This window comes from Mobula hypostoma, chromosome 9 (genome assembly GCF_963921235.1).
Source record: "Mobula hypostoma chromosome 9, sMobHyp1.1, whole genome shotgun sequence".
Lineage (NCBI taxonomy): Eukaryota > Metazoa > Chordata > Chondrichthyes > Myliobatiformes > Myliobatidae > Mobula > Mobula hypostoma.
The window spans coordinates 7973187-8521150 of record NC_086105.1 but is presented as its reverse complement, the minus strand read 5'-3'; the positions used below and the strand labels follow the sequence as shown (position 1 = coordinate 8521150).

The following is a 547964-nucleotide window of genomic DNA, read 5'->3' as shown; positions in this document are numbered from 1 at the left end:
CATAGGGAAATAGGGTTCAGCAGGGAAACAGGCCCTTCAGCCCATCTAGTCCATGCTGAAACCATGTAAATTGCCTACTTCCATCGACCTGCACCATCCTCCCTATCCCTACTATCCATGTGCCTATCCAAACTTCCCCTAAACTTTGAAATTGAGCTCGCATGCAGCATTTGTGCTGGCAGCTCATTCCACTCTCTCATGACCCTCTGAGAGAAGACGTTTCTCCTCATGTTCCGCTTAAACATTTCACTTTTCACCCCTAACCCATGACCTCTGGTTGTAGCCCCACCTAACCTCGTGGGAAAAGTCCACTTGCATTTACCCTATCTATACCCCTCATAATTTTGAATACCTCCATCAAATCTCTCAGTCTTCTATATCCTAAGGAATACAGTCCCAACCTATTTAGTCTTTCCTTGTATCTCGGTTCTTCAGACCCAGCAACATCCTTATAAACTTGCTCTGTGTTCTTTCAACCTTGTTTACATCTTTCCTGTATGTAGGTGACCAAAACTGCACACGACTCTGAATTAGGCCTCACCAACGTCTTTTACAACTACATCATCACATTCCAACTCCTGTATTCAATATATTGATCTATGAATGCCAATATGCCAAAAGCTTTCTTTATGACCCTATCTATCTGTGACGCTACTTTCAACGTATTATGGACCTGTATTCCTAGATCTCTTTGTTCTACACACTTCTTAGTGCTCTACTGTTGACTCTGTAAGACCAACCCTGGTTGGTTACTACTGAAGTACAAAACCTTGCACTGTCTGCATTAAATTCCATCTGCCATTTTTCCGCCCATTTTTCCAGCTGATGCAGATCCTTCTGCAAGCCATGATAGCCTTCCTCACTGTCCACTACAACACCGATCTTGGTGCCATCTGTAAATTTGCTGATCTAGTTAACCATATCATCATCCACATCATTGATATAGATGACAAACAGCAAAGGACCCAGCACCGCCCTGCAGTACACCACTAGTCACAGGCTCCAGTCAAGGAGGCAACCATTTATTATTACTCTCCAACTCTCCCACAAAGCCAATGTCTAATCCAATTTACTGCCTCATCATGAATACCGAGTGACTGAACCTTCTTGATCCCATGCGGGACCTTGTCAAATGTCTTGCTAAAGTCCATATAGGCAACATCCACTTTCCTGGTAACTTCCTTGAAAAACTCTATAATGGTTAGACATGACCTATCATGCATGAAGCCATGCTAACTATCCTTAATCAGTTCATGTCTATCCAGATACTGTGTATCTGCTCCATTAGCTGTGTGGTTTTTACCTTAAAATCAATTTTTTTTCATCTGGTAAAGTGTTCCTGAGTCTTTCCTGTGTTTATTTCTACCTGATTAATTAAGTTGGGGTGTTTAGATAGATAGATAGATATACGTTATTGATCCCGAGGGAAATTGGGTTTCGTTACAGCCGCACCAACCAAGAATAGAGCATAAATATAGCAATACAAAAACCACAAACAATCAAACAACAATATGCAAACTATGCCAGATGGAAATAAATCCAGGACCAGCCTATTGACTCAGAGTGTCTGACCCTCCATGGGAGGAGCTGCAAAGTTCAATGGCCACAGGCAGGAACAACCTCCCATGACGCCCAGTGTTGTATCTCGGTGGAATATTGCCGGAGTCCAACAGCAAAAAGTTCAATATCCGGTCTACAACACATTCCTTGATTGTAATATGACCCGGATTGCACCATCCGTTGTTAACCAGAACAGTAAGCCCCCAACTCCTTTACGCTTACTGCTCTCAGTGCACTTCGGGTCAGCCCGAACGGTCTGGAAGCCATCCATGGAAAAGTTTTGATCAGGTATGTCGTCGTGCAGCCTCAGTAAAACACATAACACTGCACTCCCTAAATGTTCTCTGATGCCTGGCTAGCGCCGTCAACTCGTCCATTTTATTACCCACCGAACTCCTCTACTCGATAAGTCTCTGTTTTCTCGACCCAGTCCTCTTTCCTCGCCTTTGTGATCCCCCTCTGCATCCTCTTGTGTTTTCCTCCGGATTTCAGCAGGGGTGTCTGCCGCTTTGCTCACTAAACTGGCCGGCATAAGCACAATCAGCTGGTCCCTGGAATAGACAATGCGACCATACTGCTGCCCCGCTAATTTAAGAACCTGAATTCAGAAGCAATTCTGACAGAAGACAAAACTCTGTCCTCAGCTTCCCTTCTGTTAGGAATAGTGCCTTGGCACTTTGTCACAGGACTCCAGAGCCAGAATGTTTTTCCCTCCTGCTCGGGCCCAGGGAGGTGCTGCGGGGGTGGGGGGTGAAAGTGGTTGATCCTGGTCCAGCACGACATGGTGGAAGGCCAGTGCAGATGTGCTGGAGTGGTACCAGCTCAGGAGTGCTTGATCTGTGACACTTGTCACTTGCAGAAAGAGGCAGGTTTTACCATCTGGATGTCATTGTAACCAAACACAGTTACTTAATGCTTCCGGTGTTGTCTGAACAGAAGTGTGCATCATTCAGTGAACCTATTTTCGATATTAATAGGAATTTTTTTTATCTAAAAGCATCAAGTACCTAAACATCAGAAAGTCTGCTGATGCCAGAAATCCAGAGCAATGCATGCAAAATGCTCGAGGGACTCAAATAGCCAGGCAGCATCTATGGAAATGAATAAACAATTGAACTAAAAAGGGAGGGGGAAGATGCCAGAATAAAAAGGTGGGGGGATGGGAAGGAGACTAACTGGAAGGAGATAGGTGAAGGTGGGTGGGTCGGAAAGGTAAAGGCTGGAGAAGAAGGAATCTGATAAGAGAGGAGAGTGGACCGTAAAAGAAAAGGAAGGAGGAGGGGACCCAGGGCGAAGTGATGGGGAGGTGAGAAGAGGTAAAAGGCCAAAGTGGGGAACAGAAGGGGAGGGGAATGGAATTTTTGTTTTCTCTGGAAGGAGAAATTGACATTCATACCATCAGGTTGGAAAAGTTCCATTTTTGGCAGCTGGAACAGAGGTGCTTGATGAAACAGTCCTCCAATTTGTGACAGGTCTCACCACTGTAGAGGAGGCTGCATTGAGAGTACCAGATACAACAGATGACCCCAGTATCTGAACACTTCATGAATATTATTTACGCCAAAGTGTGCTGGGCCCCTCTTCATCTGCTTGCTTCATTGTTTTCTTATCCATTTTATTGTGAGGATCATAGGGAGAACTCTGAGTTTATCTTCATACCCATGGCTTTTGTCTTATTCAAAAGCATCTCTCTTGTCTTTCTGATGCATTTTTACATCAGAAGATTGTCAATTTTGCTAATGAGCCCACCTGAATTCGAAGCCACTTTCTTTTGTCTTTTACCTCATTCTAACAGCCAGGGTGGACCTGAATCTTCATACCTTTGATTTACACATTGGTAACTTGGAGTGAATTTTATTTTGGTATATTGTTGTCATTTTGTGTTGTGTCGTATGACGTGGGCGATCATGGTCTTTGACCATGATTGTTCTTGGCAATTTTTTCTGCAGAATTGGTTTGCTGTTGTCTTCCTCTGGGCAGTGTCTTTACAAGACAGGTGACCCCAGCCATTATCAATACTCTTCAGAGACTGTCTGCCTGGCACCAGGACTTGTGATATGCACCAGCTGCTCCCATGGCTTCATGTGAACCCGATCAGGGGGCTAAACAAGTCCCAAGGTTGAGCTGCAGGCTAGCGGAGGGAAGGAGTGACTTGCACCTCCTTTGGTAGAGATGTATCTCCACTCTGCCACCCTATATTGTGTCTCTTTTAAAGCAATGCATAATTCCTCCACTCCTATAAAAGTTATTCCCACTTACACATGGCTTGTGAGCTTCATGCTCTTGGTTTATTGTGAGCACAGTGGTGCAGCAGTTAGTGATGATGCTTCACAGCTGCATTGACTTGGGAGTGGACCTTGACCTTTGGGGCTATCTGAATGGGTGTTCTCTCTCGATTTGCTAAATGTGCTCCAGCATCCCTAAGATGTGCTGGTTGGTGGGTTCGCTAGTTATGATGTTGAGATGCACCCTAGGATGCGCTGGGACACATCATCAGTGATGTAACCCGGGGGTCATCGGATGTTTCAGGTCTTTCAACATCAGACACCGTTGCCCAGGCGACCCAGCCAGGGTTGATCAGGCCCCGGCTTGGGTCCCAGCAACGGTAGTCCACGGGTCACACCTTGCTCAGCAGCCTCTGTGGCGGTCCTGATGGCTCTTTTCTTTGCAGCCAATGAGAGAGTAGGTTCTACACAGCAAAAATTCTGCACCCCACCTCCTATAGTGTCACAAGAATCACTCCTTGTAATAATGATCAGGGAAGCACAGAGAGAATCTGTCATTTATTGTCTCCATGGAAGAACACATGAATTTATACAACCGAATACCTGTGCACACCTACCAAGTTTCCCTGACCTTACGTGAGCAGTCAAAGAATAGAAAAGACAATACCAGTTCAAAAGGAGTTTCTGCTGCTGGCCAGAAGTTCCTCGTAGTTTCATTTTGAATCTTTACGTGTCCATGGGGTCCTCCTCATCTGCAATGCTTATTCTCTGAAGAGCTAGCACACGCTTTTATGTTCAGTCCTTACCGATTGTAATGTTACATTCCAGTGCCATTGGCTATAGGTCATGTGCCTGACTTTTAACGCCTTTTTATTGGCTCTGCTCCAGGTCAGCATCCACTTATTGCCCTCTTCCCAGCAAGTGACAATAGGTAATTTATGGGTCTCAGCCCGAAACGTTGACTGTACCTCTTCCTAGAGATGCTGCCTGGCCTGCTGCGTTCCAGCAGCATTTTGTGTGTATTGCTTGAATTTCCAGCATCTGTAGATTTTCTCGTGTTTGCATAGGTAATTTAGGGCTCTTTTGTTGTCAATCAGCAAATAGCTTGAATCACGCAGAACAAGTACAGACCCCAAAAGTCAAAAGCCTGCAAGTTATATCCATTCAAAGAACACCTCACAAATAATTTCTTAGTTGGAAATGAACCCTTGTTCAGCAGGTTACCTGGAGTGTTGACTTTAAAACACTGATCATAGTCATAGTCATACTTTATTGATCCCGAGGGAAATTGGTTTTCGTTACAGTTGCACCATAAATAATTAAATAGTAATAAAACCATAAATAATTAAATAGTAATATGTAAATCATACCAGGAAATAAGTCCAGGACCAGCCTATTGGCTCAGGGTGTCTGACCCTCCAAGGGAGGAGTTGTAAAGTTTGATGGCCACAGGCAGGAATGACTTCCTATGACGCTCTGTGTTGCATCTCGGTGGAATAAGTCTCTGGCTGAATGTACTCCTGTGCCCAACCAGTCCATTATGTAGTGGATGGGAGACATTGTCCAAGATGGCATGCAACTTGGACAGCATCCTCTTTTCAGACACCACTGTCAGAGAGTCCAGTTCCATCCCCACAACATCACTGGCCTATATCAAACATCAAAGTTAGGCAACTTTAACTGACAAAATGGAGAACAGACAGACTCTGCATAAAATGGCAGCCTCCATCTCCTCCCTCAAGGCAAGAACAAAGATAATTGGTCTGTCTGCCTCCACTGTCCTTGATTCATTCGAATTCACTGATTTGTGGACTGTAGTTCTTTCTCGCAACAATAGGCTCACATCGTGCCCTCCACCTGCCCCTGGCACTGCTCGATTAGCTGTAGATCACCCCTTGTGTAGGATAGTGGTGGAAAACCTCTTTGTGGAATTGATGGGCACGTGGCAATGGGGCTCAGAGGAATATGCTTCAGAATGGGATAGCACTGAGGGGCCGAGTGCCCTCCTATGACAGAAGTTCTGACACTCTAAACGTTATTGACAATGTTTGTTGTTATAAAAATTAATGGTTGAAAGCCCATGCTATTAAAGTCAAGTAGCACCAGGCTATTCGAGAGAGATGAGCATCATTCAAGTTGCAAGATAGTGAGTAGAGTTGAGGAAGAGAGAGGAATTTACAAGTTTGATTTCAGCTGAGAGGAGAGGAAAATCTAATCCTCCCGTTGATAAATAAAGATAATTTATATGAATATTGGGGAATAAAGTTACACTATGTAGATTGAAGCTGATTTAATCCTGTTAGATAAAATTATTAAAATTTAGGGAAAGAAATTAGAGTAAAGATAATTGATTTAGAAGTAATTGATAAAATGGCCCTGTGATGTTGAATTTTCCCTAATTCATTGTCTGGAAACATTTTCACTGTAGAGTTGGTCCTGGGTTCATGGAAGATTTACATTGTAATCTACTCAGTGGCCACTTTATTAGGTAACTCTTGTACTTAATAAAGTGGCCACTGAGGGTATTTCTGCACATTTGTGATCTTCTGCTGCTGTGGCCCATCCACTGCAAGGCTCGACATGTTGTGCGTTCAGAGACGCTCTTCTGCACACCACCGTTGTAATGCGTGATTACTCCTGTTACCGTCACCTCACCTTCCTGTCAGCTTGAACTAGCCTGACCATTCTCTCCTGACCTCTCTCATTAGCAAGGCATTTTTATACCATGGAGCAATAACATTAAGCAAGAGGTCTGTGGCTCCAGGCTGGGAATCCCTGATCTGGAGACTTTGGTGCATGAAAATCCCAAGAGATCAACAGTTTCTGAGACACCCAAACCACCCAGTCTGGCACCAACAATCATTCCACGACCAGTCACTTAGATCACATTTCTTCAGCATTCTGATGTTTGATCTGAACAACAACTGAACCTCTTGACCTTGTCCACATGCTTTTGTGCATTGAGTTGCTGCCACATCAGAATCAGACTTAGGTTTCCCAAATAAGAGAAAATTTACAGATGCTGGAAATCCAAGGCAATGTACATAGATAGATAGATAGATGGATAGACATAGTTTATTGATCCCGAGGGAAAATGGGTTTCATTACAGTTGCACCAACCAAGAAGACATAAAACATAATAACAACACATAAAATGGTGGACAGACTCAGCAGGTCAGGCAGCATCTATGGAAAGGAATAACCAGGTTTAATATCACCAGTATGTCATGAAATTTATAAATTTTGTGGCAACAGTGCAATGCAATACACAGAAAACAATGAATTACAGTAAATATATATACTGTTAAATTAATAAATAGTGCAAAAATAGAAGTAAAAATGGTGAGATAGTTTTTATGGGTTCAATGTCCATTCAGGAATCAATTGATTAGCTGATTAGATACTTGCATTAACGAGCAGGTGTACAGATATACCAAATAAAGTGGCCACTAAGTGCATTTTTTACAATCTACTCCTTAGGTAATACTTCAGATTTGCCCAAGTTGAAAAAGATCAAATTTCAAACGGAAGTGTGATGCATTGCAGTCTTCAGCTCTTAAGTTTTGTGTACATTCGTTTGTTATTTGACTGCTGTTTGCTCAATCTCATCATTTCGAAACTTCTGGTACAATGCAATATTCTGCTCCTTCCCAGTTTGTACGTCCGTGCCTGGTACGATGAATTAGATCTATTATCAGATATAGTCAGTTCTGTACACTCAGTGGACGAATGATTTCCTTTGTTTGTCAGTCTTTTTACGTGTAGCCAGATTTCTGCCAAAGATTACAATGTGATTAGGTAAATAATACTATGACTTAACACACAAGTCAATAAACCCTTTATACTCTGAACTTCATAATTCCATTGAGTCGTCATTAGATTTTTTTAAAACAGGTGTATTTATTTTTGTTTCTCATGTGCAAGGTTCTGCTTGTGCATGAAACTTTGTCCCTGCTTGAAAAGGTTTTGCTCGATAAAGCCCAGTTGCGCTGGTGGATGGTGGATCTTTGGCCTTTACAGTCAGGTCACTGGATGCCCCCTGAGCAGTTAGGTAGTCAGCATGCAACTTGCAGGGAAACTTGCAAGAGTGTTCCTATGTCCTTGCTGCTCACTCCCCTTCCAGGTTGTACAACTTGCAGAGTGTGGTTGAGAACCTATTGCAACACTGATAACATGCTGGAGGAACTCAGCAGGTCAGGCAGTGTCGATGGCATTGAATAAACTTTCAATTGCTATGAAGTGCTCCGAGAGATTGGTTATGGCACACATCGACCACAGACTACCGATCAACCTCGACGCTTTGCAATTCGCCTACCGGAGCAACAGGTCAACGGCAGATGCCATCTCTCTGGCCCTACATTCATCCTTAGAACACCTGGAGAATAAAGATGCATACGTAAGGCTCCTTTTCATTGACTACAGCTCTGCCTTTAATACCATCATTCCAAATAAACTGATTCCTAAGCTCCGGAACCTGGGCCTTAGCACTCAGATCTGCAGCTGGATCTTCACTTCCTCACAGACAGGACCCAGGCTGTGAAAATAGGGGACAAGCTCTCCTCTACAATCACTCTGAGCACCGGTGCCCCACAAGGCTGTGTACTCAGCCCCCTGCTGTACTCACTGTACACCCATGATTGTGTAGCCAAGTTTCCATCAAACTCAATATATAAGTTTGCTGATGACACAACAATTGTAGGCCGTATCTCGGGTAATGATGAGTTTGAGTACAGAGAGGAAATTAAGAACCTGGTGGCATGGTGCGAAGACAATAACCTATCCCTCAACGTCAGCAAGACGAAGGAATTGGTTGTTGACTTCAGAAGAAGTAGCGGACCACATGACCCAATTTACATCGGTGGTGCGCAAGTGGAACAGGTCAAAAGCTTTAAGTTCCTCGGGGTCAATATCACAAATGACCTGACTTGGTCCAACCAAGCAGAGTTCACTGCCAAGAAGGCCCACCAGTGCCCTTACTTCCTGAGAAAACTAAAGAAATTTGGCCTATCCCCTAAAACCCTCACTAATTTTTATAGATGCACCATAGAAAGCATTCTTCTAGGGTGCGTCACAACCTGGTATGGAAGTTGTCCTGTCCAAGACCAAAAGAAGCTGCAGAAGATCGTGAACATGGCGCAGCACATCACACAAACCAATCTTCCATCCGTGGACTCATTTTACACCGCACATCGTCGGAGCAGTGCTGCCAGGATAATCAAGGACGCTACCCACTCAGCCAACACACTTTTTGTCCCTCTTCCCTCCGGGAGAAGTCTCAGGAGCTTGAAGACTCGTATGGCCAGATTTGGGAACAGTTTCTTTCCAACTGTGATAAGACTGCTGAACGGATCCTGACCCGGATCTGGGCCGTACCCTCCAAATATCCGGACCTGCCTCTCGTTTTTTTTGCACTACCTTACTTTCCATTTTTCTATTTTCTATTTATGATTTATAATTTAATTTTTTACTATTTACTAATTTTAACTATTTTTAGTATTTAATATTTGTAATGCAGGGAGTGTGAAGTGCAGATTCAAATATCGCTGTGATGATTGTACGTTCTAGTACCAATTGTTTGGCGACAATAAAGTATAAAGTATCGACGTTTTGGGCCAAGACCTTTTTTTCAGGACTGAAACGGAAGGTGGAAGATGACAGAATGAAAAGGTGGGGTGGGGAAGGAGGGTAGCTAGAAGGTGATAGGTGAAGAGAAGCGGGTTGGAGAGTTGCAGTATGGAGAGCCAATGCTACACTGACACCACATTCCCTCTGACAAGTGGACTCAGAAGATCTCATGGCACTACTTTTAAGGAATAGTAGGGAAAATATCTTGGGATCCTGACTAGCAATATTTCTTAGTCTCTATACTGCTTTGTTGTTGACATATTATTTGGTTGTCAATACATCCCATTTGTGTGTTATTGTGTTTCCTGCATTCTAACTAAGTACATGTCAAAAGAGCCAGATTTCTACATCTTATTAGTTTACAGCTATGGCAGGAAAAGGCTTTGCCTTATCTTTGTTTTATTGCAAGTATTATCAAGCCTGTTTTTCTCATAATTTTCTCATCTGTTTTTATAATTGACAGCTGCTAAAGGGTAAAGGCATAGACACTTAATCACTGTGCCTCAATGACAGTGACTTTTGCCAGAGTAAAATCTATTTAATTTTAATTTAAAGTATTAGCATTCAGAGCTTGTGTACACCCACATCAGCAGATTCCGGGAATAACTGAACTGAGTAGTTTCTGAGAAAGGTTACAGAAAAGAACTGGTGACATTTGTACACTATATGACCTTGTTAGTTATGTGTGACAACATACACAAGTGCTGGAGGAACGCAGCAAGCCAGGCGGCAACAATGAAGGGGCATAAACAGTTGGTGTTTCAGACCGAGATCCTCCATCAGGAACAGGTACCTGCCACTGTCAGGAGCAGTTATTTTCCTCCATCAATGCTGCCTGACTTGCTGAGCTTCCTCCAGCACTTTGTGTCTTTTCCTCAAGCTTTCCAGCATCTGCAAAATCTCTTGTGTTTATAATTATGTGCCAGTTTTGTCTTAAATCACCTGGCAATTAAATTTTGTATTACACGGATGGTACAAACATAATTATCATTGGCTATGCCAATCATTCTGCTGTCAGTAAACGACAGCCTAACATTGGTAAATTCAGTGCTAAATTTAATTATGTTTCATTAGAGTCCTGTTTTTTTAGATATGATTAGCGAATGACAGCGTGAGATTTTCAGTAATCACTCTTTTGTTCATATTCTTCTATTGAATTGCATCAACGCTACAAGAATTTGCAGAGTCCACTCAGCATAAAATATAGCAAATTAGGGGATAAATACCTTCTCAGATACCATATGTAATTTCTCTGGGTTTGAAGCATTTATGCCGGAGATAAACCATAGCTTTCTTCTTGGGAATGATCATATATGAGCAGACACTGAAGCCATCTGTTACTTACCACAAGGATCTGAAGGGCTAAACTGAAATAAAGTTCATCAATTAGTTTAGTATTTTCCACTGTGCTCTGTTGAAAGAGCCGAAGAATTGGTTATAATTCTCATCTCCTAAAGATTAGTCCACATGTCATATCGCAGAAGGATTATAGTAATAATTCAAAATCGCTTTACTTCTTCGTTGTACTGAGTATTTTTTACTGAAGGCATTTAACATAAAACTGGTGCAAAAGTTGCACTAATGTAGATTCAAGATTAACTTTATTCGCCACCTGTACATCGAAACGTACAGGGAAATCTATTGTTTTGCATCAGATCACAAGGATCGTGCTGGGCAGCCGACAAGTAGCACCATGTTTCTGGTGACAATGCAGCATGTCCTTTAACTCGCTGACCCTAATCCGTATGTCTTCGGAATGTGTGAGGAAACTGGAGGGCTCAGCCTGCTGCTCCGTGACATTTACTCTGCTCTGCACTGAACTGAGGCTGTGGTCTGCTCCGGCTGCAGTGATGCCTGGCTTCATGTCTTTTGTAAAACTTCAGTTCTGAATGCTATTCACTTACTTTCACTGATTGCACAATTTGTTTCTTTTCCTCTCTCTGAACATTAGGTGTTTAATGGTCTTTTTTAACAGGTTCTTTTGGGATTTCTTTGTTTTTTGGCTGCCTGTAAAGAGATGAACCTCAAGGTTGTATTACGTATACATATTTTGATAATAATGTACTTTAAACTTTGAACTTTGAAATCCACATGCTCATGGGAGAACTTATGAATGCCTTACAGATAATGGTGGGAATTGCACCATAACACCTTGAGACGTAAAAGCAGAGACAGACTATTCAGCCCATCAAGTCTGCTCTGCCATTGCATCATGCCTGATTTATTACAGTTACAGATTTTTCATGGCTGATTTATTAACCCTGATCTTACAGGTCCTGCGCTAAATACTATGTCATCGCACCACACACATAATGTATGTATCAATTCCAATCTTCAGGGAGATCAGTTTTATGAAAGTACCTTTAATTTAAACTCAAGAACATCTGGAGATGCTGGAAATCCAAAGCAACATACACAAAATGCAAAAGAACTCAGCAGGTCAGGCAGCCTCTAGGGAAATGAATAAACAGTCGACATTTCGGGCCGAGACCCTTCTTCAGGACTGGAAAGGAAGGAGGAAGGTGCAAGAATAAAAAGGTGGGGGGGGGGAGGGAAGGAGGATAGCTGGAAGGTGAAGGCAGTTGGGTGGGAAAGGTCAAGGGCTGAAGAAGAAGGAATGTGATAGGAGAGGAGAGTGGACCATAGGTGGAAGGAGTGGAGGAGGGGACCTGGGGGAAGTGATAGGTCGGTGAGAAGAGGTGAAAGTTTGGAATGGGGGGGGGGTGTTGTTTTTTTTTTACTAAAAGGAGAAGTCGTTATTCATGCCATCAGGTTGGAGGCTACCCATATGGAACATACGATGTTGCTCCTCCACCCTGAGGTTGGCCTCACCTTGGCACAAGAAGATGTCCATGGACCAATATGTCAGAACAGGAATTGGAATTAAAATGTTTGGCCACTGGGAAGTTCTGCTTTTGGAGTAGATGTGCTCACTGAAGCAGTCCCCCAATTTACAAGTCACACCAACGTAGAGGAGGCTGCATCGGGAGCACTGGACTGACTTTATCTAATAGTCGATGATGAAAAAAATTTCAATATTTTGCATTAATCATATGCAATGTTGATTCAAAGTTAAAAGGTTGAAATTGAAGCAGGGTGGTATTTATAGATGGACATATCAGTGCATAAATTGCGCCAGTGTACAATTTTACAGTCCAACCCTTATACCTCTGTCATAGGCCCTTTCACAAATATTCAGAAGGTGGATATACACCAGTGTTATCAAGTAATTCCCATTTAAAACTGATCAGAGTCAAGAGAGCCAATAAAACATCTTTTTGATAATGAGGATGAAATGGCAATGCTGCATGTTACTGAGAGGAGGGATCTGCGTTACAAAGTACTGTCCTGTCTACCGTATCAGATGGGAAACAGGCCAGCCATTACGTCAACATTAATGAAGTCGTCAAGATGACTAGAGATTCTAGAGAAATAGAAACTGACTCATATTGATAGTTTCAGTAGGCAGTGACTCGGAACAAATGTGCAAGATATTAAACGTCATGGAACAAGTAAACTGATACCCTTGAAGATATGAACTGCTCATTCCTATAAAGCATTCACCACTAGAGTAACACTTATATATTTAGTTAGTTCATGCAGGAAGGACATGATGTCACTAGAAAGTACTGCTACTTGTAAATTCACATTTATGCAGGCTGACAGTCTTTTACCCACTACAGCTGTCCCAAGATCAGTTTAGCAACTTTGTGTCTGGCTGCTGCAAGTTGGGCACAGATCATGGGTGTACACAGACTGAGAGGCACTGTGTGCTGAGATACTGCCTTTCTCTGGGGTTATGCAGGTCTGGTTCTGGTTATGTTTCATTAGATCAACTATTGCTAGACCAACTGTACCACGTAGAAATGTTTGTTCAGGATAAAAAACTTCTGGCGGCCTGGTAGCGTGGTGTTTAGATATTAGGAAAGCACGGTAGCATAGTTGTTAGCATAATGCTTTACAGTGCCGGCGAGCTGAGTTTGGGTTCAATACCCGCAACTGCCTGTAAGGCGTTTGCACATTCTCCCCATTACTATGTGGATTTCCTCCCGGTGCTCCAGTTTCCTCCCACAGTCCAAAGATGTACCAGTTAGTAGATTAATTGGTCATTGTAAATTAGAAACATAGAAATATAGAAAACCTACAGCACAATACAGGTCCTTCGGCCCACAATGCTGTGTTGAACATGTCCTTACCTTAGAAATTACCTGGGGTTACCCAGAGCCCTCTATTTTTCTAAGCTCTATATACCTATCTAGGAGTCTCTTATAAGACCTTATCATTTCTGCTTCTGCTACCATCGCTGGCAGCCCATTCCAAGCACTCACCACTTTCTGCGTAAAAAACATAACCCTGACATTCCCTCTGTACCTACTTCCAAGCACCTTAAAACTGTGCCCTCTCGTGCTAGCCATTTCAGCCCTGGGAAAAGGCCTCTGACTATTCACACGATCAATGTCTCTCATTATCTTGTACACCTCTATCAGGTCACCTCTCATCCTCTGTCGCTCCAAGGGGAAAAGGCCCAGTTCACTCAACCTATTCTCATAAGGCATGCTCCCCAATCCAGGCAACATCCTTGTAAATCTCCTCTGCGCCCTTTCTGTGGTTTGCACATCCTTCCTGTAGTGAGGTGACCAGAACTGAGCACAGTACTCTGTAAGTGGGGTCTGACTAGGGTCTGCAACATTACCTCTCAGCTCTTAAACTCAATCCCACAATTGAAGAAGGCCAATGCACTGTATGCCTTCTTAACCACAGAGTCAACCTACGCAGCAGCTTCGAATGTCCTATGGACTCAGACCCCAAGATCCCTCTGATCCTCCACACTGCCAAGACTCTAACCATTAAAACTATATTCTGCCATCATATTTGACTTACCAAAATGAACCACCTCATACTTATCTGGGTTGAACTCCATCTTCCACTTCTCAGCCCAGTTTTGCATCCTATCAATGTCCCATTGTAACCCCTGACAGCCCTCCACACTATCCACAACACCCCCAACCTTTGTGTCATCAGCAAATCCCTCCACTTCCTCATCCAGGTCATTTATATAAATCACGAAGAGTAGGGGTCCCAGAACAGATCCCTGAGGCACACCACTGGTGACCGACCTCCATGCAGAATATGTCCCATCTACAACCACTCTTTGCCTTCTGTGAGCAAGCCATTTCTGGATCCACAAAGCAATGTCCCCTTGGATCCCATGCCTGCTTACTTTCTCAATAAGCCTTCCATAGGGTACCTTATCAAATGCCCTTGCTGAAATCCATATACACTATATCTACTGCTCTACCTTCATCAAGGTGTTTAAGTCACATCCTCAAAAAATTCAATCAGGCTCATAAGGCATGACCCGTCCTTGACAAAGCCATGCTGACTATTCCTAATCATATTATACCTCTCCAAATGTTCAAAAATCCTGCCTCTCAGGATCTTCTCCATCAACTTACCAACCATTGAAGTAAGACTCACTGGTCTATAATTTCCTGGGCTATCTCTACGCTCTTTCTTGAATAAGGGAACAACATCCAGAACCCTCCAATCCTCTGGAACCTCTCCCGTCCCCATTGATGATGTAATGGGGATGGGAGAGGCTCAGCAATCTCCTTCCTTGCCTCCCACGGTAGCCTGGGGTACATCTCATCCGGTCCTGGTGACTTATCCAACTTGATGCTTTCCAAAAGCTCCAGCACATCCTCTATCTTAATATCTACATGCTCAAGCTTTTCAGTCTGCTGCAAGTCATCACTACAATCACCAAGATCCTTTTCCATAGTGAATACTGAAGTAAAGTATTCATTAAGTACCTCTGCTATTTCCTCTGGTTCCATACACACTTTCCTACTGTCACACTTGATAGGTCCTAATCTTTCACGTCTTATCCTCTTGCTCTTCACATACTTGTAGAATGCCTTGGGGTTTTCCTTAATCCTGTCCGCCAAGGCCTTCTCATGGCCCCTTCTGGCTCTCCTAATTTCATTCTTCTAGATATCTATCATTACCTAGTTTTTTGAGCCTTTTGTAAGTTCTTCTTTTCTTCTTGATTAGCTTTAAATTGACCCGTGATTAGGCTAGATTTAAATTGGGAAATTGCTGGCTCAATGTGGCTCAAAGGCTTGGAAAGGTGTACTGTACAATGTATCTCAAACATTGCTTGATTGATACAAGAAGGGACCTTAAATTTATCAGGCTATCTATCCTAGGCCCAACATATAGATGCAGTTACAAAGAAGGCACGACAGCGGCTGGATGTCATTAGGAATTTGAGGAGATTTGGTTTGTCACTAAAGATGCTCACAAATTTTTTACAGATGTACCATGGCGAGCAGTCTAACTGTGTGTATCACCGATTGATATGGGGCAGCCACTGCACAGAGATCGAAATAGGCTGCAGAGATTTGTAAACTCAGGCAGCTCCGTCATGGGCACTAGCCTCCGTAGCATCCAGGACATTGTCAAGGAGTGATGCCTCAAAAAGCTGTCATCCATCATTACGGTCCCTCATCACCCGTGGCATGCCCTCTTCTCATTGCTACCCTCAGGGAGGAGGTGCAGGAGCTGGAAGACACTCACTCAACAATTCATAAATAGCTCTTCCCCCTCTGCCATCCAGTTTCTAAATGAACATTGAACCCTTGAACATTAACTCCCTACTTTTTTGTTTCTATTTTTGCCCTTATTTAATTTAACTATTTAATATATAATATATACTTACTGTAATTAAGTTCTTTTTCTGAATTATATATTGCATTGACTTGCAATATTTAATAATAATTGAGAAAAACTAAATTACAAAGAAAACAATTTTCACAACGTATGCCGGTGATATTAAACCTGATTCTGTTCTCCGCGGATCGTCTGTAGAAATTCTTGAGTGTTTTTGGAGACATACCAAATCTTCTCAAACTGATAATGAAATATAGCCGCTGTTGTACCTTCTTTGTAGCTGCATCGATATGTTGGGGCCATGTTAGGTCCTCAGAGACATTGGTACCCAGCAACGGGAAATTGCCCACTCTTTCCGCTTCTGATCCCTAGTGACTTCCTTTCTGAAGCCCACAATCTTTGTTCTTACTGAAGTTGAGCGCAACATTGTTGTTACAACAACACTCAACTAGCTGATACATCTCATTCCTGTGCCATCTGAAACTCTGCCAACAATGGTTGTATCGTCAGCAAATTCATAGATGGCATTTGAGTCTGCTTAGCCACACGGTATTGGGTATGGCAGTGGGCTAAGCATACATCCCTGAGGTGCACCAGTGTTAATTATCAGTGAGGTGGAGCTGTTGTTTCTGACCACATAGACTATGGTCTTCCAGTTAGGAAGCCAATCAGTTGCTTTGATCCTGCGCAACAAAACTTGAGACTTTCAGTGATCTTCATAGTGGGACCAGTGCATAAAACAATTCAGCAAAGTTAAAGTAAACAGCTGTGGGAAAGTATGTTGGGATCACCAAATCACTAATGGCAGTGTTGAGATTCCTGTGTTAAAGTTTGCATTTTTGGAACTCCGGGAATTGCCATGAGTTTCTTGGAATAAAGATTGGAGACATCGAAAAGCTTGCCAGTCACTTCTACCACAAAATCTGGGCCAACTCATCTCAATGACAGAGAAGAATAAATTTAGTATTATCTGTCAGCCATTAAGTCTGCTGTTTAAAAGTAATGAGTTCTGAAGCATCTACATCTTGAAATAATTTCTAATAAGATAATTACTATTCTGAAAGCAAGTCAGTCTCTGTAGCCGTCACTTTTCCATGAAGTCCCGATGTGGAATTGGATCTCTTTGATAGAACTCCATTCCCATAAAATGCTTCCCTCCTACTGGATACACTTGTGTTCCATTTCACACATTGGTCCTTGTTTCTGGCACTGTTGGTGAAACATATCATTCCATATGGATACAACTTATCCTTAATCAATTAAAATAAACATACAATTCAGGAATTTTGTCCTTCAGATTTGTTAACTGATAGATAATTCTGTCAATGTATTATTGGTTTTGAGAACACAGGTTAAGGAATATCTCTGTCCATGCATATGAGGAAGACACACACAAACAACTGCTCCTATGTGGTGCTCTCCGGGTGACTGGCTGAATGCATGTCCATTGAAACAGATTTTATAGTCAACATTGACCTCTGGAAAAAGGTTATGTGCTTACATTTGAAAACACCTTTAGCAGGAACTTGCCAAAACTATAGAAGGTCTTCTCCATTCCAAAGCCCTGTGCTTAATAGCAAGGGCCTGTGTGTCCTAGGTAACATCAGTGGAAGTACACAGACTTTTTCCAGAAGGTAACCATCCATCCTATAAATAGACTTCTTTGGACTTGAGCACTGATGCTAGTTAAAACCAAGGCTGTGTCTTAGTACAAAGTAGCATTGGCTGCACTTTCACTACTTATGCCAAACACATTTTCTGAAACGATCGCAAAATGCTGGAGGAACTCAGCATGTCAGGCAACATCTATGAGCTCTAGTGCAGGATTCCCTAAAGGTTAACTTGCAGGTTGAGTCGGTAGTAAGGAAAGCAAATGCAAAGTTAGCATTTATTTCTGAGAGGACTAGAATATACAGTACTGTGCAACAGTCTTAGGCACATACTGTATACTGTATATAGCTTGGGTGCCTATGACTTTTGCGCAGTACTGTGTTTGTCAATGTGGAGCAGGGAGTGAGTTTGTAAATCTGGTGGGAGCAAAGGATGTTGGGAATGCGAGAGTGGAGTGTCGTGGGACAAGTGGCAGAGGAGGAGTGTTGGGGCGGGGATGTAGCGCAGGTGAGACGCACCCAGCCCTGAGATACCAGGCAAGGTAATTTAATTCCAAACAACTGGTTTATTGATCATTACAGAATGTCTCCCTAATGTCTTCTGTTCTCCCCTCTCCCTTCCCATTTTCCCAACCATGATTCCCCTCTCCCTGCCTCCTTCCCACTCTCAGTCCACAATAGAGACCCGAATCAGAATCTGGTTTATCATCACTCACATATGCATGCATTTCTTTTGTGGCAGCAGTACAGTGCAAAACGTAAAATTACTAACAGTATTATACAAAAGTTTTAGGCACCCTAACTATGTATATGTGTTGAGGACTTTTGCATAGTACTGTAAAAGCAAATATGTAATGCTGAGGCTTTATAAGGCATTGATCATACTGAATTTGAAGTATAGTGAGCAGTTTTGGGTCCTTTAACTATGAAAGGATGAGCTGGCATTGGAGAGGGCCTAGATGAGGTTTACAAGAATGATCCTGGGAATGAAAGGGTTAATGTATGAGGAGCATTTTAATGGCTCTGGGCCTGTACTTGTTGGATTTAGAAAAATTAAGGGGATCTCACTGAAACCTATTGAATATTGAAGGATTTAGGTAGGGTGGATGTGGAGAAGTTGTTTCCAATAGTGGGGGAGTCTAGGACTAGAAAGCCCAGCTTCGGAATAGAAGGGTGTCCCTTCAGAACAGAAATGAGAAAAAATTTCTGTAGCCAGGGAGGTGAAACTATGGAATTCATTGCCACAGACGGCTATGGAGGCCATTCACTGCTGTTACGTAAACAGCAACAATGAATATCAATCGAAACAGGTTGTATAAAAACAACCGAACATTTATTAAACATGGATAAACGATAAGGAAAAAACAAATGAAAACTTTAACCAGAAGTTAACCGACACGCAGCTGTTCAACGAATCGTCACTCGGCACTGGTTCTTAAAGCGTTAAATGGGAAAACAGTTCTTAAAGCGATAAAGTCAGATATAGTTCTTAAAAATGGTAAATTTGAAAGTCCAACAGATTTATACGTTCAATTGGGAGAGACTTCTCTGGAGAAGGATTTCTTCATAGACGCGACTTTCCTGCTGGTTCTGTCCACAGGATTCACGATGCAGTAAGTATACAGTTTAAAACAACTGACCCTAATGTCTTTTAGAGAGAGCAAACCTTTGCATGAACTCTTTTCTCTTTTGGAAAGAGTTATCTCAATGCAGGTTGCTACTCCTTCAACGAAGACTCAATAATTCGATCCTTTGTTAAACTGCCAAACGATGCCGACTCCTCTCAATCCTTCGGTCCTGTACTTCGATAGTCTTCACTCTTCTTCTACTGCGGGAATTGAGTAAATCAGCACATCTAGCCAAGAATTTCCAGTCCAATAATATTGTATCTTGCAACAGAATGCACAACCGTTTCAAAAATAAAACTGCGTCACAAAAACAAACACGCAACAGAAACGGAGACACAGCACGTTCTACCTGGAAATCTACAAACTAAAAACTAACTGTCATCTGGGTCTTCCCTTTATATAGCCATGGAGCACATGTCATCACATGACCTCACATCGGCAGAAAAATTACATCAGTTGACCGCCAAAAGATCATTACATCATTCTCACAAAAAAAACACAGATCTCCTTAAGGCATGTAGTACCTCCCTCCAAAAAAAATTTTGGTCTCTTAAAGAACAAAATTCTAACAATTTATACAAAAAAAATACAAAGGTATAAAATTTACAAAATACATAATATATACAGTCTTATCTTTCAGCCCTTTACAAACTAATGTACAGTAGGAGTGTTATAAATGTTAAAATATCACTCCATAAAAAAACAAATTGTCATTGTACATTTAACATCTAGACAAACAATCAGCGATCACATTATCTTTACCCTTAATATGAGTGATCAAAATATTGTACTCCTGTAACATTAGACTGTATTATTAAACTGGAGTCTAATTTCCTTAACCCTTTTCCTTAACGGTCACAGTGGCATGACCAAATTCACTGTTAGCTAAGTTGATAGTTAAGTTAGCTTTTGAAAGTTTCTCAAATAATTTCTCCACCGCAGTAATATGTGCTTTCCATGAATTATTTCCTGTAACTAAATAATCAATATAAGCATCTGTATCTTTTAATCCCTAAATCACACTATTAATCATCCTCTGAAAAGTACCTGGTGCATTCTTCATCCCAAATGGAAGGACATTATATTCATATAACCCAGATGGGGTTACAAATGCTGAAATCTCTCTACCTCTATCCGTCAATGGAACACACCAATAACCTTTTAACAAATCAATTTTTTGTAAGGAATTTGGCCTGTCCAACTTTATCCGCACAATCATCTACCCTAGGGATTGGATATGCATCAGTTTTGTCACAGCATTTACTTTCCTGTAATCCATACAAAACCTAATACTATTGTCTGGCTTAGGCACCATAACACACAGTGAACTCCAATTCAAATTAGAATGTCTAATAATATCCTTCTCTAACATATACTTAATTTCTTGTTCAGCAAGTTCACATTTTTCCCTGTTCATCTGATACGGATGTTGTTTCATGGGTTTTGCATCACCAACATCTACATCATGTGTAGCTACGGTGGTTCTTCTAGGGACATCTGGAAATAAATCTCTATATTTAAAAATTAACTGTTTCATCTGCTCTCTCTGCTCTGGCTGTAAATGAACTAATTTTTCATCAATATTTTCTAGAATTTTTGAATTTGGTAACCTGGCTGAAATAATGTTGGATTTAAAATGAGTTTCAGATGAATCCTCCATTAAGTTTTTATCAAGATCAGACTCATTATTGATCACAACAGTCATAGTAGCAGCTTCTCTCTCATAATATGTTTTATCATATTTATATGACACAGCTGTGTTGTCTTTCTCCGATCTAGGGTTTTTACCACATAATCTACATCATTTACCTTAGATTTAATCTCATAAGGACCACGAAATTTGCCTTGTAATGGGTTCGTTTGCACTGGGAAAAGAACCAACACCTTATCTCCAGGCTTAAATGACCTCATCCTAGCTTCCTTATCATACCAAGTCTTCATCTTCTCTTGAGCTAATTTTAAATTTTCCTTGGCCAAGCTACAAACTTTATACAATCTTTCTTTAAATTTCAAAACATAATCTAGCAAATTAATGTGTACTTCTTTATTAATCCACTGTTCCTTCAACAAGGCCAAAAGTCCTCGAACTCTATGTCCAAACACAAGTTCAAAAGGACTAAATCCTAATGATTCCTGTACTGCCTCCCTTACTGCAAAAAGTAGTAATTCTATACCTTCATCCCAATCCTTTTCATTTTCCACACAATATGTCCTAATCATAGTTTTTAGTGTAGAATGAAATCTCTCCAAGGCTCCTTGTGATTCTGGATGAGAGGCTGAGGAAATAATCTGTTTTGCTCCCAGTTTATAAACTATCTGCTGAAACAACCCCGACATAAAATTACTACCTTGATCTGATTGTATTTCTTCAGGCAGCTCAAAATAAGTGAAGAAATTTATAAGAGCCTTTGTCACAGTTTTGGCTGTTGTATTCCTAAGAGGTACTGCCTCTGGAAACCTAGATGCTGTGCACATAATAGTTAATAAATATTGCTGTTCAGTTTTAGTTTTTGGCAAAGGACCTACACAGTCTACATTGATTTTTGAGAACGGCTCACCGAATACTGGAATTGGTTGCAGTGGGGCCACTGGAGTAACCTGATTAGGTTTACCCACAATTTGACACGTATGACACATTCTACAAAATGTCCTACATCTTGTCTTAATCCAGGCCAATAAAAATGTTTAGAAACTTTGTTCATAGTTTTCTTTACACCTAAATGACCATGCAAAGGAATACTAGGAGCCATAGTCAAAATCTCATTTCGGTAAATTTTACGAACAACTACCTGATGATTAACTTTCCATTCCTCACTAGCAGGAATTGTAGGTGATCTCCACTTTTTCGTTAATACCCCCTTTTCAAAATAATATCCAACTGGTACTTTTTCAATTTCACTATCTGGAAGAGCTTGTTCTTTTAATTTAACTATCTTAGGATCTCTACCCTGCTCTGCTGTTATCTCCTTCTGAGATAAAGACAAATCTTCCTGATCAGACTTACCATCAAAATCCTAATCAAATAATGTAGGTAAGAAAGTTTCTGATACATCCTCAAAATTCAAATCTTGATTTGTACTGTCATGGGTAACAACCTCATCCTTTACATCAGTCTTCTTAGCCATAGCTCTTGTTACAACACAGGAAGAATCTATGTTAGTATCCCTCTGTGGTTCCTCAGAATTTGAATTTATTGTCAAATGCTCTTCAGGAAAAACTTGTCCACCTGCTAAATCATTTCCTGACAAAAGAGAAACATCATTCACAGGTAAACTGGATTGTAGTCCTACTTTAACAACCCCTGTAACTAATCCTGACCTTAAATTTACTCTATGTAAATGGCATAAGGGCACTCCCAACTCCTCATATAATTTACCTCAGCAATGTCAGACTCGTCACTAAACTTTAGCACACTGTCTAACATTAGTGATTGAGAAGCTCCAGTATCTCTAAGTATCCTTATTGGTACTGAATTGCATCCTTCTTTCAAGGATACAAATCCTTCTGTTATAAAAGTTTCATATCCGTTCTTAACTTGGTCAGTCTTCATCAATATTTTCTAAACCCTGTGGCTTTACAGGTTTTTCAATATGCTGCACACAAGCATCTGGGGCCACTTCTTACTCTTTCCTTTTCAATCAGAAGCAATTAGCTACTACATGTCCAGGTTTCTTACAATAATTACAAATAATACCAAAATGTCTTTCCTTCACGTGTCTCCCTTCATCCTTACTTTTCTCCCTAACTTCAGATTTAGTTTCTGGTTTACCTTTCAAACTTTAACTGTTCAAGATGTAACTGCATTTCCAGATTACTCATTGGAATCTTATCTAACACCTCTTCATCAAACAATTTCAAACTAATATAATGTTTGATGATTTTTCTTTGTATGAAAGCCTTGGTGGAATTTTTCGTAATTCCTTTAATATCCAACTTCCTAGCAATCTCCAATACCTCAGGTTTTCTCGCATTCTCCAAAGACCCCGAGTTAGGCGTATCCAAAAACCCGTCAATATCCATTGTTGCCAAATATTACTCACACCAATCAAACCAAAACAGTTCTCAAAGCGATAAAATCAGATATAGTTCTTAAAAATGGTAAATTCGAAAGTCCAACAGATTTACACGTTCAATTGGGAGAGACTTCTCTGGAGAAGGATTTCTTCATAGACGCGACTTCCCTGCTGGTTCTGTCCACAGGATTCACGATGCAGTAAATATACAGTTTAAAACAACTGACCTTAATTTCTTTCAGAGAGAGCAAACCTTTGCATGAACTCTTTTCTCTTTTGGCAAGAGTTATCCTCGATGCAGGTCGCTGCTCCTTCAACGAAGACTCAATAAGGTCGATCCTTTGTTAAACTGCCAAACGATGCCGACTCCTCTCAATCCTTTGGTCCTGTACTTCGATAAAGTCTTCACTCTTCTTCTACTGCTGGAATTGAGTAAATCAGCATATCTAGCCAAGAATTTCCAGTCCAATAATATTGTATCTTGCAACAGAACGCACAACCGTTTCAATAATAAAACTGCGTCACAAAAACAAACACACAACAGAAACAGAGACACAGCACGTTCTACCTGGAAATCTACAAACCAAAATCTAACTGCATCATCTGGGACTTCCCTTTATATAGCCATGGAGCACATGTCATCACGTGACCTCACATCGGCGGGAAAATTACATCAGGTGACCGCCAAAAGACCATTACATCATTCTCACAAAAAAACCCACAGATCTCCTTGAGGCATACTATTTAAAATTGCTTATATTTAAAATTGAGGTTAATAGGTTTTTGATTCGAAAGGGCCTCAAGGCTATGGGGAAGTGGCAGGAGAATGAGGTTGAGAGAGAAAATTAATGATTGGACTTTAAAGATTCAGGGGAGAAGATTTAGGATGGAGATGAGGAGAAACTGTTTTTCCCAGAGAGTGGTGAATCTCTGGAATTCTCTGCCCAGGGAAGCAGTTGAGGTTTCTTCACTAAATATATTTAAGATACAGATAGACAGATTTTTACATAGGAGGGGAATTAAGGGTTATGGGGAAAAGGCAGGTAGATGGAGCTGAGTTTACGGACGGATCAGCCATGATCTTATTGAATGGTGGGGCAGGCTCAATGGGCCGGATGGCCTACTCCTGCTGCTATTTCTTATGTTCTTATGCCAGAGCAGATGTGATGGGCTGAATGGCCTACTTCAGCTCCCATGTCTTATGGCCTTACGTCTTATGGTTATCTATTGAGAGCAATAAACAGTTGTTGTTTCAGGCCAACTTGCTGAGTTCTCCCAGCTTTTTATTTGGTTTGCTCAAGCATTTGAAGAATCTCTCGTGTTTCTGAAGTACTAATTGAACCCAGGATGGAAGCTGCTTGCTTGATAATGAAGGCTGTTTCTTAACCCTGTCTCATTACGCCGTTTCATAGTAAAGTTCACGATTCAGGATCCTATGCCGCACAGTTTGTCTCTATTATACTTGAACTGCAGATCACGATGAACAGCTCTTGGATGTATGAAATTTGACATGGCAATTACTATCAGTTAACTAAACTGTCTTCTCACAGGGTACCATTGTCCCATCAAAGTTCGATGCTGATCACCTCTGCTACCTTGTTTCAACCGCTACCTGCTCATTTCGTCTTTAAGGACAACTTAATGAAAAAATTGGCAAGGCCTCTTTTAAGATTGTTTAATGTGCCTCTTATGTCTGGGGCAACAATTACTGGTCTTGACTGATTAAACTTCAAGCACTCCTTCCCTAAATACAAAACTAAATGCCTTTACTTTGCCTGGTCTACTCCTGCAATATTTCCCAAGCCATTGTTGTCTACTGCTAAGCACCACGTCTGCAGCTGCACACAACCCTGCCTTGGAAATGTATCATCAGTCCTTCATTGTCTCTCCGTCTAAATCATGGAACGCTCTCCCTTACAATGTGGGATTTAGACCCACAGACAGTGGCAGCTCAGTCACATTTTACCAAAGGGCAAAATATGCTAATCTTTCCGGGGGCTCCCTCATTCCATAGAAATTAATTTCAAAAGGTGCCTGTGTGTAAGAGGAGGGAACACTCATCAGTCCCCATAGAGGGATCGGAAGTGGAAAGACTGAGCAATTTCAAGTTCCTGCGTGTTAATATCTCTGAAGACCTATCCTGGAGCCAACATATCAATGCAGTTACAAATAAGGCACAATAGAGGCTATATTTCATCAAGAAGTTGAGGAGATTTGGTATTTCAGCAAAGACACTCGCAAATTTCTCTCTTTGGAGAGCATTGTAACTGACTGCATCACCATCTGGTATGGAGGGGGTGGCGGGGTGGAGCACTGCACAGGATCAGAAAAAGCTGCAGAGAGTTGTAAACCAAAGGCTGATTTATACTTCTGCGTAGTAGCCTACGCAAGTGACCTGCGCCGTTGTAAGCATTTATACTTGTGCGTTGGTGTGTCTGCATCGCTCTACAATTCACTGCCAAAATGCTAGATGGCAGTAGGGCTTCTGTGAAACTCAAACTTCAAACAATGGCGACTGAAACTGAAGGAGGGTGAATTTTCTGTGCTTGTCCGGTCACTGAGAGACAGAGATGAGGAAATGCATTTCAAATATTTTTGGATGTCGGCAGGTAGACTTGACGATTTGGTTCATCGTCTCCAACCATCACATCAGTGTACGGACAGTATACTCTGAGACTGTCGATCTCCATTCGAGTTTTAGTTTCAGGTGGAAGTCAACAGGCGGTAGCAGCTAGCTACAAACTGGTGTCAAGCACAGGGTCCTCTATAATTTCAGAGGTCTGAAAAGCTTTATGGAAAGCATTGCAGCCAGAGTTCCTTCCCTGCCCTTCAGTCACCCAATGGGAAGCTATTGCAGCGTAGGAGGAAATGCAATGCTACCAAGTGGACCAATCACAGTTGCTGTGGTCTGCATCGCCGCAACGCACGTAGTTACATTTTTTGGGGAGGTGCGTGTCAGGCTACGGCGTAGGGTATGCGGCTATGCTGTGCCTACGGCGTAGATTTGACGCATTAGTACAAATTGGCCTTTAGTCAGCTCCATCATGAGCACTCGCCCCTGTAGTATCCAGGACATCATTAAGGCAGCTCCCCATCACCCAGGACATGCCTTGTTACCATCAGGAAGGAGGGACAAAAACCTAAAGACACACACTCAACGATTCAGGAACAGCTTCTTCCCCTCTGCCATCTGGTTTCTGAATGGACATTGAATCCATGAACACCACCTCATTACTTTTTAAAAAATTTCTATTTTGGCACTACTTATTTAACTGTTTAATATATATATGTTTACAGTAATTCACAGTTTTTTCTTTATTATTATGTATTGCATCATACTGCTGCTGCAAAGTCAGCAGATTTCATGATACACGCCGGTGATATTAAACCTGATTCTGATTCTGATCCTCGGTGGCCTTCATTACATTTGTTTGTGTTCTCCTGAGGTAGGACAGCATCCACCTTTGTAGCTTCAGAGAAACCCTTGTAGCCATTTGTGATCAACAGCTCACCAAGGACAAGATTCCCGGCAGAACTGACCTTCTGGTTAATGGGTTGTGATGAAGAAACAGCCATGACTCATGGGTTTCACTGGCTGGGATATGCACAGAATGTGCCCTGAAATTATCTACTAAAAGACACTCTGTATGACCTCGACGTTCCCTCCCTCCCCTATGACCAGAAGACCATGAAGTTCTTTAGTGCAGATTGGCCAAGCCAGGTCTACACAAATTCCTACTAATAGCTGGTGAGACCAGCCCACGATGTCCTTTCTGGAGAAGTAGAGTCGAAGCTGGTGTAGGTCCAGGAAAGTCAGTTCAGTGCCCAGACTGAGTCAGAACTCTACTGGGGCATGACATATGTCAACGACATTAAACTTGATTCAGAAGATTTAGTTTCCACCCCCCCCTCCAGTTTATTGTCTTGGAAATATATTATGAATGGCTCCCAATCAGCACACAACATTGTCACCATAGCAACCTTAAAATTTCCATTTTACCTAATGCTGTAATGGGCTAGTCTAGAGTAAGTGCTGATGCAAATTGAATCTTGGCTTCAGGAAATGGGTTTAAATTTAAATCGATAAAAATAGTTTGGTGTGACCATACTCCCTGTAGCTGTTAAGTCACTTGGCTGGTAACTTTATAGCTGAGGTCTACATTAACATTTAAGTGTTTAAGATGCTATTTTGAAACTTCTGGATAATATGCAACCTGGATTATTGCTTAATGAAACATAAGATGAAAAATTACTGGCTTAAAAGCAGCAAATAGCTTTAACTCTGTGAATCTCCCACTTAACACAGATAAAAACTCCCAAGCTATAGGATATATTTCCGATAATGCCACCTAGAGTTACCTCTTGCCACCAGAGTTCTGATGATCTGCTGTTGTGTCCTGTCTCAACAACTAGTTCGGTTAGTGGGCTGCCACTTACAATCAGGAGCTTTAACGAATCAGCCTTGCGCAATGGATTGAGAGTTGGGGTGATGATTGGCTAGCAATCATTAGCCCTATTGCCTTACATTTGGCTGATGCATAAGAGAATGTCTCATGATCACTTTGCAAACTTTAAAATCCTTGGCATTATCATATCAGAGCATCTGTCCTGGGCCCAATGTGCAAGTGCCATCACAACGCTCCTCTAATTTCTTAGAAGTTTGCATAAATATGTCACCTAAGACACTCATAAATTTCTACAGATGTACCATTGAGAGCATTCCAACTAGCTACATCACTGTCTGTTATGGGGGAGGCATGCTAGTGCACAGGATTGAAATAAGCTGCAAAAAGTTGTAAACTCAGTCAGCTCCATCATGGAGCCTCCCCAGCATTCAGGACATCTTCCAGGAGTGATACTTCAAAAGACAGCATCTATCATTAAGGACCCCCATCACCCGGGACATGCCCTCTTCTCACTGTTACCATCAGGAAGCAGGTACAGGAGCCTGAAGGCACACACTCAGTGATTCAGGAACAGCTTCTTCCCCTCTGCCATCTGATTTCCGAATGGAAATTGAATCCATGGGCACCAGCTCACTACTGTACTTTGTTTATCTCTTTTTACACTACATATTTATTTTAACTTTTTAATATACATGTTCTGAAATTTACAGTTTTTATTATTATATATAGCAATGTACTGCAGCCGCATAACAACAAATTTCACAGCATATGCCAGTGATGTCAAACGTGATTCTGATTCTGAAATCTGACATGTCAACTAAAACTTTGACAAATTTCTACCGATGCACAGTTGCACCATGGCCTGGTGTGGAAAGGCCAATGCCCAAGGACAGGGAAGTCGACAAGAAGTGGGGGATACAGCCGAGAGAGTCCATCTCAGGCATTGCCTGTGAGCACGTTTACAAAGAGCACTGCAACAAGCAAGCAGTGTTCATCACGAAGGACCTGCACCATCCAGGCACGAGGTACAGCAGCCTTAGGCCTCCTATCACCAGGTTCAGGAACATTACCATCCTACAACAGTCAGGCACCTGAACCGACTTGGATAACTTTACAACTCTGAACTGTTCCACAACTTATGCACTCACTCTCAAGGATTCTGGAACTCATGGTCTCAGAATTATTTATTTATTTTGTTGTTTTCTTATTTGCAGAATCTGTCTTCTTTTGCGCACTGTTTGTCAGTTTTTGTTTATGCGTGGTTTTCATCAGTTCTGTTGTAGGTCTTTAGTTATAGTACTGTGCAAAAGTCTTAGCCGCGTATTTCCAGCTAGGGCGCAGTACTGTACTTGTACTGGAACGGAGAGCGGGTTTGTAAATCTGGCAGCAGCAAAGGATGCTGGGAATGGCGAGGGTGGAGCACCGCGTGAGGGGTGTGGGACGGGTGGTAGAGAAGGAATGCCAGGGATGGGAGGCCAGTGGGATGGACGCAGGCACACCCAGCTCCGAGACACCAGGCAAGGCCATTTGATTCCAGTCAATACGTTTATTGATCATTACAGAATGTCTCAATGGTGCTTCTCACTCCCTCCCTTCCCCCTTCCCCTTTCCCCAACTATGATTCACCTCTTCTTGCCCCCTTCCAACTTTCAGACCAAAATAGAGACCCATTACAGAATCAGGTTTATCATCATTCAGAAATGTCATGAAATTTGCTTTTTTTTTGCAGCAGTACAGTGCATTGTGTAAAATTACTACTGTATTGTGCAAAAGTCTCAGGTACCCTAGCAATATACAGAAAATGTGCCCAAGACTTTTGCTCAGTACTGTACCTTTGAGTCCGTGCAAGAGAGTAAATTTCAAAATAGTATATGGTGCCATATATCTATTTGATAATAAGTTTACTTTGAACTTCGGACTTGAACCATAGTTCTTGTGCAGCCAGCCCCCTGTTGGTAGACAGAACTTTTTGCAAAGCTGTCCTTTCTAACTGATCACTGCTTGTAACTTACATTAAGAACTGAAGACTAGTTCTTGCTTGAATTAATGTCTGCTATCCTGCTGCTGTCTTTAAGGGGTTTGTGCATTCTCCCCATGACCGTGTGGGTTTCCTCCAGGTGCTCTGGTTTCCCCCCACAGTCCAAAGACGTACAGGTTGGTAGGTTAATTGGTCAGTGTAAGTTGTCCTGTTATTAGGCCGGGGTTGCTAGGCAGCACGGCTCGAAGGGCTGGAAGGGCCTATTCCATGCTGTGTCTCAATATATAAATAAATAAATATTTGGATAATTTCACAACTCCAGAATAATCTCTAACAAAAGTCAAGGTTTGTTCCTCCATAGTGCTTTAGCTTCTAAAACAGTCAAATCGCAAAGTTCCAGGCTAAATCTACATTCTGTGTTGAGTCACTGCATCCTCAGAGGTGAGAGGTTGTGGGACAGCTGCCTTCAGGAGCATGAGGTCTGGCTGCTGTCACACAGTGGTCTTTAAATGGTTGACTCTTGCATACAGCATCAAGTTCTAAATCACTAACTAAGTTAATCACACAAGGAAAGGAGCCAGATAATCTTGAACTCAGTTGTTAAAATTGATCTCCTTTCTCTTGTTGCAGAGCATTAATACATTACTGGCAGTCTGGTTAGATGCTTGTTTTATGGTCCTGTTTTTCCATTGAATATTGTAAATGTTTAACATGTTGCTTTGCATGAGTTTATCCTTTGTATGTTGGAGCATGAAGGATAGACGTAAAATAAATCTCAGGCTTTAACCTTGAGTGAGGACAAATGCTAACTCAATGACTTGAAAACTTTAAAACAAATGCAGTTTATCACTTCTGGAATGGGCCACCCCCCTCATTACAATCAGCAATCAATTTAGAGAATTAGATTAGATTAGATTATGAGAAAACTCAGTCCTCTTTTATTGTCATTTAGAAATGCATACATGCACTAAGAATTGATACAATGTTTCTCCGGCGTGATATCACAGAAAACAAGACAGACCAAAGACTAACACTGACAAAATCACATAATTATAACATATAGTTACAGCAGTGCAAGACAATACCATAATTTGATGAAGAACAGTCCATGGGCACAGTAAAAAAAAGTCTCCAATTCCTGAGTCGATCGACTCCCGAGTCCCTGATAGCGGCGGCAAAAGGGAGAAACTCCCTGCCGTAAAGCTCCAGGCACCGTCAACTTGCCGATGCCTTGGAAGCAGCCGACCCTGAGTCCATCCGTCTGAAAACTCCGAGCTTCCGGGCAGCCTCTCCGATACAGCCTCCCGAGCGCCATCCTCTGCCGAGCGCCTTCGACCTCTCCCCGGCCGCTGATACACGCAAAGCCGAGGATTTGCTAGAAGAGAGAACTCAACAATTTTGTTACAGTTTTCCAGGATAGTAGAAGGTGTTTCTCACCGTTAACCTTCGGGTTTCATGGTTCGAGGTACTTTTAATATCAAAGTATGTGTGCAGTATACAGCTCTGAGATTTGCATTTCTCCAGACAGCCACAAAACAAAGAAAACCCTGGAAGCTATTCAAAGGAAAACATCAACCCCTCTCACGCGTAGAAAAAAAGATCGTGCAAACAGCAATAAGAACATCAACCTCCCATGTGCAAAAAACATATCACACAAATGGCAACAAGAACATTAACCCCACCCACCCATGACAAAAAAAAAACAAATCCAAAAACTTCTAATGACTTCCAGGTTTTTTTAGAGACAAAAAAAGTTTCTGATAAAGAATCTTGCCCCGAAAAGTTAACTGTTTATTTCCCTGCATAGATGCTGCCTGATCTGCCAATTCCCTCCAGCACGTTGTGTGTTTTGTTCCAGGTCTTTTTCTTAGGTGGTCTAGCAGGATGGAGTATGTCAGCAGAGTACAGAGAGTGGTGATACAGTGCGGTCCAAGCGAAGGCCTCCCCTCCCCATCATTGTGTACACTTACATGGAGCAGTGCCAAAAGAAAGCAGCATCCATCATCAAAGACCCCCAAACCAACCGCGCTCTCTTCTCATTGCTACCATCAGGCAGATGGCAGGTCCCTCACCACCATGTTCAGGAACAGTTATTACCCTACAACACACACAAAATGCTGGAGGAACGCAGCAGGCCGGGCAGCATCTATAGGAAGAGGTACAGGCGACGTTTCGGGCCGAGACCCTAGACTTCTGAACTGATTCTACCAGCCACAGACTCACTTTCAAGGACACTTCACAAGTCATGTCCTCAGTATTATTTATACTTGTACAGTTTGTCTTTTGCCCATTGGTGTTTGTCAGCCTCTTTCTGTTTACATGTAGTTTTTCATAAAATTCTATTGTATTGCATTTTTCCTGTAAACGTTGGCAAGAAAGTGAATCTCAATGTAATACTTGGTAATATATATGTTTTTTAATAATAAACTTATTGTGAATTTTGAAATTAAGCTCTGTCTTTATGAACAAGCTACTTTGAATAACAACGTCAGAGAACATTTTAATGTCTTAAGACAAAATGGGATTAAAATTTGCAACCTACAGATGTCACTGTCCTAAGAAGGTGCATCCAGCCAGCCTGTTCTGGAGGGTCCTGGCCCAGCAGTGACTCAGTCTGCATATTCCACGTTGGCCTCATCAGCCATTTCAAACTAGAATCCTTGATCAGAATCCGGTTTAATATCACTGACCCGTCATGAGGTTTGTTGCTTTGTGGCAGCAGTACAGTCTAAACATAAAATTTACCATAAGTATACAGTATGGACAGTACTGTCCAGAAGCCTTAGGCACAAACAGCATATATAGCTTAGACCATAAGACCATAAGACAAAGGAGCAGAAGTCGGCCATTCGGCCCATCGAGTCTGCTCCGCCATTTTATCATGAGCTGATCCATTCTCCCATTTAGTCCCACTCCCCCACTATAACCTTTGATGCCCTGGCTACTCAGATACCTATCAATCTCTGCCTTAAATACACCCAATGACTTGGCCTCCACTGCCGCCCGTGGCAACAAATTCCATAGATTCACCACCCTCTGGCTAAAAAAATTTCTTCACATCTCTGTTCTGAATGGGCGCCCTTCAATCCTTAAGTCATGCCCTCTTGTACTAGACTCCCCCATCATGGGAAACAACTTTGCCACATCCACTCTGTCCATGCCTTTCAACATTCAAAATGTTTCTATAAGGTCTCTCCTCATTCTTCGAAACTCCAAGGCTTGGGTGCCTAAGACTTTTGCACAGTACAGTAGTTGTCAACGGGGAACAGAGAGCAAGCTTGCACATCTGGTGGGATGTTGGGAATGGTGAGGATGGAGCTCTGCAGGACCGATGTGGGACAGGTGGCAGAGAAAGAGTGCCATTGGCGGGGCAGGGGTGTGGGTAGGAATGGGGGCATAGACAAGTCAAGCTATCATCTAACCAAGTAACAAATTAAGTATTTAAATGAAATACAGAACAAGTTAGAACACTCGCAGAACTACTAGAATACTATAAAATTGTGTATTAGTTCCTAATAGTTCTCAAAAGAGGAGTTCATCCAGTGTATGCTAGCATATTCGTTTGATTGACTGTGAATGAACACAATTAATGGAGGCACCTACTGGAGTTAATGGACTGCTTTCATACAATGCTACCCACGAATGCACCCTTAAAATATTCATTTTCTTTGTAACATTCTAGATGATTGTCAATACCTTCAAATACTTCATAGTTCCCATCTTGTTGAAGTAGTGAAATTGTTTTATTTTCGCTCAGGCCATTTCTGGCATCTCCAAGCCTGAATGCTTGAAACTGCAGTGAGCAAAGCAGTTCTGAATTGTCATACTGCTTATTTCTTGCCAACTATCAGTGGCAACAATCACTGCTTCTGAACACAAGCACATACAACTGACGCCATTTTAAAACTGTTCACTCTCAGTGTATTGTAGTGTCTAATGGCCACACAAGCGCAGGCAACTGGCGCTAGTTAGACCCTGTTCGGCAACAGTCTCCTGTCCCAATTAAGTGGCAAAGTGTCTCAAACAAACAAAGAAATCCCATCTATTTTCTCGATTAGTTTTTGTTCTTTAAGACTTGTCCCAAATAAGCGTCTGCCCAATTAACTGATGGCCCAATTAACTGCGGGAATCCACTGTGTACATATGTATATATGTGCATACATACACACACACACACACACACACACACACACACACACATATATATATATATATATATATATATATATATACATACATACGCACACACATACACATATACATAAAGTAAAGTAAAGTAAAGGCATCCGTTAGTCTTGCGAGACCATGGATCTGCGCCTGGAAAGTCTTCACTCTCCAGAGCACAGGCCTGGGCAAGGTTGCATGGAAGACCAGCAGTTGCCCATGCTGCAAGTCTCCCCTCTCCACGACACTGATGTTGTCCAAGGGAAGGGCATTAGGACCCATACAGCTTGGCACCAGTCTCAGGTGGTGACGAGAGGGCATACAGGAGTGAGATATGCCAACTAGTGGAATGGTACCACAGCAGCAACCTGGCACTCAATATCAGTAAGACAAAAGAGCTGATTGTAGACTTTAAGAAAGGTAAGATGAAGGAGCACTTACCAATCCTCATAGAGGGATCAGAAGTGGAGAGAGTGAGCAGCTTCAAGTTCCTCGGTGTCAAGATCTCTGAGGATCTAACCTGGCCCCAACATATCGATGTAGTCATAAAGGAGGCAAGACAGCGGCTGTACTTTTTTTAGGAGTTTGAAAAGATTTGGCATGTCAACAGATACACTGAAAGCTTTTATAGTTGTACCGTGGAGAGCATTCTGACAGGCTGTATCACTGTCTGGTATGGAGGGGCTACTGCACAGGACCAAAAGAAGCTGCAGAAGGTTATAAATCTAGTCAGCTCCATCTTGGGCACTAGCCTACAAAGTACCCAGGACATCTTTAGGGAGGAGTGGTGTCTCAGAAAGGCAGAGTCCATTATTAAGGACCTCCAGTACCCAGGGCATGCCCTTTTCTCACTGTTACCATCAGGTAGGAGATACAGAAGCCTGAAGGCACACACTCAGCGATTCAGGAACAGCTTCTTCCCACCTGCCATCTGATTCCTAAATGGACATTGTCGTTGCAGAGCAATGTGTGATTAAGTGCCTTGCTCAAGGACACAACACGCTGCCTCGGCTTGGGCTCGAACTCACGACCTTCAGGTCGCTAGTCCAATGCCTTAACCATTTGGCCACATGCCCATACATACATATATATACATACTGTACATAAAATATATATTTTTAATTAAATTAAATAAGTAGCATAAAAAAAGAGCAAAAATCGTGTGCATGAGTTAGTTCATTGTCTGTTCAGAAACATGATGGTGGAGGGGAAGAAGCTGTTCCTAAAACAATCAGTGTGTATCTCCAGGCTGCTCTACCTCCTCTCTGATGGCAGTAATGAGAAGAGAGCACGTCCTGGGTGACAGGGGTCTTTAATGATGTGTGCCGCCTTTTTGAGCTATTGCCTGTTGAAGGTGACCTCGGTGATGTGAAGGGTAGTGCTCCTGATGGACCTGGCTGAGTTTGCAACAGTTTGCAGACTGTTTTCCATCCTATGCAGTGGCTCCTCTGTGTCAGGTGTTAAGGCAAGCAGTTAGAATGCTCTCCACATGCATCACTCAAAGTTCTCCTGTGCAGGCAAGCTGTTCAGAGTGGAAGAGAGCAAAAGGATGGTAGGTGGAGAGCGATAACAAAGCATGCTTGAGGCTTATGAAAACTGAGCTGTAGATCAAGGCAATTTTAATGTAATTGCAACTTATTACAATAAAACCTGGAAATAATTATTGGCAGAGAAAATTGGAAAAGGGCCTCAATTCTAGAGGACAAGGGAGAGAGAGAGAGATCAGCTAACTGAAAACCTGTCAGCTTAATGTCAGTTCTGATGAAGATAACTGCAATCTATCATGAGAGACAGAGTGACTAAACACTTCAACAAGTTGGAGCAAATCAAAGAAAGACAGCATTGATACTTGATGGGCAGTCTGTGTGTGATTAAGCCATCTGAATTCTTTGAGGGGGTTGTGACTATAAGTGATATAGGGGACACTTATGTTGTCTTTATGGACTTCCTGAAGGCATTTGATAAGGTTTTAAACTAGGGTTATTAGAAAATGTAAAATTGCCCAGAATTAAATTTAATCTTTTGTCATGGGTGGTTGAATAAAGATAAAAGCTTCTCTAACTCAAGGGAAGCGCTAAGTATTTAAACCCCCGGACCTAATTTTATCTCCATTTATATTAACGGCTTGAATGATTGAAAGGAGTGAATCATGTACAGATCTTCAGAAGATACCAAGTTAGAAAACAAAAAAAAATTCTGAAGAAAGAAATGGAAATTTGCAAAGGTTCCTTGAGAGTCAAAAATTGAAAACGGAACTTTGGAAGAGGGAATTCAATGTGGAGCTTTGTGAGCTAATCTTGTATGGATCTGAGAAAGTTGAATTTATAGGTGTTCCTTAAATAGTGATTAAAAGCAGTCGACAAACACAGGAGAGCTTACACAATAATCCAGATAAGTTGGCTCACAAGCACAAATCAAAAAGGTTTCCAGATATTACAAAAAAAAACCCCACAATCTGTTGGAGGAACTCAGCACGTCAGGCAACATTCATAGGAGTAAAGGAATTGCGAACATTTCTGGCTGGAACTCCGCATTAGACCCAAAATGTTGACCATTCTTTCCCCCCTCCCTGAGGTGGCTGAGTTACTTCAGATGATTGTTTGGTGCTCCCCCAGATTCCAGCACCAGCAGTCTCTGCTGGAGGAACTCAGCTTGTGAGGAAATCTATGGACAGTCGAGGTTTTTAAAAAATATTTATTTATTGAAATACAGCATGGAATAGACTCTTCTGGCCCTTCGAGCCATGCTGCCTAGCAACCCCCGATTCAACCTATCTTAATCATGGGACAATTTACAATGACCAATTAACCTACCAACTGGTCTTTCTTTGGACTGTGGGAGGAAACCAGAGCACCCAGAGGAATCCCATGCGGTCACAGGGAGAGTATACAAACTCCCCACAGGCAGTGGTGGGAATTGAACCCGGGTCTCCGGTACTGTAAAGCGCTGTGCTAACCACTACGCTACCGTGTCGCTCTTTTGACTGATCAGCCCACCGAGTTCCTCCGGCAGTTTGCTCGGTGCTCCGCTTCCAGCATCTGCCGTCTCGTATCTCCAAAATATTGCCTTTAGCTTAAAATATGGGGATGCAAAGTGAGATAGCAATGTTTTAGTGATACATACACTTGTTCAAATCTAACCCAGAGCTTGGCATTCATGTTGGAGCATCAAGCCTCAGGAACAAATTACATTGGTCTTGAAGTGGGCCCAGTACTTGCTTGCTAGAATTCAACCCAAACTTTAAGGACAAGTTCTAAAGCTAAATGATATGAATATGGCTTTCACAGGGGTAGTGTAGCGGTGCAGTGGTTAGCACACCGCTTTACAGTACCAGCGACCCAGGTTCGATTCCCACCGTTGTCTGTAAGGAGTTTGTACATTCTCCCCACGACCACATGGGTTTCTTCCCAGGGCTCTGGTTTCTCCCACAGTCCAAAGACGTACCAGTTGATAGGCTAATTGGTCATTGTAAATGTCCTGTGATTAGGCTTGGATTAAATTGGAGTTGCTGTACGGCAGGGCCTATTGTGCACTGTACCTCAGTAAATAAATAACCCCTGAATGAATGGCTGAATTGTTACCAGACTGAGGTGTGACAGGTTGCACACAAAGGCCTCCTTGTGACAGGCGTTCAGAAAACAAGGAAACACTGAGTATGAAAGTTCAGCATAAAATTTAGAAGTACAGTTAAGTCACTCAGGAAGTATTTTTCCACACAGGCAGTAAAAATTGAACAGACCCTTAAACAAATATCCAAGTATTATCAAGGTACAAGGTTTGAGTTCCTTCCTAAGGACTTGAGTGCACATTGCAGATTTATACGCTTGTATTGTATTAAGAACACCCTTGTCCCATCTATTGTATGAAACAATAATTCAGTACAACACTGTCAAGCTAGATTTGACGCTGAACTACATTGGGGACACTAACCAAAAGCTAAGTTAAGCAGTAGGGTTTAGAGAATACCCCAAAGGATCTTCTGGAAGAAGATTCTGAACAACGCGACCAATGGCACATCTTCCAAACGCTCCACAAAACGATTTCTTTCATTTCTTTTACATCTTCTTTTTCTCTCAAAAGGGGTTTCTGCTGCTGGAGCCTGTGATCTACAGTTTGATGGCGTGCTTTCTGGCTGATTAGTGATCCTGCACTTCGCTATCTCCAAGAGTGCTCGGTGATGTTTCGAGGGAAGTGTGTGGGCTCAAGGCCACAGAGCCTGGAGAAGAGGTGCGAGCCTGTGATCGACTCCATTTCTCATGGACTTCGCTGACTAAAGCATCAAAGGCCAAAATCATCGAGGTGAGAATGGAAGCCCAGCGAGTGTTCAGTGGCATGTATCACCCCTGTTGCTCACTCCTGCCAGAGAAAGTGGGCAGAAGTTCCCACTTGCTTCAAAAAGGCAACAATTATACCAGTGCCTAAGAAGAATAATGTGGGCTGCCTTAATGACTATCGCCCGGTAGCTCTCCCATCAACGGTGATGAAATGCTTTGAGAGGTTGGTTATGACTAGACTGAACTCCTGCCTCAGCAAGGACCTGGACCCATTGCAATTTGCCTATCGCCACAATAGGTCAATAGCAGACGCAATCTCAATGGCTCTCCACATGGCTTTAGACCACCTGGACAACACAAACACCTACGTCAGGATGCTGTTCATCGACCATAGCTCAGCATTTAATACCATCATTCCCACAATCCTGATTGAGAAGTTGCAGAACCTGGGCCTCTGTACCTCCCTCTGCAATTGGATCTTCGACTTCCTAACCAGAAGACCTCAGTCTGTGGGAATTGGTGATAACACATCCTCCTCGCTGACCATCAACACTGGCGCACCTCAAGGTGTATGCTTAGCCCACTGCTCTACTCTCTGTATACACATGACTGTGTGGCTAGGCATAGCTCAAATACCATCTATAAATTTGCTGATGATACAACCATTGTTGGTAGAATCTCAGGTGGTGATGAGAGGGCGTACAGGAGTGAGATATGCCAACTAGTGGAATGGTACCACAGCAGCAACCTGGCACTCAATATCAGTAAGACAAAAGAGCTGATTGTAGACTTTAAGAAAGGTAAGATGAAGGAGCACTTACCAATCCTCATAGAGGGATCAGAAGTGGAGAGAGTGAGCAGCTTCAAGTTCCTCGGTGTCAAGATCTCTGAGGATCTAACCAGGTCGCAACATATCGATGTAGAAACATAGAAACATAGAAACATAGAAAATAGGTGCAGGAGTAGGCCATTCGGCCCTTCGAGCCTGCACCGCCATTTATTATGATCATGGCTGATCATCCAACTCAGAACCCAGCCTTCCCTCCATACCCCCTGACCCCTGTAGCCACAAGGGCCATATCTAACTTCCTTTTAAACATAGCTAATGAACTGGCCTCAACAGTTTGCTGTGGCAGAGAATTCCACAGATTCACCACTCTCTGTGTGAAGAAGTTTTTCCTAACCTCGGTCCTAAAAGGCTTCCCCTCTATCCTCAAACTGTGACCCCTCGTTCTAGACCTCCCCAACATCGGGAACAATCTTCCCGCATCTAGCCTGTCCAATCCCTTTAGGATCTTATACGTTTCAATCAGATCCCCCCTCAATCTTCTAAATTCCAACGAGTACAAGCCCAGTTCATCCAGTCTTTCTTCATATGAAAGACCTGCCATCCCTGGAATCAATCTGGTGAACCTTCTTTGTACTCCCTCTATGGCAAAGATGTCTTTCCTCAGATTAGGGGACCAAAACTGCACACAATACTCCAGGTGTGGTCTCACCAAGGCCTTGTACAACTGCAGTAGTACCTCCCTGCTCCTGTACTCGAATCCTCTCGCTATAAATGCCAGCATACCGTTCGCCTTTTTCACCACCTGCTGTACCTGCATGCCCACTTTCAATGACTGGTGTATAATGACACCCAGGTCTCGTTGCACCTCCCCTTTTCCTAATCGGCCACCATTCAGATAATAATCTGTTTTCCTATTTTTGCCACCAAAGTGGATAACTTCACATTTATCCACATTAAATTGCATCTGCCATGAGTTTGCCCACTCACCCAACCTATCCAAGTCACCCTGCATCCTCTTAGCATCCTCCTCACTGCTAACACTGCCACCCAGCTTCGTGTCATCCGCAAACTTGGAGATGCTGCATTTAATTCCCTCATCCAAGTCATTAATATATATTGTAAACAACTGGGGTCCCAGCACTGAGCCTTGCGGTACCCCACTAGTCACCGCCTGCCATTCTGAAAAGGTCCCGTTTATTCCCACTCTTTGCTTCCTGTCTGCTAACCAATTCTCCACCCACACCAATACCTTACCCCCAATACCGTGTGCATTAAGTTTGCACACTAATCTCCTATGTGGGACCTTGTCAAAAGCCTTTTGAAAATCCAAATATACCACATCCACTGGTTCTCCCCTATCCACTCTACTAGTTACATCCTCAAAAAATTCTATGAGATTCGTCAGACATGATTTTCCTTTCACAAATCCATGCTGACTTTGTCCGATCATTTCACCGCTTTCCAAATGTGCTGTTATCACATCCTTGATAACTGACTCCAGCAGTTTCCCCACCACCGACGTTAGGCTAACCGGCCTATAATTCCCCGGTTTCTCTCTCCCTCCTTTTTTAAAAAGTGGGGTTACATTAGCCACCCTCCAATCCTCAGGAACTAGTCCAGAATCTAACGAGTTTTGAAAAATTATCACTAATGCATCCACATAAAGGAGGCAAGACAGCGGCTATACTTTTTTAGGAGTTTGAAAAGATTTGGCATGTCAACAGATACACTGAAAGCTTTTATAGTTGTACTGTGGAGAGCATTCTGACAGGCTGCATCACTGTCTGGTATGGAGGGGCTACTGCACGGGACCGAAAGAAGCTGCAGAAGGTTATAAATCTAGTCAGCTCCATCTTGGGCACTAGCCTACAAAGTACCCAGGACATCTTTAGGGAGGAGTGGTGTCTCAGAAAAGCAGAGTCCATTATTAAGGACCTCCAGCACCCAGGGCATGCCCTTTTCTCACTGTTACCATCAGGTAGGAGATACAGAAGCCTGAAGGCACACACTCAGCGATTCAGGAACAGCTCCTTCCCACCTGCCATCTGATTCCTAAATAGACATTGAAGCTTTGGACATTACCTCACTTTTTTTAATATACAGTATTTCTATTTTTGCACATTTTAAAAATCTATTCAATATATGTAATTGATTTACTTGTTTATTTATTATTATGTTTTGTTTTATTTATTGCTTTTTTTTCTCTCTAATCGTCACCATGAAGATTATCTAATCATAGACAGTCCCTTCTTTTGAATGTTTACTAAAAGAATGCTACGTCTCAACATTTCAAAAATATTTCATTGGTTGTTAAGCACCTTAAGAGGTCTTGCAAAGAAATATTTTTCTTTTATCTAATTGTTATAAGAATAATGACGTTTAATTGTAAGTTATCAAATATCAGTGCTATTTCATGTCACTGAATGTTGTGTTTTGCTTCGATGAGATTCCTTCCTGTAATAATTGATCACTGAGCCAGATTACGCTTAGCTTTTGTTAGCTGTTCTGAAGGGAATTGCCAGCTCTCTCCTGCTCACTCTGCTCATGCACAATACGAGAGGCCGAGGTCAGAGCTGATCAACAGATCAGACACCGGATCCTCTGACTTCCCGCTCTGCTGTCGGATCTGCCACTGAGTCCCGCGGTGGGGCAGAGCAGCACTGACGTTGCAGTTGTACATTGAGGCTGATTGTCCAAGAACCACCATCCCGCATAGTCACTGATTCTGTGAGGACATTTCTGCTGATATGACTTTACTAGAAAAGCAGATCTAAGGCTGTTGGGGTTTTGGGGGTGATAGTCCTTGGGGCCACATGACTGAGGCATGGTCTGCCCCATTGGGTTCGTGGAGTCATAAAAAAGTACAACACAGAAACAGGCCCTTCGGCCTATCTATTCCATGCTGAACCATTTAATCTGCCTGCTTCCATTGATCTGCACTGGGACCGTAGTCCTCCATAGCCCTACCATCCATGTACCTATCGAAATTTCTCTTAAGTGTTGAAATTTAATTCGCATGCACCACTTGTGCTAACAGCTCATTCCACACTCTCACGACCCTCTGAGTGAAGAAGTTTCCCCTCATGTCCCCCTTAAACTTTTCACCTTTCAGACGTAACCCATGACCTCTGGTTGTAGTCTCACCCAACTGCATCTCAATCTCTACATTCTAAGGAATAAAGTCCTAACATATGCAATCTTTCTTGATAACTCAGATCCTCCAGACCTGGCAACATCTTGTAAATTTTCTTTGTACTGTTTGGAACTTATTTACATTCTCCCTGTAGGTAGGTGACCAAAACTTCTTACAATGCTACAAGTTAGGCCTCACCAATGTCTTCTACAACTTTCATATAACAGCTCATCTCCTGTACTCAGTACTTGACTTGTGCCAATGTGCCAAAAGCTTTCTTTATAACCATTATTTCAGGAAGGACAGGGAGGGAGGTAAAAGAGGTGGAGGCGTGTCACTGCTGATCAGAGATAGTGTCACGGCTGCAGAAAAGGAGGAAGTCATGGAGGGGTTGTCTACAGAGTCTCTGTGGATGGAAGTTAGGAATAGGAAGGGGTCAATAACTCTACTGGGTGTTTTTTATAGACCACCCAATAGTAACAGGGACACCGAGGAGCAGATAGGGAGACAGATTCTGGAAAGGAGTTATAATAACAGGGTTGTTGTGGTGGGAGATTTTAATTTCCCAAATATGGATTGACATTTCCCTGGAGTGAGGGGTTTAGATAGGGTGGAGTTTGTTAGGTGTGTTCAGGAAGGTTTCTTGACACAATATGTAGATAAGTCTAGAAGAGGAGAGGCTGTACTTCATCTGGTATTGGGAAATGAATCTGGTCAGGTGTCAGGTCTCTCAGTGGAAGAGCATTTTGGAGATAGTGATCACAACTCTCTCCTTTACCATAGCATTGGAGAGGGATAGGAACAGACAAATTAGGGAAATGTTTAATTAGAGTAAGGGGAAATATGAAGCTATCAGGCAGGAACTTGGAAGCATAAATTGGAAACAGATGTTCTCAGGGAAACGTACGAAAGAAATGTGTCAAACGTTCAGGGGATATTTGCATGGGGTTCTGCGTAGGTACGTTCCAATGAGACAGGGAAATGATGGTAGGGTACAGGAAATGTGATGTACAAAGGCTGTTGTAAATCTAGTCAAGAAGAAAAGAAAAGCTTATGAAAGGTTCAAAAAACTAGGTAATGATAGTGATCTAGAAGATTATAAGGCTAGCAGGAAGGAGCTTAAGAATGAAATTAGGAGCCAGAAGGGGCCATGAGAAGGCCTTGGTGAGCAGGATTAAGGAAAACCCCAAGGCATTCTACAAGTATGTGAAGAGTTAGAGGATAAGATGTGAGAGAATAGGACCAATCAAGTGTGACAGTGGAAAAGTGTGTATAGAACCCGAGAAGGTAGCAGAGGTACTTAATAAGTACTTTGCTTCAGTATTCAGTACAGAAAAGGATCTTGATGATTGTAGGGATCACTCGCAGCAGACTGAAAAGCTTGAGCATGTAGATATTAAGAAAGAGGATGTGCTGGAGCTTTTGGAAAGCATCAAGTTGGATAGGGCACCGGGATTGAATGAGATGTACCCCAGGCTACTGTGGGAGGTGAGGGAGAAGATTGCTGAGCCTCTGGCAATGATCTTTGCATCAATGAGGACGGGAGAGGTTCTGGAGGATTGGAGGATTGCGGATGTTATTCCATTATTCAAAAAAGGGAGTAGAAATAGCCCCGTAAATTATAGGCCAGTGAGTCTTACTTCAGTGGTTGATAAATTAATGGAGAAGATCCTGAGAGGCAGGATTTATGCACATTAAGAGAGGCATAATATGATTAGGAATAGTCAGCATGGCTTTCTGAAAGGCAGGTCGTGCTTTATGAGCCTGATTGAATTTTTTTGAGGATGTGACTAAACACATTGATGAAAGTAGAGCTGTATATGTAGTGTATATGGATTTTAGCAAGGCATTTGATAAGGTGCCCCATTGAAGGCTTATTGAGAAAGCAAGGAGGCATGGGATCCAAGGGGACATTGCTTTGTGGATCCAGAACTGGCTTGCCCACAGAAAGCAAAGACTGCTTGTAGACGGGTCATATTCTGCATGGAGGTCGGTGACCAGCGGTGTGCCTCAGGGATCTGTTCTGGGACCCCTACTCTTTGTGATTTTTTTAAATGACATGGATGAGGAAGTGGAGGGATGGGTTAGTAAATTTGCTGATGACACAAAGGTTGGGGGTGTTGTGGATAGTGTGGAGGGCTGTCAGAGGTTACAGCGGGACATCGATAGGAAGCAAAACTGGGCTGAGAAGTGGCAGGTGGAGTTCAACCCAGATAAGTGTGAGGTGGTTCATTTTGGTAGGTCAAATATGATGGCAGAATATGGCATTAATGGCAAGACTCTTGGCAGTGTGGAGGATCAGAGGGATCTTGGGGTCCAAGTCCATAGGACACTCAAAGCTGCTACGCAGGTTGACTCTATGGTTAAGAAGGCATACAGTGCATTGGCCTTCATCAATCATGGGATTGAGTTTAGGAGCCGAGAGGTAATGTTACAGCTATATAGGACCCTGGTCAGACCCCACCTGGAGTACTGTGCTCAGTTCTGGTCGCCTCACTACAGGAAGGATGTGGAAACCATAGAAAGGGTGCAGAGGAGATTTACAAGGATGTTGCCTGGATTTGGGAGTATGCCTTATGAGAATAGGTTGAGTGAACTCGGCCTTTTCTCCTTGGAGCAACGGAGGATGAGAGGTGATCTGATAGAGGTGACAAGATAATGAGAGGCATTGATCGTGTGGATAGTCAGAGGTTTTTTCCCCAGGGCTGAAATGGCTAGCAAGAGATGGCACAGTTTTAAGGTGTTTGGAAGTAGGTACAGAGGAGATGTTAGGAGTAAGGTTTTTATGCAGAGAGTGGTGAGTGCGTGGAGTGGGCTGTTGGTGACTGTGGTGGAGGCGGAAACGATAGGGTCTTTTAAGAGACTCGTGGATGGATACATGGAGCTTAGAAAAATAGAGGGTTATGGGTAAGCCTCGGTAGTTCTAAGGTAAGGATATGTACAGCATAGCTTTGTGGGCCGAAGGGCCTGTGTTGTGCTATAGGATTTCTATGTTTCTATCTAACCGTGATGCCATTTTCAATGAAAACGTGGGAAGGCGTGATGTCAGTCCTCACCACATTGGATGCTCAGTGTGGTTGGCTCTGCATATCCAGTCAAGATGACTGTGGAAAGGTACCAGTCACAGATTCAGATTCAGATTTGTTTATTTATCACATGTAGAATGAAATACATAGTGAACTGGGATCTTTGCAGGTACAACCAACATAACCTAAAGCTGTGCTAGGGGGCAACACCCCCCTCCCCCCAGTGTTACCACATATTCCGGCACCAACAGAACATGTTCACAATGTTCAGCAGAACAGCAGTACCGGTATGGTGCTCCTGGTGTGGCCTTCTGTATATCGGTGTGACCCAATGTAGATTAGGGGACAGCTTCATCAAGCACCTTCACTCCATCTGCCACAAAAAGCAGGATCTCCCGGTGGCCACCCATTTCAATTCCAATTCTCATTCCCATTCCAATATGTCAGTCTACGGCCCCCTCCTCTGCTATCATGAGGCCACAGCCAGGTTGGAGGAGCAATACCTTATCTTCTGTCTGGGTAGCCTCCAACCTGATGGAATGAACATCGATTTCTTGAACTTTCAGTAATTAACCCCTCTTCTCTCTTTCACCATTCCTTTTCTTGTTTCCCTCTCACACTTTCCCTTCTTAACTGCCCATCACCTCCCTCTGGTGCTCGTCCTCCTTTCTTTTCTTCCATGGTTTTCTGCCCTCTCCTATCAGATTCCCCCTTCTCCAGCCCTTTATCTTTTCCACCAATCAATTTCCCAGCTCTTTACTTCACTCTCTCCCCCCCCCTCAGTTTCACCTATCACCTGCCTCCTTGTACTTCTTCCTTCCCTCCCCCCACCTTCTTATTTTGACTTCTCCTCCCTTCCTTGGCCCGAAACATCCATCGATGCTGCCTGACCTGCTGAGTTCCTTTCTGCTGGAAGGTGATTGGCGAAGCCAGGTGGGTGGGAAAGGTAGAGGGCTGGAGATGAAGGAATCTGATAGGAGAGTGGGCCGCGGGAGAAAGGGAAGGAGGAGGGGCACCAGGGGGAGGTGATAGGCATGTGAGGAGAAGAGGTTAAAGTCCAGAGTGGGGAATAGAAGAAGAGGGGAAGGGGAGGGAATGTTTCTTTACCGGAAGGAAAAATTGATGTCATGCCATCAGGTTGAAGGCTGCTTAGACAGAATATGAGGTGTTGCACTTTCACCATTTGAGTAGCCTCATCGTGGCAAAAGAGGAGGCCGTGTACCTATATGGGGATAGGAATCAAAGTGGTTGGCCGCTGGGAAATTCTGCTTTTGGTGGGTGGAACCCCAATTTACGCTGTGGTTCCCCAATGTAAAGGAGGCCCCTTTGGGTGTGTTAGATACCATAGACTGTCCCAGCAGATTTGCAGGTGAAATGTTGCCTCACCATTTGGGGCCCTGAATGATGGCAAGGGAGGAGGTGAACGGGCAGATGTAGCACTTAAGACACTTGTTGGGATTTGTGCCAGGAGAGAAAATAGTGGCCAACATTGCAGTTGCCTACTTTACCACAGAATCAATCTGTGAATTAACTTTCTGGGAGTCTTGTACGAGGACTCCTAAGTCTCTCTGCACCACTGACGTTTGAACATTCTCCCCATTTAGATAATAGTCCCCATTATTATTCCTTTTACCAAAATGCATTATACATTTCCAAACACTGCATTCCATCTGCCACTTTTTTGCCCATTCTTCCAATTTGTCTAAGTCCTGCTGCAATCGCATTGCTTCCTCAGCACTACCTACCCCTCCACCTATCTTTGTATCATCTGCAAACTTTGCCACAAAGCTAATAGTTCCATTATCCAAATCTTTGACAATGTGAAAAGTAATGATCTCAATACTGACCCCTGAGGAACCCCACTAGTCACCGGCAACCAACCAAAAAAAGCCCCTTTTATTCCCACTCGCTGCCTTCTGCCTGTCAGCCATTCCTCTATCCATGCCAGTATCTTTCCTGTAAAGCCATAGGATTTTATCTCATTAAGGAGCCTCATGTATGGCACCTTATCAAATACCTTCTGAAAATCCAAGTAAATGACATTCACTACCTCACCTTTGTCCACCCTGCTTGTTACTTCCTCGAAGAACTCTAATAGATTAGTCAGGCAAGATTTCTCTTTACAGAAACCATGTTGCCTTTGACTTATTTTATCATTAGTCCCCAAGTACCCCAAAACCTCATCCTTAATAATAGATTCCAACAGTTTCCCAACTACTGAGGTTAGGCTAACTGACCTATAATTTCCTTTTTTTTGCCTTCTTCCATTCTTAAAGAGTGCAGTGACATTTGCAATCTTCCAGTCCTCCGGAACCATGCCAGAATCAAGTGATTCTTGAAAGATCATGACCAATGCATCTGTGATCTCTTCGGCAACCTCTCTCAGGACTCTGGGATGTAGTCCACCCGGTCTAGGTGACCTATCACCTTAAGACCTTTGAATTTGCCTAGCACTTTTACCTGTTTTGGAAAAGGAATGGCAGTCACTCCTGCTCCCTGATACTCACAGACTGCTGGCACACTTCTAGTGTCTTCTACGGTGAAGACAGATGCAAAGTATTCTTTAAGCTCATCTGCCATTTCTTTATTCCCTATTACTACCTCATCAGCATCATTTTCCAGCGGTCCAATATCAACTCTCACCTTCCTTTTACTCTTTATCTAACTGAAACACTTTTAGTATCCTGCTTTATATTATTGGCTAGCTTGCCCTCATATTTAATCCTATCCCTTCTTACAGGTTTTTTAGTTGCCTTTTGTTAGATTTTAAAAGTTTCCTAATCATCCAACTTCCTCCTCACTTTTGCTACCTTATATGCTCTTTCATTGGCTTTTATGCAGTCCTTAACTTCCCTTGTCAGCCATTGTTGCCTGCCCCTACCATTTGAGAACTTCTTACTCTGTGGAACATATCTATCCTATGCCTTGTGAACTATCCCCCGCCAGTATCCTCCTGCAATCCACCTGGGCAAACTCCTCTCTCATGCCTCTGTAATTCCCTTTAATCGATTGCAATACTGATACATGTGATTTATGCTTCCCCCTCTCAAATTGAAGAATGAATTCAATCATAGTATGATAACTGCTTTCTAATGGTTTCCTTTAAATTAAGCTCCCAAATAAGATCCAGGTTATTACACAACACCCAATCTATGATAGCCTTTCCCGGAGTAGGCTCAAGCACAAGCTGCTCTAAAAAGCCATCTCGTAGGCTTTCAACAAATCCCCTCTCTTGCGATCTGACAACAACCTGATTTTCCCAATCCCCTTGCATATTGAAGTCCCTCATTACAATTGTGTCATTACCTTTATTACATGCCCTTTCCATCTCCCTTTGGAATCTCAACCCCACATCTTGGCTACTATTTGGAGGCCTATATATGATTCCCATAATGGTTTTTTTTAACCTTGCAGATTCTTAACTCCACCCACAAAGATTCAACATTCTCTGACCCTATGTCACCCCTTTCTAAAGACGTAATTCCATCTCTTACCAAAAGAGCCACAAGACCCCCTATGCTTTCCTGCCTGTCCTTTCGATACAAACATTGATGTCCTTTGATGTTAAGCTCCCTACGATGGCCTTCTGTCAGCCATGACTTAGTGATGCTCACAACAGCGTACTGACCACTCTCTAATTGTGCCATGAGTTCATCCACTTTATTCTGAATGCTATGTGCACTTAAATACAGCAGCTTCAGTCCTGCATTTTTTGCCCTTTTGAATTTTGCCTCTGTGGTACAATTTACTCTTTGCTCTGTCTGCATTTATACCCAGTTATTGGCTTGTCCTTCCTTACGTGCATGTTACACCCATCATCTACTTGTCAACCTGCTGGCTCATCCTCAGCTCTGTCATCCTGGTTCCCGTTCCCCTGGGGAGGCAAACTACCGTCTGTGTTTCCTTCTCGCGTCCACAGAATCGCCTATGGACACAAAAAGGAAACACAGATGGTAGTTTGCCTCTGAAGGGAATGGGAACCAGGATGACAGAGCTGAGGATGAGCCAGCAGGTTGACAAGTAGATGATGGATGTAACTTGAATTGCCTACCTGTCTCTCTGACTATAGAGTTCCCTATTACTGCTGCCATTCCCTTCAGTTCCCTACCCTTCTGAGCCACAGGGCCAGACTCAGTGCCAGAGTCACGGCCGCTGTTGCTTCCCCCAGATAGGTTCCCCCTCCCCAACAGTATTCAAAATGGAGTACTTTTTGTTGAGGGAGACGGCCACAGGGGTGCTCTCCACTATCTGACGTTCTCCCTTCCCTCTCCTGATAGTCACCCATTTAACTGTCTCCTGTAGCATTGGGGTAACTACCTCCTTGTAGCTCCTGTCTATCACCACTTCACTTTTCCTAAGAAGACGAAGGTCATCGAGCTGCTGTTCCAGTTCCCGAACACGGTCCCTGGGGAGCTGCATCTCGATGCACCTGGTGCAGATGTGGCCATCGGGGAGGCTGGAAGTCTCCTGGAAATCCCACATCTGGCACCCGGAACAGAACACTCGCCCCTCTACTCTCAAGAAAAAAAAATAAGGAATGAACTGCCACAGACTGCGGTGGAGGCCAAGTCCATGTGTATATTTAAGGTGGAAGTTGAATGTTTCCTGATCAGTCAGGGCATCAAAGCATTTGGCAGGAAGGCAGGTGTATGAGGTTGAGTGAACTCCAGGATCAACCTTGATGGGCTGGCAGAGCAGACTCAATGGGCTGAATGGCCTAACTCTGCTCCTATCTCTTATAGTTACTTACTTTGCCTCTGCTTTTCTCGCTGAAGCCCTGTTGGGCCAAAGCTTTACTACACCCATGATGACCGCTCTGCTAGGCTGTACCTCTCTTATAAAGACTGGGTTTCTAAAGCTCTTCGCTGGACCCGCACAGGGGAACGTTTCTGTTGCGTCTGCGCAGTACTCCAATCAACGAGATACTGTGAGCTAATCTTATGTGATTATTTAATGTGATTTTTATTGTTTTATTATGCCTATTGAGTTTTTTATTGGCATCTGATCTGGAGTTTGGAATTATTTCATCATCCTTTACACTCATATACTGAAGAATGACAGAAAAAAACAACCTTGAATCTAAATAGGGAACCTATTTATTACCCAGGGATATTAAGCATTTCAGTAATAAAGCCACTATGCTTCAGTACCCCTTAGAAAGGTGAAGTTCTTTTCCTACTCCAAGGTTGAGAGCATATTGGAAGCTCACTTTTTATTGTGGCCCTGTTGGGGTTGCTCTCTTTTAGGTGAGATATTCAAATAAGGTTCTTGAAAACATCTCTTGGTGTTAGGCTCATTTAACCATCAAGCAACCCTTGCAGAAAAATTAGGTGAACTGGTTACCGAAGTTATCTGCATTATACTGACTTTGCGTTAACTCTTGTCTTTCTGATTCAAATATAGGATGCAGAGCCAAGTCTTCAGAGCTCCCAGTCATTTGTGCTAAGTAACACACAGACACACACACACACACACACACACACACACCTGGAGGAACTCAGCAGGCCAGGCAGCATCTATGGAGAGGAATAAATAATCGCCACCTTTGGGCCGACATCCTTCATCAGGCTTTGTTCTGAAGACTTGGCAAAGCTGTGGACTGAGTAGTCCGGCCAAGGTACCTCCCATCACTTAAATGTTTAGTTTGGTCAGGATGAGGACTTGGCTGAGTTTTCTCAAATCACCTCAATAGCAGGTTCAGCTGAAGTGTGTGACAAAAGATTGTCATTTTCCAGTGCCTCACATGTTTAATGGAGTTACACAACTCCAAGCACTGAAAGAGGGCACTCAGCCACTCAATCCAGACCTCCATTGTAAGAGCTCTTTAATCCAGTCTGCATATATTTTTCAATGTAGTGAGGGATGGATTCAAGAGTGAACTTAATTTTTTCTAAGAATAATCCTTCACACTCGTAAACAACAAACAATCTTGAACCTTGAATTTCCGACCTAAAATACCTTACTTAAATTTACCTATTCCAACAACTCTGAAGGAGAAATATTTTAAATATATGCTTTCATGTTCTTGGGGGAAATTTCTATAAATCACAGCAAGGACACCAGAGAGCATGCATTTACGATCACAATCTTCCTGCATATTTGCTTTTTCTCCATTTTATGGTTTCAAAATATAATTTACCTATAATTTATGCTACACTTGGGCTTTCTATCATCATAGAAACATAGAAACATAGAAAATAGGTGCAGGAGTAGGCCATTTGGCCCTTCGAGCCTGCACCACCATTCAGTATGATCATGGCTGATCATCCAACTCAGAACCCTGTACCTGCCTTCTCTCCGTACCCCTGATCCCTTTAGCCACAAGGGCCGTATCTAACTCCCTCTTAAATATAGCCAATGAACTGGTCTCAACTGTTTCCTGTGGCAGAGAATTCCACAGATTCACCACTCTCTGTGTGAAGAAGTTTTTCCTCATCTCGGTCCTAAAAGGCTTCTCCTTTATCCTCAAACTGTGACCCCTTGTTCTGGACTTCCCCAACATCAGGAACAATCTTCTTGCCTCTAGCCTGTCCAATCCCCTTAGAATTTTATACGTTTCAATAAGATCCCCCCTCAATCTTCTAAATTCCAGAGAGTATAAGCCTAGTCGATCCAGTCTTTCATCATATGAAAGTCCTGCCATCCCAGGAATCAATCTGGTGAACATTCTTTGTACTCCCTCTATGGTAAGAGTCTTTCCTCAAGCCTCTGCAAACTCAGGAGAAAGGCATTGCAGTCAGCATGTGAAATCTATGATCCTTTCCCCTCTGGGAAATAGGAAGGGATTGGTTTGGATACTTGCCTGATTTTATATTGCTTTTACGTTACCTATTGTGTGCAATTCCAGTTGCCTGTGGGTGCAGAGGACACTTACCATGCAGCTGCCTGAATTAGAGAACAAGAAAGGTGGAAAAAAACTTGTGGTTGTTTTCACTGGCATGTTGGACATTGACAGAAGTTTATAAAATCATGAGTAACATGGATATACAGTCAGAATCTTTCTCCCCAGTGTGGAAATGTCAAGTTCGAGAGGGCATACATCTAAGACGAGAGGTGGAAAGTTTAAAGGAGATGTAGGGGACAAGTTTTTTTTAACCTAGAGAGTGGTGTAACAGGTTGCCAGGGTAACGTTGGAAGCAGATACAAGGGTGGCTGTTGGAGAGACATGTGAAGGTGCTGGGAATGGAGAAATACGGATTACGTACAGGCAGAAAAGATTTCGTTTAATTTGGTATCATGTTCAGCGCAGCAATTGTGGGCTGAAGGGGCTGTACCGTGATCTATGTAGTGGAAAATTCCTCCAAGGGGACCACAACCTTGTCATTGGGTTTGGAGGATTGTGTGCCTCAGACCCAGAGAGCTATGTTGGCTGGAGTCAGGGATTCAAGCTTCTGCTCTTGGCAGGGTCACCCATGCCAAACAGGTCAAAGGGTAGAGGCCAGACTAAGAGTGGTTCACCGGTCCTCCTGGTTCAGGGGTTCAGCTCAGGGCTAACACCCTGACTGGTCAAAAGAAATTGTTATGGAAGCAGCAATCTACACCCGAGGGTCAGGGGTCAGATAGATAGAGGTGGTGTAACAATATGGACAGACCTTCATTGCCACCCTGAATGCCAGTGTCATCATAGGCAGTAAAAATAAATGGAAAATTACCACATAGTTTCCTTAATTTTTTGAGTTGACAAGTTGCACCAAACTTGCAACACTTTCTGATGCCCAGTGGTTTTATCCTTCCACTAAATATGGCTGTGTCTGTTAGCACGCGGCTGAACATAAAGGCCGGTGTAAATAATCAGAAAGCAACATAAATCATCAGGCTACAAGGGAAGTGACGGATATAAGGTATTGTCTTTCTTTAAGACCTTTTTAATGCAGCAAAATTAAAGTCCGAAGCCATCAAACCATCACTGGCACACATTAGCCTGGTATATGCATGAAAATTCAGCTGTGAAAGCTTTAAAATTTTTAATGCAGCAGAAGCAGGAGTTGTAAAAATGCTCTTAAAGGCACTACAATGTGCATCTTAGAGCTGAAGTTTTCAAAATAATTACCCACAGAGAGCCAGAAGATGATTTCATGTTCTACAGGCCTTAACACTGACATAACTTAATAACCCATTCAGAACTGGCATAAGAAGATAAGAAATAGGAGCAGGAGGAGGCCATTTGGCCCGTTGAGCCTGCTCCACCACTCAATAGGATCATGGCTGATCTGGCCATGGACTCACCTCCACCTACCTGCCTTTTCCCCCATAACCTTTAATTCCCCTACCGTGCAAAAATCTATCAAACCTTGTCTTAAATATATTTACAGAGGTAGCCTCCACTGCTTCATTGAGCAGAGAATTCCACAGATTCACCACTCTCGGGGAACAGCAGTTCCTCTTCATCGCCGTTCTAAATCTACCCCCTCCCCCGAATCTTGAGGCAATGTCCCCTAGTTTAGTCTCACCTACCAGTGGAAACAACTTTCCTGCCTCTGTCTTATCTACCTCTTTCATAATTTTATATGTTTCTATAAGATCTCCTCTCATCCTTCTGAATTCCATCGAGTACAGTCCCAGGCGACTCAATCTCTCCTCATAGTCTAATCCCGTCTTCTCTGGAATCAACGTGGTGAACCTCCTCTGCACTTCCTCCAAAGCCAGTATATCCTTCCTCAAGTAAGGAGACCAGAACTGCATGCAGTACTCCAGATGTGGCCTCACCAGTACCCTGTACAGTTGCAGTGTATCCTCCCTGCTCTTAAATTCAATCCCTCTAGCAATGAAGGCCAACATTCCATTTGCCTTCTTGACAGCCTGCTGCACCTGCAAACCAGCCTTTTGTGATTCATGCACAAGCACTCCCTAGTCCTTCTGCACAGCAGCATGCTGCAATTTTTTCACCATTTAAATAATAATCTGTTCTTTCATTTTTCTTCTGAAGTGGATGACATCGCATTTACCAACATTGTATTCCATCTGCCAGACCCTTGCCCACTCACTTATCCTATCTATATCTCTCTGCAGACTCTCCATATCTTCTGCATATTTTGTTTTTCCACTCAATTTAATATCATCAGCAAATGTGGATATATTACACTCGGTCCCCTCTTCCAGATCATTAATGTATATTGTGAATAGTTGCGGGCCCAGTACTGACCCCTGTGGCACACCGCTCATCACTGATTGCCAACCAGAGTAACACCCATGTGTCCCAACTCTCTGCTTTCTATTAGTTCTCTATCCATGTGAATACATCACCCCCAACTCTATGCATCCTTATCTTATGGATAAATCTTTCATGTGGCACCTTATCGAATGCCTTCTGGAAATCCAACTAAATAACATCCAACTGTTCCCCTCTATCCACTACACTTGTTATATTTTCATGTTCAGGGTGCTTATACCCTCCTGCCTTTAACTAGGTGTCAGTGGAAAAGGGTAAGAGATGTGAAGAAACATTCATCAGCAACAAAGATTTTCAGCTGAGGCTTCACTGATTTGGTAGAAAAGTGGAGTAAATTTGGTAGTCACACACTTCAGATGCTGGAGGAACACAGCAAGGTGGGCAAAATCTATGGAGAGGAATAAAAAGGGGAAATTTGGGAGGAGTTAAAAAATTGTGCCAATGAAGTTTGGACGAATTTCTTGAAACATTTGCTATGGATCCTGCCCTGCCTATAAGGATTTTATACATTCTCCCATTGATCATGTGGGTTTCCTCTGAGTGCTCTGGTTTCCTCCCACAGCACAAAGATGTATGGACCAGTTGGTAGGTTAATTGGTTATTGTAAATTGTCCCACGATTAGGCTGGTGTTAAATCGGGGGATTGTTGGGCAGTGGGGTTCGAAGGGCCAGAAGAGCCTGTTCCGTACTGTATCGCAATGACATTTTTAAAAATTGCCATTACAATTTCTTAACATGACTGTTTGAGTGTAAAAATCCTGACTATTGTAATGATACAGTAGCAAAGTCTGAGGATGTTCTGACATTGGGCCTCACTCCTTACATTTTGTCGGTTATTGAGTTTATAACGTCATTCTGCACAGATTTCCCAGTGCTGCCATATGCCCAAGTTGGTGGCAGCCTGTTCTGCCCTGTCACCCTCGCCTTATGCTGCACCAGTAGACTCCTCCTGCAACCACCAGGCAGCATGAAGTTCCACAAGCTTCCTGGCTCCCGGACTGAGAAGATTGGGCTGTGTAGGTGAAAGCTGTGGGCCAGACCTCGGCAGGTGCAGCCAGGTGCCTGACTGAGCTGAGGCAGGTTGTTAAATTACTGACAGCCATGCAGAGGTGCTGGGAGTTCAGGTGCCAGCAGAAGACAACCTTGAGGAATTTTCTGGCACAAGCACACTGGCTAGGGGTAGGTAGTCATTCAGAGTTTCAGTAAGAAAAATCATCTTTAATAATCATTAATCCAAATCGTGATGGCTTTGGTTTCCTCTGGGTGCTCCAGTTTCCTCCCACAGTTCAAAGACGTACCAGTCGGTAGGTTAATTGGTCATTGTAAATTGTCCCATGATTAGGATGGGGTTAAATCAGGGATTGCAGGGCAGCATGGCTTGAAGTGCCAGAAGGGCCTATTCTGTGCTACATCTCAATCAATCAATTAATCAATAAATAAATAGATACATATTCAAGTTAAGCAAGGAGCAACTCTAGATCTGGGCTGCTCTTGCTCCCTGGGAAAATTTTCTTCTTCTTTGGTGGACCATAAGGCATTCAGGAGGAGAAGCAGGTCATTTGTCCCATCAAGTCTGCTCTGCCATTCAATGATGGCTGACTTACAATCCCTCTCAATCCCTATAACCTTTGACACTCTTACTAATCAAGAATCTATCAACTTCTGCTTTAAATACTTTATACTTTATTGTCGCCAAACAATTGGTACTAGAACGTACAATCATCAGAGTGATACTTGATTCTGCACTTTACACTCCCTGGATTACAAATGTTAAATATTAAAAACATTAAAAATAGTTAAAATTAGTAAATATTAAAAATTTAAATTATAAATCATAAATAGAAACTTCAAAAATGGGAAGTAAGGTAGTGCAAAAAAAACCGAGAAGCAGGTCCGGATATTTGGAGGGTACGGCCAGATCCAGGTCAGGATCCGTTCAGCAGTCTTATCACAGTTGGAAAGAAGCTGCTCCCAAATCTGGCCGTACGAGTCTTCAAGCTCCTGAGTCTTCTCCCGGAGGGAAGAGGGACAAAAAGTCTGTTGGCTGGGTGGGTCGTGTCCTTGATTATCCTGGCAGCACTGCTCCGACAGCGTGTGGTGTAAAGTGAGTCCACAGACGGAAGATTGGTTTGTGTGATGTGCTGCGCCGTGTTCACAATCTTCTGCAGCTTCTTCCGGTCTTGGACAGGACAACTTCCATACCAGGTTGTGATGCACCCTAGAAGAATGCTTTCTGTGGTGCATCAATAAAAATTAGTGAGGGTTTTAGGGGATAGGCCAAATTTCTTTAGTTTCCTCAGGAAGTAAAGGCGCTGGTGGGCCTTTTTGGCAGTGAACTCTGCTTGGTTGGACCAAGTCAGGTCATTTGTGATATTGACCCTGAGGAACTTAAAGCTTTTGACCTGTTCCACTCACGCACCAACGATGTTAATTGGGTCGTGCGGTCTGTGACAAGAATACACATAGATTAAGATGTAGCTGTCCTGTGCTGGCACCAGTGGGATCAGCAGTTGGTCTGCCACCTGTCTTCAGGAGAGAGAGAGATAAGGAAAACAATGGAGCAGCATTTGGAGATGTGTAATGAAGGGGAAGGAGAGCTGTCAAGATCGGCTCCCCCTTTGAACCCTGAACTGTTTGAAGTGATGGACAGGTGATACCCCAGCAGGGGGATAAAAAGGGACAGGTTCGCTAAGGCAGGACACACACGACACCCGAGGTAACGAGACCCTGGAAGCGGTGCGCCTCTCACAAGTCGGTTGGAAGCTTTTGGACGGCTGATCGCGGGATCAAGCCGTAGACGTTCAGGGTGGAAAGGCACGATCGGCGGGAACCTGGTGTGTGTCCACCCTTGCCTGGGTGCAGGTTCACCGCAGAGAAACGATCGTATTGGGAAATGGAGGGGGTCACGGTCGGTGACCTCAGATGACATCACAAAGGACTCGCCCGAAAGCTGACTGCGAAGGTCTGTGTGGAAGCTTTGAATATTCATCGTTTTGCTCTCTCTCTCCTTCCCCCCACTGTCCATCGCCACGGCAGCGATTACTGCGAACTGAACTGAACTAAATTGAACTGAACTGTGCGTCACTTTGAAACTGGTCATTTACCCTTAGACAACGATAGAGCTTGATTGATCCTGTTATCTTAATTCTGTGTACATGTGTGTTTATCATTGCTGAACTGTTGCATTCATTATCTTTTTGATTAGAGTACTGTGTTGCTTGTTTCTTTAATAAAACTTTCTTAGTTCTAGTAATCCAGACTCCAACTGAGTGATCCATTTCTGCTGGTTTGGCAACCCAGTTACGGGGTACGTAACAGGTCCACTACTCCTTCTGAAGTCAACAACCAATTCCTTCGTCTTGCTGACGTTGAGGGATAGGTTATTGTCTTCGCACCATGCACCAGGTGTACCCAATGACTCGGACTCCACAGCCATCCATGAAAATTAATTCCACATATTCATCACCGCTTAGCTAAAGAAATTCCTCCTCATCTCTGTTCTAAAGGGATATTCTTGTATTCTGTGGCTGTGCCCGCTTGTCTAGACTTCCCCAACTAGTGGAAACATCCTTTCAATGTCCACTCTATCTCGGCCTTTCAATACTTGATAGATTTCAATGAGATCCTCACTCATTCTTCTAAACTCCAGTGAGTACAGGCCCAGACCTACCAAGTGCTCTGAGTTCAATAGTGTCCCTGGAAGCTTTAGAGACGGCCTTGCATCTGTATTCAAGCGACATACTATATTAATGGCCACCGCGACTTGGTGCAGTTCACACTGTGCCTAGAAGTTTTACTTCACACTGGAGCTCTCTTAGAGTTTCAGTTCTTATTAGTTACATGCAAATGGATAAGAAACTTCCCAAAACTAGTAACACATGATTTGTACTGCAGTAGGTGTTAGGGCAAATACACAGGGCTGTGACTTCATAGGATTCATAATAAAATCACATAATTATACTGAAAGATGATATAGGAAAGCTAAAGGTGTTCTGTTTCTGCCATCAAAACAGGAAGAGGTAATTTTAAACTGGATGTAGAACACTTCACAGTATTTTAATATTCTTAATTTTCCCTGATATTTAAAGCTGCCGTGGTTATTTGTGACTCAGGTGACTCAGACCTTTCAAGGGTTAATTGTATCAGGCATGTCTAACAGTGATGATAATGGGCTGGCAGTTTCAAATCCACCATAACAATCAACTTTGGATTTCAATAACTTTTTTTTATCAGTCAACCGGCAGATTGCTGATTACAGCAATGAAACTTGCCAAACCTGTTACATTGAGACATTAAGTTACATGGTAACGTTCTTCTAAAGCAGGGGTTCGTAACCTGGCATTCACGGATCCCTTGGAGGTCCATGGATAGTTTCCAGATGGTCCGTGAACTTGGATGGGAAAAACTTACGTCTTCATTTTCACCAGCCTCTAACTGCAATTTAGCATTTCCTTCCATTATGAATGTAGGCAGCAAACTACAGAAGTATGACTGTTACTGATAGAAATAACATATACTTTCATATCACTTTACAGTTATTACAAATATCTCAAATGTGTTAATAAAGAAGCATATATATTTCTCTATCACAAATGTGATTTTTAAAAATATTTTGATAACTGTATTGCAATATAATTGGTTTCTTTTGTAATCCTATGTATTTTATTTTTATATATCTAAATATATTATTCTGAGAATGGTCCATAGGCTTCACCAGACTGACAAGGGGTCCGTGATGTAAAAAAGGTTAAGAGCCCCTGTTCTTCTTTTTGTAATTTATTTTTTATTGAAGTTCATCATCAAACATTTCCATAAGGTGTATTTCAGATATTGTACCTATATTGTCATATTTGTCACAAATTTCCACATAATATTTATCTGAGGTATACACTTATAGAAAGGACAGGAAAGAAAGAACAATCAAAAGAATAAAACTATATACAGATGAAGGGAGTGATTTTTTTTTACAACATATTCATTGACTGTGAGAATAAAATCAGGTCTATGAGGTGTTATGTAGTTAAACCATTTTCCCAGTATGAATCAAATTGTTCCAACTTATGATTAACAGATGCTGTTATCTTCTCTATTTTGTAAATGTCCATTGTAATTTCCATCCATACATTTAAAGTTAGGCTCTCCTGTGATAACCATTTCCTGGTAAGGGTCTTTTTATCAGCCATCATCAGCCATTCATTAAATAGTTATCTCTTTTCAACCATTCTTGAGGTATATACCCAAAATATATGGTCTTACTTGCTAAGGGGATTTCACATTCAAAGATGTTCTAAAGAAATCCAATTTTAATGTAGCTGTAATGTCACAGAAGGGCAGCAGAGGGAGCAAGAGGACATTGTAAAGAGGGGAAAATCAGGAATGTGAAATACAGTGTAAATTCCAGGATTCAAAGTACATTTATTATTCAAGTATAGATAAATTATACGAGCTTGAGATTTGTCTCCTTACAGGCAGCCACAAAACAAGAAACCCAAAAGAACCCACATAAAAAAAACAACACCCAATGCACTGTAAAAGAGGATAAGAAATATAAATCAATCAAACAATAAAAGCAAGCTACAGCATTCTGAACCAAATTGAGTCCAAAGATCTGATTCCTGGAGCAGCCAGAGCAGATCCATAGCCTCGGTCTCAGTTCATCATATAGCAGCCAAAAGAGTCTCACAGTCTCAGTTTGAAGACTGAGAACAGAGTGGACAACACGTACAAAATTCTGGAGGAATTCAGCAAGCAGGCAGCATCTATGGAAAGGAATAAAGAGTTGACGTTTCAGGTTCCATCCTTCCTCAGGACTTAAAAGGAAGGGGGAAGAAGCCAGAGGGGGTTGGAGAATTGAAGTGACAGTTGTGACGGGATCCTGAATTATGGACTATGCCTTTAAAAAGAGAGAGTGAGCGTGCAGCTGTACAGCACAAACAGCTTGTTACAGAGAGAGAGAGGGGCGAAGACTGCTCACAGTTTGTTTGGGATTTCTGCAAGGACACTGCCAGCTTTTGAGTTCCTACAGAGAGAGAGAGAGGAGGAGCTATGTGATGGACAGCTGGTGTTCAGCATGCTGAGATAAATACAAGGTCAGCTGGTTGTTAGACAGACACATGGTTTTGGACACTGGATGAGCTTTGTTGTGCCCACAGAAAGGTGGGTTTTTGGAGGATCGATCAGTGGCTCTCACAGTGTGGAAAAGGGGTGACAGGTGGGAAGTTATTGGTGTGTCCAATCCTCGCCTGGGTTGATAACTTCAGCATAGAAGACGGTCTCCTTTTTGTGGTCACATTCGGTGACTTCTAAAGGATTTCGGAGGACAACGGAGGATCGAAGGCATCAGCTTACCTGAAGAACTAAACACCTCTCTCTCTGTCCAACGCTACTCAACTCAATAATATGAACTGAATTCTACCTATCATCGTAAGACTGTATCCACTTACCTCCTAAGCTCGAAGAAGCTTGGCTTTATTATTTCCACACTTATATATCATTGCTAACCTGGTTGATAGATCTGAATTTATATTACTGTATTGCGTGGTACTAATAAACAAGCTTTAATGAATAGCAATTTCTTTAACCCGTTACGGGGAACGTAACACAGTGACCCTCAAAGCCAGAATGGAGATATTCCGCAAGTAGTCACCAATTCTGAAAATAGTTCTCCCAATGCCAAGAAAGTTCTGCTGTGAGTACTAAGTGGAGTGCATTAAATTAAAAGATGCACAAGGAAGCATCTGCTTCACCTGGAAGTAGTGTTGGGGCCCAGAATCATAGGAAGGGAGAAGGCAATAGGCTGGGAGCCACAAGTTCTGACATTAAACTGGAAAGTGCTGTGGTACAGGAGCAGGAATTGTTGGAGATGGAAGACTGGGCCAAAGTCATTTTGAGTGTTGAAGAAGGAGGGGAGGGCTGGGAGAGTATACACAGTCATGACATTACATTGGAGAGTTGGAAATGGTGATGAATTTTAAATGTTGAGGTTGGTGGGCTAGAAGATGGCACCACAGGGAATTGTACTGTGGCTCTTAAACTGTGGGAAAGGGTGCAAGGAGATTGGAAATGGAAATGGAACGGCCGATGGCTCTACCTGCAATGGTGGAGGAGCATCCTCACCTGAAGAAAAAAAGCATACTGGAAACACAGAATGGGTGCAACAGAGATAGAAAATGGAGAAAAAAATGTTTAAATAGAAAACTGAGGGCAGTGGGGTGTGCAATTATGGAGTCTGTAGGACTATTGGTGAATAGTGAATATTGGTCACTAGCCTACTGTGTGGAATTGCAAAAAAACAGAAGTGAAATGCTGGATAGGGGCCCGGTGAAAATGAGGAAACTAATAGCAAAATTGATGGCATTTCCAAGATGAGCGGCAGGAAGCAAACCAATGTAAACATCAGTTTACCAGAAAATAGATGAAACTGGGAGGATTGAGCACAGCCAAAAACCAACAATGATCCACATATTAAATATTCAAAAGTTCGAAGTTCACTTATTATCAAAGTATGTCTATGTTATACAACCTAAGATTCGTCTCCTTATAGGCAACTACAAACCAAGAAATCCAAATAATAAAAAAGACCAATAAGCACCCAATGTGTAGAGAGAGAGAAAAACAAACAAATTGCGCAAACAATAAAGGTAAAACAAATAGCTTTTCAAACAAAGTGCCACAAATAGCCACAAACACGGAGCCTGCAGCCTGGACCTCAGAGCAGGCCCGCAGCCTCAGCCAGAGTTCAGCACATGGCGGAGTAAATGTTACGGAACAGCGAGCGGAACGAGCCTGACCCTCACCTCTGGTCCTGACACCCTGCCTTTTATTTCCTTCTGGCCCAGTGTTTGAATCATCCAAACATCGACTCGTTCCTTGCTCTGATACCCTGGGCCTGCCACATTGATACACTCTGGGCCTAGGCCTCACCACCATGTTTCGGCCCGTAACCGACATTTCCAAATTGGCCCAGTGTGTAGATCGATCAACCCTCGCTCCATAAAGAGATAGGCACTGGATTGACTCAAATTATTTCCATAGTAATATACAAAACTGGAGGAAGTGAGTGGAGTGAAAGCGGCCTGCTGAAGTTGATTACCAATCCAGACAAGATGATGAGGCTGGTGTTGAAGGAAAACTGCTTGGTTCTACATGTAAGGAAGAAGCAAACAGCATCAGGTCATCCTGCTGGAGGTGGACGTGTAGAGGAAATAGATTTGACATCTAAGGTGAAAGAAACTTGGGACCAGGAAAGAGAACGCTGCTGAACAGAGTTTGGAAGTGACAGGGATACATGAGTGAAGAGATTGCTCAGGATAGGGAAATGAGGACAAGTGGGGTAGAAACAGGCTGAAATGATGGATGTACAATGTACAATGAAACAATGACTAAGAAACCTGGAACAATAGAATGTGAATTGGTTAGGACCATAAATTTAATGAGTCATATCACCAAGATACTTCTAAGAATTTTGATGACAAGAGCTAAAAGTAAGATACAAGCTGAAATAGGTAAAGAACAAAGTGGTTTTATGAAAGACAAAGGTAGAAGAAACATAATATTGATGTTAAGGATACTATCAGAATGAGCTATTCAAGTGCAAAAAGATTTGTTTGTTTGTTTTATCGACTACACAAAAGCATAAAGCGAAGCACAATAAGTTATCTGAAATATTACAGGAAACTCAAGGTCTAGATTTGAAAGACCTCCACCTAATCAGAAATCTGTATTGGGAACAAACTGCCACAGTAAGAATAGATGGAGAAGTGAGTCAGTTTACAAAAATCAAGAGAGGTGTTAGCCAAGGGTGTGTTTTCTCTCGTGATTTATTTAATGTGTACAGTGAAACAATATTACAAAAAATAAGAGACATCTTGGGAATCAAAGTTGGCGGTGAAAACATCAATAATTTCAGATATGCAGATAACACTGTGTTAATTGCAAGTACGGAGGAAGAACTACAAAACTTAATTGATATAATTGTTGAAGAAAGTGCAAAAATTGGTCTATCTATCAATTGCAAAAAGACAGAATGTATGGTGATATCCAAAAAGAAGGAGAATCCTATTTGCAGGATGAGAATAAACAGGGAAGACATAAAACAAGTACAGAATTTTTGCTACTTAGGAAGCTGGGTGACATCAGATGGCAGGTGCGACTTGGACATCAAAAGAAGAATAGGGATGGCAAAAGACACCTTTATGAGAATGAAGAGTATACTGCCCAATACTAAACTAGGCATGACAACCCACCTCAGAGTACTGAAATGTTACGTTTATCCAGTTATGTTATATGGCTCAGAATGTTGGACAATATCTAGTAACATGAGGAAACAAATTGTAGCAGCAGAGATGTGGTTTTTGAGGAGGATGCAAAGAATCTCATGGACGAAACAAATATCTAACGAGGATGTCATGAACAGAGCAAACACAAAAAGAGAAATAATGTATGAGATCATGAAAAGGCAACGTAATTTCATTGGACATGTGATTAGGAAAGAGGAGTTAGAATGCACGGTAATTATGGGAAAGACTGAAGGGAAGAAAGCAAGAGGAAGACAAAGACAAATGATGATGGAGACAGCAGCCAGAGAACTGGAAATGAATCCCAATGAATTGATCCACTTGACCCGAAACAGGAGTATGTGGGCCATGGCAGTCAAAGCCCAAACTGGGCATGGCATCTGATGATGATGGTGATGACAATGACTATGGTTGTTCAGGATGGGAGGGACCAGGTTCAAAGGCTCCATTTTCATGCAAATCAGGAAGTCTCCAGTAACATCTGAAATTTCATGACATCTGTTGTGCTATTTCCAAATGAACCTGTTTCTTCATCACGACCCTCCCATTTCACACCTGCTTTCTCCATTCTCACTGGGTTCCCTGATTACAGCAGTAGATCATAATCCTTGATTGTGGTAGTGACTGAGTGAACTCGCTCTCCACTATAGCTGACTTGTCATTGACAATAGACTCAAATATTTGGATTTATATTTATATTACAGTCACTGTTAATGTAGGTCAGAAATTGGTAACGAAACCCGTTGTTTAATATGGATTATGTAATTCTGATCAAGTTTATCATCATCTGAGTCACATCCGATCTGAGGTTGGTGATTCACTCGGATCCAAACCGCACTGCAGCTGACAAAATAATCTCTGGTATAGTGATAGAGAAAGTACGAGTAAAAACAGGCGAATTTCAGTGTTTAACTCTACTAAGCCAATCAACCTGACCACTACTGATCATCCAAATCAGGGCCTGGTCTTGCTTTCTCTCCACACCCCTTCATCTCTTTGGCATTAAGAAATCCGTACAAATCCTTCTTGAATATAGATGATTTTGTCACAAGGACATTCTGTGGTACACCACACCCTGGGACAAGTAATGTTCCTCATCTCTGTCTTAAGTGGTTATCCCTGTATCTATACCCCCTAGTTCTGGAATTCCCCATGTTGGAATCGGTTGTTCTTTTCTGCTTTTAATAAGGTTTTTAGCAAGACTAATATTGTAGTTTATGCCAACACACAATTTGTATTGTTAGCTTGTAGTTTTCACAATATATGTGTTTGTCTCCACCTACCGGTGGCAAATTGGTATCACACTTACATAACAGTTTATCACCTTTCAATTTTTCATTGGCTAATTGTTAACGCATGCTAAATGTGCTGTGACGGTGTATCTTTAAATTGGCCCTTTCTTTATCCCAGGAACGCGGCCTTATTTCAGTATAATGGTGTCAGTTTCTGCAAAAATCAGCATCTTGTCTTTGTCTTTGCCTAAAGGTTTCTTCTCTTTACTTCATATGTTCTGCATCTGTTCCTTTGTTCCCAAGTCGCTAATATATTTTGTAAATAGCCAAGGTCAAAGCACTGAATGATCCAGTACTTCACTCGTTATTTCTATTCCCTATTTCTGACCTGCTACATTGTTCCCAATTCCATATGCTTTAATTTAGCATACTAATCTATTTCGCCATAATTAAAATTGTTGGAAACTCCTAATCCATCATTTCCAATAGGTTATGTGCCTGATACACTCTACAGTTACATCCTCAAAAATCCAGTAAATTTCCCTTTCATAAATTCATGTTGACTAAATAATCTTCTCACTGTATGTTCTACTAGTGTCAAGGCCGCTGGAGCAGGGATCCAATTGCAGACCCGGTACTGTGCACAGAGTGATATTAATTGAGTAACCAATCCCAAGGTGCAAATAAATCAGTGTCAAAGTTCAGGCAGAAATCAAAACATCCAGAGAAATCCAAAAAACAGAATTGGGAAACAGGCAGAGTCGATATTCAGACAGACAGAGTACAGATACAAATGCTGGAAAGGCTCAGGAAAACTCACTGGAACAATCTGGCAACAAATGGGTGAAACCACAGGACTGAAATATACTGACAATAAACAGAGAGGCAGATGATAGGTGGAGCACACTGAGACATGGGTGGCAGCAATACAGGTAATGATGAGAAACAGGTAAGAGGCAGAGTACTCAGTAATACGGGGGCCAGAGTAGAGCAGGAGTGGGGACAGGAGCACATGGGGCACGAAAACAAACAAGAGCACATGGCAATACAAAACCAGAGACTGATGGTTAGGGGGAAACACACAAAAAGACAAAGTTCAATAGGAGGTACTGACAACTAGTAAATCTTTAGTATAGGTCTCTGGCATTGTCTCTCTCCTGAGGCTAAGTGGTCTAGAATTCTACATTGCCTCTCTATCATTTTTCAGACTGTGGATACATTTGCTATCCTCCAATCCATTTGGACAGATCCAGAGTACAAAGAAAGTTGCAAGATGACCAATGCATTCAGATTTTCTGGAGCCCATTTCCTTCAGAACTTTTGGAAAACGATTATCAGGTTGTTAAAAGGATTATCCTTTAGTCAAGTCAAGTCATTTAACTATGTATATGTATACCATCAAACAAAACAATGTTTCTCCAGACCAAGGTGTACAGAACAGTAGTACACAAAACACACAATAACTTAGGAAAGTAAGGATACAATCTACAGATGAGTTATGCATAAATAAACAAAGTAAAGTGCATAAATTAAATATTTTAAGGTATAGAACAGGTTAACCGGTGACACTTCTAATGAGATATGAATAATGATCAGTTAAACAGAGAGAGAATTTGTATTTGCTGACAAATACCTTCCTTTTCTTACCTGAAAAGCATGTGGGTTCACAAACTAACTGACTATATGCACACTCACTAGGATTCCCTGACCCTCCGCAAAGTCAATGAAGAGAAAAGCTATTACCCAGGAAAGGAGTCTACATTGGGCCGGTGTTCCTTGTGGTCCTGATCTAATATCCACGTGTATACTGTGGAGGTCCTCCACATCTGTGATGGTTGGTCTCTCGAGAATTGTCACTCCCTTGCATTCGAAATTGCTTATTTTTAAACAATTTTTATCTGTTGAAATGTTGCATCTTCCTCTTGTAGGCTCAAAGTCATCTGACCCACCTGGATTACCTTTTTATTGGCTCTGTTTCAGGGATACAACCAGCATTATTCTGTGGCCTTTGGCCTCACCCTCATGCCTTTTGTTCTTTTCAGCTCTGATTGGTTCAAACCAGTTTACCTAGCTACTGAGCCTCCTCCTGTTCCTCTGCAAGCTGTCCACTTTACATAATAAATAGCTACTTGTCTGAGAAAGGTTTAGCAGATCATTAGAAAACTCCTTGTGTCCACATTTCACTGATCTGAATAAATTATCTCAGAGCCAGAAATCAGTTCAAACAGTTCACAAAATGGGGGCTGTAAAGACAGTCTCACAAAATGGCCACCTCCACCCTTGTTCATTCAATGTCGTGCTTTCTGGCCAACAAGGTGCCAGGGATTTATTGGTCTTCAGTCCTGTCAGTTTCCCTACTAAATTGATTTCCATTGGTTCCTTCCTCTCACTGGATCCTGTGTTCCTCTAGGTTTGAGGAGGTTATATCTTATGGAGTCATAATGAATGGAAACAGGCTATTAGCCCATCAGGCTCCTGCTGACAAGTTGACACCCATATGTATTAATCCAATCTTCCAGCTCTTGGCCCATAGCCTTCAATGACTAGACAATTCTAATGTTTGTCTAGACACCTCTTAAATGGGATTAATGAGCCTGTTTCTACCACTCTCTCCCCAGAAATATCTTTACAGACACCCACCACTCTCTGCTTGAAAAAAAGTTCACACTGGATCCTTGTAAACCTTTTAATCCTTCTCTAAATCTATGCCCTTTAGTTTTAGTCATATTTGATAAAAGCAAAAGATTCCTGCAGTCTATATCTTCCGTAATTTTAATATATCTCAGCCAAGGCCCACTTAGCCATCGCCACTTGAGGGAAAACAGTTATAAGAGTTGCATTTCTGGTTAACATGGTGCTACCAAACACGTGCAACAGTTCACTGGTAGTTAAAAAGGCACGTAATTCATATAAAAACAGTTTTTCTGAGGTAAATTGTGTTAAATTATCGCTTTAAACAGTGAGGGTGACGGTGAGGCGAGTTTGGGGGATGAGCTGTGTGTTGCAGAATCGAGACAGATGGAATAAGCCATTCAGAGGAGTGGTGGAGTTCCGATGCCCATACAAATGGCCTGGGTGTATGGTTCGATCGCTCTGGGTACCAAGAGAAGAAGTTGGGGCAGAGAAGATTCAATACCCGTAAAGCTGGCCAGGGTGCGAGGTTGGATCACCCTGGGCACCGAGCTGACCTGAAGAGCTTGAGAGCGAGTCGCTGGGTGGCGTGGTCTAGGCTCTGAGCCTTTTGCGGCGGCTGGTTCCTCATGTGAGGCATGATCCGCTGTTTAGACAATTTAAACGCCGGCCCAGATCGGAGGTGAGAGCCCATTTCACTCACTGTTAGCGATGCTTTCTCCTCTCTCCAGGGCACCAGAGCCTTTTGCTGTTCCATTGTTTGGTCCATTTAAACCCAGGCCCAGGTGGACTGAGAATACCGGGTGGGAGGCTGCGAGGCGAGAGCCAATTTCGCTTGCCCTCTGCAATGGTCACTCCTCTGTTCTTGGTGCTGAGGCTATGAAGACTGCCCTGGCCACTGTGCTCTGTGCCCACTGATATGATGGACTGCTATGGGAGACTTTCAACCTACCCTGGGGTTTGGATCTGAGAACACAGTGTGGTTTGGAATGTTGTTGGTCCCTTCAGTAGTCTACATGACCTGTGTTTTTTGTTTCTCTTGCACATCATGTGTTGGCCTTTTATTTGTATTTATTTCTGTTTAATTGTTTTTTTTTCCAAGTTTCTTGCTTTGTGGCTACCAGTGGGAAAACAAATCTCATGTTTGTATAATTTATACATTCTTTGATAATAAATGTACTTTGAATCTTTGAATTATAAATGCTCCAGGTCAGGTGATATCCTGGAGAATTTCATAGAACATAGAACAGTACAACACAGGAACAGGCCCTTAGGCCTACCATGTTGTACTGAATCAGCTAAAAATTAAATTAAAAAAAACCCAAAAATGAATACCTCCTACTTACACATGTCCATATCCATCCATTTTCCTCACATCCATGTGCCTATCTGAAAGTCTCTTAAAAGTCTCTAATGTCTTTGCCTCTACCACCACCCCAGGTTGGCACATTCCAGACATCCACCACTCTGTGAGTAAAAACACTTACCTCTCAAATTCCCTTACAAACGACCCTCTCTCACCTTCAATGCACGCTCTCTGGTATTAGCCATTTCTATCCTGGGAAAAAGATACTCCCTGTCTACTCTCTCCTTGCCTCTCATAATCTTACAAGGCTCTATCAGATCTCTCCTCAGCTTCCGCCCCTCCAAAGAAAACAACCCAAGTTTAAGCAGCCTCTCGTGATAGCACATGATCTCTAAACCAGGCAGCATCCTGGTAAATTTCTTCTGCACCCTTGCCAAAGCCTCAACATCCTTCCTATAGTGGGTGATCAGAACTGTATGCAATACTCCAGATGTGGCCTCACCAGAGTCCTATAAAGTTCATAACCCCTTGCCTTTTGAACTCAATGTCTCTACTAATAAAAGCAAGCATTCCAAAAGCCTTCTCAACTAGTCTATCGACCTGTGCAGCCACTCTCAAGGAGCTATGACCTTGGACTTCAAGATCTCTTTGCTCAGCAAGACTGTTAAGGGTATTGCCTCTGCATCCTCTCCAGCAATGTTGCATGTTTCATATTATTTGCAACCAGAAATGCAATCTTGTGAAACCAGGAATGAAGTATTTGTACAGTTGGTCTGCTATTTCTCTGCTCCCTTTATAAACTCCCCTGTTTCTGATTATAAGGGACCTGTTTGTCCTCACTAATCTACTCTTCACATACTTTGTCAGCTTTTACGTTCACTGCAAGCTTACTCTAATCTCCACTTCCTGTTAATTCTTGGTCTTCCTTTGCTGAGTTGGAAACTATTCCCAGTCCTCACTTTTGCTGCCTTTTTGGGCCAATCTATCCACTTGTTCTGACCATGCAAAACTCGGGGATGAAACCGCTTACCTGTGGGATGGGGAAAGGTACCTGTTTAACTTGGATGAGGAGGAGGCCTTTGACAGACAATCACACACACAGGTGCACAATGCACTCTACAGAACAATGTTTGGGTGTAAATCTCCAATTGGCTGTGATTTTGCTACTCCAGGTGATCGGTAGTGTGGTCTTGGGTAGCATTTGGGAAAATGGAATGTTTTTTTTCAACCAGATCTAGAGCCAGGCAAGTGAAAAGAGATGTTCACAATTGACTGTCACACTTTCCAGGGTCAAGAGTATTTGAGGATCAAGGAGGCATGTCAGTTGGCATGCCTGGACTTTGAGCCTGGAGTCTGGGATATCATCATCGGCTAGTCCAGGGTTCAATCCCAAAGACTGAAGCCCTAAGTCAAACGGAAGTCTGGAAGTTGAAGCCCAATAGCTGGAGCCTGAAGACTCACTGGTGGCCCAAAAGCCTGGCTTTGTGTTAGAGGACAGTGCATGTGTGTGGGTGAGAGAGAGGAAATGGGCTTGTTTTGCCACTATTTTCTTGCTTGTTGCGTTCTCTATTGTTCTGCTGAGTACTGCGGGCCTGCTATCCTGGCACCTGAATGTGTGGCAACATTTGCGGGTTGCTCTCAGCACATCCCTAGGTGTGCTGGTTGTTAAAACAAAGGACACATTTCACTGGATGTCTGAACGTACCTGTGATAAACAGCTCTGAATCTGAATCAGAAGGTCACAGGGAAGGCTGGCAAAGGCTCTTGGGTAAAAGCCGTAGTTATAAGCCCTGCTGCCGATGGACACTGAGGACTGGGAACTGCATGGAAACCTCTCGGATGTCACTCATGGAATACAAGGATTTCACGTAATATAATCAAAATACTTCAGATAAACGATTATAGACTATAAAGTCAAATCAAATCTCAACTGAAATATGCATTTTGATTATGTTTTTTATATCCCACGTGACAGTGAGTATAGGAATAGAATGAGGTGGAGAATAAATGCGTGGCTGAGGGATTGGAGCAGGTGGCAGGGATTCAGATTTCTGGATCATTGGGACCTCTTCTGGGGCAGGTGTGACCTGTACAAAAAGGATGGGTTGCACTTGAATCCCGGGGGACCAATATCCTGGCAGGGAGGTTTGCAAAGGTTATTGGGGAGAGTTTAAACTAGAATTGCTGGGCGGTGGGAACTGAGCTGAAGTGATGGAGGAAAGGGAAGTTGGCTCACAAACAGAGAAAGCTTGGAGACAGTGCGAGAGGGAGGATAGAAGGGTGATAGAGAAGGGACACACTCAGACCGATGGTTTGAGCTGTGTCTATTTTAATGCAAGGAGTATTACGAATAAAGTGAGTGAGCTTAGAGCGTGGATCAGTACTTGGAGCTATGCTTTTGTCGCCATTACGGAGACTTGGGTGGTGCAGGGGCAGGAATGGCTACTTCAAGTGCCAGGCTTTAGATGTTTCAGAAAGGATAGGGAGGGAGGCAAAAGAGATGGGGACGTGGCGATGTTGATCACGGATAGAGTCACAGCTGCAGAAAAGGAGGAAGTCATGGAGGAGTTGTCTACGGAGTCTCTGTGGGTGGAAGTTGGGAATAGGAAGGGGACAATAACTTTACTGGGTATTTTTATAGACCACCCAATAGTAACAGGGACATCGACGAGCAAATAGGGAGAGAGATTCAGGAAAGGAATAATAATAACAGGGTTGTTGTGGTGGGAGATTTTAATTTCCCAAATATGGATTGACATTTCCCTAGAGTGAGGGGTTTAGATGGGGTGGAGTTTGTTAGGTGTGTTCAGGAAGGTTTCTTGACACAATATGTAGATAAGCCTAGAAGAGGAGAGGCTGTACTTCATCTGGTATTGGGAAATGAACCTGATCAGGTGTCAGATCTCTCAGTGGGAGAGCATTTTGGAGACAGTGATCACAATCCTAACTCCTTTACCATAGCATTGGAGAGGGATAAGAACAGACAAGTTAGGAAAACGTTTAATTGGAGTAAGGGGAAATATGAGGCTATCAGGCAGGTACTTGGAAGCATAAATTGGAAACAGATGTTCTCAGGAAAACGTGTGGAAGAAATGTAGCAAATGTTCAGGGGATATTTGTGTGGGGTTCTACATAGATACATTCCAATGAGACTGGGAAAGGATGGTAGGGTACAGGTACTGTGGTGTACAAAGGCCGATGTAAATCTAGCCAAGAAGAAAAGAAAAGCTTACGAAAGGTTCAAAAAACTAGGTGATGACAGAGATCTAGAAGATTATTAGACTTGCAGGAAGGAGCTTAAGAATGAAATTAGGAGAGCCAGAAAGGGCCATGAGAAGGCCTTGGCAGGCAGGATTAAGGAAAACCCCAAGGCATTCTACAAGTATGTGAAGAGCAAATGGATAAGACGTGAGCGAATAGGACCAGTCAAGTGCAACAGTGGAAAAGTGTATATGGAACCAGAGGAGATAGCTGAGGTACTAAATGAATACTTTGCTTCAGTATTCACTACGGAAAAGGATCTTGGTGATTGTACTGATGACTTGCAGTGGACTGAAAAGCTTGAGCATGTAGATATTAAGGAAGAGGATGTGCTGGAGCTTTTGAAAAGCATTGAGTTGGATAAGTTACTGGGAACCGGACGGGATGTACCCCAGGTTACTGTGGGAGGCGAGGGAGGATGATTGCTGAGCCTCTGGCAATGATCTTTGGATCGTCAATGAGGACAGGAGAGTTTCTGGAGGATTGGAGTGTTGTGAATGTTGTTCCCTCATTCAAGAAAGGGAGTAGGGATCGCCCAGGAAATTATAGACCAGCGAGTCTTACTTCAGTGGTTGGTAAGTTGATGGAGAAGATCCTGAGAGGCAGGATTTATGAACATTTGGAGAGGCATAATATGATTAGGAATAGTCAGCACGGCTTTGTCAAAGACAGGTCGTGCCTTACGAGCCTAATTGAATTTTTTGAGGATGTGACTAAACACATTGATGAAGGTAGAGCAGTAGACATAGTGTATATGGATTTCAGCAAGGCATTTGATAAGGTACCCCATACAAGGCATATTGAGAAAGTAAGGAGGCATGGGATCCAAGGGGACACTAATTTGTGGATCCAGAACTTGCTTGCCCACAGAAGGCAAAGAGTGCTTGTAGATGGGTCATATTCTGCATGGAGGTCAGTGACCAGTGGTCTGCCTCAGGGATCTGTTCTGGGACACCTACTCTTTCTGATTTTCATAAATGACCTGGATGAGGAAGTGAAGGGATGGGTTAGTAAATTTGCTGATGACACAAAGATTGAGGGTGTTGTGGATAGTGTGGAGGGTTGCCAGAGGTTACAGCAAAACATTGATAGGATGCAAAACTGGGCTGTGAAGTGGCAGATGGAGTTCAACCCAGACAAGTGTGAGGTGGTTCATTTTGGTAGGTCAAATATGATTGCAGAATATAGCATTAATGGCAAGACTCTTGGCGGTGTGGAGGATCAGAGGGATCTTGGGGTCCGAGTTCATAGGACACTCAAAGCTGCTATGCAGTTTGACTCTGTGGTTAAGAAGGCATACGGTGCATTGGCCTTCATCAATCATGGGATTGAGTTTAAGAGCCAAGAGGTAATGTTGCAGCTATATAGGACCCTGGTCATACCCCACTTGGGGAACTGTGCTCAATTCTGGTCACCTCACTACAGGAAGGACATAGAAAGCATAGAAAGGGTGCAGAGGCCAAAGATGTTGTCTAGGTTGGGGAGCATGCCTTATGAGAATAGGTTGAGTGAACTCGGCCTTTTCTCCTTGGAGTGATGGAGGATGAGAGGTGACCTGATAGAGGTGTATAAGATGATGAGAGGCATTGATCATGTGGATAGTCAGAGGCTTTTTCCCAGGGCTGAAATGGCTAGCACGAGAGGGCATAGTTTTAAGGTGCTTGGAGGTAGGTACAGAGGAGATGTCAGGGGTAAGTTTTTTACGCAGAGAGTGGTGAGTGCGTGGAATGGGCTGCCAGCGGTGGTGGTGGAGGCAGATACGATAGGGTCTTTTAAGAGACTCCTGCATGGCTACATGGAGCTTAGAAAAGTAGAGAGCTATGGGAAGCCTAGGTAGTTCTAAGGTAAGGACATGTTCGGCACAGCTTTGTGGGCCGGAGGGCCTGTACTGTGCTGTAGGTTTTCTATGTTTCTATGTTTTCGCTCAGTTTTTGTTGTTGCTTGCACTATTTGGGTCTCTGGGACTTCAGCTGTTGTCTACATGGTGGGGGGAGGGGGTCAGTGCTCCTGCTGGTCTGGGTGGAAGGGGGCCGATGCTTCTGCTGCTGCTTGTGTGAAGGGAAGGGGATGGGGCTTCAATGTTTCTGTCATTCTATGGGGTTTCTTGTTTTGTGGACATCTGTGAAGGGTAAGAATTTCAGGTTGTAGACTGTGTACATACTCCAATATTAAAATGAACCTTTGAACCTTTGATTTGTTTTTATGCATGGGGGGGTGGCATTGAGGGGGCTGATGTTTATTTTCTTTGAACGGGTTCCATGGTGTTTCTTTGTTTAGTTCCTGTCTGTGGGAAAGTCGAATCTCAGGGTTGTATAATGCATACAGACTTTGATAATAAATGTATTTTGAATCCTTTTCGTAACAAGCTGTCATGTGATATTCTTGAATAAGTTGTTCAGATTACTATTTACTTCATTGAAATATATTCTGTTCCTATTTTAATGGTGTGATTAAGGTTGGATATCTACAATAAATCTGTGGTATTTGGTACAGCATTAGGTAGAAATTTTAGTTTCTATATGTTGTTATTGAAGTGCTGCCATCTACTGGCAACATTCTATTCATGCTCTGCACATTGAAACCATACTGAACATTGAAGATCTATTTAGATCACTATAACTGAAAACATTGGAGTCTGCTAACAAATATTTAATAGCTGGGAGAAGATTGATAAAGATGTTGGGTGGTGGTGGTGGGCTTGGTAGTGATGGAAGTTAATTTAGTTTGGGCACACAGTGACACCCCATCTACATTGTCATGCCAGTGATTGGGGAAGATGGTGGGTTGATGCAGATTGTGCTCTGTCTCTCCACATCTCAGTCACAACACACTCATGCTAAAGCAAAGATGCATGAACAAGGGCAAGAGTGGACAATGTGTCTGAGTCCAGAAGATCTTCCATTCTCATTGGTATCCAAGGTAACTGTTCAGAGGCATAGAGTTTTACATTACAGAAACAGGTCCCTTGGCTAAACTCTATGTTCCTGCTATGATTCCTTAAGGTCATTATAGTCCGGAGAGGTAGCAGGGATAAGCTCTCACTACCTATTAACTGCTCCCAATGCAGTGCATCTCAAGTAGCCTCTGACAACCAAGTCCAGCTCCTGGCCTTCATGTGTGGTTTTGTTGCTAAGCCCAGCAGAATTGCTTCTACTGACAGGAGAAGAAGCAAGGGCAGGTTACTGGAGCCTTAAATCCAGTTGCTTTGTGTGGATGGGAATTGTCAGCCATGGTTGGCAGCTCATCTAGGAGAAGGAAAACTCTGATCTCAAACCTCCGCTGCCTTGCAGCTACACCCACTCATGGGGAAGGCTTTGGGAGTAGACCCCAAGGGAATATCTGAAGATGGTGTCCCTAAGGCAGTCAACACTGACTGGCAACTCATCTATATCGGTCTCTGCCATTCCTTTGGGTTCATCAGCTGCGTGGAGAGGGGGTGCCTGCTGCGTGGGCAACAGCTTGCTCTCCATACCGTACTGACCAGGCTTTCGTATCATCCATGGTCAACCATGACCAATGGAAGGCCTCATCATACTGACAAAGTTGCTTATCCTGAGCAAGTTCCATTGCCTTACATTTGGTCTAAGCAATTCCTAACCATGTATCTGTTTAACTGTCTTTTACAAAGTTATAATTCTACTCATCTCTACCACTTCCTGTGAAAGTTTGTTCCATATATCTGCCAGCCTCTGTGTGAAGAAAGTTGCCCCTCAGCTCTCCTTTAATTATTTCCCTTTTCATAAACCTATGCCCTCCAGTTTTAGACTCACCTACCCTGGGAAAAACACAGCAACCATCAACCCTTCTATGTCCCTCATGATTATATCTATTTCTGTAGGGTAACTACTCAACTTCCTATGCTCTAATGAAATAGTCCCAGCCTATCCAGTCTCTCTTCACAATTCAAGCCTTACAGAACTCGTTATACCCTTGTGAATCTTTTCTGAAGCCTTTCCATTTTATTGACATCCTTACTACAGCTAGGTGACCAGAAACCACTCAATACTCCAAGTACTTTCTCACCAACATCTGGCTGTTATACTCAGTGCTTTGACTGATGAAGGCAAATCTTTGCCAACTGCCTTCTTCACGACCCTGTCGACCTATATCACAACCTTCAGAGAACTATTCAGTTGTACTTATGTTTCAGGAGTTCCCAAACATGGGGTTCATGGACTCCTTGCTTAATAGTATTGGTCTATGGGCATTAAAAAGGTTGGGAACCCCTGTCCTAGGTCCTTCAGTTGTGCAGCAGTCTCCAGGGCACTATCATTTATTGTGTTTTTGCGCAGTTACTGTACACTTATTGTATAAGTCTTGCCCTGCTTTAACTTCCCAAAATGCAACACGTCGCACTTGTCTGCGCTAAATTCCATCTACCATTCCTTGGCCCACTTTCCCAGGTCCACTTTCCCATTATTAGATCAGGATCCTGTTATAATGTTAGACAACCTTCTTCACTGTCCACTGCAGCACAAATTTTGGTGTTATCTGCAAACTTACTAACCATGCGAACCACATACTCATCCAAATCATTAATATAGATGGAAAAAAACCCAACAGACCCAGCACAGATTCCTGCAGCACATCACTGGTCATACACCTCCAATCTGAAAAAAGAACACTGCCTAATAACCTTCTGATCCTTTTCAACCAGATTCTTTTTGTATAAAATTGGCTAGGTCACTCTGGGATTTAACTTTCCAGACCAGGTTACCAAGGTTGTGCTAGTGTCCATGTAGAGAACACTTACTGCCCTACCTTTGTCAATCCTCTCATCACCTCTTCAAAAAAACTTGCTTAAGTTCAAGAGACACATTTTTCTGTGCACAAAGCTGTGCTGACCCAGTCTAATCAGACTTTGCCTTCTAAATGCAGATGGATCCTGTGTCTCAGAATCCCCCACTGAAGTTAGGCTCACCAGCTTGTCTTTGTAACTTTTCTTAAATAAGACTCAATATTAGCCACTTCCAGTCCTCAGCCATAGCTAATAATAGAATAAATATCTTTGCCAAGACCCCAATGATTTTATCCTTGGCTTCCACCAATGTCCTAAAATACACTAGGTAAGGCCCTGGAGAATTATCCACGCATATTTCCTTTAAGGTTGCTAGCACCTCTTCTTGAAAAATTGATTCAAAAATGTTGTTTTTGAAAAAAATAGAATAATTGAGTGATTATGGTGCAGAAGGGGCCAATTATGGGCTACGAATTACAATGGGAGATAGAAAATGCATGTCAAAAGGGTAATGTCATGGTAGTCATGGGGGATGTCAAAATACTTTGGACAAATTAAATTTGCGCTGGATCCCAAGAGAGAAAATTTGTAGAATACTTATGGAGTGGCTTTTTAGACACCTTGTGGTTGAGTCCACTAGGAGAAAGATTATTCTGGATTGGGTGCTGTGTAATGAGCCAGATTTGATTAGGGAGCTTAAGGTAAAGGAACCATAAGGAGACACTAATATTATGCCAGAAGTTCGAGAGTGTCAGGGGGAAGAGCCGAGTGCAATTCCTATTACTAGGGAGAAGGTGCTTGGGAAGCTGAAAGGTCTGAAGGTAGATAAGTTATCTGGACCAGAGTGACTACACCCCAGGTTTCTAAAAGATATAGCTGTGGAGACTGTGAAGACATTGGTAACGATCTTTTAAGCATCACCAGATTCTGAAATGGTTCTTCAGGATTTGAAAATTGCAAATGTCACTCCACTCTTCAAGAGGGGAGGGAAGCAGAAGAAAGGAAATTATAGGCCAGGTAACCTGACCTCAGTGGTTGGGATGATATTGAAATTGGTTGCTAAGGGTGAGGTCTCAGGGTGCTTGGAGGCACATGGTAAACTAGGCCAAAGAAAGCATGGTTTCCTTAAGGGAAAGTCTTACCTGACAAATTTGTTGGAAATCTTTGAGGAAATAACAAAGCTGAATCAATGGATGTTCTTTACTTGGATTTTCAGAAGGCCTTTGACAAAATGCAGCTCATGAGGCTGCTTAACAAGGTAAGAGCTCATGGTATTACAAGAAGATACTAGCATGGATGGATGGTTGGCTGTTTGGCAGCAGGCAAAGACTGGGAATAAAGGGAAACTTCTTTGATTGGCTGCCTATGACTAGTGGTGTTAACCGGGAGTCAGTGTTAAGACTCTCCTTTTTATGATGTATGTCAATAATTGTCATGGTCTGGTCCGTGAAATCCACATTCCGGTTCACGGTCCGATCCATGTTCCTTATTCCAGGTTTTCCAGTTTTCCCCAGTTTCTGTTGAGGCAGCTGATTCTCATTTGGGCTGGCTTCATAAATAGCTTCAGGATTCTGCCTCTGGCTGCTGAATTGTTCCTGTCCATACCCTCTGGCTGAATCTCTTCTGTTCCCTTGCCTGCACTGCTGTCAATTTCAGTTGCTGGAGAAAGATAAGGAACTGTCTATTGTTGTTTTGAACTATCTCTGTATCCATTCCTTCACTAGGTAGGTCTGGCTGTTTACTGCTACCTAGTGTTGGGATCTGTCTTTGTGTCCTTGCCTTTGCTAGGTATGTCTGGCCATTTGCTGCTACCTAGTGTTGGGAACTGTCTCTGTCCATGTGTTTGCTAGGTAGGTCTGGCTGTCTGTGGCTGTCTGCTGCTGTCTTGTTGTATTCTGTGTTCTGTGTATGAGTCCTGACCCTATGTCCTGTTTCCAAGGAGAGGTCCTGGCTCTGTGTTCCATGTTCCTGTCTCTCCCTTGACCAAGGCCCTGTGTTCCTGTCTCTCCCTTGACCAAGGCTCTATGTTTCTGTCTCTCCCTTGACCAAGTCAAGACTTTGGGGTCTTGTTCAGTCCTAGCCACAATCCAAGAACCTTGTCCTGTCCAAGCCATGGCTTTGTATTCTCATCTTGTCCATGTGTCTTGCCCAGCCCAGGAGTACCTTGCCCAGCCTGGTATTGGGCTTCTCTTGTCCTGTGCTGGGTTTCCCTTGTCCTTTCCAGGAGTTTCATGTCAGTCCTGTTGCCTCTCCTTGTCCTGTAGCCATGACTTGTCCTTGCTTAGTTCTGGAGCCTGAGCCTGCGTCAAGTCCCAGGTTCTGGGTCCTTGCCCAGTCTCTGACTCGAAGTCCATACCCAAGCCTCGAAGAACCCAAGCCTGGTCATGTCTTTGCCTAGATCTGGGGTCCGAGCCTGAGTCAAGACCCAGGTTTTGGGGCCTTGTCCAGTCTCTAGCTTGGAGTCCAAGGCCAGGCTCCTAGTTCCAAGTTCCATGTCCTGGTTCTGCTATCCTAGTCACGTCCTACCCCAGGCCCTGCATCCTTGTCTCATCCAGGGCCTGTGTCATGTCCAGCATCCTTTCTTCCCCACTTCCCTTGCTTTCTTGACTAACCTAGTCCTGTTCGTTGTACTTCAGTGTCTGTGCCTTGCATTTGGGTCCGCTCCCAGCGCCCCCCACTATGACAATAATTTAGATGGAATTGTTGGCTTTGTGGACAAGCTTGTGGATGATACAAAGATAGGTGGGGATCATGTAGTGTTGTAGCAGAAGGACTTAGACAGATTAGGAGAATGGGCAAAAAAATATCAGATGGAATACAGTGTCAGGAAGTATATGGTCATGCACTTTGGTAGAAGAAATAAATGTACAGACTATTTCCTAAATGGAGCGAAAATTCAGTAATCTGAGGTGCAAAGGGACTTGGAAATCCTCATGCCGGACTCCCAAAAGGTTAACTTGTAGGTTGAGTCAATGGTGAGGAAGGCAACACAATGTTAGCGTACATTTCAAGAGGACTAGAATATAAAAGCAAGGATGTAATGATGATGCTTTGTAAGGAATTGTTCAGACCACACTTGGGAGTATTGTGAGCAGTTTTGGGCCCCTTGCCTAAGAATGTTAGACAAGGGGCTCAAAACTAACATTGGAGAGGGTTCAGAAGAAGTTCACATAGTGATTCCTGGAATGAAAGGGTTATGGTAGGAGGAGCATTTGAAGGCTCCGGATCTGTACTCAATAGAGTTCAGAAGAATGAGGAGAATCTAATTGAAACCTATTGAATATGAAAGGCCTAAATACAGTGTATGTGGAGAGGATGTTTTCTATAGTGGGGGAGTCTAGGACTAGAGAGACATCCATCTAGAATGGAGATGAGAAGGAATTTCTTTAGCCAGAGTGTGGTAAACCTGTGAAATTCATTGAAATGGGAGGCTATGGAGGCCAGGTATTTAAGGTGGAGATTGGTAGGTTATTGATTGGTCATTGGAAGAAGGCAGGAGAGTGGGGTTGAGACAGATAATGGATCAGCCATGATGGAATGGCAGAACAGACTGGATGATCTGAATGGCCCAATTCTACTCCTCTCTCTTATGATCTTATGGTCATTTGGCCCATTAGATCCAGGATGGCTGCCTGGAGAGCAGTCCAGTTAGCCCAATTCTGGTGCACGTTCCTCAGCTCTGCAATTTATTTTCCTGCAAGTGCCAATATCATTCATTTTGATAGCTCTGATCAGTTCTCTCCCTTATGGGCAACATGCTCCATATGAGGATTACACTCTGCCTTCTCAAATGCTTGACTTCACTATTGTGGATACACGAATGTCCTTGAATGCAAAAACCTACAGAAATGGTGGATACAGCACAATCCATCATACCTAAAGCCCTCCCATTATTGAGCACTGTTGCAGAAAAGCAACATCCATCAGATCATGTTCTCTTCTCACTGCTTCCATCAGGAAGGAGATGCAGGAGTATTAGGATCCACACCACCATGTTCAAGAACAGTTGTTACCCTTCAACCATCAAGGTTCTGAACCAGTGTGGATAACTTCACTCACCCCAACAATGAAATGATTCCACAACTTACTGACTCACTTTCAAGGACTCTACAACTCTCATTCTCAATATTTATTAGAATTATTACTATTATTAATTTCTTTTTCATTTTGTATTGTAGATTTTTTTGACTTTTGCACTTTTTTTGTCCATCTTTATGTGCAGATTTTCATTGATTCTATTGTTTCATTGTATTTACTATGATTAGCAACAAGAAAATGAATCTAAAGGTTGTATATGGTGGTGTATATATATTCTTTGGTAATAAATATATTTTGAAATTTAAGAAACCTTTTCCAATTGTATTGGCCATGAAACCAATTTTTGAGATCTGTAGCCAATACAAATCATCTTGAATTTCATACATTAATCACCAAATATTTCATCTCCTGACAAAATAATTGCCAGAAACACAAAGTATGTTTAAAAAAAATCAATAATAGTTGGCTCATTAATAGTATACCCTTTCCATAAATTACTTCCAGTGCAGTATAGTGCAAGTCCCAGGAGTGTTTCAAAGTGCTTACTGTGATCATAGGGTGACAACATAGACAACTTTGGCACCTGCTTCATTAAAGAGAAAAAAACAACTCTTACATCTAGTTATGAGCTGAATACAAATCACCAGTCATCTTTGATTTAAAAAATATCCTGTACAGTGTTTGCTTAAATACCAAGTGCTTAAATATCTTTAATCAACTACAGTAGCTGGGAAAATCTCACATAATTAATGTGTACCAAAGAGCTATGCATTTATTTCATTATCATTAATCAAACACAGCAGCTTAAATTGTTAATAATTAAAGAATTTCTAGTCAGTTATTTAAAAGTATAAAAATGTAAACTAAATATTGTAAGCAATTGCTTTCACACTTTAAAGACTTCAGTTTGGATGATAAAGATCACATTTTTGGTATTGCTTTTGCCATTCCCAATTATCTTGATTATTCATAACCTTTTCCAGTTTTTGAATACGTTGCAACACCTAACTTTCCAATTGATAATCCAATTTAGATACTTTTCAGGCGAAGAATATCTTTGGGTTTTGACTTACCATTGTTTAGTCAGTCAGTTGAAAACATAGTACTGAAATCATTGGATTTTGTCAGATAAAATTTCTTGGTATTCAGCTGTTGTGTTCATCATTCATTCGTAATTAATCCTCATCAATAATCCTACAGTTCGGAATATGATGCATCCTGGCAACCACACTGGCAGTCACAGTTAGCAAGAAAATAAATTAAATAAAACAAATTCACTTGAAAACCTCAACACTTGATATAATAGCTTCTGGTTACTTGGTTTCAGGTCAGTAATCTCACCTCAGGATTTAGATCAGGGATTCCCAACCCGGGGTTCACGGACCCCTCGATTAATGGTAGGGGTCCATGGCACAAAAAAGGTTGGGAACTCCTGATCTACAGGTAGATGGTACCTATTAAATATTTTAAGTAACTTCTAATAAGTTCTTGTAAAAGCCCTCAACCGCTAACAAACGAGGATTCGTCAAAAGAATAAATAACTATAAAGACTAATGTGTCATTTCCTCCTTGCTAGGGAAAATATGTGTTAGGATTTCCTCTATCACGTTGAAGTACCCAATTCTTTAATTTTCTTTTGATTATAAATGAATAAATTCCACGAATCTTGGGAAGGCAACACTAAAGAATTTCATCAAAGAATTAAGAAAGAAAACAGTTTGCATGCATATTGATTTTAAAACACCCATTTCTCGGGATGAAACTTAATCTAGCTCAGCCCCCGCCCGTAATCACCCCCACTCCCCAACTACTTAATGAGAAAATGAACCGCACTCTACAATCATTTGTAATGAAGCAGAGAAGATGGATTTAGTTTTCTGTTGAATCCATTGTGGTCCGCGTTATCTCCCGTTACACTTTGATGCGGACATTCGGGAAGACCGACATAATTAAGACAGGGTATGGCCCTTGTGGGACTACTCCCGTTTAGTATTACAAGGGAACGTAGGGGAGTTCTGCGATCAATTCTCACAGTAAACCCCGGTTAATGCTTTTGCAGAGAATAGCTCCATCAATTATGCAAGTAAAACGATCTCGATATTGACATTGCAGAGGTGAAATGGAACAAGAAACTCCGAGTTGTGCTGAGAAACGAAAGCTAAAGAATTTTCTCGCTTCTTTTTTTAAAGCAACAATCAGCTGAATTTTGCAAGTATTATAATTATTGGTCCAGTGTGGGTTATACAAATTAGTGATGCCACTGCTTTTGACTTCAAATGATGAACAGTTAACATTTTGTAGAGAAATATCACAACAAATCATTGGCATAGTATTGAAATCGAGTAAATGCTGCTTTCGGACTAAAACGCTTCCATTCCCACTATCGCTCAACGCATTTACTGTCCTCAGCTAAACTACTACCCTGAACCGGTGGGGATTAAGCATCTCCGCGAATGAGACCAGTAATCCTTCAGTTGTTCTTTTTCTAATGTTGAGACAAGAGATTCCGCAGATGCGGGAAAACCAGAGCAATACATACAACATTCTGCAGGAACTCAGCAGGTCAGGTAGTATCTATGGAAGGGAATAAACAGTCGGCTGTCTATTCATTTCCATACATGCGACCGGACCTGATAAATTCCTGCAGCATTTTACATATGTTGCTCTGATTGGTACCATGAACTATATTCCCTATTTTAGACCGCAAGGCCATAGGAGTTAGGTCATTTAGCCCATCGAGTCTGCCCCGCCATTTCTCTGTGGCTGATCCATTTCTCAGCCCCAATCTCCCGCCTTTTAGGCTAAGTTTTTCCTCATTTCCTGAATCCCCTAGATACTTCAGCCTCCGTGAACCACCAACGGGACAGTATACCTTCAATTGAAGATCATATCTCCAATAAAGACATTTAACAGCAAGTTTGTTAAATATCTTCAAATCCGGTCCCTGCGCGGAACCGTCATATTGCAACAACGTGCATCAAACCTAAGTGTTTTAGAACCGTTTGCGGCCATTACACCTCCGCACCCCCACTGCACATCAGCCAGACCCTGCACTCCGTCTGACGGGCGATGCCAGTCGCTCAGAGCCCCTGACCGCTTTGGCGTCATAAATGAAACTGCCAAGACCTTTGCTTACTATCACAGGCGGCCTTACGCTGTTAATATTCGTCGGCTGACCTGCTGAGAAACAAATGCCCCTTAATCGCATTTGCAACATGTATTTGCCAGATCCAAAGTTCAATTTGGTGAGCACGTGACGTTTCGTTGCTAGGTGGTGCTTTGCAGCTGCCGGCATCTCCCCAGAAAGCCACTACCGTTCGGCAACAGCCGATTGCTCCCTCCTCCCTCGCACTCTCGTTGTCCGTCGCATGCCGGACCTGCCTGCTACAGCGGATCAATAACACATTAGCTCCTGACTGTCTATACCTCAGGAGAAGCTGCGCCACAAGCGCTGGTAGAAGGACGGTTTGCTGAGCCAGGACCGGGCTGACCGATTGGGGCTGAGACCTTGTTAGTGTCGGGGAAGGGGTTGGGGTTCCGCTTCGATGGTACCGGCCGTTCGATGGTAAGAGTATGCAGGGCAAGCAACGTATCCTGGTGGTGTGCTTGCTGCTCGGGTTCCACACTGCAGGTAGGTCCCGTCACACCTGACTATTGAATTACGCTGTGGTTATGTCCTCCTTTGAAACAGGTATTATTAATCTTTGAAAACTAACCCCGAGCAGTCTAATTGTTGTCATAAAGGAGGGTATTGATTCGGAAAGAATTAATGTATGGAGGTAATATTTGGGTATGTTAAAATGTGCGTGTGTTTTTTTTTCTGGGTAAGATTGCGAAGTGCAGGATTGGAAAGCTTCAGTTGTGTTTTTCTGTCATCAGATCTGTCATGTTAGTTCTCCGACCTGATATGACAGCTAGAATCTATCGTTTACGGTGGGTTAGCGCCGTGCATCTTCCTGACAGGCATCAGGACTCGGCGGAGGTGCTGGGCTTCAGGGGGAGAGTGGGGTGGTGTAAGCGTCACTGCGGGTGGTAGGCAGGCCTGTTTCAGCACCAGGGTCAGCGCAGTGGACGGAGTGGGCAGCGGAAAGTCAGTGGAAATGAAGTCACGGTGCTGCGTTCAGCTCGTCTCTCAGGCCCGGGGATATCAGTACTGTCAGCGGCATCAAGATCATCTGGCGCTGATTTCCGCAGCTGGGGCTCCGACAGAGTCGGAGCTGACCGCGGAACGGGTTTAGGAAGCATTCTAATTCACTGCGCGTAGACACCAATGGAAATGAGAAATATTTGCTTGCAATAACAATTTCCTATTTTTAATACTAAAGTAAAGCTTTCTATTTAGTTTTGAATGATAGATACAAACCACATTTAACTAAACAGCGTCTTGCCGGTATTGCATCAGCTTGGAATAACGTCTGACCTTCCTGCTGCAAGCCGTTGCCTGGATCCCCTCTCTGCCCCGCCTGTGTCACCGACGGCCGGCTCTCCCTTCACCGACTGCTTCGTCATCAACTTTCGTGACTTCCATCCGTACGCCTCCGCCACACTTCTCCTTTTCTCTCATTTCGCCAGGGCAGACTCCCTCTGAGGTGTCACCCTGCGGGAAAGGGCGGTGTAGCGGGGTCAAACCTTGCCTCCGGTGTGGAGTCCGCACTCTCCCTGTGACTGCATGCGTTTTCTCCGCGGGCTCCGGTTTCTTCCCAGACTGATACAACAGAGAAGCCAGCCCTTCGGCCGAAATTCGTCCATTTCGACCCCAGCAGGTCCCGTTTAGCAGCCGAAGCTGTCCAATCCGTGCATCTGTCCAAGAGTATTTTAAATGTTGTTATTGTACCTGCCCCAACTGCGGTTATGGTTTTGGTAATTTAATTGCCCACTGTAAGTTATTCCCCTCTGTGGTTACCTATACTGTGTAGACGTAACAGGATCTGGGGCCAATTGATCGGGTTGTGGGGAAATAGATAGGGTTAGTCCAAATGCATAACTAAGGGTGAGCAGCAACTCAGAAAGTAGAAGATGGTGTTTCAGTGCTGAATGATTCTACCACTGCCCTACTCTTTTGATCTAATTTCTCCCCATATCGCTCTTCAAACATATCTTGTGCCCCAGGTACACCTCCTGGGCCCTCATCTGCTCCCAGAAAACCATTGACTCCCACCCCACCCTCCTGCCTGGCACCCTGAGCTCATACTGTTAATGGTTGTTATACACTGAGTCTCTCTCCTTCAAATCTCCCCCTAAAATATCTCAACCACCCCAGTCCCTTCTCCATGTAAGCAAGCACCCACATTCATTTTACAAAGTAGCTGAAGTCCTTGAATATGTACTTATCCTACATATCCATATCCCACCATCTTTCCCAAACATCATTTTGTAAACCCTGCCTCAATACTGAAAGAGGTAACATCATAGCAATATCCCAGGTGTACGACAAATAAATGCAGTGATCTGGATACGAAGTATTGTGGTGTGTTATCATTCTGGTGTAGCTCCTAGGGAGGATTGCTCTGGGATTCTAACTCTTCAATCAGGTAGAGTACAGCATTGGGGCTGTATCAGCTCAGTCCACTACATCCACAGGATGACTTTGACAGCCAGAGAAGGCATGTACCCAATCCTTGATCTCACTTGATTCAGCAGATGTCAAGATTGCCACTCTTACCTTCATCACCATATAAAGGGAAGACTCACTGACTACATATATTGTCAGAACAGTCCCATCCATCACATTCCTCCATTTAGTTTCCTGGAATCAACTCTCTCTCTCTTTTTCACTTGCTCATCACTTTGCTCAGAATCTATGACCACTCAGCTAAACTGTGGATAATTTAATTTAAATAACCAGCGACACATCTTTGGGGTGCGGAGGGAACCAGAACAGCTGGGAGAAACAGTGACTACAGGGAGTACACATAAACAACACTGAAGGTCAGCATCCAACGAAGCTGTGGGACGTCAGCTCCACCTGTTATCAGGGCCACTTAATGAATCCCTTTTGGAACAAAAATGTTTTGAATTAAAAATAGTGCATTTTATTTGAGCAAATACCGCATTTATAACATACTCATTAAAAGACAATAACATGCATCATTACCAATGTTAAATGGTCTTTCTTCCAGCAGCCAATATTTCCCATTCATTTTAAAACTTTGCTCTGGATTTATATGGTTCAGTTTGAGCAGGCACCCTTCCCAGTGGATAGGTTATATGTGGACGATCATGCTCTGCTATAATCCTCCAGGGAAGGAAATCTGACAACTTGCCCTATATATCTGGCTCTTGACTTTGACCAAGTTGTTGACTTTGACCATCTTCTGAAATGGCCCAGCAAGCCACCCTTCCAGGAGCAATTCACAATGACAATATCAGTCCTCCCAATGCCTTTCTCATCCCGCAATGATTTTTAAGAAACTCATTTCACCAAACTGCATTGTATAGCTTCTAATTTACCATCAACAATATTTGGAAGGATCCACTCATATCAAAGTAAAACAATAGAATTTTTATAATTTTTAAAATCTGCACATTTTGACTTAAAACCATGGTCATTAGAACTTGGCTTGACATTATTTTTGCAGATATTTGGATCTCATGAGCAGCGTTCCAGAGGAATAAGGCAAGACAGGAGTGCTGTAATTTAATTTAAGAATATTGTCTACAGTAAAATAGTTTATAAAATATGAATTCCCTTCAGTCAAATTTGCAAGTAGTTGTTCATTTTCTGTATGAATTTTTAACATATGTATGTTTATTTAATATAATTTGCATAAACTTTAAATCTTGCAGCTTATTCACAATTAGCATTATAAAAATTATATCAGAAACCAATATAAAAATGAAGAAACAAAGACTAAAAAGCAATGCACTGCACTGAAACCCTCACACCCCCACACCTCACCAGCAATCAAATCAAAATGCTTGATGGATTATGGAGCTTACCTGGAAGGAATGTGAGAGTCAAGTATTTTCGAACTGTGCATTAAAGTATTTTATTTTTGTCAATGAATGTTCAAGGCTGAGTAATGAATTTAAAGTTTACTTTTCAAAGAAAATTTGTTATCGAAGTATATATATGTCACCATCTAGAACCTTGAGATTCATGTTCCTGTGGTCATACTCAATAAATCCGTAGAATAATAACCATAACAGAATCAGTGAAATTCTGCACCGACTTGGGCATTCAACAAGTGTGCAAAAGACAACAAACTGTGCAACTAAAGAGGGAAGAAATAATAATCATAATAAATAAGCAATAAATATCAAGAACATGAGATGAAGGGTCCCTGAAAGTGAGTTGATAGGTTGCGGGAACATTTCAGTGATGGGGCAAATGAAGTTGAGTGAAGTTATCCCCTTTGATTCAAGAGCCTGATGGCTGAAGGGTAATAACTCTTCCTGAACCTGGCGGTGTGAGTCCCAAGGTTCCTGTACCTTCTTCCTTTTGGCAAAAGTGAGAAGAGAGCATGTTCTAAGTGGTGGGGTTTCCTGATGATAGATGATGCTCTCCTATGATATCTATGTTTTTGTGTATATATGCTCAGTGGTGGCACATTCACCATGAGATGTCGGATCAGCAATGAATGTATTTCAAAGAGGAAAGTGGTTAGTAGTACTGAATGATTCAGCCCTGTTCCATTTCTTCTCAGTTATGCTTCAATTGCTTTAGTTATCAACAAAGGCTACTGGTAAAATGCCAGAGAATGTGGAAGAGAACTTGCCCTGTTGTTGCTTGATCCTGGGCAAACAAAAAAAAAGCTGCAGTGGAGCCTGGCACCATTTCTGCTGCAAACGTACAACCCAACTTCTGCTCGTTGACATCCTAAAGGCCAACTTCCTGGCCTTCTGAACATAAGAATGAGAGCACCAGTGCCAGAGACAAGATTAGAAAGAGATGAGATTAGCATTTCCCTCAATGGACCTTTTAACAGGTGCACAGAGAGAATTGCAATGTGGGAGTGTGGCATAACTCCAGCTGGTGCATATTTATATATGATATTCCGGTGAGTACAATGCTCTTGCAGTCTCTGCCAGTGAGACATGGGATTGCACCTGCCAACTAATTATTTTTTGTGTGAAGTTGTGCCATGTGAAACCAACGCCAACTTTAAGCATATTGACTCTACGTTTTAATCCTAGAAATGTTGAAAATAAGAGCAAGGTAGAGTATTAGACATTTTGACCCCAAGGGATAAAAATTCCAGCTGTCTACTCTTATAAACTTCTACTCGTTTAAACTGTCTACTCTTATATTCTTATAAACTTTTATCAGGTCTCTCCCAACCTCCACTGCTCCAGAGAAAACAGGACCCTCTAGCATCCACAAGATCATAGCTGATCAATCACTTCAGGGCCTTTTCTTGCCTTCTCTCAAATCCCTTGAGCATTAACAAACATATTTACTACCTTCTTGAATGTATGTAATGACCTTCCCACATTGTTTTCAGGGTGAGGAATTCCACTGGCTCACCAACCTTTGGCTGAAGAAATTTCTCCTGATCTTAATCCTAAATGGCATTCCCCATGTCCTGAGGCTTTGATCCTCACATCTGGACGTTAGTTATTTGATTTCTAATTATTTTATACCCCTCTATGAGATCACCCCTCATTCTCCTCCACTCCAATGAAAAAGTCCCAGCCTTGTCTACCTTTCTCCATAACTCAGTCCCTCTTGTCCCAGAAGCATCTGCATACATCTTTCCAGCATTCTGTCCAGCTTAATAGCAATTTTCCTGTAGCAGGGTGGCTAAGCAGGAACACAATTTTCTCAATGCAGACTATGAATGTCTTGTATAATTGCACGACATTGTGAAGTTGCTAGCACAGTACTTTACAGTACCAGCGGCCCAGTTTCAATTCCCACCTCTGTCCATAAGGACTTTGTACACTCTTCCCGTGACCACTTGGGTTTCCTCTGGGAGCTGTGGTTTCCTCCCACAATCCACCGATGTACTAGCTGTAGGTTAGTCGGTCATTGTAAATTGTTCTGTGATTAGGCTAGGATTAAATCGAGGATTAGTGGGTGGTGTGGCTCAAGGGCTGGAAGGGCCTATTCCACACTGTATCTCAATAAACAAATAAATAAACAAACAAACAGCCATACTTCTATACTCAGTGCCCTGATTGATGAAGGCCAGCTCGTCCACATGCAGCACCACTTTCAAGATACCAGTCTGGCTATAGCTGCAGTTTTGGCTACCAGATTTTGGACAGACAGAAGAGATTAACTAAGATGATTCTAGAAATGACGGACATTAATTGGGTGGATAGGTTGTAGAAACGGGGGTTGTCATACTTGGAACAGAGGAGATTTGACAGAAAGAAGTCATTACCCTGCGCAGAGGAGCAAAGAACTAAAAGGTGATTAACCAAAAAGGAACAGCTGTGATATTTATCTAGCTATTTATTTATTTATTTATTTATTTATTTATTTTGGAATCATAGAAAAATATAGCTCAGAAAGAGGCCCTCTAGCCCATCTAGTCCATGCCAAACCATTTAAACTTCCTACTCCTGTCAATTTTACTTAGAGATACAGTAAGGAACAGGCCCCCCTGCCCCTTGCCTCCCTCCCCCAGCATCCTACTGATTTAACCAGAGCCTGATGATGGACGGTGGAATGTGCACTACGGGTCAGTCCATTGTAGGGCTGTAATGCCTGCTCTGGCTGTTCTGTCACTGCGGATGTGGCACTGGAGTGACCTCTCCAGGGAACGGGCCTGGGCAGAAGGAAGAGAGATCCTGGGATGCCCGGTCATCAAGATCTCCATCTCAGATTCACCGGTGTAGTTCAAAGGAAAGCGAGGCAATACGTTTGGCACCAGCTTGGCTGCAGGCGCTGCTGGAAAGATGTTCAATGATGTCCAGCTGCTTTAGAGGCTCAACTCTGGATTTCCTGTCTGGGTTTACTCCCGTAGCCTTCGTCTCTTGCGAAGCTGCCCACAGGGCAATGGGGCTACTTTCCTATGTAGCCTAATCACAGCACAATTTATAATGACCAATTACTCTACTAACCAGTAAGCTTTTGGAGTACAGGAGGAAAACGGAACACCCGGATGAAACCCATGCGTACACGGGAAAAACATGCAAACTTTCTTACAGAGGATGCTGGAATTGAATTCCAAAGTCCGATGCCTCCAGACGTAATAGCATCATACTGACCACATGCTACTGTGATGCTCCATTTTATTGTTACACAGTCACTGCTTAGAGCCCGGAATACACAGCTGGGGGCAATAATAGACATTCCTAGCCAACGTAAGGGAGCTAAGCTAGTACCTTAACGGAAAGATCAGAACTATAAGGAGAGTGGGTCTCAAACAAGAGAAAATCTGCAGATCCTGGAAATCCGAGCAACACACACAAAATGCTGGAGGAACTCAGCAGGCCAGGCAGCATCTATGGAAAAAAGTACAGTCGACGTTTCGGGCCGAAACCCTTCAGCAGGAGAGTGGGTCTAAATGTATTGCTATTGAATGTTTATATGATGTCAGTGGAACAAATAAATTTCTTCTCCACTGTAACTGTTCTACTTGGGAACTGAATAATTAGCATATTTTGAACTTGTGCTATCATTCTTTCACATAATGGAGCCTCATTTGACTATTGGGTCAAGCCCTTTGTTATAAATAGTGAGTAATAGTGAGTTTATGGTTAAATTCACTAGTTAAGAGTGTGTTTGTCTGTTTATTGGCCAAAGTTATTGAGTTAATAGAGAATCAAGTATGCAAAAATATTAAATTATCTTCCTGAAATGATTCTTTTTTTCAGGATGCTTTTCAGGAGATCATGAAAACCTTGAGACAAGAGGTCAGAAAACGCAATCTAGCAATGGAAAATCAACACTTATCTACCACCGTCTGCAACGTATTGATAGAGCTGCAGACTTAAGCAACAAGGAAATGCGAAGAAGCAGAACCAGTGAACCGCTGTTCCACAAATACGTAGAGCGAAGCAGACCTCCTCCTGCTATGATTGTCAAGTCGACTTACCCAAGAGTATCGAATGATCGAAGCTCTCACTTCGTCACGAATGATGATCAGTGGTCAGGAATTGAAAACCTCCCTATTCCAGAAGATGACTTGATCTCAGTGGTGAGTAGCCATCTAAGATTAGAGAGCAACTCCCTTTGATGGGTGTTGGTAAACAGGATTTTTAAAAATACATCCATGTATCGTTTTAAAACGCTGTGAAGTATTCACAGCAGAGACTGACAACTCAGCATATTATGTGTACATCTGTGTCAATACTCTGCCTAAGCCTCCTGTGTTCAGAATCAGAATCAGATGTAATATCACCGACATTTGTTAACTTAGTGGCAGCAGTACAATGCATTACATGATAAATATAGAAAATTTAATTACAGTGAGTGCAATTAAATTAAGATAGTGCAAAAACAGAAATAATAATAAAGTGAGGTAAATTTCTTGGGTTCAATGTACATTTAGAAATCGATGGCAGAGGGGAAGAAGCTGTTCCTGAATCGTTGAGTGTGCGCCTACAGGCTTCTGTATCTCCTTCCTGACAGTAACAATGAGAAGAGGACATGTCCTGGGTGATGGGGCTACTTAATAATGGATGCCACCTTTTTGAGGCACTGCTCTTTGAATATGTCTTGGATACCTCGGATGCTAGTACCCAAGATGGAGCTGACTGATTTTATAACTTTTCTGTAGTTTCTTTCACTCCCTTGCAGTACCCCCCGGATGATGCAGCCTATCAAAATTACATTAAATTAAATATGTTTACTATAACCTATACCTCCTCCCTGATGGTAGCAATGAGAAGAGGGCATGTCCTAGGTGATGGACATCCTTAATAATGGATGTTGCTTTTATCCACTGATTGCCAGTTTTCTCAGTACAAGGATGAAAAGTGTTCAAGGATAATTGAGACCGATGATCATATTGAATAAATTATTAATCTTGAAGTACCTATAATCTACCTAATTATGAAGTTAGCTGGTTTAAACTGAATTCCTTTCCACTTTCTACCATTGATGCCGATGGATCTCGTTATAATCTGCAGGGAGATGCTGAATGAAAATCAATTTTTTCCAGTCCATCATCTTGAATTTTTTATGGAAACCAAGGGAATGATCCATGGATTATCAAGTAAATTGTCATATCACATCATGGAGTCAGAGCACCATGATACAGAAGCAAGCCCTTTGGTAGTTTATTAACGATCAAAACTGATTTACAGGAGCTGAACATTTCAAGAACAGAAACATACCCCTCCGCCATCAGATTTCTGAATGGATATTGAACCCATGAATACTACCTGACTATTCTTTTCTCTCTTTTCATATATATATAAATACAGAAACACACATTTATACTTCGTATCGTAAATAATAGTTGTTTTATTATTATGTATTGCATTGTACTGTTACTGGAAAGCAACAAATTTCACACCAAATTGGATTAGTCATTGGCTTTTTGGGAGAAGCCAGGGAGTGGTCATAGAGGGTTGCTTCTCTGACTGGAGGCCTGTGACTAGTGATGTGCTGCAGGGATTGGTGCTGGTCCTTTGTCTGTCATCTATATCAATAATCTGGATGATTATGTAGTTAACTGGATGAGCAAATTTGCAGATGACATCAAAATCATGGCTTGCAGAGGGATCTGCTTCAGCTGGAAAAATGGGATGAAAATTGGCAGATGGAATTTAATGCAGATAAGTGTGAGGTTTTGCACTTCGGTAGGACCAAACAGGTGTCAAAATGGTTGATGTGATGTGCTTAATGTGGTAGTGCTTGTCACTCTCATTTTCAGCTTTCACCTCTGGCTGGCAGTCTTGCAGAAAGGAGAGCTGAATGTGTAAGTGTCTCCTTGCCAGTACATAGCTTCTCCAACAGCAAGCCCCATGTAGAGCCTCCTCACTGGCAACACACTGACTCAGCTGAACTACAGAGGACGGGGAAGGGGTGGGGTGGTCTCAGCCCTGCACACATAGTATACAGGCCCACTGTTGTGTAGACAACTCCTGGTGCACGTGAACCAGATCCCCAACTATGGGTGTAACTAGCCCCACTGCCTTGTGGGCAGCCTCGGGAGAGACAAAGGCTATGGGAATAAACCCAGACAGCAAATCCGGAGTAGAGCCCCGAAGGCATCTGGACATCACTGAACGTCCTTCTGGCAGCTCCTGCAGCCAATCTTCATAGCTTTCTTTTGGACTGTACTGGTGAGGCTGAGAGGGGGATTTTGACGACTGGGCATCTCAGGATCTCCATACCTTCCGTCCAGGCTTGTGATGATGATGATCATCAACCATTGTCCTTCGAGATAGATGGATGCCAACCAAGACCAACCAGGGTAGATCTTACACTGTGAGTGGTAAGGCACTGAGGAGTGTGGTAGAACAGAGGAATCTGGGAATACAGGTACATAATTTGTAGAAAGTGGCGTCACATGCATATAGGGTCATAAAGAATGGCCTTCATAAATCAATGTATTGAGTACAGAAGATGGGATGTTTTGTTGAAGTTATATATTATTGGTGAAGCCTAATTTGGAGTATTGTGTGCAGTTCCGGGTACCTGCCTACAGAAAAGATGTAAGCAAGGTTGAAAGAGTACAGAGAAAATTTACAAGGATGTTGCCAGGTCTGTCTGGAGGACCTGAGTTATAAAGAGGGGTTGAATAGGTTAGGACTTTATTCCTTAGAATGTGGAAGACTGAGAAGAGATTTGATAGAGGTATACAAAATTATGAGTGGTATAGATAGGGTAAATGTGAGCAAGCTTTTTCCACTGAAGTTGGGTGGGACTACAAACAGAGGTCATGGGTTAAGGGTGAAAGGTGAAAAGTTTCAGGGGAACATGAGGGGAAACTTCTCCACTCAGAGAGTAGTGAGAGCGTAGAATGAGCTGCTAGCACAAGTGGTCCATATGACCTTGATTTCAACCTTTAAGAGAAGTTTGGATAGTAGGGATATGGAGCGCTCTGGTCCTGGTGCAGGTTGTTGGGAGCAGGCAGTTTAAGTGGTTTTTTGGCATGGACTAGATAGGCCAAAGGGCCTGTTTCTGTTCTGTACTTCTCTATGAGTCTATGACCCTGTGATATAGGCCGGGGGCATTAAATCTGATTCTGATATCAAAAGAGGTAACTAACATAACAGAAGATGTTTAGATCAAACAACTTTAGTGATAATTTCTTTTGCATTGGATTATTTCAAGATATAGCATGGTATCCCAATGTGCCCTTTATACCAATGTGACCAATTAATGGACTAACCTGGATGACTTTGGAATATGGGAGGAATCTGGAACACCCAGAAGAAATCCATGTGGTCATGGGGAGAACAGATAGAGACAGAATTGAACCCTGTAATAGCATTACATGGTGCCTAATAAATGATCTTAAGTTGTTTGAAAACTTGGCTTCACTTTCCATACAGCTCCCCCTGAGTTTGTCCCTGCCCTGGAAATTTTTTTTTTACCTATTTTATGTAATATAGATGGTGTTATTGTTTATTGAATTGTAAGCAATCTATTGAATTACAAACTACTATAGATGTGTAATAGAGAGTATATTGATTGGTTGCATCACAGCCTAGTATGGGAATGCCTTTGAATGGAAAATTCTACAAAAGGTTGTGAAATGGAGACATCTCTTTCTCCCTTATTAGGGAGAGAGACAGAGCCTGTGGTATGTTGAATACCGGGTGAATGAGTAGTCTTTGGGGTACTGCTAGTCTCTGTCTTTGCTGTTGCTTTGCTGCACGCTTGTGTGCTCAGCGGTGGGTGCCGACGCTTTTTTTTGCCGTTGAGGAGAGAGGGGATCGTTGCTTGCTGCAGCTTATGTGTGGGGTGGGGGGAAGAGGTACTTTGGGGTTCTAACATTTAACTGTCATTCATTCTTTAGGGCACTCCTCTGTTTTTTGTAGATGGTTGCAAAGAAAAAGCATTTCAGAATGTATGTTGTATACATTTCTCTGACAGCAACTGTACTATTCTATAGAATTGCTGAGTATTCCCACAAGAAAATTAATCTCAAGGTTGTATATGGTGACATATATGTATTTGATAATAAAATTCTCTCAGAACTTTTAACCTTAACATTGAATTCTTGCAGAAAATGGTGAAATATGACTTGGTTTTATTTTGAAGTAAATTTTTAGTTTTCCATTTCTCCCCCCAAGTAGCATGTAATTTTATTTTTATACAGTTTACTGCCATTGATGAGCCGACTGCTGACCTCAGTGGTTTGCATGGAGATACTCTTTTTTTGTCATCATTGTCAGATTTTTCTCCGAATCTATCTTGGTTGAAAATGTTAAGGCCCCATGTGAAGACTGTGCACCTTGAGCTGAGTAAGGAGAGCAGAACAATCCCTACTCAAACAAAAAACCCCAAATACCTTTGACATCTAGGCAGTGGGCTATGGTTAAATGCAAAAGGAAGATCACAGAATCATGTGTGCGATATTCACACATATGCCTGATTAGATTTAAATAACACTGTACAATTCACTTATCTACAACCCTACAACAATCAGTGATTTAGAGAGACTCAGCATAATGTAATGCTAACAATTCATTGAACAATAAATCTAATTCTGAAAACAGTTTATAAAAGAAATGAGGGAATAGAAACAGCAACAATTTCTAGTGTTAAAAACAATGTAATTTCCATCACATCCCTGCCTCCAAAAACACAGTAAGTGGAGGGTGGCTACAAAAACTCATGCATTCGGTTAGTCTGGGTTTTTTTTAACAACAGGGTGGTCATCAAACCGTACTGACAGGAGAACTAACTAATCATGCCAGCTGGTGCTGGTTGCAGGGAATTTGCCATTTACAGCTGTTTAGAAAGTGTGCATCATTATGAACAAAACACCAACCTTGCTTCTCTGAGCAAGGGATTATTAGTGTAGCTGAAATAAATCTTCTGCACAATGAATGGATATACAATGGTTGCAGGAGAACCAACCAGAGAATTTAATTAAATTGATACTAATTCCATCAACTGATGTAGACCTAAATATGGAAATTTTATGCTTACATCTAATATTGTTCCAAGACAAATTTAAAAAATTCATATGCAAAATGGATTTTTAAAAAGTTGTTTTAATTAATTAATGCACTATCCTCTTTGTTACCAATTGTAAGTAGCAGCTACTTGTCAGGACACTGGACCAGGGATCCAATCGCAGACCCAGTACTGTGCACAGTGATATTAATTGAGTAACAAATCCCAAGCTGCAAACAAAGTCAGCATCAAAGTTCAGGCAGAGATCAAAACATCCAGAGAAATCCAAAAACCAGAATCGGGAAACAGGCAGAGTCAATATTCAGACAGACAGAGTACGGGCACAAATGCTGGAAAGGCTCAGGAAAATTCACTGACACAATCTGGCAACAAGCAGGTGAGAACACAGGACTGAAATACACTGAGCAATTAACAGAGAGGCAGACGATAGGTGGAGCACAATGAGACACAGGTCTCAGTAAGACAGGTAATAATGAGAAATAGATGAGAGATGTAGTACTCAATAGTACAGGGGCCGGAGTAGAGCAAGAGTGGGGCCAGGAGCACATGGCAATACAAAACCACAAACTGACACCTAGGGGGAAACACACACAAAGACAGTTCAACTGAAGGTACTGACACTACTTTAGTATGTAAGGTCCTTTTGGAGATAACATAACAGAATATTATCTATTGGCAACTGGTAAATTACAAGAAAGATCTTTGAGTGGTTTGCTGTTATGTTTACTAAGTTAAGCTGACTTCATATATTTTGAGTGATAATTTGAAAGCTGAAAGAAGCATGGGGAAAATAATCTGGTTGTTATTGGTCTTTGTTTGAGACAGTGTTGAATAAGGACGCCATGTCCTTTGTGACAGCAAGTGTTGTATGGTTTTAGTTATCTATTATTGATGAAATTATCTTTAAATTTATCTACCATGTGTAACTTCTTATTTAGCATCCAAAAATGAAGAATTAATATATCCTTCCTTGCTGTTAATTATCATTAAAGAGAACAATCTGACTGTGTGTAATTATAATAACTGGAACTGTGAGATAATAACTAGGCAACTCTGTGTTTCACTTTATAAGGATAATTTCTGCCAGTTATCTGAATAAGACGGTGGTATATTTCATTGTGGGGGGGTGATGGTAGACAGAACCCTTTGTAGACACAACAAAGTTTTAATTAGTGACCTTGAGATAGTCTTTGTTGTCATCAATTTGCTAATTACATCAGCAATTCATGGTATTTCTTATCAGTTAGTAAGTTATAGTGTCTTGATTTGGTTGTTCGTTGAAAATAATGGACAGTATATTAATCTTTTTCTGCAATAAAGTGCAGTGCTTTATTCATTGCTAAGACTATGACCCAGATTAGCTTTACATTCCTGAGAAATACAAACAATATTTTACATGTTTTTTTTAAAATGTCTATTTTGACATTTTCTTGCCTATTTCTAGAACCAAACATTTTTTTTTTGATTCAAAGCAACACACACAAAATGCTGAAGGAACTGAGCAGGTCAGGCAGCATCTGTGGAAATGAATGCACAATTAACTTTTCGGGCCAAGACCCTTCTTCAGGACTGGAAAGGAGGGGCAGATGTCAGAATAAAGAGGTGGGGGGAGGGGAAAGAGGATTGCTAGAAGGTAATGGAGGGTACTTAATGAATACTTTGCTTCAGTATTCACCAGGGAAAAAGACCTTGACAATTGTGGGGATGACTTACAGCAGACTGAAATGCTTGAGCATTAAGTTAGATAAGTCACCGGGACCGGATGAGATGTACCCCAGGTTACTGTGGGAAGCGAGGGAGGAGATTGCTGAGCCTCTGGTGATGATCTTTGCATCATCAATAGGGACAGGAGAAGTACCGGAGGATTGGAGGGTTGAAAATGTTGTTCCATTGTTCAAGAAGGGAGTAGAGGTAATCCAGGAAATTATAGACCAGTGAGTCTTGCTTCAGTGGTGGGCAAGTTGTTAGAGAAGATTCTGAGATGCAGGATTCATGAGCATTTGGAGAGACATAATCTGTTAGGGATAGTCAGCATGGCTTTGTCAAGGGCAGGTTGTGCCTTATGAGCCTGATTGAATTCTTTGAGGATGTAACAAAACACATTGATGAAGGTAGAGCAGTGGATGTAGTGTATATAGATTTCAGTAAGGCACTCGATGAGGTTCCCCATGCAAGTCTCCTTCAGAAAGTAAGGAGGCATAGGATCCAAGGAGGCCTTGCTTTGCGGATCCAGAATTGGCTTGCCCACAGAAGGCAAAGGATGGTTGTAGATATTGCATATTCTGCATGGAGGTCGGTGATCTGTGGTGTTCCACAGGGATCTGTTCTGGGAACCCTCCTCTTTGTGATTTTTATAAGTGACCTGGGTGAAGAAGTAGAAGGGTGGGTTAGTAAGTTTGCTGATGACACAAAGGTTGGGGGTGTTGTGGATAGTCTTGAGGGTTGTCGGAGGTTACAGTGGGACATCGATAGGTTGCAGAACAAGGCTGAGAAGTGGCAGATGGATTTCAACCCAGATAACTGTGAAGTGGTTCATTTTGGTAGGTCCAGTTTGAAGACAGAATATAACATAAGTGGTAAGACTCTTGGCAGTGTGGAAGATCTGAGAGATCTTGGAGTCCATGTTGATAGGACACGCTAAGCTGCTGTGCAGATTGGAAGTGTTTGTTAGAAGGTGTATGGTGTGTTGGCATTCATCAACCATGGAATTGAGTTCAAGAGCCATGAGGTAATGTTACAGCTATAGAAGACCTTGGTGCGAACCCACCTGGAGTACTGTGTTCAGTTTTGGTCAGCTCACTACAGGAAGGATGTGGATAATATAGAGAGAGTTCAGAGGAGATTTACAAGGATCTTGCCTGGATTGGAAGGCGTACCTTATGAGAATAGGTTGAGTGAACTTGGCCTTTTCTCCTTGGAGAGACGAAGGATGAGAGCTGATCTGATAGAGGTGTATAAGATGATGAGGGACATTGACTGTGTGGATAGCCAGAGGCCTTTTCCTAGGGCTGAAATGGCTAACACGAGGGGGCATAGTTTTAAGGTGCTTGGAAATAAGTACCGAGGGGATGTCAGGAGTATGTTTTCACACAGAGAGTGGTGGCTGTGTGGAATGCAGTGGTGGAAGCAGATAAAATAGGGTCTTTTAAGGGCCTCTTAGATAGGATACATGTAGCTTAGGGAAATTCTAGGCAGTCTCTTGAGTAGGTTACTTGATCGGCAGAACATTGTGAGCCGAAGGGCCTGTAATGGGCTGCAGATTTCTATGTTCTATGTTCTAAGGTGATAGGTGAAGCCAGGTGGGTGGGCAGGATCAAGAGCTGAAGAAGGAGGAATCTGATAGGAGGAGAGAGTGGACCATAAGGAAAAGGGAAGGAGGAGGGGACGGGGGGGGGGGGGGGAGTGATAGGCAGGTGAGAAGAGGTAAAATGCCAGAGTGGAGAATAGAGGAAGGGGGGAATTTATATTTTAAAAATACTTAAATATTACAAAATATAGTAGAGAAATATAAATTTAGTATTTGTTTCTGAATAGGGTGAAAGATAATTACTTTGGTTTTATGCATTTATATGATGTACCTTGTTTCTTATTGATTTTCCTGAATCGATAATCGACCTTCAGGGTGGGGGCTTTTGCTGCATAAGTGTAGGTCTCAGGCATAGTTGAATTAATGGGCTCTGTCAATTGTAACTACAACCTTTTAAAAATCCCATTATACAACACAGAGGTTGGCCATTTGACCACTTAGTCAATTCTGTCTCCACTCAAGCCTCCCCAGATAACCCGATCAGTACCACCTTCTGTTCTCTCTTACTTGCTTCCTCTTTAATGCGGCTATAACATTTGTCTCAACTGATGCCCGTTGTAATTTGAGTTACACTTTCTGGATTTCTGCATGTCCTGTTTGATTCCCTGGTAAGTGCGATTAACTCGTGGGTTCTCTTCCTGGGAAATGTTCCTAATCTATGAAGAGAAAGAGGGTTGTTCATTCTTCCCTGTGAATAAATTCTCACACTTCAAGTGTTATCCAATTTAATCTTGTTTGCCCATTCTTCTCCATCTTCAAATCTTTGTATTATAATGAGGGATCCAGACTCTCTGCTGTACAGCAAATATCGCCTGCTCAACAATTAATATAAATTTCTGCATTTTCAATACAATTCCATTAACTTATCATTGTTGATAGTTTTCATTCACTTTCCATGAATAACCACGACCACAGACATAGGAGCCGATGAGGTCATTCAGCCCATCGAGTCTGCTACACCATTCCATCATGGCTGATTTATTTTCCCTCTCAACCCCATTCTCCCGCCTTCTCCCCATAACCTTTGACACCCTTACTAATCAAGAACCTACCAACCTCTAACTTTAAATATACCAAATGTCTTGGCCTCTACAGCCCTCTGTGGCAATGAATTCCACAGACTCACCATCCTCTGGCCTATGTTCTCTCTTTTTTTTACAGTTGCAGAGACCAACCATTGCCCTGAGCAGGAATTTTTTACATGGCCATAAAATTGTGTCGCACTTCATATTAAGAGTATGCAAAAGAAACTTAAAGCTGCATGGCAACCAAGACCATGTGTGCAGGAGCATTTCAGACACCGTGCGGATTAGTAGGAACAGTGCTTCTGGCTAAAGAAATTTCTCTTCATCTCTGTAGTAAAGGGACATTCTCGTATTCTAAGGCTGCACCCACTGATACTAGACTCCCACCATTATCCACTCTATCTAGTCCTTTCAATATTCAATAGGTTTCAATGAGGTTTTGAAACTCCATTGAGTACAGGCCCAGAGCCATCAAATACTCTCATACATGGAGTCATAGAGAAGTACAGACAGAAGCAGGATGTTTGGCCCATCCAGTCCATTCTGAAAACCACTTAACCTGCCTACTCTCAATGACCTGCACCAGGACCATAACGCTCCATACCCCTGCTATTCATGTAAGACCATAAGACATAGGAGCAGAATTAGGCCATTCAGCCCATCGAGTCTGCTTTGCCATTCCATCATGGCTGATCCCAGATCTTACTCAACCATGAATCTGCCTTCTCGCCATATCCTTTGATGCCCTGACCGATCAGGAAACCATCAACTTCTGCATTAAATATACCCATGAACTTGGCCTCCACGGCAGTCTGTGGCAAAGCATTCCACGGATAAAACCTATCCAAACTTCTCTTAAACATTGAAATCAAGCCCGCATGGACCACTTGTGCTGGCAGTTTATTCCACACTCTCATGACCCTCTGAGAGAAGAAGTCTCCCCTCATGTGTCCCTTAAACTTTTCACCTTTCAGCCTTAACTCATGATCTCTGGTTGTAGTCCCACCTAACCTCATCTGGAAAAAGCCTGCTTGCATTTGCTTTATCTTTACTCCTCATAATTTTGTATACCTCTATCAAATCTCCTCTCAATCTTCTCATTCTAAAGAATACAGTCCTAACCTATTTGATCTTTCCTAATAACTCAGGTCCTCCGGACCTGGCAACTTACTTGTAAATTTTCTCTGTACTCTTTCAAACTTGTTTACATCTTTCTTGTAGGTAGGTGCATAAAACTGCACACAATACTCCAAATTAGGCCTCACCAACATCTTATACAACTTCAGCATAACACCTCATCTTCTGTACTCAATACATTGATTTATGAAGGCATTAGACCATCAGACCACTAGTCAAGGCCTCCAGTCAGAGAGGCAACCATCTGCTACAACTTTCTGGCTCCTCCCACAAAGCCAATGTCTAATCTAATTGACTACCTCATCTTGAATGCCGAGTGTCTGAACCTTCTTGACCAACCTGCCATGTGGGATCTTGTCAAATGCCTTACTGAAGTCCATGTAGACAACATCCACTGTATTGGCTTCATCCAATTCCCTGGCAACTTCCTCAAAAAACTACATGATTGGTTAGATATGACCTGCCACGTACAAAGCCATGCTGACTACCTTTAACTATCCTTAATCAGTCCATGTTTATCCAAATATTTATATATCCAGTCCCTTAGAATACCTTCCAATAATGTTCCCACAACCTATGTCAGACTCATCAGCCTATAATTTCTTGGTTTCTGTGTAGAGCCTTTTTTAAACAGCGGAACAACATTGCCTATCCTCCAATCCTCTGGTATCTCTTCTGTCGCTAAGGATGTTTTAAATATCTCTGCTAGGGTCCTGGCAATTTCTTCACTTGCCTCCTGTAGTATCTGAGGGAACACCTTGTCAGGCCCTAGGAACTTATCCACCCTGATTTTCCACAGGGTAGCAAACACCTCTTCCTCTGTAATCTGTACAGGGTTTATGAAGTTGATGCCACATTTATAGATTCTGTATCCATCTCTTGAGTAAATACAGATGTGAAGATCATATTTAAGATCACACCCATCTGTTTTGGCCCCACCCATGGATGACCATTCTGGTCTTCCTAAGGACCAGTTTTGTCCCTAGCAATCCTTTTGCTCTTAACATACCTGTAGAATTGCCGAGGATTCTCCTTCCCCTTGTCTCCTAGAGCAACTACATGCTTTCTTTTAGCCTTTCTGTGTTCTCTTGCATTTCTTGGACTCCATAAGCACCTGATTTGTTCCTACTTGCCCATGCCTGTCATGCACCTTTTTTCTCTTAATCAGGGGCTGCATTATCTCTTGTAAACCAAGGTTCCTGACACTTGTTATCTTTGCCTTTTATGATTACCTGTACGTTAATGATTTGTATTTATATATGTTGTCTTTGGCCCCCTTTCTCTTTATCCCATTTGTACTATTTTCTGAGCAACAGTGGATTCTGGTTAATTGGGATATTTGGGATCATTTTGGCCTAATTGGCCGAAGCTTCATGGAAATAGTTCCAAAAGGTATAAAAAGTCTTTAGTTGAGTTTAACTGAGTAACAAATTATGTATTTATATATAATACAAATTACAACACTACCAATACTACTACAGAACTATAAAACTGTGTATTAGTTCCAAATAGTTAGCAATGGAGGAATTTGGCTGCTGTTTTCTTTTGATTGACTGTAAATGAACAAAAATCAGAGCAGATAATGGATTGCCATCATACGATGCTTTTGATAACTATATCCTCCAAATCTTTTCATTTTATTGTAATATTAAAGATGATTGTCGATACCTTCAAATTCTTTGCATTCCTAACTTGATGTAGTAGTGAAACAGTTTTGTTTTCACACCTGACCGTTTCTGGCATCTTCAAGCCTGAATGCTTGAAACCACAGTGAGCAAAACAGTTCTGTATAGTCTTACTGCTTATTTCTCACCAACTAACAGTGACAAAAATCACTGCTTTTGAACACAAATACATGCAACTGATGCTATTTAAAAATTGTTCGCTCTAAACACTGTGTAGCACCGAACAACCTCACAAGTGGATGCAACTGACACTAATTAGAAACTAGTTGACAAGTCTCCTGTCCCATTGAAGCAACACAGTTTCCCAAGTAAGTGAAGGGAATCCTGGCTATTTTCTCAATTGGTTTTTGTTCTTTGAAAGTTGAGACAAATAAGTGGCTGCCTTGATTAACTGATGGCCCAGCTAACAGGAATCCACTGTATTTGAATATGACATAATCTAAATACGCTTGTCTATGTTACTTCCCTCTGAGCTGATCATATGGAACATTTCTCATTCCAAATGGGCTTTTCTGAGTAAAAGAGCAATTAGATTGAAAACATGGATAATGTTATTCCTGGCTCTGCAGTTGGGCAATGAACTGCTCTTTCTGCAGATACAGCCGTTCAACCAAAGTTAATTCCTTTAAAATCGTCTTTGTCTGGACATGTTGATAATGCTGTGCCAGTTCCATTTGATATCTTTTTAACCTGGCATTCAAAGAGATCTTGCAATGGAAATGTTTAATGAAAGCAATTAGGCAATCTCAGAATTAGGTTTAACTTGCATCATACACCGGGGTGTTCTCTTCACTTACCTGATGAGGTAACCGTAGCCTTTGGCCAGAGTCAGATGTCATCAAGTGGTGCCCAACCTTCATAGAGTGTTTCAACCCTTAACCACTGCACTCCCCATTTGGCGGGTCAGCAGTGGTGGCTGTGTCACTGCCCATCTGCTCCTGACTTCCAGCTCAGCTCTCCTCACCTGCTCCATATCCAGAAAGAGGCTCTTTCTGCTTCCTCCCCCATCCTGCGAGCTGCTTGGTTCTTGCCCTTTTCATCAAGGCCCAGCGCAGACAGCAACCTCTATGCCAGCCTGCAGCTCATCTCCACCGGGAATAGACATGCCAGCCATCCTTTGTCCCTGCATTCCTGGACTAAAGACTGGTACTTCAGGGCCTTCTTCTCGTGAGCCTCCTCACATCCTTCCTCCCATGGTACTGTGAGCTCCACCAGGATGACTTTCTTGTCTTCAGTGGACCACAGTATGATGAATGGTCAAAGTGTGGTTCGAACCACCTCCGGGAACTGCAGCTTCCTCCCCGCATTGACCCTCATCTCCCATAATTTGGCAGTTTGCAGCAGATTGGATTTAGGCCTCTTTGATATGACTGGCGTGGTCCTCTCCTTGATGAAAGTGACTGGCCTGTTTGCGTCTCTGCCAGCCGGTCTCTTTCTACACTCTCCTGCTCCAGTTCGGCAGGGCCTTGTCGTGGTGCCACCTATACCGTCCTTGTGTTAAAGCTGTTCTGTATCCTGACAGTACGTGTGCCAGTGAACCTGCTGACCACAAGGCTTGCAGCTGGGGCCCTCTCTCAGACACCGTGTACGCAGCTGTGATGGTGCAGGGACAGACTGCAGGATGAAGGAAATGCGGAAGGGCTCCAGTCTCCAAAGCTCTGCCCAAGTGATCTTGCGCTTGGGAAGATCCTATTTTGTCCAGGTGCCCTGTGACCCCATCACCCCCCCAAACTCCACTGCCCTTGATAACCATCTTTCACCCTGTGATTCCGTACGGCTGTCTGGACCATGTCACTCACTCCTATCCCTTGCACTTGAACTCCCCCATCGTTGGGAGTGTGCAGAGTTGAGGCCTTGATGCCCCAGGCATGGGTTGCTGATGCTGTCTCTCAATTGCAGGGAGCTCACTGCCTGGTCTATGGCCAAGTCGGCAACCCATTTTCCCTCTGAGTTTTTCATATGGAACATTTCTCATTCCAAATGGGCTTTTCTGACTAAAAGAGCAATTAGATTGAGAACAGAGGTAATGTTATTCCTGCCTCTGAATTTGACCACAAAATGCTCTTCCCACAGATATATCTGTTCCGGCAAAGTTGATTTCTTTAAAATTGTGTTTGTCTGGACATGTTGATAATGCTGTGGCAGTTCCATTTGATATTTTTTGACCTGGTATCCAAAGAGATCTTGCACTGGAAATGTTTAATGAAAACAATTTGACAATCTTGGAATCAGGTTTAATATCACTGATATCTGTCATGAAATTTGTTGATTTGTGGCCGCAGTACAATGCAATACATAGTTACAGTATACATATATAAGATTAAGTTAAATAAATAATGCAAAAAAATAGTGAGATAGAGTTCATGGGTTCAATGTCCATTCAGAAATCGGATAGCAGAGGGGAAGAAACTGTTCTTAAATCATTGAGTGTGTGCCTTCAGGCTCCTGTATCTCCTCCCTGATGGTAACAATGAGAAGAGGGCGTGTCCTGGGTGATGGGGGTCCTTAATGATGGACGTTGCCTTTTTGAGGAATTGCTCCTTGAAGATGTCCTGGATACTGGGTAGGCTGGTGCTCATGTTGGAGCTGACTGAACTCACAACCCTCTGCAGCTTATTTTGAACCTGTGCAGTCACCCCCCACCCACCCCCACCCCCATACCAGATGGTGATGCAGCCAGTTAGAATGCTGTTCACGGAACATCTGTAGAAATTTGTGAGCTTTTTTAGTGACAAACCTGCTTAAAGCAGCATTTAGTGACTAAATATCGATTCAAGTAATGCAGATAGTTGGAGACCTCAGTGAAAAGTGAGCAAGAATACAATACAGGATTAATATATTTGATCACCATAGAGAAATGCGTAATGTGGAATTAATATTTGGGACAAAATTAATAGATTGATATTAATCAGATTTCCGGGCATGGAGAAGCAACGTGGGTGGACACCATTTTTTATTTATAGTTTAAATTACTCACTAACTGATTGATATTTTAATCTTACTTGAAGTGAGGATTGTTTTTTATTCCAGCATAAAAAAATAGTAACTAATGTGCATATGGCTAGTAAGGCCAAAGCTTGCAGCCCATTTCTGTTTTCCCATGAGAAGGTGGGAGTGTGTGTCCACTCTTTACTGTGGCAATCTTCTTGGACTTGGGTCACACAGTCATGATGGAGCTCATGATGAGTTTTGAGATAAACTTGCCAATGATGGTGTTGGCTTTGTTCTTCTTAGTGATGGAACTTTATAGGCCTGGGAGATGCTGTTGCAGTAGGTTTCATGTAGATAACACAGAAGGTACACGTGGTAGTGTTTGGATGGACAGAGCACTTGTCAAGTGGGTTGCTTTGTTTCGGGCTGCATTGAATTTTTCTTGGGTATTGTTGGCAATTATCTAGGCAAGTTGCCAATATTCTGTCACGCACCTGACTGGTACTGTACAGATGGTGGAAGAGCTTTGCAGATTATAGAAACAAAAGATTAGAGGCTTAAATCAGATCAGGAAAACCATTATCTGAAATTGTTGCTCATGATGTTGACCCTGAAAATCTATAACGGGCTGAGACACTGTTATTCCTTGAGCTTAAATCGAGTTTCATTGGAACAGTGTAGAAAGCTAAGGATGGATAGATCAGAGTGGAAGAGAGACAGGGAATTAAAGTGACAAATCAATCATATTTGAGTATTGAACACTATGTAAAGCCATCGCCCACGTTGTGTTCCACCTGCACTGCACTGTGAGGAGCAGAAAATACTTAACACCTGCTGAAGGTGTCTCGGCCCGAAACATCGACTGTACTCTTTTCCATAGATGCTGTCTTGCCTGTGGAGTTCCTCCAGTATTTTGTGCATGTTGCTTAGAAAACGCTTAATCCGTCCACTAGATGTCCCTCTTTGATAATGGGTAATTATTGTCACCCACTAGTCCTTGAGCCAAAAATTACAACATGGCTCACATGAGTCCCTTCATAAGACCTCACTATATTAATTGCCTCCTCACAGTTGTTATATTGTCTATCCTGCATTCCTATTGAGTGGCTTTGAGTCCTGAGGCAAATTATAGATGCAAAGTTGAGAGACATTTGAGGATGTGCTGGGACACACCATCAGTGATGTAATCTGAGGTCATCGGTTGTTTCGGGTCTTTCAACATCAGACAGCCTCGCCAGGGTTGACCAGGCCCTGGGTTGTGTCCCAGCAGCATTGGTTTGTGGGTCACACTTCTTGATCCATAGCCATCTAGAGGCTCAGTGAGCACCCTCAGTGTTGGTCCTGATGGCTCTTTTCTTTGCAGCCCACATAATGCCAAGAAGAGAGTTGGTCCTACACAACGAAACCGCTACACCTCATTTCTACAGGCTCGTATCGTGCCCTCTACCCCTGACTCTGGCACTTGCTCTGCCAGCTTCTGCTATTTGGTTTTCTTATGCTCAAACTCTTCCTCAGTCCAGTTTTTCCGAGGAACTGTCAGTTCTACCATGACCACCTACTTCGAGGTTTCTGACCGAATGACCACATCAGACACAAATAGATACAGATTCTTTTGTTTGAGGTTATCACATATCAATTGAACTTGGCACATGTGCAGCAATGTAACCAGCCTTGTTTGAAATACATAGAGGCTATTTGCAACTTAGTCATAGTCATACTTTATTGATCCTGGGGGAAATTGGTTTTCGTTACAGTTGCACCATAAATAATTAAATAGTAACAAAACCATAAATAATTAAATAGTAATATGTAAATTATGCCAGGAAATAAGTCCAGGACCAGCCTATTGGCTCAGGGTGTCTGACCCTCCAAGGGAGGAGTTGTAAAGTTTGATGGCCACAGGCAGGAATGACTTCCTATGACGCTCTGTGCTGCATCTCGGTGGAATAAGTCTCTGGCTGAATGTACTCCTGTGCCCACCCAGTACATTATGTAGTGGATGGGAGACATTGTCCAAGATGGCATGCAACTTGGACAGCATCCTCTTTTCAGACACCACCGTGAGAGAGTCCAGTTCCATCCCCACAATATCACTGGCCTTACGAATGAGTTTGTTGATTCTGTTGGTGTCTGCTGCCCCAGCACACAACCGCAAACATGATCGCACTGGCCACCACAGACTCGTAGAACATCCTCAGCATCGTCTGGCAGATGTTAAAGGACCTCAGTCTCCTCAGGAAATAGAGATGGCTCTGACCCTTCTTGTAGACAGCCTCAGTGTTCTTTTAATAATAAACTTCAGTTTATCATGCAAGCCCCACAACCTTGGACCACTTTTCCAGAGATGGTGGTATGGTGACCTCATGGTGATGCTGACCCCCTCAGATCCCTTCTAAACTTCTTACCCCTTACCCTCAATCTATGTCCTCCAATTTTATCTTTTTCTGATAAAGGGGAAACTCTTCCTGCAGTCTACTCTATCAATATCCTTATCCCTCCATCATGTCCCCTCTTAGCCTCTGGAAAATCAGACCCAACTTCCCCAGTCACTGCTCATTACAGAAACATTTCATTGCAGGCAATGTCCTGGGGTATCTTCCCTGCACCCCCTCAAGCACTATCACCTCCTTTCTATAGTGTGGGGACCAGAACTGCACAATGTACATAAGACCAAAAGACACAGGAGCAGAATTAGGCCATTTGGCCCATCGCATCTGCTCCAGCATTCTGACATGGCTGATTTATTATCCCTCTCAACCCCATTCTCCTGCCTTCTCTCCGTAACCTTTGACGCCCTGACTGATCAAGAGCCTATCAACCTCTGCATTAAATAGACCCAATGATTTGGCCTGCACAAGCATCCCTGGCAATAAATTGCATGGATTCACAATCTTCTGGCTAAAGAAATTGGGGCTTGCAGTTGGAAGAGGAATGACAAATCTTTTGAAGAGCTTTATGCAGTTTTTGTAATTTTTGAAAGGTGCAATGCGAAACATCAGTTCGAATTTCCTGGAATGGGTAATCTCCCCGGGAGAATTACTCCTGTATCCTTCATATCAGATCCATTTTTTTCTGCAAAGCTTGTGGACTTGTAAACTAACAACAGTGAGAGGAACATGAATGTGGGAATTAATCAACGGTCTACATATCTTGGTAAAGTAGGCTAGCCAATAATATTAAACAGGATTACTAAAAGTTTCTTCAGATACATAAAGTATAAAAGAGAGGCAAGAGTGGATATTTATGGTGCTGGAGAGGTAGTAATGGGGTCAACGAAATGAAGGACGAACTGAATAAGTATTTTGCATCAGTATTCACTGTGGAAGACACAAACAGTATCCTGGAAGTTCAAGAGTGTCGGGTCAGAAGTGTGCCTGTAGTTAGCATAACCGGGTTGAGGGTTCTTAGGAAACTGACAGGTCTGAAGTCAGAAAAGTCACCTGGACCAGATGGTGTACACCCAGGGTTCTGAAAGAGGTGGCTGAAACGATTGTGGAGGCATTAATAATGATCTTTCAAGAAGCACTAGATTCTGGAATGGTTCTGGAAGACTGGAAAATTGCAAATGTCATTCCACTCTTCAAGAAGGGAAAGAGGCAGAAGAAGGGAAACTATAGGCCAGTTAGTTTGATCTTACTGGTTGGGAAGATGTTGTAGTCAATTGTTAAGGATGAGGTCTAAGGTACTTGAAGGCACATGATAAAATAGGCCATAGTCAGCATGGTTTCCTCAAGGGAAAATCTTGCCTGAGAAACATGTTGGAATTTTTTGAAGAAATAACAAGCAGGATAGACAAAGGAGAATTGGTGAATGTTGTGTACTTGGATTTTCAAAAGGCTTTTGACAAAGTACCACACATGAGGCTGCTTAACAAGTTAAGAGCCCCTGGTATTACAGGAAAGATACTAGCCTAGATAAAGCAGTGACTGATTGGCAGGAGGCAAAGAGTGGGAATGAAGGGAGCCTTTTCTGATTGGCTGCTGGTGACTAGTGGTGTTCCACAGGGGTCTGTTTTGGGATTGATTCTTTTTACGTTATATGTCAATGATTTGGGTGATAGATTTGATCGCTTTCCTGCAAATTTTGCGGATGATACAAAGATAAGTGGAGGGGCAGGTAGTTTTGAGGAAGTAGAGAGGTTACAATATAACATGCAGATTAGGAGAATGGGCAAAGAAATGGCGGATGGAATACAGAGCAGGGAAGTTTATGGCCATGCACTTTGGTAGAAGACATAAAAGGGTTGACTATTTTCTATATGGAGAGAAAATTTAAAAATCTGAGATGCAAAGGGCCTTGGGAGTCCTTGTGCAGGATTCCCTAAAGGTTAATTTGCAGGTTCAGTCTGTGGTAAGGAAGGCAAATGTGATGTTAGCATTCATTTCAAGAAGTCTAGAATATAAAAGCAAAGAAGTAATGTTGAGGCTTTATGAAGTACTGGTGAGGCCTTACTTGGACTGTTGTGAGCAGTTGTGGAGCCCTTAAAATGGAAGAATGTGCTGGCATGGAGAGGGTTCAAAGGAAGTTCACAAAAATGATCCAGGATTGAATGGATTCTGTATGAAGAAATTTGTCATGTATCTAGGCCTTAATTCACTGGAATTTAGAAGAATGAAGGGTGTCCTGATTGAAACCTATCAACCTCGATAGAGTTGATGTGGAGAAGATATTTTCTATAGTGGGAGAGTCTAGGACCAGAGGACACAGCTTCAAAATAGAGGGTAGTCCTTTTACGATGGAGATGAGGAGGAATTTCTTTGGCCAGACTGTGGAGAATCTGTGGAATTCGTTGCCACAGGCAGCTTTGGAAGACATGTCATTGGGTATACTTAAGGCAGAGGTTGATAGATTTGTGATTGGTCAGAGCATGAAGGAGTGCGAGGAGAAAGAAGGAGATTGTGGCTAAGAAGGAAATGGATCAGCCATGATGAAATGGTGAAACCTAATTCTGCTCCTATAGCTTATGGTCTTAAGTTTTGGAAAAGTTTTCTCAGATATGAAAAGAAAAATCAAATCATAAAAATACCATATTAAATATTAAATACTAAATCATATACAAGTATTTGGAAACCATTAATGCTTTAAGACCACAACACCATAAGATATAGGAGCAGAATTAGGCCATTTGGCCCATCGAGTCTGCTCCACCATTTCATCATGGCTGATCTAATCTCCCTCTTGGTCTGAATCTCCCGCCTTCTCCCCATATCCCTTCATGCCCTGACTAATCAAGAATCTATCAACCTCTGCCTTAAATATACATACAGACCAGGCCTCCACAGCAGCCTGTGGCAATGAATTCCACAGATTCACCACTCTTCCATTCCAAAAAAAACAACTCCAGTCTGTTTAATCCTTCCTCATAGTTACAGTTTACAGTTTCAATAGCATTTTGTAAATATCCTGTATAATCCTGCCACATTAAAGGAAAAATTCAACCGACTGCTTTGCCTCCTTAATCTGTCAGGAGGTGGAATTCTGAAAACAGCATTACTGTGAATTAAACGTCTATTGTATTGGATAAATTCAATTCAAATCGGGGACAGAAGGAGAAATATTGGAAAACAAAGACCGATTTGATTCAGGGAAGTGAAATATAAAAGGGTAAAAATATTAAAAGTTACCCCCTTAAAAATCTCCAAAAAACTACTAAAGCAGAAAAAAACGTTTTCCCATGATGGTTAAAGTATGTTTAGTGTCAGGAAGAGTGATTGGTAGTAATTGAAATATCAAGTTGTATTTCAAAGATGAGTCAGTCAATGAGATATTGCTATTGTTAGGGGGTGTTTTAAAAAGATGAGTCAGACATTTTTATCATTAGGAGGGGTTTGATGGCTAATGAGTCAAGGATATTAGAAGGTGATTTCCTTGTTTAATGCTGTTATTATTGAGTTATTAATAAAGTTACAAAGCTGCACTTTAGCATTTCTTGCATCTGCTTCAATAATTAAATAATTAAAAAGACTGTATCCGACAAATCCATGTGCAATGCAAAATGTTTCTGAATTCTCCCTTCTGAAAAATAGTGGATTTGGGAGACTGCAGATCTGTGCGGATAATCCAGATCAGGAAAATGGCATTTATTTAGTAAGAAAGCAGGAATATCTCAAAGATTATCACATGGGGGTGATGGTCACATAAGAAGCATATTGTTTGGACAACTTTCAGTGTTCCCTGATGTATTTGCTGTTTCATGAGTATGTTTATCTGGTTTAAAATCAGCTCAGCTTGCAAAAATGCTTGGCTAAGCCTTAGCAGAGTCGAGCACTGCCATTTTGAAGGAAGGCACTCTTTATGGATTATTGCTGTTTATCAGTTTGTATGGTATTTTTAAACTATAAAAGATGAGATGAAGAGAGGGGGAAGTAAATTGACTTGATGTCAGCAAAAGAATGGGATGAAGATTAATTAACAGAACCTCTCTCACTGTTGGATTTACAAAGTGTGGTCAATGCAATGTGATGTGCTAATTGTTGCATTTTTCTGCATGGACACCAGGAATGGCAAAACCTTGCAAAATATGGTACTGGTGACTGGCTGCAAAAGAAACTTCCATATTCCTGTGAACAGAACTGAGTATATTTAGAATTTGAAATGAGCAAATATTTACTTACAAATGGTAATATCCCGTTAATCAAGTTTCAAGATTCAGGTTTATTTGTTACATGTGTGTTGGAACATATAGTGAAAGATACCATTTGCGTTAACAACCAACACACCCAAGGGTATGCTGGGGGCAGCCTGCAAGTGTTGCCACACGTTCCGGTGTCAACATTGCATGCCCATGATGCTTGGTAGAACAACACATAGCACAAGAAAGAGCAAAACAACAACAGCAAAACAAGCCCCAATCCTCCCTCCTTGCCACCCAGCCAGCCACACACAAACACAGTCCGCTAACCCCGGAACAGGCCATCTTTTATGGCTTCCAGCTTTGCCTGCTGGAAACACACAGAAGCAGAACAGCACAGTCATTTTGGTAATTGGCTAACCCTGTAAGGTATCAGTTGCTCCTGATGAACAGATAACTGTCTTCTGCAATTATCCATAGACACCATGTGCCTCCCAATCCTCTAGAGCATGGGTTCCCAACTCTTTTCTTATTCCATGGACCAATACAATTAAGTGTAGCCCTCCAGCAACCCTCAGGGTTACTCAGCTCGCTGTCGTCTAGGGAAACAGCCCTCGGCCCCACCAAACTGGGTAATTAGTTTGTGTAGATGCTGTGTGATGTACCCGACCCTGCCCAAATAACAGACAATACACCAGATATGATTAAATGATTTACAGTTTATAGATATTACTGGAACTATATAATTAATAGAGAATAAAATATAAAAGGAAAATAAAAGGCGCCACACTTATCAAAGTTCAATCTCTTTGTGCACAAACAGTTGGAGCTCAGGACCCTTCTTCTTCACCCTGCGACCCCTCGGACCACCTCGACCGGCCGCCTGGGACCAACAATGGTGGTCGGCCAGACGCTCCACACGAGTTCGTCTCCGTCTCCTCTCCTAGCTGAACGCCCTGCTCGGAGTCCGACCCCGTTAGCGGACATCACAGCACCTGGTCCATCCTCTGTCTCTCTCTCCCGCCTTCTCTCCCAAAACCCCGCGCATACAGTATCTTCAAATACACCAAAAACATAACAACTATCCCAATTGGTTTGTAACATATTCTTATCACACTCTAACTCAAAACAAGCTGCTAACGCCAAGAATTTTCTCAGCGTTTAACATAACAAAGAAGCATTCCAAAGTATAACATAGCAAAGAAGCCATTTTAATTAGCCTACATAGTAACATAAAAGACGAAACCCCCTTACATAAGCAAGGAGTCTGTGAACCCCAGGTTTGGGAACCCCTGCTCGCATGTGTCTGTGAACCAGTCAAGGGAAAGTGAAGACATCAGCAGAGCCTCTGTAAGAGTCCACTGGCAATGTGTTACAGGTTTAGAATTGGGATTGGCAGACCTGCACTTATTGCTAGGTTGTAGCTTCAATGTGGCAGAGTGTTGGCGGTTTAAGGAAAGTGGGTTGCAGCAAATGGCAGGGAGGTAGGGTGAGAAAGATTCATGGGGTTGGGGTAAGCTGTGAATCAAGGGATCACGAGTGGGCTGCTATTAGAAGTTTATTTCTAGGTGATAAAATTGGGGGAAATTTGCTGAGCACTTCATAGGTGGCCTCCATGTTTAGCATTGTCGTGGTGAAGAACATATTTCCCTGAAGGTACTCAATGAGAGCTTGGCCCAAATTCCCCTCCAGTGCTCTATGGCAAATGGCATTGTCCTGGGCATGCCTGGCATGAAATGATTCACAACAAATGCACCCAGTTTGAAATAGTGTGGGATCATTGTCTTTGCTGGTCCAAAATAACATAGATTTTCAATTGTAAAATGCTGGAGTTAAAAACAAGGTTATGCAGTTGAATTCCAAGCAATTAAAACCAAGGTAATATTTTGACATGGGGAATGTTAGAAAGGGATCCATTGGGTGTCTATAAAGCTTGTTGTTGCTGTGATTTGGTCAGAAGGTGAAGTGACAGTAACCCAAAATTGACAAACTAAGGAATTGATGAAGATAAATCTGCTCTCAGTCTTAAGAGAGACCAGAAAGAGTGCCCTGGGGATCATTCTTGGCCATTCTCATCATATACAACGTGCAGGTTGCTTTCTCATGCCAAGGCCCATAGATACCCAATGAATGATTTCCAGTGACGTCTTTGCCCCATCTGCATTTTAAACATGATAGCTCTTTCTCTAACTGATCTATTTTAAAATGAAGCAAAAGGTAAGTCCACTGTGCAGGCTTGGTGAAAATTGAAGTAGTTGAAGCTATGACTTAGTGCAAGCATGCCAGCATATGAGTCCCAGTGCTCTGGATTTAAGTTCCACTGTAGAGACTTGAGAACAAAGTTTGTGTAATACTGAGGCGTATTATTGAGACACTATAATGAAGGATTTCATGATTCAATTTCAGAATCAGAAGCAGGTTTAATATGACCGGCATTTGTCATGAAATTTGTTCACTGTGGCAGCAGTACAATGCAATACATGATAAATATAGAAAAAAAACTATGAATTACAGTAAATATGTGTGTATATACATAAAATAGATAAATAAGTAGCGAAAAAATAGAAATGAAAAAAGTAGGTGGGTAGTATACATGGGTTCAATGTTCATTCAGAAGTTGGATAGCAGAGGGGAAGAAGCTGTTCCTGAATCGCTGAGCATGTGCGTCAGGTTTTTGTACCTCCTTCCTGACCTTCCTGATGGTAACAATGAGAAGAAGGCATGTCCTGGGTGGCGGGCATCGCCCTTCTGAGGCACTGCTCCTTGAAGCTGTCTTGGATTCTGCAGAGGCTAGTACCCATGATAGAGCTGACTAATTTTACAACTCTCTGCAGCTAACTTCAAACATGTGCAGTAGGCCCCCCCCACCCCATACCAGACAGTGATGCAGTCAATTGGAATGTTCTCCATGGTACATCCGTAGAAATTTTTGAGTGTTTTTGGAGAGATCTCGTCCAACTCCTAGTGCAATATAGCCACTGTCTTGCTTTCTCTGCAACTGCATTGAAATGTTGGTTCCAGGTTAGATCCTCAGAGATTTGAAATAATTCACTCTTTCCACTTCTGATCAGGTGAAGAGGACTGGCATGTGTTCCCTTGTCTTACCCTGTCTGAAGTCCACAATCAGTTCTTTGGTCTTACTGATGTTGAGTGCAAGGTTGTTACTATTTACAGAAACCTGGCGTAATATCACATGATTATGCTCCAAAAAGGAGATTCTCTTGTCATTGATCTACTTTCCTTACTTAGTCTCTCTTTGGGATCAGGGTGTTGAATGCAAGGCCGCTGTTTACTGCGCATCTTTAACAGCCCTTGAGAAGATGGTGGTAGTGCCCACAGTGAATCACTGCAACCCTTCTGATTAAGGCACTCCCTCAATGTTTCTGGTCAGTGAATTCTAGGAATTAATTCAATGACAATGAAAGATGAACCAAAGCAGTATCGCGGTCCAGGGCCAGAGCATACCGAAGCGACAGGGCCCAGGTCCCAGAGCGAAGAATGACCCGATGTTTGGGCAACTTAAACACCGGACCAGACGGATTGAAAAGACGTAGTGCCAGGACGAGAGGCGGGGGCACTACACGTGGCTCTGTGATGTTTGCTGTGCTCTTTGCTGCACTGAGGCTGAGGATGTGGCCTGTTCCAGGCTTCGTGTCTGAGGCCTCACTTTCATTCTGAATGCAATTTGCATCCTTTAATTGTTTGCACAATTTGTTTTTTTTTCCTCTCTCTGCACATTAGGTGTTTGTTGGGTTTTTTTACGGGTTCTTTTGGGTTTCTTTGTTTTGTGGCTTCCTGTAAGAAAACGAATCCCAAGGTTGTATAATGTATACATACTTTGAAAATAAATGTACTTTGAACTTTGAATACTACTTTTTTTTAGATTATGAGAACACTCAGTCCTCTTTTATTGTCATTTAGAAATGCATACATGCATTAAGAAATGATACAATGTTTCTCCAGCGTGATATCACAGAAAACAAGACAGACCAAAGACTAACACTGACAAAACCACATAATTATACCATATAGTTACAGCAGTGCAAAGCAATACCATAATTTGATGAAGAACAGTCCATAGGCACAGTAAAAAAAAGTCTCAAAGTCCCAAGTCGATCGACTCCCGAGTCCCCGATAGCAGGCGGCAAAAGGGAGAAACTCCCTGCCATAAACCTCCAGGCACCGTCAACTTGCCGATACCTTGGAAGCAGCTGACCACAGCCGACCCTGAGTCCATCCGTCCGAAAACTCCGAGCTTCCGAGCAGCCTCTCCGATACAGCCTCCCGAGCGCCATCCTCTGCCGAGCGCCTTCAACTTCCCCCCGGCCGCTGAAACACACAAAGCCGAGGATCTTGGGGCCTCCAGCTCCAGAGATTCTGGTTACCACACAGTAGCAGCGGCAGCGTAGCAGGCATTTCAGAAGTTTTCCAGATGTTCCACTACGCACTCATATCTGTCTCCATCAAATCAGGATTGTGCACGGTCCCCTACTTGACAGATGACAGATATTCATCACCGGAGAGGCCGCGCACGCTGTCGTCACACCGCCATCTTCTCCCATCTTCTTACAGAGGAACCAGCAGGTACTGGTGTTTCTCCGTAGCTGCTCCTTTATTCTTCTCTGTGGTGGAGGTCATGGGTCTGGGAGGCACTGTCAAAGGATACTGTGGGCAGTTGCAGAGGTGCACAGTGCAGCCTTTGCATTGGTACTAAGGGAAATGACCATTTAGGTTTATTGACGGAGTGCTAATTGAATGGGTTACTTTCTCCTTGAGCTGCTCAAGAGCTATTAGATTAGAGCTCATTCAAGCAACTAGAGAATAATCCATGATGCTCATGGTTTGTGCCTTGCCAGTGGTGGAAAGGCTTTGGGCTGTCAGGAGATAAGTAACCCACCATAAGATGCCCAGTTGTAACTGTGATATTTATTTGACTTGTCCATTTAATGTTCCAGTGATCTTTTTAATGGGAGGGAACTGTTGATGGTTGGGGACTCAGTGATGGTAATGCCGTTAAGTGTTAAGGGGAGGTGGTTAGATGCTCTGTTTTTGTACATACGTGGTCGGAGACTGCCACTTTTACGGTGCAAATGTTACTTGTCACTTATCCACCCATGTTTGAGTATGGTCTATGCTTAGAGTCATACAGTCACAGAGAATTACAGCACAGAAACAGGCCCTTCAGCCCATCTAGTCTGCGCTGAACCATTTAAACTCCCTATGACCTACACCGGGACCATTGTTCCTCATACCCCTACCATCCATGTACCCATCCAAACCTCTCTTAAACCTCAAAATCGAGCTCACATGCACCACTTGTGCTGGCAGCTCATTCCACACTGTCAAGACCCCTTGAGTAAAGAAGTTTCCCCTCATGTTCCCCTTAAACTTTTCACCTTTCACCCTTAAGCCATGACCTCTGGTTATGGTTCCACCCAAACTTAGTGGAAAAAGCCTGTTTGCATTTACCCTATCTATACCCCTCATAATTTTGCATACCTCTATCAAATCTGTTACTCTTCTACACTCCAAAAAATAAAGTCCTAACCTATTCAACCTTTCCATAGAACTCAGGTCCTCCAGCTCCAGCAACATCCTTGCAAATTTTCTCTGCACTCTTTCAACCTTATTTTCCTCTTTCCTGTAGGTACATGATGAAAACTGCACACAATACTCCAAATTAGGCCTCACCAACATCTTATACATAACATCCCATCTCCTGTACTCAATACTTTGACTCATGAAGGCCAATGTGCCAAAACCACCTTTATGACCCTATCTATCTGTGACACTACCTTCAATGAATCATGGACCTATATTCCCAGATCTTTTTGTTCTCCCACACTCCTCAGTGTCCTACTGTTCACTACGTAAGACCTATCCTGGTTGACCCTACTGAGGTGCACAACCTCACACTTGCCTGAGCATACATTTATTACCATGTTTCCTTACAAGGTAGTGGATCACTTGAATGCCCTAATGCTGAAAAAGGTGCTATGTAAATGCAAAACATCAACATTTTTTAATCTCTCATAGTTGACGACATTAGATGTTTTAACCATAAGATACTGCAGATTATACAGTATAAGACCATAAGACAGAGAAGCAAATTATGCCATTCGGCCCATCAGGTCTGCTCTACCGTTCCATCATGACTGATTTATTATCCCTCTCAACCCCATTCTTCTGCCTTCTCCAAGTAATCTTTGTCAGCCCTACTAATCAGGAACCTATCAAACACTGCTTGAAACATACTCAATGACTTGGTCTCCACAGCTTTAATTCATCACGGAAATTCGCACCCCTTCAGCAACCAAAGCCCTAAGCAATGGAATTCCGTATTTGATCCTCTTGATCTCCACCTTTCTTTCTTTCCTGACATTCCTTTGCCTTTGACCAAGCTTTTTCCATTTCAGCCTTCACTGCTTGGCTTTGTTTCTTGTTTATAATGAGAATTTTCAGATACAGATGGGCAGGATGTAGCAAAGTAAATTTTTACTTGTTATCTATATCGCTCCAGGCGGAGCAGAGGTGCCTGATGAAAACAATCTTTCCCTGTCACTACTCCCCACACACGCAAGTTGAGAAGGAATTCTTCAGTCTGGCTTCCCAGATGCACTGTGCTTTTTCTCAGTCAAGCTAATTTCTAAATTAGAGATTTCATAAGATGGAATTGCTGCATGTGTGTTTTGCAGGCATTTGTATCTCTAATGTATGGAACAGATCTAATGATGTTGCAGCAAGATGAATTAGAATTAATGATGTCCCCAAGGAAGGACAACCTCCTGCCCGTCACAATGTAAGAAGATGAAATATCGAGCTTAAGGAGTACCAGGGCAGAATTAGCAAGGCTCAAAGTGCAGGTTTACAGTTTACCAAAATGTTGCGGAACCTGAGTGTTGTTTCTCTCAATTTCTCTAGAAATCTCTTTTTCGCCTCAGTGGACTGTCTTGCTTCCTGTTTGTTGCTTGGTGCTTGTTCAGATTAAGGGAAAACGGGCGACGGAACGAAACAATAACAAATCCATCAAAATACCAGACGTGCCTTCATATTTCCAGAGGGACCAGTTATTTTTTTTTTAACTTGCTGTTTCTCTATTACTACTTTCAGAGAAAATATTGTTGCTACATTACAGCCGCACCTTAGAGTGTGCTTTAATAAACTGTGTACCTGGGGCACAAGTATAGCACTGCAGTGACGAACACAGTACCCCATGAGGTGTACTGTGTAAGGGGATACATATGTTTTGAATCCTTTACTGCCTTTGACGTGTTCTATCAGAATCAGAATCAGATCGAATATCACCGGCATATGTCGTGAAATTTGTTAACTTTGTGGCAGCAGTTGGATGCAATACATAAGTGCAGAAAAAAGCTGAATTATGGCAAGTATATATATGTATATTAAATAGTTGCATTATATAAGTAGTGCAAAAACAGAAAATTAAAAAACAGTAGTGAGGTAGTGTTCATGGGTTTTCTTGAACAGAACTGGGTCGCCAGGTTCATATGCCACAGATCTAGCCCCCAGCAGATTACGAGCCTTCTGGTTCATCCATGGCTTTTGGTTTGGGTGTGTTCAGTAAGTTTTCTTAGGCACACACTCATCCACACAGGTTTTAATGAAGTCCTCCAGGCTCGAAGCTGAATCCCTGAATACAGTCCAGTCCACCAATTCAAAGCAGTTGTGCAAGCACTCCTTACAGATATTCCTGTACTGCAGGGGTTCGAAACCTTTTTTATGCCATGGACCAATACCATTCAGCAAGGGGTCTGTGGGCCACAGGTGGGAACCCTGCTGTATGCTGTCCTTTTCCTTGCTTTTGATTCTGAGGGAATCAACTTCAAGCAGTAGTTTCTGCTGTTCAATGGCAAAAGAAAATTACAGGTATAGTCTGCACAGCAAGATCCCTTATAGATCAACAACTAGGAAAATGACCAGAAGGTAGGTTTTCAACGCGACACTTAAACAATTGGTATTGGACAGAATTATGAAAGACCGCCCATAGGATCAGGCTCTCAGTTTAATTATCTACTCTGGAACATTCGTTTGATCATTATGATCATCATGATCATATTGACATGTCGTTTCACGTGGGTGATCCTGGTCGGAGTGGTGACTTGGATCCGCTCCCCTTCGCGTACCGAAGCAACAGATGTACAGCGTATACAATCTCTTTGGCTCTTCACACAATCCTGGAACATCTGGACAGCAAAGTCACATACAACAGGATGGTCTTTATCAAATACAGTTCAGCATTTAGCACCATCATCCCCTCAAAACTCCAAGACCTGGGCCTCAATAGCCCCTTGTGCAATTAGATCCTGGATTTCCTCACTTGTAGACCTCAGTCATTCTGGATTGGCAAAAACATCTCCACAATCTCCACCAGCACAGGAGCACAGCAGGGCTGTGTACCTCGCCCCCTGCTCTACTCACTTTACAGCTAGGACTGTGTGGCTAAGTACAGCTCCAACACCACATACAAGTTTGCTGATGACACCATTGTTGTGGACTGTATGAAAGCTGGTGATGAATCAGCATACAGGAGGGAGAGTGAAAACTTGGCTGAGTGGTGCACAACAACAAACTCTCACTCAATGTCAATAAGACCAAGGAACTGATTGTAGACTTCAGGAGAGGGAAACCAGAGGTCCATGAGCTAGTCCATTGGAGGTGGAGAGGATCAGTAACTTTAAATTCCAGAAGACGAGTGCTGGATCCATCATATAAATATAATTGCAAAGAAAGCACGACAGCGCCTGTACTTCCTCAGAGTCAGCTAAGATTTGGCATGTCATCAAAAAGGTTGGCAGATTTCTATAGCTGTGTGGTGGAAAGTGTGCTGACTGGCTGCATTACAGCCTGGGATGGGAACACCAGTGCCTTTGAGTGGAACATCCTGCAAAAGGTAGTTGATTGGGCCTAGTACATCAAGGGTAAAATCTTCCCATTCTTTGAGCACGTCTACATGAAACGTCGTAGGAAAGCAGCATCCATTATCAAAGATCCTCACCGCCCTGGCCATGCTCTCTTCTCATTACTGGAATCAGGTAGAAGGTATAACAGCCCCAGGACTCACACCACCAGGTTCAAGAACAGTGACCACCTCCCTTGAACAAAAGAGCCATTCATTTAAGGACAGTTTCTTGTATCTGCAGAGTAACTGTGACTGGTGAATGCATATGCGATGATTCACAATTTGTAGCGCAATGCATCTCCGATACATAGAATCATAGAAAAGTACAGTACACAAACAGGCCCTTTGGCCCATCTAGTCCATGCCGACCCTTTTAAACTGCCTACTCCCATCAATCTGCACTGGGACCATAGCCCTCCATATCCCTACTGTCCATGTACCTATCCAAACTTCTCTCAAACGTTGAAATTGAGCTCGCATACACCACTTCTGCTGGCAGCTCAATCCACACTTTCACCACCGTCTGAGCGAAGAAGTTCTCCCTCATGTTCCCCTGAAACATTTCACATTTCACCTTTCACCCTTAACCCATGACCTCTAGTTGAATATGGGCCAAATGTGAACAAGTGGGGCTAACTTAAATATGAATCTTGGCTGAATCTCGTACATGCAAAATCATGAATTCTTGGTCTTCCAGTCTACCTCCAGAATCGGAATACAGAATCAAGTTTAATATCACCTGCACATGCTGTGATATTTGCCGTTTTGCGGCAGCAGGACAGCGCAATACATAAAACTAAGAATTTTTACAAGAAATATATATGAAATAAAATAAAATTTGTGCAGAATGAGAGAAAAGAAAATACTGTAGTGAGGCAGATTTCATGGGCTCATTGTCTGTTCAGAAATCTGATGGTGGAGGGGAAGAAGCTGTTTCTGAAATCACACGGTGGCTCTTGCACTTTATTTGTCCAGCCGTAGTGCATTTTCTTTGTAACTCTATATTCTGTATCAACAGACTCAAAATGCTGGAGGGGATCAGCAGGTCAGGCAGATTTTAAGGAAATGGATAAACAGTCGACGTTTCAAGCTGATACCCTTCACCCAGTCCTGACCTGTTGATTTCTCAAGCAGTTCATGTGTGTTGCTGAGGATTGCCAGCATCTGCAGAATCTCCTGTGTTTACTGTATGCTGCATTCTGGTTTTCCTTTCACTAATTTGATGTACTTGTGTTTGGAATGATCTATCAGGACTGCCTGCAGACTAAAGCTTTTCACTGTATCTCAGTACATGTGAGAAAAATCTCTCTCTCTGAGGGCTCCATTGGTCAGAACCGATCCTGGATATTGCATCCTAGCTGTCTAGATATGCGAGCCAGGGCAGTACAATATGGAAAGCAAGCTTTTGCCCATGTAGCAGACTCGCCTCTATCCACGTAGCTGATTAATACAAAGGAACAGAAGAGACTGATACAGTTTGGCACCGGCAGCATTGCAGGAGTTGCCAGTCAACGTTGAACTCAACTTAGAATTGCCTTCGGTTTGCTTATGAAGCCTTCCCCATGGGTGGGTATAGCCACAAGGCACCAAGCTTTCCTTCTCCTAGATGAGCTGGCAGCCATGGCTGATGAGCACCATTTGCCTGAAGTGACTGGTTTAAGGCACCAGTAACCCACCTTTACCCCTAGAAACGGTTCCACTGGGCTTAGTAGCTAAGCCACATGTGAAGGCCAGGAGCTGGGCCTGGTTGTTAGAGCCACATGTCATTGGGAGCATTTAATAGGTAGTGGGACTTTGCCCCCACTACCTACTCCAGCTATGACAACCTTAAGGAGCCAATAAACCAATACCCTATCATTTCCTAATTCCCTGTTTTTTGTTTCTTTTCCAAACTCAACTGCTGCATCTTGAGGCCCATTACCACCCTCCACAGGTCTAACCAACTGCTCCACTTTTCTTAAACCAGCTGGTTTCAAAGGAGGAGAAGATTACCAATGCTGCCTTCTTCTTCTGACTTTTTATGGCAGTTGGCTTAAAGGTGCTTTACCACTACCAACTGGATTGGAGCGTGGTGTAGAAAGTTAGGAAACCCTTGCTACTTTTCTTCCAAATGAAAGCTACATTACCCCAAAAAGCCCTATAGGTTGTAGGTAATGAAAGTCAATACTGTGAATTAAATTGAAATTGCTCCCATAACTTAACAAAGCTTTTGTATGAAAACTATTGACCCCAAAGATTGTAATGAAGTCTGCATTGGATTTCTTTCAACCTTATATGCTTCACACTGTAATAGTTTACGATTAATTGTTTCATAATAATGACAAAACCTACACAAACCAGAATGATACACACAAAATGCTGGAGGAATTCAACAGGCCAGGCAGCATCTATGGAAGAAATACAGTCAACGTTTCGGGCCGAAACCCTTCAGCAGAGCCCAGAATGATGTATTCCAACAAGACTTAAGGAATAAGTAAGGCCAATTCTAAGTCATGTCAAAATAACTCCTTCCCTTCTTCTTTTACCCCCTTCTCCCATAAACCCAACAGTTTTATGATAGTCAATAGCTAGGGCACTCCATTCAGTATATCTCAATACACATTTGCTATGAACTGTGCTTCCTCCTTACTCAGGCAGTTTCACCAATTGCTTTCAGTTTGTGAATATGATGCATTTTGCAATAATAAACTGAGGTCGGTCATCAGATCTGCATCTTCATTACATTGTGGACAATATTGTAGTAATTACCAGTTCAATTGTAAACTGCTTCGCTCTATCTCAAGAGTGTTAATTGCTGTTGATTGAACTCATCTCATTAAAATGCATCGGTCCGTGTTTACTCTCGTAGCAGTTGTCTTGATGAATTTCTTGGTTCCTAAGTGCACAATGTAGGCCTGTTTACAACTGCTGTATACTTTGCCCACTGTTGTGCTCATTCATAGCAATTAAGTTTCACATATGCTCTTCTGTTGCTACTGGTAACAGAGGGATGAGGTACAGCTCTTCAAAGGTTTATGCCCAATTAAAAGTGGGATGATTTGAGAGAAGTATGGCTTTACAGAATAGTATTTTTTTAATTCAGTTTCTAAATTGCAAACTTCTGTTAAGGTTAAAAAATCAATCATGTCAAAATTTGGTGCATGTGTAGTTCAGCCCTGGAAGTTGCAGGTACATAACCTCTCTGAGGAATATGCCCTCACAGATCTGAGACCTCTCCACAAATAAGAAAAATCCCTTTGCTGTTTGACAGCAGTGTATGCTGTGCTGTCATATTAGTGAAAGACACGTACAGTGTATGGGATGACGATGGATTTACAACAGTTGGAACTTGAGAAGAGGGATTCAACGAGGGTAAACTGCCTCCGATTAAACGTCGGTGCTGTGAGGGAAAACAAGACCTTCTACTGGGTTATGCAGACTATGCTGTACCTCGGCGTTGTCTGGCAGATTATAAAGGTGAGTTATGGAATGAGTCAGAGCAAAACTGCTGTCAACATACTTATTCCACAATTCTGTATAGACTATGTCAGGAGAAAGAATAATGAGTGGATTTTATGAGATTAAGCTTGCCTTGCCAATAAAGGTGCAAATCATGAATATTACAGTTAGTAAAAGAAGTCTCTACTGTATTTTTACTTTGCTATGTTAACGTTTATATATCAGAATCAGGTTTACTATCTCTGGCATATGTCATGAGGTTTGTCAATTTTGTGGCAGCAGTACAATGCAATACATAATCATGGAAAAGGAAAAAAAACTTAATTATACCAAGTATAGATATATTAAATAGTTAAATTAAATAAGTGGTGCAAAAATAAAAATAAAAAGGTAGTGAGGTAGTGTTCATGGGTTCAATATCCATTCAGAAATTGGATGGCAGAGGGGCAGAAGCTGTTCTTGAATCATTGCATTTAAGGTTTTCCTCAGTGAATAAAAAATCATGATTCATTTGGTATTTTACAGTGTTACAAATACAGTGCAAAGTAAATGTTGCAGGAGATAAACATTCTGTTTGGGACATCTTGGTGCCAAAAATGAAATGGTTTATTACTTTAAAGTTTCATTCATTATGATGGATGGAATGAGAAGGATAATTTCATTTTATTCATGATGACGAGATTTCACCAGTTTTTGAATTCCGTCTTTCTGCTTTATGAAAGAAAGCACAGTTTTGAGTTTCAGATGTGTAATTGGCTAGATCTGTTGAAAGTTCTTCGTAAAAAAAAATAATAATTGCTTGGCTTTAAGGCTCAAGCTAGAGCTAATTCAGAGATTGCTCACAGAGAAGCAGTATGTTATCTTGTCTCTTGTGCATCTGTATTTATATGTGTGCTGTCAGACACTAATTAGCACAGGCATAAAGGATCAAGGTCATATCCATGAGAGATGGGAGATCTTGCAATCATACAGAATCAGGAACCATAATATCAGCAGCAGATGTCATCAAATTTGTATATAATATAATAATAAATTTGTATATAATATAAATAAAATAGATGAATTAATTAAGTAGTGCAAAAATAGAAATAAAAGGTAGTGAGTTTAATGTCTATACAGAAATCAGATGACAGAGGTGAAGAAGCTGTTCCTGAATCACATGGGAGGCAGGGTTTGAGGGTTGGCACAACATTGTGGGCCGAAGGGCCTGTAATGTGCTGTACTATTCTATGTTCTATGTATGTTCCTGAATCGTTGAATGTGTGCTGTCTTTCTCCTTGTTCCTGATGTCAGCAATGAGAAGAAGGCATGACCTGGGTGATGAGGGTCCTTAATGCTGGATGCCTCCTTTTTTTTTTGGGGCATTGCTCTTTGAAGATGTCCTAGATACTATGGAGGCTAGTGCCCATGATGGAGCTGGCTGAGTTTACAGCTCTGCAGCTTATTTCGATCCTGCGCAGTAACCGCGACACCCCACCCCCACCCCACATACCAGACGGTGATGCAGCCAGTAATTGTTTGTGTGTGAGCGTGTGTGTGTGTGTGTGCGCACGCATGTCTATGTATTTATGTGTGTGTCTTTGTGTGTGAGAGAGAGGATGGGGCAGTGCTGAAAAGCCACAAGTCAAAAGATAATACTTACAAGTAATGAAGCTTCAATTTAGCTACTAGCTTTCTTGGACAACAATATTGTGTTCACCTTGAGCATCTCTAGAGAACACCCACACAGAAAGGTTTCCATAATTTCCTGGATGTTTGTGTCAACATGGAAGACCTGGTGGTGATCTAAATGGCCTGGGACTATGCAGATTAAAACAGGAAGACTCTGTGCCATCACAGCCTCAAAATGGAAAGTCTCAGAGCCCAGTGGGCTGCTTTGTTTGTGAGAAGTCTGCAAGGATATTTTTCTTAATAGTTAGCAGTTGTGTGCAAGGGATTGTAAATAATCAAATTCAATAGACACAAATGAGGACAGAAGAAAAACTAATTAAATTTAGTCGGTAAATTAGAGTTTTCCAGCACAAAACTGTACAACTTTCCTCACAAAACGGAAGCTCTCCTTGTGATCAACATTTTCTTTCCTCCTGTTTTGGCCTCTAAGTGAATAGATAATCTGTTATGCACATTTTAATTTAATGTATCTGTTTCACATTTCTTTTCCATTTCCTCACTCAAACTCTACTTCTAACGCACGAAAGAAATTCAGGAGGTTGCGAGGGTGCATTAATATGTTGTTGTTCCTCTCCGCGCCTTGTGACTCATGCATCAGGAGGCAATCTTGCCGGTTTTTTTTAGCATTTTTGTCTGTTTTTCATGAGACCGAGTTGATAGCTCGACGCTCAGTCCAGCACGGGTGGAATGCGTGCTGGGAGCCGGCCGGATTTGAACCCAGGACCACTCATCACAAAGTCTGGTGCGGATGCCACCACACCAGCAGCCGGCTGCAGATACTTAATAATTTGAGAGAAAATCCAGCAGCGTTTTGAGAGACACTTGAGCACAGCCAAAAAGCTTTTCATCTTTCAGATTACATTTGTGGAAGGAGTACTTCAGATAATCGCTGCTCGCCAATCTATCAGTTACTAACAGATGCTCTATGTACAGTATGAAAAATGTGTTTTCACCAGGTGCTAAATTATGTCAGAGCATGATTGCATTTAATGTGCTGGATAATGCATTTTAAAATCAGATCAATTTATCTTTTAGTGTATCATGTGATTTATATATAAGATCAGTGTAATAAAGAAAAATACCTTTTATTAACAGCATGAGAATGATATTATAACTCTGGTGATAATCTGGGCATTTCCACACACTAACAAAGATTAATGGGCATGGAAGTGATAATTCAAGTCAATTAGCTTAAGTTGAGTATATTTTAATAAAATTCTCCTGATAAATTTTACGTTCCAATTTTTTTGCGGTTGGATTTCCGAAACACTTCAGTATTGGAGAACAATTAGTTTCATCACCCTTGTTCCTCTAATTTATACATTTTGTGATTAACCTAACAGGGTCTTTCTGTTTTCTTCAACAAGGAAAGAAATACCAGCATTTATATTGTGCCTTTCATAAATTTGCATTGGAATCGAAACAGAAGTTCTTGAAATATGGCTTCAGTGGTATTACAATGGAATAATTTGTGCAAAGGAAGCACCCAGAAAAAGCAATATCTTAATTTAAATTTAATTTAATTTAAAAGCCCCCCCACTTTTAAATCTCTTACTAGCTCTTTCTTCAGTTAGTCCTGACGAAGGATCTCGGCCTGAAACGTCGACCGTACCTCTTCCTAGAGATGCTGCCTGGCCTACTGCGTTCACCAGCAACTTTGATGTGTGTGCTTGAATTTCCAGCATCTGCAGAATTCCTCGTGTTTGCGATCTTAGTGACTGCATGACTCCATTCTTTTTGAATATCACCGATATTTATTTATTTATTTATTTATTGAGATACAGCACGGAATAGGCCTTCTGGCCCTTTGAGTTGCGTCGCCCTGATTTAATCCTAGCCTAATCACGGGCCAATTTACAATGACCAATTAACCGACCAACTGGTCGGTCTTTGGACTGTGAGAGGAAACCGGAGCAGCCAGCGAAATCTCACACAGTCACGGGGAGAACACATAAACTCCTTACAGGCAGCGTTGGGAGTTAAACCCAGTTGCTGGTACCACAGAGCATTATGCTAGGCGCTGCACTTTGGGATTAGATACTGGATGTCCACCAGGATATCACCGCTCTTCTATAAAACAGTTCCATCATATTCTTAAGAAAGTAGATGGGACTTCAGTTGAAGGTCTATTCTGAAAAATAGCTTTGCTGATCTCTCTGCTGCCATTGTCAGTCTGGATTTTTATGTTCAAGTCTCTGGAATGGGAGTTCACATAAAACTTTGCAGTGATTTTAAATTTACTTTCTAAATGCATATTTCAAGTTCTAAGAAGTAACTGTTTAGTAATCTTTTAAAATGACTAATTAGTGTAAATAACAAAAAAAAAACAACTGTGGTGATGAGAGAAATGCAATTTGTGCACAGGAAGCTCCTAGAATAGGCAATGTGATAACAATTAACCTAAAACCACAAAATATAGTCATTACGATAGAAAATAAATGTTGCGATTTGTTCACATATAGCTGCTACAAATTGGAGGCTAAATAATCTGTCAAGCCTGCCTGCCATACTCCAGGATCATGGATCATTGTGTCATGGAGTTCAAAGTTCAAAGTAAATTTTATTATCAAAGTACACCATATGCAACCCTGAGATTCATTTTGTCATGCGCATACTCAACAAATCAATAGAATAATTATTATATCGGAATCAGCCCAAGACCACCCAACTAGGGCATTCAGCCAAAGTACAGAAGACACTGTGAAAAAGCAAAAAGAAGAAACAATCATATAAATAAATAAGCAATAAATATTGAGAAAGTGAGATGAAGAGTCCTTGGAAGTGATCCATTGATTGTGGGAATGTTTCAATGATGGGGCAAGTGAAGTTATTCCATCTAATTCAAGAGCCTGATTTGAGGGGTAATAACTATTCCTGATCCTGGTGGCACAAGTCCTGAGGGTCCTGTACCACCTTCCTGATGGCAGCAGTGAGAAGAGAGCATGGCCTGGGTGGTGTGTGTCCCTGACGATGGATGCTGCTTTCCTGTGACAGTCTTTCATATGGATGTGCTCAGTTTTTGGGGGGGGGGTAGCTTTACCCATGATGGACTGGGTCATATAGCATGGAAAGAGACCCTTCAACTCATCTACCTCTTGACAACCAAGATATCCTGTCCAACCTAGTCCATTTGACAAAATCTGAGGTGTAGAGGTTTCATTGTGCAGGACCAACTCTCTACTTGGCATTATGGGGACTGCAAAGAAAGGAGCCATCAGGACTGTCACAGAGGCTGCTGAGGGAGCCTCCAGATGGCGATGGATCAAGAGGTGTGACCTGTGGACCAATGCTGCTGGGACACGAGCCAGGGCCTGATCAACCCGGGCTGGGTCGCCTGGGGTAGAGTATCTGATGGTCAATGACCCGAAACACCTAATGACCCCAGGTTATATCGCTGATTAGGAGTCCCAGCACACCCTAGGAAGTATCTCAGCATCAAACCTCTAACAGTTCTTAAAGCTTTCATTATTTAGGTGTTAGAAGCATGTAATGCTGTTGTTGTTGATAAAACTTCTATCCTGCTGAGGGTATTGGCTGGATTTGTGTTACACAGTAAAACTTAAGTAATTAGTTGATTGAATGTTTTTTGAAATATTAAAATTATAATATCCTCCCAACACAATACCAGCAAGGATTTTAATTTCTTAGAGCATTAAGTTGAAATTATTTGACATTTAAATTCTGTTGCTAAATTAAATTAGAAGTTTAAATCTTAAGAACAAAACATTCTCAGTGTTGACATGCACTGCTCCCATCTGATAGGCAATATCGATATTATTTCCACTTCATTTTGCAGAGAAAATTGTCGGTAATTTTTCTACAATCCACCAAGATAATAATTTCCTCCTGAGGAACAGTGTATAATCAAATTGGAGCTCAGGAGACGTTTCTAAGTGCTGAAGAACCAGCCGCAGCTAATTAGCATGGCAGGCTTAGCTATAACATCAGGAAACACGTTTTATGTTCTGTTCGGTACAGGAAGAAGTTTGATAATCATCCACACCTAGAGGTATGCAGATGCTTTTTAATTGCAATTCAACATTTAACTTTTCCTTCCAAGAAAAGACATTAGCCATTTCCTGTTTAGTTATAGTAACCAAGGCAACCGTTTATAATTTACAATAGTTATGTCCGGCTTTGTCTTTGAATTTAGGTATGTGGATTGAGGTCGTTCCAAAAGACACGAAAGCCCTATGAAATATTTAACCTTCTTCTTTTATTTTTGCCTTGTTTTTCACTCAGTGATTGAATTTCAACATCTGCAAATATTGTAGGTAGAACAATACTGTTGTGCAACATTAAGATTGTTTTTAGTAGAATGAATTAATATAGTTTGTTTAAAAGTCAAAACTACAGTTTGGACATTAAAAAAGATTTTCTATTTATCAATCAGCAAACCAAATTAGAAGATAGATGTGCATTCTTTTAATAATGAAAGTATATGTTAAAATTACGTTCATCATGAAGTAATACACACAAATGCTAGGCTGGAGGTACTCAGCAGGCCAAGAATAAACAGTCAACGTTTTGGGGTGAAACTCTTCATCAGAACATGACGGGTTTTTTTTTCTTTCTGAGTCAAAATTAATTGGCAAATGGCAATTGCATTATATCCTTCAGATTTAGTTTGCCTATATTTGTTGCTAAATCTCCTTTCAAGAATTACCTCTCCTTTGTCCTCCCAAATGCTACACAATAACTTAATTATTCCCAACATATTTCAAGTTCTAAACTTAGATCATTGTATCATGTGCCGTAAATCAGGCACGTAATGACTAGTTCCTGCATTAGTGGAGATGCAGAGGATTAAGGTAACTTGTCTGTAAAAACTGTCAATCCAATACATTGACATTGACTCGAGTTTTTTTTATTGAATATTGAATAGTATTGATAACCAGCCAATGTGTGGGTTAGCTCTTTGCGGATTTCAGTGCTTATCGATTGCAACACAGAAGTTAGATTTGCGTGAGGGATCAGATGACAACGTGTTCAACTCTCTGGCCTGCTGCTGGACTCTTATTGGCTCGAGGCAGGGACCGAATACTGAAGGGCTGAATGGCCAGATGCTCCGTATTTGGGCTCTTAGGGAAAAGGTTGCTGATCATTTATAGAATGGTAATTGCTTGTATAACTTTATGTAATTTTAATTGATTTCTTAGCCTTAAATTTATTACTTTAAAATAGATTTTTTATTATTTCTTACTTTACCAAATCCATTTAACAGTTCTTAAGTGAGTTCTTCTCCTTCATAAGGCCAGCATTGCTATTGGGGAATAGGCTGCCAACAGATCACCAGATTCCTCTCTCCTGGGCCATTTTCAAACTGTCCGCAGGTGTAGCCCCACCCTTGATGGTCCCTCCTCTCCTGGAGATGAGGTTTCTGGTGCTTCCGTTGGCATTTTTGTAGCACTGGGGTCGCTGGCCCCATGCTCAACCCTCCTCCCTTCACAGCCAGGCTTGGGACCATCCATGGCGGTGTTGCTACTTGACTGGTGAGAGATGTTTATGGTGATACTCATTGAGTGATGTATCCATGATGCATCAAGAAACTGCAGAGAAACATCAAGAAAAACAGCCTCCCCTCCATAGACTCTGTCTACATTTCTTAGTGCCTTTGTAAAGTAACCAGTATAATCAAAGATGCTGCCCACCCCAGACGTTCTTTCTTCTCCCCCCTCCCATTGGGTAGAAGATACAAAAGCCTAAAAGCACGTACCACCAGGCTTAAGGACAGTTTCTATCTTAGATAGGTGTGTTGCTTTGTCTCATCAGACAACACAGTTTGAGTATGAGCTGCTGGCAGCCTGCTAGTGTCACCATGCTTCCAGTGTCAACACACAGTGTCCACAACTTACGATCCCGTATTTTCCCAGAACGTGGGAGGAAACCCACACAGCCACAGGGAGATTGTACAATCTCCCCACAGACAGCGGGGAGAACCGGACACTGATCGGGTCGCTGGAGCTCTAAAGCACTGCACCAACCACTATGCCACTCTGTTAATGGGCATAACAGTTCTGAAACGGAGAGGGAGAAACAATGTTAAAATGTAGTTCTGTACAGCTTTCAAATACACCAAAACTCTGCTGAAGTGACCAATGCTTGGATGTGGAGCAAGATTTAACAAGACATTGATAATGCAATTATAAAAATATCATGGTTCCTTAAGGTTATTATAGCCGGGTGGCGATAAGCTCCCAGTACCTATTAAATGTTCCCAATGGCGTCTGTCTCAAATCGTCTCTGACAGCCAAGTCCAGCTCCTGGCCTTCATGAGTGGCTTAGCTACTAAGCCCAGTGGAACTGATTCTACTGACAGGAGAAGGAGAAAAGGTGGATTACTGGTGCCTTAAGCTAGTCGCTTTGGGCAGATGGGATCATCAGTCATGGTTGGCAGCTCATCTAGGAGAAGAAAAACTCTGAGCTCAAACCTCTGCTGCCTTGCCGCTATACCCACTCACAGGGAAGGCTTCCTGTGTAAGTCCTGAGGGGAAAAATCGTAGCTGGAGTCCCTAAAGCAGTCATACGTTGAGTTCAATACTGACTGTCTGCTCCGGCCAAACTGTATTGGCCTCTGCCGTTTCGTTAGATTCATCAGCTGCATGGAGAGGGGTGCCTACTGCACGGGCACCGGCTTGCTGTCCGTATCACACCACCCTGGCTTGCGTATCATGTAGACAACTAGGATCAACATCTATGGGCGACCTTGGGCAAGGGATGACTTCAAAAACACCATGAGGTGTTTCAAAGTTTCTACATCAACCCAAGTCGCTGCTGCTTCCTGGAAGCGAATCCATTTCGTCCGTGAAATTTCCAGCCTTGATATTACAGTGGCAAACTTGACACAGATCACTGCAGGATGAAGTTTGAGTGGTTTGATTATAGAGAGGCATTGCTGGGATTTTAGTATCTGGTCTGCTTGCAGTCCATTGCAAAACTGTTAAGATGGACTCGTGACCTCAGAATGTACCTCATTGTGACCCTGTGCCCTGTTGTCTGCCTACACTTTGCTTTCTCTGCAACAGTGTGACATTTTATTCTGCACTTCCTTATTGCTTAGCATGTACTGCCGTTGTAATGATTTGATCTGTGTGAACACGTCAAGCAGCATTCATGGAGACAGGAACAGAATGAACAAGCTGGGCTGCAAAAGGGAATAACGTTTCTCTTGCCTGGTTCTTGCTAAAGGTCATTGATCTGAAGCAATAACTGTTTTTCCTTCCACAAACACTGCCTGACCTGCTGAGTGTTACGGCCAAATTCTGTTCTTTCAGATTTTCGGTATCTGCAGTTGTTTTTTTTTTGGCTTTCAACTTTCACTCACCCTGTTTACTTTGAAGCTGTACATACTAAAGAGTGTATATTTGTGTTTCTTTCCGTGACTTCTAAGATCTCCGCTCTCCCATCCCTGTCCTTTGATTGCTTTCTCTGTGAGAGTCAGTTTCCTTGCCTTGGGAACACGCAAAGTGCAAAGATCAAAGTTCAAAGTAAATTTATTATCAAAGTACACATATGTCACCATATACAACCCTGACATTCATTTTCTTGCGGGCATACTCAGTAAATCTAAAACCATAGAATCAATGAAAGAGCGCACCCAACAAGTTGGACAAGCAACCAATGCGCAAAAGACACCAAACTTTCAAATACAAAAGAGAAAGTAAATAAATAAGTGATAAGTATCGAGAACGTAAGATGAAGAGTCCTTGAAAGTGAGTCTCTAGGTTGTGGGAACAGTTCATTGATGGGGAATGAAGATATCCCGTTTGGTTGAAGGGTCTTATGGTTGAGGGATAATAACTAATCCTGAACCTGGTGGTGTGAGTCCAAACCTTTGGTATTGTAGGTACAAGATTTTTATTTTATTAATAACCCTTGTTGCCCTCAGTGGGACAATTAAACATTTTAGAATATTTATGTTCTCTCCACATCTCTTTTGCTGCATGGATTATTGGGAGGTAGGGGTGGGAAACTGATATGATGATGTCGTTTAGAGATCACTTGTGCTCCATACTCAAGCAATGAAGACTGTGTTTGGAGACACAAGGCACTTGAAATCTGGAGCAAATAAACTATCAGCTGGAGGTACTCAACAGGGAGATGGACAGTTGATATTTCTTGTTTCCCTTCAGCCTGTAAAAGCCACCAGAACAGGCGGAAGGATTTGCTGGTATGTAGGCTTTCCATGGTATGTTCTCACATAATCTGAGGATCATGGAGCAAGCTCTCTGGCAATGTCCTGTCAGGAATGCACACTGTAGACCTTACTCCTCTCTATGGATTCCTGCTCAAAGAACATCTCTTCTGAATGCATTGTTCTTGTTCACAAAGAAAAGTATTTGGAATAGAACTTGTTTGCCGATCTATCCAACTATCTCAGTAAAATTTTCTCTGTAAAAGTTTTCTATGGATTCCTGCTCAAAGAATATGCCTTTTGAGTGTGTTGTTCTTGCTTGGAATGAAAAAGATTTGGAATAGAAATTGTTCGCCAATCCATCCAACACTCTCTGCTAAATTTCTCCATCCCTTCCCATTACAGTATCTTTAAGCAGGGTACCCTCCAGTGGATGGAAAACTGCTGATTGTAATATGACTCAGTGCCTTTAAGGTTTGGAAGACATTATCGCTGCTCATCGAGTCCTTGCCAAGGGGTCATCAGAGGAAAGGGTGAGAAGTTTCAAGTTCCCGGGTGTCAACATCTCTGAAGATCTATCTTGGGCCCAACATATCGATTCAATGACAAAGAAAGCACACTGGTGGCTGTATATATTTCAGTAAGAGTTTGAAGAGATTTGGTATGTCTCCAAAGACTCAAACAAATTTCTACAAATGTACCCTGGACAGCATTCTAACTGATTGCATCATCACGCGGTATGGAGGGGCCACAGAACTGGATTGGAAAAACCTGCAGAGTGTTGCAAACTCAGCCAGCGCCATCGCAGCCACTACCCTCCCCGGCATCAAAGACATCTTCAAAAGGCAATGCCTCAAAAAAGGGGGTATCCATCATTAAGGACCCACATTTCCCAGCACATGCTCTCCTCTCATTGCTACCATCAGGGAGGAGATAGAAGAGTCTGAAGACACACACTCAGTGTTTGAGGAACAACTTCTTCCCCTCTGCCATCAGATTTCTGAATGGGTGATGAACCTCTCTAATTTTGCTCTTTTTGCACTACTTGTTCAATGTATACAGTGGATTCTGGTTAACTAGGGCACGTCGGCAACCAGTGTATTCTGGCCCAGATATGCAGCTGCACCAATTAGCCGAAGTCTTGTGAAAATAGTTAAAATAGTATACTAAGGACAAACTAATTTTAACTGTGTAACAAATTATGTATTTAAATGAAATACAGAACAAATTAGAACAATATTAATATTACTACAGTACCATAAAACAGTATTAGCTTCTATTAGTTATCGATGGAGGAATTCATCCAGTATCTGCTGCCGTTTTCCTTTGATTAACTATAAATGAACAAAATCAGTGCAGACGGCTAGGCTTTCATACAATGCCTTTGACGAATGCATCTTCCAAATCTGCAATTTCAAAGTAACATTCAAGATGATTATTGATATTGTACCTTCAAATTCATTATATAGCTCCTAACCTGCTGAAGTAGTGAAATTGTTTCCTTTTCACTCCCGGCTGTTTCTCACCTCTACAAATCCTGAATGCTTGAAACAGCAGTGAGCGAAACAAGTAATTCAGAATTGTCTTAATGTTTATTTCTCACCAATTACCAGTGACAAATAGCACTGCTTTTTGAACACAAACACACACGATTGATGCTATTTAAAAACTGTTCATTCTAAGCAAGCTGTAGTATCTAACGGCCAGACAAGTGCATGTGACTGACGCTAGTTAGAAACTGTTTGTCAACAGTCTTCTGTCCCAATTAAGTGGCATCATTCATTGTTCATTCTGTGCCATATTGTATGATGTGGGCGATCATGAACTTTCCATGACCGTGTTTGTTCTACAGAAGTGGTTTGCCATTGCCTTCTTCTGGTCAGTGTCTTTACCAGATGGGTGACCCCAGCCATTATCAATACTCTTCAGAGTTTGTCTGCCTGGCGTCAGTGGTCACATATCCAGGCCTTGTGATATGTACCAGCTGCTCATACGACCATCCACCACCTGCTCCCATGGCCTCATGTGACTCTGATCAGGGGGATAAGCCGGTGCTACACCTTGCCCAAGGGTGACCTGCAAGCTAGCGGAGGGAAGGAACGCCTTACACCTCCTTTGGTGCTCATATATCTCCACACCGCTACCCTAAGCGGCATGATGTCCCAAATAAACGAAGGGAATCCTAACTATTTTCTGGATTTTCCACTGAGGCAAGGGGAGAAAAAAAACCAGAGGACATGGGTTAAGGGTGAGGGGGGAAAAGTTTAAAGGGAACATTGGGGGGGGGCTTCTTCACACAGAGAGTGGTGGGAGTATGGAATGAGCTGCCAGACGAGGTGGTAAATGCGGGTTCTTTTTTAACATTTAAGAATAAATTGGACAGATACATGGATGGGAGGTGTATGGAGGGATATGGTCCGTGTGCAGGTCAGTGGGACTAGGCAGAAAATGGTTCGGCACAGCCAAGAAGGGCCAAAAGGCCTGTTTCTGTGCTGTGGTTTCTATGGTTCTATGGATTAGTATTTTTACGACAGATATGAAACCTGATTCTGAATCTGATTCTTCTGTGAGCCAGTAAGACTTAACATAAATAGGGTGGTGCATTCTGGGTACTGCATTACACTGGGAAATCCAACAATGACATTCTGGGACCTTTGTAACACAATACTCCCAGGACTTTTAATAGTGACATTTATGTTACATACAACATTGCTTTAATGATACTAAACTTTTGGCAGATACTCTTTGAGTTATCTATGGATCCAAAAATATTGTGTGGGACATTTTGCGATGTATTTTGCCTTTGAAGAAATCTTCAAAGAAATGTTCACAGTTCAATTTTACCTTTTGTTTCAGGCAATGGAAATGGATGTGAAAAAAATGAACGTCACTTTACTTCGGATATTCCGTGAAGGAATAGCTGCTGCCTTGGGACTTTTTCCACAGCAAGTTCATATTAATCACCTTAACGTAAGTCACCTTTACAAACATTCTAATTTACAGATAGTGGCACTACGCCAAGTTGTATTCTAGAAGTGGTTCAGACATAAATGATGCAGGGTGCTTGTAATCTGCATTTGAAGGTAGGAAAAAAAACCTAATATTTTAACAAAGCAAGTAAAGCTAACTGCTCTTTCACTCAGCAGCTGCAAGATCAAGGTCATGTACCAACTTATCCCTGCTGTATTCCACTGCCATTTGACATTAAAAATTCAGTATGAGACCATGGAAAATAAGGACCACTTCCCATATTTCAGGAGCCTCTTCCTCGGAGAAGGCAGACATTGGTGATGAAATTCATCACTGTCTTTGATGAGCCAGATTGGCTTTTCATTGACTGAGGGAAATAGTATTTGAAGTTGAAGACCTTAAGCCTAGCACAAAAGGCATCATCTGCCTGGCAGGACTGATCCCTCCATCGTCACATTGAAACCTACTGAATATTGAAGGTGAGGACATAGAGAGGATGGCTCCTATAGTGGACGAGTGTAGGACCAGAGAGCACAGCCTCAGAATAGAAGGACGTCCCTTTATAACAGAGATGAGGTGGAATTTCTTTAGCCAGAGGGTGTTGAATCTGTGGAATTCATTTCCACAGATGGCCGTGGAGGTCAAGTCATTGGGTATATTTAAAGAGGAAGCTGACGGGTTCTTGATCATTATGGTTGTCAAAAGTTATGGGGAGCAGACGGGAGAATAGAGTTGATAGGGAAAATAAATCATTCTTGATCTACGGTGGAGCAGACTGAATTGTCTAATTCTGCTCCTATGTCTTATGGTCTTATACGCTTCTGAAAAGGTATCTCAAAGCACTGGGAAAAATGCATTCAGTGTTTTCGTCTGCAAAACCCTCCAAATTCATTGGATGGCAAGCAAATCCATATTAGTGCCCTTTCTCAGGCTAATATCTCCAACACCTAGACTTTGTATATACTCAGGAACTAAGCTGGGCGGCCCGTGTTGTTTGAATGCCTAACATCTGACTCCAAAACACACAACTTATTCTGAGCACTGGCACAGGAGGTTACCAGTACTCTCCTACGAGAGTGAGCTCAAAGCTTTCTCAAAGAAGTGGAACTTCCCTACTGACTCCTTGGAACCTCTGGCCCATGATCACTCAAAGAGGAGAGGGAGCGTTCAGGATGGTGAGGAGGAACATTGATTTAAAGTCAAAGTCGAGTCATCTTCGCAAGTATGCGTATGGAAATATGGCAGCAGTAACCTCAGGCACACGGCATCATAGTCATTGGCCACTTTATTAGGTACCTCTTGTTGGGCACGTGTCCAAGTGGGTAAGGCGTTCGTCTAGTTACCTCAGGGTCGCTAGTTCGAGCCTCAGCTGTGGCAGCGTGTTTGTGCCCTTGAGCAAGGCACTTAACCACACATTGCTCTAGTCTGTGCAAGGAGTGGCGCCCCACACAGATTTCCAATCTGCGCCTTGTAAGGCATGAAAATGCCCGATGCAGGCCTCTCATGGTCTGAGTCGACGTTCCTATCCTGTACTTAATAACGTGGCCACTATAAGTTCGTGGTTATCGTATCAGCTACTGTAGCCCAACCACTTTAAGGTTTGATATGTTGTGCATTCAGAGATGCTCTTCTGCTACCACTGTTGTAACATGTGGTTATTTGAGTTACTTTTGCCGTCCTGTCAGCTTGAACCAGTGTGGCTATTTTCCTCTGACATTTCTCATTAACAAGGTATTTTTGCCCAAGAACTGGATGTTTTTGGTTTCGCACAAGATTCTCATTTTCTGAGATAGTCAAGTCACCCTACCTGACATCAACACTCATTCCTTGGTCAGTCAGTTAATCACATTTCTTCCCCATTCTGAACAAAAACTGAACCTCTTGACCATGTCTGCATGCTTTTATGCATTGAGCTGCTGCCACATGATTGGCTGATTAGATACTTGCATTAACAAACAGGTGTGCATGTGTATCTAATACAGTGGCCACTGGGTGTATATCACGAGCATGGGGAAGCCTTGTGTAGGCAATGGAAGGGGCAAAATCATCTCTCAGAAAACCTTTCAGTCACCTCCTGCTCCAGCTCCGGTAGAGTTTCCACTTCCCACTTCAGCCTCATCAGTCACGTCAGAATCCACAATACTCGCTGCTGCCTGTAAGAGGTTTGTACGTTCTCCCTGACCTTCCTTTCACAGTCCAACGATGTTCTGGTTGGTAGGTTAATCAGTCATTCTAAATTGTCCTGAGATTAGGTGAGGGTTAAATCGGGGGTTGCTAGGCGACACAGCCTCAAGGGCTGGAAGGGCCTGTTTTGTACTGTATCTCAATAAATAAATCGATAGAGTGGAGTAAGTCATCCTCACACCTGAGGGACTGCCTGAGAAGAAGATATTGAAAATAAGTCAAGTATAACATTGCCTTTGATGCATGTAACACTGCCACTGTTAAGATGATCTAACCAACTTGGCAAAATTATTCACATGATCAAATATCGCCGATCAGGAACGGAAATCAATCCTTAGTGAGCAAATTCTACTTTCCTGCCAAAAGGCAAATTAGTAGAGCATATCAGTTTTATACCAAATCACTGGCAGCTACTTGAAACCCAGAGAATAGCTAATGTAGACTCGATGTAAAAAAAATTATATGTAGATATACTGCTGCTGCATAACAACAAATTTCATGACATATGGGTACTAGCCTCCGCAATATACAAGTTATCTTCAAGGAACGGTGCCTCGAGAGGACTGAATCCATCATTAAGGACCCCCTCCACCCAGGACGTGCCCTCTTTGCACTGTTACCAACAGGAAGGAGGGACAGAGGCCTGAAGGCACTCACTCAGTGATTCAGGAACAGGCTCTTCCCCTCTGCCATTCGAGTTCTGAAAGGACATTGAACCCATGAACACTACCTCACCACTTCTTATTTCTGCTTTTGCACTCCTTGTTTAATTTAGCTATTAAATATACACATATATACTTACTGTTTTTTCTATATTTATCATGTATTACATTGTACTGCTGTTACAAAGTTAATAAATTTCACGGCATGTGCTGGTAAACGTGATTCTGATTCTGATAAGGATTAATCAAAGCCTCTATGTGCAGAGCCTTATGAAAAATACTCAGTACAAAAGTTCAAAGTAAATTTATTATCCAAGTACATGTTTATCACCATATACAACCCTGAGATTCACTTTCTTGCAACCATCTTCAAAAACCATTAATAGAATCAATGAAAGGCCGCACCCAACAGGATAAACAAGCAACCAATGTGCAAAAGACAACAAACTTTGCAAATATGAAGGAAAACAAAGGAATAATAAAGTGAATAAATAAGCAATAAACAGTTCCATTCTCCCTACAGTCTGCTTGTATTTTTTTTACAATCTAACAGTTTTATTATTCACTTTTGGCATGGATGTGACATCTAAGTGAGTCCTATCAGATTTTTGTTTGCAAGTACCTTTGGAAATTTGACCCTGCACTCCCAATGAAATTATTTATTTCTGTTAATATGCAGAAAACTAAGATTTAGATTGTGGGAATTGTTTATGCAGTTATATTATTGTCATTGACTTCAGATGCTGGAATGTGGAGTGAAAATCGAACAGCTGGAGGAATTCAGCAGGTCAAGTCTCTGTGCAGGCAAAGCGATAGACAATGTTTCTGGTCAAGACCTTGCATCAGGTCTGAGAGTATAGAGGGGAGATAGCCAATAGGAAGAGGTGAGAGTGAGGGGTGAGGCGGGAGCTGGCAGGAGATTGGTGGAAACGGGTGAGGAGGGAGATGATGGACAGTTGGAACTGGGTGGGAGAGGAGAAAGGGCGTAGAGACAGTGGCTGTTGGGTGGAGACAGCTAAGGTGAGAGAGGAAAAGGGGGGAAGATCAATACAGGTGGGGGGTGGTCTGGTAAAGACAGAGGCTGGAAGATAACATTTGGGAACAAAAGAGCCTGCAAATGTTGGAATTTGATAAGTAAGGAAGATGATGAGTGGAAACAGATAGGGGAAGGATGTGGGACAGATGGAACAAGTTGGGGTGTGGTGTGGGGATTGAGGAGATATGAGAACCAGTATGTGTGTGATAGGCAGGTGGGGGAAGGCCATGAACCGGGTTATGGTGGTGGTGGTTGGTGGGGAGAGGGAAAACCAGATGGAGAGGGAGAGGATCAGAGCGTGAGCCATCTGAAATTGGAAAATGCACAATTAAAATCAGAACCAGAAACAGGTTCCTTATCACTGATAAGTGTTATGAAATGTGTTGTTTTGAGGCAGCAGCACAGTGCACTATATAAAAGTTAAGATGTTACAGCAAGAAATGTGTTTTAAAGATAAATAAGTAGCGATAAACAAGAGGAAATTAGAGAGTTCGTGGACCATTCAGAAATCCAATGGTGGAGGGAAGAAACTGTTCCTGAAACACTGATTATGTGGCTTCAGGCTCCTGTTCCTTCTCCCTGATGATAGCAATGAGAAGAGGTGCTAGGGGTCCTTAATGATGGATGTTGCCTTTTTAAGGCATTATCTTTTGAAGATTTCCTCGATGGTGTTCAGTCTCCATACTACTGGATCATAGACTACCGAGGCAGAATATGATGTGCTACTCTTACAGCTTGTGTTTGCCCTGTTAAATTATTATCATATTTTTATTTTTGGAAAAATACGCAGGTAAAGAAAAACTGCATTGAATTTTATATATCGCCAATGAATCGTAGAAGTGGAACATTAGATCCAATACCTTCTGAAGAAGTGATACAATTGCTCAATGTGAATATGATGCATCAGAGTCTCTCAAAATTTGGCATCACACAAGTTACCCCCGAGGTAAGAGTGATTTACCTTTGATCTTTTGACTGGGGAATCTCAGCAGCTCTGTAAGTACTTTGGAAAACTGGAAGACTGAGCCGCATGGTTGAAAGCTAAGCTGCTTGATAAGATGATGTATTTTCCCTTGTTCATTACTTATTTAATGCTCAAGAAAAATTAACTTGCTGACCATTATATCTCTGGCGTTTAGGGCAGCAATGTAGGTCCTCCATCTCTGGTAGTGTTCAGAGCTTCCTTCATCATGTCAGTAGCCTCCTCTCAGTTTTCACTGCTGTCAGTCATGCAAGTCCTAGGTGGAGACTCAGGAATACCGTCACACTCATATCTAAAAGGATTCTTCATTGTTGTTTCTGTAACAATTTTGTTTAACCAGTCAGGGTTGTTAGTCATAAGCTGAAGTTCTGAACCAGGAGGACTGGTAGACCACTCTTAGTCTGGCTTCTACCCTTGACCTGTTTGGCATGAGTGATACTATCAAGAGTCAAAGCATAAAGCCCAGACTCCAGCCAACATAGCTCTGCAGGTCATTGAGGCACACAAGTCTCTAAACCACAACTAGGTTCAAAGTTCAAAGTAAATTTTATTATCAAAGTACATGTGTGTCATCATATAAAACCCGATTCATTTTTTTTTCTGTCAGCATACTCAACAACTCTATAGATCAGTAACTATAACAGGACCAATGGAAGATCAACCAGAAGGCAACAAACTGTGCAAATGCAAATATAAATTAACAGCAATAATTAACGAGAACATGAGATAAAGAGTTCTTGAAGTGAAATCACTGGTTGTGGGAACATCTCAATAAGTGAGTGTAATTATTCCCTTTTGTTCAAGAGCCTGATGGTTGTGGGGTAGCAACTGTTCTTGAACCTGGCCGTGTAAGTTCTGAGGCTCATATACCTTCTACCTAATGGCAGCAGTGAGAAAAGAGCATGGCCTGGGTGGTGGGGATCTCTGATGATGGATGCTGCTTTCCTATGACAGCGTTTCATGTAGATGTGCTCAATGGTTGAAGGAGCTTTACCTGAGATGTACTGGCAGAATCCAATACCTTTTGGAGGATTTTCTGTTTCCATACCAGGCTGTGATACAACCAGTCAATACACTCTCCACTGCACATCTATAGAAGTTTATCACCAAGGTTTAGATGTCATGTCGAATTTCCACAGACCCCCTAAGGAAATAAAGGCACTGCTGTGCTTCTTCACAATTGCAAGTATGTGCTGGGCCCAGGTCAGATCCTCTGGCATAGTAACACCCAGGAATTTAAAGTTGTTAACCCTCTCCTCCTCTGATCCTCTGATGGGGACTGGCTCATGAACATCTGGTTTCCCTTTCCTGAAGTCTACAATCAGTTCTTTGGTCTTGCTGACATTGACTTAGAATTGTTATGACACCACTCAGACAAATTTTCAGTCTCCTTCCTGTATGCTGATTCATCACCGCCTTTGATTTGGGCAACAACAGTGGTGTCATCAGCAAACCTGGAGGAATAAAGGTCAAGGCAATGAAGAATTGGACAGTAGACAGCAAAACATATTGTACAACAAATTATTCTCTGATTTAGCAAATCAAGTAATCAGCTGGTTTTGGGGTACTCCAAGCGGCAACTCAGTATATCGTTAAGGGTTTGATGGATGTCTAAACCTGTGTTTGTTTCGTCTCTTATGTAGAGATCAAATTGTTTCAGGATAGCTTAATAAATATACCTCCGAAAAAAAAGATTCAAAGTGCATTTATTATCAAAGTTGTATGTAGTTTATAACTCTGAGATTCGTCTTCTCCAGAAAGTCACGAAGCGAAGAAAACCATGGAAGTTGTTCAAACAAAAACATCAACCCGACCCCACACAGAAAAACCCAAATCTCTCAAACAGCAACATGATCACCCTCCCTCTCCCATGTAAAAATTAACATCAAAGATTTCAAAGGTGCACTTAATGTCAGAGGAAATATTTACAATATACATCCTGAGATGCTTTTTCTTCACAACCGTCCACGAAAACAGAGCAGTGCCCCAAAGAATGAACTACAGTTAAATGTTAGAACCCCAAAGCCCCCCTAGGTACCCCTCCCACACATAAGGAGCAGCAAGCAACAATCCCCCCTCCCAAACCAGTACAAGAGCATTGGTGGCCCCCACCAAGCACTCAAGCATACAGTAAAGCATCAATAAAGACACAGACTTGCAGTGTCCCAAAGACTGTTCGTTCACCTGGTAATTTGACATACCACAGGCTCTCTCTCTCCCTAATAAGGGAGAAAGAAATGTCTCCATTTCACAGGGAGAGGGGAGACATAACAAACAACTCATTGATTTATGATGTTAAAAGACCGTTGCGTCACTTTTTCCGAGCTCAGTGCCCAAAGAACACAGGTCTCTGGGCACACAGCCAGCAGCCAACTTGCCACTTTTGATCTTCCATCTCCCATGACACACCGATTCCCTACGGAGGCACCAACCACAAGTCTGCCCGCCTCCAGAGCCATGAAATCCCAGAACTCCAAAGGCGAGCTAATCTTCTAGGCCACATCCTTGGTATCTCGAATAATGGCTGTTTGTGAGACCCTGAGAGTGGGTCCCATTCCCGCAACGAACTGAAGTCGGTGTGTAACTCTGGGTCAGGGTCTTCAAAAGAACCTTGAAAGGGAAAAATAGAGATATTAAAGAGAGAAGTAGAACTGTTTCCGAAGATGGAAGCAAAGGAGTCGCCGTTAGGCACCCTTGGTTCCATTATGTTTAGAAAACTAACATATTTCAAATGGAACTAAAAATATTTGGAAAATAATGACTCAATATCAAATGTAGGACAGCTTACTCCTAATGTTCATCATGCTCCTTATTGTATATCTGAAGACAAAAGGCGGAGGATGGCAGAAGGCGAACTGTATGGTCCTGGTCTTGTCCTGTGCCATACGGGCCATTGGTAAACCTCTACCAGCTGCTAGCCACGGGTAAGGTAGATAGAGCTACGTAGATGCAGAGTGAAGCCCTGTAACAGCACAATTAGTAAACTTGCTTCCCATTTATTGATACTCTCCTTGTGAAATTGGGCTTTGCTAGGCTAACTGCATCCAGGATATCAAGTTTAGATAATAAACGAGTGAACTGGTGCGGGCAGTCGACTGGCGTGGGCAGCTGGTTTGGTCAGGGTTTTCAGCACAGCTTGGAGTCCAAATGTGTGCAGCCAAATGCACAGCTCCATGATAACCTCGGGATCGGTTACAAATGCACATGATATCTAATGTTCTAAAATAGTTTAACATACTGCTGAAAGCAGTTTTTGATGGTAAAAAGCAACTTTTCTTCTTGCAGCTGCACAATTTTCAGTGAGATGAATGGATTTGCAGATTCCGTGCCAGCTGTACACTGGAGCAGATTCCCCAGAGTAAATGCGGGGAATTCCAGTAAGATCCTGCCCTGCCTTTGAACTCCAGGTCAGGGTGCAGCCAGGAAATCAGCAACAAAACTCAATTAGTCAATCAAGGACTCTTGTGTTTGCGTGGGAATCCTGAACAAGCCAGCATACAAGTGCCGCCACTTATAATGCCAGATCATAACAAAATCCAAGCCCTTTTTTTAAACAATGCTCTTGTAAGGTGAAAGGTGACCATACAGAAACCTACAGTTTCTGTAAAAAGAGGATCAGTGATGGGTGCATGGAATTCACTGCCAGCAAAGATGGTAGAGCTGGATTCAGTAGGGTCTTTTAAGAGACCCTTGGATAGGTACGTGGGGCTTAGAAAGATAGAGAACTATGCGATAGGGAAATTCCAGGCAGTTTCTAGGGTAGGTTATATGGTCAGCATAACATTGTCAGCCGAAGGACCTGTAATGTGCTGTAGATTTCTATGTTCCAGTTTCAAAGTAAGTTTATTATCGCAGTGTGTCTACCTACATTATACTCATGACTGTGAGGCTAAGTACAGCTCCAAAACCATTTACGTTTGCAGGTGACACCACTGTTGTTGGCCAAGTCGTAGGAGGTGACGAATCAGCAAACAGGAGTGAAATGGAAAATTTGACTGAGTGATGCCACAACAACCACCCATCACTCAATGTCAGCAAAGCCAAAGAGCTGATTAATGACTCCTGGAGGAGGAAACCAGAAAGTTCATGAGCCAGGCCTTATTAGGGAATCATCTTCATCATCATGTGCCACGTCGTATGACGTGGGCGATCATGGTCCCATGACCATGAGTGTTCTTGGCAAATTTTTCTACAGAAGTGGTTTGCCATTGTCTTCTTCAGGGCAGTGTCTTTACAAGGCAGGTGACCCCAGCCATGAGCAATTCTCTTCAGAGATTGTCCGCCTGGTTTCAGTTGTCACTTAACCAGGACTTGAGGTGATATGTGCTAACTGCTCATATGACTACCAGCACCGGCTCTACGTGACCCTGATTGTGGGGGGGGGGGGCACTAAGCAGGTGCTACACCTTGCCCAAGGGTGACTGCAGGCTAACAGAGGAAAGGAGTGCCTTTGGCAGAGACGCATCGACACCCTGCCACCCACCACCTCTGATAGGGATGGGAGAAAGGATAGCGGAGTAGAGAGAATAAGAAGTTTTGGGGTAAATGGAAATGGAAACAGGAATGGAGCAACAACAAGAACCACAAATTTGCTAAGTGAACACATTTCGAGGACACAGATCAATTAAGATTAATACAGTAACAGATTAGATTTGTATGTGCTAATGAACCTGCAAATTCATGCGACAACAGTTCACCGTGGCTAATGAATAATTAACGTGGCAGCAGGGATCAGAAGGACAGGAAACTCTACGGCAGAGGCCTACTGAGAAATTAATCAATAGAGCCACGGGTGCAACCTCGAAAGAATGAATTAATTGGCTTAGGTACGGTAGAAATTTTTAAAAAATTAATGGCACAGCTGGCAAGTGTTCAAAGAATAGAAAGCTTAGTGGTGCACTGAGTAAGCAGGTGCAATGGCCGTTAAATATTCCCTATACATCAGTGAGTCCCCCACTGTCAAAATCCTGGGCCACGGAACTTAAACTCTGTTGGACCAACTTCAGAATCAGGATCCGGATCAGCTTTAATATCACCGGCATATGTCATGAAATTTATTAACCTTATGGCATCAGTGCAGTGCAATACGCAATAATATAGAAACAAAAAATAAATGAACTACAGTAAGGATATATGTATATGAAATGGTTAAATTAATAATAGTAGTGCAAAACGGAAATAATAAAAAAGTGAGGTGGAGTTCATGGGTTTAACGTCCACTTAGAAATCAGATGGCAAAGCAGAAGGAGCTGTTCCTGAATCACTGAGTGTGTGCCTTCAGGCTTCTGTACCTCCTTCCTGATGGTAACAATGAGAAGAGGGCATGTCCTGGGTGGTGGAGGTCCTTAGTAATGGATGTCGCCTTTCTGAGGCACCGCTCCTTGAAGATGTCTTGGATACTACGGAGGCTAGCACCCAAGATGGAGCTGACTAATTTTACAACTTTCTGTAGCTTCTTTCGATCCTGTGCCGTCACATTCCCCCCACCCCCATACCAGATAGTGATGCAGCCTGCCGAAATGACATCCTCATCTCCTCTCTAACCCTGCCACCAAATACAACCACCATCCAGTAACTGGGACGCCTGCATCGTCCGAGCCTCATATTCTTCTTCCCCAGCGGGTGGGGGCTTGACTCCAGAGAGCATTTCAGCCTGCAATAACTTTGGCTCTCCGCCAGTACACTTTGCCAAACTCAGCTGGTGAGCTAACTCTGCTAACAGCCATGTGAGTCAGTGGTGAGAGGGCCACCTCTCGTAAGCAACATACGTCTAGTGTCGGAATGATTTGGTGTTCAAACAAACGGAACATTGGAAATTCCAATCAAAGGATCCTCGATTTGAGCAAATAATGTGTAAATACTGCCCATGTACAATTACCAATTGGCAAAAAATAATAGATCATACACCATATAAAATTAGAAAGTAAGTATATTTACCAATTTCAGTTTTATCAAACAGTTAATAGGGGGGAAAAGGAAAGAAGAAAGTAAACGGGCCTACTACAATTATACCAGTCTAAGTGTGCATACTATGTTGAAGCTCAGGTTGTGTGTGTAATGGTCGTGTGTGTTGCTTTACTCATGGCGCTGAATTCTCATCACCAATCACAGGTAGAATGTCCCTTTGTCTCGTGAAGCATTCCTTGCATCAGGGTCTCCCATTCGGATTGGATCCTTCAGGCATCTTCCCAGATCCTCTCTGCTCCGCATCTCCTGCCAAAAGGCCACAAACCCTCCCCACTCTCTGTCACAAATCTCTCCCTGCCCAGCTCTCTCTAGAACCTTCTCCCAATTCCACCATCCTGATTGGCTGACACATTCCTAACTTGAACAACACAGTTCCTTATCTTTAGCCGAAAGCAAAACATTCTACCAGCAGGGCAACACACATCAAAGTTGCTGGTGAACGCAGCAGGCCAGGCAGCATCTCTAGGAAGAGGTACAGTCGACGTTTCGGGCCCAGACCCTTTGTCAGGACCGAGCTGCCTGGCCTGCTGCGTTCACCAGCAACTTTGATGTGTGTTGCTTGAATTTCCAACATCTGCAGAATTCCTCGTGTTTACCAGCAGGACGCACTGCTTTTACAGAAAATGATGCTAAAATGAAATAGCTTCAGCATAGCGTAGACATCTTAACCAGGGCATTGTAGATGTATACACTACACAACAAAAATCACAATATAATATATAAAGAATTTTGTATTTTTGGTACACTAAAAGAATTGGTTTTCTTGTACACAACTTCATCCTACTTCTCAAAGGTTCAGAGTAAATTTAGTATCAAAGTAAGTATATGTCACCATGTACTACCTTGAGTTTCATTTGCTTGCAGCCATCACAGCGAAACTGATAAATACAATAGAATCAATGAAAAACTACACACAAAGATTAACAACCAAAGTGCAAAATCTCCAGCTCATTTAGATCTGGTTCAAAAGTCTGTTTCTTAAAAGGAAATTATAGGCTACAGATTGCAGCAAAAGCAGTTCAGAGATGCATTTCTAGAAGTTATGTGAGCTGCCGCAAAGGTTTGCCATGTGTCACCAGCGCCGATGGATGAGAGGAATTTTTTGTCTGAGTGCTGTGAATCTTTGGATTGCTCTACTACAGAGAGTGTTAAAGGCTGGGTCATTGAATAAATTCAGGGCTTGGAGAGACAGAATTTTGGATCACGGGAGTGATCAGAATTATTGGGAGCAGGAAAGAGGGTGGAGCTGAGGCCAAGATGAAAGCAGCCGTGATCTTATTGCATAGTGGAGCAGCCTTAAGGTATGTGAAGGAAATAATTCTGGTGTGCACTTCGGAGTGTCGTATGCTTAGTAGATAGTTGGTTCTGGGTAAGAATAAGGAATTCTGCATGACTGAGTTGATGCATGTTGATTTGCTGTGGCTGTGTGTACCGGGTTTGCTTGTATCTCCATGGGCTGGAATCCTTTCAGAGTGGAAGACTGCGGACAGCTCAGCATTCTAACAGCTGTTTACCAAAGCTGGCCAGAGGATCAGCTGAGCGGGTGCTAACTTGACACCTTCTGAACCTTGGCTGAGTGACAGAATTCATCTTGGTTGTTGTACTGTTCAGGACGGTGAATATCCCTAGCTCAGGTTGAAGCATTTGATATTGCAGTGTTTGCCAAGCTTGGCAATTAGCTTGCCGAGCTTTCATCACCAGCTGAGCTGAGATCCTCAGTTTTTATAACCCCACGTCGCTTGCCTCGGTCCTGACTGGTTACCCCTTCAGTTGACCTTTCAATTCTGTTGGCTCCAGTTTCTTTGGATCTCTGTTAGTGAAGAGCAAAAATGACACCACTTTAACTGGGACACCATGCTGGTTCTGGCACAGGCAAACACGAGGCAGGCACGAGAATTTTTAGAAGTGTGGTTCTCTTCCGATCACTCTGTAAGCAAACACTTTGAAATCAATGCCATCTAGGAACCCTGAAGAGCTAAAGAAACGTGAGCCAATCGAGATCAAAGGCTGACTGAAGGGATAGCCAAGTAGGGTGAATGGAGGGGCTATATAAATGTGAACACTCCAAGGGAAAATCACTAACAACTGCATACTGAGGTTGTCACCTCAACATGATGAAATGTCTGCAAGCTAATTGCCAAGCTTGCTGTATTGTACTGCTGCACCGTGCCCATCTTTAAGTGTGCAGGCTGATGGAGGGCTTATGTAATTTAAAACCCAGAGGTCTTCCTTAAACATGGGATGAGTGCAGTTTCCCCATTACTATAGAGAATAAAACACTAAAAAAATGCAATGTTGAAAAGAGTAACATTAATCGTCTGGAGGGTTGTCAGAGGTAACAGCGGGACATCGATAGGATGCAGAACTGGGCTGAAAAGTGGCAGATGGAGTTCAACCCAGATAACTGTGAAGTGGTTTTTATTGGTAGGTCCAATCTGAAGACAGAATATAACATAAATGGTAAGACTTTTGACAGTGTGGAGGATCTGGTGTTGATAGGACACTCAAAGCTGCTGTGCGGGTTGACAGTGTTGTTATGAAGGCATATGGTGTGTTGGCATTCATCAACCATGGGATTGAGTTCAAGAGCCATGAGGTAATGTTACAGCTGTATAGGACCTTGGTCAGACACCACTTGGAGTATTGTGTTCAGTTCTGGTCACCTCACTACAGGAAAGATGTGGATACTATAGAGAGAGTGCAGAGCAGATTTACAAGGATATTGCCTGGATTGAAGGGCATTCCTTATGAGAATAGGTTGAGTGAACTTGGCCTTTTCTCCTTGGAGTGACAGACGATGAAAGGTGACATGATAGAGATGTATACGATGGTGAGAGGCATTGATCATGTGGATAGCCAGAGGCTTTTTCCCAGAGCTGAAATGACTAAAACAAGGGGGCATAGTTTTAAGGTGCTTGGAAATAGGTACCAAAGGGGTAAGTTTTTCACAGAGAGAGTGGTGGGTGTGTGGAATGCACTGCCGATGGCAGTGGTGGAAGCGGATATAATAGGGTATTTTAAGAGACTCTTAGATAGGTATGTGGAGCTTAGAAAAATAGAGGGCTATACAGTAGGGAAACTCTAGGCAGTCTCTAGAGTAGGTTACATGGTTGGCACAACATTTTGGGCAAAGGGGCCTGTAATGTGCTGTAAGTTTCCATGTTCTATGTTTTATGTTCTAAAAACATGAAATAGAAAATAAAAATACAGTTTATCAAAAGAAGCATGGCAGAGTCTCTACTTCCTTGCAGAGATTTGATAAGACTTCGGAAACTTTGACAAGGAGGAGGAAACCAGAGGTCCATGAGCCAGTCCTCATCGGAGGATGAGATGTGGACACTGTCAGTAACTTTAAATTCCTCAGTGTTATCATTTCAGTGTCCCTGTCCTGGGCCCTGCACGTAAGTGCAATTATGAGGAAAGCACGGCAGTGCCTCTACTTCCTTAGGAGTTTGTGAAGATTTGGTATGACAGCTAAACTTTGACAATAGTCATAGTCATACTTTATTAATCCCGGGGGAAATTTGGTTTTCGTTACAGTTGGTCCATAAATAATAAATAGTAATAGAACCATAAATAGTTAAATAGTAATATGTAAATTATACCAGTAAATTATGAAATAAGTCCAGGACCAGCCTATAGGCTCAGGGTGTCTGACCCTCCAAGGGAGGAGTTGTAAAGTTTGATGGCCACAGGCAGGAATGACTTCCTATGACGCTCTGTGTTGCATCTCGGTGGAATGAGCCTCTGGCTGAATGTACTCCTGTGCCCACCCAGTACATTATGTAGTGGACGGGAGACATTGACCAAGATGGCATGCAACTTAGACAGCATCCTCTTTTCAGACACCACCGTGAGAGAGTCCAGTTCCATCTCCACAACATCACTGACCTTACGAATGAGTTTGTTGATTCTGTTGGTGTCTGCCACCGTCGCTTCTATAGGTGTACAGTGGAGAGTATATTGACTGGACTCAGGACCCACACAACCAGGTTCAGGAATAGTTACTACACCTCAACCATCAGGCTCTTGAACCAAAGGGGATAACTTCATTCAACTTCACTTTCCCATCATTGAAGTGTTCCCACAACCAATAGACTCACTTTCAACGACTCTTCATCTCATATTCTTGATATTTATTGCTTATTTATTTATTATTTCTTTTTGTATTTTCACAGTTTGCCAGCTTCTGCACTTTGGTTGCAGGTGTTGTCATTCCCAAGTTGGGTGGCCTTTCATTGATTCTGTTATGGCTATTATTCTACAGATTCAATGAGTATACCCACAAGAAAATGAATCTCATAGTTGTATATGTGTTTTGATAGTAATTTACTTTGAACTTTGAACTTTCTAGAGTGGCAAATTTATGTGCATGAACTTTATCTGAAATAATACATAACTTAAAATACATGCAATGTGATATTTTTCCACCTGCATACAGATACAGTCATATTTTATAATGTAAATTCTTGGATTAATCTTGGTGGCCCATGATTGAGAAAGCAAAGGTGTCAATTGTACTTTCTTATTCTAAAATCATACTTTTGAGCAACTATTGAAAAAGACTTTTACCCAAATTGTAATGCAGATCTATTCAAGAATATTAATCCATTTAATCATAAAGTCAACTTCTTTTTCTCTCTGACAAAGTGGATTTTCAGATTACATTCTTTCAAGAGTCAGTAATGATGAATGTACTGTATAAATTGTAAAGCGTCATTTGTAATCAAAATGCATTAATCATTTGTTCCTTTTGGGGTTGCTTATTCAGCATCATTCATTTGTAAGCTTTACCTGTCTCAAGTTTTATTTGGAACCCAATGAACACCTTGTTATTGAATTCTGAGGAATAATGTGTATGTCATAGCCTACCAGTATTTTACAAAAAGAACACAAATCCATTATCTGGGTGCCGCAGGATTAGATTTTGTTTCACTATCAAAGTCAATGTTGAGTTTATTGTCATCTACACAAGAACAGGTATTCACAGGTGCAATGAGAAACTTGCAACATCTCAGGCACAAAGCATCATATAAGCAGGAGAAAAACACACATAAATTAGATACCATTTTTTTTACAAGAAATCATCAATTGGAAAAAAAAACAAAATTCATTTGAATCAAGAAGGCAAAGTATTCATAGTATTGGTAGACTGAAGTGATTAGGGTTTTGCCAGTTCATTCAATAACCAAATGGTTGAAGGGAAATTGCTGTTCTTGAAATTGGTTGTGTGGGACATGAGGCTTCTTGTGTGGCAACTTGCAGTCTCTAAGTATTGGTGAAGACAGACAAAAGAGACTGCAAAAGCTGAAATTTGGAGCAAAAACATAAACTGCTGGAGGAACTCAACAAGTCAGGCAGCACCTTTGAAGGGGACTAGGCAAATGACATTTTGAGTTGAGCAGAATGCTTGAGGTAAGATGTTGGCTCTGCTCAGTGCCTACCAGCTCTGCCAATGCCAGGTCTGGACCACAGAACCAGGTCAATATTAGGCTTGGGATCTACCAATGCTGAGCTTGGCACTGGGGTTGCTATGTTGGTGGGCACAGGTCTGGCACCACAACAGGTATGGTTGAAAGGCATGGACAGAGTGGATGTGGCAAAGTTGTTTCCCATGATGGGGGAGTCTAGTATGAGAGGGCATGACTTAAGGATTGAAGGGCGCCCATTCAGAACAGAAATGTGAAGAAATTTTTTTAGCCAGGGTGGTGAATCTATGGAATTTGTTGCCACGGGCAGCAGTGGAGGCCAAGTTATTGGGTGTATTTAAGGCAGAGATTGATAGGTATCCAAGTAGCCAGGGCATCAAAGGTTATGGTGAGAAGGCAGGGGAGTGGGACTAAATGGGAGAATGGATCAGTTCATGATAAAATGGCGGAGCAGACTCGATGGGCTGAATGGCCGACTTCTGCTCCTTTGTCTTATGGTCTTATGGTATAGCTGAATACAGGTCTGTTATTGCATACAATATAGGCAGTGAAGATGGGTATAGGTCTCTCACTAGCACCATCTGCAATTTTAAAGTGCCTGCTTTAAGAGGTGAAACAGATGTGGACTGTAAAAATCTGTTCTTCCTCTCAGATTTTACTGCTGCTAGACACTAGCCCATGCTTGTAAACTTAAGGAACCAAATGCTGTGAAGGACAATGATGCTTGGGAGAGAATGTATTCAGGTCTCTGATTTAGATAATGAAGAATTTGACTATAAGACCATGCAACCATAAGACACAGAAGCAGAATTAGGCCACTCAGCCGATTGAATCTACTCTGCCATTCTATCGTGGCTGATTCATTATCCCCTTTAATCCCATTCTGCTGCGTTCTTCTTGTAACCTTTGATGACCTGACCACCTCTGCTTTAAATATACCTGGTGACTTGGCTTCCACAGCCACCCTTGGCAATGAATTCCAAAGATTCACCACCCTCTGGCTGAGGAAATTCTGCCTCATCTCTGTTCTAAATGGATGTCCCTCTATTCTGAGATGTGCCCTTTCGTCCTAGGTTCACCCACCAAAGAAACATCTTCTTCACATCCACTCTGTCTAGGCCTTTCAATATTCGATCGGGTACATTGAGATCCCCCTTCTTTCTTCTCAATTCCAGCAAGTACAGGCCCAGAGCCATCAATTGCTCCTCATATATTAACCCTTTCATTCCTGGAATCATTCCCATGAGCAGCCACTGGACCCTCTCCAATGCCAGCACATCTTTTCTTAGAGGAGGGGCCCAAAACAAAAAAAAATACTGTCAGTCATAAAGCTGGACATTATGGGCATGCTGTAAAATTTGGAATGGCTAAGAAGATACCAGATCTTGAGTCAGTGAGAGAACAAACCAACTTCAGTGTCTTCAGCAAGGAGTTGGTTTTAATAGAAACCTTTCCTCAATCAAACCTCAGCTCTTTGGGTGAGCTTTGGCAAGGAAAGTTTCTGCAGAGTACACTCTGCCCAGATTGGGTGAAATGATATGCTTCTCCTGCGCTACCTTGGTGTGCATTGGTAACTTGTCTGTCCTAAACACACATTATTGGTTAAAAAATTGGGAGCCTAAAGTACAGACCCCAACGTTCACCCTGCTCTCAAATTTACTTGCTCCATCTTTGATATCCGTCTCCCTTTCTTGATATCTCCTGAGACAGACTAACTGACTCTAACAGTTATATTGACTCTGTCTTTTCCCACCCTGTCACTTGTAAAAATGTTATTCCCTTCTCCCAGTTCCTCTGTCTCTGTCGCATCTGTACTCAGGATGAGGCTCTCCATTCTAGAACATCTGAGATGTCCTCTTTTTAAAATCAGAGTTTCCTTCCAACACCATCGATGCTGCCCTCACCCATATCTCCTCCATTTCCCATACATCTGCCCTCTCCCCATCCTCCCATCATTATAGCAGGAATAGAGTTTTTCTTGTCCTTACCTACCATCCCACGAGCCTCTATGTCCAGCACATCATTCTCTGTAAAGTCCACCATCTTCAACAGGATTCTACCATTAAGCACATCTTTCCTTAAGCTCATCACATCCTTCTTGTTCCCCCCATCCACCTTCTCCCTCAGATAGTGCCAACTATCACCTGCCAGCTTCCTCACGCCCCTCTCTCTTATCCTGGCTATTGCCCCTTTCCTTTCCAGTCTTGATGAAGGGTCTCAGCCAAAAGGTCACCTTTATGTTCCCTCCATAGATGCTATCTGACCTGCTGAGTGTGTGTTGCTCAAGATTTCCAGCATCTGCAGAACGATCGGCATTTTGTGATGAAAATGCTGTGATTGTCGCGGCTCATTTCAGTGCTGTAACGTGTCCTCGAGCACGTTCAATGCCTGGTTTCAATTAGTCCATTCATCTTGCTTGCTGTAAAATTCTGTATAAATATTGCAAAGGAGACAAATTGATTCAAATATAAGTATACATTTTGAGCTGGTATAGCTAAGAAATCTCTACATGATGCTAATTGCTGCGCAAACGTCTGAAATCCTTAGGCAGCCCTTGGTGTTGAAGGCAAGTTGCTTCTACTTCATTTCTGTTTCTTCTGAGCTGTGGGTAGAGTACCATACTGGGTCCGCACGTTCTTCCACGGGGGGAGGGGAGGGGGTCACGGTATCGCGGCAGTTAGCGTAACACGATTAGGCCGCCAGCAACCCAGGATCAATTCCTGCCACTGTCTGTAAGGAGTTTTATACATTCTCCCTGTGATCATGTGGGTTTTCTTCCGATGCTTCAGTTTCCTCCCACGTTTGAAAGAGGTGATGGTTCAAAGGTTAATTAGTAACATGGGTATAATTGGACAGCACAGGCTCAAAGGCCCAGAAGAGCCCTTTCCTGTGTCATATCTTTAACGAAAAATGATGGGACAGGCGGCGCCTAATGGGTAGGTGGCTAGTTGCCGGTGCTCTAGGCTCTTTGCTGTCTTTACAAATGCCTTGCAGGATTGGAGGCTCGGGATACTCAATGCCCTCGCGGATGCCCACTCCACTCTGATTGATCATGGGAGTATGGGACTTCCCGTGGGTTAGTGACAAAGCCATGTTCTTTCAAGGAGGTGTTGAAGATGATTGTGATTTTTTTTTGTCCAATGCACTAACACAAAAGTACGCATATTGGGGGACGGGCGCGCGCGCACGCACACACACACACACACACACACACAATCTGTGTGTCTTCTTCCCATTTTCAGTGAAGTTGCCTGACTCGCTGACTGAATCTGTTTTTATTTGAGATTTCTACCATTTGTTGTTTCATTTTAAATTTTCAGAAACTATTTCTTGGATAATATAGAAGCAATGAAGCTGTCAGAAGGCACAATCTAGTGCCTTACACTTAATAAACAGTAAAATAATACTTTTTTTCTGAATTATATCGGCATTTTGTTTTCTCTTCTGTAGCTAGTTTTGAGGCTGATGAAAGAAGCAGGAAAAATCACAAAGGAATTAAAGGTCACGTGGAAGGAGAATGAACTCTTTCACAGAAAACAAGTTTATGTTGGGTTGTCTGCAGCCACACAGCAGTGATTATGAAAGCAGTTTTGCAAAACTGCTGTTAATTGGTTTAAGCTTCAGCAGATGAGAAGATCATTAAGAAACATCTTTGTTATGGTTGATTTCAGCAGTTTAGCACAGTGATTGCTATCAAAATATCGTCATCTCACCAGTGAGGGAAATGATTGAAAATAGATTTGCTTCTGATGTGCCCTTATCACTGGTCAACAACGGAGGAATTATTTTCATTGGTTGTTTGTAAACGTGAGAAGCATAGTAACTTCACTACTGACATGGTGCCATCAACAGATCAGTCACATCTGCATTCTGTAATAAGCTTTCCCTTGCTATCACAGATGATTAATAAAGTGAATGGGAAAGGTTGGTTAGAATTTGGCTGGGTTGTGTAATAACAACAACCTCTCACTCAACGGCAACAAGACCAAAAACAGATTTTAGACTTCAGGAGAGGGAAACCAGAGGTCCATGAGTCAGTCCTCATCAGAAGATCAAAGGTGAAGAGGGTCAGTAACTTTGAATTCCTGGGTGTCACTATCTCAGTGGACCAGTCCTGGACCCATCACATAAATATAATTGCAAAGAAAGCACAACAGTGTCTCTGCTTCCTCAGGAGTCTGCGGAGATTTTGCATGTCATCAAAAACCTTGGCAAACTTCTATAGGCATTACAGCCTGGTATGGGAACACCAAAGCCTTTGCGTGTAAAATCCTACAAAAGGTAGTGGATTTGGCCCAGTACATCATGGGTTAACCCCCCTCCTCCCCCCCCAAGACATTGAGCACATCTACATGAAACATTGGTGTAGAAAAACAGCATCCATTACCAAAGATCCTCACCACCCAGGCCATGCTGTTTTCTCATTGATGCCATCAGGTGGAAGGTAGGACAGCCTCAAGACTCACAACACCAGTTTCAAGAAGAGTTACAGCCCCTCAACCACCAGGCTGTTGAACAAAAGGGGATAACTGCACTCATTCTAATTCTGGTGCTCCCACAACCAATGATCTCACTTCAAGGACTCTTTATTCTGTTATTTCATGCTCTCTTTTCTCTACTGTATTGCTCTTCATTTAGTTTGCATTTGCGCAGTTTGTTGTTCATTGATCCTGTTTGCAGTTTCTGTTCTATAGATTTGTTGAGTATGCCCGCAGGAAAAAGAATCTCAGGGTTGTATGTGATGACATGTACGTACTCTAACAATAAATTTTACTTTGAACTTTGGATTTATATCCAGGAACATAGGAGAATGAGGGGAGATTTGATAGAGAATCAGAACCAAGTTTAGTATCACTGGTACTTGTCATGAAATTTGTGGACTTTGCAGCAGCAGTTCAATGTAATACATAATAATAGAAAAAATGTGAATTACCGTCAATATATATATTACAGTTAAAAAAAGGCTCTGCAAAAAATAGAAATAAAAAATAGTGAGTTAGTGCCACCTAGGCACTAAGGGTTCAGAGGATGACAACGAGTGTTCATAGTTTCAATGTCTATTCAGAAATTGGATGGCAGAGGGGAAAGAGCTGTTCCTGAATCACTCAGTGTGTGTCTTTAGGCTCCTGTACCTCCTTCCTGGTGGTAGCAATGAGAAGAGGGCATGGCTTGGATGATGGGGATCCTTAGTGATGGACGCCATCTTTTTGGGGCATTGCTCCTTGAAGATGTTCTGGATACTATGGAAGCTTGTGCTATGGAAGCTGACTAGGTTTACAACTCTCAGCAGCTTATTTTGATCTTTTGTACTAGCCCCTTCTCCCCCAAATTAGATGGTGATGGTAAGTATATATACTGTGAGTCAGTTTTTATTATTATGTGTTACGTTTTACCGCAAACCAACAAACTTCACAACATATGCCAGCGACTCTGATTCTGACTTCTGTGTTTTGTGGCTGAGCAAAGCCTGCCAAAGGACCTTGGAGGTACTTTAAGCAAATTCTGTCCGATATAATTCAAAGTGTTTCTGTAAGCTACTCTCTGCCCTACGTGGAATGGAAGTTGACATTATTCAAAATTATTTTAGCAGTTCAATAGAATCACATTTCAAAGCCCAATCAGTAAAGTATTTTTGACAAGTGTATCAGCTTGAATTGTTTTTCTGCCTGGTTCATAACTGTGACAAGTGTGTGTGTGTGTCCCATATTCACTGTTAGGAAAGAAAGTACTAATATATGATTGAACAGCTAACATACAGTAAGATGTAGCCCAGCAGTCATGTACTCACCCCTGATGTCAATCAATTGTTTGATTTCAGAAAAATGCCTTGCATGGAGACCATGGCAGGGATGGACTGTGGAATAAAGAAGGGATCTACACGGTTGTGATATTTCTCACTGCCTTTGTTATTATCATCACATGTCTAATGGTAAGAGTCCTTTCTTCCAGTGTGCTCCTACAGTTCACTATGTCATGGCATTCCAATCTTAAAAGAAAAGCCTGCCAATGGTTGTGGTTGTTATTCATTTTGAGAACGAGCATCATCCTTCCTTGCAAGAGTATTGTCAGTTTGGGAAGGAATTCAAAACCACTTTTGCCATCTGTTTAATGATGCTCAGAACAATTTTTAATGCAAGTCACGTGTAATCGAGACTTGCCCCAATGAAGGGTCTTGGCCCAAAACTTCAACTATTTGTTCCCCTTCCTAGATGCTGCCTGACCTGTTGAGTTCCTTCAGCAGTTGGTATGTATGATCAATACTTCCAAAGTGAGTTTAAAGACTCAAGCAGCTAAATTTGATAATCTTAGTAAATGTGCAAAGGTTGTGATGTGTCACTGACGTGTCCATTGATTACCAAGGCAACACACACAAAATACTGGAGGAACTCAGCAGGGCTGGCAACATCTATGGAAAAGAATAAACAGTCGATGTTTCAGGCTGAGACTCTTCATTAGGACTGGGGGGGGTGGGGGGTGAGTGAGAGTAAGAAGGTGGTGGGAGGTGAGGAGGAAATACAAGGTGGCAGGAGATAGGTGAGCTATTGCTACTGCAAAGTCTCCTTGAGGGATGCAACCCTGAAGAAGTTTAAATCTTCCCTTCATGGGAGTTCAGTCAGACCTCCTCTCTCGCTGCTCCCCCTCTGTGATCTCTGACTCTTTGACCATGTGCTCACCCAGATCCACTCCCCTATCACCTGTCACCTTGTACTACTTTCTCCACTCCCCCATCTTTTCACCCTGACTTCTTCCCGTCCTTTCCAGTCCTGATGAAGAGTCTCGGCCCAAAACGTCGACTGTTTATTCATTTGCATGGATGCTGCCTGGCCTGCTGAGTTCCTCCAGCATTTTGTGTGTGCTGCTTTGGATTTCCAGCATCTGCAAATTTTTTCGTGTTTGTGATACCATCATTTACAATGCAGGTTTATACTGCCCAATGGGTTCAGTAATTTCAGCATTTGGCAGTTGCAAATTGGCAGCTGTTTTGAAGGAAAAGCAAGGCAAAATCATTATCCTCCAAAGCCTAAGTACAAGGTTCAGTACATGCTGGACGTCTTGAACAGCACACAGAGAATTCCTCCAGAATTCAGACAGCTTCTACGGAAAGAATAAACAGTGTGCACTTCAGGCCAAGACCCTCCATCAGGATTGGAAAGGAAGAGGGCAGAAGGCAGAGTGGGAGGGGGTGGGGAAGGAGTACAAGCTGGCAGGTGATGGGTGAGACCGGCTGAGGAGGGAGGTGGGCAGGGTGGGTGGGAATGAAGTAAGAAGCTGAAATGTAATAGGCAGAAGAGGGAAAGGGCTGAAGAAGGAGTCTGACACAAGAGGACGGTGGACCTTGGAAGAAAGGGAAGGACAGAAAAAGGGAAGGAAGTGATGGGCAGGTGAGGAAAAGAGAAGGACTGAGAAGGTAACCAGAATGGGAGATAGAAAAAGAGAGAATGTGGGAGGGGCAGTAAGAGAAGTTAATATTTATGCCATCATGTTGAGGCACCCAGACAGAATATGAGGTGTTGCTTCCCATCCTGAATGTAGCTTCATCACAGCAGTAATGGAGGGCATGAATAAGCATGTCAGTCTGGGAACGGGAAGTTGAATTGAAATGAGCGGCCACTGGGAGATCCTGCCTTTTGTGGTGGAAAGAACTCGACAAAGCAGTCCCTGTCCTGAATCAATGTAGAGGAGGCTCCACCAGGAGCGCTGGTTACAAATCTGATGGCATGAGCATTGAATTTTTCTGTTTATCTTCTCCACGATACTACCTGACCTGCTGAGTTCCTCCTGCATTTTGTGTGTGATCCTCTCCAAGACCAACATCTCCAGCACCGAGGCCCTAGCTGTTCTGTGTCTATGTCGTTTATGTGCCCAGTGCCATTCTCCCAAAGCAGACATTCTGCTTTGTGTTCTGTTTCGGGAAGAGATTACTGTGCAGAGAAAGGAAAGGTTTGAAGTGTGTGCTCAAAGTCTTTTCTGAAAAATTTCAACACCTATACTGCCTCTTGGAACCTCTGGCCCATGATCACTCACAGTGGAGAAGATGCACTCAGGATGGTATCAATTACATCAAGACCATGTGTGGGAGAAAGTGGATTTGCTACAAAAGTGGCAGAGGGGAGTACAGCACCTCACAAACCTCAAATATCTGCTCTGACAGCCACCTTGTGTCCCTTCTGTGGAAGAGTCTGCAGTCACTGGTGACCTTCGAACCCATGGGGTGGAAACAAGTCTTGGGGGGAGTGGCTAAGAAGAAGAAGAAGAAAGTAGAATGAATGAATTTGCAGAAGGGTGTTGTGTGCAGTTCTCCCCGGTCAAAATAAGCCTGTTACAAACAAGAGTAAACCTGCAGATGCTGGCAATCCAAGCAACACACACAAAATGCTGGAGGAACTCAGCAGGCCAGGTAGCATCTATGGAAAAGAGTCCAGTCGACGTTTCAGGCCAAGACCCTTCAGTAGGACTCTGTTCACTGTTAACAAACCTGTTTGCTATTTACATCCAGTCAGCACCATCTAAAGGGAGGGAGTGATGTGTTTGGTTCAGATGCTTTCCATTATTCTTTCAGATTTGATCCTGGGAAAGAGCAATGGGCAATATAGAAGAAAGGGCTCCAAACATTTCTAGTTCATGGTTAAAGACCGTGGTGACATATCTGACATTCAGGGGTTCCCAAACATTTTTTCACCATAGACCAATACCATTAAGCAAGGGGTCTGTGAACGCCAGGTTGGGAGTCCCTGGATGTGTTGGATGTTGATGGTTTTGCAATCCAAAGGTTCTTCAGAGGTCAAGAATGAGGAATGAAACTAAATCTTCCAATCATTTTATTAAGCGTTACAAGAGTGGACAATGAAAAAGAAAGAAGAGCCAAAAGAGCAAAGAAAATAAAAACAAAGGAGAAAACTGTCATCATTGTTTCATACTTAGAGTTCAGTTCTATTCAAGTGATAACAATTAACCAGTACACAACACCTTATTTTCCTATATTTTATCTGGGTAGCTTTAAACCTAATGGCTAAAATATTGATTTCACCCCCCCACCCCCCAATTCCCCTCTCTGACCTTTTACCTCTTCTCAGCTGTCTATCACTTCCCGCTGCCTCCCGCTCCTTCCCTTTTTCCTATTGTCCACTGTCCTCTATTATACAAACTGTGTTGTATGATAGGATTTTAAAAAGGTTGTGGTTACATTAATCCTACTTCACCTGAAACCTATTCTCATGCAGCACCCCCGAAGGAGGATGAAGGGGGAGAATCAATAAGAAACAAGATATATCATATAAATACATAAAACTAAATTAATTATCTTTCACCACATTCACAAACAAATATGAAACAATTTACCTTTCTCTTCCATGTTCCATAATTTTGAAATATTTAAGTATTTAAAAATCCCTCCCTCCCCTCTTCCTCTATTCTCCACTCTGAGATTTTAGCTCTCCTCACCTGCCTACTACTTCCCCCGGGTCACCTCCTCCTACCCTTTCTACTATGGTCTTCTCTCCTCTCCTATCAGATTACTTCTTCTCCAGCCCTTGACCTTTCCCATCCACCTGGCTTCACCTATCACCTTTCAGTTATCCTCCTTCCCCTCCCCCATCTCTTTATTTTGGCATCTTTCCCCTTCCCTCTCAGTCCTGAAGAAAGGTTTTGGCCCGAAACATTGGCTATATAAAGATACGAGAAAGCTTAGGAAAGTTAAACTACAAGAAAATGACAGTTCTACACCCCAATCCAACAGATGGGAGATGCCCTCAGTGTGAAGGTTGACCATGTCCACAAGGACTTGGTTGCTATAGTGATTGGAGATTCCTACAGAGCAATATATGTATTGTTACTGTCACCCTACTAAGCAAAGATGCTCACAATTATTTCTCCATCTGCTGTCCTCAGAAGATCAAATATTGCGAGTTCTCACAGAGATCTTATTTATATTTAAAAAAAAAATAAGAAACACGCAACATGTTGCAAATATTTCCAGCTCCAGCTTGGAAGATGTAAAAGCTGATTGTCCTGGTCACCTTGATAGTCCCAAGCAATGAAGTCCCGTCCTACCCTGAGGACATCCTTACTCAAGTAGATTAAGATGGGACAAGGAGGATGAAAATAATCTGCTGAGAGTTCTTCTGCCACCGACCCCATTTCCACTTGCTGCTTGTTGTAATCTAACATGGCTTCTCCCAGTCATGCTTCTTTCTGAGTGGAATGCCTACTGATGCTCCCATGATCGAGTGCAAAGGGTTCATGCCTTGAAATCAGCAGAAAGTTCTCCAGCACCTGCCGCCCCAATCCCTATAGAGTTTTCCAACTTGAAAGCATCAAGCAGTTGCTAAGATTTTCCCAACAGCCATGAGCAACAATTTGCAGACTAGTTGTTAATTGGTTTATGCTCCTTTTGAGTAGTCACCAGGGGAGCCTTTCAGCCATTTGACATTAGCTAATGGTATCAACTGGAGTATTGAGCTCTGGTTAGGCAGCAGTACTTTTTCATGCTGTTTGATTACTTAATCCGCCTTAAATAAAGGCAGAAAATGCTGAGAATACTCAGCAGGTCAGGCTGCACCTGTGGGGAGAGAAACAGAGTCAATGTTTCAGGTTCAAACTGAAAAGGAGATGAAAGAAATTTGCTAAGTTTCTTCAGAGCTGATGAAGATTCAAAACAGTGACTCTGTTTTCCTTCCCACAAAGCAGCCTGACCTGTTAAGAATTTCTAGCATTTCCTGCTTTTGTTTTACATTTCCAGAATTGGCAGGTTTTTTTTGTGGGTTTTTACTTAACCTGCTTGCTGTGCAAAGTTGGAAAGAAGCAAAACTCATCAAGGAGGTGGTGATGCCTTCACCAATGTGGTGCCCTTTACAGCTTGCCCTACAAATTGTGCACTCACCTGCAATTGTAGCATCTAAAAAAAGTTTTAATTATCTTTTGAGGCCTCCATTGATCAGGGTCAACCATGGGTGTTGTGTCCTAGCTGTCTAGATATGCAAGCCTGGGTATTATGATATTGAGAGCAAGCTGTTGCTCATGTAGCAAGCTCCCCCTCTCCACGTATCTGATGAACCCAAAGGAACGGCAGAGTCCGATACGATTTGGCACCAGCAGCACTGCAGGAGTTGCCAGGCAGCTTTGAACTCAAAGTAGGACCTCCTCACAGACTCCAAATCCAGATTTTCCCTCTGGGTTTATACCTGAAACCTTCCCCATGAGTGGGTATATCTGCAGAGCAGTAGAGGTTTGATATCAGAGTTTTCCTCCTCCTAGATGAGCTGCCAACCATGGCTGCTGAGCCAATTTGCATGAAGCAACTGGTTTTAAGGCACCAGTAACCCATCTTTGCCCCTTCTCCTGTCAGTTGAAGTGGTTTCGCCGTGCTTAGTAGCTAAGATACCCGTGAATGCCAGGGGCTGGACTTGGTTGTCAGAAGCTATTTGAGGCGCACGCCCCCATTGTCCCTATTACCACCCCCAGCTACAACAACCTTAAGGAATCTTTTATGAGTAAGAAATTAGGAAAAAGAGGTAGAAATTTTGACACCTGGAACTTGTTTATTTCTGTAGGTTGATGAGATGTTCCAAACTGATAGCAAAATGAGATCAGCACTTCTACGTGAAATTATATTGTATATGAATATGTGTATTTGCAGAGTAGGCTGGATATGCAGCATTGTGATCGATACCATGATGCACTCTCTTGCTCATGTTGTTCTTACTCAATCCTGTTCATCCTGTAATCTTACCATATAGAAATTACAATGTAAGAAACCTAACCTGAGTGTATTTTTGGTGTGTAGTGTTAATGTGTAATATTATAATAATATTGTGTAAAGGCAATCAAAATGAAAGGAACAGAAGAAATAGATGAGGTACATTAACCATTGTAAAAGACACCTGGACAGGTACATGGAAAAAGTACGTGCTATACATAACACTAAACACCACAAATTACATTCTGCTAAGTTTCTTCCATTGTAATTCCTATATTGGCCAAGTGGTTAAGGCATTGGACTAGCGATCTGAAGGTCGTGAGTTCGAGCCCCAGCCGAGGCAACGTGTTGTGTCCCTGAGCAAGGCACTTAATCACACATTGCTCTACGACGACACTGGTGCCAAGCTGTATGGGTCCTAATGCCCTTCCCTTGGACAACATCGGTGTCGTGGAGAGGGGAGACTTGCAGCATGGGCAACTGCTGGTCTTCCATGCAACCTTGCCCAAGCCTGCGCCCTGGAGAGTGAAGACTTTCCAGGCGCAGATCCATGGTCTCGCAAGACTAACGGATGCCTTTAATTCCTATAGGACAAAGCTATGGGTGGACAGGATTGTGGAGTTTAGAGGGATATGGGCCAAACTTTGGTGAAAGGGACTGGAGATGGTTCAAATTGGGCAAAAGGGTCTGTTTCTGTGACTTATGACTCTATGACTGTGACAGACATATAGATTTGTTATTGATAATTGCATTGCAGCCAATTGTAAAATCCTGATATTACAGCTTCGCTAGTGATATCTCCACCCCATGATGAATTTAATTAGCTATATCAGCCCTAATTTATGTTACCTTTAACAATTAACGTTGATCACTACACCACCTCTAGAACATAGAACATGCAACAGTTCAGCACCTTTTTTCTTAACTACATAATATATTTGGATTTCTTTTCTTTCAGTTTCTGTACAGGTTGAAGGAGAAACTTCAATTTCAAATCAACCAGGATAAACAACAACACCAACATATCAATCTTGCTTCCCTCCCTGTGCAGCAGCCACAACCAGAGGTTAAGGTTGCAAACAGTATGGTACAGCCTGGTCCCATTTCCGGCACTGTGAGCATTGACATCGATCCACAGGGTCAGTCCACACCAGAGGTCAAGCCCTGTGTGGCATCGGGACCCTCTCCATTCAAAATGAAGCCCGCTTGTCTCCAGGAAAGGTAAAGTAAAATAAAATCTGTTAAAATGAGAAGAGAGTGTGTTCTTTGCTTTATGACCCACTCAGAGAAGAGGTTTTATCCATTTACATGATTTCAATGTCACTGGCAAGTCTAACAAGAGGGATGGATGTTTTGTGACAATCCAGCGACTACCATCACAGAAGCTGGCATTTTAATTCCAGATTGATTTAAGTACTTCAGTTTAAATTTCTCAGCTGTTATGGTAGGACTCAGAATCAATAATCCAAATGTTAGACATCAGTTCAGTAACAGCCACAGTGTTACTGGACCTCAGTACAAATTAGTTTGTACTCTGTGGACGTTAACATCAGTTACAACTGATTATTGAACATCTTTTAGAGTAGGTATTCCCAACCTTTTTATGCCATTAACCAATGGATCCCAGGTTGAGAACCCCTGATTTAGAGGTTTCTTTCAGAAAAGTTTGATAGATTTGATTTCAATTAGGAACTGAAATTGAGTATTGTAGATTGGGTGTCTTAGAAGATGATGCCTTTCATCCAGTCTATTGTTCTTCTTAAAATGCAAATAGAGGTTGGATGGCCTTTCAGTAAATTCACTTATGGGATACCGATAATTGCTGGCAAGAACACTACTTACTGAAGACCCTATTTTCTTTTGAGAAGGTAATAGTAACTATTGAATGGTTTCTAGACCATCTCAAAGTAGCTCAGGGTCAAAGAGATGGTAGTGAATGTGAATTCATAGTGAGGCTAGACCAAAGTTCAAATTAAATTCATTATCAAAGTACATATATGCCATCATCTGCAGCCTTGAGATTCATTTTCTTGTGGGCATACTCAATAAATCCAGTAACCATAATAGAATCAATGAAAGACTGCATCCACCAGTGTGGACAACCAGTGTACAAATGACAATGCTCTGAGCAAATACTAAAGAAAGCAAACTAAGAAGTAATAATAAAATAAGCAATAAACATTGAGAAGATGAGATGAAAAGTCCTTGAAACTGAGTCCACAGCTTATGGGAACTGTTCAGTGTTGGGGGAAGTGAAGTTGAGTGAAGTTATCACCTGAGCCTGATAGTTGAGGGGTAATAACTGTTTCTAAACCTGGTGGTGTGAGTCTTGAGGCTTCTGTACCTCCTTCCTGATGACAGCAGTGAGAAGAGAGCATGTCCTGGGTGATGGAGGTCCCTGATGATGGATGCTGCCTTCCTGCAACAACACAGGTAAGAAATGCAGAGTAATTTCCTTGAGGAACATCATTGTGCCAAATGGGCTTTCAACCATCTGGTATTTTCAGCCATTGTTACTGATGGTGAGTTGCAACTTCTCCATTGGTTTGATGAGATATTTCAATATTGTTTCTTTAGACTTTTGGGCATATCAACCAGTAACATGATCACCATAACACTGTGACAGAATCCAAGACAGTGAGTTCATCAGCTGCAAGTAATTGTGAACAGTTTATTACCTTGTGGGAAGTGAACTAACAACAAATTGTCTGGAAAGAAATGAAATACCCAAACACTGGAGTGTAGGGTCCATCTGTAAAGGGCAGTAAAGGACACTTGGTGTAGCTGTAGGGTACGTGCCACATCCAAAGAGAACATCCAGATCCATTTTAATTAATTTGCCGTCTCCTCTGGTGTAAACCATATTGCTTGTCTCATGCTAATCTTCATGTTGTAAATCTAAGGCTACACAATCCTGTGTCACTCTCATCACTATCGGATTTTTTGTCAACAGCATGCAGATTAGTGCTCTTTTTTTATTTGAAACTATAACTTGAACTTTAAAAAAAATCTTTTTTCTCTTTCCTGTACAATCCAGTTATTTTTGTCTGTCCAACATACTGTTTGTATACGCCCTACCTGGTTGCATTAATGCAGGTTTCGCCTTTAAATCTGCATTGTTCTGGTGTATGTAAGCCCCTGCTCCAATGGTAACACAATTTGTTCAGTCAGGCAGGCCTCTGCAGAATAAGCTGCCAGCACAAGTGGTTCATGCGAGCCAATTTGGATAGGAGTATGGATGCTAGGGGTACCGAGGGCTATGGTCCTGGAGCAGGCTGATGGGAGTAGGCAGTTTAAATGATCCAGTACGAACAAGATGGCTGAATGACCTGTTTCTCTGCTGCACTTTTGTATGACACCGTGACTCTCACTGATAAAGAGAACTATTCTTCAATACATAATCAAGTGTCCTGCAGTTTGGATGACATATTTGTATAGCAATATCTCAAAAACATGGAGAGGAAGTGAAATATAATGTGAATAAAGCTAAGCAAATGCAAACTGCTTTGAACTATGATACTAAACAATTTTGTAATGTAGAAATGTATATCAGTGCTTTGTTCTTATTCACACCATAACCGGAGTGGAGGTAATGGAAATTGCACTGTAAATATTTCAGTGGAAGCACTAATGAAAGGAAGACCACTTTTACACTGTTTAGGATTTTTAAAGAACTTTGCAGTCAGCATTTCCGATACAGTTCTTCATGGTGATGCTAAAATCATTTCCTGCACTCTTTCATGCTTTCCTTCTAATTTGTTTTATTTAAGGTTCCTGCTGTCATCAATTTAAAATACTGTCAGATCTTCCAGCTGCTTAAGTTTTTGTGAAAGGAAATTAGTAGCAAAAATAGGAAGAGAAAATATGTAAAAAATTTGCAATACTAATTTGCAGCGACAATGGCTGGAGCGAACAGTTGCTTTGAAAGGGTGTCTTGCAAAATCCAGATTTCACTTTGATATTGCAAGCATCCGGTCATGATTTTTTTTTTTGCATTACTCTGAAAGATAACTTAAATGTTAGGGAAAGTGTAGAACATTGTAAGAATTGCTCTTCATTGTGTTTTAATGTCTTTCCGTCACTCAGCCTCGTAAAGCCTGCTTCTCCTTTTAATAACGGCTGCATCACAGCCTGGTATCCAAGCACCAATGCCTTTGAACAGAAAATCCTACAAAAGGTAGTGATTTGGCCCAGTATGTCACGGGTAAACACTCCCAACCATTGAGTGCGTCTATATGAAACGCTGTTGTAGGAAAGCAGTATCCATCATCAGAGATCCTCACCACCCAGGCCATGCTCTTTTCTCAATGCTGCCATATGGTAGAAGGTACAAGAGCCTCAGGACTTGCACCACCAGTTCAGGAACAGTTTCTACCCCACAACCATCTTGCTCTTGAACTAAGGGGATAACTACACTCACTTGCCCATCCATTGAGATGTTCCCGCAACCAATGATCTCGCTTTAAGGACTTTTTATCTTGTTATTTCATGTTCTTGTTATTTATTACTATTTATTTATGTTTTCATTTGCACAGTTCGTTGCCTTCTGAACTCTGGTTGATCTTTCATTAATTCTCTCATAGTTTCAATTTTATAGATTTGCTGAGTATGCCCATAGGAAAATGAATCTCGGGTTGTATATGGTGACGTATATGTACCTCAATAATAAAAAAAATATGTTGAACTTTGAACTTCCCTTTATTCCCAGGTAACCTTTCACCCGCTTGCTTTTCAAGGGCCTTTCTGCCTTGGAAATATTCAAAGGTTCAACTTTGAGTTAAACCTTATAATTCTCTAAGAGATTTTTTTGCCTTATTTCTATATTAATTGGGCAAAACTTAATGTAAACAGTGATGCATGTTATAGATGGGTGGCGGGGTGGAGATACATCTCTACCAACTGAGGTGGAAGGCACTCCTTCCCTCCGCTAGCCTGCAGGTCACCCTCGGGCAAGGTGTAGCACCTGCTTAGCCCCCCCCCCCACCCCCGATCAGGGTCACTTGAAGCCATGGAGCAGGTGGTGGATGACCGTACGAGCAGCTGGTGCATATCACAAGTCCTGGTTATGCAACCACTGACACCAAGCAGACAATCTCTGAAGAGTACTGATAATGGCTGGGATCACCCGTCTTGTAAAGTCACTGCCCAGAAAAAGGCAATGGCAAATCACTTCTGTAGAAAAATTTGCCAAGGACAATCACAGTCATGAAAAGACCATGATTGCACATGTCAATATGACAAGGCATATATTGATAATGATGATGTTATAGAGCCTTTCCAACTGGAAACATGCACTTCCCATCCAAAATGACAAGAACATTCAGGATCTTGTATGCTCCAATTAAGTCAGCTCCTCCTCTTCAAATCGCCAGTGGATATAAGCCTAGTGTGTACAATCTTCCTTCATAGACAACCCACACTTTTCAGATATTATGTAGTAAACCTCCTCTGAACTGCTTCTAAAGCATTAACCAACAAAACAATATTGTGCATTGTATTTCAGATGTGGCTTCTCCAATAGCTTATATAACTGAAGCAAAACCTCCTGATTTACATAGTTAATTTCTATAGAAATAATTGAAAATGTATAAAAACATATTAAAATAGATTTTTAAAAAAATCAAAATAATTAGCTTTCTTAATTAATTACTCCACCTGCATTTCTGCCTTTTGCAAATCGTGCATTGGAATACCTGATCTCTGCTTTTCAGAGCTCTGCAATGCCTCACCATGTTGATCATATACTGCCTTTAATTTTTCTTGCCAAAGTGGACATTGTACTCTCTTTTATATCTTGTATTAGCCTCTGACAACCAAGTCCAGCTCCTGACCTTCACGTGTGGCTTAACTAGTGAGTATTGCAGAGCCATTTCTACTGACAGGAGAAGGGGCCAAGGCAGATTAAAACTGCCTTAAAACTGGTCGCTTCAGGCAGATGGGGCTCATCAGCTGTGGCTGGCAGCTCATCTAGGAAAAGGAAAACTCTGATCTCGAACCTCCACTGTGTTGCGACTATACCGACTCATGGGGAAGGCTTCAGGAGTAAACCCCGAGGGGAAAAATTGGAGCTCATGTCCCTAAGGTAGTCCTACATGAGTTCAATGCTGATTGTCAACTCCTGTAATGCCGCGAGTGCCAGACTGTATCAGCCTCTGCCGTTCCTTTGGGTTCATCAGGTGCGTGAAGAGGAGGAGCTTGCTACACGGACTAACGTTTGCTCTCCATATTGTACTGCCCAGGTTATCTAGACAGCTAACACACAACATCCATGGTTGACTCTGACCAATGGAAGCCTCCTATCTTATATGGTATTCGGAAGTTCTGACTGCAATTGCTACAGCGATTCACAAACGGTAGTTGTTTAGAGAAACCGTGCGGTAAAAGGCCCTTCCAGCCCAGCGAGCCCACGCTGCCCAATGACACACATTTGACTAATAAACCGAACTAACCTGTACGGCCTTGGGATGTGGGAGGAAACCGGTGCACCCCGGAGGAAACCCACATCGTCATGGAAAGAACAGACAAACAGCCTCCTTACAGATAGCGGAGGAACTGAACCCAGGCTGCTAGCACTGTAATACAGTAACACTAAACACTATGCCACCGTGTTGTCCCAATCTATAGTTCTGTGTATCTAAAATCTCCTCTATCTCCAATTAAACGTAGACCACGAAGTCCCAGCATTGCCTCTACCAGTTCCAGTTTCTTCAGTGACGGTTCTGCGAGGCCATTGATATGACATTTCTGACAGCGTCTCCTGCAGTGTTTTGGATAAGCTATTTAGCTTGCCAATAATTGTAAAATATGCATCAAGAGCTTTGCAGTCATTTTGTAATTTGCATTGTCTTAGCACATCCTCTACTTATGTTTAATTAGCAACTCACACTGTGAACATTTAGCAGTGTAATGAAATAGTGCTTCAATACAACGTCCAATTCACTGCACAAAAGCAAACTCCGTAGATGTTGAAATGAACCATCTGGATTATTGGTTTCTGACAGATAATGAATCAACAGCTATATATATAATTTACAAATTAAAGATACTGTAAAGATCAGGAGGCATCTTTAAAGAGATATTTCAATTCAGCAGTCTTCTATCAGAATGTATACGGGTTGTTGAAATAGTTCGTTTTTCAGATCTGCAGCCTTCTATCATATGGTTTGTTTTCTTGGAAACCCTAGGAGTTTTAGTGCATTCACTATATGGAGCTGCTTTGAGAAGGATTGGAGTGATGGTAAATTCTCATAGTTGAGAATGTGGGGCAGATTCTGCCACTCTTGCCCCACTTGCTTGCCAGAATCCCAGCAGACTGAGAGGGACACCTTGGAAAAGCAAGTGGTGGGAGAAGCCTGGCTGGAAAATGGCAAGTGAGTTGGTCATTTCATCACAGCGAGTCAGATGACAGGGCAAGGTTTCGAGCACTGCTTTTACAGGAAAGGCTAATTTGTTAACCCCCGTAAACAGAAATGCTTCTTGATTTCAGAAAGGGTAAGACGAGGGAACACACACCAGTCCTCACAGAGGGATCAGAAGTGGAGGGATGAGCAATTTGAAGTTCCTGGGTGTCAATATCTCTGATGATCTATCCTGGGCCCAACATACCGATGCAGCTATATAGAAGGCATGGCATCCGTTAGTCTTGCGAGACCATGGATCTGCACCTGGAAAATCTTCACTCTCCAGGACGCAGGCCTGGGCAAGGTTGTATGGAAGACCAGCAGTTGTCCATGCTGCAAGTCTCCCCTCTCCACGACATCAATGTTGTCCAAGGGAAGGGCATTAGGACCCATGCAGCTTGGCACCAGTGTCGTCGCAGAGCAACGTGTGATTAAGTGCCTTGCTCAAGGACACAACACGTTCCCTCGGCTGGGGCTCGAACTCACGACCTTCAGGTCGCTAGTCCAATGCCTTAACCACTTGGCCACATGCCCACACTAGAAGGCATGACAGCAGTTATATTTCATTAGGAGTTTGTGGAGGATTGGTATGTCACCAAAGGCACTCACAAATGTACTGTGGAGAGCATTCTAGATGGCTGCTTCACTGTCTGGAATGGGGGTGGGGGGAGGCTACTACACAGGATCGAGAGAAGCTGCAGAAAGTTGCTCCGTGCAGAATTGTGACACGTTATGCTTCAGTCCCTCCTTCTGTTTGGCAATACTGCAATATCACATGAGGCTGTTGTTGACACTCACACACAGCATGATAACAACAATGGCAATTAATAGCAGAAACTAACAGACTGCTTCCAATGTAAACAACTGCACGTCCCAATTGTTCTTGGTCAGAAATCCTTTATTTATTTACAAGAAGCGGGCATCACTGGCAAGTCAGTATCTATTACTGACCCCTAATTACCCTTGGGGAGGTGGCAGTGAACTATCTTCTTAATCCCAGTGGTTGACTTGGCACTGCTATTCCCACAGTGCTGGGCCTTCCAGGACACAAGCAGCTAATGAACGGCATTGTGTTTCCACGTCAGATTGATGTGTGACTGGGAAGAGTTCCCATGTCTTTGTCTTTCTAGGTGGTGAGGTGGCAATCAAGCAAGTTGCTTTGCCCAGGATGGTGTTGGACCTTTTGGAATTGACGGAGCTGGACTCCTCAGAGAAGTAGAGCAGATTCCATGCTTCTGATGAGTGGGTGGCATGGCAGTGTAACGGATTGTTGTTCCTCTCAGCACCTGTGGCACATCAGACAGCAATCTTACTGTTTCTTTAGCATTTTTGTCTGTCCTTTTTTTAACGAGTCCGAGTTGCTAGCTTGACGCTCAACCCAGCATGGGTGGAAAGCGTACAAGGAGCCGGCTGGATTCGAACTCAGGACCACTTGCCTGGAGTTCTGGTGTGGATGGCACTACACCACCGCCCTCCTGCGTAACAGTTAACATTAACATTTCACAGCGCTAAGGTCAGGATTCAATTCCTGCCACTGTCTGTAAGGAGTCTGTATGTTCTCCCCGTGACCGCGTGGGCTTCCTTGTGGTGCTCTAGTTTCCTCCCATATCCCAAAAGTCATGCTAGTTACGTTGGTAAGTTACGGGTATGCTAAGTTGGCACCGGACGCTTGGTGACACTTGTGGGCTGTGGTGCTTGTTAGCACAAACGACACAATTTACTGTCTGTTTCAATGTTTTGATGTACACGTGACGAATAAAGCTAATCTCTCTTTAGATTTGGGTGGAAATGTGGTCAAGCGTAGAGATGGCTCACTTGCGATAGGATATTCACCTGTTCCTGTAGTCACAGCAATTGAGTGGGTGGTCCCTTTAAATTTCTGGGCTCTGGTTATTCTCAGGATGATGATGTTGATGATAGGAGACACGGCAATGATATCACCATTGAATGTCAAAGATAGATTGCAAGACTTTTTTTTTGACATAATGAATGCCTGGCAGGGACATGTTCTGAATGTTACTTGCCGTTTACCAGTCTATGCCTGATGTTGTCTAAGCAAAATTGCATAATGAAGGCAACTTGTTTAAAAGTAATGGCCTTTATATTTCATGATGAATACCAATTAAGGAATGATGGAGCCTTCTTTATCTGTTTCTCTATCGTGAGATACATTTTAATTATCACCTCCAATTGGAATTACTGTAATTTCTAGGCAAGTTGCCAAGGCAACTGTATAAAATGTATGATATCAAAGTATAATTGTAATGCAGTAATTAAGTTATTAGACTGATAACCCTGAGGGCTAGATTAATTAGATTAACTAGACCCAAGCTCAGATGCCTTCATAGCCACAAGGAAAGACTCTTGGCCTCACAATCTACCTCTTTATAACCCTGCACTTTATCCTTTACCTGCACTGCACATTTTCGGTAGGCTTTTACACTTTATTCTGCATTGTGATTGTTTACCTTGTTCTAGCTCAGCGGTTCCCAACCGTTTTTATGCCATGGACCAATACCATTAAGCAAGGGGTCCATGGACCCCAGTTTGGGAACCCCTGTGAATAGCTCAATGCACTGTGTAATGATTTGATCTGTATGAGCAGCATGTAAGACGTGGTTTTCACTGCATCTCAGTACATGTGACAATACCAAACCAATACCAACACCAACGGAATTTAAAATCTGTTAACAATCTCAAATTTAAGAAAGAACAGTTTGATGATTTCAAAGGGGTCATAAAATGAATCTGGTTCATTATTACCCTTTAAGAGTGGATATCTGTAACCCTTGCCCTATCTGACCAATACGCGATTTCAAACTCATAGCAATGTCACTGACAGTTTCTTTTTTAAAGTGTTAAATCATCCTGACAATCCATTCTGTTCAGGGCAATATATGTTGGTTCTGCCCCTGTCCCAAATTAAAAAGGAAATATAAATACAAATAAATTAATCAGGATATTGATTAAATGATTGAAAATGTGTTTTCTTATAATATAAGACCATAACTTATAAGAGCAGAATTAGGCCATTTGGCCTGTCAAGTCTGCCCCACGATTTCATCACTACTAATCCATTTTCCCTCTCAGCCTCAATCTCCTGCCTTCTCCCTGTGTTCCTTCATGCCTTGACCAATCAAGAATTTATCACCCTCTGCCTTAACTATACCCAATTACTTGGCTCCACAGCCGTCTGTAGCAATGAATTCCACAGATTTGCCACTCCATGGCTAAAGAAATTCCTCATTTCTGTTCTCAATGGAAGCTCCTCTATGCTGAGACTGTGCCCTCTGGTCTTAGACTCCCCTACACAGGAAAGATCCTCTCCATCGAGACCTTGCCCTATTCAGTAGGTTTCATTGTGGTCACCCCTCATTCTTCTGAATTCCAGTGAGTACAGGCCGAGAGCCATCAAATGCTCCTCAGCTAGCAAGCCGTTCTATTCTGGGAATCACTTTCACGAACATCTCTTGAACTCTGTCCAATGTCAGCAAATCCTTTCTTAGATAAGGGACCCAAAACTGCATACAATACTCCAAGTGAGGCCTTAAGGAGACACAATAAATATATGCTAATCTCTATTGAATACTGTGGAATAGAGCTTGGTGCGTGAGCAAACACTTCATGTAACATATAGAATAAATATAACGGATGTTTTTATAAGGGAACTTAAAGAAACAGATTACCAGAGCTTGTAATTAATAGAGGGACATTTTCCAAGCTGCTTACAAAGCAAGGGGAGTTTCTGAACCATGAGTGCAGTGTATTGGTTGTTGGATGAATTGATAGGTTTTAAGATGGAAGGAAATACATGTGACTGGATGGTGTGAGAGAGAAAGTTCCAGATATCTGAAGAAGGCTGGATTCAGGAAACTGAGGAACGTTGGTGCAGTCATTCAAGCAGTTATTGAAGGTTGGGTAGCCCAAAGCCATGGCATGATTTCAATATGGATCTTTGAGGTTTTGGGGAACAAGGTGCAAACTTTGTTTGGTGAGAATGGAATGAACCAGATTAACTGTAGCACAAGCTACAAATTTTCAAATTTGCCACCAATTGGAATTTACAGAAGGTGGAGAATGGAAGCGTAGAAGTGTGAAACCCCATCCCAAAGGAGCATTGATAATTCAATTCAACCATACCCATGAGTACAGCCAAATGAGACGGTATTACTCTGGTGTCGTACAAAACACTACCAACAATCACACACAGTACAAAGCACTCATAGATAGGAAGCACATAAAAATATCTGTAAGATAAAACAATGCAAAAAAAATCCAGACCTGAGCCATGAATGCTGCAGAAGTCTGTAGTTGACCACAATACAGCTTGCCTTCTGCTGAGCAAACACTGGGGGACAGCACTGACTCCAGCCTGGATGCCACGCCACACTGCCCCCAGTGGAGCGCACCAGCTCTGATACCTCTCCTGGTGGCTGTAAACAGGCAACACCGTGGCTTGAGGCCTAGTCCTTGCACACACAAGATAGCAAGCACATATAGGCAGACATCCCACGTATCCCAGAAGTTCCGGGAATCTCCCGCATATTAATAGTGGCTCCCTGATGCCCGCAAATTGTATACAATATCCCGGAAATCAATTTTTTTGCGAGCGAGAGAGAGAGAGCGTGAGAGAGCGAGAGAGAGAGCACGCACACCATAGCAGAGGGTTCCAAAGAAAGAAAATATAAAACGTACGTCACCCCAGGCTACCCTAAAGTGCCTAATAGGGGTAAAAAAATAATGACAGTGTTGCTCGCTGCGCTGTTTGCAACAGTGACTTTTCTATTGCCCATGGTGGGTTAAGACTGTAAAAGACGTGTTGAGGTGAGTTTAACAGGTGTCATTCGTTCATTAGCATAGCTAACATTATTTAAACTAGCTGGCCAGTTGCTAAGGAGCTACTCTATTGCAGACATCCCACCTCTCCTGGAAGTTCCAGGAGTCTCCCGCAAATTGATGGTGCTACCTCCCTGAAATGAGTTTTTGCAGGGTGGGATGCCTGTATAGGATATCAGTAAGATACAACCATGCAAAAAATATAATTGTTTCAGAATTAGTACAGTGATGAGTACATCTATTTTTGCCTGAAATCTAACAATTACGTGAATACCATGACAGCCATTGGCCTCACTGTTACTTTAGACTTGGCTCGTTGTATTTTATATCTTCAGACCCCCAATATTGTGCGTATTTGAAGGTGAATTTTCTCTAATGTGAGCTTTAGACACCAGATGCTCCCTGCCGAAGAATATTCCTTTCCTGTCTGTAATTATTAAAATTTTATGGCACATTGCTGTGAAACTTGGCTCAAGTTAAAACATTCTATATCATGCTTTCTGTGGGCAGCAGAGAAGTCAAGTTCTTTGCTTTAGTCAGAACTTATAATTTAGGAGATTTTTGATCGGGGCAGAATGGCTCTACAGCCTGCGGATAATAAAATGACACAGTAATTGAACTGAGCTGAACTGAACATGTCTAGACTCTTTTCAATGACTTTCTGGTTTGATATTTTATATTGTGTTTTTCACTTTTTTTTGCCATTTTTGTGATTTGATCCTTTTTTGTGCATTGGGGGTTTGATGTTTTTCTTTGAACAGGTTCCATGGTTTTTTTTCTCTGTTTCATGACTGTCCGTGGGGAAGACAAATCTCAGGGTTGTATACTGCAAATGTACTTTGATAATAAACGTACCTTTGAAATCTTTTGAAATTTGAGATTGATTACCTTTTGTCATCAATTTGCACAGGAAATATTTGCTGTTATATTTCCTATATCAACAATGATGGCTGTATTTAAAAAGAAACCTCACTGGGTAAAAGCAATTTGGGATATTGTGATGCTGTGAGGGGCACTATATCAAAGTAAGTCCATTCTTTTATTAGGTTTTGTATTCAACCAGTGAATATAGTTTTCATATGCAAGATGACAATGACATGAATAAAGGCATCCGTTAGTCTTGCGAGACCGTGGATCTATACCTGGAAAGTCTTCACTCTCCAGGGCGCAGGCCTGGGCAAAGTTGTATGGAAGACCAGCAGTTGCCCATGCTGCAAGTCTCTCCTCTCCACGACACCAATGTTGTCCAAGGGAAGGGCATTAGGACCCATACAGCTTGGCACCAGTGTCGTCGCAGAGCAATGTGTGATTAAGTGCCTTGCTCAAGGACACAACACGTTCCCTCGGCTGGGGCTCGAACTCACGACCTTCAGGTCGCTAGTCCGCTGCCTTAACCGCTTGGCCACATGCCCACCGATGACATAGCAATAAGATACTATCTGTAAGAAATCAGTAGTCTGAGGCATATTGTGTATCCCATGGACTTTTTGTTAGAAAAGGGTATAATGAAATTGTTGGTTCTGTTTGAGATGGAAAGTCCAAAAATTCATAAACTGTATAGTGAATTGAAAGCATGTAAATTAGATGGAGCAGTCCCCAGCCCTGGCATCTCGAGCCTAGTTTGATAAGGTCCTGTCTGTAACTTAAGCTCTGCATTCCCATAATTTAAAGTATGCAAATTAAATAAGTAGTGAGGTAGTGTTCAATGGGTCCAATGTCCATTCAGAAATCTGACGGCTGAGGGGAAGAAACTGTTCCTGAATCATTGAGTGTGTGTCTTCAGGCTCCTGTACCACCTCCCTGATGGCAGCAATGAGAAGAGGGCGTGTCCTGGGTGATGGAGTCCTAAATGACGGATGTCACCCTTTTGAGGAATGGCTCCTTGAAGATGTCCCAGATACTGGGGAGGCTGGTGCCCATGATGGAGATGACTTAGTTTACAACTTTCTGCACCCTATTTCATTTGATCCTGTGCAGTGGCCCTGTATACCAGACGGTGATGCAACCAGTTACAATGCTATCCATGGTACATCTGCAGAAATTTTCGAGTGTCTTTGCTGACATCCCCAATCTCCTCAAACCCTGAATGAAATATAGCTGCTGTCGTGCCTTCTTTGTAGCTGCATCGACACGTAGGGCCCAGACCCAGGAATTTCAAATTGCTCGCTCTTTCCACTTCTGATCCCTGTATGAGGACTGGTATGTGTTCCCTCATCTCATCCTTTCTGAAGTCCGTAATGAGTTCTTTGGTGTTACTGATGTTGAGTGCCAGACTGTTGCTGCAACACCCACACAAGCAGCTAATCTATCTTAACTCTTGTACACCCAATGTAACCTTTCAGCTCCTTGCTCTATCATGTTACGGCTGGGTTGGTTCTGTAATAATAGGACCCGTAAGCAGTTTATGGCTCTTGAGAAGATAAATTGAATGGCAAATATTGAGATAACAATCTACAGTAGAGAATGTTAATAGGGAAGTGTCACTATAAATCATGAAATGGGAAGTAATGTTTGTGAACAGGGAATACCTGTCCTCTGTTTTTAATAGTTAATTAGCTACTCACCACTTCTCCAGAAAGTTCTCGTCTTTTTATCAAGTCTTGCATTACTTCTGAAGATTATAATATCAATTGGGATCCAAGAACTTTGTTAATAAATCTGAAAATGATCTACACTGGTTTGTGGTGACATTGAGAAATTCTTTACTGTTTTCAATAAAAGCATATTAGTGGCAACAAACATAGCTTTCAAAAGTAGCCATGTTTATTAGAACTCTGAAAAGGTTGACCTTAGTGTATTTTGTGCTTATCCGGCTATGTACTTTCGTTGCTGGATTACCAGTGAGCAGTTCCTATTCTCCTCTGCCGTGTTTTACTGGAGTTCTGTGGAAGTTGCACTCACTCACAGAACGTCATCATTATGTACCATGTCATACAGTACATGACGTGCGCAATCACAGTGTCTTGCCCATCATTGTTCTTGGCAAATTTTTCTGAGGAAGTGGTTTGCCATTGCCTTCTTCTAGGCAGTGACTTTACAAGATGGGCGACCCCATTCATTACCAATACTCTTCAGAGATTGTCTGCTTGGCGTCAGTGGTCACGTAACCAGGACTTGTGACATGCACCAGCTGCTCATACGACCATCCACCACCTGCGCCCATGGCTTCACATGACCCTGGTTGCGGGGTGGGGCGTGATGGTTGGTAAGTAGGTGCTACATCTTGCCCAAGGGTGACCTGCAGGCTAGCAGAGGGAAGGAGCACCTTACACCTCCTTTGGTAGAGATGTATCTCCACCTCATCATCCTACTTACAGAACAGTTGTGCATGAACAGCATACAAAATAGAAGCAGATTTAGGACAGTCAGCCCCACAAGCCTGCTCAACAGGATGACTTGCATTGGTAATATTTTCTTGCCTTTTTCAGGTATCCCTTCCTTCTTTTAAAATCCAGAAATATCTTAATCTCCTATGAATGCAATCAATAACCAAGTCCCCACAGCCCCTTAAATTCTTCTTATTTCTCTCCTAAATAACTTGCAGTTTATTTTGAGATGGTGACCCTCAAGAGATAAGATCCTCCCTGTCAAACCTCGAAAATTTTTTTACATCTTGATAAGGTCACATTTCTTTCTTCTAAACTCCAGAGAATTAAGGTTTAGCCCACTCAATATAACAGACCAATCCTCCCAGGAAATAGTGACACACACAAAATGCCGGAGGAGCTCAGCAGCATCTTTAGAAATGAATAAACAGTTGACGTTTCAGGCCGAGACCTTTCTTCAGGACTCAGATGGAAGGGGCAATGGGGGATGGGGGAATAGTCTAGTGAATCTTTGCTGCGCATTAAGAATCTTTCTTTAAAAAATATCCTGTTCCTTAAGAAAGGAATACACTAATTTCAAATGAAATCTCATTAAGGCCATTTGCTGATGCAAACAAAAGCCCTCCACCAACTGTTCCCTATCTGCTGCCCTCTGACTATAAAGATCCATAGTGAGAGCTTGTATAATGTGGACTACTAATATAAGAAAATAAGACGTATTTTATGAACAGAATTAGGCCACTTAGCCCTTCGAGTCTGCTCCACCACTTGATCATGTCTGATTTTGATTTTTCCTCTCAGCCCCATTTCCATTCCTTCTCCTCATAACCTTATTAATCAAGAAGCTATCAACCTCCGCTTTAACTGTACCCAATGACTTGGCTTCCACAGCAGTCTATGGCAATGATTACCACAGATTTGCTAATTTCTGGCTGAAGAAATTCCTCCTCATTTCTATTCTAAAGGAATGTCCTTCTATTCTGAGGCTGTGCCCTCTAGTCTTAGAATCTAATATTATTGGAAATGTCCCCTGCACGTGCATTCTATCTAGGCCTTTCAATAAGTTTCAATAATATTTCCCCTTATTCTTCTAAACTCCAGTGAACATAGGCCCACTATCTCAGCAGCCACCTTTCATTCCAAGTAATTACTGATGATTAAATTCACCCCCACCTTCAGTGGCCTAGCCCGGCCTTTGGAAAGGTATTCGAAAATCAAAGCCTGAGATCTGGCCCCAGAGTCATAGTCTACCTGGCAGCAGAGATCCCTGCCATTCTATATGCTTTTGAGACTGGAACCGCCCATGCACTAAAGAACAAGGGAAGTTTCCATAAATGCTATCTCTGCAAAACCCTCCAAATTCTCCGGAAGGATAAGCACAATAACAATAGCAACCTCTCCTGGGACAGCATCCCCAGCATTCACTTTCTAGTTACAGTGAACAATCGCCTGCGGACCTCTATCTCACTATTCCCCCTCTCCATGCTTAGAACTAATGTAGTGTTTTGACCTGGAAAATCATCAAATCCTTCACCCCTCCCTCCCGCCCCCCCCACCCCCCCATAGATGCTACTTGACTCACTGAGTGACTCCAGCATCACATAGCTTGTTGCTGCTGGTTAGGGTCAGCGAAGTACATAGGCCAGGCCACTCAGTTTGGATACCCAAAACCAGGATCCTGAAAGAGGGAAGAGATTATGGAATTATGGTCAGAGAAAGAGATTTCAAAGTTCAAAGTACAAAGTAAGTTTTATTATCAAAGTACATACATGTCATCGGGTAGATTGAGCTCGTCTGCCTGGGAAGGCAGTCCATCTAAGAGAGGGAAAACTCTGATTTCAAACCTCTGCTGCCTTGTGGCCATACCCACTCATGGGAAAGGCTTCGGGAGTAAACCCTGAGGACAAATCCGGAGCTGGAGTCCCTAAGGCAGTCCGACGTTGCCTTCAACCTCGTTCTGGCAACTCCTGCGACGACACCGCTGCCAAGCTGTATCGGCCCTTGCCCTCCCCTTGGACAACATCGGTGTCGTGGAGAGGGGAGACTTGCAGCGTGGGCAACTGCCGGTCTTCCATACAACCTTGCCCAGGCCTGCGCCCTGGAGACCCTTTCCAGGCGCAGATCCATGGTCTCGCGAGACTAACGGATACCACCACCACATTGTGTCACCATACACAACCCTGAGACTCACTTTCTTCTGGGCATACTCAGCAGACTTCTAGAGTTCAACCAGAGTGCGAAATACAACAAGCTATTCAAATACAAAGAGAAGAAACAATAATAATGAATAAATAGCAATAAATATTGAGTACATGATTTGAGGATGCACCCAAAGCTTCCTTGAAGCATTGCAACATCGATCCTTGAAAGCTCTAGGCTGTGACTCTCCAAATGGAGCACTTTGGATGGCATGAGGTTGACGTACTGGGAGCAGGCAGAAGCTCAGTGTTACTGTTGAAGGAATGCCCCAACACACAGACTAACCTGCCAGCCACTCTAGCAGGCAGCTTCTTCCCCGTTTGTGGAAGAGACCGTGGGTTTCTTTCACCTTAGAGCCCACTGAAATGGGACAAAATCAACTCATCCTCACTGTTGAAGGGCTGTCTAATGAAAAGAAGATGAGCGGTGGTGAAATGGTACATCTTAAATCAAACTCATGAACCCAAAGGAGTCAATGGCATTATAGCAAATATTCCTAAATTGAATATTGGCAAAATCAAAGAATTATATGCACAGATACAAGTGACTTTATAATCATTCTCAGTCCTCCTCACACATCCGAAACAAAACACAACAGAGAGAGGCGAGACCCAAATCTCCATATAGGTTTCTTCAAGAAAATGCTACTTCAGTAGGGATAGACAAGCACAAATAACAAAATCAAAGACATCTCCTGCCCTTTAGATTTTCTCTTCTTGCACCTTCCATCAGGAATTTGAAAGCATGTACCGCCGGGCTAAAGGCCAGCTTCAATCCTGCTGTTGTAAGACTCTTGTATGATAAGTATGAACTGTGGATCTGCCAGTCTACCTTATCTTGGGCCTTGCACCTTCTTTGCCTGCCTGCACTACACCTTCTGTGCAACAGTAACACTGCATTCTGCGTTCTGATACTGCTTTTCCCTGTGTACTACTGCAACATTTGGAATGATCTGTCTGGTTGGCATGTGAATCAATGTCTTTCACTGAATCTCGGTATGCATGACAAGAATAATCCAATTGCCAAGTGCCAATTAAATACAAACATGAAGTGTGGAATTTGTCAGAGTAGGTAGCAGCTGTGAAGAGAGAAACCGAGCCAAACAATTGTTGATCCAGAGATAGAGATGAACTTGACACCAAGTATTTCCAGTGCCAAAAACTGTACAGCAGCGGTTCCCAACCAGGGTCCACATACTCCTCAGTTAATGGTAGGGGGTCTGTGGCATAAGAAAAGATTAGGAACCCCTGCTGTAAAGGATTGTACCTCTTCAAATGGTTATTTTAACATCAATCCAGGAGGTTCTGCTGCCAAGGAATATAAAGGACAGGATTGCCATCTAGTGGAGAGAGCTGGGAGCTAAAAGTTATCGTCGTGAGGTTACACACATCAAAGTTGCTGGTGAACGCAGCAGGCCAGGCAGCATCTCTAGGAAGAGGTACAGTTGACGTTTCAGGCCAAGACCCTTCGTCAGGACTAACTTCGTCGTGAGGTTTATTGATTATACTCATTAATTTTATTGCATTTCACAGTATTTCAATATTGGTATTTTGAGAGTCCTTTTAATGATTCTGAGTATTATTATTGAGGACTGTGAATGACAGCTCAGTTAATCTATAATGCCAATATGTTATGAAGAGAAATGTACTTAGAATTAGATTAGCTTTCTTTATATACATCAAAACATACAGTGAAATGTGTCCCTTGCATCAGAGCAGAAAATCAATAAGCATTGTGTTGGGCAGTCCGCAAGAGTCAAAGTAATGTGCTCACAACTCACTAGCCCTAACCGTACGTCTTTTAAATGTGGGAAGAAACCAGATCACCCAGCAGAAACCCATGCAATCACAGGGAAAATGTTCAAACTCCTTGTAGGCCGTGATGGGAATTGAACTCTGAAATTTCAACTTGTGCTATAATAGCATTACACTGACTGCTCAGCTACCGTTATTAATCAGACTCATTTATCTTGTTGCATTGCATAATACTTTAATATTGGTACTTTGAGAATTAGTTTAACCATCCTATGAATGACATCTCCATTAATCCATAATGCCAATATATTAAAATGAGGGATGTGCTTGAATTGGGAATTTGAACAAGGTAACATTAAGAATAAGCTATCACCGTATTTTTATGCCACGGTCCCTAAGCAATGTCTAATCAGCCATCAAAGTTGGATTCAAAAAATTAGAAGATACTTAACAAACAAAAAGAAAATTGATGGCATAAAGTTAATCTTTTAAATCTTTGTTTTAATTGAAATACTGTTGCTTATTTATGTTTTGTGTAATTAAGCAGTGGTAAGCTGTAACGATTTGATTATTGCAGTTTTTCAATGATGCATTTTGAATCTAATTTTACTGATTCAATCTAGTGGTTGTTTTAGCGGAGTGGAGATACATCTCTACCAAAGGAGGTGTAAGGCGCTCCTTCCCTCAGTTAGCGCTCCCCCGGTCACGTGAAGCCACGGGATCTGGTGGTGGATGGTCGTACAATCAGCTGGTGCATATCACAAGTCCTGGTTCTGCAACGACTGACACCAGGCAGACAATCTCTGAAGAGTATTGATAATGGCTGGGGTCACCAGTCCTGTAAAGACACTGCCCAGAAGAAGGCAATGGCAAACCACTTCTGTAGAAAAACTTGCCAAGAACAGTCATAGTCCTGGAAAGACCCTGATAGCCCATGTCCTACAATGATGATGTTTTGTTTTGCACAGAGAGGAAGAGAAAGTGGTTCTGCCTCTGAATTAAATATCTGTTTGCGATCAATTCTGAGTGGAGAATGAGACCGGCTGATTTTAACTTCCAATTAGCATTAGCATTAATGCTTGAGTAGAAAAAAAAGTAAAAAAGATATACACTTGCACAAGAAGGTACATCACCCAAAAAATAAAAACTCAGGAGATTCAAACTGCTTCAGAAACGAATTCACCAAAGTGCAAATGGTTTCCAGGATTTGAAAAGGAAATGTGACTGTGAAAAACACAAAAATATTGCTGGAGGAACTCAGCAGGTCAAGCAGCATCTATGGAAATGAATAAACAGTCAATGTTTCGGGCTATGACCTTTCCTCAAGACTGGAAAGGAAAGGCGAAGACAGTAGAATGAAGAGATGGGCAAGAGGAAGGAGGATAATTAGAAGGTGATAGGTGAAGCCAGGTGGTGGAAAAGGTCAAGGGCTGGAGAAGAAGGAATTTGACAGGAGAGGAGAGTGGACTATGGGAGAAAGGGAAGAAGGAGTGGACCCAGAGGGAGGTGATGGGCAGGTAAGAAGAAGAGATAAGAAGCCAGAGTGGTGATTAGAGAAGAGGGGAGGGGAAGGGGAAAAATTACTGGAAAGAGAAATTGATATTCATGCCATCAGGTTGGAGGTTACCTAGATGAGGTGTTGCTCCTTCACCCTGAGAATGGCCTCATCAAGGCAACCAAGGGGGTCATGGAGCGACATGTCAGAATGGGAAGGGTGATAGGAATTAAAATGTTTGGCCATCGGGAAATTCCACTTTTGGTGATGGAATGGAGGTGCTTGACAAAGCGATCTCCCAATTCTCCTTGTGTCTCACCAATGAGGAGGAGGCCGCATCGGGAGTACCAGACACAATAGGCGACCTCAACAGGTTCACAAGTGAAGTGTTACCTCACCTGGAAGGACTGTTTTGAGCCCTGAATGGAGCTGAGTAGGTAGCTGTAGCCCTCTAGCTGCTTGCTGGAATATATGGCAGCAGGGAAATTAATGGAGAGGTACAAACGGACAAGGGGATCATTGAGGGAGCGATCACTATGGAAGGCAGAGACTGGGGAGAAGGTAAAGATGTGTTTGGTGGTAGGATTCTGTTGAAGATGGCAGAGGTTGTGGAGGACCATGTGAGGACAAGAGGAGCTCTATCCCCATTAAGGCGGTAAGAAGATGGGGACAGCTCTGACTACTAGACAGGTATATGGAGGAATTTAAGGTGGGGGCTTATATGGGAGGCAGGGTTTGAGGGTCGGCACAACATTGTGGGCTGAAGGGCCTGTACTGTGCTGTACTATTCTATGTTCTATGTTCTATGTCCTAGAAAGGAAAGTCTCATCTCAGGAACGGATGTGGCAAAGATGAAGGAACTGAGAAAAGAGTTTAAATTTTTAGCACTTTAAAGATATGCATATTTTTATGATCTGGATTTGTGAGATTTCTTCTTTACCACAAGAACAAATCTTACAAGGAGCTACTAACCTGTACGTCTTTGGACTGTGGGAGGAAACCAAAGCACCCGGAGGAAACCCACGTGCTTGTGAGGAGGACGTACAAGCTCCTTACAGAGGATGCCAGAATTGAATTCTAAACTCCAATGTCCAGAGCCGTAATAGCTTCATGGTAACTGCTATGCCCCCAATTTTGTCTTTGAAGATATTAAAATTATTTGCATTATTAAAACATTTAACAAACATTAATACAGGAAAAACCACAAAAAAAAATGAAATAGATCTAAGTAAATTCAATAATTTAAGAGGGAAGGTTACCTGTTAGTTTCCCTTCTCCCTTGACGCCATTCTTCCCCATTGAAGTGCAACGAGGAGCAAGTTCAGTGGCAGAAATCCCTGCGTGAAGTTGGCACACTGCCTCTACAATCCGAGCAGTGTTGGGAAATCAAAAGCATGGACCTCCAGGGAAGTTTGGGAATACCAAACTTCTGACAGTGATAGAGGGAGATGCCAGCAATTCTGGGCAGAATTGCTTGCATTTTTCAATAAGTCATCTGTTGTCTTCTTCTTTGCTGTTCCTTATTGGCAACCAAAGGCAATATTGACTAGTTCGTCATTCCTTTCCCAGTAACTAGAATGAGGCTTCTGTTCATTTCCAAGCTGCTGTGTTCAGTATTGCCCCCATTCCTGATACATCTGAACTCCATGATGTTGCATGCCTGCATTATTAATCAGTCTTTGGCTTGTTCATGTTTTTACCCAATATAGTGTTGTAGAGAATAAGAGTTTGAATGCTGAACGTAACGTTACCAGGGGATTTCTCTCTGGATTCCTGCCAATATTTCTTACTCATCCAACATAATTGTAAGAGGCAATCTGGTCATTTTCCCTTTGCAGTTTTGGGGAATTTGCCACATACTTTGACATGTGAATGCAAATCTTTCTGTTAAAGACTCGGGACGTTCAGTATAAAAAATCTGATGAGTAGATTTTGGACACATGTTTGTATTGAACTTGCTGAACAGAAAGGTTTAGGAGAATGGTGGTGAATATTAGTAGCTCAGGTTGAGGCATTTGATGTTGTGATGTTTGCCGAGCTTGGCAATGAGCTTGCAGATGTTTTATTATCAGCCGAGGTGACATCCTCAGTGCGTGGTCGTTGGTGTTTCTCTCTGGGAGTGCTCACGCTTATATAGGCCCCTGCTTGCTTGCGTTGGTCCTGATCGGCTACCCCTTCAGTTGAATGGGGGAACATACTGGTGATGAGATTTCTGCAGCCTAATTACCAAGTTCTGTGAACACAGCAAACATCAGAAAAATTTAGCCCCTTTGCGTTATGATGCATCTCCCTGTAGGTAAGTGCGGTGCAATTTAAAATTGAACATCTGTGGGCTGGCCTTCACAGTCTTCATTTAGACTAGCCGTGCTTTCAATATTTCCCTCTTATGTGTGAGACTTGAAGATCTGAGTTAGAGGGAAAGATTGATTGGGTTAGGACGTGGAACGTAGAACCTTGAGAGGAGATTTGTTAGGAATATACAAAATTATGAGGGGTATAGATAGGGGAAATGTAAGCAGGCTTTTTCCACTAAGGTTGGGTGAGACTAGAACTACAGGTCATAGGTTAAGGGTGAAAGGTGCAATGTTTAAGGGGAAGATGTAGGGGAAACTTCTTCACTCTGAGGATGGTGACAGTGTGGAATGAGCTGCCAGCAGAAGTGACGGATGCCAGGTTGATTTGAACATTTAAGTGCAACATGTATAGGTAAATGGATGGGAGGGTTATGGAAGGCTGTGGTCCGGGTGCAGGTCTTTGAGACTAGGCAGCATAGTAGTACGACACTGATCAGCTGGGCCAAAGGGCTTGTTTCTGAGCGATGACTAGGGCTCTGTGACTTTGTATTAAATGTCATTATTGAGCCCAAGTAAGTAGCTTCCTACTTGATACTGTTACATGAAATCTAACCACAGACCACTGAACAGAATTACATTCAGATGTGAGTTTTCTTTCCTCAAATGGGATAGTGTGCGTGTCTCCTAATATTAGATGGGCAATGAAGTATGGTGAGCTCTATAAATGGAAATAAAATTAATACCATATAGACCCCAGCAAGTATGGTTTTCATAACTGTTTGGACGATGTTCACAGAAAGCAAGTAACCGTTGAGCTTTCAATGTTGTCACTACTGGATTGCATCCTCCAGAATCTGACTACTTTGCTGTGATGTAATAAATTTATATTTTATTTTATTTTATTTCAGGATACAGCGTAGAGAAGGCCATTCCGGCCCTTCGAGCTCTGCTGCCCTATCAACCTCCAACAAACCTGATTAGAATCAGAATCCAATTTAATATCACTGGCATGTGTTGTGAAATGTGCTGTATGCCAGTTCATAATAATAACAAACTGTAAATTACAGTAAGCCTATATATTAAAAAAAAAACTAAATTAAATTAAATAAGGTGGTGTAGTGGTATCCACACCAGACTTCGAGATGAATAGTCCTGGGTTCAAATCCAGCTGGCTCCCTGCACGCTTTCCATCCGTGCTGGGTCGAGCGTCGAGCTAACAACTCGGCCTCGTAAAAAACAGCTGAAGAAACAGCAAGGTTACTGCCTGATGTGCCACAGGGCACAGAGAGGAACAGCAATTAAATAAGCAGTGCAAAAAGAGGATTAAAAAGTAGTGGGGTTGTGTCTTTGGGTTTAATGTCCATTCAGAAATCTGATGGCACCAAAACCTAATCATGGGATAGTTTATAATGACCAATTAACCTAACCGGTACATCTTCGGATCATGGCAGGAAACCAGAGGACCTGGAGAAAACCCATGCATTCCACAGGAAGGACGTGCAGGGACTCCTTACAGAATGGCACCAGAATTGAACTCCAAACTCCCCAACAGTCCTGAGAAGTAACAGTGTCATGCTCACCACTATGGCACAATGAAAATTATTTCCACAGCTTTGGAATCACAGCAGATTTCGATCACAACAGCCTAGAACTGGTGATTCTCTTGAAGATTAATCGCATAATCAACCCATTATATTCATTAAAAACTCTTAGAACTATCGTGAGTTCTATTTAATGGTTCAGTTGTAATCTGCCACTTCAAGGACGGGAGAAGATAGATCAGCTGGTTGAGTGGTGTCTGAGTAACAACCTCACACTCAACATCAGCAAGACCAAAGAATTGATTGTGGACTTCAGAAAGGGTAAGATGAGGGAACACACACCAGTCCTCATACAAGGATCAGAAGTGGACAGAGTGAGCAATTTCAAGTTCTTGCGTGTCAACATCTCCAAGGATCTGTTCTTGGCCCAACGTATCAATGCAGCTACGAAGGAGGCACGACAGCAGCTACATTTCATTAGGAGTTTGAGGAGATTTGGTCTGTCACCGAAGACACTCGCTAATTTCTGCAGATGTACCATGGAGAGCATTCTAACTGGCTGCATCACCATCTCGATTTGGGAAGGCGGGGTGGGACACGGCACAGGATCGAAATAAGCCACCCAGAGGTGTGAACGCAGTCAGCTCCATCATGGGCACTAACCTCCCCAACATCCCAAACATCTTCAAGGAGCGGTGCCTCAAAAAGGCAGCATCCATCATTAAGGACCCCCATCACCCAGGACATGCCCTCTTCTTATCAGGGAAGAGATACAGGAGCCCGGAGGCACACACTCAATGATTCAGGAACAGTTTCTGCCCCTCTGCCATAAGATTTCTGAATGGACGTTGAACCCATGAACAGTACTTCACTGTAATTCACAGTTTTACTATTATGTATTACAATATGCAAATTTCACAGCATATGGCTGTGGTATTAAACCTGATTCTGAACAATCATGAATATTCTTTTGTTGGCCAAAAGAGTAGACTCATCACATTTGTTTCATGATCATATTATGGTTCCAATTAACCAAAGGCTTGCTATGTATTTTTGTAATTGTTTCACAAATATTTCTTTCAAATAGATAAAAGTGAAATGTATATAGGATTCTGTAAAACAAATGACAATTTTATAATTAGCCATCAACAAAACAGTAGGGCTCAATTAGATTGGCACCATGCTACTCTGGTTATTTTTCTCAACATGTTGGATTTAAAATAATTTTAGGACCTAGAATTATCATCATCATCATCATGTGCCATGTCATATGATGTAGGTGATCATGGTCTTTCCATCACCGTGATTGTTCTTGGAAATTTTTTCTACAGAACTAGTTTGCCATTGCCTTCTTCTGGGCAGTGTCTTTACAAGACGGGTGACCGCAGCCATTATCAATACTCTTCAGAGGTTGTCTGCCTGGTGCCAGTGTTTGCATAACCAGGAACTGTGATACGCACCACCTGCTCCCATGGCTTCATGTGACCCTGACTGGGGGGAGCGGGCCAGGCGGGTGCTACACCTTGCCCAAGGGTGACCTACAGTCTATTGGAGGGAAGGAGTGCCGACGCCTCCTTTTGTAGAGACACATTACCACCTGGCCCAGAGTATACTGGAGTTATACCTGCATCTACCTGGAAATTCATCTCCACTTATTAATATTAAGTGTGCCATTTGTCACTTCAATGCATTGGCGTGAGCCTATACAATAAATTACCTTACGTTCCATCTGGGTAGTTTCAAACCTGAGGGCATGAAAGTGATTTCTCCTTCCAGTAAAAATATTTTTCCCTCTCCCTTCCCTCTTCTTCTATTGCCCACTCTGGCCTCTTAGCCTCTTCTCAGCTGCCTATCAGCTCCCTCTAGGTCCCCTCCTAATTCCCTTTCTCCTCTGATCCATGCTGCTCTCCGATCAGATTCCTTCCTTCCAGCCCTTTATCTTTCCCACCCAGCTGGCTTCACCTACCATCTTCCAGCTATCCCCCATCCCACCATCTTTTTTATTCTGGCATCTTTCCCCCTTCTTTCTTGGACCTGAAGAAGGGTCTTGGCCTGAAATGTTGGCTGTTTATTCATTTTCACAGATACCACCTGACACGCTGAGTTCCTCCAGCATTTTGTGTGTATTGCTTTGGATTTCCAGTATTTGCAGACTTTGAATTTGATTTTGAATAAGCGGAAGACAAGGTGCTATCGTGACTACATAATTCATCTGCTGCTGTCAGCCCAGCATGAATTTCAAGGCTTTCTATTTTTAGCTGAGTTTGACTGTTCCATATGGCATACCAGTCAGATGCTAAAGTTGCTCTTTTTCCCAGACAAAATTACCATTCACCACCACATTTCAATGAAATCTGCTCACAGTACTTTAATGGAGATGTTAGCTGAGAATAATATTTTGTTCAGTAACGGTAACGAATGACTACTATTGACATGCTCTCCTTGGGCTTGGATATGACATGGAGCCTTCTGCATGATATACGAACTGAATTGTGGATTTTGGTAGAAGGAATAAAGACCATAAAACCATAAGATATAGGAGCAGAATTAGGCCATTTGGCCCATTGAGTCTGCTCTGCCAGTTCATCATATATTTCCTATGCGAAGCAACTTGGGAGTCCTTGTGCAGAACACCCTAAAGGTTAACTTCCAGGTTGAGTTGGTGGTGAGGAAGGCAAATGCCATGTTTGCATTCATTTCAAGAGGTCTAGAATACAAGAGCAGGGATGTGATGCTGAGGCTTTATAAGGCACTGGTGAGGCCTCACCTTGAGTATTGTCTACAATTTTGGGCTCCTCATCTGAGGAGAGATGTGCTGGCATTGGAGAGGGTCCAGAGGAGGTTCACAAGGATAATTCCGGGAGTTAAAGGGTTATCATATGAGGAATGTTTGATGGCTCTGGGTCTGTACTCGCTGGAATTTAGAAGGATGAGAGGGGGGATCTCCTTGAAACCTTTCGAATGTTGAAAGGCCTAGACAGAGTAGATGTGGAAAAGATGTTTCTCATGGTGGGTGAGTCTAGGACAAAAGGGCACAGCCTCAGGATAAAGGGGTGTCCATTCAAAACAGAGATGCGGAAAAATTTCTTTAGCCAGAGGATGGTGAATTTGTAGAATTTGTTGCCACATGCAGCTGTGGAGGCCAGGTCATTGGGTGTGTTTAAGGCAGAGATTGATAGGTTTTTGAGTGGACATGGTATCAAAGGTTATGAGCAGAAGGCCGGGAAATGGGTTTGAGGAGGAGAAAAAAAGGATCAGCCATGATCGAATGGCGGAGCAGACTCGATGGGCCAAATGGCCTAATTCTGCTCCTATGTCTTATGGTCATATGGTGTCTCAGCCCCGATCTCCTGTCCTTTTCCCTGTATCCCTTCATGCCCTGAAGAATCTATCAACTTCTGCCTTAAATATACCCAATGACCTGGCCTCCACAGCCACCTGTGGCAATGAATTCTACAGATTCACCACTCTCTGGCTAAAGAAATTCCTCCTCATCTCCATTCTAAACAGATGTCTCTCTTTACTGTCTCCCCACCATAGGAAACATCCTCTCAAAATCTACTCTATCGCAGCCTTTCAACATTCAATATGTTTCAAAGATATCTCCCCTCATTCCTCTGAATTCCAGTGAGTAAAGGGCCAGAGCTATCAAACACTTCTTATATGATAAGTCGTTCAATCCCGGAATCATTTTTGAGAAACTCCTTTGAACCCTCTCCAATGTCAGCACATCCTTTCTAAGATAAGGGGCCCAGAACTAGCCACAATAATCCAAGTGAGGCCTCAACAGGGCCTCATAAATCCTTAACATTCCATTCTTGCTTTTACATTCTAGCCCTCTCAAAATGAATACTAGTATTGCATTTACCTTCTGCACCACTGACTCAACCTGCAAGTTAAGATTTAGGGACTCCTGCGCAAGGACTCCCAAGTCCCTTTGCACCTGGAATTTTTGGATTTTCTCTCCATTTAGAAAATAGTCTATGCTTTTACTTCTTCCATGACAGTGCATGACCAAACACTTCCTGACATTTTATTCCATTTGCCACTTCTTTACCCATTCTCCTGATCTGTTTAAGTCCTTCTATAGCCTCTCAGCTTCCTCAACGATACCTGCCCCTCCTCCTATCTTCGTATCAGCAGCAAACTCCACCACAAAGATGTAGACTATTTTATAGGCGGGGAACGAATTCGGAAATCGGAGGTGTAAAGGGACTTAAGAGTCCTGGTGTAGATTCCCTGAAGGGTAACATGCTGGTTGAGTCCATAGTAATGAAGGCAAATGCAATGTTAGTTCATTTCAAGAGGACTAGCATATAAAAGCAAGGATGTAATGCTGAGGCTTTATTAGATGTTGTTCAGACTGCACTTAAAGTATTGTGAGCATTTTTGGGCCACTTATCTAAGAGAGGATGTGCTGGTATTGGAAAGGATCCAGAGGATGTTTATAAGAACTATCCCAGTAATGAAAGGGTTGATGTATGAGGAATGCTCGATGGCTCAGGGCCTATACTCACTAGAGTTTAGCACAATGGGGAGGGGGGGAATCTTATTGAAGCCTACCGAAAACAAGAAGGCCTAGACAGTAGAGGTGGAGAGGATGTTTCCAATATCTTCTAGGACCAGAGGGCTCTGCGTCAGAATGAAAGGACATGCCTTTAGAACAGAGCTGAGAAGGAATTTCTTTAGCCAGCGGGTGTGAATCTGTGGAATTCATTGGCTCAGATGTCTGTGGAGACCAAGTCATTGGGTATTTTTAAAGCGGAGATTTACAGGCTCTTGATCAGAAAGGGCATCAAAGGTTACGGGGAAAAAGCAGGAGAATGGGGTTGACAGGAATGGTGGAATGGTGGACGAGACTTGATGGGCCAACACAAAATACTCTGCATATGCTGGGGTCAAAACAACACTCACAACACACTGGAGGAACTCAGCAGGTTGGGCAGCATCCGTGGAAATGATCAGTCAATGTTTCGGGCTGGAACCCTTTGTCAGGACTGAAGAGGGAAGGGGCAGAGGCCCTATAAAGAAAGGAAGGGGGAGGGTGGGAAGGAGAAGACTGGTAGGTGCACCCTCCTTCCCATCCTCTTCCCCACCTTCTTTATAGGGCCTCTGCCCCTTCCCTCTTCAGTCCTGACGAAGGGTTCCGGCCCAAAACGTTGACTGATCATTTCCACGGATGCTGCCCGACCTGCTGAGTTCCTCCAACTTGATTGGCCAAATAGCCTAACTCTGCTCCTGTGTCTTATGGACTTATATTCCTAAGGAAAGTGCTAGAAATGTTCAGCAGGCCAAGCAGGGTCTGTAGATGGGGAAAAGGAGTTAATGTGTCAACAATGTAGCACAGCCAGTAGAGCTGTTGCCTGACAGCCCCAGTTGCTGTTGGTGTGGTGTTTACACATTCTCTCTGTGAGCTCAAAGAGAGAGAGGCGGTTCATGTCCTGGATGGTATTGAGGGAGGAGATGTCCGGATCAGAATCTGATTCTGATTCTGGAGACACATGTTGCATTTCTGACCATTGCAGGCAAATGTTCAGGGGGACGGGGTGTGGTAGGAGGAGATTTCCAGAGAGAGTGATCCTTGCAGAAAGGGATGTGGAAAGGAAGATGTGACTGGGGGCAGGGTCTTATGGCAGAATAGAGGAAGGATGATGTCCTGGATATAGAAATGGCTAGGGTGAACGCAGAGGACCAAGTATATGCCTCATGGTCAGTCGGGTGTCAGGGGCTGAACATGCTTCATTCCTCTGTCAGAAATTCAAAGTAGATATTATTATCAAAGTATACATGTGCCGCCACGTACAACCCTGAGATTCATTTTCTTGAGGGCATACTCAACAAATGTATAGAATAGTAACTATAACAGTGTCAGTGAAAGACCACACACCTAGACCATTCAACCACAATGCAGAAGACAACAAACTGTGCAATTGCACATGTAAATAAATAGCAATATATAATGAGAACATGAGATGAAAAACCTTTGAAAGTGTGTCCATTGGTTGTGGGAACGTTTCAATGATGGGTCAAGTGAAGTTGAGTGAAGTTATCCCATTTTGTTCAAGAGCCTGATGATTGAAGGGCTGTAACTGTTCTTGAACTTGGTGGTGCAAGTCCTGAGGAACTTATAGCTTCTACCAGATGGCAGAAGTGAGAAAAGAGCATGGCTTGGGTGATGAGAAACCCTAATGGTGGATGCTGCTTTCCTGCGACAGCATTTCATGTAGATGTGCTCAATGGTTGGCAGGGCTTTACCTGTGATGTACTGGACCAAATCCACTACCTTTTGTAGGGTTTTCCATTCAAGGACATTGGTGTTTCCATACCAGGCTGTGATGCAACCAGTCAGCATATCCTCCACGGCACATCTATAGAAGTCTGTCAAAGTTTTAGCTATCGTGCCAAATTTCCGCAAGCTTCTCAGGAAGTCGAGGTGCTGCTGTGCTTTGCTCACAATTGCAGTGATGTGCTGGGTCCAGGGCAGGTCTTCTGAAGAAGCTAATCCTCTCCACCTCTGATCCTCTGATGAGGACTAGCTCATTGACCTCTGGTTTCCTCCTGAAGTCAACAATCAGCTCCTTGATCTTGCTGACAGTGAGAGAGAGATTTTTGTCATGACACCACTCAGCCAGATTTTCAATCTCCCTCCTATATGTTGATTCATCACCACCTTTGATTTGGCCTTTGGCAGTGGTGTCATCAGCAAACTTGAATATGGCATTGGAGCTGTGCTTAGCTACATAGGTGTAAAGCGAGCAGGCTAAGCACACAGCCTTGTGGTGCACCTGTGCTGATGGAGACCGTGGAGGAGATGTAGTTGCCAATCTGAGCTGTAAGTGAGGAAATCCAGGATCCAGTTGCACAAGGAGGTATTGAGGCCAATGTGCTGAAGCCTGTTGATTAGTTTTGAGGGGGTGATGGTATAGAATGCTGAGCTGTGGTCGATAAAGTGTATCCTGATGTATGCATCTTTAACCAGCACCCACAGAATTTAGTTACAAGCAGTCGGGCATCCAGCAGAGATTAACTTGTAATGAGTCAAAGGATTTGGTAACAAGTCCCCACTTTTTAAAAAAGAATATTACTATAATTACAGGACTATTGCCATAACTACATGCAGAAAAATAGACCCCATCGCTCTTCTGATTGCCTTAACTGCGGTGGTTTCTTCTTTCAGTTAGTCCTGACGAAGGATCTCGGCCCGAAACCTCGACTGTACCTCATCCTATAGATGCTGCCTGGCCTGCTGCGTTCACCAGCAACTTTTATGTGTGTTGGTTTAATTTAGGTGTCTCTCTTTTGTACTGGCGTTCCCCGAGCTAGAAGTAAGCAATACCTATTCAAACAGAGAAAAGATAAACATTAGCTTTATTTGTTACATGTACATCAAACATTGAAATGTGCCTGTTGTGTCAACACAGTCCGAGAATGGGCAGGTAGCAGCCTGCAAGTGTTGCTATGCAGTGCCAACATAGCAGTCTCTCAATGTACAAATCCTAACCCCTAACCCGTGCATCTTTCGAACGTGGGAGGCAACTGAAGCACTTGGAGGAAACCCACGTGGTCACAGGGAGAAAGTACAGACAGGGGCAGGATTTGAATTCCGATTGTAACTGCTTCACTACTCTGCTAATTTTGCTGACAAAGAGAGCTGATATTTTGAGGAGTTGCTGGTAATATCAAGGGACATGTCCCTTGTATCTGCAGGTGAGATTGTCCATATTTCTGGGCCAGGAGTTGTTGTAATCCCATGGTGGGTTCCTTGGTGCTTTCCTGCCGCCAAGAGAGGGCCACCTGCTGTCATGGCAGCACTAGGCCGCAGAAGGAGGTCTTTGAGCATGAAGCAGTCAAAATTAGTAGGGAAGCACTAAGTACCTCCAGGTAGTTTGTTTACTCCCAGAGCAGTCACAAAATGGTAATTTCCCTCTGATACAGAGGCCTAAAAAATCATCAGAATAGTGCACTGTTGAACACCCTATGTAATTCTCTATGAATTTAATGAAATATTTGAACCCAGTATGTCTACTGGTTATTTATTGCAAAGATGTCATACAGTCATAGAGCACAGATGTATCCCTTTGGCCCATCTAGTCCTTGCTGACCCAATCTGTCTAGTCCCATCCATCTGCACCTGGACCCATATGCTTCCAGAACCCCTCTTATCAAGGTACCTATCTAAACCTATCTTAAATGTTACAATTGAACCCGCATCTACCACTTCCACTGTCATCTCATTTCACGCTCATACCACCTGCTGAGTGAAGAATTTTCCCCTCAGACTGCCCTTAACTATTTCACCTCTCACCCTAAACCTATGACCTCTAGTTCTAGTCTCAACCCACCTAACTGGAAAAAGTGAACACGCTAGATACTAGAGATTATCCCAAGTGGCTGTCCCACTTAACAATAAGTATTCCTGTTTCAGTACTGTTGTGGGGGGATGGCCTACCTGGAGAAAGCAACAGTGGCCATGCCTCTGGCACAGAGTCTGGCCCTGTGGCTCAAAAGGGTAGGGAAAGGAAGAAGGCAGCAGTGATAGGAGACTCTATAGTTAGGGGTTCAGACAGGCGATTCTGTGAACGCAGGAAAGAAACACGGATGGCAGTTTGCTTCCCAGGTGCCAGGGTCCAGGATGTTTCTGATCGCGTCCACGATATCCTGAAGTGGAAAGGTGAACAGCCAGAGGGCGTGGTACAAATTGGTACCAATGACATAGGCAGGAAAAGGAAGGAGGCCCTGAAAACAGACTACAGGGAGTTAGGAAGGAAGTTGAGAAGTGGGACATCAAAGGTAGTTATCGCGGGATACTGCCTGTGCCACGTGACAGTGAGTATAGGAATAGAGTGAGGTGGAGGATAACTGGATGGCTGAGGTATTGGACCAGGCAGGGATTCAAATTTCTGGATCATTGGGACCTCTTTTGGGACAGGTGTGACCTATACAAAAAGGACAGGTTGCACTTGAATCGGAGGGGGACCAATATCCTGGCAGGAAGGTTTCCTAAGGCTATTGGGGAGAGTTGGCTAGAATTGCTAGGGAGTGGGATCTGAACTGAAGAGATGGAGGAAGGGGCGGTTGGCTCACAAATAAAGAAAGCTTGGAGACAGTGTGAGAGGGAGGATAGGCAGGTGACAGAGAAGGGATGCGCTCAGACCGATAGTTTGAGGTGCGTCTATTTTAATGCTAGAAGCATCATGAACATAATGATGAGCTTAGAGCGTGGATCAGTACTTGGAGCTATGAAGTTGTGGTCATTACAGAGAGTTAGATGGCTCAGGGTCAGGAATGGTTACTTCGAGTGCCAGGATTTAGGTGTTTCAGAAAGGACAAGGAGGGAGGCAAAAGAGGTGGGTGCTGATCAGAGATGTGTCATAGCTGCAGAAAAGGAGGAAGTTATGGAGGGATTGTCTTCTGAGTCTCTGTGGATGGAAGTTAGAAACAGGAAGGGCTCAATAACGCTAGACCACCCAATAGTAACAGGGACATCCAGGAGCAGCTAGGAAGACAGATTCTGGAAAGGTGTAATAATAAAAGGGTTGTCGTGGTGGGAGATTTTAATTTCCCAAATATCGATTGGCATCTCCCTAAAGCAAAGGGTTCAGATGGGGTGGAGTTTGTTAGGTGTGTTCAGGAAGGTTTCCTGACACAATATGTAGATAAGCCTACAAGAGGAGAGGCTGTACTTGATCTGGTATTGGGAAATGAACCTAGTCAGGTGTCAGGTCTCTGAGTGGGAGAGCATTTCGGAGATAGTGATCACAATTCTATCTCCTTTACCATAGCATTGGAGAAGGTTAGGAACAGACAAGTTCAGAAAGTGTTTAATTGGAGTAAGGGAAAATATGAAGCTATCAGGCAGGAACTTGGAAGCATAAATTGGGAACAGATGTTCCCAGGGAAATGTAGGGCAGAAATGTGGCAAATGTTCAGGGGATATTTGCGTGGCATTCTGCATAGGTACATTCCAGTGAGATAAGGAAAGGATGGAAGGGTACAGGAACCCTGGTGTACAAAGGCTGTTGAAAATCTAGTCAAAGCTAAAAAAGAATAGCTTACGAAAGGTTCAAAAAACTACGTAATGATGGAGATCTAGAAGATTATAAGGCAAACAGGGAGGAGCTTAAGGATGAAATTAGGAGAAACAGAAGAGGCCATGAGGAGGCCTTGGTGAGCAGGATTAAGGAAAACCCCAAGGCATTCTACAAGTATGTGAAGAGCAAGAGGATAAGACATGAGAGAATAGGACCAATCAAGTGTGACAGTGGAAAAGTGTGTATGGAATTGGAGGAGATAGCAGAGATACTTAATGAATACTTTGCTTCAGTATTCACTACGGAAAAGGATCTTGATGATTGTAGGGTTGACTTACAGCAGACTGAAAAGCTTGAGCACATAAACATTAAGACAGAGGATCTTCTGGAGCTTTTGGAAGGCATCAAGTTGCATGTCTCTGGGACCAGAAGAGATGTACCCCAGGCTACTGTGGGAGGTGAGGGAGGAGAATGCTGAGCCTCTGGTGATGATCTTTGCATCGTCAATGGGGATGGGACAGGTTCCAGAAGATTGGAGGGTTACGGATGTTGTTCCCTTATTCAAGAAAGGGAGTAGAGATAGCCCAGGAAATTATAGACCAGTGGCTGGTAAGCTGATGGAAAAGATCCTGAGGGACAGGATTTATGAACATTTCGAGAGGCATAATATGATTAGGAATAGTCAGCATAGCTTTGTCAAAGGCGAGCCTGATTGAATTTTTTGAGGATGTGACCAAACACATTGATGAAGGTAGAGTAGTAGATGTAGTGCATATGGATTTCAGCAAAGCATTCAGCCAGCTGGTGGCGCAATGGGATCAGCGCCGGACCCCGGAGTGAAGGCTTCCGAGTTCAAATCCAAGTCAGGCCACCCCCTGAGCACGCTTTCCATCCGTGCTGGGTTGAGCATCGAGCTAGCCTTGTAAAAAAAAAAGGGTCGAGTCAAGAATGTTCATATCGTGACCCAGTTAATCCGAAAAGAGACCAATCCTGACACCACGTGCCAGACAAGAATGGCTGACTGTCTGGTGCAACACGCTAAAAAAAGAAAAGCAAGGCATTTGATAAGGTTCCCCATGTGAGGCTTATGGAGAAAATAAGGAGGCATGGGATCCAAGGGGACTTTGTTTTGTGGATGCAGGAGTGGCTTTCTCACAAAAGGCAAAGAGTGGTTGTAGACGGGTCATGTTCTGCATGGAGGTCAGTGACCAGTGATGTGCCTCAGAGATCTGTTCTGTGACTCCTTCTCTTCGTGATTTTTATAAGTGACCTGGATGAGGAAGTGGAGGGATGGGTTACTAAATTTGCTGATGACACAAAGGTTGGGGGTGTTGTGGATAGTGTGAAGGGCTGACAGAGGTTACAGCGGGACATCGATAGGATGCAAAACTGAGCTGAGAAGTTGCAGATGGAGTTCAGTCCAGATAAGTGTGAGGTGGTTCATTTTGGTAGGTCAAATATGATGGTAGAATATACTATTAATGGTAAGACTCTTGGCAGTGTGGAGGATCAGAGGGATCTTGGGGTCTGAGACCATAGGACACTCAAAGTTGCTGCACAGGTTGACTCTGTGGTTAAGAAGGCATACAGTGCATTGGCCTTCATCAACCATGGGATTGAGTTTAAGAGCTGAGAGGTAATGTTACAGCTATATAGGATCCTGATCAGACCCCACTTGGAGTACTGTGCTCAGTTCTAGTCACTTCAGTACAGGAAGGATGTGGTAACTATAGAAAGGGTGCAGAAGAGATTTACAAGGGTGTTGCCTGGATTGGGGAGCATGCCTTATGAGAATAGGTTGAGTGAAATCAGCCTTTTCTCCTTGGAGCGACGGAGGTTGAGAGGTGACCTGATAGACGTGTATAAGATGATGAGAGGCATTGATCGTGTGGATAGTCAGAGGCCTTTTCCCAGGGCTGAAATGGCTAACATGAGAGGGCACAGTTTTAAGGTGCTTGAAGTAGGTAAAGAGGAGATGTCGGGGTAAGTTTTTTACACAGAGAGTGGTGAGTGCATGGAATGGGCTGCCGGTGGCGGCGGTGGAGGGGAATACGATGGGGTCTTTTAAGAGACTCCTGGATAGGTACATAGAGCTTAGAAAAATAGAGGACTTTGGGTAACCCGAGGTAATTTCTAAAGTAAGTGCATGTTCAGCACAGCATTGTGGGCCAAAGGGCCTGTATTGTGCTGCAGGTTTTCTATGTTTCAATGTATGTATATTTTATATAACCTTGAGATTCATCTCCTTACAGACAGCCACAAAGCAAACCCTATAGAGCCCATGAAAACAGAAGAAAACTGTCAAACACCCAATGCACAGAGAGAGGAAAAAAAAACACGTGCAAACAATAAATGTAAACAAACAGCATTCGGATTGAAATTGAGTCCACAGACACCAAACTGGAGCAGATGAAGCAGGCCTCAGCCTCAGTTCAGCACAGAGCCTAGCAAACCACTGGAGCTGGCCCATTCCTCATCCCGTTTCACGTCTTCTTAGGCTTCTGTGCCCTCATCGCATCCCTGGCCATTTGCTTTGGGTCTGTTTCACAGTTTGCCCACCTCATCACCTCTCATGATTACCCCCAGCCCTAACTCCACACCATTCCCACCCTCTCCCCTCTCCTGCCCCCCTCCATTCACACACACACACACACACACACACACACACACACACACACACACACAGTACCATCTCAAACCCTGATATCAAAAAAACAAGGCCTGTGCTGCACACCTCCGGGTTTTGAGAGCAGATGCTGCTCTGCAGCCTTCGAGCTACTGGCCGAGCTTCACTCACCTCAGCGCTGAACACGCTCCACGGCTGTGTGCTCACTGCAGTTCATGTTCTTTGTGTTTTTGTTTTACTTATTGTTCTGCTATTTGATCGAGGCGCTTCGGTGCTGAACAAACTGCGGCTCTGACGTGTAACCAACATTACAGCGCTGAGCTGGTTCCGTGGCTGTGGCCTACAGCCGGCCCCTGAACCGGCTTCACTTTCGCCGGCAGCTCCGCGGTGTGGACTCACTTTCGGGGACCCTGCGGATAATGTAATTTGTGTGCTTTTTATTGCTTTCACAATTTGTTCTTTTTTCACATTGGGTGTTTGATGGTCTTTTTGTATGGGTTTTTTATTTAAACGAGTTCTAATTGTGTTTCTTTGTTTTGTGGCTGCCTGCAAGAAGATGAATCTCAAGGTTGTATATTGTATAGTACTTCAATAATAAGTTCAAAGTGCAGTATATTAAGCTGATGTTTATAACATCCAGCCACCCTTCCCCCAACCCTGTATCAATTAATGATACAACCCTCACTTCTCCCCACAACTCCAAACACAAATAAACTCCAACCAAATAAACTTCAGAATTTCTGTGACTTTTGCAGACAGCCACTTGACCTGAGTTCCTTTACTGGCACAGCAACAGCGCAGTGAGCAGAGGAAAGGTCTTTGAGTGTGCTTTCAGTGACAGTGTGTCCTACTGCTCGTGGGACATGGAGATGTTTCTTTCCTCAAGGATTTTTGCTGTTTTGCTATATAACCAACAAGAAAAAGGAGAACAGAATTCACTTTGTTTTGGGATATATAGGTATCCATTAGTCTCGTGAGACCATGGATTTGCGCCTTGGAAGGTTTCCAGGGCGCAGGCCTGGGCAAGGTTGTATGGAAGACCGGCAGTTGCCCATGCTGCAAGTCTCCCCTCTCCACGACACTGATGTTGTCCAAGGGAAGGGCACTATGGCCGATACAGCTTGGCACTGGTGTCATCACAGAGCAATGTGTGGTTAAGTGCCTTGCTCAAGGACACAACACGTTGCCTCAGCTGAGGCCCGAACTAGCGACCTTCAGATCACTAAACCGACGCCTTAACCACTTGGCCACGTGCCAACACATTGTTTTGTGATAGGGTTGAGAATAAACTCAAGACAAGCAAATTTTTCGTAAATAATATTGTGCAAAGGGATTTTCTTTTTGGTCACTACTTGGAGAAGCTGAGGAAATTACTTATTGCACTTGTACATTTCTGGGTTTATATGGTTCAAAATTACGAGTTTACCAGGAAGTGAACATATTTTGCCATAAAGTAGTTTATTGTCCTCGCTCCAAAGTTACCCAACTTCTTCATGCAACCTCCAATTGATTCTACTAACCTATAAAGGAGCTTTCAAACTGCATTTGATCCATTGCCCGGAGTGTTTTATTAGCCCTTCCCACTTGTTATTGGCCCACATTGTATCTGGGGCAGACCATGACTCAACCACATCCTCGTCACCATTTCACTTGCCGCTGTTATCCTCTGCAGTGGTGTGCCCTGCACTTGAACTGTGCTAATAGCCTTTGGTCAGTTAAAAATGTCAACTTCCTAAATCTAAACGACTAACATTTAGAATGGAATAATTCAATCTCTGTCAATGAATTAAAGTTCAAAGTAATTTTATGTCACCATATACAACCCTGAGGTTAAATTTCTTGCAGGCATACTCAACAAATCCAAATGACCAGTGTGCAAAAGACAACAAACTGTGCAAATAAGAAAGAGAAAATAATAATAATAAATAAATAAGCAGTAAATATCAAGAACATGAGTTGAAGAGTCCTTGAAATTGAGTCTATAGATTGTGGGAACAGTTCAGTTAATTTAAAAATGTAAATTAAAATGAAGAATTATAATCCTAATAAAATGTAATCCTTACTCCGCTAAAACTGGAGGGCATACATTTCAGATGAGAGCGGAGAATCTCAAAGGAGATTTGAGGTTTTTTTTAAACAGAAGGAGGTGAGTATCTGGAATAAGTTGCCGAAGGAAGTGGTGAAGGGGGATAGAATTGTAGCATTTAAAGGGCATTTAAACAGGTGGTGGATAGGAAAGATATAGAGAGGAAACAGGCCTAAAGTGGGAAAACGGGATTAACATCAGTAGGTGTTATGGCTGGCATGGGTGAGTTGGCATGAAGGGCCCAATTCTGTGTGCACAACTAGAGTGAAAATCCACCAAGCCATAGAAGATTATGAACCTAGTGCTGATAAATAGGGTCAGTATTGATGAATAGAACAATGGACATGCTGGCCTGAAAAACCTGTTCCTGTGCCATAACGCTCTTTAACTCAATGGCTCTGTACTCTGTAGCCGATCAAGAGCTACCACAGAGCAGAAGTTTCCAACTTGGGGTCCACGGACCCTTTGCTTCATGATACTGGTCCATGCCATAAAGAAGGTTGGGAACCCCTGTGGTAATGAGTCTCTGATGGAATGAGAAGTCATATGTCTTGACATTATCTGACCATGTGAAGTGTATAATCATTGGTTTGCCTGTGAGGTAAGCACAATTGTCCCTTGGAGACGTTCTAAGGAATAGATTTTTTCTGTTCCCAGTTCTAGTGTAGAGTATTGCACATTTCTAGAGCACAACAGGAATTCAGCTGCAAAGATTAATATTAACGGATGGGAAATCATTGGCGCTTGCTGAACTCCACATCTGAACTCCCAATATAGCCTCCCAGCAACTAAAGCTTTGTTCTGGGAATGTACAATTATGAGATTGATCTTTATAAGTCGGCTAAGAGTTTAGATTTAATTAATCTCTCAAGGCATCCCAGAGCCATCATGTCAAATCAATTACATTCTGAGTCTGCTATAGATACACATAAAAACAACTTTGTGTATAGTATAACAAATTAAATCTGTAATCAGTCAATGCTTCAGTAATGTTAGTTGAAAACAGCATGTAAATTATGGAGACTGAGTGAATTTTCTATTACAACACACACAAAATGCTGGAGGAACTCAGCAGGTCACGCAGTTTCTATGGAAAAAAATAAACAGTCAATGTTTCAGGCCGAGACCCTTCTCTCAGTCCTAATGAAGGGTCTCAGACCAAATCGTTGACTGTTTACTCTTTTCCTTAGAAACTGTCTGACCTGCTGAGTTCCTCCAGCATTTTGAGTGTGTTGCTGTGGATTTCCAGCATTTGCAGACTTTTGCGTGTTTGTAATTTTCAATTATATCACCTGAAAGATTAAGACTGGGACTCAGTTTGACATCTCAACCAATAAATAAAGGCATCTACTAGTCTTGCAAGACCATGGATCTGCGCCTGGAAACTCTTTACTCTCCAGGGCACAGGCCTGGGCAAGGTTGTATGGAAGACCAGCAGTTGCCCATGCTGCAAGACTCCCCTCTCCACGACACCAGTGTTGTCCAAGGGAAGGGCATTAGGACCCATACAGCTTGGCACCAGTGTCATCGCAGAGCAATGTGTGATTAAGTGCCTTGCTCACACACACACGTTCCCTCGGCTGGGGCTCGAACTCACGACCTTCAGGTCGCTAGTCCAATGCCTTAAGCACTTGGCCACGTGCCCACACTCTCAACCAATAATGGCTGTCCTAACAAGGCAGAACTCCCTTAGTGCTCCCAGTGAGTCCTAATGCATGGCCCAAAGTGGAACTCAAGCCAGTTGTCTTCTAGCCCAGTTATTCATACCACATCCATTAGATTCTGTTTTCCGGATTCCAGAAGTGTTCATGAAGGTGATATCTCTCTTGTGAGCCATAACATACCTGCCTCTGAATTTGATCTTCTTTATGGTCTTATTTATTGCAATTTGCAGCTGTTCTTCACAGAGGTTCTCAGCCTGGGATTCTTGCTTCATAGTATTGGTCTATGGCACAAAAAAGGTCGGGAACCCCTGTACATCTCTCTATAAATATGGTTTCTTCCTCTTATTTCATCTATCTTAGAAGGAGGTGTTTTGGCCACTGAGTCATTCCAGATTTTCTTATAATTCCGTTGTGAGCTGTTTTGGGCCCTTTATCTAAGAAAGGATATGCTTCAAAGGAGATTCACAAAAATGATTCCAGGATTGAAAGGTTTGTCATCTGAGGAGCGTTCGATGGCTCTGGGTCTGTATTCACTAGAATTCAGAAGAATGAGGGATGACCTCATTGAGACTTGTCGAATGTTGGAAGTCCTCGATAGAGTGGAAGTGGAGAGGATGCTACCTATGGTGTGGGAGTCTAAGACCAGAGACACAGCCTCGGAATAGAATTGAGGAGGAATTTCTTTAGCCAGAGGGTTGTCAATCTGTGCAATTTGTTTCCACAGGCAGCTGTGGAGGCCAAGTCTTATTTAAGGCAGAGGTTGATAGATTCTTGATTAGTCAGGGCATGAAGGGTTACGGGGAGAAGGCAGGAGACTGGGGCTGAGAGGGAAAATGGATCAGCCATGATGAAATGACAGAGCAGACTCGAATGGGCAAATGGCCTAATTCTGCTCCTTTATTTCCTTGAATGTATCTGCTCATACCTTCCCTTTAACTCCTCTTATCATCCTCTCAACCCACCTACGCTGGGAATAATTCAGTGGAACCAGATAACCTTTTTGGGATGTGAGAGGAAACCTGATCATGAGGGGAAAACCACGCCTCTGTGCAAAGTCCACATAGACAGCACTGGAGATCAGGATCAAACCCTGGCCATTGGAGGTTTGAGGCAGCTAGTGTTCTATACTCTGAATTTAGTTCCTACTTCTGCTGTCTTTTAAATTCCTAAGGCCAAGACTCTATTCATCACCTCCATTCAGGGCCCCAGGCAGACCTTCCAGGCGAGGCAACACTGTACCTGCGAATCTGCTGGGGTCATCCATTGTGTCGGTGCTCCGGATGTGGCCTCCTCTACATTACTGAGACCAGTTGTAAATTGGGAGACTACTACCGAGCACCTCTGCTCCACCTGCCACAAGCGGAACTTACAATTCCCATTCCCATTCCAATGAACAAATTCCACCCCACCTCTATTCATTACTCTGACTTTTTACCTCTTCTCACCTGCTTATTACTTCCCCCCAGGTTCCCTCCTCCTCCTCTTTCTCCTATGGCACAATGTCCTCTCCTATCAGGTTCCTCCTTCTCCACCTTTCCCACCCACCTGGCTTCACCTATCATCTTCCCCTAGCCTCTTCCCCACCCCCACCCTTTTATTCTGGTGTCTTTCCTGTTCCTTATCTGTCCTGAAGAAGGGACTTGGCTTGAAACGTCGACTATCTATTCACTTCCACAGATGCTGCCTGACCTGCTGAGTTCCTCCACCACTTTGTGTGTGTGCTTCTATTGGTAGTTCCTGACATGCAAATTCCACAATGGTGATTTGAACATCAGACTCAGAGGATGCTTGCAACGGTGCAGTACTTCCATTGAAGCTGTGGCCTTACTAGGTAACATGCATGGATATATGAAAATATAGAGCAGTACAGCACAGGAACAGGGCCTTCGATCTACAATGTTATGCTGAAGTAATTGATGTTATATTGCCTAATTATGCTATCATTTCTGCCTACTCATGATCCATGTCTCTCCATAAACACATAAGCTTTTAGATTATGAGGACACTCAGTCCTTGTTTATTGTCATTTAAAAATGCATGCATTAAAAAATGATACAACGTTCCTCCAGAATGATATCACAAGAAAACACAGGACAAACCAAGACTAAAACTGACAAAAACCACATAATTATAATGTATAGTTACAACAGTGCAAAGCAATACTGTAATTTGATAAAGAGCAGATCATGGGCACGGTAAAAAAAAGTCTCAAAGTCCCGATAGACTCATCATCTCATGCAGGCGGCAGAAGGGAGAAACTCCCCCCGCTATGAACCTTCAAGCGCTGCAAACTTGCCGATGCAGCACCATTGGAAGCACCCGACCGCAGCGGACTCTGAGTCCGTCCGAAAACTTTGAGCCTCCGACTGACACCTCCAACACAGCCTCTCCGAGCACCATCCTCTGCCGAGCACTTCGATTCCACCCCGGCCGCCAAGCAACAAGCAAAGCCGAGGACTTGGGGCCTTCCCCTCCGGAGACTCTGGACCACACAGTAGCAGCAGCAGTGAAGCAATTTCAGAAGTTTCACCAGATGTTCCTCCGTGCTCTCACGTCCATTTCCATCAAATCAGGATTGTGAACAGCACCCTACTTGACAAATAACAGACATCCCCACCGGAGTGGCCGCTGCTAGCTGCGTCGCGCCACCATCTTCTCCTCCCGCCTTCTGCAGAATCTTGTGTGGGCAGCATGGTAGTCTAATGGTTAGCACGACACTTTACAGTACCAGAGACCCATGTTCAATTCCCACCACGGCCTGTAGTTTATACGTTCTCCTCGTGACCACGTGGGTTTCCTCCAGATGCTCTGGTTTCCTCCCACAGTCCAAAGAAGTACTGGTTGGTAGGTTAATAGGTCATTGTAAATTGCCCCGTGATTAGGCTCGGACTAAGTCAGGAGGTGCTGGACAGCACAGCTGGAAGAGCCGGAGGACCTATTCTGTGCAGTATCTCAATCAATCAATCAATTAATTAATTGATTGATTAATTAATTCTGGTAATCCAGAACAGCACATAAAATACTGAAGGAACTCATCAGATCAGGCAGCATCTATGGAGTTGACATTTTCGGCTGAGATCCGTCATCAGGACTGGAGAGGAACGGGGATGGCGCCAGAATAAGAAGATGGGGGAGGGGAGGGAGTGCAAACTGGTTGGTCATAGGTGAAGCCAAGTGCGGGTGAAGGTAGGTGGGTGGGGAAGGGAATGAAGTGAGAAGCTGGGAGGTGATAAATAGAGAGTGTAAAGGGCTGGCTTCTGCCCCCTTCTTTTCCAGTCCTGATGAAGAATTTTGGCCTGAAACGTCTACTGTCTGTTTCCCTCCACAGATGCTGCCTGACCTCCAGCATTTTGTGTGATGCTCCATGTCTCTCCATTCTCTGCAATACATCCTATATCACTATTTGAAAAAGTGTAGGGGTTCTTTCCAATGGTCCTATTCTTCAACAGTTGAAACAGATTATACTGTATTGCCGTTATCATATTATTGCTTATGGGATCTCTGTGTTTGGAGGCTGGTTGTCATAGTTCCTGTATTACATGTGGTCTGAAATGCACACTTCAAGTACACAGTACTGTGCAAAAGCCTTGGACACATATACATAGTGAGGGTACCTAAGACTTTTGCACAGTTCTGCAGTAATTTTATGTATTGCATGTACTGCTGCCAAAAGAAAAAAACTTGTGAGTGATGGCATACGTGAGTGATGATAAACCTGATGCTAACGTGGGTCTCTTTTGCGGACCGAGAGTGGGACGGGGGCAGGGAGAGGGGAATCGTGGTTGGAAGAAGAGGAAGGGAGAGGGGAGGTAGTGGGAAGCACCAGAGAGACATTCTGTAATGATCAATAAACCAATTGTTTGGAATCAAATGACCTTGTCTGGTGTCTCAGGGTTGGGTGTGTCTGCACCTATACCACCCCCTGCCCCTGGCACTCCTTCTGTGCCACCTATCTCACACCCCTCCCCATTTTCAACGTCCTTTTCTCCTGCTAGGTTTACAATCTTGCTCTCCACTCCACATTGGGCTTAAGTCCTCCCTTTCTCTCCTTGCGCACCATTTAACAGCTTCAGACAGCTTAGACACCTCACGTGATAATCACACAGTGATCTCCTGGCTTGCTGCGTTCACCGGCAACTTTGATGTGTGCTGCTTGAACTTCCAGCATCTGCAGAATTCCTGTTGTTTGTGATCTCCTACACCATCTCTCACTTAGCTACTTGAAGTCTCAGGCTAGCGGGAATTGTTACCCTGTGCCCTACACTGCTTTCCTCTTCCAGACAGCTACTGAGCGTTTGCACGTTGTGATGTGTGTTTTTCCTTAAATGTTTGTCATAGGCTTATGCTAGTTGCTAGAGTGACCAAATCCTAGGGTATGTAAGCAGGAAATCATGGTTCTAATCAGGCAGGTTCCCATGGTGACAGGAAGCACAGCTAGGTTGGGTATTGATTTGCGTTTCTCTGTTGTGCTCGATGTATCAGTAGCCTTTCCTTTTTGGCCCAACTTAAGAAAAGCTAATCAACACTTTGCATCTGAACATTAGATTTACGTGTAAGCCATACACCCTGACAGCTTTTTAATTGGATTTCTAGCACTGCCAAGAATCTCCGGCTTCTTTGTAAATCAAAAACAAATTAGGATGATGTGAAATATTATTGGGCTAGGACTGGCTGGGATATTACTGGACTAGGACTGGCTCGGCAGCCTACACTGAACAAATGATGCAGCGCTGTATTGAACTGAACTGAACTAAACTGAACATTGCTAAACTGTTACAATGACTTTGTGGTTTGATGTTTGATATTCTCTGTTTCTCACTTGTTTTTTTTTGCTGTTGGCTCCATTTGTTCTTCTTTTGCGCATTGGGTGTTGGAGGTTTTCTTTAAACGGGTTCAGTCTCCCCATAATTCAAGCTCTCAGGTCTTGGCCTTGTGAATTTTCTCTGCACTCTTTCCAGCTTAATGATGCACTTCCTACACCAGGATAACCAAAACTGTACACAGTGTGGGGAGACTTGGAGAACTGTGTTTGTAAGGGTGTTTTGTTGTGGGGTAAGAGTGGAAGGACGAGTCAGGAAATCTCAAGCACCTACTGCTGGCATGTCATCCAATTAACAGTCAACCTGCCAGGGAAACATGAAGCATGATGCTTCAGACGGGCAGCCACTGGAAGTGTGCCCTAACAGTTCCTTAACAGAGGTTGGTGTTATGTTGTGGTGATGCTGCAGGTGACATTCTTAAAGAGATTCAGGCCAGGAGAAAGTGCTGAGGCCCAAGGGCAGTGGGATTAACAAACAGGAGTGCAATTGCTGATGAGGAAATAGACTGATAATTAGGAAGAAATATGGGCAGTGCCTCAGTTGAGGGTCCATATGAAGGATGACCTCTTCCAGTTGCTGAGCTACTTCAGTTCTAGGGCTGGTATATCAGCTTAAGTATTACGCTCAAATCTCTGGCATGGCATTAGAATTGTAAGCTTCCATGATGTCCAACAACGAGTCTATGGTTCCATTTAATATCAGAGAATGTATACAGTATACTAATGTAAATTCTTGCTCTTCACAGACATCCACAAAAACAGAAGAGAACTCCAAAGAATGAATGACAGAAAAAGAGTAAAACCCCAGAGCCCCCCTCTCCCACCTCCCATCCCACAAGCAGCAGCAAAGCATCAACTCCCCCCACTGTGAGGTAAAGATCTAACAGGTGGAGGTGAGGCCAGAAACTGAGAGAAAGGGTGAACTGAGAACCGGTGATGAGTTGGTCAAACAACTGAGGAGAGGATTAGGAGGCAGTTACAGGTCAGCGGCAAGAGAGCTGGAGGATCATGGAAGGAGCTGGGGGGGGGGTGTCATGCGCAGATCGACGGGGTGGTGTGTGGAAGTTTGAAATTGAGTTTGGGAGGGGGGCAGAAAAACTTGCATTAGCTGAAGAATAGCATGAAGGAAGTACACCTGGCCCACAATAGCATTGTGCAAAGTGACCGGAGATTAAACATTTAGCTTTATTTGTCAGCTGAGGTCCATTGAAACAGTGAAACATACAGTGAAATGCATCACTTGGATTGAATCAACGGGGAATGTGCTGGAGGGGTAGTCTGCAACTGGTGCCACTCTCTGGCATCAACACAGCATGCCCACAGTTTACTAACCCCAACCATTCGTAGTGTGGGAGAAAATCAGAGCACTCGGAGGATACCTACGTAGTGATGGGGAGAACGTATAAACTCCTTACCAACAGTGGTCAAATTAAAACCTCAATCGGTGATCACTGGCACTGTGTAGCAATTACACTAATTGCCACGCCATTGTACTGTCTATCACCTGCTTACTTCAACTGTTCCCATTTTCAGTATCCTGCCAAATTTCTCAGGCCCGAGGAAACATGGCCGACAAATGTTTTCACTTAAGTAGAGGCCTCAAAAGACTGCAGCAGTCAAAGTTCAAAGTAAATTTTATTATCAATGTGCATGTATGTCACCATATTCAACCCTGAGGTCAATTTTCCTGGGGGCATACCCAGCAAATCTATAGAATAGTAATATAACAGGATCAATGAAAGATCAATCAGAGTGCAGAAGACAACAAACTGCAAGTGCAATTATAAATAAATAGCAATAAATAATGAGAACATGAAATAACAAAACAAAGAGTCCTTAAATTGAGATCATTGATTTTGGGAACATCTCAATGGATGGGCAAGTGAGTGTAGTTAACTACTTTGTTCAAGAGCCTGATGGTTGAGGGGTAGTAACTGTTCTTGAACCTGTTGGTGCAAGTCCTGAAGCTCTTGTACCTTCTACATGATGGCAGCAGCAAGGAAAGAACATGGCCTGGGGTGATGAGGATCTCTGTTGATGAATATAGATTTCCTACTACAGCATTTCATGTAGATGTGCTCAATGGCTGGGAGGGCTTTACCCGTCCTGATGAAAGATCACAACCTGAAACGTCAACTGTTTACTCTTTTCCATAGAAGGTGCCTGGCCATAGATACATTGATGTTCTCGTGTTTACTGGGCTGAATCCACTACCTTTTGTAGGATTTTCCATTTAAAGGTATTGGTGTATCCATACCAAGCTGTGATGCAGCCAGTCAACATACTGTCCACTACACATCAAAAGAAGTTTGTCAGAGTTTTAGATGTCATGCCAAATCTCTGCAGACTTCTGAGGAAGTAGAGGTGCTGCCGTGCTCTCTTTGCAATTGTACTTATAGGTCCTCTGAAATAGTAACTTTAATTCCACGTCCCATTCCCATTCTGATATGTCTATCCACGGCCTCCTCTACTGTAAAGATGAAGCCACACTCAGGTTGGAGGAACAACACCTTATATCCCGTCTGGGTAGCCTCCAACCTGATGGCATGAACATTGACTTCTCTAACTTCCACTAATGCCCCACCTTCCCCTTGTACCCCATCTGTTATTTATTTTTATACACACATTCTTTTTCTCTCTCTCCTTTTCTCCCTCTGTCCCTCTGACTATACCCCTTGCCCATCCTCTCATTTTCCCCCCTCCTCCTTTTCTTTCTCCCTGGGCCTCCTGTCCCATGATCCTCTCATATCCCTTTTGCCAATCACCTGTCCAGCTCTTGGCTCCATCCCTCCCCCTCCTGTCTTCTCCTATCATTTTGGATCTCCCCCTCCCCCTCCCACTTTCAAATCTCTTACTAGCTCTTCCTTCAGTTAGTCCTGACGAAGGGTCTGGGCCTGAAACGTCGACTGTACCTCTTCCTAGAGATGCTGCCTGGCCTGCTGCATTCACCAGCAACTTTTATGTGTGTACCCTGAAATTTAAAGTTGTTCCCCTCCACCAATAAGCCAGAGTTACATATTATCACAGGACTTCTTGACAGTGAATTGCAGACATTGTATAGGCTTCACCACCAAAAATTGGCACCAGACGTAGGTTGGGATGCATGATAATTTTGTTTAACATTGGCTCTCACATTTCTGACCTGCCCGTTATGATGGAGGTGCCATGAAAATGCTCTCAGATGTTTTCTACCTATCAGTGCTCCTCGTCTCAACTGAATTCAGTTACAAAGTCAGAAATCCTTTCTGCTATTTCACTGTTCCATTTGGTGTAAAATTCATGATTTCTTTTTAAAATGTTCAATGCCGAGAAAATGTCAGGGAGCTGACTTGGGGAGAATGAGACAACTGAACAACAAAAGCAGGCATTGAGCTGACGTTTACAATGCGATATTTGTGCCCTTTCAAATGGCACAATATGAGCACAATTTATTTGATTAATTTAAGGAAAATCAGACGAGGAATATAATTTGTCAAACATTTAGAATCCTGATCTACTGTAATCAATTCAATTCAATTCAAGTTTAATTGTCAATTCAACCATACATGAATACTCATAAAAACAGCTAAACGAGACAGTTTTACTCCAGGGTCAAGGTGCAAAACACAGAAGCAACAGTCACATACAGCACGTACAAGTTAGCAAGCACATATTGGTGTCAGAGCCATGCAACAGAAGTGTCCAAACTCAAGCCATTGATCTACAGTCGACCACATTAGAGCTTGTCTTCTGCCGAGTGAACACTGGGGGGATCAGCACTGGCTCCAGTCTGGACACCGCACCACACTGCCCCTAGTGGATCGCACTGGCTCCAACACCTCCCTCTGGTGTAGGGTTGCCAACTTTCTCACTCCCAAATAAGGGACAAAAGTAGCAGTCAAATACGGGACACTTGTGTTTACCCCGAGAAAGACTACCATGACCATGAAGCCTTGTGTGGGCACCTGTGAGCGCATGCTTGACGTGCACATGCGTGTACGTGCTGATTTATTTTCTACAAATCAGTTTTGGCTTAACCTTCCCGAATCTGTTCAGTGGAACTACACTGCAGATACATTATTTCTACTTTATATAGGCTGTGTATTTATCATATCATTCCTGCTTTTACTATATGTTAGTGTTATTTTAGGTTCTATGTGTTAATGATATGATTTGGTAGGTTATTTTTTGGGTCTGGGAACGCTCAAAAATTTTTCCCATATAAATTAATGGTAATTGCTTCTTCGCTTTACGCCATTTCTGCACGAAAGGTTTCATAGGAACGCTCTACCTTAACGGGGGAAATACGGGACACGGGCGGTCCCATATGGGACAAACCAATTTAGCCCAAAATACGGGATGTCCCGGCTAATACAGGACAGTTGACAACACTACTCTGGCGACTGTCTACAGGCAACACTGCAGCTTGAGGCCTAGTTCTCACCTATACAAGATAACAAGCACATATAGAATATCAGTAAAATACAGCCAACTTATATATAAGTATATGAAAGTATACATATTATATATAAAAGTTTTCAGACTTTACTGTTTATTTAATTGCCTCACACAACCAAGATACTTTTCTACTGGCATCCAGATTTAAAGACTCTTGTCTGCAAGAACAGAGTAGGAAATTGTGAAGAGGAATCCTCCCCCCCTCCCTTCCTCTCTTTAAGAGGCACTCTCTCTTGCAGCAACTTTGAAAGTTTGTGAACTTGGTTTATGAGGTCAAGGGAATGGATTGGGAAGTTCTAATTGTCCTTTTCACAAGGGAAAATCTGTCAGGGTAATTTTCAATCCATCCTGCATGACCTTGGGTCAAAACAGCTCCAGTTTTAAATCAGACTGCCTCCTATCTTTTGAATATTATTTGACTCATGCACAAATACCACAGGCCACTTGCAGATTGAAACAACTGGAAGCTTTTAAAACTTTTAACCTTGCAAAGTATGTCGAATAGCAGTAAGTAACCTTTACTTCAAAAAAAAGGAATGTCTTTATTCCTGCTACATTTCCCTTCTAACACACTAAAAGGGATGTGGTGGAGTGATCCTTATCAGAACATTCTAATAAGGAAGACAAAGGCGAAAGTGATTTACAGATACTTTTAGATCTCCGGCACTGTTCAAGATAAATGGATCGGATCTTTCCCTTCCCGTTCATGTATTCTTCGCATTTTAAACTAGTTCTAAAAGGCGAATAAAGGTCACTTCTATAAAATGAGTCATTCGATGACTTTTAAGATGTGTAGTTCAATTGTTTATCAAAGGCCCAATTCAAAAGAAATTCCGCATATACCACTGAATCTATGATTCACTGATTCTGTGACCTTATGGGAGCACTTTAGACTCACTTTCAAGGACCCTACAACTCATTCTCTGTATTATTTTATTTATTATTTATTGGGTTTTTTTTGCATTTTCACAGTTTGTCCTCTTTTGCATATTGGTTGTCAGTTTTTGTGTAGAGTTTTTCATTGATTCTATTGTATTTCTATGTTCTACTATGGATGCCTGCAAGATAGCAAATCTCTGGGTGGTATATAGTGACGTATGAGTACTTCAATAATAAGTTTACTTGAACTTTGAACTTTGATTTCTTCTGACGTTAATACCACCTTTGAGTTGTGTGCACCAGATGTGCTAGGCCACACCGATGGGTGTATTATGCTGTCAGCTTGCAGACCATAGAACCATAGAACCATAGAAACTACAGCACAGAAACAGGCCCTTTGGCCCTTCTTGGCTGTGCCGAACCATTTTTTGCCTAGTCCCACTGACCTGCACATGGACCATATCCCTCCATACACCTGCCATCCATGTATCTGTCCAATTTATTCTTAAATGTTAAAAAAGAACCCGCATTTACCACCTTGTCTGGCAGTTCATTCTATACTCCCACCACTCTCTGCGTGAAGAAGCCCCCCCTAATGTTCCCTTTAAACTTTTCCCCCCTTACCCTTAACCCATGTCCTCTGGTTTTTTTCTCCCCTTGCCTCAGTGGAAAAAGCCTGCTTGCATTCACTCTATCTATACCCATCATAATTTTATATACCTCTATCAAATCTCCCTTCATTCTTCTACACTCCAGGGAATAAAGTCATAACCTATTCAACCTTTCTCTGTAACTGAGTTTCTCAAGTCCCGGCAACATCCTTGTAAACCTTCTCTGCACTCTTTCAACCCTATTTATATCCTTCCTGTAATTTGGTGACCAAAACTGAACACAATACTCCAGATTCGGCCTCACCAATGCCTTATACAACCTCATCATAACATTCCAGCTCTTATACTCAATACTTCAATTAATAAAGGCCAATGTACCAAAAGCTCTCTTTACGACCCTATCTACCTGTGACGCCACTTTTAGGGAATTTTGTATCTGTATTCCCAGATCCCTCTGTTCCACTGCACTCCTCAGTGCCTTACCATTAACCCTGTATGTTCTACCTTGGTTTGTCCTTCCAACGTGCAATACCTCACATTTGTCAGTATTAGACTCCATCTGCCATTTTTCAGCCCATTTTTCCAGCTTGTCCAAGTCCCTCTGCAGGCTCTGAAAACCCTCCTCACTATCTACTACACCTCCAATCTTTGTATTATCAGCAAACTTGCTGATCCAATTTACCACATTATCATCCAGATCATTGATATAGATGACAAATAACAATGGACCCAGCACTGATCCCTGTGGCATACCACTAGTCACAGGCCTCCACTCAGAGAAGCAATTCTCTACCACCACTCTCTGGCTTCTTCCATCGAGCCAATGTCTAATCCAATTTACCACCTCTCCATGTATACCAAGCAACTGAATTTTCCTAACTAACCTCCCATGCGGGACCTTGTCAAAGGCCTTACTGAAGTCCATGTAGACAATATCCACTGCCTTCCTTTCATCCACTTTCCTTGTAACCTCCTCGAAAAACTCCAACAGATTGGTCAAACATGACCTACCACGCACAAAGCCATGTTGACTCTCCCTAATAAGCCCCTGTCTATCCAAATGCTTGTAGATTCTGTCCCTTAGTACTCCCTTCAATAACTTACCTACTACTGACGTTAAACTCACCAGCCTATAATTTCCCAGATTGCTTTTCGATCCTTTTTTAAACAATGGAACAACATGAGCCACTCTCCAATCCTCCGGCACTTCACCCGTAGACAGCGACATTTTAAATATTTCTGCCAGGGCCCCCGCAATTTCAACACTAGTCTCCTTCAAGGTCCGAGGGAACACTCTGTCAGGTCCCGGGGATTTATCTACTTTAATTTTCCTCAAGACAGCAAGCACCTCCTCCTTTTCAATCTGTACAGTTTCCATGGTCTCACTACTTGATTCCCTCAATTCCATAGATTTCATGCCAGCTTCCTTAGTAAATACAGACGCAAAAAACCTCAAGATCTCCCCCATTTCCTTTGGTTCCGCACAAAGCCGACCACTCTGATCTTCAAGAGGACCAATTTTATCCCTTACAATCCTTTTGCTCTTAATATACTTGTAAAAGCTCTTTGGATTATCCTTCACTTTGACTGCCAAGGCAACCTCATGTCTTCTTTTAGCCCTCCTGATTTCTTTCTTAAGTATTTTCTTGCACTTCTTATACTCCTCAAGCACCTGATTTACCCCCTGTTTCCTATACATTTCATACAACTCCCTCTTCTTCTTTATCATAGTTGCAATATCCCTTGAGAACTAAACAAGTGAGTGTTGATTATATTTTAATTTTATTTATTGAGATACAATGTGGAATAAGTCCTTTCAGCCCTTTGAGAGGTGCTACCAGCAAGTCTGAATTTAACCCTAGCCTAATCGTGGGACAATTTACAACCTTCATGCTCTTGAATAAAAGGGGAAAACTACCTCAACTTCACTGCCCCATCATTGAAATGTTCCCATAACCAGTGATCTCACTCTGAAGACTCCTTATGTCATTATCTCATGTTCTTGTTATTTATTGCTATTTTTTCATATTTTATTTATGGTTTTCTACAAACTACAGTATAGAAGAAAACAATCAATAGTATAAATAGAAGGATCTTTGCGATACAGACAAAAATAGCAATAATACATATCTTAACAAATGAGCAAGTCACCCATATTAAAAAAGAAAAATTAGAAAGGAAAGCACCCAACCCACCCACTATCCAACTCCAAAACAACCATTATATTATAAGTATAAATATTTGAAAGGACATTTGAGAGAAACTTTTATCACCCCAGAACTATATATTGTAGTAAAAAGAGAAATGAATAATCATTTTAAAAAAGTAGCCTGCTACCCAATCAAAGGATCATAGAAAGCTAGAAATGCAGGATCTGAATATCAAGGGAAGAGAAAAAATACAACTGTCAATCTAAGTGAGAATTATGAAAATATTCAAGACAAGGTCCCCACACCTTATAGAACTTTATGTCCGAATTAAAAAGTGAATAGTAAATCTTTTCAAGATCTAAACAAGACATATCCCTAAGCCATTGAACATGGGTAGGGGGAACTACATCTCTCCACTTAAAGAGTACTGCACGTCTCGCTAAAAGAAAGGCAAAAGACAATGTTCATCGTTTTGCCAGGATCAAATGCTTGTCAGGGTCTCGAGAAATACCGAAAAGAGCGATCAAAGGATCAGGTTCCAAATGACAATTTAATATAGAAGATAAAGTTAAAAAAACATCTTTCCAATTTTTTTCCAAAGTAGGACAGGCCCAATACATATGAATAAGGGAAGCCTCACCTCCTTTGCATTTGTCAAACCAGGGACTAATATCAGAATAGAATTCGCCAATTTGGTTTTAGACATATGAGTCCTGTGGACAACTTTAAACTGCAAAAGATATTGCTATTTATTTATATTTGCATTTGCAGAGTCTGTTGCCTTCTGCACTCTGGTTGATCATTCATTGATCCTGTTGTTGTCACTATTCTATAGATTGCTGAGTATGCCCGCAGGAAAATGAACCTGGGTCACTGGTACTGTAGAGCATTGTCCTCTACTGTGCCTCCAATCAGTAAAAAGGCCATTCTCCTATTTTAATCATAAGTGAATTACCTTGTATCAATTATGTTTATTTGCTACCGACACAGTGGTGTAGCATTGGATACAAAGAGTCAAAGAGTTCTGAGGTGAGAACTAATAGTCTTATTCATCTAGCAAAACCCCTAAGGTTTCCCAGCCTCATACAACATCCAGAGATTTTTTTTTAAATTATTGCAAGATTCATGCCTCCACTGATCAACTGTGAAAACTTTTCCAAATGTTGCTCATCCTTGTGTGGGATTAAAAACGTGCTATCCGTTCTCCCACCCCATCTGTGGCATGCTCTGCCTCAGAAGGCAGTGGAGGCCAAATCTCTGGATGCTTTCAAGAAAGAGTTAGGTAGAGCTCTTAATGATAGCGGAGTCAAGGGATATGGGGAGAAGGCAGGAACGGGGTACTGATTGTGGATGATCAGCCATGATCACAGTGAATGGCGGTGCTGGCTCGAAGGGCTGAATGGCCTACTCCTGCACCTATTGTCTATTCGATTTTTCAGCAAATTGCTTTGCAACGTTTTGTTGACCAGAAATCTCAATAGCCATCTACTACTACTGCAGTGACAAATGTAGATCAGAGGAGAGTTAAGTATTTAAGGTGGGTGACTCACCATCTGACTCTCCAAACCCTTTGCATGGCGAAAGCTGCAGATAGCCTGAGGCAGTTGTAGTCAAGCAAGACCTTTGAAGTGAAACCGCTGGAGACACCTCTGCTTACTACATATAAGATATTGTTTACTCAAGACAAATGAGTGAAGCCTCTGTAGTGAGACTTTTCCAGAAAAGGTCTTCCTAAAATATGACACCCCTTTACACAACAGGGGGTGCCTGAGACAGACGAATAACAAAAGGATGTGAAACCTACCCAATAACTAAGGCCCTTTTGTCTTTGCTATCTTCAAAATATCATCGGCTATCTGCTTGAAGTTTCGATTGACTTTAACACCTCTTTTGTGAATGGTGTTTAATCTTGTGAGTAAGGCATTCAAACATATGCAAAATTCAATAATTAATAATATCTGTAACTGATGAGCAAATTTTACATAAAAATTGAAGTTTTCTGTTCAGGCTTCAGAAAACTGTGGGTGAGAGGGGTGATGCTGTTCTCCTAGTGCACAAGTAAATCAAAAGAATACCTGAGTCATGAGAGTGCATGTGTTCTAGAACATAGAACGTAGAAATCTACAGCACATTACAGGTTCTTTGGCCCATGGTGTTATGCCGACCATATAACCTACTCTAGAAACTGCCTAGAATTTCCCTAGCGCAAAGCCCTCTATTTTTCTAAGCTCCATGTACCTATCAGAGAGGCTCTTAAAAGACACTATATTATCCACCTCTACCACCGTCACTGGCAGTGCATTCCACGCACCCACCACTCTTTGTGTGAAAAACCAACCTCTGACATCCCCTTCCCCACCCCAACCCCCGGACCTACTTCCAAGCGCCTTAAAACTATGTTCCCTCTTGTTCACCATTTCAGCCCTGGGAAAAATCCTCTGGCTATCCACACGATCAATGCCTCTCATCATCTTGTACACCTCTATCAGGTCACCTCTCATCCTCCGTTACTCCAAGGAGAAAAAGCCAAGTTCACTCAACCTATTCAAATAAGGCATGTTCTCCAATCCAGGCAACATCCTTGTAAATCTTCTCTGCACTCTCTCTATAGTATCCACATCCTTGCTGTAGTGAGGTGACCAGAAATGAACACAATACTCTAAGTGGGGTCTAACAAAGGTCTTATATAACTGGAACATTACCTCCTGGCTCTTGAACTCAATCCAATGGTTGATGAAGGCCAACACACCAACACGCCTTCTTAACAACACTGTCAACCTGCACAGCTTTGAGTGTCCTATGGACACGGACCCCAAGATCTCTCAGATCCTTCACACTGCCAAGAGTCCCACCATTAATATTATATTCTGTCTTCAAATTTGACCGACTAAAATGAACCACTTCACACTTGTCTGGATTGAGCTGCATCTGCCACTTCTTGGCTCAGTTTTGCATCCTATCGATGTCCCACTGTAACCTCTGACAACCCTCCAGACTATCCACAACACCCCCAAGTTTTGTGTCATCAGCAAACTTACTAACCCACCATTCTACTTCCTCATCCAGGTCATTTATAAAAATCACAAAGAGGTGGGGTCCCAGAACAGATCCCTGCAGAATACCACTGGTCACCGACCTCCATGCAGAATACAAACCATCTACAACCACCCTTTCCCTTCTGTGGGCAAGCCAATTCTGGATCCAAAAAGCAACGTCTCCTTCCTATGCCTCCTTACTTTCTGAATGAGTCTTGCATGTGGAATCTTATTCAAGCGGCTTACTGAAATCCATATACACTATATCCACTGGTCTACCTTTATCAATGTGTTTTGTTACATCCTCAAAGTATTCAATCAGGCTCATAAGGCACAACCTGCCCTTGACAAAGCCATGCTGACTATCCCTAATCAGATTATGATTCTCCAAATGCTCATGAATCCTGCCTCTCAGGATCTTCTCCAACAATTGCTCACTACTGAAGTAAGACTCACTGGTCTATGATTTCCTGGGTAATCTCTACTCCCTTTCTTGAACAAGGGAACAACGTTTGCAAACCTCCAATCCTCTGGTACTTCTCCCGTCCCCATTGATGATGCAATAATCATCATCAGAGGCTCAGCAATCTCCTCCCTCGCTCCCCACAGTAATCTGGGGGCATATCTCATCCGGTTTGGGGTATATCTCATCCTGGGGTATATCTGGGCTTAATTATTTTATTATTGGTGATGACATTTACTTTGACAGCACAATCTGCAAGGTGGAAGTTAGAAGAGTCATGGAGTGCTTCCATTTGCCTGGACAAGACTCAACTAACGCAACACCATCTAGGACAGCAATAAACTTGACTGGTAAACTGATACTTTTGTTATGATATACAGTAAGTTCCGCTGCATTTTCCATCCAGTTTTTTCCCCTACATTTGCATGTAGTTCCATTTTTCCACATGTATATGTATCTGGACTATTCCTACACCACATGATAAGTAGTCCTTGGTTCTGAACTATTTCTGAGGAAATCTGCCGTCCTTGCACAGTCCAGCCTATATGTGACTCCAGGCCCTCTCCATGTGGTTGACACTTTAATGCCCTCCAACGAAGCCCCAAAAGCCTCTCAGTTGCACCGTTACCACTACAGTCGCACATAGAAGAATAGAACTGTATGGATCATCTGATCATCAACCAAAGCATTGACTTTGGCCAGTTGTCTATTTCTTCCTCTCCTGCTCTGTATTCACTCACTGGTGTCCCTCGCCTGTCAGGAAGAATCAGAATCATCTTTAATGTCACTGACAAATGTCGTGAAATTTGTTGCCTCGTGGCAGCAGTACAGTTAAGAAGATATAAATCACAATAAGAAATGTACTGTATATATATATATATATATATATATATATATGGCTAAGACCCAGTCCATGAAGCTAAAAGATCTACTATGCAATCGGAAGGTAGACATCCAAAGTAGAATTGGCTTCCTCGAGTGTTACGTGTGGTCAGTGCTGAGATATGGATCAGAAACGTGGACCCTGAAGAAGGATGACATGAAACAAATTAATGCTTTTGAAATGTGGTGCTATCGATGAATGTTGAAGATCAGCTAGGTAGAGAAAGTTTCATATGAGACGGTTTTGTCCGAAGTTGATAGACCACGGATATTGCTAGAGAAGATCATGAAGTTAACAGTTGCTTATTGTGGACACGTTACGCGGAGAGATAACATCTTGTCGGACTTGCTATATGGAAAGGTGGAGGGAAAGAAAGGAAGAGGAAGGCAAAGAACAACATGGCTGGATAACGTCAAGGATTGGACCAAGCTGGACAAGACTAGGGATGTTGTGGTCAAGGGTCGGGACAGAGCGGCGTGGAGGGAAATCGTCCGCCAACTGGAAATTCCAGATGCGACCTAATGACGACGACGACTGTATATATAGCAAAATTAAGTTAAGTAATGCAAAAAGAGTGCAAAATAGTGAGGTAATATTGATGGACTGGTTCATTGTCCAATCAGAAATCTGATGGAGGAAAGGAAAGAAACAACAGACAATGAACCAATCCATGAACACTATCACACTATTTTTGCTCACTTTTGATGGGAAAAAAAGGGAAAAACTGTTCCTAAAACATTAAGAGAATGTTTCACGCTCCCTGTACCTTCTCTCTGATGGTGGTAGTGAGAAGAGGGCATGTTCTAGGTGATGGGGTCCTTAGTGATGGACACTGGCTTTTTGAGGCATTGCCCTTTGAAGTTCTCCTGGATGCTGGGGGGTCTGGTGCTGCGCTGGAGCTGGCTAAGTCTCCAACCCCCCTGCAGCCTTTTCCAGCCCTGTAAAGTGGCCCCTCTATAGCCGGCAGTAATGCAACCAGATAGAATGTTTCCATGGTACATCTGTCGAAATTTGACATGCCAAATCTCCTCAAACTCTTGTCAAGAAAATTATATGCAAGAGGAATGATTGGAATGACACCTGCCAAGAAGTAGACAAGCTTCTTGCATATTTGCACTTCAGATATGTAGGCCTTGATGTTGTAGCCAGTGACAAGTCAATATGCCAGCCTTGAGGAAAGATGTGTAGAAAGACGCTTGCAAAGATCTGCCGGTCTCCGTGGAACGAACCTTGCCTTTTCTGATGATGGCTGCTGTCAGATATCCCTGGAAGCTGGGTGAGTAGCTAATCACTTTGAAGAATATAAAGATGCAGAGAGCACAATCTTCAGCTGTTTTAAACATTTACAGAGCGTGAAGTACAAATGAAAGCATAAATTTAATGGAAAAAGATGAAATGTCTAAACAATCTCTTAAAAAATGCAAAGCTGGCTTCCAACCAAACCACACAAGGATAATGGTCGTGCAGCAGTTCGTAATCCAGAGGAGTGGATCAACAACACAGAGACCCTGAGTTCAAATTGCACACGGCAGCTTTCATGATATACGTCAGTGATACTAAACCTGATTCCGAGGAGATCTGCCATCATTGCACAGACCAGCCTATATGTGACTCCATGCCCTCTCCATGTGGTTGACCCTTTAATGCCCTCCAACGTAGCCCAAAAAGCTACTCTGTTGCACCGTTACCACTGCAGCTGCACATAGAAGAATAGAACTGTATGGATCGTCTGATCAGCAACCAAAGCATTGACTTTGGGCAGAGCAAAGTCACACTCATAGACCATAGAACATAGAAATCTACAGCACATCACAGGCCTTTCAGCCTACAATGTTGTGCCAACCATGTAGCCCACTCTAGAAACTGCCTAGAATTACCCCACCACATAGCCCTCCACTCAGATCTGTCAGCCTTGCAACATCCTCCTGACAGGCATCTGAGGACATCCAACTAAACTGGGAGAGCTGTCCTATGCATTGGTCAACACGTTGTATTCACAAGATCTGTCTGTTTAACTCCTCAATTACAATTCCTGGGTAACAAAGGCAGGACATACCCACCAGAGTCATGGCACAGTGCTGTACAGGTAGGAGGAAATAGCCTTTGTGCTGCTCAGATTTGACTTCAGACTTCATGAAGTCTCACGGCATCAGCAAGAAAACCTCTCCCGAATTGCCTTATACCACCCTCCCTCAGCTGAAGAACCAGAGTCCCCCCATGTTCAAAGATCCAATGATTCGAAACACATTTATTTTCAAATTGTGTATGCAGAATACAGCTCTGAGCTCTCTGCTCCTGCAGGCAGCCACGGAAAAAAAGAAACACCATGGAACCCGTTCAAGAAAACATCAAACAGCTAACGTGCGAGAAAAGGAACAAGTTGCATAAATGACAAAAGGCTAGTGAACATCACACAGAATATTAAACATCAAAACACATGTCCAGTAGTATTCACACATAAAAGTTGCTGGTGAACGCAGCAGGCCAGGCAGCATCTCTAGGAAGAGGTGCAGTCGACGTTGAGTCCTGACGGAGGGTCTCGGCCTGAAACGTCGACTGTACCTCTTCCTAGAGATGCTGCCTGGCCTGCTGCGTTCACCAGCAACTTTTATGTGTGTTGCTTGAATTTCCAGCATCTGCAGAATTCCTGTTGTTTCCAGTAGTATTCAGTTTAGTTCAGTTCAGTGCCTCACTACTAGCCCACTGTATGCTGCAGGGTCATTCCTCGCCAAAGCACCGAGTCCGTATTGATCGCCCCAATCAAACTGTTCAAAAATAATGAAGAAAAAGAGTAACCGGAGTCCGGGAACACGTGCAACATGAACCGTAAAATCCCCCAAAACGGGTCCACAGCCTTGCCAATCAGTTCTGGCAACATGGATCCCAAGGCTCCTGCACTTTCCCCTGACAGCAGCTAATCAGAGGGAGTGGGAGATCAGTCAAACACAGGAAGACAGTGCCAAGCACCTGCCGGTCCTCCGCTCTCATCCTCGTCAACTTCAACCGTGCTTGAAGCCTCAGTTGGAGAGAAGCAATGGAATCAATCACGATCTCGTGCTCCATCTCCTGCCCTCCAGGCTGCACACTCCGCACCAAACCTCACCAAGCTCCCTGGGAGACAGCAAAGTACCACGTCACTCAGTCGACCCCAAAGCACACCATCAATATGTAAATCAGAAGTTCCAATCGCATGCAGCTTGGTAGTAGAATCATATTTGAAAGAGGAAGTAAAAGAAGTAGTTTGGTGAACTGTCAGCAGGACGTCGACGTTGAACAACACTTGGAAGGAACACTGAAAGTACCAAGGGTATAGAATGTACTGTGAGTGTGGGGGATTAAGTGTCCATCACTGAAAGTGACTTAGTCACATCGCCACTGACTACGGTGCCAGAATGGGTCTATGGCAGGTGATGATGGAACCAATGTGAGGGATAACATGATCTTGATCTCATCCTCACTGTGGTAGGTGCATCAGTCCATGAAAAGGTTTATAGATGTGACAACTAGAAGTTACTAGTGGAGGCCAAGTCCCGTCTTCACACCGAAGACATCTTTAGTTGTATTGTGTGGCACTACGGATATGCTAATCAGAATAGATTCAGAACGGGTCTAGCTGCTCAAAGCTGATTATGTCCTTGGCAGTACATACACAACAATCATGGGTTGGCATACACCCATTCTACCAAGTCATGCGATGAACCTTTTTTAAAAATGAGGAATGCGGAAGAACTTAGGAGCTCAGAGAAACAATAGACTGAAGATATTGGAAATTGGAGCAACAACCGAGCCCTGTTGCAAGGTTTTGACACAAAGCTTTGACAGTTCCTTTTGCAATATGCACACAAGTCAGGCAGCATCTCTGGAGAGGAGAAAACAGTCAACGTTTCAGGGGCAAGATCCTTCATCAGGAACTTTTCCTCCCACAGATACTGCTTGAACTGTTGAGTTCCTTCAGCAGATTGTTTTTTGCTGGAAGCATCATTGGGTGAACCAAAAGATGATGAGATATGAGGCAGCAAAACTGCAAGACCAGACTAATAACTTTGCTAAACACCAAAAGCAGGGTGCAAGAGACAGAGGTAAGTTATCTCATAACCAATGGATCAGATTGAAGCTCTGCCGTTCTGTTACATTTGGTAATGAATGGTGGTGGACAATTAAACAGTCAACAGGAGGAAGAGACTCCAACGTTACCCCCAACCTCATTAACAGTGTTTGAGTGTAAATACTGAAGCATTCATAAACACTTTCAGAAGTATCAAATTGATCATCCACCCACCTTGGCTTTCATCTGAGATTCCCATCCTTCTGACATGGGATTGCATCACCTGTCCTTCACCGTTGCTGGGTCTAGGTCACTGCCCAACAGCACTAAGGGAGTCGTTCACGTGAAGGACAACAGTTTGTTTATTTATTTATCTATACTGCATGTAGTATTGCGCATAGTAGGCCCTGCTGGCACTCAAGCCATGCTACCCCAGCAACCCTAACCTAATCATGGGACAATTTACAATGACCCGGCACGTCTTTGGACTGTGGGAGGAAACCAGAGCACCCGGGGGGAAACCCATGCATTCCACTGGGAGGACGTACAGAGACTTCTTTCAGAACAGCACCGGATTGAACTTCAAACTCCAGAACACCCCGAGCTGTGATAGCGTCGAGCTAACAGCTATGCCACCATGGGTTGTTCAAGAAGGGCAGTCTCCATTATCTTCCAAAGCTAAGTAAGGTTAAGTGATAAATGCTAAACATGCCCAGAACCTAAATATTACTTTTTAAAAATTGATAACTTTCAATAAAATACACTTGGTATTCTATTAATTATTTCATATTTTAAATATGTAGAAAATATTTATCTGTGAATTACAGTTCATGCACAAGATGAGGCCAGAAGGTTTGTTAAGCAGCAATTATGGCGTAGAAGGTTATTAAAAATTTACTTAAACCTCATAATAAGCAGAATATATTAAGTATAACTTGGACAAATGTATTTGTAAATAATTCTCTTTTAAATATTGGTTCATTGATTGCTGGAAATTGTGCTTGGAATTGATGGCATGGAGGGAGATATGATTGGTCGGGCCAAGAGGGACAGAGCAGATGACTAGTGCTGAATAAGTTACTCTGAAGGAAACATATTGAGCGAAATGGATTTCTTCTATTCTGCAACAGATAATGATTCTAAAACTGCAGAACAGCTCAGTTTTGAGGTGCACTGTATTGTTAAGTTACCCTTAGTGTTGGGAGGGGTCTGGATTCCCTTAATGGAGAACGCCTGTGCGTGAATTTGTTTAACGTGGGGAGGCTGGTGCATGGGCACCCACCGTGACAGACTGGGGTCAGAGTCCAGTGGCCTGGAATGCAAGATGACTGGAGACTCTCCACTGCTGTAGCCTTCCTCCACCTTCACTGCTGCTGTGATGTGGCATCCTACCTTGGTGCCTCACCGTGGCGTAGGGGTGACACTGGCCGAACATCAGCGAAGCGCAGCAGAGATGCGTTCTCTGGCAGGTCTAACCGAGCCGTGAAGGTGATGTTCCATCGGTATACTACTAGACTAGATCTAGCAGTAGGATCGTGGCTAGCTAATTCAAGGAGGTAAGCATGCCTTTGCTACTTTGTAGGTTATGCCTCTTCAGGCAAAGGCTGCACCCAACGAGGACGCCGGCAGCAGGGCATCTGATGGCGTCTGTGGCAGATGAGTCCAAAAGGGTCGATGGTACAGCCACCCTGGTGGCGTGCAGAGGAACCAGAGTGCTGGTCAATAGATGGCATCACAAGACTAGTTAGTTGTCACTGTGGGGCAGCTTCCTTATCCGCTAAGTCTGTTACACCCCTGTGTACCACTTAGCATCAAATCTGGAAGCCCAGAGAGACTCTACGGTGGGGGCACGACACCGTCTGTCTTATTACTGTGCAAGGCGTGCAGTCAACATCAAAATCGATGGACAGCTGAAGAAGAAAATGTGTCATCATCTTTTGCCTGCTCCATCACTGAGATCCTCGTTGGACTGCTCTTTGTCTGGAACCTCTCCCTCGACTTTACCGCCATTGATGGCCTTCTTAGGAGCAATGTGCCTAATGGTTAATGGCATCACTCTTGGGATCTCAGTAACTCACAGGCCTCTGCACCGTGACAAGGTGATGACCTTCAGAGCAGATTGTTAACAGTAATTTTTGGATATTTATTTGTTTATTTATTAAGATACAACGTGGATCAGGCCCTCCTGGCCCTTTGAGCCATGTCGCCCAGCAACCCCCGAATGAACCCTCGCCTAACCGCGGGACAATTTACAATCACCTATCAACCTACTAACCAGTACATATTTAGACTGTGGGAGGAAACCAGAGCACCCGGAGGAAACCCACACACTTGCATGCCATCCTTCTGCACATGTGCAGTCCTGAGGTGGTCCAGCGTTTCATGGTGTAATAGTGACAGTTTCACGGTCATCGTAACTGCAAACTCCAGGCCACTTTAACAACAGAACAATGCTAACTCAGTCCTGCAGGCTTAAAGAGAGCTCAGTATGGTTTAAATAAGCAAAGCGTAAATGAAAAGGAAATGCAGCAACACTGAACTGGATTTTGTACTGGATTTAATATTTCAATATTACTTTTTTTATTATTATTAATTTTTTTATTGCAACACCAACAAATTACATTCAATACAACCAGTTGCCAATTACATTTTGACTGTTAAACCCAGCCACCCCCCAACCTTCATCACCAATCCCCCTCCACCCCTCTCTCCCCCCATCCCTCTCCTCTCCACCAATCAACTGAATAGTAGTACATACACAGACAAAACATTCCTATTTTAACAAAAGATCTTTTAAGTTAGATATCAAATTTCTCCACATTATGATTGTGTTTGGTCGTGCATCATTTACTCTTGCTGATGAAAGTTCCGGGTGAGAAATGTCCAAAAACTCCGGAGCCAGTGAGTATTTGAAATATCATGGGGAGGTTTCCAACGCTAGACTACAATCTTCTTAGCTGCAGTCAGGCCTGCCAGCCAGATTTTGCGTGTTTTTTCTGTAAGGGAAAGGTGGGAGTCATCATTTAGAAGATGTACAGCGGGGTCCATTGGTAATTGTACCCCTGTTAATTCTGTAAGAGTACTGATAACCTTCCCCCACAAATCAAAAACCCCTGGACATTCCCATACAACATGTACAAATGAGCCAATGGCCCCATGGGGGCAAAATGAGCAATAAGGGTCAGGAACTTTTCAGTATTACTTGAGTAATATTATAAATATATTGTTTGATTAAGCATTCTTCATTTGAAAAATTCATTACAGATTAAATGTAAAAATATGTGAATTGCATAAGTTATGACACTACCACATGGTATGTACACACCTCACATAAAGTAAAAATGAAGTTAGACCTGCATTCTCCCTCCCTTTTTTTCCTTTTTAAAGTTCAAAAATTAAAGTAAATTTTATTATCAAAGTTCGTATACAGTATATCACCATATACAACCCTGAGATTCGTTTTCCTGTGGGCATACTCAGCAAATCGATAGAATAGTAACTATAACAGGATCAATGAAAGATCAACCAGAGTGCAGAAGTCAACAAACAGTGCAATTGCAAATATAAATAAATAGCAATAAATAGCGAGAACATGAGATAACAAGATAAAGAGCCCTTAAAGTGAGATCATTAGTTGAGGGAACATCTCAATGGATGGGCAAGTGTGTGTAGTTGTCCCCTTTTGTTCAAGAGCCTGATGGCTGTGGGGTAGTAACTGCTCTGGAACCTGGTGGTGTGAGTCCTGAGGCTCCTGTACCTTTTAGCTGATGGCAGCAGTGAGAAAAGCTCATGGCCTGGTGGGAATCTCTGATGATGGATGCTGCTTCTTGTGACAGTGTTTCATGTAGATGTGCTCAATGGTTGGGAGGCTACCCATGATGTACTGGCCAAATCCACTACATTCTGTAGGACTTTCTGTTCAAAGGCTTTGGTGTTTTCGTACCAGGCTGTGATATTTTGGAGTTACAAACCATAACAGGGTTAATTCTATTAAAGACTACTTAAATTAATTTATTTACTGCAGACCGTATTTCAGTTTAAGACTTGAAGAAAATAAACCATTATTGAACATCTTATTGTGCCATTGTGGACATCTGCTCAGAGATGTCAAATCATTAACTTTATCAACACCTGTTTCTCATTTTTCCAGTCATTGTCAGGCTATATTTCCCATTACCAGGCAATTCCTTCATCCTTTTACCAAATTTAGTCAATATTTCTCTTAATGTTTAAATTGCAGCAGCAAGGTACTTTATTACAATTAAAACGTCACGTTTACACATATGCAGCTGGCATCCACTAACGGCAAACATAATGTGTTACGATACACACCTAACCGTGCCACCTCCCGGGGTTCAGGCGCTCTAACTCTCTGGGATATGGATAGCTGTTGTGACCCCTTTAAAGATTCAGGCCTGCCCAGCTAATTGGTGGCTATGTTTTGGTACCAGAGTTTTAATATTTTAAGAGCACCTGAATTGAGGTTCAGTGCTCAATCACCAGCTATACTTTGGATTCTCATCTAATGTCTAGTTTAAAGCCCTGTTCTTGTCTTGGTCTCATATCGTGGCTTGATGCTAGTCTTGGGTACTCCAGCACTTGGGTCCTAACCATCCTCCCCTAGGTCTCTCATCATGTAATGTCTGTAGTACTAAGTGAATTTGATTTAGTTGAAAATCATTTTGCATAAAGTTATTTAAGTATGCATTGGTGTTTACTTTTTTGTGTTAAAACAAAAGGGCAGCACGGTGGCAGAGCGGTAAGCACAGTGCTTTACAGTCCCAGTGACCCAGGTTCAATAAATCAAAAAGTGTTCTCCCTCTATCTCTCTCTTGATAGTGAGTGAGAGTCTGTTGGTCCTCGAGTCCATAAGACCATAAGGCCATAAGACAAAGGAGCAGAAGTCGGCCATTCAGCGCATCGAGTCTGCTCTGCCATTTTATCATGAGCTGATCCATTCTCCCATTTAGTCCCACTCCCCTACCATAACCTTTGATGCCCCGGCTACTCAGATACCTATCAATCTCTGCCTTAAATACACCCAATGACTTGGCCTCCACTGCCGCCCGTGGCAACAAATTCCATAGATTCACCACCCTCTGGCTAAAAAAATTTCTTCACATCTCTGTTCTGAATGGGCGCCCTTCAATCCTTAAGTCATGCCCTCTCGTACTAGACGCCCCCATCATGGGAAACAACTTTGCCACATCCACTCTGTCCATGCCTTTCAACATTCGAAATGTTTCTATGAGTCGGGGAACTCGGACAAGCAACGCAACAGGTTGTAACACCGAACCAGCGAGCTGTTGATCTCCCCCCTCGTTGCTGCAGGAGCGATAACTCTCTCTCCCTCAGTAGTGAGACCAAGAGTCTGTCTGAGATGTTGAAGTGTTAGAATGGACAGCAGTTTTTGATGGACTCTGGATCATGGTCTCTTTGGGGGCTTTGCTATTGCTTACATGGTGGGTGGTGGGGGTGATGCTTTTTGCTGGAGCAAGTGGGAGGAGGGGAGAGGGGAGGGTTGATGCTTTTGCTGTTTAAGCGTGGGAGGGGGAAGGGGAGGCTTTGGGATTCTAACATTTCTGTCATTCATTCTTTGGGTTTTTTATTGTTACGTGGATGTCTGTGAAGAGTAAGAATTTCAGGTTACATTCTGTGTACATTCTCTGAAATTAAATTGAACCTTTTGAATCATTTGGTTGGCCATGTGTTCTTTGGGTGCATTTAGAACGGCCGTTGGTATAGATTACTGATTTCAAAAAACTTTTCCCTAGAATCTTAATCTATTTGTGCCAATTTTAAAGCACAAATCACACAAAACAATGATTTTTACTGATTTTTTTTAGAAATGCTTACATGTGGGAAGTTGAGGCAGGCAAGTCCTGTCATCATTTCCCCATTGTGGGTCTCATTTCCCTGTAATATCTTGTACACAGAATGATGTTGTAAGTGTGCTTGACATTCTTTAATCGCTTGCCAATGGAAATTGGTGCAACTTTAACTTATTATTTCTCAATAAAACGACAAATGCAACATATTGAATGCAGTGAATCACACATGATTAATGTGTTCTCCCTAGGAGCTCATTTTTATACTTCATGAATTGACCTGCCCTCCTCCCTCAAGTCATTTTATGGTGTTTAAAATCTCTTCACCAGCAGCCCTTTGAAGAGAAAGATGGGTAACCTCCCTTGTCCATTCTCTCTTTTTCCTTTTCCCACTCTGGTCCTCCTCTCATCCCTTCTCTCCTCACCTATCCATCACCTCCCCTCTGGGGCCCCTCCTCCTTCCCTTTCTCCCATGGTCCACTCTCCTCTCCTATCATTCCCTCTTCTTCAGCCCTTTACCCGTCCACCTATCACCTCTCAGCTCCTCACTTCAATCCTCCTCCCCCGCCCACCCACCTTCCTCCTCCCTCTGGTTGGGGATGCTCTTTTTGTGACCCAAACACTATCTAAGCCTGTGTGGCAAAGGGCAGGTGAATCACTTTGGTTTTTGTATTGGTAGGGATTTCAATCCAGGACTATTGCTGTTCCCTACTCCTTTTCTGCCCCCTCCCTCAAGTTTTCAGTTTTCTTTGGTTATTCCACACACCCCCTCCCCGTGTCTCTGTTTTCCCTCATCCCCGTGGAGAGATTTCTTTCACACTGTTGACTCACTTCCCATGAGTCAGTGTGCAAATAACCCGGCAGCTGCCTGCTTGGTCGCACAGGTCAGATTTTAGCATTTCCTAAAGGGAGGAAACCACAGGGATGATTTTGCTGAGGGTGAAAATGTCCCAGTTCTGTGCAAGACGTAGAAAATGCTGAAGGAACTCAGCAAGTCGGGCGACAGCTATGGAGGGGAATAAACAGTCGGTGTTTCAGGCTGAGACCCTCCATCAGAACTGGAAAGAAAATGGGTAGAGACCGGAATATAAAGCTGGGGGGTGTGTGGATGAGGAGTATAAGCTAGCAGGTGATAGGTGAAACCAGGTGAGAGAGAAGGTGGGTGGAGTTGGGAGAATGAAGTGAGGAGCTGGGAGGTGATAGGTGGAAGAGGTAAAGGGTTGAAGAAGAGGGAATTTGATAGGAGAGGGCCATGGACTATGAGAGAAATGGAAGGACTATGAGCACCAGAGGAAAGGTGATGGGTAGCTTAGATGAGAAGAAAGGAGGGAATGAAAGGGAACCAGAGAGGGAAAAGGAGAAAAAGAGTGGGGCGTGGCAATATTACTGGAAGTTAAAGACATTGATGTTAATGCGGTCATATTGGAATCAGAATACACAACCCGAATGTGAGGTGTTGCTCCTCCAACCTGATTATGGCACATCATTGCACTAGAGAAGGTCATGGACCAAGATGTTGGAATGGGAACAGAAAGTTGAATTTAAGTGGGTGGTCACCAGGAAATACCTCCTTTTGTTTTGTGTGGAATGAAGGTGCTCAGCGAAGCATTCTCCCAATTTATGTAGGGTCTCACCAATGTAGAGGAGGACACACCAGGAGCACTGGTACAGTAGATGACTCTGATGGACTCGCAGGTAGAAAGCTGTCTCTCCTGGAAGGACTATTTGGAACCTGGTGATGAGGGGGGAGGTATACAGGCAAATGTAGCACTTGTGCCAGGAAGGAGGTCAGAGCGGAGGGACGAGTGAACAAGGGAGTCACGTAGGAAGTGATCCCTATTGAAAATGAAGGGTAGAGTGAGGGAAAGGTGTCTAATGTGATTTAGATAGTTACAGAGAATGAATTGATGGATATAGGTGGTAGGTAAGGACACCATAGCCCTGTTATGGTGGCAGGAAGAGGGGTGACTGCAGGCGTGCAGGAAATAGAAGAGATGTGGGTGAAGGCAGCATTGATGATGGTGGAAGGGAAATCCCCTTCTTTGAAGAAAGAAGACATCTCAGGTGTTCACAACAGAAAGCCTCATCCTGAGATCAGACTCGGAGGAGACAAAGAAACTGAGAAAAGGAAATAGTATTTGTACAAGATACATGAGATAAAGGCAAGAGAGCTGTGAGGATCAGTAGGTTTATAAAGGACATCGGTAGATGGTCTTTCTCCAGAGATGGAAACTGAGGGATCGAGAAAGCGGAGAGAGGTGTCAGATATGGACCGAGTAAAATTGAGGGCAGCATGAAAATGAGAGGCGAATTTGATAAAAGCAGGAGAATATAGGGTTGAGAGGGAAATGTATCAGCCAAAAGGAAATGGCGGAGCAGACTCTGGCCGAACGGCCGTATTTTGTTCCTATGTCTTACAGCCTAAATTGATGAGTTCAGCATGGGTGCAGAAATCAGCATCAATACAGTCATCAATGTAGCAAAGAAAGACTAGGGGAGGGTTACCAGTGTAGGCTGGGAACTTGGACTGTTCCTTGTAGCTGTCAAAAAGACAGGCATAGCTGGGACCATACGGGTGCCCATGACTATACACCCAGTTCTGTGATTTTTTAATATATATATTTGGGTGATCCTTGGTTTTAGCATTAGATACAAACAAAGCACCCATTCTAAAAATCATAGACAAATAGCAACTATTTTTTTTCTGGATAATCACTGTAATAGTTTACTTACTGTCCCAGATGTATTTCCCAATATTTACCGACATTCTTAAAATGAGCTATAAAAGTTACAAAAAGCTTATGGCAGTCTCGGCTGAGAGATGGTGCTCCTGCTGCTAAGCTTTAAAGTGACTCGGTGTTTAACACACAGCTTAAGCCAGTACTTCAGTGCCCACAAAATGAGCGCAGACCTGTCTGACGTGCCACCTCTCGGGTGCGGTGTTAAAATGTTGCCCCAGCTGCCACCTCATTTGCATGATTGAGATTCGCGAGGTTCGACAGGGGAGTGGCATGCCTGCGTTTGTAGCAAAGGTTAGGTCTCGTGCTGTGGCCCTGTTGCGGCCGTCAGGAGGGGAGATGCCAGGGGCAGCGTGGCACGACATCCATGTTGGATTGGGAGCAGGCTCCTCCCATTGTTGCAACCCTCTATTGTTGGCTCAGTAGAAGACAAGCTGGATTGCAGGCATGAGTACTTGCATTTGTTTTTTTCCGACAACATTTATGCTCCGTCAATCTAAGGGGTAGACCTTTTAGCAAGTTGGACTATATTATATTTTTGTGTGACTGACACAATGGAATGAAGGGAATTACAGAGGTATGGGAGAGGAGCTTGCCCCGGTGGATTGGAGGGGAATACTGGCGGGGATGACGGCAGAGCAGAGACATCTGAAGTTTCTGAGAATGGTTCACAAAGCATAGGATAGCTATGTCCCACAGAAGAAGTTGTTCTCAAATAGCAGGGCTAGGCAACCGTGGCTGACAAGGGGTTAAGGACTGCATAAAAGCCAAGGAAAGGGCAATATAAGGTCACAAGAGTGAGTGGGAAGTTGAATGATTAGGAAGCTTTTAAAATCCAACAAAAGACATCCAAAAAAATCTGTAAGAAGGGAAAAGATGAAATATGAGGGCAAACGAGCTGATAATATAAAGCAGAACACAAGAAGTTTTTTCAGTTATATAGAGAATAAAATAAGTTATTTGAAATATTACAGAAAACTCTAGATCTAAATTTGAAAGACCTCCGCCTAATCAGAATTCTGTACTGGAAACAAACTGCCGTTGTAAGAATAGATGGAGAAGTGAGTCAGTTTATGAAAATCAAGAGAGGCATTAGACAAGGGTGTGTTTTCTCCCCTGATTTATCTAATTTGTAGAGTGAAACAATATTACAAAAACTAAGAGACATCTTGGGAATCAAAGTTGGCGGTGAAAACATCAATAATTTCAGATATGCAGATGACACTGTGTTAATTGCAAGTATGGAGGAAGAACTACAAAACTTAATTGATATAGTTACTGAAGAAAGTGCAAAAATGGGTCTATCTATCAATTGCAAAAAGACAGAATGTATGGTGATATCCAAAAAGAAGGAGAATCCTATCTGCAGGATGAGAATAATCAAGTACAGAACTTTTGCTCTTTAGGAAGCTGGGTGATATTAGATTATGAGGACACGCAGTCCTCTTTTATTGTCATTTAGTAATGCATGCATTAAGAAACGATACAATGTTTTTCCAGAATGATATCACAGAAACACATGACAAACCGACTTAAAAACTAACAAAAACCACATAACTATAACATATAGTTACAACAGTGCAAAGCAATACCGTAATTTGATAAGAACAGACCATGGCACGGTAAAGTCTCAAAGTCTCTCGAAAGTCCCATCATCTCACGCAGACGGTGAACCTCCAGCGCCGCAAACTTGCCGATGCAGCATCCTGGAAGCATCTGACCACAGTCCAACTCCGAGTCCGTCCAAAAACTCCGAGCCTCCGACCAGCTCTCCGACACCAAGCACCGAGCACCATCTCTGCTGAGCGCTTCGACCCCGGCCCCGGCAACAGGCGATAGAGAAAGCTGAGGATTTGGGGCCTTCCCCTCTGGAGATTCTCGATCGCACAGTAGCAGCGGCAGTGAAGCGGGCATTTCAGAAGTTTCTCCAGGTGTTCCTCCGTGCTTCTCACGGCTGTCTCCATCAAATCAGGATTGTGCACGGCCCCCTAGTTAACACATACGATATTCATTCGGAACAGCCGCGCCCACTGCGTCGCACCGCCATCTTCTCCTCCCTCCTTTGATCAGATGGCAGGTGCGACATGGACATCAAAAGAAGAATAGGGATGGCAAAAGACACCTTTATGAGAATGAAATGTATACTGACCAATACTAAACTAGGCATGACAACTCGCCTCAGAGTACTGAAATGTTACGTTTATCCAATCATGTTATAGACAATAGAGAATACGTGCAGGAGTAGGCTATTCGGCCCTTCGAGCCAGCACTGCCATTCACTGTGATCATGGCTGATCATCCACAGTCAGTATCCAGTTCCTGCCTTATCCCCATAACCTTTGATTCCGCTATCTTTAAGAGCTCTATCCATCTCTTTCTTGAAAGCATCCAGAGACTTGGCCTCCACAGCCTTCTGGGGCAGAGAACTCTCTGGGTGAAAAAGGTTTTCCTCAACTTATATGGCCCAGAATGTTGGACAATATCTAGTAACAAGAGGAAATGAATTGAAGCAACAGAGATGTGGTTTTTGAGGAGGATGCAAAGAATATCATGGACAAAACGAATATCTAATGAGGGCGTCATGAACAGAGCAAGCACAAAAAGAGAAATAATGTATGAGATCATGAAAAGGCAACGTAACCTCATTGGACATGTGATTAGGAAAGAGGAGCTAGAATGCAAGGTAATTATGGGAAAGATTGAAGGGAAGAAAGCAAGAGGAAGACAAAGACAAATGATGATGGAGACAGCAGCCAGAGAACTGGAAATGAATACCAATGAATTGATCCATTTGACCCGAAACAGGAGTGTGTGGGCCATGGCAGTCAAAGCTCAAACTGGGCACAGCACCTGACAATGATGAAAGAATAAAAGGGAGGTGAGAGTTGATATTGGACTACTGGAAAATGATGCTGATGAGGTAGTAATGGGGGACAAAGAAATGGCAGATGAACTTAATAAATACTTTGCTTCAGGCTTTCCTGTGGAAGACACCAGCTGTATGTCAGAGGTCCATGAGTGTCAGAGAACAGGAGTGAGATTCATTGTATTACAAAGGAAAAAGTGCAAGGCAAACTCAATAATCTTAAGGTGGATAAGTCACCTGGACCAGATGGACTACATCCCAGAGTCCTGAAAGAGGTTGCTGAAGAGATAATGAATGCATTGGTCATGATCTTTCAAGAATCACTTGATTTTGGCATGGTCCCAGAGAACTGGAAAGTTGCAAATATCACTCCACTCTTGAAGAGGGAGGAAGACAAAAGAGAGGACATTATCAGCAAGTTAGCCTAACCTCAGTGGTTGGGAAAGTGTTGGAGTCCATAATTAAGGGTAGGGTTTCAGGGTACTTGGAGATTAATGATAAAATAAGTCAAAGTCAGCATGGGTTCTGTCAAGGGAAATCTTGCCTGACAAATCTGTTAGAATTCTTCGAGGAAGTAACACACAGGGTGGACAAAGGAGAGGCAGTGGATGTCATTTACTTAGATTTTCAGAAGGCAATTGATAAAGTGCCTCACATGAGGCTGCTTAACAAAATAAAATTCTGTGGTGTTATAGGAAAGATTACTGGCATGGATAGAGGAATGACTGACAGGCAGGAGGCAGTGAGTGGGAATAAAAGGGGCCTTTTCTGGTTAGCTGCCAGTGACTAGTGGTGTTCCTCAGGGGTCAGTATTGTGACCGCTACTTTTCACATTGTTTGTCAGTAATTTGGATAATGGAATTGATGGCTTTGTGGCAAAGTTTGCAGATGATAGGTGGAGGGGTAGGTAGTGCTGAGGAAGCAATGCGATTGCAGCAGGATTAGACAAATTGGAAGAATGGGCAAAAAAGTGGCCAGATGGAATACAGTGTTGGGAAATGTATGATAATGTATTTTGAAAAGGAATAATAGTGTGGACTATTATCTAAATGAGGAGAAAACTCTAACATCAGAGGTGTGAAGGGACTTAGGAGGCCTCATGCAAGACTACCAGAAGGTTTATTCACAGGTTGAGTCTGTAGTAAAGAAGGTAAATGCAATGTTGGCATTTATTTCAAGGGGAATAGAATATGAAAGCAAAGAGATAATGCTGAAGCCTTATAAGACATTACTCAGGTCACACTTGGAGTAATGTCAACAGTTCTGGGCCCCATATCTCAGAAAGGATGTGTTGGCATTGGAGAGAGTCCCGAGGAGGTTCACGAGGATGATTCCAGGAATCAAGGGATTAACATACGAGGATCGTTTGGCAGCTTTCAGCCTGTATTTACTGGGATTTAGAAGAATGCGTGGGTATCTCATTGAAACTACAGAATGTTGAAAGGACTAGTTAAGGTGGATGTGGAGAAGATGCTTCCTGTGGTGGGGTATCCAGAAATGGGGTGCACAGCCTCAAAGTTGAGGGGTGACATTTTAGAACAGAATTAAGGAAGAATTTATTTAGCCAAATCGTGGTGAATCTGTGAAACCCTCTGCCACAGACTGCAGTGGAGGCAAAGTCCTTTGGTGTACTTACAGCAGAAGTTGATAGATTCCTGATTGGTTGGGGTATCAAGGGATATGGTGAGAGGGCAGGTTTATGGGACTGAATGTGATTTGGGATCAGCCATGATGAAACGCTGGAGCAGAGCTGATGGGCGGAATGGCCAAATTCCACTCCTATGTCTTATGGTCTTATGTCTGCTGCTATCTTTGTGCTGCGAATGACTGTTGGTTCCGTGTTTTGCACCTTGCCCTGGAGGAATACTTTTGTTTGGCTATATTCATGGGTATTCATTCATAATTGAATGATAATTAAACCTGAACTTGGACAGTGTAAATATCCTGGTGTATCTTCATCTAGCACTGCCAAACAAATAGTTGTTGCTCAATGGCACTTGACTGCATCACTGGCACATTATCAAGTGATCACATTTCCATAGCTAGACCAGAAGACACAGGAGGGGAAGTAGGCCATTCGACCCATCAATCTGTCCTGTCATTCCATCATGGCTGACTTATCGTCCCTCTCAACCCCATTTTCTTGCCTTCTTCCCGGAACCCTTCGTCAGGGTCTCGGCCTGAAATGTCGACTGCACCTCTTCCTAGAGATGCTGCCTGGCCTGCTGCGTTCACCAGCAACTTTAATGTGTGTTGCTTGAATTTCCAGCATCTGCAGAATTCCTGTTGTTTGCGTTTGTAAGAACCTATCAACCTCCATTTTAAACATACTGAATGACCTGACTTCCACAGCCACCCGTGGCAATGAATTCTGCATACTCACCACCCTCTGGCTGAAGAAATGACTCTTCATTTCTGTTCTAGAGGGCTACTCTTCTATTCTGAGGCTGTACCCTTTGGTGTTCTCACGTCTCAGAACAGAAGGAGAATGTTTAAATTGTCAGGTCCATGCTGGCTCTCTGACAGGCAATCCAATCAATTCAGTTTACTTGCTTTATTCCAGTGGCCATACAGATATCACTCGAGGATAGGATTGAACCCAGCTCACCGGTGCAGTGACTAGCTTCTTTCTTTCAAACTCCTTTGCTCCATTGAAAATGATTCCAGCTACACCAATGAACCCACTTGCTAAAATCCCTCATCCCTCAAGTCATTCTTGTAAATCTTCCTTGCACCATCTCAAGAACCTTTGTTTCTTTCCTGAAGTGTGGAGATCAGTCCTCCAAGAGGACCACAACCTTGTTGTTGGGTTTGGAGGCTTGTGTGCTTCAATGACCCGGAGAGCTGTGTTGGCTGGAATCAGGGCTTTATGCTTTGGCTCTTGGTAGGGTCACCCATGCCAAAGGTCAAAGGGTAGAGGACCGGTCCGCCGGTCCTCTAGGTTTGGGGGTTCAGCTCAGGCCTAACAAACCTGACTGGTAATACAAAATTGCTACAGAAACAGCAATGAAGAGCCCTTCTACATGTAAGTGCGACGGTATTCCTGAGTGTCCACCGGGACTTGCATGACTGACAGTGGTGAAAACTGAGAGGAAGCTAGAAACATAGGAAAACCTGCAGCACAGTACAGGTCCTTCGGCCCACAATTTTGTGCCGAACATGTGCTTACTTTAGAAATTACCTAGGGTTTCCCATAGCCCTCTATTTTTCTAAGCTATTCAGGAGTCTCTTAAAAGTCTCTTAAAGCTACTGACATGATGAAAAAAGCCTCACACACCATCAGAGATGGAGGACCTTCATTGCTGCCCTAAACACCAGTGGGCAATGGGCAGTAAGGAAGAGGAAATCATTAGGTACAATAATGTGATTGTGACCTTACTAGAGTGTTATAAGGCTTCAAAGTCTGCAACTTCTGTACTCAGTTCTTCTAGTTACAAGTAGATCAGGAAAGCTGTTGCAATATCTATAAAGTAAACATGTCATTATTGCTCAATGGTGAGAATATTTAGGCAGTCAGTTCTGGGCTAGAATCTAACCTGCATGAAGGTACAGCTCCCAACAGTGGGTATAATGTACTGGTGATAGAAGTATGTCAGTCATCGACCTGTACTCCAGCATGGATAAGGTTTTGAGCGGTATAAGATTTGACAACTCATAATTTCTCTCATGGTTTAAAAGATTACATTGGACAATGAAAATTTTTCTTCCTGAGTACTTTTGGGTGTATTTTATGGATTTTGGGCTGCTGTTCATGAAAATCACCATAAAATTTCACTTTCATGCACCATTTTTTCTTGATTCGCCTATATTTGTTATTTCAATTCATAATTCAAGTCAGAATAACTGATGCCAAAATTAATGAAGACATTTTTGTTGGCAACAAATCAAACAGGTCATAGTCATAGTCATACTTTATTGATCCCGGGGGAAATTGGTTTTCGTTACAGTTGCACCATAAGTAATTAAACAGTAATAAAACCATAAATAATTAAATAGTAATATGTAATTATGTAAATTATGCCAGGAAATAAGTCCAGGACCAGCCTATTGGCTCAGGGTGTCTGACCCTCCAAGGGAGGAGTTGTAAAGTTTGATGGCCACAGGCAGGAATGACTTCCTATGACGCTCAGTGCTGCATCTCGGTGGAATGAGTCTCTGGCTGAATGTACTCCTGTGCCCACCCAGTACATTATGTAGTGGATGGGAGACATTGTCCAAGATGGCATGCAACTTAGACAGCATCCTCTTTTCAGACACCACAGTCAGAGAGTCCAGTTCCATCCCCACAACATCACTGGTCATCAATGACAGACAATTTGAAGAACTTGAAGACATTCAAGCATGTTGTTGAATTTTTTCTTGGCAACAACAGAGCACCAAACTACATGCAGCTGGTTGACAACATGTTTCAAGCATACAAAACCATGAAGCACAACATGTCTCTTCTTCCCTGCAAATCTTGGTACTGTCAGTGACGAGCACGGTGAAAAGTTTCATCTCGACATTGCAGTCATGGAGAAACAGTATCAGGGCAACCGGAATCGATCAATGCCGGCAGATTATTGTTGAACATTTAAGCAGGAAGCTTCAGACACTGAGTACAAAAGAAAATCATCAACAAAATACTTTTAGCTTAGTTGAACTATTGCAAAGCATCAGCACTGTTATACAATTAAATGCATTATATTCAATTTCACATTAATGTCTTGTTTCTCCAAACTCCTACCATAGAACCATAGAACATTACAGCACAGAAACAGCCCTCTGGGCCCTGCTTGGCAGTGCCGAACCATTCTTGCCTAGTCCCACTGACCTGCACATGGACCATATCCCTCCATACACCTCCCATCCATGTACCTGTCCAATTTATTCTTAAATGTTAAAAAAAACCCGCATTTACCACCTCATCTGGCAGCTCATTCCATACTCCCACCACTCTCTGTGTGAAGATGCCCCCCCCCAGTGTTCCCTTTAAACATTTCCCCCTTCACCCTTAAAACCCATGTCCTCTGGTTTTTCTCTCCCCTTGCCTCAGTGGAAAAAAGCCTGCTTGCCTTCACTCTATCTATACCCATCATAATTTTATATACCTCTATCAAATCTCCCCTCGTTCTTCTACACTCCAGGGAATAAAGTCCTAACCTATTCAACCTTTCCCTGTAACTCAGTTTCTCAAGTCCCAGAAACATCCTTGTAAACCTTCTCTGCACTCTTTCAACCTTATTACTATCCTTCCTGTAACTTGGTGGCCAAAACTGCTCGCAATACTCCAGATTTGGCCTCACCAATGCCTTATACAACCTCAACATAACATTCCAACTCTCATATTCAATACTTTGATTAATAAAGGCCAATGTACCAAAAGCTCTCTTTACGACCCTATCTACCTGTGACGCCACTTTTAGGGAATTTTGTATCTGTATTCCCAGATTCCTCTGTTCTACTGCACTCCTCAGTGCCTTACCATTAATCCTGTATGTTCTACCTTGGTTTGTCCTTCCAATGTGCAATACCTCACACTTGTCAGTATTAAACTCCATCTGCCATTTTTCAGCCCATTTTTCCAGCTGGTCCAAATCCCTCTGCAGGCTCTGAAAACCTTCCTCACTGTCTACTACACCTCCAATCTTTGTATCATCAGCAAACTTGCTGATCCAATTTACCACATTATCATCCAGATCATTGATATAGATGACAAATAACAATGGACCCAAATTTTTTGGTATATTTTCTTTTCTTGCTGGCGGTTTGATGTTTATTTTTAGAAGCTTTTTGTATGACGCATGGCTCCGGGGTTGTACACCTAATGGGTTTTTTTTCTCACTTTTTCTGCTTAGTAGGTTTTTTTTGTTATCACAAATTTTTTTTTCAATCTTTAAGATAATGTCTTTTTTGAGACATTGTAAGTGTTGTTACTTCAATGTACTCATATTATTTCTTTTGTATAATATAACGATAAAAAGATTTGAAAAGAAAGAAAGAACAATGGACCCAGCACTGATCCCTGTGGCACACCACTAGTCATAGGCCTCCACTCAGAGAAGCAATCCTCCACTACCTACGTGATACAAGAAGTCTGAAATTACAGTCGTCCCTCGGTATCCATGAGGGATTCGTTACAGGACCCGACCGTGGATACCAAAATCTCAGGTCCCTTATAGAAAATGGCGTAGTATTGGCATATAACCTACGCACATCCTCCCGTATACTTTAAATCATCTCTAGATTACTTACAATACCTAATACAATGTAATTGCTATGTAAATAGTTGTTATACTGTATTGTTTAGGGAATAATGATGCTTTGAAGGAGGCTCAATAATACTAATGTCAGGCTCTGAGGAGGTTGAGGGCTGAGGGTCTTCAAGCGTTGAAGGTCGAGGCTTCACAATTGCAGATGCTTTAGTTAGAAACATTGTTATAGGAAGCGGTTTCATCTTTTTCTTTGCATCATCAAAAAATCTTGCAGTGGTTGTAGGCATGTTGTTATCCCTTGGGTGACATGGAGGCTTCACTCCATCGAAGGATTGTACTCGAGGATCATATCCTTTAACACTTGCGCCTGTTGAAAAACTGCTGCAAATTTTTCGAGTATCCAAATTGATGGCTCTGCCTCCTCTAAATCTTCTGCATCATCATCATCATCTTTATCACAATTGATGACTTGCTCTGGAAGGTAGCTTTTCTCTTCTATGAGTTTATTGAGCTCCTTTGGGAACGCTGATGCTGCCTCGGCATCAGCCGATGATGATTCTCCCGTGATCTTTAAGTTCTTGAGGCTGTAGCGCTTTACATAGCTAGCCAGCCATCCCTTACTAGCCTTAAACTCCTTCCTCTCGCTCTCCTCAACCCTCTCACAGTAGTGCTTATAGAGGCTAAGTGCTTTTTCACGCATAATTTTGCCATCAACAGGGATATGCTTCTGTGACATGTCCTCTAGCCACACACTTAATGCTTTCTCAGTCTTTGCAAGCACTTTATCATGAACCAGAGAGACTATTTTTGCCATTGTAGGGGTAGCAGTAACAGTTCCATAAATTTCAGCTTCTTTCTGCTTTATTGTGCGAATGCTCGACTCGATCTTACCGACCTTATGGCCCACTTCAGCAAGCGACATGCCACTTTTCAAAAGATCTAAGGTTTTTATTTTCTTGGTGAGAGATAGCACTTTACACTCCCTCTTAGCCTTTGAGGAATTGCTTTGACCACTTAATTGCTTTTTAGGTGCCATTTTTTCACAGAAACAAAAGGGTGCACACAACACAAGTAGCAACCGAACAAGACTCGAGGCGAACAATGCTCAAACAACGTATAGTTCACCTTCAAGCTGTCTATCATAAACAAAATAAATTTTTGAGGAAGAACAACATTTTTGAAAATATTTGTTGTCCAGTGTTATGAGAGTCACTGTGTTGACAACTGATATCATTTTCCCATTGTTCAAATGTGTAATACTTCGAGGATTTCACTTTGAATTATATTATATTAACTTATTTATGGTAATGTTTAGTTTTATGTACAGTCAAATGACAATAAACTGAAGGTGAGGAGAGTAAATTCAAAGGAGATGTGCAGGGCAGGTATTTTACATTGAGGGTGGCGGGTGCCTCGAATGTGCTAGGGGTGGTAGTGGAAGCAAATGCCATAGCGGCATTTCAGAGGCTCCTAGATAGGGACATGAATGCATAGAGAATGGAATGATATTGACAGAAAGCTTGAAACAGGTGGTGATGGTAGAACTGACAGCTCCTTGGGAAGACTGAATTGAGGAGGCATTTGAGCAGAAGAAATTCAAGTACCAGGAACTGGTAGAGCAATGCCAGAGCCGGGGGTGGAGACCACAATGTGAGCCCACAGAGGTGGGGTGTAGATGTGGCTGCCCGCTGTGCAGAATCTTCTCTCTGCTTGGCATTACGGGGGCTGCAAAGATAAGAGCCATCAGGACTGTCGCATCTGCTGCTGAGCAACCCTGGCTACGTCACCAACGATGTGTCCCAGCACATCCTAGGATGTATCTCATTATGTTCAACATTATGTAGGCAGCAGGAATTAGTTACTTTAGACATTCATTTACTAATTTGATCAGTACAGTACACCATTGTGAGCAGAAGAGCTTGTACTGTCCTAAGAGTTATATTCTCTGTTGAAGGAACCAATATCTTAGAAAGGAGAGGAAAAGAAACTTGTAAGAAAGGAAAACAAGAGAAAGAAGGTTTATAAGAACCAAGTGTACAATTGATGAATTTGTACAAGGCGCAATTGTGCTTTTTTGTTGTGACATGGGCAATCATGATCTTTCCATGACTATGATTGTTCTTGGCAAAGTTTTCTCAGAAGTGGTTAGCCATTGCCGTCTTCTGGACAGTGTTTTTCCAAGACATGCGACCCCAGCCATTAGCAATACTCTTCAGGGATTGTCTGCCTGGTGTCAGTGGTCGAGTAACCAGGACTTGAGATACACAAACACAAATAAAATCTGGAGGTGCTGGAAGTCCAAAGCCACACGTGCAAAATGCTGGAGAAACTCAATCGGTCAGGCAGCATTTATGGAAAAGAGTAAACAGTTGACATTTCGGGCTATTCATCAGCTTGTGATATGCACCAGCTGCTCATACAACCAATCCGCCACCGGCTCTCATGGCTTCATGTGTCTCATGGCTTCATGTGACCCTGATCAAGGGGGCTAACCAGGTGCTACACCTTGCCCAAGGGTGACCTGCAGGGTAGCGGAGGGAAGGAGCACCTTTCACCTCCTTTGATAGAGACGTATCTCCACCCTGCCATCCTACCAATTGTGCAAAATGCATAAAAATGACTGGCCTCAAAGTAGTTTCAAGTAATTCTGAACTACACTGCATATATAAGACATATTTTTAGATATAATTGCACCAGGCAATAAATTGACCGCATAACTGATGATTTGGTAATCCAATAATTAGATATATATTGTCCATTCAAACTGTAGCCTGAATACTCAGTTGACAAGAGAACGATAATGGAATTTTTTATGTCAACTGGAAATGGATAGATGTGAATGCAAATCCACAATCTGGCCACTTGCATGAAAGTTAGGAGATTTATTTTTTTTCCAAAGATTCAGGAACAGCTTCTTCCCCTCTGCCATCAGATTTCAGAATGGACATTGAACCCATGAACACGACCTCACTACTCTTCATTTTTTCTCTTTTTGGCCAGCTTACTTAATTTATTTTCTTACTATATAGATATATACTTAATATAATTTACAGCAACAAATTTCATGACATATGCTGTGATATTAAACCTGATTCTGATTCAGATTAAATATGTAAGATCTTCTGAGCAGCCTTACATGGGGTTTAATCACCATAAGAAGACAATTCTGTGAACACTTCTGCATCATCAAAGCTGAGAATAGCTATAAGTTTAGGCTAATCATTGTTTTGCGTGCTAAACAGTAATTTTGCAGTCAAATTAATTACAGGAACACAAGGAAGACGGTGTAACTAGTACAAGAGCTGTCGGTTCCCTTAGATTTGGTTTACTAATCTTATCGCGGGCAGGACAGAGGTGCATTGGCAGTACATTAGAAAGCGTGATTAAAAGGGGAAAGCAGAAATTGTTCTTGTGTCAGCTGTTTTCCTTCACAGGATACTGAGTGGTTCCTGTCAGCACTAGATACCGATTGCTTAAAATCTCAGCCCAGAAGAGCTTGTCAAAAATCATTTCCTCAACTAATTTGGACCTGCTGGGGTTGGGATGGCTTGGTCACATCCACTGTGCTCTTCATTGTTCAAAGAGCAGGGTTCAGTTGCTCTGATTATAGCAGATATCCGCACTAAAGACTTGTGCTGTTGCTTTACCTAGTCATTAAGAGGACAGCATCCTGAACAAACTACATTGGCATATGCAAAACATTCCAGCAGCTCAATTTACTGGCTCTCTGCAATGTTTGCACATCAAAATGTGTGATAAATAGTCTCAGTATATACTCGACGAAATATTCATTCTTTGTTCTTTCATTCTTATTGTGATGATTGCTTCACAAAACGTAGTTTAATTTTTCTATTGGTATAAGCTCCATTTTGTTTCTATACAATGCAGCAGTTTTTAAAATAGAATTTGCTTCTAATTCAAAACAGTGAGGTTAACTACACAATGAGATATGCAAATCAATTCCCCAAAATCAAATGTTCTATTTGCAGAAGAGAAAACAATAGTATTTCCTTTATTGGCCCACAATATTGAAGTGAACGTCAACTTATCTGTTGAGGTGTTCCCACAACCAATGATTTCACTTCAAGGACTCTTTATCTCGTTAGCTCATGTTCTCGTTATTTATTCCTATTGATTTATATTTGCATTTTGCACAGTTTGTTGCCTTCTGCACTCTGGTTGATCTTTCACTGATCCTGTTATAGTTACTATTCGATAGATTTGCTGAGTACGTCCACAGGCAAATGAATCCCAGGGTTGTATATAGTGATATATATACTTTGATAATAAAAGTTTCTTTGACCTTTTAATGCCACTTTGCCCCTTTTAAAAATATATAATGTGGAAACGTGCCAGTTTGCATTTAAACTAACCTTGTTCAGAGATGTGGGTTATTGATTCTACAAACTCTGAAGTCTCTCCTTTGCCCATTACGCCACTGGCATTTGGGGCAGCAATGAAGATCCTCCATCTCTGGAGGTGTTCACAGCTTCCTTCATCATGTCAGTAGTTTCCTCTCAATCTCCACTACTGTCAGTCATGCAAATCCCGGGTGGAGACTCAGGAATACCGTCTCACTCAGATGTAGAAGGACCCTTCATTGCTGTTTTCGTAACAATTTTGTTTGACCAGTCAGGGTTGTTAGCCCAGAGCTGAACCCCCAAACCTGGAGGACCGGTGAACCACTCTTAGTCTGGCCTCTACCTTTGACCCGTTGGAATAGGTGACCCTACCAAGAGCTAAAGCATAAAGTCCTGACTCCAGCCTACATAGCTCTCTGGATCATTGAGGCATGGAGGTCTTGAAATCACAAGACCCTCGTGGAGGAATGTCTTACATATTCACCTCTGAAGCCCAGCATTCAGATACTCCAGGTCACTTGCTAAGTTTTGAAAAGTCACTAATAATCCCCACAAAAAAATTGCAGTTTTAATGCTGACAGATTCCCCATTAAACCTGTGAAGGTTAACGATTTATTAATAGCGCATGCAACCTTCTCCCACGTGCTCTCTCATTGAGTCTCCCAACCCGCGATCTCTGCCTTCCACACTTTTGTGATATGTAAATGACCTGGATGAAAATGCGGAGAGGTGGGTTAGTAAATTTTCAGATGATACAAAGATTGGTGGTGGTGTGGGCAGAGTAGAAGCTTGCTACAGAATATAGATCAGTTGCAGATATGGGTGGAGAAATGACAGATGGAGTTTAATCTGGTCAAATATGATTGTTGCACTATTGGGAAGATGATGACGATGACGTTGACTCAGGCCGGAGAGGCCAGCGTCGGGCATTTTCATGCCTTACAACGCGTGAATCGGAAGGCTGTGTGGGACACCACTCCTCACACAGACTTTTCACAGTACTTTTCCTTTATTTTACGAGTTCAAGTTGCGAGCTCAACACTCAACCAGGCATGGATGGAAAGCATACTTGGGAGCGGCCCAACTGGATTCACACCCGGGAACCTCCGTTCCAGAGTCTGGCGCTGATGTCACTGCGCCACCAGCCGACCAAATTGTTATGGAACTTCTGGGAGATTAAATATAAAGAGACGGCACATTGATAATGACAGACCCTTGACAGTGCATGTACAGAGGGGTCTTAGGGTCAAAGGCCATAGCTCCCTGAAGGTGGCCCCACAGGTAGATAAGATGGGAAAGAAGGTTGGATTGATCACATCACCTGACAGAACGGGCTGGGCCTGGGACGGCATAGACAACAAAGGATTAGTGCAATACTCGGGTGACAGTGCCACACCTCGAATGAGCAGATATCCCTAACGTCATCAATTTTATTAAAGGTGCCACAGACAGAATGCTAGAGGAACTCAGCAGATTAGGCAGCATTTGTGAGAGGAATAAGGTCCTGAAGAAGGGTCTCGGCCTGAAACGTTGACTGTTATTCACATCCTTAGATGCTGCCTGACCTGTTGAGCTCCTCCAGCAAATTGTGTATATTACTCTGGATTTCCAGCAACTGCAATACCTCTTGTGTCTATTCCAATTTGCTTGAAATGGCCCCATCATTAGTCATTTAAACACTAATTTTAGAGTTTGGTAATTTAATGTCAAACCTTTATAACCCTAGAGAATGTAACAATGATCCAATATCCTGAACTATGGCAGTCCATATGGTGAGGATGCTTCCATATTGCTAATGAAACTCTATGATTTGACCTGGCAACCATGAAGGTACAGTGAATATATGTATAGAATTTATGTGTATTTTTAATCTTAAGTGATGCTATGGTGTGCCTCCACTCCGTCTGCCACAACAGACAGGATCTCCCAGTAGCCACCCACTTCAACTCTGCTTCCCATTCCCATTCAGATATGTCCATACATGGCCTCCTTTACTGCCATGATGAGGCTAAACTCAGGTTGGAGGAGCAACACCTCATATACCATCTAGGTAGTCTCCAGCCCCGGGTATGAACATAGAATTCTCCAACTTCCAGTAATTCCCTCCCCCTCCCTTCCTCTATCCCTATTTCACATCACCTCCCTCATAGTTCCGCCTCCTTCTACTACTGCGCATTGTTCTCCTGCCAATCACCTCCCTGCTTCCCCTCCCCCACCCCTTTGTCTTTCAAATTACTGTTTTTTTCCACTACCAGCATCCTTCAAACCCTCCCCGAAGTTCTTCCTTCAGTCCTGACGAAGGGTTTCGGCCCGAAACGTCGACTAATCTTTTCAACTGATGCTGACTGACCTGCTGAGTTCCTCCAGCGCATTGTGAGTGTTCCTTTGACAACAGCATCTGCAGATTATTTTGTGTTTACTATGGTGTGCCTAGTTGAGCTCTCATTGTAGAGAATCAAAGAGTTCAGTCTTGACCACTGTTGCATGCGTATTCATGTGTTCACTCAACGTACTCCTGCTTCCCTCCATGACCCAGAGACGTACAGGTTAGAAGAATAATTGGCTACAGTACATTATCCCAAATATGTGTGTCATGACAGTGTAGCAGTTATCACAGTCACTTTACAGACAACTCCTTACGCTGAAGCAGTTTAAACCTCCTCCTTCTCAGCCTTGAAGAAGGGTGTCAGCGTGAAGCATTGACTATCCGTTTACTTCCATAGATGCTGAGTGACCTGCGGAGTTCCTCCAGCATTTTGTGCGTGTAACTCCTTCCGCTGTCTGTAGTGAGTTTTTACGCTCTCCGGATTATCACATGAGTTTCCTCCAGGTGCTCCAATTCCAGACACGTTCAGTTAGGTTTTGGGACAGAAAGTTATGGGCATGGAGCTGGAAGCATGGTGAGACTGGTAGGCCGTCCCAGCGCTATCCTCACTGATTTGATCCAAATTACACATTTTCCTATACATTTTGATGTACATAGAGTCATAGAAAAGTGACAAATAAAGCCAATGTTTAATATTATGTGAACTATGGGATCTGACACGAGGATAGGCGATGGCCCAGGTGCAGAGGGAGAGACACAACAGCAGAATAAATAGTCCACTGAGTTTTAATAAGAACTGTATAGAACAAAATGGCTGACGGGGTCGAGATACCTCTCTGCCAAAGAACTTGTAAGGCGCTCCTTCCCTCTGCTAACCTGCAGGTCACCCTTGGCCAAGGTGTAGCACCTGCTTAGCCCCTCAATCAGGGTCACGTGAAGCCATGGGCGCAGGTGGTGGAAGGTCGTATGAGCAGCTGGTGCATATCACAAGTCCTGGTTATGTTACCACTGTCGCCAGGCAGACAATCTCTGAGGAGTATTGATAATGGCTGGGGTCACCCATCTGGTAAAGACACTGCCCAGGAGAAGGCAATGACAAACCTCTCCTGTAGAAAAATTTGTCAAGATCATTCACGGTCAAAGATCATGATTGCCCACATCATGTGACATGGCACAATAATGAACGACAGAACAAAAGGAAAATAATAAACACTAAGCCAACAGGACTGCTAACTAAAACTCTCAAACTAAAATCTAATGCTGTCGCTGCAGCTCAAGTTCAGTAACTTCATGCTAAATAAGTACCACTTCTTCACAGTGTCAATCTGAATTGTAATCTTCTTTCCCTGAATACGGACTAAGGTATGGAGGGAGTTTTGCTGGTGGCTGTGCTTCAGGCAAGACTCAACAAGACTGAAACAAAAGGAAGTAAGTTAAATACATCACAAATAAACCCTAATGGGCTGGAATGTGCATTCTCACATGCATAATTGCCAATCTCTTTCAGCTGCCAGTCTGCGATGGCTCCCAAACTCCATGGCAGTGTCCATGGTTGTGACAGGGCCCCCATCCCTAGGTGCAGTTTCCAAGATGTCAGAGACTTGAGGCCACTGGAAGTCCCGGATGAGTGACTTGTCTGGGATGTCACAAGCTGGAACCCAAATACGTCCTTCTGGGCCTTATCTTCCCAAACCCTGAGGTACAGGCTCCTGCTGTGCCCTGGTGAGATATCAGGAGGCGCCATACAGAACAGACCATATAGAACCACCAAGCAGGGAAGGAGTGTGTGACTGGAGCAAGGTGGGGAGGAAGTTGCCGAACTGAGCTGGGAAACATGGAGCACTGGGTGAATCTTCATAGGTGATGGTAGGCGCAGTCTATAGGAGGCTCTACTAATAGCTTTCTCCACTATGAGTGGTTCCATGTAGCATGGGGCCAACCTGCAGCTCTCTCCACTCAAAGGAGGCCAGCCAGATTTTTCCTCCTGGCTTGAGAGGCCTCACCTGTTGTCGGAGCTGACCCGCCTGCTAAGCTCGCACTGGGCTTGTCACTCTGTGAGTAGCTGTCTGATTCTGCCAACCCAGACTCCGCTGACTTTAACTTCTCTCCTACATGACCAACAAATTCAGGGGCAAGGTCAGCTGTTCCCTTTCCGCTGGGTCCATTTTGAGTGTTGAGTCTTTCTGACGTGATGTGTGGTCTTGGCCCAAGTGCAGAGGGAGAGAGACAACAGCAGAATGAACAGTTCACTGAGTTTCGATAAGAACTGTTCCAGACAAAAGGAAAATAATAAACATTAGGCTAAGAGGGCTGCTAACTAAATTACTCTAATCAAAATCTAACCCCAGCACTGCAGTTCAGAAGCAGTAACTTAATACTAAAGAAATACTGCTCCTTAACAGCATCTATCTCAATTGTAATCATCTTTCTCAGAATGTGAACCAAGGTATGTAGGAAGTGTTGCCATGGCTATGTTTCGGTCAAGACTCAACAAGACTAAAGCAAGAGGAAGCAAGTTAAATACAACTGCAAATAACCCCTAATTGGCTGGAATGTGCATTCTGACCCCTTTCAGCTGCCTGCCTGTCAGGGTGACCAGACTTGGTGGCAGGGTCCAAGGTTGTAACAGGACTCTGAGGGTAGAAAATGAAAATATTACAGTGAATAAACACAAACTCAATGTCCTTTATCCTTGTCAGAAGGAAATAGGACATGTGCTATAGTTGACAGGTGTTTTACTCTATACCAGTCAGGATCACCCGGTGACTTTGTGGTCTCATCGGGTGTTGCTGTTTTGATCTTTGGCAGATGCCCTTGGTTGTGCTCTGAAGGGCTGTGTTTGCAGACGTGTGTACTCTGCAAATCTGATGAAAATAAATAAGCTTCTCAAAGGACAAAATTTAACATCCACTTCTTTTTTTGAATGTGGAGATATGACAAATTGGTGATGAGAAAATTGTTCGTGAAATTAGATAGTGCTGAAGAGAAACTCTGTTCAAAAGGAAAATGGGAGAGAAGAATGAAATCTAACAGCTCACTGGAATCACGGAAGGATGCTCGACAGCCGTGGCCAAGACATAAATGCTATCACCTTCTACAAAGTGAAACCAAGCATCAAAAGTGACAACAGTGCTTCCTCCCAGACGAGCTCAATGCCTTCTATGCTCACTTTGACCTTTAAAAAATGGAGGAATCTTCATGAGCTCCCACAGCCCCAAGTGACCAAATGATTTCAGTCTCTGAAGCTGACGTAAGAGCATCCTTCAGGAGGGTAAACCCATGGGAAGCATCTGGCCCGGGTGGGGTACGTGGCTGAGTACTGAAGACCTGGACTGATCCACTCACTAGAGTGCTCACTGACATCTTTAACCTCTCACTTCGGTAGTCTCAGATACCCGACTGCTTCAAGCAGGTTTCAATTATACCAGAGCTTAAGAAGAACATGGTAACCTGCCTCTGTGACTATCATCCAGGAGCACTTACATCCACTGCGATGAAGTGCTTTGAGAGGCTGGTGATGAAACATATCAACTCCTGCTTGACAAGAGACTTGGATCTGTTCAAATTTGCCGAACATCACAGTAGGTCCACAGCAGATGCCATTTCATTGGCGCTTCAGTCAACCCTGGAACTTCTGGACAGTGATGATGCCTAGATCAGGATGCTCTTCATGAGAGCCATTCAATACCATCATCCCCTCAGAACTAATCAATAAGCCTTAAACCTGGGCCTCAATGGCTCCTTGTGCGACTGGATCCTCGATTTCCTCACCTGCAGACCCCAGTTAGTTTAGATTGGTAACGACATCTTCTCCACAATCTCCATCAGCACAGGTTCACCACAAGGCTGTGTGCTCAGCCCTCTTGCTCTACTCGCTTTACACTTATGACTGCGAGACTAAGCACAGCTCCAATGCCATATTGAAGTTTGCAGACAAGGTGGTGATAAATCGACGTATAGGAGGGAGAATGAAAATTTGGCTGAGCGATGCCACAATAACAACCTCTCATTCAATGTTGGCAAGACCAACACCTTATTATTGACTACAGGAGAGGAAACCAGGTCCGTGAGCCAGTTCTCACTGTGGGATCGGAGGTGTGGAGGAGGTCAGCAAATTTAAATTCCTCAGTGTTATTATTTAAGAGGATCTTTTCTGGGTCCAGCATGTAGGTGCCATTACAAAGAAAATGCAGTACTGCTTCTACATTCTTAGAAGTTTACCAAGATTTGGCATGCAATCTAAAACTTTGACAAACTTCTATAGATGTGCGGTGGAGGATATACTGACTGGTTGCATCACAGCCTGATATGGAAACACCAATGCCCTTGAATGGAAAATCCTACAAAAGTACTGGATACAGCTCAGTCTATCACAGGTAAAGCCCTCCCCACCTTTGAGCACACCTACATGGAACACCCACGGGAAAGCAGCATCCATTACCATGGACCCCCACCATCCAGGCCATGCTCTCTTCTCTTTCTTGCCATCAGGAAGAAGGTAGAGGCCTCAGGACCCATACCACCATGTTCAGGAACAGTTATTATCCCTCAACCATCAAGTTCTTGAACCAGAGATGGTAACATCACTCAACTTCACTCACCCCATCACTAAACAGTTCCCACATCCGATGGACTCACTTTCAAGGAATCTTCATCTCATGATCTTGATGTTTATTGTTTATTTATTTCTTCTTATTGCTTTGTGTTTTTTATGTTTGCAGAATTTATTGTCTTTTGAACACTGGTTGTTGTGTGTGGTCTTCCACGGATTCTATCATGCTTATTTGTATATACTGGGAATGCCCACAAGAAACTGAATCTCAGGGTTGTATATGGTGACATATCTCTACTTTCATAACAAATTTACTTTGATCTCTGAACTTTGAACTTTGTTACCATGTGACTATAATTATGACAACACACTTTCACATTTTCGCTGTGAAAGTTTTACATCACTTTCAAAGATGCAAAAGGACAGATTAATTTGTGTAATAATTGATAGCCAGATTTAGGTTATTATCAAAGGTTACACAGCAAAGATTGTTATCAAAGAACCTTTGAGAATTAACTGAATTTTCCTGAACAGTCCTCCAAGAGGACCACAACCTTGTCATAGGGTTTGGAGGATTGCGTGCCTCAATGACCTGGAGAGCTATGTTTGCTGGAGTCAGAACCTTGTGCTTTGGCTCTTGGTAGAGTCACCCAAGCCAAACAGGTCAAAGGGTAAAAACCAGACTAAGAGTGGTCCACCAGTTCTCCAGTTTTGGGGGTTCAGCTCAGAGCTGACAACCCCGACTGGTCAAAAAAACAGTTACAGAAACAGCAATGAGGAATCCTTCTATACAGACAGAGTGGAGGACATTCATCGCTACCCTAAACACCAGCGGCATAGCGGGCAGTAAGTAAATAAAAATTGTAGGCAGTGGAGTTGGCAAGTCAAAGCTGCAGGACTTGCAAAGGAGTCCGTCTTTTCTATGTAACAGTGTGAATGGGGGACAAGTGGATGACACACTCTTCCAAAGCAAGCTGAACACCATTTTGAAAATTAAGTACAGTATTGACCTTGGAGAAAGCCATAGGGCATCTGAATGCTAGATCAGGCATGAAATCTGTTACAGGTGTAGTTTAAAAGGCTAAATGGTCAGAGCTTGTAGGAATGAATAAACAGAAGGAAAAGGGTAAATGACTTCAGAAAGGGTAAGACAAGGAAACACAAAACAATCCTCGCAGAGAGATGGGAAGTGGAGAGAGTGAGCAGTTTCAAGTTCCTGGGTGTCAAAATCTCTGAGGATCTAACCTGGTCCCAACATATCGATGTAGTTATAAAGAAGGCAAGACAGAGGTTTTAGTTCATTAGGAGTTTGAGGAGATTTGTCTTGTCATCTAAAACACTCAAAAACTTCTACAGATGTACCATGGAGAGCATGCTAACTGTCTGCATCACTGTCTGGCATGGAGGGTTGGGGGGAGGGGGTTACTGCACAGGATCAAAGTAAGCTGCAGAGAGTTGTAAAATTAGTCATCTCCATCATGGGCATCAGCCTCAACTGTATCGAAGTCATCTTCAAGGAGGAGTAGCTCGGAAAGGCAACGCCCATCATTAAAGACCCCCATCATCCAATACATGCCCTCTTCTCATTGTCACCATCCAGGAAGGAGGTACAGGAAGCTGAAGGCACGTACTCAACAATTCTGGAACAGCTCCTTCCCTCTGCCATCCGATTCCTGAATGGATATTGAGCCCATGAACATTACCTTACTACTTTTTTTTAAATTTCTGATTTCGTACTACTTATCTTAATTTAACTATTTAACACACACATATATACACTTATTATAATTTAGCTTTTTCCTATACTTATCATGTATTGCATAGTACTGCTGTCACAAAGTTAACAAATTTCATAACATATGCTGGTGATATTAAACCTGATTCTGAAAAAGATGAATAGATGAAACTAATTAATCAGAATCAGGTTTAATATCACTGGCACATGGCTGTGAAATTTGTTATCTTTGCGCAGCAGTACAGTGCAATATATAATAATAAAAACTGTGAATTACAAAAGTGTGTGTGTGTGTATATATATATATATATATATATACACACACACACAGTGATTGATAAGTTCATGGCCTAAGGTAGAAGCAGTCAATTTTACAAAACCTAGCACATTTAGTTTTCAACGTTGTCCCCACCTACATGTACACACTTAGTCCAGTGGTCGTGGAGCATACGGATCCCTTCTTTGTAGAGGTGGTCCACAGCAGGGGTGATTGATAAGTGCATGGCCTAAGGTAGAAGGAGATGAGTTATACAGCTCTCGTTACGTGCATGTGCAGTTCAAATCTTTGAGTGAAACTGCAGAAAGTTTGAAGTTAATAACTCATCTCCTTCTACCTTAGGCCATGAACTTATCATGCCACATTTTTAAGGCATCGCTCCTTGAAGATGTCCTGGATACTGTAGAGACTAGTGCCCATGATGGAGCTGCCTGAATTTACAACACTTTGCAGCTTACTTCAAACCTGTACAGTAGCCTCAAGAAAATAACTCCTACAATCTGCTGATTTGCGAGTGCATGTCACAGCACATCAGGCTTCCGAATGTCCTGTCCAATGTGAGAAAATGGCGTGATTCGAATTTTGCGGATCTTTGATGATGCAGGTTGCATTCTTGATGTAGTGTTTCTTGTAAATGTTATTGATAGTAAAGAGCAGGGGTTTCCAAGCTGGGGTCCACGTCTCCTTGCTTAGTGGTATTAGTCCATGGCATAAAAAGGTTGGGAGCCCCTGGTATAAAGGAATCTGCCCATGGTGTATTGGACTGAGACAGTGACTCTGCAGCTTCTTGCTATAATGTTCAGATAGTCTTTTCCTCAAATGGTCAGTGGGTGCCCTGTGAAACGGAGACATGATTGAAGTCTATATTTGCCAAAAGATAGCTCTCAAGAAACGTGTATAAATGGACAATTTCCAGGATCTCATTGTAGACAGTTATTGTTGGGAAGTTGTATTGTAGAGTGAGAACAGTTTGGTGAAAAGTGTTTGTTTCACAACTATTAGGTGTGGGTTCCATTCTCTTGAATGCTTCCATGAATGGAGGCTGGAGTTAACCTGGTTCTGTAGGGAACAATTTCCTACTCCACTTGTAGATCAGAATGAGAATCAGGTTTAATATCACTGGCATATGTCATGAAATTGTTGTTGTGTGGCAGTAGTACAGTGCAATACATAATAAAAATTGTGAATCACAGGAAGAAGTATATACTGTATATTTAAAAAGTTTAATTAAAAAAGTAATAAGGTAGTGTTCTTGGGTTCAATGTCCATTCAGAAATTTGATGGCAGATGGGAAGAAGCTATTCCTGAATCATTGAGTGTGTGCCTTCAGGCTCCTGTACCTCCTTCCTGATGGTAGCAATGAGAAGAGGGCATGTCCTGGGTGATGAGGTCCTTAATCATGGATTCTGCCTTTTTGAGGTACCACTCCTTGAAGATGTCCTGTGTACTGGGGAGGCTAGTGCCTAAGATGGAGTGGCTTTTTGCAGCTTATTTCGATCCAGTGCAGTGGCACTCCCCTCCCATACCAGACAGTGATGAACCCAATTGGAATACACGATACATCTGTAGAAGTTTACGAATGTCAACTCCACTCCAATGAAATTTAATTGGAGGTGCAGTATTAAAGCACTGGAGGTTCTCTGGGATTAGACCAACTAGTTAGAATCACAGCTTGCATTCATCATACAGTGGACATTGCATGCTGTCAGATTCTGAGGAGAGCCAAAGTTGAGATGGATTCTCTAGGTTTTGCCAGAAACTAGCCCAATTTGTTTAATTTTTATGCATGTATGAATTTGGCAGGATAGAGGTTAATCTGGATTCAATTGCACCTTGGATCATTTCTGGGACAATGAGCTTCCATTGATAAATTGTCCCAACACTTGCATACAGGATTTACCTCAGTAAACTTGACAGTCACAATCCTAATGATATTGTCACATATGCAGTGGCTACCTTCAGCGATTATGAAAATAAATTGGAGTACAAGGGTATGACTTCTGTTTATCACTCAATGCTAAAGACTAATATGCACAGTAAATTAGCAGAGAGGCTTGAATTAAAGGTTCTCAGATTAACTCCAATGTCTAATTCAAAAAGTTCAAAGTCAATTTTATTATCAAGGTACATGTATGTCACCAGATACAGTCCTGGGACTCATTTTCCTGCAGGCATACTTAACAAATCTATAGAATAGTAATTATAACAGAACCCAACTAGGGTGTTCAACCGGTGTTCAGAAAACAACAAACTGAGTGAATAAAAAAGAAGAAACAAAAATAGTGAATAAATAAGCAATAAATTTCGAGAACATGAAATGAAGAGTCCTTGAAAGTAATTCCATTAGTTGTGGGAACATTTCAATGATGGGGTAAGAGAAGTTGACTCACGTTATCCCCTTTTGTTCAAGAGCCTGACTGTTGAGTAGTAACTGTTCCTGAACCTGGTGGTCTGAGTCCTGAGGCTCTTATACCGTTTTCCCAATGGCAGCAGTGAGACGAAAGCGTGATCTGGGTGGTGGGGGTCCCTGATGATGGATGCTACTTTTTCTTGTGACTGTGTTTCGTGCAGATGTGCTCAATGACTGGGAGGGCTTTAACTGTCTACTATAAGCCTACTGACTCTCACAGCTATCTGGACTATTCCTCTTCTCACCCTGTCTCTTGCAAAAACGCCATCCCCTTCTCGCAATTCCTCCGTCTCCGCCGCATCTGCTCTCAGGATGAGGCTTTTCATTCTAGGACGAGGGAGATGTCTTCCTTTTTTAAAGAAAGGGGCTTCCCTTCCTCCACTATCAACTCTGCTCTTAAACGCATCTCCCCCATTTCACGTACATCTGCTCTCACCCCATCCTCCCGCCACCCCACTAGGAATAGGGTTCCCCTGGTCCTCACCTACCACCCCACCAGCCTCCGGGTCCAACATATTATTCTCCGTAACTTCCGCCACCTCCAACGAGATCCCACCACTAAGCACATCTTTCCCTCCCCCCCTCTCTCTGCATGCCGCAGGGATCGCTCCCTACGCAACTCCCTTGTCCATTCGTACCCCCCATCCCTCCCCACTAATCTCCCTCCTGGCACTTATCCGTGTAAGCGGAACAAGTGCTACACATGCCCTTATACTTCCTCCCTTACCACCATTCAGGGCCCCAAACAGTCCTTCCAGGTGAGGCAACACTTCACCTGTGAGTTGACTGGGGTGATATACTGCGTCCGGTGCTCCCGATGTGGCCTTTTATATATTGGTGAGACCCGACGCAGACTGGGAGACCGCTTTGCTGAACATCTACGCTCTGTCCGCCAGAGAAAGCAGGATCTCCCAGTGGCCACACATTTTAATTCCACATCCCATTCCCATTCTGACATGTCTATCCATGGCCTCCTCTACTGTAAAGATGAAGCCACACTCAGGTTGGAGGAACAACACCTTATATTCCGTCTGGGTAGCCTCCAACCTGATGGCATGAACATTGACTTTTCTAACTTCCGCTAAGGCCCCACCTCCCCCTCGTACCCCATCTGTTACTCATTTTTATGCACACATTCTTTCTCTCACTCTCCTTTTTCTCCCTCTGTCCCTCTGAATATACCTCTTGCCCATCCTCTGGGTCACCCCCCCCCTTGTCTTTCTTCCCGGATCTTCTGTCCCATGATCCTCTCATATCCCTTTTGCCAATCACCTGTCCAGCTCTCGGCTCTATCCCTCCCCCTCCTGTCTTCTCCTATCATTTTGGATCTCCCCTTCCCCCTCCAACTTTCAAATCCCTTACTCACTCTTCCTTCAGTTAGTCCTGACGAAGGGTCTCGGCCTGAAACATCGACTGTACCTCTTCCTACAGATGCTGCCTGGCCTGCTGCGTTCACCAACAACTTTGATGTGTGTTGCTTGAATTTCCAGCATCTGCAGAATTCCTGTTGTTTGGGCTTTAACTGTGATGGATTAGGGTGTATCCACCACTTCTGACCTCTGCCAGGATGTTCATTGACCTCAGTGTGTGAGGAAATAGTCTGGTACACATCACAGCACTTCTCTGGGATGAACCCTGGGGTAAGGCGCTGTGATGCCTGCCAAACTGATCACCCTATGCCTTGCATAAGCTACATCAGGCCATTGGACTGTGTGCACTGGAGGCTGTTGTAACCCCTCTCTCTGTCTTTCCCCTTGCCTCCACAATAGTTTTGCCCGTGGGGCTTCTCTTTAAAAGCTGATCTGCAGTCAGTGTGGCAACTGTGACATCTTGCACTGGACAAGTGAGTTTGGGGAGAAAAGTAGGTGAAGGTTTGAAAATGTGAAGCTCTCAATTTCAAGTGTAGATGGGGTTAGACATTTCAGCTCTGCGCCCAGTGTAGTGTTAAAGGTGTCACACGTATTGGAAGTGTGGGACTACTACAGTATCTCCTGAAAATGAATTGCACTTGTTCCTAGATGTGACAGAAGTTTGAAGAATAAAACCCCACAGCATACACCTTCCCAGCATTCTCTGCCTAATTGGTATTCCACACATTTCTGGATATGTAATTGCAGGAAAGAAGCAAATTAGCCTCTCTTTTCCCATGGTTTACAAAATAGTATTGTGCTCATAATGGTTGGAAGAAATTCTTTTGTCAGAGATCTACTGGGAATGGTATGTTTGTTTATGCAGGAGTATGAATTCATTCTCTGAGGTAAAACCAAAGCCCTCACTCACTCACCAGCCAAAATGATCTTCCAGCTAATTAATGGCTTCCTTCCACCCACACACTTGCCACTTGATTTAACTCAGCAGGTCAAGCCAGACCACCAGACAAAGATGGTCGGAGAATGGGGATATGGTGCAGCCAGGAGGAAGCAACTCCCTAATCCGAGTGTGGAAGGTCAGAGTGCAACGTCTCTCGCCGGGCAGGAGGCCAGTTTGGTCGTATCCCAGCCCAATAAACTGCAACGAAGGCTGGGGAACCGAGCTGTGGGCGTTTCATCGTTGGAGCGCTCTGAACAAACATTACAGAAAGTATTTAAAGAAATGACCACACTTAGATAAACAGTTAGACCCCATCGGGTGAGTTTCTTTTACATCAGGATGAGCAATGGCATAATTTTAGCAGAATCCAAAAATGAGGATGCTACTTCCTCCATGATTAATGACCTCGGCTAGTCAGATGGTCAACAGGTGGGGTTTCCTGTTAAGTCCTTTTGAAATAAATATTCCATCAATCAAAGACATTTTTGGGAACCCCTCCTACTTGTACACCTCCTCACCCTCCTAATGTTTTGGTCTCAGTATCATGAATTTATAGCCATGTCTAATTTTCGATTCCCATCCCACTTTAAACTTTGAAAATCTATCTATCGACTTTCTTGCTTGCTTACTTTGTTATCTATTGATTTATTTATTGAGATACAGCACAGAACAGGCCCTTCTGGCCCTTCGAGCGGCACTGCCCAGCAATTCCCCGATTTAATCCTAGCCTAATCCCTGGATAATTTACAATGACCAATCAACCTACCAACCGGTCTGTCTTCAGACTGCGGTAGAAAACCCTCACAGTCATGGGGACAACGTACAAGCTCTTCACAGGCAGTGGTGGGAATTGAATCCGGGTCACCTGTACTGTAAAGCATTGTGCTAACCACTACGTTACTGTGCCACGCCTTAATCGGGTTCTAAGTCACTGAGTCACATGATGGGGAAGCAGGCACAATCAGATGATCTTCTTTGCAAACTCTACTGGCCATGTCCATTGCTTTAGCAAAGGCTTCGACATGACAACAGGATAGATAGGAATTGAGATGTTTTGGCTTAAAATTGCTCATAATTAGGTAATAGGTGAGGTGACTGCATCTGCGATCATGTTCTCTTAAACAGCATGGAGAGGGTCCACAGGAGGTTCTAAGGAATGACTCCTGGAAAGAAAGGGTTAACATATAAGGAGAATTTGATGGCTCTGGGCTGGTATTCACCAGGGTCTAAAAGGATGAGATGAGATCTCATTGAAAGCAATTGAATATTGGAAGGCCTGGATAGAGTGGACATGGAGAGAACGTTTCCTATTGTGGGTGAATCTAGGAGCAGAGGGCATAGCCTCAGAATAGAAGGACTTCCCTTTAGAACGGAGATGAGGAGGAATTTCTTTAGCTAGAGAGTGGTGAATCTGTTGAATTCATTGCCGCAGACGGTTGTGGAGACCAAGTCATATTTAAAGTGGAGGTTGATAGGTTCTTGATTAGTCAGGGCATCAGAGACGGCAGAATGGGGTTGAGAAGGATAATAATGATGGACGGTAGAGCAGACTCAAGAGGCTGAATGGCCTAATTCTGTATTATGGTCTTATTCACCACCCTTGCATAAATGGCATACTCCTTACAATGCTGTAAAACCGCCTTCTCGTTGGCTAATGAAATCAGTGACCTCAAGGCATTTTGAATGCTCATGGTATTTGCAATAAGTAGACGAGTTGCCAACACTGCGTGGGTTTCCTCTCACAGTCCAAAGAAGTACCATTTGGTAGGTTAATTGGTCATTGTAAATTGTCCTGTGAATAGGCTAGGATTAAATCAGGGAACTGTTGGGCAGCATGGGCCTATTCCATGCTGTATCTCAATTTTTTTTAAATGTAACCTTTCAATAGGACAGAGCATAAATGGGGAAAGATCTTGTAATGTGGAGGCAGATTCGAGGATCCAATGAGCGAAACAAAAGACACAGATTGTGAATGGGCACATTAACTATTTATTTAAAAATGAAGAGTGTGTCACGTGACCGGCAACAATGAATATAGAAATGAGTCAGATTTTATAAACAAATGAACATTTATTAAACTCTGCTCAAAATTAGTAAAAAGATAAACAAACGAAAACCTTAACTGGAAGTAAACTGCTATGCAGCCATTTAACAAATCACCATGCTCAGTACTAGTTCTTAAAGCGGTAAATGCGGACACAGTCTTAAAGTGGTAAATTAGAACACTGTTCTTAGAATGGTAAATTTGGAAGTCTAAGAGATTTATACAGTCAATTAGGAGAGACTTTCCTGAAGTAAAGAATTCCCTGACGACTCGACGTTACTGCTGATCCCAGCCGAAACCTGCCTTGTCCGCTGGACTCATGATGACGGAAATAAAACAGGTTAAAGGCATTGACCTTTTTCCTCCATAGACTAGATACTGCACAACCTTTTCTGCTGCTTTTAGCAGAGGTTATCTCATGCAGATCACTCTTACTTGTACAAATTCAGTAATGGCCGATATTCTCCAAAACCACCGAACGACTCCTTCAGGTTCCCGTCTTCACTCCCCAATACTACTGAAAAGATACATCAACAAATCTGGCAGCTATTGGTGAAACTACCAGCCCAACACTTCTGTACCTTACAATAGAAAGTAAAACTCTGTTTTAAAATGAAACAGCGTCATAAAAAAAATACGCAGCAATACGGAGTAACTGACGAACTAAACTTAAAACTCAACTGGAAAAACTAACTGCGTCACCAGGAGTCTACCCTTATATATACCTGTTGAGAACAGGTCATCACATGACCTCACATCGGCGGGAAAATCTACATGATGTGACCTCTGCAAGACCATTACATCATCCTCATAAGACAGTCACAAGATATCCATGAGGTATGTAACGAGTGAAACACTAAATCGGATGTCTAACTAAACGAGTGCTCATCTAAGCTGTCCTAAAGTACACAAAACTACAATAGTGAAGATTTGGTCAAGCTTTAACTTAATGGGTAATCTATTAAATTTCCCCAAATTATAAAACTGAAGAGCTAAGCCTGCTACAAATGAGTACTTAACTAAACAAATACATGGGGCCTGTCTACGTGTGCAATGCTCTTTCCCTATGGTCCCTCAGTGCTGGTCATACATCAGCCTGAAGCAGGCCCTGGAGACAATGGAAAAAGAGACCAAGCCTCTTGAATGTGCTATTCTTCTACGCTCCGAGGTGCGCGAAACCAGAAACCGGTGCTGTGACACACAAGCCAAGCAGAGGGAAAGAGCGGCCGCATCCTTCAAATGGCCCAATCAATGACAAACACAGCAGAAGTGGCTGTTGACCATCAAATAAGCCAATCTTGCCCACCACATGACATACCTAGGCCACATTTGCCCTGGGAAATTTTAATCCAGATATTGATTGGATGAACCCAACTGCCACTGATGATGTGGAAGAAGAATTTGTGGTTTAGGGATTGCTTCCTGGAACCTACCCAGGAACAGACTGTTCTAGATTTGTGAATGAGTGAAGAGGAGAGAACAATAAGAGATCTTGTGGTATCAAAGAGGAAGTGACTACAATGTGATAGAATTTCACATACAGCTTTAGGGTAAACACCAGAGCACAAAATTACTGTCTTCAGCTTCAGTAAGGATAATTATCATGGTGTGAAGGTGGAGTCATTTAAGTCCACTGGAAAATAAACTGAGATCAGTAGATGAACAGTGACATACTGTATATTCAAACAGTTGATCTTTAATAATCTGCAGTAATCTGCAGGAGGCACGACACAGTGCACACAGCTCTCCAGTGAAATGATATCGTATCTGTTACATAGGGGCCGTGGACAATTCTGATTTGATGGAGACAGACATGAGAAGCAGAGGAACATCTGGAGAAATTTCCGAAATGCTGGTTCGCTGCCGCTGTTACTGTGCGATCGAGAATCTCCGGAGGGAAGGCCCCAAAATCCCCGGCTTTGCCTGCTGCTGGCGACCGAGGTTGAGGTCGAAGCATTCGGATAGAGATGGTGCTCGGTACTCGGTGTCGGAAGGCTGATCGGAGGCTCGAAGTTTTTGGACAACTCAGATTTGGACTGTGGTCGGGGATGGCAGGGAGAGTTTTCTTCCTTCTCCCATCTGCGTGAGATGTGGGACTTTTGAGAGACTTTGAACTTTTTTACCGTGATCATGGCCTGTTCTTCATCAAGTCATGGTATTGTTGCACTGTAGTAACTATATGTTATAATTATGTGGTTTTTGTTAGTTTTTCAGTCTTGGTCTGCCCTGTGTTTCTGTGATATCACACCAGAGGAATATTGTATCATTTCTTAATGCACGCATTACTAAATGACAATAAAAGAGGACAGCGTGTCCTCATAATCTAATAATTTATCCCAATTAGAAAAAGCCTTAATCTGTGGTTAATAAAGAAGGTCAAGGATAATTTTAAATTGAAATGCAAGACAGGCAAAGTGGCAAAAGCAAGCGGTAAATTAGAGGACTCGAATGTTTTGGGGGTCAACAGTGAAGGACTATAATGCTCTAAGAAGGTGGAGAGATGTGATAAAAACATTGTGATTCTGCAGAAAAATGTAAAAGATACAGTATCCACCGAAGCACGGCAGGAGATCATCAGTCTGGCATGAACCATCACTGCACGGTCAAAGTCACTTAGGTCACATTTCTTCCTCGTTCTGATGTCTGGTCTGAACAATGCTCTGATTCTCCAGAGTAGGGAGAGCTAGCACAGTCTCTTTAAAGATTCTGACCTACTCTGCTAATTGGCAGCCATGTTTTGGCACTATGATTTGGATATTTAAAGAGCACCTGAACTCAGGTTTAGGGCTTAATTGTCAGGTCAACTTTCGTTCAGTCTGTGATTGCACTTAGGATTTCTCTCTTGTTTGGACTTCATCTAGTCTTGTCAGGTTCTTATCTAGCATCTAGTCAAGAACCCTGTTCTTGTCTCAGTCTCAAAATCCTGTCTCAATTCTAGTCGTGGATACTCCAGCACTTGGGTCCTCACCATGCTCACCTAGGCCTCTGTCACAGTAGATAGGCTGAATGACCGCAGAAGAACCTGACTGGAGTTTAATGTGGAGAAATATGAGCTCCTATGCTTCTGTAGGAGGAATCCAAAGGCACTCAGTAGATAGATCCAACAAAAAGGCAAATCAGAAATCAGGTATTAGAACAGTGTCCAACATGAAATTAGTTGTTTTGCAGCAGCAGTACAATGCAAAGACACACATTCAGTGTCCACTTCATTGGGTAAAATGGCCACCGAGTATACGTTTGTGGTCTTCTGCTGCTGTAGCCCATTCGATTCAATGTTCGACATGTTGTACATTCAGAGATTCTATTCTGCACACAACCGTTGTAATGTGTGGTTATTTGCGTTACTGTTGCATCCTTGTCAGCTTGAACCAGTCTGGCCATTCTCCTCTGTCCTCTCTCCTTAGCAAGGCATTTTTGACAACAGAACTGCCACTCAGTGGATTTTTTTTAGTTCCGTACCATTGTCTGTAAACTCGAGAGACTATTGTGCATGAAATCTCCAGGAGATCGTCAGTCTAGCACCAACAATCATTCCACGGTCAAAGTCACTTAGATTGCATTTCTTCCCCATTCTGAAGTTTGGTCTGAACAACAACCGGACATCTTGATCTTGTCTGTATGCTTTTATAAATTGAGCTGCTGCCACATGATTGGCTTATTAGATATTTGCATTAACGAGCCGGAGTACCTAAAAGAAGTGGCTATTGTATGTAAAGTTACTATAAATTACAAACTAAATAAATAGTGCAAAAATAAAAAGGCATAATTAGGTAATGTTCATGGACCCTTTGAAAATCTGATGATGGAGTGAAAGAAGCTGTCTCTGAATTGTTGAATGGAGGTCTTCAGGCTCCTTTACCCCTCCCTGATGGTGGCAATAAGAAGAGAGAATGGCCGGACAGTGAGGATCCTAACTGCCCTCGAGACGTCACCTCTTTAAGATGTCCTCGATGATGGGCAGGGTTTTGCCTGTGATAGAGCTGACTGAGTCTACAACCCTCTACAGTGTGTTGGCCTTCATTGTGAAGGGGTGGCAATTTAGGAAACAGGCGGTTTTGTTACAGTTCTACAGAGTGCCTGTGAAGCCATACCTGGAATACCGCATTCAGTTTCGCTCTAGCCTAAAAAAATCCAGTAACGTTGGACGAGATACAAAGAAAATTAATCCAGCTAATTACTAGGTTGAAAGTCTTGTCCGATGAGGAGAGACTAAATAGTTTAGGCCTGTATCCATGGATTTACAGGTGATTTTATTGAGACCTACGGTATCTGAAAGGGGCTTGACATGGCAGATGTCGAGATACTTTCATGCTAGGGGAACAAGCATAAAGTAACATGGTTACCTAATAAGAATAGAATATAACTTTATTGTCATTGTTCAAGACAACAAGATTACAGTGCCACTCCAGTCCATGTAAAAACAGATATTTACAATGCATGCAGTATGGCTTAATTAAAAAAAATTAGTAACACTCCATAACTCTCCATAACACTCCGTAACACTCCATAACACTCTGTAACACTCCATAACACTCTGTAACACTCAGTGGCCATTGGCAAGCCAGGGTGTAGCATGATTCAGCACAACAGCCCTTGGGAAGAAGCTGTTTTTCAGTCTTACAGTCTTGGCTAAGCTGTATCTGTATGTCCTACCAGGTGGCAGGATATTGAACAGCCAGTTAAAAAACCAGTTATTTAAAACTGAAGTGGGTAGAAATTCATTTTCTCAGAGAAAAGTGAATCTGTGGAGTTCCCTATGCACAAAAGAGGTAAAGGTCAGGTGCAAACAATGGGAATTCTGCAGATGCTGGAAATTCAAGCAACATACATCAAAGTTGCTGGTGAACGCAGCAGGCCAAGCAGCATCTATAGGAAGAGGCGCAGTCGACGTTTCAGGCCGAGACCCTTCGTCAGGTCAGGTGACTAGGTATGTTGAATGTGGAGATAAGTAAACATTTTAAAGATTGAGAAATTGTGGTTCTGGGGAACTGGAGCAGAACAGAGTTTAAATGACTACAGCTAACCCATTATCGTATTGAATAGCAGGGCAGGCTTGAGTGGTCTGATGGCTTATTCCTACTCCTGTTCCCTTGTGTTCCTGTAACTTGGGTGCAATATGGCATCAAGTATAATTTATCAACAACTGTTGCAAAGTATAAGAATGGTTTGCAGCTCTTTATGTTGGAAGACTTGCTAAACTATGAAGCCAAGGGTACCACCTTGTTAACTGTGATGTGCTGGAACCGTAGCTATTGCTGGAGTTTTGATGCCCAAGAATATATCAGAATCAGGCTTGGTACCATGGAAATATTCGTGTCATTTGTTTTCTTTGCAGCAGCAGATAATGCAATACATAATAATAGAAAAAACTGTGAATTTACAGTAAATATATATATATTAAATAGTTAAATTAGTGCAAAACTAAAAATTAAAGAAGTACTGAGGTAATGCTTATGGGTTCAATGTCCATTTAGAAACCTGATGACAGAGGGGAAGAAGCTGTTCCTGAAATGTTGAGTGTGTTCCTTCAGGCTCCTGTATCTCCTTCCTGATAATAGCAATGAAAACAGACGTGACCTCGGTGGTGGAAGTCCTTAATGCTGGACTCCACCCTTTTAGACCATAAGACCATAAAACACAGGAGCAAAGTTAGGCCATTTAGCCCACCGAGTCTGCCTGCCATTCAATCATGGCTGATCCTTTTTAACCTCTCCTCAGCCCATCCTCTGGCCTTCTCCCCTTAACCTTTGATGCCATGGCCAGTCAAGAACCTATCAATCTCCACCTTAAATACGTCCAACAACCTGGCCTCCACAGCTGCATGTGGCAACAAATTCCACAAATTCACCACCCTCAGGCTAAAGAAATTTCTCTGCATTTCTGTTTTAAATAGACACCCCTCTATCCTGAGGCTGTGCCCTTTAGTCCTGCACTCCCCCACCATGGGAAACATCCTTTCCACATCTACACTGACTAGGCCTTTCAACATCCGAAAGGTTTCAATGAGATCTCCCTCATCCTTCTAAACTCCAGCAAGTACAGACCCAGAGCCATCAAACCTTCCTCATGTGATAACCCTTTCATTCCCAGTATCATCCTTGTGAACCTCCTCTGAACTCTCTCCAATGCGAGCACATCTTTTCTTAGATAAGGACCCCAAAGCTGTTCACAATACTCAAAGTGAGGCCTTACAAGTGCTTATAAAGCCTCAACATCACATCCCTGCACTTTTATTCTAGACCTCTTGAAATGAATGCTAACATGGCATTTGCCTTCCTCACCACCAGTTCAACCTGCAATTTAATCTTTAGGGTGTTCTGCACAAGGACTCCCAAGTCCTTTTTCAACTCAGATTTTTTGGATTATCTCCGTTTAGAAAATAGCCTGCACATTTATTTCTTCTACCAAAGTACATGACCATACGTTTTTCAACATTGTTTTTCATTTGCCACTTTCTTACCCATCTTCTTAATCTGTCTATGTCCTTCTGCAGCCTACTTGTTTCCTCAACACTACCTGCTCTGCCACCAATCTTTGTATCATCAGCAAACTCGACAACAAAGCCATCTGTTCCATCATCTAAATCATTGACATACAGCATAAAAAGAAGTGGTCCCAACACTGACCCCTACAGAGCACTATTAGTCACTGGCAGTCAACTAGAAAAGAATCCTTTTATTCCTACTCACTGCCTCCTACCAATCAGCCAATGCTCTAACCATGCTAATAACTTTCCTGTTATACCACGGGCTCTTAACTTGGTAAGCAGCCTCGTGTGTGGCACCTTGTCAAAGGCCTTCTGAAAATCCAAATATACAACATCCACTGCATCCCCTTTATCTATCCTACTTGTAATCTCCTCAAAGAATTCCAAGAGGTTTGTCAGGCAAGATTTTCTCAAAAGGAAACCATGCTGACTTTGTCCTATCTTGCCATGTGTCACCAAGTACTCTACAAATTTATCCTTAACAATTGACTCCAACATCTTCCTAACCACTGAGGTCATGGTAACCGGTCTATAATTTCCTTTCGGCTGCCCCCCTCCTCTCTTAAAAAGTGAAGTGACATTTGCAATTTTCCAGTCCTCCAGAACTATGCCAGAGTCCAATGATTCTAGAAAGATCATGACTAATGCTTCCACAATCTCTACCGTTACCTCTTTCAGAACCCTCAGGTGTAGTTCATCTGGTCCAGGTTACTTATGTGCCTTTAGGTCTTTTAGATTTTTTAGTACCTTCTCCCTTGTAATAGTAACTGCACTCACTTCTCTTCCCTTACACCCTTCAATACTTGGCACAATGCTAGTGTCTTCCACAGTGAAGTCTGATGCAATATACTCATTTAGTTCATCTGCCAGTTCCTTGTCCCCCATTATTATTTCTCCTGCCTCATTTTCCAGCGGTCCTATATCCATTCTCATCTCTCTATTTTTAATATACTTGAAAAAGCTTTTACTATCCACCTTAATATGGTTCACTAGCTTGCTTTCATAATTTTTTTCCCCTCTTAATGACTCTTTTAGTTGCTTTCTGTAGGTTTTTAAAAGCTTCCCAATCCTTTATCTTCCTGCTAATTTTTGCTTTTGTTGTATGCTCTCTCGTTTGCTTTTACATTAGCTTTGGCTTCCCTTGTCAGCCAGAGTTGTGCTATTTTACCATTTCTGTATTTCTTTGTTTTTGGAATACATCTATCCTGAAGCTTCCTTGTTTTTCCAAGAACTCATGTCATTGCTGCTCTGCTGTCATTCCTGCCAGCAGCTCCTTCCAAATATTATTTTGACTAACTCCTCTCTCATACCACTGTAATTTGTTTTACTTCACTGAAATACTTTTACGTCAGACTTTATTTTCTCCCTATCAAATTTCAAGTTGAACTCAATCATACCATTATCAAGAGAAAATCTGCAGGTGCTGGAAGGACAAGCAACACACACACGATGCTGTAGGAACTCAGCAGGTCAGACAGCATCTATGGAAAAGAGTGCAGTCAACGTTTCAGGCTGAGACCCTTCATCAGATCCAGTCCTAATGAAGGGTCTTGGCCTGAAACGTCGAATGTGCTGTTTACCATAGCTGTTGCCTGACCTGCTAAGTTCCTCCAGCATTGTGTGTGCATTGCCTCATTCATATTGTGATCACTGACTCTTAAGGATTCGTTTACCTTAAGCTCCTCAATCGCCTTTGGTTCATTGCATAACATCCAATCCAGTATAGCTGATCCCTTAGTAGGCACAACGACAAACTGCTCTAAAAAGCCATCTCGCAGGCATTCAACAAGTTCATTCTCTTGAGATCCATTACCAACCTGATTTTTGCATTCTACCAGCATGTTAAAATTTCTCATGACTATCATAACATTGCCCCTTTAACAGGCATTTTCTATTGCCCGTTGTAATCTGTAGTGCACACCACAGCTGCTGTTTGGAGGCCTGTACATAACTGCCATCAGGGTCCTTTTACTCTTACAGTTTCTTAACCCAGCCCACAAAGATTCAACATCTTCCGATCCTATGTCACACCTTTCTAATGATTTGGTGCCATTTTTTTAATAGCAGCTCTCTGCCAATCTTTCTATCCCTCCGATACAATGTGTAACCTTGGATATTGAGCTCCCATCTACAACCATCCTTCAACCATCATTCAGTGATGGCCACAGCATCATACCTGACAATCTGTAAAGGTGCAACAAATCATCCACCTCATTTCTTATACTCTGTGCATTGAGATATAACACTTTGAGTACTGTATTTGCTACCCTTTTTGATTTTGCATCCAAATGCACTGACACTTCACCCTGCTGGCTGCAATTTTGTCCTATCATCTGCCTGCCCTTCATTACAGTCTGACTTACCCTGATACTCACCCTGCTCTTTCACCATCTCTCCTATCCCGAGTCCCTTCACTCTCGTTCCCATTCCCCTGCCAAATTAGTTTAAACCCTCCCCAACAGCTCCAACAAACCTGCCCACAAGAATATTGTTCCCCCTCAGGATCAGGTGCAACCCATTCCTTTTATATAGGTCATACCTCCCCCAGAAGAGATCCCAAAGATCCAAGAACCGGAAGCCCTTCTGTCTGCACCGGCCTCTCAGCCACACATTATCTGCCAAATCATCCTGTTTCTACCCTCGCTGGTGCATGGCACAGGTAGCAATCCAGAATTTGCTATCCTGGAGGTCCTGCTTCTCAGCTTTCTACCTAGCTCTGCAAATTCTCTCTTCAGGACCTCTTTGTTTTTCCTTCCTATGTCATTGGTACCAATATGTACCAAGACATCTGGCTGCTCTCTCTCTCCCTCCAAAATGTTGTAGATGTGATCTGAGACATCCCCGACCTTGGCACCTGGGGGGCATCACTCCTTGAAAAAGGTCAAAGGGTAACTAAATGAGGGTACTTCGTACTAAATACAAGAAGAGGCATTTGGAAGATGGAACAGTTAAGTCGATAGAACACCTAGAATTTGAAAAGATTGAGGAAAGTGCATGATGCCATTGTTTGGCTTTTAATGGGATGTAGGATGGTTTTGGTGTCGTAACAAGGTTCAAATTCAAATGAAGAAATTTATATAAAGAACTGTCACAAGAATTGGCATGGATTTAAAATTTTTCCACATTTAAAATATTTAGAGATTAAAAAGATGGGAGATAGACCAAATTATCTTCCGCTGTAAATGTCTAAATTTAATTTAATTCGATTCTTCTGGGATGTGGACAGATGTCTCACAGACGAATGTGGTTCAGGAGTGACTCATCAGTAATTAGCGTGTGTCTAGAAATGCTGGTCATCCAGAGCCTGAATTTTAAAAAGGTTTCAAAACCCCATGAATAATAATTTCAGCATATATGTTCAAGTTCGAAGTTCAAAGTACATTTATCCTCAAAGTATGTATAAATTATACAACCTTAAGATTCGTCTCCTTGCAGGTAGCCACCAAACAGAAAACCTGAAAGAACCCAATTTAAAAAAAGACCAAACCCAATGCACAGAGAGAGGGGGAAAAGCACGAACCGTGTAAATAGTAAAAACAAGCAGCAGTATTCAGAGCTAAAGTGAGTCCATAGACACGAAGCCTGGAGCAGCTGGAGTAGGCACACAGCCTCAGCCTTGGTTCATCACACAGCAGGGCAAAGCGTCGCAAAGCTCGCAGCCGCAAAGCCCAGAGCAGCCCAGAGCAGCCTCGGCCTCGGCCTAGATGCCGTGGAAGTGGAGTAAATGTCGTGGAGCAGCGAGCAGATGCGGCCTGACCCTCACCTCCAGTCCTGATACCCTGCCTTTTCAGTCCTTCTGACCCGTGGTTAAATTATTCAAACATCAGTTCATCCCCTGCACGAGGACCCAAAGTAATAGAAACACAGTTTATCTTGGACATGATAAACTAAAACCTTGATCACTATTTGGTACAAGGACCACCTTATTATGAATGAAGGTCTACCAGATCTTCCCATGTATCTTCAATGTATTTGTTCCATCATTCTATTAAATAGAATTGTATATCAATATTAACGCTTCAAATGTACTGAATTGGCCTTAAAACATTTTGGACAGCCTGAGGCTAGAATTCCCTTTTTTCATTCTCTCTCTCCAGGCTGTCGACCAACATCTAAGTTCACCTGCTAAGTATTTCCACTATTTTTTGTTTTGATTTCAGATTTGCAGCATCTGCTAAATTTTGCCTCTGTTTCACTCTCCATATGTTGATTAAATAATGCAATAGAGTTGATTTTCCTTAAGGCTGTCATAGCTGGGGGTAATAGTAGAGACAACCAAGTCCAGCTCGAGGTCTCCACATGTGGCTTAGCCACTAAGCCTGGGGGAACCACTTCTACTGACTGGAGAGGGGGGAAAAACCTTAAAACCAGTCACTTGGACAGATGGGACTCATCAGATGTGGCTGGCAGCCCAGCTAGGAGAAGGAATTGACGTGGTTTGTGGATTGGGCTCTGTAGTTCACATTATGATTTGTGTTTCTGGTTTCGTTTGCTCGTTTATTGCTATTTTGTGTAATTTTGTTTGGGGCACATTGGCTCTGCAGCCTGAAGATAATGTACAACACAGTGCTGGGTTGGGTTGAACAGAGCTGGACAAATAAGCCTGGACTCTTTCAATGACTTCGATGGCTTGGTGTTTTATATTCTGTTCTTTTCGCTTGTTTTTTTATGTTTGCACAGTTTGTTCTTTTTTTTTGGCATACTTTGGCTCTGATGCTTTTCTTTGAATAGGTTCCATGGCATTATAGACCAGTTAGCCTGACCTCAGTGACTGGGAAGATGTTGGAGTCAATTGTTAAGGATGAGGTGATGGAGTACTTGGTGACACAGGACAAGATAGTCCAAAGTCAGCATGGTTTCCTTCAGGGAAACTCCTGCCTGATGAACCTATTGGAATTCCCTGAGGAGATTACAAGTAGGATAGATAAAGGGGATGCAGTGGATGTTGTATACAGTATTTGGACTTTCAGAAGGCCTTTGACAAGGTGCCACACATGAGGCTGCTTACCAAGTTAAGAGCCCATGGTATTACAGGAAAGTTACTAACATGGTTAGAGCATTGGCTGATTGGAAGAAGGTAGTGAGTGGGAATAAAAGGATCCTTGTCTGGTTGGCTGCCAGTGACTAGTGGTGTTCCGCAAGGGTCTTTTTATGATGTATATAAATGATTTAGATGATGAAATAGATGGCTTTGTGCCAAGATTGCAGATGATACAATACTGGTGGAGCGGCAGGTAGTGTTGAGGAAACAGGTAGGATGCAGAAGGACTTAGTCATAGTCATAGTCATAGTCATACTTTATTGATCCCGGGGGAAATTGGTTTTTGTTACAGTTGCACTATGAATAATAAATAGTAATAAACCATAAATAGTTAAATAGTGAAAAGTAAATTATGCCAGGAAATAAGTCCAGGACCAGCCTATTGGCTCAGGGTGTCTGACCCTCCAAGGGAGGAGTGATAAAGTTTGATGGCCAAAGGCAGGAATGACTTCCTATGACACTCTGTGTTGCATCTCGGAGGAATGAGTCTCTGGCTGAATGTACTCCTGTGTCCACCCAGTACATTATGTAGTGGATGGCAGACATTGTCCAAGATGGCATGCAACTTGGACAGCATCCTCTTTTCAGACACCACCGTCAGAGAGTCCAGTTCCATCCCCACAACATCACTGGCCACTTAGGCATCACTTAGGCAGATTAGGAGAATGGGCAAGAAAGTGGCAAATGAAATACAATGTTGGAAAATGCATGGCCATGCACTTTGATAGAAGAAATAAATATGCAGACTATTTTCTAAATGGGTTAAAATCCAAAAAATCTGAGATGCAAAGGCTTGGGAGTCCTTGTGCAGAACATCCTAAAGGTTAACTTGCAGGTTGAGTCAGTGGTGGGGAAGGTAAATGCAATGTTTCCATTCATTTCAAGAGGTCTAGAATACAAGAGCAGGGAAATGATGTTGAGGCTTTATAAGGCACTGGTGAGGCCTCACATTGCGTATTGTGAACAGTTTTGGGCTCCTCATCTTAGAAGGGATGTGCAGGCATTGGAGAGGATCCAGAGGAGGTTCACAAGGGTGATTCCAGGAATGAAAGGGTTATCATACGAGGATGTTTGATGGCCCTGGGTCTGTATTCACTAGAATTTAGAAGGATGAGGGGGATCTCATTGAAACCTTTCAAATGTTGAAAAGCCTAGACAGAGTAGTTGTGGAAAGGATGTTTCCCATGGTGGGAGAGTCTAGGACAAGAGGGCACAGCCGCAGGATAGAGAAGCGTCCATTCGAAACAGATGCGGAGAAATTTCTTTAGCCAATGCGTGGTGAATTTGTGGACTTTGTTGTTATGTGCAGCTGTGGAGGCCAGGTCATTGGGTGTGCATAAGGCAGAGAGTGATAGGCTCTTCATTGGACACGGCATCAAAGATTATAGGGAGAAGGTCGGGAAATGGGGTTGAGCAGGTGAAAAAAAGGATCAGCCATGATTGAATGGCGGCGCAGACTCGATGGTCCAAATGGCCTAATTCTGTTCCTACCCATGATTGTGTAGCCAAGTTTCCATCAAACTCAGCATATAAGTTTGCTGATGACACAGCAATTGTAGGCCGTATCTCGGGTAATGATGAGTTTGAGTACAGACAGGAAATTAAGAACCTGGTGGCATGGTGCGAAGACAATAACCTATCCCTCAATGTCAGCAAGACGAAGGAATTGGTTGTTGACTTCAGAAGCAGTAGCGGACCGCACAACCCAATTTACATCGGTGGTGCGCAAGTGGAACAAGTCAAAAGCTTTAAGTTCCTCGGGGTCAATATCACAAATGATCTGACTTGGTCCAACCAAGCTGAGTTCACTGCCAAGGAGGCCCACCAGTGCCTTTACTTCCTGAGAAAACTAAAGAAATTTGGCCTGTCCCCTAAAACCCTCACTAATTTTTATAGACGTGCCATAGAAAGCATTCTTCTAGGGTGCATCACAACCTGGTATGGAAGTTGTCCTGTCCAAGACCGAAAGAAGCTGCAGAAGATCGTGAACATGGCGCAGCACATCACACAAACCAATCTTCCGTCCTTGGACTCACTTTACACCGCATGCTGTCGGAGCAGAGCTGCCAGGATAATCAAGGACACGACCCACCCAGCCAACACACTTTTCGTCCCTCTTCCCTCTGGGAGAAGGCTCAGGAGCTTGAAGACTCATACAGCCAGATTTGGGAACAGCTTCTTTCCAACTGTGATAAGACTGCTGAACGGATCCTGACCCGGATCTGGGCCGTACCCTCCAAATATCTGGACCTGCCTCTCGGTTTTTTTGCACTACCTTACTTTCCATTTTTCTATTTTCTATTTATGATTTATAATTTAAATTTTTATATTTACTAATTTTTACTATTTTTAATATTTTTAATATTTAATATTTGTAATCCAGGGAGCGTGAAGTGCAGAATCAAATATCGCTGTGATGATTGTACGTTCTAGTATCAATTGTTTGCGGACAATAAAGTATAAAGTATGTCTTAAGGTTTTATGGTCTTATTTCTTTGTTTCATGGCTGCCTGTGGGAAGACGAATCTTTGGGTTGTATACTGCATAAATACTTTGATAGTAAATGTACTTGAATCTTTGAATCTTTGAAACCGATCTCAAACCTTCACTGCCTTGTGGCTAAACCCACTCATGGGAAAGGCTTCAAGAGTAAACCCTGAGGGAAAAATCAAGAGCTGGAGTCCCTACGGCAGTCCTACATTGAGTTCAGCGCTGACTGGCAACTCCCGCGATGCTGCTGGTGTTGCAGTCTCGGCTGTTCCTTTGGGTTCATCAGCCACATGGGCAACAGCTTGCTCTCCATATCACACTACCCTGACCCGTGTACTGGCTTGTGTATCATATAGTCAGCTAAGACACAATATTCATGATCGACCCTGACCAGTGGAGGGCCTTATCAATGCAACTGAATGGCCAAGGGGCTTATTTCTGAAATGTTTCCTCAAGAATATCAGATTCCCAGAGTACTTCACTGGATAGTAATGATACCACATCCATGAAGAATGGCTACTATGAAGGCAATTTAAAGTTGTGCCTTCGTGGAAATTTTATGTAAGAAGAATTCAGAAAGAGGAAAATTATATTGGAATTTTGAAGTATTTATTTGAGGGAATATATATAAAATCAGATTTCAGAAATAGAGTAAACACAAGAGATTCTGCAGTTGCTGGAAATCCAGAGCAACACACAGAAAATGCCTTGGGAAGACTGGTTTGAGGTATTTGAGTGTGAGAATGCCAAATACCAGGAGCTAGTAGAGGTGGAGGGCACGATGTGAACCTACTGAGGTGGGGTGTAGAGGTTTTGTTGGCTGCTCACTGTACAGAACCTACTTTCTCCTTGGCATTATGGGGACTGCAAAGAAAAGAGACATCAGGACCATCAAAGAGACAGCCGACTGAGCCTCCAGATGGCGATGGATCAGAGGTGTGATCCATGGACCAGTGCTGGTGGGACACATGCCAGGGCCTGATCAACCCTGGCTGGGTCACCTCGGAGAGGGTGTCTGATGTTGAAAGACCTAAAACACCCGATGACCCCAGGTTACATCACTGATGGCGTGTCCCATCGCATCCTAGGATGTATCCCAGCATCTGCATTGGAGTAATTGTTAAGTAACAATTATGTTCTCTTCAAGATTTTTTAAATTGAAGGGTAGTTGGTAAATATCAGGCATTGTTTGATATTCTGAAGAAAACACTGAAAGAGGTTGCAAACCAGCTCTCCATGGGGAATCACTGATTGGTGATTTCAGCCATGCAGGTTCATATCCAGCTGGAGCTGTTAGGTTTTACTCCATCATAACAATGAAGACTGCCAACCTCAGTTCCTTTTTTGTTGCATGTTTCAGGTCTTAATGAATATATTCCTTAAAGTTGTGATGTATGTGTTTGCAGGCAGTAGCTGTGGGTAGTGCGTAACGGTTTAAGAAAGGAAAAGCATCTAATAGATATTTTCAATTACTTCTTTTTACAATTCACAGGCGAGGCTCAAACGTGTCACTTACGTTGGATATGAGTACTCTGGGAAATGTTGAATCATTCAGTAGTGCATCAACACCCCGTGAGAAAATATTTCTGGAATATCTACAGACTGCCAGCCGGGTGTTAACCAGATTGCAGCTTAAAGAAATTGTAGCAAGTGCCCAATCCTTTCAAGCTGAATTCATGGTATGAACTTCTATGCAGTAAGTTGTGGTTTCGTACCCCAGTCTGCACATAACATTTGTAACCAATGTAGATTTCACAAAATGCGACAAGAACCAATTTCAGTCAAAGATACAATTTGGAATAATCAACCAACAGATTGCAGGTTTATAGCAAACAACAGGAATTCTGCAGATGCTGGAAATTCAAGCAACTTTGATGTGTGTTGCACAGGTTTATAGCATGTTGTTCTGAAAGATAATTACTTCATTTGTTATATTTTTTCTCGTTATAAGTTCCTTGTGTTTAATTCCTATTATGCCTAAACCTTATATTTAATATCAATGTATTTGGAGATGGAATGTAGTTATATAACTCAAAACCCCAGGCAAAGTTAAAAGTCTTACTTGTTCATGAATTTTAATCTATAATATGTAGACAATTTTACATCGGACCTTCAAGTATCGGCAAACTTCCTTAGTTATGGAGCAGAAAAGTTGAATGAAGGATTGCCTGGCTTGTAAGCACACGTGTGCTACCACACATACAACGTGATGAAATGTCTGTGCTGTCGCTTAATAGTTACTGTGTTGCACATACCATGGAAGACTTGCTGCCTATCTTTCTATCATGTTTTTGCATAAATTCAATCAAACTCCTTGTGCGTAAGGGAAAATCTGCTCACAGGTTGACTTTTAATTCTATAATTAATTCCATGTTGCAGCTAGTGACAGAAACTGCACATAGTTGAATTCACAAGAGATATGTGTCCCAGTAGGTTAATGCTTCAACAAGTTCTGCAGGAAAGCTTCGCCTGTTTGTTCACCTCGGCACCTACCTGCACCGAGGAAGGCTGAAAAGGAGGAAAGCACTTAGGACGTGGATTCAGTATTTCACTGCAAATAACACACACAATCATTCAAAAATACAATGACTGAACTTTTTATTTAGAGTCATAGAAAAATACTGCACAGAAACAGGCCCTTCAGCCCATCTAGACTGTGCCAAACCATTTATATTTGGCTACTCCCATTGACCTGTGCCAGGGCCATAGCCTTCCATACCGCTATCATTCATGCACCTATCCAAACGTGGAAATCAATCTCGCACACACCACTTGTGCTGGCAGCTCATTCCACACTCACACAACTCTTGAGTGAAATTTCCCCTCATGTTCCCTTTAAACTTTTCTCCTTTCACCCTGAATCCATAATCTCTGCTTGTAGTCCCACCCAACCTCAGTGGAAAAAGCCTGCTTGCACTTACCCTATCTAAACCCCTCATAATTTTGTATACCTCTATCAAAATTCATCTCAATTTTCTACGTTCTAAAGAATACAGTCCAAATCTAGTCAATTTTTCTTTATAACTTATGTCATCCAGACCAGGCAACATCCTTGGAAATTTTCTCTATACTCTTTCAACCTTACCTACATCTTTCCTGTAGGTAGGTGACCAAAATTGCACACAATACTCAAAAACAACACACACAAACTGCTGGAGGAACTCAACAGAACAGCCATCATCTATGGAAAAGAGTACAGTTGACGTTTCGGGCTTTAGACCCTTCATCAGGATCTCAGCCCGAAACGTCGACTGTACATTTTTCCACAGATGCTGCCTGGCCTGCTGAGTTCCACCAACATTTTGTGTGTGTTGTTTGGATTTCTAACATCTGCAGATTTTATCTTATTTGTGATTGGACACAGTACTCCTAATTAGACCTCACCAATGTCTTACACAACTTCAGCATAACATCCTATCTCCTGACAACAACTGTGCTTTTCTTTGCTATGTGGTTTGTCGTATGCTAAGCATATTAAAATTTATGATGCTTTTGTCTTCTTTTAATTTCCTTCAAATAACAGGAAATACCCATGAATTTTGTGAATCCCAAAGAACTGAGTATCCCATATCATGGAACTAAGAATAGATATAAAACTATTTTGCCAAGTAAGTTCACCTCTTATACAGCTCTTTATTTGCCATTCTATAGCTTATTTATTGATTTTACTGATATTCAAGCCACATTAATCAGGCCTGGGTTGATTAGTAGAATGCATAATACTGATGTCTGCACTCCTAAATTATCTCTTGTTGTAAGTTAGAGACAGGAAAAAACTTCAAGGAGCATGGATATTGATTGCCACTTTCTATACTAACTCCCTTTACTCATTAGGTGAGAGAAGTAGGGCACTGTGATTTGAAGGAGCTTTAAATAGATAGTCAAGATTTATACAATCAGGACAAGAGAAATTCTTTGCACAAATATGCATGTAAAATTTCCATTTGCCATTATCCTTTGAGCTATTGGGATAGAGAGAACAATCATACAATTAATTCAGTTCTAAATGTCAGATAAATGTAATTTTAGATTCCATAAACTTGTATGGAGATAAAAATATGCAATGCGATGCAATGTGTTATTTACATATTTTTAACCATGTTCCATTACATTATTTTGCATGCTGAGATATAAGATGTATTGTTCAATTCTCAGTTATTAACTGTTGAAGACATCTGTAGTCTTTCTGTCCTGATATCATGCAGTTCAGCACATTCCACCTATTAAGATAAAAGATTAGTCCCAGATATTCTTTAGGTAAGCCTTTGGGGCATTGGGACCAAAGTGATATTATTGTCCTACTAAAGTCTGAGGATTGTTTTTGAACTAGATTTGTTAAACAGAGAAGCATTTGGATTACAAACTCCTTCATCAATCCTAATGAAGGGTCTCGGCCCAGAACATTGACGATACTCTTTTCCGTAGATGCTGCCTGGCCTGCTGAGTTCCTCCAGCATTTTGTGTGTTGCTTGGATTTCCAGAATCTGCAGACTTTCTCCTGTTTGCAGGTGGCTGGCCCCGATTTATTCATGTAGAGAAAGTTCAGATAGCTGTGGTGTGTTTTGAGCGTGTCAGCATCTTCCAGACTTCTGTACCTGAACATGACAGTATAGGACAGAGTAGGTGCAGGCCGATCTCACCTTTGGCTCCACTCTGGATTTGCTATTGGTTCCAGAAGGAAGGTACTGAACTGAGGGGCCAGATAATGGGTGCCACGGCAGTGTAGCAGTTCGCACGACACTATTACAGCTCGGGGTATTCTGGAGCTCAGAGTCCACTTCCGACACAGTTCTATGGGAAGTCTCTGTATGTCCACCCCGTGAAATGCTCAGGTTTCCCCTGGGCACTCGGGTTTCCTCCCACAATCCAAAGGCGTACCAGGCAGATTAATTGGTCATTGAAAATTGTTCCATGATTAGGTTAGGGTTAATCGGGGTTCTAGGGTAACTGGATATGGCTCAAAGAGCCAGGAGGGCCTGCTCCACGCAGTATCTCAATAATAAATAAAAAAACTTTGCACTTGGTTCCTCAGTCGTATGCCAGCTACAGTTGGTGCATTAAGTACAGACATATTCTTTTCAACGGGATCACATATACTAAAAAGGCAAGTGAATACATTTTTTAAGGTATTGGAACTAATTTACTTAAGGCATTTTAAGCTGATTTTTTTTTTAATATTTCACTAAAATTTAAAAATTATAATTATTTCAATGTTTGTCATCTGTTTCTACGTGTCAGAAGGTTACCTATTGGTGGTCCCTGGGAAACTCTTTAGTTTGTACTTTGTTGACAAGACGACGATGTGTAAATACCACCAGACTAGACCTGCCCAGGCATCATCCCTGATGAAGATGGTAGAGTTTGTCATCAAAACATCGGTTAAAATCAATACCTGTAGCTGGCTGGAAGCTTGAGAAGAGATTATTAGACAAGATGATATTCAGAAACTATTTCCCAAGTCATGTCTGACTACAAAACAGCCAGAGGAGGTGTATGCCACTCTTCATTACTTACAAGCAAATAAGTTGTTTTGTTTTTCAACTGAAAATTAAGTTGACTGAACCAACTGTTGCTAAGTTCAAAGTAAATGTATTATCAAAGTACACATAGACAACCCTGAGTATACTCAATAAATCCAATAGCTATTACTGAATCAATGAAAGACGTACCCAACGAGGCAGACAACCAGTGCGCAAAAGACAACAAATAATAATAATAATAAATAAATAAGCAATAAAAATAGAGAATATGAGATGAGGAGTCCTTAAAAGTGAATCCTTATGTTACTGGAACAGTTCCCAGCCCAGGAAATCAGATTTCCTGCTGTTAGTTCCTCTGAGAAAGCACCTTTTACTGTTTGTTCACTTTCGGTTGGACCTTCTGTCAAATGTACACCATTTACCTTCTGCTGATATTCACGTCAGCCATAATCACACTATCAATGTGCAGCAACCCCCACTGAACTGTTCTTATCTCTAACCCTGGCGTTATGCCAAAGCATAGAGAAAGATGTCAGGGTTTAATCTGTGTTCCCGCAACCAATTGACTCACTTTCAAGGACTCTTCATCTCATGTTCTCTTTATTTATTGCTATTTATTTATATTTGCAGTTGCACAGCTTGTATTCTTCTGCATTCTGGTTGAGCACCCTAGTTGGGCAGTCTTTCATCTGTTCTATTATAGTTATTATTCTAAATAGTTACTGAGTATGCCCACAAGAAAATGGATCTCAGGGTTGCATATGGTGACATTATATGTACTTTGATAATAAATTTACTTTGAACTTCTGTGTACACACTGAGAACTTAAGTGCAGATGTCAGAGGATTCCACAGCAGTCTTTCATGAAGCAAGTATAGGCTCACAACTTCCAAAGAGATGTACTGTATATCCATTTTGTTTCTGTTGTTTGATATCTTACAGCTTATAAAGTCTAATGTTATATTAAATGGAGTTGGTGCTTTTTAGCATGGAATACCATAATGCCAGGGTCTGGACAGTGGGCTAAGTGTGACAGCAGAAAGTGAAGAGGATGTGTGGAATAACGGATACATGGGCATCACAGCAGCATAGTGGTTAGCACAACGCTTTACAGTACAGGTGACACAGGTTCAAATCCCACCACTGCCTGTAAGGAGTTTGTACATTCTACCCCGTGACTGCATCGGTTTTCTCCGGGTGCTCCGGTTTCTTCCCACAATTCAAAGACCAGCCTGTAAAGCAGCCCAAACACTCTTCCAGACGGACAGGAAGCGACTGGCAAGACAGATCATGGGAGCACCAGGTCCTAGCCAGTGTGAGCTGAAGAAGGAAGAGGTGTATACTCGCTTCCAGGACAAACTGCGGGTTGCGGATAACAAGGTTGACCTTAGTAAGATGGCGGACCACTATGATCTATTTGACTCCGAGAAGTTGATGGAGAAAATTGAGAAGGACGAGGTCAAGGAGGCTTTAAGGGAGACAAGTGAAGATACGGCGGCAGGTCCAGATGGCATAAAGAAGGAGGACCCGAAGTGTATCGTGGCGGACATGAGCAACTCCAGCCACGGCTTTCTCTAGGTTAATTGGTCATTGTAAATTGTGCCATGGACCGGGTCAAAACAACAGAGACTTATGGAGAAGAGGAGTTCGGTGGGTAATAAAATGGATGAGTTCATGATGCTAGCCAGGCGTCAGAGAACATTTCGGGAGTGCAGTGTTATGTGTTTCACTGGAACGGGGCTGCATGAGGACATAACTGATCAAAACTTTTCCATGGACGGCTTCCAGACCATTCGGGCTGACCGGAAGTGCACTGAGAGCGGTAAGCGTAAAGGAGTTGGGTGCTTACTGTTCTGGCTAACAACGGATGGTGCATTCCGGGTCATATTACGGTCGAGGAACGTGTTTGTAGACTGGATATTGAACTTTTTACTGTTGGACTTCGGCCATATTCCACCGAGATACAGCACTGGGCGGCACGGGAGGTCGTTCCTGCCTGTGGCCATCGAACTTTGCAGCTTCTCCCGTGGAGGGTCAGACACCCTGAGCCAATAGGCTGGTCCTGGACTTATTTTCCATCTGGCATAGTTTGCATTTTGTTGTTTGATTGTTTGTGGTTTTTGTATTGCTATATTTATGCTCTATTCTTGGTTTGTGCGGCTGTAACGAAACCCAATTTCCCTCGGGATCAATAAAGTATATCTATCTATCTATCTATATATCTACCTATCTATGATTAGGCTAGGATTAAATCTGGGGATGGCTGGGTGGTGCAACTCAGAAGGCCGGAAGGGCCTTTTCCACGCTGTATCCTAATAAATAAGTAACCATGTATGGGTGTGCTTGGCAAACACGGAAAGGGAAAAGGATTTGGGTGTGATATTAGACCATTCACAAAGAGTACCCAGATGTTTAACAAGGGAATTGAAGCTTGCATCATTGCTTATATTTTAAAGAAAGGCAATTCTAAGACAATTTAGGCTTTTTTTGCACAGATAATTAGAAAAACAAAGACTTTGCATTAAAGATAGTACTAGCATATTTCATTTCTCATCTGCTCAATCTAACAGAAAGTCCACTATTAAGCTCAGTTTTCATGTATTTAAGTGGCCTGGATTTTGCATTTAGTGATTCTGGTCATTGGATTTTACTGTCATGTTTGAAAGAGCAACAGAATCACAACCACATACCCCGGTAGCTGTATAATTGATGTTATATTTAGTTGTGTCCAGCAGTATGTGGAATAGCAAATGATGCCACAGTAAATGTAAAGACTGGTGCTCTTTCAATAGGAGAAGGGTGTTGATATAACTGCTTCATCGAGCACCTCCACACCATCGGCCACAGACGGGACTTCCCAGTGGTCAAACATTTTAATTCCCATTCCCATTCCTGTTCCGACATGTTGATCCATGGCCTCCTCCTGTGCCAAGATGAGGCCACCCTCAGGGTGGAGGAGCAACACCTTATATCCCGTCTGGGTTTCCTCTGACCTGATGGCATGAATATCGATTTCTCCTTCTGGTGAACAAATTCACCCCCCCCCGGCCTCTTTTCCCACCCACCTGGTTTCACCTATCACCTTCCAGCTAGCCTCCTCCCCCCCCCCCATTTATTTTGGCATCTTCCCCCTTTCTTCTCATTCCTGAAGAAGGTCGGCCTGAAACATTGACTGTTTACATTTTTCCATAGATGCTGCCTGACCTGCTGAGTTCCTCCAGCGTTTTGTGTGTGTTGCTCCCCATGTATCTGCTGTCCTACCTAGTGGCGTGGAGCAGTTTTCACTCACAGGCAAGAAAAGAAGGGTTATTCCATGTGGAAGAAGAAAATAGTGAGTCAAACATTTCCCAGAACAGTGACTCCGGTGACTGTATCCCCTCATCTGTCTCCAACTAAGTCATACTACAGTTGTGGCACGGTGCCTAACGCTGATGTCATCATGAACAGATTAGCAGAATTCAGCACAAGCTCTTGAAGCAGGAAGCAACTATATCAGTGTAATTTTAGCAATAGTAACTTGGATTAGTTTAAGAGAAAGTGCATCTAAATTGGAGCTTTGCAAGGAGGCTTTGAGGGGGAGGAGGGGAGTGATGGGAAGATTAAGGGTAGGCGAGATGGGGAGGAGAAGGAGAGGCTGAAAGAAGGGAAATTGAGGGAGATGGAAGGGAGTGGGAAGATGAGGGAAGTGGGGTGTGGGTGAATGCTGAGGGAGCAGAACAGGTTGAGGACAGATGATAGAACAGAGGGGTAGGGAGGTGGAGGGGGTTAGGGTTAGGGATTTTGAGCACCGCAGCCAAAAACAGGCCACTTAGCCCATTTAGTCTGTGCCAAACTTACTCTGCCTAGTGCCATGGACCCACATCTAGACCATAACAATCCATGCCCTTTCCACCCATGTACCTATCCAATCTTCCCTTAAGTGTTGAAGTCAAACTTCCACTGGCAGCTCATTCTATACTTGCACCACCCTCTGAGAGAAGAAGCATCCCCTCAGGTTCCCCTTAAATATTTGGCCCTTCACCGAGAGTTCTTGTTCCACCCAACCTCAGTGGGAAACGGCTGCTTGCATTAACCTTCTCTGTACCCCTCACAATTTAGTATACCTCTTTCAAATCTCCCCTCATTCTTCTACACTACAGGGAATGAAGTCCGAAGCTATTCAATCATTCCCTATATCTCAGGTCCTCTAGTCTTGGCAACCTCGTCTTTCACTCATTGTTATTTTGAATCAGAAGGAAGAGGTATTTCATAGGGGATAGGGGAGGTGAAACAGGACTGGTAAGCAGAATAGGGAGATGTAGTGATTGAGGTGAAATATGGACTATATTTTGGGGATGGGGATCAAACAGGATTGGAAGGCAGAGTAAGAATACTGAAAGGTGAAGATGGATGTTGGGGATACAGATTGGAAGCAGTCTATTCAGCCCGTCTTGCCCACGCCAACCGGGACGCACCTTCAGTATTGATCCCATCTCCCAGTGCTATCGGAAACGAACACAATCTCATTGGTAAAACAGGATCTGCCTTTGACAAAGCCATGTTGGATGTCTCAGATTAGTTTTTACTGTATCAGGTAATCATTAATCCTCTCCCTCAGAATTTTTCCAGCATCTCCCCTGGTGTTAGGTCACTGAGAAGCAGGTGGAGATGAATGAGTAGTTGGGTTTGTTGAGAAGACAGTAGTGAGTGGCTGGGGAGCAGAAAGTACTGAGAGTGTGAGTAGGGGGCAAATGGAGAGAGTTTTGTGAGCAGTAGTCAGTGTGTGTCTGAGGGAAGGCGAACTGATGGGAGTTGGAGTTACCAAAAGTGAGGAATGATGAGGTGATGGTGCTAGGGGAAGCAATGAGAGACAGGGGAAAGGAGAAGGAGGGAGGGGGGATGTAGGAATGGTGAGATGTTAAGGGGAGCATTGTTTGTCTTCAACTTTGTGTTAATATTGTATCAGAGGCCTTGAATGCCGAAAACTCTGATGTTCACTTGTGACAAACAGGAGAAAATCTGCCGATGCTGGAAATCCAAGCAACACACACAAAATGCTGGAGGAACTCAGCAGGCCAGGCAGCATCTATGGAATAGAGTACAGTCAACATTTCAGGCCGAGACCCTTCAGCAGGACCCTTCGCTTGTGTGCATTTTACAATAGTCATTTTAATCTTTTCCCATTATTCAGGATCACTGGCTAGACCAATATTTGCTGCTCATCCCTAACTACCCTACTGATGCCAGAGGTGACCTCCATTCCTGAATGGCCATAAAACTGCCAGGGTTTAACCCCTGTGATTTGAAGGACTGGTGGTATCTATCATCAGAATGGTTTGTGATTTAGAGGGAAACATGGAGGTGATGTTGTTCCCAAGTGTTTGAGACCCTGTGAACCTTAGTGACAGACACTGCTGTTTTAGGAAATGTTGCTGGAATAGTCTAGGTGAGTAATTGTAAATGGTGCTTTCTGCTGCTACCGTGTACCGTGGAGGGAATGAACGGCTTCCATGGGTTTCTTTCTTTCGTGGCTGTCTGCGGGGAAAGATGAATTTCAGGGTTGTATACAGCATAACAACTTTGATAATAAATATACTTTGAACCTTTGAATGCTTGGGGTGGATAATGTAGTGCCTGCCAAGAAAGCTGTTTTTTATCCTCTATGGTATTCAGCTTGTGGAGAGTTGTTGGAGATGCATTCATCCAGATAAGTGGAGATAATTCCATTCTGCCTTGTGAATAGTGGAAAGACGATGAGGAGAGGTGGTGTGCGGAGGTGCCTCTACCCAGCCGCCAACTTTGTCCTTGTATTTATGTGGCTAGGTCTGTTGAATTTTTGCTCAATGATAAACCTAAGGCTAATATGGTTGGCAATTTGGCATTTGCATGTTAGGGGTGCATGTTTTAACTCAGTCTGGTTGGAAGTAGCCATTGCTTGGCCTTCGCAGTAAATGGCATGAATGTTATCGGTGAGTTATCAGCACAAGACTGTTTGCTGTGCAACAAGTAGCTGAAGACTGGCTTCTCGTATGATGAGGATCTTAGAAAAAAGCTTGACTGAAGCTTCAGCTTTGACTATAGTGCTCACACACTGCATCCCATCATTGTTGAAGATGGGGATATACTTAGAGCCGTCCACACCCATTCACTGTTTAATTATTGACCGTGTCGAAACAACTGAACCTGATACTTGGATGATGATTTAAGCGCTGTGCTGAATGGGAAAGGTCGGGTGCAGGACGAATTGAGGGGGCAGGGTCCCGGTCCCAGAACATTCGAAGCAGCTAACTTCAATATTTGGACATCGATTTAGGAGCGAGCCAGATTGAAAAGATCAGGGTGTTGGGACTGGAGGCAAGGGTCAGGCTAATTCAGCTCGTGGTTCTGCTCTGCACTGAACTAAGAGTCTGTGGGCAGACTGTCTTTGTGGACTTCAGTTCAGAATGCTATTTACTTGCGTTTATTGTTTGCATGCTTTGTTTTTTTTCCCTCTGTACATTTGATAGTCGTTTTTTATGGTTTTTCTGGGGTTTCTTTGTTTTGTGACTCTCAAGGCAGAATAATGTATACATACTTTGATCATAAATCTACTTTGAATTTTGAATGTTGTATTCACTGTTTCTAAGACTGCAGAGATTTGATTTGATCTGTTGATGGTAAAGTTATTTAATTTGCCTATTGCCAGCTGCTGTGCTGTTCGGCACATACATAGTCTTGTGTTGAACCTACACCATGCTGGTGTGTCACTTTTAAGTCTGACGACACTTCCAACAGGCCCTCTGTGCTGCTCGTGGTACAAGGTCATGATGGTAGAGTGAGGATTGCTTGAGGCCATGAGGTTACAGGCTGCAGAAAGGGATATCTTTTCTGCTGATGATGATGGTTCTTGGATGATCAGATTTGTTTGGAGTCTCTCTCATTGAGCACAATGATAGTACCACACAACACACACAATGGAGGGTCCCCTCAGAAGGACATCCACCCTACTATTACGGATGTCTGCAAACTTTACAAAACCCTTCAGCGAGATTTAGCTACAGCACTGTTATAGTTTATAAAGCATTTGGAACCCCTTTATTCCCTGAGTAGTGGGCTTGTTCAAAGTTCAAGGTAAATTTTATTATCAAAGTATAAATATGTCACCATATACAACCCTGAGGTTCATTTTCCTGTGGGCATAGTCAGCAAATCTATAGAATAGTAACTATAACGGGATCAATGAAAAATCAATCAGAAGACAACAAACTCTGCAAATGCAAATATAAACAAATAACAATAAATAACGAAAACTTGAGGTAACAAGATACAAAGTACCTAAAGTGAGATCATGGTTTGTGGGAACATCTCAATAAATGGACAAGTGAGTGTAGTTACCCCCTTTTGTTCACGAGCCTGATGGTTGTGAGGTTGTCCATGGTATTGTTTCAGAGCAGACACTAGAGAATTGAAGACCGGATAATTTCCCTAATGAATGAGCCATCTGCAATGCCAGTGCGTGCAGTCTGAGTTTTAAGTTTAACATTGCCTGACCACTGGTTGGTAAGGTTGAGCACCATTTTGATTCTGACACCACAGCAGTAATTAAAAGCAATGAAAACCTACATTTAGAAGTCAATTTCTCAGAGGCTTAGTTGGGCAGCAGTGACAGAGGTGAGAGAGGGATCATTGTCACTGGCCTCAGCCTTGCACTACCAATGAGGTAGAATAGAGCACTGCCCTTCCTGTCTGTGATGCACAGCAGTCCATAAGACCATAAGATATAGGAGCAGGATTAGGCCATTTGGCCTGTCGAGTCTGCTCTGCCATTTCATCGTGCCCGATCAATTCCCATCTCTGCCCCAGTCTCCTGCCTTCCCCCCATATCCATTCATGCCCTGACTAATCAAGAATCTATCAACCTCTGCCTTAATTATACCCATTGAATTAGCCTCCACAGTCACTAGTGGCAACGAATTCCACGGATTCACCACTCTCTGGCTAAAGAAATTGCTCCTCATTGCCATTGTAAAAGGACCCCCCTCTATTCTGAGACTGTGTCCTCTGATCCTAGACTCTTCCACCATAGGAAACACCCTCTCCACATCCAGTCTATCGAATATTTAATAGGTCTTTCAACATTCAATAGGTTTCAATGAGGTCACCCCTCATTCTTCTGAATTCCAGTGATTACAGGACCAGACCATCAAACGCTCCTCATAAGACAGGCCGTTCAATCCTGGAATTATTTTCATGAACCTCCTTTGAACCCTCTCCAGTGTCAGCACATCCCTTCTAAGATAAGGGGCCCAAAACTGCTCACAATACTCCAAGTGAGCCTCACCAATGCTTTAAAAAGCCTGGACATTACATCAACATTCCAGCAGAGGTGGTGCAATTTGGCGCACTTAGTGACAAAAAGGATAGAAAAAATGTTAACGCTTGCTACTTCAACCCTGCCTCAACAGCGTTGTTGCTTTGCTGTCATTAATTACACAGTAATAGAGACCAATGAGTTGCCAGCACACATGAAGATCTGTACCAGCTTGAGTTTGAAGAGGAAGGGGTTAACTGGGCTGTGGCAGTGGGGAATAACTAATTAAACCGTCAGCCCTCATCGGTTATTGATTCATGATGGCCTTTATGATCTGTCCTTCCTTTTCAAAAGGAAGTGTCCACAACATGAAATGAGGGGGTCAAGCAGACGTTAGAATTCTGGATAAATGTATTTAAGCAAAAATGACCTCAATCAATTTGAAAGTGCTCTTCGCCCACTCAAATTCAGCCTTGAAGTATCTCTTCCTGTCTGCCTTGTGGTTATCCTGCTGTTTTTTTATTGTTTAAACTATCCCGATAAAATTTCTGAGAATATTTTATGTTATGGAATCTGCTAACAAATCTCAAATCACTCAGTACCAATTATTGCCTTTCCATAATTCTGTTATTGTGTACAAAACAGAGCACTTGATCAAATTGGGGATTTTTAAAGTGTGCCGATATGTGGAGTGTTGCGATGTGATACACGATACACTCAGTTGCCACATTATTAGGTATATCTTTCAGCTTGGTGTGATCTTCTGCTGCTGTCGCCCATCCTCTTCAAGGTGTGACGTGTTGTGTGTTAAGAGATGCTCTTCTGTACACCACCATTGTAATGCATGATTAGTTGAGATATTTTTGCCTTCCTGTCAGCTTGAAATCTAACTTCCTTCATAAACAAGGCATTTTTGCCCAGAGCACTGCAATTCACTGGATAATTTCATTTGTTTTTTGCATCATTCTCTGTTAACTCTGGAGTATGTTATGCATGAAAATTCCAGGAGATCAGCAGTTTCTGAGATACTCAAACCACCCCATCTGGCACCAACAATCATCGTACGGTCAAAGGTATTTAGATCACGTTTCCTCCCCATTCTGATGTTTGGTCTGAACAACAACTGAACCTCTTGACCATGTCTGCATACATTTATGCATTGAGTTAATGCCACATGATTGGCTGATTAGATATTCGCATTAACAAGCAGGTGTAGAGGTGTACCTAACAAAGTGGCCACTGAGTGTAACCTAGAATGGCTGAATATGCATGGGGGGTGGAACTAGTGCCATGAATTTGGTGATAATAATCAGCATAGCTCTCCTAACTGGTCAGTTACGTAGGGCGTTGGCCTTCGGGAAAACTGATCTGGAAAAGCCTGCATTCAGTATCAGGTTGTGCTGAATTATTAAACCTCGAGCAATGGGACAACCAGTTTGGTATAATGACCTCATATATTTTTGGCCAAGGAGGAGACAAAATATTAGTCTTAGCTTTTATTGCCGGTACATCTTTGAGGATTGTGTAGACATTAGATAAATACGTTTCTTCTGAGTATCTTAAGATCCTAAGATATAGGAGCAGAATTAGGCTATTTGACCTATCCAGTTTGCTCCGGCATTTCATCACAGCTGATCCAGTTTTCCTCACAGCCCCAGTCTCCGGCCTTATTGTATGAGATAGAAATAAATTACACACCCGCTATTAATAAATTTATGATGATTAGATTCATGTAACTCCCAGAGAAAATTCACCTTCTCCTTTTTCCCAAACCTTGTACCAGAGCTTGGCATCAAACTGCACAGTCAAATAGCCATTGAAAGCATGTACATAGGTGAAAATGACACTTGGCCAACATGCTGTTCACCGCTTATTATCCTAACACAATTTTGTCAGCAGATGAAGGTTAGATGTGGGAATTCAAAAATAATCAAGGAGGGAAGATCTATTCACATTTGCTTGTTCCAAAGAGGTGCTGTGATGAACACAGAACTACTAGAAGAATAAACAGTTAGAAGACTGGAAGCTGGGAGAAGCACTAGTTCAGTTTGAATGCTGGGTTCCTTGATGGGTTACGTAAATCTGGTTTGCATTTCCTTGAACTTGGAAGACTGAGTGATCCACTCTTCAAAAAATAGGCTAGATACAGAGAATGTGAAACTTATTGAAGGGATTAGCGGGAGACAGAGTCGACCTGAATTTTGAAATGCAGTGCCTGCATGATTGAGTTCTTTGAAGAGGTGACCAAGAGCACTGATGAGGCAAGGCAATAGTCGTTGTCTATGTGAAGTTTAGCAAGGCCTTTGACAAGGTTCCCCGTGGTAGACTGGTCCAGAAGGTTAGATCACATGGGATCTAGCGTAAACATAAACATAGGAACAGAATTAGGCCCTTCAGCCAATTGAGCCTAATCCGCCATTCCATCGTGGCTGATTTATTATCCCTCTCAACCCCAAACTCGTGCCTTCTCACTGTAACCTTTGACAACAACTGCATACAAAATTAGCTTGGTTATAAGAGTCAGAGTGTGGTAATGGGAGGTTGTTCTTCAGATTGGAGGACAGTGAATGCTGGAGATTCCCAGTTGTTTGTCATCTATATTAACAATTTGAGTGGTTAGTAAATCTGCACATGACATTAAATTGGAAGGGTGACCTTACAAAGGTTTAAAAATGGAGAGCGAAGACATTTATAAGACACTAGTCAGGCCACACTTGGAATATTGTCAACAGTTTTGAGCCCCATATTTCAAAAGGGATGTGTTGTCATTGGAGAGAGTCCAGAGGAGATTTCATGAGGATATTTCTGGGAATGAAGGAATAATTCTGGGAAGTTAGGAGAATGTGTGGGGGGGATGGGTGGAAATCTCATTGAAACTTACTGAATGTTGAAAGGACCAGATAGGATGGATGTGGAGTGGATGTTTCTTATGGTGGGGGTATCCAGAACTAGAGGGGGCAGCCTCAGAATTGAGGGGCAACCTTTTAGAATAGAGGTAAGAAGGAACTTTTTCAGCCAGAGAGTGGTGAATCTGTGGAATGCTTTGCCACAGAATGCGGTGGAGGCCAAGTCCGTGGGTATATTTAAGATGGAAGTTGATAGTTTCCTGATTGGTCAGGGCATCAAAGGATATGGTGAGAAGGCAGGTGTATGGGGTTGAGTGGGATCTGTGATCAGACATGATAGAATGGTGGAGCAGACTTGATGGGCTGAATGGCCTGATTCTGCTCCTATGTCTTATGGTCTTACGGTCTTTATCTAAGATTAAAAGAGGATCTAGGAAACTGGAGAAGTGAGCCAAGGAAATTAACTCAGACAAGTGTGAACCATTACATTTTGGGAAGTTTTGGAGCAAAGGAGGATGAGGGTTGACTTGTGTATAAGATCATAAGAGGCGTAGACGGTGTTAACAGCCAGCGCCTTTTTCCTGGAGCAGCATTGGCTAATACCACAGCACACCCTTTTAAGGGGAGTGGAGGAAAGTTTAAGGAAGATGTCGGACATAGGGTTTTAACACAGAGAGTGGGAAGTGCCTAGAACGCATTGCCAGGGAGGGCGCTGGAGACTGATACATGAGAGACATTTAAGAGACTCTTATCTCTGCACATGGATAGAAGTAAAATGGAGACCTATGAGTTACGTAGGAGGGAGAGATTGTATTGATCATGGAGTAAGTTTATATAGGTCAGCATAACATTGTGGGCCGAAGTTCATAAAATAGGGCGGGGCCTGGAGAGTTTGTTGAATGGAAAGTCCTTTGGCTACAAGTACATTGTTCGTTGAATGCAGGTTGATAGACCATAAAACCATGAAATATAGAAGCAGAATCAGGCCATCAAATCTGCTCCACCATTTCATCATGGCTAATCCATTTCCCTCTCAACCCCAATTTCCTGCCTGCTCCCCATATCCCTTCATACCCTGACTAATCTATCAATGTCTGCCTTAAAGATACCCAGTGACTTCGCCTCCACAGCCTCCTGTGGCAACAAATTCCACACATTCACCACTCTCTGACTAAAGAAATTCCATCTCATCTCCATTCTAAATTGATGTCCCTCTATTCTGTGCCCTCTGGTCCTAGACACGCCCACCATCGGTTACATCCTCTTAACATCCACTCTTTTGAGACCTTTCAACTTTCAATAGATTTCAATGAGATTTCCCCTCATTCTTCTGAATTCCAGTGAGAACAGGCCCAGAACCATCAAACGCTCCTCATACAATACTAAGCCTTTCAATCCTGGAATCATTTTCGTGAACCTCCTTGGAAGCCTCTTCGATGTCAGCACATCCTTTCTTAGATAAGGGGCCCAAAACTGCTCACAATCTTCTAAGTGAGGCCTCACCAGTGCCTTCTAAAACATTACATTACATGCTTGCTTTTATATTCTGATCCTGTCAAAATGAATATGAATATTGCATTTGCCTTCCTCACCACTGACTCAAATTGCAAATTGATCTTCAGGGAATTCTGCAAGAGGACTCCCAAGTCTCTTTGCACCTCTGATTTGTTGAAATTTTCTCTCCATTTAGAAAATAGTCTATGCTTTTATTTCTTCTACCAAAGTGCATGACCATACACTTCATGGTGCTGAAGAAGGCTTTTGGTATATGCTTGCTTTCACTGGTCAGGGCATTGAGTACAAGAGTAGGGACATCACATTACAGCTGTACAAGATGTTGGTGTGGCCACACTTGTAGTATTGTGTGCAGTTCTGCTTCTCCATCCATAGGAAGAGTGCCATTAAACTGGATAGGATGCAGAAAAGATTCACAAGGATGTGACTGGGACTAAATGGTTGGAGTTATAAGGCGAGACTGGATAGGCTGGGGCTTTTCTCCAAGGAGTGCTGAAGGCTGAAGGTTGACCTTATAGAGCTTTATAAGATCATAAATGGTGGACAGTCACAGTCGTTTTCTCCACTAGGCGGATCTAAAACTGGAGGGCAGAGGCTTACAGTGAGAATGGGGGTATTTAAAGAGGACCTGAGGGTCAATATTTTCACAAATAGTGTGGTGGGTATCTAAAATCACATCAGGTACTATTATCACCATCATAATCTTCATCATTATGTACTGTGTTGTATGATAAGGCTAATCATGAGCTTTCCATGACCATGATTGTCTTGGCAAATTTTTTTACAGAAGTCGTTTGCCACTGCCGCCTTCTGGGCAATGTCTTTACAAGATGGGTGACCCCAGCCAGTATCAATACTCTTCAGAGATTGTCTGCCTGGTGTTAGTAGCTGCTCATACGACCATCCACCAGCTGCTCCCATGGCTTCACGTGATCCTGGTGGTGGGGGGGGGGGGCTAAGCAGTATAGCGTGCCCTCCTGCTTCAAATTATCCACCATTGTCCCTGTACCAAAAAAGACCAAGATAATATGTCTGAACGACTGGCGTCCTGTCACACTCACCTCAATAATAATCAAATGCTTTGAGAGGCTGGTCAAGGACTACATCTGCAGCTTGCTACCACCCACACCGGACCCCCTACAATTCACCTACCGACACAACCAATTGACAGATGACGCAATAGCCACTGCTCTACGTACCGTCTTCTTACACATCTGGAGAAGAGGGATGCTGAAGTGAGAATGCTGTTCTTGGACTACAGTTCAGCATTCAACACCATAGTTCCATCCAGGCTGGACAAGAGGCTCAGAGATCTCAGCCTTGACCCTGCCTTATGCAGCTGGGTCCTGGACTTCTTGTCAGATCGCCAGCAGGTGTAAGAGTGGGCTCCCTCACCTCCAACCCTCTGACTCTCAGTACAGGAGCCCCTCAGGGCTGCGTACTGAGTCCCCTTCTTTACTCCCTGGATACCCATGACTGTATCGCCATCCACAGCTCCAATTTGCTAATTAAATTTGCCGGCGACATTACATTGATTGTCCTTATCTCAAACAATAACGAGGTGGCCTGCAGGGAAGAAGTCATCTCTCTGACACAGTGGTGTCAAGCAAACAACCTCTCCCTCAATGTCACAAAAACAAAGGAGCTGGTTGTGGATGACAGGAGGAATAGAGACAGGCCAACCCCTATTGACCTGAATGGATCTGGGGTTGAGAGGGTAAACAGCTTCAAGTTCCTCGGCATCCACATCACCGAGGACCTCACGTGGTCTGTACACACTAGCTGTGTGGTGAAAAAGGCACAACAGCTCCTCTTTCACCTCAGACGGTTGAGGAAGATTGGTATGAGCCCCCAAATCCTGAGGACTTTCTACAGGGGCACAGGGACTTTCTACAGAGCATCCTGACTGCCTGCATCATTGCCTGCTATGGGAACTGTACCTCCCTTAATCGCAGGACTCTGCAGAGAGTGGTGCAGACAGCCCAGTGCATCTGTAGTTGTGAACTTCCCATGATTCAGGATGTTTGCAAGGACAGGTGTATAAAAAGGGCCTGTGGGATCACTGGGGACCCAAGCTATCCCAACCACAATCTGTTCCAGCTGCTACCATCCGGGTAGCGGTACTGCAACATAAAAGCCAGGACCAACAGGCTCTGGGACAGCTTCTTCTACCAGGCCATCAAACTGATGAACTCACGTTGAGAAAGTGTGGTCCCCTTGTAGAGAAAAATGGGAGGAGAGAGCAGGGTATGGTTTGCGATGGGTTCCTATCAGAACTGTTGGAAGTGGATGATGCTTCTATGGCAGAGGTAGTACCACATAGTATCAAAGGTACATAGTTGGGCTCAGCCTAGTTGAAAGTAGCCATATCCTGGCACTTTCCTGGCATCAGTGTATCTTGCCGCTCATCGACCCGTGCCTGAATGTTGCCTTGGTCTAATTGCACGCGGGCATGGCTGATTCATTGGCACATTGCAGTCATCAACAAACACCTTCTGTTCTGACATTATGATGGGAGGAAAGCCGTTGATGCAGTATCTGCTGATAATTGGACCAAGAACACTGCCAAGAGGGTTGTTCTGAGGATGTGAAGGTCAATAGTTAACCTTTGGCAAACACAACTGTTTGCCATGTTGATATGTCTTCACACTAAGCTGCTTCCTTTTGATGCCCAGAGATTGATAGAGTCAAGGCGTGAAGGGATAAGGGGAGAAGGCAAGAGATTGGGGCTAAGAAGAAAAAATGGATCAGCCATGATGAAAAAGTGGAGCAGACTTGATAGGCCAAGTGGCCAAATTATGTTCCTACACCTTATGGTCTTATGGACTTCAGTTTTACTGAAATCTCTTGATACCTTGACATCAATCTGGAACTGAGAAGAATCAACCTCTCCACAGCGTCAACCAGTGACCAATGTGTAGAACTTTGTCCCTGAAAGTACTGAAGCATTGTACTGTTTATCACGATGGGGATATCCAACAAAAAATACGACAGAGTGGTCTTTGCCATTCCCACTAGAGGAATGTGCAGTAGGCAGAAAATGGGTGATGGCAGATCCAATATCCTTCTCCACAGTTTTCACTGAGAGGGTATAATAGGCCGTTGATGCAATTCTGCAATGTAAGTGGATGTGATATTAATTTTGATAACATATAGCAGGGCTCCCCAACCTTCTTTGCACCGCAGACCGGTTTAATATTGACAATATTCTTGCGGACCGGCCGACCGGGGGTGGGGGGGGGGGGCGTTGTTCAAGTAGGGTTAAACTCACCTCAACATGTCTTTTACAGTTAGGGTTGCCAACTTTCTCACTCCCAAATAAGAGACACAAGTAGCAGTCAAATCCCGGGACACTTTACCCCAGGAAAGATGACCGTGACCGTGAAGCATTGCGCGGGCACCCGTGTGCGCATGCGTGACGTGCGCATGTGATGTACGCATGCGCGTATGTGCCGATTTTTTTCCCCCACAAATCGGTTTTGCCTTCATCTTCCCGACTATACTGTACATACATTATTTCTACTTTATATAGGCTGTGTATTTATCATATCATTCCTGCTTTTACTATACGTTAGTGTTATTTATTTTCAGTTTTATGTGTTATTTGGTATGATTTGTTAGGTTATGATCACAGTGAATGGCGGTGCTGGCTCGAAGGGCTGAATGGCCTACTCCTGCAGCTATTGTCTATTGTCTATTGTTATTTTTTTGGGTCTGGGAATGCTCAAAAATTTTTCCCACATAAATTAATGGTAATTGCTTCTTCGCTTCACGCCATTTCGGCACAAAAGGTTTCATAGGAACGCTCTACCTTAGCGGGGGAAATACAGGACAAACCAATTTAGCCCATTATATGGGATGTCCCAGCAAATTAGGGGCAGTGGGCAACCCTATGTTCAAGTTCAACAGTGCGCGACAGGGAATGAGGAAAGGTGCAGCTGACTCATATCGTTTCCTCACAGCCCGGTAACACATGCTTGGCGGCCCGGTGGTTGGGGACCACTGACATATAGGTTACTGATGAGTCTTCAGTGGATCCACCCATAAAATGCCAGGAAGGTGCACATTTCCCACAATAATGGAATTTCCCAATAATGGAAAAGTAAACTTTCATCTATTGAGACTCCACCTAATTTTAGACATATGCAGCTCTAAGAGTGAGTGAGATCTTAATGCCCAAACAGGGAACATCACAGTGGTGTAGTGGTCAACACAACGCTTTACAGTACTAGCAACACAGGTTCACTTCCCACTGCTATCAGTAAGGAGTTTGTACATTCTCCCCATGACTGCGTGAGTTTCCTCTGGGTGTTCTGGTTTCCTCACATGGTCCAAAGATATACTGATTAGTAGGTTACGCAAACACGAGGAATTCTGCAGATGCTGGAAATTCAAACAACACACATCAAAGTTGCTGGTGAACGCAGCAGGCCAGGCAGCATTTCTAGGAAGGGTCTCGGCCTGAAACGTCGACTGTACCTCTTCCTAGAGATGCTGCTTGGCCTGCTGCGTTCACCAGCAATTTTGATGTGTATTGCCTGATTAATAGGTTATTTGGTCATTGTAAATTGTCCCGTGATTAGGCTAGGATTTAATTGGGGGATTGTTGGGCAGCATGGTTCGAAGGGCAGGAATGGCCTATTCCCTCCTGTATCTCAATCACTCAATTGATCAGTCAATCAATAAATAAATACATCGATTTAATGTAAAATAGATAGGTCGATGGTGATTTGATTGCACAATTCACTGGGCTTGCTTATGTTATCCACAACAATTTAATTAAACATTGTCATATTGGCGCAAAATTCTGCTCAAGTGTGTCAGTATGTAATCCTTCTTGAGTTCTTCAAAATATTTCCACAGCAAAGGAATGCAACAACTATGGTGTATTTTTCTGTGTCACATAAATTACCTTTGAAAGTTTTTTTAAAAAATTGAAAACTACAATTAACAGTGTAAAACTTTTTTGTCCTCTTGAAATATTGCCCATTGTCTTTCAAAGGCATAAGCTGCCAAAATATTTATTGGACTTAGTTATACCATTGTGTGGATAAAGAGCACGTCCCACGTTGTTGAAAAGTTCATGCCATATAATAATTAATAGGTCAGAACCAATTTGGAAGTTACAATTACTTTAGAGTGTTGCCATTCATTTTTAGTTTTCAGAATAGTATTTTCAGAAAACAATATATTATTTATATATATGCTCCTTTTCATTGACTACAGCTCTGCCTTTAATACCATCATTCCAAATAAACTGATTCCTAAGTTCCGGAACCTGGGTCTTAGCACTCAGATCTGCAGCTGGATCTTCAACTTCCTCACAGACAGGACCCAGGCTGTAAAAATAGGGGACAAGCTCTCCTCTACAATCACTCTGAGCACCAGTGCCCCACAAGGCTGTGTACTTAGCCCCCTGCTGTACTCACTGTACACCCATGATTATGCAGCCAAGTTTCCATCAACCTCAATATATAAGTTTGCTGATGACACAACAATTGTAGGCCGTATCTCGGGTAATGATGAGTTTGAGTACAGAGAGGAAATTAAGAACCTGGTGGCATGGTGCGAAGACAATAACCTATCCTTCAATGTCAGCAAGACGAAGGAATTGGTTGTTGACTTCAGAAGGAGTAGCGGACCGCACGACCCCATTTACATCGTTGGTGCGCAAGTGGAACAGGTCAAAAGCTTTAAGTCCCTCGGGGTCAATATCACAAATGACCTGACTTGGTCCAAACAAGCAGAGTTCACTGCCAAGAAGGCCCACCAGCGCCTTTACTTCCTGAGAAAACTAAAGAAATTTGGCCTGTCCCCTAAAACCCTCACTAATTTTTATAGATGCATCGTAGAAAGCATTCTTCTAGAGTGCATCACAATTTGGTATGGGAGTTGTCCTGTCCAAGACCAAAAGAAGCTGCAGAAGATTGTGAACACGGCGCAGCACATCACACAAACCAATCTTCCGTCCTTGGACTCACTTTACACCGCACGCTGTCGGAGCAGTGCTGCCAGGATAATCAAGGACACGACCCACCCAGCCAACACACTTTTCGTCCCTCTTCCCTCCAGGAGAAGGCTCAGGAGCTTGAAGACTCGTACGGCCAGATTTGGGAACAGCTTCTTTCCAACTGTGATAAGACTGCTGAATGGATCCCGACCCGGATCTGGGCCGTACCATCCAAATATCTGGACCTGCCTCTTGGTTTTTTTCCACTACCTTACTTTCCATTTTTCTATTTTCTATTTATGATTTATAATTTAAATTTTTAATATTTACTAATTTTTACTATTTGTAATATTTTTAATATTTAATTTGTAATCCAGGAAGTGGGAAGCGCAGAATCAAATATTGCTGTGATAATTATACATTCTGGTATCAATTGTTTGGCGACAATAAAGTATAAGGTATAAAGTATTAACTTATGTTCATAATTGCTATTGCAAAATGATGCAGACATTGTGAATAATTTCTGTCTTCAAATGCATCAATCCTCATTGTGGCACTTGTTCTTCAGCTGCATTTCCTTACGATATGGTGGGAAACCAGTCAGCCCATCAAGTCTGTCCTTGCTGACAGATCAGTTCTGTCAGTCCTGTTCTCCTCCTTCAGTGGGTAGTTTCACACTTGCCTAGAAACACTCAAACAAATTACAAAAGTCAGCTGAACTTCTGCATGTCCATTTAGAACATTATTCAGTCGAGCAAAAGAACAGCCAGATTCAGCTTCATGCATGATTTTCATTCCAAGATGCAAAATATTCTCAGCAACAGACTCAAAATATTGGAGGAATGCAGCAGGTCATGCAGCATCAATGGAAATGAATAGAGAGTCGACATTTCAGGCCGAGACACTTCTTCGGGAAATATTCAAATAATCTGAGTGGTGCCCAAATGGAAAGGGAAATATAATAGAGTGTACTGTGTTAACTGGTGTCAGCAGAGGTCCCATTGATGTGACTGCTGTGGGAGAGGACTGTTTCCCCAACATTGATGGCATCTCGATCTATACAACTCTCTCACTGTACTGCTCTCTTCGCTGCATTTTGTCAACCCAAGCTTCTCACTTGAATGGGAATCTTTTGAAATATTCATTGCTTTTAATTTGCGCAGCCTACCATCCAGCCAAGAATTTCCTATTGTGTATGTGTGAATTGGCAGAGCAGACCTTGAGCAACATTCAGTGCAATCCTGTAATTGCGAGCCATTTAGCTGACAAAAAAATTGTGCTGCCCTTAAATGCACGTGAAAAGAGTGCATTCAACTTAGCAAGAAGCTGGTCCAATGTGTGATGGTCAGACCAGCAACATCACATCAGTTTGACAGCGGTGAATTGATTAAGCTCGGTCCGGCTGGAATTCTTGCAACTGAGAGTATACAATTCTTTCTTTCAGTTAATTTATTCCTAAGTGCAAGAAAGACAATAGTGGTAGGGACTATAAGAATCACCAATGTTTCAATATTATATAAATCATTTGGCATTATACAACCAAAAGACAAACCGAGGGTGGAGTGTGGTCAAAATCATGCATCAAAGGGGTGGATATGGAAACTGCAATCATTCCCATCATTTTAAAGGAATTGGGATGTTTCCTGTTCACTTGTTAGTAAGACACTAGCCACCAGAGATTAAAATGCAGGGTAGACATTGTAGCATGCTAATTAACTCTTTAGGGGCAAGGCAAATGTGTGCTAAATGAAGTGTTTTTTCTATATTCTTTGAAACATCAAGAGTCAAAGTGAAGATTAGATCTTACTTTAAACGGTGGTGTTATATATTCAGTTGTGTGGTGGTGTAGTGGTATCCGCACCTGGGCTTGGGAACGAGAGGTCCCAGGTTTGAATTCAGCCAGCTCCTTGCACGCTTTCTATCCATGCTGGGATGAACATCGAGCTAGCAACTCAGCCTTGTAAAACAGACACGTGCTATAGAAATGGCAAGGGTGCCCCTTGGTGCATCAAACAAGGCGCGGAGAGGAACTTTATTGCATATTCAAAGTGATGATATTTGGTGGCATTACATAGATGAACCTCCTCCTCAAGATTTTGACACAAAACGCGTTAACTGCACGTTATCCAGTTCCTTTTCACTGCTTCTCATGACAAGTGAGGGAGTCAAGTAAGTGATAATTGTGTACAGCAGGAGTTCCTCCAACATAAACCATGAAACTTACTTTTAGTTCTTTCACAAATGTGCTGGCTGGTGGCATAGTGGCATCAGCGCCGGACCTCGGAGTGAAGGCTCCCGGGTTTGGACCCAGGCGGCTCCCCTGGCACACTTTCCATCCGTCCTGGGTTGAGCGTCAAGCTAGCAACTCGACCTCGTAAAAAAGAAATTGCATGCTACAGAAGCATCAACAGCAAAAAGTTGATGGCCTGTGCTCGCCGTGAGTTTAAAAAGACAATTTCCTTCCTTCCTTCTTTCATCAATAGAATTTTCCAATGATGTTCTCCAAGTCCAGAGTAAATGTGAGTGATTGCTCTACTTCAAAGGCCCTTTGTTCTATGGAATTTAACCAAATAGTTCAAAGTAAATTTATTATTGAAGTACATCTACGTTACAATATGCAAACCTGAGATTCATTTTCTTGTGGGCATACTCAGTAAATCCAAGAAATAGAATAGAATCTATCAAAAACTATACCCAACAAGATGGACAAACAACCAATATACAAAAGACAGCAAACTGCAAGTTAAGATGATCATAATAATAATAATAAATAAGCAATAATTATGAACATGAGATAAAGAGTCCTTGAAAGTGAGTCCATAGCTTGTGAGAAAAGTTCAATGATGGGGCAAGTGAAGTTGAGTGAAGTTATCCCCTTTGGTTCAAGAGCCTGATGGTTGAGGGTAATAACAGTTCCTGAAAGAGATGGTCTGAGTCCTGAGCTCTCATACCTTCTTCCTAATAACAGCAGCAAGAAGAGAGCATGACCTTGGCAGTGGGGTTCTCTGATGATAGACGCTGTTCAATAGCGTTCTGTGAGGATGTGCTCAATGGTGTGGAGGGATTTCCATGATGGACTGGGCTGTATCCATTACTTTTTATAGAATTTTCCATTCCAGGTCTTTCATGTTTCCATACCCGGCTGTGATGCAGCCAGTCAATATACTCTCCACTACCCATCTATAGACATTGGTCAGAGTTTTAGATGTCACACTGAAACTTCACAAACCGCTAGAGACACTGCTGTCCTTTCTTGGTAATTGCATTTACGAGCTGTGACTAGGTCAAGTCCTCTGAAATGATAACAAAATGAATTGAAGGTTGCTGACCTGCTCCAGTTCTGATTCTCTGATGTGAACCGGCTCATGAACCTCTAGTTTCCTCCTCCTGGGGTCAATAATCAGCTCCTTGGTCCTGATGACAATGAGTAAGAAGTTGCTGTTATGACACCACTCAGCCAGGTTTTCAGTCTCCCTCCTGTATGCTGATTCACCTTTGATTTGGCCTCTGACAGTGGCGTCATCAGCAACTTGAATATGGCATTGGAGCTGTGCTTAGCCATACGGTCATTAGCGTAAAGTGAGTAGAGTAGGGGGCTAGGCACACAGCCTTGTAATGCACCAGTGCTGATGGAGACTGTAAAGAAAATATTGTTGCCAATTCCAACTGACTGGGATCTTCAAGTGAGAAAACCGAGGATCCAGTTGTACAAGGACGTATTCAGGTCTAGATCTTGAAGCCTATTGATTAGTTTTGAGGGGATGATGGTATTGAATGCCGAACTGTGGTCAATAAAGAGCACCATGATGTATGTATCTTTGCTATCCAGATGTTCCAAGGCTGAGTGAAGAGCCTATGCGATGACATCTGCTGATGACCTGTTGTAACCGTAGGCAAATTGGACTATATCCAAGTTACTTCTCAGCCAGGAGTTGATACGTTTCATTATCAACCTCTCAAAGCACTTCTTCACAATGGGTGTAAGTGAGGCAGGTTACCATGTTCTTCTTAGGCACCGGCATAACTGAAACCTGCTTGAAACAGGTGGGTAGCTCAGACTGCCAAAGCGAGAGTTTAAAGATATCAGTGAACACTCCAACCAGTAGACCAGCACAGGTCTTCAGTACCCGGCCAGGTACCTCAACTGCGCCAGGTGCTTTGTGTGTTCATTCTCCTGAAGAATGCTCTCATGTTGGCCTCAAAGACTGAAATCACAGGGTTGTTGGTGGCTGTGGGAGCTTGTCAATGTTCCTCCATGTTTTGTTGGTCAAGGTGAGCATAGAAGGCATTCCTAATCATAGTAGAGCCGTGGTTGGGTGTGTTGGGACCCCTGGTGCTGCAGGTGACACGCTGATGAATTAAGACATTGTCTAAAACAAAACTGAATTTGCAAACATGAGTGCTATGGTGCCTGCTACTCAGTTCAGAGGAAGGAATACAGAGGACAGAACTTTCTTCCAGTGATGAGATTTACACACTTCGTACTGCACAGGGCAGTACAGACTCCACATTTGTGTCAGTGGCTGTGAATTTGCTGCCCAGGTCCATAAGTTATCGGACAAGTACCACCCACAAATCAGCTGAGACCTGCCTGTGAACTTGTAAATTGTTAAAAACTTTAAATGTTCTGAATGACTTTAGAAACATTCAAAAAGATTAAGAAGCTATAAAATCAATGAAAAGTAATCTTTTACTCTTAAAATATAATTAAAATACTTTTAACTAACTTTCTTTTCATTCAAATAACCTAATTCGATATACCTGCATACCTTTCTCCCTCAAACCTGTTCTCCCCTGCCCCCAGTAAAATGTATTGACACTATTTCTGGCTTAGGTTTTTCCTGGTACTAGTTTGTAGTAGCGTAGCAGTTAATGTAATGCTTTACAACGCCAGCAATTGGGGTTCAATTCCTGCCAATGTCTGTAAGGAGTATGCACGTTTTCTCCGTGACCTCGTGGGGTTCCTCCCACAGTCCAAAAACATCTGGGTTAGTGAGGGTTAGTGAACTGTGGGGGTGCTATGTTGGTGTCTTTAGCATGTCAACACTTGTAGGCTGTAGCCACCACGTTCTTGGATTGTGTTTCTCATTGATGCAAACGATGCATTTCACTATATGTTTCAGTGTACATATATCAAATAAAGCTAATTTTTTTTAACCTTTAAACTGGTAGATTCCTCAATGTAAGTGATGGGGAGTAGCAGTCAATCACACTCCACCATTGGACTGCACAAGGAATTCACTCATGGAGCACAAACAGGGAAATAATAGAAAATTATCTTTAAAACTTTTATTTATTTATTTATTGAGATACAGCACAGAATAGTCCCTTCCAGCCCTTCAAACTAAGCTGCTCAGCAATCCCCCAATTTAACCCTAGCCTAATCATGGGACAATTTACAATGACCAATCAACCTATCACCTGGTACGCCTTTGGACTGTGGGAGGAAATCCATGAGGTCACAGGGAGAACGTACAAACTCCTTACATGCAGCGGGCAGGAATGAACCCAGGTCGCTGGTACTGTAAGGTGTTGTGCCAACCACTGCGCTGTTGTGCCACCTCACCAGTAGGTGTGGGGCTTCCATGTTGGAATATTACCGCTGTAATTGTTTGACTCAAGTGAACTTACTGATCTTTTTGAAATTGGCAAAGGATATTGCTAAAAGTTATGGACTGTTACACTATTGTTTTGTTTGACAATAACTTAGAATAGGCTTCCAGAGTTTTAAAATGAATAAAGTGTCTTGAAGCTTCAGTTTGTTTAGATTTTGAAGGTGAATTCATGCAAATGATAAAATGGCGGAGCAGACTCGATGGGCTGAATGGCCGACTTCTGTTCCTTTGTCTTATGGTCTTATGGTCTTAAAAGAGTTAAGTATGTTTCACGTGTGTAAAAGACAAAGATATGTTCTGTGACCAAACCACACTTGCTAACATTTGTGTGCTTGGTCTAGCAGCTATGGTTTTCTCAAAGATAAGGTTTATTCCAACAGACCATGTTAATTGCTAAATAAGGATTGGTAACAGTGATGAACAGTGGCTGTGTTAAGTATTCCTGGATCTATATTCCAGAGCTCAGTGTAATTATCCAGCTCCCCATTGATTACTATGTTTTCATTGGCAAAAGAAGGCATCAAATTTGTGATAACTTAATGATAAAAGACTACTATCATAACAACTTATGTTGTATGTGCTGTTTTATAGTTCAAGGTTAACAAAGCAACAGCACCATTCTTTCAAATGAAAGTTAAAGTGAGTGGGCATGCTTACTGTGGAGTGAATTATTGTATTTTCCAGTATAATCTCCTTGGAAAATAATTCCGATTAAAATGAATACTATTTTTTCTTGGCTACTGCAGAAGAATGCAATGGAGTAAGAAGATGAATTGGAGCAATTTGTTGATAATAACAAATAAACAAATAATATTGAATAGTTTGACAAAATAGAGTATCATTGCTTGCCCTGAGAACCTGGAGAGCAAGTGCTAGAGACTTTGCCTGCATTTCTCCAAAGATGTACAACTAATGGCAGAGCATGGGAAGGCTGTCCCTGTTAGTCCTTCTGCTGAAGAAAGGATATATAGCACATTTGTGAATGAGTCACACTAATAGCAAAATGTGACTCGTGTGCTTACCCATTACTGTTTACACTGCTAACACATGACTGTGCAGCCAGATTTAAGGAGAACCTGATCATTAAATTTGCAGATGATATCACAGTGGTGGGGCTCATCAGCAAAAATGATGAAACAATATAGAGGGAAGAGGTCAAACACCTAGAGAGCTGGTGCAGGGATAACAACTTGATGCTTAATGTCACCAAAACCAAGGAGATGATCGTCGATTTCAGATGGTCTCAGCCTGAGCACACACCCCTCAGCATCAGCGGCTCCACAGTGGAGAGAGTGGAAAACATCAAGTTCCTTGGGGTGCAGATCTCGGACAATCTCACCTGGTCCAGGAGCACCACTGGGATTGTGAAACGGGCCCAGCAGAGACTGCACTTTCTGAGGAAGCTTAAACAAGTATCACTCCCCACTAACATCTTAACTACATTCTACAGAGGCGTGGTTGAGAGTGTGCTGACCTTTTGCATCACAACCTGGTACTCCAGCTGCAGTGCTGTCGACAAAAAAGCCTTGCAGAGGGTGGTTAGGGGAGCAGAGAAGGTTATTGGGGTCTGCCTACCTTCTGTCCAAGACCTCTTTCAGAGTCGATGCCTCCAGAAGACATGGTACATCATTAAAGACCCCTCACACCCTCTCCATGAACTGTTTGTTCTCCTGCCATCAGGCAAACGTTACAGGAGCATCAAAACTAAAACCACAAGGCTACTAAACAGCTTCCTCCCACAGGCAGTCAGACTGCTAAATAGCTGCTCTACCTGACTCTGCTTTGGACACTTTTAACTTGCACTGGACACTTATAACTGATTTTAACTGACATGTGGCTGTTGCGTTTTACTATTTATTGTTATGTTTATTATTTAGTGTTGCGTTTGTTATGTTATGATTGCACTGCCCCTGAGAAACGCTGTCTCATTCTGCCCTGCAGAGCTGATGTATGGTTAGAATGACAATAAAGTTTTTTGAATCTTGAATCTTGAATCTTGAAATCCATGAGGTCACAGGGAGAACGTACAAACTCCTTACATGCAGCAGGCGGGAATTGAACCCAGGTCGCTGGTACTGTAAAGTGTTGTGCCAACCACTGCGCTGTTGTGCCACCTCACCAGTAGGTGTGGGGCTTCCATGTTGGAATATTACTGCCGTAATTGTTTGACTCAAGTGAACTTACTGATCTTTTTGAAATTGGCAAAGGATATTGCTAAAAGTTATGGACTGTTACATTATTGTTTTGTTTGACAAATAACTTAGAATAGGCTTCCAGAGTTTTAAAATGAATAAAAGCCAGAGCAGTGTCTTGAAGCTTCAATTTGTTTTGATTTTGAAGGTGAATTCATGCTAAAGAGTTAAGTATGTTTCACGTGTGTAAAAGACAAAGATATGTTCTGTGACCAAACCACACTTGCTAACATTTGTGTGCTTGGTCTAGCAGCTATGGTTTTCTCAAAGATAAGGTTTATTCCAACAGACCATGTTAATTGCTAAATAAGGATTGATAACAGTGATGAACAGTGGCTGCGTTAAGTATTCCTGGATCTATATTCCAGAGCTCAGTGTAATTATCCAGCTCCCCATTGATTACTATGTTTTCATTGGCAAAAGAAGGCATCAAATTTGTGATAACTTAATGATAAAAGACTACTATCATAACAACTTATGTTGTATGTGCTGTTTTATAGTTCAAGGTTAACAAAGCAACAGCACCATTCTTTCAAATGAAAGTTAAAGTGAGTGGGCATGCTTACTGTGGAGTGAATTATTGTATTTTCCAGTATAATCTCCTTGGTAAATATTCCGATTAAAATGAATACTATTTTTTCTTGGCTACTGCAGAAGAATGCAATGGAGTAAGAAGATGAATTGGAGCAATTTGTTGATAATAACAAATAAACAAGTAACATTGAATAGTTTGTCGTGATCATAGTCATACTTTATTAATCCCGGGGGAAATTGGTTTTCATTACCATTGCTCCATAAATAATAAATAGTAATAGAACGATAAATAGTTAAATAGTAATATGTAAATTATGAAGTAAGTCCAGGACCAGCCTATTGGCTCAGGGTGTCTGACCCTCCAAGGGAGCAGTTGTAAAGTTTGATGGCCACAGGCAGGAATGACTTCCTATGACGCTCTGTGTTGCATCTCGGTGGAATGAGTCTCTGGCTGAATGTACTCCTGTGCCCACCCAGCACATTATGTAGTGGATGGGAGACACTGTCCAAGATGGCATGCAACTTAGACAGCATCCTCTTTTCAGACACCACCGTCAGAGAGTCCAGTTCCATCCCCACAACATCACTGGCCTTACGAATGAGTTTGTTGATTCTGTTGTTGTCTGCTACCCTCAGCCTTCTGCCCCAGCACACAACAACAAACATGATAGCACTGGCCACCACAGACTCGTAGAACATCCTCAGCATCGTCCGGCAGATGTTAAAGGACATCAGTCTCCTCAGGAAATAGAGACGACTCTGACCCTTCTTGTAGACAGCCTCAGTGTTCTTAGACCAGTCCAGTTTATTGTCAATTCGTATCCCCAGGTATTTGTAATCCTCCACCATGTCCACACTGACCTCCTGGATGGAAATAGGGGTCTATTGACAAAATAGAGTATCATTGCTTGCCCTGAGAACCTGTAGAGCAAGTGCTAGAGATTTTGACTGCACATCTCCAAAGATGTGTAACCAATGGCAGAGCATGGGAAGGCTGTCCCTGTTAGTCCTTCTGCTGAAGAAAGGATATATAGCACATTTGTGAAAGAGTCACATGAATATCAAAACCCAAAATGATGAATATAATGAATGTTCTTTTAAACCAGGGGTTCCTAAACTTTTTTATGACATGGACCCCTACTATTAACCAAGGGGTCTGTGGAACCCAGGTTGGGAACCCTGGATTTAGACTATCTAAGGTTAATTATGGACAGCCTGGATTTTCAAAGGACAAGTGACGGAGTGTTTTAGAAATGGAATCCAATAGAAAGCTTGTGGATGAAAGGCAGAATCCAATAGGAAGCTTGTTGACAAAACAGAAATACAATAGGGAGCCTGTTGATAAAAGTGACTGCGGCAAGTTGTTTCCCACACAAGTTTCTATAAACTCTAGAGATTGTTGTGCATGAAAACCCCAGGAGCTCAGCAGTTTCTGAGGTACTCAAACCTCTCTGTTTGGCACCAACAATTATTTCATGGTCAAAGTCACTTAGATCACGCTTCTTTCCTCTTCTGATGTTTGGTCTAAACAACAACTGAACCTCTTGTCTAAATACCTTTACGTATTGAGTTGTTGCCACATAATTGGTTGATTAGATATTTGCATTAACAAACAGGTGTACCTAATAACGTGGCTACAGAATGGCCAAAATATCACAACCAACATGGTTTTCAGTACAGATCCCCCTGGAATTCCACCGGTGACAGATTTCTAATCAGAGCATCCTTCTACCACCACCTTCTGCATCCAATTACTAAGCCAGTTTTGGATCCCGTGAACAAGCCTACCATGCAGAAGCATGTCTCAAAACAGAACCAAGGTTTCTTTTGATTCACCTTAAACAACCGAGTCAGTAACGAAAGACACAACTTCATAAATAGCTTGATTAATTTACTTTATTTGACTCCTAACTGAAAGAACAAAGAAAGTAATAATTCAAATCATTTTGTTTAACTCTTAATTACAGCTCTAATTCAACTTCCAACTGCAGTTACAAATTTAGTCTAATTCATCTACAAGAACAGAACTCAGGTGTCTTTCTTTGACTCTCCACTAATAAATCAAGCTCAATATTGAATGCAATTCATAGTAATACTTTATCAGCAATTAACAATTAGCAGTGGTGCTTGTATGATTCTTAACCACTTGGTCTTTAGCCACCAGGGAGCCCCAGCACTTTGACGAGACATAAAAGGACATGAAGGTTGGCAGGCATTGGTCATGATCCAGTCTGTGGAGAAACTCCAAAAATCCCTCAAGGAAACCTTACTATTATACTGTTCAGGGTCTCCCTTATTTCCCCGACACATGAATGATAACTCCATATAAGGCAATGTTCAAAATTTAGATCGGAGGAGGTTTGAGTATCCATTAGAGATCAGAGTTTCAAAGATTCAAAGTACATTTATTATCAAAGTATGCATGCAGTATACAACCCTAAGATTTGTCTTCCCACAGACAGCTACACCATGGAACCCATTCAAAGAAAACATCAAACACCCAACACACAAAGTAAAGAGAACAAATTGCCCAAACAGTCAAAAACGAGTGAAAAACGGAGAATATAAAACTTCAAACCACAGAGTCATTGAAACAGTCCAGGAACGTTCAGGCAAGGCCCCTGATATGCAATTTACTGGAAACTGCCATATGATTTCCAGTAAATCACCTCAGGCAGGCCCACCTGCATAACCAAACACTAAAGCTAAACTTGAGTCAGCCATCTTGTCAACACATTCAGCCATTTTATAGCTGTTACAAAAGGGAGATCACTAATTCCATTTCACCTTACTATAAGAACCTTATCACATGCCTATCAAAATCCATATTGACAACTTCTACTGTCCTGCCTGAATCAGTATTCATTCCCTCCTCAAAATACTCAATCAGATTCGTGAGGCAGTATTTTACCCCACACAAAGCCATACGGAGTATCCCATATTCCATGGTGACCAGTGCTATCATGTTTGCTGTTGTGTGCTGGGGCAGCAGGCTGAGGGTAGCAGACAGCAACAGAATCAACAAACTCATTCGTAAGGCCAGTGATGTTGTGGGGATGGAACTGGACTCTCTCACTGTGGTGTCTGAAAAGAGGATGCTGTCTAAGTTGCATGCCATCTTGGTCAGTGTCTCCCATCCACTACATAATGTACTGGTTGGGCACAGGAGTACATTCAGCCAGAGACTCATTCCACCGAGATGCAACACAGAGCGTCATAGGAAGTCATTCCTGCCTGTGGCCATCAAACTTTACAACTCCTCCCTTGGAGGGTCAGACACCCTGAGCCGATAGGCTGGTCCTAGACTTATTTCATAATTTACTGGCATAATTTACATATTACTATTTAACTCTTTATGGTTCTATTACTATTTATTATTTATGGTGCAACTGTAACAAAAACCAATTTCCCCCGGGATCAATAAAGTATGACTATGACTATATTAGCCCCTGGATTTCAAATATACTTGGATCCAACAGAATTTTCTCCAATAATTTCTCTACCACTGACTTAAGACTCATCGGCCTGTAGTTACCTGGCTTATTTCTGCTGCCCTTTATAAATAAAAGAACAATATTGAAGATCGTCCATTATTCTGGCACCTCACCTGTGGTTAATGAAGATACAAAACTCCTCAGGGCCCCAGCTATCTCTTCCTTTGCTTCTCCTAGCAACCTGATCTCATCCCACCCTGAAGGTTTCATACCCTTTATGTGTCCCATCATATCTAACATTTCCTCATTCTACTGACCTTCTGCAAATGTGCAGTCGGAGAACATCCGAACATGCTGCTTAGTACGGAAGCTGCACAATGACAGACAGGAAGGCTCCAAAACGGGCAGTCAAAACTGCCAAACCATCGCCATCGCTAGCACCAGCCTACCTGCCATCAAGGACAGAGATACAGAGAAGTGCCAGAAAAAGGCTAGTGCTATTATGAAGGATCTGCCCTCCCTGCTCCCACTATCATCAGGGAGGAGGCTACATAGCATCCACGCCAGGGTGACCAGACTCGAAAACAGTTCCTTTCTCCAAGCAGTAAGGCTGACCAACACCTCCACCCACTAACCCACCCCTCCACACCCCACCCCCACAACCCCACCACTAACTTAACATTTCCTGTCCGTCACCTTATGTACAGACACTCCTGTACCTAGTGTCACTTTATGGACATACAATCAATCTATAAATAAACTTTCTTATTTATTTATTTATTGTTTTTTTAAATTATTGTGATCTTCATCTTATATTGTTTTTGTGTGTTCCATCAGATCCAGAGTAACAATTATTGTGTTACTTCGTGTACTGGAAATGACATTAAACAATCTTGAATTCTTAATGCCGACCTGCTCCTGGTCCCCTCTGTATCACTCCCTGAACTGACGACCTTCCATATTCTTTTCTTTGGTGAATTCACATGACAAGGGTCCATTACTGACCTTGCCACATCACCTGGCTCTATATGTAGATTAACCCTTTGGTCCCTAAGAGGATCCACTCTTTCCCTGGTTACTCATTTCCACTGATATACTTATATAAAATCTTGGGATTTTCTTTAATTTTACCCGTCAAGGATATTTCATGGTTTCTTTTACTCTCCCACTTTCCTTCCTAAGTGCTCTCCTATACACTCTCTGGGAACTGGGATTGAGGGAGTCTCTTGGGGTATCTATATTCGTCAAAAGGCTCCCTCAAACCCATTTCCCTTTACCTGCCATATGTTCCCTTCCTTGATCAAACTTTCAAAATCCTTAATCACCCAAGGTTTCCTACATTTCCCATGTTTTTTGTATATTACTTATTGAGATACAGTGCAGAATAGTCCTTCTGACCCTTTGAGACATTTGCCCGATTTAACCCTAGCCTAATCACAGGACAATTTACAATGATCAACTAACCTACCAAATGATACATCTTTGGACTGTGGGAGGAAACTGGAGCACCCGGAGCTTCCTCCCAAGAAGGGCCAGAGCCGTCTCTATTTCCTGAGGAGACTGAAGTCCTTTAACATCTGCCGGACGATGCTGAGGATGTTCTACGAGTCTGTGGTGGCCAGTGCGATCATGTTTGCTGTTGTGTGCTGGGGCAGCAGGCTGAGGGTAGCCGACACCAACAGAATCAACAAACTCATTCATAAGGCCAGTGATGTGGTGGAGATGGAACTGGACTCTCTGACCGTGGTATCTGAAAAGAGGATGCTGTCCAAGTTGCATGCCATCTTGGACAATGTCTCCCATCCACTACATAATGTACTGGTTGGGCACAGGAGTACATTCAGCCAGAGACTCATTCCACCGAGATGCAACACAGAGCATCATAGGAAGTCATTCCTGCCTGTGGCCATCAAACTTTACAACTCCTCCCTTGGAGGGTCAGACACACTGAGCCAATAGGTTGGTCCTGGACTTATTTCCTGGCATAATTTACATATTACTATTTAATTATTTATGGTTTTATTACTACTTAATTATTTATGGTGCAACTGTAACGAAAACCAATTTCCCCCGGGATCAATAAAGTATGACTATGACTATGACTATGACACCCGCAGGAAACCCATATGGTCACAGCGTGAACATCAAACTCCTCACAGGCAGTGGCGGGAATTGAACCTGGGTTGCCTGTACTATAAAGGATTGTGCTAACCACTATGCTATCGTGCCACCATTTTTGCTTTTCACCCTGACTGGAATCTGCTGGAAGGGGTGTAAATCAACATTGCAATGTTTCCAGGTCACTCTTGATGGTACGTCATGATTATCAGGGACAGACTGGGCTAAGGCCTGGTTCAGTGCTCCATGACTATAACTACCGATAGTAATTGGACCAGCTTTGCTGTTACCTGAGAACGAATGAAGTCACTGCTGGGTCTGTCTACCAACAATCCCTTGACTCAAAAACAGAGTTCTGACAATAGGGCCACAGCACTTATCCCAAAATCACACTGAAAAGATCGAACTGTTGTTGAAGGCTGCAACAGAGCTGTGAGATTTAAATGTACTCTTGGAAATGAAGTGGGAGGTGGGAGGCAGGTGGGTACAAGGAGGAGGTGAGGGGTACCACCTGGATTGAGTGAGAAACGTGAGAGAAAAGGTGAAAATGTGAGATGACAGGTATGATATCTGTAGTCAGTTTACAACTTAAGAGTGCAGCTGGGAGTTCTGCAGACTTTCCAAGGGTGTCCAACAACCTCCGTTGAGATTATTCCCATGTGTGATGGAGACATGAGGTAAAGTTGGATAAGTCACCAGGTCCAGACGAGATATACCCCAGGCTACTGTGGGAAGTGAGGGGGGAGATTGCTGAGCCTCTGCGATGATCTTTACATCATCAATAGGGACGGGAGAGGTATTGGAGGATTGGAGGCTTGCAAATGCTGTTCCCTTATTCAAGAAAGGGAGTATTAGGAAATTATGGACCAGTGAGCCTTACTTCAGTGATGGGAAATTGTTGGAGAAGATCCTGAGAGGCAGGATTCATGAGCATTTGGAGAGACATAATCTGATTAACGATAGTCAGCATAGCTTTGTCAAGGGCAGGTTGTGCCTTATTAGCCTGACTGAATTATTTGAGAATGTAACAAACACCCATTGATGAAGGTAGAGCAGTGGATGTAGTGCATATGGATTTAAGTAAGACACTTGAATAAGGTTCCCATGCGAGGCTCATTCAGAAAGTATGGATGCCTGGGATCCAAGGAGACCTTGCTTTGTGGATCCAGAATTGCCCGCAGATAACAAAGAGTGGTTGTAGGTGGTTCATGTTCTGCATGGAGGTCAGTGACCAGTGGTGTTCCGTAGGGATCTGTTTTGGGACCTCTCCTCTTTGTGATTTTTATAAATGTCCTGGATGAAGAAGTAAAAGGGTGGGTTAGTAAGTTTGCTGATGACACTAAAGTTGGGGGTGTTGTGGATAGTCTGGAGGGTTGTCAGAGGTTATGGCAGGACATCGATAGGATGCAGAACCGGGCTGAGAAGTGGCAGATGGAGTTCAACCCAGATAAGTGTGAAGTGGTTTATTTCAGTATGTCAAATTTGAAGACAGAATATAATATTAATGGTAAGACTCTTGGCAGTGTGGAGGATCAGTGAGATCCTGCACAGGTTGACAGTGTTGTGATGGCCTTCATCAACCATGGGACTGAGTTCAAGAGCTGTAAAGAAATGCTACAGCTATATAGAACCCTGATCAGACCCCACTTGGAGTACTGTGCTCAGTTCTGGCCACTTCACTACAGGAAGGATGTGGATACTATAGAAAGAATGCAGAGGAGATTTACAAGGACGTTGCCTGAATTAGAGAGCGTGCCTTATAGTCACAGTCATAGTCATACTTTATTGATCCCAGGGGGAAATTGATTTTCGTTACAGTTGCACCATAAATAATAAATAGTCATAGAACCATAAATAGTTAAATAGTAATATGTAAATTATTCCAGTAAATTATGAAATAAGTCCAGGACCAGCCTATTGGCTCAGGGTGTCTGATCCTCCAAGGGAGGAGTTGTAAAGTTTGATGGCCACAGGCAGGAATGACTTCCTATGACGCTCTGTGCTGCATCTCGGTGGAATGAGTCTCTGGCTGAATGTACTCCTGTGCCCACCCAGTACATTATGTAGTGGATGGGAGACATTGACCAAGATGGCATGCAACTTAGACAGCATCCTCTTTTCAGACACTACCGTGAGAGAGTTCAGTTCCATCCCCACAACATCACTGGCCTTACGAATAAGTTTGTTGATTCTGTTGGTGTCTGCCACCCTCAGCCTGCTGCCCCAGCACACAACAGCAAACATGATAGCACTGGCCACCACAGACTCGTAGAACATCCTCAGCATCGTCCGGCAGATGTTAAAGGACCTCAGTCTCCTCAGGAAATAGAGACGGCTCTGACCCTTCTTGTAGACAGCCTCAATGTCCTTTGATCAGTCCAGTTTATTGTCAATTCGTATCCCCAGGTATTTATAATCCTCCACCATGTCCACACTGACCACCTGGATGGAAATAGGAGTCACCGGTACCTTAGCTCTCCTCAGGTCTACCACCAGTCCATAGTCTTTTTCACATTAAGCTGCAGATAATTCTGCTCACACTATGTGACAAGGTTTCCTACAGTAGCCCTGTACTCAGCCTCATCTCCCTTGCTGATGCATCCAACTATGGCAGAGTCATCCGAAAACTTCTGAAGATGACAAGACTCTGTGCAGTAGTTGAAGTCCGAGGTGTAAATGGTGAAGAGAAAGGGAGACAAGACAGTCCCCTGTGGAGCCCCAGTGCTGCTGATCACTCTGTCGGACGCACAGTGTTGCAAGCACACGTACTGTCGTCTGCCAGTCAGGTAATCAAGAATCCATGACACCAGGAAAGCATCCACCTGCATCACTGTCAGCTTCTCCCCCAGCAGAGCCGGGCGGATGGTGTTGAACGCACTGGAGAAGTCAAAAAACATGACCCTCACAGTGCTGGCTGGCTTGTCCAGGTGGGCGTAGACACGGTTCAGCAGGTAGACGATGGCATCCTCAACTCCTAGTCGGGGCTGGTAGGCGAACTGGAGGGGATCTAAGTGTGGCCTGACCATAGGCTGGAGCAGCTCCAGAACTTGGTGAACTTGGCCTTTTCTCCTTGGAGTGATGGAGGATGAGAAGTGATCTGATAGAGGTGTATAAGATGATGAGGGGCATTGATCATGTGGATAGCCAGAGGCATTTTTCCAGGGCTGAAATGGCTAACATGAAGGGGCATAGATTTAAGGTGCTTGGAAGTAGATACAGAGAGTGGTGCGTACATGGAATGCACTGCCAGTGACGGTGGTAGAGGCAAATACAATAGGGTCTCTTAAGAGACTCTTAGATGAGTGCATGAAGCTTAGAAAAATAGAGGGCTATGCGGTAGGGTAATTCTAGACAGTTTCTAGAGCAGGTTACTTGGTTGGCACAACATTGTGGGCCGAAGGGCCTGTAATGTGCTGTAGATTTCTATGATTCTATAAAGTGTCATTGTTTCCACATATGGATTCATATGGCCCAACAAAGAGGAACAAGGTACTCTCAAGGGTGATGAAAACTTAATTGTTCATAGAGTTTACCTCCACAGAGAGTGTGCAATGCAGAAAAGCACAGTGAATGAGCGTGTCACTCTGGTAACTTCAACGACAGTAATGAAATGTCACACTCACTGCTTCTGCAGAATTACTTTCCTCAACTGACTAAACGTAACATTATAGCTGCAGTTTTACACATATATGTGAGAACACATATATCCTATATGTGAGAAAAATGAGTGGCAGGGTAGCATTGTGGTTACTTTACAATACAGGGAATCTGGATTCAATTCCTACCATTCCTGTAGGGAGTTTGTACGCTCTCCCCGTGACCACGTGGGTTTCCTCCCACAGTCTAAAGACGTACCGATTGGTAGGTTAATTGGTCATTGTAAATTGCCCCATGGTTAGGCTAGATTAAATTGGGGGATTGCTGGCAGTGTGTCTCCAAGGGCCGGAAGGGACTATTCCGTGTTGTATCTCAATAAAATTAAATTTTTTAAAATCCTTCTAGGATCCAATATGGATCAATATATTGCTTCAGACACACTTAATGTCTCTCTCAACTCCTGTATTAGTGAAAAACATACAAGCTAAAGTCCCCACAGAATGTTCAATTTAGTTTGAATTATTTTCCAAAATAACCTAAACTTGAAGGGTGGGGACCAGCTTCTATTTCCCTTTCATTACTGAGATACATTGATATGAATCTGTGGAGCTTACAGTCATCTGCATGGGTGTAACTAGATGATGTGCTGCTCCAGACAGGCGCCTACAGTTGGAGTCACTCCTACATGATGGATGGAAAATTTAAGATAAATTTCACATTGGTGTCATCACAGGAATTAATGAGGGTTTATAGAGGACCATTGCTGAAATATCCATTGGAATGCACTGAAACTATAGGAAAAGGAGCTCCTTAAATAAACCAGACATTGATCAATGATAGCAATACATCAAGTCATGTCAAATTTATTGTCATGTAACTATATACATGTACAGTATGCCAACAAATGAGACAACGTTTCTCTGAAACAGGGTGTAAAGCACAGTAGTACACTTAACACACAATATCTTATGAAAGAAAGGATAAAATCTACAGATGAATTGTGCGTAAACAAACAAAAATGCAATAATTAAATTTTGTCAGGTACAGAATAGATTAACCAGTGACACTTCGAATGCAATCCGGGAGGGAGTTCAGAAGCCTAATGACCTGAGGGAAGAAACGGTTTCCCATCCTCACCGTTCTTGTTTTCATGCATCAGAGTCTCCTGCCTGATGGTAGAAAGTCAAAGAGGATGCTGGATGGATGGGTGAGATCCTGAATAATAATAACGGCCTTACGTACGCAGTACAACTGATAAACGTCCTAAAATGGGTGCCCAACCTTTTTTATGCCATGGTCCCCCGCCATTAACCGAGGGTCTGTGGACCCCAGGCTGGGAACTCCTGGAACTGAATAGCAAGTAACAAAGTTTGCCATTTAAACAAATACCTATGATCAGAGAGTCTGATCACATTTTATTACGTTTGCAAAGCGGATGCATTTATGTAGTCCAAGTTCACAGGTTTCTTTATTACTCTGTTATGTTTTGCAAGTTCAAAAGATTAAATCAATTCAAAGGAAAACAGGGAGTCCGGTAATGTGGGTGTAACTTTAAGCACGATGATGTTTTCAATTAACATAACCCATAATTAATTATTTAAACAAACAAGAATGCTTAATCAAACAAACTAATGCAAGATTACTCAAATATTATGAAGTATTCAACACAGAACAGAGTCAATTTCATTTAAAATGCCTTTAGAATTATGGAATTTTATGCACAGCAGTAGGCTGTTCTGCTCATTGTAACCATGCCAACAAAAAAAGTTACACTTTTCTTCTATTCCGTGCAATGATTACATTAGTATGTGATATCTGCCTAATCTCACTTCCAGCTCCTGGGTTTCTAGGTATAACACGTCAGATACTCATCCCAGTAATTTATAAATATGACAGTTCCTGTTTCCATCAAGGGATCAGTACTGGAATCCAAACACCTTCTGCGGAAACGTCTCCACAACTGCCTCGCAATTACTTTAAATCGTTACCCAGAGGGAGGCGAATCTGTGCAAGTCATTGCCATAGATGGCTCTGAAGACCAAGTCATTGGGTATATTTAAAGCAGAGGTTGACAGGTTCTTGATTAGTAAGGGTGTTAAAGTTTATGGAGAGAAGACACGAGAATGGGGTTGAGAGGGCTGATAAATCAACCAGGATAGAATGGCGGAGTGGACTCGATGGGCCGAATGGCTTAATTCTGCTCCCATGTCTTATAGTCATATAATTATCACTTATTGATAAGAGTCCTCAATATCTGTTCTATCCAGGCAATTAAATTAACCCCAGAAATATAAATATTGCCCTGTGGAACAAGATCACACGAACCTTTTTTGGTTCACCTTTGAGCTCAACAAGTATCTTAATATTTTTCTATCAGAATCTTCGAAACACAGGTGGTTAGATTTACAAACAGACAAGATGGATTTTGGGAGGTTAATGAGTGATAGGTACAAAGGTTCAATGGTTCAAAGGTTAACTTAATATCAGAGAATGCATATAGTATATAGCCCGAAATTCTTACTCTTCACAAACATCCATGAAACAGAAAAGACCCCGAAGAATAAATGAGAGAAACGACAGAATCCCCAAGCTACCCTCCCCTTCCCATTCACAAATAGCAGCAAAAGCATCAACCCCACCTTCCTCTTCCCCGACTTGCTCCAGCAAAAGCATACACCCTTCCCCCAACCATGCAAGCAATAGCAAAGCCCCCAAAGAGACCATGATCCAGAGTCCTTCAAAAAAAAACTACTGTCCATCCCAACACTTCAACATCTCAGTCAGGCTCTCCCTCTCTCTCACTAGCAAGGGACAGAGAGATCACTCCTACAAAAAATGAGTGTGGGAGATCAGCAGCTCACTGTTTCGATGTTACAATCCGCCACGTTGATTCTCCGAATCCCCCGACTCTAGGACCGACAGGCTCACCGATGATGTCTCCTTGTGTGGATGCGAAATGTTTGCAAATGGATTGCCAGAATCAGAGAACAACTCAACTCATCCGAGCTACACATTTTTGTAAGATGCCAAGAGCCAACACAGACTCAATGGCCAGAATGGCCTACTTCTATGCCATGTGAAAAAAAAATGACCAATATGAAATATGAGGTTGGGCAACATCATAGAGATGGAGAAACAGAGCTATGGTTTCAGGTCAAAGGCCCCTCACTAAAGCAAAGATTCTTGATTTGATGATCGAGTCACTCGGGAATTTTGTTACATTTATTAATTTCATAACCCAACAGTTAAAGGTAATAAAAAGGCGGAGGTGATAGATTCTTGATTAGTCAGGACATGAAGGGATACGGGGAGAAGGGCAGGAAAATGGGACTGAGGGGGAATGATGGAATGTCGGAACAAACTCAATAGGCCAAATGGCCAAATTCAGCTCCTATATCTTCTGGTCTTCAAAAAAAATGTTTTCTTTTGTTTTGAACATTCTGTTTTAGATCCACATAGCAGAGTATGCCTGATACCAAAGAGTGAAGATGAGCCAGTTAGCAGTACCTACATTAATGCCAACTACATCAGGGTGAGTACGTGGCTAGCAATAGTAGCGTTACCTCAGTCATGTCAAACAGAAAGCAGATGTGAATGCAAGAAGCCTAACTTAGGTCCAAACATCAGTGAGGCCTAATTTGGAGTATTGTGTGCAGTCTTGGTCACCTACATGCAGGAAAGATGTAAATAAGGTTGAAAGAGTACAGAGAAAATTTACAAGGGTGATGCCAGGACTGGAGGACCTGAGTTATAAGGAAATATTAAATAGATTAGGACTTTATTCCTTGGAACGTAAAAGATTGAAAGGAGATTTGACAGAAGTGTACCAAATTATGAGGGGTATAGATAGGGTAAATGCAAGCAGGCTTTTCCACTGAGGTTGGGTGGGACGGCAACCAGAGGTCATGGGTTAAGGCTGAAAGGTGGAAAGATTAAGGGGAACATGAGGGGAAAATTCTTCACTCAGAGGATCGTGAGAGTGTGGAACGAGCCGTCAGCACAAGTGGTGCATGCGAGCTTGATTTCCACGTTTAAGGGAAGTTTGGATATGTACCTGGATTGTAGGGGTTGAAGGCTTATCGTCCTGGTGCAGGTCAGTGGGAGTAGGCAGTTTAAATAGTACAGCATGGTCTCGATGGGCCAAAGGGCCTGTTTCTGTGCTGTACTTTTCTATGACTCTATGAGTCTAATTTGCTCAGAGGTCATCTCCTGCACCACTAGGATACAGGGTGCAGTATACAAAATCCAAATGATGCACAGCTTGGAAGCATAATGAATTGTGAGGAGGTTTTCATACACTTCAAGACGACAGAGAGCAGGTTAGTGAAATAGGCAGGCAGGTGTCAGTTTAAATTTTATGTCAAAATAGGTAGAGCATTATATTTCACTTGGAAGGATGAGGAGAGATTATGTAAACCAAAGGACACAATTCTCACAAAAAATACAGAGAGGGATAGAGAAAGAGAGATCTTCTGGCACAGTATATACACATAGATTGTTGAAATGGCAAGGCAGTTTAAGAGAGTGTTTAAAATATCAGATTTTGGACCATAAATAGAGGCATAGAATAAAGATCAAAGAGATCAAGAAAGTGATGACGAGTCTTTATATGATGGTCCAGCCCATTAATACCCAGGACTGGATACAATGCTTTAGGGGAAAGGGTAATGATTCTTCCTTGTAAGCAGGTTGTTGACTGGGGATCAGACTGAGAGATTTATAATGATGAGTGGTAGTTAAAGAGGAACTGGTCCCATTGGTGAAAGATTAAAGAACCAGAGGACGTAGAATGAATGGTTTAGGCATAAGATGGAGTGGAATCTTTCTGTAATGTCACTCTGATGATAATTACCAACCTTTTGATTTTGACTTTGCCACAGTTTGAGTCTTATTAAACTGTAATATGTGGTTTAATTGTTGCATGTTTCTTCCATCAATAAAAACACTTCCTAACATCATTCTCACATCTAGTTTCATTAGGGTGATATTATGAGACAACATGAGTAAATTACTTGGCATTTAAGTGTTAATTACCTCTGCCATTGGACAGAAACGGCTCAGAGTCAGAACCAGAATCCGTCCTGATGAAGGATCTGGGCCCGAAATGTCGCCTGTTTACTCGGTTCTATAGATGCTGCCTGACCTGCTGAGCTCCTCCAGCACATTGTGTGCATTGCTGGAATCAGCTTTAATATCATCGGCATATGTCAAGAGATTTGTTGTCTTTACGGCAGTAGTACAATGCAGTACATAATAATGGAGAAAACATTGTCATTTACAGTAAACATATATATATATACTCACACAAATATAAAATTAAATTAAATAAGTTGTGCAAAAATAGAAAGAAAAAAGTAATGAGGTAGTGTTCATGAATTCAATGTCCATTCAGAAATCTAATGACAGAGGGGAAGAAGCTGTTCCTGAATCACCGAGTGTGTGCCTTCAGGCTCCTGTACCTCCTTCCCGATGGTAGCAATAAGAGGAGGGTTTGTCCTGGGTGATGGGGGTCCTTAATAATCGGTGAATAGCTACACATGCTGCTTTAATTTAGATGCCAAGTCATACACTTGCCTTTAAATCTTGGTATCTCCGTCCATTCTTCAGGGTTATGGTGGTCAGCAAAAGGCCTACGTTGCAACCCAGGGCCCTATGATTAATACAGTGAATGACTTCTGGAGGATGGTCTGGCAAGAGGATTGTCCTGTGATTGTTATGATAACCAAGCTGAAAGAAAAGAATGAGGTAAGATTCTAACAGGCTTGAATTATTTTGAAGAACGTAGTAAAATTTGTGACACAAGCAATGGATGCTGCAGCAACTAGTTGTAATGATGTTTAAAAGTTCTGGAGTTTTCCAACTGAGGAACCAGTAAAAGCTGAGAAGCATTGTGTTAACCACTACATTACCGTGGGGTGGCATAGTAGCATATTTGTTAGCACAACACAGTATCGGTGATCTGGGTTCAATTCCCACTGCTGTTCGTAAGGAGTTTGTATGTTCTCCCCGCGATCGCGAGGGATTCCTCCAGGTGCTCCGGTTTCCTCCCGTAGTCCAAATATGTACCATTTGGTAGGTTAATTGCTCATTGTAAATTGTTCCCTGATTAGGCTGGGATTAAATTGGGGTGTTACTGGGTGGTGTGGCTCAAAGGGCCAGAAGAGCCTACTCTACACTTTATCCCAATAAATAAAAAATAAATAACAACCCAGAATGCAACATAACAGAAGTGAAGCACATTATAAAGATCTTCCTCCAGGAATTTGCTTTCAGTGGTGGATTTGTGATTAATTTTATTAAAACCGTGTATAGACATATGATAAGACCTCGAACTCGGTATGACCTATATGGCAGGTTTCCAGGATCAATCGGATAACAGATATCATCTGAATAACAAGAATGGACGGTTAGCCTTCTTTGTGGAGCTCTTATGCTTTCCCAGTCCGATAAATATCGACCTTTGTTGGAAGTTCAAATATTTACAGGTCTCCATGGACCCAACTCTGTCTCGGCAGAAATGAATGGGCAGCCTACCATACACAGAGTCTCAACGGTGACACACATAAAAGTTGCTGGTGGAACACAGCAGGCCAGGCAGCATCTCTAGGAAGAGGTACAGTCGATGTTTCGGGCCGAGACCCTTTGTCCTGAAGGGTCTCGGCCCGAAACGTCGACTGTGCCTCTTCCTAGAGGTGCTGCCTGGCCTGCTGCGTTCACCAGCAATTTTTATGTGTGTTGCTTGAAGTTCCAGCATCTGCAGATTTCCTGGTGTTTGCGGTCTCAACAGTGAGGCTGTTTTCATCAAAATCATCTCAAATATCTGCTGGCCACAGTAATTATGTAGCATTAGTTTACAGTATTTTAGTTTTTTTTCTAAATTAAAGTCAAATCACTTAATCATGGAATTATAATAGCATAGAAGCAGGGTACTCACCCCATTTAGTCAGGGCATGAAGGGATACAGGGAGAAGGCAGGAGAGTGGGGCTGAGAGGGAAATAGATCAGCTAAATGGCCTAATTCTGCTCCTGTATTTATGGACACCAGTGGAGAGCAGACCTGGCCTACCAGTCTGAGAAGGTAAAGCTTAGAAAGAGGTTGGTATGGACAACCACGTCAAAAGCTTTTGCAGGGCAGAGATGGATGAGGATATTTAAAAGCTACAGTCCCTTAAGCTGTTGCTAGGCAGATCTCCTTTTGTTGCTTTCACAGTGGCTGGATCCTGACAAGAGATTTTAATATAAAGTACCAGACCAAAGTGAAGAGAATCAGTGGGGATGGCTTGAAGGAGCTTTACTTGGAGAAGTGTAATATAATGTGAATGTAGGAAGAAGGAATTTGCATTTGCCATTCCGCAGCACAGTACAGCTGATTAAATTGCTGTTTTTCAGCATTGCTATAATCACTCAGCCAAATTTCTGCTCAGAAAGGTCCCATGGACAACTTTGAGATAAAGCTTTAGTGATGCCATATTTTGGCTGGAAGAACTCTCTGCTCATGTTCAAATTGTTAGACTGGGCACTTGTACAGTACACTAGCAAAGCATACAGGTCTCCAAAAAATCTATGTATTTTCAAGGTTCAAGTAAATTTATTACCAAAGTACATATACCATGTACTGCATGTCACCATCTACAACACGGGAATTCATTTCCTTGTGGGCATACTCAGCAAATCTATAGAATAGTAACTATAACAGAATGAATGAAAGACTGCCCAACTAGGGCAATCAATCAGAGTGCACAAGACAACAAACTGCAAATACAAAATGAGTAAATAAACAATAATAATAAATAAATAAGCAATACATATCAAAAACATGAGATGAAGAAGACTTGAGAGTGAGTCCATAGGCTGTGGGAATATTTCAATGATGAGGCAGGTGAGGTTGCGTGAAGTTATCCCCACTGATTCAAGAGCCTCATGGTTGAGGGTTAATAATCTGTTCCTGAAACTGGTGGTTTGAGTCCTGAGGATCATGTACCTTCTTCCTGATGGCAGCAGCGAGAAGAGAGCTTATTCTGGGTGTGGGGAGCCCTTGACGATGACCACATATGAGACTATTTGAAGATATGCTGGGGCATAGTAGGATCAGCTGTTCCACTGGACCAGCAGCAGGAGGAATTTAATCCAGACAAATGTCATATAATGCACCTTGGGAAGTCAAACCTTGTTAGGGACTTTCAGAGCATTGATGTATAGAGAAACCTTGGGATGCATGTCCTAAGCTCCCTAAAGATGGCAACACAAGTGTAAAGGGTAGTGGAAAAGGCAGTTGGTATGCTTGCCTTCGTTGGCCAATGCACTGAGCACAGTGTTGGGATGTCATGTTGTAGTTGCGTGAGACTGCACCAACTGAGTACAGTTCTCGTTGCCAGACCACAGGACGGACGTGTAGCAGCAGAGAGAGTGCCGAACGGTTTCTTCATGATGCTTCCTGACACGGAGGATTGTAGTCATGAGGAGAGATTGGATAGCTGGGTGTCTTCTCATTGGAACATTGAGGGCTGAAATCTACCTAGCAACAGCTTAAGGGACTATAGCTTTTAAATATCCTCATCCATCTTATGATTTTATCTCGGATTTTACGTTATAGAGGTTGACACGCACAAAAGAATCTGAAGTCGCTGCAAAGCCAGAGCGACACACAAAATGCTGGAAGAACTCAGCAGGTCAAGCACGTTCTATGGAGGAGAATAAACAGGTGACATTTCAGGACTGGAGAGGAAGGGGGAAGAGGCCAGAATAAGAAGGTGGGGGAGAGGAGGGGAAGGAGTACAAGCTGACAGGTGATAGGTGAAGCCAGGTGAGGGGGAAGGCAGGTGGGTGGGGAAATGATGATGAATCGAGAAGCTGGGAGGGGATAGATGGAAAAGCTAAAGGACTGAAAAAGAAGGAATCTGATAGAAGAGGAGAGCAGAATATGGAAGAAAGGAAAGGAGAGGCACCACAGAGATATGATGGATTTGGTGAAAGAGGAGCCAGAATGGGGAATGGAAAAAAGATAGAAGGGGGAGGGAGAGAAATTACTGGAAGTTAAAGAAATCAATGTTCATGCCATTAGGTTGAAGGCTATCCAGATGGAATATGAGATGTTGCTGCTCCAACCAGAGAGTGGCCTCATCATGGCAGTAGAGGAGGCCATGAACTGACATGTCGGAATCAGAATGGGAAGTCTAGTAAAAAAGGGTGGCTGCCAGGAAATCTGGTGTGCTGTAATGGACAGTGCAAAGAGACTTGATGAAGTATCTTGTTTATTCTTCTCCATAGATACTGCTTGATCTGCTGAGTTCCGGCTGCACTTTATTGAAGTTTATAAAGTTATGAAGGACATAGGTGGAATAGATAAGTTTTTTTTTGGTAGGACAGGGAATTGGAACACACAGGTTTAAGGCACGAAGGAGGAAATTTAAAGGACATCTTGAAAGATTCACAAAGCCACAGCTATCTGACTACCAGCATTCTGAGTTTCAACATTAAGACGATAATAAAAAATTCAGCTTGGTTTTTGCAAGCAAAACAAAATAAAGAATACATTTGTCATACATTCGCTTACGCTCCAGGGAGGTAAAATCATGTGTATGTGGTCTCTTAGATCAGTCTGTGTGGTTTTGTCCAAAATAACATTGTGCTAACCTTGTACTCTGTAGGTTAACAGTCATGAAGTTTGCTTAGCCACAATATTCGGAGAGAAACCACACCCCAAAAAGAAATATGTTTAGATAAACAGATAATAAACTCAAAATGTTTGCACAAGTATAGGACAGAAAACTTAAAAAAAAACCTGAAGAGTGATGAACTCTAAGAGTTTTATTGGCTCTTGACCAAGATTACATAATAGTTTCCATGATGAAAAGTTGCTAATGAGCTAAAGGATGGGGCAGTCAAGTTGGATTTTGCTAAATTAGGAATGATTTGGTCATGACTAATAGATAACCAATGAGATACTGAAGCATTTGTATTGTGGGGGTACCCTTAGCAGAAAAGAACCAAAGCAATTCACAGAGACACAAGCAAGGACAAAAGCCAAGCTAAGGCTACAAACATGAACTTTAAAGAAGTTCTTGGAGGTGGAGAGGTTTGAGGGAAGAACTCCTAGCAGCTGCAGGATTTGAAGTGGCCGAGAGCACCAGCTCTTCCGGGCATCCCCTATCTTGTTCATTTCCTCACATCTGACTAGTTGAGATGTCGGAGTGGGAATGCAGCAACTGGCAAGAGAATCTTAGACTTAGAGTCAGAATCAGGATTAGTTTTAATATCACAGCATTTATCATGAAATTTGTTGTTTTTGTGGCAGCACTGCAATGCAATACATAATAGTAGGGGAAATATGAATTAGAATAAGTGCAAAAATAGGAATTAAAAAAATAATGAGGTAGTCGCTGGCAGGACTAACCCCAGGTGCGGTGGAACAGCAGACTCTGTCACGGTGAGCCCTGGCAATGACTCAACCCAGGTGTGCAGGGACAGTAGACTCCCATGTAGAGACGGAAACCAGAAGTTATACATAGGAATACCAACAGAGCATCGACAGTACGACCAAGTGAGACTGCGAGACAAATCATTCTCAAGATAAGAACTCTATGAAGAGTACTAACTGAGAGTCCACTTTAAATAATTATAGAATGTGGAGAACCTGTGCCAGTCACAATTACCTTGATAAGAGTAAACAGAAAGCACAAGGGCTTAACAACTCCGATCAAAACAATGATTAGTAAATACAGGTGCTCAAGAAACCTAGGTCTAATGTTTTATGGCAAGTCGCTGGGGCTCACAAGACTCACGATATAGAGAGCATTGTGGACTGGGATGGGATTGCAGTTGGAGTAAAGAAGCTGCTGTCTGCTGGAAGAAACCATGCACTGGAAGCAGCATCTGTGATACGACTCACAAAGAAATATTCTGCCAACACACCCTAGTGAAAGAAGGCCATTTAGAGGAGACGTGGGAGAAACCATCTGCCAGCAGGTGCTGCCACTTTCAGGAAAAGTAGGAAGCAAGCTGAAGAGAAAGTACGTCATGATATGCAATGGCAATATCAGAACCTAAATGCCAAAAAGACAGACTCCAATATAAAGACAGCGACGAGAGTTTATTCATTATAACTTCAAAAGAACATTGGCGACTTGGCTGAGTGACGCCGTGAGAAGTAACATTCTCAAAACTAGGACCCTGTGATTAGCATTCATCAGGCGTCCACTTAAATAATACAAGTAACACAGAATCCTTGAGCCTATCAAAATAAACTTAACAAGGCTTAAACAGAAGGCACAAGGAGGCCACATTACTAAGAGCGAGTTGCTTGCAAAACACAAGGAAATCTAAATGATTAATAACTCCTATTAAACAACAATTAACCAGTTCAGCTGCTCTAAAAACCTCAGAGCTCAATGCTCTCTGGCACCCCACACAGGCCCAAAGAGCTCATTACAAAGTAAGCAAGATGACAGAGCTGCAAGTTTGCCCTCATTCCCAAAGATGACAAGTTCCTTACTTGTTTTAAAACTCTCGTGTCCATTTATAATGCGTATTTAACTTCCACAGGGTTTTCGAAAGCTCTTCAAAGCAGATCAACTGTTTTTTATTTAACTTTGGTTACTATTCCTTTTGCAAGTAAAGTTCAAAGGACAATTAAGTCAAAATCAAAGAACATTCATTATCAAAGTATGTATGCAGTAAACAACCCTGAGATTCATCTTCCCACAGACAGCCACAAAACAAAGAAACACCGTTGAACCTGTTGTAAGAAAACATCAAACACCAATGCACAAAAAAAGAACAAATGGCACAAATAGTGAAAAATGAGCGAAAAACACAGAAAATAAAAAAAGATGATGGGTCATTCAGCCCATCTCATCTACATCCATTCCAGAGAGAGCTACACAAATATTTCTGCTCCTATCCCTTTCTTTTGGTTATTTGTTTTCAAAACTGGTAGAGTTCCACAAACTGTAAGAGACATGAATGCCCTGTGAACCTAGTGCCACTTACAAAATGAATATTGCCCAGGCACAGGATGAGTTCTTTCCCAATACTCTCAGAACCAGCAAAAAGATCCTTATACCCACTTGAACAGGTGCACAGATCCTCAGGCTAAGAGGCCAAAGTTAAGACAATATCTAAATCTATGCAACACTCCTTCAGATTTGCACAGAAAGATCAAGAACAGAAGCAAAAGCTGAATATAAAGATTCTGGTTCAATGTGGTCATTGAGCGGAGCTGATTTTAATGTAAGATATAGTCTTAAATAAACAAATTTAACAATGCCCTTTAGATTGGACAGATTCAAAGAAGTTATAAATAGCTTGGCTAACATTGTACAAGACAATAAGTAGGATATGCTTTCATGAATAAGTTCAGTACATTGTCCGCCCAGTTTTGAATGTTGATAACTTTAGTTAGTCAGGGATCAAAAGAAAACACCCTTGAGATAGCTAAGAGCTTTGGAGACCAACACAACCCCTTTATCTCTGAGCCTCAGAAGCAGTTGACTCGCCCAATGACGTACAGCTAACAATGATGGATTTGGTCCGTATTACTAACAATAAAATCACATTACAATCAGAGGGAGGAGTCTGAATCACTGACTGTGATTTCAAAGCTGATAAAGCAATTATACCGTACAATGAATATATACCCTCGTTGAATCAAATTTCGGAGATAGTCAACACCTCTCTACACTGGTAAGGTGAAAGCTAAAGAAACATAGGACTGACATAACAAGGGGAATCCAGTCATCAGTGGGTTTCTTTCCAGGACAGGTAGAATTGTCTTTTAAATGTGTGCTTTTCTATACTGCTTTAAGTTCATGCCTTTAAGTGTTCACATCCTTCAGGGCTGATTTTGCCTTGCATTCAGTAGATGAAGAAGGTGATGTTACTATCCTGTTCAACTGTCTTTTATTCTGTCTGTGATAAGGAAGGGCTGTGCTGCTTCAAGCGATCTGTTTTGATAATTGTCTGTTCTCCTGACCGAATGCTTCTCATTCAAAAGTATGTACGGAAGAAATAGTTCACTGATCTCACGCCCGTGGCAGAGCAATCTGTGTAGAAATTCATCTCAAACCTCGCTTCACAAGTTACTTAAATTTTGCTAAATGTTTACTTTTAATGTCAAAGGTTTTGCATCTTTTCCCCGACAGAAGGATTTGTGTATTATCTTAGTGCAGGGCAATACACTGCCTATTATGAAATCACACACAAAACGCTGGAGGAGCTCAGCAGACAAGGCAGCATCTATGGAAAAAAGTAAACGGTCGACGTTTTCGGGCCGAGACCCTTCAGCAGGACAGGGTCTCAGCCCAGAATGTTGACTGTTTCCTCTTTTCCATTGATGCTGCCTGATCTGCTGAGTTCCTCCAGCATTTTGTGTGTGTTGCTTGGATTTCCAGCATCTGCAGATTTACTCATATTATGAAATCACTTTGGTTTTTATAATGTTATTTTACCACTGATATTTGTACTTTTTCACTACGTTAATGTGAATTTTAAAGTTTACAAATACAATCAATTATGGATGTTTACTAGTGAAGGGAATAAGTGTGTTCTGCCAAGTAAAAGTGATGCTCATAAAAACAAAATTGCCATTATTTTGAGCATGTGCCTTTTTGAATATTTTATATAATACAATGAAATATCCGTCAAGAAAAAGTAAATACAAAAATGAATATACTGAATTGCATGATGGATTTGATCTGTTGCTCATTGCCAAGTAAATCATTAATTAAGCAGGCTTGTTTTATGACAAAGTAAGACAAATCTTGGTCTCTGTAAGTTTTTTAAACAGACTACTTGGTACTTATTTCAAAATGTGTGAAGTTTTCTCAGAGGCGTACCAAGCAGTGGTACCACCCACAGTACAGCCCTCCAAAACTCCACTTGGTCAGAGTTACTGTCAAAAAGTGGTGATCAAGAATCAGTTCCTCACACCTGTACTTTACCTATGCGCCAACTGCATAGAAGACTATATATGTATATTTACATAAAGGAGAGCTTTTTGCCCAAGCAGTAAAGGTCTACATGGAAAAATGACTGCAATTTTACACCAATGATTTTTGTCATGTGTGTTCAGTTTTCTTCTTATAGAGTCATAGAAAAGTATAGCACAGAAACAGGCCCTTTGGCCCATCTAGACTGTGTCAAACCATTTAAAACTAGCTACTTCCGTTGATGTGAACCTGGACCATAGCGCTTCATACCCCTACCATCCATGTACCTATCTAAACTTCTCTTCAATGTTGAAATCGAGCTCATGTGCATCACCTGAGCTGGAAGCTCATTCCACACTCTCACAACCCTTTGAATGAAAAAATTTCCCCTTAAACTTCTCACCTACCCAACCTCAGTGGAAAAAGTCTGTTTGCATTAACCCTATCTATACCCCTCACAATTTTGTATACCTCTAACAAATCTCCCCTTAATCTTCTATGTTGCAAGGAATAAAGTCCTAATCTATTCAATCTTTCCTCGTAACTCAGGTCCGCAGTACCGGCAAAGATCATGTCAGATCTTTACCCCAAGTACATTTTCTTGCCTTTCAGTTAAACCTGTAAATATTTTTACCTGAAAATCTATTGATTTACACACAACCCCTTATGTTCCTCTTAAACTTTTCACCTTTCACCCTTAACCCATGACCTCTAGTTGTAGTTTCACCCAACCTCAGTGGAACAAACCTGTTTGTGTTTACCCTATCTGTACCTCTCATAATTTTGTATACCTCTATCAAATCTCTTCTCAATCTTCTACATTCCAAGGAATAAAGTCCTAACCTATTCAATCTTTCCATATAACTCAGGTCCTCCAGTCCCAAGAACATCCTTGTAAACTTTCTCTGTACAATTTCAACCTTATTTGCATCTTATAACGTGGCTATTCAGTTGAACTATGAAAATGTCATAACTTAGCAGTTCAAATGGACATACTACTGAATGCAGAAAGAGATCTTTAAAAACCTCTGTAGAAGAGCCCAAGGTGATGATGCAAGTGGCTGAAATGCCGGTATTAGGGGTAACTAAGCTGACACATAACCATACTTTCAAGGATGTAGAGCAGAGAAGTAGGCCCACCCTAATGTTACAAACACTGATTTCAGAGAGAGGGCAATATTCAAGTTCTGACAGGTGCTATAAATTCACAGGTGGAAACACCAATGCCTTTGAAAAGAAAACATAGAAACATAGAAACATAGAAAATAGGTGCAGGAGTAGGCCATTCGGCCCTTCGAGCCTGCACCGCCATTTATTATGATCATGGCTGATCATCCAACTCAGAACCCCGCCCCAGCCTTCCCTCCATACCCCCTGACCCCTGTAGCCACAAGGGCCATATCTAACTCCCTCTTAAACATAGCCAATGAACTGGCCTCAACAGTTTCCTGTGGTAGAGAATTCCACAGATTCACCACTCTCTGTGTGAAGAAGTTTTTCCTAATCTCGGTCCTAAAAGGCTTCCCCTCTATCCTCAAACTGTGACCCCTCGTTCTGGACTTCCCCAACATCGGGAACAATCTTCCTGCATCCAGCCTGTCCAATCCCTTTAGGATCTTATACGTTTCAATCAGATCCCCCCTCAATCTTCTAAATTCCAACGAGTACAAGCCCAGTTCATCCAGTCTTTCTTCATATGAAAGTCCTGCCATCCCAGGAATCAATCTGGTGAACCTTCTTTGTACTCCCTCTATGGCAAAGATGTCTTTCCTCAGATTAGGGGACCAAAACTGCACACAATACTCCAGGTGTGGTCTCACTAAGGCCTTGTACAACTGCAGTAGTACCTCCCTGCTCCTGTACTCGAATCCTCTCGCTATAAATGCCAGCATACCATTCGCCTTTTTCACCGCTTGTTGTACCTGCATGCCCACTTTCAATGACTGGTGTATAATGACACCCAGGTCTCGTTGCACCTCCCCTTTTCCTAATCGGCCACCATTCAGATAATAATCTCTTTTCCTATTTTTGCCACCAAAGTGGATAACTTCACATTTATCCACATTAAATTGCATCTGCCATGAGTTTGCCCACTCACCCAACCTATCCAAGTCACCCTGCATCCTCTTAGCATCCTCCTCACTGCTAACACTGCCACCCAGCTTCGTGTCATCCGCAAACTTGGAGATGCTACATTTAATTCCCTCATCCAAGTCATTAGTATATATTGTAAACAACTGGGGTCCCAGCACTGAGCCTAATAAAGGCAGTAGATGTGGCGCAGTAAATCATGGGTAAAGCCCTCCTAACCATTGAGCACACCTACATGAAATGCTGTCATAAGAAAGGAGCATCTGTGGTATCATACTGGAGGAACATTGTATCATTTTTAATGCATGCATTTCTAAATGACAATAAACGAGGACTGAGTGTCCTCATAATCTAATCTGATCTAATCTATCATCAAAGATCCCCACTACCCAGGACATGCTCTTTCCTTGCTGCTGCCTTCAGTTAGAAAGGACAAGAGCCTCAGGACTTGCACCACCTGGTTCAAGAATAGTTACTATCCCTCAATCATCAGATTCTTGAACCAAAGTGGATAAAAGGATGCTCCCACAACCAGTGGTCTCACTTTAAGAACACTTTATCTTGTTACTTCATTTTCTCATTATTTAATGCTATTTATTTATATTTACATTTGCACAGTTTGATATCTTCTGCACTCTGGTTGATCTTTCATTGAGTAACACACACAAACTGCTGGAGGAACTCAGCAGACCAGGCTGCATCGATGGAAAAAAAGTACAGTCGTCGTTTCGGCCTTCTCTTGTTTGTGATCTTTCATCGATCCTGTTATAGTTACTATTCTATAGATTTGTTGAGTATGCCCACAGGAAAATAAATCTCAGGGTTGTATGGGGGTTACACATACTAGTTATACACACTATGTGGAACAGAGGGATCTGGGAATACAGATACAAAATTCCCTAAAAGTGTCGTCACAGGTAGATAGGGTCATAAAGAGAGCTTTTGGTACATTGGCCTTTATTAATCCAAGTATTGAGTATAAGAGCTGGAATGTTATGATGAGTTTGTATAAGGCATTGGTGAGGCCGAATCTGGAGTATTGTGTTCAATTTTGGTCACCAAATTACAGGAAGGATATAAATAAGGTTGAAAGAGTGCAGAGAAGGTTTAAAAGGAAGTTGCTGGGACTTGAGAAACTCAGTTACAGAGAAAGGTTGAAAAGGTTAGGACTTTATTCCCTGGAGCGTAGAAGAATGAGGGGAGATTTGATAGAGGTATATAAAATTATGATGAGTATAGATAGAGTGAATGCAAGCAGGCTTTTTCCACTGAGGCAAGGGGAGAAAAAAACCAGAGGACATGGGTTAAGGGTGAGGGGGGAAAAGTTTAAAGGGAACATTAGTGGGGGCTTCTTCACACAGAGAGTGGTGGGAGTATGGAATGAGCTGCCAGACGAGGTGGTAAATGCGGGTTCTTTTTTAACATTTAAGAATAAATTGGACAGATACATGGGTGGGAGGTGTATGGAGGGATATGGTCCGTGTGCAGGTCAGTGGGACTAGGCAGAAAATGGTTCGGCACAGCCAAGAAGGGCCAAAGGGCCTGTTTCTGTGCTGTAGTTTCTATGATTCTATGGTTCTATGGTTCTACATATATGTACTCTAATTATAAAATTTACTTTGAACTTTTGAACTTTGAACAGTTGGTGCTGCAGTAAAAATCCTCAGTCCTGCTGCATCCAGGCCAAGCAACCTAAGGCTTGTCCGTTGATACTTTGCCTGCCAGACTAGTGATTCAGGTGATTTTGGCTTTCAGTGAGTGTAATTTTACTTGGACCTGAAGAAGGGTCCATGATGTACCCGGCTGAACCCACTGCCTTTTGTGGTATTTTCTGTTCAAAGGCATTGGTGTTGCTATCTGTGAATCTACAGTCCTGATGAAGGGCCTCGGCTCAAAACCTTGACTATTTGTTCCTGTCAATAGATGCTGCCTGATCCACTCAGCTCCTCCGGCATTTTGTGTGTAGTTTTGGATTTCCAGCATCTGCAGATTTTCTTGTATCGGTAATATATTTGGTATTAAGGATTATAAATTGTTGTGGATGTGAAATTGACTCTGTTCAATAGAATGGAACATTGAAAAAGAATTATACAATAATTACAGATTTCAATATCAAAATACATGGGACACATATCATTTTATCCTCTTTTGCAAGTGTCTTTATCATGTTTAAATAACTGACATTTGGAAGACTTCAAGAACATTAAAAACATTCTACTTTTTTTAATCTCAGAAATGCGTTTTGTATTGGCCAGAGAAGCGGGGTATATACGGGAAAATCGAAGTCCTTGTGAACAGCATTACTGAATGTGAGCATTATGTCATCCGAGATCTTACGCTTAAGGTAAAAATGGCTAGAATCAGTTCTTAAGTAACAAGAGTAGAATGCTTGTGTCTTGAAAGTAGAATTGCTGTTGGTTTGAATTAATTGTTATTTTTTAATATAATTTGCTTCTGAGGAAAGAATTTATTTATGCATTAATGTGGTTGTACTGCCAGTATCACCCAGAATTATTTAAGTGGGGCTCTGTTTGTTTAAGAATTATATGTCCATGTCATGCATTTGGAAATAGAACAACTAGGAAAGGCCATGGAATTCATTAAGGCTTGTCCGTTGATACTTTGCCTGCCAGACTAGTGATTCAGGTGATTTTGGCTTTCAGTGAGTGTAATTTTCCCTATCAACTTGCTTGGCTGGTTGCCTTAAATAACTGCTTAAATGAAACAAAATGATTGTAATAAGTTCAGTTTACACTAATTTTATTTTTACCCCCGTCCGTGTAATTAATGCCATTTGATCAATGGCTTGTATTATATAATGTGTACAACTAAATTTCTAAGGTATTTTCATCCAAGTTCAACCGTTTAACTTGAGAACATAATTTCTTTCTTTCCTCTACACTGTCTTAGTTCTGATGACCAAAGCTGAGCAGAGTAATTTGTGTTAAATCAAATTGAATCTGACCATTATAATACAAATCAATAGTAAAAACTTTGCATTTGTTTGAAATCCCAAAATTTCAGTTTTTTTCTCCTAATTACTTCACAAAACAATTCGACTTCAAAAGAGTTTTAATACCTGAAACACAAAAATAGACTGCCGATGATGTAAATCTGAAGCAACGCATATAAAATGCTGGAGGAACTCGGCAGGTCAGGCAACATCTATGGAAATGAATAAACAGTTGACGTTTCAGAGTGGACCATAGGAGAAAGGGAAGGAAGAGGGGAACCAGGGGGAAGTAACAATAATAATAATAATAAGAAGAAGAAGTACTTTATTGATCCCAAGTAAGTCATTCTTTTGTTACACGGCAACATTTCAAAACACACTTAGCAGTGTGCAGACTTAATTAATAATGAAGTACAGAATAATAATATTCACAATAATAATTTACCAATCTGCAATACTGTGCAATAATAATATATGAAATAATGAAACAGAGACTTTTGAGTTCTGATGTGTGTTCTCCTGTTGCACAGAGATGAACTGTTGTATGTGCTTATTGCATTTGGTAGGAAAGATTTTCTGTAACAATCCTTGTGACAGTGGAGCTGAATGAGCCTGTTTGAAAGGGTGCTCCAATACTCATTCAGAAGGTCATGGAGAGGATGTGCCTGATTGTCCATAATGGATAACAGTTTGTTTAGTGATCACCTCTCCACCACTAACTCAAGTGTCCATGTTGTAGCTAAGGACGGATCCAGCCTTTTTGATGAGCTTATTTAGTCTTTTTGCATCACCAACACTGATGCTGCTCCCCCAACATAAATCCACAATGAAGACTGCACTCAGCACAACAGACTGGTAAAAGATCTTCAACAACCTGCTGCACACATTGAAGGATCTCAGCTTCCTTAGAAAATAGAGTCTGCTCGTCCCCTTCTTATAATCAGCCTTGGTATTGGTTTTCCAGTGGCTTGTTGTCAAGGTGAACACCCAAGTATTTGTACTCCTCCACCACCGTAACTTCTCCCAGAATGTATACAGGACTTGTCACAGTCCTCTTCATCCTAACAACAATCACTATCTCCATGGTTTTGGCCACATTCAGGAGCAGGTGATTCCTCCCACACACACTCCACAAACTTGTCCACCAGTCCTCTGTTCTCCGACTCCTGCCCATCCCTGATACACCCAACCACAGCAGAGTCATCAGAGAACTTCTGTAGGTGACAAGACTCAGATTTGTACTGACAGTCTGAGGTGCACAGTGTGATCAGAAACGGAGACAGGACAGTCCCACTCACCCACAGTACTGACAGAGAACTACCCAGCCATACAAACTGGGGTCCGTCAGTCAGGCAGCCAGTAAACCAGGATATAGTGGATTTGTCTATGCCCATCCTTTGCAGCTTCTCACTCAGAGAAGGTGGCTGGATTGTATTGAAGGCACTAGAGAAATCAAAAAGTGTGATTGTCATAATGCCACCAGCATCATGATAGGCAGGTGAGACAAGGTAAAAGGTCTAATACCTAAAACTCCCTTTCTAACACCCTCATATTAATTGACACTTTGTATTTATATATCTTGGAATAGAGTATTGATGGTTTTAAATTTCATTTGCTATTTAAGTAATGATTATTTTAAAAGTCAGCGTGTTCCTCGTCTCATTCTCCCACCCTACAGTGGACCTTCTTGTTTTTAAATTCCACTGAGGTTTACCCACCACACTTTATGCAAATAACAGGGAAAATCATCATTTCAGATCTTGAAATTATTTTAATTCCATTGTAATGTTTTACTATTTTATTTCATTTAGTAATATCTGGTAAAGTATGAACAAATATGAAAATACAGACACTAAAGAGCAGTGTTTTGAAAACTACATGTTGAATTCTCCTGAGCTACAGTATGACTTATCAGATTTCCACACCATTGTGTATGTCACATGTCCCACTTCCCCCTACTTACTAGCCCCTTTCAAAATAAACCATTTTTGAAATTCCAGAAGTCACAATTTTGTTGAAATACACCTTGCTGGATAGTGCTTGTACAATTAGGACACAGGGGTGAAGGACCTTGTTGGATTGTAATGCAAACCAGTATTGAATGAGCAGATGGCAAGATAGATAGTAGAATTTAAAATTTTGTCTGATCAATTTGATTAAATCCTTTGAAGAAATAACACGTTTTTTAATATATATACTGTAGGTGCAATTACATTCATTCATTCCTTATGTGCTATGTCATATGACATGGGCGATCATGGTCTTTCCAGGACCATGACGGTTCTTGGAAAATTTTTCCTCAGAAGTGGTTTGCCATTGCCTTCTTCTGGGCAGTGTCTTTACAAAATGGGTGACCCCAGCCATTATCAATACTCATCAGAGATCGTCTGCCTGGTGTCACTGGTTGCATAACCAGGACTTGTGTTATGCACCGGCTGCTCATATAACCATCCCTCACCTCCTCTCATAGCTTTATGTGACCCCTAATTGGAGGGGGGAGGTGTAGGAGGGGCTAAGCAGGTACCACACCTTGCTCAAGGGTGACCCGCAGGTTAGCAGAGGGAAGGAGGGCCTTACGCCTCCTTTGGCAGGGACATATCTCGACTCTGCCACCCCGCAGAAATTTTGAGGAGTACTGAGGAACCAAAGGGCCTTGAAATACCAGTCCATAGATCCTTGAAGGTGGTAACACAGGTCAACTACATGGTTAGAAAGGCTTATGGGATATTGACCATCGTCGATTGGAGCATTAAAAAGAAACAAATAGGGAAGTTAGGTTTGAACATTATAAACCCTTTGTCAGATCTCAGTTGGAGTACTGCATGCAGTTCTGGTCACCGTGCGATAGGTAAGGTGTGACAGAACTGGAGAGGGTTCAAAGGATCTTGCCTGGGATGCAGCAGTTCAATTATGAGGTAAGACTGCAGAAGTGAGGGCTGTTTTTTTATCCTGGAGTAGAGAGATTAAGATGGGACGTAATTGAGAAATGCAGTATAAAATTACGAAGGGTCTAGACACAGTAAACTGAGGAAACTTTTCTTCATAGCAGAGGTAGATGAAAGAAGGGGGCATAGATTTGGGGTGAAGAGTAAGAGATTTAAGGGAGATATGAGCAGGACCATCTTCACCCAGAAGGTAGTAAGCACCTGGAACGGATTGTTTTAGAGAGTGAAGCTGGGTCGCTGGCAGCATTTACAAAGTATTTAGATGAGCACTTGAGTCACAAAGACATACAAGGCTATGAACCAAGTGCATGGAGACAGGATCAATGTGGAAGTGTGCCTACTGGACTGCATGGACAAGTTGGACCAAGCAGCACGTTACCATGCTGTATAACTCCATGACTCTAAAATGTGGAAGTATCACATCAGGTAAGAAGGCCATTCAGCCCATTGACCCAATACTGTTTTCCCATGAAAGCAATCTGCTCAGTCCCAACCTCTGGCTCTTCTTCTGATATTGTTTTTAATTCTCAGTTATCTAACTGAGTTCCTTCTGAAAATAATGACTGGAACTGTTTCCACCCCCTTTAAGGTGACGAATTCTAGGTCACAGTTGATTGTTGTGAGGAAGAGTTTTCCCTCGCATCATCCTAGTTCTCTACTTTTGATTTTGTGTCTTACCCTTCCAGCAACATTAATCATTTCTCTTTATTCACTTTGTCTAGATTTCTGGTGACATCTTCACTTCCATCAAATCACCACCCAAATGCTTTTTGTGCACTGGTGAATAATCCAAATTTCTGCAAATGTTTCAAACCTAAAATATGCTTTATTCATAACATTTACACATACATGATGTAATACATTGATTGTTCCACTTGTAACAAGATTCACATTTTGTCTTTTCCATTATTTCCATGATTAAACCATCCAATGGGTTAGATGAAGGCCTTGATAAAGTCCTGAGGAAGGGTCTTGGCCCAAAATGTCAACTGTTTATTCCCCTCCTGAGATGCTGCCTGAACTGCAGAGTTCCTCCAGCATTTTGTGTGTGTTACTCTGCATTTCCAGCATCCTTAGTGTTTATGACGTACATGGGGTGGGGCCGGGGGGGTGGTGTCCTCATTGTGGAATGGTGGAAGACGTGGTCTTACCCCATGGACTCCATGTAGCCACTGTGTTATGCCTCAGAGCATTTCTCAGCTTGTAGTTCTGGACTTTGGGGTATGCCAGTTGGCAACACTTTGTCACAGACATATCCTTGCACAGGACAACCGACAAATTTTAGGAAGGTAGAATTCTGACCTTCAACAATTTGATAATGTTCTGACAGCCACAGGCATTTTAGTGCACGTCCCTGGGAACAGCCTGTAGAGCACAGTCTGTTAGAACTCAGCTTCTTCACTCCATAAGATGATAATGTCCCCCTTCTATGGATTGGAAAGGTTTAAAGCAAGGGTTCCTGACCCTGACGATTAACCGAGAGGTCCGTGGACTTCAGGTTGCAAACCCCTGGTTTAGAAGAATACAGGCCAAACACAGGCAAAAGGAACCAGCTTTGATTGGTGCTTGGTCTGCTTGAACCAGTCAGTCCGAAAGGCCAGTCTCCATGCTGTATGACTCTATGACATTATGAAGGCCTTCTTTTACTATTACCTCTTTTTCACCTTGGTTGAGGCCTTCACATCCTTTCCCTTGTGTGGTGGGCTTGATTAGACACAAATAGTCTCTCAGAATCAAAGCAGAGCTTTGTATAATTTCTTCATAACACCTTTGTCCTATTCTAAAGCTATAAATGAACTCCGGATACTTTTTTAATTGCTTTGTCAATCTATGCATCAAGAAAAATTGGTTAGGCCAATTTAAACATTTGTAGATAATACTGAGGAAGAACAAGGAAGGTGATGACTGTCATTGCTTTGAAATTTTGGGAAATGTTGAAGTTCAAAGTAAACTTATTATTAAAATACATATTTTTCACCATATACAACCTTGAGATTAATTTTCTTGCGAGCATTCACAGTAAATACAAGAACCACAACAGAATCAATGAAAGACCATACACACCAAAGACAGACTAACCACCAATGTGCAAAAGACAACAAACTGTGCAGGTGCAAAAAATATTGAAAATAATAATAATAATAAAAAATAAATCATTCATTCGTTATGTTCCATGTTGTATGATGAAGGCAACCATGGTCTATACAGGACCATGATTATTCCTGGCAATTTTTTCTACAGAAGTGGTTTGCCATTGCCGCCTTCTGGGCAGTGTCTTTACAAGACAGGTGACATCTTACACCTCCTTTGGTAGAGACATATCTTCACCCTGCCACACTAAATAAATAAATAAGCAATAAGTATCTAAAACATGAGATGAAGAGACCTTGAAAGTGAGCCCATAGGTTATGGGAACAGTTCAGTGATGGGGACAGTGATGTTGAGTGAAGTTATCCCCTCTGGTTCAAGAGAACTAATAACTTCATTGGAAATTAGTATCTCCAGGAATAGTAATAAAGATCTTCCTCTCTTGTCTGATCAGCACGAAGGCAAATCTCAAAACATAACACACTACTGGTACAAATCCTGGCCTGACCACAAGACTCCTGATAGTGCTCAGCCACTGCTGCAACTCATGCTGAAGGTGGAGGAGAGCAAACAGAAATCACGTGGCCAAGGACCTATTGTCGTACACTGCAGGTAATGTGCACTGTCATCACTCCCTCACTAACCCCGCGCGGAGCATCTCCTCGTTATTTCTAACAGAGTGTTAAACACGTTTGTTCAAATTGAAGGACAATAAGCTCAAATGTACCATAGTAATTTAAGCATAAATTATGTAAATAACTTAAAACATTACATGGTAACTATTAATCATGTACGTGTACTATCAAGTAATTGAATTCTTTTCGGGTTGATGGGGCTCATCAGCTGTTGTTGGCGGTTCATCTAGGGGAAGGAAAGTTCTGATCACGAACCTCCACTGCCTTGCGGCTACACCCACTCACGTGGATGGCTTCACAGGTAAACCCTGAGGGAAAAATTCAGAGATGGAATCCCTAAGGCAGTCCTACTTTGAGTTTAATGTTGACTGGCAACTCTTGCCATACTGCTGGTGCCAAATCGTATCGGGTTCAGCCGTTCCTTCAGGTTCATCAGACGTGTGGAGAGGGGGAGCTTGCTACATGTGCGGCAGCCTGCTCTCCATGTCCTGGCTTGCGTATCTAGACAGCTAGGATACAACTTCTATTGTCAACCCTGACCAACAGAGGCCTCGAAGTTGAATTCTTTGCCTGCCTTTCAGATGCGTCATGCTCAGTAACAGAGTCACTGTGATTTTGTGAATGAGGCATGAATCTGAAATGAAGTAATATTTTTAGAATTCCCCTTCCCCTGAGAGTCTAGTTCCTGCAGTCTTATTAATGAATCAGTGCTTGGTTTACAGTCTCATTCCCCCTAGAATCATTTACCTTGTGTTATTACATAACCGGCATTTTTCACAGACGGGCCTAGGAGGAGCTGGGCATTTACCCAGTGAATTAGACCAGCCCTCAAGTTCCTCTCAAATATCTAACCATCCCTGTTAAACTCAGCCCAATCTTCACTTGGGTACATTATCCAAATATCCATTGCCAACGTAATAATGTTTTCACTATTGCAACATCTGTCATAAGCCCTTCAGGCCTCTGCAGCTTGTTGTAGAGCATAGGGTTTCTCGGTTTCTCAAGCACCTGTATTTACTAATTGGTGTCTTAATGAGAGTCATTAAGCCCCTGTGCTTTCTGTTTATCCTGTCAAGTTTATTTTGACTGGCACGGGTTTTACGCGTTCTGTGGTTCTTTAAAGTGGAATCCCGATTAGCGCTTATTGCGGGGTCCTTGTGTTGAGAATGATTTGTCTTGCAGTGTCACTTGGCTGTGCCTCTGATGTTCTGTTGGAATTCCCATGTATAAACTCTTGTTTCTGACTCTACATGGGAGTCTGTCATTCCTCCACACCTGGGTTCAGTCATTGTCAAAATCATTGAGGATGTTATGCTAAGCAGTTGAAGTCTATGAAGTGGTGATTAATTGGACCTGCCCCATTTTGCCTTCCTTTCAGTGCCGGGATAGGGAGGACTGGCTGTTTTATTGCCATCACCATTGGATGCCATCAGCTCAGAAATGAAGGGGTGGTTGATATTCTGAGTATCGTTTGCCAGCTGCGGGTGGACAGGTAAGTCCTCATGTTTACTCAAATGTTTATAAAAAATTGATTGAGGTAAGGCTATGATGACAATATAGTAATCATTGAGAAACATTATTCATCTATCCATAATTGTTTATTGATTGGTGTGTTAATCTATTCATCATTCTATCCAGGGCTTCTTGTGTGCTGAATAATTTATTTCATTAATTTTCCTCTTCTGGTGGTTTCCAACCAGTGACGTTTTTGCTCTGTTGATTCAATATAAAGTAGATTTCTGCATGAACTTCTTTCTACCTTGGTAACTGTTTTCTACACACAAGCATAGGGAGGATCTGCATTAACTGAACAAAACAGAAACGAACAGCTGTATTAACTCGCCGATGAGACAACTGTTTTAGGTAGAATCTCAGATGGTGATGAGGAGGTGTACACAAGTGAGATAGATTAAGTCACCCAGGACATGCTGTCTTCTTATTACTACCATCAGGGAGAAGTCTGAAGGCACACTCAACATTTTAGGTGCTGCTTCTTCCCCTCTGCCATCAGATTTCTGAACAGTCCATGAACCCATGAAAACTACCTCACTATTTTGCCCTATTTTTGCACTAATTTATTTTTATATTTATCTCAAATTCAAAGATTCAAAGTACATTTATTATCAAAGTATGTATGTGGTATATAATATAAGGAAGGATGTCAATAAAATTGAGAGAGTACAGAGGAGGTTTACTAAAATGTTGCCTGGGTTTCATCTCCTAAGTTATAGAGAAAAGTTGAACAAATTAGGTCTTTATTCTTTGGAGCGTAGAAGGTTGAAGGGGGACTTGATAGAGGTGTTTAAAGTTATGAGGGGGCTAGATAGAGTTGACGCGGATAGACTTTTTCCATTGAGAGTGGGGGGGATTCAAACAAGAGGACATGAGTTGAGAGTTAAAGGGCAAAAGTTTAGGGGTAACATGAGGGGGAACTTCTTTACTCAGAGAGTGGTAGCTGTGTGGAACGAGCTTCCAGCGGAAGTGGTTGAGGCACGTTAGATGATGTCGTTTAAAGTTAAATTGGATAGATATATGGACAGGAAAGAATTGGAGGGTTATGGGCTGAGTGCAGGTCGGTGGGAATAGGATAGGGTAAGAGTTCGACACGGACTAGAAGGGCCAAGATGGCCTGTTTCCGTGCTGTAATTGTTATATGGTTATACAACCCTGAGATTTGTCTACCCCACAGACAGCAACAAAACAAAGAAACACCATGGAACCCGTTCAAAGACAACAGCAAAACCCCTCACCCTCCCCCCCCCATGCACAAGAAAACCGTGCCACCAGCAACAAAAAAAACAAGCAAAAAAGAACGCACTTTGGTTTTTTTTAGTGTATTCCTCTGCACTGTTGCTGCAAAACAACACATTTCATGACATACTGTACATCGGTGACAATAAAACTGATTCTGATTTGAATCTGAACAGAACAGGCAACACCTGTGTTCCATGTAAGCTCGTAATCAGTCTCTGCTTTTCCCTTTGGTTTCATTCTGTTCCTAACAGGGAGACGTAGAAGGTCCTTTTGCCCACCTCTGAGCCCAAGAATACTGAGCTATGTAGCCTGAAATCAGTAATGTGATGAAATAATTAATTCTGGCTCATATTAAATGAGAATCCAAAATTTCTGTCATCAGTGCTTTGTTTTATTACAGTAGATTTTCCTAGATATTTATTTTTGGGACATGTGTTACTCGGGGAATAAAGTATTAAAAGTCTAGAAAACTTATATAATCAAGTTCCTTCAATGAATTAGGCTCTTTTCTATTAAAACCAATACCCAAAATAGACATCAATATAATGGCTCTGATTCTGCCTCACACCAGCAAATATCCTGTGTTTACATTACTGTGTAATATATATATATATATATGTAGGGTGCCTATGACTTTTGCACAGTAATGTATTTGTCAACGTGGAGCTGAGAGCATGTTTGTAAATCTGGCGGGAGCAAAGGATGCTGGGAATGGTGAGGGTGGAGTGCTGTGGGAGAGGTGTGGGACAGGTGGCAGAGGAGTGCTGGGGTGGGGTGGGGCGTGGCGCAGGTGAGGAGTCATCCAGCCCTGAAACACCAGGCAAAGTCATTTGCTTCCAAACAATTGGTTATTGATCATTACAGAATGTCTCCCTGGTGCTTCCCACTCCCTCCCTTCTCCCTTCCCCTTCTCCCAACCATGATTCCCCTCTCCCTGCCTCCTTCCCACTCTCAGTCCACAATAGAGACCCATATCAGAGTCAGGTTTATCATCACTCACATATGTCATGAAATGTGTTTTTATTTTGTGGCAGCAGTACACTGAAATACATAAAATTACTACAATACAGTGTAAACATCTTGGGTTTTTGCAGAGTATTGGACGTTAGGTGAAAATAGGAGTCAAATTGCCAAGAAATGTACACGAACAGAAATAAAATTTTCTGCTGCTTTGAGTATTTTTATGCCATCATTATCACTCACATTAAAACCTGAACTGATGCAATACGCTGCTTGAAATTTTAATTTTCATACAAGAAGCGAATATCAATTCCCCTTGGCCTGTGCTGGGTTTTCCATCAGCTGTGAGGTTGGCAGGAAATGTGTAAACATTAGCAAAAGGAAAATTGGTATGGTTTGCGATATCGTGCTTATTAGAGCCTTCCAACATTCCAGATCACTTTAGAGGGAGAGAAATACTTTTAAAACCCGGACAGTGCAGAGTTGCAGGAAGCACAGCAGACAATCTGTGCATGACAAACTCACATAAATACCAAAGTGACAAGGACCAGCAAACTCATTTTTCCGATCGTGATTGAAAGATAAACAATGGTTAGCACACTGAGAACTGCCCAGTTCTTCATGATGTATTGCAGGGGACAGTTTCACCTGACAGAATAAAGAGGACACAGTTTAATATCTGAAATATGGCAGCACCAGCTATGCTTCACTCCTTCAGTACAGCACTGCTTACCGACCTTGGTTGTAAAGGTTTTGACTGGCACATGGACTTAAAACCTTCTGGTGAGAATGTTACCGACTAGGCTGCGTCTGACGGAGGTGAGCCTAAACAGGAGAAAGTTGGCATATGCTCGATGTCCACAGCAACACACACAAAATGCTGCAGGAACTCAGCAGGTCAGGCAGCATCTAAGGAAATGAATCAACAGTTGACGTTTCAGCCAAGAACCTTCATCAGGACTGAGAAGGAAGGGGGAAGATACCAGAAGACCCATTTGAGCTCAGACTTCCATGTGTGCACAGCCAATGGCAGAAGTCTCAGATACGTTGTACAGCCAATGGCAGAAGTCTCAGATAAGTTGTACAGCCAATGGCAGAAGTCTCAGATAAGTTGGACGTCAGATGCAGATCCACCTCACCTCCCTGCCCCAACTGAACTCAGTCATGAACCCATTGGAGTAAAACTGATGTGCTGAGGAGAAGTTCCCTTGAAGGACATTTCAAAGTTCAAGTTCAAATTTATTCTCATCAGACTGTACATATATACAACGAAACGAAACGATGTTTCTTTGGACCTCTGTGCACCCACAATACATATATCAAACACAGCACATAAAACACATGAGTTAATAAAATATAATTCAAAATGCATGTATGTGCAGCACAGGTAAACCGTAAACAGAAAACTGCCTGGGGTCCTAGTGGCGGTGGAGTATTCATTAGTCTCAGAGCCTGAGAGAAGAATCTCAACTGGCAGTCCTAGTCCTGACACTGCTGTACCTCCATCCTGGCAGGAGAGGGCCAAAGAGACTTCATGACCAACCCCTCAGCTTTATGGCATCATTGCACAATGTAAATAATGTTTCTTCATTCATTTTCCTGCCCACTGCCTGTAAGGAGTTTATACATTCTCCCTGTGACCACGTAGGTTTCCTCCAGGTGCTCCAGTTCTTTCCCACAGGTCTAAGACGTACCGGTCGGTAGGGTAATTGGTCATTGTAAATTGTTTTGTGATTAGTCTAAGGTTAAATTGGGAGATTACTGGGTAGTGTGGCTCGAAGGGCTGGGTGGCCCTATTCTGCACTGTATCTCAATGAATAAAAATGAAATATCACAAAACCTATACATGAAGGTCCATGCAGGTTAATAGTTCAGCCGTTTTAATCACATATTTGCCTTTATGTCCCTTAATATTTAATTTTTTCTTCTTTAATTTTTTAAGTCTTTTAAAATAATTTTTCGAATGTAGCTGACGTTTAGAATCTTTAACCATGCTGAGCTGTTGAAAGATATTGTGGAGGCAGGACTCCAGTACCTTTTCTGCTTGAAGTCCAGTCACCGAATTGGAGTCCCTCTGCCTGGTGATAACTAGTGCAGGTCAGCTTGCTCGGTCCTGCGTACGCAGAAGTGGCAGGTTGTGAATCCAGATACAAACCAGCCTATTATAAAAGCAAGAGAAAATCTGCGGGTGCAGGAAATCCAAGCCACCCACAAAAAATGCTGGAAGAACTCAGCAGGCCAGGCAGCATCTGTGGAAAAGAATAAACTGTCGATGTTTTGGGCTGAGACCCTTCATCCATCCTGATAAAGGGTCTCGGCCCAAAACATTGAATGTTTACTCTTTTCTATAGGTGCTGCCTAGCCTGCTGAGTTCCTCTATTATAATATAACTCTGACTTGATCACTTTGTGCATTTATCGCAAAGATGAATTTCTTACTTGTACAGAAAAATAATATTCTAAAATTGAAATAATTACCTCATGTTCAACTTCTTGCTAAACTACCAGACTAGTAATATAATCAGTGTTAGTTCCAGTACACATTTATTTTTTTCTAAAGATTTCTCATTATAGAAATTTATTTGGTGGACTTGCCCCTCTGAAATATTCTCTTCCTGCTCTTCATTAAAAGGCTAGCAATTTTGACACTCAGACCCTAAATTTAAAAAATACAGTGTAAAACAAATACAGCAATATACAGCACCTCTGATTGGAAATTTAAGGATTGCTGTATGCGTGACATGTTCAGTGTAAAGTTGGCAAAATATCTGAGAAGTGTTTGCTTTGTTATTGGGCAGCTGTGTCACCAGGATAAACGTTCTGCCAATCCACGTCAGCAGCATTGTTACATAGAATAATTAATCCCCTGAGAAGTGGATGTGTTTAAATCATGTTATTAGGAAGCTCGGTTATTTAGCCTCATAGAATAATAGGACTGGTGACTGGAAAGTGCACCGAGACGGTAGTTACATTTCACACGATGGTGAAAGGATCATTATAGTCAGACCAACCAGATATATTAGATCATGTAAATGATATTGCAGTCTTGGAATGCAAAAAGAACATGTGTTTCCAAGCAATATGCCAAAAGAACAGAAATCTGATATTTTTTCATAATGGGCGGCGGGGTGGAGATACGTCTCTACCAAGGGAGGTGTAAGGCACTTCTTCCCTCCACTAGCCTGTAGGTCACCCTTGGGCAAAGTGTAGCACCTACTTAGTCCCCCCACCCCCGATCAGGATCACGTGAAGCCATGGGAGCAGGTGGTGGATGATCGTATGAGCAGCTGGTGCGTATCACAAGTTCTGGTTATGTGACCACTGACACCAGGCAGACAATCCCTGAAATGTATTGATAATGGCTGGGCTCATCAGAAAAGGGCAATGGCAAACCACTTCTGTAGAAAAGTTTTACGTGGTCATGGAAAGACCACGATCGCCCATGGAATACGACACGGCACTTTGTGATGATGATCACAAAGATGAAGACCATTTAAACAGCTGGATTTGGATTCAGTGACATGTCACTCCACAAGATATCTTTGCTATCTGAACACAAGGGATTCTAGAGAAGCTGGAAATCCAGATAAACGCATGCAGGTACTCGACAGGTCAGGAAGCATCTGATAACAGCGACTCTTTATGTCTTTTCATAGCTACTGCCTGACTTGCTCAGTTTACCACCTGAAGTTGCATATTAACAACTTGGTTTGGATTTTAGTCTAGTCACTGAGAAAATTTCCGAAGTTGATGATTTCCTGCTGCAATCACTTTGCTTCCTCAGCACTACCTACCCCTCCACCTATCTTCATATCATCTGCAAATTTTGCCACAAAGCCATCAATTCCATTATCTAAACCATTGACAAACAATGTGAAAAGTAGTGGTCCCAATACCGACTGAGGAACACAATTTGTCATCTGCAGCCAATCAGAAAAGCCCCCCTTTATTCCCACTCGCTGCCTCCTGCCTGTCAGCCACTCTTCTATCCATGCCAGTATCTTTCCTGTAACACCATAGGATTTTATCTTGTTAAGCAGCCTCACGTGTGGCATCTTATCAAATGCCTTCTGAAAATCCAACTAAATGACATCCACTGCCTCTCCTTTGTCCACCCTGCCTGTTACTTCATCAAAGAGCTCTAGCAGATTTGTCAGGCAATATTCCCTTGACAGAAACCAGGCTGACTTTGACTTATTTTATCATTAGTCTCCAAGTACCCTGAAACCTCATCCTTAATAACAGACTGCAACAATTTCTGAACCACTGAGATTAGTCTTCGTCCAGAATGTTTTGGTAACAGGCATGTTTGCAGTCTACTCCGACCTACTCCCGACCGGAAAGTGGACAAAATATTGGCAGGTGAATATGGGATCAGATTTTCCTGTTTAGAAGCTAGACAGCGCTCACTACGCAGCATTATAAACTTTGTAGATGAATAATGGCCAATTAGATAATCAAGTGGCGTCTATGAAACCATACCCTAGTATGAGTCAGCACCTTCTGGAGAAGAGCACAAGAATCTCACAACAAAAGTATTAAAATTATTATTCACAAGTTGAAGTATGTGAAATGAGGAAAGAGCTCCCTCATTCCAAAATAAGTGACAGCTAATAGCAGTTAGCACAACAAATGTTTTGACATTTGACATAAAGGTTAAATGCAAAATGCTCCATATGTTACATAAAAATATAATATTAATTTGGAGCTTTTATGCTTCCTGTGTTAGGCATTTCAATGAACTTTTGTCAGAGATCGAAAACTAACCGTAGCCAGTCAAACTGCCCATCGATCTCCACATCCTACCTCACACATCTCCCCTCCTCATAGAGGGGTCAGAGGTGGAGAGAGTGAGCAGTTTGTGGGCCCAACATATCAATGCAGCTACAAAGAAGGCGCAAAAGCAGCTATATTTCATTAGGAGTTTGAAAAGATTTCATATGTCAACCAAAGACACGTGCAAATGTCTACAGTTGGACTGCAGCGTGCATTCTAACTGGCTGCATCACTGTTTGGTTTGGTAAACAAATCTCAAGGTTGTATATGGTGACACATGTGTTTTGATTATAAGTTTGAACTTTGCACTTCATTTAGCTCTGCAATAACTATACTTCATCATCATCATTATGTGCCTTGTCGTTTGATGTGTGCGACCATGGTCTCCAAGGCCATGATTGTTCTCAGCAAATTTTTCTGGTGAAGTGATTTGCCATTGCCTTCTTCTGGGCAGTGTCTTTACTAGATGGCTGACCCCAGCCGTTATCAGTACCCTTCAGTGATCATCACCTAGTCCTATGACTTCACATGACCCTGATCAAGGGGCTAAGCAGGTGCTACACCTTGCAATCTAACAGAGGGAAGGAGCATCTTACACCTCCTTTGGTAGAGACACTTCTCCACTCTGCTACTAAATAACTACAAGTTAAGCCTCTGTTCAAAGTCTCTAGATTCGATAATTAACCTTAATCCATGTCAGAAAGGTGCATCGGCTATGATTTATAATATTATTATGAAACTTAGGAAAGCTCCATTTGATAAGATTAGGGTAGATTGGGAACAGGAATTGGGGCTTACCATTTCTGTGGATGATTGGGGGCAGATTTTACAATTAGTTAATACTTCCTCTACTTGTGCTAAACATTCCCTAATTCAATTTAAAGTGGTTCATAGAGCACATATGTCCAAAGATAAGTTAGCGCGTTTTTACTCGCATATTAATCCTTCCTGTGATAGATGTTCGGGGCAGATAGCCTCTTTAACTCATATGTTTTGGTCTTGCCCTACTTTGGAAACTTTTTGGAGAGATATTTTCAATATTATTTCTAAGGTATTAAATATAGATATCTCTCCTCACCCTATTACTGCTATCTTTGGACTACCTAAAATTTCTAGTAATCTTTCCCCTTCAGCCCGTAGAATGATTGCATTTCTTACTTTAATGGCGAAAAGATGTATTTTACAACATTGGAAAGAGCTTAATGCTCCAACTACCTTTTTTTGGTTTTCTCAGACGATTTTATGTTTGAATCTGGAGAAAATTAGAAGTAACCTTTATGATTCTTCATTTAAATTTGAACAGATTTGGGGACCTTTTATTCGATATTTTCATTTAATGTAATATTTACCCTTCTTGTTTTTTTTTTCACTGTTTTAATGGAGGTCGGGATTGAGGACGTGATTTTAAGTTTTACTCTGTTTGGTTTCAAGTTAGCCCATTGCTTTGCTTTGCTTTTAGTTAGTTGCACGGTGGGTTTTTTTTTGGGGTTTTTTTTTTCTTTTTTTCCATTGATATATATAAAATCTAGTATACTATTATGTTATCTTGGTTTCTTATGCTTAAATTACATTGTTTGTAGTATTTTCTTTTTGGTATTGTTATCTTTTGGAATTTTATTATACTTTAACATTGTATTAATGTTTATATGGCTTACCTTTTTTGTATACTTACTCAATAAAAAGATTTAAAAAGAAAGAACAAAGTCTCCAGTGTTCCTCCGGCATTGCCTGTCGAAACAGTGGAAATATACATAAAGAAGAATGTGAGCACAGTAGAACATTGGAGCAGGAGGAGGCCATTCAGCCCATCTTTCAGTATGTTTCTGGCTTAGCTCCCCAGTCTCAACTCTCCTTTTGAGCCAACTCACTATCACCAATAGTTCTGTGATAGTTCCAAAAATTATCTAGATTTTTATATAAATACATTCTCGCCTTCACAATCCTAAGGGACAGAGAAATCCAGAGCAACACACACAAAGTGCTGGAGGAGCTCAGCAGGTCAGGCAGCATCTATGGAAATGATTAAACAGTCGGCGTTTCATACTGAAACCCTTTGGCAGAGGAACTGAAAGGGGAGATTAATTAAGTATCAGTCTCATAATCCCATACTGGCATTGACAATGTTCTTTGCATTGTGATAATTAATTTGATCATTAAATTGATAATGAATGTTTTTTGCTGTTGATGAGATTTTATTTTTGCACATGGGGGGAGAGGAGTTTGATGTTTGTCTTTGAATGGGTTAGTTCCATGGTTTTCTTTGTTTCGTGGCTGTTTGTAGTGAAGATGAATCTCAAGGTTGTATATGCTATACATACTTTGATAATAAATGTACTTTGAATTTTTATCTGTTATAATTCTGACCAATTAATATATTAACCCCATGGTATGTATAGATAGTTTGTGCCTTCAGTACTTGCATCTTTAAGCCTGATATTTAGTTAATTCTGTTTTCAATTTTTTTTATCAATTATTACAAATATATTTATTTCTATTTATATATCCCTCGTTCTGCTTTCAGCAACATATGGAAGGATATATTTTTTTAATGTAGCTGAATTAACTTGTTTTAAAAATAAATAACCTTAGAAGCTTTTGTCAAGAGGATGAGGAGAAGGTTTACTTGGTGATCAGGGATAGAATGTAGGTGTCAGAAATGGAGGAAGATGGGTTAGTTAGTGCAGGGGTTGGGGAAAGGTGAGTCCCTGGATTGATGTGATAGAACAGTGAGCAACTGAGAAGTCAAAAATGGATGCAGCCCTGCTAGAAGTCTGTAAAAAGCTGCCGAGGAGAAACACTGGGTGATAAATAAGTCAATTACAGAACTCTGGCATGAGAAATAAAATGAAGAGCGTAGGTGTAAAAGACACAGAGGAATGAATGGAGCTTTTACGAGAAGGAAGGGGAAATCCATGAGAGAGACATAGAAACAGAAAGCAGATCACTAAGGGAATGAAAGGCTTAACACACTAAGGCTCATTTGAGGCTCTGGGCCTGTACTCAGTGGAGTTCAGAAGGATGAAGGTGGGAGGGGATCTCATTCATTATCACCATTATGTGCCATGTTGTATGGCGTTGGTGATTATGGTCTTCTGTCTGTCTTTAAGCTGAGAAGTTCGAATAAGCTCTTCAAAACTTATGCCTGTTCATCCTTTGATGAATGTCATGAGCTGTTGACCGTGAGTATTTCTTTCATCAGGTTTTCCCATCACTGCAAGATTTTCAAGCTTTTCTTTCCAGAAATTCCAGCTGCCATTTCCTGATTGATGATGTCAACTCTTCTCTTATTCCAGCTTTTCACAAATTTCCTCACTTGTTACTCTGGCTTTCCGTGATATTCTCAGCATTCTCAAAAACCACATTTCTGCAGTTTCGAGTTTTCCCTCATTTTGCTTTGATATTGTCCAACATTCACTTCCATATGTTAGTGTGGAATGAATGTAGCACCACAATTCTCCGACCTTTGTACCCACAGTAATTAAATTATTCTTTAGTATCTTGCACAAAAGCTCAAATGTGCAAATACTGAGAGACCTGGGTGGAGTGGACACAGAGAGAATGTTTCCATTAGTGGGACAGTGCCGGACACCACTTTAAAGCTGAGATGAGGAAGTATTTCTTCAGCTAAAGTGTGGTGAACATATGGAATTCATTGCCACAGGGGGCTGTGGAGGCCAAGTAATTGGATGGACTTAAAGCAGAAATTAATAGGTTCATAATTGATAAAGGGGATTAAGAGTTATGGGGAAAGTGAAGAGAATGGCGAAGAATGAGGGGAGACCTCATAGAAACATTTCAAATGTTAAAAGGCATAGACAGAGTGGATGTGGCAAAGTTGTTTCCCATGATGGGGGAGTCTAGTACGAGAGGGCATGACTTGAGGATTGAAGGGCGCCCACTCAGAACAGAAATGCGAAGAAATATTTTTTGGTCAGAGGGTGGTGAATCTATGGAATTTGTTGCCACGGGCAGCAGTGGAGGCCAAGTCATTGGGTGTATTTAAGGCAGAGATTGATAGGTATCTGAGTAGCCATGGCATCAAAGGTTATGGTGAGAAGGCGGGGCAGTGGGACTAAATAGGATAAAATGGATCAGCTCATGATAAAATGGTGGAGCAGACTCGATAGGCCGAATGGCCTACTTCTGCTCCTTTGTCTTATGGTCTTATGGTCTAAAAAAGCAGTCAAGATCAGGTTTAATATCATTACTATCATTAATATCATACTGTATGTCATGAAATTTGTTTTGTGGCAGCAGTACATTGCAATACATAATCATCTAAAAATCTATAAATTATACCAAGATATATATATATATATATCACATACCTAAATGCACATACAGTACACATACACATTTATATATATTCGAAACAGTACATTTTGACCCAACTAAGTGGTTTGCCCCAATTAACCATTTCATGGAAATGGTTAAAAAGTTATAAAAACAACAAACTACCCTTGAACTGAGTCACAAATTATTCATTTAAATTAAATACAGAACACACTAGAACTTTACAAATATTACTGGTGGTTGTCCGCTGCATCAAACGATGATAGGAGACCTGTGTGGGAGAACTTTTAAAGTGGAAAAGCTGTTGCACTCTCTCGTCCGGGTCCATTGGGACAAGTAGGTATCACAACTGGGGTCTTCCCTGATTACAGTGGATGACCATGACTTCTTCTGTACCTCGTCATGCCCTTCACTCTCTACGGAGTGTTGGAGAACCGCCTTCCTGACTGTTGGATCTCACTGTAGATCTCATCCACCCAGTCCACTGGAGTCTGCATGCTAGGGCGGGCATGTCCTTATGTCACTGGGACATGAGATCCGCCAGCTACCCTCACCTGGTTTAGCCTGCCTGTTGAAGCGGGAGGCCAGGGTATGGCCACTCATGCATGCCAACAGCTACGTGGAACCATAGGTAAGAGCTCAGTATCCAGTGGGGCCAAAAGTAACACCAAAGATGATTGTCAATACCTTCAAATTCTTCTTTGTTCCTCACTTGTTTATGTGGTGAAATCATTTCATTTTCACTCCTGGCCATTTCTGGCATCTCCAAGTCTGAATGCTTGAAACTGCAGTAAGCAAAACATGTCTGAATTGTCTTACTGCTTATTTCTCGCCAACTATCAGTGACAATAATCATTGCTTTTTGAACATAAACATATGCAACGGACGCTATTTAGAGCATAGTGTTGGAACATGATCAGCAACAGTCTCTGCCTCAGTAAAGCGGTAAGGTGTCCCAATAAATGAAGGGAATCCCGTCCATTTTCTCAACTTGTTTTTCTCCTCTAAGATTTGTCCAAAGTAAGCAGCTGCCCCAATTAACCGATGGCCCAATTTGCCTGAATCCACTCTATAGATAAGAATATATATTAAATGAGTAGTGCAAAAGGGAGAAAAAAAAATAGTAAGGTAGAGTACATGGGTTTATCATTCATTCAGAATCTGACAGCAGATGGGAAGAAGCAGTTCCTAAAACATTAAATGTGTGCCTTAAGGCTCCTGTACTTCCTCCTTGATGGTAACAATGAGAAGAGGGCATGTCCTGGGTGACGGGGGTCCTTAATGCTAGATGCTGCCTTTTTGAGGCATTGCCTTTCGAAGCTGTCCTCCATGCCCATGATGAAGATGTCTGAGTTTGCAACTTGCTGCAGCTTTTTCTGAACCTGTGCAGTGACCCTCCACACCGGATGGTGAAACAACTAGCTGGAATGCTTTCCAAGGTACACCTGTAGAGATTTGCAATAATCTTTGGTGACATGCCAAGTCTCCTCAAACTCCACCTTTGAAATTGCATTAATATGTTGGACCCAGGATAGATCTTAAGAGATGTTGGCATGCATGAACTTGAAACTGCTCACCATTTCCATTGCTGATACCTTGATGAGGACTGTTGTGTGCCCCCTCAACTTCCCCTTCCTGAAGTCCACAATCAATCCCTTGTCTTACTGATGTCGAGTGCAAGGCTATTGATGTGGCACCACTCAACCAGCTGACCTATCTCACTCCTGTATGCCTTCTTGTTACCAACTGAAATCCTGCTAACGATGGTTGTATCATCAACCAATTTAAAGATGGTGTTTGAGCTATCCCTAGCTACACACTCGTGCGTGTAAAAAGGGTAAAGCAGTTGGCTGAGCACTCATCTGTAGTTGTGAACTTCCCATGATTCAGGACATTTACAAAGACAGGTGTGAAAAAAGGATCACTGGGGACCCGAATCACCCCAACCTCAATCTATTCCAGATGCTACCATCCAGGAAACAGTACCGCAGCATACAAGCCAGGACCAACAGGTTGCGGGACAACTTCTTTCACCAGGCCATCAGACTAATTAATTCATGCTGACTTGAGTGCATTTCTATGTTACATTGACTGTTCTATTTATTATAAATTACTATGATTGCACATTGCACATCTAGATGGAGGCGTATCATAAAGATTTTTACTCCTCATCTATGTGAAGGATGTAAGAAATAAAGTCAATTCAATTCAATTCAATCCCAGAGGTGTGCCTGTGTTGATTACCAGCAACAGGAGACGTTGTTTCTGATCCGCACAGCCTGTGGTGTCCCACTGAGGAAGTCAAGGATCCAATTGCAGCGGGAGGTACAGAGGCCCAGGCTTTGGAGCTTGTTGATTATAACTGAGGGTATGATAGTGTTGAATGCTGAGCCATAATCAAAAAACGGCAGCCTGACATAAGTATTGCTATTGTCCAAGTGACGAGTGGAGAACTAGATAGATAGATAGATATACTTTATTAATCCCGAGGGAAATCTGGTTTTGTTACAACCGCACCTACTGAGAATAGAGCGTAAATATAGCAATACAAAAACCACCAACAATCAAACAACAAAATGCAAACTATGCCAGATGGAAAATAAGTCCAGGACCAGCCTATTGGCTCAGGGTGTCTGACCCTCCACGGGAGGAGCTGCACGTTCGATGGCCACAGGCAGGAGCGACCTCCCGTGCCGCCAAGTGTTGTATCACGGTGGAATGTGGCCGAATTCCAACAGTAAAAAGTTCAATATCCAGTCTACAAACACGTTCCTCGATCGTAATATGACCCGGATTGCACCATCCGTTGTTAACCAGAACAGTAAGCACCCAACTTCTTTACGCTTACCGCTCTCAGTGCACTTCTGGTCAGCCGGAACGGTATTACCCACCGAACTCCATAAAGTGAGTTGCATCTGCTGTACGAAGGGTGATTGATAGGTTCGTGCCCTAAGTTAGAAAGCCTCAATTTTAGAAAACCTAGCATATTTATTTCTCAACATAGTCCCCTCCTACATGTACACACTTAGTCCAGCGTTCGTGGAGCATACGGATCCCTTCTTTGTGGAAGTGGTCCACAGCAGGGGTGATTGATAAGTTCATGGCCTGAGGTAGAAGGAGATGAGTTATTAACTTTAAACTTTCTGCATTATCACTCAGAGAGTTGAACTGCACGTGCATGTAACGAGAGTGTCTTGGACCTCCAGGTGGTCCACAGCAGGGTGATTGATAAGTTTGTGGCCTTGGGTAGAAGGAGATGAATTATACAGCTCTTGTTACATGCACGTGCAGTTCAACTCTTTGAGTGAAAATGCAGAAAGTTTGAAGTTAATAACTCATCTCCTTCTACCACAGGCCACGAACTTATCAATCGCCCCTCGTAGACCTATTGTGACAGACAAAATGCAGCAGGTCCAGGTCCTTAGGCAGCAGTTGATTCTGGCTATGAGAACCTCTGAAAGTACTTCATCACAGTAGATGTGAATACAACTGGGTGATAATCGTCAAGGCAACTCACGCTGCTACTCTTGGACACTGATATGATTGTCACCCTTTTGAACTTCCAACTACAGCAGTGAGAGATCGAACATGTCTTCGAATGCTTCTGCTGGTTGGTTGGCACTCGTTTTCAGTGCCCTACCAAGAAAAGGATCAGCCATGATTGAATGGTGGAGCAGACTCAATGGGCTAATGACCTAGTTCTGCTCCTTTTTGTTCTGGTCTTATGGTCTGTGCCATCAGGGCATTCTGATGTTGGCCTCTACCTCTTCCATATACATTTTTTCTTCCAGCTTTTATTCCTTCTTTCCTTCCTCTCTCTGCTTCAATTCCACATTAAAACATGTGTGTAAAGCACTTTGGGTAATCCTGAAAGGGACGTAAAATCAGAATTTACATGCCAGGCTTGTGGGGAAGTGTATGGTCATGCACTTTGGTAGAACAATTAAATGTGTAAACTTTTTTTTTAAATGGGGAGTGAATTCAGAAATTGGAGGTGCAAAGTAAGTTGGAAGTTCTAGTGCAGGAATCCCTAGAAGTTAACTTGTAGATTGAGATAGTGGTAAGAAAGGCAAATGCAGTGTTGACATTCAATTAGAGGGAACTAGAATATAAAAGAAGATGCAATGCTGAGGCTTTATAAGGCATTGGTCAGACCACATTTGGAGTACTATGAGCAGCATATCTAAGAAAGGATACGCAGAAGAGGTTTACAAGAATAATCCTAGGAATGAAAGGATTAACATATAAGGAATGTTTGTTAGCTCTGGGGCTGTACTCACTTGAGTTACGAGGATGGCTGTGGTGGGGGAGGGAACTGAATCTCAGTGAAATGTACTGAATATTAAAAAGCATATCAGAGTGGATGAGGAGAGGATGCTTCCTATAGTGGGGGAGTCCAGGACCAGAGGGCACAGCCTCAGAATGGAAGGATGCCCCTTAAGAACTGAGATGAGGTGCAATTTCTTCAGCCTCAGTGTGACAGATTTGTGAAATTCATTGCCACGGACAGCTGTGGAGGCTAAGTCATTGGGTACATATATTTAAAAACAAGATTGATAGGTTCTTGATTTAAAAACATTTTAAAGGTTACAGGGAGAAGGCAGGAAAATGGAGGAAGGAGGAAATCTCAGTGAAACCTATTGAATATTGAAACGCTTTGTCAGAGTGGAGGAGGAGAGGATGTTTTCTAGAGTGAGAGAGTCCAGGACCGGAGGGCACAGCCCCAGAGCAGGCAGATGGCCCTCTAGAACAGAGATGAGGTGGAATTTCTTTAGCCCAGTGTGGTGAATTTGTGGAATCCATTGTCCCAGACGGCACTGCAGGACAGTCTTTGGGAATATTTAAAGTGAAGGTTGATAGGTTTTTGATGAGAATGAGTTTCAAAGGTTACAGGGAAAAGGCAGGAGAATGGAGTTGAGAGGGAAAATAAATCAGTCATGATCAAATATTGGAGCAGACTCAATGGGCTGAAAGGCCTAAATCTGTTCCTATGGTCTTATGGACTTTTTTTGTTATTTCCAAATAGGCAAGTCAAAACCAACTTGTAATTTTCATAATTTGAATGAGAATTTATCACGGTGATTTGATAGTTACCTGGAATTCAGTGAGCCTGGACAAGTTAAATCTGAGTAGTTCAGAGAGCTAATCTTCCACATTCTTAATCAATGACTAATTTGCTGTAATACAATTTAAATGTATTTCATCAACAGTTAGAAGCCATTCATAATAAAACAATTTTACAAGTTATTCATCAAAAAGAATGGTTTAATTTATAAGTAGCTGCTAAGACGGGATATTTATTTACTTAGCTGATCTATGGTCATTGTAGCTGGACATTAACCATTTCTGATATTGGTCCTGCTTTGTTAAATTCCAAATGTTAATCACTTGGTCAACTTTGTAAGACCTGCTAATGGTAAAGGCACAGGGAATAATATACCTATAAAAACGTTAAAACAATAAAGTTATTAAAGCAACACACATCAAAGTTGCTGGTGAACGCAGCAGGCCAGGCAGCATCTCCAGGAAGAGGTACAGTCGACGTTTCGGGCCGAGACCCTTCGTCAGGACTAACTGAAGGAAGAGATAGTAAGAGATTTGAAAGTGGGAGGGGGAGGGGGAGATCCAAAATGATAGGAGAAGACACGAGGAGGAGGGATGGAGCCAAGAGCTGGACAGGTGATAGGCAAAGGGGATATGAGAGGATCATGGGACAGGAGGCCCAGGGAGAAGGAAAAGGGGGAGGGGGGGAAAAAACTAGAGGATGGGCAATGGGTATAGTGAGAGGGACAGAGGGAGAAAAAGGAGAGAGAGAGAGAAAGAATGTGTGTATGTAAATAAATAACGGATGGGGTACGAGGGGGAGGTGGAGAAAGAAATTGGTTTGCGTGTAAAGGACTGGATTCTAAGTCGCAACTTCGGTTCTTTAAAAGATTATCTTCCACACTCGATCTCTCTGGTACCTTCCAAATGAAAATGAAATATTTCATGTTGAGCTAAAGGACATTGATGGTCATTAAAGTGAATTTTCTTCCACCAGCATTTCCCAGCACTACCTAATAACTAATATACTGTATACTATATAAAATCCTCATGCTGATGCCCTGCTCATGCTCTCAGTTGGGAATGATGAGGCTAATAAAGCAAAGGATCAGATTTATTTTTACTTATTTAGAGAATCACCATGGTAACAGGCCCTTTTGGACCAGAGCCCACCCCACCCTATTACACCCATATGACCGATTAACCTACTGACCCGTATGCCTTTGATATGTGAGAGGAAACGGGAGCACCTGGACGAGACCCACACAGTCATGTGGAGAACATACAAACTCCTTATAGACAGCTGTGGGCATTGAACCCAGGTCGATGGCTCTATAACAGCGTCACGGTAACCGCTATGCTACAGTGCCACCACATTTCTGGAAAATCTTCGAGATGTGAATATATAGATTTATGAAAGAATATCTAGATTTAAAATAAGTTTGGAAAGTATGTTTTTACAGTCTGAAGTGATTAGGGGTGGTAAACATAACAGGGCAAATAGTTTCTTTCTATGATGGCAGGAATGTTGAAGTGGGAGGATTTTTCATTCTTGAGTCATGGTGTGTGACAGAGATACGTAGCTACCTGATGACTGTTTCTTGACTGTCTTAACTCAATATTTATTCTCCAAGACAGGAAAGGAATTAAATATTTTCAAAAAAGTCTGAATATGTGTTTAGCATATAACTTCAAAGTTCAAAGTAAATTTTATTATCAGAGTATGTACGTCACCACATACATAGTCATAGTCATACTTTATTGATCCCAGGGGGAAATTAGTTTTCGTTACAGTTGCACCATAAATAATAAATAGTAATAGAACCATAAATAGTTAAATAGTAATATGTAAATTATGCCAGGAAATAAGTCCAGGACCAGCCTATTGGCTCAGGGTGTCTGACCCTCCAAGGGAGCAGTTGTAAAGTTTGATGGTCACAGGCAGGAATGACTTCCTATGACGCTCAGTGCTGCATCTCGGTGGAATGAGTCTCTGGCTGAATGTACTCCTGTGCCCACCCAGTACATTATGTAGTGGATGGGAGACATTGTCCAAGATGGCATGCAACTTGGACAGCATCCTCTTTTCAGACACCACCGTGAGAGAGTCCAGTTCCATCCCCACAACATCACTGGCCTTACAAATAAGTTTGTTGATTCTGTTGGTGTCTGCTACCCTCAGCCTGCTGCCCCAGCACACAACAGCAAACATGATAGCACTGGCCACCACAGACTCGTAGAACATCCTCAGCATCGTCCGGCAGATGTTAAAGGACCTCAGTCTCCTCAGGAAATAGAGACGGCTCTGACCCTTCTTGTAGACAGCCTCGTGTTCTTTGACCAGTCCAGTTTATTGTCAATACGTATCCTCAGGTATTTGTAATCCTCCACCATGTCCACACTGACCCCCTGGATGAAAACAGGGGTCGCCGGTACTTTAGCTCTCCTCAGGTCTACCACCAGCTCCTTAGTCTTTTTCACATTAAGCTGCAGATAATTCTGCTCACACCATGTGACAAAGTTTCCTACGGTAGCCCTGTACTCGACACTGAGATTCATTTTCCTGTGGGCATACTCAGCAAATGTATAGAATAGTAACTATAACAGGATCAATGAAAGATCATCCAGAGTGCAGAAGACAACAGACTGTGCAAATGCAAATATAAATCAATGGCAATAAATAACGAGAACATGAATTAACAAGATAAAGAATGCCTAAAGTGAAATCATTGCTTATGGGAACATCTCAATGGATAGGCAAGTGAGTGTTGTTATCCCCTTTGTTCAAGAGCCCGATGGCTGTGGGGTAGTAACTGTTCTTGAACCTGGTGGTGTGAGTCCTAAGGCATTTGTACATTCTACCTGATGGCAGCAGTGAGAAGAGAGCATGGCCTGGGTGGTGTGGATATCTGATGATGGATGCTGCTTTTCTACAACAGCATTTCATGTGGATGTGCTCAGTGGTTGGAAGGAATGTACTAGGCCTAATCCACTACCTTTTGCAGGATTTTCTGTTCAAGGGCATTTTTGTCCTATTGAACCAAAATGGTTACATCTTGGAAAATTAGTGTTATTGTCTCCACTTATATTATCATTCAAAACAAAAAATTAATGCATAACATGTTATGAGAGTCTTTTGGTAGGAAGTGGAGAGATTGGAAAAAGAAATAAATGCGAGGGCGAAAGGGTGATTCTTATATTTACAAAGAAACTGTAGATGATGGTTTGGAGGAACTCAGTCGATCAGGCAGTATCAGGCTTCTGATGCAAGGTCACAATCTAAAATATCAAATATCTATCTGCCTCCACAGATGCTGCATGACTTGCAGAGTATATCAAGCTGTTTGATTTATGCTCTGGATTACAAAATCTTCAGCCTCTCATATCTCTTTTGGAGGTTTTCTCTTGAACTGATAGGCTTGCTTCATGAGAATGGTGGGAAGGACGTATCAACTGGTCCCGTTGGTTAGTCATGGTTAATTATATTTTGCAGTGGGACTGCTAATGGGCAACAAGAACTTTGGCCCAAATGAGCAAGTCCTCCTAATATACAAATCATCGTCCCGTTGAATATCTTAGGTGCTTAGAAACTAATTCATGGAGTTAGTTTATCCTCGAAGGTATGAGCTTTTGTGAGTAGTGTGCAAATTACCCTTATTCAGGCAAGTGGAAAGTATTCCATGACACTTAACTTGTTGAAGGGAAGCCCTGACCTTTGGCCACATTATCTACGTGGTTGATCCAGTTGAGTTTCTGGGCAAAGTTGACTAACAGGATGTTAAATAGTGTTGGGGCCAGCAGAGACAATATGGTTGAATGTCAGGAGTTTAGGGATGACACCTCATGCTGAGGATGGTGAATTTGTGTGACAGAACTGCTCCATGCTACTTACTGGCCTATGCTTCTGACTCTTGTGGCCTTGTTACTTGGACTGCTTCATCATGCCTTGCTGTCAGGGAAGTTACCCTCCGCTCACCTCTACAATTCAGCTCTTTTGTCAATGCTGCTATAAAGCAAGGGTCCACGGACCCTGTGCTTAATGGTATTAGTCTATGGCATACAAAGAGATTGGGAAACCCATGCTATAAGGTGAACATAGGACACAAAGCCGTACAGTACTACAGACCCTTCAGCCCACAGTGTTGTGCTGACCCTTTAACCTCCTCCAAGATCAACCTAATCCTTCCCTCCCAAATAACTTGTAAATGAGAACCTGTCTACAAGGGTTCAATTTTATATCACAAAACCCTCAAAGAATGAATAACAGAAAACGTTAGAACCCCAAAACCCTCCTCCCATAAGCATAAGCGTCAACCCTCCCCCTCCCCACTTGCTCCAGCAAAACCATCAGCCCCCCCCCCCACCACCACTCAAACAATAGCAAAGCCCCCAAGGAGACGATGATCTTCAAAAACTACTGTCCATCCCAACACTTCAACATCTCAGACAGACTCTCGCTCTCACTGGCGAGGGAGAGAGAGGTCGCTCCTGCAACAATGAGAGGGGAGATCAGCAGCTCGCTGTTTCAATGTTACAACCTGCCACATCGCTGGTCCCAGCCTGCCGAGTTGAAGACCACTGGACTCTCACTCACCATCGAGAGAGAGAGAGAGAGTGCTTGAGTGCAGGGGCCTCCGTCAGTTGCACATGCCGCCTGCCGTCTTGACGTTTCAATCTCCCACGATGCTTCATCGGCAAAGAATCGGGTCATCCACAGGGCCGAACCCTGAAGGTGCACCTGAGGATATTGAAATGCCAGACTGCTCGGCGAGTTCCAAGAGCGAGAGCCCACCGCCCGTGAAATCTTGTAATTTCCATCGCCTGTGCAACCAAGGAGTAAGCCTCTTAATTCATTTTTGCAAAGTGTGTTCCAGTGAGCTCCATATAAATCGTAAGTACGAGGAATTCTGCAGATGCTGGAAATTCAAGCAACACACATCAAAGATGCTGGTGAATGCAGCAGGCCAGGCAGCATCTCTGATCCTGAAATTAGGATCATGCTGGGTAATTCTCAGCAAGTTTGGCATCTGTCATAAGGACCCCCATCATCCAGGACATACTGTCTTCTCATTGCTACCATCAGCTAGGAGTTACAGGAGACCGAAGGCAGACACTCAACGATTCAGGAACAGCTTCCTCCCCTCTGCCAACAGTTTCTGAATGGACAATTAACCCATGTACACTACCTCACAATTTTTTTCTTTTTTGCTCTCTTTCACACTGCTTACTTAATTATTTAATATACATATATTAATATATTTAATATATATATAGTACAGTGCAAAAGTTTTAGGCACAAATATAGCCAGGGTGTCTAAGACTTTTGCACAGTACTGTATTTGTCAGTGCAGAGTAGTGAGCAAGTTTGTACATCTGGCCGGAGCAAAGGATGTTGGGAATGGTGAGGGTGGAGCACCACGTGAGGAGTGTGGGACCAGTGGCAGAGAAGGAGTGTCAGGGGCTGGTGCATATACACCCAACCCTGAGACACCAAGCAAGGTCATTTGATTTCAAACAATTAGTTTGTTGATCCTCTGTGGTGCTTCCCACTCCCTCTCTTCTCTCTTCACCTTTACCAACTGTAATTCCCCACCAACCCTTCCAACTCAGTCCACAATAGAGACCCATATCAGAATCATATTTATCATCACTCACATACATCATGAAATATGTTTTTGTGGCAGCAGTACAGTGCAATACATAAAATTACTACAGTACTATTAATTTCCAAACTATAGGAAAGATGTCAACAAAATAGAGAGAGTACAGAGAAGATTTACTAGAATGTTACCTGGGTTTCAGCAACAAAGTTACAGAGAAAGGTTGCACAAGTTGGGTCTTTATTCTTTGGAATGTAGAAGGTTGAGGGGGGACTTGATAGAGGTATTTAAAATCATGAGGGGGATAGATAGAGTTGACGTGGATAGGCTTTTTCCATTGAGAGTGGGGGAGGTTCAAACAAGAGGACATGAGTTGAGAGTTAAAGGGCAAAAGTTTAGGGGTAACATGAGGGGAAACTTCTTTACTCAGAGAGTGGTAGCTGTGTGGAACGAGCTTCCAGCAGAAGTGGTAGAGGCAGGTTCGATGTTGTCGTTTAAAGTTAAATTGGACGGCTGTATGGACAGGAAAGGAATGGAGGGTTATGGGCTGAGTGCAGGTCGGTGGGACTAGGTGAGAGTAAGAGTTCGGCATGGATTAGAAGGGCCGAGATGGCCTGTTTCCGTGCTGTATTTGCTATATGGTTATATAGTACTGTGCAAAAATCTTAGGCTCCCTGGCTATATATATGTGGGCCTCAAGCTTTTGCAAGATACAGTATTTTTACTGTAATTTATATTTTTATAATGTATTGGAATGTATTGCTGCCACAAAACACCAAATTTCATGACATACTCTATACCAGTGATACTAAACCTGATTCTGATTCTGAAGTGATAATCTCTATTTTGTAAACACTTCCCTGCTGTTGCAGAAGATAGCTGTACTTCCATTGTTATCCAGGTTGAACTTTCCATGCTGTTCCTGCTGGCTATGGTATTTTAATATACTCTTATACACCTTACTCGCTCATGCCACAGTCGGGGTGCAGTAGCGTAGTGGTTAGCACAACACTTTACAGTACCAGAGACCCAGGTTCAATTCCTGCCGCCGCCTATAAGGAGTTTGTCCGTTCTTCCGGGTGCTCCTCTTTCCTCCCACAGTCCAAAGCTGTACCAGTTGGTGCGTTAATTGGTCACTGTAAATTGTCCTGTGATTAGGTTAGGATTAAATCGGGGCAGGGCAGGACAAGATGGCTCAACGGGCTGGAAAGGCCTATACTGCAGTGTATCTCAATGAATAAATATGTGCCTACCTCAGCAATTAATATACTCAGCACCTCGGCATCCACACTACATCTCAAAGAGTAAATAAATGGGCAGAGCGCAGAATCATGTTTGCAGAACTAAAGAAGGCGGTAGTCTTCTGACTAACATGGCCTGTAATGTTGAAGCAAGATGTCTGCATTTCTGATTGAATCAGGGGGTGATTATGTGGTCAGACCACTGTCTAAATTGAGATGCACATTTCTTCGGGATGGAACAACACAATTGACATACTAAAATTAGGCTGCTCATTACATCTCTAAATCAGGATTACCAGATAGAGACGATGGTGTCATCTGAAGCGGTACTGTATTAACATAATGAAATCTGTGACGGGGGTGATGCTTCTGCCTTCTAATAGAGCAATAGACATTCTTTCCAAAGTCCTTCCGCCTTCATTCATTATGGGGACGTTATGCAGATATAATAGAGGTGAACAAATCATTTGAAGATGCATTTGGGATGAGGCGATATTTCAAAGTAGTAGCCATTGAAGTTGGGGTACTAGCATGATGGAAGGAGAATGCATAGCAAACTGGAGTTGGAAAAGCATAATTGGTACTGGGATGTAATCTAACTATGAAAGGCGAGGATAAACAAAGTTAGGCAGACAGAAACCAGCTAGGAGCAACTTAAGCAGGAAAGTTATGGGAGAGTCAGGAGAAGAGCTGAATTGAATAATTGCTTCAACCTCTTTAATAGAGGGCAACTAGCACAGTACAGGCCCTTCAGCCCACAATTTTGGGCCAACCATTTAACCTGCCCTATGTTCATTCTAACAGTTCCTTCTATTTTTCTTTCATCCATGTCCTATTTAAGAGTCTCTTCCTCTACCAATAGCCCTAGCAGGTTGTTCCACACACCCAGCACTCTGAGTAAAAATAGAACTACCTCTGTCATCCCACAAATACTTTCCTTCAATTATCTTGTGCTGATGAGGAGCCATGGCAAAGAAGAATGGGTCAGGAAGCAAAGGGCTACTGAGGAACTGCTTTTCCCAGAGAGTGGTGAATCTGTGGAACTCTCTGCCCAATGAAGCAGTGGAGGCTACCTCAATAAATATATTTAAGACTAGGTTGGATAGATTTTTGCATAGAGGGGAATTAAAGGTTATGGGGAAAAGGCAGGTAGGTGGAGTTGAGTCCATGGCCAGATCAGCCATGATCTTATTGAATGGTGGAGCAGGCGCGACAGGCCAGATGGCCTATTCTTGCTCCTGTTTCTTATGTTCTTATGGATACTATAGTTGAAAGCATACTTCATTTGGTGCGTGCTAAATTTCTTGAATATCACTGCAGCGGAAATCAATCTGGTGAACAGTTAAATTTCCATCACAATGCCATGAGTCAAACGATTCAAGATTGTTTAATGTCATTTCTAGTACACGAGTGTGAAGGAGAACAAAATAATTGTTAATCTGGATCCGATGCAGCACAAAAATATAGTAAATGCAATAAATATACTGTACATACCATAAGACATAGGAGCAGAATTAGGCCATTTAACCCAACAAGTCTGCTCCACCATTCCATCATGACTGATTTGTTTATTTCTTTATTTACTGCAATACAGTGTGGAATAGGCCCTGTCGGCCCTTCAGGCTGTGTCACCTAGCAATACCCCGATTTAATCCTAGCCTAATCATGGGACAATTTTACATTGACCAATTAACCTACCGACTGGTATGTCTTTTGGACTGTGGGAGGAAACTGGGGCACCAGAAGAAACCCATTTGGTCACAGGGAGAATGCATAAACTCTTTACATACAGCACAGGAATGGAACCCAGGTCACTACTCCTGTAAAGCACTGTGCTAATCACTAACTGTAGTTTATTTTCCCTCTCAACCCCATTATCCTGCCTTCTCCCCTGGAACCTTTGATGCCCTGACTAACCAAAAACCTATCAACCTCCACTTTAAATATATCCAATGACCTGGCCTCCAAAACCATCTGTAGCAATGAATTCCATAGATTCACCACTTTCTGGCTAAAGAAATTCCTTCTCATCTCTGTCCTGTTCTGAAGTTGTGCCCTCTGGTTCTAGATTCCCCCACTAGAGGAAACATCCTCTCCACATCCACTCTATCTTGGCCTTTCAATATTTGATAGATGTCCACATTTCCGAGGATCTCACCTGGTCCCTGAACTCCTCCATCCTGGTCAAAAAGGCGCAACAGCGTCTTTATTTCCTGCGGAGCATCAAGAAAGCTCACCTCTGTCCCAGGATACTGACGGACTTTTACCGCTGTACCATTGAGAGCATACTCACCAACTGCATCTCAGTGTGGTATGGCAATTGTCCCGTATCGGACCACAAAGCACTCCAGCGTGTGGTGAAAACTGCCCAGTGGATTATCGGCACCCATTTGCCCACCATTGAGAACATCTACCATAAGCGCTGCCTGGGCAGGGCGAAAAGCATTATCAAGGATGCATCTCACCCTAACCACGGACTTTTTACTCTCCTCCCATCCAGTAGGCACCACAGGAGCCTCCGCTCCCGCACCAGCAGGCACAGGAAGAGCTTCTTCCCTGAGGCTGTGACCCTGCTGAACCTCACATCACGTCGCTAAGCAGTATTGCACCCATATTGTATAGTCTCAGTACTTTTATATTTGTGTGCTGTAGCACTTACTTTTTATTCACAGTTATTTTGTAAATAACACTATTCTTTGCATTTCTGGTCAGATGCTAACTGCATTTCATTGACTTTGTATCTGTACTCGGCACAATGACAATGAAGTTGAATCTAATCTAATCTAATCAATGAGATCACCCTCATTCTTCTAAACTCCAATGAGTAAAGGCCCAGAGCCATCAAACACTCCTCATACTTTAACTTTTTAATTCCCAGAATCATTCTTGTGAACCTCCTCTGAACTCTCTGCAATGCCAGCACATCTTTTCTCAGATAAGGGGCTCATAGCTGCTTACAGTCCTTCAAATGCGGTCTGACCAATGCCCTATAAAGCCTCACCATTACATCCTTGTTTTTATATTCTAGTCCTCTTGAAGTGAGTTCTAACTTTGCATTTGCCTTCCTCACCTCTGACTTAACCTGCAAGTTAACCCTCAGGGAGTCCTGCACAAGCACTCCCAAATTCTTTTAGACCTCTGATTTCTGAAGTTTCTTCCCATTTAGAAATTAGTTTATGTCTTTATTCCTTCTTCCAAAGTGCATGACTATACACATTCCTACACTATGTTCTATCTACCACATCTTTGCCCAATCTCCTAACCTGTCTAAATCCTTGCATCCTCAAAACTGCCTACCCCTCATCCTATCTTCACATCATCCACAAACTTGACCACAAAGTCATCAATTCCTTCACCCAAATCATTGACATACAATGTGAAAAGAAGAGGTCCCACCACCAACCCCTACAGAATACTACTAGCCACCGGCAACCAACCAGAAAAGGCCCCCTTTATTTTCTACGTTTCCTTTTGGAGTTGGCTGTTCCGTCACAGAGTTGTTACCTACCATATCTCAGTTAAAGTACAAACTATTTTGTTTATCACAGCAGAAGGCTGAAAAAAAACAGAAAATATCGGAAATGCTGGGCAGGTCTGGCAGCATTGTTGGAGAGGAAAACAGAGCTTAATGTTTCAGATCAATGATATAAACTCAGCTATTAGAAATGTTACCTTTAGTTCTCTCTTCATGAAATTAGAATCGTACATAGTGCCGACCAATTTGTCTACTTGAGCTAGTTCCATTTTCCCATGTTTGGACTATATCCCTCTAAGCCAGGAGTTCTCAACCTTTTTTATACCATGGACGAATACCATTATGTAGATAAGGGGTCCATGGACCTCGTTGCTCTGAACCTTTCCTATCCATGTGCCTTTTAGACCTTGTAATTGTAATACCTTGTACTGAATGGCAGATTGGAGATACATCTCTACAAAGAAGGTGTAAGGCGCTCCTTCCCTCCACTAGCCTGCAGGTCATCCTTGGACAAGGCGTAGTACCTCTTTAGCCCCCTGATCAGGGTCAAGTGAGGCCTTGGGAGCAGATGGTGATGCGTATCGCAAGTCCAGTTTACGTGACCACTGACCAGGCAGACAATCTCTGAAGAGTATTGATCATGGCTGGGGTCACCCGTCTTGTAAAGACACTGCCTGGAAGAAGGCATTGGCAGACCACCTCTGTAGAAAAATTTGCCAAGAACAATCATGGTCAGAGGACCATGATCGCATGAACCATATGACATGGCACATAATGAATGAATGAATTGTAATTAATTAATTACTATAATTGCTAAAATTTTGAAATACAAAAATAATAACATAGAAAGCAATCAATATTTTCTGTAAAAGAAAATGGCACTAGATCCTTCCACAAAATAAATCTGGAGCTTGAACTTCCTCATTCCATTCATAATTATCGAAATTTACTGATTGTAAATTATGCATTTGTATGTCTAGGGATAATTTCAGCAAAGGACAAATTTTGGAACACTGGTTTCATTTTTTAAAATAATTTTTCAGAACTTGGGTATGACTGCAAGGTCCAAAATTTTATCCATCCCTACTTGCCTCTTGAGAAGATAGTGGTTAATCATCACTTAAATTCTGCAATCCCAGTTACAATACAAGGATGATAATGATTGCCAAAATGGTATGAGGACCTCCAGCAGTGATATTCCATGTCCCTGCCTTCTTGTTCTACTTGGCAATAGGAGTCACAAGATGGAACTTGCCTTTGGAGCATTCATCACATTACACTTCTGATTCAAGTACTTGTTTTAGCACCTTTAAGACCATAAGATATAGGTGCAGAATTAGGCCATTTGGCCCATCGATTCTGCTCAGCCATTTCATCAAGGCTGATCCATTTCCCTCTCAGCCCCAGTCTCCTGCCTTTGCCTCATAACCCTTCACTAATCAAGAATCTATCAACCTCTGCTTTAAATATACCCAATGATGTGACTGCCACAGCCACTTGTGGAAACAAATTCCACAGATTCACCACTCTCCGGCTAAAGAAATTCCTCCTCATCTCCTTTCAAAATGGACATTCCTCTATTTTGAGGCTGTGTCCTCTGGTCCTAGACTCCCTCGCAATGGATTCTCCCCACTTTCACTCTATCGAGGCCTTTCAACATCTTTCAAAGATGTTGATGGTTTCCCAATTAGGGTTAATGCCTCCTTAGAAATTATTTCTGAATGGAAAGTCAAATAGAGAAGAAATACTGTGCATTGATTCAGCCTATTTTTTTCTGTCGAAATTATAATGCAGACAATGCAAGAATAGCCACTACAGTGCTTGCTTTGATAAAGTTATTAACTTCTTAATTCAACATCTATATACTGTTTGGGAACATCTTTAAATTGTTTTGCTCATTTATTAGAGCTCGACTGAAACCAAACACGGTATCCAGTGTTTCAACCGGAAACACCAATACAGGTTGAGTACCCCTTATCTGAAATGTTTGGGGCCAGAAGTGCTTCGAATTTCAAGTTTTTTATATATAATGAGATAGCTTGGGATCACAGACATCTCTGAATCTGAATTTTGGTGAAGCAGTTTTGGTCTTACGCTCTGTCTGCCAGAGAAAGCAGGATCTCCCAGTGGCCACACATTTTAATTCCACGTCCCATTCCCATTCTGATATGTCTATCCACGGCCTCCTCTACTGTAAAGATGAAGCCACACTCAGGTTGGAGGAACAACACCTTATATTCCGTCTGTGTAGCCTCCAACCTGATGGCACGAATATTGACTTCTCTAACTTATGTTAATGCCCCTCCTCCCCTTCACACCCCATCCCTTATTTATTTACTTAATACATTTTTAATATATTTTTCCCCCTTTTTCTCTCTCTCTCTTTTTTCTCCCTCTGTCCCTCTCACTATAACTCCTTACCTGCTCTCCACCCTCTGGGCTCCCCTCCCCCAGCTCTTTCTCCCCGGGCCTCCTGTCCCATGATCCTCTCATATCCCTTTTGCCAATCACCAGTCCAGCTCCTGGCTCCATCCCTCCCCCTCCTGTCTTCTCCTATTATTTTGGATCTCCCTCTCACCCTCCCACTTTCAAATCTCTTACTAGCTCTTCTTTCAGTTAGTCCTGACGAAGGCTCTCGGCCTGAAACATCGACTGTACCTCTTCCTAGAGATGCTGCCTGGCCTGCTGCGTTCACCAGCAATTTTTGTGTGTGTTGGTCTTACACTTGTTCATCACACATATGTACTTAACAGTAAAAGTTATTCCTTTAATATAGTGAAAATATAATAGTCATAGTCATACTTTATTGATCCCGGGGGAAATTGGTTTTCATTACAGTTGCACCATAAATAATAAATAGTAATAGAAATAGTAATAGTAATATTACTATTAATAAATAGTAAATAGTAATATTCATAGAAATAATAAATAGTAATAGAATAGTAATAGAAAATAGTAATAAATAGTTAAATAGTAATATGTAAATTATGCCAGTAAATTATGAAATAAGTCCAGGACCAGCCTATTGGCTCAGGGTGTCTGACCCTCCAAGGGAGGAGTTGTAAAGTTTGATGGCCACAGGCAGGAATGACTTCCTATGACGCTCAGTGTTGCATCTCGGTGGAATGAGTCTCTGGCTGAATGTACTCCTGTGCCCACCCAGTACATTATGTAGTGGATGGGAGACATTGACCAAGATGGCATGCAACTTGGACAGCATCTTCTTTTCAGACACCACTGTCAGAGAGTCCAGTTCCATCCCCACAACATCACTGGCCTTACGAATGAGTTTGTTGATTCTGTTGGTGTCTGCTACCCTCAGCCTGCTGCCCCAGCACACAACAGCAAACATGATCGCACTGGCCACTACAGACTTGTAGAACATCCTCAGCATCGTCTGGCAGATGTTAAAGGACCTCAGTCTCCTCAGGAAATAGAGATGGCTCTGCCCCTTCTTGTAGACAGCCTCAGTGTTCTTTGACCAGTCCAGTTTATTGTCAATTCGTATCCCCAGATACTTGTAATCCTCCACCATGTCCACACTGACCCCCTGGATGGAAACAGGGGTCACCGATACCTTAGCTCTCCTCAGGTCTACCACCAGCTCCTTAGTCTTTTTCACATTAATGCATGCAGGGTAACAAAAGCAGCACATTGGCATCGGGAGACTATCGGAATCAGCCGTTGAACAAAAACAAACAGCAGGAGGCTTTCAGTCTCCACCTACAATGTCATGTTTTGATTAAAAGGTTACAGTACACTGTATTTGTATTTTACTCAAATTTTATGTAAGGTAGAAAAACAATCAGTATCTTAGACTTGTTCTGGTGTTAGATTTTTCTGATCAGCAGACGCTTTAGAAATTTAATGCTGTGCCTTTTCTTAAATTTCTGCAACCAGTCTGTTGAATATTCACAATTGCCTTCAATTTTCAGTTTGTCATGATAAATCTTTGCTTGGTTCATAATCAGCATATTGTTAAGCAGCAAATGTTCACTCTAACACTAACGATACACATACGAGATCTTTGTTTTTCACTTTATGCGGATTTTTTAATCTTTCATTAACTTCTGTTTATTACATATGTGAGGTCACAGCTCAGGACTCTCTGTGGTGCCCAAAGACCTGTGCATCTGGGAACCTTCCCAGTGTCTTGCAGAATTTTCCATTTATGATGTCATATCAGCGCAAAAAAAAGTAAATTGTTTTTTTGGAAGTTTTCAGAATTTGGAATTTCAGATAAGGGGCTCTTCAGCTGGAGCTCCTTTCTTAACACAGTTGCTGCTTGACTTAGTAAGTTCTTCCAGCAGTTTGTTTCTGGCTCTGGATTCCAGCATCTGCAGTAATTTGTGTGTGATAAATCAACCCATGGTGAGCTGAGGAAATCTGCCAGGGACAAAAGACAGCTACCTAAAGAAGGAATCCGACACAAGCAAAGTCAGGGTCAAGGAGACAAGAGCTAAAAATGTAAGGTGTGGGCAATGGAGGATGTAGGACTAAACAGAAAACCAAAATTCAAAACTTGGACATATCCTGGCATCTGAGAAGTATACAAAAAAAAACAAAAGATGAGAGAAAAGATAGGGGCTCACATATAGGAGTGTACATTCAGCGGCCACTTTATTAGGTACACCTGTACACCAGCTTGTTAATGCAGATACCTAATCAGCCAATCATGTGGCAGCATCTCAATGCATAAAAGCATGCTGACGTGGTCAAGAGGTTCAGTTGTTGTTCAGGCCAAACATCAGAATGGGGAAGGAATGTGATCTAAGGGACTTTGACCCTGGAATGATTGTTGGTGCCAGATAGGGTGGTTTGAGTATTTTAGAAACTGCTGATCTCCTGGAAGTTTCACACTCAGCAGTCAATAAAGTTTACAAAGAATGGTGTAAGAAACAAAAACATCCAGTGAGTGAAAACGTCTTGTTAACAAGAGGGATCAGAGGAGAATGACCAGACTGGCTCAAGCTGAACAGGACGGAAACAGTAACTTAACTGTCCACGAGACACAACAGTGGTGTGCAGAAGAGCATCTCTGAAGGCACAACACTTCAAACCTTGAAGTGGATGGGCTAGAGCAGCTGAAAACCACACTAGGTACCACTCCTGTACCTAATAAAGTGGCTACTGAATGTATATAGAAATATTCAAGGGATATTAAAAATCAACATATTTTTTGAAAATAAGACAGATATCCAAAACAATGTGAGACCCTTGGAAATTGATAATGTAATTTAATCATTTGCAGATAGCAACACACAGAATATTTACACAGGGCCACTATTTACAGCAATGGAAAAAGATCACAGTCACTTTACTTGGTGATTTGTCTGTTTGTTTTATTCGCAGAGGAGGAATGATTCAGACCAGTGAACAGTATGGATTTGTACATCATGCTCTGAGTCTCTATGACAGTGAAGTCTCACCTGACGCCAGCCAGTGAATCTACCAGATAATACTTTTCATCCAGAAAAACCTTTAATGCTAATTCATATGAGCGTAAGAAGATAAAGGCATATTTGCGACTAGAAAGCCTGGAAATGGCATTGCGTTGGCAACAGGATGACATGCAGAAAACTGATGAAGCTAAATAAAGAGGGATGGGGAAGAGACTGTTTGCCAGATTAAGTGAAAAAGCCTAAATGAATGTGGTATATTTTCTAAATTCTGTTATAAAGAAATGAATCAAAGGTCACGTGGCATATTATCTGCTTCTAATGTTCCTCATGTTCAGTTCAACAATACTTGCAAGTTCTACGGTCTATGAAACTATGGAAAAGCGACGCTGGTTGAATTTGTTTGTGGGAGGCAAGAACAAGGGATTTGTACTGAATGTTTCTGTATTCCAAACTGACAGTAATTTATTGATATATACATATGGAAAGTGCTATTACATATGTGGTGAATTTTCTTTTTTCTTGCCACATAATTGTCTTGCTGCCGAAACACACAGGTGTTTAACTCATGAGAAACTGTCAAGTACTGAAACTTTTAAAACTCTCTAAATGTTTTATATGTGATGTGGATGCAAGTTTTTATTGTGATATCATGTTAAATTGTATGCACTTTGATAATCCAAAATAGCAATCAAATTGCACAAAGTTAAATGTATCATTCAATGTGTTTTTGTGTCCATGATTCTGTACTTTATTGAGATTGTCTTCATGTAAGAGCTTCCTAGGTATTGAGCAAACTTGTGATTGACACTCAGCATTGTTAGTTTCCTCTTTCTGTTGCTCTCTCTCTCTTTCTTTTATATATATATACCCTTTTCCATAGATGCTGCCTGACCTGTTGAGTTCTTGCAGCATTTTGTTCGTGTTGCTTTGCATTTCCAGCATCTGCAGAATTTCTCATGTTGATTGATATATATATATGGATATACAGATCCTTTAATCATGTTGAATGTTGTGAAATAGTGTGATTTTTGTTCCTCTTGGCAGACAAGAAGTGCACTCTGTAAATCTGTGGCAATATATTTAGCAACATAATAATAGAAATCCAAATCCACGAAGTATTGATGTTGTTTAAACTGTTTGTGGCTATTTGGCAGATGTTCCAGTTGATGAGACATATTTTCAATTCCTTTTAGTCAGAGCAGGAAATTGTTTACATTAATAAGTTTTTTACAGAAAACAGTGCAAAACTCAGCAATGGGTAACTCATGTTTTTATTCTGCGCTGTTAATTTATGTGTAAGATGACAATAAATACACCACATCTTTTTGAATTTTGAGCTTGTGTGTATTTTTTTAATTCTTTTTACCATTGGGGTCCTTGATTCCATCTTTATTTGAAATTGTTGGGATTTCAGTCAATTATATCATCTTACAGATGGAATTTATTCTATTGCCCACAAGATAAAAATGCACACATTAGGCTAAAATATCAGTGGTGAAGAATGAAATATTTTCTTAGTCTGGTCAAAATGTCAAGCAAATCAGAGCTAAGGTCTCACTGAACACCAGTCTAGTTCTTTAGCAATAATGGGAGTCACAATGTTTTTAAAGATGTCTACTTCCCTAGAATGAAAAGGCTCCCCAGGTGACTGACCTACAACATTAACACTGTTTCTCCCTCCGCAGATGCTGCCTGACTTGCTAGGTGTTCACATTTTTTCCAGATTTTCAGCAAAATGCATTATTTTGCTGTTAGACTGCTGTTTTTCCATATTGGATTTTACTGTGCATCACAGCAGAGATTATTACTGACGATTAACAATTAAGAGGCTGATTTTCTTTGCGTCGCCTTCCATGAAGAGATGTCTCGCTGATATTCACCTCCCAGAATTGAGAGCGTTGCTTTCTTCATCCGTTTACAGTTGGGCAAATGTCACTGTAACTATGCCAGTGTGAGGGGTTTAAAATCACTTTTCATGTCTGAAATGGGCATTGGCGTATTTTCACTTTAAAATAATTGTACCTGAAATATTCACTGAACATTCGCTACCCACTAATTTAGTCACCTGCCCTTTTTGGGTTTGCAATAAGGAGAAATATCGATTTGCTTCTTGGAGCTATCCCATCAATAAAAAGCCGCGGGAGTGAATAATTTGTTTAAATGGCTGAGATATTTTGAGGAATGTGCGTGTTGTTCGGCGGATTTTAAATAAGGCGCAGCTTTATAATTACAGTAAATTGCTTTCTTGCAGATTGTATAACTTATAGACGCGTCACAACTCAAATCCCGAATGAAAGCGTATTTTTTCACACCCATCACCGTTTAACCGAGTCAGGGGAGAATGTAACTGTGTACTTTCCCGGTCCCTTCCACGAGGGAGGGATGATTTCAGAGAAGTCGCATGAAATGACACTCTGGAATGAAGGACCTAACAATTGAATAGAAGGAAGTGGTCGTCACTAACTTTTTTCCCTAAAGGAACATTTCCTTTCTACGATTAGCGCCAGCCATCGCTGCTGTGTGGGAGCATGTAATTTCGTTTCACGATTGAAGTAAAAATGGATATTCGTTTCTTCATGTTGGCTTTAACACATGCGATACTATCTTTATCCGGTGAGTATTAAGTTTGGTACCGTTCTACTGTTATATGGAGGTCTGTATTAGTTATTCTGTGTTAGTCCTTCCCAGAAGTACTGTGTTACCAGCGCGGAAATGCGTGTTATTCGCAAACGAACAGCTCTCTCACAATGAAACCCGCATATAGATCTCATTGTGAGATAGGAGAGAGCATCTGATTAAGGATTGTGCGGAGTTCGATTTGCCTTTATCAATAAAAGTAATACCGATACCGTCTCGTTATGTGTTTGACTGGTTCTGCTGTTGGTCTGTAGAAGGGAGCAGCCGTCTCATTCAGAATGGATTTAAATTAATTCCACTTAAACACATGAGTGTGTGGTGGTGGATGTGAGGTTAGGCAGGGGGAGATGCTTGCCCGTAGTCCGGGAACGGCAGATACATACCACTCGTGTTATCAGGCACACTGCCCCAAGTTTGCCCATCGGTTCCCTGATGAGGCTGGGGAGGGAAGTGTAAAGCGAGAGTTCTTGGCCCCAGTAAAGTGGGTTCTTGGCCCAATCTCCATGACCTTGAGAATTCTTGAGAATCTGTAAACTGATGCCATCACTTAAAGCCAAATGTAAACAAAAAGGATGTGGCTTCTGTCAAATAATGAGGAGGAATTTCTTTAGCCAGAGGTGGTGAATCTTTGTAATCCATTGCTACAGACAGCTGTGGAGGCCAAGTCAATGAATATATTTAAAGTTGAGGTTGGAAGGTTCTTTATTAGTAAGGGCGTCAGAAGTTACGGGGAGAAGGCCGGCGAATGGGTTTGAGAAGAATACTATATCAGCCATGATGGAATAGCGAAGAAGCCTGACTCTGCTCCAATGTTTTATGGACTCGTGTTCTTCAGTAACTACAGGTTGCGATTCACTGAAATATTCCGAAATCTAGTAAAGGTGATATATTGAAAAGGTGTGGTTGTTTAAGGATGGATGAATCCATTATAGTGGAAGATTTTTAATTCCTACCACTTTAATGACTAAGTGCAGTTCTTTGTTGTGACGTTGTTTGATGCTGTTCTGGAGTTTGACTGGGGACGGTAGCACATGACGATTTGACCGTGTTGATTGCTCTCCCATGCAGATGGATTCCTGATCATGCACGCCCGGAAGCAACAGTGCTTGATGGCCAGCAGGATGAAGGTGCTGGTGGGCACCTGCAACATGACCGACGCCTGGCAGCAGTGGGAGTGGACGGCGCAGGGCAAACTGCGCCTCCTGCGGGGTGGCCTCTGCCTAACACCGGTCGGCCTTGCGCCCCAGCACTCGCACACCCTAACGCTGCAGGACTGCGCCGGCGCGCCGTCGTGGCAGTGCTATGACAATCAACTGGGCCTCATCGGCCTGGCTGACCGGAAAATGTACCTCAAGAAGCTGGGCTACTTGGCGACGGTGAAGGCCGAGAGGAAATACTACGACAGCTGGCTCAGGTACCAGCTCGACGAGAACAGGAAGCCGGTTAATCTGAACATCTGTCCAACTGAAGGTGAGCTCCGGACAATGGTCAGTGTCGAGGTGGAATGGCAGTGAGGCCGGGTGTGTCCATTTGGTACACTCCTGGTGTTTTTTTTCTGATGGTCATTACATTACAAGGCTATTTTTGATTTCACAAGTGAGACAATGCGTAATTCTTCACTTTTGGAAATATCTATAAAATAAGTTAAACACTTGCTATAATGTTATGGTTTATAATCATGATTGAAGGTCCCAGTGCAAGACTACTTTGGTTTCACAAATACAGCACAGAATACCTTCTCTCCACTTCAGGAAACATCTAGTACTATAATTAAAAGGTTGAAATGTTGTAATTTTATTGTTTATAGTTCACCAAGTAAAATTGAGGTCGCAACCAAACCATGTTGGGTAGGTAGAAGTCAGGATGTGAGATACATCCTCAGCGTAATGCTGACTTGAACTGGGAAGTTCCTAATGAATTTGTAGATCTGGAGTTCGTTCGCCTATCTTGCGATGTCAGATCACGAGAAACAAGCGGACGTGTTATTCCAATGCCAACATAGGGGCAACCTGCCAACTGTACCGTCTTCACTAAGCGCGTCTAGTTGTTCGTACTTCCTTCGTATCCGGGATCTGTAAAGCGCTGCTAGTTTTCCTTTGGATTTCTCGCATCTACGGAATTTCTCGTAGTTGCTATTCTCCCCCGAGCCGCGTTCCCCCGATTCTCTCAGCGGACCACAAATAGAATAGAGCACAGCGCAGCACAACAACAACGCGCCCTTCGGCCCACAATCTTGTGCCGAACCAGTTACATTACTAATCAAATGCCCATCTAAACTGATTCCTTCTGCCCACACAACGTCGTATTCATGTGTCTAGATCTCGGGGTTCTTGGAGTAACACTGAGACGCTTTGGAGAGACCATTCTCAGACATCCACCTCAACACCCTCCCTCCTTAGCTGCTCTGGTACCCGAAGGCTTGAGGACTAGCGAAACGCTGATAGAGCCAACTCCATGAGAACAGGGGTTTAAAGATCTTTGGGAAGAATGTTCAGATGTGAAAGTTCTGGATGAGAAAGGAAAAAAAAACAGATGGTATTTTAGATGAGTCCTGAGGTTTCTTTTCCTTTCGAGGGGGTGAGGTGCATGATCTGTACTTTGAAAAGTTTCTGGCAGAACACTATGACATTAAAGGATAGGCGGCAGCCCTTCCTCTTTGAAAGGATTTGGACGTCTTGGGCAGGAAGGATGTGAATGTGAAACAGGCCTTGACTTGCGATTGTGCTAATGGACTGGGGAATGCTGTTCTGTACCTTTGAAGAATATTTCACTCAAATAGACAACACACATTTTATTTTATCCAGAAAATAAAGCATTCTGATATTTTGCCTTTTAGAAAAGGCTTTTCTAACCTGTAGTGATTTGATGGTATTTTTAAAATAAGCAGAAACGCAATTTACATTGTTCTTCTAACGATTTTATTCACATTAACCTGCGGACTCTCTTTCAATGACTCTGCAACTCATGTTCTCAATATTATTTATTTATTTTTGTTTTTTTTGTATTTGTGTGATCTTTTGCACATTGGTTGTTTGTAGGTCTTTATGTCTTCATTGATTCTATTGTGTTTCTTTGCATTTACTGTGAATATCTGAGGAAAATAAACCTCCAGGTGATATATACTGTATGTTTTTTGACAATAAATTTGCTTTGAACTTTGATCAAGTGTGTAGGCCACAGTTATCTCTTCATGGTATCCATATTTTAATATTTTTTAATTTACTTGCATGGCTGTCTTCTGCTCCATCACCATCATTATGTGCCATGCCGTATAATGTAGGTGATCAGGGTCTCATGACCAGGTTTGTTCTTGGCGAATTTTTCTACAGAAGTGGTTTGCCATTGCCTTCTTCCTGGCAGAGTCTTTACAAGATGGGTGACCCCAGCCTTTATCAATCCTCTTCAGAGATTGTCTGCCTGGCATCAGTGGTTGCATAACCAGGACTTGTGATATGCACCAGCTGCTCATACGACCATCCATCACCTGCTCCCATGGCTTCACATGACCCTGATCGGGGTGGGGGGCTAAGCAGGTGCTACACCTTGCCCAAGGGTGGCCTGCGGGCTAGCGGAGGTAGCCTCCTTTAGTAGCGATGTATCTCCCCCCTTGCCGTCCATGTCCTGTACTTGGGGATTTCAAAAGACACAGAGGCCGGATTGTAGAGGATGATCTGTGCTTCATGAACAGAATGAACAGGCATGAAAAGTGAAATGGAAACTTATTTTAGAAAGAATAAGGAGGGGGGTGATCCTTTTAAATAAAAAGGTGTTGAGTCTTATAGCTGGAAAAGGGAAGTGGAAAAAGATACAGTATTGGTGTCCTAACGTAAAACACGTGTGATTTCTCTTTCTTAGTCTCTGATTTAACAAAGCACGGTGAATGTTCAATGTGAATCACAGGGATATGAGCACATGCCATGTTTTCAGATGTGAATCAAACTATCATGACACCAACTATGCCTCAGATGTTATAACTCTCATCTATAAATCAAGAAATTGTGGTTTCTGCTCTACACACAAAGATTAGGCTAAATATCTCATTCTCTGTTGAGGGAGCACTGTGTCAAGAGAAGTGAATTCATTCAGTAGAGATGTTAAGCCACGTGCACTGTCATGTGGTTTGAAATTTACCATGGAATTATTTTGAAGTGTAGAGAGACCTTGTCTTCTATTCCTGAAAAACAGTGATTCCACACAAGGACACATTACTGGTCATTATCAAACTGTTGCTTATTTATTTTATTTATCGGGAGACAGCATAAAATAGACCCTTCTGGCCATTCAAGCCGTGCTACCCAGAAATTTAATCTTAGCCACAAGACATTTACAATGACGAATTAACCTACCAACCTGTACATGTTATCAGAACACCCGGAGGAAACCCACACAGTAAGGGGAAAATGTACCAACTTCTTACAGGCAGTGGCAGGAATTGAACCCGAGTCACCAGCACTGTAAAGCATTGTGCTAACCACTATGCCAGCGTGCCACCATGGGCAGTCACTGTGTGGAAGTTGTTTGCGATGGTTCTAACCCTGCCACAGAGACTAACACTTAAAACTGCCTCACTGGTGGTAAGGAACGTAAGTGTTGCTATGTACAATAAATGGAAGGGTTTTGCATGAAACAGGATGCACCCAAGTGAATAGGTCATGTGTTTAGTAATGAAGAGTGCTTCTGAAATCTTAAGTGACTGGAGTAAAACATAAGAAGAGGTGTTATGTTGAAGTTGTATAAGATGTTGGTGAGGCCTAATTTGGATTATTGTGTGCAGTTTTGGTCACCTACCTACAGGAAAGATGTAAATAAGGTTGAAAGAATACAGAGAAAATTTACAAGGATGTTGCTGGGTCTGGAGGACCTAAGTTATCAGGAAGGATTGAATAGGATAAAACTGTATCCCTTGAAATGTAAAATATTGAGGGAAGATTTGATAGAGGTATACAAAATTATGAGGGGTATAGATAGGGTAAATGCAAGCAGGCTTTCTCCACTGAGGTTGGGTGGGACTACAACCAGAGGTCATAGGTTAAGGGTGAAAGATGAAAAGTTTAAGGGGAACATGAGGGGGAAACTTCTTCACTCAGAGGGTCGTGAGTATGTGGAATGAGCTGCCAGCATTACTGGTGCATGCGAGCTCGATTTCAAAGTTTAAGGAAAGTTTGGATAGGTACGTGGATGGTAGGTGTATGGAGGGCTATGGTCCTGATGCACAGGCAGTTTAAGTGTTAAGTCGATTCGAGTAGGCATTTTAAATGGTTCAGCATAGGTCTAGATGGGTGGAAGGGCCTATTTCTGGGCTATACTTTTCTGTGACTCTATGCCTCTAAAGTTGTGTGTTTTGTAAGAAATGGGAGTCATTTTGTAACTGAGCTGAAACACGGGAAGAGCACTATACATGTTTTATATGAAAGGGAATTCATGTTTGTAATGATGCTTGAAGAGTAATTTCAACTATTCTAAACTTTGAGCTGTAAATGATGTGAGTATTGCTCTAAACCAATTATCACTTGTATAGAAATCAGGTTGACAAATGATAAAAATTAATTTTAATTTTGAAATTTATTTTTGTGATTCAAAACTAATAATGATTTATTTTGGAACTGGCCTCATTTGCAAAGATACGAAGCATCAGAATGAAGTAAGATACCACATTACATTAATAGTGTGGGAACACGTCTGTATAATGACCCCAACCAGTAGGCTTTATTAAGACTTTTATGTTTTGAAACATGTTCAGTACAATATGACTGTAGATTTACAAATTGTTTTATTTTAATGGCAGTTACCATTTTGTACATTTACTGCTGAATCTTTTCAAGTTCTTTACATTGGCACTTGTGCTCTTCAAATGTTTCTTCAGATAAGCTTTGAGAATTAGCAAAGCTTTCACCTAGTGGGAAAACTCTGAATTACAAGCATCAAATTAATTTGGGATACTGCAGGCGCCAAATGCCATAGTGTAAAATCTACATGAAGCAGTTTTTGTGCAATAATCTAAGAACTTGAATACTAAATCTGGTGATCATCCAAAGCAGAGTGAGTTACTCTTTTTCTGATTTTTATTCTCATTATGGTAGTGATGCAAATGCAGTTTCAAGCCTGCTATGGTGTAAAACAATAAGGCAATTGTTCAGTATGGGCATGCACATTTAGAATAAGTAAAAAAGCCTATTCTTCTTGTGTTGAATTGAGGCCCTTCCCAAATTCTGATTTTTATACAACACAACTTCTGTATTTTCTCACCAAACACATTGATTTTCTTTTTGCTTTCCCTCTACTTTAATTTTTCAGTACCTTTGCTGAATGTTGCAATATACTTAGTATTAATCAATATGTGTGTTAGTTCTGTAAACACCCAATTTGGAGTGAAAATATTTTCACATATCATTCTCTTTATCTATCTGGTGTTTAACTTGAAACTTTATCAGTGAATTGCCTCCCAAAAAAAAGTAAAATGTTTATTGGACAATAATAAGACAATAAGATTAGACAATGAGTCTGCTCCACCATTTCATCATGACTGATCCAATTTACCCTCTCAGCGTCAGTCTCCTGCCTTCTTCCCATATCCCTTCATGCCCTGACTAATCAAGAATCTATCACCCTCTGCCTTAAGTATACCCAATGACTTGGCCTCCATAGCTGTCTGTGGCAACAAGTTCCACAGATTCACTACTCCCTAGCCAAAGAAATTCCTGCTCATCTCCCCTATTCTGAGGCTGTGTCCTCTGGTCTTAGACTGCTCAACCATAGGAACCATTGTCTCCACATCCTCTCTATTGAGACCTTTCAACATTTGATAGGCTTCAATGAGATCCCCCTGATTCTTCTGAATTCCAGTGAATACAGCCATCAAACACCCCTCATATGACAAGCCTTTCAATCCCGGAATCCTTTTTCTGAACCTTATTTGAACCCTCCACAATGCCAGCACATCCTTTCTTAGATAAGGGGCCCAAAATTGCTCACAATATTGATTTAGTCCATTCACCACTTAAGAATCTTTATTTAATTCCAGTTCAACTGCAGTAGCATCTGCTGTCTTAGATTTTATCAGTAACTCAAAGACTGCATTCTTGACATCTTTCTAGTAAACCAACATCACATTGTCCACGGGCTATTATGTCCCTCATCGTGAAAGCAAAAAGCCCATGAATATACAGAATATACCAAATTTGGTCTAACAATTACTTTGTGCAAGGGTTAGGACTTAATTGCTTTTATGTGCATTTCCCATGATTGAACACTGCAAATCATTGTTTCCTTTACATTTAATCCATTCGTCTACTTTTAAGAAAAGGTGTGTCTACCCATATAGATCTATGCTTCATCGTATACAGCTTATATTTAAGTAATTATTAATTTTTTAGCTTTATATGGAAAAGAAACACTGCGTAATTTCACCTGTTGGGCTGGTCATTCTGAAGTAAAAACGGATCAGGCAATATCTGCAGAAAATCGTATACAATTAACATTTCAAGTTGATGACCTAGCATCAGAATAGGAAAATTGAGGATTAAGTTTATTATCACTGACATTTGTCATGAAAATATCCTCTATCGCGTTTAAATATTCATCTAAAAATTGTTAGAAATCACATTCAATTATTTTGCTGTAATGAAATGCCTATAATATGTTTTTTTATAAAGTTACTATCTCTTGTATTTAACTAAAAACAGAAAATATTGGAAATTCTCAGAAGCTCTGGCAACAGATGCCAAGATGGAAAGAGTTAACAGTTCAGGTTGAGGATCCCATGTGGATAGTTCTTGATTAGTCATGGTGCCAAAGGTTAGTGGGAGAAGGCAGGATAATGGGGTTGAGGAAGATAGTGAATCAGCAGTGATAGAATGGCAAATGTCCTAATTCTGCTCCTGTGTCTTAAGGCCTGATTAAAATCTCCTATGATAATTGTCATTCCCATAAAATATGCCCTGGTTAGTTCCCCATTTCTGTGCAACCTGTCAAGAGGTCACAATTTGAAGGTTTATAGACTACTGTCATCCATATAATTTTTCCTATACTATTTATGATGTCAATCTAAACCAATCCTGCATTACTCTCCGCTGCTTCTATATCTTAGCTCAACACTGCTTTGATACCTAGCTTGATTAATAATCCTGCCTTGATTATCTCCCTTTTGGAAAAGTGGGCAGCATACGTTACAAGAAGTCATCTTTGGAATTATTATTTATTGCACTTGCTTGACTATTTTTGGATATCATTACATTACTATTGGAGACGGTTATAAAACCTGTTTACAGAATTATGAAAGAGATATACCACAAATGGAAGTTGTTCAGCTATCGTCTATGCTATCTCTATCCAAGATGTTGGCAGAATTTCAGATGTTGACAAAAGGGCGTACAGGAGCGAGATATACCAGCTAGTTGAGTGGTGTTGCAGGAAAAATCTTGCACTCAACGTCAGCAAGACCAAAGAGCTGATTGTGGACTTCAGGAAGGGTAAGATGAGGGAACATAAACCAATCCTCATAGAGGGATCAGTAGTGGAGTGAGTGAGCAATTTCAAGTTCCTGGGTGTCAATGTCTCTGAGGACCTAACCTGGATGCAACATATCAATACAGCTATAAAGGAGGCAAGGCAGGGGTTATATTTCATTTGGAGCTCGAGAAAATTTGGGTTGTCAACTAAAACACTCGAAAACTTCTACAAATGTGCTGTGGAGAACATTCTGACTGGCTGCATCACTGTCCGGTATGAGGATCAAAATAAGTTGCAGAAGCTCGTAAAAGTTAAGTCAACTTCATCATGAGCAATAGTATCCATAGTATCCAAGACATCTTCAAGGAGTGGTGCCTTAGGAAAGAGCATCCTTCATAAAGATTCCCACCTACCAGAACGTGCCCTCTTCTTATTACTGCCATCAGGAAGGAGGTACAGAAGCCTGAAGGCACACTCTCAATGATTCATGAACAGCTTCTTCCCCTCTGCCATCTAGTTTCTAAATGGACATTGAACCCATGAACACCACCTCACTACTTTTTAATTTCTTTTTTTGCATGACTTATTTAAACTTAACTTTTTAATAGACATACATAGACTTACTGGAATTCAGTTTTTTCCTCCATATTTATTTATCATGTGTTTCATTGTACTGCTGCCATAAAGTTAACAAATTTCACAGCATACGCCGGTGATATTAAACCTGATTCTGATTCTGACTAATACTGACTCTTATCTTCATTTTCAAAGGTTTCCCTTTCTGAATACCAGAGCTGAAATTCTGTGCGCTACTTTTAAATATCTAATATATCTAAGTGCTGTACGTCTTGATCATTCATCTATCATCTTCATTCTAAGCCCTCTGATTCTAGTCTGTTCCACCAAATATATGTAAACTTCTTTAGTTCCAAGTAGAACAATCCCACTTTGTCCATGCTGCCAGTATAACTAAACCCCGTCCCTCTGAGAGCCATCTATATGTCTCTTCAGTATCTCCCTAAAGCTTTATATCTTTTGTAAGTCCAGTAACTCGAAATGGATACAATACTTTTACTGTACTTAAATAATGATTCTTTATGACTTCCATTTTCTTGCACACTGTGCTTCTATTTATAAGGATGCAACCGTTTATTAAACAATTTTCCAACCTCCCCTGCCAGTTATGCATGCATAACCCCAAATCCTTTTATATACCTTATTCTTACTTCCAAAATGAAACACTAAATTATTGTGTTTATTTCTTCTGTCACATGCTCACTTTTTTTTTAACCAAACTGCATCGCCATCTGGTATGGGTGGGGGGGGGGGCGGGTGCGCGGGGAACCACAGCACAGGATCAAAATAAGCTGCAGAAAGTTGTAAACTCAACCAGCTCCATCATGAGCCCTCGCCTCCCCAGCATCCAGGACATCTTCAGGAAGCAGTGCCTCAAAAAGGCAGTGTCCATCATTAAGGACCCCCATCACATGGGGCATGACCTCTTCTCATTGCTACCATCAAGGAGGGCGTACAGGAGCCTGAAGGCACACACTCAATGATTCAGGAACAGCTTTTTCCCCTCAGCCATCAGATTTCTGAATGGACATTGAACCCATGAATACTACCTCACTAATTTTTTGCAACACACATCAAAGTTGCTGGTGAACGCAGCAGGCCAGGCAGCATCTCTAGGAAGAGGTACACTCGACGTTTCGGGCCGAGACCCTTCGTCAGGACTAACTGACCTGATGCGTTCACCAGCAACTTTGATGTGTGTTGCTTGAATTTCCAGCATCTGCAGATTTCCTCGTGTTTGTGTCACTAATTTTTTTCTCTTTTTGCACTACTTATTTAATATAAATTTTTAAATATATACATACACTTACTGTAATTTACTGTTTTTATTATAATGTATTGCAATGTACTGCTGTCACATAACAACAAATTTCATGACATATACTAGTGATATTAAACATTATTCTGATTCTATCCTCTTGAAGTAACTTACCTTCCTCCTCATAGTTCATCATGATTCCAAGTTTTGTGTTTATAAATGGAAATTATATCGTTAATATAAAGAAATAGAATAATCCTAATATTGACATTGGAGAGCACTACTGAATATTTTCTTCCAATTCAAAAAACAACCAACTTCTTCTGTTGCCTGTCACAAAGCCAATTTTCGAGTCAACGGGAAGATTATTCCTGCCCCGTTTGTTCAGTGGCTCGCATCCTTAATGATAAATTTAAAATGCAAAAACTTCATCTAATGGCTTTTGAAAGTAGTCATATGTCACAATAGTTTCATTTTCAGAAGACTACCAAGTTAATTAAACATGATTTGCCTTTCATAAGGTCACGCTGCATTTCCCTGATGAAACCACGTTATCACTACTGAGACAAAAACAACAGGAATTCTGCAGATGCTGGAAATTCAAGCAACACACATCAAAGTTGCTGGTGAACGCAGCAGGCCAGGCAGCATCTGTAGGAAGAGGTGCAGTCGACGTTTCAGGCCGAGACCCTTCGTCAGGACTTCGTCGACTGCACCTCTTCCTACAGATGCTGCCTGGCCTGCTGCGTTCACCAGCAACTTTGATGTGTGTTGTTTATCACTACTGAGTGCTATTTCTGCCTCTTCCCTTCAATTACACATTTAAAGATAAGCTGAAAGTTGTTAAACATGATTTGCGAATCATAAAGCCATGTTCTATTTTCCTGATCAATTCCACATTAAATAGTGAGTTTGTATTTTCCTGACCAATCCACATTATCTCAGTGAGTTCTAATTACATCTCTCGTCTTCATTTCTAAGTTCCCCACTTTTATCACTAAGCAGATTGGTCTGTCATTTATGGGTTTATCCTTATGCTCCCTTTTGAACAAATGTTGAATATTTGCAGTGTTATAATTTTCAGTTTTGAACATTAGAGCCAAAACATTTTCTTTATTTTGCACCCATATTCTAGGATATATATTATCCTAGGATAATATTGGCATGTGGTCAAGTGGGTAAGGTGTCAGTCTAGTGACCTGAAGGTCGCTAATTCGAGCCTCAGCTGAGGCAGCATGTTGTGTCCTTGAGCAAGGCACTTAACCACACATTGCTCTGCAATGACACCAGTGCCAAACTGTATCGGCCCTAGTGCCCTTCCCTTGGACATCGGTGGCGTGGAGAGGGGAGATTTGCAGCATGGGCAACTGCCGGTCTTCCACACAACCTTGCCCAGGCCTGTGCCCTGGAAACCTTCCAAGGCACAAATCCATGGTCTCACGAGACTAACGGATGTCTATGTATTATCTGAACTGGCTGATTTATCCACATTAACTCTAGATAATATTTCTTGCAACTTCTTAATTAATTTCTTATTCATCCAGTATCTCCGCCACGTCCTCTTTAGCCATAAGACCATGAGACAAAGGAGCAGAAGTCAGCCATTCAACCCATCGAGTCTGCTCTGCCATTTTATCACGAGCTGATGCATTCTCCCATTTAGTCCCACTCCCCTGCCTTATCACCATAACCTTTGATGTCCTGGCTACTCAGATACCTATCAATCTCCGCCTTAAATACACCCAATGACTTGACCTGCACTGCCACTCGTGGCAACAAATTCCACAGATTCACCACCCTCTGGCTAAAAAAATTTCTTTGCATCTCTGTTCTGAATGGGCGCCCTTCAATCCTTAAGTCATGCCCCCTCATACTAGACTCCCCCACCATGGGAAACAACTTTGCCACACCCACTCTGTCCATACGTTTCAACATTCGGAATGTTTCTATGAGGTCCCCTTCATTCTACTAAACTCCAAGGAGTACAGTCAAAGAGCGGTCAAATATTCCTCATATGTCAACCCTCTCATTCCCAGAATCATTCTAGTGAATCTTCTCTGAACCCTCTCCAATGTCAGCACATCCTTTCTTAAATAAGGAGCCCAAAACTGCACACAGTACTCCAAGTGAGGTCTCACCAGTGCCTTATAGAGACCAAAAGACATTGGAGCAGAAGTCGGCCATTTGGCCCATTCACCCTTACTAATCCAGAACCTATTAACTTTCACCTTAAATACACCAAATGACTTGGCCTTTGCAGCCATCTGTGGCAATATGTTTCACCGATTCACCATCCTCTGGCTAAAGAAACTCCTCTTCATCTCTGTTATAAAGGGACATCCTTCTAATCTGAAGCTGTGCCCTCTAATCCTAGACACCTCCAGGAAACATCCTCTCCACATCCACTCTATCTAGGCCTTTCAATATTCAATTGATTTCAATGAGGTCTCCTGTCATTCTTCTAAATCCCAGCTATTACAGTTCTGAGTCATCAAGAGGAGCTCCTCATACATTAACCCATTTATTCCTGGGGTCATTCTTGTGAACCTCCTCTGGGTGTGCCAGCAGCTTCTTCTTTATGGGTGAAGACTGGCGCATAATACTTCAGAGATATCTCAATCATTTCCTATGCCTGTGTGCCCCCTAACTGGCTCCATATCTCCACTTATTACCTCTGCTCCCTCTGAACTGTGTGGGTGAGTGGCCACGCAGTATCCAAAATGCTCCCACGCACATAGCCTTCGTTGCTATGCAGCTGGAATTTTCTTTTATATAATTTTGAAATCTGTTAATATAATTGTGAAATACTCAGTAATTAATTATGTGTTAATGAATGTAATCCATAAATTTTGAGAGGAAAAATAGATCAGCCATGATGAAATTGTGGAGCAGACTCGATGGGCCAAATGGCTTAAATCTGCTCCTATATCTTATGGTGTTATGGTTATGTACCTATCTGAACTTCTCCTAAACATTGAAATTGAGCTCACATGCACCACTTGCGCTAGCAGCTCATTCCATATTCTCACCACCCGCTGAGTGAAGAAATTTCCCCTGATGTTCCTCTTAAACTTTTCACTTTTCCCCCTTAACCCATGACCTCCGGTTGTAGTCCCACTCAATGGCAGTGGAAAAAGCCTACTTGCAATTACTCTATCTATACCCCTCATAATTGGAGCATCAAAACTAAAACCACAAGGCTACTAAACAGCTTCCTCCCACAGGCAGTCAGACTGCTAAATAGCTGCTCTACCTGACTCTGCTTTGGACACTTTTAACTTGCACTGGACACTTACAACTTGATTTTAACTGACATGTGGCTGTTGTGTTTTACTACTTATTGTTATGTTTATTATTTAGTGTTGCGTTTGTTATGTTATGATTGCACTGCTCCTGAGAAACGCTGTCTCATTCTGCCCTGCAGAGCTGATGTACGGTTAGAATGACAATAAAGTTTTTTGAATTGAATTGAACTTGAATTCAAGTACCCCGATTGAATCTCCTTGTAATCTTCTACGTTCCAAGGAATAAAATCCTAACCTATTCAGTATTTCCATATAACTCAGGTCCTCCAGTCCCAGCAACATCCTTGTAAATTTTCCATAGATACTGATTTGCTGAGTATTTCCAGCATTATCTGTATATGTGTCTGCTCCATGCCCTTATTGCCTCTTTTTGTTCTCTCTCAATCTCATTAGGAACTCCAACTTTAATCGCCCTACTTCTTTTCCTTAGTAGGAATCTACTTTGATTGGCCCCAAGCCATTTCTTCCTAACAGGCCTCTCTTTGTTCATCTTTACCTGACCAGATCTGTTATCATCCCGTTGAAACTGCCTGTTCTCCAAATGCTTATTGATACCTCAGAGTCCATATTGTTTTCTGCAAACATTGTAAATAGGTGAGTTTAATTATTGGAACTCCAAGCAGTAGAGCCTACACCTTTTCATTTTTTTTTCAATCTTTGGAGCTAAAGTTCGTTCGGTTATATCAAATTGAAGACAGAGAATCTAGGAAATTTGGCTGTGGTAACTTGAGCTCGAGAGATTCTGCAGATTCTGGAAATTTTGTGTAACGTGCACAAAATGCTGGAGGAACTCAGCAGGTCAGGCAGCATCTATGAGGAGGAATAAAAGGTCAATGTCTCAGGACGAGACTCTTCATCTGGACATTATCTGATGAAGGGTCCTCATGAGCGGTCTTCAAAGGTTCAAAGTGTGTATGCCGTATACAACTCTGAGATTCGCCTTCTCCAGGTAGCCGCGAAACACAGAAAACCATGGAAGTCAGTTCAAAGAGAAACAGCAAACCTACCCACCCACCTCCAGACCCTCTCTCTCCTGCATAACTAAACACCTCAATGCCTCAAGGGTTCGAACGAGGTCACGCTTGCTTTCAGATTCTTCTCGGACACAGCAGAGTTCTGGATCACTTAACTGATCTCCAAACTGTAAATCGCGGGTCTCCGTCCAAAACCACTGACTCTTTATTCATCCCCATAGATGCTGCTTGACCTTCTGGGTTTCTCCAGCATTTTGTATGTGGTAATTTAAGTTCGTGTTGCCTTTCCCAGTATTGCTGAAATAAATTTTCCACCCTAGCATGAAATATAGTGGTATAGGTAGGATAAACACAAGCAGGCTTTTTCCACTAAGGTTGGGTGGGACTACAACTAGAGATCATGGGTTAAGGGTGAACGGTGAAAAGCTTAAGGGGAAACTTCTTCACTTAGAGGGTGGTGAGAGTGTGAAATGAGCTGCCAGCACGAGTGGTGTATAGGCATCCATTAGTCTCGTGAGACCATGGACTTGCACCTTGGAAGGTTTTCCAGGGTGCAGGCCTGGGCAAGGTTGTATGGAAGACTGGCAGTTGCCCATGCTGCAAGTCTCTCCTCTCCACGCCACCAATGTTGTCCAAGGGAAGGGCACTAGGCCTGATACAGCTTGGCATTGGTGTCGTCGCAGAGCAATGTGTGGTTAAGTGCCTTGCTCAAGGACACAAAACATTGCCTCAGCTGAGGCTCGATCTAGCGACCTTCAGATCACTAGACGAACACCTTAACCATTTGGCCACCTGCCAACACAAGTGCCAACACAATACAAGTGGTGTATACGAGCTCAAATTCAATCCTTAAGGAAATTTTGGACAGGTACATGAATGGTAGGGGTGTGAAGGGCTATGGTCCCAGTGCATGTTGATGGGAGGAAGCAGTTTAAGTAGTTTGGCACAGACTAGATGGACCGAAAGGCCTGTTTCTATGCTGTACTTATCTGTGACTCTGTGACTCCATAACATCCTTCCCAGAATCTAGAAGGGAAGCTGGAAGGAAACAAGGAAAAAATGGAAAATACACCCAGCCCAAGTGATGTGCTGGGCATTGAAGTTTGATGTTGTAATTCAACTATTTGCGCTTTGTGTGGGAGAGATCAAGGAGAAACAAGTAGGTATGAGACAGTATATAACCAACTGGCACTTTGGATCAGTGAGCATTTGCTCTGGGACAAGTGACTCCCCTGTTGATGTGAGTTTTTTATAAAAGAGTTCGTTCTGAAGCTAAGCCCGAGACTCTGTCGTAATTCTTCCATTTGCAGTCACCATTTTCTATAATGACCAGAAATGTAGTGAAAGCTCAATTATAGGAAGCTTTGAAGAGGGTGCAGAAGAGGTTTACCAGGATGCTGCCTGATTTAGAGGGCATGAGCTATCATGAGAGGCTGGTCAGATTTGGGCTGTTCCCTTTGGAGCAGCGGAGGCTGAGGGGAGATCCGAGAGAGGTTTATAGACAGAGTAGACGGGGAGTATGGCTTTCAGGTTAGAAATGTCTAATACCAGAGGGCATGCATTGAAGCTGAGGGGGTGGATAGGTTCAAAAGGGATGGGAGGGGTAAGTTTTTCACTCAGAGAGTGGTGGATGCCTAGAATGCACTGCCCGGTATGGTGGTAGAGGCAAATATAGTAGAGGCTTTTAAGATACATTTAGATAGGCACATGAATGTGAGGAAGGTGGAGGGATTGGACATTGTATAGGTAGGAGAGATTAGTGTTTGGGCATTTTTGATTTGCTTTTTAGCTGGTTTGGCTCAACATTTTGGGCTGAAGGGCCTATTCCTGTGCTGTACTCTTCTATGTTCTATCCAGCCCTTGTCAGACTTGACAGATGGCAGTTAATCAGATTAAGTTATGAGGACACGCAGTCCTCTTTTATTGTCATTTAGTAATGCGTGCATTAAGAAATGATACAATATTCCTCCGGTGTGATATCACAGAAACACAGGACAGACCAAGACTGAAAAACTAACAAAAACCACATAATTATAACATATAGTTACAACAGTGCAACAATACCATAACTTGATGAAGAACAGGCCATAGCACAGTAAAAAAGTTCAAAGTCTCTCGAAAGTTCCACATCTCACGCAGACGGGAGAAGGAAGAAAACTCTCCCTGCCATGCCCGACTGCAGTCCGACTCTGAGTTGTCCGAAAATTTCGAGCTCCGATCAGCCCTCCGACACCGAGTACCGAGCACCATCTCTATCCGAACGCTTTGACCTCAGCCTCGGTCGCCAGCAGCAGGCAAAGCTGGGGATCTTGGGGCCTTCCCGCCGGAGATTCTCAATCGCACAGTAGCAACGGCAGCGAACCGGGCATTTCAGAAATTTCTCCGGAAGTTCCTCTGTGCCTTCTCACGTCTGTCTCCATCAAAACAGAATTGTACACGGCATCCTACTTACAAATACGATATCATTTCACTGGAGAGCTGCGCGCGCTGCGTCGCGTCGCCATCTTCTCCTCCCGCTGCTAAGTTAACGAATTTCACAACACAGGCAGGTGACAATAAGCCTGATTCTGAGGCCTTCTTGGAGGTCGTGAGTAATAAATATAGAGAATTTCAGGTTGTATCAGATATATATATATATCTGATATATATGAGATATTGCTGATAATAAAATCTGATAGAGTTATTCAGCTGTAAGAACAAAGATTATAAAATAAACAGCATTCTGATACTGTATATAGAAACTAAGAATTATCATCACAAGCAACTCCCAGCAGCATCTGAAACTACCCTCAGTAAACTCACCACAAGGATGCTGATGATACATCAAAAAAAAACTGCAGCTGCTAGAACTCTGAAGTAAAATCAGAAAACATTCAGCAGGTTAGACAACATCTAGGTAAAGGAAAAGAGCTAATGTTTCAAGTCGAAGATGGTTGGTTCTAATGGAGGTACTTCAACCTGAAACATTAACTGTTTCTCGTTCCACAGATGCTGCCTGACCATCCAAGTGTTTCCTGCACTTTCTGTTTCTATCTGTCATAAGTTCTGTCTTCTGCATTGTTTTGTCTATCTCTTTGGTCATGCAAGATGCTAGATAGCTCCGACATGAAGCCCATTTATGGGAGATGGGGAACCCTGCTGAGATGTTTCTGAAATGTGATTTACTGGAGTGTTCCTCATTGGATAGCAAAGTTTTGTTGTACACACAACGTGAATGTTTCATGTCCAATTGGTATTTGTAATTAAAATATTCCTTGAAGTCTTTGAGTTCCTACTTTTATTTTCACATTTTCCAGGCAGGTATGTTTACCTTACCCAATGAACAGAGCCAATCCAATTCAACTTTTAGGAGAAGTTTGGATAGGTACATGGATGGTAAGGATATGGAGGGCGATGGCACCGGAGCAGGTCGATGGGAGTAGGCAGTTCAAATGGTTCAGCATGGACTAGATGAATTGAAAGGCCTGTTTTGGTACTGTAATTCTCTATAACTCTAATTATCCTGGCCAGAATCACGGTTAGAGCAGAGATTCAAACCATCTTGGCTGTTCTAGGGAGAATTCTGGTCTGGTTTGATTCCAAATTATTCATTTTGTTATGAAATCTATTGCTAGCACTTTAGATTAATCAGTTTTGTTTTTTATTTGTTCCTGATTGATCTGTATTTGTTTTGCATGTCTCACTGTTCTACCTATGCATAGCATATTCCCCAAGAATTAACATTTCTGGTGCCAACATGACATGCCCACAAGTCACTAAACGTTTTTGTTTTATTTGCTGCTAACAGCACGATAGGCTTTGTGCTATTTCCTGAGCCTTTAGTGTGTTAATGTTGGTTTCATCATGGTTGGCATGGTAGCATAGTGCTATTACAACACCAATGATTAAGGTTCAATTCCCGTCCCTGTCTGTAAGAGGTTTGTATGTTCTCCCCATGACCGTGTGGGTTTCCTCCGGATGTTCCCGTTTCCTCCGGTTTCCTTCCACATTCCAAAGATGTATAGTTAGGGTTAGCGAATTGTGGGCATTCCAGGTTGGCACTAGAAATGTGGCAACATTAGCAGGCTGCCCAGACAATCTTCACTGATTGGACTAGACAAAAAAAGTGATGCATTTCACTGTATATTTCAATGTACATGCGACAAATTAAGCTAATCCTAAATCCTTATCATTGCTGCAGCGTTTATCCTCTGCAATACGATAATGTTTTTTTTCCCTCACAAGTGCAGAACAACAGTGTAACATTCGCCAACATGCGTTGCTTCAGGAAAGCAACAGTATTGCAACCACATAGGAAATACTAAATGGCATTTAGATCACAGCTGCAGCAGTAAATATGATCAAAATATGCACTTTTTTGGAGACTACTTATTGTTTAACTAACTAAACCTTCTTTTTGGCATTATATCTGATAAAAATAATCCCCTTAGGAAATCCACCTTTGAATTATGCAGCTTTGATCTTGTGTTTTTGGAAAAACATCAAACTCCATTGTGTGCAAAGTAGGTGTGCATGCAGAATTTATAAAAATAATTATATTGCTTTTCATCTTTGGAGAGAAAAATTCTGCTCAACAGGGGAGAAATGGCTCCAGATTGAAAAACCTCTCTCCCTGTCTGTGACTATGAACTTCTATCCACTCTATCGTTAGTATGTCACCTTCAATTATAATGCAATTCAAATGCAGGCAAAGTTTGCCTCTGTTGTATTTAATCTCTTTAAAGATTTTACATAATTCAAGCATCACATGATATTTTTACACCTCAGTCATGATCTTTCTCATCAGGACCAGCTATTTAATGTTACATAATTAAAGGACAACTTCTTCCCCTCTGCCACCAGATTTCTGACTGACCATTGAACCCATAAACACTACCTCACTACTTTTTGTTTCTCTTTTTGCAGTACATACTTAATTTAACTTTTCTAATATATATGTACTTACTGCTTTATTATTATATATTACACTGTACTGCTGCTGCATAACAACAAATTTCATGACATATGCCAGTGATATTAAACCTGAGTCTGATTCTGATCAGTTTATATATAAAGACTATTGCTAATGTCAGTAAGTAATGGCTCCCTCTGTCTCAGTAGACAATGGATGCGCCAGGTTTAGACCTCTCCGGGGCGCAGACCTGGGCGATAAATATGGAGATCCTGGGCTGCCCAGACACCAAGATCCCCCTCTCGGCCCCGCGGGTGTGGTCCAAAGGAATGCGAAGCAGTACATTTGGCATCAGCTTGGCTGCAGGGGCTGCAGGAGCTGCCGGGAGGTGACGTGATACGTCATCCAACCACCTTAGGGGCTCCACTCCAGATTTGTGTAGGGTTTACTCCTTAGCCTTCTCTTCTCCCGAAAATACCTACAAGGCAGGGGATCCGTAACCCTGGATAGGGGCCCAGACAGGGTACTGTCAGCCAGAGCCAGCTGAGCCCGGGACTCGTGTAGGGCAGGGTCGTCACGCCCTGTAGTAGTGACATATGGAGCCACTTACATTGCTAATGTAATATCATAAGTTCAATAAGATACAGCAGCAGGATTAGGCCATTCGGCCCATCAAGACTACTCCACCATTTCATGATGGCTGATCTATTTCCCTCTCAGCCCCAATCTCCTGCCTTCTCCCCATATCCCTTCATGCCCTGGCAAATCACGAATTGATTAATCTGCCTTAAGTGTATATTATGTCAAAAGCTTGGAATTTTTTTTTAAAGATTAGTTTTATTTGTCACATGAATATTGAAACATCGGAACGTACTGTGTAATATGTCTTTTGCATCAATGACCAACACAGTGTGCTGAGGGGCATCTTGCAAATGTCCCCATGCTTCCACACCAAGGACATCTTTGGAATGTGGGAGCAAACTGGAGCACCAGAGGAAACCCACATGCTCATGAGGAAAACGTAGAAGCTCCTTATACTCATAGTCATAGTCATAGTCATACTTTATTGATCCCGAGGGAAAGTGGTTTTTGTTACAGTTGCACCATAAATAATTAAATGGTAATAAACCATAAATAATTAAATAGTAATATGTAAATTATGCCAGGAAATAAGTCCAGGACCAGCCTATTGGCTCAGGGTGTCTGACCCTCCAAGGGAGGAGTTGGAAAGTTTGATCGCCACAGAGAGGAGTGACTTCCTAAGGCGCTCTGTGTTGCATCTCGATGAAATGAGTCTCTGGCTGAATGTACTCCTGTTCCCAATCAGTCCATTATGTAGTGGATGGGAGACATTGTCCAAGATGGCATGCAACTTGGACAGCATCCTCTTTTCAGACACCACCGTGAGAGAGTCCAGTTCCATCCCCACAACATCACTGGCCTTACGAATGAGTTTGTTGATTCTGTTGGTGTCTGCTACCCTCAGCCTGCTGACAGCAAAAGGAACTGAACCCTGTATTTCCGATTGATCAATGATGCTGTAAAATGTTAAGCTAACTGTAACATTATAGTAGTACATTTGCCACAGTAAATGCCACTGGCTTAGTACAATTTCCTTTGATTAAACTTTATTAAATATTTTAATTATATTGGAGGTCACTGATGGATGTCATAATGAAGATTTGTCTTTTCTCCCCCCTTGTCCATCTCACAGAAGATTATCGAGCCAATGCATTAGAGGAGGACTCACCATCTATTCAGCTGAAGAAAGCCAGTGGGCTAGAATATGATGCAAGTAAGTGATTGAATGATGCTTTTTATTTACATTTTATGTCAACCATGCAGCCTAGAGAATGTTCTCTTAAATCTTCAGTGTTTAGCACAATTTCAGAGTGTAGACTGTTTAGTAAAATAAATACCATCGTGGGAATGCTATCATCAGCAGAGGCCTGTGCTCCATCCAGTCTCTCTTCAATCTACTTGTAAAATGCCAGATCTTCCAATCACAGGAGATGTTTCTCTGACTCAGATGGAAGCTTCTTTCCACAAATTACAATTCTATTGCATTAACAGAGCCCCAATTTCATCTTCACCCAGAAGGAAGCAGGTGTCTGCAGTGAGAGTTGCAGTCAAATCTGAAGGCCAAGGAATCTTTCCTTGGCAAGGCTGAAACTTCCCCTTGTGCAGTCAGGAGGACACGTAAATCCAGCAACAAAATTCCGCAGAGTCTGTCGACCTGAAACCAAAAGCAGACAATCCCGGATACCTAGCAGGTCATGCAGCACCTGTTGAAAGATAATTCAGACAAATAGCCTTTCATCGGACCATAAGAACAGATAAATATAAGAAACAAGAGCAGGAGTGAGCCACGTAATCCCTCTCAAGTCTACTCTGCTATCCAGTATCATCATGGCTCATTTTGACATAAGCTCCACCTTCTTGCCTGAACTGTCTTACCCCATAAGTCACCCATGTGGTAGAAACTGGGGGAATTGACGGTATTTGAGGAGAATTGAATCCAGGAAAATAAAGTGACAAATGGGAATTCTGAGTGAGACAGCGCAGACCAATAGGGTCAAAATGACCTCCTTTTATGTCCAAAGAAAATATGCAAAGTTTTGAAGACTTGATTCCTCTGAAGATATGGGGCGGCACAGTAGTGTAGTGGTCAGCGCAATGCTTTGCAGTAGAGGTGAACTGGGTTCAATTCTCATCATTGTCTATAAGGAGTTTGTTCCTTCTCCAGGTGCTCTGGTTTCCTCCCACAGTGTGGAGGCCAAGTGGTTGGGCATACTTAAAGCACAAGTTGATAGGCTCCTGGGCATCAAACGTTATGGGACGAAGGCAGGAGAAAGGGGTTGAGAAGGAAAATAAATCAGCCATGATTGAATGGCGGAGCAGAGTCAATGGTCCAACTGGCCTAATTCTGCTCCAAGGCCTTCTGTTCTTATGTTTTTTTTTTCAGTAAGATCACCTCTCATTCTTCTAAGCTTCAGTGATTATAGGTCCAATGTGCTTAATCATTCCTCATAAGATAGCACTTCAAAACCTCAGTCCTGACTCAAGGACCAATGTGTCCTACCTTAACTAAGGAGACTAAAGCCTCCTTAGTCCTGTCCAGATTTAGATAGGCTTTATTTTTATGCCCAGCTGTCAGCTCCTGGGCTTTTGACCTAAGACCATAAGACTTAGGAGCAGAATTAGGCCATTTGGCCCGTCGAGTCTGCTCCACCATTTCATCGGGGTTGATCCATTTCTCTCTCAGCCCCAGTCTCCTGCCTTCTCACCATAATTCTTCATGCCCTGTCTAATCAACAATCTATCAATCCCTGCCTTAAGTATACCCAAAGATTTGGCCTCCACAGTCGCCTGTTGCTATGAATTCCACAGTTTCAGCAACCCTCTGGCTTAAGAAATTCCTTTTCATCTCCATTCTAAATGAGTGTCTCTCTATTCTGAGGTTGGGTCCTCTGGTCCTAGACTCCCCAACCATAGGAAACATCCTCTCCATATCTACTCGAGGCCGTTCAATAGGTTTCAATGAGATCACCCACCGCCCCCGCCCCCCATTCTTCTGAATTCCAGTGAGTGCAGGCCCAGAGCCATCAAATACTCCTCATATTTCAATCCCGGAATCATTTTTGTCAACCTCCTTTGAACTCTCTCCAATGTCAGCACATCCTTTCTAAGGGGCCCAAAACTGCTCACAATACTCCAAGTGAGGCCTCATCAGTGCTTTATAAAGTCTCAAGATTACATTCTTGCTTTTATGTTTGCCATCTCTAAAAACTGGCAGATTTCTACCAGTTTCAAGCAAAAAGTCAATCAGTTATTGTTTAGAATAATGATCCAGAGACATACAATCAGATTGCACTATATACAGTATAGCAGATCTGGAAATAAAATCCAGTTAGGTTTTTGAAAATATCTGGTATTTTTAATAAAAAAGCTAACATCAGCCATGAAATTTGTATTGTTTTAAAAGCCCATCAGAAATACTGAAGGCCCTTTGGGAAGGAAATCTGCCATCTTCACCTGGCTAAGTCTGTATGTTACTCAATTATGAATTAGTCATTCACTCAGCCTGAGTTAAAATTCCCACTCACTGTATTTATGTGGGGATTTCATTTGTATTGATTCACTCAGAATTGATGGGCTGAGTGGCCTAATTTTGCTCCTATGTCTAATGGTCTTAATGATCATAATCTTCTTCCTGCCCATGATTGCACTGGCATTTAGCAGTGAAGGTCCTGCATCTCTGTCTGTCCGTACAGTCGCACAGAGATATAGAAGGTTTCTTCATTGCTGTGTCTGTAACAATTTTGTTAGACCAGTCAGGGTTGTTAGCCCTGAGCTGAACCCCTGAACCTGGAGGACTGATGGACTCTGGCCTCTACCCTTTGACCTGTTTGGCATGGGTGACCCTACCAAGAGCCAAAACATAAAGTCCTGACTCCAGCCAACATAGCTCTCCAGGTCATTGAGGCACACAAGCCTCCAAACCCTACGACAAGGGTGTAGTCCTCTTGGAGGGATGATCGTAATGAAAACACTAAAACGAGATGCTGTGAATGGTAACCGAAATACAATGGCTCATAAATACTGCCGTTAAGTCCCTGTGAAACAATTACTTCAGTCCCAATGCCCTGCTAATTCTCCATGGTTGTATAATAATCTTTCCTCAGATTCGTATCCAAATCCCTTTTCCACCTGTCTTAGAGGCAGTGATTTCCAATTCATACAATGCAACTGTAAGGAAGATTTTCCCTTATAACCCTTTATCTTTTGCCTTTTCTTTGAATTTCTATTTCCCACCTCTACACCTAGTCTTTGAATCATCTGCTAATGGGAAAAATCTCTCTATATACCCTACCTAAATCCTCCACAAACTTGTACTTCTTTTGTTTGCTCCAAGAAGAACAAGACCAGCTTTCCATCCAGTTTTGGGGATGAAACCCCTTATTCCAAAACCATCTGAGTAAATCTCTTCTGTATCTTTCCATAACAAAGAACATAGATTATAATGTTTATATGCTCCTCAAATTATTGGCTACCCATTAATTTCCTTGCTAAACCTTTCCTGTCTTTTTTAGACAACATTTAAATCAATTTAAAGTCACTTCTCTTCAATGCAGCACTCCTGTTGTGATCTAATCTGTGTTTTATAAGTATTCTACACAACCTCCCTGCTTCTGTACTCTAAATTTGTGGTGCTCAGGGTCCCTTATATTGTCCTTACTACACTGTCAACTGTTTCTGCGATACATGCACAGAACCTTTTGGCCAGCTCCTTTTGTTTCTGCATATCTTTTGGGAGAAGTACCACTTCAGTTTATTTTAGACTCTACATGCCCCTTCTGCTGAAGTGTGTCACTTCACTGAAAATGTTCAGAAGAAGCAGAGAAAGATTTATCTTTTTTTGTTGGTTCCATAGAACATAGAACACATATAGGCCCTTCAGCCCACAATGTTGTTGTGACCTTTTGACCTGCTCTAAGGTCAATCTTAACCCTTCCCTCCTAGATAGCCCTGCATTTTTCTATCATCCATGTGCCTATCCTAGAGTTTCTTAAATGCCCCTAATGAATCTGCCTTTATCAGCATCCCTGGCAAACCATTCCACTCACTCACCTCTCTCTGTGTAACAAACTTAACTTTAGCATCCCTCCTATATTTTCCTCCAGTCACATTAAAATTAAGCCCCCTGGTATTAGCTATTTCAGCCCTGGGAGAACATCTCTGACTATCCACTCGATATATGTTTCTTACATTGATGTTCCTTTCAATCTCCCCCAATCTGAAGTAGCATAATATCAACGCAGGAAACAAACGTCTGTAATAAAGGTGATTCTTCATTGAAATGTATTCTGCAATGGTTTAAAGAAAGCTGCTCTGTAACTTCGGTAGCAAATATTTAAAAAGTTTGTCCCATTTGGGAGTTCTTTTTCAAATCTGTAGCCCAGGTCTTCCAAATGTGATTTGCCTAAGTATTCTTTCATTATACTGTGTGCCAAATATGATTTCTAAATGAAACGGATTCTTATCCAGGAGCTGTTACTGAACAAGTAATTGAGCAGATCACACACAGTTCGTCCGTCTCACCTCCAAGTTCATCCACGAGATCAGAAGAACTCTACTCTACAGTGACTTACGTTTACAACCAAACGGAGAAGGTAAGAGCTAAGCAGGAACGATAACACATGACCACATGGTAACGAAATAAAAATGCTACGTAACACTTTACCAGTAGTTGCATGACTGGTGCTCGTCTCAGCTTCCTTAAAATCGGAGCTGAAGGATTCTGTAATGGAAAGGTAAACCCACCCTCAATCCTAGTCAGTAAACGGATTTAACTTGACATATTTGGGATTCCTTTGCCTGTGGTAAAATACCATATCACTTAACAAATTCATTAAGTCCTTCAATGATCGATTTTAGTGTTAAAATTCAATTTTAGCACTAATCATTCCCGTTAAAAAAATGGGTGGAAGTAAGTTCTGTCTTATGCACCCTAGCTCTGGGCCACCAGTTGTATTTGTATCAGGCTCCATATGTTTACCAAAAATGCCATTTTAAGTAAGTGGGACGCACACTGAAGAAAGAGCACGTATCATTCATTCATTCATCTATCTATCTATTTATTTATTTATTTATTGAGATACAGTGTGGAACAGGCTATTCTAGCCCTCCGAGCCCTACTGCCCAGCAATCCCCAACTTAATCCTAGCCCAATCATGGGGCAGTTTAGAATGACCAATTAACCTACTAACTGCTGCACCTTTGGACTGTGGGAGGAAACCAGAGCACCCAAGGGAAGCCCAGATATTCCACGGGGAGGATGTGCAAACTCTTTACAAATGACGTCAGAATTGAATTCTTAACTCTGATGTCCTAAACTGTAATATGTCACACTAACTGCTACGCAACTGTGCTGGCTATCTCCTACTCTGTGGGCATGCTGGACTGCAGATCCCCAAAACAACCATGGAAAGAGGTTTCAGAAGATCCTAAACGTGAAAGAAATTTAAATGGCCTAAGAAAGTTCTGCAGAATTCAAAGGTACGTGGAGGTGTGATATTAATTCAAGCTTGAATGTTTACTGTCACTTTTTTCTGCATCATGAACACCCACCCTTAATTAGGTATAGTGATCAATTGGAATTTATCAAGCTGCTTTGGTCACAGGAATGCCTGGATAGAGTGGATATGGAGCAGATGTTTCCAGTAGTGGGAGAGCCTTGGACCAGAGGGTACGGCCTCAGAGTAAAACGATGCCACTTTAGAACAGAGATAAGAAGGAATTTGTTTAGCCAGAGGATGATAAATCTGTGGAATTTATTGCCAGAGACGGCTGTGGAGGCCAAATCATTGGGTATATTTAAAGTTGATAGGTTCTTAATTAGTAAATGCATCAAGGATTGTGGGGAGAAGGCAGATGAATGCGGCTGAGAGGCAAAATAAATCAGTATGAGTGAATGGTGGAACAGACTCAATGGGCCAAATGGCCTAATTCTGCTCCTATGTCTTATGCACTTGTGGCCAGGCCTGGAAAGCAGTGTCACCAGGCTAAAACTGCAGAAAGGCTCCATAGTTTGACATAGTGTGCTGATGAATATTCCATAATTAAGCTAGCAGATCACACTGATGTCAGACAATGAAATGTGAGCACTATCCAACCCTTGAAGTGAAAGTTACTCTCAAAGGAAACTGGTCATCATGCAGGTCAGGCCAATGCATAAGAAAGAGATGAGTTAGCTTTATCTGTATGGCACCTCCACAATATCATCGAACATTTTGCAAACCTATCAAATCTGCTGACAATGATTGTGGTAGCTTTCTTTGTAGTCAACATAGCCTTGGTAAATAAATGGGAAATCTTCTCATAAAGCAAAACGACATTTATCACAAGAACAATGTCAAAATGCATGTACTTCACATTTCTCAAAAACAAAGTTCAAAGTAAATTTTATTATCAAAGTACATAGAGCACGTAAATGTCACGGTATGCAACTCTGAGATTCATTTTCTTGTGAGCATACTAAAAAAACCTATAGAATAGTAAATGTAACAGAATAAATGTAAGGCTGCCCAGCTAGGGTGTTCCACCAGAGTGCAGAAGACAACAAACTGAGCAAATGCAAATATAATTAAATAGTAATAAATATCGAGAACATGAGATGAAGACTCCTTGAGAGTCCATTGGTTGTGGGAATGTTTCTAACTACCACTAGAAATACTTCTGAATAAATTTTATTTCACTAATTCTATACATAAAACTAGAAGTACACTGAGCTGTAATCGCATATGGTCATAAGGTATTGAAAATTGTATTTGATATGTCTGTTTTAAGTAAACATTGATATTGGAAGAAAATGTGCAAAATATTGGTGATGACCTTATTAGTTAGTCAAAGATTGGCAAAAAGGAAAACTTTATTGCTCTGCTAATATGTATATCCAATTTGTATCAAATCATGTCAAGTTTTTAAAACGTGGTACGAAGTAAATAAAAATGTTCGGTGGCAAAACACTTCAACAGTCCAATTTAGAAGCCTTCTCAGATAATTTAGAATGTGAAGGGAAAATTACGTAGATTTGGGCTGAGGAAGTCAATTTGTGATGCTTGACTATGTTACTATATATTTCTGTACTGCCTGTTACGCCGCTGGCATTTAGGGCTGCAGTGAAGGTCCTCCATCTCTGGCGGTGTTCAGGGCTTCCTTCATCATGTCAGTAGCTCGCCTTTCACTACTGTCAGTCATGCAAGTCCCTGATGGAGACTCAGGAATACCGACACGCTCAGATATGGAAGGATTCTTCATTGCTGTTTCCATAACAGTTTTGTTTTACCACTCGGGTTTGTTAGCCGCCAGCTGAACCCCCCAACCTGGAGGACTGGTGGACCACTCTTAGTCGGCCCTCTTGTTTGGTATGGGTGATCCTACCAAGAACCAAAGCACAAGGCCCTGACTCCTGCCAACATAGCTCTCCAGGTCAGTAAGGCACACAAGCCTCCAAACCCTATGACAATGTTGTGGTCCGCCTGGAGTAAGATTAATATGACCACATCCATCACACTATGTGTAGTTTTGGTCCCCTGACTGAAAAAAAAGGATTGCTTTGGAGGCAATCCAAAGGAGGTTCTTTGGGCTAATTGCTGGGATGAGAGGGCGGTTCTATCAAGGGAGCTAAACAGCTTTGGCCTGTATTCCTTGAAGTTTGGATGAGTGACTGATAAACTTATTTACTCATGAGCTATCCCAAGGCAGCATGACAGGGTAGATGTAGAAATGACTTTCACTGGTGGGGGACAAAAGGAATGATAAGGAGCATGTCATTTAAAACTTCTCACAATGAATCTCTGGAACTCTCTGCCTCTGAGTGAGCAGGAGTCCGGATCATTAAATTTATTCAAGTTGGAGACAAACAAGTAGTAGAAAGATTAAGGAATTGAGGAGTATGGTTCACTGGCACAGAAGGTAAGTTGAATAGAGCATAGACCAGCCATGACCACATGTGTTTCAGGGCAGGCTTGAGCAGTCTGGTAGTTTACGCCTGCTTCTATCTTCTTGTCGTCTTGTAATTCAAAGATTCAAAGTACAGTACATTTATTATCGAAGTATGCATGTAGTACACAACCCTGAGATTCACCTTCCTCACAGACAGTCATGAAACAAAGAAAACCCTAGAACCCAATCAAAGAAAAGCATGAACCCTCACCCCATGCACAAAAAAAATAAATCACGCAAATGGCAGCAAAAAAAATGAGTGAAAAGCACAGAATATAAAACCACAAAATTGAAAGAGTCCAGGCATATTCAGTTCAGCTCAGTGTTCATTATCTGCAGGCTACCTGTGGTAATCCATATATATATGTTGTAACTGGGTTACCTGTCTGGACACACCCCTCTGCTTTCTGCCTCTGTGGCTCCTCCCACAGACCCCTGAATAAAGGTGATTTGGCCTTGCTCCTCCCACTCAGTCCAGTGGCAGACACTCAGCATGGAAGTCACATTTTACTGCGAATAAAAGCCTTTCAGTATTTACCCTACTTCAGTCTTTTGGAGTTAATGAAGGTGCTTCACTACCCCAATTCACAAATCACTCAAAGTATCAACAAGAAAAGGAGCGACCAGAAACCAGAAAAACATCATAACATGAACTACAAAGTCCAATCCACCAACCGTGTCTATTAATCCTTGCCCAAGAGCCAGGACTCCAGCATCATCCTCGGACAGCCGCGAGAGAGAGACCACTTGAACGCAAGGACCCTCCTCGGGCAGCAGTGAATGAGAGGCTGGTAAATTGCGCTGAACACCTGCTGGTCTTACACATTTGCCTCAACGATTTCAATCTTCCGCGGCAATTTAATTGGCAAGATCAGCAAGAAAAAGAGTCAATCATGGGCTCGCACCCCATCTCCTACTTCTTTAATTAATAATCAGTATGTAAGCAGGAAAAAGAATGGATCCTAGCGAGTATAAAAAGCAGGGAGATGGTGGGATTTGATTATCATCTACATAGTTTGGAAATTATTTTAGTTGAAAGATCAACATAGGATCTGTTTATTCTGCAACTATGTTTAGATCCAAGCACAGTTAAACACGAACTTTTTACAGTAAACACTTGAGGATGGGTACTTCCATAAAGTTCCATGGTATCACTACGTGACGCCATTGAATGTTGGGGCATTGGAGTTCAATTCCGATTTCATCTGTAAGGAGGTTGTACATTCTCCCCATGGAATGTGTGGGCTTCTCTGGATCCTTTGGTTTCCTCCAACACTCCAAGGACAAACCGGTTAGTAGGTTAATTGGTCAGTGTAAGTTGTCTCGTGATTACGCAGCTGGGCTGTGTGGTTTGAAGGGCCGGAAGCACCTATTCCGTGCTGTACCTCAATAAAGATATAAATAAATAAACTGTAAAACCAGTAGAGATCTAAAGCACTTGATAGATCAAATATTTATCTGTCATCACTGAAGAAACAACTCCTGTATCTCTGAGGAAATTTCTATACAAAGCTAAGAGGCTGTTTTTTTAGCTCTGAGTTAAATCTCAGGGCAAATTGGTTCGATAAAACCCTTCTCACAGGCAGATGTGAAAGTGGACCTATGTATACCGTCTTAATCAACCATGTTCCTTGAAAAACAAATGCAAAGCTCCCACTAATACAAGGATAAATCAGAATGAGGGTGTAATGTTATTGGTGCCATGCGAGCTATCTGAGCAGACAGTGACAGGGCACTTTACAAGTTTTGATTCTCAGTGATACACGTGAAACGTAAATGCAAATTGACTCAACCTTTTCAATGAAATTATTGCTTGTAAGCTTTCCAAATACATCAATTTTCATTCCATCAGATGTGAAGATAAAATGATTTTCAAGTATTTGTCCCAAAGTTAATCAAAATATGGCCATAATTTACTACAATCACTTCCAACTGATCAACCCTTGACCTCCTGTTATTGGTGCTTTTACTTTGAAGGGGATATCAGTTCAGATACAACTCATAACAAACAGTTCATAGAGTCATAGAACACGATAGCACAGAAACAGGCCATTTGGCAATCCAGTCCCTGCCAAACCATTAATCTGTCTAGTCCCATCGACCTGCACCCTGAGCATATCCCTCCGAACCCCTCCCATCCATGTACCTATCCAAATTTCTCTTAAATGTTGAAAGCAAACCTGCAGCTACCAGTCATTCCATGCTCTCACCACCCTCTGAGTGAAGATGCTCCCCCTCATGTTCCCCTTAAACATTTTAGCTTTCACCCTTAACCCCAGACCTCTAGTCTTATTCTTGTCCAATCTCAGTAGAAAAAGCCTGTTTGCATTTACACTATCTATACCCTTCATAATTTTATATCCCTCTATCAAATCTCCTCTCAATCTTCTACATTCTAGAGAATAAATCCTAACTTATTCAAACTAGAAACCTTCCTTCAATTCACTGAAGAAGAGTTCAGGCCCTTAGAGATGGGAGAGCGTGTCTGCATTGGTTCCTGATTGTGTTAACATAATAAGAATAATTGAAGCTATTGACTATTGACAGAGGTAAGTACGGGCAAATTTGAGGACCTACTAACACTGAATAAAACAAAGCGAGGAAGGGAAGTGGTAAGAAGGGAGCCACACTGGGAAATGGAAAGAAGAGAAGGGGGAAGGGGGAGAAATTACGAGAAGTTACAGAAATCAATGTTCATGCCATCAGGTTGGAGGCTACCGAAACAGAATATGAGGTGTTGCTCCTCCAAGCTGAGAGTGGCCTCCTTGTGGTCATGGAAGAGGCCGTGGGCCGACGTGTCAGAGTGGGAATGAGAAACGGAATGCAGCCTGAATGCTTCTTGTAACTTGGAACTCAAAGCAGAAGGTCCAGGATTGAGTTGGACCTCTTTCACTGCAGAGGCCCAACTGTGTTCCCATTCTACTGCCATAACTTTGCAGAAAAAGAACAAACATTGTACATTTAAACGTGATTGCTATTGCATGTCCAATTAAGTTAAATCATCTTTGAGGACATTTGGCAAGGTATTGGCTGTTATGGGCTACCGCGTGCTCAGGAGAGTTCATTGAACTTGGTTCTGCCTGCTCTGAAACAATAAAAGATCTACATTTCCATTTCACCTTTCACAAACTCAGTCGATTTTTGAAACTGGCAATATGAAATATGCACAGGGACAGCTAGACAAGGAAATCCTGGAGCCGCTGTCAGTGATCTTCTGCCTATTCACAGGAAACATTATTGTGGAATCTTCAGCAGCCTAATCTTCAAAATTAGTGATCAAAAAAGAACTGCAGGCATCATTAAACTGTTATTACATAGTCATAGTCATACTTTATTGATCCCGGGGGAAATTGGTTTTCGTTACAGTTGCACCATAAATAATTAAATAGTAATATGTAAATTATGCCAGGAAATAAGTCCAGGACCAGCCTATTGGCTCAGGGAGGAGTTGTAAAGTTTGATGGCCACAGGCTGGAATGACCTCCTATGACGCTCTGTGTTGCATCTCGGTGGGATGAGTCTCTGGCTGAATGTACTCTGTTCTGGTTGGGCACATTATGTAGTGGATGGGAGACATTGTCCAAGATGGCATGCAGCTTGGACAGCATCCTCTTTTCAGACACCACCGTCAGAGAGTCCAGTTCCATCCCCACAACATCACTGGCCTTACGAATGAGTTTGTTGATTCTGTTGGTGTCTGCTACCCTCAGCCTGCTGCCCCAGCACACCACAGCAAACATGATAGCACTGGCCACCACAGACTCGTAGAACATCCTCAGCATCGTCCGGCAGATGTTAAAGGACCTCAGTCTCCTCAGGAAATAGAGACGGCTCTGACCCTTCTTGTAGACAGCCTCTGTGTTCTTTGACCAGTCCAGTTTATTGTCAATTCGTATCCCCAGGTATTTGTAATCCTCCACCATGTCCACACTGACCCCCTGTAAACACATTACTGTAACCACCTTGAAAATATTCTGTTTTACTGTATGAGATTTTCACAAGACTGATTCCAGGATTGAACAGCTTGTCATATGAAGAGTGTTTGATGACTCTGGGCCTGTCTTCACTAGAATTCAGAAGAATGAAGGATGACCTAACTGAAACCTGTTGAATGTTGAAAATCCTCAACAGAGTGGATGTGGAGAGGATGTTTCTTATGGTGGGAGAGTCTAGGACCAGAGGACACATCCTCAGAATAGAAGGACCTTCTTTTAGAATAGAGAAGAGGAAGAATTTCTTTAGCCAGAGAGTGATGAATCTATGGATTTTGTTGCCACAGGCAGCTGTGGAGACCAAGTCTTTATGTACAGTATATTTAAGGCAGAGCTTGATGGATTCTTGCTTAGTCAGACATGAAGGGATACGGGGAGAAGGCAGGAGATTGAGACTGAGAGGGAAAATGGATCAGCCATGATGAAATGGCGGAGCAGACTCGATAGACGAAATGGTCAAATTCTGCTCCTGTATCTTATGGTCTTATGTGTGAGTTTTTAACTGCATATTAAAGTGTGATTACTACTCAACATTTCTCTGGCCTTAAATAAGTAATTTTATACCTGTGGGTACTTGAAGTCAAATATCTGCAAATTCAATGCTATTAAAATCATTTTTACCTTTAGAAAACTAATTTATCTCAGTTTCTGCAATAATCCTTTGTATTTGTTCCAATCTATAATTTGCTCTCAGTGAAACATTTCATATTATGCTGCTTGGTTCCTGTTTGTTGACTGAGGGTATCCTTCCCTCTCCTTGGCTGATCAGCCATCTCATTGACCTTCGCTCGATGTCAGGGATCTTTTGGAACTGACAACTGACAACAACCAACTCGGAAGAATGGGTAATTTATGAGACGTAGTGGTTGAGATGTTCTTGGGTATCTCTCTATCATTTGTAGCAAGGCCTACAAATTTGTTACCGAACATAATATCCATGAGAATACGAGTGCTATGATGTTTTAGTAGAATTGTTCTTAGCACAGATGTTATTTACTTATTGATTGATTGATTGAGATGCGGTGTGGAGTAGGCCCCTGGAGCTGTGTCGCCCAGCAACACCCAATTTAACTTCGGCCTAATCACGGGACAATTTATGATGACCAATTAACCTACCAACCGGTACGTCTTTGGACTGTGGGAGGAAACCAGAGCACTAAAGTGACCACCAGGTGAATTCCTTTCATCTTAATTCTATGACAAAGCACAAGATGTTCTTTTTTCTCTAGTTACCTTAGGACGTCTGTAAAGTATGCTGTGTTTTTGTAACCCACCAGATGTGGCTTTGTGTATTAAAAATAATATAAAAGGCAGCAAACAAGAGTCTTACTTGATTATATCAGAGATAATTGGCTGACAACCTAATGCAAATATTTATCTGTCTTGCAAGAAGCAATATTTGGAGCATTCCAAGGAAAGAGTACTTAAGCAAAGTCTCAATTGACAAATATGTTAGAGCAATAAATAGGGATGTTTTTGAAAGGTTTATTGGGGAAAAAAGCAGCAGCAGACATCCAGACATTTGCGGGCATACTTTACATTCTAAATACTTTGATACAAAAATTAAAAGCTTTTTAAAATGGAATAATGTAATCCTTGGAGTTACAAAAACCCAAACATTTTATTAAAAGTTGTCAAATTGAAAGAAAGAGCTATTCCTTCTGAGTAGAAAGTTATCTTAATCTAGCAGGTATAAGCTGACAAGCAATTTATTCAATTTGTAAAGAAAATCAAAATGGATTAATTGCTTTTGGATTGATTTTCTTTTATAGGTAAATGGCACAGCCAATTTATTTAAAAGAAATATCCACAAGTAACAAAATTAATGTCCAATCAATTTATCTCTTTTGGCATTTGCTAGGGTGGAATGTTAGCCAAGAGACTGAAAGAACTTTGTGTTCTTCAGATAATGCCGTGGGTCTTTTGTATACAATGGAACCCATCTCCTTTAATGATTCTTCTGGAGTTAATGGCAGTACTCAGCAAAGTTCCAAGTAAATTTTATTGTCAGAGTCACTGTGTACAGCCCCAAGATTCCTTTTTCCTGTGGGCATACTCAGCAAATCTGTAGAGTAGTAACTGTAAACAGGATCAATGAAAGAGCAAGAGGGTAGAAGACAACAAGAAGTGCAAGTGCAAATATAAATACATAGCAATAAATAATGAGAGCATGATTAACAAGATAAAGAGTCCTTAAAGTGAGGTAATTGGTTGTGGGAACATCTCAGTAGATGAGTGTAGTTATCCTCTTTTGTTCAGAAGCCTGAAGGTTGAAGGGTAGTAACTGTTCTTGAACCTGGTGGTGCAAGTCCTGAGGCTCTTGTACCTTCTACATGATGGCAGCAGCAGGAAAAGAGCACGTCCCTGGTAGTAGGGATCTTTGATGATGGATGCTGTTTCCCTACGAGAGCGTTTCATGTAGATGTGCTCAATGGTTAGGAGGGCTTTATCCATGATGTACTGGGTTGAATCCACTACCTTCTGTCAACGGCATTTCCCAATAATGCAGGAATCTGAAGTAATATATACATTCCCGATTCTAAGGCATAACGGGTGTCTTATAAGGACATGGACATTAAAGTATTGCTGTGGAAATTAGTCATAGGCAGACTTGAAAATGGACAGATATTCAATTCATTTACGTGTAATTTTGCAGCAATTGAGCAATTACGCATTCTGACTTTGAGAAACTTATAACTGGGCGAAGTGTTTCAGAAAGCCGGCTGAATGGCTTCCTTCAAAAATTATTATCCTGAGGAAGTGAGAAGGCTTTTTGGTATTCAGTTTGATTTCTCCCTTTTTTTTTTGCTGCAGCTGTCCCATTGAATGGGTTCACTTTTAACAGCAGAATAAACAAGAATAAGTTAACATTAAAGGCTTCGTACAATTCTGTGATCCTTCTTCTTACAAATAGTTTTGCAAAGTCAATGCCATATTTTCGCTTTATATGGCAAAATGTTAAGCTATTTTTGAATGGATATATAGATGTATAGACTGGAAATACATTTACATTCTCAGAAATTGGGTGATGCAAGACACGATTGTTGTAAGAATATACTTTTATTTTTAAATCTGAATCATTTTAAGGCTATTTTAGGGACAATTAAAGATGAACTACATTAATGTAAAACTGGAAAGAGGTGGGAGATTTCCTCCTATTAAAAAAACTTTGGTGAACCATTTGTATTGTTATAGCAATATAAAGGCTTCATGATTAATTTTACTGATATATATTTTTCATATGTTTAAAATTGATCCTAAATCAAAGTACCAGAGATTCAGGAAATCTAAAATAAAACAAAGTGTGCTAGAAATACTGTGCAATTCAGGCAGCATTCTGGAAGGAAAAAAGCAGTGAATGTTTCAGCAGACCCACCTGGAAGATCGACTTTGACCTTGTCATTGCTGGATAATTAGTCCCTCACTTGTCCAGTACATAAAACTGATTATCATGCCATTTATTATGTAGATTAATAATTATTGCTTTAATGTTCAAATATAATTATAAATATTTAAATCATGAGGGGTATAGATAAGGTGTAGGTGGCAGGGTGGAGATACATCTCTACCAAAGGAGGTGTAAGGCACTCATTCCCGCCACTAGCCTGCAGGGCAAGGTGTGGCCCACCCCCCCCGCCCCCAGTCAGGGTCACATGAAACCATGAGAGCAGGTAGTGGATGGTCGTACGAGCAGCTGGTACATGTCAAAAGTCCTGGTTATGTGACCACTGATGCCAGACAGACAATCTCTGAAGAGTATTGATAACGACTGGGGTCACCCATCTTGTAAAGACACTGTCCAGAAGAAGGCACTTCTGTAGTAGAGTTTGCCAAGAACAATCATGAATAAGACCATGATCGCCCACGTCATAGGGCTCGGCACATAATGATGATGCTAATGATAGATAGGGCTGGCTTTTTCTGCTGTAGTTGGTAAAACCAGAACCATCATGCACTATTTTCTTAAATCACCTACATTTGTTATTTCAGTTCATAATTCAAGTCAATTAAAATGTTGCCCACATTGTAAGTTGAAAAGTTTTCTATCTTGTCCAGACATGCCTGGTGTGATGCTGCATGGGAGGACAGGTTTTAGAAAGGCTGTAAAAGCATCACACACAGCATTCTATGCATTGCGCTTACATGTATATTAGTTTTCAGTCACATTGATGCACATGCTGTACACGCATAGCATATTGTGTGTACTCATTATAATAAAGTAGTAGTATATCTAGGATTGTTTTAGCAAAATGTCTCACCAATGTTGCAACAGTCACAATACTTTCTGCTATGTTTGTGGTGAGTATATGCTTAAATTTCAAAACCAGAGCATGACTCCTCTCATTAAGAAAGCCTATGAGCTCTACTTTGGACGTAAAATTGGCGACCAAGACAAAGCCAGGGCTCACCACATTTGTTGCACAACATGTGCTGTTGATCTTAGAGCTTGGCTCAGAGAGATTCAGAAGTCAATGCTGTTCACTGTCCTGAGGATATGGCAAGAGCAGAAGGACCGTGTGACAGGCTGCTACTTCTGTCAGAATATCTGGTTTCTCTGCTAAAAACAAGAAATCTATTAAATATCCCAAACTCCGTTCAGCCATGTGACCTGTGCCACATGACTGGAGTCTTCCAGTACCAAAGCCACCAGATACATGGGTTTTAGAGGACGCAGACAAAGATGCCATGATGCACGAGCCAGGAATGGAAAACAACCCTGATACTGATGCAGATTTTGAACCCTTTATGTCGAATGAGCCTCATCTGATAACTCAATCTGAGTTACATGTCCTGGTCAGAGACCTGAGTTTGTCAAAGGCAAAAGCAGAATTATTGGGCTCAAGACTGCAGGAAGATGGAATCTGCTATAACAAAAATTGCCGTGAAGGATTCTGATATTTGAGACAGATGTTTTCCTGAATAGCTGATGCCAAGGTTATGGGAGGAATTTTTGTTTGTCATCTATGACAGGCAATTCAAAGAACTTCTAGTGGGTCCAGAGAAAATCACATGGAAGGCATTCAAAGATGTTGAAAATTTTCTTGGCAACTACAGAGCATCAAACTATGTGCAGCTGGTTGGCAACATACTTCAAGCGTACAAGACCATGAAGTGCAACATGTCACTAAAGAGTCGTTTTCTGCATTCCCATTTAGATTTTTTCCCTGTAAATCTTGGCACCGTCAGTGATGAGCATGGTGAAAGGTTTCACCAGGACATTGCAGTCATGGAGAAACAGTATCAGGGAAAATGGAATCCATCAATGCTGGCTGATTATTGTTGGACAATTAAGTGAGAAGCCTCAGACAGTGAGTACAAATGAACATCATCAGCAAAACATTTTTAGCTTAGTTGAACTGTTGCAAAGTGTCTGCACCATTTTGCAATTAAATGCATTATATTCAATACAAGTTAATTTCTTGTTTCTCCAAATTCCTATGTGATACACATAGTCTGAAATTATATTTGTGTTCAAGTGCAATCGGTCTATCATACTCACAGAATATTTCTAAGAAAACAGTACTTTTGGAAAAAAAAAGCTGTCCAAGATTTTTACAGCTGTGCAGACCAGCTGCTCTGAGCAGGAAACTTTTACATGGCCTGAAAACTGAGCAGCATATTCCACCTTTTCCACCTATCCCCTCCCAGCTTTCATCATCATTCCAACCCCTCCCCTTTCTGGCCAGATTCACCTATCACCTGCCAGCTCCTGCTCGACCCTCTTTCCCTACCCTTTATTTTCTGGTTTCTGCCCTCTCTCCAGTCCTGATGAAGGGGCTTCACCAAAGCATTGGCTTCTCAATTTCCGTCAATAGACGCTGCCTGACCTGTGTAGTTCTTCCAGCACATTTGTGTTGCTAATTGCCGGCTTAGTTTGAATGGTTAGCGAATCAGACGGTATGCGTTGAAAGCAAGTGCAAAGTCTCAGTTGAATGGGAGGCTGATTTTCTGAGGTGAACCTACCGAACAGGTCAAACCAATGTATTGTGAAAGGATTGGTGCATTCCAACAAGGTGAAGTTCAAAGCTGCTGTTAGAGAGAGAATGCGGCTTTTATCTTCTAAAGGCTACTAATATCTCTATCGCACTACCGAGACTCGACGGCAAACCACGTGACCTTATTGTTTGACTTTGGCTGTCTGGACTGGGTTGTAAATAACTCGGCGGGTTATGTGCAAGTTCAGATTCTTGCGAGACAAAAGTCCTGCAAAGCCCTTTCCTCTTGATAAAAAAACTCAAATCAAGGTTGGAAAAATGGCAGGAAACCATGGGTAAGTAAAGGGCGAACCCGCGCAGACTATTACAGCACATCCTGGCACTCCCTGCGCCTGACATCCGCACTTTCCTCTTTCAGAGCACCAAAAAAAAACCGCCATTCCATTGTTTCGCTCTTTCTGAGACCAAGTGATTTCTGTAAAATATCTAAACAATTTACCCTTATCAAGTTAAACACAACCTCCCAAATCGTCGTACCGCTCAATGTGGAATTTTTCCTGCTGTGCTCTCGCGTTTAAAATTTTCACTTTCCGCAGAAAAAGGGAGAGATTTCTCTTTGAACGTTTCAATATATAAAGGCGATCATTAAACCTGCCCTTTGCATGTGCGTTTTGCAGACTCGAAATGTACTGTAGGTATTTTAAAGCAAACGAACTAGAGTTTCCGAGTGGGCAGAACATATGAAAGAAAGGCGGGTGACGGTAACGCAAGATAATGAGCAGCGCGATACACGCCGGATCCTTAAAGGAATGCGTTAGGAAGTTAAAGAAAATCCGCAAGGAATATACAATGTTGAAGGGGGATTGACACGGGAATAAACGGGGTGGGGTGGGGTGGGGTGGGGCTGAGGGATGGGACGCTCAGGGAGAGAAATTGTAAGAGAGGACTGAGCAACCCATATATATGCACGCGGGTAGGATAGTATGGACAGGAGAAGGAAATTGGAAAGCTGCTGATCAAACGGGAAAGGACAAAGTAGAGAAGTCTCAAGCGATCATTTAGAGACTGAGAGTGAGGGGGCAGCCTGGTGTGTGTGACAGGGGCGGGGAGGGGAAAGGAAGGCGGCTTGTCCACAAGGAAGAAAGAAAATAAATGGATTTACAACAAGTGAGAGTGAATTAAGTGTGAGGAGTTGGGAAGAACCTCGGGGGAGGGGGGAATGCCCCAGAGGGAGATGACTTTGCCTGCATCTGATAAAATTAAAACAGTGTCACTGTCACAAAACACCCGAAATACTCGGTGCGGGCCCCCGAGGTTGCGCGCTCCAGGTTTAAACCCTATGTCTGGATTAACACTTTTGGAAAGAGCTGAGGAAATTCGCTCTTGATTGAGGAAGTGGATGGAAACGGTTCAGTGGAATCATTGGGTCACAATGGCAGCGTGGGAAATGCAGAGTTCACTTCACTCCAGATCTCTTGAAAACCTCACCGGTAACACTCAGCGCCAGCCCCACTCCACCGGCTCCTGTTGCTGCTACAAGTCTATGGATAATTCTAGCGGGCTTTTCCACTAGAGCACGAGGGAAAATTTGCTATCAAGAAAACCTGGAGGACTCCTTTGGAAAAGAGCTGGGATTTTACTGCCTCAGGATCAAAAGTTGTTGAACCCCATACTCGTTTGGATTTACAGAAGTTTTGAACTGAAGGAGTTCTTAACGCCGGTCGCTAGGAGGGGTACAGAAATTTTCATTCTCGGATTTGTACAATATTATTGTTATATACATTATTTTGAATTAACCCGGGAGCATCGCTAGATAAGAACCGTAACACGCAATGCAGGGATATGAAACGGGGTTCTTGTTGTTATGGATGGCAACCAGTCTAGTCAAGGTGAGCTGCTGCAAAGCTGCCTGGCAAATGTTGTTTGATGGTACAGTATTCATGTGATGGTGCGAATGCAGTCGTCAGAAAGGTGCGAAAGCCCGCACCTTGGTTTCTTTCAATTCATCGCTGCTGTTCTCAGCAAAACGACATACATACTAACGCTATTCCTTATCTTTGAACTAATCGCTGTTCTGTGTAACCTGTTTATTTTTCAATGATCTGGACATCACATTTTAAAATATATTGAATGTCTGGTTGGTGGGTGTATATATAAAGGGCCGTGTTGCTCGTAGGCACCGAGGCGTGCATTAACGGTTCTTCGCCTATATTATTTTCCAGTACGTGACAGTGGCGGCGGAGAGGTGTATAGTGAACGTGACGGAGATTGGACAGAGGGGGGATACGGTTTATGTGCAGTGGAGGAGCCCGGAGACTTTCTGCAACTTCAGTGTGTCCTACAGATTGAATCAGTCGTGGGTTGCCGCTTGCAACCCAGCCTTTTACACCGGCGATTCCTATGAGTGTGAACTGAATGATTTGGAAGCGGGCACTTTTCACCAGCTGTTGATTCACTCACTCACTGATGGTCTTACGGCAAACGCAACGGTGCAGACAGGTAAGGGACGGTTCTTCTGCAATATACGCGCGCGTGAAGTTTATATGCAGCGCTAATTTATTGTCCTTTAGTTTACAGATGTCGCTGTTATTCTGCAGGACTAAGTTTAATTAAATAATCTATTTAACGGGTCTATTTTCAATTTCAAAATACAGCCACCGATAGAATAATCTACAGCCGTACCTTCAAAATTCCATATCATTATGCGTAAAAAGAAGTCTCCGAATTGAATAGGGAAGAGGTCGTAGTTTCCCCAGCGAAGAGAAGTTAAAATCACTTGAGAGCGATTGGGAGGCAGCTGGGTCTGTCAACCTTTGAATGAATTCATACTCTAGGGAATATGTCCGCTGGGTGGCGTTTGTAATCAGCCGATTCAAAACGCACCACCGCTGGCCGCAGATTCTGCATCAGTCCGCAAGCGCCAGTGAGTAATTGCCAATTATCGCTCCTCTTACCTGTAAAGTATCATTCTAGAAAACCCGAACAAAAAATATTTGCGAAGAAAAGATGTATTTCTTTGTAATTTTTTTAATAGTCAGACCCAGTTTCTTTATTCGGAAACATAACAGACTCTGCAGATGCTGGGATTGGGATTCAGAGTTGTCGTCGTCTGAACCCTTAGTGCACATAGGGCCTCTCCGTTTCTGTAGCGGTAAAGGTTTTACAGGGTAGGGTTGCTGGCCCTACGCCCAACCCCCAACCTCCAACCTGGAGAACCAGGCACTGTATTCGTCTAGCCCTTCACCTGGAACCTGCCCAGCAAGGTTGAACCTACCAGGGACTGAAGTCCCAGCTGGTATAGCTCCCAGGATCATTAGGGCACACAAACCTCTCCGCCACGATAAGGAACAGCACATAGGGAGGTGGAATTCAGAGTAACACATACAAAATGATACAGGAACTCAGCAGGCCAGACATCTATCCTTACTGCCCGTTACGCCACTGGCATTAAGGGCAGCAATGAAGGTCCTCCATCTCATTGCAGTTTCTGTAACTTTTTTTGACTAGTCAGGTTGTTAGCCTTGAGCTGAGCCCCCGAACCTGGAGGACTGGTGGACCACTCTTAGTCTGGTCTCTACTCTTTGACCTGTTCGACTCGGTTAACCCTACCAAGAGCCAAAGTACAAAGTCCTGACTCCAGCTGACGTAGCTCTCTGCGTTATCGACGCACGCAAGCCTCCAAAACCAACACAAGCTTGAGGTCTTCTTGGAGGAGACATCTCTGGAAAGGAATAAACAGTCAACTTTTCAGGCAGAGACATGTAATCAGGACTCGTAGTCTAATCAGCACCCAAAACAGCCACTGTCTATCTGTTTCCATAGATGGTACCTGACCTGCTGAGTTACTCCAGCATTTGGTGTGTGTTACTTTTCTTTATTCAGGCCAATGCTTTGCATAAATAACACTTCTCAAAGCATCTTTTCCCGTATTCGATCCTTTTGAGATCTGTCCCAGGGTTTGAATAACTGGAAATATAGCACAAGTTACTTAGACTAAGATGAGAAATTTCCTCTCCATGGACTTCACTGTCACAGAAAGCAGATGAAGCCAAATTATTTAATATATTTAGGAAATTGGATTTCTTCCTTTGGGCTAGGGGTGTGGGGAGAAACCTGGAACAGGGGACTGAATTTGGATGATTGGCCATGATCAACTCAAATGGTGAAGTAGACTCAAATTAACAAATTTCACGATACATGACGGCGATAATAAATCTGATTCTGATTCTGAAATATCTTTCTCCTGCTCTTTCTATGCAAAGTCTCTGGTAATACACTGGTAGCCATCACATTTCCAAATGGACAATGAACCAGCCTCTGAACAGTACCTCACTATATTTGCCTCTCACTTTCACACTATTAATTTAATTTTTTATTGTAATTTACGGGTTTTTATGAATTGCACTGTATTGCTGCCACAAAACAACAAATTTCATGACATGTGCCAATGATATTAAACCTGATTCTGTTATTCTTCAGTATGTAACTCAATCAACGTCTTCAAGAATGAAGTCGTCAGTAGTTCCCTGGGCTCCCTGTAATAAATATCCATTTAGATCTGTCTGACTTTGTTCAATTTCAAAGACAAAAAAAAAGAACCTGTTTTTGAGAGGAACACTTTAAATCTCAACTCCCCTTTGGGAATGTACTTTGGCAAACCTGCTTAACAATGGACCTTTATTTAAGCCATACAAGTGCATACAGATGTTAGCGGCAAAGCAGAATGGAACGGTGCTGATATCACTGGAGGAGGGCCAATACCTAAATATGCAACAATGGCTTAAAGTTGAGTCCGGCCAGGAGTGGCTGAACCCTGCCAGTTCCTAAACACATTGTTCCTTTGTTCCACCGGATGTTAGAAAGGTCCAAGTGTTTCTTTTTTTTTGGCTAATAGATTAGATAAGTAATGTGCTTCCCAACTGATCCTTTAAAACACGCAAGTCTAATTTTGCAAAACTCACCCGCATCGACTGTACTGCTGGTACGGAGCAGTGAACCAGCAAAGAATTTGGTTCCGTTATCAAGATGCATTATCGTTGAGATAACTGTCTTTACATGTATCACTGCCTTTTAGTAATAACGCAAGCATATCTAATATAGAGATTTGCTACCTGAAATGTAAATAAACACTCCATTCTGCTAATTTTATGTTGATATTAATTATTACAAGAATATTTTTGCTGATAGGCATATATTTTGAGCATTTATCTAATTTACTTCAATGATTGCATACGATGTACCTGGTGATTTGACCAACTTCACAACTTAGATCAAATTATTCAAGTAGAAAGCTCTCCAAATATTTTCTCAAAAGAAAACTTCATTGATTTTTCTTCATCGGGAAGCAATTACTTTTGGTCAGTAACCATATACCTGCTAAATTAATTCTTACTCTTAATGTGTATACATACCAGAGCTATATAGCACAAAAAGCATAGCTGACCATGAAAAAGTTTTGCTCAGCTTTTTCACATGGTTTAGATATCAGAATCTTTTGTCAAAAAAACATTGATTGATGTTAAGTGTAAGCTACTGAATAATTTAGAGCAGGAAACAGGAAATTTGTGGATTCTTCAACGCTAATATTTCTATTTCTTTAATAATGAAACAACAGAAATATTTCCTTCATTAAAAAAATGTATCCTTTGAGCACAATGAAACATTACATGCTGAGTTGTAAATAGAAGAAAGCAAGAGAGAAGAATAGAATAGAAGAATAGAAGAGAGTTTCCAATTAAAAACTCCGTGGATTTCAGAGATGAGTCCAAGTGGCATCGGTCATTGATTAAGCTGTCTGGTTTTGTGAGCTTGTCAATTTACCCGCTGCCCCCATTTTATATTGATAATGTCGTATTATATGAGGAGTTGTCTTTAAATGTAAGGCTCAAATATTACCTGCAAGATGGCTCAAGTTCAGAGGTCATCAGGCTTCTGAACTCCCTGCTGCATCACATTTGGACTATCACCGGTTAATCTGTTCTCTACCTTACAATATTTAATTTATGCACTTTACTTTGTTCACTTATGCGTGATTCATCTGTAGATTTTATCCTTACTTTCCTACGTTATTGTGTGTTATGTGTACTACTGTGCTTTACACCCTGGTCCGGAGAAATGTTTCTCGTTTGACGGTATGCATGTATATAGTTAAATGACAATTGACTTGACTTGCCAGAGAGACAAGGAATATTACAGACTGCGGTGTAATATCATAGAACGTATATTCCAAAGATCGGGGGGTATTCAGGAAAATGGATAGTAGGATATATGTACATCAGTAAATTGATCTGAAGTGTTGAAGTTTCCTTCCAGACTTTGGGATTTAACTGAATAAAGAGCAGATCCATTGGATTCAAAACAGAACATAACTTTACTCGCCTTGAATATGTTTCAGCTGGGCAATTGCTTAGCATAAGGCGCATCCCAGCATCTCTTTGCATCTGTGCTATGATGAGCAATACCTTTCCATTCCTGTGTGATATAATGCACACTGTTGTGGTGAATTGGATCAGTCCTCACATGTACAGTGCAGATTTAATATGCAGAATGTTTTGACCTATTCTTGAAATGTAACTACCAGATAGACTAAACATAATGTACCTTGAACCAAGGACAAGTTATTGCCCAGATTCCTCAATGTCATCCTCCACCTCATTATAGAACATAGAACATAGAATAGTACAGCACAGTACAGGACCTTCGGCCCACAATGTTGTGCCGACCCTCAAACCCTGCCTCCCATATAAGCCCCCACCTTAAATTCCTCCATATACCTGTCTAGTAGTCTCTTAAACTTCACTAGTGTATCTGCCTCCACCACTGACTCAGGCAGTGCATTCCACGCACCAACCACTCTCTGAGTAAAAAACCTTCCTCTAATATCCCCCTTGAACTTCCCACCCCTTACCTTAAGGCCATGTCCTCTTGTATTGAGCAGTGGTGCCCTGGGGAAGAGGCGCTGGCTATCCACTCTATCTATTCCTCTTATTCCATGATGATCTTTCATCTTATTGTCTACCTACACTGCTCCTTCTCTGGAGCTGTTACACTTTATTCTCCACTCTGTTATCGTTTTACCTTGTACTGCCTCAATATATGAATTGATCTGTATGCAAGGCAGGCTTTTCACTGTGCATGTGACAATAATAAACCATTTCCAATTCCACTCCCCACCCCCCCCCCAATGTTCAGTACGAGGAAAAAAACTTGGAAATAATTGATCAGAAAGGAAGAGATAGGAATAAGCAAACATGGTTTCAAGTTGTCATTTATTGTAATCAACCACAAGCATGTATACAGCTTCACGAAACATTGGTTCTCTGGGGTCAAGGTGCAAACGCAGTACATATCGTTCAGTCACACACAACACATATAGTTACAATAAAGCACAATACAGTCATAAATTAAAGTTAGCACAAGTCCCTGATTGACAGCGCATGGGATGAAGTGCTGGAACCACGCTTCTAAAAGAACAAGCCCACAACAGTCCTTCATCTCACGCTCGGTCAACAAGAGGTGCTTAATTTTGTTTTCAGATCTTCTTTAACCCTATCTTGATTTTCTAAAACATTTTAGATCCAAAGCCACCCCAAAGCTTACAAGTGAACAGAAGTGGAACAAATTCTACCCATCTCCAGGTTTCTTGGACTCCATCACCCGGAAATGTCGACATGTATGAGGTTAGGTTATCTGGGGAAAGCAGTGGAGAAATTCAGATCCTCCTCATCCCAGGGAGGTCCCACAGGAAAGAAGCCGCTTTTTCATCTCTGACACCAGGCACTAGGTACAGCATCACCATAAATGCCCTCTCTGGAGATAGGAGATGTGATGGACCAAAGATCTTTGGATCTACCTGTAAGTGCTAACCCCATCAAAACAAAGGTGCTGTGGGTTTATGGGCGGAATCAAATTGAGAAGTTTGTTAAATGGGTGCAATTTCACATATAAGTTTTGGGCATTTTCCAAATTCTGGTTTTAAATAGAACATGAAGACTATACGGAATGTAGCACATTCAAATCCCCATTGACATGTTGTGGAATAAAAGGCTCCGTAAGGATTCAACCGAGATAGAATAGGCTTTTCCAAGCCAAAGTGTAAGGTGTTCACCTTTGCACTCCTCAGCTAGTGGGATCACTTGTTGAAGAAGCAGAATACTGCAATCCTTCATTTTTCACCAAACTGTTTAATTCGGACAGACAGTATAGAACTGCCTACTCATCAATCCATAACAGCATAAGATATAGGGGCAGAATTAGGCCATTTGGCCCATTGAGTCTGCTACATCATTTCATCATGGCTGATCCATTTTCCTTCTCAGCCCCAATCTCCTGCCTTCTCCTTGTATTCCTTCGGGCCCTGACCAATCAAGAATCTGTCAACCTCTGCCATAAATATACCCAAACACTTGGCCTTCACAGCCAAGGCAACAAATTCTTTTTAATATTAACAGAGATGCTCCCACTCATTGACTGTTGGAATCCGTGGACAACTGTCTTTGGTGAAGCAGGGTACCACCCCTTAATGGTTTGCAGATTCGGGCCACGCTTGTTCTCCCCAACAAATTTAAACCACAACAAATTTCACAACATATGCCAGTAATATTAATCCAGATTCTGACTCCTAGTTACCATCTTGGTGACTGGGAATAGGTGACTTCCCTAAAACACACAATTGGTCTTCTGGAATCTTGCCATCTCCCAAAAAGTCAGGATGCAAAACTAAAACACTGCAGGTGTGGAAAAGCTGAAATAAAAGTCAGAAAGAGCAGGAATTATTCAGCAGGTCAGACAGCATGTAGAAGAAAAGCAGTGTTAAAGCGTCACATAGGTCTGAAACAATAACTATGTTTCTATCACTATAGATGCTGCCCGACCTATTGAGTAATTCCAGCATTTTAATTTACACATGAGAGTATATCCTTTCTAATGTGCAATTGCCAGCAGTTTATCAAAAGTGGACCAATGCAACCAAATGTATTTATCTTCAATCTCTCCAGCTCCATCTAAGGTGAAGGATGTTGACATTACCAGCAAGTCCAACAGTCTCACCATAGTGTGGATCCCTGGCCCTGGGAAGGTGGACAACTTCAGACTGTCACTGGGATACAAAGGGAATGTAGTTCAGAAGTACACGGTCTCAAACGTGACAAACAGCCACACTTTCATCGGGTTAACAGCTGGGAGACTCTACAATCTAACCGTGACCAGTGTGGCGGGAGAGCTAGAAAATCTCATCTCCAAGTCCTTCCAGACAGGTAACTGAAGAATTGCCTGTATATGTTATTCATTCAACGTCGCCATCACACGGAGAATGTTGAACAGGCAGGGGGATGAACGAGTCTTGTATCAAATTAAAATGAATGTAGCATGTACTGTGGTTTGTGGTGTATTACTTCTCACTGTGGAGAATTCAGTCCTTCATTGTAATTCGTGTATTGCTGTTATTTTAAGAACTTCAAGTCTGAACAAATTTATTACCTTTTTTAAAAAAAAAAGTATGTTCAATGCTCTTAAGTGGCTACTAAACACTGATAAAGTCGTGTGATTGTTGTCCAATGCGGTTTAACAGAATGCCTCAAAGATTTAATGGTTTGGTCAGCAATAGCAGGGTGCATAGAGCCAAAGCAACACACACACAATTCTGAAGGAACTCAGCAGGTCAGGCAGCATCTATGGAAATGAATGAACAGTTTGCATTTCGGGGGGAGACCCTTCTTCGAGACTCGAAGAAAGCTCTCAGCCTGAAATGACAACTGTTTATTCATTTATATAGATGCTGCCTGACCTGCTGAGTTCCTCCAGCAGGCCAGCGTTTTGTGTGTGTTTCCAGCAAATGAAGACTTTCTCGTGTTAGTGACTTAACCAGCTGTGGATCTCAACTAAAATCTTGAACTAAAGATACAATTCTATCATAGTTGAACTGCAGTTGCGGCCCAAAATCAGCTGCTGGCCTGCATCTGATGATCATTGGACCAAATACAACTTGTACCACTGTTTGTACGTAATGCTCTAAACTCGCCAACAGCCAAAACAAGTGTCCAAACCACTTAATGTCATTTCAGCAATTAAATTCCTTGGTGTTAATATGTCAGAGGATCTGCTCTAGGATCAGCACAAATGTTATCATAAAGAAAGCACGACAGCACCTTTACTTTCTTAGAAGTTTGCATAGGTTTGGCATGTCACTAAAAACTTCGACAAACTTCTATAAATGCAGTGTGTAGAGTATCATAACTGGCTGCTTTATGGCCTGGTAAGGAAACGCCAATGCCCAGGAATGGATAAGACTACCGAAAGTGGTAAATACAGCTCAGTCCACTACAGGCAATAGACAATAGGTGCAGGAGTAGGCCATTCAGCCCTTCGAGCCAGCATTGCCATTCACTGTGATCATGGCTGATCATGCACAATCAGTACCCTGTTCCTGCCTTCTCCCCATATCCCGTGACTCCGCTATCTTTAAGAGCTCTATCTAACTGTTTCTTGAAAGCATCCAGAGAATTGGCCTCCACTGCCTTCTGAGACAGAGCATTCCACAGAACCAGAACCCTCTGTGTGAAAAAGTTTTTCCTCAACTCCATTCTAGATGGTCTACCCCTTATTCTTAAACTTATCCTTAAATAGGGAACACCCTGTTTCTATTATTTTCCTCTTCCCTGTAAAAGTCTGCAAGAAAATGAATCCCAAGGTCGTACGTGCATGGTGACATGTACACAAGAGATTCTGCAGATGCTGGAAATCCAGAATAACACACACAAAATGCTGGAGGACAAGAAAGTCTGCAGATGCTGGAGTCCCAAAGCAATGCACACAAAATGCTGGAGGAACTCAGCAGGTCAGGAAGAAGCTATAGAAAAGAGTAAACAGTCTTTGGGCCAAAATGTCAGTTCTTTATTCCTCTCCATAGATGCCGCCTGACCTGACAAGCATATAGTAATGTATGCTTGCTCTACTTAGATAATGAGATTATTTGAACATTTTTAAAGCTTTGAATTCTTGTGCAAATGATTGCATGAGAGTCTTCAAATACTGTCAGATTTCACTTTCGTTACTTTCTTTGTGTACAATATGATTTTGATCCCATGAATTGGATAATTCTTCTGTTATGTACAATTCCACCCTTAACCTGGTCTATTTTTGTACCTGCTCCATAAGTCCTCTGAGCTGCCAAATCAAGCAGAAATGTTTCCTTTCTGATAACAACTTTGTTTAAATTGAGCAAAAATCCAAATATTTTTGCTGACACTCCTCTCCCCATCGCAGAAGGATGAAACTGCGCTCTCTCGATTAGAACCAGATTATTTTAATAATTAGGTTGTTAATGGGAATCTTCTCAATCAGAACAATTCGCTAATAGGGGAAGTATGAAATGTGGCCTCTATGAAGTCTAACACATTCGTAATAGGAGCCATTAGAAGGTTTATTTTTAAAGTTAGAAAGTAAGTGCTTATAATTCATGAAGTATGAACCAGAAACTCTAATTAGAATGCAGTTTGCAGATTATTAACTGCACAAAGTATACACTACTTTCCAATTATGTATCCTTACTTTACTTTATCTAAGTAAATGCTGAAATAGTTCTTTCCATGATTCCAGCCCCAGCAAAGGTTACTTCTGTGGTGGTGTCCAATAATGGCAGCCTGAACAGCCTCCTGGTCTCCTGGGGGAGAGCCGTGGGAGATGTGGACTCGTATACTATCTCACTGTCTTTTGATGGATCAGTGCTCGAAACCAAGAGTTTACAGCCAAGTGCACAAGAAACCGTCTTTCAAGGGTTAATGTCAGGCCAGTTGTATAACATTACCATCGTCACCAACAGAGGAAACCAGAAGGCAGTGGCTACAAGTAGCGGCAGAACTGGTAAGGTCCCTAGAGTCTTGTGACAAACCAGACATAATAATAGCAAGATGGGGAATTATTTACCATGTTAGGAAGATAATTTGCAGAGCACTATAGAAAATGCTTTTCTCTGCTCCTGCTTAAGCGTTGTTGGGCTCTGGGCACTGTTGGAAATGCTGCCTTAAACTGCATATCTCTCATTGTCCTGGAGAAGAAGTGATGGGAATTCTTGTTGAATCAGCAATTGAAATTAAGCAATGGTGGGGAAGGGTCTTGCCAGGATTTTGACCCCAGGACATTTGACCCCAAGGTGACATATCTGTAGCTCTGTTTCTGAATGGTTTTTTAATTGTTGGTGTTCCCTTCTGTTTTGTACCTTCAAAACATTAAACTAATTCAAAGAAAAGCACAGGAATCCGGAATACAGGTGTAATTTTGTCTTTACTTTTAGTGAGGTGTGTACGTATCACGTGGTAGTGTGATGATGTATGTAATTAACGTATTTTTACATATAACCCGTAATTAGTCATTTATGACTAATCAAACAAGAATGCTTAATCAAACAAGATTACTTGTATTGTTGAAATATTAAATACACACCTTGCAGCTGCTACTCTCATCCTCCTCCACAAACACACAACGCTGGAGGAACTCAGCAGCTCAGGCAGCATCTACGGAAAGCAATAAGCAGTCAACGTTTCAGGCCAGGACCCTTCATCGGGACTCACGTTCTCACGTTGTGATTCTCATCCTTCTGGTTGTTGAGTGTCGTGTGTTTGAGAAGCTTTGCTAAGGAATCTTTGGAAAAGTTCTCTCAGAGTATCCATTAGACTCTGCACTCTGCAGCCACAGTACCTGGGAAGTGACTGTTACGTTTGTGAACATGGGTTTCAAACAAGTGCGCTGCCTGATTCTGGATGGTGTTGAATCTCTTGAATATTGTTGTTGCTACAGTGCAGAGTGTTCTACCATACTTTCCCTTTTTTTTACTTCAATACAGTGTGGAATAAGCCTTTCTGGCCCTTAAAGCCACACCACCCAGCAATCCCCCAATTTAATCTGAGCCCAATCAGGGGACAATTTACAATGACCAACCGGTATGTCTTTGGACTGGGGGAGGAATCTGGAGCACCCAGGGGAAACACACACGGTCACAGGGAGAACGTACAAACTCCTTACAGGCAGTGGGAGGAATTGAACCAGGGTCGCCTGCACTGTAAAGCGTTGTGTGAGCCATTACACTGTTGTGCCACCCAGTGGTAAATGTAAGCGTTGCCTATCTGCTGAACATTTCAAGCACTTTCTGCTGCTATGGTATTAAAATGCAGTTTCTGATGTAATTTTCTCTCTCTGCCCTAAATTGTCCATCATTGTTCAGTATCTGCACTTGATGTCTTGAGGAGAACCTCAGGCACAATACAGAAGTAGCTATTCCCATATTTTTGTTAAAATTGTGAAAAGGATGTATTTGAATAATTGACAATTTATTAATGAAATTAAACTGTGACTGCAGATGGTTCTTTTCTTTGCAGTTCCTAGTCGCGCCTCAAACTTGGTAATGACAAGCAATGGCTCCACAAATTCTTTGAGAGTGAGCTGGCTGCCCCCTGCTGGATACTGGGAGAGTTACTTCATTCAGCTCTTCAACCAGTCCTCCGTTGTGCTGAATACATCACTGGAAAAACACGTCAGAGATTATGAGGTCAGGGATGTAGGGCTCATCCCAGGGCGACAGTATGAGGTCGTGGTCATCGTGAGGAGTGGAACGTTACAAAACAAGGCATACTGCAGCGCAAGAACTGGTAGGAAATATACGATATAGAAAATGTAAAGATTAACCCAGATCTTTTACTTTATGTTGGAATGACTGCTCCACCCCCAGAAGTACTGATTCACCCACTGAGTTCTTCAGCCGGTGATCTGCTGCTCCAGAGTCCAGCATTAAAGGAAGTCTGTATCCAGACTTAAAGGAAGATTGTGTAGGATTAGAATCGTCGCACAGAAAAGTTTATTCCCCCACAGAGCCCTATTAGGAAGCAATCTAAAAGGGTTGAACTAACAAGGTATCGTCACTGTAAAGACAACTGAAGAGAGTAAAATCACTCAGTTCTTTCTATCAATGTAAGCCGATTATCAAGGACCCCTCCCGTCCATCCCACGATCCCTTTGACCTCCTCCTGTCAAAGGTTTAAAAGGTTCAAAGGTTCATTTATTATCAAAGTATATGTGCAGTATACAACTCTGAGCTTTGTCTTCTCCAGATAACCACACAACAAAGAAAACCATGGAAGTCATTCAAAGAAAAGCATCAACCCCCACACCTCTGCACAAAAAGACTAACAAATCAAGCCAAATAGCAAGAAGCCCCCAAACACCCCCCCACAAAAAAATGGTAGGATATTCCCGACAAGGACTTGGGCTCGGTAATGGCTTCTTACCCCAGGCTGAATCACCCAGTACACACTATTTATGACAGCGCCAGTACGGTTATACTGGTGTGTATTTAACTATATGGTGTGTATGCACCTTTTGTCAATTTATATATCGACAGAATATTTTTATATTATCTGTTAATATAATTGTGTTAATATATATGTGCTGTGTGTGACTGTATGAACTGTGTTTTGTACCTTGGTCCCAGAGGGATGTTGTTGCATTTAGCTGAATACATTTGTACAATTGAATGACAATGATCTTGAATTTGGTGTTGGAATTTTAAATGATGTTATTTTGAGATTCCTTTCCACTGTTGTACAATGCAAGTCTTGGTTGCTTTAAAAAAGTGAGAACTTTTCATCTCAACGTTTATTATTCAGCACCTCAGGCAGTCCGTCATCTGCGAATCAAGCATGTGAATGAATCCGCACTTGCTGTATCATGGACAACACCTGTGACTGAACTGGATAGGTACCTTGTATCGTTAAAGGACACAAGAAAAAACACGATAAGTAGCAGTTTGGACAAGTATGCCAAAGAGTGGAGTTTTTCTAGCCTGGTGCCTGGACGGAAGTACACCATTACCGTAACCACCATCAGTGGCGATTTACACAAGTCTGCTTCAGTGGAGGCGAAGACAGGTGATGTGGGATTGCTTCCTTATCGCTGCCTCTTAATAATTATCCAAGTTGTGTTGGTTTTGAAAATATAATCGAGTTACAAACGGTGTTTCACCTGCTTCTAGTTGAGCATGTAATACTTCCTGGCCAATGTTACTGTCTCTGCCACATCACTGTAACAGATTTTCTGCTCATTATCACCTTGCTGTTTACGGAACAACCTGTGGACAGATTGGTTGCCATATTCACTGAAGTGATTGAAACACGAGGTTCTAGTTTGCAGTCCCTTTGACTGGACAGGTTTCTCCTCTTTGTTGGAGCCTACCTAGATGGAATATGAGGTGTTGCTCCTCCACTCTGAGAATGGCCTCACCATGACTGGACCAACATGTCGGAGCGGGAATGGGATAGGAATTAAAATGATTGGCCATCGGGAAACTCTGCTTTTGGCGGATGGAGCAGAGGTGCACGACAACGCTATCACCACTGTTACCTTGAACTACCTCTATGCCCTGTTGTAATGAATTGATCTGTATGGAAGTTTTCCACTGCACCTTGGCACCAGTGACAACAATAAAACAGTTTACTTGGTTCATTTTGTAATGTAGTTTTTAATTTCTTCGTTGCAGTTCCTGCTCAGGTGTCTAATCTCCATGTGACAAACCAGGGCACGACCAGCAGTTTACACACCAGCTGGACCAGGGCTGCTGGAGACATCGACAGTTACCAAATCCATCTCATTCATGAAAACATTGTCATCAAGAATGAAAGCGTTGCGAACAAAACCAATCAATATCTGTTCCATTCCCTGAAGCCCGGAGGGCTGTACTCCGTCGTCGTCACTACTATCAGTGGAGGGATCCCCTCGAGGCAGTCCTTAGCTGAGGAACGAACGGGTAAGAAAAGCATTGGAAAGTGGAAGTAAATACATTCTCCCTCGTAGTTTTAGTGTTTAATTTACTGTAAGGTATGGAGTTCAAAAACATAGATCAAGATGTTTCCAAATGTTATAGAACTGGTGAATATACAAGGTAAATGGGGGCATTTAATTTATCAATCATATGTCTGCTCTCTGGTAGAGCTATCCATCTAATCTCCTTCCCCACGGTCCCATGAGTAATTACATTAATGTACAAACACAAGAGGTTCTGCAGATACTGAAAATCCAGAGTAACACACACAAAATTCTGGAGGTACTCAGCTGGTCAGACAGCATCTATGGTGGGGAGGGGAAGGATAAACAGTCAACGCATCGGGCCAAGACCCTTCCTCAGGACTGGAAAGGAAGGGGGAAGAAGCCAGAATAAGAAGGTTGGAGGGGGGCACAGGGAGGATTACAAGCTGACAAGTGATAGGTGAGATCAGGTGATGGGGATGTTGGGTGGGGAGGGAGGATTAAGTAAGAAGATGGCTGGAAAAGGCAAAGGGTTGGAGAAGAAGGAATCTCGTAGGAGAAGACAGTGGACCCTGGGAGAAAGGGAAGGAGGAGAGGCACCAGAGGGAGGCGATGGGCATGTGAGAAGAGAAGGAATGAGAAGGTGAGTGTTCTACGGCAGAAAGAGAGGGAGGATGGGAAGCAGAGGGGCATCAGATTCAATCACTCTTCCAAATCTTTTTTGAACTATTGAATCCTGCACTGCCTTTCTAGTAGGTGATCTGGCACCAGTTTAAGGTGAACTTGTTATAGTTATTAAAACAAAATGTGCAATACAATTTCCTATTTATCTGCTAAGATATTTACTCCAGTGGGTAACATCTATCCAAATTCACTGGATCCCGTAGAGCAGCGGTCCCCAACCATTTAATGCCATGGACTAATGCCGTTAAGCAAAGGGTCCATGGACCCCAGATTGGGAATCCCTGTAGATTATACAATTGTAAACTAGATGGTTTTAAATTCCATATTCATTTAATAAACACAAGTGATTGCATACCAACTTGCTGTGAGGTTGCTAATTTTGACAACATGAAAATTCTGAGTCCCTGGATACAAATGGCAATGACAATAGTACTTTAAATGCAAAATACATAATGTGTGAACTGTAATATTATTGACAATTGTTTTCTCTTGTCGTTGTCCTCAGTTCCTTCAAGTGTGCCCAGTGTGATGGTGAGTAACCATGACCGCAATGACTACCTGATGGTGTCGTGGCTGCCAGCGTCCGGGGATGTGGATAGTTACCTTGTCACCCTGTCGCACAACGAGGAAGTCGTCCAGTCACACGCCGTGCCTGAGAGTACCCTGGAAGCTCCCTTCAGGTCACTTACCCCTGGCAGACTGTACGAAGTGACTGTGACCACCCGAAGCGGGAATTATGAAAACTATACTGTTACTCATGAGAGAACAAGTACGTTGTTATTCTTGTGCTTCAAGTAATGATGGTCTATGTGCTGCTTGCCTAGGAATCGCATGCTGTGTAAATATTAATGGGCACACTCGGGCTGTCATTGTGAAATATGGGAGGAAGATTTTCAATATTTTCAGGGCTGGCCTCGGTATTAATAACCGTACTTTATTTTCCCTTGACAAAATGTTGGTCTTTGTAACATTTTCAGATTGTAGTGTCACTGACAAGCCAAGTGATGTGACTCTGAATAGTAAACCCACCCTCTCATTACTATTTCCCTCCCAACTCCATCCCATCCCAACCCCAAGATTAATCTGTGTCACACCCTTAGAGACTCAAAGTTGTGCAGTGCAGAAACAAGCCATCTTGTTCATGATATCTCTCTATACAAAAACCTACTTACCTACCTTAATACCATATCCTTTCCCCCTCCCTTTCCCCCCTCCCTTTCCCCCCTCCCTTTCCCCCCTCCCTTTCCCCCCTCCCTTTCCCCCTCCCCTTCCCCTTCCCCTTCCCCTTCCCCTTCCCCTTCCCCTTCCCCTTCCCCTTCCCCTTCCCCTTCCCCTTCCCCCTTCCCCTTCCCCCTCCCCCTTCCCCTTCCCCCTTCCCCTTCCCCCTCCCCCTTCCCCCTTCCCCCTTCCCCCTTCCCCCTTCCCCCTTCCCCCTTCCCCCTTCCCCCTCCCCTTCCCCCTTCCCCTTCCCCCTTCCCCTTCCCCCTCCCCTTTCCCCTTCCCCCTCCCCTTTCCCCTCTCCCCTTTCCCCTCTCCCCTTTCCCCTCTCCCCTTTCCCCTCTCCCCTTTCCCCTCTCCCCTTTCCCCTCTCCCCTTTCCCCTCCCCTTTCCCCTCCCCCTTTCCCCTCCCCCTTTCCCCTCCCCCTTTCCCCTCCCCCTTTCCCCTCCCCCTTCCCCTTTCCCTTTCCCCTTCCCCTTCCCCTTCCCCTTTCCCACTTCCCACTTCCCCCCTTTCCCCCTCCCTTTTCTCCCCCCTCCCTTTCCCCCTCCCAAATTAAAACTGCTATCATGCAGTTGAGGCAAGGTGGAGATGTGTCTCTACCGAAGGAGACGTAAGGTGCTCCTTCCCTCCTGCAGGTCACCCTTGGCCGAGGTGTAGCACCTGCTTAGCCTCCCGTTCTGGGTCACGTAAAGCCATAGGAGCAGGTGATGGTCATCTGAGCAGTTGGTGCATTTGACAAGTCCAGGTTATGCAACCGCTGACATCAGGCAGACCATCTCTGAAGAGTATTGATAATGGCTGGGGTCACCTGTCTTGTAAAGACACTGCCCAGAAGAAGGCAATGGCAAAACATTTCTGCAGAAAAAATTGCCAAGGACACTCATGGTCATGGAAAGACCATGATCATCCAAGTCATAGGACACAGCACATAACAAACAAACAGGCAATATCGTGCTATGTTTGTATCGACAGTTCACAACAATATACAGATGGCTGTACTGTTATGTAGTACACGTTTGCTACTTTCATCTGACAGTTTAGTTTCCAAGCTCAGTAACTGCTCGTTACAATGACCTTATGTCACCTTCTGTTTTACACAGAGCCTTCGGCTGTTCAAAGTGTCACAGTCAGCAACTCTGGAAGGAGTGACTACCTGAAAGTCTCATGGCTGGATGCGTCAGGAGATTTTGACTGTTATATAGTAACTATCAAGAACAGCTACAACTACAGCAAAAGCTTAACAGTCCCCAAGTCCGAAAATGAATGCATTTTTTTGAACTTAATTCCAGGGCGACTTTACAGCATCACTGTTAGCACCAAGAGCGGGAAATATGAAACTCACCATCTTGCAACCGGAACAACATGTAAGCTATGATAAATGGAAAATTCTGGTTTTAAGGAATATTACGTTCTTATTTGGAACTCATCAGCTTGCGTAGCAACATTAATATGATAAAGTGGTCTTAGATAAAGGAGAATTATCAAACAAAATTTGATAGTATGCTTTGGGATATTAAAGTAGAGATGTTGTTCTTGAGAAACTTTGAAGAAAGGTAAGGAGGTTTGGAGTGGGAATTCTGGAATTTGGATCATGGCAGTCAACCACAAATGGTGGAAGAACTGAGTGAGAGTGAAAGAAGAGGGTGTTGGTTAAGTTAGACTTGGAAAGGCAAGATTGCACATTGGTTGTCCACCCTGTTGGATGTGATCTTCCATTGATTCTATTATAGCTATTGGATTTATTGACTATTCTTGCAAGAAATAAATCTCAGGGTTGTATATGGTAAATTGTATGTATTTTGATAATAAATTTACTGTGAACTTTGAAGATTGCCTTGTGGGATTTTGGGGCTAGGAGGAGTTACTGATACAGAAATAGTGAGATTTTAAAACAAAGAGGATAATTTTTAAAAAGGTGGGATTGGACCCCATGTAAAATCAGCCAGAACTGTGAGAGTACACAAGTTAAGAAGGTGGTATCCATAACTTTGGTGACTTAAAATTTAGAGTAACATCTAAGTACAGTCATGTAAACTCTGTGGCCACTTTATTAGGTACACCTGCTCATTAATGCAAATATCTAATCAGCCAATCATGTGGCAGCAACTCAATGCATAAAAGCATGCAGGCATGGTCAAGAGGTTCATTTGTTGCTGAGACCAAACATCAGAATAGGGAAGAAATGTGATCTAAGTGACTTTGACTGTTTGATTGTCGGTGCCAGATGGGGTGGTTTGAGTATCTCAGAAATGACTGATCTCCTGGGATTTTCCCACATAACAGTCTCTAGACTTTACAGAGAATAATATAAAAAATAACATTCAGTCAGGGACAGTTCTATAGGGGAGAAATACCTTGTTAATCAGAGAGGTGAGAGGAGAATGGCCAGATTGGCTCAAGCTGACAGAAAGGCAACAGTAACTCAAATAACCCACGTTACAGCAATGGTGCGCAGAAGAGCATCTCTGAAGTGGGTAGGCTACAGCAGCAGAAGGCCACAAAAATACATTCAGTGGCCACTTTATTAGTTGCAGGAGATGCCTCTGAGTGTATAATAGGTAGCAATATAGTTTACTGTCTATTTTATAGTTATATAATATATACAACTTTATATATAGTGTAATTTACTATATAGTTTTTTTAAATGATCATGACATTTGGGTATTTAATTTTGTATTTGTTATTAAACTAAATTTATTTTTGAAGAGGGAAGTAGAGATTGGAAAGTTTGCGGAAGTGAGGGCTATATGGAACTGGCAGGGAGGCAGGAGGGAGGAGCTGAGGCCTAGCGCTCATCAGTCATATTCATAGAGAAGGGCTGGGCTGACCTTCTATAAGGGGCCAGGTGACCCCCACTTGCTCCTCTTTTTCTGTATTTTCCTTTTGTTCTTAGAAAACCTACAGCACAACACAGGCCCTTCAGCCCACAAAGCTGTGCCGAACATGTCCCTACTCCAGACCCACTTAGGCTTTACCCATAGCCCTCTATTTTACTAAGCTCCATGCAGCCATCCAGGGGTCTCTTAAAAGACCCTATCATTTCCACCTCCACTGCCGGCAGCCCATTCCACGCACTCACCACTCTGCGTAAAAAACTTACCACTGACATCTCATCTGTTCCTTCTCCCAAGCACCTACTTGTTGTGTGGAAGATCAACAGCGCATTGTAGTGAGAAACGTTATTTGTAGCAAAACGCTAACAGAAAGTTGTCTTTGGCCAATGCATTAGATAGAAGAAAAATACTCAGTTTCTTTACTTTTTTGAAAATTAGCAGTGCCAACGAAATGGTGGATTTAAAAAAAACACCAACAGCACTTTTTTTGAGTTTTCTAATGTGCTCAGGAACCTACTTTGGAATCGACTGTGATGAAAAGTAAATAATTGAACTACCTACTGCTCAATTAACTATGATCTGTCTTTACTTTCTCAAATCCCCTTTTACACAAATTTACAGAAAATGGTTAACAGCTGTGTTGATAATACACACAGAACAGTGAATTTCTTCTAAAGGCATTCGTTAAGCCACAGAAATGCTGTTGTGTTTTTTTTTTGCTTTCTTCCTACTAATTAAATTTTTTTTTCTGTCTGAAACTACTCTGCACTAGCTGTCAATCATCACCTGATTAATAGTATGACCCTCTGTCAGCTGCCGCGGAGGGAAGTGGTCAAGTGTGAATCAACTTTGCTTGATGTTGTGCTGTTCTCCAAACTTGGCAAACAGCTTGCAGACGTTTCATCAGCAGTCGAGGTGATATCCTCGTCCACACTGAGGATATCTGAACCTGAGCTTCAATAATTCACCGCCATCCTAATCAACTTTGTACTAGGAGAGTGGAAGATGTTTCCTTAGCACCTCTTCCCATAGTTTGGTTATTGCTGTTGGCTTGCTATTTGCAAAACCTAATGTCTATAAGTGACCAAGTGTGTGTTTGCACTTCATGTGCTTATTCCTTAAGTACGTTATTTGTTCCATAGTGCATTATACTGAATCTCCAGCCACTTAGCCTTGCGCTTTCTTGGTGCTTGGCATCAATATTTTTGTCACTGCTGAACTATCTTTGAATTGGCCTTATCCTTGCTTTGTATGAGAAATTGTCAAATTGTGTTACCAGATCTAGTATAACTGCATAACTAAATCCAGTCTTTCTCTGACTAGTTCCAGCAGCCGTTGGGTCCCTGACTGTGGCTGACAGGAGTACCGACACTCTGAACGTTACCTGGGAAGCAGCTGCTGGAAATGTGGATCGCTATGAAATCCAGCTTCTCTTCAATGACATGAACGTTTTCCTCCCAATAACACTGAGCAACACAGCACACCAGTTTACTTCCTTAACTCCTGGGCGTCTTTACAAAATCCTAGTCTCGACCTGGATTGGGAACCTACAGCGTGCTGCCTTCATCGAGGGGCGTACAGGTAGGAATGGCGTGGCCTTTGTTTATTCTATCTTTTTGGGCCCTTAGTGGACCATAGGCAATTGATGACTTCCGGTCGCTATGTGTTAGTAATAATCAAACCTAATTCTGATCCTATTATATGCATTGTTAACATGTAGATTAACACAATCTAACATCATATTTTAGATTTTAAAAATACAGAGTGGAAATTTGTTATAGATCACCTTCACTAAACATTTCAATATATTTCTTTGTATGTTTGTACTCTATTTTAGTAGACTCAATGCACCCACGACAATATGTCATTAGGACAGCAAGGTAGCACAGCAAGACGGCTGGTGTCTGACAGCTCCAGCAGTCCCAGTTCAGTCCTGACCCCCATCGCTGTTCTGATGGAGTTTGTACGTCTTGTTCGTGCTTCCTCCACATGCTCTCATTTCCACCCACATGGCAAAACAACCTGCATATTGGTTGTAGCAGCTACTCAAGCAAACCACTGTTAGGGAGCAAGCACGGGGGAGTTAATCTGGTGTGACACTCCTTTTAATCCAATCCAATGATAACGGACAAAGTCGAAGAAATGTATTTGATCCTTTATTGAGCAACTAACGAACAAGTAATCCCGAAGCAAAAAAAAAGTAATGAAACTAAAACTAATGATATTTAGCGTAATTAAGTGATAGTCTACAGATTTCTGCAGGTGTACCGTGGAGAGTATTGTAATGGCTGCATCACCGTCTGGTAATGGGGGTGGGGGAGGCTACTGCACAGAATCGAGAAAACATACAAACTGCATCAGAACAGCGATGGATGTCAGGACTGACTGTATGTTTACTAATTGCTGATGAAGGGTTCGACTTTTGGAGTAATCATTGGAGCTGTATAACGGGTATAACAAGTATAACAGTCTGTACGGTCACAGGCAAGCGGAAATTGTTTTGTTTTGATTTTGGATTAGTTGTACCACTACAGGTATTTGGTGGTTGGAGTAGTCTCTGTGAGCAAAGGACCTATTTCTGTGTCATGTGACTATGACTGTATCACGTGTTTAGCAAATTTTTACTCCAGAACCTCTGCAAAATTTAATTTATTCTGCAGCAATGTCCATCTATTTGCCTAGAAAATTTGGTAAGTGATCATACTTGGAAGCCGTGAACATCGCTACTAATATTACTGTGGATTTGCATCCTTCTGCAGTGCCCAGTGCAGTTAAGAGCATCCATATTACCAACACTGGAGTGACGAAGGGCCTCAAGGTGAATTGGTCTCCTGGAGAAGGTGATGTGGACAGCTACACTGTGATTTTATCACATAAGGGCCATCAGATTTCTGTTCACTCTGTTCCTAAACATGTGCATGAGCATACCTTCTACGACCTGGAGCCAGGAGAGCTGTACAACATATTAGTTCAGTCAAATAGTGGCATCTTCCATAATAATTCAACAGCATTTGGACGTACTGGTAAGCCGCACTTGAATGTTCTATATGTAGTATTGCTAGCAACAGCCAATAAAATCATAATAATCATTCTTTATGTTGTGTTGTGATTAATACTGTGTTGACGTTGGTAATAAAATGGCAGCCTTATTGTAGAAGAGGAAGACCACAAGACACAGGGGCTGAAAAAGGCCATCCGGCCCATCAAGTCTCGTCCGCCATTCCATCATGGCGGATTTACTTTCTGTCTCTCAACTCCATTCTCCTGCCTCTTCCCTGTAACCTTTGACTCCCTTATGAATTAAGTACCTATCAAGCCCTGCTTTAATTATACCCAATGATTTGACCTCCACACCCTTAGGATTTGCACCGTGAGGTTCAGGAACAGTTACTACCCCTCCACCATCAGCCTCTAGAGTAACTCACTTGCCCCATCATTGAAATGTTCCTACAGCCAATGATCTCTCTTTAAGGACTCTTTATCTCATTATTTCATGTTCTCATTATTTATTACTATTTATTTATATTTTCATTTGCACAGTTTGTTGTCTTCTGCACTCTGGATGATCTTGTATTGATCCTACTATAGTTGTTATTCTATAGTTTGGCTGAGTTTTCCCACAAGGAAATGAATTTCAAGGTTATACATGGTAACTTGTATGTACTTTGATATTAAAATTTACTTTGAACTTTGAATGTCCTTCTGTGGCAGTGAATTCCACAGATTCACCACCCTCTGGCTAAAGAAAATCCTCCTCTTCTCTGTTCTAAATAGATGTCCTTGTATTATGAGGCGTGCAGTCTGGTCTTAGACGCTCCTAGATCTATATAAAGTTCCAGCTGACTACATAATTAATGGAAGAGATGGATAATATAGGCATTGACATTAAAGAAAAAGAATGCAAAGTCCTGTGAATGATAAACATTGAGAAAGGGGTCATAACAAAATAGATAAATTAGTGGGCCAGGGTGCAATGTATCCTAAACTCTAAATCAGGGGTTCCCAACCTTTTTTAAACACAAGAAAGTTTGCAGATGCTGGAAGTCCAAAGCAATACGCTCAAATTTCTGGAGGAACTCAGCAAGTGAGGCAGCATCAAGGGAAATGAGCAGTCGACGATTTGGGCCGAGAATCTTCCTCAGGACTGAGAAAGAAGGGGGAAGACATCAGAATAAAAGGCTGAGGGAGGGGAAAGAGGAAAGCTAGATGGTGATAGGTGAAGCCAGGTGAGTGGGAGAGGTAAAAGGCTGGAGAAGAAAGAATCTCATAGGAGAGGAGAGTGGACCATAGGAGAAAGGGAAGGAGGAGGGGACCCAGTGGGAAGTAATAGGCAGGTGAAAGAGGTAAAACATCAGAATGGGGAATAGAAGGGGGGTGGAATTTGTTTCTCAGAAGGAGCCATCAGTATTCATGCCATTAGTTTGGAGGGTATCAAGGTGGAATATAAGGTGTTGCTCCTGCACCCTCTTGGCACAACCTTTTTTATGCCATAGACCAATACCATTAAGCAAGGCATCTGTGCACCCCAGGTTGGGAACCCCTGCTTTAAATGAAATAAAGAAGAAAATGGTGCAGTCTCTGGCTGTAATTTCCAGCGCCATTTGGCTGAAAGGGTACAGAGCAGGGACAGGAATATTGCTAGTGGTGTACTGTAGTATAGAAAGGGAGAGACCAAATAACTACGTGCTGGGCAGTTTGTCATTGGGAAAGGTTGTTGGAAACGATTCTCAGGGACAGCAATAGAAGAGTCTCAGACCATTCAGCTTGGGAGCAGCAAGATGAGGTGAAGTCCATTCAAATTTTTTGAGGTTAACAAGTGGTATTCAGGGTAGAACATTTGTTGAACTGCAGAGCTGTAGACCAAGTACAGACAAGTGTTTCAGGTCATTGTTCTGTTAGTATCTAAGCAATGGACCAAATGGCCTCCTTTTGTGCTATAAATTCCCATTATATCTATAAATATATTTATCATGTCCTTATAATAGCAAAAATGTTTCAATTATCTCTCAACTCTGAACACAGTGTTGATATTTCATTCCTTACATTAATATTAATATAGTTGTGATCAGAGCCTGGCAGACAATCTCTGAAGAGTATTGATAATGACTGGAACCACCCATCTTGTAAAGAAACTGACCAGTGGAAGGCAATGGCAAACCGCTTCTGTAGAAAAATTTGACAAGAACCGTCATGGTCATGGAAAGACCATGATCACCCACATCATACAACATGCCACATAAAGATGATGATAATGATAGTTGTGATTGTTATGTTCTGTAACCTCAAAAAAAAAATTAAACTAACTCAAAAGAAAACAAGGAAGTCCAGGAACACGGGTCTAGTTTGTTCTTCATTTTTAAGTGAGGCATGCATGTATCACATGGTAGTGTGATGATGTATGCAATTAACATATTTTTACATATAACCCATAATTAATTATTTAAACAAACACGAATGCTTAATCAACATATATACAAGATTACTCAAACATTATTGGAATATCAAATACACAACATTGTGCCATTTTATTATAAAATAGTATGTTAATTTTTCATAGATAATATCCAATCTGATCAATTGAATCTTTTTGTTATCATTACCGTGTTTCCAGTTCCCGCTTCAGTCACAGACTTGTCAGTTGACAACAAGCACACTATGCATACCCTGGCAGTGTCTTGGCAGCCAGCCGCTGGTATTAAAGATGCATACACTCTGCAACTTCTGAATGAACAGGGCACTCAGATGTTCTCGAATGAGTCTGTCCCAGCTTCCAGCAGGGGATACAAGTTCAATGACCTGACTCCTGGCAAGAAGTACAAGATCCGTGTCTTCACTCTAAGTGGAGGATTGTACAGCATTGGAACAGATCGCGAGGGGAGAACAGGTAAAGGAGATGATAGATGACAAGTATTTTACTCTAACAGAGTCTTCACAAAATGCTCTCTGTCAATTTTCTCTTGGATGCTTAAAATATACATGTGACACATTGAATTCAACCTTAATGGCCTGAAAGTCATAACTGGGTCACTGTCTTCAAAATATAGCAGTGTGCTGCCAGTACTCACTCACTGCCTGTTAGACCACTGGCATTTAGGGCAGCAATGAAGGTCCTCCATCTTTGGCAGTGTTCAGGGCTTCCTTTGCCATGTCAGTAGCTTCCTCTCAGTTTTCAACACTGTTCGTCATGCAAGTCTCAGGTAGAGACTCAGAAATACCTCCACACTCGGATGTAGAAGGATTCTTCATTACTGTTTCTGTAAGAGTTTTGTTTTATCATTCAGGGTTGTTAGCCCTGAGCTGAACTCCCTAAACCTGGAGGACTGGTGGACCACTCTTAGTCTGGCCTAAAATCACAAGCAAGAGAAAATCTGCAGATGCTGGAAATTCGAGCAACACATACAAAACGCTGGAGGAACTCAGCAGGCCAGGCAGCATCTGTGGGGAAAGAAAGTACTTTTTTCCATCGATGCTGCCTGGCCTGCTGCGTTCCTCCAGCATTTTGTGTGTGTTGCCTAGTCTGGCTTCTACCCTTTGACCTGTTTGGCATGGGTGACCCTACCATGCATAAAGCCCAGACTCCGGCCGACGTAGCTCTCTGGGTCAATGAGGCATGCAAGCATCCAAACCCAACGTCAAGGTTGTGGTCGTCTTGGAGGGTGACGCCAGTGTCTTCATGTAAGTTTACATTGCACATCCTCTAAATTTCAGCATGCATTTATTAGAGCAAAGAAAACGAGGAGAATTGGGAACAGAGCAATATTTCTATTGGTGAGCTGTGAAAAATGGTTTTCAGCGCACTACAACTGCAAGTGAAGTGCCTGACTCACATCTGTGCTTCCTGTTGATTATGCACAGCCACAGATAACAAAAGTGTAGAAAGGAAGCGAAAGCAAGAAGCATTTCACACATTTATACACCTGCAGTTAAATGAGCTTCTCTTCATTATTAAAAACCATTTCGTCAATTTAATTGAGTCTCCAAAAATAGTGGGTGTATTAAACGTGGGCCACAGCACTTCAGAAGTACTTTTAAATGTTAGAATTGGTTATATTTAAAGTGAAAGCCTTTTTAAAAATTGGGTCAGTATGGTAGTGTAGTGGTTTGCACAACGCTTTACTGGACCAGTGACCCAGGTTCAATTCCTGCTGCTGCCTGTAGGGAGTTTCTATGTTATCTCCGTGACCGTGTGGGTTCCTCCGGGTGCTCCGATTTCATCCCACAGTCCAAAGAACTACTGGTTGGTAGGTTAATTGGTCTTTGTAACTTGTACTGTGATTAGGCAAGGGTTAAATCGGGGATTGCAGGGTAGTGTGGCTGGAAGGGCCTGTCTGTTCTATCTCAATAAAAGATAAATGTATATATATATATATATATATATAAAATCTTCTTCACTGTATCTCAATAAGTAAAAATAAACTAAGTTTCAGGGGGAACAAATAGAATGCCCTGGGGTCTAGCATAGATCAGTGGGCCAAATAGTCTGCTCCTGTTTCATTGACGAATATAAAAGACAAATTTATAGCATCGTTGCATCATCACAGTATGATTCAGAGATTTTATTGTGAACTTGTGCTGCAGCTGCTCATTCTGCTTTGCTGTTCAGTTCCAGCTGCAGTCACCCATCTGGCTTTGCACGGGAGAAGCACAGACAGCCTGTCATTCCGCTGGGCCAAAGCCGAAGGGGAATGTGACTCTTACGAGATATTCCTCTACAATTCAGACAAGACGCTGCACGACCGGAAATCCGGCATCCAGAGCCTCGAAGAATGCTCCTTCCAGAACTTGACACCGGGCAAGATGTATAAGCTTGTGATAGTCACTCACAGTGGGAGTTTGACAAATGAATCCTCTCTCTTTGGAAGGACAGGTAAAGCAATGTGATCAGTTAGACCTTAATGACCTCCTCTAACGCACTAAACAAATCTACCCCATTCACAGTAATTGTTTATCCCCAACACCCAGACACACTCCAATATAATTATTCTTTATTGCTAGAATAAGCTTGCTGAAGGGTGTAATTCATTGGGTTGGGTGGCAGGTGGAGATGCATCTCTACCAAAGGAGGTGTAAGCACTCCTTCCCTCCACTAGCCAGCAGGTCACTCTTGGGTAAAGCGGAGCACCTGCTTAGCATCTACCCCACCCAATAAGGATCACGTGAAGCCATGGGAGCAGGTGGTGGATGGTTGTATGAGCAGTTGGTGCATATCACAAGTCCTGGTGATGTGACCACTGACACCAGGCAGACAATCTCTGGTATCTATTGGTAATAGTTGGGGGTCACCCATCTTGTAAAGACACCGTCCAGGAGAAGGCAATGGCAGACCACTTCTGTAGAAGGATTTGCAAAGAACAATCATGGTCATGGAAAGACCATGACTGTCCACATCATACAACTTGAAACATAATGATGGTGAATTAATTGTGTGCCCCTTATCTCTGACTATCTCCTTTCCAATATTGAGTCTATTTGGCCGTGATGAGTAGACATCGTAACTGCAAAAGGAATCATTACTGGTGCAGCTGTGTTTTCGTGCAATATCCACGTACTTTGCAGGTGGAATCATCAGATAATCAGGACTGTTGGCTCTTCATTCCCTTCCCTTCTGAAAATTCCCCTTTTTAGTTATCAGGAGGAGAAGATTTCCTTGATGTAAATTCATTCAAAATTTATGTAAGAATAGAGCATATCCCATCCAAAGATAAATTAGATAATTGTTTGTTAATAATGCAGAGCAACCATTAAGCATTTTGTAGAAATTCCTGTTTCCCTAAAAACCAAACTGCAGGCTCAACACACTTTGTAATAGTTCAGATACGTGAAGGATTTAATAGATAAGGTACTTATAATTTTAAAATTCAAACAATAAAGATAATATTGGTGAAAATCTTGATGTTACTCAAGTTAAACTTTCAGTGGTTGTCATTTTTATAAGTATTCATAATGTATCAATGTTTCTGTTATTAGACTGATTTATAGTGGTAAGGCTTTGGTTACACTGAATCCACTTCTCATCAGAAAAGCTGTTTGCCATTTTTCTTTTCCTCTATTTATTTTCAAATTGAGCTTTCTTCATTGTTCTTTATCCCAGTACCATTCCATTATTGGCCAATTTTCCCTTGTAGTTCTATTAGAAAAAAAATGCTTTACTAGTTTTGCCGTACACCTCTTTATTTTACTTTGCTTTGTCATTCAACCAGATTGGAGATGACCTTTGACCTTGACACCATTTTAGGTTTTCCATAAATCTACTTAACAATCCCAACAGCAAGTGTAAATCTTTTCCACTTATGGACTCCACACCTGTCACAACGATCCTGCCACAACCGGAACTTCCCAGTGGCCAAACATTTAATTCTGATTCCCATTCCTGTTTCGATGTGTCAATCCATGGCCTCCTCTTGTGCCAACATGAAGCCACCCTCGGGGTGGAGGACCAACACTTTGTATTCTGGGTAGTCTCCAACCTAATAGCATGAATATCAATTTCTCCTTCCTCCCCCGACACTTCTGTTCCCCATTCTGACCCTTTTACCTCTTCTCACTTGCCTTTCACTTCCCCTGGGGTCCCCTCCTCCTTCCCTTTCTCCTGTGCTCCACTGTCCTCTCCTATCAGATTCCTTCTCCTCCAGCCCTTTACTTTCCCACCCACCTGGCTTCACCTATCACCTTTCAACTAGCCTCCTTCCCCTCCCCCTCACTTTTTAATTCTGGTGTCTTGCTCCTTCCTTTCCAGTCCTGATGAAGGTCTCAGCCCAAGATGTCGGCTGTTTATTCCTTCCCATAGATGATGCCTGACCTGCTGAGTTCTTCCAGCATTTTGTGTATCACAGTGATTCTTGTTGTCCACTAAGTAAATCAGTTTATCAGAACTGTAAATAAGTGATGAGATGGATGAGTGGAAAAAGTCTAGTCCTCAGGATTCTATGTGATTACCACCCTTATGCTAACTTATACCAACTATATTAAGTTGAGTAGCCACTAATTTAAGTTGGTTTCTCTGAATTAAGAATGCTATGTTATATCGAGTCCAATGTCCCTCGGGATCAATAAAGTATGATTATGCCTATGACTATGAATATTTATAATAATTTGAGGAACTGAAGCTAGAGTAGGCCGTTCAGCACTGTGTTTCTACCTCAACACCATTTCTCCTGAGTCTCCCACCCCTAGGGGCAGACAATTTCAAAGGTGAGCTGACTCATTTCGAATCTAAATGAAATCTTAGTTGACCTAATCCTTATTTTTTTTATTATCGAGATAGAGGGCAGAATAGGACCTTCCAGCCCTTTGAGTCGCACTGCCCAGCAACCCCAAATTAACCCTAGCCTAATCACGGGACAATTTACAATGACTAGTTAACCAACCAACTGCTACATCTTTGGACTGTGGGAGGACACTGGAGCACCTGCTGGAAACCCATGCAGTTGCGGGCAGAATATACAAATTCCTTATAGACGGCGGTGGGAATTGAACGCGGGTTGCCTGTACAGTAAAGTGTTGGGCTAACTGTGCTGTTACCTCTCCACAACTAGGGTGAATATCCATCTTGCATCTAACCTTGAGCCCACTGTGAGTTTTCAATGGTTCACAGTACAGCATTCTGTGGGTCTTTTACAAAGCAGATGCAGTGATCATATTCTGCCTGATGAGGGAGTCCAGAGCAAAGGGACAGAGTTTGTCAACTGAGATCAAGAGGAATTTCTTAAATGGAACCTGAAAATCTTCAGAATTCTTTACCCCAGACAGTTGTGATCATTAGATTTCTGGACTTTTGGGAAATGAAGGGCTGTGAGGATGATAGAAAAGCTTTAAACACTGGTATCAGTAACTTTTTGAAATGAATGGGAAAAAAAACTCGCAGTGGTTGGATGTTTATTCCTGCTCCTATTTGTGTCAGTATCTTGACCTCTCATTTCATCAGATCACAGTCATAGAACACTACAACACAGAAACAGGCCCTTCGGCCCATCAAGTCTGTGCCGAGCCATTTAAATTGCCTTTTCCCATCGATCTGCTCCAGGACTATAGAGATCCATACCCCTACCATCCATGTACCTATACCAACTTCTCTTGAACATTGAAATCAAGCTCATATGCACCACTTGTGCTGGCAGCTCATTCCGCACTCTCACCACTCTCTGAGTGACGAGGTTTCCCCTCATGTTCCCGTTAAATATATAATCTTTCACCCTTAACCTATGAAATCTAGTTGTAGTCCCACCCAACCTCAGTGGAAAAAGCCTGCTTGCATTTACCCTATCTATACCCCTCATAATTTTGTATACTTCTATCAAATCTCCCCTCAATCTTCTACAATCCGAGGGATAACTTTCCTAACCCATTCAATCTTTCCTTGTAACTCAAGTCCTCAGTCCCAGCAGAGATCATGTCAGATCTTTACCCAAAATACATTTTCTTGCCTTTCAGTTAAATCTGTACATATTTTTACCTGACAATCTATTGATTTACATACAGCCTGAAAATTTCAATTGTCTCAATCGTTATGGTAAATGTTACACATCTGTGCATAAAATCACTTATTTTCATTCCCGATTGACTTTGTGCAAGCCCCTTACTGGATTTATCACCAGAGGCGGAAGTTTATCTGTCATTCATTATTTTAAACACTCAATTAGACCACCCTTGGAACTGCTAAAGTGAGGCCAATGTAGGCAGCATGGTAACTAAGTGGTTAGCACAACAGTAACAGTACAGGAGAACCAGGTTTAATTCCTATTGCTGCTTGTAAGGAGTTTGCACATCCTTCCTGTGACCACATGGTTTCTGCACACAGTCCAAAGACGTACTGGTTGGTAGGTTAATTGAACATTGTAAATTGTCCCATGATTAGGCTATCCCAGGGGATTGCTGGACAGTGTGTATTGAAGAGCCAAAAGGGGCTATTTCTGCATTGTATCTCAATCAACCAATCAATCAATCAATCAATAAAATTTGAAGTGCCTTCTCACTTTAAATTAACCCTTTAATATTTGGGTAGAGGGTACAAGGTAAAGAGGACTCTTAATCCTAAATAATGCCTCCCAAAGCTGACCTGACATTTAACAAAGACTCAGTAGGCCTGAACATTTGTCCCTCTGTTTCGAGACCCCTGGAGATAAAAGGCCAAAAGTTAATTTGATTTTTGGATTACACTTTGTGCCTGAGCATGAGATTTTATTGATTTGTTTGAGTCTTCTTCACCCAGCAGGAATATAATGAGCCAAATGACTTCTTTCGATACTGTAAATTTCTATCTTAGTGACATTGTGACAAAGCACATTGAAGTAACACAGGTCCTAAACCCCAACCATTAGTAAATTATTCTAATTTCCAGTTTTTAGCAGAATGAGTTATATTTTTAACTCCAGAAATGTCCCCCTCTTTGTTTAGTGGGCTTTGTGTCTGCTGCAGAGTTGTGTGTGTTTTGCTGTTAATGCTCAGATGAAGCCTTTGCACAGCCTGTATTTTCCTTTAATCTTCCAACTTATTAAACACTGAAATCTAATATTATCTGTTCAGTTCCAGCCCAGGTTACCCATCTGCAATGGATGAACATAAACCAGACTGACAGCCTGCTGTTCACATGGACCCCAGCTAAGGGAGAGTTTGATTCCTACAACATATCACTTTATAATCCCAACGGCACTTTACAGAGCAATACACTTGGAGAGAAAGTCGTGAAAGAATGGTACTTTCAGAACTTGACCCCTGGTAGAATTTATCACGTTGTGATAGTAACCCAGAGTGGAGAGTTGAGCAATGAAGCTGGAGCAGAAGGGAGAACAGGTAATGTATGATTAATGGTTTTACTTTTAATAGTTAGTGAAATGTTAAATGATCTTGTAATAAATGTTAACTCACATGGCACTCAAAATGTCAAAGTAAAATTTATTATCAGAGTACATATATGTCACCACATACAACCCTGAGATTCATTTTCCTGTGGGCATACTTAGCAAATCTGTAGAACAGTAACTATAACAGGACCAATGAAAGATCAACTAGAGTGCAGAAGACAACAAACTGTGCAAATGCAAATATAAATAAATAGCAATAAATAATAAGAACATGAAATAACAAAATAAGGTGTCTTAAAGGGAGATCATTGGTTGTGGGAACATCTCAATAGATGAGCGTAGTTATCCTCAACAGCATGATGGTTGAGGGGTAGTAACTGTTCTCGAACTTGGTCTTACGAGTCCTCAGGCTCTAGTACCCTCTACCTGATGGCAGCAGCGAGAAAAGAGCATGATCTGGGTGGTGAAGATCTCTGGTGATAGATACTGCTTTTCTACGACAGTGATTCATGTAGATGTGCTCAATGGTTGGGAGGGCTTTACCCGTGATGTACTGGGTTGAATCCATCACTCCAATCTATGATTAACATTTAACACAACATTTAATGGAGGAAAATGCCAAAGGAGGTCGATTTTCTATTGGCATCCATGAGGAAACAGGTGAACTATTTGATGTTGCCAATTTTTTCACCGATCAATGGAAGTTTCAGTATTTCCATTGTAGGTTAGCTTAATGCTCAGGTTATTTAATGATCAAGTCCAGATTTAAAACCCAATATTGTTGTTTGAAACTGAATAATGAAATATTGTTGCTTTAAAGGGTTCATGCCTGTTGGCAGCACAACAGATCCTGTAATCTGCCTCTGAAATTGATTGAAGTCTTTGGAATGAATTTCAGAGAGAGAGAGTACAATGAGCTGATGATTAGAGTCAGGAGATTAGTTTGTAGATCAGCCTTTTAATATGAGCCAAATTCGGGTGCCGTTTGGCCTTGGTGAACCAAAGTGGTTTCAAGTCTGCAAAATGAAGCAATCAATGAGCATCGAATTAATAAAAATAAGCAACTGCTGCTTTAAGTGTTCCAGGAATAAATTGAAAGAACCATCCACACCCAAGGAAAAAATAGTAGAAACAAATCATCCCAAAACATCTGGGCTTTTACTAATTTTCCACAGAAGATGCAGTAGAAACGTTGATGAGTTTGGTGTAGTGAAGCCTCACATGGTGATGTTCATTTATAACAGCTCCCTGACATCTTACCACTGAGTGCAGGTTGTCTTGATGCTTACCTCCTGTCCTGCTCCTCTCTCGGTCCAAAAGCTTCTTCAGCAACGTTCTCATATTCGCTTGACCCAATCTTTGCAGTTTGTGCAAAGCCACGACCAGTTGTCCTTTGAAAAGGCATCCCTTCTTCCTCCATCCGATATTTCAAGAGAGTCAGTGAGTCTGATGCATGCCACATCACTGCAAGTTCCGCTTCTCCCGAAACCTTGCTCTGCCCACACCAGCCTTGGCAGGAACAGGGCCAGTGGATACGTATAGAGTCATAGAACACTGCAGTACAGAAACAGGCCCTTTGGCCTATCTCATCCATGCTGAATCATTAATCTGCCTACTCCCATCGACTGGCACTGGGACCATTGCCCTCCATACCCTTCCCATCCATGTACCTATCCAAGTTTCTCTTAGATGTTCAAACCGAACCTACATCCGCCACTTCCGCCTGCAGCTCATTCCACACTCTCACACCATCCGAGTGAAGATGTTTTCCCTCATGTTCTCCTTAAACTCTTCACCTTTCACCCTAAACCCATGACCTCTGGTTGTAGTCCCACCCAACCTCAGTGGAAAATGCCTGCTTGCATTTATCCTATCTTTTCCCTTCATAATTCTGCATACCTCTACCAAATCTCCCCTCTATCTTCTATGCTCCAAGAAATAAAGTCCTAACCTATACAACCTTACACAGTGAATCCTCTATCGATGCAGCTCACCTCTTCTCCTCTCATCCTTTCTGAGCCATAGAGCTAGACTCAGTGCCAGAACCTGAACACTATGACTTGCCTCTGCTAGGTTATGCATCACGCGCCCCCCCCCCTTACCGTATGCAAAGGGGTATTCCTGCTATTGAGAGGAATAGCCACAGGGGTACTCGGCAATGGCTGCCTATCCACCTTCCTCCTCATGATGTGTCCTGCACCTTAGGTATGTATCGTCTATCAATCCCTCAACCTCCCAAATCATCCGGAGTTCATCCAGTTCCGGCTCCAACTCCTTAACTTGGCCTGTTAGAAGCTGCAGCTGGATGCACTTCTTCCAGGTGTAGTTGTTAGGGACATTGGAGGTCTCCTGTCTTACCACATCCTGCAAGAGGAGCATTCCATTAGCTTGCCTGGCATCCCCACTGCTCTGAACGTGCAATAGGAAAGAAAGAATAAATAACAAAAAAAAACACTAACTCGGGGCTTCAACTCCTCTTGCCAAAGCCTTGATTAGCCAAAGCCTCAAAGCCCCACTCTAACTCTGGCCCACTCACACAACGACCACTCAGCTTGAACCTAACTTCTTTTTATTGGACCTTGCCAAATGCCTAATTGTGTGTGATAGAGTGTCTCCTTGGGGACCATAGCGTGCAAAATGTATGTCGGCATTTAGCTTGCAAAGGACTGTCTACTGGGGTGTGGGCAGTGGTGTGTATTTTCCAAGTCACACTAGTCCTTGTTGAAATGATCGTCAGTATAATCCAAGCAGGGTGAAGCTCGAGGGAAGAACGTAAGTAACCACTGAAAGTGTATGTATGTCAAGAGCCTCCATGAACTCTGTAAATGGTGGAAAAGTCAGAAAAATTTGCTTGGTGTTACCTTTATTGACAGCCTCTATTAATTCTTCCAAAGCCCCCAAGCCTCCAGGATCAGTATCTTTTGCTGATGTTACGAACACCTCACTTGTCATAACGTGGCTCGGTCCTCCAGACTGGACTGATTATGATGACTTCGAGCTACAGTGGACGCCAAAGGATGCTGGAGTTGTCGTTAATCCATACAACACGGTGAAGTCAAAAGGGCGTATCATACAGAAACTTTACCCTGGGCGCCACTACTCCTTCGAAGTGCGGACTGTCAGCGGAACGAAACTAAAATCATTTAGTGAACCCATTCAAGCTGATATAAGAACAAGTAAGTGATAAGCTCATTTTGTTACTGTTTAAGAACAAAAAACCAACATCTTCTGGACTTACTGCTATATATTGTATATAACTCAAATGGCACAATTGGAATTGGTTTATTGTTGTCACACGTACTGAGATTGCCATGGGAGAAGGTGGTGGATGGTTGTCTGATGCACATCACAAGTCCTGGTTATGCGGCCACTGCCACCAGACACGCAATATCTGAAGAGTATTGATAATGGCTGGGGTTCTTCCGTCTTGTAAAGACACTGCCCAGACAAAGGCAATGGCAAACCACTGCTGTAGAAAAATTTGTCAGGAACAGTTATCATGGAAAGACTACAATCGCCTAGATTGTATGGCATGGCACATGATAAATGAACTGAGATGGTGAAAAACTGGTCGCACATACCATTTATACAGATTGGGGCAGTATACAGTGCATTCACAGCACTGTAGCTGCATTAAGGCAGGAGTTCCCAGCTGGGGTTCACTGACCCCTTGCTTATTGATATTGGTCTATGGCATAAAAAGATTAGAAAACCCTGCATTAAGATAAAACAACAACAATGCAGAATAAATTTCCACAGTGAAAATGCAGTGCAGGTAAATAATGGTGTTGGAGATGACATCCGTCTGTCTCGAAGGACAATGGGTCCTTCCAGTACTCACTTGAATTTAGAAGGGGGGGCAAAATCTTATTGAAACCTACGGACTGTAGAAAGGACTAGGTAAGGTGGATGTGTAGAGGGTTTTCCTGTGGTGGGGGTATCCAAACTAGAGGGCACAGCCTCAAAATTGAGGGGCAATCTTTCAGAGCAGAGATAAGGAGGAACTTTTTTTAGCCAGAGAGTAGTGAATCTGTGGAATCTTCTGCCACAGGCTCCGATGGAGGCCGTCTGTGGGTATATTTAAGGCAGAGGTTGATAGTTTCCTGATTGGTTAGGGCATCAAAGGATATGGCAAGAAGGCAGGTCTGTGGGATCCAGGATCAGCCATGATGGAATGGCAGAGCAGACTCAAAGGGCTGAATGGCCTAATTCTGCTCCTATGTCTTAGGGCCTTATGGGTGTGTGGCACTGGAGTGACCTCTCCAGGGCACAAGCCTGGGCAGAAGGTGTGGAGATCCTGGGATACCCAGTTGTCAAGGTCCCCCGCTCAGCCTCACAGGTGTAGTCCAAAGGAAAGTGAAGCAATACGTTTGGGCCCAGCTCGGCTGCAGGAGCTGCCAGAAGGATGTTCAGTGATGTTCAGCCGTCTGAGGGGCTCCACTCCGGATTTGCTGTCTGGGTTTACTCCCGTAGTCTTCGTCTCTCCCGAGGCTGCCCACAAGGCAGCGGGGCTATTTACCCACAGCTGGGGATCTGGTTCACAAGCACCAGGTCGTGTCCACAGGCTGGTGGGTCTGCGTGCTACGTGTGCAGGGGCCGGACCTCCTCCCTGTCCTCTGTAGTTCAGCCTGAGTCCGAAAGGAGTTCAGTTTCTGTGTATTGCCAGTGAGGAGAAACTATATGAGGCTTGCTGTTGGAGAGGCTATGTACTGGCGGGGAGAGACTTACCCGTTCAGCTCTCCTTTTCATGAGACTGCTAGCCAGCGGTGAAAACTGAAAGTGAGAGCGACAAGCACTACCCACTACACCACCACACTAGACACGTCACAACAACCATTTGCCACACAGGGAACCCATAAGGTGCAAGATGATAATGAGGCAGAACTTGAGGTCAAGACTTTATCTTATCTTACTCAGGAACCACTCAGTTGTCTTATAACAGCGGGGTAGCAGTTGGCCTTGTGCTGGTAGTTCACATTTTCACGTTCTTTTATCTTCTGTCCAATGGGAGAAGGTTGAGGAGAGAATATTTGGCGTGGCTGGGGTCTTTGATGCTGATTGTTTTACTGAGGCAGTGAGAATATCGATAACCATAAACGTAGAAACATAGAAAATAGGTGCAGCAGTAGGCCATTCGGCCCTTCAAGCCTGCACCGCCATTCAGTGTGATCATGGCTGATCATCCAACTCAGAACCCTGTACCTGCCTTCTCTCCATACCCCTGATCCCCGTAGCCACAAGGGCCATATCTAACTCGCTCTTAAATATAGCCAATGAACTGGCCTCAACTGTTTCCTGTGGCAGAGAATTCCACAGATTCACCACTCTCTGTGTGAAGAAGTTTTCCCTCATCTCGGTCCTAAGAGGTTTCCCCTTTTTATCCTCAAACTGTGACCCCTCATTAAGGATGAGATTGCAAGTTGTGGAAAATTTAGACGAAGTAGATTTGGGATCTTTCAGGTCAGTTCACTAGAAGGGCAGTAGCTGTTGTTGAACCCCAAAGTGTGGATTGTACTGTACTTCCTACCTGATGGCAGCAAGGAGAAGAGGGCGCGGCCAGGATGGTGAGGGTCATTAATGATTGATGCCACTTTCCCGAAACATCGCTTTCTCGCAACTGAGCGTGCCTCTCTCTGGTAGCCTCTTGCGCTCCTGTGCTTTAGAGCTCCTATGCTAGGCTATGATTCAACAATCAGAATATATATTTTAAATGCACCTGTGATAATTATCAATCCTGGACTTAAGACAGGAGATCCCAATGTGCGGTCTACATGGACCCCTTGCTTAATGGTATTGGTCCATGGCATAAAAAAGGGTGGGAACCCCTGAGTTAAAGGGTGCCTGTTTGTACCACCACGCTTATAGACCAAACCTGTGATATCTGGTGTGTTAATTGGTGAAAGGGTAACTGGTCTCAGCCTGATGAAAAGCCACCTTACCCCTGTACTAAAAAGAAAAATCTAATCATTTTTGGGATTATCACTCCTGCTGGAAAGCTCATCTGCTTTTAATGTTTGCTGAGGATAGCCTCAGCTGTAACATCCGTCCTGGGTTGAATAATTCACTGTACAAGCTCACATGGAAGTGATTTATCACAGAATGCCCAGTACCCATAGAATGATAGCAGGAACCATTTTCAGCAGCATCCCTATAACAAAATCAGCAATTATATTTGACGTATGACTGCTGAGTAAGATGCAATGTTTTCACTTTGCCAGCTGTTTACCTCCACAACAACGATGTCTGGACCAATTTAGTTTCAGTGCAGTGAGCATAGTATAAATTCAAGCATTAACAATGTATTTTTTAATACTTGTAGAATCATTCTTTTTTTCTCTTTGTTAATGTTTTTGGATTATGCAGTGTGAAGGAGTTTAAACAAAATCTTTGCAGAAATAGGGTTGGTTGGATTATTGAAAGCTGGATTAAAGATTTATGCATTGCTTTTGCGAATCAAGTAATCTCACTGCACTGCGCCTGAGTCTAAATTGAGATGGTGGTTAAGCTCTCCTCGTACAAATTTAAAATATTATCAAATCTAGGCTATGGCATTAAGGAATTATTTCTAAAACTATAAAGGATCAGAAGAAACTCACGTAAACATAAGTCACTTTAAATAATAAAGATCTTAATAAAAATAAATTTTGGATTTTTTTGCATGTAGCATGTTCCTGTCACTATAATAGTTCCTACTGCCCATTACATCGCTGGCATTTAGGGCTTGAATGAAGGTCCTCCATATCTGGCAGTGTTCAGAGTTTCCTTGCGGTTTTCATTACCATCAGTCATACAAGTCCTGGGTGGAGACTCAGGAATACTGTCGCACTCAGATTATAGAAGGATTCTTCATTGCTGTTTCTGTAACAATTTTGTTTTACTAGTCAGGGGTTGTTAGTCCTGAGCTGAACTCCTGAAAGGAGGACTGGTGGGCCATTCTTAATCTGGCCCCCACCCTTTGACCTGTTTGGTATAGGTGACCCTACCAAGAACCAAAGTACAAGGGGCCTGATTCCAACCAATATACAGTAGCTTTCTAGGTCACTGAGGCACGCAAGCCTCCAAACCACAACAAGGTCGTGGTCCTCTTACAGGAGAAATACTAACTGCAGTCAGCATAGAAAAAGATATTACTTGACTTATTGAGATGAAATTAGCTAGACAAAGTAAAAAGCCTTGTTGTGAAATTATTACACAATGTGTATGATGGGATAAATTAATTTTTTAATATGTAACTTTTTTGGCTCTTTATAATAGTTAAGTGCTGCATTTACTTTAGTTTGTGTCTGTGAAAAAAAAAGCTTTTTGAATATATTTTAAAATAGGTTCCTTGAGTGTGGTGATAACTCACCCTCATGTGAGTTTGCAAAAATTAGATGTTCAACCAGAACGTTATTACTTTTGGGGCTGTTCCAATTCCCAGCAGATGAGATTTCCAACAAGTTAAGGGTGAGAGGTGATAATATTAGCAAAGAGCTTCAAACTCCAAATGAAATATAGCTGCTGTCGTGCCCTCATTGTAATTGTATCAATATGTTGGGCCCAGGATAGATCCTCAGAGATGTTGACACCCGGGAACTTGAACTTGCTCAACCTTCCCAGTCCTGATCAAAAACATTTTGGGAGGAAGGGAACATAATTGAACAGGCAAATTCTGAAGGATGGTTTAAAGAGATGTGTCTTGTGCTGTTGGCTCAGGAGCAAATTCCAAATCCTTGGTTGTCAAGCTTCCAGGGCCATGAACTGGAACATAAATTTTCCTTTTGAGAGGCATGTGTGCAAGTACTCATGGCTACGTTGTAAATATGCTTGAGCATAGACTTTTACTTAGGCTGCCGCCCTGATTGTCCAACTTGCAACACCCATCTTCCTGAGAGTTTCTAATGCATGCATGTGACAAGCCAGTTTATATTACCTTAAAGCTTGATTTTTGCAAATTATATTCCAACTTTGTTAAAAAAGAACTACTGCTAATGTACATCAACTTTTGTAAAAGTTTCTATGCAATTTGCAATGTTTCAGAGCCTGACAAAATACAACATATCCGATGTCGACCGCAAAGCTCCACAGCAGTCTCCTGTTCATGGACACACCCCGACTCAGACTACAATGGCTATGACATTGAATGCTACCACCATGACAAGAAGGAGTTGGTGTACTCAAGAAGAATTGAAAAAGGGTTGGTTCAACACATCATCAAGGATCTCGAGCCGGACAAAAAATATCTAGTGGCTATAAAGGTCATCTCAGACGAAATGACCAGTGATGCTGTTGAAGACAGTGTTATTACTATGATTGATAGTAAGTATTCACAGTTAAACATTTAAAGGGTTTGTAAAAGTTACTAGTTTATTTGAAATTTAGAATGGAAGGCAATTTTATGACATGGTAGATCAGAAGAATCCCGTTAAATCAAAGTGCCCTAGTCACCAATACTAATGGATAGTGGTTGTCCATCGTATCCCACAATTTCAGGAATTGAATTGACTTTATTTCTTACATCCTTCATATACATGAGGAGTTAAAATCTTTACATCTCCATCTAAGTGTGCAATGTGCAATTTATAGTAATTTGTAATAAATAGTATGTACAACAGGACAGTCAATATAGCATAGAAATACAATTGTATCAGTGTGAATTAATCAGTCTGATGGTCTGGTGGAAGAAGCTGTCCCAGAGCCTGTTGGTCCTGGCTTTTATGCTGTGGTACCATTTCCCGGATGGTAGCAGCTGGAACAGTTTGTGGTTGGCGTGACTCAGGTCCCCAATGATCCTTCGGGCACTTTTTACACACCTGTCTCTGTAAGTGTCCTGAATCATGGGAAGTTCACATCTGCAGATGCAGCAGGCTGTCCGCACCACTCTCTGCAGAGTCCTGTGACTGAGGGAAGTACAGTTCCTATACCAGGCAGTGATGCAGCCAGTCAGGATGCTTTCAATTGTGCCCCCGTAGAAAGTCCTTAGGATTTGGGGACTCATGCCAAACTTCTTTAGCCATCTCAGGTGAAAGAAGCATTGTTGTGCTTTTTTCACCCCACAGCCGGTATATACAAACCAAGTGAGATCCACGGTAATGTGTATGCTGAGGAACTTAAAGCTGTTCACCCTCTCAACCCCAGATCCATCGATGTCAATAGAGGCTAGCCTGTCTCCATTCCTCAACCAGCTCCTTTGTTTTTGTGACATTGAGGGGGAGGTTGTTTTCTTGACACCACTGTCTCAGAATGATGACTTCTTCTCTGTAGGCTGCCTTGTTATTATTTGAGATAAGGCCAATCAAGAGTTTTTGAAGTGGAAAACCGATTGTACTGGGGCAGTTCCACTCTCCTGACCTCAGAAGTCCAGGTCCAGTGGTACGAAAAAGTGGCACAAACTGTGGTTTCCCTTGGTTGCAGTGGATGACCGTGACATCTTCAGTGCCTTGTCATGCCCTACGCTTTCCACAGAGTGTTGCAGTACTGCCTTCCTAGCTGTTGGATCTCACCTGCCCAGTCCGCCAAAGCTGACTTTGCATGCTCGGACAGGCATGTCCCTCTCTCACTAGCATATGAGGCCACCAGCTCCCCTCTCCTGGTTTATACCATTTGTTTCCTCCTTCATGGGATCCACACCAGGCAGCAGGATGAGCTAGGTTGTGCAGCTTCTATGCCTTTCTTATCCTGAACCTCGCTAGTTTCTTGACAGTTTTTTGTTTACATCATGGGTTGGCATGGTAGCGTAGTGGTCATCGTAACACTTTACAGCACCATTTGTAAGATCAAGATTTAATCCCCACCACTGCCTGTTAAGGAGGTTGCACATTCTCCCTGTGACTGTGTGGGTTTCCTCCGGGTGCTCTGGTTTCCTCCCACATTCTAAAGACATACCAGTTAGGTTTAGTAAGTTATGGGCATGCTATGTTGGCACCCATCATTGGCCAGTTGCCGACAACACATCTTGGACTGAGTTGGTGTGTTTCGATGCACATGTGCCAAATAAAGCAAACCTTTTCTGTCTTTAAATCAGGATTAGAATACTGAGGAAAAGTTTGGGAGCCCTGGCCAGAGTATAGGCAGCATTGACTCCCAAGCCTTTCAGCATCTGCTCTAGGTTCCCATCCTTTAGTGCTTCATCTCCTTCAACGTAGTCACTGCAGCCCTAAAAATTAGTTACCTCCTCCAGGCACTTTTCTCTTTTGTATTTCTCAACACTAGTTTTGCCAACCATTTTATTCAGAATCTTTCAGAATCAGAATTGGTTTAATATCACCAGCACATATCCTGAAATTTGTTGTTCTGCAGCAGCAGTACAATGCAATACATAATAAAAACATAATTAACATAAATTACAGTAAGAGGTGTACTTAATGAAAAGGTTAATTTAAATAAATAGTGCAAAAATAAAAATTTAAAAACTAGTCGGTTAGTGTTCATGGGTTCAATATCCATTCAGAAATCTGATGGCAGAGGGGAGGAAGCTGTTCCTGAATCGCTGAGTGTGTGCCTTCAGGCTCCTGTACCTCCTACCTGATGGTAGCAATGAGAAGAGGGCATGTCCTGGGTGATGAGGGTCTTTTATGATGGATGCTGCCTTTTTGAGGTATCGCTCTTTGAAGATGTCCTGGATTTAACCAAATTTAATTAAATTTAACCAATTTCCCCCTGGGATCAATAAAGAATGACTATGACTATGATACTACAGAGGCTAGTGCGCATGTTGGAGCTGACTGAGCTTACAATTCTCTGTAGCTTATTTTGATCATGTGCTGTCGTCCCCACCCATCCCAGACGGCGATGCAGCCGGTTAGGTACTCTCCATGGTACATCTGTAGAAATTTGTGAGTGTCTTTGGTGACATTAATAATTATCCTGTAGAATAACACTGTACTGCTGCTGCAAAACAACAAATTTCATGACATATGTCAGTGATATTAATCGTGATTCTGATATAACTCATCACTATTGATCTGGTACATTGTAGTTATTGTGGCACCTACAGAGAACAGTGTAATTGTGTTTGCTGATTTCCATGGAAACATCGACTGTTTATTCATTTCCATGGATGCTGCCTGACCTGCTGAGTTCCTCCAGCATTTCGTGTGTGTTAATTGAGTTTTGATAAAAAGAAATCACGCACACAAGTGATGTCTTTCTCCAGGGACACATTTCAATTGATTTCAATTTAGACTATAGACAGCAATCTGTTTGCCATTTCTTGTGGGGGGGGGGCTTCAATGGTGACGTTTCTTTAATCTTAAACTTATTTCTTTTTTGTTTCTCACTCCAAGTTATTTGTTGTTCTTGTTCCTGTCCGTGCCTTGTGGCACCTCAGAGGTCAACCTTGCCGTTTCTTTAGCATGTATCTGTTTTTTATGAGGTCGAGTTGCTGCCTCGATGCTCAACCCAGCACGGATGGAAGGCGTTCAGGGAGCTGGCCAGATTCGAACTTGCCTCGATGTCCGGTGTGGATGCCTCTACATCACCGGCCAGCTCCAACTTATTTAACTTCTGTAATAGTGTTATCATGACAAATTAGTTTGGTGTAAGCGATCATTCGTTTCATACAAAAAGCTGGAGGAACTCAGCAGGTCAGGTAGCATCCATGGAAATGACGAAACAGGCCATATTGTGTGCATAAAACTAAAAGCTAAAAACTTATCCATATGTACTTTCCCTCCAGGTCCTCCACCTCCACCGTCACATATCCGTGTTGACAGTAAAGCTGTCATCATTACCAAGTCCACCATACATTTCAACTTTAATTGCAGTTGGTTTAGCGACGTCAATGGAGCCATCAAGTACTTCACTGTGATAGTGTATGAATCAGAAAGTAAGTATTATTTGTCATGACTGCCACAGGTAACTAATACTGATGAACATAACTTGAGGGGGGGGGGGACAAAGAAAAACAGTTGTGTCTGGATTGGCATCCTGGCCACTAGTCCATGCTCCTGGAGGAAATAACAGATGCATGTTTCAAGATTTTAACCCCAGAACTAATTTGTTTCTATCAAGGGCACGAAAGGTGGTGCAGTAGACCTTTTCCTGACTCTTCATTGTATCTACTTACATGGTTCTCTGATGCTGAATGAAAAATAAAGATTTACATCTTAGCTTGGACCAACCTCGAAGTAGAGGGGCAAAACAAATGAGGCTATGGAATCTCAAAATGTATTTTAATGTAAATTCTGCAAGTTCGCATGCACTTCATTGGGGGTTTATTCTGAATTTTGATTGACTTGAACTAGCTTAAGGTGTGGAACAGTGGTTCACCAATTAAAACTGTTGCCTCACAATTCCAGTGATGATTCAGTCCTGACTTCCGTTGCTGTCCATGTGGAGTTTGCATGTTCTCCATGTGACCATTAAGGTTTCCTCTGGGTGCTCTTTATTTTCCCTCCCGAATCCCAAAACCATGTGATTTGGTAGGTTAATTGGCCATTCTAGATAACACTGAGTGTGTTTGTGAGTGAATCTGGTGAGAGTTGATGGGAAATTGGGGAGAATAGAGTGCGATAAGTGAAGAATTTTAGTTTGTAGTCATTTGACAGCACCCACTCAATGGGCTGAAGGGCCTGTTCTGGTCCTCGTGATGCTTTTAGTGCTATGACTCCCGACATGTAACTGTAAAACATTCACCCCCATTTATTCGTGTGAGATGCTCAGACAACATCCTCACACAACAATCTCCTCACTAAATGCTGATCGGTAAGAGATGGGAGAACTACTGGAAATGCCATTAATACATGGCTTTCACTGTGGTTGGCCACTCAATTCCACGCTCTGTTTTCTGTCCTGAAACCAGCCGGTAACTGTTCCACTACAGGAGGTCTAATTCAAGAACCCGATAACAAAAAGGCAGCTTCTATCCCATTGTTATCAGACTTCTGTGATAAGATGGACTATTTACCTCACAATCTACCTCGTTATGTTCTTGCACGTTAGCATTTACCTGCATGACACTTTTGATAGCTTTTACACTTAACTCTGAATTGTGTTATTGTTTTACCTTATTCTGTCTCAATGCACTATGTAATACTTTGATCTGTTTGCAAGACACAATAAACCAATACCAATACCAATACCAGTTTTCCCAAATGAGAGTTTATAACAGGATACCTAATCAAAGTTGCCTCACCTTCTACATGGCTGTTGTCTGCTCTTTCTATTACATCCTCAGAAAACAATGAAGATGTTTGGCCAAGCAGGGTGTCCTTTTGAAAACCATGCTGATGTCTCATTATTACTTTTCATATCTGGATGTTCTTTTTGTCCCTGCTTTCAGAGGCATCCCATTATTTAGTTGGCAGTTGTATAATTCCGTAGGTATGTTCTATGTCTCTTCTGAAGCATAGGTATTACATCTGCTATTGCCAGTCCTCTGGCATTACATCATTTAAAATGAATGATTCAATGTCTGCAGTAACACTTTGCTGATCTTTAAAGGAGCTCGTTCTCCACCTCCTCCTCCCCCCACCCCCACCTTCTTACTCTGGCTTCTTCCCCCTTCCTTTCCAGTCCTGAACAACGGTCTGAGCCCAAAACATGGTCAGTTTATTCCACTCCATCGATGTTGCCTGACATGCTGAATTCCTCCAGCATTTTGTGTGTGTGTGTTGCTCTGAACTTTGAGCATCTGCAGAATCTCTTGTGTTTATCTTTATCCAAGATTCTTTAAAAAAAAATGGGTGAATACAATCCACCTGAACGTTATCCTCTTCATGTTTGTTTAACCTGTTTAATAAAATTTCTTTTTCCTTTTTAAATGTATTTATTTCATGAAATACCTCATGATCCAATGTCAGGTGTAGCTCGGTAAATCCCAGTGCAAAGTAGTGCTTAGGTAAGTAATAACTTACTTATTCCCATCATCCCAACTGGAGCATAGGCCACCAAAAGCAGCTCGACAGAGCCTTTTGTCCTGGGCCAATCTTTCACGTTGTTCCCAGGTGTAGCCCATCTTCTTGGTGTGCCCTTCCTCTGCCCGGGATGAGGACCTCAGAGCTTCTGATGGCCTTACTGTAGCTCTGGATTTTTACAGGACTGGGTTGCTAGCCCCATGCCTAACTCTCCTCCTTTTGAAGCTGAGCTTGGGACCATCCATGGCAAAGTTGTTTAGATTAACAACTCTCAAGAAGCTTAACGTCTTCTAGTGCAAAGCAGCTAGCTGGATTGACACCTAGTCAACAACTCCAAGCATTTGTTCCTTCCACCACAGTGTGTACCATCTACAGAAAGTACTGCAGGTACTCACCTAGGCTCCTCGATAGCACCTCTCCAAACCCACAACACTTCCCACCAAGAAGCACAGGCTGCAGACACACGGGACCACCACCACCCAAAGGTTCTCATTCAAACAGCTCACCATCCTGACTTGGAAACGTGCCACCATCAGTGGGTCCAAATCCTCTGTACTGTACCACAGTACCTTTATTGTTTCAAGAAAGCAGCTCACTGCCATCTTCTCAGGGACAATTAAGGCCATTGCCTTTCTTCTGGGCAGTGTCTTTACAAGACGGGTGACCCCAGCCATTATCAACACTCTTCTGAGACTGTTTGCCTGGCTTCAGTGGTCACATAACCAGAACTTGTGATATGTACCAGCTGCTCATACAACCATCCACCACCTGCTCTCATGGCTTCATGTGACCCTGATCGGGGGGCTAAGCAGGTGCTGCACTTTGGTCAAGGTGACCTGCAGGCTAGCTGAGAGAAGGAGGACCTTACACCTCCTTTGGTAGAGACATATCTCCATCCCACCAGTCACCATTTTTCATTGATGTGCCTGTAACATATTTTCCTATTTTTGTATATTCTTTGACGACTTAATTTTCTTAATATTGTTATGTTTACTTAAAATTTCTTTCCTAATCTCTTGGCATTTCCTCTTAAGTGATCCCATATTGTCTGTACTTAACATAACCTTTCCTTGCTCACAATTGTTTCTTTCTTCTTTATCTGGACATGTTTAGTTTGTTGTTTCTTTTCACTGAAATATATTTTGACGATTGTTAGTTTATATACTGTTACATGTATAAAAAAAGTCATATCTGCTGATGTACACAAATCAGTAGAGACATAAAAGTTTGCAATCACTGGAATCTGGAGCAACACACAAGCTGGGGATCCTCAGCAGAACAGGCCCTATCTGTGGAGGGACAAAGTAAAGGCCGTCGTTCAGAGGCTACATTTGGACGCACAAAAATCATGAACGTTTTGTCTTGTGTTTTCACTGGGGATATACTCGTAACGGTGTAATTGCTTGATCTAGATTCCAAAGCCAGAACCTCAAAATAAAGGAAAGTTCCTTTAAAACTGAGGTGAGGAGGAATTTCTTTAGCCAGAGAGTGGTGAATCTGTGGAATTCATTGCCACAGATGGCTGTGGAGCCCAAGTCACTGGCAGTGTTTAAGAAAGAGATTGATAAAGTTCTTGATTTGTAAGGGCGGAGGGATTAAGGGTGATGGGAAGAAAGCTGGACAATGGGGTTGTGAAAAGCAGCCAAGGTTGGATGGTGGAGAAAATTCAATGGGCTGAATGACCTAGTTCTGTTCTGTTATCTTATGATTTTGACAAGAGTGAGGGGGAGGCATGGTAGCATAGTGGTTAGCACAAAGCTTTATAGCACAGGAGACCCAGGTTCAATTCCTGCCGCTGGCTGTAAGGAGTTTGTATGTTCTTCACATGACTGCATGGGTTTCCTCCAGGTGCTCTGGTTTCCTCCCACAGTCCAAAGACGTACGGTTGATAGGTTAATTGGTCATTGTAAATTGTCCTGTGATTAGGCTGGAATTAAATCGGGGATTGCTGGGCAGCATGGCTCGAAGGGCCGGAAGGGTCTATTCTGTGCTGAATCTCAATAAATAAATGTTCTTCAATGCTTCTGTTTTTAGGTACCGATAATTCAAAGCCAGAGAAACAGCACCCTTTGCCATCTTATCTAGATTACAAACACAACAATTCGGTTCGAAACTATCAGACAAATTATTTTTCAAGCAAGTGCACAGAAAACCCCGATGGGACATTCCAGAACTTCGAAATAAAAATTGGAGCTCAGATGGACAGACTGGGAGGGAAATGTGAGAAGGATCGGAAGACATTCTGTGATGGCCCTTTAAAATCCAAAACGTCATACAGGTCAGATCCCTTAGAAGAGCTCTACATATTCTCACACAGTGTCACTGTTTGTAATCTTACAACCTTGCAAAAATTAACACGTGGTCACTCTTTCAGAATCAGTGTACGTGCCTTCACTCAGCTGTTTGATGAAGATATGGGCAACCCGTTATTTTCTGACACCTATTTCTCTTTGCCTATTACTACTGAGTCAGGTGGGTGTTTGATTGACCAGATCGACGTGAACATAAAAGTGGAGAAATTATTAAGCCTTGTACTTTAATAAGCTCAATAGATACTACAGTCATTTTAAATAGATTCTAAGCTGAATGTTTTAACTTGATGGCACAATTTTCTGTTCCACATTTAGAGCCTCTCTTCGGTGTCATAGAAGGAGCAAGTGTTGGTGTGTTCCTGATCATTTTACTCATTTCAGTCATGGCTGTTATACTCTGTCGAAGAAAAGTGAAATCTCTGTGAGTATTTCTACAGTTTCTACATTATTTCAGGCTAGTTTATTTCACACTCTGAATCTTCTTCTTACTGTCCAAGTACCATCAAAATCTTTGTTACTGTGGATTCAAAATACTACAGGATTCTATAATACCCCTGTATCCTGTAGGTACAGGAGCCTTGGGTCCCACACCACCAGGTTCAGGAACAGTTATTACCCCTCAGCCATCAGGCTCCTGAACAGTGTGCATAACTTCACTCACCTCAATTCTGAACTGATTCCACAACCTCTCGACTCACTTTCAAGGATCTTACAACTTATGCCCTCAGTGTTATTTATTCACTTATTTATTATTATTATTTTGCATTTGCACAGTTTGTCTTCATTTGCATATTGTTTGCTTGCCATCCTTCATTTCTGTGTAGTTTTTCATTGATAATATTTTATTTCTTTGTTCTAAAGTGAATGCCCACAAGAAAATCAATCTCAGGGTTGTATATGGAGACATATATATACTTTGACAATAAATTTACTTTGAACTTTGTACTAACTGACTGAAGAGTAAAAGTGAAAGGAGATTGCAGATGCGTGTAGAAATTATCATTTGTTTGTTATGTGCCATGTTGTATGACATGGGCGATTATGGTCCTTCCACGACCATGATCATTCTTGACAATCTTTTCCTGTAGAAGTGGTTTGCCATTGCCTTCTTCTGGGCAGTGTCTTTAGAAGACAGGTGACCCCAGCCATTATCAATACTCTTAAGAAATTGTCTGCCTGGCGTCAGCGGTCACATAACCAGGATTTGTGATAAGCACCAGCTGCTCATACGACCATCCACCACCTGCTCCCATGGCCCTGATCAAAGAGGACCTGCCCAAGGGTGACCTGCAGGCTAGTGGAGGGAAGGAGTGCCTTACACCTCCTTTGGTGGAGACGTATCTCCACCCTGCCACACATTAGGAATAATGGGGTTAATATGGTAGATGCTTTTAATTTGCGTGTTCGGCACGTGGCCAAGTGGTTAAGATGTTCGTCTAGTGATTTGAAGGTCACTAGTTCGAGCCTCAGCTGTGGCAGCGTGTTTGTGTCCTTGAGCAAGGCACTTAATCACACATTGTTTTAGTGTCTGTGTGAGGAGTGGCGCCCCACACAGACTTCCAATCTGCGCCTTGTAAGGCATGAAAATGCCCGACGCAGGCCTCTCATGGTCTGATTCGACGCTCCCTACTTGATGCTGACTCGGACTGTCCTAGTACTAAAGGATTAGATGGGGCAGAATCTGCTGAGTGTGTCCAGAACAGGTTTCGGTAGCATAGTGGTTAGCACATGGCTTTGCAGTGCCAGCGATCAGCAATCGAAGTTCCGTTCCGCTACCGTCTGTAAGGAATTTCCGCATTCTTCCCACGCTGCTTTGGTTTCCTCCAGGTGCCCCAGTTTCCTCCCACGTTGCAAAGACGTATGGGTTAGTAAGTTCTGGGCATGATTTGGTGGTGCTGGAAGCATGGCGACAATCACAGGCTGCCCCAGCGCATGATTGGAATGTGTGGGTTATTGATGCCAGCCATGCATTTCACCATACGTTTTAATGTACAAATAAAGCCAACCTTTATCTTGAAACAATTTGTAGACAGTCCTAATGGGAAAACACCCACAATTTATCTCCTGTGCGAGTGGTTGATATGTTGGTAGAGGAGCACTTTGGGGATGTGACCTTAATTCTGCTTATTTTTCACTTATTGAAATACAGCACAGACAGGCCCTTTGAGCTGCTCCACTCACCCATTCCTGATTTAATCCTAGCCTAATACAGGTTGAGTCGGTGGTAAAGAAGGCAAATGCAATGTTGGCATTCATTTCTAGAGGAATTGAGTATAGGAGCAGGGATGTGATGTTGAGGCTCTATAAGGCACTGGTAAGACCTCACTTGGAGTACTGTGGGCAGTTTTGGTCTCCTTATTTAAGAAAGGATGTGCTGACGTTGGGGAGGGTACAGAGAAGATTCACTGGAATGATTCCGGGAATGAGAGGGTTAACATATGAGGAACTTGATGTGGGTTAACATATGAGGAACTTGAGAGGGAACTTGATGATGGTGAGGACAATATGAGTGAGGTTGATGTTCTGGAGCATGCTGATATTAAGGGAGAGGAGGTGTTGGAGTTGTTAAAATACATTAGGACAGATAAGTCCCCGGGGCCTGACGGAATATTCCCCCGGCTACTCCACGAGGCGAGAGAAGAGATTGCTGAGCCTCTGGCTAGGATCTTTATGTCCTCGTTGTCCACGGGAATGGTACCGGAGGACTGGAGGGAGGCGAATGTTGTTCCCTTGTTCAAAATAGGTAGTAGGGATAGTCCGGGTAATTATAGACCAGTGAGCCTTACATCTGTGGTGGGAAAGCTGTTGGAAAAGATTCTTAGAGATAGGATCTATAGGCATTTAGAGAATCATGGTCTGATCAGGGACAGTCAGCATGGCTTTGTGAAGGGCAGATCGTGTCTAACAAGCCTGATAGAGTTCTTTGAGGAGGTGACCAGGCATATAGATGAGGGTAGTGCAGTGGATGTGATCTATATGGATTTTAGTAAGGCATTTGACAAGGTTCCACACAGTAGGCTTATTCAGAAAGTTAGAAGGCATGGGATCCAGGGAAGTTTGGCCAGGTGGATTCAGAATTGGCTTGCCTGCAGAAGGCAGAGGGTGGTGGTGGAGGGAGTACATTCAGATTGGAGGATTGTGACTAGTGGTGTCCCACAAGGATCTGTTCTGAGACCTCTACTTTTAGTGATTTTTATTAACGACCTGGATGTGGGGGTAGAAGGGTGGGTTGGCAAGTTTGCAGACGACACAAAGGTTGGTGGTGTTGTAGATAGTGTAGAGGATTGTCAAAGGTTGCAGAGAGACATTGATAGGATGCAGAAGTGGGCTGAGAAGTGGCAGATGGAGTTCAACCCGGAGAAGTGTGAGGTGGTACACTTTGGAAGGACAAACTCCGAGGCAGAGTACAAAGTAAATGGCAGGATACTTGGTAGTGTGGAGGAGCAGAGGGATCTCGGAGTACATGTCCACAGATCCCTGTAAGTTGCCTCACAGGTGGATAGGGTAGTTAAGAAAGCTTATGGGGTGTTAGCTTTCATAAGTCGAGGGATAGAGTTTAAGAGTCACGATGTAATGATGCAGCTCTAGTTAGGCCTCTGGTTAGGCCACACTTGGAGTATTGTGTCCAGTTCTGGTCACCTCACTATAGGAAGGATGTGGAAGCATTGGAAAGGGTACAGAGGGGATTTACCAAGATGCTGCCTGGTTTAGAAAGTATGCATTATGATCAGAGATTAAGGGAGCTAGGGCTTTACTCTTTGGAGAGAAGGAGGATGAGAGGAGACATGATAGAGGTGTACAAGATAATAAGAGGAATAGATAGAGTGGATAGCCAGTGCCTCTTCCCCAGGGCACCACTGCTCAATACAAGAGGACATGGCTTTAAGGTAAGGGGTGGGAAGTTCAAGGGGGATATTAGAGGAAGGTTTTTTACTCAGAGAGTGGTTGGTGCGTGGAATGCATTGCCTGAGTCAGTGGTGGAGGCAGATACACTAGTGAAGTTTAAGAGACTACTGGACAGGTATATGGAGGAATCTAAGGTGGGGGCTTATATGGGAGGCAGGGTTTGAGGGTCGGCACAACATTGTGGGCCAAAGGGCCTGTACTGTGCTGTACTATTCTATGAATCTATGAACGTTTGTCCACTCTCGGACTTTATTCCTTGGAGTTTAGAAGAATGAGGGGGGACCTTATAGAAACATATCGAATGTTGAAAGGCATGGACAGAGTGGATGTGGCAAAGTTGTTTCCCATGATGGGGAAGTCTAGTACGAGAGGGCATGACTTAAGGATTGAAGGGCGCCTATTCAGAACAGAGATGCCAAGAAATTATTTTAGTCAGAGGGTGGTGAATCTATGGAATTTGTTGCCATGGGCGGCAGTGTAGGCCAAGTCATTGGGTGTATTTAAGGCAGAGATTGATAGGTATCTGAGTAGCCAGGGCATCAAAGGTTATGGTGAGAAGGCAGGGGAGTGGGGCTAAATGGGAGAATAGATCAGCTCATGGTAAAATGGTGAAGCAGACATGATGGGCTGAATGGCTGACTTCTGCTCCTTTGTCTTATGGTCTAATCATGGGACAAATTACAATGACAAATTAACCTACCAACTGGTACATCCTTGGACTGTGGGAAGAAACTGGAGCACCTCGAGGAAACCCACATGGTCACGGGGAGAACATACAAACTCCTTGGAGACAGTGGTGGGAAGCTAGTCATGGAAATGAGGGCAGGTCTTCAACCTAAAGTTATAAATTGTGGGAAAGCTAATTTCAATAGCATTGGACGGAAACTCTCAGAATTTTATTTGGAGGGGGTGTTTTCAGGTAAAGCGGGGTCTGTTAAGTGAGATAAGAGTTCAAGAACAGCGGGTAGAGAGAAGGGCAAGGCTGCCATTTTTAAGGATCCCAGCAGCTGAGGGTTTGATCAGGAAAAAGGAGGGGCATGTGTCAGATGTAGGCAGCTCGGATCAAATGAGTCTCCTGAGAAGTATAAAGGATTTAGAGGTACACTTAGGATTGAAACTTGGAGGACCAACACAGGCTATGAGATATCCCTGGCTGATGAGGTAATGAAGAATCTAAAAAGATTCTGTAAAAATGTTAAGAGCACAAGGATAGCGAGAGAGAGAGAGAGTAGGTCCCTTTGGGGTTAATTGTGGGAGGACCATGGGCAATCGATGGGGTCTTAATAAATATTACTCATCTGTATTTACTGTGGAGAAGATCATGGAGGCTAATGAACTCCAAGGAGGGAACAATAATGTCCTAAACATCTCAACATTATGAAGGTAAAGGTGTTTACATTATTGAAAAACATAAAGATGGATAAATCATAAACTCAAAGAAAGTCTGCAGATGCTGGAAATCCAGAGCAACACACGCAAAATGCGGGAGGAACTCAGCAGGTCAGGCAGCATCTATGGAAATGAATAAACAGTCGGCATTTCAGGCCGAGGCCTTTCTTCAGTCCTCGTGGATAAATCCCTGGAGCCAGGCCTGGCCATATCCTAGGGTGTTACAAGAAGCAAGGGAGAAGATTGCTATGGCCCTGGTAGAGATTTGTGTATCTTCGTTAGTCACTGGCCCAGCACCCAAAGAGTCGATGATAGCTAATATCGTGCCTTTATTTAGAAGGGTGGCAGGCAAAATCCTGGCGTCTATAGACCAGTAAACTTCACAGCAGTGTTGGGAAAGTTGTTGAAAGGAATTCTAAGAGTCAGGATTTGTTTGCATTTGGAAAGGCAAGGACTGATTAAGGTTAGACACATGGCTTCACTCATGGGAAACATGACTTCACCACCTCTAGCATGGCCTTTGATAAAGTCCATGTGGCAGGCTGGTACAGAGGGTTATAGTGTGTGGAATAGCCAATTGAATAAAAGATTGCCTTGATGGTAGAGGCAGAGGGTGCCAGTGTAGTGTCACCAGGGTCGGTGCTGTGCCCTCTGTTGTTTGTCATCTATATTAATCAATTGGATGAGCACATAGGTGGCGAGGTAAGTACATTTATAGATGAAATCAAAATTGGTGTTAAAGTGTACAGTGAAGAAGGTTGTCTAAGGTTCAAGAAGGAAAGTACACAAGGGAGTGGCTGTTGGAAGTTAGCTCCAAATGCTAAACAATACAAGTTTGGCGAGTTAAAGCAGGTGGGGAATTAATGAGTGACAGGGCTATGGGGAATCTTGCAGGTTTTGATGTTACAAGTATGTTGTCTCTGACAATAGGAACTCTGCTGGGTAGGGCAAGGAGGAAGGTGTATATCTTCCTCAGTGGAAACTCTGAGGTACATGAGGTCTGAATCAGTTACAGTTGCATAAAACTTTAGTTAAGCACACATGGAGTATTGTGTGCTGTTCCAGTCTCCACGCTATAGGAGAAGCACGATTACCTAGGAAGGATACGGAAAGGATTCACAAAGAGCTGGCCCGGACTGGAAGACTTAACTAATTAGGCGGATAGGCTATATTTTGTTTTCCCAGCAATGAAGGAGGCTGGGAGGTGACATGGTAGAGGTGTACAGGCATAGATAGGGGAGATAGCTTGGATCTGTTTCCATGGTACTTACGTACTGCCCATAACGCCACTGGCGTTTGGAGCAACAATGAAAGTCCTCCACCTCTGTTTGTATAGAAGGATTCTTCATTGTTGCTTCTGTAAAAAAAAAAATTAGTTTTACCTTTCGGGGTTGTTAGCTCTGAGCTGAACACCCAAACCTGGAAGACCGGTGGACCACTCTTGGTCTGGCCTCTACCCTGTGACCTGTTTGGCATGGGTGACCCTACCAACACACCAAAGCACAAGGCCGTGACTCCAGCCAACATAGCTCTCCGGGTTATTGAGCTACACAGGCCTCCAAACCCTGTGACAAGGTTGCAGGTTTTCGATGGAGGGATGTTCTAAATGAGGGCATAGGTTTAAGGTGAGAGGGAGGAGGTTTAAAGGTGAACTCACCGAGAGTAGTTGATATGTGGAAGGTGGTGAAGTCAGAAGCAGTAACAGCATGTAAGAGACATCTGGACAAGTATTGAATGAGCAGAGGGATATGGAATTAATACAGACTACTGGGATTGGTATAGATAGGCACGATGGTTGGCATAGATGTGATGTCTGTTTCTGTGCTGCACAACTCTGTGATTGGTTTTGTGCAGAATATAGTACAAAATCGGGGTTAACCTATCAAAGTTTCTTAGGCTTATTGGGAAATGGCCATTTTTGCCTGCTCCTAAAAAATAATTATTTACCTGCAATCTGTTTATAATTGCAGCAGTGCTGAGGCCAGAGCACCATCAAAGCCAAAAGACAGGCTGTCCTCGGTAAACGTCCCTCTCGTACAGGGAAGGTAAGAACTTCCGCATCTACAACTTGAGTTTTCTGCTTGCTGAACAAAGAAAGTTTGAAGTGGAAAGCACTCACTGGGTTTCTATCTTTTTTCTCCCCGTGTTTCTTTTCAGGAAGCCTCCAATCTCCAGGTTTGTGTCTCCGCTGTTTAACATTGACATTTGGAACTCTGCACATTTAATGAAAAGTGTGAATATATTTGGTTCTTACAAATCAACTCTATCTAATTCATTCTAGAGAAATTAAGGCCAACCTGTTTGAGACTCAGTTTACTAAACTTCAAGCAGATTCCAATTACCTCCTGTCTGAGGAATATGAGGTACGAGTCTAACCTTAATCTGTTTTTGAATTACATTCAATATGTTTTGTTGATTTTGCGTGATGAGAGGGGACATCAGTATATGTAAAGGTTATCCTTCATCTTCTTATACTGAGCTACTGTTTTCTTTTGAAAGGATTTGAAAGATGTTGGAAGAAACCAGTCTTTTGACACAGCACTTTTACCCGAGAACAGGGGGAAAAATCGATACAACAATATTCTGCCTTGTAAGTGTAATGTATCTCATGTCACCAGTTGGTTTACTCTGGAATTTGGTGCTAACCGGTTGAGAAATGGTTAATAATTGTTCCACTCAGCTGCTGATGTTGTTGAGCGTTCACTGACGTACTCTAATGACCTTGGTAAGCCACTTGATGGCTGAAATTCCTTTTCCATTGGGGAGGCCGTGAGGGGAAGTTTGTCTTTGAGTGATGAAGTGAGATACCAAGACCAGTTATCATCCGGAATTATGAAGAGTGAGTGGGTGGTTGAATCAATATCTGAGCAGGCCTTGTGGGCAATTTACTGCCAAGTATTTGATTTATTCCAAAATGCATTTCTAGCTTTTTTTCATAAATACTGTACATCCAGTAGTTGATTCATTATACAGAACTACGTAGAAAATGCATCACAGAAGCAGGTAACTCTGTTCATCTGGTCCATTCATTATGGAGCATTTGTGCTTCCTTCCTCATCCAGCTCTTTCAATATAAACTTCTATTACCTCCTCTGTCTAATGTTTATGTCACCTACTTTTAGGATTTATTTGGGATTTTAGTTCTATGATAAATGAATTCAAACAACTACTGATGCAGAAGTCAGAAATAAAACCAGAATATCCTGGAAGTAATCAGCAGGTCTTTGACCTGAAGTGTTGACTGATTTTCTTCCCGCAGATGCTGCCTACCTTGCTGAATATTTTCTGTTTATTTCTTCATTTTTCAGCCTGATCTAAAGTTTGGCTAACCAAGTTTTCATGCTCCCACATAAAGTTGATTGCAGCTGACCCCACGTAAAGTTTGTGAAGTTGACTGGCGGTATTGCCTTTCCCTCATTCAGAATCGCACATTAAAACAAACATGTGTGGTCCCTGATGGAAGTGCGCAAAGAATTTGTGACGGCAGTATCATTGCTGCTATGAGAACAGAAACACTCAAAAGGCCAGGCAGCCTCTGTGGTTAACATTTCGGGACTGAAAATCTTCAGCAGACACCAGCGTTTTCTGTCTTTACTTCTCATCTCCATCATCTGCGTACTTACTTTTTATTTTTATTAACTGACTGCTGAGATGCATGTTAGACATTAAATTACTGTCCTGAACTTGGCCACTGAGGAAAAGGAAAACATAGGGAATAAGGGCCTTTTGTTTATGCAGGCACACATCCAGTGGCACACACCAGTCAACTCCTGTGCCTTGAGTAGCCTCTCCCCACAGTGAAATGTGGCCTTTTCAAAGGCCCAGTGATGGTAGAACCACTGTGCATTATCCTCAACAACAGAAGCTGGCAATTGTGATGCGTGAGGTTCATTGCCGGCCCGAAAATACATTTCACTACCAGTTCTGAGCAATGTACTGTTACATAATCCACGAGTCATCAATAAGGGTCAAAGGCTGGTTACCCACAAAGCTTCCACCTTACATTAGTAAGGATGGGATAGCTGTGCTGTGCAACTTGTGCTGGCATTTGTCCATAGAAACGTCATGTACATTAAGGTGAATGCTGCATGGAAGTACCCATTTCAAAGTAAGTTTATTATCAAAGTACATAAATGTCACCATATACAACCCTGAGATTCATTTTCTTGTGGGCATTTGCTGTAAATACAGGAAACAATAGAATCAGTGAAAGACCACACCCAAAAGGACGATCAATGTGCAATAGACAACAAGCTGTGCAAGTACAAAAAGAAAGAAAAAAAGTATTAATAATGACCATGATTGTCCTTGGCAAATTTCTCTACAGCATTGGTTTGCCATTGTTGTCTTCTGGACAGTGTCTTTAACAGACCCCAGCCATTATCAGTACGCTTCAGAGATTGTCCGCCTGGTATCAGTGGTCACCTAACCAGGACTTGTGATATGCACCAACTGCTCATACGAGCGTCCACCACCTGCTCCCATGGCTTCACGGGGTTGGGAGGGATTCTAAGCAGGTGCTACACCTTGCCCAAGGGTGACCTGCTAACGGAGGGAAGGAGCGTCCTACACCTTCCTTGGTTGAAACATATCTCCACCTCACCACTTGTGAGAGAGTATCACAGCTTAAAGAACATAATAATTTGGATCCTTCTGTTAGAGTGAATCTGTGAAAACTTAAGCACAGAAGAATATCTTTCACAAACACAAGAAACATGTTTCTCAGAAGGATGAGGGTTGTGAAACAAACCCCTCACCAGTCTCAGCCTGAAACGTCAACTGCTTACTCTTTTCCATGGATGCTGCCTGGCTTGCTGAGTTCCTCCAGGATTTTGTGTGTTGCTTTAAAATAACTTTGAGTTTATTTTTATTCATGAGGTTTTGATAATATTTTTAAAATTGTGTCTATATAAAGAACTCATAGGACCATAAATCATAGGGCACAATTAGGCCATTCGTCGCATCAAATCTTCTCCGCCATTCCATCATGGATGATTCTATCTGATTTGCCCCAGATAGATGTATCCATAATGCATTTTATCATCTTCAGCTAAGTTATCCTAATTATATGTAGAACATACTTAGGTTTTTTAAAGTATAGTCAGAATGCAACTACAAAACAATAGACTGATTACTTTTCATAATTCTGTTTTTGTTTTCTATTAGATGATTCGACCAGGGTGAAATTAACCTACATTGACGATGATCCTTGTTCAGACTACATTAATGCCAGCTATATCCCAGTAAGTTACACAAGTACTTTGATCTTCTTCTTCTAGAGCCGTCCTGGGACATGGGCCAATGACAGTAACTTGTCCTGGGCCAGTCTTTCACGTTATCTTCTTGGTGTATCCTTCCTCTCCAAGGGATGAGGTCTTTGGAAGTTCTGCTGGCATTTCTGTAGCACTGGATTTTTACGGGGCAGAGTTGTTAACCCCATGCCCAACCCTCCTCCTTTCGCAGGCAGGCTTGGAACTGTCCATAGTGAAATTATCTAGCTATATCATACAATTCTGCTGCCTTTTGTGTTTGAATGCATTGAAGACCTCTGCTGATGGAGTTCTGATTGCTTTTCACTAATTTAGGGCTGCAATTTCCGAAGGGAATACATTGCAACACAAGGCCCCCTGCCCGGCACCAAAGATGACTTCTGGAAAATGGTTTGGGAGCAGAATGTTCACAATATTGTGATGGTCACCCAGTGTGTAGAAAAGGGAAGGGTAAGTATTCCATATTACTTTTCGACAGGGATACACTTTTGACTTGTCAGCAATTTTATATAGCTGCAAGTCAAGAATTGTCTTGAATGTGCAGTGAAATATGGGATGGTAGAGCAATATAACAGTACTGATACTTGGCTGATGATCCGGAGAATATAATCTCAGATTTTACAGTGGGGGAAAAAACACATCTAGAAATAAAAATACTTAAAAAGTGACTGTAAATAATTGTAAAACTGCAGTTATATATGATCACTAGTTGTCATTACCTTGTAGGAACTAAAGCCATAAGAACTTGTGAATGATTTTAACGACTCTCTGTGTGAATTGTTGTGTCAAACAGAAGAATTACTCATTAAAACTAGGAATGAATAATTAATGATGGCCTTGCTATTAGATTAGATTATGAGGACACGCAGTCCTCTTTTATTGTCATTTAGTAACGCATGCATTAAGAAATGATACAATATTCAATGTCCACATCCCAAAAAGTAATGACTGCAAAATTCTCAATGGTTGTAACAAAGGATCAGTAAACTCCGAAGAAACAATCAAAGAAATAGTCAGTGGTCACTTCATCAGGTACACCTTATGCGATCTTCTGTTGCTCATCCACTTCAAAATTCGGTATGTTGTGATGTTCAGAGATACTCTTCTGCACACCGCTGTGGTAAAGCGTGGTTATCTGAGTTACTGTCAGCCTGAACCAGTCTGGCCATTCTCCTCAGACTTTTCTCATTAACAAAGCATTTTCGCCCACAAAACTGCCTCTCACTGGAAGTTTTTTTTTGTTTTTTGCAACATTCTCTGTGAAATCCAGAGATTGTTGAGAGTGAAAATCCCAGGAGGTCAGCAGTTTCTGAGATACTCAAACTACCTCGTCTGGCACAAACAATCATTCCATGGTCAAAGTCACTTGGTTCACATTTCTTCCCCATTCTGATGTTTGGTCTGAACAACAACTGAACTCCTCAACCATGTCTGCTTGTGTTGTGTTGCTGCCACATGACTGGCTGATTAGATATTTGCGTTAATGAGCAGATATACCAAATAAAATAGCCACTAAGTGTATACGTATAACAGCACTTAGCTGTTACTCTAAGTATAAAGTCAGCCAAATTGCAGATATCATTTTCCTAACTTGTGTGTTCTACAGTTTTGGCTGATATAGTCAGTCATAGTCATAGTCATACTTTATTGATCCCAGGGGAAATTGGTTTTTGTAACAATTGCACCATAAATAATTAAATAGTAATATGTAAATTATGCCAGGAAATAAGTCCAGGACCAGCCTATTGGCTCAAGGTGTCTGACCCTCCAAGGGAGGAGTTGTAAAGTTTGATGGCCACAGCAAGGAATGACTTCCTATGACGCTCTGTGTTGCATCTTGGTGGAATGAGTCTCTGGCTGAATGTACTCCTGTGCCCACCCAGTACATTACGTAGTGGATGGGAGACATTGTCCAAGATGGCATGCAACTTGGACAGCATCCTCTTTTCAGATGCCACCGTCAGAGAGTCCAGTTCCATCCCCACAACATCACTGGCCTTACGAATGAGTTTGTTGATTCTGTTGGTGTCGGCTACCCTCTGCCTGCTGCCCCAGCACACAACAGCAAACATGATCACACTGGCCACCACAGACTCTTAGAACATCCCCAGCATCGTCCGGCAGATGTTAAAGGACCTCAGTCTCCTCAGGAAATAGAGATGGCTCTGACCCTTCTTGTAGACAGCCTCAGTGTCCTTTGACCAGTCCAGTTTATTGTCAATTCTACATTTTACATGGGCATGAATCCCGTTTAATTAAAAATTATTCTACTGCTTTAAAATTTCACTATTTCTGTATCAGGTGTACAGGCGTACCTAATAAAGTGGCCACTGAGTGTCAGTGCTTTCTTATGTCATCTCTTTCAGGGTTCTGTCAAACTTTTAGTGAAAAAAATCCCTGCAGAAATGCAAGGTGAGATTGTGAAGGCGTATTCATATGCCCAACTTGTAAGTGCTACATACTGTTTTGTGTGCATGAAAAACGAGGTGACAGCTTGCTTCATGTGTTCCTGTCCACAGGTGAAGTGTGACCATTACTGGCCGTTTGATCACGATGCTTTGTACTATGGAGACCTCATTGTCCAAATGCTGTCCGAATCTGTTTTACCTGAATGGACGATCAGAGAATTCAAAATTTGCAATGTAAGGATCTTTCAACCTTTTCTACTAATAAGTTATAAATGTTTTTTTTCCATGATAGGACCAAACTTCATAAGATAAATGAGCAGAATTAAACCATTCGGCCTATCAGATGTGCTCCACCATTTGATCGCGGCCGATTTATTTTCTCGCTGAACCCCGTTCTCCTGCCTTTCCCCATAACCTTTGAAGCCCTTACTAATGAAGAATCTGTGAACCTATCAATTTCCACTTTAAATACCCAATGAGGAATGTTAGTGAGGGACTTGTATACTACCTAGTATACAAGTTTTAGTAATGTAGAGTGAGGGGCACATATTGATCAAATAAGCGAGGGCAAGAACTTCCTCATAATTGTGCTGCAGAAGCATCTGGGATAACACTGTAGGTTTGCTGTTGTGGTCGGATGGTAATGCCACTGATTACTCAACACTCTCTCTGGAGTGTGAACCAGTTCAGGAGGCCGAGCCGACGTTCTTGTGAGGCAGCAGCATCATCGTCTGAACTACCGCTGACACGAGAAGACCTGATTGCTAAGTGCCTGTTACTTTTTTATTACCTAGGAGGACCAACTTGACTCTGCACGAGTTGTTCGTCACTTTCACTACACTGTTTGGCCAGATCATGGGGTGCCAGAAACCGCACAATCTTTAATTCAGTTTGTGCGAACAGTGAGGGATTATATTAACAGGTCGCCAAACTCTGGCCCAAGTGTTATACACTGCAGGTTAGTGGTGTACCTTATATATACATTGAACAAATGGTTAAAGTGAAAGTACTGTGGAAACAATTGCCATGTAGTCATTCAAATGTTGGTAGTTCGATAAATTCATCTAGTATGTTTAAATAACAGCTGTGATGATCTCCCTGCTTCCATCTACCCTCCTTCCACCTTCCCCTTTTCTTCCCCCCTCCCCCCTTTCTGTCCCCCATTTCTTTCCCCCCTCTCTCCCCCACTCCCTTCCTCTCTTTCTGGCTTCCTTACATCATAACCAAACATCTCTGAAAAGCCTCTAATATATTTGCCTCTACCAGGAAGCACATTCCAAGCATCTACCCCTCCCTGAGTAAAAGATGTAACCCTCACATCCCCCTTGAACCTACCTCCTCTCACTTTCAATGCACGCCCTCTGGTATTAGACATTTCAACCCTGGGAAACAGATACTCTCTGTCCACTCTATCTATGACTCTCATAATCTTATAAACATTTATGAGATCTCCTCTCGCCCAAGTTTATCCAGCCTCTCGTGATAGCACATGCCCTCTAAACCAGGCAACATCCTGGTAAACCTCTTCTACATCCTCTCCAAAGCCTCAACATCCTTCCTATAGTGGGATAATCAAAACTGTATGCAATACTCCAGAGTTTTATAAAGTTGCAACATGACTTTTTCATGACTTTTGAACTCAATGCCTCGACTAATAAAAGCAAGTATTCCCTGCTCCGGAGTTCCTCCCGCGTTTAGTGTGTGTTAATCTTCCATCTTTGCCCTGTCTAGCCTTTTTGGAATTCCAGGTCCACCAAAATGGTTGACTTTTAACAAGTTCCTCAGTTCAGGCACTGAGGGAATCAGTGAAGATCACATTCTGTGAACAATTTCATGCAGTGCGTTTGACACCAAAAGAGCTTTGTCCAAACTCTCTTCAAATTACCAGGGCAGGACAAAATTTCAATACTGTCAGTTTAACCTAGATTTGAATCTAGATCTTGAAATGGTCAATAATGATATCAGCCAACAATTTCACTGGTACAATATTTACTAATGGAGGATATTCAGCTCACTTTGGGTAGTTGCTGCTTCTTTTATGAAAATTACCTTCCTTTTACAGTGCTGGTGTAGGTCGAACAGGCACATTTATCGCTTTAGACAGAATCCTTCAGCAGTTGGAGACCAAGGATTCAGTGGACATTTATGGAACAGTGTATGACCTGAGGCTCCACAGGGTATATATGGTGCAAACCGAGGTAATAGGATTTGATTATTTCTCTCTGCAGTTTACCATTGCCATATGTGAATTAACAGTATCGTTTCTTTAATACACCTGTGACACGTTATCTTGGGGACACAGGCTTTGTTGTCGGGCATGTTCTCTCACCAAATAACCCAGAGCAAATTTAGTGCCTAGGCTTGGAAAGTCTTAATAATGAAAGACTTGGAAAGTCTTAATAATGGAAAAATGGCAAAATGTTGGATTTCCATGATTTTTAATTTTGTATAATAATTCACAATTGCAACAGCTCTTTGTTTCTGCCCTCAGAGCTCAGGGTAACATGACCCCTGATTGCTGAAACTAGCAGCATACAAAGAAATGTAGTCAGATGTGGTATAACATTGGAGGAAAGAACACCTGGGATCACAGTTACACTGATAATAATGATACCAAAATGTCAGTTGATTTATTATCAAAGTGCACAGATGTTACCATAGTCATCCCTGAGATACACCTATGTTTGATATCTTTCTTTCTGCAGGGAACAGCAACCTTCATTTGCATTAATCCTCTCTCAACATGAACAATGTGGATCTCTATCTGCTGAAATTAATTACAGTAACTAGAAAAACTAATTATACTACCTGCTGTCCTTACAAGAGAGAGTTTTATTTTATGACTTTGTCAGTTATTTAGCAATACCACACGGAGTAGGCCCCTCTGGCCCTGCATGCCAGTCCACCCCAGCAACCCCCAACAGACCCAATTTAACACTAACCTAATCATGGGACAATTTACAATGGTTACTTAATCTACCCGATACATCTTTGGACTGTGGGAGGAAATTGGAGGACCCGGAGAAAATCCACGCATTCCACGGGGTGGACATACAGAGATTCCATAAGACATAGGAGCAGAATTAGGCCATTTGGCCCATCAAATCTGCCCCGCCATTTCATCATGGCTGATCCATTTCCCCCTCAGACCTAATCTCCTGCCTTTTCCCTGTAATATTTTACCTTTCACCCTTACCCTATGACCTCTGGTTCTAGTCTTGCCCAATTTCAGTGGAAAAAGGCTGTTTGCAGTTACTCTATTCATACCTCTCAATTTTGTATTTCCGATCTCCCCTCATTCTCCTATGCTCCAGGGAATAAGGTCCTAATCAGTTCAACATTTCCTTATAGTTCAGATCCTCAAGTCCCAGCAACACCTTTACAAATTTTCTCTGTACTCCAATCTTACATTTCCTGTAGGTAGGTGACCAGAACCTCACACAATACTCCAAATTTTGCCTCACCCTTTTGTCTTACACCCTTCAACGTATCTTCCCAACTCCTGCACTCAGTACTCGGATTTATGAAAGCCCATGTGCCAAAAGCTCTCTTTGCAACACAATCTACTTGTGATGCCTCTCTCAAGGAATTATGCATCTGTATTCCCTCTGTTCTACCACACTCATCACATCAGTGCCCTGCTGCACCCTGTGTCAATCCTATCCTGGTTTGTCCTCCCAAAACGCAACACCTCGACTTGTCTACATGAATTCCATCTGCCAGTTTTCAGCCCATTTTTCTAGCTGATCCACCTCCTGCTGCAGTTCACCTTTGTACTGGCATTTCAGATTGCAATCTTCACCTTTTCAATGCACAGCACTATGGTCATGAATGATATTGACTGCACATCTGTCATTTGGTGGAAGAAAATCAATTGTTACAGTTCTCTTGTTCCTTCCCATAACTGCTGTATGGGAAAACTATCGCACAAAGCTTCTAGCTACCTTTGGTAAAAATAAAAGTCCTATTTATCAATTTCATCATCTTCATTATGTGCCATGTTGTATGCTAAAGGTGATCGTGGTCTTTCCATAACCATGATTGTTCTTGGCAAACTTTTCTACAGAAATGGTTTGCCATTGTCTTCTGGGGAGTGCCTTTACGAGATGAGTGACCCCAGCCATTATTAATACTCCTCAGAGGTTGTCTGCCTGGCGTCAGTGGTCACATAACCAGGACTTGTGACATGTACCAGTTGCTCATACGACCATCCACCACCTGCTCCCATGGCTTCACATGACCCTGATCGAAGAGGACTAAGCATTTTGCTACACCTTGCCCAAGGGTGACCTGCAGGCTAGCAGAGGGAAAGAGCACCTTGCACCTCCTTTGGTAGAGACGTATCTCCATCCTGCCACCCAATTTATCAACTGATGGTGTTAAAAAAATGGGGTGCCCGTTGTGCATCATTCTGATGCATGGGACCTTATGATCAAGAAAGATGAGTGCAATATTTATCATGGTGGGTCCATTGCTAATCAAAATAATACGTCCAGGATATCATCCCAATATAAATAACATTTTGGGGTGATTGATAGAATGATGCCGTGCAGAATATGGGATGCTCCAAAAAAAGAGATTTTGATAGTGAAAATGGGTGTATTGGTGGCACAGTAACATGGTGGTTAGCATCTCCCGCTCTCACTATCACTCTCTGTCTCATTCTATCCATCCCATAGGATGATGATGGTTCCTTTCAGTCATTTAGTAGGGTTGACCCCACTCCTCAGAAAGGAGTAGTGTGTGAGTGAATGGATTTTAGGTGAGTAGGGGGTTGTACAGGTCCAGACCCACCCTCTCGACATCCTGTCCCAGATCCAGCGGCATGGTGGGGTCCAAGACAGCTGGGGGAAGTTCTGTTGCAGTGAATGGCCAGACCAAGCTTCGATGCAAGGGATGCCCTTTCCGCACTTCACAGCACGTGTTTGCTAGATGGCCGTTGACCCTACAAGAGGGTTCATCTGCCCTTTGACAGGTCTTGTTTTTCATCCTGCAGGGTGTCTAGCCACCCTCCTCACCAGGCAAGCCGGTTTAGTCGCTGACCGCCTGACCATGCGACAGGTAGTACCGGGTTACATGGTCCCAGTAGCACTCAGACGAGTGACCCGACCACTGGTTATGCGGTTAGCATAACACTATTACAACTCCAGCACTATTACAACACATGATCAATTCCTCTGCCATCTGTAAGAAGTTTGTACGTTCTCCCCGTGACTGCACGGGATTTCTCTGGGTGCACCCATTTCCTCCCACATTCCAAAGACGTACGTGTTAGTAGGTTAATTTTTTACATGGGTGTAATTGGGTGGCACGGCCTCGTTGGGCTGGAAGTGCCTGTTACTATGCTGAATCTCTAAATAAAATTAAAATGATAGAAATATTATAAGCACCACCTGTAAGTCCATTGTGGTACAATTAAATTTATGGATTAATTACTTAGAGATAATGACACAATTATTGCTGAAACAGTTGAATATTTCAGAAACAGGGAGATGTACGGTATGTCATAAACACAAGAGACTCTGGAAATTCAGAGCAATATACACAAAATGCTGGAGGGACAGGTCAGACAGCATTTATGACTTATGAAGCCCCAAAATATCAACTGTTCCCTTCCATAGATGTTGATTTCTAATAGCAGGGGAGTCTAGGACCAGAGGGCACAGCCTCAAGACAAAAAGATACCCATTTAGAGCACTGAGGATGAATTTCTTTAGCCAGAGAGTGATTTCTTCCAGCATTTTGTAGACGGTGTACAAACAGTAAGGTTAAGTTGGAGAGGATTTTATATAACAAAATCTATGAATGAATTTGCAATATTTAGTGATATTAATGCCTCTTCCAGCCTGTAAATATAATTTGTTGCTGTCTGTGTTTTCCTTTCAGTGTCAATATGCATATTTGCACTTGTGCACCAGGGATGTTTTAAGGAGTAGAAAGCTACGAGGCGAACAAGAAAATCCATTGTTCCCCATATATGAAAATGTAAATCCAGAGTATCACAGAGGTATGCAAATATCCAATGGAATATTCATAACACTTCAATTCGAAAGCAGTTTGTTTATTCATAAAACATTTACTGCATTGCATATTTATCAGAATTTGTGACCGAAGATTAACTGTAGATTATTACAATTTCTAAAAAAAAATTGCTCATCCGATATGGTCATCACAAGACAGGTTAGCGGTTACTTGAAAACAAATCAAGACTGCTCAGTGACTGAGTACAGGGGTTTTACACTGTATGATGCACTTCCAAACTAATGAATTTCCAACTGGGAAAGAGTACCTCCAATCCTTTATTATGATACCAGCAGGAGCGAACAATCTTTTAACAATAAAAAAACTAACGAAAGTAAAACTAGCAATATAGCAATCTAATAATGTTCCAATTAGCATAAATCAGCAGTCACGCTAAATTAGTGAAATCAGAATTAATGAAGTTAGTGTAATAAATTAACGTATTTATGCATTCCAATCAGTGTGCCAATATCGCAATTAACAGTCAACATCCCAGTTGCCTCTAACTCTCAACTAGACTAAACTGACCTAAAGACGAAGCATGAATACGTAACTATACTCATTTTCTTCTACCACGCCCCAAACCACATGGCAGATTACCCATAATAAACACACAACACAAAATGTATCACAGACAGAAGAAAAGACTCATGGCTCCTACATAGGAGCAGAATGAGCCCCAGAGGAAGTGGCAGAAGATGGTAAGTGCCAAGGAAAGTGATAGAAGTGGGTATTTGCCAGAGGAGGTGGCAGATGTGGTAAGTGCAGGGGTAAGTGGTAGAGGTCAGTAAGTGTCAGAAGAGATGGGTACAACTACCACCTTTTAAGAGTTGGTCAGATAGGACAGAAATAAAGGGATATGGGCCAAATGTAGGGAAATGGAACTAGGTAGATTGGTTAGCATGGATCAGTTGGGTCAAAGGGCCTGTTTCTGTGATGTATCCAGTAACTCTAACGCTTACCTAAATGTTGAAAAACTGCAGAACTCGTATCCAGAGAAACCTGTCTGTCCTTTTGAAGGGTTCGCAGTAGGCTAACGTGTAGGTAGCCCAAGTAATGGTAAATTAACACAACGTTATCCTTTATTAGAAACATAGAAAATAGGTGCAGGAGTAGGCCATTCGGCCCTTTGAGCCTGCACTGCCATTCAGTATGATCATGGCTGATCATCCAACTCAGAACCCTGTACCCACCTTCTCTCCCTTCTGATCCCTTTAGCCACAAGGGCCATATCTAACTCCCTCTTAAATATAGCCAATGAATCGGCCTCAACTGTTTCCTGTGGCAGAGAATTCCACAGGTTCACCACTCTCTGTGTGAAGTAGTTTTTCCTCATCTCGGTCCTAAAAGGCTTCCCCTTTATCCTCAAACTGTGACCCCTCGTTCTGGACTTCTCCAACATCAGGAACTTTCCGCATCTAGCCTGTCCAATCCCTTTAGGATTTTATACGTTTTAATAAGATCCTCCCTCAATCTTCTAAATTCCAACGAGTATAAGCCTAGTTGATCCAGTCTTTCATCATATGAAAGTCCTGCCATCCCAGGAATCAATCTGGTGAACCTTCTTTGTACTCCCTCTATGGCAAGGATGTCTTTCCTCAGATTAGGGGACCAAAACTGCACACAATACTCCAGGTGTGGTCTCACCAAGGCCTTGTACAACTGCAGTAGTACTTCCCTGCTCCTGTACTCGAATCCTCTCGCTATGAATGCCAGCATACCATTCGCCTTTTTCACCGCCTGCTGTACCTGTATGCCCACTTTCAATGACTGGTGTATAATGACACCCAGGTCTCGTTGCACCTCCCCTTTTCCTAATCGGCCACCATTCAGATAATAATCTGTTTTCCTGTTCTTGCCACCAAAGTGGATAACCTCACATTTATCCACATTAAATTGCATCTGCCATGAATTTGCCCACTCACCTAACCCAAGTCACCCTGCATCCTCCTCAAATCCTCTTAGCATCCTCCTCACCATCCTCTTAGCGTCCTCCTTCCCTTGTTTGGGGAAGTAGAATAAAAAAAAGCAGGGAGGTTATGCTTCAGTTATGTGCTGTACTTGAGACCTCATCTGCAGTACAGTACAGCATTAAACACAAACGTACTTCCTTAAGGATGTTAAAGAATAAGAAAGAATTCAGAGGAAGATTGGGAGACTGATGACAGGAATTCGGTGGGCTGCCCTGGGGAAATTTGGTTTGGTGTAGATTGTATCCACTGGAATTTCAGTGTAAGATAGAACTTAATTTAAGTGATCTTTTAAAGGTCTTTCCCCTTCTGAGAGGAACTAGAAGAGGAGTCAGTCAGATGAAATATTTATTCCCCCCACCCGCCCCGCAAGTATTAAGTGTATTTGTAACTCATTTCCTTAAAGCAGGGGTTCCCAACCTGGAGTCCATGACCCCTCAGTTTATGGTAGGGGTCCACGGCATGAAAACATGCTGGGAACTCATTTCCTTCAAGAGAGGTGGAAGCAGAGTCCTTTTAAGGCAGTAATGGATGCATATTAGATAAATTGAGGATAAAAGCTTGCTGTGTAGATGGTAGTGTCAAGTGTTTTAAATGACAGAAGAAGCACAGGTGGAAAAAGTGACCCACTACTGTGTCTAATTTGTGTGTGTGTGTGTGTATAGATGTGCTCAATGGTGGATAGTGCTTTACCTGTGATGGGCTGGGCTGTATCCACTATATTTGTAGGATTTTCCAATCGCCCCAAACTCCTAAGGAAGTAGAGGTGCTGCCGTGCTTTCTTTGTAATTGCACTTGTGTGCTGTGCCCAGGACAGATCCTCTGAAACGGTTACACCAACGAATTTAAAGTTGCTGCCCCTCTCCATCTCTGATCCTCCAATGAGGACTGGCTCATGGACATTAGGTTTCCTGAACTCTATTTAGTTCAGAAAATAATTGAAACTTAAGATTGACTTCAATTGCACATCTGCAAATGGCTGAAAATGCTACGTGTAGAAGAGATTTGCATTCAATAGTCCAGAGAGTAAAAAGAAGAAATGTTGTTCCATCATCCAGCTCTCAACATTATTTTGCCAGTTTTATTGCTGATTGTTAAGTTGGCTGCCAAGCCTCCTAGATTACAGCAAAACTATACTTCAGAATTATTGATTGCAAAGTGCTCCATGGTGCTCGCTATTCATAAAAGTCGTATTTAAATCCCAAAAATTCCAAGGCAATCTTTTTTGCCACAATACAGAATTTTTTTTTACAGTGGTCCTGTTGAAATTTATATTTGAGTTGATTCCACAATATCAATATTGGCCAACTCATTGAGGATATTAAAATCAGAGGTTGACAGGTTCTTGATTGGTCAGGTTATAGGGGACAGGAGAATGGGGTTGAAAGGGATAATAAATCAGCATGATCGAATGGTGGAGCAGACTTGATGGGCCAAATGGCCTAATTTTGATCCTATGATTTATGGTCTTAATCTCAAAACGAAAAGATTGCCATATTGCACCTGTTACCTGTTCCCACTTTGGTTACGGTAGGTTAAATATCGCGGATGTAGTCAGATTAAATACACAGATCATCTAACAACAAGGCAAATCATTTCTGAGTTGATCAACAAGGCATTTTTTAATTTAATTCCTTCAGACACTCCCATGTGCTCCCCATAACCCAGAGTTGCTGTAGCCCCAGCCAAAGGTATTCAGTGGTCTGCCATCAGGAGGAGGGGAGAATGGTGTGTATATTAGATGCTTCTATGTCCAAACAACAAAGCAGGATGTTATCAATTGCGGCATTGAAATTTTATTTCAAATCATGCATTTTATTTCCCTTAATCCCACAGACTTCCTCTTTGGAAGACACTAAGGACGGCAGAGGAACTGTCATCTGATATATTGAACCTCATTTACAGCACTGCTAAATATGCACTAAAGAAATACCAGGTCTTGGATTTCCACATGTGTATAATTTATTTGCCTGGTATTCCCTATGGATATTATTATAATTTAAATGTATTAGAGATTATTGTATATACATATTTCAAATAAATATTTCTTATATTTTTTAAAACTGGTGGGATTATGTATTTTATATTACCTATTACAGTGTATTGTAAGAAAAGTATATAATTGTATTATTTTGATGTTTAAATATTAATATTCACAATGTAATATTCTGTGCAATCCAAACTTTTTTATGTGAAAATGCAGTATTGGGAAGGAATATTTTTAACTGTGTACTTGAAGGAGGATGAGTTGATACATGGGGTGTTTGATGTATTCGAGGCAGCTTGGATTATGCTATCATGACAACAGAGCTTGTTAATATTTCCATAGAACTGGTCCACTTCACCCATTAGATCTGTGCCAGCTCTCAATTAAATCCCATGATTCCTCAGCAACACACACAAAATGCTGGGACATCTCAGCAGGTCAGGCAGCATCTGTAGAAAAGAGTAAACCATCAACGATTTGGAAGAGTCTCGGCTCGAAACGTCGACTGTTTAATCATTTCCATAAATGCTGCCTGACTTGCTGAGTTCCTCCAGCATCTTGTGTGCATTACTTTGGATTTCCAGCATCTGCCAACTTTCTCATGTATGTGATACCCATAATTCCTTGCTTCACTTTCTCCCGTGCCCTTCAGCTGCCGAGCCGCCACACAGAGTGATTTACAGAGGCCAATTGGCCTGCCATCTCTTGGATGTGGGAGGAACCAAGGGAAACTCATCCATGCATACGAAAAACAAACAAACTCCACAGAAATAGAACCCAAAAAGTGGGATCAAATCCAGGTTGCTGGAACTGTGAGGAGCAGCACTCCACGTCTCTAATGTGCTGTCTGTGTAGCATCAGTTCCAGTATTACAGGCATTAGTACTAACACTTGGACTCTCAATCTGGCACTCAGATCTTCCAGCCTCCCTGTGATCAGCAGCATCACTTTGAAATATGTAGAGAAAGTGACCTCCCAGTGTATTCCTCCCACCACAGAGGGAGAACATGAGCACTATTCCGCTACAAGAATTCTGGCAGCAGAGCGCAAGACCACACACTAACCTGAACACTGTAAGTGTTGACCACATTTCCTGTCTGAAGTCAGCTGTTGAAAGGAATCAGTAATAATGGTTTCAATGGCTCTCAATTCCTGCAATGTTTCCGCAAATTTATAGCTACTGTCTGATATGTGAACTCCATTGATGGAAATCGAACTAAACGTGATAGCTGCTCAAACTGTAGATTAGTTTGTGGTTTCCCTATAAGGTATGCTGACAGGTATTATGTAATTTAGCTACTTTCTAAAATTGTTATTGCATCTATTTGAAGTGAATCAATTTGTCTTTAAGTTAAAAAAGATTATACTGAAGACTATTTAAATATTACAGTTAAAAACAAGTGAAACAGTATTAAGTGTCCTATCTTATTCCAGTATTTGCCTTTCACCAAGAAATGGGGTTTCAAATCTATGGATTCAATGATATCTTAATTTATCTTTAATTTATATGGACCTATGTCAATGGAATCTGCCGTCAGTTTTTATATGAACAATTAAAATAGAGGCCGAAAGAGTTTGTTTTTGCACTTTTATTTCTATTTGTAACATTCAGGCACCCATTTGATTCTCCATTAAGTTACAAGGTGAGTAGGGCAGATTATTGAATTCTCCATAGTCACCACTAATAATATTCTGTAAAGTTTCATCAGGGCGATGTGATAAGCATCTTTGAAAAGATTTTTGAGTTCCCAGTCACAGACTGGAGAAAAGGAGAAGATGTGGAAGGGACATACTAGACTGGCTCCAAAGTTGAGGGGTTTCATCTCCAGGGTTACAGCAATGAAGGTCTGATGGAGATAAGCCATGAGTGGTTTAGACAGGGCAAAGAGTGGCTAAAAGACACTTGTAACAGTTTCAGCAGCAGGGACACAGACTTGACCGAAGATACAAAACTTTTGTCAAATACAAAAACTTCAGACAGAAGATACAAAAACAATGCGAGCGAGGAAGAACTTATTTCAATGTACAGACCAGCTTTTCTCAACTGTTTTGTCCTGGAGGAACACTAAAATAATTTTTATGCAGAGGTTCCTTCAGATCTGAAAATTATTTCATCTACAGCTCACAGTACGTTAGTGTGATCAGTAAGTTGTAGAAATAATAATCCAAAAATAATTGTCAATGTTCCTGAGTAGAGAATGAACTTTTAGTTTACCTTTCTTGACATAAAAACAGATAGTTAAACTCAGCTTATCTTTCTTGAAATTAATCTCTTTCCCTTTCATAAATTTTGAAAACTCATAAGGCAAACATAACAAATTTCTCAGTTCTGGGTTGAATTTGAGATAAACACACATGAATTTCACCTTCAACTGAAATTAGATGATTTCTATCCTTGCTTTTGATGCTTGTTAAACAAGGAAAAGCTTGCTCATACATGTTAGAAGTTGAAAACTGCAGCCAAATGTTCATTGCTTTCCAGAAATGGCAGGATATTTTTCGTTCACAGAAATCCAGAACTTGTCCAGGGGCAGATCAATAAATTTCATCTTGAATGCACAATCAGAGTGCAACTCACAAAGTTCTTCCTCTTCTCTGAAAGTCAAGTTCTCAGCCTGAGCAGAAGTTTCAGAGAAAGGGTCCCTCACCCAGTCATACACTTGTGTTGAAAGGGAGGAAAACACTGTTCGATTTTGTTCCGCAGTTCTTCCAGGTGGTTTTCAATAGGACTCAAGATTTTGATATCCTTCCTCACTCTTAAGCCCAAGCAGCAGTGGAAACATTTCAAGATTTCCTTCTGTAACATGATTTTTCCAAAGATTCCGTTTCCTTTTAAATCCAAGAATCTTGTCACTTGAAGTCAAAACATTTTCCCCAGAGCCTTGCAGAGACTTGTTCAACTGGTGCATATGATGAAAAATGTATGTTAAGTAGACTAGTTTCTGCAGCTGTTCTTCACCTTCAAAGCACTCAGCAAAATCGGGCCTACTATTTTCTTGAAAGTACTCCTGCAACTCATCTTTCAGCTCAACCATCCCGTTGAGAACTCTTCCTTTCCTAAGCCACCAGATTTCTGTATGTAGCAGGAGATTGATGTGCTCTTTGTCCAGGTTTTCAGTTTTTTAAACATTCTCAAGTTAACTGGCCTTAAAGCTACTAAATAACATACTTCCTGAGTCTTTTTACTAGCTGTGACTTCATTTTCAAATGTTTTAATCTGTTTGTTTTGACATTTCAGTGGGCATTCTTGTGTCCATTGTTTCACTAGTGCAGTGAAATGACTCAGAAGATTGTCATTCTTCATATTTAGCCTTATCAGAATGGTCTGTAGGCCTTAGCCTAGAATCGTCCTCTTCCATCTCACACCTCCTCTTCAAAAATTGCCACACAGGACCGTTTTTAGAATGAAAATTTCAGAATCAGATTTATTATTACTGGCATGTGACATGAAATTTATTAAATTAGCAGCAGCAGTTCAATGCACTACATAATCTAACAGAGAGAAAAAATAATAATAAATAAAATAAAACATAGTAAATAAGTAAATCAATAAATAAGTAAATAATAATAAATAACAAATAAATAAGAAAACAAGTGTATTGAATAGATTTTTAAAAACATGCAAAAACAGAAATACTGTATATTAAAAAAAGTAAGGTAGCATCCAAAGCTTCAATGTTCACTTAGGAATCAGATGGCAGAGGGGAAGAAGCTGTTCCTGAATCACTGAGTGTGTGCCTTCAGGCTTCTGTATCTCCTACCTGATGGTAACAGTGAGAAAAGGGCATGCCCTGGGTGCTGGAGATCCTTAATAATGGACGCTGCCTTTCTGAGACACCGCTCCCTAAAGATGTCCTGGGTACTTTGTAGGTTAGTACCCAAGATGGAGCCGACTAGATTTACAACCTTCTGCAGCTTCTTTCGGTCCTGTGCAGTAGCCCCTCTGTTTAATAACTCCAGTCTAATAACCTCAAACTTGGTGCACTTTCCAACAGAGTTTCGTGACTTCATACATTACTTAGAATCACTTTGCTAACTTTAATCACTTTCACACAGTACAGCATGGGAAGAGGCCTTTTGGTCCAGAATGTTGTGTCAAACCAGCTAAAAAAGTTCATCAAAAACCCCCAAAAACTAAAGCCTCCTACCTACACAATATTCATATCTCTCCATCTTCCTCCCATTAACGTGCCTATCTACGCACCCCTTAAAATCCTCGAATGTATTTGCCTCTGCCACCACACCAGGCAGCTCATTCCAGGCATCCACCTCTCTCTGAGTAAAAAACTTACCCCTCACATCCCCCTTGAATCTACCCCATCTCACTTTCAATGCACGCCCTCTGATATTAGACATTTCTACCCAGGCTAAAAGATACTCCCTGTCTACACTTTCACAGATAGGTGTTGTCTTCTGAGAAAAGCTCCCATTCTATCTCAGATACTAAAGGATCCTTGCCTTTAGCCACTTGAACCAAAGCCTATGCCTCTTCATCCAAGACAAACCAGGTGCCTTGAATCATCATCTGCAAGAATTAAGCCTTAGAATGCATTTGGGAAAGGGCTGCTCTCAATGAATTCTCAGTTCACCTATTTATGAGGATCTGTCTATATTTTAGAACATAGAATAGTACAGCACAGCACAGCACAGGCCCTTTGGCCCACAATGTTGTGCCGACCCTCAAACCCTGCCTCCCATATAACCCCCCACCTTAAATTCCTCCACATACCTGTCCAGTAGTCTCTTAAACTTCACTAGTGTATCTGCCTCCATCACTGACTCAGGCAGTGCGTTCCATGCACCAACCACTCTCTGAGTAAAAAACCTTCCTCTAATATCCCCCTTGAACTTCCCACTCCTTACCTTAAAGCCATGTCTTCTTGTATTGAGCAGTGGTGCCCTGGGATAGAGGCGCTGGCTATCCACTCTATCGATTCCTCTTATTATCTTCTACACCTCTATCATAAACATAACAGTTGAGAGGTTGAAAAGAAGGAACATGTAAAACTCTTCACAAACAAGAGAAAGTCTGCAGATGCTGGAAATCCAAGCAACACACACAAAGTGCTGGAGGAACTCAGCATGCCAGGCAGCATCTATGGAAAAGAGTAAACTGTCGATGTTTCGGGCTGAGACCCTTCATCCGGGCACTTTTCTGTTTTATATGGCAATCTAATAAGATTAGCAAGATTTGGTTTTCATCAGCGGACTTGTCACTAATTTCTCAGGGTTAAATCCATAATAAATTATAGGGAAACCATCGTGAGGTTTTCAGCCCTAACATGGAAGAGCATTTTGTCCTTACCAAATCGAAAGGACAATCAATATGCCAAATCTCTCCATTCTGGCTACTTGGCTTTTACCACAGAAAACTGCAAAACTGCATGCACAGTATTTCAAATAATGAATTTAATTTAAAGTTTTCAATATTGACTGGCTGCATCACAGCCTGCTGTGGAAACACCAATGCTCTTGGATGGAAAATCCTACAAAAAGTGGTGGATACAACACGGGTAAAGCCCTCCCCACCACTGAGTACATCTACATGGAGTGTTGTCACAGAAAAGTAGCATCCATTATCGGGAACCCCAACCACACAGGTTATGCTCCCTTGTTGCTGCTGCCATCCGGAAAAAGGCACAGGAGCCTCAGGACCCACACCACCAGGTTCAGGAAGTTATTACACCTCAATCATCAGGCTCTTGGACCGGTGGGCTCAACTTCACTTGGCCTATCACTGGACTCTTCCCATAACCTATGGACTCACTTTCAAGGACTCTTCATCTCCTGTTCTCGATACTTACTTCTTAGTTATTTATTATTATTATTTCTCCCTTCTTTTTTCTTTTGCACATTAGGTGTTTGTCCACCATTTTGGGTTGGGCTTTTCATTGATTCTATCATGGTTCTTGGATTTAGAGTATGCCTGCAAGCAACCACATTGATGCTGCTACGAAGAAGGCACATCAGTGGCTATGTTTCATTAGGAGTTGGAGAAGATTTGATGTGTCACCAAACACATTCGAAAATTTCTACAGGTGTGCTGCGGAAAGCATTCTAACCGGCTGCATTATCATTCAGTATGTGGGGTGGGGGAATACTCCACAGGCTCAAACTAGGCTGCAGATGTAAACTCAGTCAGCTCCATCATGGGTACCAGCCTCCCCAGCATCGAGGACATCTTCAAGGAGCGATGCCTCAAAAAGGCAGCGTCCATCATTAAGGACCCCCATCACCCAGGTCATTGCTACCATCAGGGAGGAGGTACAGGAGCCTGAAGGCACACACTCAACAATTCAGGAACAGCTTCTTCCCCTCTGCCATTGGATTTCTGAATGGACTTTGAACCCACGAACACTACCTCACCACTTTCTTTATTTCTATTTTTGCACTGCTTATTTAACTATTTCATATATTTTACTGTAATTCACAGTTTTTTTCTCTATTATTATGTACTGCCGCTGCAAAGTCAAAAAACCTCACAACATATGCCAGTGATATTAAACCTGATTCTGATTAAGATGAATCTCAGGGTGGTATATAGTGACATATTTATAGAAACATAGAAACATAGAAAATAGGTGCAGGAGTAGGCCATTCGGCCCTTCGAGCCTGCACCGCCATTTATTATGATCATGGCTGATCATCCAACTCAGAACCCAGCCTTCCCTCCATACCCCCTGACCCCTGTAGCCACAAGGGCCATATCTAACTTCCTTTTAAACATAGCTAATGAACTGGCCTCAACAGTTTGCTGTGGCAGAGAATTCCACAGATTCACCACTCTCTGTGTGAAGAAGTTTTTCCTAACCTCGGTCCTAAAAGGCTTCCCCTCTATCCTCAAACTGTGACCCCTCGTTCTAGACCTCCCCAACATCGGGAACAATCTTCCTGCATCTAGCCTGTCCAATCCCTTTAGGATCTTATACGTTTCAATCAGATCTTATACGTATCATGATAACAAATTTTCTTTGTAATTTGAACATTGAGGCAAGGGAGAGAGAATGGAATTTATTTGTTTAGATGGTCATTAAATGGTGTTTATAGAGCGTAAATATTTTCTGCTACACGTCAGCCCAAGCTGGATGCTTTCCAGACTATTTTTGCTGCAGTTTGGCACAAGTTTCTTCATTGTTGGAAGAACTTCTGAATGGCTTGAAGGCTGATTTTAATTCCCCTAGGTCTTTCCCCTAGGGAAAGCTATTTATGAAGCTAAAGCTGGCCTTTATCAGGGTGAGTTTTTTTTTGAAGGACTGTGAATTTTATATAAAGTTAGGTATTGGGTGTAGAGAGTGAAAATCTGGTGATTTCTAAATTTGTAAAGAGCACTGAGAAGGCCTGTTTGGCCCGATATGACTCTATGAGTGGAGTTAGCATTTCAAGTGGGACAGTCTACACTATTCTGACCTTTCCCACTTCCCCTTTCCTATTCTTCAAATATTTCCCTCATTTTTATTTTAAAATGAGAAAACAGAATCTGACACTCTGGAATAAGTTACAATTAAACGCAGTGATTGCTCCAGTAAACTCAATGTCCAAAGAAAAATTGATCAGTGAGCATTGTACATTCATTTTCAGGGCTGGTTTGCACCTTGTTTTGATGAATGGAGACGTGGATAGAACATAGAGCTATACAGCACAGGAACAGGCCCCTTGGCCCACTATGTTGTACCGAACCAGCTGAAAAGTATATTTAAAAACCCCCTACCTACACAATGTCCATATCATTCCATCTTCCTCACATTCACGTGCCTATCTAAACGTCTCTTAAAAGCCTCGAATGTATTTGCCTCCACCACCATACCAGACAGCACATTCCAGGCATCCACCACTCTCTGAGTAAAAAACTTACTCCTCACATCCCCCTTGAACCTATCCCCTATCACCTTCAATGCATGGCCTCTGGTATTAGACATCTTTACCCTCGGAAAAAGATACTCCCCATCTTCTCTATCTATGCCTCTCATAATCTCAAAAAACCTCCATCAGATCTCCCTTAGCCTTTGCCATTCCAAAGAAAACAACCCAAATTATCCTTTCCCAGACTGGATGGTTTTACTGTAGACGATCCATTTTTGCCAGTTTTGCTTCACTTCATAGTTATCTGACCATCTGCAGATCCATGCTTTTCATGTGTCAACACTATTCTTTCAGTCAGGTTGCCCCTGTAAGGATTCACTATGGTGCAACACTTGCTTCAGCTTTTGCCGTAATGTGGTATCTCAAATAAAATAACTCTCCATCCTGTTCTTTTTCTCTGCCTGAAGGAAGATCCTTTAGCCCAAAACCTCAGCCCTTTATTCCTTTCTATAGACACTGCCTGACCTGCTGAGCTCCTCCAGCATTTTGTGTGTGTTACCCTGGATTTCTGGCATCTGCAGAATCTCTTGTGTTTATGCTTACAGAAATAATTCACCATTAATCGATCAGTCTCACCATTACCCCTTCATTCTGGAAACTGTTCTATGATGCCTCAGGCACACATTAATCATAACCAGATGATTGTGGACACATTTTTTTCTGTAGTTTAATATGTGATTTTTGTTTCAGTTGTTACATAATATGCTTGCATTGGACTGCATTTATGCTTGCACCAGTACTTGCTAAAAGAGATTCTCTGCTTGTTTACGTCATTGTGGCTGTAGGTCCTTGCCCTACATAAATTGCCTATTATATTTCCCTTCAATATAATAGTGACTGCACTTTGAAAATAATTTATTGACTTGAGAGCATGAAGCGTGTCTCGTTCAATGAAGAGTGCATATTTCTGGAGACTGTTTGTAATTCAGGTCAATGAGCAACACAGCTAACATGTTTCAGATTAACTTCACGGCAAAATTAAAGGTTGCCTGTGGGGTCCAAATACAGAGTAATTTCTAGGGAAAATATTCAAAGTTCAGAGTAAATTTATTATCAAAGTACATATACGATCCTGAGGTTGATTTTCTTACAAGCATACTCACTAAATCGGATAACCACAATAGGATCAATGAAAGCAACACACACACAATGCTGGAGGAACTCAGCACACCAGGCAGAATCTATGGAAAAGAGTACAGTCAAAATTTTGGCTGAGACCTCCTGCCGAAGGGTCTCAGCTCAAAAGGTCAACTGTTCTCTTTACCATTGCTGCTACCTGGCCTGCTAGATTCCTCCAGAATTGTGTGTGTGTGTTGCTTGGATTTCCAGCATCTGCAGATTTTCTCCTGCTCGCCATTAGAATCAATGAAAGACTGCACCCAAAGCAACACACACAAAATGCTGGAGGAACTCAGCGGATCAGGCAGCATCTGTGGCAATGAATGAACAGTCAATGTTTTGGGCTGAGACCCCTAGGACTGGAGAAGAAGGAGGAAGACATCAGAATAAAAAGGTGGGGGGAGAGAAAGGAGGTTAGCTGGAAGGTGATAGGTGAACCCATTGGGTGGGAAAGGTCAAGGGCCGGAAAAGAAGGAATCTGAGAGGACCATACGCAACAAGGCGGACAACCAGTGCAAAAGACAACGAACTGTGCAAATACAAAAGAGAAAAAAAGAATAAGTATTGAGAACATGAGAAGAAGAGTCCTTGAAAGTCAGTCCAAAGTTGGTGGACACTGACTTGTGCTGTAATGCGTTATGCTAACCACTACACCTCCAAGCTGTTCTTAAACAGAATAGCTAACTAGGCAATTTCTAAGAGAACTTTTGAATGATGTCTGTAGTTACATATAGGCCATACTGGATAAAGACAATTGATTTCCACTGTGTCAGAATTCATTGGCCACAGATGAAACCATATTTTTATTCTAAATTTATTTAATTATCTGAATTTATGTTCTCCAACATTGAAATTTAAACTTGTGCACCCAAACCATTGTTACTGCTGGCTGAGTAACCTAATCATTGTTGTTCTCTACCTGTAGCGACTACTTGAAAACACACTAAACATGGCTGAGAAGCGAACTGAGGGTGCGTCACAACGTATGACACCTTTCCAACTAAACAAATTTCAAGTCGAAGGAGTATGTTTAATCCTTTATTACAAACCAACAATAAAATCATTTGACTTTTCTGTAATTCATAAAAAAACAAAAACGAGCGAGATGAGCGTAATTGGGTCAAATTTGGCGAAGACAAGCAGTCAACAAAAAATATGCACTTCCTACCCGGCCCCCACCCCCAAGCAGCCATGTCGGTGAATAGGTGACTATATTCATTTGTGTCTACCGACACCCAAACCCGCGTGACTAATTACCTTAACCCAGAGTGAGGATGCGCAACACAAACACAATACAGACCAACAATAAGTAGGTGCATGGCTCTATTGCAACTCTGTAAACTGTGTAGGTAGATGAATACAAAATGCATCGAACTTCATGGAGAATTCTCGGTTAGACCTCTTAGGGAGTTAAGGGTTAATAAGTCAACTTCCTTCTACCTTAGAGAAACAGAATTTTAAGATATATAGGTGCAAGGAGAAGAACAAGAACCTACATAAGAATCTAAGAAATAGGAGCAGCCATAGGCCATGTGGCCCGTCAAGCCTGCTCCACCATTCAATAAGATAATTATCTTACTGATAATTAGCTTATCCGGCCATGGACTCATCTCCACCCACCGGCCTTTCCCCATAACCCTTAATTCCCCTACTATGCAAAAATCTATCCAACCTTGTCTTAAATATATTTACTGAGTTAGCCTCCACTGCTTCATTGGGCAGAGAATTCCACTGATTCACCACTCTCTGGGAAAAGCAGTTCCTCCTCATCTCCATCCTAAATCTACTTCTTCGAATCTTGAGGCTATGTCCCCTAGTTCTAGTCTCACTTATCAGTGGAAACAACTTTCCTGCCTCTATCTTATCTATCCCTTTCATAATTATATACGTTTCGATAAGATCTCCTCTCATTCTTCTGAATTCCAGCATGTACAGACCCAGCTGACTCAATCTCTCCTCATAGTCTAACCCCCTCATCTCTGTAATCAACCTGGTGAACCTCCTCTGCACCACCTCCAGTCAGTATATCCTTCCTCAAATAAGGAGACCAGAACTGCACACAGGTCTCCAGGTGTGGCATCATCAGTACCCTGTACAGTTGCAGCATAACCTCCCTGCTCTTAAATTCAATCCCTCCAGCAATAAAGGACAACATCCCATTTGCCTTCTTGGTAGCCTGCTGCACCTGCAAACCAACCTTTTGTGATTCATACACAAGCACTCCCAAATCTCCCTGCACAGCAGCATGCTGTAATTTTTTTACCATTTAAATAATAATTTGATCTTCCATCTTTCCTTCCAAAGTGGATGACCTTGCATTTACCAACATTGTACTTCATCTGTCAGACCCTTGCCCACTCACTATCTACATCTCTCTGCAGACTCTCCATACCTTCTAAACTTTGGTGACTGGGGTGATGGAGTAACCCATTAACTGTAGTGCAGAAACTTACTCATTATACAGAAAAGAGCTTTCAACCGGCTACATCAGCTAGACTTATTTAAATGGAAGTAGTTATGAAAGGAGGAAGTAAAATCATTTGCTTGAATAGACAGCTTTCAGCAGTTTCAGGAACAGATGCATTAAAAGTTCTTACCCATGAGATGAGCCTTTAATGAAGACAAAACATGCAGACAATGGCTGTTATCAATAAGTCTTCTGAGTCGAAACACCTCTCACCTTTTGAAGCACATTTGCACTACACATAATACAACCAGTTCTGAGTATCCAAATACTGTTCTGTTGTGTGAATCAGAAGAGGGGGGGAGCATTAATGCTAATAGATGATTGCGATAAAATATTCACAATAATTAGTCACATCTTATTTGGTTTGGCTGTCAGTGAAACAAAAACAAATCTTCATTTGCTTATTGAGGAATTTTAATTTATTACGGCTCAATTTACAAAAAAATGCTATTGATTTTTGTCTCTTGCACACAATAAATATGCCTTTTGTTGGCTCAATCAGTTTCTTCATGGACACAACTTAATCCTTTTCAATCCTCTCTTTTTCGCAAAACGTTACCCAAGCTTCCATTGTTACAAATGTAGAAATCTTTTGCGTGAGAGTGGAAGTTATTATTACTCTCTTGACAATGAAGATGTTCAAAATTTCAAGCCTAATTTGAGCACCCAGAGTAAGCCCTCACCATCACAGCAAGAACACACAAACTCCTACAGGCAGTGGCAGGATTTGAACCCAATTGCTGGCACTGTTGAGTGTTCTGGGTAGCTGCTACGCTGCCTTACCACCCCTCCACTCCCGTGCCACCTCTACGCTACCGAAGTAAGGAGTAGGGAACGGTGTTGATGGGGCTCCAGTTTCCTCCCACATATGCCACATCCCATGACACTGCCTCAACAGGCAGGTCAAACCAGTTGCCGGCAGCCTCATTCCCTGGTGAGGTAGGGACATGTTGCCCAGCATGTGAAGTCATCTCTGGTGGACTGGGCAGAAGAGATCTACAGCGAAATCCAACGGCCAGGAAGGTGGTTCTGCAACGCTCCGTGGAGAGTGAAGGGCATGGCAAGGCACAGAAGACGTCATGGACTTCCACTACAACCAAGGGACGCTTGTTCGTACCACTGGGCCCGAACTTCTGAGGTCGAGAGAGTGGAACCGCCCCAGTGTGACAGCTTTTCCAGTTTAAAAACTCTCCCGCTCAGGTCTCCTGTCTTCGTTGGATATGACAGACGACCACCACCACTATTGTGGGCATGCTATGTTGGTGCTGGAAACAATAATATCCAACATTACAATAACCGCTTGTTGATAACACTTCAGAGAGCCAACGCTGACACCCCAGGCCCAGTTGTCTCCTCAATGACTCGATCATCAGGTGATTTTACACAGCATTTCAGAGGGAAAAATGGAATTCTGTTAAGTAGCCTTTATTATTCAGAATAAAAAGGCATTTCTGCCTAAAATCCAATATTTTATGACATTGTAGATTCACATCCATTAATCATTTTATTTTACATATTTACAAAGTACAGACTCTTTAAAAAGATAGCAGTAGGAAAGATTCTGGGAGCATTGCATTTTTTTTATCTATCGGCTTATTGAGATACTGCGCAGAATAGGACTTTCCAGCCTTTCAATCCGCGTTGCCTGGTAACCCTCCAGTTAACCCGGGCCTAACCGCGGGACAATTTACGATGACTAATTAACCTACCGTCCGGCACAACTTTGGGCGGTGGGAGGAAACACACGCGGTCACAGGGAGAACGTAGAAACTGCTTACACGCAGCAGCAGGGATTGATTCCGGGTCACTGGTACCGTAAAGTGTTGTGCTAACCACCATGCTACCGGGCCACTTCGAGGTTCACAACATGGCGCTGCAGTAAACTAGCAATGTATTCTGGGAAACAAGATAATTGCAGGGAAGGTTAACTGGAAGGAAACGGTTAAAATCCTTTAGAACTGCTGCTTTCATTGGTAATATTGCAAGGGAACCTTCATGTCAAATTGCGAGCATTTATAATCATCAGTTCTTTAGTCTTCACAGCAGCTCAAATCACAGTAAACTTTGTAAATTGATGCTTGAGATTAAAATCATTTCAAGTCTTTCTTGTTAAAGATTTGCCTTTGAATGCAACGTTGATCATGTCACTGTTGGAAAGCCTCCCGAGGGTCGCCTCTCAGCAGTCTCCTCACTAGGAGTACTTCATTTTCTGCAAGGCTTCTGCTCGGATCGCAAGGCTCTTACCGCAGACAGTCAGGAGCACGATCAGGACACCCACCAGGAGAGTGAGCAGGGGCCAGAGCATACAGTGCATCAGAACGTTTTCATCACGGGCCCTCTTCAAAAGCACATCATCGGGTCTGAAAAATGTCCCAAAGTTTCATTAAATAATGTGCAAGTTAAGGCTTCAATCCTTTAGTGGAGCAAATTGCAACACATTTGATAAATTGATTGTTATTAAGGAACACTGCATATTGAACCTCCAATATAGAGTCTAGAAACTTCAACACAGAAACAGGCCCTTTGTCCCATCTAGTCTATGATGAACCGTTTAACCTGCCTCGTCCCATTGACCTCCATACCCCTCCCATTCAGGTACCATCCAAACTTGTCTTAAACATTGAAGTAGAGCTCACATGTATCCTTCAATCCCCTGGTACCTCTCCTGTTACTAAGGATGATTTAAATATCTCTGCTAGGGCCACTGCAGTTTCTGCACTTGACTCCTGCATGGTCTGTGGGAACATTTTGTCAGACCCTGGGGATTTGCCCCTAATTTGTCTCAGGACTGCAAATACCTCCTCCTCAGGAGTACTGTCTAATCGTAAGTTTCATGCAAGAAGGGAATTTGATTGGACCCTGGTGCAGATGACAACTAACTTGAATCAGAAATACTCATCAGGAAAAGAAGGGAGAGGGAGAGGGCGCGGCAGAGAGGGAGAGGAAGAGACGGGGGGGTGGAGAGAGAGAGAGAGAGAGAGAGAGGCAGACAGAGTCAGAGACAGAGAGAAAGAGAGAGACACACACAGAAAGGGAGATAGAGAGATAAAGAAAGGTAGAAAGGGAGTGAGTCAGAGACAGAGACAGGGAGAATGACAGACAGAGAGAGAGAGGGGGAGACAGAGAGACTGGGGAGAGAGAATGATAGGGAGAAAGAGGGAGAGAGAGGGGGGAGGGGGAGAGGGAGGGGGAGGGGGAGAGGGAGGGGAGAGGGAGAGGGGGAGGGGGAGGGGGAGGGGGGGAGAGGGGGAACAACAGAGAGAGAAGGAGACAGACAAACAGTTGAATTTTCAGATTGATGATATTAAAGATTACCAGCCTGAAGCACTGCTTTTCCTCAGAAATGGGCTGGCCTAGCAAATGTTTCAGAATTCTTATTTAATTTCCTGTAAACCCTCAATCAGTAAGCATAGAAAAGTAAATGTGTATGGTGTAAAACTGCAAGTTTTTTCTCAAAATATTATAACTGTAGTGCAGAGTTTATTTTTAAGGCAGCTTGAAATCCATGATCTGTCAAATTGTTACAACTTTTAGCACAGATTGCAATCAGCAAACTCTTCCACAATAAAACAGAGATAAATTACAAATCTATCCTCAGAATGGAGGAATAATCCCGAACAATCCATTGGGAACAACGTGTCCCCATTTCATGAGTGACTTGAGCACCGCCATCTCCATTACTAATTACTGGAGGGTTTAATAAAAGAGCTGCAGGTTTTTATTAAACTTCTTTTTGCCAAATTTCAGATTGATACAGTAAACTTGTTACATTATTTTTGTACAATATCAAGACAGTTGGTGGATTTTTAATTTCCTCCACTCATTGAAATCAGACTGAATCAGAATGATAAACATTAATTACTTTTCTGCTGGAATATTATTCTAACTGTAGGCATGGATATAATCATGATGAACCTTTACTCAAAATTAATAAACATGGGAAATTTTATCACTGAATAATATTATAATAACTACGTAATGTAATTTGAGTCTCCAGCATGTTGAAATGCACTGTACAAAGAACTATAATGGTATTTTTAATAAAGAAGTACACTGTTTGAATTTACACACCTTTTCATAAATATCCAAATTATAAAATCATTAGATAATGACATCTTTCTCCATTAAACATTTATCAAAATCTCTTTCACTAAGGTTTTTAGCACATCTTAATATCTTACACAGCTCTAAGTTCAAAAAATTCAAAGTAAATTTTATTATGAATGTACGTATATGTACGTAGATCTAATCTAATCTAATCTAATATGTCACCCTGAGATTTATTTCATTGTGGCACACTCAATAAATCTATACACTAGTAATCATAACAGAATCAATGAAAGACTACACCAGCCTGGGCGTTCAACCAGAATGCAGAATACAACAAAATGTGCAAATACAGAAAGAATCTCCCTACTATATTTCAATGGTTTTCCCAAACTATAACATGTTTCAACTTGGAAAAAATTAGGAGTGGTACTACCGATCCTTCGGTTAAATTTGAAGAAACTTGGAGGCCATTTATTCAACATTTTCATATGATGTAAGCTGACCTTTTCTGAATCCTTTTCAATAACTTTTTGTTTGTGTATAGAGGAGCGGAGTTAATGACAAATAATGATTTTAACCTATGAAACATGGCAGCCCAGCCTTTGTTTTGTTTTTAGCGTAGGGGGATTTTTTCTTTGCATGAAATTTTTTGAATCTTTTTCACGTTCAGTTATTAAGAGATTGGGAGGCTTAAATTACATATGTTACTTGGAGTCTGTGTCTGTATACATTAACCATTATTAATGTAATCCCGATCTCTTTGTATCATTATCATTGTTATGTTTATCAATTCGAAACTTAATAAAAGAGATTGAGAAAGAATAAAGAAGATTGAGAAAGAACAAAAAGAAGAAATGATAAATAAACAAACAAACAAGCAAGCAATAGATATTGAGAACATTGAATGAAGAGTCCTTGAAACTGAGTCCATTGGTTGTGGAAACATTTCAATGATGGGGCAAGTGAAGTTGAGTGAGGTTATTCCCTTTGCTTTAAGAGCCTGATGGTTGAGGGGTAGCAACTGTTCCTGAACCTGACGGTGTGGGTACCTTCTACCTGTTGGCAGCAGCGAGAAGAGAGCATTTTCTGGGTGGTGGAGTCCCTGAAGATAGATGCTGCTTTCCTTCCACAGATTTTCATGTAGATGTGCTCAATGGTGGGGAGGCCTTTACCCATGATGATCTGGGCTGTATCTACTACTTTTTGTAGGATTTTCCATTCAAGGGCATTGGTGTTTCCTCACCAGGCTGTGATGCAGCCAGTCACACAGCTTGTCAATGTTTTAGACGACATGCCAAATCTCTGCAAACTCCTAAGGAAGTAAAGGTGCTGCTTAGCTTTTTTCGTAATTGTACTTACATGCTGGGCCCAGTACAGGAATTCCAAAATGAAAACACCCAGGAATTTAAAGTTGCTGACCCTCTCCACCTCTGAGCCCCTGATGAGGACTGGCTCATGGACCTGTTTCCTCTATCTAAATTAATCATCACCTTCTTGGTCTTGTCGAATTTGGTTAGTTATTGATCGTAAAGTATTTTGTGGCATTTTACTTCACTGAAAACCGCCGTATAAATCTAACCTGTTGTTGTTGGATAGGTGTTCATGTTTTTTTTTTGCCACATGGATGTTAAACAGTCTCTCAGTATGAAAAATCTGGTTAAGGCAGACCTTACAGAACTGCTATATTTGTTTTTTTTTTCATTTCAGTAAAAGCAAAAACAAAAAGTGATTCAAAAGGGCAACAATCGTACCAGTGCCCAAGAAGAGCAGGTGAGCTACCTCAAGGACTGTTACCCAGATGCACTCACATCTGCTGTGATAAAGTGCTTTGGGGGGGGGGATCTCATAGAGGTCGAGATAGAGTGGATGTGGAGACAATGTTCGCCACAGTGGGGATGTCTATGACCAGAGGGAACAGCCACAGATTAGCAGGACTACCCTTCAGAACAGACATGAGAAGGGATTTCTTTAGCCAGAGGGTGGTTAATCTGTGGAATTCAATGCCACAGATGGTTGTGGAGGCTAAGTCAATGGGTATATTTAAAGTGGAAATTGATAGGTTCCTGATTAGTCGGGTGTAAATCGTTTTGGGGAGAAGACAGGAAAATGGGGTTGAGAGGGATAGTAAATCAGCCATTATGGAATGGTGGAGCAGACTCGACAGCCAAATGAAATAATTCTGCTCCTATGTCGGTAAGATATACGAGCAGAATTAGGCCATTAGGCCTATCGAGCCTGCTCTGCTATTTCATCATGGCTGATCCAATTCTCCTCTCAGCCCCGGTCTCCTGACTTCTCCACGTATCTCTTCATGCCCTGACTAATCAAGAATCTATCAGCTGCTGCCTTAAATGTACATAAAGAATTGGTCTTCACAGCTGCCTGCGGCAAAAATTCCACAGATTCGCCATTCTCTGGCTAAAAAAAATCCCTCCTCATCTCTGTTCTAAAAGGATGCCCCTCTATTATGACTCTGGTCTTAGACTCTCCCACCATAGAAAACATCCTCTCCACATCATTCCTATTATATCACTGGCATATGCTGTGAAATTTGTTGTTTTACGGCAGCAGTAATTTGCAATACATAGTAATAAAATCTATAAATTACAATAAGATAAGAATTCCTCTTCATTCATCTGAATTCTAGTAAATACAGGCCCAGAGCCATCAAACACCCTTCATATGACAAGCTGTTCAATCGTGCAATCATTTTCATGAATCTCCTTTGAACCGTCTCCAGTGTCAGCAGATCCTTTCTAAGATAAGGGGCTCAAACTGCTCACAATACTCCAAGTGAGGCCTCACCAGTGCTTGCTAAAGTCTCAACATTACATTCTTGCTTTTATGTTCTAGTCCTCTTGAAATGACATAACATTGCATTTGCCTTCCTCACCACTGACTCTGCCTGCAAATTAACCTTTAGAGAATCCTGTACAAGGACTCCCAAGTCCCTGTGTGCCTCAATTTTTTGTATTTTCTCTCCAATTAAAAAATTGTCAACCCTTTCATTTCTTCTACCAAAGTGCATCACGGTACACTTCTCAACACTATATTTCATCTGCCACTTCCTTTCCCATTCTCCTAATACGACTAAATCCTTCTGCAGCCTCTCTATTTTCTCAAACCTACCTGCTCCTCCACCTATCTTCATATCGCCAGCAAACTTTGCAACAAAACCATCAATTCCATTATCCAAATATTGACATATAACATAAAAAGAATCGGTCACAGACCCCAGTGGAACACCACTAGTCACCGGCAGCCAGCCAGAAAAGGCTCCCTTTATTCCCACTCTTTGCCACCTGCCAATCAACCACTGTTTTATCCATGTTAGAATCAATCCTGTAACACCGGGGGTTGTAGCTTGCCTCTTATCTGGCACCTTGTCAAAGGCCTTCTGAAAATCCAAGTACACAACATCACCAATTCTCCGTTGTCTATCCTGCTTGTTATTTCTTCAAAGAATTCCAACAGATTTGTTAGGCAAGATTTTCCCTTAAGGAAACCATGCTGACTTTTGCCTATTTTATCATGTGCCTCTAACTACCCTGAGATCTCATCCCTAATTATCGACTCCAACATCTTCCCAACCACTGAGGCCAGACTAACTGGACTATAGATTCCTTTCTTCTGCTTCTCTCCCTTCCTGAAAAGTGGAGTGACATTTCTAATTTTCCAGTCTTCTGGAACTGCTCCAGAATCCAGTGGATTCTTGAAAGATCATCACTCATGCTTCACCAATCTCTTCAGCCCCCTCTTTCAGAACCCTGGGGTGTATACTGTCTGGTCTAAGTGACTTATCTAGCTTCAGATCTTTCAGTTTCCCTCGAACCTTAACTCTACTTATGTTAAATTCATACACTTCATGACCCTTGACACCTGGAACTTTCCACAATATTGCTAGTGTCTTCCACAGTGAAGACTGATGCAAAATACTTAAAAATTTCATCCGTCATTTCCTTGTCTCTGTTACTACTTCTCCAGCCTCATTTTCCAATGGTCTGATATCCACTCTCACCTCTCTTTTACAGTTTATGCATTTGAAGAAACTTTTGGCATCCTCTTTAATATTATTGGCTAGCTTACTTTTATATTCCATCTTTACCTTCTAAATGACTTTTTAGTCACCTTCTGTTGGTTTTTAAAAGTTTCCCAATCCTCTAACTTCCCACTAATTTGTGCATCATATGCCCTCTGGCTTTTAGATTGGTTTTGACTTCCCTTGTCAGCCATAGCTGCATAAACTTGCCTTTAGAAGACTTCATCCCCTTTGGGATGTATATAACCTGTGTCTTCCGAATTGCTCCCAGAAATTCCAGCCATTGCTGCTCTGCCGTCATCCCTGCCAGTGTTCTCTTTCAATCAATTCCGGCCATCTCCACTCTCATGTCTCTGTAATTCCCTTTACTCCACTGTAATACTGATACATATGACTTTAACTTCTCCTTTTCAAATTTCAGGGTGCATCTGATCATATAATGATTACTTACTCCTCTGGGTTCTTTAACCTTAAGCTCTCTAATTAATTCTGGTTCATTACACAACACCCAATCCTGAATAGCTGATCTCCTAGTGGTCTCAACCACAAGCTGCTCTTAAAATCCATCTCATAGGTATTCTAGAAATTACCCCTCTTGGAATCCAGCACCAAACTGACTTTCCCAATCTATCTACATATTGAAATCCCCCACGACTATTGTAACATTGCCCTTTGCACAGGCATTTTCTATCTCCCATTGTACTTTGTAGGCCACATCCTTGTTTGGGGGTCTGTATACAACGTCCATCATGGTCTTTTCACTCTTGCAGTTCCTTAGCTCTATCCACAATGATAACCATATAACAATTACAGCACGGAAACGGGCCATCTCAGCCCTTCTAGTCCATGCCAAACTCTTACTCTCACCTAGTCCCACCGACCTGCACTCAGCCCATAACCTTCCATTCCTTTCCTGTCCATATAGCTGTCCAATTTAACTTCAAATGACAACATCGAACCTGCCTCAACCACTTCTGCTGGAAGCTCGTTCCACGCAGCTACCACTCTCTGAGTAAAGAAGTTCCCCCCCATGTTACCCCTAAACTTTTGCCCTTTAACTCTCAACCCATGTTTGAATCTCCCCCACTCTCAATGGAAAAAGCCTATCCACGTCAACGCTATCTATCCCCCTCATAATTTTAAATACCTCTATCAAGTCCCCCCTCAACCTTCTACGTTCCAAAGAATAAAGACCCAACTTGTTCAACCTTTCTCTGTAACTTAGGAGATGAAACCCAGGCAACATTCTAGTAAATTTCCTCTGTATTCTCTCAATTTTATTGACATCTTTCCTATAATTCGGTGACCAGAACTGTACACAATACAGTTTCAACACCTTTTGACCCTATGTAATCTCTTTCAATTGATTTGATTTAATTTTTTTTAACCAACAGATCATCGCTGTCCCCTCTGCCTTCCTGCCTTTCCTTTTGATACAATGTGTATCCTTGGACATTAAGCTATAATCTTCTTTCAGCCATGATTCAGTGATGCCTACAACATCATACATGCCAATCTATAACTGTGCTACAAATGAATCTACCTTATTCTGTATACTGTACTGCGCGCATTCAAACATAACCTCAGACCTGTATTCACCCTTTTGGATCTTGCCCACCTTTTACTTGCAACTCATCCTGTTGACTGTAATTTTGCCTCTCCTCACTGCACATTGCCTCTGTTTGTAAACCAGCTACCTCACCTTCAGCACTATCATCCGCCCTCCCTAGGATATTTCTTGAATTGGAATATACGCAGCTCAGGCCACTAGTTGTACCATGCTCAAGCTTTTGATTCCTGACTTTGTCTGAGGTCTTACCAACATCTGCCTCTCCACTAACAGTTCTGGCACTCTGGTTCCCATCCCCGTCAGATGGTCTTAGATGAAAGGGTCAGAAGCAGGTTCATATCACTGACATTTATTCTGAAAGTATCCTCTTTTGCATTTAAATGTTCATATAAAAAGGTTAGAAATCACATTAAATTATTTTGCTGTAATAAAATGTCACATAATATATTCAAAAAAAGTAATACGTCTTGTTTAATATTTAAATCTTCCAAGATGTCCACAACCTTGTCGTGCTTTGGAAGCTTGCGTGCCTCTGTAACCCAGAGAGCTTTGTTGGCTGGAGTCAGGACTTTATGCCTTGGTCCTGGTGGGGTCATCCATGCCAAACAAGTCAAAGGGTAGAGGCCAGACCGGTCCTCCAGGTTCAGGGGGCTCAGCCCAGGGCTAACAACCCTGACCAGTAAAACAAAGTTGCTACGGAAACAGCAACGATAATCCTTCTACATCTGAGTGGCTCAGGTCAGACAAAGATGAAGGGCCTTCATTGCTGCCCTAAAAACCAGCTGGTGGAACAAGCAGTAGCTAAATAGAATATTTAAATAAAAGCAGAAAATATTAGAGATACGAAAGAAGGTCAGGCAGCAAATGCGAAGATGGAAATAGTGATAACATTTCCAGTCGAAGATCTTTTGTGGAGCAATGGTTCTGCTACCTCCAATCAGCATCAGGTTTAATATCAATGGCATAAGTCCTGAAATTTGTAGTCTTTGCAGCAGTAATACAATGCAATAAATGATAATATAGAAAAAACAGTGAATTACAGTAAGTATATTCTACATAGTTTAATTAAATAATTAGTGCAAAAATAGAAATAAAAATAAAATTAACATTAAAATAAAACAACCTATAAAATGAAATAAAAAGAGATCAATAACCTATCGAATATTGAAATATCTAGATAGAGGTTCCTCTGTTCTTTGACCTGAAATTTGAACTCTTGTTTCGCTCTCCACAGGTGCTGCCTGACCTGTTGAGCGCTTCCAGCATTTTCTATTTTTTAATTCAGATTCCCAGCGGGTGGCACGGTAGCAGTGTTTCACACAATGCTTTACAGTACCGGCATCCCGGGTGCAATTCCCGTCGGTCTCTGTAAGGAGTTTTTACGTTCTCCTCATCGGGTGCTCTGGCTTCTTCCCACAGTCCAAAGAGGTACCAGATGGTAGGTTAATTGGTCATTATAAATTGTCCTCAGATTAGGCTAAGATTAAATCGGGGGATTGCTGGGCAGCAGGCTCAAAGAGCCTATTTCGTGCTGTATCTCAATGAACAATATAAGCTACAGTATATAAGGAAAGCAGAAAAAATAGTAACAACATTAACCACAGAGCATATGAAAATATAAGAGCTATAGTCAAGATGGAAATTCAGATTGTCAAAAGGCACTTTGAGAAGGATATTACTGATAATGCTAAGAAAGACCTCAAGAGATTTTTTTCAATACTTTAGTATTAAAAGAAAAGTCCAGGAGGAAGTTAAGTGTATTAAGAATAATAGTGGGTTGATAAATTATGCAGAGATGGACATAGCGGATACTCTTAACTCATGTTTTTCTGAAGTATTCACCTGTGAAGATGTTAACAATATGCCAACAAGTGCAGAGAAAAATAAGGTTGTTTTAAGTGACTTAGGGATCTTAGAAAGAGTGGTCCTGTTTCAGCCGAAAATGTGTATTTTTCAAAAGTCAGTGAAGACTTGTGAAACCGCCAAGGACTGGAAATGGGCTAACGTTGTCCCTGTGTATAAGAAGGGTGATGGCACTGACCCTGGTATCTATAGACCAGTAAGCTTAACGTGTATCATAGGTAAGATAATGGAAACATTAATAAAGAATGAGATGGAAAAGCAGCTGATAAGAACAGGCATGTTAGCAGAAAGCCAGCATGGGGAAATCATGCTTTACTAATGAGCTAGATCTCTATGAAGAGGCAACTAAAATGCATGAGAACAATAGAGCGGTTGATATCATTTACTTGGACTTTCAGAAGGCTTTTGACAAGGTGCCCCACAAGAAGTTACATGAGGTAGGGATTCAGGGTAAGGTGTGTGAATGGGTACAGAATTGGCTCTAAAACAGAAAACAACGAGTTATGGTGAGAGGATCATTTTCACACTTGTTAAAAATGGGGTTCCATTAGTGACTTGGATAAGCATATAACAAATAAACTAGTAAAGTTTCCAGGTAACACAAAATTAGGAGGGCAGGCTGATAACATTCAGGCAGCAAAATCAATACATTTAGATCTATACAAAATCCATATGTGGGCAGATAAATGCCAGATGAAATTTGATGTAAGTAAATGTAAAATATTACACATAGGAAGTAGAAATATTAGATATAAATATACAGTGGGGGTCTTGAGCTGGATGTATGAAAAGGATTTGGTCATCCTGATCATTTGATCATCCTATCAACATCTAGACAAAGCACAGAAGCAATTAGGAAGGCTAATAGAATGTTGGTCTATGTAACGTGATCAGTGGAGTTCACATCTAGAGACATCCTCGTTAAGCTGTATAATGCTCTTATGAGGCCCCATCTCGGGTACTGTGTACAGTTTTAGTCTCCATATTTTGTGCAGGATGTGAAGGTACTGGAGAGAGTTCAGACAAGGGTGATGAGACTCATTCCAGGTCTGCAGGGTACGAGTTATGAAGAAGGATTGAAAGAATAAATCCTTTTCACCTAAATAGATGTAGAATAAGAGGAGACATAATAGGAGTGTTCAAAACTTAAGGGTATAAGTAATGCGGATGCCAGGTACTACTTCAAAATTAATCCATCAGTGAGGAGCAACACACATCAAAGTTGCTGGTGAACGCAGCAGGCCAGGCAGCATCTCTAGGAAGAGGTACAGTTGACGTTTCAGGCCGAGACCCTTCATCAGGACAAACTGAAGGAAGAGCTAGTAAGAGATTTGAAAGTGGGAGGGGGAGGGGGAGATCCAAAATGATAGGAGAAGACAGGAGGGGGAGGGATGGAGCCAAGAGCTGGACAGGTGATTGGCAAAAGGGATATGAGAGGATCATGGGACGGGAGGCCCAGGGAGGAGGAAAAGGGGGAGGGGGGGAAAACCCAGAGGATGGGCAAGGGGTATAGTCAGAAGGACAGAGGGAGAAAAAGGAGAGAGAGAGAAAGAATGTATGTATATAAATAACGGATGGAGTATGAGGGGGAGGTGCGGCATTAGTGGAAGTTAGAGAAGTCAATGTTCATGCCATCAGGTTGGAGGCTACCCAGACGGAATATAAGGTGTTGTTCCTCCAACCTGAGTGTGGCTTCATCTTTACAGTAGAGGAGGCCGTGGATAGACATGTCAGAATGCGAATGGGATGTGGAATTAAAATGTGTGGCCACTGGCAGATCCTGCTTTCTCTGGCGGACATAGCGTAAGTGTTCAGCAAAGCGGTCTCCCAGTCTGCGTCGGGTCTCGCCAATATGTAAAAGGCCACATCGGGAGCATCGGACGCAGTATATCACCTCAGCCGACTCACAGGTGAAGTGTCGCCTTACCTGGAAGGACTGTCTGGGGTCCTGAATGGTGGTAAGGGAGGAAGTGTAAGGGCATGTGTAGCACTTGTTCCGCTTACAAGGATAAGTGCCAGGAGGGAGATCAGTGGGGAGGGATGGGGGGACGAATGGACAAGGGAGTTGCATAGGGAGCGATCCCTGCGGAAAGCAGAGAGAGGGGGGGAGGGAAAGATGTGCTTAGTGGTGGGATCCCGTTGGAGGTGGCGGAGGTTACGGAGAATTATATGTTGGACCCGGAGGCTGGTGGAGTGGTAGGTGAGGGCCAGGGGAACCCTATTCCTAGTGAGGTGGTGGGAGGATGGAGTGAGAGCAGATGTGTGTGAAATGGGGGAGATGCGTTTGAGAGCAGAGTTGATGGAGGAGGAAGGGAAGCCCCTTTCTTTAAAAAAGGAGGACATCTCCCTCGTCCTGGAATGAAAAGCCTCATCCTGTGAGGACATGGGGCCATGGGTGGAGACTGGTTAAAGGGAGATTTCAGGCTTACATCAGGAAGCACTTCTTTGCACAATGAGTTGTTGACACGTGGAACAAACTACCTAGTTGTATAGTTCAGAGTAGTACCTTAGAGACTTTCAACTCTAAACTCGATAGTTATTTCAACACATTATGTGAACAGGCATTTGGCAAGCTTTGTTGGCCGAATGGCCTGTTCTTGACAAAAACTTTCTAATGCTCTAACGTTCTAAAAATAAATAAATAAATCTGCAGTTTTTGATCTTCCTCTACGCAAAATTGTTTCCCATAGGTGGGCTCAGAGGATTCTTTAATTGTTGCCTTACCTTCGTTGACGATTAATGTAGCAAATGAAAGACTGAGAGCCGATTTCTTCCTTCCAATAATCATGCCAACTCATAACATTTTCTGAGTTTTTCTGATTGTCTCTCTCACAAGGGGGAATGTAGGAACACTGTAAAAAGGAGAATTCTGTTTTATCACATTGAGCTTGTACTGAGACTCTCACAAAATGAAGAGGATGCCATGAAAAAGTGTACCAGCTCTGTATAACACGAATAATCCACCACCTATCAGCACTCTGTTGGTTTTCCAGACCTGTACTTCATTTTTTTTTAAATATACTACACGGCACTGCAATAAATTTGGCAGTGTGTTTGAAGACAGCAAAGGAAACAAATCTCTTTGAGTTTAAAAGATCTGTGTAATAGGCCCTTGATAGGTGGAGGGGGCATGCGGAAACAGGGGGGGTCCCAGTGATTTTAGGGAACATGAGTTTGAGTCAATAGCAAGTTTATAAGGCCTGTAAAATGAGCCACATGGAGTTTAAAGAATTGTGGGAATGGAGCCTTTGATAAGTTTATGAGGAATGAGGAAGTGGGGGCTCCTGTGGTTTTTTTTTTAAGTTTACGAGACTTTGGAACATGCTATGGTCAGTCTAAACAGTAAGTGGTGTGAGAATGGGCTCTACTGACCTCAATGAGTAGAAGAATGGGTCACTTGTGAGTTTCTAAGGGGTGCAGGGGGCTAAGTATCAATTACCTAAGATATACTGTATCTCTAGTCTCTACGTGAGTCTGCAGAAAGGTCTCTGCCTGAAACCATGATTGCTTTTTTCTTTCCATAGATGCTGCCTGACCTGCTGAGTGCCTCCAGCATTTTGGATACATGCTCTGGATTTCCATCATCTGCAGAATCATTTGCGGCTCTCGGTACTTTGCAGTATTTTGTGAAGCATGCTCCAAGACAGGGATTCCCAACCTGTAATACTCCACAGACCCTTACCACTAACCGAGGGGTCCGTGGACCCCCAGTTTGGGAACCGCTGCTAGTCCGTCACATGGAGACTGCTCCATTCACATTGGTTCAGTTGCTTTATCTGCCCAAACAATCCATATTGCAACAAAAGATGAGAACAAAAATAAAATTGTATGTCACTTAGTGCCAATAAAGACAAATTAAACATTTAGCGCAGGGGTTCCCAGCCTGGGACCCATGGACCCCTTGCTTAATGATATTGGTCCATGGCATAAAAACAGTTGGGATCCCCTGATTTAGCAATTCCCATTTTCAGAAATTAACAGGTTAAGGTAAAGAAGAGGAGAAAAGTGTCAGGAGGTAAACTGAGAGTGGAGAGGGTTCTCTATATTATCTGGCTTTCAGTCATTATACATGCTTGTAGATGAGAAAGAAGGATCCATATCCCACAGGTATAGCACATCACTGGCAGATGCAAGGTAAATTACAGTATGTTTGAGATAGGTTATTCTGTCCCACTTTCCTGCCTATGCAACATATAATTGTAGACAATAATGTAATGGTTAGCGCAATCGCTTTACATCGCTGAGTGTGCTCCAACCAGGATTTGATTCCCACCACTGTGTGTAGGGAGTTTTACATCCTCCGTGACTTCTGGGTGCTCCAGTTTCCTCCCACAGTCCAAAGACTTGGGCATGCAACACTAGCACCAGAAGTGTGGTGATACTTGTGGGCTGCTCCCAGCATAATCCTCGGACCTTGTTGGTCAGTGGCGCATTTAATTATATGTTTCGATGTACATCATTGTTCACCATGATCATGTGTGCCATGTTGTTCATGGGCATCTACCGGAGAAGATCTTTCAAAACTTTTGTCTGTCCATCCCATGATGTAACTCATGAACATCATGCGCTGTCAACTGCGACTTTTTCTTGCGGCAGTCTTTCCCGTCACTGCAAGATGTTCAAACTTCTCTTTCCTTAGTACGTGTCCCAGAAATTCCATAGCTGCCATTTCCTGATTGGTGATATCAGCTCTCTTCTTATTTTGGTTTTTCACAGCAGTTCCTCATTTGCTATTCTGTTCTTCCATGATATTTCCATCATTCTTCTCAAAAACTAAAAAACTACGTTTTTGCAGTTTCAAGTCTTCCCTCACTTTACTTTGATATTGTCCAATATTGTTTCCATATGTTAGTGTGGAATGAACATAGCTCTGCAAAACCACTGAGTTTCGTACCCATTGAATTTATGTTACTCTTTAATATCTTGCTCAAATGCTTGAACATGCATTTAGCAATCCCAATCCTCCTCATTTCAAGATCAGCCCTACTATCAGATACACATATTTTGATGCACATGTCAGAAGTTTCGATGGACATGTGAGAAATGAAGCTAATCTTTAAATCAGTTGTTTGTTGACTGATTCCAATGTGCTAGACTTTCTTTATCTCTTTGGAATTTAATTCTACAGCATTTTTTGTCAATATATGCATATTGTCAATAGTTCTAATTTTCTTTCACTTGCTTCTTTCAGTAGCCTCAACTTGCATCCAGCTGTCCTAACTCCAGAAATAGTATTTCCAAAATGCTTTTCCCACTGACCTACCATCATGTCCCAGCTATCTCTTTTCCAGACTGAGGGGGTTTAGTTTCTTCAGCCTTTACTGGCATCTGGAATCAGGCTGTAGGTCTTATTTGCACTCACATCATCCTTCGAGATACTGTGTTGATATACCGTTTTGTGTGATTTGCTACCATCCGTAAATTACATCAAATAGGGCCACATTCTTCAGAAATTAGATTAGATTGGATTATGAGGACACGCAGTCCTCTTTTATTATCATTCAGTAACGTCAATTAGAAGTCAAGGAATAAGATAAGCAGGGAATAAAGAGGTCTCATGCAGCAAAAGGGTTTTTAGCTCTTGGGGTGTCAAAAGGTACTGTCTAAAACTGAGAGCAGGCCCTCTATAAGAATGAATCTTTCATCGTGTAAAGGAGTAGCAGATCTTCAGCTGGCTCCTGGCAACTGCAATTGATACCGTTTCAGTTGTTGATGAGCTATGAGATACTTGTTTACCAAGAGACAGACATGCTCAGGACACTTCCCAGCAGATTGCAATTTGCAGCTTGCTAACGTTAATATTGAACAGTCCATTTGATCAAGATTTTGAACAATTATGTGATTTCCCAAAGCCCCTAGATCTCCGTAGTAACAGAATCAGAATCAGTTCAATATCTCTGACATATCTCATGAATTTTGTTGTTTGGCAGCAGCATACACTGCAATACATAAAAAATACAAACTACAATAAGAAATATATATTTAAAAATAAATAAATAGCAGAAAAAAAGAGTAAAAATAGTGAGGGAGGATTCATGGGTAACAATGAATATTCAGCAATTGTTGTTGGAGGGGGCAAAGTCACACTTAGGGAAAATACAATAAGAAACAGGAAAACAGGAACAGGAATATAAACACGAGAAATTCTGCAGATGCTGGAAATTCAAGCAACACACATCAAAGTTGCTGGTGAATGCAGCAGGCCAGGCAGCATCTCTAGGAAGAGGTACAGTTGATGTTTCGGGCCGAGACCCTTCGTCAGGACTAACTGAAGGAAGAGTTAGTAAGAGATTTGAAAGTGGGAGAGAGAGAGGGAGATCCAAAATGATAGGAGAAGACAGGAGGGGGAGGGATGGAGCCAAGAGCTGGACAGGTGATTGGCAAAAGGGATATGAGAGGATCATGGGACAGGAGGCCCAAGGAGAAGGAAAAGGCGGGGGGGGGAGCCCAGAGGATGGGCAAGGGGTATAGTGAGAGGGACAGAGGGAGAAAAAGGAGAGAGAGAGAAAGAATGTGTGTATAAAAATAAATAACGGATGGGGTACAAGGGGGAGGTGGGGCATTAGCAGAAGTTAGAGAAGTCAATGTTCATGCCATCAGGTTGGAGGCTACCCAGACGGACTATAAGGTGTTGTTCCTCCAGCCTGAGTGTGGCTTCGCCTTTACAGTAGAGGAGGCCGTGGATAGACATATCAGAATGGGAATGGGATGTGGAATTTAAATGTGTGGCCACTGGGAGATCCTGCCTTTTGGCCCATTGAGCATTCTGAATCACTATGATCATGGCTGATACTCTTTGAGAAGTTTGGTCACAGAGCAGCTATGATCTGTAGTGATCAATGAATGCTGAACTGGCTTAGAACATGGAATAATACAGGCCCTTCAGCCCACAATATTGTGCTGACCTATTAACCTAAGATGAATCAAACCCCTTTTTAAAAAAAATATAATTCTCTCAGTGTGTATGCCTGTGCGTGTGTGGGAGAAGAGTTGATGTCATTAAATGATATTGCTACCTTTCAAATGTAAATATCAGTACTTTCAAAAGTATTCATCTTAAACATAAAAATCTACTGATTCTAGAACTACTGTACTTAATTCCCAATCTACCATTTTCTTTCCAGTACACTTCTTCTGAAGCATTAAGTCAACGATGTTAAGAGATGTGCTGACATTTTCATTTTATTTCTTGAGGTAAAATTTAAATTTTCGGACTAAAGAAGACATGTTGCTTGTTGAGCATTAAGCAGGTTGTTTGCTATTTGACTATACAGACCAGGAAAATCTGTGGATTTGACTGATGATCTACACTGATCTTGTCTGGGATGAAAAGAGGAAGGACTTTTATTTCTAAATGAACAAAATTTGCTGTTTCATTGTGATCTGGCTATCTTTGCTGGAAACCCAGTGTGGAGAGAATTGAGTATGAAATAGTTGCTTAGAGAAACTGGTTAAACTCTTTCCTACAGCCACAAATTAATGTTGCAACGAGGCTGGCCCGTACTGAACATGTGTGTCTATGGAAACATCAGAGTGAATCCACACCTTTCAGGGAAAATTAAGAAAAGGAACATTGTTCTTCAGGATGTCACGTTGTTGCTTATATTATATTCTCCTCACTTTTCTCCTTCTGTAAATGGGGAGACCTTTTGAACTGAACAGAATAAAACTATAACTATATTTCTTCCCTGAGCATCTGTGGAGCTTTGCAGATAATGTAGGTCATTTATTCTCCTTCAATTTTGTATTTTCTGGAAATGTTACAAAACCCTCCATCTGCCCATTCTTTAAGATATTCAGCTTACCAACTGAAACAAGCTTCAAACTGAATCCATTTTGTTCTAGGGGAAGATATTCAGTACTACAAATTCAATGAACCCTGATGCTTATGAATGAAGCTGTCAATGACGTGGATTTATCAGGGTGTTAAAAATATTTAACTTAAGTTCTGTATGAATATTTTAAAGCAAAAATATTAAATGTGATATACACAAAATGCTGGGGGGAACTGAGCAGGTCAGGCAGCATCCGCGGGGAGTAATACAAAGCCAACGTTCTGGGAAAGGTCACAACCCAAAATGTCGGCTCTTCATTCCTCTCCATAGATGCTGCCTGGCCTGCTGAGTTCCGCCAGCATTTTGTTTGTGTTACGCCAGATTTCCAGCATCTACAGAATATCTTGTGTTTAAATACATTAAATAAAACATTTTTTGAGCACTTGAAAAAATCAGGCCTGTAAAGGAAACAGCAATGAAGAACCCTTCTACATCTGGGTGTGACGGCGTTCCTGAGACTCCACCCAAAACTTGAATGACTGACAGTAGTGAAAACCGAGATGCTGGCATGATGAAGGAAGTCCTCAACACTGCCAGAGACGGAGGACCACTAGTGCTACCCCACACACCAGCAGCGTAGCAGGTAGTAGGAACAATCAGGCAGAGACCAGATACACAAATGCATTAATACCTTATTCCCACAACCTCACCACTTCAGGTTGGACTCGCTGAAGCACATCTTTCTTAACTAAAATTGTAAGGAGTTCCAGGGCACGTCTCAGCATGGTGCAATGTGCAGCTTGCTAGTATTAATACAGCAGAGATGAACAGTTCATTCAACAGTGCTTATGAACGGTTATGTTTTCAGCATAAGCCCCCAAGCTCTCTGCTGTGGCAGAGTGGCAGACACGGGTAACAGTGAATATTGAGGAATTGGTGGTGGGAGAAGGCAAAGTCAAACACTGGGAAAAACACAACAATAAACAAACAGAAACTTTTTAAAAAGGTGAACAGAAGGCCAGTTGAACCTTCTCCATGGTACAACATAATCATGGTTGATCTTCTATGAAAATATTATACTCCTGCTCTCTTTTCATAGCAGCCAGTGTAACGCACTGCAGCGCCAACTGTGTGCAAGGAGTTTGAACGTTCTCCCTGTGAACGTGTGGGTTTCCTCTGGGTCCTCTATTTTCCTCTCACAGTCCAAAGGTGTACATGTTAGTTAGGGTTAGTAAGTTGTTTTAGACACTTGCAGGCTGCCCCCAGCACATGCTCAGACTGTGCTGGTCATTGACGCAAATGACTCATTTCTCTCTCTGTTTTGATGTACATGGCAAATAGAGCTAATCTTTAATCCATATCTCCTGCTGCAGTTTGCCCTCCTCTTAAATGTATTCACAATTTGACCTCTGCTTTCAATGTAAGTCAGTTAAGCACAAATTGGTTTTCCTCATAGTCCTAAATGCCTTGCCCCAAATCCCCAACACAAGAGACATATTAGTCATCAATTTCAGCCACTTGAGTCCTGTCAGAATTTTCAACTCGATTCTGTCTCATTCTTCTACTCATCATCATTATGTGCTGTGTCATATGATGTGGATGATCATAGTTTCATGACCATGTTTGTTCTTGGCAAATTCTTCGACAGAAATTATTTGCCATTGTCTTTTTCTGGGCAGTGTCTTTACAAGATGGGTGATCCCAGCCATTATCAATACTCTTCAGAGATTGTCCGCCTGGCGTCAGTGCTTGTGATAACCAGGACTTATGATATGCACCAGCTGTTCACACAACTATCCATCATCAGACCAAAGGCTAACTAGGTGCTACATCTTGCCCAAGTGTGACCTGCCGGCTAGCAGAGGGAAGGAGCATCTTACACCTCCTTCGGTAGAGATATATCTCCACCCCCCACCCAATTCTTCTAAGTTCTGGTGAACACAAGCCTATTCACTCTAATCTCTCCCTTATACAATTGTCAAACCATCCCAAGAATCAGTCTGATGAAGCATTATTACACTCGATGGCAAAGGAAGGAAACCATAACTGTGAACTAGACCAAGTCCTTGGCAGAAGAGATTCTGCAGATGCTGGAGATCCAGAGCAACACGCACAAAATGCTGGAGGAACTCTTGTTGTAGAATTCTACCACCAGCCTAACACTTGCAGGAAAGCCACAGTCACAAGTAGATCGTGCAAAACTCCACACAGACAGGATTATGAGTCCTCTTAAACAGGAAACAAAGAAAAGACGGACAACTGGTTTCAGTGGATTGCTTCTGGCTAAAAAGATACATTTGTATGGATATGCGTACTGTAAAATATTCAGCTCTTGGTCCTGCTGCTTTCCTACTTTGATGGACACAGTGACAAAATCAGACAGATACAGAAACTGAGCCCTTTTCATTTGTTATCTTGAATGGTGACAACTCACTGCCAAAGATTTATATTGGCCAGGAACAATGTAAATGGAGAACGCTTACTACAAAGGCAGGAAGAACATACATGCCACCCTGATGTAGACTTATTTTCATATCAGATCATGATGACTGCCAGACCTCAGGCAGACTAAATTATGGGTTCATGAATAGTTCAACTCTACATCAGCCAGGGCTTCAAACAAAGTACATCTAAATTGACTCCTAAAGCAAAACCTTACAGCTATAGGAGTTGAGATTTTCTTGCACTGCAATGAAATCAAATTCCATCCCGGTAAAGACAAAGGAGTTAAAATGGGGGAATCTGCCAGATTAGAATCAGGTTTAAAACCATCAGAATATGCTGTGAAATTTGTTGTTATGCCACAGCAGTACATTGCAATACATAAAAACTGTAAATTATGTTAAGTATATATATTTTTAAGTTAAATAAGTAGTGCCAAAAGAGGAAATAAAAAGTAATGAGGTTCAATGTCCATTCAGAAATCAGATGGCAGATGGGAAGAAGCTGTTCCTGAATCATTGAGTGTGTGCCTTCAGGCTTCTGTACCTCCTCCCTGATGGTAGCAATCAGAAGAGGGCATGTCCTGGGTGATGGACGTCCTTAACAGTGGATGCCATCTTTTTGATTCGTCACTCCTTGGTTGCTAGGGAGGCTAGTGCCTGTGATGAAGCTGAGTTTACAATGTTCTGCAGCTTCTTTCGGCAAATTTGCACGTGACATTTTCTCTGACCTGCAGGTCCGTTAAGAGGAACAAGGGAATTCACTGGGAATGTCTTACAATGTTACTTTCAAACAGGAAACCAAACCAAAGTAAAGAAGAATTCCTGAAGGAGAAAATTACCAGACACCAGCAATGAAGAGATCACATAGGTTCACTGCAGGTAAAATAACATTTCTAATATGGTCCATTCACTATAGACAGAGTATCAATGCTACATGTAGTCTGGCTGTCATGTTTCCTGTATTACGCATCCAGTATTTTGGAGGCTTTTGCAGGGGCTCCCAACCTAGTGTTACAGACCCCTTGGTTGATGACAAAGATCCATGACGTAAAAAAGGTTGGGAACCCCTGCTGTAAGGAAATATTCAGAAGTAATTGCATAAATTAACTTTCGTAAATTCTTACCCATTGTAGTGTATTTAATATTTCAGTAATATTGTAAATACCTTGTTTGATTAAACATTCTTTGTTTGCATAACTCATTATGGGTTATATGTAAGTAGTACATAATGGCATACATAAGTACACCACCATGTCATATGTCAGCATGTTCTCTAAAGAAAAGGAAAGTAAAACGCTAAGTAGATACATTGCCTGGCTCCCCTGTTTATCTTTCAATTAATTTCTGGAGTTACAAAACATACATCCATGGTGACATATTCTCAGTCCCTGTAACGTGGCGCCTTCCCGACAGCTTGAACCACTCTGACATTCTCCTCGGACTTCTCTCATCAACAAGGAATTTTCACCCACAGAACTGCCACTCACTGGATGTCGTACCATTCTCTGTAAACTTTAGAGACTGTTGTGTGTGAAAATGCACCGTTCTCTGTAAGCTTTAGTTACTAACTGTAGACTGTTGTGTGTGAATATCCTAGGAGATCAGCAGTTCCTGAGATAACACTAACCACCCCATCTGGCACCAACAATCATTCCACGGTCAAAGTCACTTGGATCACATTTCTTTCCCATTCTGAAGTTTGGTCTGAACAACAACTGAACCTTTTGACCACGACTGCATGTTTTTATGCATTAATTTTCTGCCACATGATTGACTGATTAGATATTTGCATTAGTGAGCAAGTGTGCAGGTGTAGCTATCCATTGTAAGTGTCAAGTAAGGAAGCAAACAGGCACCAGTGTCCAACTCATGATCAAAGTCTTGTCTCAAACCAAGGAAGCTCTAATAACAGCACTTCCATTCCATTCATTGAGCTCAACAGTTCATGAAGATAAGAACGTAAGAATGGAGCAGAATTAGGTCATTCGGCCCATCCAGTCTGCTCTACCATTCGATCAGTTGTTTTATATTCCTTCTCATCCCCATTCTCCTGCCTTCTTCCCATAATCTTTGACACCCTTGAAAAATTAAGCAACTTCCTTTTCCATAGCATCTGTGCAATGAATTTCACAGATTCACCACCATCCTGTTAAAAAACTTCCTCCCCATCTCTGTTCTAAAGGAATTCTATTCTGAGGCTGTGTCCTCTGGTTCCAGGTTCTACGACTATTGGAAACATCCTCTAGTTATGAATGCTATTTGATAAGGCCTCCATTGGTCAGGGTCAACCATGGATGTTGTATCCTAACAGTCTATGATCAATCAATATGCAAGCCAGGGCAGTACAATATGGAGAGCAAGCATCTGCCATGCAACAGGCTCCTCTCTCCACACAGCTGATGAAACCAAATAAAAAAAGGCAGAGACCAATACAGTTCAGCACCAGCAGCATCGCAGGAGTTGCCAGTCAGCATTGAACTCAGCAGAGGACTGCCTTAGGGAATCGAGCACCAGATGTTTCCTTCGGGTTTACTCCTGAAGCCTTCTCCATGAGTGGGTACACCATAAAGCAGCAGAGGTTTGAAATCAGGGTTTCCCTTCTCCTAGATCAGCTGCCAACCCATGGCTAATGAGCCCCATCTGCCCGAAGCCACTAGTTTTAAGGTGCCAGTAACCCACCTTTGTCCCTTCTCCTGTCAGTAGAAACAGTTCTGCCCAGCTTAGTAACTAAGCCACATGTGAAGGCCAGGAGCTGGACTTGGTTGTCAGAGGCCATTTGAGACATGTGCTACTGGCCCCAGTTACTAGATAGTGGGAGCTTATCCCCAATCACCTGCCCCCAGGACAACTTCAATTCTATCTAGACCTTTCAATTGTCAATAGGTTTCAATGAGATCATTCTTCTAAAGATTAACAAAGTGAATTGTCAACTATTATTCCATTAATTACATGAGAAGAAAAGACAAAATACACTTTATAGATGGATTCTCTCAGGAAATAGGTTTTAAAACAATATGTATGCCTATATAGGTGGTGGGGAGGAAATCCGAGTAAGGTGTTCCTTCCCTCTGCTAGCCTGCAGGTCACCCTTGGGCAAAAGGTGCCTACTGAGACCCCCTGATTGAGGTCATGTGAGGCCATGGGATCAGGTGGTGGATGGTCATATGAGCAGCTGGTGCAGATCACAAGTCCTGGTTATGGGACCACTGATGCCAGGCAGACAATCTCTGAAGGGTATTGGTAATGGCTGGGGTCACTCATCTTGTAAAGACCCTGCCCAGAAGGTGGCCAAAGCAAACCACTTCTGTAGAATTTGCCAAGAACAACAATGTTCATAGACCATGATCACCCACATCATACGACACAGCACATAATGATGACAATGACGTATACCTATAGAAAGTGTATCGTCATGAGCAAGCTTCATCATGTGTAATTGTTTGCTGAAATGTTGGTAGATGTCAATAACATGAGAATGTTTGCAGATGCTGAAAATCCAAAGTAACACATACAAAATTCTGGAGGAACTCAGCATCTATGGAAATGAATAAACAGTCAACATTTTGGGTCAAGACCCTTCTTCAGGACTGATGGGGAAGGGGATAGGTGAAGCCAGGCGGCTGCAGAAAAAGGAATCTGGTAGGAGAGGAGAGTGAACCAGAGGAGAAAAGGAATGAGCAGGACAAAAATATCAACTGTTTATTCATTTCGTAGATGCTGCCTACTGAGTTCCTCCAGCATTTTGTGTACGATGCTCTGGTAGACACCAATGTTGCTTAATATGTAGAACTGGGACCCAGAATAAAATGCTCACTACATGATGCCTCTTTCTTCTGAGTTCTGTGGAGTGCCTTGAGATGATAATAAAGAGCACCAAGAAAGGAAATGGAGCAGGTTTTGAAGGACAACAGTGACCCAAATAACTGCACATTACAACAGTGATGTGCAGAAGAGTATCTCTGAATGCACAACATCTCAAACCTTGCAGTGAATGGGTTACAGTAGCTGAAGCCATGAACACTCAATGGCCGCTGTATTAGATACAGGAGGTAGATTGGGAACATCAGGTTGGTGCTGCATTCCGAGAGGGGAAATTCCTAGAATACTTACGAGATGGCTTTTTAAGAGCATTTCATGGTTGAGCCCACTAGGGGATCTGCTATTTGGGATTGAATGTTTTGCAATGAACCAGAATTGATTAGAGAGCTTAAGATAAAAGAACCCTTAGGGGAAAGTGATCATAATATGATCAAATTCATCCTGAATTTGAGAAGGAGAAGCTAAAATCAGTACTACAGTGGAGTGGAGGGAATTACAGACGCATGAGAGAGGAGCTGGCCGGAATTGATTGGGAAAGAACAGTAGCAGGAATGACAGCAGAGCAGCAGTGGCTAGAATTTCTGGGAGTAATTCAGAAGGTACAGGTTATATACATCCCAAAGAGGAAGAAGTATTCTTATGGCAGGTGATGCAACTGTGGCTGACAAGGATAGTCAAAGCCAACCTAAAAGCCAAAGACAGGGCAAATAATAATGCAAAAATTAGTGGGAAGTTAAAGGATTGGGAAGCTTTTAAATACCAACAGAAAGCAACTAATAAGTCATTAAGAAGGTAAGGATGGAATACAAAAGTAAGCCAGCCTATAATATTAGATACCAAAAGTTTCTTCAGATCCATAAACTGTAAAAGAGAAGCAAGAGTGGATATCAGACTGTAGGAAAATGTTGCTGGAAAGGTAGTAATGGAGGACAAGGAAATAACGGATGAACTGAATAAGTATTTTATATCAGTCTTCACTATGGAAGAAACTATCAGTATGGTGGAAGTTCTAGGTCTAAAGGTACATAAGACACCTGGATCAGATGGTGTACACCCCAGGGTTCTGAAAGAGGTGGCTGAAGAGATAGTGGAGGCCTTAGTAATGATCTTTTAAGAATCACTAGATTCTGGAATGGTTCTGGAAGACTGGAAAATTGCAAATGTCACTCCACTATTCAAGAAGGGAGAGAAGCAGAAGAAAGGAAACTATAGACCAGTTACACCAACCTCAGTGGTTGGGAATATGTTGGAGTCCGTTATTAATAATGAGGTCTCAGGATACTTGGAGGCACGTGATAAAATAGGCTATAGTCAGCATAGTTTCCTCAAGAGAAAATCTTGCCTGACAAACCTGTTGGAACTCTTGAAGAAATAACAAGCAGGATAGACAAAGGAGAATTGGTGATGTTGTGTACTTGGATTTTCAGAAGGCCTTTGACAAGGTGCCACACAAGGCTGCTTAACAAGTTATGAGCCCATGGTATTACAGGAAAGATACTAGCTTGGATAAAGAAGTGCCTGATTGGCAAGAAGCAAAGAGTGGGAATAAAGGGAGCCTTTTCTGGTTAGCTGCCAGTGACTAGTGGTGTTCTACAGGGGTCTGTGTTGGGACCAATTCCTTTTATGTTATATGTCAATGATTTAGATGATGGATTTGATGGCTTTCTTGCAAAGTTTGCAGATGATATGAAGATAGGTGGAGGGGAAGGTAGTTTTCAGGAAGTAGATGTGCTACAGAAGGAGTTAGACAGATTAGGAGAATTGGCAAAGAAGTGGCAGATGGAATACAGTGTCCAATCGTGTATGGTCAGGCATTTTGTAGAAGAAATGAAAGGGTTGACAATTTTCTAAATGGTGAGAAAATGCAAAAAAACTGAGGCTCAAAGACACTTAGGAGTCCTTGTGTAGGATTCCCTAGAGGTTTATTTGCAGGTTGAGTCTCTGAGGAGGGAGGCAAATGCAATGTTACCATTCATTTCAAGAGGACTAGAATATAAAAGCGAGGATGTAATATCGAGACTTTATAAAGCACTGGTGAGGCCTCACTTGGAGTATTAGGAGCAGTTTTGGGCCCCTTATCGTAGAAAGGATGTGCTGAAACTGGAGAGGGTTCAAAGAAGGTTCATGAAGATGATTCCAGGATTGAAGAGCTTGTCATATGAAGAGTGTTTGATGGCTCTGGGCCTATATTCACTAGAATTCAGAAGAATGAGTGGTGACCTTATTGAAGCCTATCAAATAGTTTAAGGCTTTGATAGAGTGGATGTGGACAGAATGTTTCCTACAGTGAGAGAGTCTAAAACCAGATGATATTATTTAAATGGGGAGAGAATTCAAAGTTCTGAGATGCAACTGGACTTGTGAGTCCTCGTACAGGATACCCTTAAGGTTAACCTCCAGGTTGAGTCAGTGGTGAAGGCGGCCAATGCAATGTTGGCATTCATTTCTAGAGGAATAGAGTATAGGAGCAGGGATGTGATGTTGAGGCTCTATAAGATGCTGGTGAGACCTCACTTGGAGTACTGTGGGCAGTTTTGGTCTCCTTATTTAAGAAAGGATGTGCTGACGTTGGAGAAGGTACAGAGAAGATTCACTAGAATGATTCCGGGACTGAGAGGGTTAACATATGAGGAATGTTTGTCCGCTCTTGGACTGTATTCCTTGGAGTTTAGAAGAATGAGGGGAGACCACATAGAAACATTTCGAATGTTGAAAGGCATGGACAGAGTGGATGTAGCAAAGTTATTTCCCATGATGGGGGAGTCTAGTACGAGAGGGCATGACTTAAGGATTGAAGGGCGCCCATTCAGAACAGAAATGCGAAGAAATTTTTTTAGTCAGAGGGTGGTGAATCTATGGAATTTGTTGCCACAGGCAGCAGTGAAGGACAAGTCATTGGGTGTATTTAAGGCAGAGATTGATAGGTATCTGAGTAGCCAGGGCATCAAAGGTTATGGTGAGAAGACGGGGGAGTGGGACTAAATGGAGAATGGATCAGCTCATGATAAAATGGCGGAGCAGACTCGATGGGCCGAATGGCCAACTTCTGCTCCTTTGTCTTATGGTCTTATGGATACAGACTAAGAATAGAGGGCCGCCCTTTCAGAATGGAGATGAGGAGGAATTTTTTTATCCAGAGACTGGTGAATTTGTGGAATTCTTTGCCATAGGCAGCTGTGGAGGCCACATTATTATGTATATTTATGGCAGAGGTTGATAGGTTCTTGATTGGTCAGGGCATGAAATGATACAGGAGATTGGGGCCGAGAGGAAAATTGGATCAGCCATGATGAAGTGGTGGAGCAAACGATGGTTCAAAGGGCCTAATTCTGCTCCTATGTCTTAAGGTCTTATGGTCTAAATAATGGAGTAATATGAATTTTTTTTTGCTTCTTACTGGAGTGATTGGAAACATTAAGAAATGTACTCATTTTGTGTACTGCAGTATTTTCCATTAGATGGTTATATAGTTGAGCTATGTAAAAGTGAATGACCCTTATGGAAATCAAATGCATTGTCAAGTTTGCTGCCAGTTTACTAAGTGATGTGTCCTGTGGCACTTTGCGAATTTAGATTGTTTAATGTCATGTCCAGTACAAAGGTGTAAAGAAAACCAAAATAATTGTTACTCCACATCTGATGCAGCAGAAAAACACAGTAATATAAGGAACACACAAAAAAAACATAAATACATCAGATAGCTCATAAATGTAGATTGATTTCTGTCATAAAGTGACGCTAGGCATAGGAGTGTCTGTACATCAGGTGACTGACAGGAAATGATAAAGTAGTGGTGGTTGGGGGTGTGGAGGGGTGGGTTAGTGGGTGGAGGTGTTGATCAGCCTCACTGCTTGGGGAAAGTAACTGCTCGAGTCTGGTGGTCCTGACATGGACGCTATATAGCCTCCTCTCTGATGGGAGTGGGACAAACAGTCTATGAGCAGAGTGGCTGGGAACCTTCATGATGTTACTGGTCCCATACCAGCACCTTCCTGTATTCATGTTCTTGGTGGCAGGAACACTGGTGCCAGTGATGCGTTGGGCAGCTTTGCTACCTGTTGTAGAGCCTTCCTGTCCACCGCAGTGCAGTTTCTGCATTGGCAGTGGTGCGGCTTGTTAGCATGTGCAGCATGATTAAATATGTGAACAATAGAAGGGTGAGTGGTTAACTTTTAAGAAAAAGGTCTCATCTGTCTTGAATATTAGATAATTGCACTTCACATGTACATTACCTACCCTGTCAATAAAACAGCCTCTGGGCCCAACAAGTTCTTAACTAATTGGGGCATCAAAGGCTACAGGGAGAAGACAAGAGAAAGGGGTTGAGAGGGATAATAAGTCATAGTCATACTTTATTGAATCCGGGGGGAAATGGGTTTTCGTTACAGTTGCAACATAAATAATAATAAAACCATAAATAGTTAAATAGTAATATGTAAATTATGCCAGGAAATAAGTGCAGGACCAGCCTATTGGCTCTGGGTGTCTGACCCTCCAACGGAGGAGTTGTAAAACTTGATGGCCACAGGCAGGAATGACTTCCTATGACGCTCTGTGCTGCATCTCGGTGGAATGAGTCTCTGGCTGAATGTACTCCCGTGCCCACCCAGTACATTATGTAGTGGATGGGAGACATTGTCCAAGATGGCATGCAACTTGGACAGCATCCTCCTTTCAGACACCACCATCAGAGAGTCTAGTTCCATCCCCACAACATCACTGGCTTTACGATTCAGTTTGTTGATTCTGTTGGTGTCTGCTACCCTCAGCCTGCTGCCCCAGCACACAACAGCAAACATGATAGCACTGGCCACCACAGACTCACAGAACATCCTCAGCATCATCCGGCAGATGTTAAAGGACCTCAGTCTCCTCAGGAAATAGAGACGGCTCTGACCCTTCTTGTAGACAGCCTCAGTGAGCAGACTCGATGGATCGAATGGCCTAATTCTGTTCCGTTGTCTTATGGTCAACTAGATTTCTTAAATTATGTCCAATCACGTACTTTCACAAACTGTAGACAGGGTTTAAAGCTCCGTGTCATCTCAAACTCAGATCATCATCTTAGTGCGCTGTGCCATATGACACGGGCAATCATGGTCTTTAACCATGATTATTCTTGGCAAGTTTTTCCTACAGAGGTGGTTTCCCATTGCCTCCTTCTGGACAGCATCTTTACAAGATGGGTGACCCTAGCTGTTATCAATGCTCTTCAGATATTGTCTGCCTGATATCAGTGGTCACATAACCAGGACTTGTGATATGCACCAGCTGATCATACGACCACCTACACCTGCTTCCATAGCTTCACATGACCCTGATCGGGGGGGGGGGAGGGTGCTACACCTTGCCCAAGGGTGGCCTGCAGGCTAGTGGTGGGAAGGAGCACCTTACACTCCTTTGGTAGAGACATATCTCCACCTCAGATGCGGTTCAAAATCTTCATTGTCGTAACACCGACCATTCAAAGAAAGCCCAACTCTTTTCAAAGAAAGACTTAATAGAATATTATGCCTTTCAGAATCATGCAGTGCATATTGACCAATGAATTCAAGTTGTAATAGAAACATAGAAAATAGGTGGAGGAGTAGGCCATTCGGCCCTTCGAGCCTGCACCGCCATTTATTATGATCATGGCTGATCATCCAACTCAGAACCCCACCCCAGCCTTCCCTCCATACTCCCTGACCCCCGTAGCCACAAGGGCCATATCTAACTCCCTCTTAAATATAGCCAATGAACTGGCCTCAACTGTTTCCTGTGGCAGAGAATTCCACAGATTCACCACTCTCTGTGTGAAGAAGTTTTTCCTAATCTCGGTCCTAAAAGGCTTCCCCTCTATCCTCAAACTGTGGCCCCTCGTTCTGGACTTCCCCAACATCGGGAACAATCTTCCTGCATCTAGCCTGTCCAATCCCTTTAGGATTTTATATGTTTCAATCAGATCCCCCCTCAATCTTCTAAATTCCAACGAGTACAAGCCCAGTTCATCCAGTCTTTCATCATATGAAAGTCCTGCCATCCCAGGAATCAATCTGGTGAACCTTCTCTGTATTCCCTCTATGGCAAGGATGTCTTTCCTCAGATTAGGGGACCAAAACTGCACACAATACTCCAGGTGTGGTCTCACCAAGGCCTTGTACAACTGCAGTAGTAATGTAGAGATGCATGGTTAGATTTTGACCAGGCAATCTGTTCAAACTACAATTGCTGAGGATTAAATATTGGCCAGAACCAAAGCGTTTATCTGGAAAGCTTCAGAAGTGCATTTTATGCCGTCTGAAGTGGGTACTCTGGGTTTTAGTTTAAAGTCTCATCACAGCAAGCCCTCTGGAACTCGGTGCCTGATTCACAGGTCAGAATGCTACCTCAAGACATGGTGTCACACATCTCAGCATATCAGGGAAACCGTATCAGCATATCATGGACTCGGTCTATGCTTCTTGCTGTCTCAGTAAAGCAGCCAGCATGATCAACGACCCCAGCCGTTCCAGACATTCGCTCTTCTTCCCTCTCGCGTTGGGCCGTAGACACAAAACACTCAGAGCAAGTGCCACCAAGCTCAATGACAGCCTCCGCCCCATTGTTGTAGGTGATTCCTAAAGACGATTTCGGACTACCTTGATTCAATCTACCTTATGATCTTGTACTTTATATTTTACCTGCACCGCACTTTTTCGGTAGCTGTTACACTTTATTCTGCATTGTTATTGTTTTGCTTTGTTCTACCTCAATACACAGTGTAATGACCTAATCTGTATAAACAGCATGCAAAACGAACTTTTTACTGTATTTCGGTACATGTGACAATAATAAACCAATTTCAATTTTGCAAGACAAGGTAACAGCTGCGGTTTGTAATTACAAAGGATTAATTTCAAAAAAAGTTTTCAAGGTTTTATTTCGAATAGCCTGAAGCTCACGGCATGACTAAAAATGTATAAGAAATGTATTTAGATATAAGAAATAACGCTTAATGCAACTTACCGAACACTTGGTAAAATGTTTTTTCTTTAAATACGTTATCAAGGGCATTGCTCTATGCTTATTTCACAGCTATTTTCTATGTCACGGCAGCGAGGCACTTTACCTTGGGATTCAAGAGGAGTTGTTTCTCGTCATAATGGAGCAGCGCTCTGCTGTTTGACTGGGAATTGTTGACGAAGATCTGGAGACAGGGATAGAGCGACGTCCCTTTGCAATCTGCCCCACATGTAAAAGTGCACTCAGACATCTCCCCGATCTGCCGCAACGACACAACGGTGCAGTTGGCAGCCTTACATTGCAGGCTGTTTAGCGTGGGGTTTAACCAGCAAAACCCAAGGATGAACAAGGAAATGATTCCCGCGACGATGAGAAAGAATCCGAGTCTTATGGTTTTATCCTCAGCTTCAGAATACTCATAAGCCACTCTGACCTTCGCCATGAGGTACACACTGGGCGTGAGAATTAAAAGACGCTTCTCAGTGCATTCGAGATTTCGCTGTTCCAAACTTCTGACAGTTAGACAATTCAGCTTCAACGGCAGCCGGATGGAAGTACTGAATAACTTACTTGTTTTGCGGCGGAATTGTCTTGTTTTAACTGTGAGCTGCAGCCCAGACGCGCGACTTGTATTCGCCGTGACCCAGAGCGGCTGAAAGCCCGGCAGCTACATCTGGATTAGGTAAGCCTCTTATATAGAAATAGAACACAGCTCCAAGAGGCTGCTGTTTACGAACTGGTCTGGTAAGTACCATGTCTGCACCCGTCACCCACCTAGATTGGACTGCCAGCCGGGAGGAGTGTCTAATACATTTGTCCCCCCTAGGAAGAGCTAGGTGGTATTTATGGTTGGCAGAGTGCCGTCACTGACAGCCATCTCCCCACGGGCGCCAGCTTGGGCGAGTTATTTACCAAGAGTCTCAACAAAAATCATATTTAAACATCCATGGATCAGCTGTCCCTCCGAAATTCGTCTAAAACACGCCCCAGTATTACTACGTCGAAACACTAGATGCCAAAGAGGGACGTCAAATTTACATATTATTTCATTCGAGTCACTTTACCGAGAAGCAACTGGACAATATAATGCATTCATCTGTATACTTAAAAATAAAACTAAGGATCATATTTAGTTGTAAACAATTGTGCCAAATTTCCTGAACGAAAGAGAGAGACTCTTCAAACCGGAGACCGAAGCAAGATGATTTGTATAATATTTACCACCACGGGATATTTGTAAACAAACGAAAATCAAAGTAAAGCTGCAGATGATGGAAATCCGAAATGAGAACAGGAAGCGCTGGAAATACTCAGCAGGTTAGGCAGCATCTGTGGAAAGAGAATCATCAGGCCCGGAATCCTTTCTGAGAACTGTTCAGAGGAAGGGTTTCTGACCTAAACGTTGCCTTTTTCCTCTTTCCACAGATTCTGCTTGACAGGGAACTTCTGGCCACGTCTTTCTCCCTTGCAGCAATAACTGCATCATATTTGAAAGCACTACTAAGTAACCAATCTGTGATTTCCATAGTGCTTCCTGTCAAACTCCAGCTCCCAACTTTCCATAATTCGAGCCCGGCCCATGTAAATCGCCGTCAAAGGACACAGTCTATCGTTTATTATTTACAAAACCCAAAATACAGGATTCCCCGAACTGTTCAAGTGACATAATATGGCTTCAAAGAAGAATGATGGATTTGTAGCTGCAAATAGCGCCTCTAACCGTTTTCAGAATTCTTCGCCGCGGCAATTAACTTGCGTTCAGTCAATCGATTTATCCATCCATTGGGTTGTTTTGTGTCTGGCCCTAAAATGATTCGATTACGTCTTGAGCTTTGGTCACTTAAATCAAGTTTTAAAACTTTTTTAAAAAAATTCCAAAACAGAGTGGACAGTTCGTTTATGAATTGAAAATACTGTACTCCAGGTCTGATAGAACCCGGGTAGAGACAAAGGGGGAAATGCACTGCGTCTGTGGAGAGAGGAACATAGCGTTTCGAGTCAGTGACCTTCTGACAAAAGATCACAGATGTGAAATATCCTACTGACGATACAATATCCGGGCTCACTGCAGAGGATTTCCCCCTTTATCTCCACCCGGAGCCCATTAAGCTTGTTGAGCCCCTGTTGTCAATTCACCGCCGACTCCTGGGAAGCGATACATCGGAGTTCTAGCCCCGAGTCATGGCATTTCGCCACAGTGGCAGCATATAATCGCCCAGTGCCCACGGGCTGTAAGGGAAAACAAAATGCAATATGAACTTCTAATTAGAGGATAACATACATTTAGAAAACTCAGGACAGCTGTTTTCTTGCTCTAATCAACGAGCAAAACTTTAATGGGCCTTGGGTCATGTCTACACTTGTCGAATCCGAGTTTTCCCGGGCCCATTATACTCCGATCCTTGCTTCTGGTGCAGATAATAAATTTAAATAAGTGTCATTTGTTTCATATCGTCTACATTATCAGGAGTCCGCATACTGCCTGTAAGGTATTTACATATACTAAGTACATCAATTGTTTGAAAACTGAATTTGCCATGAAACATCAAATGCACAGTCAAAATAAACTGTGATCTATTTAGGCCACGGTTTAATGTCCTACTACGCCAGACTGGTGACCAGTGCAGCCTGGTACAACTGAAACTGGGGCCAAGACAACAGATGTGAATTTGTACCGCTAGCGATATGCCACACCACCCGCCCAACGTGAGTGCTGTCCCTCGATCAATGGCGATTTCAGCTAATAACCTGCATTTACATGGTCGTTAACATATTAAGTTGTCCCATTGTAGCTGATCAGTTTGGAGACTAGCCCACAGAATTAATATTGTATACGATATTATCAGGGGTATTATAGATAGGGAAAATGCAAGCAGCCCCCCCCCCAATGAGGTTGGTAAAAGTTATTGTCCCTCTCTCCCCACCGCCCCCCCCGACGAAAGGGTTAAGTTCAAAGCTCAAAGGACATTTACTATCAAAGTACATATGTGCTACCATATACAACCAAGAGGATTCGTTTTCTTGCGGGCGTACTCAGTAAATCCAAGTAACAGAATAGAATCAGTGGAAGACGGCACCCAACAGGATGAACAAACAACCAATGTGCAAAAGACAACAAAACTTGTGCAAATACTAAATAAATAAAAATGGAGATCATGAGATTAAGGGCCATTGGAAGTGTGTCCATTGGTTGTGAGAACATTTCAATGAGGGGGCAAGTGAAGCTGAGAAAAGTTGTCCCACTGGTTCAGGAGCCTGATATTTGAGGGGTGATAACCGTTCTTGAACCTGGTGGCGTGAGTCCTGAGGTTCTTGTACTTTCTTCCTGATGGAAGCAGCGAGAAGAGAGCATGGCATGGACGGTGGGGGTTCTTGATGACGGATGCTGCGACAACGCTCCGTGTAGATGTGCTAAATCGTGTGGAGGGCTTTACCCGTGATGGACTGGGCCGTATTCACTACTTTCTGCAGGATTTTCCGTTCAAAGGCATTGCTGTTTCCATACTAGGCCGTGATGCAGCCAGCCAATATACTCCCCACCACACATCCATAGAAGTTTGTCAAAGTTTTAGATTTAATGCCGAATCTTCGCAAACCTCCATGGAAGTAGAAGAGCGGCCGAGGAATTTAAAACTGACCTCTCCTACCTATGATCCCCCGACGAGGACTGGCTCATGGACCAGCGACGAGCTAATTGCACAAGGAGGCATTGAGGCCGAGGTTCTGAAACGTATTGATTAGTCCTGAAGGCGAAAGATAAATATTTAAGGGAAACATGAAGGGTGGCGAGAGTGGAACGAGCTGCCAGCGGGAGTAGTGAATGCAAGTTCGATTTCAACGTTTAAGTGAAATTTGAACAACTAAATGGTTGGGAGGGGAATGGATGTCTATGGTCCAGGTGCAGTTGGATGGGACTAGACAGATTAATAGCTCGACACCGACCAGATGGGCCGAAGGGCCTGATTCTATGCTGTAGTTATGACTCTAAATCCAAATCTTGGCCAAAGGGTTACATTTTAAGGGCAGCCTGGAAAAGAGTCGAGAGGATTCCAAAGTTTTGGGCCTTCCTTAGACGAAGACATTAATGCAGACTGTTGATATTAAAATCAAAGATGCCCAAAAGGGCAGACGGGGCGGGGCGCGCTGAGATCTGGGAGGTTGGAGATGGCCGGTTCAATGTTTGTGCCTTCGCAAAATTACAATTTCATCCCTTGGAAATCGATCGGATCATTTCTCCAAACCCTTCAAATTGTGCGAAAGGCGCAAGTGATGCGCTATATTCTGACGCTTCCGTTCAATTGCTTCTTCGCATTAACCAGAATTGATGAGGGGAATAATACAAAACCAGCGCATCAATCATAGTCTCGCACATTACCACGGAAACGGGGTCAGCATACAAGAGGGAAGGATTCATTCTAGCGGTCTCACCTTCCTTTGAGGATAGCGTTCTGTTGAGACTGGTGAGATACAAGCTTAATTTAAATACTTCCCGATCTTCAACTCATGTTGTAATTAATGTAATGAAATCCCCTGCTACTCCACTGAAATAGGACGAAGACTTGATTATGTGCATTGTTACTCACAAATTTTGCAAAAAAGTCCTAAACTAATTATAAGGGAGACGGGTGCAGAGTAAGTCAGAGAGAGAGAAAGAGAGAATTGGGACATAACAGTTAAGTAGTCGAACACCTTCAATTTTGAATGCTGCACAATTAAAAAAAAAGTTTTTGTAAACTCATTCCGACATACAGGCTGTAAGCCGTAAACACAGTTTAACATCATTACTGAACAAAAAAGCACTAACACAGTCAAATTGCTAACTGCAGACTTCAAAATAAATCCATGTCTATTTAGGCGCCGCAGCATCCAGTGAAGAACGTTGACAGGTTGAAACTTGAACATCGGTTGGGTCTACCGTACAGCCACAAACAGTGGCTTTAGACAACAGAGAATATCATGGCATTCGTTTAATTACATCACTGGTGACTTAGCAAAAACAAATTCACCATTACATAAGGAGGTGCGAGGTCTCGCGCCAAGAATAGGCACAGCTACAGTAGGTGGTCCACTTCTGCGACCTAAACCGGGTGACATATGAAATCTGTTCACCATATTTTTTCACATAACAGATATTGATGCCTAGTGTGCTAACTCAAACGCCTCTGTCACAGGTAATTGGGAATGAGCATTAATGGCCTTACCGGCGGAGTCTACACGCCCAGCTGTAATTCTGAAGTAGGGCAATGTTAGATGGGACTAATGTCCTTCCGAGTGGCATCGTTGTCCACCTAATAACTACATTACTTTATGGGCCAGAGATGCGACTTCAAATTTACGTAGGGGGAACCATAAAAGGGAAGGCCCCGTACAACAGCAACAAGTATGTTCACTACACCGCTGTCTAGTTTATCGTTGCACTTAAGGAACAAAAATACAGTTAAGAAAATACATACGTCTAAGGTCAGAAACTGTTACGAAGATACCAGCGCTTCCACTGCCCGTTAAAGTGACAAGACGATTCTGGCCATTAAGTCAAAGTACCCGATCCATATAGGCAAATAACTAGTCTCAGGCAACCCTACTGTATGTCGTAAACACAAAATACTCTGCAGATGCCGGGGTCAAAGCAACACTCACAACACGCTGGAGGAACTCAGCAGGCCGGACAGCATCCGTGGAAAGGATCAGTCAACGTTTCGGGCCGGAACCCTTCGTCAGGACTGAAGAGGGAAGGGGCAGAGTCCCTATAAAGAAGATGGGGGGAGGGTGGGAAGGAGAAGGCTGGTAGGTTCCAGGTGAAAAACCAGTAAGGGGAAAGATAAAGAGGTGGGGGAGGGGATAGACAGAAAAGGTGAAGAAAGCATAAAGGCACGGACATTGAAGTTTAAGGGAAGTTTGGATATGTATATGGATGGGAGGGGTATGGAGGGTTACGGTCCCGGTGCAGGTCAATGGAAGTGGGCAGTTTAAATGGTTCGACACGGACTAGATGGGCCGAAGGGCACATTTTTCTGCTGTACTTTTCTATGACTCTATCAATTTAATTGACAACTGAAAGCATCCCGCCACACGCTGATGTTTTTTCTTCTCCTTGGATCACAGTCCCAATCTATCGGATTTCATTTCTGACTTCAGGACAAGGAAACTGACTATACTCACAACAATGTTCGTTTCCATTTTTGTGCACAAAAATCTTTAACTGATGTAACCTTTGATTTTTAGTTGGTATGGGAATCTGGGTGACCTAGATTTATTTTCAGTGTACATCAAGGCAGAGACTAAATGATCAAGCAGAACTAAATATAGAACATGCCATTTTTGAGTGAAATTGGGTTTTGAATTTAAAAATAATTAGTCATGGATTTTTGAATGAAAACACGAGAAAGAAACCACTTCACGGACCAAAAGGTTCTTAATTTTCCTTCGCTATTCACAGTTTGGACAGGTTTCAGAGGGGCGGAAGGGGAAAAGGTTACAAATGCCTTCAGCACACCAGGGTTAGCGGTTAGCAGTTAGCAGGAAAATAGATAGATGGTAATTCAGTCACTTATTTCTGCAAAATGGTATCTGGAAAAGGTACGCTAAGAGTTGAGTTGATCTTGATGCCCTCCACAAACAAGCAGCCGAGTTAGATGGGGGGAGGGGGGAGTGGGGAGAACTAGCATCCACAAACATGGAATACAGTAGTAAAGAGATCTAGAGCTTACAGCTATTAATAATTGTTGCTGATTTTTCAGGATAATACCAACAATATCACTGCAGTGATACAAAACAACCTGCAGTCAGACCTCCTGATGTCAATATTACACTGTCAACAAAAATTAGCTTAAAATGCTAAAAAATCATCTATTTTTTATCTAAACTCGGCAGAGCTCAATTTCAAGGACCCCAAAGTCTGTTATAGCCATGTAGTCCTCGTGGTTCAACATAACCCCAGGAATACTATCCAGCATCTGGTCTTTCCACACCAGGTTCTTGAGTAACAATTCCAATTGGTGCCAAATTAGGGACAATTCAAAGTTCAAATTAAGTTTTATTATCAAAGAACATATATGTCACCATATACAATCCTGAGATTCATTTACCTGTGGGCATACTTAACAAATCTATAGAATAGTAATTATAACAGGATCAAAGAAAGATCAACCAGAGTGCAGAAGACAACAGACTGTGCAAATGCAAATATAAATAATAGCAATAATTAGCAAGATGACGAGATAAAGAGTCCTTGAAAGTGAGCTCATTGGTTGTGGGAACATTTCAATGACGGGGCAAGTGAAATTGAGTGTAGTTATCCTCTTTTGTTCAAAACCTGGTGGTAGAGGGGTAGTTGTTCCTGAACCTGGATAATTTGAGCATTCTGCCAAAAAATATTTACTAAGATTTGTTCATAACCTCATCCACCTTTACACACAGCCATTAATCGATGCATGGAGTGGATTTAATTTGAGTCTAACTCATTGCTTTGAGTTACATTGACATTGTCTTGATTTTGTATGTCTGATTAAAACTTTTAACATCTTGACATGACTACAAATTACCAATACAACTGCAGTCTGAAACACTTGCTCTTGTGAAGTTAAAGATTAAAATAAACTGCCATTTTTTTGGATTAGATTATAGAGAACTTTTCCACAATTTCATAGTATCATTTATAAAATCAGAATTCTACTGAAACATCCCCACCAATCACCAACATACAGTAGGTTAGTTGATCAGTAATAGCTTGCTTCGTAGAGGACTATAATCTACATAAATTGGCTAACATATTGTTTCATAGTTAACAATGTTACTTTGTACAAAAGTACTGCATTTTGCTGTAAAATGCTTTGGGATGTTGTGAGGATGTTCTTTACCTAAAATGTCATACTAAATGTAGCAAATAGTTAATGAAGGTTAGACTTCACCTTAAATTGTTCAAGCAAATTTAAAAATAGTATTAGTGAAAATACTATTTATACCAGTCATTTAACTAAAAGAGAATAAGAAACAGTAATGGTTTGCAATTTAATTCATTTAAATCTGACTTACCTTCAGTGTAGCTATGCCTGCAAGATTCAAACAGCAGCACGAAACTGACCAATGGGGGTGGGGGAAATGGTAGATTGTTTTTCAGTCAGTTTCCAGTTTGATCTGGAAAATCACCACAAAACATGCAGTTCTGTTGAAAGACTAAATAGAGTAACATACAACTGATTGCTAACAGCCATGATAATGTGAATGCTGCAGTCAGCCAGATCACTTCTAGAATGACAAAATGATTGTCTGTACCACCCATAATAAATCCTTCAGCTTATTCCAGATTGAGTGTCATTAAATATTATCGAAAATGTTATCTTTATCAAGATTTTTAAAAATGTTGCAACTGAATTGCAAGCTTGGGAAATTTAGAACCTTGGCTAACATAATAACGTGAAATGTTTTTCTTAAAAAGCAATTAACTCTTTTGGTAAAGAAGTAGCAAATCTTTCTTTAGAAGTAAATATTCTTAAGGATATCACAATAGCCTATGAAATGACAGTACGAATAATGAAAGGATTTGTTATGGAACAGCATGATCAATTACTAATCAATTGTTCTGGCAGTAGTAAAACTTGCATTTACCAAAGGATCTCTGGAGACTTAGTAAGCTCTGTTTAAACTTTATATTCCTATTTCTTCACAAACTATGCTTTTCCTGAAAACGCGGCCTACTAAATTCAATACTGTATATGTTGCACAATGCTTTAAAACTTAAGATATTACATACACTTAGCAATGACTTTGCAAATATCCTTGCTATTTAATCATTAAACATATTCTCAATGTTACCCATTTGACACGAGACAACCCCAAGAATGAAGGCTAGTTCTTTATAGGAGTGAACAGGCATTACAATCATTTGTAAAAATCTCTATCTTTAAGATTATTGGATAGCTAAGTTATGCAAGAATAATTAGAAAAAAATAAGGGAGATGGTAGAAATCATAAGAACTCAGCAAGTAGAGCAGCATACACTAAAGCACAATTTTAGATACCAAATTTCTCTTTATTCATTCCCTGGCAATGATGTACTTTAAAATTGGAAAGAATTAATTCATTTTATTCAATATGATCTAAAACTTAAAACCAATATAATCAAGAGCATAAATAATTAGTATTCATTTTAGGTAAATATATTTAATCTATGTAACATTATGCAAAAGTTTCACTTGAAGTTTACATCTTTATTCCAGATTCCAGATCTGACAATTTTTTGTTTGTAAATTTTTACAGGAAGGAAAAAATAGAAGAGCTGGAAGAAACTACATCAAATGCTTAATACACATTAACTGTGTACATACATGTCTACAGGAAAGTTTTTGACTGCAAGGGGAAGAGAATGCAGCTTGTGTTGGAGGGTAAAAATACTTGAGAATATGGACCACTTTTCCTTGCTTGAACAAAGAAATGCAAATATTACATTCACAAGTTTCTTAATGCAGAAAATGTGGGGAAAATTTGTTGAGAATGTAAGTAATTTCAAACACTTAGATCCTGAACATTGTATAATTCTAGATACTCAGAT

At 42.3% G+C, this 547964-nt stretch overlaps 3 protein-coding genes across 7 annotated transcripts; 2 read left to right on the top strand and 1 right to left on the bottom strand.

Moving 5' to 3' along the window:
- Positions 1-91836: 91836 nt before the first annotated feature.
- ptprr (protein tyrosine phosphatase receptor type R) lies at positions 91837-381786 on the top strand. The gene is made up of 13 exons (XM_063057714.1): positions 91837-91865; positions 138445-138558; positions 143231-143386; positions 160637-160747; positions 167472-167734; positions 282239-282425; positions 284270-284354; positions 325746-325828; positions 327904-328041; positions 340546-340656; positions 346753-346910; positions 348312-348425; positions 380427-381786. Exons 2-13 carry the CDS (start codon positions 138448-138450, stop codon positions 380518-380520), a joined length of 1611 nt encoding a protein of 536 aa, XP_062913784.1. The 5' UTR covers positions 91837-91865; positions 138445-138447; the 3' UTR covers positions 380521-381786.
- A 988-nt stretch (positions 381787-382774) lies between these two features.
- Positions 382775-495991, top strand: ptprb (protein tyrosine phosphatase receptor type b). Of its 5 annotated transcripts, none has more exons than XM_063057709.1 (35): positions 382775-383089; positions 384182-384583; positions 404280-404360; positions 408614-408738; positions 424223-424499; positions 429576-429854; positions 430997-431254; positions 433596-433859; positions 435371-435640; positions 436655-436915; positions 437524-437790; positions 438979-439242; positions 440796-441059; positions 443853-444110; positions 445289-445552; positions 448141-448413; positions 450133-450396; positions 455052-455318; positions 458224-458505; positions 463349-463627; positions 466986-467135; positions 471199-471442; positions 471539-471636; positions 471792-471897; positions 478745-478816; positions 478929-478946; positions 479053-479134; positions 479271-479361; positions 481938-482014; positions 482357-482491; positions 484561-484683; positions 485244-485407; positions 486512-486647; positions 490336-490456; positions 494277-495991. In XM_063057709.1, exons 1-35 carry the CDS (start codon positions 383035-383037, stop codon positions 494297-494299), a joined length of 6594 nt encoding a protein of 2197 aa, XP_062913779.1. In that variant the 5' UTR covers positions 382775-383034; the 3' UTR covers positions 494300-495991. The 5 variants fall into 5 exon arrangements, with proteins under 5 accessions (XP_062913779.1, XP_062913778.1, XP_062913782.1 ...); XM_063057708.1 differs by having other exon boundaries at positions 478742-478816; XM_063057710.1 differs by lacking the exon at positions 382775-383089 and adding an exon at positions 383915-383957 and having other exon boundaries at positions 478742-478816.
- Positions 495992-507440: 11449 nt separating this feature from the next.
- LOC134352305 (calcium-activated potassium channel subunit beta-4-like) lies at positions 507441-538859 on the bottom strand. Its single transcript, XM_063059602.1, has 3 exons — positions 538524-538859; positions 520120-520247; positions 507441-508233 (listed from the first exon to the last, which is right to left on the bottom strand). The coding sequence occupies exons 1-3, from the start codon at positions 538857-538859 to the stop codon at positions 508065-508067; spliced, it is 633 nt and encodes a 210-aa protein (XP_062915672.1). The 3' UTR covers positions 507441-508064.
- Between the last annotated feature and the right edge of the window lie 9105 nt (positions 538860-547964).

Excerpts from the sequence above, each read along its gene's own strand:
- ptprr (XM_063057714.1), top strand. The coding sequence starts at position 138,448 with ATGGAAATGGATGTGAAAAAAATGAACGTCACTTTACTTCGGATATTC. Across the intron at positions 143,387-160,636 it reads TCACACAAGTTACCCCCGAG|AAAAATGCCTTGCATGGAGA; the intron begins GTAAGAGTGATT and ends GTTTGATTTCAG. Across the intron at positions 282,426-284,269 it reads CCTTTCAAGCTGAATTCATG|GAAATACCCATGAATTTTGT; the intron begins GTATGAACTTCT and ends TTCAAATAACAG.
- ptprb (XM_063057708.1), top strand. The coding sequence starts at position 383,035 with ATGGATATTCGTTTCTTCATGTTGGCTTTAACACATGCGATACTATCT. Across the intron at positions 441,060-443,852 it reads TCTTGCAACCGGAACAACAT|TTCCAGCAGCCGTTGGGTCC; the intron begins GTAAGCTATGAT and ends TTCTCTGACTAG. Across the intron at positions 482,015-482,356 it reads TTAATGCCAGCTATATCCCA|GGCTGCAATTTCCGAAGGGA; the intron begins GTAAGTTACACA and ends TCACTAATTTAG.
- LOC134352305 (XM_063059602.1), bottom strand. The coding sequence starts at position 538,859 with ATGGCGAAGGTCAGAGTGGCTTATGAGTATTCTGAAGCTGAGGATAAA. Across the intron at positions 520,248-538,523 it reads AACTCCTCTTGAATCCCAAG|TGTTCCTACATTCCCCCTTG; the intron begins GTAAAGTGCCTC and ends TCCTTTTTACAG. Across the intron at positions 508,234-520,119 it reads TACATTAATCGTCAACGAAG|ACCCGATGATGTGCTTTTGA; the intron begins GTAAGGCAACAA and ends GACATTTTTCAG.